Source organism: Phocoena sinus, chromosome 5 (assembly GCF_008692025.1).
Source record: "Phocoena sinus isolate mPhoSin1 chromosome 5, mPhoSin1.pri, whole genome shotgun sequence".
NCBI lineage: Eukaryota > Metazoa > Chordata > Mammalia > Artiodactyla > Phocoenidae > Phocoena > Phocoena sinus.
The window spans coordinates 105,977,399-106,554,114 of record NC_045767.1 but is presented as its reverse complement, the minus strand read 5'-3'; the positions used below and the strand labels follow the sequence as shown (position 1 = coordinate 106,554,114).

At 38.9% G+C, this 576,716-nt stretch overlaps 3 protein-coding genes, 1 long non-coding RNA gene and 1 pseudogene across 7 annotated transcripts; 3 read left to right on the top strand and 2 right to left on the bottom strand.

Annotated features, from left to right (window-relative positions):
* Window positions 1-194,260: 194,260 nt before the first annotated feature.
* On the bottom strand, window positions 194,261-489,524 carry DCHS2 (dachsous cadherin-related 2). The gene is made up of 20 exons (XM_032633646.1): window positions 487,445-489,524; window positions 341,758-341,949; window positions 326,742-326,973; window positions 311,031-311,267; window positions 309,008-310,024; window positions 306,060-306,247; window positions 304,653-304,752; window positions 293,160-293,317; window positions 291,222-292,065; window positions 288,541-288,780; window positions 270,228-270,362; window positions 269,802-270,011; window positions 261,910-262,767; window positions 233,235-233,348; window positions 223,265-223,476; window positions 220,067-220,218; window positions 203,167-203,297; window positions 200,195-200,481; window positions 199,084-199,216; window positions 194,261-197,128 (listed from the first exon to the last, which is right to left on the bottom strand). The coding sequence occupies exons 1-20, from the start codon at window positions 489,479-489,481 to the stop codon at window positions 194,502-194,504; spliced, it is 10,104 nt and encodes a 3,367-aa protein (XP_032489537.1). The 5' UTR covers window positions 489,482-489,524; the 3' UTR covers window positions 194,261-194,501.
* Window positions 347,932-348,414, top strand: LOC116754747 (annotated as a pseudogene).
* LOC116754748 lies at window positions 390,624-395,513 on the top strand. The gene is made up of 3 exons (XR_004350154.1): window positions 390,624-390,754; window positions 394,117-394,287; window positions 394,902-395,513. It is a non-coding gene; the product is annotated as an uncharacterized LOC116754748 (long non-coding RNA).
* A 54,607-nt stretch (window positions 489,525-544,131) lies between the features above and the next one.
* Window positions 544,132-557,959, bottom strand: PLRG1 (pleiotropic regulator 1). Of its 2 annotated transcripts, XM_032633475.1 has the most exons (16): window positions 557,846-557,953; window positions 556,348-556,454; window positions 555,983-556,054; window positions 555,173-555,315; window positions 554,417-554,470; window positions 553,453-553,546; window positions 553,158-553,239; window positions 551,699-551,800; window positions 550,862-550,954; window positions 548,638-548,787; window positions 548,447-548,548; window positions 547,847-547,949; window positions 547,017-547,125; window positions 545,863-546,002; window positions 545,191-545,384; window positions 544,132-544,617 (listed from the first exon to the last, which is right to left on the bottom strand). In XM_032633475.1, the coding sequence occupies exons 4-16, from the start codon at window positions 555,300-555,302 to the stop codon at window positions 544,558-544,560; spliced, it is 1,413 nt and encodes a 470-aa protein (XP_032489366.1). In that variant the 5' UTR covers window positions 555,303-555,315; window positions 555,983-556,054; window positions 556,348-556,454; window positions 557,846-557,953; the 3' UTR covers window positions 544,132-544,557. The 2 variants fall into 2 exon arrangements, with proteins under 2 accessions (XP_032489366.1, XP_032489365.1); XM_032633474.1 differs by lacking the exon at window positions 555,983-556,054 and having other exon boundaries at window positions 557,846-557,959.
* A 7,482-nt stretch (window positions 557,960-565,441) lies between these two features.
* FGB (fibrinogen beta chain) lies at window positions 565,442-573,113 on the top strand. Of its 3 annotated transcripts, XM_032631711.1 has the most exons (9): window positions 565,442-565,605; window positions 565,835-565,855; window positions 568,227-568,418; window positions 568,888-569,071; window positions 570,014-570,241; window positions 570,772-570,885; window positions 571,223-571,348; window positions 571,560-571,845; window positions 572,454-573,113. In XM_032631711.1, the coding sequence occupies exons 1-9, from the start codon at window positions 565,501-565,503 to the stop codon at window positions 572,683-572,685; spliced, it is 1,488 nt and encodes a 495-aa protein (XP_032487602.1). In that variant the 5' UTR covers window positions 565,442-565,500; the 3' UTR covers window positions 572,686-573,113. The 3 variants fall into 3 exon arrangements, with proteins under 3 accessions (XP_032487602.1, XP_032487603.1, XP_032487604.1); XM_032631712.1 differs by lacking the exon at window positions 565,835-565,855 and having other exon boundaries at window positions 565,475-565,605; XM_032631713.1 differs by lacking the exon at window positions 570,014-570,241 and having other exon boundaries at window positions 565,475-565,605.
* The last annotated feature ends 3,603 nt before the right edge of the window (window positions 573,114-576,716 follow it).

The following is a 576,716-nucleotide window of genomic DNA, read 5'->3' as shown; positions in this document are numbered from 1 at the left end:
AAGGTTATTTCTGGCATTAGCTTCTAGTAGAGTCCATTTATTTATTATTGTCCCTGATTAATAGCCTTTTAATTAGCAGTTATTAATATAAAATGCCACATTTATTCTCTCATCCAAGAAAAGAGAAAGAAAAACTCATATATTTTCATTTGTATTTTTTTGTCTGCTGCCATTTGGTAGCTAAGAAAAAAATAAATGTATATCTTATGGTAAACACACATTTGTTACATTACATTCTAGAATATACCATCTGTATTTGTCTGTGTACTCAAGAAAATTATATATTGTTCACCTGGGTTGCAATTTGTGTTCTGGCAAATCTTTATTTGCTCTCAGGGGAACCTATTTGACATAATTACATTTAATTGATATTTGTGGTGATGGATTAAGGAGAAAGGAAACGTCATTTAATGTGCTTCAGGATTTTACGGGTCTTGTATTTCTTGTCTGGGTTTTCAAGATACATGTAACCACATTTTTTAAAGCTAGGTACTTAGATAAATTCAGTCCTTTATTAAAATAGTGCTCCAAGTGGAGTAGAATTTTAAATTGTCTAGTGTCCTTCTGCTAAAACAGTGAAGAAAGAATTGAATCTTTCTCCTTCAAATTACATTTTTGTAATTGTGTCATCTAAAGGTTTATATGATTAAAATATGCTGTCCATGGTTTAGCGGCTGATTTGGCTCATGTCCAATCCCATAGAAAAAGAATGGGTAGCTGCGGGACTGTTGCCTCACTGAAGTTTGTAATTTCCTCACATGCTAAACTGTGAATTTGGTTTTCTTCTTATGTCAAGTGCAATGGAACTTTTCTTTCTTTGTTACCTGTCAATGTGAAAGAGTTGATTTATTTAACTGATGGCTCCAGGCAACATTCAGAGCTGCTATATATGTCAAACCTAGCAAAATGGTAATTTGTGTTTGTATTACTGTTTTGTTCATGAAATTATCTGTTGATTTTTAGCTCCTTTGTAAATATAAGTGCTCCTAGTGAGCAAATGCAGCCATCAGTTAAGTAAACAAAAAAATTAACTTTGTATAAAAATGTAATTGAGGCCAGTTAATGTTGACATAGATAGTTGTCACAAACTTAAAGTTGACACACTCAGAGCTGAAGACAGAATCAGGTTAGGTCAGCAGCTGAACAGATTAGCATATTTGTGTCTGAGCATATTAATTTTACTTTATGGGAAATGATTATTAAATGAGACTCCAGAAGACACAAATTTTTTTCTGAATTTTAAGGAAAAACTGTCGCATATAAATGACAAATTTCTTGGTCAAGGCAGAATACTTCTTACGAAGTGAGCAAATGCCTTCCCTAGGCCTGTTCTTCCCCAGGAGCCCCAACTCAGTATTAGGGCCCAAAAAAGTCAGTCTAGCCGATCTCTCTTTTTGTTTCTCCCTCTGTACCTAGAAAAATGCGTAAACGAGAGAGTCCCATCTAACATCTCAAAGGCAATGAGGGGAATCCACTCATCATTCTGTTCCTGAGAGTCTCTTTGCCGGAGTGAATGGAGCCATAGTTCACTAGCCGAGTCATCCTAACCAGGTGGTGGCCTCCTGTGTGTGGGAAGAGCTCAGGGGTTTCTGACTCTTGGCCTCCCTGGACTTCAGGTTTCACTCCGGAAGAAGGAGGGGATGGACAGAGGATCCCCATGAGCTTCAGGTTCTAAATTTACTTGGAATCATATTGATTTTCCTACCTCTTTAACTGTCATGTACTCAGACCCCCTAGTTGTCATATAGTTTCTCCATGTAAACTAATACTCATCCTCCTTCTGAGGGAAGACTTTTGGAAGAGCTCCTCATTAGTTCTTTCTCAGAGGGCAGCCAAATTTTCCCAACCTGAGGTCCAAAAAGCATGCACGTCATTAAATATTCAGTTATCCATCTCTTCCTCACCACCCACTACCTCTATTCCCAGAGAAACTGAGGCCCAGAGAGGTCAAATGACCTCCTCAAAGTCACACAGTGTCAGGAACTTGACCCACTGCCCCAAGCGAGAGTCTCTCCTCCAACCAGCTGTGCTGTGATTACTAAATCACTCAATATTGGACAATTTCACTTGGCAAACAAGTAATCCTAAAAGCAAAATAATAAATCACTCCCGGCATCGTTTTTGAGTTGTTGGATGTTTCTAGCTCTTTTGAGCATTTTTGTGGGTTGAGAGACAGGGAGCAAGTAGGGAGGGGAAGAGAGAGAGACAGAGAGACAGACAGAGAGACTTGTTTCCATTGGAGAAGATTCCCCCTCCTTTGGCAGAGAGAACCTTGTCTTTAGGGCCATGAGAATGTGTTTCCTGCGGCCCACCCCTCCCCAACCCCTGTCTTTTCCAGGGCTGGTATCTTCACTAAGAAATCAATGACCAGATTAGGGGGATGCCAAACTGTTGCTTAAAATTCCCAGGTGGGATGACTTGTTCCCCCAACTCCAGTGTGAGGTAGGTTCCAGCATGAAATTCCTGGGCTGCTATGTCATTTTGCATTAAACCATCAGTTTGTTGGCCCGAGATGACAGCACATGACACGTCCAAATAATTTTTCTGTCAAGTCTATTCAGAGAAAGGGCAGGAATGAAGTACGGGAAAGCAAGTTTGAGGGAGATGGAGTTCTTTCTGACAGATGGAATAGAACATTTTCTCTGTGTTTTTAATTTAAGGCCCTGAAACTGGCTCTTCACTCTAGAAACTGACATGTTTCCAGGACTGAAGTGATCCTGTTTAACGTAAAGAAGGGTGAGAGGGTGACAAGGGTGTACTCCATCAGAAGTCTCAAATGCCAAAGGACTCATAGGCAAGAAGGAAAATGCATAGAGAGAATGTGACAAAATGCAATTTTGGATGAAGGCTGTCCTTTCTCTGATAGGAACATGGATTAGCTTCTGTTCTTCTCACCCCCAACCATCCGCCCTACAAGTTGGGATCACTTTACTTTAGTATTAAAAGGGCACAGATAGAGACAGAAATGATGCTAGGATAATTCTGAGGATCACCGAAACTTCTTTCCCTTTTTGAGAAAATTGGATAGAGCCTGACAGTTCACCCACCCAAAATGCAAATCACAATGTCATGCTGACCATGGAGGATTTTTGGATGCTGAATGTGTTTAGGTGAAAAATGTAGGATTTGAAGTCTCTCTCCTGCCTTTTCTGGGTCACGTGATCCTGAGGGAGTTACTTATTCTTTTGAGCCTCGGGTTCCTCATCTAGAAAATTAGAATCAAAAACTTACTACCTCACAGCGTTGTTGGGAAGGTGATAATAATTCTTGGGTGACTTCCATGTGTCAGGTACTGAACTAAGCTGTTTATGTATATTATTGAATTTAATCCTCAAAATAGCCCCAAGAAGTAGGTATTATTAACTTTCTATCAGAGGTGTGTAAACCGAGGCTCAGGGAAGTTGCCTAAAATCACCAGGTTATGAAGTGACAGATTAGGACTTGAACCCGAGTTCTCTGATGCCATGACTGAGCTCTTAACCACTACTCTCTAAGTAAAGAGGTTCTTTGTAAGATGCCGGCCATTGCACAACAGTTACGGATTCCTGTAATCACTTGACAGCCATCTCGTAAGGCAGCGTCAGTTACATGGGGTCCTCAGTCTCCAAGCAACATTGATTTGGCAGCTGGCAACTGATGACAATAATGACTATGATTTACTGAGTGCTGGGCCCAGTTGGAAGCACTTGAAATGTTCTGACTTATTGAATCTACACAACAAGGGCTTTGTGAAATAGATGCTATTATTATCCCCATTTCACAGATATGGAAACTGAGATCTTTAGTAACTCGCCCAAAGTCCCACAGCTAGTGAGAGGTAGAGCTGGGATTTAGATCCAGGCAGGCAAGGTGTATAACTTCTCTTCCTGTGAGGCCTGGGTCTAAATACTGGCCCAGTGAATTCACCAGATAAGCTCTTGCTTACCTGTCTGGGGAACCAGAGCCGTTGCTGAGGCCCTGGGATTGGTACAAGGAAGCATTTCTGTGTAGATTTGTCTAAGACATTTGGCCACAGGAACTACGGTTTTCCCTCTGATGGTCTCCTGAGTGTCCCCCAACCCTTATTAGTCAGAGGATATAACAAAGCCCTGAGTTACAGTTTGCCCCAGGCAATCCTGACTGTTAGCCCTCATGATTGTTCAGAACGCCATTCCCAGCCTGCTTCTTGCCTTTAGAAGCTGGATAATTGGGAACATGAGGGAAAAGACAGAAGGGAAACTCTGAGGAGATAAACCAATTCATATGACCTATGGTTGGTTCCACCAAGCAGCTTTCTGGAAAATCTCTGCTCTGAACTCCTTTATGTACTTAGAACTTTCCTGCGATGCACAGGTCGGGTCCCCAAACTCCAGAAAGGTGGAAGGCAATAAAAATGTATTTTAAAAAATACAATGTGTGTGTGTGTGTGTGTGTGTGTGTGTGGAAAAGAAAAAATGTATTTCATAAGTGTCCTTAACTATAAACATGAGAATTTGTCGATTTTAAGCTATTTTAAGCCAAGAATGAATTTATTAGAGGGCTATTGGGTAGGTCACAGAGCAGTAGGGAGGTGGGAGAAACTGACTCAGAAGTGGAAAAGGAAGCAAGAAAGGATGCACGGAGGTCAGGTGCCTCGGCCACTGCTGGCAAACACTGGAGCCCACCCTGTGACCAGGGTTGGACCCTGGAGGCCACTGCCACCAAGCCACCAAGGAGGCTTCTGCAATTGCTCTTGTTTTTTGTAATACTTGCTTCAGATTCAAAGCCTTAGGCTGTGACAACCAACTGGGCCATTTTCAAATCCTGTGCCCGCAAAGTAGCTGCCAGAGGTTAGAAAGAGCTAAGACTGGCCTTTTCAACTTCTGATTCAGAGTTTGGGCACTCAAAAGTGTGACAACCGTCCAGCCCATAGTTACTGATCTATTTGTCAGGAACCTAATTCACCACGTTTAACCCCGCGTAAACTCTGTTGGTGAAATATCTCCACTTTACAACTACGGAAACTGGAGTTAGAGAGGGTTAGCAGCTTAACCAATGCCCACCACTCCCAATGCAGAGAGTCACCTTTAGCAAGTTGCTTTTCACCTTGAGAAGCTCTGGCTTAGGCCGGAGGACTTGTGCTTGTACTCAGAATGCTTGGGTAGAACCTCATCTCTTCTCTAGGTAGAACTAAGAAATGAATTGTCCTCTGTAAAGTGCTTCAGCATCTTCCACGTTCTGGCAGGGGCAGGGCCGGAGGTGCCTGAAGGGGAAGGCAGTTAATATGAAGTGTAGTCTATAAAATGCACAATTTATTTCGATATATTCATTTGCATCTGGTATGCACACAGCTGTTAAATATATTCCCAAAGAACAGAAACATTATCCATTTCCATAATTTTTGAATTATAGAAATATTTAGTAAAACTGAAAATACAGCAAGCTTTTACAGGCTGTTAGAGTGATTGAAAGGCCTTGACAGCTTCTCATGGTTCACAGTCATGGGAAACATATGTGCAGATCTCCTTATGGGAGCAAAGATGTGAGAACATCGTGGAGACCAGAAGAAGAGTCTATGAGATGTCAGAAGACTTGAGACCCAGGAAGGACCACAGAGACTGACTGGGAAGACTCTCAGCTTAAGCCGAATCACCACTAGGCCCCTGCGTGGGGTAGCCGGTACTGACAGCACATTCTAGACAAACTACGACAAATGTAACCATCCCAACGGGTCAGCAAAATGTCTTTCCTGCTCAGGACCAGAGTGGGGAAGCTTCTGGGATTCACATTCAGGAATATGCCTATTTTTTTCAGCCAGCTTCCTGTACTGTGCCACATTTATGAAAAGAAACACATTTTTTTCTCATGTGTTTTCTTTGTAAAAAAGAAAGGCAAAATGACAAAGAGAGAAACCACATGGTAGAGTCAGGAGCCAGAAGACGTGTTTGAGAACTGGGGCACACTGACTGGCTGTATCGATCTTGGACACATTGTCACTTAATTCCTCTGAGTCTTAGACCCTTGCCTACCTCACAGGATTAAGTTAGATAAATTTAAAAATGTTCCACGTAACTTAAAGCAACATTCAATTGTGAGGTGTTATTCATAAATGGAAATGTGCCTAATGCCAACTTGGGTATGATTTGGAACACTATTTCTCCTAAAATTCAAGTTAAGAAAATAAACATGCACAGAACATACAATAGATCAATGTATTGATCCAAAACCCCAGGGTGGTAGGAAAATATGGGGCATTTCTAATGAAGGTGATGGGCTGACATCCATCTACTCTTACCACCTCCTAAAACTCTAATAAAATAACTTTAAAAGGATTTGTTATGGATGTAAACACCCAAGGAAGGATGAACAAAGAGGAGACAACAGCAGTAAAACTTAGGAGGCTGGAAAGCAATCGAATGAATGGTAAAAGATTTTTTAAAAAGTGAAGGATAAAAGAGAACATGGAAACCAGGAGTCAACAAAACCTCTACTGCAGAGTCCTTCAGAGCCTGAGGAGCTGAAGGCACCTGGTACCCCTGGAACTGAGGGTGAAATGCATCTAAAATAAGGAGGACTGGTTGGAAGTCTATTTAAAAAGCAGTTGACCCCTGGGTCATTTCTCCCACTCCACTCAGCCTAGAGACTTCTCTTCCTTTACCCAACCATGGACTGAAGTTTCCTGGGACAAGTAAATCTGAGGGTATCTGGCACAAATTGAGGATTAAATGAATGTATGTATGCTGGATAGCAAGGACCCAGCCTTCTTCTTCCAGTGTGCTCCCAGAACTCAATGGGAAGTTGGACCTTGGAACGCTCCAAAAAATTAGGAAAAGTGTTTTATTGGGAGTCTAATCAGCCTACATGTAAAACTTAAAGATATAGACTTGGGAGGTTCTCTAATAAATGACCCAGCCAAATTTATTTAACTAATATTTGTTGAAGGCCTGTTATGTGCCAGGTACTTTTCTAAGTCCAAAAAATTCAGCAGCGAAAAAAAAAAGAAATAAATCCTTGCCTTCGTGGAGCCCACATCTGAGAGGAGTGAAAGAGGCAATAAAAAAAGTAAATGAGTAAAATATATAGTATGTTAGGTGGCAATAATTACCACGGAGAAAAATAAATTAGGCCAAGGGACAGCAAGTGTCTAAAGAAGAGAGAGGAAGATGAACCTATAAATAAGGTGGACGGAAGAGGGTTCACTGTTTAAGTTTAAGTAATGGCCTGGTGATGTTTAAGTAAAGGCCTGGAGGAGCAGAAGGAGTGGTCCAGGACGCTCACTAGGGGAAGGGATGCCTGGCAGAGGGACCAACCAGGGACGGCTCTGGGGTCTGGCATGATGGCAGAAGGGCCAGAGGCCAGGGTGGCAGGAAAGGAGTGAGTGCAGGGTCAAGGGGGTCAAGATGAGGTCAAAGTGGCTAAGGAGTGTGGTAGGCTGAATGATGCCCCCCAAAGATGTCCTCATCCCCAGAACCCGTATGTTACCTTACACGGCAAAAAGGCCTTTGCAGATGTGATTAAGCTAAGGACCTTGAGGTGGGGAGATTAGCCTGGATTATCCAGGTGGATCCAATGTAATCACAAGGGTCCTTATAAGTGAAACCTGGAGGCAGGAGAGTCAGAGACAGAGGAGGAGATGTGAAGCCACAAGCAGAGATGACAAGAGGGATGATGTCAGGAAGGGGCCAAGAGCCAAGAAATGCAGGCAGCTTCTAGAAGCTGGACAAGCAAGGAAACAGATTCTCCCTTAGAGCCTCCAGAAGGAAAGCAGCCCTGCTGACACCTTGATTTTATGAGTTCTGACCTCCAGAGCTGTAAAACAATAAATGTGTGTTTTTTTAAGCCGCTAAGTTTGTGGAAATTTGTTACAAAAGCCATAGGAAACTAATACAGGAGGAAAGGGAGCAGATCCAACAAAGTCTTTTATTTCATAAAGCAAGAACATTAAAAAAGAAGTTGGCCTTATGTTTAATGCAAGTAGGAAAAAGAGGTCATTATCAAACTCTTCTGAAGTGTTATTTATGGCCTTGGATATGATAACTTTAAAATATTATTTAACATAGAACAATTTAAAGCTCTGGAGTGACGTTTTCAAATATTTTTCCTTTAATGCCTAAGAATCTGTTCTCCCCATAAGCATTATCCAGATATGACTGGTTAACTTAAATATTAATCTGTGTTTATGCTTCCAATGTTTTCCCTTCACCCTCATTTCTTGGAGCTGATCAGGATGGTATGTACTTCCACTCTGAGGGATTTCTATACTACTGAGCAGAGGTCACTAAGCCCAGTGCTATAGATGCTTAGTGAAGAGTTTCACACTTGGAGTTTAAGGGAAAGGGTGGTTGGAGGGGAGGGGAAGTGGCAAAGGCTTCTGGGGACGCCAACATAGGGAGATTTCTGCATACGGACACAAGGCGAGGGAGCTGTGGGCCCATGGAGTAGCCTTCTCCTTGGAAGTACCCAGGAGAAAGCAACACCTAGAGAACAGTGATTTATAAGAAATAAAAGACCAGTGTGTCCTCTCTTTTTACAACCAGACCGACACTGCTGGCCTTGCTTTATACAACTTCCAGGAACCAAATAAATAGCTTTCGCACTTTTGGCCTCTTCATGGAGGTTAAGGCAGATTGTCCTAGCACTGATAGGAGATAGAGGCCAGGGCTGTGAGCTGAAAGAAGTAGCCCATCTGGAAGCAGGGAGAGGAGTGTCTTCCTGGGGACTGCGTAGGGGATGGGCAGGGGGTGTGGTGCTTGTGGGCTGTGTTGTGAAGCCAAAGGATACTGGCTGAGAAGGGCATCAAGTGCCTTTAGAGGATGCTGAAGGTCTCTGGGTTTCTTGGTCCGTGGAGCAGACTTTTGGGAGGAATGTCTCAGAAGGCACCTGGAGCAGCTGTGCCTGACAGACAGAGGAGGACTAGCTCTCACCAGCCACCCACTGTAGACATAGAAATGGGTTAAGATTAATGGGCAAGGCCCCTATTCCAGGCTCCATATAAACCCCTGGGAATCTCACTGCCTTCTGGGGAAAAGGGGTTTTAACACCTGCTATGACTTTGTCTCTTTCAGTAGAAGCCACATGCAGCAGACTTTGCTTCCAGGCAATTGTGATAGTGTGTGGTTTAATGAGAGCAGTGCTGGGAAGCTGAGTTCTATCCCTGGCTCAGCCACCAACCAGTAGGTGTCATTGGTTAGATCCTTAACCTCTGTGGACCTCATCTTCCCCTCTCTGTCAGTGTAGAGACTGAAACATAAACTTTCACAACTCAAACTTCTGAGTTGAGTGGAAGACTCCTGTTATAGCTCTCCTCTCCCAACCAAGCCCAAACTAAAGCAAAACCAAGTCAAACCACCAAGTAAATAGCAACAACATCACAACGAAAAAGAGGTAAGATCAAGTATCTTTTAGAATTCAGTGATATCCTAGAGGCACCACAAAATATAGGAGAAAAGAATCATATCAAGACAGTTTAAAAAAAGTAAGAACCTATCAAATAACATTGTTACCAAGTCTCATAAAATTCAGTGCATTTTGTTATTTCTGTTGCTCCATAGGTATTCAAAATGGCTGTGAAGACCTAGTGAACTATTTTAAAGGACACTTTCTTGAGTGGGGTACAGAAAAATATCTCTCAACTGGCAAAATCCAAATGTTATAGCTTGGGAAAACAATTGGCGTTGGGTAGAAAATGTGATCCTGTTTGTAGAACCTCAGCTTTTGGCTTCTAGAATTACATCGCTGTCAGTCCTGTCAGTCATTGCTCCAAGCTGCCTGAAGACAGTGGTTTCACACAGCAAACTGGAACTTCTAGCACATTGAAGCCTGGTGCTTTGGGTGTTAGCAAAAGCTCTGGTATTCCAGTGTTGCTGCCAAGAGATTTGAAGGTTATGTTAAGAGTTCCAGAAATCTAGAGCTGCATGGGTATATGTGAAGCATAGTGAAGAAACATGCCTTTTAACAATTTTTTGCCAAAGATTGATGCCAAAACCATGCATATCATGAGCTCTGAATTGCTCTTTTCTAAGTTGATTCCTTTCAGGCTCTAACAAGGAATTAACCAGGCCCGCCATCACCTGAGTGGCCATGAGTTCATGTCTGCCTCTTAGTGCAGAGACCCAGGACTATCTGGTCCATTTCCCTGCATCCTACTCTAGACTCCCTTTCTAGTTTTGCTGCCCATGCCCCCAGGTGGCTTCTTCCTGGTCACCTCTGTGGGAGCTCCAGAGCCCAGAGTCTGCTCCGTTCCATGTCCCAAGCAGACCTTTGACCATTTCCGGTGAAGACCTCACCAGGACTCAAGTCCTTTGCACTTTAGTGGTGCTATTTGTTAGAGCTATTTGTTATTTGCTATTTGTTATTTCTTGGATCTGGATTTTGAGAAGTTGAGACAGTCTACAAATGAGAAAACCTCATTGCCCTGGGATCTGGGAAGAGGGCAATTACTTGACTGTGGAGCAGTTCATGCTCCTTGGCTACTTGTACAGATAAGAAATCCAGAGCTCAATCTTGGCTTCAATGATAGACTCCTTGATTACTCTAACCATATTTTATTTATTCATTTAACTAGCCAAGCTTTTTGGTCATTGGGGTAAATATTTTAGTGCAATATTTTTAAAAAATTAATGCCAACAATCCATGATAAACAAAATATAAAAGTTTTTCATAAAGATGGGATCAGTATGACGGTCCTTCCTCTTGCCTCTGGCTCCATTATGGTCTGACTCAGCAGTGTAACTGATCCTATCTGTGTGGTGTTTTCTTACATCACTTCTGACACTAAATGTGTCTTTTTCCCACAACACCGTATACTTGTCATTTTTTTCCACACCAGCTCTCCAACTCTCTGACGCCAACTGGGTGTCCAACGGTTCAGTTCAATTCTGACACTAACTCCTGGAGTTAGGCAGACCCCAGGGGTTATGGGCTACAGGCCCACAAGACTGCCCCCACTTGAGATGCCAGCTGCAAGTGGGGTGCCCAAGATACCCACACTTCTACCTGCTGACTACCAGAATCACCTCCTTAGGATAAACTCAGGTGTGGTTGAAAAGGACACGTTATGAATAACAAAAGATGCCCTTGTCACTTAGGAAATTCCAAGGGCTTTAGGAGTTCTTTGCCAGGAATCAGAGACAAAAACCAATATGTATTTCCTATTATATCACACTATTTTTACTTAAAGTTTTGATATTTTTTCATTATGGATTTTTTCTAGCAATTTTGATCTTTAAAAATATTCTATTAAAATATTATTTATCTTGGCTACTGATCTTTTGGACACTTAAATTTAGTGCCTGAGATGAGTGCCTTATTCACCTCCCCCTGAAGCCCTGCTTCTCAGCCTCCCATTTTGGGACCCTAACAAAGGTAAAGATGGCAAGCCCCTTAATATAAGTTGCACACGTGTCAAATAATTTAGTGACCACTATAGAGATCAGTTCGATTTACCTGTACAGATCTGTGGAATCACTGAGCAGGGCAGGCATCTAACGGTTGGGGGTATTGAGCCGAAGATTTAGGGTCAAACTGCCACCTCATCTATGCTCACAGGCTGGAGACCTCTGGGGTACCAGTTACACTAGGAAGTGGGTTCCAGCCTTACCTCAACTTGGAGTCTTTGGATGAAAGACTCCAAATTGAGGTTCCTGGGCCTCAATTTCCTTTCATATATAATTAGAAAACGTGGAGTTAGCCATTTCTAATTATTATTATTCTTTACAGCTCTAAATATTTGAACTTGATTTTGTTTTTTCCCAAAGAAGATAGCTCTACACAGTGATTTTTCTAAAAATTAGCTTTTAAAAATGTACATCTTTGGGGCTTCCCTGGTGGCGCAGTGGTTGAGAGTCTGCCTGCCGATGCAGGGGACACGGGTTCGTGCCCTGGTCTGTGAAGATCCCACATGCCACGGAGTGGCTGGGCCCATGACCCAAGGCCCCTGGGCCTGCGCGTCCGGAGCCTGTGCTCCGCAACGGGAGAGGCCACAACAGTGAGAGGCCCGCATACCACAAAAAAAAAAAAAAAAGTACATCTTCATTTTACATGATGGTGAATTTAGCAAGTTGGAAAAGTACAAAGGAGAAAATAAAAATTGTTTATTATTCTACTTCCCAGAGATAACTGCTATTGATATTCTGGTGTATCCAGTCCAGACACACACACGGAGTCTATTAAATACACACTGATTTTGGAAATCTTTATAGATTTAGGAGAGGAGTGGTAGCTGGAAAGATGATAATGAAGGGAATCATCATTCATCCAGGGCCTACTTTGGGCAAGCTCTGTGTCAAAGTTTAATTTTCACAACCATTTAATTTCCATTTTACATATGAGAAAACTGAGATTCAGGAAAGTTGAGAGACTTTCCCTAGTCACGTACCAAGTGAACCAATAACCAAGGCCAGTTAGAGGCTGGGTCCATCTGTGGCAAAAGCTTCGATTATTATTAAATATTAAATATAGTAATTAAATACAGTATTAAATACACACTATTTCCATCACTCTCGTGGCAAAAAGGAGTATAGAAATAAAAGCTTCCCTCCGTGCATGAGTAAGTACATTTTTGCTAAAATTGAATGTAGTGTGGCACTCTGACAGTTCAGATTCAGATAAAGTCTACATGACATTCAAAAGGGTTGTTTTCCTCCTCTGTTTCTAGAGAATGTCTTTTCCTGGGCAGATTTAATTCAGGTTTTGGCAAAAATGGCTTCATGGGAGTTTTTTCCGAATAGAAGGAAGGTAATTTTTTATTGAATTTGGAAAGCGCATACCTAACATTAATAGTGATTGACAGAGATGAAGCAGAGCTTTCTTTTCTACTTTAAAGCTCTAATTCCCAATATGTTACTGAGAGGAGAGTAAAAAACTAGTACTTGGTAAACTCTTTAGTGTTCAGGTGCCATGCAGGTTCTTGGGTTGGGGGTTTGAGTCCCATGTAATAAGTTGATATCTCACAGCTGTCTTCTAGAAGGAGGAGGGGGTGAGCAGGACTTAGCCATCAGCTGGCGGAAACCCCCGAGAACTGACCTGCAATATGCTTGTGTGCTCGGGTTAACTCTCTCACTTAAAAAGAATCTAGATTGAGGAAAGGACAACATTCCACAGACCAAACTGAAGTATTTGAGCCTATAGTGGACATTTTGTAAAATGTTCTTACCATTCTCCAACATTTGAAAAAGACAGAAGTTTGAGTAGCGACGCTGAAAAGAGCAGGTCGGATGCTGACTCTTGGTCCTTGCTGTGTGGGGCTTGGAATTAGTCTCTTCCTTTCCCATCAGTGAAACCCAAGACATAAAACCTTCTGTCACCTTCTCAACTCTCACATTGGCTGTCAGGTTTTGAGAAGATGATACCTGCCTGTAGATCTGTACGGTGGATTCCTAGAAAGAATATTGCATAAAAATCTCTGGTATGATGCTCTGCATTCCGTCCTGCCCCCATGGCTAGAACAAGGCAACCCATGTGGGGAACTTGGAGAAAGGATACCTCTCCCCCATCCCCACTTCAGAGTCTCTGGTTAAGTTGCAACTTATTCCGCAGATGGGAGAGTCATAACTTAATCTCTAGTTATAGTTATAACTTAATCTCTTTAGCTGTAAATAATCTTGCCCACGTCCCAATTTCTTCATCTGCAAATTGGAACTAATATTTACATTGTAGCTCAAAGGGATTTAGTCAGGCCTAATGAGATCAGCTGTGTCGCGGGTTTGGCACTGGTTGGATGGATGACATTGTATAAATATGCTGTCATTTTCATTAGGATTATTTTCATCATAATTTTATGCTAAACACAGCTGTGGCAACATATGTTTTAAAGATTTAAATAAACATTCCGAATTTGTGAAACCTGATTCACTTTTGCCCAATTTGGATAAATTTGCCATCATTTTGAAAATTCTGAAGGCCAGGCTTTCAATTCACAAAGCCGCTCCCTGTGGCAGAGCTTATACACTGAGAGGCGTAATTTTCTTTTGGAAGCTCTTTAAAAACACGGCAAAATTGTCCAACGTGTTAGCCTTGCAGTTTGGAGGTGGGGTTCCCTTACAGAAATGTGTGAGGGGAGAGTCACTCAAAAAAATAAAACATGGGGCCACCTCAAAACCCACCTGCCACTAACACAAGAGCTTGATTTCTGGAAAAGCCGAACAAATGGGATTAAGTAGCTTTTTGGTCTGTGTGTTTAACATGGAGATCAGATCACGGCCATGTCAAATACTGGCCGTGGGCCACTGACATCTTGAGCTGTATTAATAACTGTTTGCTTCACCTTTCCCCAGGATTAAGTGTGTGATGACCTAGCTGCACAATTTAAATGACCCAAACATTGAATCAATGGTGCCCTGGGCGTGTTTCCTGGAACCAGCCTTATGCAGGATTACATTAGCAAAAAGCACTCAAATCTTTGGCCCTTTCCCCAAAGACTGACGGTTTTCAAGGGCTTTGAGTGGCAGGACCACAATTCCCAAAGTTTCTTTTGCTGTGATACAGATAAGTAATGAGATAAATAGGAGCCAATCCAAAGACTGCATATTTTGGGCTTTTCCAACGTGCCCACAGCTGAATATACTCAGTGTTGAGCAGTGATCCGTCAAGTTCACAACCTCCCGTTGACTTTTTATTTATCTTTACACAACTGTATCCTTATTCTCAAATAGATTCCATACCCAGTGATTGCCTGCCTTGGTTTTGTAACATTCCAGGCTATCTCCACATTGCCTCAGAGTTATACATTTTAGAAATATTTTTATCTGATTCACTGAAGGAATAAATACATACCCAAGAGTGTTTTGAGGAAGGAGAGTTTTTTTAAGCCAAATATTAATTGTTTCGGAGAATCTGGCATAAACCGATGATGGTAGAGATGACCACATTTAGAGCTTTCTGTTAATTGAGGCTTCAGAGGTGCTCTGGGGAGATGGAGACCCTGAAAAAACATGCTCAGGAAGGTGAAGGTGGAACATTCTTTCCAGGAGACAAAAGAAAGGAGATGTTTTGCTTTTCTGCGTGATTCTAATGCTGTTTGTTAAGCCAGAGAATCTCAAACCTTACAAAAACACTACCTTGGGAATGAGCTTATTTCTAAAGCAGACTTTTTAAAGCAAATTGTACACACACACACACACACACACACACACATGAAGGCTCAGCCAAGATGGTACAGCTTATCACATTTGCTAGATGGATCTGCTGCTGGTGGTCTCTAGCACTGCAACTTGAGGACAACGCTTCAAATGACTTCTTTTCTAAGCCAGTTCATGAGAGTGGCTGGAAATCAGTGTTTTCCAAGAAGACACAGCTGCACTGTCCTTAGAGAGGCACCCACTACGTTCTCCCTTGGCTCTCTCACCCAACATCCTGCCGGCAAGAATATGAAAGTTATCCCTAGGGATTCCAAGAAATATCTGGGAGAGCTCTTAGGGTCAGGGCAGAGAGGCAAGGCAGTCCTCCAGGTGCCCAGAAAGTGGGGGGATGGAGAGCCACTGTCATTCTGGCCTTTGTGTAGTGTGAACTCCTTGGTGTTATGGTAGGAAGAATAATGTCAGCCCCAAAGATGTCCACACCCTAATCCCTGGAACCTGTGAATATGTTACCTTAAATGGTAAAAGGGATTTTGTAGATGTGATTAAGCAAAAGATCTTGGGTTGGGGAAGTTATCCTGGATTATCTGGGTGTTTCCAATATAGTCACAAGTGTCCTTATAAGAGGGAGGCAAGAGGGTCAGAGGAAGAATAAAAGGCAATGTGATGATGGGAGCAGAGGGACACTGGAGGATGCTACACTGTTGGAATTGAAGGCAGAAGGTGAGGGATGCTGATAGACTCTAGAAGATAAGAGGAGGGAAGAGAACAGATTCCCCCTTAAGCCTTCAAAATGAAGGCAGCCTTGCTGACCTATTTTAGATCTCTGACCTCCAGAACTGTAAGAGGATAAATTGGTGTCGTTTAAGCTCACTATGTTTATGATAATTTCTTACATCAGTAATAGGAAACTGCACTGGGGCTGGGGGTTCCCAAAACCACCGTTAAGGTTTGATAATTTACTAGAAGGACTCACAGGACCAAGGAAAGTTGTTACACCTGTGGTTATGATTTTTTACAACAACAACAAAATTAAAGTCAACAAAGGGAAAAGGGGCATTTACCATCAGTCAGATTTATTAGCCTAAACTATTTGATCAAACTGGTACAACATGGCCCAAGGTCTCATGCATACAAAAACACTCCTATTAGGGAGAATATCTCCCAGGAGTTGGACTAGGGCCAGTCCTGAAGACAGGCCTCTCTTGAGAATGTGCATGGATTGAGCAACCCAGGCCTGCTGAGTTAACCCTTTCCTGAATAGGAAATAGCACAGTTACTAAGCTGGTGAGGCCTGGGAACACTTGGCTTATAATTCTGGATTAAGTCAACATATTTGTACTAAGCATTTACTAGTTTAAAAAATACTATATGAATTGTTAGGGTCCATTAATGAATTAGACCCCATTTGAAATCTTACCATTTAACAGGGGAGGCTGACTTGTTAAAAATAAGATTTACTGGATTATGATAAGGATTTAAGAAGCCTTCAGCAAGAAGGTAAAATTAGAGCTACAGTTGGAAAAATTACCCAAGTATGTAAATGTAATCACGACTCTCCATCACAGAATCCCACTGCTGAAAATGACTTCAAGAAATAACATTGAGTAGTTTCTTATCTGAGCCTTGAGAGAGAAGTCAATTAGCATTCCTTTCTTAATAAGTACAGAAATATTTAAAGACAGTAGTCAAGGGACTTCCTTGGTGGTCCAGTGGTAAAGAATCTGCCTTCTAATGCAAGGTGCATGGGTTCGATCCCTGGTCAGGGAACTAAGATCCCACATGCTGTGGGGCAAATAAGCCCATGTGCCAAAACTACTGAGCTCCCACGCCTCAACTAGAGAGTCCACGTCCCACAACTACAGAGCTCATGTGCTCTGGAACCCATGTGCCACAACTAGAGAGAAACCCAAGCACCACAAGGAAGAGCCCATGCACTTCAACGAAAAGATACTTCATGCATCAACGAAGATCCCGCGAGCCACAACTAAGACCCAATGCAGCCAAAAATAAAAAATAAATAAATAAAAAGAAAGAAAGAAAGAAAGACAGTGTAGTCAAACCTACTTAACGTACTCTTCTCAAGGCCATAGAACCTTGGGTGTATTCACACATTTATTCCAAATTTTTTAATCATTTGGGGGCTACTTTATTACATTTTCTTCAGCTCCCACACATTCTCTGTACATCATTTTGAAGTGAACGAGACTCTTGAGGGCTCAAGTAATGGACCATCATAGGAATAAATTTGTTTTCCTATTATTTTAGGAAAACTTTCTTGAGAAACTGGGCTCCTGGCAACTCAGACAAAGACTCAGTTAATATCAGAAAAACAAGGAAGGAGTTAAGCAGAGAAAAAAATGAAAAGCAGCCCCAGAACCTGCATTAGATGCTTTAGAAGGATCATCCCCCACAAGTGATTCTTGGTTAACTCACCAGCTGACCTGAAGGAAATGTCTCTATATGGATGTTTTTTATATATAAGTGAAACAACAACATCAACTAACATTTACTGAGTGTTTAGTATGTACTAAATACCTGTTTTCAACTATTAACTCATTCAAACTTCAAAGCTATCCCAGGAAGTCAATTCTATTATTTTCATCCCCATTTTACCTACAGGGAAACTAAAGCACCGGAAAGTGAAATAACTTGCCCGAGATCATATGAACAGGAAGCAGAAGGACTCAGAGAAGCAAGGAAGCAAGAAAAAAGAGAGAAGAGTAGGAGCAAGGCCCTGAAGCCCAGAGGTTTGAAGCCTAATGGTGGCAAAGGCCTGGGGCTCATCTGCAGAGTAGCTCCTTTTCTTATTCAAGAAAATGAATATTCATGGACATTTGGGGGGTGACAGGTGAGAGAAAACTGCCTCTTAAGAAGCAATGCGCCATGAGCCAAAGGGACCCCAAACACCGAGAGGGCAGCTCTCCGAAGATGGGGTCATTGTACACAAGATCAGTAAATGAGCTAACATCCAACTGTCTGTCCTCAGAGCTGCAGCTGCACCTCGGCTCTGGGCTGCCGCGTAACTGCCCTGTGCTCTTAGGCATCCTTAGTCTTCTGGCAGATCTGCTGTTGAGATGCTCATGGTAGTAATGCCCACCTCACAAGGTTGAGTGTCTGGAATAAGTTGCTGTGCATAGAAACACTTATCAAACGACAAAGTGCTTATTATCATTATGATGATTCCAGGTCACCGATTCAGAGTGACGAGTTGAATGAACAAGTAATCGGGACTTAGGAAGGTCGCTCTGCCATCAAATACCTGGGTGTGCGTCACTGGGCTTTCCAGACATCTTTCTGTGAGTTTGCACATTGCTTAGGCCCCCAACGTGCTCAACTTCTTCCCCTGGACATTTAAGTTGTGGGGGAGGGATCAACAGAATGGGAACATCCGAGCATTAAAAATGAGCTGGGGGAGTTCAGAGAAAAGAAATCTCTCAAAACTGACAAAATACTGAAGTCCATAAATCCCAGACATAAGCTACCCCTGGTATTAAAAACCTAAACCAAAACTTCATTAACTCCATTGTGACACAACAGGTAAAATGACTGCTGGTTAGTATATTTCTAATAAACAGCAGAAAGTCAATCATAACGACCACATTTTTCTCCTCCTACCTCTTCCCGTGGGTAAGATATTTAGAGACTCATTAAAAGATGTATTCTTTTGTTCAGTTGGCACCAAGACAATATACTACACATCTGGGCAGTTAATTAGTGGCGTGTTTCAAGTGTCAGTTCTCTGTCTGTTAATAGAGAAGAGCCTGGAATTTGAATTCTAGTGGTGCTTACGTGGCCTTGACGAGCTCCTTTATGATGTCCACTCTTCAAAGCTGCCAAGAAGAAGCAGGGAGCCAGGTCTCTGGGGCTGGCTCAGAAGTTAGCAATGTCAGTGGAGTATGTAGAGTGGTCACAGTCAAATGACCGGATGTGGCAACCGTCCAAGTCGTGCTGCAGTGTTCATCTCAGCTGGGGCTCAGGAAGATGGGCCACAGGCGCCGCTGTTCAGTGCTGACCATGGAACTAAAAGCAAGTCGTACAGCTTCTTGTTTCAATAGCAGGACAAAAAAAACTTGGAGCCAGTTTGAGCCTCTGTGTAAAACCTAAAAGCATGTGAACCTTAAACGTGTTTAAAATATTAAAAATCTATTAAAGTCAAAACTGCAGAAGCGTATAAAGTAACATACAGGCAGTTCTTAAAATACTCTGTCCAAGGCTGGCTGATGACCTGCCAACCCTATCACGGATTTCATCGCGGCCCTGCACCGCATTCCAGGCAGCAGCTCAGCAAACAGACTTGGAGAACGGTTCCTTCGAGTTCAGCTAAATAGAGCTGAGGTTAAATGTACTTCCCATGAAATTACACAAAGACATTTTGATGGAATTCTGCACTTGTCAAAACTCAACATAATTAAATATAAAATTGATAATATAGTATGTTTCGGAAACAGTATAATTTTGATCTGTGTGCCTTTTATTGTTCCCATGCTGGTCATATCCAAATGTAGTTGATGTGAACCATTTTACAGATGAGTTGCTTGGGAGATAAAAGAAGTGTTTGCCACAAATTCAGAACTCATTCATGCAGGGCCCCTTACAGCCCCATCTCGTTGGTCTCATCTCATCTCATTGTCTCTTCTCTTTTGGTTTCTTGCTATAAATTTATCTTCCACTTTTTTTTTTTTTTTGCAATACGCGGGCCTCTCACTGTTGTGGCCTCTCCCGTCGCAGAGCACAGGCTCCGGACGCACAGGCTCAGCAGCCATGGCTCACGGGCCCAGCTGCTCTGCGGCATGTGGGATCCTCCCGGACCAGGGCACGAACCCGTGTCCCCTGCATCAGCAGGCGGACTCTCAACCACTGCGCCACCAGGGAAGCCTTATCTTCCACTTTAAAGTTACTGTCTGCTTTTGCTCTGGGCTTTCTTGCCCTGTCTTCTTTGGATTTTTCTATACTCTGGCTACTACCTGCCCTCCCCATTCTTGTCCATCATAATAGACTCCCCTTTCTTAACTTGTACAGGTAAATGTGAGAGTATAGCTTTTTGTTTTCCTAAATGAGAGTGTGATTTTAAATCCATTTGGGTAAGCATTTAGAAATGCATCGTTTTGTACACATTATTTGATGAGGGTCATTAAAGTTAGGACCTATGAATCCAGAAAACCAGGGCGACTGACTTAAAGATGACAGGCTGGAGAAAACAGGAAAAAAGAGTTAGATTAGGGAACTCAATCACCTCCCCCTATTACTTAAAGCACCAGGATACGTCGACCATTTAGGTGGCCAAGAGTTACATTATAGTCTGACTTGTAAATGTGATTTGCTTTATAGGTGTCTATAAATGAACACCAGTAGCTGAGATTTTAAATATTACAGATTTTAAGTTTTCTGAGTTTTTCAGATTTTATCTCTGATAAACGTAGGCATAGCCTCATTAATATTAATAAAACTCTCCTACTCCCTTGACCATGAGAAGTGAGACATTTTTGAAAGTCCTCATCCTGAATGACTCTGGGAACACCACAGTGGTAATGGAGTCTATAAATGAGTCCTGGTGGCGATCACCAAGGTGGAGAAAGCAAGATTTTCCATCCCAGACCCTGGTATTTCCACAAAGGGGCTGCTCACGGCTGGAACTGTCCTCCCCATGCAGCTTTCTGGAACAGTAGTGGGCTTGGAACCTTGCTCATCCAGGGTGCTCACTTCCCTGGTGAGAAGGAGGTCCCTCCCATTGTGGGCTCAGTCACAGTCCTGCAGCCAAGATACCCACTAGTTATATTTCAAGTGCCAGGTTTCAAATTATATTAATCTGCTAGGGCTGCCAGAACAAAGCACACAAACCTCGTGGCTTAAACAACAGAGATGTATTATCTCCCAGGTGTGGAGTCCAGAAGTCCAAGATCAAGGTGTCAACAGGGTTAGTTCCTTCTGAGGGCCATGAGGAAAAGTCTCTTCCTGGCCTCTTGCGGAGCTTCTGGAGGTTTGCTGGCCATCTTTGATGTTCCTTGGCTTGTGCATGCGTCACACTGATCTCTGCCTTCACCTTCACGTGACGTTCTCCCTGTGGGTGTGTCCGCGTCCACATTTCCCTCTTTTATAAGGACACCAGTCATATTGGATTAGGGGCCCACTCTACTTCAGTGTGATCTCATCTTAATTAATTACAGCTGCAAAGACCCTACTTCCAAATAAGGTCATCTTCTGAGGGTTAAGACTTCAACATATGAATCTGGGGAGGGGGATGCAATTCAACTCACAACACAAATAAATTTCTTTAAAGATCAGAGGTGCAAAGTAATTAAGGAAGAGACTCCAATATATGTTACAAGTTCTCTTCAAAAAACACTCTTCTTTCCTCTCCTGGTTCTGTTTCTCTCCATCTTTCTGCTTGTGGCAGATTAGAGAGACTCTCTTCTTTACCCCCAGCCAACAGGAAAGAGGTATTAAAAATTAAAATCTAAGGCCGGTGCTATATCCCAGATGGTAAAGACAAACCCCTTTCAAGCTAGTATGGTGGATTCAATTTAAATATAAATAGGATCAGAAAGAACAAAAATTCTGGGATTAATATTTCTCAAGTCATTTAACAGGAGGTCAATTCCTTCTCTACATGAGGTTTCTTTGGATTTTCCTTGGGAGGAAATTGAACAACTGTGGAAGTTGTGAGGAGAATGGATGCAGCCCTTCCTGTTGGTGAGAAGGAGCTTGAACTTCTGGTCTGTACCCCTCCTTCCCCTGCCCCTTTGTGATGGCAGGGCCTGCCCATAGCACCTTCTCAGCTGGAAAAACTAGTCAAAATAAAACAAATTCTCCATCATCACTTGAACAAAGCTTGAGATGCTGGCTTATAAGACACAAGAAAGAGCCAAGAGCCAGGACTTCTATCTACCTTATTGGGTAGGGATGGAATCTTCTGATGGAGAAAAGAAGAGACACTATAGAATAAAGGCTTGAATTACGGCTACAGGGAGAGGCTGGAGGGGAGCAAAGGGTGAGACAGAGGGAAGTGAGGAGCAAGACAGCATCCACGTGGAGACCGTGAGGCCACAGGTCCTTCAGGGCAGCCCCCATTCCATGGCCATAGGTCTCTCTGACCCTTCCTTTGCTCCTTTGGGCTTAAGGGTGGTGATGATTTCCCTGTATTGCTGATTCTTGGGTGCTTCATCACCCCTTACAGTTCCCCTAACACTGTCAACATCTTTGTAAAGTGTTCACTAAACTCTCCATGCATCTGAGTGTGCCCTCTATCTCCTGCCTGTGTTCAGGCCTCATCTCCCCAAGGGGATTTTAAGTTTCTAGAGGGCAGAGATCAAGTCTTGCTCACATTTGAATCTGCATGGCCTTGGACATAAAGCCTTGAGGGAAATTCTCCGTGAATGGTGAAGGCAGCAAAGGAAGAAGGGGAGGATGGGTGAGGCTAGAAGAGTCAGAAAGGTGAAAGGAAGGAAGCCATGACCTGCGGGAGGGCGGCAGCCTGGTGGAAAGTGGTATCACACAGTGATGGGGACCCAACTCAGTTCCCCAGGACTCTGCTCTCTGACCATCAGGGTAAAGGCCAAACAGCCAGGAAGGACTGGGGCCACGTAGCCATCTTGTTAGGTCCTCCACACCCAGGTCTTTGGTTTTTACTGCCCCACCTCCCTCCTCATTATGCAAAATGCCTTTAAGGCTACCTCTGGTGACCATATGATGCTGGGAGAGCAGCTTGGGCTCCTCCCTTTAAGTAAGAGGCCCTGGGAACCTCCCCTGGTTTGAGACCACCCAGTGCTGCATGGTCCCAATCCCAGCCAGCTGTGGGACAGCAGCCACAGGTCCTCTCACTGCACTCATTGTGCTCTTATTGTGTACAGAATATCAAGTGATTTAAGGATAGGAAGACATAGAGTCTCTACCCTCAACAGCTGGGGAGGCACCATGCAGAGTCCATGGAATAAGTAGAAATGGTATTTACAGAGCATCACATCAACCCAAAAGGATGAGTTAGAAAGTCCGACTGAAATAACATCAGCTGAGCGAAAAGCATGGTGCAGATGAGGATAGTCATGTGGGATGACTCAGAAGGACTGGCTAGAATTTGAGCCAGATTTGCGGTGAAAACATTCAACCAGGTAGTTTGAAAAATACATTAGAAAACAATCAATCAATGTCAAGCATGGTCCTTAGGAATGTGGGTCTGTGGGTCCTCTGAGGATGCTTTATTACTGGCAGAATAAAAACTATGTATTATGTAAGGGTGTGTTCAAATGCTTTGTATTTTATTTTTTCTCAGTTTGGCAACCTCCACAAATAATGGTGCGCAGTAGAATTAAAGGGATTGGAAATTCTCTTCCTGGAACTCAGATCACACATACTGATTGAGTATTTGCATCAGATTCCTATTTAGTCATCACCCCTCTCGGCTGGTAAGGCCATGGTGTGTCCAGCACGTCGCAGCGATCTTTGATCCCACCTCAAGTAAAACAGACTAATGCACATTTATTTTTGCCATTTTCATTATCGCTAAATGAAATGCCAGTGAACATTTCAATATAACCTCTAGAGAAAATAAACCACTTTCCTAACTGACATCAGTTCTGTCTCTTCGTAAAGTGGAACCACACATTTGGAAAGCTCCATCTCTACTAGGCCAAAGGCACATCTCTTCGCCTTACGCTATTTCAAAGCTTAGGTACACGAAGCTCCCGTCCTGGGTCTCCTCAGAAAGAAGGTGGTCTCCAGAGAGCAATACACTATAGGAAAAATGGAGCATAGCATACATATTGAGAAGGGTCTTACATTTTTGTGGGGTTTTTTCCCCCTTTGGTATAGTCATGTTTGTGCTCTTTTATTGAAGTAAACAACAAAAGACTGTTCCCTGTTGTCTTTATATTAACTATAAAACTGAAAGGCTAGCTCAACAGCAGAAGAGAAACACGTTTAAAAATCATAATAAAGGCAAAACAGGGCTAGAAACTGGACCAGATTGGCCATTTAGTAATTGAGGAAATATCATGGGGTCGATGCATTGAAGAACTAAGAAAACTGCTACCTAGAGATGATGGAGGTGCCAATATTTCAACCATTTACTCATTCAAGACTGTGGAGAAGCTCCTCCAGGAGCTGGGCAGAGCAGTGAGCAACACGTGAAAATCACTAGGGCTGGAGACGGACAATAAACCAGATGTTCTTTCTACCCCTGTGTCTTACAATATTCTGCATACAATAGGAGCACAACGAGTGCAGTTAGAGGGCCTGTGGCTGCCCTCCCACCTCAGCCAAGGGATTCAGATTGTGTGGCACTGTGTGGGCTCTGTCTAGTAGAGCTTCCCAGGGCCTCTAATTTAGAGGGAGAATCCCCAGTGTTGTGTGGCAGCCATCAGTGGCAGTAAAGGCACCTACAGCGTCAGAAACCAAATGAACAGTGGTGAAATGTACGGTGTGCTAGATAGTGCAAAGGAGAAAAATAGTTTAAAAAGGGACTTGGGGGAATTCCCTGGCAGTCCAGTGGTTAGGACTCCGTGTTTTCACTGCTGAGGGCCAGGGTTTAATCCCTGTCAGGGATCATTAAAAAAAAAAGGACTTGGGATATTAAAGGGGTGTACAATTTTATCATTCATCATTTTATCATTCATCCTCTGCCATTCATCAACACAGAGGATATGGAAATACAACAGAAGAGTGAAGTACTATTAAGAATCTAGCCAAGAGCTAAACTCACCATCCATCTTTGTAGTTGAAATTCTGTGTATTAAACAGCAGTAGGGTACGAGGTTCTGAGGCAGAAGTCCTGGCCCAAGCTATCACTTCAGGCCAGATAAAGTTGGGTGAATCCTCTAACCTCTTTCAACCACAAATTCATCATCTGCACAAAGGACAAAACATCTTCATGGCCATGGCCACAGAATGGTGTTACCTAATTAAATATTGAATCTGCAAAGTCGTTGCTGATATAAGAGCTCTGAGAATGCCGGCAAACACAGATTGCCAGGGATTTACCACCAGAACTTCTGATTCAGTAGATCAGAGATGGACCCAGAGTCTTATTCAGTGGTTCTCAATCTTGGATGAATGGGAGAATCTCCTGGAAAGTTCCTGAAAACTACAGACACCACAGGCCCATGTCAGATGAATTAAATCAGAATTTCTGGGGCACAGGCATAGGTATTTGAAAAAAACTCTCCAGGGTAGTCAAATGTACAGACAGGTTGAACATTGACAGTCTAGTGAAGTCCAGGCCACTGTGAGTGATTAAAGTTACAAACCACTAAAAGGTCTTAGCAGCCTTTCTCTTAAATGCCAGAGGCCTGGGACTCCCTGGTTTCACCTGGAGTGAGTACTAAGTAGTTCCAGGGTGGGAATGTTGCCAGAGCTGCTCCAGGTCTTTTCTCAAAACCCTCAACCCCCACCTTTAGCAGGAGTTAACATAAACCTTTAAGTTAAAGGGTCCAGAAATAAGAAAGCAAGTTACAAACTAAAAAAAAACAGATGGAATAAGCTGGGGCCAAGATGGCAACAAATCTGACTTCCAACAGAACCTGAGTCTCACTATATGCTAATGTGACTATATTAGCATGTTAAATGACACCCCCACCGGTGGCCAGGATTGGACATTAAGGACCAAAAAAGGATATAAAGGGGGTGGCACCATACTCCCTTGAAAAAGCCCTGCCCTTCCCTGGCAGACTGATGCACATGCCTACTCATCATTAGCCTCACTCCTCCTCCCTTTATCTTTTTTTTTTTTTTTACATCTTTATTGGAGAATAATTGCTTTACAATGGTGTGTTAGTTTCTGCTTTATAACAAAGAGAATCAGTTATACATATACATATGTTCCCATATCTCTTCCCTCTTCCGTCTCCTTCCCTCCCACCCTCCCTATCACATCCCTCTAGGTGGTCACAAAGCACCAAGCTGATCTCCCTGTGCTATGCGGCTGCTTCCCACTAGCTATCTATTTTACGTTTGGTAGTGTATATATGTCCATGCCTCTCTCTCGCTTTGTCACAGCTTACCCTTCCCCCTCACCATATCCTCAAGTCCATTCTCTACTAGGCCTGTGTCTTTATTCCTATCTTACCCCTAGGTTCTTCATGACATTTTTGTTCATTAAATTCCATATATACGTGTTAGCATATGGTATTTGTCTTTCTCTTTCTGACTTACTTCATTCTGTATGACAGACTCTAGGTCCATTCACCTCATTACAAATAGCTCAATTTCATTTATTTTTATGGCTGAGTAATATTCCATTGTATATATGTGCCACATCTTCTTTATCCATTCATCCAATGATGGACACTTAGGTTGTTTCTATCTCTGAGCTATTGTAAATAGAGCTTCAATGAACATTTTGGTACATGACTCTTTTTGAATTTTGGTTTTCTCAGGGTATATGCCCAGTAGTGGGATTGCTGGGTCATATGGTAGTTCTATTTGTAGTTTTTTAAGGAACCTCCATACTGTTCTCCATAGTGGCTGCATCAATTCACATTCCCACCAGCAGTGCAAGAGTGTTCCCTTTTCTCCACACCCTCTCCAGCATTTATTGTTTCTAGATTTTTTGATGATGGCCATTCTGACTGGTGTGAGATGATATCTCATTGTAGTTTTGATTTGCATTTCTCTAATGATTAATGATGTTGAGCATTCTTTCATGTGTTTGTTGGCAGTCTGTATATCTTCTTTGGAGAAATGTCTATTTAGGTCTTCTGCCCATTTTTGGATTGGGTTGTTTGTTTTTTTATTATTGAGCTGCACGAGCTGCTTAAAAAATTTGGTGATTAATCCTTTGTCAGTTGCTTCATTTGCAAATATTTTCTCCCATTCTGAGAGCTGTCTTTTGGTCGTGTTTATGGTTTCCTTCACTGTGCAAAAGCTTTGAAGTTTCATTAGGTCCCACTTGTTTATTTTTGCTTTTATTTCCATTTCTCTAGGAGGTGGGTCAAAAAGGATCTTGCTGTGATTTATATCATAGAGTGTTCTGTCTATGCTTTCCCCTAAGAGTTTGATAGTTTCTAGCCTTACATTTAGTTCTTTAATCCATTTTGAGCTTATTTTTGTGTATGGTGTTAGGGAGAGATCTAATCTCATGCTTTCTCATGTACCTGTCCAGTTTTCCCAGCACCACTTATTGAAGAGGCTGTCCTTTCTCCACTGTACATGCCTGCCTCCTTTATCAAAGATAAGGTTACCATATGTGCGTGGGTTTATCTCTGGGCTTTCTATCCTGTTCCATTGTCCTATCTTTCTGTTTTTGTGCCAGTACCATACTGTCTTGATTACGGTAGCTTTGAAGTATAGTCTGAAGTCAGGGAGCCTGATTTCCCCAGCTCCATTTTTCGTTCTCAAGATTGCTTTGGCTATTTGGTGTCTTTTGTGTTTGCATACAAATTGTGAAATTTTTTGTTCTAGTTCTGTGAAAAATGCCAGTGGTAGTTTGATAAGGATTGCATTGAATCTGTAGATTGCTTTGGGGAGTAGAGTCATTTTCACAATGTTGATTCTTCCAATCCAAGAACATGGTATGTCTCTCCATATATTTGTATCATCTTTACTTTCTTTCATCAGTGGCCTATAATTTTCTTCATGCAGGTCTTTTGTCTCCTTAAGTAGGTTTATTCCTAGATATTTTATTCTTTTTGTTGCAATGGTAAATGGGAGTGTTTTCTTGATTTCACTTTCAGATTTTTCATCATTAGTGTATAGGAATGCAAGAGATTTCTGTGCATTAATTTTATATCTTGCTACTTTACCAAATTCATTGATTAGCTCTAGTAGTTTTCTGATAGCATCTTTAGGATTCTCTGTGTATAGTATCATGTCATCTGCAAACAGTGACAGCTTTACTTCTTCTTTTCCGATTTGGATTCCTTGTATTTCCTTTTCTTCCCTGATTGCTGTGGCTAAAGCTTCCAAAACTATGTTGAATAAGAGTGGTGAGAGTGGGCAACCTTGTCTCATCCCTGGTCTTAGTGGAAATGGTCTAAGTTTTTCACCATTGATAACGATGTTCGCTGTGGGTTTGTCCTATATGGCCTTCATTATGCTGAGGAAATTTCCCTCTATGCCTACTTTCTGCAGGGTTTTTATCATAAATGGGTGTTGAATTTTGTTGAAAGCTTTCTCTGCATCTCTTGAGATGATCATATGGTTTTCCTCATTCAGTTTGTTAATATGGTGTATCACATTGATTTATTTGTGTATATTGAAGAATCCTTGCATTCCTGGAATAAACACCACTTGGTCATGGGGGGCGGTTAATTTGCTGTTGGATTCTGTTTGCTAGTATCTTGTTGAGGATTTTTGCAACTATGTTCATCAGTGATATTAGCCTGTAGTTTTCTTTCTTTGTGACATCCTTGTCTGGTTTTGGTATCAGGGTGATGGTGGCCTTGTAGAATGAGTTTGGGAGTCTTCCTCCCTCTGCTATATTTTGGAAGAGTTTGAGAAGGATAGGTGTTAGCTCTTCTCTAAATGTTTGATAGAGTTCACCTGTGAAGCCATCTGGTCCTGGGCTTTTGTTTGTTGGAAGATTATTAATCACAGTTTCAATTTCAGTGCTTGTGATTGGTCTGTTCATATTTTCTATTTATTCCTGATTCAGTCTTGGCACATTGTGCATTTCTGAGGATTTGTCCATTTCTTCCAGTTTGTCCACTTTTTTGGCATAGAGTTGCTTGTAGTAATCTCTCATGATCATTTTTATTTCTGCAGTGTCAGTTGTTACTTCTCCTTTTTCATTTCTAATTCTATTGATTTGAGTCTTCCCTTTTTTTCTTGATGAGTCTGGCTAATGGTTTATCAATTTTGTTTATCTTCTCAAAGAACCAGCTTTTAGTTTTATTGATCTTTGCTATCGTTTCTTTCATTTCTTTTTCATTTATTTCTGATCTGATTTTTATGATTTCTTTCCTTCTTCTAACTTTGGGTTTTTTTTTTCTTCTTTCTCTAATTGCTTTAGGTGCAAAGTTAGGTTGTTAATTCGAGATGTTTCCTGTTTCTTAAGGTAGGATTGTATTGCTATAAATTTCCCTCTTAGAATGGATTTTACTGCATCCCATAGGTTTTGGGTCATCATGTCTCCATTGTCCTTTGTTTCTAGGTAGTTTTTTGTTTCCCCTTTGATTTATTCAGTGATATCTTTGTTATTAAGTAGTGTATTGTTCAGCCTTCATGTGTTTGTATTTTTTACAGATCTTTGCCTGTAATTGATATCTTGTCTCATAGCAATGTGGTCAGAAAAGATACTTGATACCAATTCAATTTTCTTAAATTTACCAAGGCTTTATTTGTGACCCAAGATATTATCTATCCTGGAGAATGTTCCATGAGCACTTGAGAAAAATGTGTATTGTGTTGTTTTTAGATGGAATGTCCTATAAATTTCGATTAAGTCCATCTTGTTTAATGTAACATTTAAAGCTTGTGTTTCCTTATTTATTTTCATTTTGGATGATCTGTCCATTGGCGAAAGTGGGGTGTTAAAGTCCCCTACTCTGAATGTTTTACTGTCGATTTCCCCTTTTATGGCTGTTATTATTTGCCTTATGTATTGAGGTGCTCCTATGTTGGGTGCATAAATATTTACAATTGTTATATCTTCTTGGATCAATCCCTTTATCATTATACAGTGTCCTTCTTTGTCTCTTCTAATAGTCTTTATTTTAAAGTCTATTTTGTCTGATATGAGAAGTGCTACTCCAGCTTTCTTTTGGTTTCCATTTGCTTGGAATATCTTTTAACATTCCCTTACTTTCAGTCTGTATGTGTCTCTAGGTCTGAAGTGGGTCTCTTGTAGACAGCATATATATGGGTCTTGTTTTTGTATCCATTCAACCAATCTGTGTCTTTTGGTGGGAACATTTAGTCCATTTACATTTAAGGTAATTATCGATATGTATGTTCCTATTCCCATTTTCTTAATTGTTTTCAGCTCATTATTGTAGGTCTTTTCCTTCTCTTGTGTTTCTTGCCTAGAGAAGTTCCTTTAGCATTTATTTTAAAGCTGGTTTGGTGGTGCTGAACTCTCTCAGCTTTTGCTTGTCTGTAAAGGTTTTAATTTCTCCATCAAATCTGAATGAGATACTTGCTTGTTAGAGTAATCTTGGTTGCAGGTTTTTCTCCTTCATCACTTTAAATATGTACGCCAGTCCCTTCTGGCTTGCATAGTTTCTGCTGAAACGTCAGCTGTTAATCTTATGGGGATTCCCTTGTGTGTTATTTGTTGTTTTTCCTTTGCTGCTTTTAATATGTTTTCTTTGTATTTAATTTTTGACAGTTTGATTAATACGTGTCTTGGCATATTTCTCCTTGGATTTATCCTGTATGGGACTCTCTGTGCTTCCTGGACTTGATTAACTATTTCCTTTCCCATATTAGGGAAGTTTTCAACTATAATCTCTTCAAATATTTTCTCAGTCCCTTTCTTTTTCTCCTCTTCTTCTGAAACCCCTATAATTCAAATGTTGGTGCATTTAATGTTGTCCCAGAGGCCTCTGAGACTGTCCTCAGTTCTTTTTATTCTTTATTCTGCTCTGAAGTAGTTATTTCCACTATTTTACCTTCCAGGTCACTTATCCGTTCTTCTGCCTCAGTTTTTCTGCTATTGATCCCATCTAGAGTATTTTTAATTTCATTTATTGTGTTGTTCATTGTTGCTTGTTTCCCCTTTAGTTCTTCTAGGTCCTTGTTAAATGTTTCTTGCATTTTGCCTATTGTATTTCCAAGATTTTGGATTATCTTTATTATCATTATTCTGAATTCTTTTTCAGGTAGACTGCCTATTTCCTCTTCATTTTTTAAGTCTGATGGGTTTTTATCTTGCTACTTCATCTTCTGTGTGTTTTTCTGTCTTCTAATTTTGCTTATTGTACTGTGTTTGGGGTCTCCCTTTTGCAGGCTGCAGGTTCGTAGTTCCCATTGTTTTTGGTGTCTGTCCCCATGGCAAAATTTGGGTCAGTGGGTTGTGTGGGCTTCCTGGTGGAGGGGACTAGTGCCTGTGTTCTGGTGGATGAGGCTGGATCTTGTCCTTCTGGTGGGCAGGTCCATGTCTGGTGGTGTGTTTTGGGCTGTCTGTGGTCTTATTATGATTTTAGTCAGCCTCTTTGCTAATGGGTGGTGCTGTGTTCCTGTCTTGCTAGTTGTTTGGCATAGGGTGTCCAGCACTGTAGCTTGCTGGTCATTGAGTGAAGTTGGGTGCTGGTGTTGAGATGGAGATCTCTGGGAGATTTTCGCTGTTTGATATTATGTTGAGCTGGGAGGTCTTTGTGGACAAGTGTCTTGAAGTTGCCTCTCCCCCCTCAGAGGCACAGCACAGGTTCCTGGCTGCAGCACCAAGAGCCTTTCATCCACATGGCTTAGAATAAAAAGGAGAAATGTAGAAGGAAAGAAAGAAAGAAAGCAAGCAGGGAGGGAGGGAGGGTTGAAGAAAAGAAAGAAAGAAAGAAAGGAAGGAGGGAGGGAGGGAGGAAGGGAGGAAGAAATGAGAGAAGGAAAGAAAGAAACAAAGAAAGAAGATAAAATAAAATAAAGTTATTAAAATAAAAAATAATTATTAAGAAAAAAATTTTTTAAGAAAAAGAAAAAAACGGACAGATTGAACCCTAGGACAAATGGTGGAAGCAAAGCTATACAGAGAAAATCTCACACAGAAGCATACACACTCACAAAACGAGGAAAAGGAGAAAAAATAATAAATCTTGCTCTCAAAGTCCACCTCCTCAATTTGGGGTGATTCGTTATCTATCCACGTATTCCACAAGTGCAGGGTACATCAAGTTGATTGTGGAGCTTTAATCCACTGCTTCTGTGGCTGCTGGGAGAGATTTCCCTTTCTCTTCTTTGTTCGCACAACTCCCGAGGCTCAGCTTTGGATTTGGCCCCGCCTCTTCGTGTAGGTCGCCGGAGGGTATCTGTTCTTCGCTCAGACAGGACAGGGTTAAAGGAGCAGCTGCTTTGGGGACTGTGGTTCACTCAGGCCGGGGGTAGGGAGGGGTACAGAGTGCAGGGCGAGCCTGCGGCAGCAAAGGCCAGCGTGACTTCGTACCGCACTGAGGCGTGCCGTGCTGCGTTCTCCCAGGGAAGTTGTCCCTGGATCCTGGGAACCTGGCACTGGCGGGCTGCACAGGCTCCCCAGAAGGGGGGTGTGGATAGTGACTTGTGCTTGCACATAGGCTTCTTGGTGGCAGCAGCAGCAGCCTTAGCGTCTTATGCCCGTCTCTGGTGTCCGTGCTTTTAGCCGCGGCTCACGCCCATCTCTGGAGCTCCTTTAGGCAGCGCTCTTAATCCCCTGTCCTCACGCACCAGGAAACAAAGAGGGAAGAAAAAGTCTCTTGCCTCTTTGGCAGGTCCAGACTTTTCCCCGGACTCCCTCCCGGCTAGCCGTGGTGCACTAACCCCCTGCAGGCTGTGTTCACACAGCCAACACCAGTCCTCTCCCTGTGCTCTGACCAAAGCCCAAGCCTCAGCTCCCAGCCCGCCCGACCCAGTGGGTGAGCAGATAAGCCTCTTGGGCTGATGAGTACCCGTCGGCACTGATCCTCTGTGCGGGAATCTCTCCGCTTTGTTCTCCACATCCCTGTTGCTGTGTCCTCCTCCACGGCTCTGAAGCTTTCCCCCTCCGCCACCCGCAGTCTCTGCCCGTGAAGGGGCTTCCTAGTGTGTGGAAGCCTTTCCTTCACAGCTCCCTCCCACTGGTGCAGGTCCCATCCCTATTCTTTTGTCTATGTTTATTCTTTTTTCTTTTGCCCTACCCAGGTACGTGGGGACTTTCTTGCCTTTTGGGAGGTCTGAGGTCTTCTGCCAGCATTCAGTAGGTGTTCTGTAGGAGTTGTTCCACGTGTAGATGTATTTCTGGTGTATCTGTGGGGAGGAAGTTGATCTCCGCATCTTACTCTTCCGCCATCTTCCCCTCCAGCCCTCCCTTTGTCTTTACTGTTTAAAACTAAATCCGTCTCACCAGGTGGGGGAGAGGTTGAGCTGGGAACTCAGTTCCCGCTTCTCCATTCTTTGGCCACTGAATAAATCTTGTGCTGCATCCATCTCAGCTTTGGTTTTGTTATTCAGCTGCTCAAACCCCAACAGAAAAAGAACTGTCCTGCTGGGTCACAGAGCTTGGTTTGGGCTAGGGCCAGAGCAGGGTCCATACGACTTAATTCAATAATAGGAAGTGGCATCCTTTATGTGTATCCTAATCCCTCATGCCTCTGTGTCACGACAGTGCAATAGGAAATACACACAGTGCATAAGTCTCTAAAGGTGAAGATTGACTTGTCATCTTTGATTTAAAAGCACAGTAAACACTGAAGTGCTTCAGCTCTGAAAACAATCCCCAATTAAAGTGTCCTGGAATCCAAGGTGTCAAGGGCAACTTGCTGAAGGAATATAGGCACAACCTATTGTCTACAATACTGACCAAAAAGACTTGTTTGCAAACAGGAGTGTTTTCTTAAAAAAAAAAAAATGCAGAAAAAAGATGGTAAAACTAGGCCAGATTATTGTGTAAAGTTTCCTACTTAGATACAAATACCACATGATGAGATTTTGTCCCCTTACAAACCATTTCTGTATCTTGAAATTATCGCAGATCTTTCCCTTTTTATTTCATTTATTTTGTAATCTTTGCCAGATACTTCTAAGTGGAAAAATGTGGAAATACAACAGGGAATGTAAAAGAAGGAAAAAAATGATACCAGATTCCAGTACTGACAAGCATTTTTTCTGTGAGTTGCGAAGCTAGGGGTGAGTGAAGGGGTGACAGCGGGTGGTGGGTCGGTCTGGGAAAGGCGAGGTGGTGCCACTGTCAGCTCAGCGAGTGAGCTGTACCATGTCCTCACCAAGCTGACCATCTGCTCACCAAAACTTGTTTTTCTAATTATCTACAGTGTAAACAAGAAGCCCCAAAGCTCAAACAATTACCTCGTGGGACTAGGTGATCCTTGGAGTCTTTTATACAGCTTAAATGTAACCTCTTTCAATTCTTGGAATCTAGTCTTGAACTGTCTCATTTTCCCTTAGTAATTACTGCATTAAATAAGTAAGAGAAAGATTTTAATCTTGGCATCTCAGTTCTGTGAAACCTTATTTATGACCCCAGACTAGTTCCCTTTTTACATTTTAAAAAGTGAGATAAGAAACATCTGATCCTTTGCAAAGAAGGACAAGGATTCCATTTGGTTGTTTAAGAGCTGGTTTAAAAGGTCCCTCATAACGCATTTTCAATAAAATATTTATAAATAAAAACAGCTGATTTCTATTTTTCAGAAAACAGAAAAGAAAAATAAAACCCATCATGTTTAGAAAGAAAACATGAAAACTCCTCAGTTTCATTAAGACTCCAAGGCTAACCTCATTATTTAGAATACCTTCTTACAATGTTCGAAGCAGCTCACATAGTAAACTATGCCACTTGCATGAGGCATCTCTACATCCATTAATTTTGGCTTATGCTGCTCTTAAAAGCTATCCAAGTTATCTTGTGACCCCACATTTCTTCATTTCTGACCATTGCCCTATTATTCTTACCCGCTTAGAAGCTCAAGACATGATTGTCCCTATCATGTAAGTACACATTAACATACTGTGTTAAGTTTCTCTTTGCTTATTTTCTTCCCTCCTTCTACTGATTCAATAAATCCATCAACTGAGTCAGAGTTAGCTGACTGCAGTTTGTAGATTTGCATGAAAATTGATGCCAAGATTTAGAAAACTCTATGAAAGATTGCTTTGGGGACAAATAATTTGATTTCTTAATTTCTTAGATGAAAATTGGTTTTCCCTCTTAAGCTGCATCAGACAAGTACAAATTAAATAAATTTACCTCAAGTATATGATGATTTCTGAGGGAATCATTGTTGTTGCTATTTTGTATAATTTTGAATCATCCTTAATAATGCCATTTTGTCATTTCCTTGTTTTCTTAGAGTCACACATAGGGTTCAGTACCTTTTCATTTGGAGCTCTTTGATAGGACTTAGAACATCATATACACTCAGAAGACACTTGACAAATTTATATTGATTAAATGGTTATCTCTTTAGCTACTTTCAAGCCTGTTTATTACTTTTCTGTCACTCTTCACACTGTCCTCACGAGGCAGGCAGGGCAAGAATGATGATCTCCATGACCACAGAGGCAGAGAACCAACCCCAAGCCTCCTAATAACGCATCCCCAACCTTTCCTCCTCCCATCGCCCTCCATCCTCCTTGGTGGTTCTCAATTGCAGGCAACCTTGCCCCCACCTCTGCCTCAGGAGGAAATTGTCTGGAGATAGTTTCGGTTGTCACTATAGAGGGGGTTCTATTTGCATCTAGTGGGTAGAGGTCAGCTATGCTTCTAAACAACCCACAATGCATATGACAACACCCTACAGCAAAGAATTGTCTGGTGCCAATGCCAATAGGGTTGCTGTTAAGAAATTCTTCTTGACCTGTGCCTGAAGAACCTTCAATGGTTTTCAAAGCTGATGATACCTAAGGAGCTCAGCTCCTATGCTGGGCTGGAGGGCTGTCTGGTTATAGGCGCAAGATCCCAGGGGCAACTGAGGGTCTGCATCTTTCCTGGAGGTCTAAAGTCACCTGGAGATGATTTAATTTCAATTTTCAAGTATATATATTTTGAATTACAAGAGGATACATGCTCTATACATACATCTTTTGTCAATGACCATCTTTAGCCAAAGGCCACCAGGAACAGAACTGTAGTGAAACAGAGTTAGACTGTCTGCAGCCAGGGAGGCCTCTGGGAAGCATTGCAGGAGCATGTTTCAGGGCTTGTTATAGAATTAAGCAGTGTTAGGTGATACAGGGTAGGGTTCAAGGACATGTAGGTTTGCCGTGGATTGATGCTGCCAGGATGTGGAAGAAGGGAAGTTCTTTGATTGGGTATCTTAATAGTTTTTATCTGGGAAGGAGCAGAGTGGGCTAATGTTATAATTGGCAAAGAAGCCACAGTCCCTTTGTTTGACTGTTTGTGGTTTGCACAGTGTTTTTGTTTTTGTCTGTGCTCAGACATGTTTAGAGAATGGTCTTGTGTTTGTCTTGCTGCATCATGGTCACAGATGAAAGTATGAAATGGTTTATGTTCCTTAGTAGAAAACTAAGGTCCAGCTATTAGAGCCAGCTCAGATCCCAACTGACAGGTGTTAGGGGCTATATTTTCTTTCTCAATTTCTCACTTGTGAAAATACACAATGATAAACAACAAACAAACAAATAAACCAGAAATACCTGTAATCTCACCATTCTGAGATAAGCACATTTTTTGTTATAGATCCTCTCAATACTTTTCCCACACTGCTAAATTCAGCTAACTTTTGCATCTCTATTCATAATATTCATAATTCTTGAACTATAATTGTATTGTCCCTTTTCATTTTGGGCCAACTAGTCTTCCAGAAGGCTTGGAAAGGTTTCTTTCATTTTCAATTCTCTGAAACAGTCTTTACAAAATGCAGGTTATCTGTTGCTGTAGATTCATTACAGCTTCCTTCCAAAACAATTTCTTTCTATCTTCCCACCCCGCCATCACTCTCACTAACGGAAGAATTGATTACTTTGTCAATTTCTTTAATGGTTACTGATTTTTTCAGGTTTTTTATTTCTCCTTGAGACTATTTTAATAATTGATATTTTTATAAGATACTGTCTGTTTTAAAAAATGAATTACAATGTATGTTGCATTTAATATTCTATTACGAGTTTTAAAACTTTCTACTGTTTCCATAATTATGTTCCCCCTTTTTTCCTGGTAATGTTTATTTGTACATATTCACACTATTTTCTTTATTGGTATTGTTAGAGATTTGTGTATTTTACTAGATTTTTCCAAAAGATAGCTTTTGATGTTCTTAATACTTTCTTTTTTTCTTGTTTATCAATATTCACTTTCTTCTTTATTTTCCCTTTTTTCTACATTCTATAGTTTTTTTTTTCTAGGTGCTTGATTCATGTATTTATTTTCAATTTTTCTTATTTAACAAATTGATACATGTACCACTTTCTCTGCTTCCTTTAAATTTTTATGTGAATTAATTTTATTAACATCTTGTTCTAAATATATGATTTTGTGATTCCTCTTTATATCATGAGTAAGTTAAGATTTGGATTTAAAATTTTCTAACATATGAGATTTTTTAAATGATATTTTTATTTGATGTGTAATTTAATCAATTTATGGTTTGAGAATCTGGGCTGTATGATGTTGAATCTTTGAAATTTGTTGATATCTTTTGTGTCCTAGAATGTGGTCAGTTCTATAAATGCATCTATTAGCTCAAGCTTGTTAGTTTTTCTTGTTCCAATTTTAAGTTCTTGCTAATTTTTTCTCTGCATAATCTACTGTTATCTGATTGAGATGTGTCAAAATCCCTTACTATTATTATGGATTCCTCTCTCATAGTCTTGATTTCAGTGCCTCTGTATTCTGGATGAATTCACTAAATTCCTCAAATCATTAAGTACCTAAAGCATTAAGTAATTTTCTAAATCACTCAACTATTTCTTCTCTATCATATGTGTAGTCTACTGTATTTTTATTTCATATGTATTACTTTTTATCTCTAAGATTTCTGCACTTAATTTATGTTTATTGTCTTGTTATTTCTTATTCTTATCCTTGATATCTTATTCTTTCTTATTTCCCATCTTTTGAGTTTCTAAACACATTTCTATTAATATTTTATCAGACTATTTGTTGGGCAGTACCCTACTGGGCCTGTATTTGCCCAGCTTTAAGACCAAAGAAAGAGCCCAGGGTCAGCAACAGAGACATCAATCGTTTAATGGATGGAGCAGCTTACACGTCTGAAACAAGGTCCTGGAGCGACACCCCACCATGTGCTGCTGAAGTGAGGGCAGGACATGGCTGTTGCAGGCTTCACTCCAAGGGGCAGGGGGAGGTTACCAGTTATAGGGGGAACTGATGTCAGATTGACTCATTGTTTACCAGGGAAAGCAGTAGAGGAGCCCACCCCTCACTGCCCCTTTGATAAGAACAATCACACAGGAAGCTCAGTCTTGTGAGTAGGGTGTAGGTGAAGCAGGCACTGGTCAGGTAGGGAATGTACAGAGAACAAGAGAACAGCCACCTTGAGTGTCCTGACCATACACTATTCTATATGATTAGCTTCATCTTGGATAAATTCATATCCCAGTCCTTGATTTCTCTTTCTTTACTTGATTTTACAAGCAAACATTTTTAGTTGCAGTCACTCTGTAGGAGTCAATTTTCTGTTAAGCACCACTCTTGCTTCCCACCTTCTAGGCCCAGGCCCAGCAGCCCCACTCATGTGTTTGCATTCATGATCAATTTCTGGTCGATGGAGATGTGTCATTTTTTAAGCCCAACCATGTTCTCTTTGTTTCTCTTTATATATTTTATCTATTGTTGCTATATTTCTGTGTAGAGGATGTCTGTGTGTGTGTGTGTTTGGACATGAACTACCTTGTCATCCTGACCAGACTTCTCCTTTACAGCCCTTCCCAACCCCTGTCTTCCAAAAGGTGGTTTTCCAAACTATTACTCTTTAGACAGCCATTAAATACTATCACTTAGCACTTATTCTCCTCTTGTGCTTAGAACCAAATTCTACATGCCAAGTATGCAAAAGAAAAACAAAAACACAGTCCCTGACCTTAAGAGATTTACATCTAGTCACGGAGACAGGTCAGAATAGTACGTAGGGTATTGAGGATTAATGAAAACAGCCTAAATCTAGAACACACTAGGCATTCAATACTTGTTTCTTACATTTCTACTTCTTTGTCCATGAAAAAAGATAAGGCGGCAAGTGAAATAATAGAAATATCATAAACGTTTGAACGTAATGGGTAAAGATTAAATGCTCAGCTTTGCTTACTACTTTAAAGACCCTGGACAAATAATTTCAACTATCAATACTTCAATACTTTTATCTCTAAAAGAGAAATAATATTTGTCATTATGTTAGATTTTGTAGCTACAAATTTGAAGAAAGGACTTTGCCTCTTCTCTCATGAAGCTTTCAATTATTGTAAAAGACAATTGAATAAGTAGCTCCAAGTGCTCTGAGGTCTGACGGAGAAGGGCTGCAGGAATTGATAAAGAGACTCCTAACTTGTGTGAGGAGTCTGTGAAGGCCAGAGTCAAGGAGGAAACAGTATTTTAGCTGAGACCTGGAGGATGGGCTATTCAGGGAAAGGGCATTGGCAGGTGGAAGCAATAATGTGTGTGAATCCTCTGGGGCAGGAAGAAGTAAGGTATGTTTGAAAATCTGAAAGAAGCCCAGTGTGTCTGCAGGATAGAGCATGAAGGGAAGGGGTTCAGATGAGGCCCTGAGGCTCTTTTGTGTGTGTGTGTGTGTGTGTGTGTGTGTGTGTGTGTGTGTGTGCGTTTTAGCATAATGGAAAGCGATAGAAGATTTCTAACCAGGTGAATGTCATGCTCATATTTGTGAGTCCAGTTATGGTGGATGAAGTGAAAAGATCTTGGAGAAGAAGTAGGAGATCAACTGGGAGGCAATTACAGTAGCCAGGGAACAGATGACTGTGGCTGAGGCCAGAACCAGTGACTTGAATGGAGAGACTTGGAAGACATGAGATACTGAAGAGGCCAAGTCACATGGACTTGTTCAGTAGAAGTGAGAGTTGAGTGAAATAATGCAAGTGAAATGCCTCTGCCAGACATCCATTTCCACCTGGTATGTTGAATGCCTCTTTGCTTGTGGGCTGCTTGGTATTGCCTTCTCCACAGTAAGAAACTTAGATTCTTAGTTTCATGTACATAGGAGAAAATCAAGAGATAAATAATTAGTGGGAAGATAGCAGATGTCTTGAGCTAAACGGAAGTTTTTATGGCCTAAACTGTTTCATAAATTATGGTCAATTCCAACCTCCATGACTAGAGTTTCTGCTCCTTTCCCTCCATTCTTCCACATCATAAATTTAATGGGCTGAGCTCATAAAAAAAAGAGCATTGAAAGTTGTCTCATACATATGCTTTCCTTGTGGATGACAAAGGACATATCTTTAATATACCTTTATCTGCCACCCACCTGATCCAAAGGATCTAAGTGGGGAAAGTGAGAGGTCTCTTGGTGCAGTGACTTCATGTCACTCTGCTTCTTCTATAGAATGGTCTGAAGGTCTTTTTTCCTTCTTCTTCAGTCACCTTTTTCCTGGGTTGAAAGGATGGGAAAAAATGGTAGTTCAGTAGGCAAAAAGGACCACTTAGGTTCATGTCTTTCTTCCCTAGTCAAGTGTCGTCCAGCAGTAATCATCTAGCAGTGTTGTCCCATGCAGCTCAGGATCCAGGACAGTGGTGAAGAGTGGAGATCACTCCTTTAGAGAAATGGCATCATTCTGGCATGTTCCACAGGAATATTATTGGGGGGTTTCTATGAAGCCAGCAGTTCTACACTTTGAAGAACATCAAGGCCAATACCATTTCTGCCTTCTAGAATGAGAGATTTTGGAGACTGAATTCAGGAATTTTTTTCAAATACCAGAGTGAATATATAACTATATTCATCAGGAAACTCCTTACTTTGCTCACAGATGCTCCTACAATCTGTCTTCTAAGGAGAACACTTGTGGAACTATCAACGTTCTCCTGGTAATTGGAGTTTCTTTATAGGATGTGCTTGCAATTGGTGCTTAGACTCCCATCTAAGAGAATAACTTCAAATGTCTTCTACTGTGCTCCCATTGGAAATAAAGATGAGAGAAACTATATAGGGTAGTTATATGAACCAGAAATTCTCAAGAGATCAGTCTTTCAGAATATATGTTAGTGCCTTTCCATTGCCTTTGTCCCACTTATTTGAAAATTATTGTGTTTTGTAGGACATATTATTGCTGGAATTATAAATTCTGGGGGAAGAGAGGAAAAAGTGTGAGATTTCTAAAATGAAGAGTTAAGCTGTCCATTTACTTTTCTGAGGATCCATTTATTTCTCTAAGTTCTAAACTTGGTTCAAATTAGGCTATTTGAATGCAGAATACTTTATCCACGGCAAGTTTTGCTTTAATAGCATTCTTTTAGCTTTTAGCAAAATTTGCTACAAGAAACAAACAGATGGCATGCACTTTTTAAAAATTTTTTATTTCTTTTTTTCTGAATTTTATTTTATTTCATTTTATACAGCAGGTTCTTATTAGTTATCCATTTTATACATATTAGTGTATATATGTCAATCCCAATCTCCCAATTCATCACACCACCACCACCCCCTCCACTTTCCCCCCATGGTGTCCATACGTTTGTTCTCTACATCTGTGTCTCTATTTCTGCCCTGCAAACTGCTTCATCTGTACCATTATTTTAGGTTCCACATATATCTGTTAATATACGATATTTCTTTTTCTCTTTCTGACATACTTCACTCTGTATGACAGTCTCTAGATCATCCACGTCTCTGCAAATCACACAATTTCGTTTCTTTTTATGGATGAGTAATATTCCATTGTATATATGTACCACAATTTCTTCATGCATTGGTCTGTTGATGGGCATTTAGGTTGCTTCCATGACTTCACTATTGTAAATAGCACTGCAATGAACATTGGGTGCATGTGTCTTTTTGAATTATGGTTTTCTCTGGGTATATGCCCAGTAGTGGGATGGTTGGGTCATATGATAATTCTATTTTTAGTTTTTAAGGAACCTCCATACTGTTATCCATAGTGGTTGTATCAATTTACATTCCCACCAACAGTGCAAGAGGGTTCCCTTTTCTCCACATCCTCTCCATCATTTGTTGTTTGTAGATTTTCTGATGCCCATTCTAACTGGTATGAGGTGATACTTCATTGTAGTTTTGATTTGCATTTCTCTAATGATCAGTGACGTTGAGCAGCTTTTCATGTGCTTCTTGGCTATCTGTATGTCTTCTTTGGAGAAATGTCTATTTAGGTCTTCTGCGCATTTTTCGATTGGGCTGTTTGTTTTTTTAATATTGAGCTGCAGGGGCTGTTTATATATTTTGGAGATTAAGCCTTTGTCTGTTGATTTGTTTGCAAATACTTTCTCCCATTTTGAGGGTTGTCTTTTCGTCTTCATTGTAATTTCCTTTTCTATGCAAAAGCTTTTAAGTTTCATTAGGTCCCATTTGTTTATTTTTGTTTTTATTTCCATTATCCTAGGAGGTGGATCAAAAAAGATCTTGCTATGATTTATGTCAAAGAGTGTTTTTCCTATGTTTTCCTCTAAGAGTTTTACAGTGTCCAACCTTACATTTAGGTCTCTAAAGCATTTTGAGTTTATTTTTGTGTATGGTGTTATGGAGTGTTCTAATTTCATTCTTTTACATGTAGCTTTCCAGTTTTCCCAACTCCACTTATTGAAGAGACTGTCTTTTCTCCATTGTATATCCTTGCCTCCTTCATCATAGATAAGTTGACCATAGGTGTGGGTTTATCTCTGGGCTTTCTATCCTGTTCCACTGATCTATATTTCTGTTTTTGTGCCAGTACCATATTCTCTTGATTACTGTAACTTTGTAGTATAGTCTGAAGTCAGGGAGTCTGATTCCTCCAGCTCCGTTTTTTTTCCCTCAAGACTTCTTTGGCTATTCGGGGTCTTTTGTGTCTCCATACAAATTTTAAGATGTTTTGTTCTAGTTCTGTAAAAAATGCCATTGGTAATTTGACAGGGATTGCATTGCATCTGTAGATTGCTTTGGGTAGTATAGTCATTTTCACAATATTGATTGTTCCAATCCAAGAATGTGGTATTTCTCTCCATCTGTTTGTATCATCTTTAATTTCTTTCATCAGTGTCTTATAGTTTTCTGCATACAGGTCTTTGTCTCCCTAGGTAGGTTTATTCCTGGGTGTTTTATTCTTTTTGTTGCAATGCTAAATGGGAGTGTTTCCTTAATTTCTCTTTCTGATTTTTCATCAGTAGTGTATAGGAATGCAAGAGATTTCTGTGCATTAATTTGTATCCTGAAATTTTACCAAATTCATTGATTAGGTCTAGTAGCTTTCTGGTGAGATAATTAGGATTCTCTATGTGTAGTATCATGTCATCTGCAAACAGTGACATTTTTACTTCTTCTTTTCCAATTTGTATTCCTTTTATTTCTTTCTCTTCTCTGATTGCTGTGGATAGGATTTCCAAAAATATGTTGAATAATAGTGGCAAGAGTGGACATCCTTGTCTTGTTCCTGACCTTAGAGGAAGTGCTTTTAGTTTTTCACCATTGAGAATGATGTTTGCTGTGAGTTTGTCATATATGGCCCCTTTATTATGTTGAGGTAGGTTTCCTCTATGCCCACTTTCTGCAGAGTTTTTTATTATAAGTGGTGTTCAATTTTGTCAGAAACTTTTTCTGCATCTATTGAGATGATCATATGGTTTTTATTCTTCAATTTGTTAATATGGTGTATCACATTGATTGATTTGTGTATATTGAAGAATCCTTGCATCCCTGGGATAAATCCCACTTGATCATGGTGTATGATCCCTTTAATGTGTTGTTGGATTGTGTTTGCTAGTATTTTGTTGAGGATTTTTGCATCTATATTCATCAGTGATATTGGTCTGTAATTTCATTTTTTTGTAGTATCTTTGTCTGGTTTTCGTATCAGGGTGATGGCGGCCTCATAGAATGATTTTGGGAGTGTGCCTTCCCCTGCAATTTTTTTGAAGAGTTTGAGAAGGATGGGTGTTAGCTCTTCTATAAATGTTTGATAGAATTCACCTGTGAAGCCATCTGGTCCTGGACTTTTGTTTGTTGGAAGATTTTTAATCACATTTTCAATTTCATTACTTGTGATTGGCCTGTTCATATTTTCTATTTCTTCCTGGTTCAGTCCTGGAAGTTTATACCATTCTAAGAATTGGTCCATTTCTTCCAGGTTGTCCATTTTATTGGCATAGAGTTGCTTGTAGTAGTCTTTTAGGATGCTTTGTAGTTCTGTGGTGTCTGTTGTAACTTCTCCTTTTTCATTTCTAATTTTATCGATTTGAATCCTCTCTCTCTTTTTCTTGATGAGTCTGGCTAATGATTTATCAATTTTGTTTATCTTCTCAAAGAACCAGCTTTTAGTTTTATTGATCTTTGCTACTGTTTTCTTTGCTTCTACTTCATTTATTTCTGCTCTGATCTTTATGAATTCTCTCCTTCTGCTAACTTTGCGTTTTGTTTGTTCTACTTTCTCTAGTTCCTTTAGGTGTAATGTTAGATTGTCTATTTGAGATTTTTCTTGTTTCTTGAGGTAGGCTTGTATTGCTATAAACTTTCCTCTTAGAACTGCTTTTGCTGCATCCCATAGGTTTTGGATCATTGTGTTTTCATTGTAATTTGTCTCTAGGTATTTTTTGATTTCCTCTTTGATTTCCTCAGTGATCTCTTGGTTATTTAGTAACGTATTGTTATCTTCTGTGTGTTTGTGTTTTTTACTCTTTTTTCCCTGTAATTGATTTCTAATCTCATAGTGTTGTGACCCAAAAAGATGCTTGATATGATTTAAATTTTCTTAAATTTACTGAGGCTTGATTTATGACCCAAGATATGATCTATCCTGGAGAATGTTCTGTGTGCACTTGAGAAGAAAGTGTACTCTGCTGTTTTTTGATGGAATGTCCTATAAATATCAATGAAATCTATCTGGTCTATTGTTCATATTAATTTTGCATTTCATTATAAATTTTCTGTCGTAATGATTTGTCCATTGGTGTAAGTGAGGAGTTAATGTCCCCATTATTACCATGTTACCGTCGATTTCCTCTTTTATAGCTGTTAGCAGTTGCCTTATATATTGAGGTGCTCCTATGTTGGGTGCATATATATTTATAATTGTTATATCTTCTTCTTGGATTGATCCCTTGATCATTATGTAGTGTCCTTCATTGTCTCTTGTAACATTCTTTTTTTGTTGTTGTTTGTTTTTGTTTTTTTTGTGGTACGTGGGCCTCTTACTGTTGTGGCCTCTCCTGTTGTGGAGCAACAGGCTCCGGACGTGCAGACTCAGCGGCCATGGCTCACGGGTGCAGCCGCTCTGCAGCATGTGGGATCCTCCCAGACCAGGGCACGAACCCACGTCCCTTGCATTGGCAGGCGGACTCTCAACCACTGCACCACCAGGGAAGCCCCATTCTTTGTTTTAAAGTCTATTTTTTCTGATATGAGTATTGCTACTCCAGCTTTCTTTTGATTTCCATTTGCATGGAATATCTCTTTCCATCCCCTCACTTTCAGTCTGTATGTGTCCCTAGGTCTGAAGTGGGTCTCTTGTTGACAGCATATATATAGGTCTTGTTTTGTATCCATGAAGCAATCCTGTGTCTTTTCGTTGGAGCATTTAATGCATTCATGTTTAAGGTAATGATCGATATGTATGTTCCTATTACCATTTTGTTGATTTTTATGGGTTTGTTTTTGTAGGTCCTTTTCTTCTCTGTGTTTCCCACTTAGAGAAGTTCCTTTAACATTTGTTGTAGACCTGGTTTGGTGGTGCTGAATTCTCTTAGCTTATTCCTGGCTGTAAAGCTTTTGATTTCTCTGTAGAATCTGAATGAGATCCTTGCTGGGTAGAGTAATCTTGGTTGTAGGTTCTTCCCTTTCACCACTTTAAATATATCATGCCATTCCCTTCTGGCTTGTAGAATTTCTGCTGAGGAATCAGCTCTTAACCTTATGGGAGTTCCCTTGTATGTTATTTGCAATTTTTCCCTTGTTGCTTTCAATATTTTTTCTTTGTCTTTAATTTTTGTCAAGTTGATTCCTATGTGTCTCGGTGTGCTTCTCCTTGGGTTTCTCCTGCCTTGGACTCTCTGTGCTTCTTGGGCTTGGGTGGCTATTGCTTTTCCCATGTTAGGGAAATTTTCTACTATAATGTCTTCAAATATTTTCTCAGGTCCTTTCTCTCTTTCTTCTCCTCTGGGACCCCCTATAATGTGAATGCTGTTGCATTTAATGTTGTCCCAGAAGTCTCTTAGGCTGCCTTCACTTCTTTTCATTCTTTTTTCTGTATTCTGTTCCATGGCAGTGAATTCCACCATTCTGTCTTCCAGGTCACTTATCCATTCTTCTGCCTCAGTTATTCTGCTATTAATTCCTTCTAGTGTATTTTTCATTTCAGTTACTGTATTATTCATCTCTGTTTGTTTTTTTCTTTAATTCTTCTAGGTGTTTTTTCTTTAATTCTTCTAGGTCTTTGTTAAACATCTCTTGCATCTTTTCGATCTTTGCCTCCATTCTTTTTCTGAGGTCCTGGATCATCTTCACTATTATTATTCTGAATTATTTTTCTGGAATGTTGCCTATCTCCACTTCATTTAGTTGTTTTCCTGGGGATTTATCTTGTTCCTTCATCTGGTACATACCCCTCTGCCTTTTCATCTTGGCTGTCTTTCTGTGAATGTGGTTTTTGTTCCACAGGCTGCAGGATTGTAGTTCTTCTTGCTTCTGCTGTTTGCCCTCTGGTGGATGAGGCTACCTAAGATGCTTGTGCAAGCTTCCTGATGGGAGGGACTGGTGGTGGGTAGAGCTGGGTGTTGCTTTGGTGAACAGAGCTCTGTAAAACTTTAATCCACTTGTCTGCTGATGGGTGGGGCTGGTTTCCCTCCCTGTTGGTTGTTTGGCCTGAGGCAACCCAACACTGGAGCACCCTTAGCTCTTTGGTGGGGCTAATGGTGGATTCTGGGAGGACTCACACCAAAGAATACTTCCCAGAACTTCTGCTGCCAGTGTCCTTGTCCTCACAGTGAGCTACAGCCACCCCCTGCCTCTGCAGGAGACCTTCCAACACTAGCAGGTAGGTTTGGTTCAGTCTCTCCTGGGGTCACTGCTCCTTCCCCTGGGTCCTGATGCACACACTACTTTGTGTATGCCCTCCATGAGTGGAGTCTCTGTTTCCCCCAGTCCTGTCAAAGTCCTGCAATCAAATCCCGCTAGCCTTCAAATTCTGATTCTCTAGGAATTCCTTCTCCTGTTGCCGGACCCCCAGGTTGGGAAGCCTGATGTGGGGCTTAGAACCTTCACTCTAGTCAGTGCACTTCTGTGGTATAAGTGTTCTTGAGTTTGTGAGTCACCCACCCAGCAGTTATGGGATTTGATTTTATTGTGATTGCACCCTCCTACCATCTCATGTGGCTTCTCTTTTGTCTTTGGATGTGGGGTATCTTTTTTGGTGAGTTCAAGTGTCTTCCTCTTGATGATGGTTCAGCAGTGCTCTCGCAAGAGGGAATGAGCACATCTCCTTCTACTCTGCCATCTTGAACCAACCCATCATTCACTTTTTAATTCGCTATAAAGAATGATATGAGGATTGTTTATTACATCACTTAATACTTTCTGGACAAATTCTTATGTGAGAAATTTCTTCTAGCATCTAGAATATTATTTTGTCTTTTTTAAAAAACTGATTTGACTCCTCCTTTCCAAAATGAGAGTAATGTAAATTGTGGTGTCTTTTTTGCCTTGGTTAGAAGCAAGTTTATAGGCAAAATTTTAGCTTATACTTTTGAAGTAGTATATGTGCAATCTCACTTTTTATTTGTTTATGAATTGTGTTTCTATTTTACTAATATTTTGTTGATTGCCCTTTTTGTACAGCAACTCAAAATTTCGTTTGAAAGAGAAAAATAGGTATATTCAATACATTGATAGATGTTATGTTACACGGCTCCTACAACCAAGGATTTCAGCAGCCCTTTAGATGGAAGCAGTCTTGGACTAATTCATCTCCCATTCTAGGTGAAATTCTTGACCAGAATTTGTACCTTATCCATAATCCCCTGAAAGCTACACTAAAAGGACCAAAATCTTCTAAATTTCCTCTTGAATAGATCTAACTTCAAGAGGCTGTGAAGGACTCCAGGAAGTTTGATGAGAAGATCCCAACTCTAGACACAAATTATTTAAGATGGACCTGCTCAACAAACCTATAAATATGAGGTTTTAAAAACATTGGTGGTGGCCTGTTCCAATCACGCTTAATGTTAAGTAGTGTTTTGCCTAAATTCTTATACTCCATTTCAATAGAATTTCTTTGTGTTCAGGCCACATCTAATTGGCATTCTGGACAAATATTCTTTTTGATAAGTTTTGGAGCACTTTTACTCCCAGGCTTTACTGTGATATAACTGACATATAACATTGTTTAAGTTTAAGGTACATAACATGATGATTTGATATGTGTATATACCGTGAAAAGATTACCACTAAGGTTAAGGTTAGTTAACACACTTATCACCTCACATAGTTATGATTTTGTATGTGTGTGTGTGTGTGTGTGTGTGTGAGATGAGAACTCTTTTATGATCTACTCTCTTAGGAACTTTCAAGTGTACAATATATTATTGTTAACTATAGTCACCATGCCGCATATTACATTCCCAGATCATATTCATCTTATAACTAGAAGTTTATATCCTTTGACTACCTTCACCAGTTTCTCCTGCTGTGAGTGGCTTAAGATAGGAGCCCAGTTTTATTTTTCTGCATGTGAATATCCAGTTTTCCCAGCACCATTTATTGAAAAACTCTCTTTTCCCCACTGGGTATTCTTGGCTCTCTCATCAAATATTAGTTGACCCTGTATGCATGGGTTTATTTCTGGGCTCTTTATTCTATTGCATTGATCTATATGTTTGTTCTTATGCCAGTACCATGCTGTTTTGATTACTAGAGGCTTATATATAGATTGAAATCTGGAAATGTGATGCCTCCAGCTTTGTTCTTCCTTCTCAAGTTTGCTTTGGCTATTCTAAGTCTTTTGTGTTCCATAAAAATTTTAGAATTGTATTTTCTATTTCTGTAAAAAAAAAGTCACCAGAATCTTAATAAAGATTGCACTGAATCTATAGATGGCTTTGGGTAGTATGGACATTTTAACAATATTGATTCTTCCAATCTATGAACAAAGGATATCTTTCCATTTATTTGTGTCTTCTTCAATTTCTTTTATTGGTGCCTTATAGTTTTCAGTGTATAAATCTTTTATTTCCTTGGTTAAAATATTACTGAGTATTTTATTATTTTTGATGCTACTGTGAATGAGATTGTTTATGTCATTTTTAGATAGTTCCTTGTTAGTGTTTTGAAATACAACTGATTTTTATATGTTGGCATTGTATCTTGCAACTTTACTGAATTCATTTATTAGTTCTTATAGTTTTCTGATAGACTCTCTAGGGTTCGCTATATATAAGATCATGTCATCTGCAAACAGGCACTATTTTACTTCTTCTTTTCTGATTTAAATAACTTCTTAATTCTTTTTCTTACCTGATTGCTCTGGATAGAACTTCCAGTACTATATTGAATGGATGTGGTAAGGGTGTTCCTGGTCTTAAAGGAAAAACTTTCAACTTTTACCTGTTTAACCTTTCACGTTAGCTGTGGGCTTGCCATATATAGCCTTTATTATACTGAGGTACATTCCTTCTAAATCTAATGTGATGAGAGTTTTTATCATGAAATCATATTGAATTTTGTCAAATGTTTTTTCTGAATCTCTTGAGATGATTACATGATTTTACCTTTTATTCTATTAATGTAATGTAACACATTTATTGATTTGTGTATGTTGAACCATCCTTGCATCCCAGGGATGAATCACACTTAATCATGGTTTATGATCATTGTAATGGGCTGTTGAATTCAGTTTGCTAGTATTTTGTTGAGAATTTTTGCATGTATATTCATTAGGGATATTAACTGTAGTTTTCTTTTCTTCTAGCATCCTTATCTAGTTTTGATAGATGAATTTGGCTAATGCTGGCCTTTTAAAATGAGTTTGGGAGTATTCCCTCCACTTCAATATTTTGGAAGAGTTTGAGAAGAATTGGTGTTAATTCTTCTTTAAATATTTGGTAGGATTCACAAGTGAAACCATCTGGTCCTGTGTTAGGAGGTTTTTGATTGCTAATAAATATCCTTATTCATTATTAGTCTGTTCAGATTTTCTATTTTTTCATGATTCAGTCTTAGTATGTTGTACATTTCTAGGGATTTATCCATTTACTCTATATTGATTAATTTGTTTGTGTTTAATTATTCATAATAGTCTCTTTTGATCCTTTGTATTTCTGTGATATTAGCTGTAATGTCTCCTCTTTCATTTATAATTTTATTTATTTGTGTCTTTTCTCTTTGTTTTCTTGGTTTGTCCAGCTACAGGTTTGTCAATTTTGTTTATTTCTGCTCTAATCTTTATTATTTTCTTCCTCCTGCTAGATTTGGGCTTAGTTTGTTCTTCTTCTAGTTCTTTGAGGTTTAATGTTAGGTTGTTTATTTAAGATCTTTTTTTCTTAATGTATGGGTTTATAGCTACAAATTTTTCTCTTAGAACTGCTTTTCCTGCATCCCATAAATTTTGGTATGTTGTTTCCATTTTTGTTTATCTCATTTTTGTTTGTTTGTTTTTATTTCTTCTTTAACAATTAAAGAGTGTGTTTTTAATTTCCTTTTTTTTTGGTTAATTTTCCAGCTTTCTTCTGGTTATTGATTTATGGTTTCATACCATTTGTGGTCAGAAAAGTTACTTGACATAATTTTTATGTTCTTGGGTTTTCTGTGACTTATTTTGTGGCCTAGCATATGACCTATCCTAGAAAATGCTCTGTTTGGTGCTTGAGAAGAATGTGTATTCTGCAGCTGTTGGATAGCATGTCCTCTATATGTCTGTTAGATCAATTTGGTTGATGGTGTTGTCTGAATCAGTTGTTTCCTTATTGATTATCTGCGTGATTTATCCATTGTTGAGAGTGGGGTATTAAAGTCCTCAACTATTATTGTATTGCTGTTTATTTCTCATTTTAGTTCTGTTAGTATTGGCTTTATACACTTAGCTGCTCCAATGTTGTGTGCATAAGTATTTACTATTGTTACAGCTTCTTGCTGGATCGACTCCTTTGTCATTACATAATGACCTTCATTGTCTCCTGTGACCATTTTTAGCTTAAAGTCTATTTTGTTTGATGTAAGTATAGCCATCCTGGCTTTCTTTTGGTTACCATTTGCTTGAAATAACTTTCTCCATTCCTTTACTCTCAGCCTGTGTGTGTCCTTAAGGCTAAAGTGAATTTCTTATAGGCAGCATATTGTTGGATCTTTTTCTTTTAATCCCTTCAGCCATTCTGTGTCTTTTGGTTGGAAAATTTAATCCACTTACATTTAAAGTAATTACTGTTAGGTAAGGACTTACTATAGTCATCTTATTTTGTTCTGGCTGTTTTGTAGTTCCTTTGTTCCTTTCTTCCTCTTTTGCTGTTTTTCTTTGTAGGTTGATAATTTTTCATAGTGGTGTGCTTTGATCCCCTTCTTTTATCTTTTATGCCTTTACTGTAGGTTTTCTTTGACATTATCATGCAGTTTACATAAAACATTTTATAGATAGTCTATTTAATGCTGATAACAACTTAACATTGTCACATATAAAATCTCTACTCTTTCACTTACCTCCTACCTTATAATTTATGTTTTTAATATCATAATTTACTTCCTTTTATATTGTGTATCCATTAACAAATTATGGTAGCTATCATTATTCTTAATACTTTTGCCCTTTAAAATTTTGTACTACAGTTAAGTGATTAAAACACCACTATATTGCAATATTAGAATATTCTGAATTTGACGATATTCTCACCTTTACTGGCATGTTTTATATTTTCATGTTTTCCTGTTATTATTGTCTATTCATTTCAGCTGGAAGAACTCCTTTCAGCATTTCTTCTTTAAGAGGATTATTCTTTGTTTGTTTGTTTGTTTGTTTTTGCGGTACACGGGCCTCTCACTCTTGTGGCCTCTCCTGTTGCTTGCGGAGCACAGGCTTTGGACGTGCAGGCTCAGCAGCCATGGCTCACAGGCCCAGCTGCTCCATGGCATGTGGGATCTTCCTGGACCGGGGCACGAACCTGTGTCCCCTGCATCGGCAGGTGGACTCTCAACCACTGTGCCACCAGGGAAGCCCAAGAGGATTATTCTTAATGTTTTGTGACACAGTTCATAGATTTTTTTTTTTTTTACAGTCAGTTATTAGACCTTTGTTGGTTTTATGTTTACCTGATTCTTCATGATCCTTGTATCCTCGTGTTGGTATCTCCATATTTGAGTAAGTGGTCTTTTTTCCTAGACTTCACAGGTTTGCTTTGGCAGGGAAAGACCTACATCAATCAGTTCAGCTGACTGTACTAATGGTGTACTAAATGGGTCAGTGGTCATTCCTGCAAGTAGGAAAGACTTGCTATCGGGATGTCTAGTTGGGCTAGATCACTGTCCATGCTCTGAAGTTAGGGGAAGGTATTGCTCTCTGGCTCCTGAAAGTTGGGTGGGCCTGCTTCCTGGACTCCATATTCAAGCAGGGCTGCTGCATGAGCTCCTTTGTTGGGCCGGGCTACTGTCTCTTCTATTTTGAGGCCATTAGCTGGGTCCTGTAAGCACCTCTGGTCAGGCAAGTTTGCAGTCTTTGTTCCTTGGTAGGGCAGTGCCACTGGTTGGACTCTGTGATGGGCAGAGATACAGGCTGGGCTCCCCAGTGGCTCCTGGTCAGGTGGGGCCTCAGACTGTGCCCTATAATCAAGCAGGGCTGCAAGCTGGTCTTTGTGATCAGGTAGGCCACTTGCTATGCTCTGCTGTTGGATTAGGTCACTGGTTGGGGTTTCTTGTCAGGCAGGGCTGCCAACTGTATCCTGCAGTTGGGTGGGGTTGGGAACTATGTTCTGCAGTTGGGCATGGTCTCTGTCTGAGTTCTAGTAGGGTGGGGCTGTAGGCTATGCACCAAGATTGAGTGAGGTCACTGGCTGGGCTCCCTGCCTGAGGGAGACCAAAGGTTGTGTTCATCAATCAGGCAGGCCCTAATGCTAGGCTCTGCTCTTGGTGGGGTTGTAAGCTATGCTCCCTGGCTGGGCGTATGGTAGGCTAGTCTCTGAGGCTTCCCACAGTGACTATTCAGGTACCCTGGTTTTGTGGGACCAGAGGCTGTACTCAGCATTTGGGCAAGGCTGCTGGCTTGGCTCACTCTCTGAGGTGGGCTGTCATATGGGCTCCTCACTGTATGGGTTCTCTGGCCAACTTCCTTGGGGGGTGGGGCTGAAGGTTACACTCTGCAGTTGGGTGAGATTCAAATTTTCTTCTCTGCCTGGGTGGGGCCATAGAACTGGCTCCATGGCTCTTATTACCCATTGACTAGGGACCCAAATCAGGCAAAACTGCCAACTAAGCTCTTTGGACAGACAGGGCCACTGACTTGACTCTACAGATGGGGAGAGTCACTAGCTGGGATGTCTGCTTGGGCACAGCTGAAAGAACTAACATTGTCTCCGAGATCTGAGCGCTGGTTGCTCTAAGCCTTGCTCTTCTTCTTCATCTCTATCTGCTCCCAGTGGTCAAGCCCTACAGATTTCCCCAGTGACCCCTGTGAGGCAAGACCTTAGTGGGTCTCCTGGGAAGTGTCCCACTATGCTGGGGGAGCTGGATGTCCACTTTGGGTTTTCCTTTCTCACTGGAGAAACCATAGGCCCAGAGCACCCTCTCATTTTGACACTGTGCCAGCCTGGGGGAGGGATGAAATTGAAACTACCCCTCTTACCATTCTAATGTGGCCCTTCTAGGTCTCTGGGATCCAGGGGTGTGCTTCAGCCTCACCCCCAGGTTCTGGGATTTTCACAATGGTCTATTGTCTCTGTAGTAGTTAGTTCGTCCTCTTGTAAGGGAGACTGAAGGAGGGAAAAACCCATGTCACCGTCTTGATGACATCAGGTCTCCAACATGGAATTTCTTTGTGGGGCAATAAAAATGTTCTAAATTTGATCATAGTGATGGTTGCACAACTCTGAATATACTTTGCTTTTCTCAATGGTACCTGGACCTGTCACAGCTTTTCTGCTCACTGCCTCCTCATCTTCATCCAAAGAAACATCTGAATTGGATAGACAGCAGGAGTAGGAGTCAGCTGAACCAGAGCTATCTAAGTACTTTAGACTTCCTCCCTTGGCCCTTTTTAGAAGCCTGATTCAGAACTTAGAGCACTTCTAAGACATGTCCACAGCACAGTGCCTAGAAGGACACCTGGGACATAGTAGGTGATCAGTAAATTGAACTGCATTTGTCACCTCTCATTTGTCTTTAGGGCAGAGAAATGATGTAAAGTATTCTTGTTAATATTGACCTGTGTGTGGCATTCAATGTCACCAAATGCAGAGCCGTTTAGCCCTGCATGGAACTCCAGGGATGCTTTTTCAGAGTGCTTGTTCAAGCCCACAAAAGCCCTTTGTGGGTCCCCCCTGGGCACATTATATCATCATTTAAGCCATTAAATCAATCAATTTTAATTGCATAATGGCTCCCATTTTTGAATCTGTGGAAAATCCATTCCCACCTCCATCTGTATCTCCAGTGGCAGATTTCCAATGTCCTGACAGCAGCAAGGCTTTCTGTCCTCCCTGTAGCCCTGCAGCCACCAGGGGCCAAAGAACAATTTGCTGTAATGAATTTAATATGTTTAGTCTGAGCCATATAGTTCCAGGCCAGCCAGAGAGGCTCCCTTTAGGGTTACTTTCCATTAAGTGAATCAAAGAAGCATGTCGCCAACTTAGGGCTGAGTGTGCAAACCCTTCTGGGGCCAACATCATTCCAAGTTCAGCCAGCTTCTGAGCCACTTTTTGGGCTGTCCCAAGACCTTTTTGGCAGCAGTTTATCATGCCACTGGCTCCTTGAATCGACACTAGACCATTCTCAAGTGTTTATCATAACTCTTGGAAGATATGCTTGTTGATTTCTCATCTAAAAGTTGGCCCTTCTTAGTGACAAGAAATAGTTTTGTAAGGGATCAGTTCCCTTGGATATCTTGGGAAACTCTTTTTTATCTGAGTTATAATTATCTATATTTAAACTACACTTCATGATTATATTTTCAAAGGAAGCCAAATGCAAAATAGTTTAGGAATTGCTAAAGTTTAAAGGCTTCAAGAGATTATCTGGTCCAGGTCTATGACTCTACAAATAGACTACTAAGACCTCCAGGACTGAGGACATCAATCTTAAATGAAAGTTCCAGAGCTTGAGGACCGTCAAGATGGAGGAGGAGTAAGAAGTGGAGATCACCTTCCTCTCCACAAATACATCAAAAATACATCTACATGTGGAACAGCTCCTACAGAACACCTACTGAATGCTGGCAGAAGACCTCACACTTCCCAAAAGGCAAGAAACTCCCCATATACCTGGGTAGGGCAAAAGATAAAACAGAGACAAAAGAAGAGGGATGGGACCTGCACCTCTGGGAGAGAGCTGTGAAGGAAGAAAGGTTTCCACACATTAGGAAGCCCCTTAAATGGCAGAGACAGGGGGATGGGTGGGTGGGGAATCTTTGGAGCCACAGAGGAGAACACAGCAACAGGGGTGCAGAGGGCAAAGTGGAGAGATTCCCGCACAGAGGATCCATTCCAACCAGCACTCACCAGCCTGAGAGGCTTTTCTGATCACCCGTTGGGGCGGGTGGGGGCTGGGAGCTAAGGCTCGGGCTTTGGAGGTCAGATCCCAGGGAGAGGAGTGGTGTTGGCTGTGTGAACACAGCCTGAGGGGGCTAGTGTGCCACAGCTAGCCGGTAGGGAGTCCAGGAAAAACTGAACCTGCCTAAGAGGCAAGAGACCACTGTTTAGGGGTGTGTGAGGAGAAGGGATTCAGAGCACCGCCTAAATGAGCTTCTGAGATAGGAGCAAGCTGCGGCTATCAGTGTGGACACCAGAGATGGGGCATGAAATGCTAACGCTGCTGCTGCAGCCAGGAAGAATCCTGTGTGCAAGAACAGGTCACTATCCACACCTCCCCTCCTGGGAGTCTGTGCAGCTCACCATTGCCAGGGTCCTGTGATCCAGGGACAAGTTCCCTGGGAGAACACACAGCCTGCCTCAGGCTGTTGCAATTTCATGCTGTCATTGGCCACTGCAGGCTCACCACGCATTCCATACCCCTCCCTCCACCTGGCCTGAGAGAGACAGAGAACCCTAATCAGCTGCTCCTTTATACCCTCCTGTCTGGGCAAAGAACAGACACAAGAGGGCAACCTACATGCCGAGGCAGGCCAAATCCAAAGCTGAACCCCAGGAGCTGTGCAAACAAAGAATGGAAAGGGAAATTTCTCCATGCAGCTTCAAGAGCAATGGATTAAATCTCCGTAATCAACTTGATGTACCCTGCATCTATGGAATACCTGAATAGACAATGAATCATCCAAAATTGTGGTGGATTTTGGCAGCAACTGCAGACTTGGGGTTTCCTGTATGCCACTGACCAGTTTCTGATTTATATGTTTATCTTAGTTTAGCTCTTAGTGCTTGTTATCATTGGTGGATTTGTTAATTGGTTTGGTTGCTCTCTTTTTTTTTAATTACTTTAAAAATTTTTTATTTTAATAATATTTTTAATTTTTTTATTTTAATAACTTTATTTTATTCTGTTTCATTTCTTTCTTCTCTCTTTTTTTCTGAGGCATGTTGGGGACAGGGTCTTTGTTCTATGGCCAGTTGTCAGGCCTGAGCCTCAGAGGTGGAGAGCCAACTTCAGGACTTTGGACCACCAGAGACCTCCCAGCTCCAAGTAATATCAATTGGCCAGAGCTCTCCCAGATCTCTCTCTCAACATGAAGACGCAGCTCCAGCCAATGGCCAGTAAGCTACAGTGCTAGACACCCTATGCCAAACAACTAGCAAGACAAGAACACAACCCCACCCATTAGCAGAGAGACTGCCTAAAATCATAATAAGGTCACAGACACCCTAAAACACACCACTGGACACGGCCCTGCCCACCAGAAAGACAAGATGCAGCCTCATCCACCAGAAAATGGGCACCATTCCCCTGCACAAGGAAGCCTACACAACTCACTGAATGAACCTTAGCCACTGGGGGCAAACGCCAAAAACAAAAGGAACTACAAACCTGCAGCCTGTGAAAGGAGAACCCAAACACAGTAAGTTAAGAAAAATGAGAAGACAGAGAAACACACAGCAGATGAAGGAGCAAGGCAAAAACCCACCAGACCAAACAAATGAAGAAGAAATAGGCAGTTTACCTGAAAAAGAATTCAGAGTAATGATAGTAAAGATGATCCAACATCTTGGAAATAGAATGGAGAAAATATAAGACAAATTTAACAAGGACCTAGGAGAACTAAAGAGCAAACAAACAGTGATGAACAACACAATAAATGAAATTAAAAATTCTCTAGAAGGAATCAATAGAATAACTGAGGCAGAAGAACAGATAAGTAACCTGGAAGATAAAATAGTGGAAATAACTACCACAGAGCAGAATAAATAAAAAAGAATGAAAAGAATTGAGGACAATCTCAGAGACGTCTGGGACAACACTAAAAACACAAATATTCAAATTATAGGGTCCCAGAAGAAAAAGATAAAAATAAAGGGACTGAGAAAACATTTCAAGAGATTATAGTTGAAAACTTCCCTAATATGGGAAAGGAAATAGTAAGTCAAGTCCAGGAAACAGAGAGAGTCCCATGCAGGATAAATCAAAGGAGAAACACACCAAAACACATATTAATCAAAATATCAAAAATTAAATACAAAGAAAAAATATTAAAAGCAGCAAGGGGAAAACAACAAATAACATACAAGGGAAACCCCATAAGATTAATAGCTGATCTTCCAGCAGAAACTGTGAAAACCAGAAAGGAGTGGCAGACATATTCAAGTGATGAAAGGAAAAATCCTACAACCAAGATTACTCTACCCAGCAAGGATCTCATTCAGATTCGACAGAGAAATTAAAACCTTTGCAGACAAGCAAAAGCTAAGAGAATTCAGCACCACCAAACCAGCCTTACAACAAATGCTAAAGGAACTTCTCTAGGCAAGAAACACAAGAGAAGGAAAAGACCTACAATAACAAACCCAAAACAATTAAGAAAATGGTAAAAGGAACATACATATCAATAACTACCTTAAATGTAAACGGATTAGATGCTCCCACCAAAAGTCTATACTGGCTGAATGGATAAAAAAACAAGACCCATATATATGCTGTCTATAAGAGGCCCACTTCAGACCTAGGGACACAGACTGAAAGTGAGGAGATGGAAAAAGACAAAATAGACTTAAAAAAAAAAGACTATGACAAGACACAAAGAAAGGCACTACATAATGATCAAGGGATCAATGCAAGAAGAAGATATAACAATTATAAATATATATGCACCCAACAGGGGAGCACCTCAATACATAAGGCAAATGCTAACAGCCATAAAAGGAGAAATTGACAGTAACACAGTCATAGAGTGGACTTGAACACGGTGCTTTCACCAATGGACAGATCATCCAAAATGAAAACAAATAAGGAAACACAAGCTTTAAATGATACATTAAACAAGATGGACTTAACTGATAATTATAGGACATTATACCCCAAAACAACAGAATACACTTTCTTCTCAAGTGCTCATGGAATATTCTCCAGGAAAGATCATTACCTGGGACACAAATCAAACATGGGTAAATATAAGAAAATTGAAATCATATCAAGTATCTTTTCTGACCACAATGCTATGAGATTAGATATCAATTACAGGAAAAATCTGTAAAAAATACAAACACATGGAGGCTAAACAATACACTACTTAATAACAAGAGATCACTGAAGAAACCAAAGAGGAAATCAAAAAATAACTAAAAACAAATGACAATGAAAACACGACAACCCAATACCTATGGCATGCAGTAAAATCAGTTCTAAGAGAGAAGTTTATAGCAATACCATCCTACCTCAAGAAACAAGAAATATCTCAAATAAACAACCTAACCTTACACCTAAAGCAATTATAGAAAGAAGAACAAAAAAACCCCCAAAGTTAGCAGAAGGAAAGAAATCATAAAGATCAGATCAGAAATAAATGAAAAAGAAATGAAGGAAAAAATAGCAAGGATCAATAAAAGTAAAAGCTGGTTCTTTGAGAAGATAAACAAACTTGATAAACCATTAGCCAGACTCATCAAGAGAAAAAGGGACAAGACTCAAATCAATAGAATTAGAATGGAAAAAGGATAAATAACAACAGACACTGCAGAAATACAAAGGATCATGAGAGATTACTACAAGCAACTATATTCCAATAAAATGGACAACCTGGAAGAAATGGAAAAATTCTTATAAAAGAACAACTTTCCGAGACTGAACCAGGAAGAAATAGAAAATATGAACAGACCAATCACACACCCTGAAATTGAGACTGTGACTAAAAATCTTCCAACAAACAAAAGCCCAGGACCAGATGGCTTCACAGGTGAACTCTATCAAACATTTAGAGAACAGCTAACACGTATCCTTCACACACTCTTCCAAAATATAGCATAGGGATGAACACTCCCAAACTCGTTCTACGAGGCCACCATCACCCTGATATCAAAACCAGACAAAGATGTCACAAAGAAATAAAACTACAGGCCAATATCACTGATGAACATAGATGCAAAAATCCTCAACAAAATACTAGCAAACAGAATCCAACAGCACATTAAAAGGATCATACACCATGATCAAGTGAGGTTTATCCCAGGAATGCAAGGATTCTTCAATATATGCAAATCACTCAATGTGATACACCATATTAACAAATTGAATGAGAAAAACCATATGATCATCCCAATAGATGCAGAAAAAGCTTTTGACAAAATTCAACATGTATTTATGATAAAAACACTTCAGAAGCAGACATAGAAGGAACTTATCTCAATGTAATAAAGGCCATATATGACAAACCCATGGCCAACATCATTCTCAATGGTGAAAAACTGAAACCATTTCCGCTAAGATCAGGAACAAGACAAGGCTGTCCACTCTCACCACTATTATTCAACATAGTTTTGGAAGTTTTAGCCACGGCAATCAGAGAAGAAAAAGAAATAAAAGGTATCCAAATCGGAAAAGAAGTAAAGCTGTCACTGTTTGCAGATGACATGATACTATACATAGAGAATCTTAGGATGTTACCAGAAAACTACTAATTCTAATCTATGAATTTGGTAAAGTAGCAGGATACAAAATTAATGCACAGAAATCTCTTGTGTTCCATTACACGAATGATGAAAAATCTGTAAGAGAAATTAAGGAAACACTCCCATTTACCACTGCAACAAAAAGAATAAAATATGTAGGAATAAACCTACCTAAGTAGACCTGTATGCAGAAAACTATAAGACACTGATGAAAGAAAGTAAAGATGATACAAGCAGATGGAGAGACATACCATGTTCTTGGACTGGAAGAATCAACATTCTGAAAATGAATATACTACCCAAAGCAATCTACACTTTCAGTGCAATCCCTATCAAACTACCAATGGCATTTTTTACAGAAGTATAACAAAAATTTCACAATTTGTATGGAAACACAAAAGACCACATATAGCCAAAGCAATCTTGAGAAAGAAAAACAGAGCTGGAGGAATCAGGCTCCCAGACTTCAGACTACACTGCAAAGCTACAGTAATCAAGACAGTATGGTACTGGTACAAAAACAGAAATATAGGTCAATAGTATAGGATAGAAAGCCCAGAGATAAACCCACACACATATGGTCACCTTATTTTTGATAAAGGAGGCAAGAATATACAATGGAGAAAAGACAGCCTCTTCAATAAATGGTGTTGGGAAAACTGGGCAGCTACATGTAAAAGAATGAAATTACAATGCTCCCTAACACGATACACAAAAATAAACTCAAAATGGTTTAAAGACCTAAATGTAAGGCCAGAAACTATCAAACTCTTAGAAGAAAACATAGGCAGAACACTCTATGACATAAATCACAGCAAGATCCTTTTTGACCCACCTTCTAGAGAAACAGAAAGAAAAACAAAAATAAACAAATGAGACCTAATGAAACTTAAAAGCTTTTGCACAGAAAAGGAAAACATAAAGAAGACACACAGACAACCCTCAGAATGAGAGAAAATATTTGCAAATGAAGCAACTGACAAGGGATTAATCTCCAAAATATACAAGCAGCTCATGCAGCTCAATATCAAAATAAGAAACAACCCAATCCAAAAATGGGCAGAAGATCTATACAGACATTTCTCCAAAGAAGATATACAGATTGCCAGCAAACACATGAAAGGGTGCTCAATATCACTAATTGTTAGAGAAATGCAAATCAAAACTGCAATGAGGTATCAACTCACACTGGTCAGAATGGCCATCATCAAAAATCTATAAACAATAAATGCTGGAGAGGGTGTGGAGAAAAGGGAACGCTCTTGCACTGTTGGTGGGAATGCAAATTGATACAGCCACTCTGGAGAACAGTATGGACATTCCTTAGAAAACTAAAAATAGAACTACCATACAACCCAACAATCCCACTGCTGTGTATATACCCTGAGAAAACCATAATTCAAAAGAGTCACGTACGTAAATATTCATTGCAGCACTATTTACAATAGTCAGGACATGGAAGCAACCTAAATGTCCGTCGGCAAATGAATGGGTAAAGCAGATGTGACACATATATACAATGGAATATTACTCAGCCATAAAAAGAAACGAAATTGAGTTATTTGTAGTGAGGTGGTTGGAACTAGAGTCTGTCATACAGAGTGAAGTAAGTTAGAAAGAAAAGCAAATATCATATGCTAACACATATATACGGAATCTAAAAAAAATTTTTAATGTTCTGAAGAACGTAGGGGCAGGACAGGAATAAAGGCGCAGATGTAGAGAATGTACTTGAGGACATGGGGAGAAGAAAGGTGAGGACATGGGGAGAAGAAAGGTAAGGACATGGGGAGGAGAAGTGAGAGAGTGGCATTGACATATATACACTACCAAACGTAAAATTGATAGCTAGTGGGAAGCATGTGCATAGCACAGGGCGATCAGCTCAGTGCTTTGTTACCACCTAGAGGGGTGTGATAGAGAGGCTGGGAGGGAGACGCAAGAGAGAGCGGGTATGGTGATATATGTATACGTATAGCATGTTCACTTTGTTATACATCAGAAACCAATACAACAATGTAAAGCAATTATACCTCAATAAAGATGTTAAAAAAAAAGAAAAGAAATATCCAGGTCCTTTGACAAATAGCTGCTGATACCTATTATATTCATGTACTCATACATTCATTTATTCCACCATCTTTATGAGCAGGTACTCAGCTAAGCATTAGAGGAATCAAATATGAATTAAAGAAGGTACCTGACTTTAAAGAATTCATAGTTTGGTATGGGAAACATAAATGTCAACAATGTAATGAGTGCTGTCAGAGAGACACAAGCGTTCTTATTACCAAAAGAAAATTGGAACCAAGAAAAGGCCACTCAAAAATGAATTCATTTAAAGTGGAGATCAGCTTTTCCAAGTAAATTAGAGACGTAAGGTTTGTCTGAGAATTAGTCTTGAAAATTAAAACTAAAAACATAAAAATAATTTTTATTTATTAAACAAAATTTAGATTATCACTAAATTTTATGTATATTACAATTGTTAAGACATATAAGGAATGGATCAAAATAGCCTTTTGTTGACAAATGGCATTATAGCAGAAGAGTAATAGCACATATATGGTTTATTTTGCAAAAAATATGAGTTTCATTAACGTCATTTTATTTTGATATCCAAATCATTTTATTTTGCATCCCTATATTTATTGACTTTTGTCTTCTTTGATGGCTTTCATGGCATTTAAGCCTGCTAGAGTTTCATTTTTAAATAGCTTTCCATATGATTCCAGCAATTCTCTAAAAAACTTTCCTCACCTTGGTAGAACTCCTACATTGCAAGATTTGCAATTTCATGGCACAACTGGAAAGACACCAGGACCAGAAGTAGCAAAATAGACACCAGTGTGAAGCTGGGTGGGATATTTTGGTGGGGATTAATATTATTAATGCAGAGTTGTTGATTAGTAAATATTTTAATGTTATGCTGACTAATGGTTCTCAAATTCTAAGTTGTTAGGATTTGGAAAATGAATTTTTAGATAATAACACTGACCTCCTCCCATGCTGTATATCAAGAGTGCAGGTGGTACAAAGACTGAGAAAATGCTGGAATTTAAAAAAATTAAAATTTATCAACAGACAAGAAATGGTTGTATTCCTATGGTAAATTCCTCTGTGACTTTGACTTAGCCATTGATATGATCAGTATCAGTTGCATCCAGACTAATGGTTATTAAAGTTGTATGAGATCACTGGAGTTATGTTTCTTTCACTTATAATCAAATATGTCCCAGAGGTTTCCTAATTCTAAAATCAGTGAATACTCTTTTACAAAACGATTGGCTCCCAACTACTTATGAATCCTGGAAAATGCGATTTTTGCTATTTTTATTGTATTACTTTCCCAGAATCCCAATCCTTACAGGATGTTAGAAAGAAGACTAAATGATGTTTTATGTTCCAGCCAAGCATTCTTTTCCTAAAACAGTGAAGATTTCTCCTGGAGTGATAGAATTCCACTAAGCTTACTTTGCAAGCCATTTTCCAGCTTGTTAAATGGAGTGGCTTGTGAAATGGGGTGCCGTGAGGTAGAAAATCCAGAATTTTATGTGGAGTATACACAAACATTTCTGAGATTTCTATAATACAAAGATAATATCCTTAATCTTCCAGAACATTCATTATGCATATGTAGTACAAGGTATATCCTTTAAGGTCTTGTTGGAAAACAGTTTGGAAAAATAGACAGAACAATAGCAAAAAGTGAGATTACTAAGGGCAGAATAAAACCAAACTAGCAGAAACCAAGTATCCCATGCCAGAGTGAAAAGAAAACTTCAGCTTTGGGGACCACTAATATAGGAACATCTTTTAGTTTCAAGTGACATGAATACAACACAAGCTAGCATTCACTCAATAATGGGAGGTTATAGGCTTACAAAATCAGTCTCAGGACAAAAGATAGTATTGACCTCTGGAGTGAGTCAATATCATCCCTGAATGTTCTCAAGACACTCCATCAATGTTGTTAAGTCTATCCCTTTCTCTATTTCTGTTTGTCATCTCTGCTTTTTACCTGTGCTGACCGCATCCTTTCTTATCTCTCTCTCCATGTGATGGGAAAATGTGTCTTTCAAGTCATCCTTATAGCTCTGCCACCAGAAATGTAAAGAAGTTCTGCCCCATCAACTTCAGGTGGAACAATTTCAGGAGAGATCTGTTTGCATTCCCTGACCATCACTTGTCATCCTGGCTTCCACAATGTCTGAGGACAGAAGGACACTATAATTGGTGGAGTCCAGGTCTTCTGATTTCTCATCAGGCTGAGGGGCTAGGTTATGTTACCAGAAAAAAAAAGAAGAAAAGCTGGTCTGAAAAAGACAACAGCCATTACAGGGACAAATCCCCACCTTCTACCTTCTATTAGTTTTTGTCTTTCCATTCATCTCCTAGTATTACAAAAAAGCTTATGGGTCTTCACAGAGGCCGTTTAAACTAACTGAGTCTAATCTGATTTGGACTTGAGTTATATTTTCATTAGTATAATATCCAATTGGGAAACAGAATTTACACAGGGATAGGAAGTAATTTACAGATAGTGTGAATTTAGTTTTGTGAGCCTATTTACTGTGATTAAACCTGAGAAATAGTGTGTTATTTCCCCCCTTTAATTTAATTTTAACTGTAATTTGATAAATTAGCAGAGGTGTGGCAGCAAACACATTGAAAATTTCAGCTCAAAATAAATTATGTCTAAAAATGTCCTGCCTTTTCTCAAAATGTTATGAGAGATATCATATAAAACCTCTTTCATCTTCTTGAATGAAGAGAGCAACACATTTAAATAGATTTTAATAACATTTATGGTTCTTAATGTTTATACTTTATATATATATATATATATATATATATATATATATATATATATATATATATTCATTTATGGCCTTGAAACCAGTTTTAACCGTGATTAAGTACACCAAAACTTATTTAGCTGGTAAAATTTGCCCTTGGCTTTGTTAAGAATCAGTCCACCCACAAATCAATAAACATATATTGAGCATTTCAATAATGCTGTACCCTGAACTAGGAGCTGTAAGAGACAAAGCAAAAGTCCTCATCGTGTTTACCATTTAGTTAAGGGGAAAAGACTAAGATTTGACATGAGAGAAATATGCATGCCAGTAGGCACATAGGAAACTATGAGCAGAATTCAGCGATTCAATGGAAGTCATTTGAGGGAGCCATAAGCTTCACGGGCTTCATGGCACAGGTGGGGTGGGGAGAGCGTTGCAAAGAAGCAATAATGATATTCCTTTTCAGTCTTCTCCCACCTTCTACCCTGAGTTATGTAAGCTCAAGTACCCATTTGTAGCAACTGTATTAAGTTAGGGTAATGCTGGGTATTGTAACAAACAAACCCAAGTTATATAAGAGCTCAAACATGATAAAGCTCAAAGTGTGAATTCATGATCACCAAGCAGTGATTCAGAAATGCAGGCTCCTTTCATCCTGTGGTTCTTTCCCCTTCAACATAGGGCTTCCAAAGATGCTTTGCTTGTCTGACTCAAGCCAAAGGAAGGGGGACCATGTGCAGGAGGTTTTCATGAGCCAAGCCTGGAATGGCACACATTCCTTCTGCTTACATTCCATGGACTAGAAGCCAGGTCTATGGTCACATCTACCTGGCTAAAAAATGTCATCTAGACGTGTACACAGGATGAAGAAGAAACAGGTTTGGTGAACAGTTAGCCATAACATCCATGAACATCCGATTCAAGAAACAAAAAGGAGGGAGGGAACAGGGTACGAGTTGAAATGTGTTATTTGATAACCTGATCCTCCACTTTTTAATAAACATGCACTGTGAATCTGATTAATGGAGCAATAACCTTTTCCAATACCAGACACTGATTTGTGGAATGTGTTCAAAGATGGTTGAGTCTCCTTAGATATGCCCAACTTGTATATGTGTATATGTGCAAAGCAAGAGAAACACCAGAGTAAAGCTTCATCACATTCTCAGGCAGTGTGTAGTACAAAATGATTGTGTGTCTGTGTGTGTTCGTGTGGGTGAGATGAGTGGGTGTATATGTATCTCCATAAATAATATACATGAACTCTGAGGGGGATAAATTAGGAACTTGGGATTAATATATACACACTACTATATATAAAATGGATAGACAACAAGGACCTACTGTATAGCACAGGCAACTATACTCAATATCTTGAAATAACTTATAATGGAGAGGAATCTCAAAAAGAATACTGAATCACTTTGCTGTACACCTGAAACTAACACAACTTTGTAAATCAAATATACTTCAATAAAAATTTTTTAATATGTATGTACACAAGGCTTTACTATTATGTTGGTAGTAGAATATGCATGTTTCTCAAACTAAGTAGATATATATGTTAAGCTACCAGTAGAGTGTAAGATATAAGTAGTAAGTTTTCAAAACTTGTTCATTCGTCTACACAAAGGTAATTTTAACAGTTTTAGTTGAATGTAAACACCCTGTTTGGGAGATGATGGATGTTATGGATTGAATTGTGTCCCCAAGAAAGATGCAATGAAGTCTTAACCCCTTGTGTCTCTGAGTGTGATCTTATTTGGAAATGGGGTCTTTGCAGCTGTAATCAGGTTAAAGTGAGATCATACTGGATTGGGCTGGGCCCTAATCCAATGACTAATAACCTGATAAGCAGATATTTTGACACAGAGTGACACAGACACACAGGGAGGACACCATGAGAAGATGGCAGCAGAAACTGGAGGGATGCATTTACAAGCCAAAGCACACCAAGGGTTGCCAGCAACCACCAGGAGCAAGGAGAGGGGCAGGGAATGGATTCTCTCTCAGAAGCTCCAGAAACAACCAACCCTGCCAACACCTGATTTTCAGACTTCCAGCCTCCAGAAATGTGAGAGAATACATTTCTGTTGTTTTAAGCCACCCAGTTTGTGGTAATTTGTAACAGCAGTCCTAGGGAACTAACACATGGGTTATACATTTATTTGTGGTATTGACACTTACCTCTTATAAACTTTCACCTTACACATTTTCATGCTTATAAAAGGTATGAGCAAGAGCATAAGAACCGTGACTCTGTCCATTGCCAACAAGTGGGGATAACAGTCCCTTTTATAAAAATCATTTTGGTTTCATAAACAACTGAATCTGAGAAAACTCTCCAGAAACTAGCCAGTTTGTAAGTAAAGGAGCTGTGTCATATATATTTATGTCATGAGCGGTGCATCTAATTGCATTACATACATGGAGGGAACAGAAAATCAATCTTTTTTCAATTCATGGACTACCTAAGTAAGTGGGAGTTTTGCTTTTCTCACAAATGAACATTAAAAAAAAACCCAAACTAGCAATGCTTGTATACCTCTTCTTAAAAAACTAGTTCAGACTCAATGCCTCTGAGCTTCCATTTAGGTCAACTGGATGCTCGTGTGACAGCGACATTATTAAGTGTCTTAAGTTGTCTCAACCCCCTGAGACTGATGAACTTGACCATGATGTTATCAGAGACAGGCTGTGTCTCATGGCTGGGCCATGGTGGGGAGCTGCCCTAGACCTCATCAATTGCAGTGAGTCTGACAAACCATGCTTGAGAGTAGGAGGTCGACACTCGTGCTGGTTTTACAAGCAATTGTGCCTTTACTTCCTTCTTCTTAGAGCATATTTAGCACCTTCCAGAATATAGTTACTCTTTTAGGGGCTTCCTACTTTTATTGAGAAATTGGGACAGGCAGCTAAAACTTGTAGTAACACTTTAGATTTTGTGTCTGGTTATAATTACACTCATGGGGAAAATGCACACATAAATATTCTTCACTTTTAGTTTCATGTAAGAAAGTCTATTTAGATACCATTCACCAAATACAAACCTCTAGGTTCACCTGAGAGCAGGAATGATTGAGATTGCATCATTTCTCAAGAGGAGTAGAGAGTAGGTCAGGAACAGGCATGATTCTTCATACTGAGCCATAAAACATTAAGATAGCATTAATTGCAAAGGTTCTTCTATTCCATTCTTTTAAAGCACAGGCGACACATGAAAACAATTTCCTGTACTTTGTCTTTTGATTTAATGCTTGCTATAGACATGTGTTACATTTTAATGGGGGCGTGGTTAGAGGAGAAATTGTACTCAAACTATATAGTCACAAGAGTGTGGTGGATAAGTTTCTCGCAGAGATGGAAAGAATTATATTATTAACCACATAAATTAGATTTGCGATACTTGACAGAATTCTATGATCTATTTCCATGTTGTTTATAATGCTGGGACCCTGTGTTTCTCAGAGAGGTCCCCTATAATTCTTTACCCTGCTGGTTTGTTTGTTGGTTTAATTAAGCGCCTTTTATAAGGGGGTGCTTGGAATTGGTTCATGTACAATGTTTGTGGCAGAAGAAGAGACATTGCCAGTAAACAACAACAACAACAACAACAAACTAATGGAGTTTGAATTTATAAATGGAAGGTCTAGTTGAACTAAAAATGGAAAATCCAGGTAATGAATCTTTCCAATAAAAAAAGTGACCATCTTTGAGTGTGTGAGTTTCTCAGGGCTCTGAAGACTTCATTTTACTTGCCTGAAAAATTTAAACCTCAAAAAAGCAAAACAATAAAATAAAGTTTAGACTCAAGTTTTAAAACACTCTTCAAAGGTGGAACAAATTTTCTTCTGGAATATTCACTTTTTGTTTGGACCTAGGAATATCTAGGAAATGTCCCAGAGTTTGGGAATGTTCTTCTATTACAAAACAAGATCTTAATTGTTTCTAAAACCCTCTTAACTGGCCTCTGTCATTTTTCTAATAAAAAACACCACAAAAATGGTCTATGAATTACACCAGAGTAAGACCCCAGAAGAGTTTGTTTCAGAACAGTTTTATGTGAGCATTTACAGACAGGCCAGGATCAAACCAGTCACAGGTTGACTGTAATTATTTTGATGGTATCAGGCAAAGTATCAGTTTTTCATGTCATAGTACGTGGTGAAGCAGCATGAGTTGCAATTAACTTAAAAGGCTAAATATTCTGATTACCTGTGTGAATTGCTATCGCTTTATTATCTTGTGCTTGTACTAACTCTTAACCACTGATTTCTATCAGAAGGCAAAACTAGGAAGGAAATAAAATCATGGGTTAAAAAATGAAAAAATGATGGAAAAAACAGAATTCCCAGGTAAGAATTTCAAAACACCATCCTTCTGCAATCCAAAGCAAATAGCTCAGTCAGCTGATGGAGATCGGAAGTCGGTTCACAGTTTCCCCAAGGTATCAAGTGTCCTCCTCATCTCTTCAGAGTGCTGACTGGGGTGAGCAAATAAAAGTGGACTATCCCTGATTATATAGGGCACAAAAACCTTTGCCTTCTCTCTGAAACACAGAAGAAGGACATACTAGAGCCGACAAATGTATTTTTTTTATGTTCAAAATTAAAGAATGCGAATTGAAACAATGACATCAATTTTCATATATCCAATTAACAAGGTTTGTTTTATTATATTAAGTTAATTTAAAAAATATCAGTTATTAGATGAGTACCTACACATAATATAAATCCATGTAAATATAACTGTGATAGCATTTCTTTCACCGATTTCATCTGGTCACATCAGCCTTGCGCATGGGGAAGTAGGCACCGCTGCATTTGTGTTTGGATTTTTGTGCTTCCACCTGTGTGCTTTTTTTTTCCATTTATTCATTCTATTTTATTTTACTTTCCAACTTCCTGTTGTTGTTAATTGTACCATTACTCTAGTATTTTATTTTATCTTAACTTATTTTTAATTGAGATATAACTGATATATAGCATTGTATTGGTTTTAAGTGTACAACATAAAGATTTGATATTTGTATATATTGTGAAATGATTCACACAGTAAGTTTAGTTAACATCCATCATCACACATAGTTACAATTTTTATTTCTTGTAATGACAACTTTTAAGATCTACTCTCTTAGCAACTTTTAAGTATATATTGTTAACTATAGTCACCATGTTGTACATTACATTCTCAGAAGTCATTATCTTGTAACTGAAAGTTTGTACCTTTTGACAAACTTCACCCATTTTGTCCACCCCACATGCTGTGCCTCTGGAAACCAGCAATCTCTTCTCTATGAGTTTGGTTTAAGTCTCTACATATAAGTGCTATTATATCAATACAATATTTGTTTTTCTCTGACTGGCTTATTTCATTAGCATATCCATGTTTTTACAAATGGCAAGATTTCCTTCTTTTTTATGGCTAAATGATATCACTATATATATAGTAATATTTTCACATTTTCTATATTACTATAGAGAGAGAGAGAGAGAGAGAGTGTAATATTTTCACATTTTCTTTGTCCATCCATCCCATGATGGACTCTAGGTTTGTTTCCATGTCTTGACTATTGTAAGTAATGCTGCAGTGAACATGGGGGTGCAGATATCTTTTTAAGACAGTGATTTTGTTTCCTTCAGATAAGTACCCAGAACTTGAGTTCCTGGATCATATGGCAGTTCTATTTTTAATTTTTTGAGAGACTTCCATTCTATTTTCCATAGTGGCTGCACCAATTTACAATACTACCAACAGTGCACAAAGGTTCCCTTTTCTCCACATCCTCTGCAACACTTGTTATCTCTTGTCTCTTTAAAGATAGTCATTCTAACCAGTGTGAGGTGACATTTCATTATGGTTTTGATTGGAAGATTCTACTACACAACTTTACAATATGTATAAAAGAGCTTTAAAATGTTCATACACTTTGACTTAGGAATTCTGTGTTGAACCCAAGTCCGTGTGCTTGATGCACAGTGAAGCCAAACAAACTGAAACGTTGGAGTTTGGAGCAGAGAAAGGTTTATTGCAGGGCCAACGAAGGAGAATGAGTGGCTCATGCTCAAAAGACCTGAGCTCCCCAATGAGTTTCAGGGAAGAGTTTTTAACGATAAATTTGGTGTCAGGGCTGCAGGGTGTTTGACTTCCTTCTGATTGGTTGGTGGTGAGGTAACAGGGTGGTGCTCCAGGAATCTCAATCATCAGCCTTCTTGTTCCAACCAGTCTGGGGTCCCCGTGCTTGTGCTCAGCCTGAAGTTACCATCCTCCACCTGGGTGTGGGCCCCAGATCCTGTAGGAGAACTCAGAGATGTGTATCAGATTGCTAGGCACATCCCCCGAGGAGGAACCAGGACCCTGCCCCATTGCTGCACTATTGTTTGACTGCCTTTCCTTTGTTTTTGCATTCCCTCACTTCCATAATTAGTAATTGTATGAATCTGCCATTTGGAACATGGGGAAGGTCAGGACACTGAAGCCTTTTCCTACAAACAAGAAATGGGGGACATGGAAAGGCTTTTGTACCCAGGAGGGCCCCACAGGATCCTGCTTGATTTCAATTCTATTCTTAGAAAGTAATCAGAGGTGTGTTCAAAGACATATGAACAAAGATGTTTATTATGGTTATTTATAATATTAGGAAAATTAGAAGTAAAAGCCTGAAATATCCAATAGGAGGAGAAAGGCTAAGTAAATTGTCGCATGTGTATAACAGAATATTCAGCAATCATTAAACAAATGAAGCTCATATCAGAGCCCAAGCAATCTTGAGTGAAAGCTGAATCTGGCCCAGAAGTTGTTGGGTCCAGTCATCCTGGTACAGGGTGAAAAAGCTAGACCTCTGAGTAAAACCTAGAAGAACTGAAACCTTAGCACCCAGCTGAGGGTTACCCCAGCTGCCAGTGTAGGGATCTAAGCCATCCCAGGAATGGCAGTGGCCATGGCTTGTCATAGGTCCATTTGACAGAGGGGAGACGGGACAGTGTCCAGTTGTGACTCTGTGTGCTGGGAACTGAACCCACTTATTTGGAAATGGATAAGACTGCAGGGAAGGACTAAGCTCCTTGGACTGAGGGAATGCCAGTGTTCTTGGTTTATTCAAGACAGAGATGCTTGGTTTTTTTCCTATCTAAGAATACTTTAAAAAACAAGAGATACAATTCACCTGAAGTTAGTGAAGCAAGTGGAATCAAACATATAGATGGATAGATGGGCAGATGGCTATAGAATAATGTGAAAGCTGCCCCAAAATATTCATTTTTACTTCTCTCTAGGTAGTGAGATTTTTTCATAATTTTTTACATCTTCTCAATAATTCTTTATGTTTAAATATGTACTTAGCATTTATTATTTTCCAATGTAAAAAATTATATAAATAAGTATTAAAAAAGAAAATAAAACCTACTGTCCTCTAAGAATGTGTTGTCTTCTCTCACTCCCTGTGCCCACCTTCCCAAATAAGGGGCTGGTGGATACCTGAGTTCTGGCAGCATCTAACCCAGATGAAGCTCCTCCAGTTCAGAAGATATTCTGGTCTGGGAAAATTTAGAAAGTCTCTTAACTCACACCATGAAGACAGATACCTGTCAGCTCTAATCCTTATCTTTCCCCTCTTCAGCAGTTCTTATTTCTCATTTTAGGGAAGACAAAAAAAAAAAAAACAGATAAGCTCATTAGTGGGCTGGGGTGTTGCTTTGGTCCAGCAGAAGAATTTAAAACCAGGATATATTGTTTAATTGCTTTCATATTTTAAATCACATTTACAGGGAATTCTCTGGCAGTCCAGTGGTTAGGACTCCGTGCTTTCACTGTCGAGGGCCTGGGTTCGATCCCTAGTCTGGGAACTAAGATCCCATGAGCTGCATGGCACAGCCAAAAATAAAATCATATTTACACATGAACACTGTATTTTCTAAGTCCATGTGGAATCAACCTGGACAACGGGAAAAGTAGATGTGTTTTAACTGGAAATTTCAACTTTATGTGGGGAAGGGGTTCGAATTGTGAACTCTCACTGACTTATATCTGCTCGTTGGTTCTCAGCACCATCCCCAGGATCCGTCATGGTACTCTACAGAATGTGAGTTTGTAGCCACCTTTGAATTTAGTGAGGCTTTGAATGCAAGAATGGATGAAAAGATCTGCAATAAGCTTTGCGAAAAATCTTTACAATATTCTGTCAGAATGAAATTGCTATTCCTTGGAAGCATACAAGTTTTTGGTGGAGGCAAAAAGAGATTTGATATATACTTAAAAGATTCATCTTCAAAATGTTTCTTTTAAAGAGACAATGTATTTTTTAATCACTTGATCAAGGAACACTGTAAAGTCTTGATAGAGACAGAATTGCCAGAACACAAGCATTTCTTTTTACCAGCTAAGGAACCCGACTGAAACATGAAATTTAGTGTGAAAATTCTGGAATTCAACTTCATTTAAAAAAACATTTAGAAGGCCATACCACAGATTTTCTTCCCTGGAGATAAGGATCGTGAGGATTTCTTTAAAAAAGAATGTCTTTTCGAATTTGTCGAAGTCTTTCTATGTTCTAGATTTCATAGAATATGAAAAACAATCTTATTTTGATAAAACTTATTGTTTAAGGTTTAGATTCAAATAACAGATATTACAAATTACTTTCTAAAGAGCTATTAAAAATTCAAACTAGAAACACAGATGCTTAGGAGATTTTGTTGCACTTCCTTAATTCATATAATTATAAAAGTCATAACATTTTAAACTTAGATTACCATTAAATGGTGATTGACCCACTAGCGGTGAGGGCAAACAGGCAATTCTGTGGATAATTTGTCAACTTCCTCCTGCCACCACCCTCAAATACCACACACCCACAAGCACAAATACTGTATAATCTTACATTCATTATGTAATTTTTAAATGTTTTAATCTTCCATTTTCTCATGCACAGTTTACCTTACCAGAGAACAAAGATGTAAAATGAAAATAGGTATATTAGTAGTATGGAAACTTTTGCTTGTCTTAATATGTTCTTTTGCAAGAGGGAAATTCCAACCTGTATAAAGAAGTTTGAGGGGGAAGAAAATCCTTCAGTGTGGTGGTGCATGTTGGGGAGGTCAGTCTCAAGGGGACCTGGGCCTGTTCTGTGGTGTCAGAAAGTTCTCAGCACCCTCCAGGCTGTCATTGACAGTGGTGTGGCTGGCACCCTTACAAATGTCTCTGAAAGAAAAGGCACAATGTGAGGCTTGTCAGTTAAGTGTTTTCAGGGCCTTACTGAGGACTATAGCCTGGGAGACAGCCTCTCAGTAGCTCTGAGAAACTGCTCTGAAGAAGTCGGGGTTGGGGGGAGGGGGAGAGGCTAATTTATATATGATTTTTGGGGCCAGGTTGGGAATACATGCAGTCAAGCATGCATCTTAATAAAAGATTACTGCTAGTTACAAAGAACAAATGTCTCAAGTAAATAAATACTGTGCTTTTCTACGTATGGGAAGATGCAAGAAGCTGGGTTCATTAAAATTCTTCCTGAGATACATCTGACTATCTAATGGGCCTGTTGTCCAAAGCACAGAGCATCTTGTTATTTCCTTAACCTCTTCTGCCTGAAGCACTGAGTGCACTGCTGGTCAGCAACCACAGCAGGTTAATCTTTAAAGACTCAGATGGTGAGCAAAACTCTCTTTCCTCTTCTTTTGTTTGCACAAATGTACCTCAAGATTTGTGCAATTAAAGCTATGGGGTTTGTTGTTTAATAATGCTTCTCCCTCAATTTCAAAGCTAAAATATCCTTGATGTAGAAAAATTGAGAAACACAGAAAATGACAAATATAAAAAAACAAATAAAAATCATTTTCTGGGGGTAAACTCTGGTTATATGACCTTCTAGAATTTTCTTTTTTTTGGCATGCATATGTACCATAACTACTTTTGAAAAATGTATACAGTCATCCCTTTGTATCCTCCAGGGATTGATTCCAGGTCCCTTATATAAGATGGCCTATTGTTTGTGTATAACCTACACACATCCTCCTGTATCCTTTAGATCATCTCTGGATTATTATAATTGCTAATACATTGCAAATGCTACATAAATAGTCATAAATACAAAGTAAGTTCTATGTACATAGTTGCTGGTGTGTGGCAAATTCAAATTTTGCATTTTGGAACTCTCTGGAATCTTTTTACAAATATATTTGATCCGTATTTGGTTGAATCCACAGATGTAAAGCCCATGGATATGGAGGTCAAGCTGTACACTAGATAGCATACTCTTTATTCTGTAATCATGACCATTTTCTCATGCCAATAAGTAGCCCTCTACAATATGAATTTTTAATGTCAGTACTTGTATTCCATTGCATGTACCCTGTACTCATTGTAATTTATTTTGTAAATCTCCTGAGATATTGTGGTATAATAAATATATACTTGGTCTTCATCCTCAGTTCCTGACAGAGAGCTCCTAAGGCCCCTGGTATCTCTGCAGTGATAAGAGTCTTTTGTGTGCTAATGAGATGGCTGGTGCCTGAGGGCCTCCTAGACAGCTTCAGGATGGCGGCTGATTGCCAGAAAGAGGAAGGCAGAATTAGAAGGTTGGAACTTTCAGCCTCAACCCCTCAATCTCCAGAGGGAGGAGAGAGGCTGGAGACTGAGTTAATTACCAACTGCTAATGATTTAATCAACTGAGCCTACATGCTGGGACCTCCAATAAGCCATAGGGTTCAGAGAGCTTTTGGGTTGGTGAACACATGGAGGTCCTGGGAGGGCAGTGCACCTGGAGAGGGCTAGGAAGCTCCATGTGTACCTTCTTCCCTCCACATCCTCATACCCTGCCCTGTGCATCTCTTTCTTCAGGCTGCTCCTGAGCAGTATCCTTTATAACAACTGTTAATTGTAAGTAAAATGTTTTCCTGAGTTCTGTAAGCCAGTTCAGAAAATTATCAAACCTGAGTAGGGGATTGGGGGAGCCCCAATTTATATATCAGAAGTATGGGTGGCCTGGACTTGTGACTGGTCTGAAGTGGATGCAGTTTTGTGGGGCTGAGCCTTTCACTTGTGGTGTCTGCCACTCACTCCAGGTAGTTAGTATCAGAATTGAACTGAGTTGTAGGACACCCAGCTTGTGTCAGAGAATTGGTAAGTGTGGGGAAACAAACAAACAAAAAACAAAAACATGCATTTGGTGTCACAAGTCCTGTTGGAAGTAAAACACATACTAGTAGGATCTCCCATGGTTGGAGTTAGTTTGTTTATAAGTTTTTTATAATTATAAATAACACTGAAATTGAAACCATTTAAAAATACTCTCAAGCTAGAGAGTGAAGTAGATCAAGGTGCTTAAGTGCCACACTGTTGTAAGCGTTATTGATTCCCCACAGAGCAGGCATGGAAATTATATTGATGAGATATAGTAACTAATAAGCCCAAAAGGCAGAAATGTTTTGTTATGTGTACATTTTATGAATGCATCAGAGACTATGACAGTGGTTACAGTGATTGCAAATGATAAATTCAGTTAGTTTTGTTAACTTTAAATCATACAACAAAACCTTTAAATGGAACGCATGAGGGAGTCTTGTGTTCAGTGTTGGCTGATTTGTAATCCTAATCTTTTCTCTGTGTCCAGCCTGAGGCAGGTGCTCTCCTGTGGAAGCATCTTGGCTACAGATGGAGTCTGGGTCCCTGTCTCAGCCCTGCCTCTCTGAACCTCGCTGCTCTGGTCTGTGAAATAAAATCAGTAATAATTACCTCATAGAGTTGTGAAAATGGAATTGAAGATAAATATAAAAATGTCTTATGAACTCTAGAACATTAGGCAAATATAAACCATCGTCATCATGGTTATTCTCACATTCATAGACAATACAATAGTATTTCATATTATACATGTGCTCAATTGAATTCCATAAACAATTTCTACCAGTGGGGGTGGGTAGGTAGGGAGGAGGGGGGACAGGAGGAAGATGCATTGTTCCCCCTCAGTGAGTCCAGGCCTCAGCCTGAGGTGTGAATCTGCTCTCCTTGGGATCTGTTTCTCCTGTTCTCTGCGCAGGAAGAATGCCTTGCTCAGAGGAAAGCGCTACACAGCTCCCTTTAATGTGGCCCTGAATGTAAGCTCAATAAAAGAAACAGAGCTGTTTCAAGCTGGAAATTTTCAAGGGCAATTTTGCTTATACATGTGTTTTGCATTAAGTACAAAATTTGGAACCCATCTCCCTTGCCACCTTAGAAGCAACTCCACTGTGTTTTCCTCATTTTAGAGAGGGTAAAACTGTGCCCAACTAACACTATCGGCCATATAGTACTGTATTATAATAGGTTTATAATACTTTTCACACAAATAATACATAAAAACACAAACACAAAAAATAAAGAAAACATTTTTAATCTTACAGTAAGATACCTTGAAAAGTACCAGCTACCTCACTGCTGCTTTTACGCTTGCTTCCAGACATCCTGGGCTTGAAATAAAGATACTGTATTGCTCTACTCTATGCAGTACTGTACAGTAAAGTACACAAAAGCACAGCTACTATAGAGGATGCACGCACATGACAATGTACACCAGACACTTGAACTAACTTTTGTGATGCATGTTCACATCTTTGAAAGTTTGCAACTTGAAGGCTCCCATGTAGGGGACTTACTGTAGCCAGTCACCGGGGGGCAGCAGATTCTAGCAGCGGAACCATGCCCGCGGGCTGGTCCTGGCCGCTGACTTCCGGTCCCACCTCACTGCTTCTGGTCTCACCTTACTGCAAGATGGCGGCACCCAGGAAGCAGCCTCATTCTCACCAGCGGGGGCTGTTGAGAGCATCTCACTGCTGTCAGGGTCCCTCCTCCCCTACAGCGCCTCAATGAATGAAGGGGTCCACGAGAAAAGGAATTTACCAAAACCCAGAAAACAAAAATCCAATGTGAGAGAAACAAAATGTCTGGTAAATCCATGATTTGTAAAGGATAATTTGTCCTGAGTAAGAATTCACCTCACTGCCCTTCCTCTCATCTGTGGCTTCCTTAAGTGTTGGTTGAGGTGGAGGAGACTAAGTGCTGCCTTGGGGGGAGAAAAGCCCTTGCAGAGTGTCTTGGTGGCTCAGTTGAAGGACAAATCTCTGAGATCCCACCCGGCCATCAGGGACAATTGGGCATCCCAAGAGGACATGATTTGCCTTCAGTTGGATTGAAGATTTGAATTATTTTCCACCTCGTTTCATTGCAAAAGGTCCTCGTGTTTCCTGGCTTGTGGGGAAAATTCCTCTGTGAGTGACAGTTTTATAGGTGCTGACTAGTTTGGTCCAGGATAACATGTTACCAGTTCACCAGGTAAACTATGCTTTCCTCATCCAAATGGGAAATTTAGTGTGAAACCGATTGCAGGTGAAAACTGATTGTGTGTATCACAGAGGCAGTTTCTCACCACCGAAAAAACACCCATGTCCTCCTTGGGAAAGAAGGCACCAAAACCCCAAACCGCCTTTCCTTTTCATAAGTAGTTTTCAGCCAAAAGGAAAAGGAGTTTTATTTTTTGCGAACCCACAAAAATGTCATATTCGCCAGTGAGGAAATCACGTTTATACAACTGTATTAAAGATGTTCTTCTCATTCAGGCAAATGGGAGAGTTTTACATGAAACTGCTTTGGGGGACAAGGGTGAGGTGGCAGTGCTTTTATATAAAGAAAATAGTCTTCCTTGCCTTGGAAGTAGAAACTGCTCTAAAAAGTGGATTTGGAAGTGCTCTCTAGTCTCTCTGCAGCCTTAGTTCATCACTGATTGAGGCTGAAGCAGGACTCCTATAAACCACACTTTGAACACATTTTAGCTAAACATTTTGATGGATTTAAGCTGTGGCTTGAAAAACTGGCCCGAGAGCATACACATGACAAGAACACTTTTCCAACCGACTTGAGGGTGTTAGATGCTTCCTCAGGGAAACGGGCACACTTTCCAAGTCTGGTTGCCTGTAGGGAACAGACCACACTGACTCTCCTACCCTGATCTATCCCAGAGTCTGAAGCCATGCTAGTTAGCATTTCCAGTAATGTCCAACTTCGGCTCTGGGTTCTTTCTGGCAAACTTGTAAACTGCCAAAATTGTGTTAGAACCCTGTCAGAGATAGAAATTTCTTGAAAACAGTACAACTGACTAGGCTAAGGAGAAAAATGGGGAGAGAGGTGCATTGACGTTTAGGGGTACTGACCCTGAACTGACTTCCTCCTCAGGATTGTAAAATGACTCTGCATGGAGGAAAGTGGCAAGTGGGAGGGAGAGCCGGGGGTAGAAGGGTGGCAATGGGCAGTCCTGGGGCTCACTCACTGGGAGGTGGCCCAAGGCAGGGCAGGAGAGAATTCTCTCCCATCGATGCCAGGCCAGACAGAACTTGGCAGACACCTGCTGTGTTCCAGCATGGGGGTGAGGGAGGGCGGGTTGGCACTGTGGGGTGAGGCAACTTGGGAGATGTCAGAGGAAAACCAGCCCAGCAGACTTCCAGCAGGTAGTAGGAGAATGTGGCAAAGCAGAAAAAAACACGGAGGCAGCTCCAATCATATTATGCGCTGTTTATAATCAGTTCAGATCATATCATCTTGGATTCTGAAGCCTCCTCCACATGCCTAGTCATTGGTGGGATGGGAGACCTCTAAGGAAGTGTTTCTCAAAGTTGAGTTCCCAGATCAGCAGAGCCAACGTCACCTGGGAACTTTTTAAAGCAAATTCTCAAGCTCCACTCAAGACCCATTGAATCAGAAACCCAGGGGGAGGGGCTCACAATTTGTGTTTTCACAAGCCCACTAGAGAATTCTGGTGCCCACTAAAGTTTGGAAACCGCTGCTTTAGAACATTGCTTCTCAGATTTTAAGGTGCATGGGAATCCCCAGGCAGTTTTGTTAAATAAAAATGCAAATTCAGATTCATTAGGTCTGGGTTGGGCTGAGATTTTGCATTTCTAACAAGCCCCCAGGGGGTGCTGATGCTGCTGGGTCACAGAGCATATGCACTGAGGATGTATGATCGGAACAAGGCAAAGCATCCATGTCCTGTGTCCCAGGGGCAGGTGGAATGCTTGCCTACATGGCAAGAGAGGAGAATAGGATCTAAGTGCCTCATGGGGTAACAAGGCCAGGTCTTCAGGTCATGACACTGCTTTCCACTGAGGGCAGGTATTTAATGGCACAGTTGGGAGAGAGACTGAGCTGGTAGGTGGTGGAGTTGAGAGTAATCACCTTTGGCAAATATTTGCTAGATCTGGTCTTGTGGGGAAGGACTTCGTATTCTTCCACTTAAATTGTTCCTGGGGCTTTCTCTGGAAGCTTCATTTTTGTTCTCTGGATTGTATTTTGAAATGTTTTCTTTCCTGCAACAAAAAATGGGGAAAATTGGCTTGAGAATCCCATCAAGAAAAGTTTACCTAATAGATTTAATTGAAAGGAAAGGGCTTAAGGTGGATATAAGTAGCCAGTCAGACCTTTTTTCTTCAATTTTGAATCTATTAGTTGCCTAATGCTGTACTGAAAATGAACAAGACTTAGAAGAATGAATGGAAATAGAATGAAATGGAAAGACTCCTAGGCAAAACCCAAATCCACGTAATATTTTCTTTTGGCCAGGAGATTTTTCCTCAAAAGTGAATAGGAAAATACATTAGATAAGATGGTCAGACATTAACCCTCGTAGAGACAGTGAGGAGGCTCACTGCACCTCAGTGAGTGACTGAAGAGGGGGTGGTACCTAGGACATCTGACTTCCTGAGTGATTATGGGATTTATGCTTATATAACAGAGACAATGTTCCTTCGGTGTTTACTGCTATGTTTAAAAACAATGAAGCTTCTTTGCTTTTTCCGTTCTGGTAAAAGTTAAGTATGTACTTTGTTCTTTCAGTGAAATGCAAAAACAAGAATATAATTTTTTGCCCTCAATTTTTATGACCCTGGAAGGAACATCTCAGACTATTGAATCAAGTCTAGAAGGAACATATATTCTTCTTTAAGCTAACAATACAAATTAATATGAGTTGCTTAAATTTATGTTTAAGCAACTCGTGTATGTCTATCTGTGTGAACCTAGCCTTTAAAGCACTATGACTACTGCTAAATAAAAGCAATATTAGGAGTTCTGACTTCAGGTAGGAGAGTTCTCAAAACATACAACTGGAGAGCTACAATCCCAAGGACCAAATTATCTTCCCTTCTCATTGCTTCTGAGTATTTCAAAGATAATAAAAATAAAAAATAGAAAGAAAGTGAGTTTTTGAATTTGTGATTTTTTTTTGCAATGTACATTATATGTGTGAATTTCCACATCTGACCAAAGGTAGCAGAGAATGAACATGGATATGTATTTTAAAAGACAGCCTAGCTCACAGCTTAAAAAGAGCTATTCTAAGCCAGCGTTGGTTCTACTAATATCACCATTAGACAAAAGTTATAATAATTTGGAGGATGTGTTTTACATTGAGCTGCATATCTAAGTCAACCCAGCCTTCTAAGGGGCATAAAGAGAAATGATTAAATGGTAAAGTTGTAATGACACGTGTACACAAAAATGTGTGTGTTTTTATGACATATGGTAAAAAAAAATTTTGTACCAGTTTATAGCCAAAACCTATATTTAAGGGATATAAAAATAAATTAAATATTAAGTGGCAAAAAATTAGATAACTTAGAAGAACTAGAAAAAATCATAGAAAAACACAAACTACTGAAAGTGACTCAAGGAGAAATAGAAAATTTGAATAGACCTAACAGGTAAAGAGATAGAATTTGTAGTTTAAAACCTTCACATAAAGAAAAGCTCAGGTTCAGATGGCTTCACTGGTGAATTTTATTGGAAGAAGAGCTAATACAATCTTTTACAAAGGATTTCAAAAAAATTAAAGAAGAAGGAATACTTCTCAACTCATTTTATGACTACCCTGATACCAAAAACCAGGCAAAGATAGCACGAGAAAAGAAACTACAAACCAATATCTCTTATGAATATAGACACAAAAATCCTCAAGAAAATACTAGTAAACCAAATCTAGCAACACATAAAAAAATTATATACCACAACCAAGTGGAAATTATCCAAATAATTCAATCAATACAATAAACTATGTTAATAAGATAAAGGAAAAAAAAACCCATATGATTATCTCAATAGATGCAGCAAAAGCACTTGACAAAATCCAATACATTTCATGATAAAAACACTCATCAAACTTGGAACAGAAGGAAGATTCCTCAACTTGATAAAGATCATCTATGAAAAACCCTCAGTTGCCATCATACTTAATGGTGAAAGATTAGATGCTTTTTCCCTAAGATCAAGTACAAGACAAGAATATCTGCTCTTGCCATTTCCAGTCAACACTCTATTGGAGGTTTTAACTAGGATCTTTGGACAAGAAAAATAAATAAAAGCATCCACATTGGAAAGGAGGAAGTAAAGTATCCTATTCACAGATGATGTGATCTTATATATGGTAAATCCTAATAAATCTACTAAATAATTATATGAACTAATAAACAAGGTCAGCAAATTTTAGGATACAAGATCAACATATAAAATTACCTGTGTTTCTATATACTATTTTGAAAAAGAAATGAAGAAAACAGTTCCATTTAAAATAACCTCAGGGCTTCCCTGGTGGCGCAGTCGTTGAGAGTCCACCTGCCGATGCAGAGGACACGGGTTCATGGCCCCACGTGGGAAGATCCCACATGCCGCAGAGCGGCTGGGCCCGTGAGCCATGGCCACTGAGCCTGCACATCCAGAGTCTGCACGTCTGGAGCCGGTGCTCTGCAACAGGAGAGGCCACAAGAGTGAGAGGTCCGCATACTGCCAAAAAAAAAAAAAAAAAATAATAAAAAAATAAATACAATCAAAAGAATAATATAATTAGGGATAAATTTAACAAAAGAAGTGCAAGACTTGCACATTGAATACTATGTCATTGTTGAAAGGAATTTAGAAAGACCTAACAAAATAAAAAGACATTCCATGTACATGGATCAGGAGATTAATATTGTTAAGATAGCAATACTTTCCAAACTGATCTACAGATTCAATGTGATCCCTATCGAAATCCCAATAGCCTTTTTTGCAGAAAGGCTTTTGATCATAAAATTCATATGGGAATGCAAGGGATCCAGAATAGCCAAAACAATCATGAAAAAGAACAAAGTTGGAAGGCTTACACTCACAACTTCAAAACTTACTACAAATATACAGTAGTTAAGACAGTGTGGTGGTTGCGTAAGTTTAAAAATTTAGATCGATGGAATGGAATTGAGAGTCTAGAAATAAGTTCTTACATTTATGGTCAATTGATTTTCAACAAGGGTGCCATGGCAATTTATTGGGGGAAAAAGTCTTTTCAACAAATGGTGTTGGGACAACTGTATATCCCCATGCAAAAGAAGCTCAACTACTTTCTTACACCACATGCAAAAATTTACTCAGAATGGATTATATATAAAAATTTAAGAGTTAAAACTATAAAACTTTTAGAAGAAATTATAGTAATAATTCTTGATGACATACGATTAGGAAATAGTTTCTTAGATCCTATACCAAAAGCATAAGCAACCAAAGAAATAACAGGTAAATAGAACTACATCATTTAAAAAAATTGTGCTGAAAATGATACAATCAAGAAAGTGAAAACCCAACCCACAGAATTAAAAAAAATTACTAATCATATATCTGTAGAGGACTAGTATCTAAAATATATAAAGAATTAAAAAACTCAATGATAAAGACAACTCAGTTAAATAATGGGCAAAGGATTTGAATAGACATTTCTCCAAAAAAGGTTTACAAATGGCAATAAGGACATGAGAAAAGTTCTAATATCATAAGTCATTACATAAGCCCAAATCAAAACTATAATGAGATACCACTTCACACTCACTAGGGTGGCTATAATACAAAAAAAAAAAAAAGACAGACAATAACAAGTGTTGACAAGGATGTAGAGAAATGGGAACCCTCATAAATTTACTGGTGGGACTGTAATGTGGTACAGACATTCTGGGAAACAGTTTGGCAATTCCTCAAAGTGTTTAAACATATCCCTGGAAATGAAAACACTCATTCCCATGTTTTCCATTTGTGAAAACACAAAACCTTGTACATGAATGTTCATTGTGGCATTATCCATAATAGTCAAAAATTGGGGACCACCTCAAACTGACAAATGGATAAATAAAGAATGATATTCATACAGTGGGATATTATTCTGTACTAAAAAAGAACAAAATAATGACAATCTACAATAAGGATGAAACTTGAAACCATACTAAGTGAAAGAAGCCAGTCACACACACAAAACCACATATTGATTCCATTAATAGAAATGTCTACTCTAAGCAAATTTATATGGAGAGAAAGTAGATTAGCAGTTGCCTAGGGCTGTGGAGGCATGGAGTTGGGGGGAAAAGTGGTGTGATTGATAATGAGTACAGGGTTTCTTTTGGGATGATGAAAATGCTCTAAACTTAGGTTATGGTGATGGTGCTCATATTTGTGAATATACTAAAGCCATTCAAATGTATACTTTAAATGGATGATTCCTATGGTATGTGAATTGTATCTTAATAAAGATATTTAGAGATAAATATTATGGCTTTAACTTGGGAAATCTAAGTTGTATACTATGTAATAATTTATTTTCTCTTCCTATTTCTCCTTGCTTGGTTGATAGTAAAACAGATGTATCATCTTTTCTACCTACAAGTCGCCAACCTCCTATAGTTAGTTTCCCTTTTCATGCAGAGCTTGATTGTTGAGGCAAAAACTACAGGGTGAAGAGGAAAAAACTATATTCTCCAGACACCTAAAGCCTGATCCTAGTATATGCTTGGTGTCTGGTGTTACACAATAAAAGATGCTCCTTGTCTTCGAGAAGTTCTTTTCTTATTATGTAACATATTGATTAGGTCTAATCAGCAATGAGACCTTGACAATCTAACATAGGAAGGTAAATATGGTTTTATGAAGAGTCATAGAATAAGACTCAAGTTTGGAATGCTGTAAAGGAGAGGTATATCTCATTCCACAGACATGTTTCATTGAAGAGGCAGAGAAATAATAACTCAATAAAAATAATTACAAACATTTCTACCACTCTTTCCAATTTGCATAGACCCTCACCCAAACATTGCCATGTTTAATCCTCCCAGCATCCCTGTGAGGAAAGTATTTACACCTCCAATATCCAATATACAGAAGTGGCAAGAGTGGTTATACACCAAGATCTTCTACTCCAAACTCTGGGCCATTTTCACAAATACGTGGAAATTGTGATTCTGTGAGATTTTGCATGGAAGTATATCGAAGAGAACTTGGGAGACAATAAAAAGAAAGTGATCAGAAAAACATTACTGAGGAAGTAAATCTGAGCAATCCTGCCACCTCCAAGAAATGGATAACTCATTCTTCCTATAGATTACAAAACCATCACGGAAGCACCTTGTGATAGAGATAGAAGACTTCATCAATTTGGATGTCTGCTTAATAGCTCATTTTGTGCAATGTAGAGGCTTTGTTTACTTTGCTGCACTCAAGGGGAGCAATAAGTGGAATTGCTACTTGGTCTTGATTCTGAGCAGTAATGTAAATTAAGGGGGAATCTGGAAATAATAGGAACCAGAGAAAAGTGTGACCATGTTATCATTGAATAATTCTGTCAAAAAAATGAATGTGTTGGGCATTGGCCAGAACCTGGGATTTGGAAAAACAGGTTTCAAAAAATTCATGAAAAGTTTGTATAATTCTACTGCCAGAGTTTCTAAAGGGCAGTTGCCCAAAAGATAGGAAGGGTCTAAATAGGCAAAATTCTGAACCTAAAACATGAGAGAAAAAACAAAAAGGAAAGGTTCAAGGAATCATCATGTTTTCTCAGCTTGCCCTTGGGGCTAGGAAAGGACTCATTCTGAAGGTGGAAGCTGGCCCCCAAATTAAGGAGAATACAAAATCATGGCCTGGTCTATGACAAAATGCCAAAGAAATAGCATCAGAACGAGCTGACATTTTCTAAAACTACAGGAGACATTGAAAAGGGACATTTTTCAAAATATTGACTGAATGAGAAGAAAAAGGAAGCTTAGGGTTCTGAACAGGGACAGCAGAGCAGTAAACAGATAGGCTCACAAGACAGAACCCCTTCACTCCGGCCATGCCCACATTTCTTGTGAATGAGAAAGAACCTGAAATGGGTCATCAGACCCAGTGAGATGAGACTACTGGAAACTCAGGAGCAGGAGGAAACGTGTAGGCCACCTTGAACTTAACTGAGGTGGGGGCTTGGGGGAAATGAGAAAATAAGTAAATAAGTCAGTAAACAAAAAATAAAATGTTAAGTGTGTTTATTAATTGGTAGCTGAATAGGAAGCAACAGCACAATGAGGTAAGTGCACAGTGAGTGAGCTTGGGAAGTAGGAGAACTGTAGCTTTATTAATAGGTTGTCAAAAGCAGGGGGCCAGGCAACCCTACCCTTTGGTGGTGTCCAGACCACACCTGCAGGATTGTGTTCCATTCTGTGACCTATACTTTAATAGGGAAAATGAGAACCTAGAGCACTTTTTTTTTTTTTTTTTTGACAGAGAAAGAGTTGAGGAAAGGTGGACAAAGTAATCTCTGGGGTCCCTTCCAAAGCTAAGGCTGTCCTCGGAAAATCCCTCCATCTCCCCAGCACTGCCATCCTCTCAAGTCCTCTCAAAGTATTTGCCTTTATTCAAGGGCTGCTCTCCTTGGGTGTTTCCTGTGTTGGAGGGACTGGCTTTGGCCTGGACCCTGCTATGGAACAACGCAGCTGGTCTGAGAACCAAAGTAAACCCTGCCCACCACTGCCCCTTGCCTCATGACCTGAGGCAAGTTGCTCTTTTCTGCACCTCATTTTGCTCATTTGCAAAGTGGGGATAATAACATTTACCTTGGAGGACTGTGGGAAGGATATAATGGGATCACACAGAGACGTGAGCCCAGTGCTAGACACATTGTAAGACCGTGTAAATGGAGAACAGCCCAAAGCATGCGTGGAGACATTTTATCTTGGAGACATTCTACTGGAAGCTAGTCTACCAGTGCGTCAAAATCAGGCAGCCAAACACCCTTCTTTTTAGGATTGCCTCTGCATCCCCCTCCCTTTAGAAACCCAATGGCATTCAGGCTAGGACAATGCATCCAGAACAAAACAGGGAGATGGCCAATCCAGGGTACCTTTGCAAGTTACTAAGCAACTTCAATTTACCAAATCTGTATGATCTTTTCTAGAGGGTTGAGTCACTCCTCACCACTACAGGACTGGACTCAATGGGAACTTCCTCAGCTCCTAATCCCCCTCTCAGTCTCAGTACTGACACTTAAGAAGGTCCTGGGTGCTGCAGCCTGGCCTTTGAATCCTCAGCAGTACCAAGATTCACAAAGGCAAGATGGGACAGAAGTCCTAAACACTTAAATTCTGACCAGAGCACTAAAATGTCAAGGACCTTCCTGACCACTATCCAGCCCAAGTGCACAGTAGAGGTTGACAGGGCTCCCTGGAGCCAAGGCCTGGGGAGTGAGTTAGTTCCTTGTGCCAGTCCAGGAAGCAGCTGAGTCCTCCCAACCGGTGGGGTGGGGCAGGCACCACACACCTACCTTCTCAAAGCAAAAGGGCTCCATGGGCCTCTCGGACACCAAGGAACTGTTATAGAGTAGCATTTTAATGAACTGAGTGTAAATACATTAAAAACACATGGAATAAATGCTCCTTGAAATAAACATGGGTTTAAAAAAAAAGAAGAGGAAAGCAAATGTTTTGGCAAAACACATTTTGGGTTTTTCTGAACCCCAAATATTTGAAAATTGTTCAGTAAACCTTATTCTTATTCACTCACCCAGAGTGCCATTTAGCTCTCCCGTGGTGACTAATAATACATATGAAAGTGGGTAAATTCAGCATATTTCTCTAGTCATGGCATTTCCAGAAAGACACAGATAGACAAGAGGGCTATCATAGAACAGTTTTTAAAATACTTCAGAAATGAAGGCTTTGGGGACTTCCTTGGTGACACAGTGGTTAAGAATCCGCCTGCCAATGCAGGGGAGATGGGTTTGAGCCCTGCTCCGGGATGATCCCATACGCCACAGAGCAACTAATTCCATGCACCGCAACTACTGAGCCTGCGCTCTAGAGCCCACAAGCCACAACTACTGAGCCTGTGTGCCACAACTACTGAAGCCAGCTTGCCCAGAGCCTGTGCTCCGCAACAAGAGAAGCCACCACAATGAGAAGCCCGAGCACTACAACAAAGAGAAACCCCTGCTCACTGAAACTAGAGAAAGCCCACAGCAACGAAGACCCAACACAGACAAAAAAATTTAATTTATTAAAAAAAAAAAAGAAATGAAGACTTTGAATTTTGAAGAGACATGAGAGGAATTAAATATGTGTGAGTCAATTTATGAAAGATGAAGGAGAAAATAGCTACTACACTAATAACTTAAATGCTGAGATGTGTAGCTGGGGCCCAAACACTGAAAATTTATGCTTAGAACTCAAAAATCACAACCAATCTTATTTAAAAAAATAAAAACAAAACTGACCAATCAAACAAATAAAACAAAAAACCAAACCAAATCACACCAGACCAGGTCAAACCCCAAAATACTTTATCAGGAAGTTTCTGTTTCTAGTTCTAGGTGCCATGGAAATTGATGAGAAAGTGAAACTGCCTGTGAGTCTGGGAGCGCTGAGGCCCAGAACAGCCTACCTGCCATATGCCCCACCTGGGTCTTCACCTTGACCCCCAAGCCCAAGAGACACAGGCCCCCTGAGCCCTCCCTGCCACCTTGCTGACAATGTAGAGTCCCAACCCATTCCCACTGACCAACTCCATCCCTGGAAATCTTGGGACCATTCTGAGCTTAGTTACCCTAGGGTCCCAGCTGTCCTCCAACTGCTCCCAGCTCTCTGAGAATCGATTTCCCACAGGCACTTGCTGTCAGATGGCTGTCAGCTCAGGCGTAAGTTAATAAACCTGGTGTTTGCTGACAAAGGCTTAACACCTCCCAGAGGCATTTGCATTTTTATAGGGGCCTGTTACAAGAATTCAGACCCCTAAGGAATGAAGCTATGATGGTAGAATGCCAGGAGCCAGTGTAGGTATTTTAAAACAAGGAGCCCTCTCCTTAGCACCTGCCACCTAGTTCTGTTCACAGCTCTCTGGGGCAGAACACGAAATCATCATTTCCATTCATACTGCTTGAGCTGAGGATCAGCTCCCAAAGTGAAGAGGGCATCTCCCAACAGCAGAATCCAGAGCCTGGTTTGGCCGGATGGGGTGTCAGCACAGGCTTCTGCAGAACTAAGACCAGTCATTCATTGAAGTCACCATGGAACATCTCAAGGCCAGACTCTGCCTTAGGTGCTGCCTTACAGGTACGAGTTACAGGCAGTTCACAGTTATGAAGGAAGCAGATCCCAACAGAGGGGGGTCACAAAGGAAGGAGAAGTTGGGTCTGCTTTGGGCAGGGGGATGTTTCATCTTTCTCCCAGCCCAAGGTGATCATCGCCCACTGCTGTGTCTCATTCCTGCTTCTTGTACCACTCCACCACATCATCATGTACACACTTGGGGACTTTTTCAAATTGTAAAACTAAGGCTAGTTTATTCTAGAGGTTTTCAAAATTATAAAAAAGCACAGAGAAGGAAATATAAGTCATTCTCCCCCCAGCTTAACGTATCTACCCGATAAGCATCTGCCACTGATTTAGTTTCTGAGAAACTCACGTTTCTGAATTTCTGAAGGGGAGCTTCTTGGTTTTCTCAATAGTATGGATGTAGCCACGCACTTGTCTCAGAGAAAGCTCTTTGTATAAATTATATGTTTGAAAACTTCCTTTAATGCTTCATAGTATCTCAATCATGAACATGAACAAGAATCCCCTGAAAAGTTTGTGTTCCAATTCATTAAGTTTGTAGTGGACACATGGACCCTCATTTTTAACAAATACCAAGGGATTCTAATGTCCAAGGGCCACCCTTTGAGAAACACTGCCAGGTCCAACTTCCCAGCATATGTTATAAATCCCTTTTAATCTGGCTCAACTCTGAGTGCCACCAGGCTCAACTCCCAACACTAGATCCATCCATCCTGTGTTACACTGGTGACCCAGTCTCCCCCCACACTCTCCTTTACTCTATGCCTTCATCCTTTTTGTCAAGATTGTAGCTATCCTTTCCCTTCTGGGCTTATTGAAATCTTTGTAATTAAATATCTCCTCTTCTATGAAACTTTATCCTGTTCTACAGGTAGAAGGAATCAATTCCTTCTCTGTGGTTTTAGAATCTTCCTACTCTTATATACTTATCATAGAATTACTTGTACATTTGTTTTACTGCTAATTGGAAGCTCCTGTGGGGACAGGAACCATATCATTCTGTTATGTGCCTGGTGGTTTCTGTGTGTGTGTGTGTGTGTGTGTGTGTGTGTGTGTATATATATATATATATATATATACACATACATGTATATTTATGTATGTGTATTTATATGTATGTATAAGTATAGGTGTATATATATGTGTATATATATATGTATATATATATATATATATAAATTTATTTCATCCTCCCAACAGAGAGATTTCAACATCTCTGTTATACTATTATTATTATTAATAATAATTTATTATTATTAATATTAATAATTATCATTCCTATATTGCAACTGAGGAAATTACAGCTGAGTTAAACTAGTAAACAAAGGAATGCATATTATGAAGATTTATTGAATATAAAAATTGAGTAACAGTGGGGAACAGATCCGCCTTCCTAGGCCTGAGACTTGAGGAATGTGGTGAAGGATCATTTCTATTTCATGGGATTATGAAGAGATTGGAACATTGATAATTCAGTGTTTGAAAGAAAATTATTTTCAAAATAATTGTTTCAATGTTTTTATATATGTGGCATAGAAATTATAGTTTAGCAAAACAAATCATTTCATAATTTTTAAAATACCTACTCAACAACATGCAGTGGAGAGCTTTCATTTATGGTCACGTCGTATGTCATCTGCTCCTCTCCAAGGATGTTCTTCATTGCCCTGGACAGCTCTGCAGTCAGGCTACTGGGAGACTCTGCATGGCCCAGACGCAGTGGTGGCTTCCTCTCAGTTCCTTACATACATCGTCTTTTTCCCAACTCAGAAACAGCTCCCATGTGTGCCCCTCTGCTGGGATCGCTCCCCCTCTCCTTGCCCATCAATCCCAACTCAGCTTGCAAAGCCCAGGTCAAATTGGACCACCCCTAACATTTTCAGGGCTCAAGGCAAGAGTACAGATGGATGGTCACACACTATAGATGGGATTTGGACTCTCAGACTCCTCCATACGAGTTCCACGTATGAACGACTCTCCTTCCCCATCCTTGGTTCCTTTGCACATCATGAAAGGACTTGTGAACATCCCTGAGGGCACATCAAGGTCAGTGCACACTCACACTATGTCAGTGGTCCCTCCTGGGCTCCCCTGGAACCACTTGTCTGCAGCCCCCCTTGGGATGGCAGACCCACAGATTAGTCCTACACGAACCTCAGAACCAGGCTTGAGGTACTTTGGACAGGGATTCAGAGGTTCAGGGTACCCTGAGCATGGTTGGGAACTGGGGTTGTGGGCTCTTTTCCAGCACAGGGCCAGGGGCTCTGGCCTGGACCGGTGGGTGATACTGAGCACAGGCAACCCTTTCTCAAAGAAGTCTTCACCCCTGACTTCCAGACAAGGCCAGATTCTACAGTTAAACTTTCACAACGCCCTCTGGTTCTCTTTGGAGCACTTACAATGATAATTAAATAATTCACAGTTTAATGAATTATTGTCTAATTGGTAGTATAATGTCTAACCCTCTTACTAAAATGCATTTTCACAAAGATGGAACTGAACGGTTTTGTTCAAGACAAACTGAACCTTTGTCTTGACATTGCCTGGACAGTCTGGCACATGAACAATGATCTATGCACATTTGTTGAGTGGATGCATGAGAGGAAGGCTTGAGGAAACGACTAGAAATAGTTTAGGCCTTGTAAAAAGTGTTATGCACACTCTGTTTTACTTTTTCTCAATATCTATATTATTATCACCATCAACAGCTTTACACAATAAAAGCTAAAGTATTACAAAAGATTTTCCAGCACTTTGGTTCCAGTGATAAAGTCCCAGTTGGGGCCCGTAGGGATGACGGATTTAGATAAGATTCCCAGGCACAGGGCCACGCGAATACATATGGTGTAAATCCTGCAGCATCTGGAAAATTACAAAGTTAACATTTAAAAAATCAAACTGGAAGTAAAATGAATAAAATATACCCTTCGTAGGGTTGCATGCAATTCTACTTAGAGATCTTCATAAAATCTAGAGGGAAAAATCTTTTTTGAAAGAAAAACAACTCTGGGTGGTGCTTGAAAATTCAGAAGGCAGCTAGAAGCTTTGCCAATGACAACTGTAAGTAATAACATGGTATTAAATTTTATTTTCCATTTTTAAGACTGGATTTTTTTAAAAAGCAGGTATGTGGAATTATATTTCTAACAGACATTCTGAAAAAAGCAATTGTAGTTTTATTTGTCTTGGTTGGTATGAAAACCTTGACCTTCAAGGGTAAGGTTTTGATTCATTGAGAGACGGGATCCTTATGGACAAAAGGCCTGGATGTCACAGTTTGGGGTTTTAGCCATTTCCAAAGTTTTGTTCTCCTTTTCCATCTTTCTGATTAGTGGGCAAAAAAGATTTTCTAAATCTGAAAATCTGTTCTCACTTGAAGGTTGTTCTATAATTTTGAATGAACGAGCAGAGATAATATTGGAGATACATCACTTTTTCTCCAAAAAAACACCGAGAGATGACAAGGCCACCTCAGCCCGGAAGCCACTTTGGACAATGACCATCATTATTCTATGAAAGTTGTGTTCCCAGCCATGGAAATCCAGCTACTGAAACAAGCCCTCTTCCAATAGAAACTGCTGAATTTCCCAGGAGCTTAACAAACCTCTGGCCTGTATTCTCTCTGGGAAAGAGCAGACACCAAACACTCATGTTCTCAAAATAAAACCAGTCCGATCAATGCCCAGTGTAGCAGGACACTGTCACTTACCTGTCACCCCTTCTGTGACCCAGGGTTTCTTAGCCTGAGCACAGTTGACACTTTCAGCCAGATTAACCTCATGCAAGTTTTCTCCTTTGGCTCCTGATTTTTTTTTTTAAAAATCTGTAGGTATCAAATTTATACATGATATAAAATACACCATCATAACCATTTTTAAGTGTGCAGTTCAGTGGCATTAAGTACATTCACCTTGCTGTGTAACCATCATGGATGGATAGTGGTCTTCCATCTCCAGAAATTGTTCACCTTCTCAAACTAAAAGTTCATTCCCATTAAACACTGACTCCCCATTCTCCTCTTCCCACAGTCCCTGGCAATCACTTACCTTTATTTTTTGAAAGCAAGTGTGAAGGTGTGTGAGTGTGTGTAGTGAATCACACAGGTACCGGACATTTCCCTTTCCAGACTCATGGTCAGTGGGGCTCAGGAGATGAGGCGGTGCTGTCACATCCCCTGGCTTCAATCCTGCCCACGCCATCTGTGGACTTTGCAACGTGAGGCACATTGTGCAAAGTTCTCCTGCCTCAGTTTCCTCACCTAGGGTTCTTGTGAGAATTAAATGAGTTAATAAACACAAAACACTAGGACTGCTTCACATTCCATCAAGTGCAAACTGCACAATGATGAGAACCAGAGCAGTGGCTGATATTTGGCCCAAAGTCTCGAGGCAGCTCTGTCTGTTGAGGTAGAAATGGTAGAGGTTTAATCCCACTGTCCTCACCTTGTTACAATCCATCTCTGACTTGGAGCATTAATACATTAGCTATGTGAATCTGGATTTTGTTATCACACTCCAGGATCAGAAAGGCAAAATCAGTGGCAGACTTGGAATGGGATTCAAACGTGGGCCGTGTATACAGACGTGATGGCTGCCCCTCTCAACCAGGAGAGTCAGTGTTCTTGAACCATGAGATGTTTCTGTTGTCCTGCAGGTGCTAAAATGCAAACTCCAAACCTCACTTCCTAGTGTGAGCTCCGAGCACACGGTTCCCTTTCTCTACCTGCTAAATATTTTTTTCTTCTCTACCACATAATTTAAATAATTTAATATAGGGCCAGACAGATTCTAAGTTGGTGATTATTATCCAATGTCATTTCACAGATCTGAGTGCCGCCCCCACCTCTTCACTGCTTGTGTAAACTTAGGAAAGTTCTTAGCCTCGGTTTCTTCAGCTATAAAATGGGAATAATCATGGTTCCTGCCTCAAGATTATTGGGAGGAATAATGAGCTTCCAAATCTAACTTGCTTGGCATGCAAATGCTGCCTTTCTCCTTGGGAATGCAGAAGCCTTGGCAGGCTAGACAGGAGTCAGATGCGGTCAGAAAAACAATCAGGATTTCTCAAGGAAATGTCTGTGGGTGAATTAGAATGATGTATTTGTTCTATGAACCAAATTGAATACTATTCCAGAAAGAAGTCTTCTAGAGTTTAAAAGAAATAGCTCTCAATAACTGTTCATTACGTGATAGGAGCTGTACTAATGATTTTACAGATATTTTCTCATTCATATCTTCATGTAGTCTACTTAAGAGAAGGTCTTATTATCCCCATTTTGTAGATGAGGAAACTGAGGCAGAAGGAGGCTAATTAATTTAGCCAAGGTCACAGAACTGCTAAATGACAGGACAAAATCCAGTTTGGTAGTGTTCTCATCCATTATGTTAACAAAATGTTACCTGGTGGGACCTGGTGATTCAGTAATGATACACGATGATATAATCATCACGTCACATAGTACTCTGCCAAAATCCATATCCTAAGATTCATGTGTTATCTTTTAAAGGAAGTCTATTCACTGAGTGCTTGTAGACTGAGGCTAATTTTACTTTTTCACATAGAACATAAAATTAACTGTAGTGTTTGGTCAAAAGTAAAACTGAATATGTGAATGCTATTAGCACTATTTTTTTCACTTTGGAATTTGGTGATGATAGAGGTGCTCTTTGCAAATCTTTAGCTTGATTTCTGCTCACTGGTTCAGGCTCAAAAGACCTAACCAATACCTATATGTATTCATTGTTGGATAGACCTTCACATTTTGAATAAGTGAAACTGATTAAATTTGAAAAGTCCACTTTGAGATGGGCACGTAGCCAAATTATAGCTTTAGTAGGAAAAAAAAAAAACCTGATTGCTTGTTGCTTCCAAATTCTTGACATGTTTTCAATGTACAAAACTGTTCTAAAGAAAAGTAGAGGGTGGGAGGGGGGGTGAAGAGACCTTGAAAACTGTACAATATACAATCTACATCATTTGCTTTTCTAAACTGTTGTTTCTCGCCAGTGTCAATGAACTGCTTTAAGTGGTTTAGCATGTTTGGTTGGCTGTACCTATGCATACAATAAACAAGCATCGAGTTTTCTCTTTACAAGTGATGATGGTAGGTTCTGTGTAACGATCCTATATAACTCTTAATGAGGGAATAATGAAATTTGCCTTGCAGAGGTATCAAAAAACAAACATGTTTTTCTAGTGCCCGGGTCCATGACTAACTTCCCAATTGCTGTGTAGGAATTTTATATACAGGATGTCTTAAATTCCAATCCCACATGCCAAACAAGCATTTTAAAACCCGCTCTTGTCTTATCTGAAATGACATCAGAATATTTAATTCTTTCACCCTTTTAGGAGTGTCAGCTGAGATTCAGAAATTAATCAAGAGTGCTCAAAGTCTGAAAAAATGCCAGCTGTTTAATTAAAACAAGATGTTTCCAATGAGCGCTAAGGAGAGGAGGTGCTATATGTAGTAACTCCTTAAAAATGTTACATACTAAGGTATTTACATGGATTTTCATTGGAATATCTAGTTAGTTATATTTTTACATTATACAATTGAGTCTTAAGAATAACAGGCAGTACATTGTACAAGAGTTTCTCAGGAGAAGCCTCAGGTGGGTAGGGAAACACAAGGCAAACTCACTTTTCAAATTATGAAATCTAGTATCAAAGGGATTTAATTTTGCTGCTTTTAAAAAAGAAATACTACCCTGAAAATGCTAATACACATTACATTTGGGTTATCTTAAAAACAGATTTTTATCAGGAAAAAAATTGCAAAAGTTAATTACTTTGTTGTGTGAGAATTTTTGATTCTTAAGGTTGATCAAAAAAAGGAAGAGATTTTTAGCAAGTAGGTTTGGCATTCCAAATTCATGGTGTCCTTCCAAGCTGGATAAATGAGGAAGAATGCTCTTTACCAAGAAAGGGGTGGTCTTTCGGAAGAGAGGGTAATCAACCTAGATTCCTTCTGCTTGGCATAAGCATCAAAGTTCTTGCGGCCATTCATAGAAGAGAAATCCATTTCCATATATTTGGCCAAGTTTTGGGCACCTGGTTACAAAGATTGAGCAACCAAAAGCCTGGCTTGAATTGTATTGAAATTGAGTATTGAAAGCCTCCTTTTATAATTGGAGCAGATTGGATTGAGTTCTTTGATTGGGATGGGCCCTTGGTATACACATGGTTTGGAGAACTTCTTCCATTTGTTTCATTGGAAAACTTGCTTTTTCATCTCTCTGTCCAGCCAGAGCCCTCTCTCCCCACAATATTCTTTAAAGAACATTTAGCTCTCCATAAAACATCTAGTAGAGGAGAAAAACAAAAACAAAAACAAAAACAAAAAAATGCATACTTTCACAAATGTTTGTCAAAGTAAAAAAAGCAATGTAATTTCATACCAAGACTTTGTCTCCTCTTGTATCTAAATTTGATTAGATATGATGCTAATGAGTAGCTAAAAATGAGTGATGATAAATGGTTCTTTGTTAAACTAATTAACAAATGAAAATCACTTCCCAAAGCAATCCCACAGAAATCCTACTGCAGGTTTCCAAGGAAGCCTGTACTTTCCATCAATTCCCAAGGAATTTGAGAGGAGCCATCCATTTTTGCCAGCGGTTTAGCTAGAATTAAGACTAATAACTTTTTGGCCCAATGCCTTTGCTTAAACTTCTGGGAAGCACAGACCTCTGTTGTTCAGTATTGCATGCGCCTTCCAGATTCTCGGTTGGGAAAATGCAAAGTCTGCACTCTGGCCTTGGGCAGTGGAACCCTAGGCATGGAAATCAGTGCCTCAGGTTTTCCCAACAGCACCAAAGCCCTCCACAGGTCAGTAACCTCAGAAGCTAACCACTTTCTCCAAACCACAATAAGGAATGCATTGCTCAATGTGGTGCAAATACATCTCAGGCCTTTGCTTCATTGATTGAGGCAGTTATTTATTTTTCCTTCCAAATTTTTTATTTTGAAAATTTCCAAAGTACATAAAAGATACAGACTACTACGATAAAAAATCCATATACCCTACATCTAGATTTATCCATTTTTCACACTTCTTTCTTATGTACTTATTTATTTATTTATTTATGTACTTTTACTGAATTATTTGCAAGTAATTAGCAGACACTATGACACTTCACCTCTATGGACCTTATTATGCATTTCCTAAGCATAAGGACATAACCACAGCACCATTATCATACACTCCCAAGTTAATCACAAGTCCATTGTATCATTTAACATAAAGGTCATATTAAAATTTCCCCAATTACTTTCCAAATGTTTTCTGTTGTACTTATTAATTTATTGGTGTAGGATTCAATCATAATTGATGGGTTGCATCTGGTTGTCTTTTCAGTCTCTTTTAATCTAGAACAGGTCTCCCACATTTTTGTTTGTTCTTTAATTTTCATGGCAGTGACTTTTCTGAAGATTCCAGGCTAGTCTTCTTATGGAATCGTGTACATTGTGAATTGGCCTGATTGATTTTTCATTGTTAAATTCAGATGCTTTGGCAAGAACATTATATCTATGGTGTATATTTCTTAATGCTTTACACTAGGAGGTACATGATGTCATATTGTCCCACCACCAGTGATCCCAAATTTGGTCACTTGGTTAAAGTGGTGACTAGAGTGATCTCTCCATAGTGAAGTACATTTCCCTCTTTGAGATTAGTAAATAATCTGTGGGGGGAATATGTTGTGTTCACTTTCATCTTACATTTTCTTGTTCTATCAATAATTTTTGCCTGTTACAATTATTACTTGGTGATTGCAAAATGGTAATTTTTCCAATTCCATTATTCCTTCTTCATATATTAACTGGTATACTTCCACAAAAAGGAGATTTTCTTATTTCTCAATCTTACTCCTCCTCTAATATGATTATGGACTCAATAAAAAAATTCAGTGTATTATAATTCATTGTCATCATTGCTCTTTTTGACATCCAAATGTTCCAGATTTGGTGAGTAGAAGTTAATTCAAGAAGCCTCCCATGTTTCTTTGATTTAGTGCCTTTAGTGTTTGAGCACTTTGTTGTTGTCTTACTCTGCACTGCCCCTTTTATTTTCCTTGCCCCAGATCCAGAATTAGCTATCATTGTACCAATCACTGTAGAGTGTGGAACTACCTTTAGAAATCAATAGCTAAACACTAACTCTGTTCATTCCTATTGGGGTGTCATTATTTCTAGCTGATTTAGGTAGACAATGCCAGAAGGCATATAAGTTGTAAGTTCATACTAATTTCAATTAAAAATGAAAAATTACAAGATTTTAACTTTAATTTTATATTAATACTTCTTTCCTCTTTTAGTTCAAATATTAGTTCCTAATAATATTAATATATTTACTTAACTGCTTTATCCTACACTATACATAAGGTAGTTTTATAATTACAATACCAGTTTTACTGCAAATACTAAGCATACTAAGTTTAAAATTTCATGTCAGTCCTTTCTGTCCTAGAATATATTCCACAGAGGATGTACAATCAGAGAAATTGTACTCCAAAGTAAATTCAATGAATTATTTTCTCTGATCATGTTTACAGTTTTTAAGTGAATTTTACTTTACACACAGTAAAATTCACCGTGGCAGAGTTCTATGAGGGTTTCACAGCTGTATACAGTCATGTAGCCACATGACAAGCCGTAGAGCATTTCCGTCACCCAATAAGTTTCCTCATTCTCCTTTCTGTTCTATCCCCTCCCTCAACACCCAGCCCCTGGCAGCCCATAATCGTGTCTTCTCTCACTATGTTTTAGCCTTTTCCAGATGTCATTTAACTGCCCTGGATTGTTGAGTCCAGCTTCTTTCACTTAGTATAATGTAGCTTAATCTGCGTTGTAAGAATTAACAGATCTCTTTTATCATTCCTTTTTGTCGATGAGTAGTATTTCATTGTATTGATAGAGCACACATTAAAAAAAAATCTATTTAACATTTAGACGTTGGAGTGATTTTGAATAAAACCACCATAAACATTTGTGTGGACATAGGTTATCGTTTCTCTTAGGTAAACAGCTAGGAGTGAAATTGCTGATTTTTATTATAAGTGTATTTTTAGCTTTGTAAGAGACTGCCAAACTATTTTCCAGAGTTTCTGCATCAATTTGCATTCCTTCCAGCAACTTGTGAGAGTTCTAGATCTAGTTGCTCTACACATCCTGGGTCCTCATCAACAAACACTTACTGTCAAAGTTTTTTTCCCTTCCTTCCTTCCTTCCTTCCTTCCTCCCTCCCTCCCTCCCTCCCTCTATCCCTTCCTTCCTTCTTTCTTCTCTCCCTCCCTCCTTCTCTTCCTTCCTTCTTTTCATCTTTCCATGCTTCCTTCTCTTTGCCATTATGAGAGTTATAAAGTAGTATCTCACTGTGGTTTTAACTTGAGTTTCTGTAAGTACTTATGATATCAAGATATTTACATGTCTTATTTGTCATCTGTGTATCTTCTTTGGTAAAAAAATCTGTTCAAATATTTTTCCCAATTATTAAAAGTTGGATTGCTTGGCTTCTTACTATTGAATTTGGAGAGTTATTTATATGTTCTGGATACCTGTCCTATATCAGTTATGTGTTTTGCAAATATTTTCTCCAAGTGTATGTCTAAGCTTGATAGGTGTTTTTTTAAAGGACAGATATTTTCCTAAATAAGGACTTTAAAAATATCACCATTGAAGCTTCAAGGGAAAGAGAGATTCCAGTTCTATTCTGATATAAATTTGCGTTAGAAACCCCCCCACCATTTATAAAAGCCATAAGAGACACACAAAAATATAAAGTATTTTAGAGTAAATTTAACAAGAATGTGAATTAACTTGGACAGAAGTAACATTTTTATGATGTTGACACACCTTATCCAAGAAAAAGGTGTATCTTTTTATTTGTTCAAATCTACTTATATGTCTTTCAGGCATATTTTAAAGTCTCTTTCTTTTTCTTGAGGCTTCAGTGATGACATTTTTAAAAGTCCCTATTTAGGAAAATGTTGCTAATAAAGACTAGAAGCCCCTGAGTTCATCTTATTCTCCTGTTTTGGCGGCTCTTACAGGTCCAACTGTGACAGAGGTGGGCTACCAGGCAGGATTAAAGTGAGGGGAGAGCCTCAACTTCAACCTGGTCAAGAAGCCTGGTGAAAGCAAGCAGAGAGGGAATGACAGCGCTGCTGTGGTCCACACGTGAGGCTGCCCCGTGGACAAAATGGGGTTACCGCGTCCCCTGGGTTCACTGCACCTGCTGCTACCCAGCACCCTTACAGTCAGCTCATAGATACATTGACAAAGCACTTCTGGTTTAGGTTAATTGCATCTGAGTCCCCCCTTTCTCCAGTGACCCTTCAGGACCCCTAGTAACCCATACCGCCAAGAATTGTCATGGTGCACGGGGTGGAGATAAAATTAAAAGATCATCAGTCTTTCAGCAAACAGGGAGGCACATGGGCACCAGGTGCTGACCTGGTAGTTGTGGTTCAAGAAGTTATTTGCACATAGATGTACAAACAGAAGGTCTAGTCAGGGCCAGCAGAGGTATGGGGGTGGGCAAGAGGTACTAAGGGGAAAAGCCAGATGAATGACCCCAAGTGGGAATTTTCTATGGTCTGAAGTTTGACCTTCAGCTTGGCAGGCTCTGACACAGGATTGCTCAGCACAGCAAGAGAGCAGGACTCCATCTTTTAAAGACAGCGTGGCACCACTGGGTGACAAGGCTGACCTATGAGCAGCACACCAGCATGTCGATCTGCAGTGAGGGTGCACCTGCCCAGAGCCCGGCTGCTGTTTCCATAAGAAAGTTAGGAGTTAGGGTGCACACACGTCCTCCACATTGCGCCATGGGGAGGTGGGCAAGAAATGAGAAAATCTTTGGTAGAGACTTGTGTCCCCTCCCCGGCAGGCCTGCCCTTTGTATCATGACACAACATTTAAAAGGAATACCAGCATTTTCCTTGCAAACTGACAAATCCAAGGATGAAATTATTCATGTGGTAGGAAGATTCCTCTCACTACAAAACAGCAAAAGCCCTCTTGTGTCGGGTAATAGGTAAGGGTTTCAATAAAAAGCAAAGTTAGCCGTGACAGCACAGCAACTATATTTCTGGAGAAACTTTATTTCTGTTAACTCAGTCCCCATTTCCCTCCATGGCACATAACAAACTTGTCAATTTAAGTAGTCAGGGCTTCCCTGGTGGCGCAATGGTTGGGAATCCACCTGCCAATGCAGGGGACACGGGTTTGAGCCCTGGTCCGGGAAGATCCCACATGCCACGGAGCAACTAAGCCTGTGTGCCACAACTACTGAGCCCAAGTACCATAACTACTGAAGCCCTCGTGCCTAGAGCCTGTACTCCGCAACAAGAGAAGCCACTGCGATGAGAAGCCCACACACCGCAAAGAAGAGTAGCCCCCACTCGCTGCAACTAGAGAAAGCCTGTGCACAGCAACGAAGACCCAACGCAGACATAAATAAATAAACAAACAAATAAATAAATGAATAAACTTATAAAAATTTTTTAAAGAAGTTAGTTGCTTCTGAATTAGTCAGCCCCTTTGGGTAAATGCTCAGCCAATCTCAGTCTCTCCCATGCTGCTTTCTTTCCTTTCCCCCTGGCATGACTTCCTTTTCCCCCTGGAGTTAGGAGACAGGCTCTGGTCACACCGCTGTGCCTGGCCCTCCCTGGTCCAGTTCCTCTCAGCATCAGCAGCATCCTGCACTCCTGCACATCTGCTCTGGGACCGCAGTCCTTCCTCTGCCTCCAGGCCCCTCCAGCCATGCAAGCGATCTGTCTCCGTTTCCTCGTTCTTAGCACCAACCCTCCCTTTAGGACTGTCTACTTCTCTGCCCCTGTGGGTTGGGATATCTGGGGTGCTTTGAGGCCTTCCTGGTTCACTGAGGTACCTCTTGAGCCTGGGATGTACTCAACACTGAAGCTCCCTAAATAACCCTTTATTCACATCTTGTTCTTTTGTTAAAGTTTTTATTTGTTAATTTATATCTTTAATCATTTTAAAGTATATTTATTTTAAACACATCTTTATTGTCCTCCTAGACTTCGGTGTTGCTTGTCTTTTTGCATTAAGCTTCTCAATATAGTGGTTTGTATGCTCATGAGTTTTGTAAATTTTTTTTTTTATTGTGAATGCATCTTCAATAAATTTTGTCCACCTGCATCTCACACCGGCCCCCAACCATAAACTTTTCAGCTTGGTGTTGTAGAACTGTGCAGATTGTATCAGTTTGAGATCCTTACCCACACATGGGCAAATCTGGGTTTTTGATTTCTCATGGATGACTCTTTTTGGACACCAACTTACAGAAAGAAGGAAGCTTCCTTTCTCTTTCATGAGCCAACGGGTATTCCTTTCCATGACGTGGGCACTGGTTCAAGACTCTGAGCCTTATGCATCTGTGTGCTTGCTGCTCTGTGGCATGAGATAGACCTGTCTCCTACATACTGCCAGCAAAGTCATGAAGCTCCTTCTACAGGTTTCTTAGAATTGGTTTCTTAGAATCACAAGATACGGGAGAGGTGAGTGGTGACTAGGTGGTTTATGGTTCATTCATGTGACAAATACTTATTGAAGAGCTGTGATGTGCTATGCACTTCATTAGACTCTGAGGTTTCAATGATGAGCCCAGATCCATGGAACTTACAGCCTTGCAGAGAAACAGACAGCACCGAAATCATCATATCAATGATCTGCTGTTACAATCTGAGACAGCCTTCCAAGGAAAGAGACACAGATATCTTAGGGCTTATAAGAAAGGAAGTGACATGTGTTGACATCTAAAGGATAGGTAAAAATTAACAAGCTGAAGAATGTTCTATGAGTGAGAGTCCTCTGCCTAGATTAAGACTGTGATTCCTAAACTAGTGGTTTTCCATTTTGACTGCAATACAATCACCTGAGAAGCTTAACATAAAAGTGCCTGAGCTCTGTCCCCAGAGATTCCTAGTTAATATGCCTGGAGTGAGCCTAGGCAACTGTATTTTCAAGAGCTCAGTGAGTGACTCTGTTGTGTATTCAGAGTTGTAAATACTGGATGATCAATGCCAACTGCACCTGGGAAATTGTTAAACATACATATTCTCAGGTTCATACAAGACCCGCTAAACGAGAAACTCTGGGAATGGGGCCCAGAACAAAATGATGGAGCTCTCCTCCCCAGCCACCCTCCCTGTAGCATGTGTTTAAAAATGAAGACTTAACTAAACTGAACTTTCAAATAACATAGGAAGGCCAACAAAGTTGTGCCCTTTTCCTGCCATGTTTTCTTTTTAATTTCCAAATATGCTCTAAAGGTGTTTTTGCTCAGGTTCTGGTTGCTGAGGCTTTACTGGCTTTAAGAATATGCTTAGCCTCCTGATTGTGCAATATGTATGAGGGGGAATAGCATGGGCAAAGGTCCTGGGGTGGGGAAATAACATGGACAATTCAAAGAACTGAGGAGGCGCAGGCTGGAGGAGCACTGTGAGACGGAGGTGGCAGATGGTGCGTGCCAAAGGGGACCCGGACACGGGACAGGCTGTGCCAGGCAAGCCCCGGGACAGGTTCTCAGTGATATATGTAGATTTGTATGTTGCAAAGGTCACTTTCATTGTTGTGTGTCTGGCCCCCATAAAGGACCCAGAATGACTGTCGGTCAGTAGATCATTACAGGCAACATGAACAGTGATGGGGACTTACTGAATGAAAGTTCTGGTCCTGAAACACTGAGGTGTGGGATCTCTCTCATGTGGGATGGGAGCCTGAGGCTTTATGGAAGAAGGGTGATCAAATAGTGAGGCTTGTAAAAGAGCACAGGAGAGACTGGCCAGCAACTAGTGTGGAAAATATATCTGAGAATGAAGAATAAACAAATCATCGACATTACCTGGAGACCTGTTCTCTTTATCCCAACTCAGTGTGTTCACAGTGAGGCTGAGTTGCTGGGCTGGTCACATGCTCTCCTGCACTTTGCCAATCAGCAAGGTTTGGGGACCATTGAATCAGACGGACCTCCTCATGGGCAGCAATGAGGTTGAAAATGTGACCAGTGACCAAATTGGGCCGGCCCTGTGATCGTCCTGGTGGTGAGTGATGGGAACACTATGCAATGGGTGGGCAGGGCTGCTAAGGGAAGGGTCTGGCAGTAGGAAATGTGTGCAGAGGTTGTTTTTCTTCTGTGCCCAGAGTAGAGTGGGATGTCTACAAACTTTTGTAAACTAAAGCCCATGGGTTTGTCCTCTGGGATGACTGCATTATCCAAACATCTCAGTAATAGTCTGTGAAAAGGTCTGAACAATAGAAACAAAGCAGGCAGCTGTTGTCTTTAAAGACTCCTCTGAACCAGCTATAGTATGTTAGGTTCTGGAAAGATCTCCAGCTAACTGCCAGCCACTAGAAAAGAAGCTCAGCTCCAGCACTGAGAGATGCAGAAATTACCTCCTGCCCTGATGTCTGCAAGCAACGGTATTCTTATTTTTAGGTGGAGAGCTTAAGAGTTTTGGGAAACTCAGTAACAACAAGATTGCATGGCTAATTTACACAGTTTAGCATTTAGTCAGGTAATTGATTGTCACATAGTAAACTATAAAGGGCTTTCTGGTTCTGACTTAGCAAGTTTCCGGAAGATGAGTTTGCACAGGTGAATATGGACAGTGACGCAGGCAGAGAAGAGGGGAAGCAGGGTGTAAAGGACAGTGTTGGTTTCTGGCCTTAGTGGAATGACACTAAAAGGCAGAGGGCCAGACCACAGGCAGAAAGAGGAAACCAGGATTAGACACGACAGGCAGCAGGGACAGCTGTGTCCAAAAATAAACTAGTATAAGCTTTTCCGAGGGCTTGCCCGGCCTGCCTGTGATCACAGGAGTGTAGTTTACTCCTTGGCCACATGGGCAAATCTAGGTGTTCCGGGGCCTGAAGCGCATACAATTATAGAAGCCCTCTTTGAGAAGAATAATAAAAATTATGAAAAGACTTGATATGGAAGTGAGTATTAATTTATAATGATGTTGAAACTGAGAAGGACCCTATGGGGATCCTGGGTACAAAAGACTTTCTGTGTCCCGGGTTTTCTTGATTACAGGCAATAGGCTTCATTCAGCCTCTATGAACCTTCCTGCGCTCCAAGGGGCAGGTTCAAACAATTGCTAATCAGAGAAGGGAGGGGATGCAGAGACAAGGGAGGATTGGTCAAGAAACAATAGTGCAGCCTCGGGGCATGGTCCTGGAGCCCCCTCAAGGGATACACATAACAATATCTTTGAGCTGTTCTGCTCAAAGATGGGAGAAGTTAACTGTATGATGCCCACAAGTAAGTAGACCCTAGACTGGTTGGAACCAGAAGGTTGATGATGCTGACTCCCGATTACCTCATCACCAACCAATCAGAAGAATGTCCACAAGTTGATCACGCCCCCTTTGAACCATTACTATAAAGCACCTCACTACCCATTCCAGGTTGGGACACACAGTTTTGAGGGCATTAGCTGGCTGTGGCCCCTTTTGCCTGGCAAAGCAATAAAGCTATTATTTTCTACTTCACCCAAAACTCTGTCTCCAAGATTTGACTCGGTGCTGGGATACACAGGCAGGATTCGGCATCAATATGACCAACCACAATAAATCACAATATTTGAAAACAGTAATTACCATATTACAAACTCTAAGAAAATTATATATATTTCCATTAATTAACTTTCTGAAACACCTCTAAAATGCTTTTTTCCTACATTTTTGGCCTGCATACTTTTTAATTACCACTTCTTATGACAATGCTTTTGTTTGATCATTTTTTATTGCAAGAAAAGAAAAATAACAATATTTCTTCCAGCAGGGATGATCAGAATTTTTTTTATTATTGTTTCATAACATTCTTTCAGCTTCACAACTTGTTAATGGTATTGTTATGTAAAAATTCTTGTCAAATTTGGAAAAAAATCTCTATCAAGTCTCTTTTACAGAAGAACTGTGGATTTCAGGTTATTTCAAGTTTTACTGTGTGAAGATTGACCTTAAATCTTCTTGAATTGGTTATGTCAATTCAAAAATTAGTTTTGTTACTATAGCCATATTTTACTTTTTAAAATCTTACAAGTGTATTGACCTACTGCTGGGGTCTCTTATAGGTGAGAGAATGTTCATGTGAGGGGCCCTGATGCTTTAACTTCTTTAGATTCACAGTGAAGCTGTTGCCAGAGCTGCTCCAAGTCTTCACTCAAAACCCACTGACCCCACCTTTAGCAAGAGGTAACATAAATATTTTTTTTTCATGTAAAAAATAGTTTAAAACCATTTTACAAGATTTAGGTTGGTTTACATAGTTGATTTTTAAAGGTTCAAATGATCTTAACATACTGCTGATAATGGGGAACAAAGACAAAAATCATGTACTGGTGTGTCAGTGTGTGTTTGGGTAGTCATCATGTGTATCATTGTGAAGGAGTTAACATAAATCTTTAAGTTAAAGGGTCCAGAGATAATAAAGGAAGCTACAAACAAAAAGCACCAGATGGAACTAACTAAGATCAAGATGGCGACAAATCTGATCTCCAACAGACCCCGAGTTTCACTATATGCTGATTTGACTACATTAGCATATTAAATGACACACCTACCAGCAGCCAGGACCAGACATTAAGGACCGAAAAAGGATAAAGAGGGGGTGACAGTCCACTTTCTCAAAAAGGCTCTGCCCCTTCCCAGGTAGACTAATGAATGTGCCTCCCCATCATTAGCCTCACTCCTCCTCCATTTGTCTTTACTCTTTAAAATTAAATCCCTCACCAGGTGGGTGAGAAGTTGAGCCATGAGCTTAGTTCCCCTTACTCCATTCTTTGGCAACTGAATAAAGCTTGTTCTGTGTCGGTCTCAGCTGCAGTTTCGTTATTCAGCTGATTGAACCCAAATGGAAAAAGGACCCTGCCCCACCAAGACAGAGAAACTTGGCTGGGTTATGGCCCCAGCCGGGTCCACATGACTTAATTCAGTAACAAAACTATCTCTTGTTGGTTCTTATACTTGTTCCTTACTCCTGGGGGAGCAGTGCAAAGAAGAAGATAATAAATACTAACATTTGCTGAGCAGTTTAGATAAATTTTCTGAATTCAATTTAGCCATTTTGAAGTACCTATTAGCGTCCCTGTTTTATAGATGAAGAAACTGATATTCAATGAGGTTGACTTTGTCCAGGCAAGGACCTGGAAGGGACTGGCATTTTCTAGCAGTCATTCCCTCTCTACATCCTCTCTTTCTTGATTTTCTCCTCATTGATTTGCAGGAATTTTGCACCGTTCTTGCAAACCAAACCAAAATTTCCACAGAAATCTCTCTAAGTTTGCTAAGAATAAAGAAAAATCACAGATAGTTTATGGATTGGTCCAGAAAAAGATGATACCTGCTTCTTGATAAGATACTTTCCACATCTTGACTTCAAGTCTCTGTTTTTAGCCTTAAGTGATAAGGAAGTGTCTCAGATTCACACTCAGAAGGATCACAGAAGTCCTATCAGGGTCTTAGCCATTTTCAAGTCCAGAGATGTGAGACCAAGAGACTGGGAGTGTTTTGCAAATTCGATATCTTAACAGGCTAGAGCTGTTTGGTGAGATTGTAACTGAAAAGACACTTTAGACCAGCTGATTGAATGCTAATGGATGGGTCTGAGGCAGGTTTAAAAAGTATACAGTTTTATCTGCTCATTACAGAGTTAACAGGTTCTGATGACTCTGGCACTTTTTTTGGCTGTGCGTGTGTTACCAGGCCAAAAAACCGAGCTGCACTGGAGACGGGTTTCAAGTTACTTGCAGATGGCTGGAGGCAGATGAAAGCTCCTCATTTTACTCTGGTCCCCAGACCATAGGGCCATGTGCTGACACTTGGATGCTTGTTTTACAATATCATTGGACAAGTGGGATTTATGTGTCAAAATTTCAGCTAAAGCCAAGAAAATGTCAGAGTAAGCAAAGAGAGGCAGCATGAGAAAATGGGGAGGGGGCTGCTTTTGGAACACAGGAGTGAGTGAGTCGGACAGTGCCAAGTCCTAACTGTACCGAGCACACAAGGAAATTAACCTGGCTGCCAAAAGCTAGAGATTTCTTTGGTGTGTTTTGGTTCAGTGTTGTTACTGCCTTTATCATTAAGGAAACAATGCAGTAAAAATGAGAACTTTTCCTCTGCATGCATTAATAAAGATAACTTATTGGTTCAGGTCCAAAACCACTGGAGCCATATTTAATTTGCTGCATTTATTGTCCTGAGATCTGGTCTACAGAAGTGCTCAGAACCACAGCAACATCAGTGAAAACCCTGACAGTAAGCACAAAGGAAGAGATTCCTGTTCTTTCTGGGATTCTCCAAAATGCCATAGGATCTAAATATTCATAAGTTCTCCTAAACTTGGTTAAACTTTCCCAAAGGTTTTCATCTTATGGCTATTTTTAAAAGATAGAACACATAAAATACTTAAACCCTACCTGAAACCGTTAGAGTTCCCTATTAACTCCTGAATAAGATAACTTTCCCTCTTCTTTCTTTTTTTGGTGTGAGGGAGAGAGAGAAGGGGAGACGTTGAATGTTTAAATCGCCCCGACCCCTGGGCATCGCTTGCCATATTAAGAGCATGTGTGCATTACTTCATAAGCTATCAGATGACACACATCATTATTTAGACTCAATAAAGCAATGCAATAAGTTATGCAAAGTTATTTCTGATACTGGACAAAATAGCTTTGCAAAAGGCACCATTAATGGGGGCCAGCCCAGCCTGGTTCAGGGGCCATCATCCATCAGCTCCAAACAAATTCAGGAAAGAAGTACAGCTGTGGACATCATGTCATGTGCCAAGTGTAATAAGTAAGTTATGAACAAGTCATGATAAAACACAGTAACATATGGCCTAGTCTCTTCATTCCATCCTCCTCTGTAGATTAAGGACCTCAAAGGTCAGGATCAACTGCCTTAGGGAAGCCTTAGGAATTCTGAGTGTGTATCTACCCCAAATTTATGAAAGACAGAACATTGCTATGACCATCAGCCTGGAGTTTGGAAATATCTAAACTGAAAATGGTAGCTAGCCAAAGAAAGTACGTAGGATCTCCTTCTCCTGTTGTATGTGGGGTTCTTTTTTCTGTCTAATGGCAACCTAGCTATAAGTCAAGAAACACTCAAATGTTTCTTATGTTTATTTGATAAGGAGGGACAAATACTGATACTTATTTAGGGGATGTCATACCTTTGTATTTTTTCTCAGCTTTCCTATGAAATATAGAGTGTGTTTTTTGCCAGGATCCTGGGCCATCAAAATGTCCATTTTTTCCTGATGTGCAGATGGCTAAGTAATTTCTCCCAGCAGAAATGGTATTCATGGGGAAAATGTAATGTGTATAGTTGCTGCTTAGTTAAAATAAATTCTGGGAAACATACCTGGAGATCATAGGTATCAGGAATGCCTTATAAAGTAACCCCAAATCTGACCTGTCAATTTAGAAATTTTGCAAATAAAAAGATTCACTTCATACGATGTCAGTAGGTTAACTATGTGTGTTAACTGCTGAGAATCAGCATTTCATTACTGGTAGAACTAATATGAATCACTCACTAGGAGACTGTGTAGAAACATAATGTTCAGACCTAACATGTACCAAAATTTATTTTTCCCTGAGCTCTGTAAAGAAAATCCATTACTAACCAAAGACATTAATTTTACTGGCTTATACGGACTTCTTAAATTAGAGTGTGTGTGTGTGTGTGTGTGTGTGTGTGTGTGTGCGTGTAAAACTTAGAGAAAACTAGACCTAGACACTCAATTAGCAAGTGAAAAAAGGGAAAGCAGGAGGTCTAACTTCTCCCAGTGCAATGATGGTTTTTAATGTCTTTGTGCAATAAGGAGGTTTCTCTTATTATTGGAATGGAGTAAGCACAAGTGTTTGTATCTAAATAGCTTCATATTTTTTGAGAGAAGGTTGAAGAAGATTAGCGTGGGTAAAGATGTATTTATTTGGAGGTGGGAAGGTGGAATCTGAGGACGGTGCATCATTGGGTCCTTTTCTGGTCTCTTAGGAGATGAGGTCATCTCTGAGGGTCATGGCAGGCAAGTGAAAGAGCTAAAGTGAGAACTTTGCAATCTGGGAGATAGAAAGAGGCTGAGAATAAAAAGACTGATGAGCTTTAGTGAGGGCCCAAGTGAGGGTGCAAATGATAAATACGCACCAATGGCTAATTTTTATAACTTTGTAATTTTCTTCAACTGAACTTAGCAGGCCATTAGGAGCAGAGCAAATGGAAGTGATGGGGTTAAGTGAGGTTATGAATTGTTGGCCCCAACACTCAGAGACCATGGAGGTGAGAGACTCAAAGATGCTGGCAAGGATGTGGTTGAAATTACTGACTATGGGGTCCAAGCTGGGTGAGAAAAGTGAAGCCAAGAGAAGTGTGGGAGGGTAGGGAGGCAGAGTGGGACTGGAAAATTCACAGAACAGACATAGCTAGTGTGAGAAGCGGAAGAACCAGAGACAGATGTCGGAGAGTGAAATTTTCCTGAGACAGCAGTTCCTGGCAGTGACAATCTGGACTGTGGGCCTGGGAGGGGACTGATGTGTAGGAATGGAGTATAAGGTCAAGAAACCACAAGGCGGGGACGATGGCTGAGTCAACACGTGGATAATCTCATCTAGGATGATGTTAAGACTCTGGTGGAAGAAAAAAATCTACGTACAACGTGGGCAACTTAGCTCCTGCAAAGTTGTTGTCTTCTTTGATTTTCTGTGAAAGTGTTGCTAAGTTGTTGTTGGCTATGCTTCTGAAGGCTCCTGAGAGCCTAAAAGGCCCATCAGAGAGGACCGTCAGGCCAGCACTGGGCAGACTGTGTCCTGAAAGCATCCCAAGGCAGCAGGGACTGGGCATTGGAGCTGTGGAATCCTGATGTGGTTCTGCCTTTGACATATTCGTGTAACAACCGTTCTGGGCCCCTTATCTGTGAAATGAGAGGTTTGGCTCATGTGGTTTCCCAGGAATTTTCTGGCTCTAAATCACATTCAGTTTCAGTGGAATATTTGTTTCTAACCTTTCCCATGTTGCTGTTGAGTTAGCCTAATTGCTACCTCTTCTCCACTGATTTCATTTTGCCCCACCTCACCCTCAGATGACTCCTTCTTTCCACTCAGAGATAACAGTCCCAATGAGCTCAGGAACATTTCCTCAACTGCCAAAACTATTTCCAAAATGTAAACTTGTGGCTGCTGATTCACGCACTGCTGGAGAAGCACTGTTTATTTCTGACTGGTTTCCCATATGCTGCCCTTACATCCAGAGGCCAAGTCATTGGTGAAAAGCTGGGATTATCAGGGAAAAGGGCCACTTGAGATGTTATTGTGAGACTTAAAGAAGTAAGAAAGATGAAGCTTTCAAATCGCCAACATCATCATTACTAAAGAGTGGAAAGTTAGTTAAATATGCATGGCTTCTGCTCTTGGGTACCTTAAAATTGAAAACATTCCAGCTTAATGCCAAACATACAAACACACACAAAACACCGTGCAACCATCATCTTGTTGAGTGAGTAAATAAATAAATGATTTAAGAGTCAACAGATCCAACCCAAGAGCCCTCGCTGAGGCCTCAGTTCTCACTGCAACACACGTTTGGAGCTCCTATGTGTAAGGCCAACACCAGGGAATGAATGAGAAGGCAAGCACAAGGAGTGTGAGGTGTAGTAAGAGGTGTTCTTAGTGCAGTGCCTGAAGGAACTTCCCCTTTTACAAGGCTGGATGCCAAGAGAAAGAAAGGAAGACACAGAAGGAGTTGATGAGAGAGGGAACTAGGTCAGTAACTTCCACCTTATCAAAGCAAAGATAGTTGTCCTGCAGAGGAGAGACTGATCTACAGGGGAAAATGACACAGGTGAGTCAGAGAAGATGAGGACTGAAATAGGTTATTGGATTTGTCCATCAGACAACTTTTCCATGAGATTTTTCCATGTAATTATGGGTCAGGATCCAGATAGTATGAGTTTACATAGCGAATGACTGGAGTGCAAGTGTGTTTCTAAGACCAGACTATTTCTTCAGAGAGATGGACAACAAAATTTGGTACCCAAGGGGGGAATAGAGACAAAAGGGAAATTTGGGGGAAGAATAAAGACTTTGTAGCTAAAACAAAAGGGAAGAATTTATTGGCAGCAAGGACATTGAAGGTACATAGAAGAACAGTATAATGGATGAAGCAGGAAACAGGGGAGAGAGATGAGATTGCAATCACAGGTGAAGGAGGAGGGGGAGGAAGGTGCAGAGATTTTGAGGTTGAAGGATGAGGATGGAGGGTGTCAGCACAGAGGCAGATGTAGAACTGGCTGGTAACTTACATTTTATGTGGAGAGTTTCTTGAAGACTTCAAGCATAGGAAGAGGGGAGAAGAAGCAGAGTGACCTGATCAAAGAGGTGGACTTAGTAAATTCTAGAAAATTCTAGAAGCAGAAGAATCAGAACAAGCCATTGCCCCTACCTCCAAATATACCCAAAGCTGGGACTGAAGACACTTCACCTGCCTAACAGGGAACAATTTCCCAGAAAGCAAGAAAGGATCGGTAAAAAGTTTTATTCCCTCATCTGTATGACCACTGCCTCCCCCTCTACCAGTAACATGTGGGAAGGACAGGGAGAAGAAAGCATTGCTGATCCTAGGGATGATTTCTGCCCACAATTGACATCCTAGAGCACTGCTGGCATGACCATTGAATTCACTAACAACTTTTCATCAGCTGCAGCACTTCACCTACTTATATCACCAACTTTATAAACATACCCTAATGTTTGATGAACTTGAGACCTACACTGGGAGAGTATTAAATACATACAGGTCCACAGTCCCTTACTGAAGTAGCACCCGAATAAAGCTCTGCTTCCTCTACCGAGAGTGCTACAAACTATAATAGTGGTCCTCAATCTTTTTTCTCAGACATCTACCAAAATATTTTAAAGAAAAAAATGATATACTGTCTGACAAATGTTTAAGTGAACATCTAAAATACTTTCACCAAAACACTAAATAATTGTAAACGATATCATTTTCCAGCGTGTTGTCCATAAATAACATTTAAAATTTCAACCATTATTTTATTCTTTTAAAGATACTGATGGCATCAAAATACCATAGTGATTTTTCTAAAAACCTACTTTTTATTGAAGTATAACATTAATTAAAAATGTTCACAAGTGTTAAGTGTACATCTCACTGGTTTTAAAAGTGAACCACATATCCATGTAACCAGCAAACAAACAAATCAAGAAGTTCCTCTTTACTTCTCCCAAAGCCATTCCCCTGCCCCAGAGTAACTGTTATTGTGATTTTAGCAACATAGATTCGTTTTCCTATTCTTAAACTTTATATAAATGGAATTATTCAGTAGTTATTCTTTTAAGTATGACTTCTTTTGCTCAGATTTATCTTTATGAGATTTATGTTTCATGTAGCAATAGTTCTTTCTCGTTGCTGTATTGTATTCCATGATAGGAATATACTGCATTTTATTTATTATGCTGTTGGTGAACATTTGGCTTCTTTCCAATTTTTGGCTATTATGAGTGTGCTTCTATAAATGTTTTTGTGCATGCCTTTTGTGAAGTATGTAAACATTTATGTTAAGTAAATATCTAACAGTGGAATTGTTAGGTCATAAGGTCAAGCATATATTTAGCTTTATTTGGTACTATGTACCATTTTTCCAGGGTGTTTGTATCAAATTACATTTTTACTAGAAGTGCATGATGGTTTTAGTTGCTTCACATCCTTTGGGAGTCTGTCTTTTTCATTTTACTTATTCTGATGTGTATGAAATTTGAGCTTTTTTTCCAATAATTTTGGCCATTTAGATATCCTGTTTTTGTGAAGTGTGTATTCAGATTTCTTCCCATTTTTCTATTGAGTTTTTCATTTTCTTACTGATTTATAGGTGTTCTTTATATATTCTCTGTGTAAGTCCTTTGTCTGATGTATTGATACCTTTCACAGATATCTTCTTCTACTCTTTGGCTTTCACTTTACTCTACCAGTGGTGTCTTTCAATGTAAAAGTTGTTCATTTTAACATAGACCAATGTTCAATTATTTCCCTTTATGGTTAGTATCTTTTGTATCCTGTATAAGAAAGTTTTATCCACCCAACATCAAAAAAATATTCTTGCAAGTTTTCATCTACATTTATTGGTTTAGCATCCACATTTAATTATACAACTAGTATTGTACTACCTAATTGATTACGTAAAAGTCAATTTGAATTGATTGTTTGTGCATTGTGTGAGGTAGAGCTAATATTAATTTTCCCCCTACATACAATTGACCCAGTAACATTTACTGAAAAGACATTTATTTCAACATAACACTACAAGGCCATCTTTGTTATAAATTAGGTGACCTTATATGCATGGCTGTTTCTGGAGACTATTCAGTTCCATTAGTCTATTTGCCCTTTCTTTTGCAGGTCCCATACCATCTTAATCCCAACAGGTTTATAATATGGTCTAGTGGTATACATTTCCCATCTCATTCATTTTCAATATTACTTTGATTATTCTTGACTCTCTCCATTTCTATACAAAATTAGAATCTGTTTTACACATATACACACACACACACACACACACACACACACACACACCAGCTTGGATTTTGACTGAGGTTATATTGATATATATTGTGATATATAGTATATATTAGATTAATTTGAAGATATATTTCTAATACTGAGTCTTCCAACATATAAACATGGTATGTCTACCAATTACTTAGATCTTGTTCAATTTTTCTCAATAATGTTTTGTAGTTTTCAGTGTTCCTTTAGATTTCTAACAAATAAATTGTATCACTTCAAAATTAAATTTCTCTTTATTGTTGAAATATAGAAGTACATTTAATTTTTATATATTAATCTTTTATCCATAACTTTGTAAATTGTTTTATTAATTTTATTAGTTTTTTAATTGGAAGGTTTCTATGCATGCAATACTGTCATCTTCTGGTGACAATTTCCTCTCTTTCCATTTATTAAAACTTTGTTCTCTTTGCCTTATTGAAATGGATAAGACCTCAAATACAGTGTTGAATAGAAAAGGTGATAGTGGGCATCTTTGATTCATCCTAATCTCATGAAGACAGCTGTCAATATGTACTAATTAAATATGGTGTTTTTGGTAAATATTATTTATCAGAGAAAGAAAATTTTTGTAAATACTCTTCTCTATCCCTGGTTTGCTAAACTTTTAAAATTATGATTTGGTATTAAATTATATTAAATATTTTTCTTTATTTATCGAGATGATTATATAATTTTTCTCCCTTTTTCTGCTACTGGGTAAATTACATTGCCATATATGTATGTGTATGTGTATGATATATATCTGGATTTAATTTGCTAATACTTTCATAGATTTAAATATTTGTGTTCTTAAGAGATTGGCTTATAATTTTTGTCTGTTATAATGGTCTTACCATATTTTGAAATCACATTTTTAATGCCCTCATTAAAGAAGCAATTATTCTCTTCTCTGGAAAAGTTTGTTTAAGATTGGTGTCATTTCTTTCTTAAATATTTTGGAGAATTTACCTCTAAAATTAGGTGTTATTGGACATATCTTTGTTTGTAATTAAGAAGATTTTTAGTTACAGATTCAATTTCTTTAACAGATATAAGAATATTCAGATTTTAAAAATTTCTGCTTCCATCAATTTTGGTAAATTGTGGTTTTTGAGCTATCAAAATTGTGGTTTTCAATTGTGGTTTTTAAACTTTCAAATGTATTGGAATAAAGTTATTCATAATGTCCTCTTTTTAATTAATAGACTTTGTACTTTAGAATAGTTTTATATTTATAGAAAAATTGAGCAGGTATTATAGAAAATTTCCATATACAGCCACACATAGTTTCCCTTATTATTAACATCTTACATTAATATGGTACATTTGTTATAATTAATAAACTAACATTGATTGTTATGTCTCCTTAGGTTCCCCTTGGTGTTGACTGTTCTTGTTTTTGATTACCTTGACAATTTTGAGGAGTGCTGGTCAGGTAGAGTATAGGATGTCCCTCTGATGGAATTTCATTATGCCTCAGATATTTCTTATTCTTATTCTCTCTGTCTAGAATATCTATTATTCTGTCTTTCAGTTCACTAATCCTTTTTATATCCAACCTGTTGTCAAGGTTATCTATTGAATTCCTTATTTATATTATTGCATTTTTCATTTTGATAATTTCCACTTGATGTTTTAAAATATATTTTAGTTTCTTATTGAAATTCTACATCTTAACATTCATTTTCTTGAATATGTTGACACAGATGAAAGTCTGTGTCTAGTACTTCAGTAACTGGGTCATCAATAGTTCTCTTTTCTTCTTTTTGGTCCCATTTCTTGGTATGCTTGACATTATTTAAGAAATAGACTCTATTTCTAGAGAAGTTTTAGGTTCACAGCAAGACTGGGCAGCAAGAAGAACGAGTTCCCAAATACCCCCTGCTCACCCCACCCCACCCCCCACAGCCGCCCCTACTATCAATGTCCTTCATCGGAGTGGTACATTTGCTACAATCAGTGAATCTTACCACCCTCTGACACTGCTGAAAATACCGTTCTGCATTTCAGAAGCTGTTTGGCTTAGATACATAGCATTTTGCCCTGAGAAGATTAATATTTGGCGCATTCCTTTGAAGGGAAAACACTTTGCACGGGGCTTATTTCTTTGTACATCCTTTCTCTAAGATCTTGGTCCCCCAAGTCCTAGATGCCTCGGCATCCCTAACTATAAATTTTGCCTCCTGAGCCTGTAAGATTGCCTAAAGCTCTGCTGATTTCTGTGCCTCTTCACCATGATGCTCTTCTTGAGTCTTCAGCCTCTTGTCCAGGGCTGAAATCAGCAAATACCTCAATTTGTAATTTGTTTCAAGGAATGTCAGTGCACCTTTCTTTCTTTGCTCTGAGATCTTGGCTCATCAAGTCTTGGTTACCTTAGTAGTTCTTTGATGACCTCCAGGAGGTCAAGAGAATTTTTATTTGTGTTTTATTCAGCATTTCTAGTTTCCTCATCAGAAGTATGGTCTGCTGAAAGCTACTCTCTCTCAGCCCAACATAGTAAAAATTTGATAAATACCATTATCTATTTGTTTAGAAGTTCTATGTTAGAACTGTTTCTTTCATTCCTTGAACTGGTTTATTTACATATTTTCATTCTAGTTTCTCCAAAAGTATCCTATGTAATCTTAGATTTAAATGTCTTGTGATTTCCATATAATATTTTTCTTAAACAAAATATATTTTGAATTTAATTTTTATGACCAATGGTTTCTAATTCTCTAAGTCTCTAATTAAATGGTTCTCATTTTTGTCTGCAGTTTGAATTACCTAGGGAGCTTTAAAAATTGCTGATATATAGGTCCTACCCCTAAAAATTCTTATTTAATTGGTCTTGGGTGCTCTTTGCATTAAGGTATATTTAAATCTCTCCAAGTCTTTATAATGTGCAGCCATTGTTGGCAATCGCTGCTCTAAATATCAGAAAATTTTTCCTGTGGATTGAGTAACCATTGCAAATTTACCAGGTGCACAATTGATCACAATAATTTAAATATGTTATAAATTTTGATGAAAGAGAGTTCACAGACACCAATGTTTCAAGTTGTACCTTTGTTTGTCATTTCAAAGGTTTTCATACTTCATGGTAATGCATCAATGTAGATAAGAGGTATATCTTTCTTTCCTGATGGGTAAGATACAACTTAAAAAATAAAAGCTTAATTAGGGCCTTTGTGGAAGGGGAGGTAGGGAAAAAAGTAGCCTCAACCAAAGGCACATTCTCTGGCAGATCAATATTTGGAAAGAATACAAATTCAAGTCAAAGATATAGAGCTTGTGTGTCTTAGAGCTCCCCTTGCCACATACCCCTAGGAAAATCTTTATGTGTCCTTCAAATTAGTTAAGGGGTATAACACACTGAAAACCACTGTTCTGTGGTGGGATAGATAATGTTCCTTTTTCCCTCCAGATTAATCCCTCCCCTCCCCACCCTGCTCCTTGTCTCCTGGAGGCTACATAGATGATACCAACAACCTTTGTTATCCTCTGGCTTCTGGCTGGGTTATTCAATACGTTAAGGAGGAGAGTAAGTCAGATTTCCTTTCAGCAGTGTTTTCCAGGGCAGGCTGATTCCCTTGATTCAAAGTCACAGTTCCTCTTAGGTGGCCATCTCTCTATGACCTTCTCCTTCCAGTTTTTAATAGTTACTCTCTCGCCTTGTCCCCTTGGACCTAGAGCAGGTAACAGCCCAGGGTATTTCACTATCCCCTGTGAGCTCCCGACACTGTTTGAAAATAGTCTCTATATTAAATCCTTCTTAAATTATTTTGATTTACTTGTGCTTGGCTGATACATCTAGTGACAGAGGAGCCCTCTGTTTGACTCCGTGGCTTCCACAGAGGTTGACTGGAATCAGGGATGTCGCTGAACAAGATTTCTGTTCTTTGCCTTCTCTAATTAGAGAGAACAACGGCTATTTCTGAACCAAACCTCAATAGACAAACCTGGCATTATAGCTCGGTCAATACACAGATCTCAGAGAATAAATGTTTCAGCTGACATCATTCAAAACTAATACAATGAGCACATGGATATTCTGTTCTGGATCGTTTCCTGCCCACATCTTTATGCTTGGCGAGTGAAGGATAATTCAACAAACACCAAAAGAGGAATGTCAAATGAACACAATATGTACATTCTTCCATCACTTTTCCCCATTTGCCCCTTATTTATATACAATTCTGTCTTTTGCTGTTCACAAATTGTTTCTTGAGAGTCAGTCTCCTCTTCTTAGCTAGACTGTAAGTTTCATGGGGACATAAAGCACAAACATATTTCTTTGCAGCTGCTGTTGCCTGAAAATTTTCTACTCAGCTCTCTTCTAGCTCACCTGTCTGCATGTTCAACCTGGTGTCAAGCTTAGCTAATGAGTTCTTAATTTCAATTATTGTGTTTTCTTCATTCATTCAACAAAGATATTTATTGAGTTCTTAATTCATGCTAGGCATTGGACTGATTATAAAAATGAACAGAGTGTTAACTACTATTAATTAACTAGTGTTAATTACATGAGTGTAATGACAATTGCTTTTAAAAGATTAATTAGTTTAAAAAGATTGTATGCCCTTATTCATCTTTCACAAACTCCATCCAGTCTTACTGTGACTATCAGAATTCTTGGTTGAAAACAATACAAACCGATTCTGGGTAACTTAATCAGAAAAGAAATTTATTGGGACAATACTTCATAAATTACAGACTCAACCAGAAGTCTGGAGAAACAGCTTTGTTTATAAGATGGGCAGACACCTAAGGAGGGTAGGCAGGAGCAAGGGAGAGTTTAGGCTGAACACATGTGGGGAACAGAGTGCTGTCACAGAGCTGATGACGGATGCCTGGCTGCAGCATTGGACTCTTGACTCCGATGTCTCTCTAGAGACTGGAGATGGAGGCAAGCACTCCTCCTGCCTCTGGAAGGTATCATCAGCTGCCTCTGCTCCCCATGCCATACTCACTCCAGACCTTGGGCCCCCGTGGTGATCGTCTGTGGAGGCGAATTTAGGTTCCTGCCAATCTCTAGGGGTCTGGAACAATAAGGGTGTTCAGAGCTTCTGAGAAGTGGCACTCCACTTCCAGTTAAGAGCCGCCACTCTGGAAGATTTCCCCAGCACAGGAAGGAGGCCCATGTGCTGGAAGGCCAAAAATGCTCATAACTGTCCATTTTTCATATAACGAAGTTTGCAGCCAACGCACTGGCAATGGAATTATGTACAGGTAGACGTCTTAGGAAGTGCTGAATATTCCAGACACCCACAGAGCCAGCATTTTCAGGATAAATATTAATGACTTACCCAGGAATTGAGATACTGAGGGAAGCATTTGCCATTGTTAGTTCACACAAATAGCTGTCAGCACACAACAGAGCAGGGCTAATTCATTCATTCATTTCCATAAATATTTATTATTAAGTGTAAGTGTAAGGTGGTGAGATGTAGAAAATCATAGCTGCCCCTCTTCCCGCCATCCCAGCATCCGCTGCCAGCCTAGGCTTGGGGGCCTTGGAGTTACGAGGATCTCACTTTACTAAAATTTAACCCAGTATCTCCCTCTCTCTCTCTCTCTCTCTCTCTTTATTTAGTGCTTCTCTCAGTGAAGACTAAGAAAAGGAGTTTAGGTGACTTGTAAAATGCAGAAAGTAACCCAGTGTCAGAAAATTTACTATTAATATTTCAAGTAAAAAGCATTAAATAAATCTACAAGAGCATTCTGGCTATGAAGATGATATAAAAGATTAAAAAAAAGTTTTTTGCTACTAAGCAAAAACTTTGAAAGTCATCTTTTGTTTCCTTGTCCCCTACATCCACCAGCCACTGTATACCGAATCGAAGATAATTCCATACAAACTCGGCCCTGTGCTGCTAATTCTGCAGAAGCTACTCTACTGTGGTGCTCTTTGCTAAGCCTTTCATGTTTATTTTTTCGAGATTTTCACTATGTAAAATCCCAGCCACAATGTTGCATTTCCATTAACTTAGTGGATATAGTTGTGTGTTCTGGCATGACTTCCAACAATAGTCCCTGCACTGGTGAAGTCTTGCTGTTTGACACTGACCTATAAAACGTGTTATAATGATCTAAAATAAGGGAAAGAAATGAAAAATAAAACCAGCCACAGTGGCATTTTGAAATGAGGTAAGATTTGAGATGGCTTTAGCACATGTGGTGTGCTATACAGTCAAGTCCACCACTCAGCTTGGTCTTCACAACAGTCCTATGAAGTAGCTAAGGCCCACTTTGCAAATTAGGAAACTGATTCTCATAGAGGATAAGTAGCTGGCTTGGTCAAACAGCCAGTAAATAACAGAGCTAGGAGTCAAACCCAGCTTTACCTGACTTCAAAGCTGAGCTCTCAGCCACAGCTCTGCACAGCTTTTCACTTAAAAAGGGAAAAGGACGTTTAAGGAACATACAAGTCTGGGAGATGTTTCTTAGACTTGAAATAGACATCTTCTCTATAGGTGGCCCTGGGGTCTGGTTTGGTAGGAGGTGGCAACTAGGGCATTTCATTTTTGAGTTTGACATATGTAAGCTTGTTTCTTTTAAGAATGTTGATGATATTATTTTTGGCCATTAAATGAAAATTAGGTGTTTTGTGTGATGGGTACCAAGTGCTATCTTAGACATCTTTATATAATAACCTGCTCTTGGTAGACAATCTCTAAACACAGCCTAGAGATTTTTGTGACTGCCTGTGGCTGGCTATAAGATGTACAAGATAAGCTGTTAGCAAGCAGGTCCTGATTCTTTCTGTAAGACAGCTTTTGCTATGAATTCACAATCTCCAGTCTTTTATCATATAAATATTACTGTTTTTTTTTCAAGAATCTTTTAAAAATGAAAGAAAAGCTGAGTCGTGGACTTGACTTTATAGGACACTGCACGTGCCAAAGCCATTTCAAATCTTACCTCATTTCAAAATGCCACTGTGGCTGGTTTTATTTTTCATTTCTTTCCCTTATTTTAGATCATTATAACACGTTTTATAGGTCAGTGTCAAACAGCAAGACTTCACCAGTGCAGGGACTATTGCTGGAAGTCATGCCAGAACACACAACTGTATCCACTAAGTTAATGGAAATGCAACATTGTGGCTGGGATTTTACATAAGTGAAAATCGCGAAAACTCACGAACCCAATTCCCGCAACACACAGAAAAAAGAGACCCGCTCTCTCTACTGTAAGCTGCCAACCCACAGGCCGTTAAAGACTTCCTTTGTGGGTTAGGAGACCCTTGCTGGTGCCCATTTCAATAAACCATAAACTTTTACATGCACACTAAACACCAGAGTGCTTGCAATCAGTTTGTTATTATCTAGATCCATTGAATGTGCATCTATGCCAAGACCAAAGCGCAAGACAAAATGCTGCTCCTTTAAACGCCTTACATTTGGGGGAATTCCCTGGCGGTCCAGTGGTTAGGACTCCCTGCTCTCCCTGCCAAGGGCCCGGGCTCAATCCCTGGTTGGGGAACAAAGATCCCACAAGCCACGTGGCATGGCCAAAAAGTAAAAATAAAAAACGTTACATTTGACTCAGTCAACACCTGCTGTGGTCCCAGAAGCGTGGCAACACGGAACATAAGGTTTTCTAGTCCCATGTGGGCTCAGTGGATGTGCTGTTTTGCAGCTACAGTTTTCACTTGGGCACAAACCTCCTACCTTTTGCTGAGCAAAGTGAGCAGGGGCAGAAGTAAGGAGTGGTTCTCCATTTAGCGGTACGTTAGAATCATCTGGAAAGTTTTTAAAAATCCTGACGCTTAGGCTGCATGCAGACTAATTCCATCAGAATCTCTGGAGGTGGGACCCAGGCATTCTTATTTTCAGATCTTCCCAGGTGGACATGAGCCCAGGCTGAGGACCTGCTGGGAGCGTGTTCTCGGTCCTTCTATTTTCTCTTTCTGGGCCTCCTTGCTTTGTTCTTCATCAGGTGTCCTCCCTCCCTCCTAAATTCCCTAAACTCTAAAATGATTTTTTCCCTCAATAACATGAAAGTTTAATGTCTTCCCTAAAGGAAAATGGTCTCCTTGGAGGGAAAAAAATGTTTTAAATGGATTGCCTGATTTCCAGCACCATGGCCGGCCATAACATAGAGGCTGTGGCCAGATTGTGTATTTCTACTCAATCTCAAAGCTTATCAGAAAAGAAATCTCCAGTTCTATTCCAAGAAAATTCAGTGGCTCTGGATTTCCAGGGGCTATAAGCAAGACCAGTGTTTCTTAATATGTGGGCCCTGGGCCATTTGCACAAGTCACCTGGACCCTGACTCCAGGCCACCTGAATGTCTGGGATGGGGCTTAGTAATCTGCATTCTAACAAGCTTTCTGAAGAAGCCTGTTGACTCTCTGATAGCAGTGCCATCTCTGTAATACCAGCTTATTCAAAAGATTAGAAGACTGAATTTGAAGACATGTTGTGTCCCATGTTAATACAATGAATAAATGAGAATGAATTTTTATAAAGGGTTAAAATACACTAGAAATATGTAGTTGTTCCTGAAGCTATTGGGGCTCACTGACACCAAATGTATTTGACCGTGTCTTTTTCAATGGAGAAATAAAAGGCTTTTGGAGGGGAAGGGCATCTAAATTTGCACTGAAATTTTATGCTTCTACATCCATCTGTGTTTCTGATACAGCCTTGACCACTTTCTAATTGTGTGACCTTGAACAAATTAGATAATCCCTCTGATTATCATCATCTGTCAACTGTGGACCCCAAAGCCTTGCAGACTATGCAAAAATTTAATGATATAACTGTGAAAAGTGCTTTGTGACCTGCGAATGCTTTCTGCCCAGGTGCTGGCTGTCACTCGCGCTCCTGTCGTCCAGGCCGACATCCTCATGTTGCACAAAACTCATAGAAGTGCTAGTCTTGCCAGGTACATGTCAATCAGTTTTGTAGCTGGGCTGGGACTGGAGTCCAAGAATCCCAACTGGCCGCAGTCCTCTTTCCCAGCAGCTCACCCCAGCATCTAAATCGAGATGCTTGACTCAAATTTGTATCACGCTGAGCAAGGAACTCGAAGCAATGATTTGAATTCCTTATGTGACAGGGAAAGTTATTTTTTAAATGTAAAATCCTTCCCTTCTCCTGCCTTGTAAAGAGAAAGGACACCCTGAGGGAGAGGTGATAGGTGGAGAGAATGGGAAAGCTGAGGAGGCCAAATTGTGCTGCGAGAGAGAAGATGGAGGCAAAGGAAGTGAAGATTCCAGGACAAAAGGGGATGGACAAGGAGGACGGGAAGAGTGGAGAAGCAGGTGAAGATGGGGTTAAAGAGGCAGGAACTGCCTCAAGGAGTAGAATTCCTGAAAGAAAATAAATGTTCAAGGGGGATTCTTAGGAAATTTTGCTTTCCAAATATGTGCACAATCCCTGTCTCCCTCTCCAAGACCCCTCTACATTGCTTGTAAATGGTTTTTTGAGCCCAGTTTGGGTTTGTTTGCATGTTTCTTTTTTCTAATGTGTTGGTGTTGAGTCAGGCATAAAGAAAGAGTAGAAACATTTAAGATGGTTGCACCAATTTGGGCAAATATTTTATCACTTTTCTCTCTGAGGTTTAAAAAATTACAGAAGCTAAATAAACCTTCCAGGAATCATCAGGTCTTGTTAAAAGAATCAGGTCTTGCCTCTATGTGGGGAGTCTCCTATCCAGGCTAAGGGGTGGTTCCGAGGCTGGACCCCCAGCGCAAACAAAGCCTGGCAATTCCTTTGCCAGTTAAATCTTTCCTTCAGCCACAAGACATCGTGAGACCCTTGGGCACAGCTTTTCAACTGCTGCTTCCTTTCACTGCATTCCTGCCTCATTTACAGTCCGCATCCACAACTTTTTTGCATCCACTCTCCATTTTAAAATCTCCACCAAACGACAGTTTTTATCTGCACCTAATCTCCTTGGTCCCTCATCCTTCGCCTGACCTGCTGTTTATAATTTGTACCAATTCCTCAAACTTGATTCTTTTTTTTTTTTTAACATCTCTATTGGAGTATAATTGCTTTACAATGGTGTGTTAGTTTCTGCTTCATAACAAAGTGAATCAGTTATACATATACATATGTTCCCATATCCCTTCCCTCTTGCGTCTCCCTCCCTCCCACCCTCCTTATCCCACCCCTGTAGGTGGTCACAAAGCACCGAGCTGATCTCCCTGTGCTATGCGGCTGTTTCCCACTAGCTATCTATTTTACGTTTGGTAGTGTATATATGTCCATGCCTCTCTCTCGCTTTGTCACAGATTACCCTTCCCCCTCCCCATATCCTCAAGTCCATTCTCTAGTAGGTCTGTGTCTTTATTCCTGTCTTACCCCTAGGTTCTTCACGACATTTTTTTTTCCGTAAATTCCATATATATGTGTTAGCATATGGTATTTGTCTTTCTCTTTCTGACTTACTTCACTCTGTATGACAGACACTAGGTCTATCCACCTCATTACAAATAGCACAATTTTGTTTCCTTTATGGCTGAGTAATATTCCATTCTATATATGTGTCACATCTTCTTTATCCATTCTTCCGATGATGGACACTTAGGTTGCTTCCATCTCCTGGCTATTGTAAATAGAGCTGCAATGAACATTTTGGTACATGACTCTTTGAATTATGGTTTTCTCAGGGTATATGCCCAGTAGTGGCATTGCTGGGTCATACGGTAGTTCTATTTGTGGTTTTTTAAGGAACCTCCATACTGTTCTCCATAGTAACTGTACCAATTCACATTCCCACCAGCAGTGCAAGAGTGTCCCCTTTTCTCCACACCCTCTCCAGCATTTATTGTTTCTAGATATTTTGATGATAGCCGTTCTTACCGGTATAAGATGATATCTCATTGTAGTTTTGATTTGCATTTCTCTAATGATTAATGATGTTGAGCATTCTTTCATGTGTTTGTTGGCAATCTGTATATCTTCTTTGGAGAAATGTTTATTTAGGTCTTCTGCCCTTTTTTGGATTGGGGTGTTTGTTTTTTGGGTATTGAGCTGCATGAGCTGCTTAAAAATTTTGGAGATAAATCCTTTGTTAGTTGCTTCATTTGCAAATATTTTATCCCATTCTGAGGGTTGTCTTTTTGTCTTGTTTATGGTTTGCTTTGCTGTGCAAAAGCTTTGAAGTTTCATTAGGTCCCATTCGTTTATTTTTGTTTTTATTTCCATTTCTCTAGGAGGTGGGTCAAAAAGGATCTTGCTGTGATTTATGTCATAGAGTGTTCTGCCTATGTTTTCCTCTAGGAGTTTGATAGTGTCTGGCCTTACATTTAGGTCTTTAATCCATTTTGAGCTTATTTTTGTGTATGGTGTTAGGGAGTGTTCTAATCTCACACATGCATACATGTACCTGTCCAGTTTTCCCAGCACCACTTATTGAAGAGGCTGTCCTCTCTCCAGTGTACATTCCTGCCTCCTTTATCAAAGATAAGGTGACCATATGTGCATGGGTTTATCTCTGGGCTTTCTATCCTGTTCCATTGTTCTATATTTCTGTTTTTGTGCCAGTACCATACTGTCTTGATTACTGTAGATTTTTAGTATAGTCTTTAGGATTCTCTATGTATAGTATCATGTCATCTGCAAACAGTGAAAGCTTAACTTCTTCTTTTCCGATTTGGATTCCTTTTATTTCCTTTTCTTCTCTGATTGCTGTGGCTAAAACTTCCAAAACTATGTTGAATAAGAGTGGTGAGAGTGGGCAACCTTGTCTCGTTCCTGGTCTTAGTGGAAATGGTCTAAGTTTTTCACCATTGATGACGATGTTCACTGTGGGTTTGTCCTATATGGCCTTCATTATGTTGAGGAAATTTCCCTCTATGCCTACTTTCTGCAGGGTTTTTGTCATAAATGGGTGTTGAATTTTGTTGAAAGCTTTCTCTGCATCTCTTGAGATGATCATATGGTTTTCCTCCTTCAATTTGTTAATATGGTGTATCACGTTGTTTGATTTGCATATATTGAAGAATCCTTGCATTCCTGGAATAAACCCCACTTGATCATGGGGTATGATCCTTTTAATGTGCTGTTGGATTCTGTTTGCTAGTATTTTGTTGAGGATTTTTGCATTTATGTTCGTCACTGATATTGTCCTGTAGTTCTCTTTCTTAGTGTCATCCTTGTCTGGTTTTGGTATCCGGGTGATGGTGGCCCCGTAGAATGAGTTTGGGAGTGTTCATCCCTCTGCTATATTTTGGAAGAGTTTGAGAAGGATAGGTGTTAGCTCTTCTCTAAATGTTTGATAGAATTCCCCTGTGAAGCCATCTGGTCCTGGGCTTTTGTTTGTTGGAAGATTTTTAATCAGTTTCAATTTCAGTGCTTGTGATTAGTCTGTTCATATTTTCTATTTCTTCCTGATTCAATCTTGGCAGGTTGTGCATTTCTAAGAATTTGTCCATTTCTACCAGGTTGTCCATTTTATTAACATGGAGGTGCTTGTAGTAATGTCTCATGATCTTTTGTATTTCTGCAGTGTCAGCTGTTACTTCTCCTTTTTCATTTCTAATTCTATTGATTTGAGTCTTCTCCCTTTTTTTTCTTGATGTGTCTGGCTAATGGTTTATCAATTTTGTTTATCTTCTCAAAGAACCAGTTTTAGTTTTATTGATCTTTGCTATCGTTTCCTTCATTTCTTTTTCATTTATTTCTGACCTGATCTTTATGATTTCTATCCTTCTGCTAACTTTGGGGGGTTTTTTGTTCTTCTTTCTCTAATTGCTTTAGGTAAAAGGTTAGGTTGTTTATTCGAGATGTTTCTTGTTTCTTAAGGTAGGATTGTATTGTTATAAACTTCCCTGTTAGAACTGCTTTTGCTGCATCCCATAGGTTTTGGGTCGTTGTGTCTCCATTGTCATTTGTTTCTAGGTATTTTTTTTTATTTCCTCTTTGATTTCTTCAGTGATCACTTCGTTATTAAATACTGTACAGTTTAGCTTCCATGTGTTTGTATTCTTTACAGATCATATCCTGTAATTGATATGTAGTCTCATAGCATTGTGACTGGAAAAAATACTTGATACAATTTCAATTTTCTTAAATTTACCAAGGCTTGATTTGTGACCCAAGATATGATCTATCCTGGAGAATGTTCCATGAGCACTTGAGACAAATGTCTATTCTGTTGTTTTTGGGTGGAATGTCCTATAAATATCAGCTAAGTCCATCTTGTTTAAGGTATCATTTAAAGCTTGTGTGTCCTTATTTATTTTCATTTTGGATGATCTGTCCATTGGTGAAAGTGGGGTGTTAAAGTCCCCTACTATGGATGTGTTACTTTCGATTTCCCCTTTTATGGCTCTTTGTATTTGCCTTATGTATTGAGGTGTTCCTATGTTGGGTGCATAAATATTTACAATTGTTATATCTTCTTCTTGGATCAATCCCTTGATCATTATGTAGTGTCCTTTTTTGTCTCTTGTAATAGTCTTTATTTTAAAGTCATTTTTTTCTGATATGAGAATTGCTACTCCAGCTTTCTTTTGGTTTCCATTTGCATGGAATATCTTTTTCCAACCCGTCACTTTCAGTCTGTATGTGTCCCTACATCTGAAGTGGGTCTCTTGTAGACAGTATATATATGGGTCTTGTTTTTGTATCCATTCAGCCAGTCTGTCTCTTTTGGTGGGAGCATTTAATCAATTTACATTTAAGGTATTTATCGATATGTATGTTCCTATTCCCATTTTCTTAATTGTTTTGGGTTTGTTATTGTAGGTCTTTTCCTTCTTTTTTGTTTCTTGCCTAGAGAAGTTCCTTTAACATTTGTTGTCAAGCTGGTTTGGTGGTGCTGAACTCTCTCAGCTTTTGATTGTAAAGGTTTTAATTTCTCCATCAAATATGAATGAGATCCTTTCTAGATAGAGTAATCTTTGTTGCAGGTTTTTCTCCATCACTTTAAATATGTCCTGCCATTCCCTTCTGGCTTGCAGAGTTTCTGCTGAAAGTTCAGCTATTAACCTTATCAGGATTCCCTTGCATGTTATTTTTCCCTTGCTGCTTTTAATATGTTATCTTTGTATTTTTGACAGTTTGATTAATATGTGTCTTGGCGTGCTTCTCCTTGGATTTATCCTGTATGGGACTCTCTGTTCTTCCTGGACTTGATTAACTATTTCCTTTCCCATATTAGGGAAGTTTACAACTAATCTCTTCAAATATTTTCTCAGTCCCTTTCTTTTCCTCTTCTTCTTCTGGGACCCCTATAATTCGAATGTTGGTGCGTTTAATGTTGTCCCAGAGGGCTCTGAGACTGTCCTCAGTTCTTTTCACTCTTTTTTCTTTATTCTGCTCTGCAGTAGTTATTTCTACTATTTTATCTTCCAGGTCACTTATCTGTTCTTTTGCCTCAGTTATTCTGCTATTGAGCCCTTCTAGAGTACTTTTAATTTCATTTTTTGTGTTGTTCATTATTGCTTGTTTCCTCTTTAGTTCTTCTAGGTCCTTGTTAAATGTTTCTTGCATTTTGTCTTTTCTATTTTTAAGATTTTGGATCATGTTTTCTATCATTATTCTGAATTCTTTTTCAGGTAGACTGCCTATTTCCTCTTCATTTGTTAGGTCTGGTGGGTTTTTATCTTGCTTCTTCATCTGCTGTGTGTTTTTCTGTCTTCTCATATTGCTTATCTTACTGTGCTTGGGGTCTCCTTTTACCAGGCTGCAGGTTTGTAGTTCCCCTTGTTTTTGGTTTCTGTCCCCAGTTGCTAAAGTTGGGTCAGCGGGTTGTGTAGGCTTCCTGGTGGAGGGAACTAGTGCCTGTGTTCTGGTGGATGAGGCTGGATCTTGTCTTTCTGGTGGGCAGGTCCACATCTGGTGGTGTGTTTTGGGGTGTCTGTGGCCTTATTATGATTTTAGGCAGCCTCTCTGCTAATGGGTGGGGTTGTGTTCCTGTCTTGGTAGTTGTTTGGCATAGGGTGTCCAGCACTGTAGCTCACTGGTCATTGAGTGAAGCCGGGTTTTGGTGTTGAGATGGAGATCTCTGGGAGATTTTCGTCATTTGATATTACATGGAACTGGGAGGTCTATTGTGGACCAATGTCCTATAGTTGGCTGTCCCACCTCAGCGGCAGAGCACTGACTCCTGGCTGCAGCACCAAGAGCCTTTCATCCACACGGCTCAGAATAAAAGGGAGAGAAAGTAGAAATAAAGAAAGAAAGAGGATAAAATAAAATAAAATAAAGTTATTAAAAAAATAATTATTATTATTAAGAAAAAAAATTTTAAGTTAAAAAAAAAAAAACGGACCGACAGAACCCTAGGACCAATGGTGAAAGCAAAGCTACAGAGACAGTATCTCACACAGAAGCATACACATACACACTCACAAAAAGAGGAAAAGGGAAAAAAATAATAAATCTTGCTCTGAATGTCCACCTCCTCAATTTGGGATGATTCATTGTCTATTCAGGTATTCCACAGATGCAGGGTACATCAAGTTGATTGTGGAGATTTAATCCGCCACTTCTGCGGCTGCTGGGAGAGATTTCCCTTTCTCTTCTTTGTTCGCACAGCTCCCGGGGCTCAGCTTTGGATTTGGCCCCCCCTCTGCGTGCAGGTTGCTGGAGGGTGTCTGTTCCTTGCTCAGACAGGACGAGGTTAAAGGAGCAGCTGATTCGGGGGCTCTGGCTCACTCAGGCCGGGGGGAGGGAGGGAAACGGATGCGGGACGGGCGTGTGGCAGCAGAGGCCAGCAGGGCATTGCACCAGCCTGAGGCGCGCTGTGCGTTCTCCTGGGGAAGTTGTCCCTGGATCTCGGGACCCTGGCAGTGGTGGGCTGCAGAAGCTCCCGGGAGGGGAGGTGGGGATAGTGACCTGTGCTCGCACACAGGCTTCTTGGTGGTGGCAGCAGCAACCTTAATGTCTCATGCCCGGCTCTGGGGTCCACGCTGTTAGCCGCGGCTCGCGCCCGTCTCTGGAACTCCTTTAAGCAGCGCTCTTAATCCCCTCTCCTTGCGCACCAGAAAACAAAGAGGGAAGAAAAAGTCTCTTGCCTCTTCGGCAGCTCCAGACTTTTTCCAGGACTCCCTCCCAGCTAGCCGTGGAGCCGCGCCTGACCTGGCGGGTGAGCAGAGAAGCCTCTCGTGCTGGTGAGTGCCGGTCGGCCCTGCTCCTCTCTGCGGGAATCTCTCTGCTTTGCCTTCCGCACCCCAGTTGCTGTGCTCTCCTCCGTGGCTCCGAAGCTTTCCCCACTGCGCCACCCGCAGTCTCTGCTCGCAAAGGGGATTCCCAGTGTGTGGAAACTCTTCTTCCTTCACAGCTTCCTCCCACTGGTGCAGGTCCAGTCCCTATCCTTTTGTCTCTGTTTATTCTTTTTTCTTTTGCCCTACCCAGGTACGTGGGGCCTTTCTTGCCTTTTGGGAGGTCTGAGGTCTTCTGCCAGCCTTCAGTAGGTGTTCTGTAGGAGCTATTCCATGTGTAGATGTTTTTCTGGTGTATCTGTGGGGAGAAAGGTGATCTCGCGTCTTACTCTTCTGCCATCTTCCCCCTCCCTCAAACTTGATTCTTAACACTCTTGCCAAGGATTGCCTTCTGGCTTTCTCTTTATGCTTCCTATCTGGCTCTGACTCCCTGGCTCTCAGAGATTTCTGGAAACACCTCCCTCCACTCAGCTTCTCCCACAAGGCCATGACCCAGAGACCAGTCGGCCAGCTCTATTAAACTCACTCCTGCCCCCAAAAGCACCATGGACAAAGTCAATGTCCCTTTGAAAACAAGGCTGTCATATTCCTTATCCATGCTTTAACCACCCAAGGGTCTGACTTGTACTTTGATTGTATACATGTGCACACAGGATTGCTGGAACATTATCTGTAGTAGCGCCCTCACGTTTTTGAGATGATGATGAGACAACAGATACATGCACTCCAGGGAACGATTTCTGTGCCTCCACATATAAGGATGCCTATGTGTGAGGGTCTAACTAGATTCTACTCTTGTTGTTCTTTAATTTTTTTAGAAATTTTAATTATAAAACAACACGTGTTCTATGCTGTTTCCATTTGTTGATAAATTCTTTAACCCTTAACCAATTCTATTCAATCTTAGCAAAGGAGATCAAGGATACATTTTGTATTTTTTTAAAACCCCATCTCTTTCCCATCTATTGAAATGCACACACACACACACACACACACACACACACACAAAAGGAAAACTCCACTTGTACTGTACAGTTTTCCCCAGGAGGGCACATCTTCTTCACCTTTCTTTCCAAATTGCCTTCTTTTTTAAAAAATTTACTTATTTATTTTATATTTTTTATTTTTGTCTGCACTGGGTCTTCGTTGCTGTGCACGGGCTCTCTCTAGTTCTGGCAAGAATGGGCCACTCTTCGTTGCAGTGCACGGGCTTCTCATTGTGGTGGCTTCTCTTGTTGCTGAGGACAGGCTCTGGGCGCCCGGGTTTCAGTAGTTGTTGTGCATGGGCTCAGTAGTTGTGGCATGTGGGCTTGGTAGCTGTGGCTCACAGGCTTAGTTGCTCCACAGCATGTGGGATCTTGTGGACCAGGGCTCTAACCCGTGTCCCCTGCATTGGCAGGCGGATTCTTAACCACTGCACCACTAGGGAAGTCCCCAGATTGCCTTCTGAGAGCACCAATATAACACAGTTTAGCCCCAAAGCTAATTGGAGCAAAACTATTTATAGTCTGAATAAAATATTTTTATAGACTTAAATAGCATAAAAATCAACAGTAAACAGCTGTATTTTTATAAGAAATGAGTCGTGAGTCTACAGAACTCTATCACTGATGCTCTTTACTACCTTTTAAAATCAGCACATCTTCACCATGAGAGTTGCTCAGTTCTTTCTGTGGACACCCTACCCCATGTTTCAGCTCTGCTCCTTCACTGGGGAACACACGATGGGGGAAGCAAAAGAGAAATAATTGCAAAAACATGGAGCTTTCTGCTTCAACTTCCAGCTTTCCCACCCCAAATAATACATTGGAATCTCAAGTTATTCTTTGTGAATAAAGCATAGAGTTATTTTGAAGGAAAACACACAAAGAAAAAGTGAATAAAGCATAGAGTTTGCTTTGTGGATAAAGCATAGAGTTATTTTGAAGGAAAACACACACCAAAAAAAGTGATTTGTTTGAAGGGGAAAAAAAGCTGTTGTCAGGGTTATTAACAATCTTTTCATTTTTAACCATTTTTTGCACAGTATAAGATAAAGAGAATTCAAAGTGAATTTATTCAACTTAAATGAGTGGTTTTTTGGGGTGTGTGTGAACTTCTCCTTTTTGGGGTCTCCATCACTAGCCTCAGCAGGTGGTGGTGGCCCAAGCCCAGCTCTCCCCCTTCCCCCCCTTGGATGGCAGTCACATCAGTCACATGCCAATGTGCTGATGGTCATATTTTCCATCAGCAGCATTTAGCTGTTTGGCACAGTCCTCAAGCAATTGTGCCGACTGCCTTGGAGATGCCTGCAGTGTGGCTCATGTGTTCCTCACAAACCATCTGGGAAACTGTGATTCTCAGAGGCACTTAATTATTAAATGTTTAAAATAAAGACATAAGTTACCTTTGTCTGTCAAATCTGGGCACTCTTTCTGAACATCGTCCCAAATTGCTCTGAGTTTCAGGATAGTATAACGATGCTGGTAGATGCTGTTAGGATTAATGGAAAGTGGATTTGAAAATGCAGTACTTCTGCACTTTTCTGCAGAAAGAACTCATGTTATATTTACAATTCAGGTCCCATGCAAGGCTCTCCTTGCCACCATTTTTACACCCATTGAGACATGGCATGCCCAGAAAGTTATTGTTTACCTAAAGACAGCTATGTTCACAGCTTGACTGCTACAGTATTTACTCTTTATATAGTATTTATAGTATTATAGTATACACATCTGCCAAAGTATTTTTTGCTCCATTGCTGACTTTCAAGTAAGGAAATGGTTACAACAATTTCTAAACCGTGACTTTCCTTTCTGTAAATTTCATTCCTTTAATGTTCACAGTAATAAATGCTTCCTGTTAAGTGAAACATCTTTGGAAAGTCTGCTGGAAAATAAGAAGTATGGAAGGGCAAACTGACCCTCCCCAGTAGGTGGTGGGGAGGGGTGTAAGGAACTCGATTCCTTTTCTTTTCCTTTATTGCACAGCTTGTCAGTGCTCCCCAGAAGTGGCCCCGGGGAAGAGTTTGCAAAGCATGCCTCTGATAGTTTGCAGGTTCTGCTAAGGTGCACTGGATCTTTAATGCCTTTGGGAAGGGGTGAGCACATCATCACCAGGAATAATCTAAGCATGGGGAAAACAGAATTAATTAATAGCAAATATGAAAGCTTCCTCCCAGATTGGTACGTAGTTACCGAAATCAGTCACCGAGCCATCCTGAGGACTCTGGCAGGGATGGACAAAATGTTCAGGTTCAAGTTCTCCACATGTCAATGGAAGTGTTTCTATTCTATCTGTAATTATCTCCTACAAACCCATCCCTTCTATCAAATGTCCACATTAAGTATACAAAAAGAAAAAAGAAAACTATGAAAGAAGTTAGAAGGGGAGAAAATTACAAAGAGTTATTAAGAATATTTGGTGCATTTTTTTGAAGGAAATGAATGACGTGTGTGGGGAGTCAGATCCACCAGAGAGAATCTATTGGGCAGTTCCATTTGGTCAATAGCTGTGATTGCTCAGAACACCAAGGTACCATCCCAATGCACGTGTGATGAAGCTGTGAGGCCAGAGGCAGCCAGATTATTCAAGTGTAAAGGACCTTCAGTCAGAGGAGCTGCATGGCTTCATACATGGGGCAGCGGAAGGTAGAGAGGACCCCTACTAGAAGTGCCCCCAATCTTTCCTAATCAGCACTGATTTTGTGAACTGGATAATTGTGTTCCTTTGAAGGTGTTTGTCAAGTAATTAGTCTCAGTATTCAAATAAACTTGTATTTATGGTAGAGAAAGGTGATCTTGTTGCTATCTGAAAAAAATATGCCTTTGGAATTTTTTTGGGGGGGGGGGTTCTTTTATTTTTCTAGGCACTGATTGAGGACAGAAGAAATTCCCCAATGGATCCAGTGTCTGTCCATTAGCGTCCATTTAAATGACGTCTTTTCTTTCCAAAGCACACACATTCTTTGCTGGTGAGTGGACAGAGGGGAATGTGGCATTCTTCCTGCAACTGCTCACTTTAAGACACATTCCTTCTACTCTCTAAATAACCTTGACACAGGCTAAGTTTTCCAGGCTTCGTTTATAGAAATTCTAAATTCATGCAAATACATTATCGTGCCAGTGAATTAAAGAAAAGAAACAGAATTTAGAAATAGAGCTGAAGGGAAAAAGCTCCGTGAGGACCACCCTGAAATGGTGCAGAGATTCAATGGCTGTTTCCAATCATTGGCTTCTGGGAAGAGAGTGAGTTATGTTTAAAATAGTTCCAAACCAGGTGAGGATGGAGAGGCCATCTGTGATGAGGAGGGGAAGGTCAGTGTGGCTTCTGACAAGTTGTGACCCCTGTTTGTGAAGTCAGATATGTTTGTGTAAAAACAAAAGTGATGCGCCTTTGAGTACAGTGGCTGCAGTTGGGCAGGCAGGATGGAGAAAAAGAGAAAGGGCAAAAGAGAGAGGGTCAGAGTGGTGTAATGCAAACGTCTGGAGTGGGAAACCCTGGCTTTGAGTCTAAGCTCTGCCAGATAGTAGCTGCTTTGGGCAATTTGCTTCCACTCTGTGAGCCTCAGCTTAGTCATCTTTAATATGATTCTATTGCACTAGTGATTCTCAAACTTTTTGATCTAAGGACCTGCCACACTCAAAAATTGAGGTCTCCAAAGAGCTTTTGTTTACATAGTTTCTATCTATTGGTAATTACCATCTTAGAAATTAAAAATTGGAAATCTTTTAAACAGTTATTAATTTGTTTACAATACCAGTAACAAACCCATTTCATATTAACATAATGTATGGTTGTGAAAATTATATTTTCCAGAGCAGAAATAAATTTGGTGAGAAGAGTAACATTGTTTTGCATTTTTATAAAACTTTTCAATGTTTTGACTTAAGAGGAGAAAGCCAGATTCACATATCTACTTCTGCAGATTGAATCTGTTGCAATTTCATATATCATGTAGCCTTTGGAAAACTGTACTGTACATGCATAAAAGAGAGTGAAAAAGCAAAATCATGACCTTGTAGGCTTCCAGAAAGAGACTTGGGGATAGGAAAGTCTATGTTTGCTTTCCCAAGACATAACAATACTACCTTCTTTGTTTTATGCATGAAAGATACACACTAAATCTTTGATGACCATACACCTAGTCCCTCATCCATGGTCTTCAGACCCTTGGGAAAAGGTGGGTGAGGAGTTCTCCCAGATGCCTAAACTTCCCCCTCTGCATTCTCCTCAGTCCTCCAGAGAATGCAATGGAAACTTCACAGGCCATTTCTGGCAGCGCCAGGTGTCTGTACCACACTGCCACCTTCCCCATCCCTTTCCCTCCCATTTTGGAAGCTAGTCCCTTGGAATAGACATATGACGCAAAGCCACTACCTCTGCCTGCATTACCAGATGGGAAAGTGTTCTCCATCCCCTTGAGCTGAGGGCATTTACTTACCTGCCCATGATGTAGAGGAATGAACATGGGCTTTGAAATCAGACAGGCTTGGATTGAATTCCAATTCTGCCACTTATGTGGCTGTGGGCACATTAATTAATATCTTTGACCCTCATTTTCCTCGTTTCTAAAATGACATTAATTTATGTGGTTGGTATATGGATTAAATGTGATAATATATGTATTGCTTGTGAAACTCATGGCAGTCATTCAAAAATGGTAATCATTATTAGACAAGAGTCTAATATTTACATGAGTCTAAACTTGGGAGAAAAAATAATATAAAGAAATGACTACTTTTCACTGTTCATTTGTCTATGTGAAGGAATTTCCATTAGATTAGTGTTCTCCATCTTTTTGTTTTAAGGATCCCTTTACATTCTTTCCTCATTGCGCTGTCTAGGACCTATAGTTTGATATTGAATAGAAGTGATGAGAGCAAATGTTCTTACCTTGTTCACCTTCTTAGGGAGGAAGCATTCAGTATTTCTCCATTAACTATGATGTTAGCTCTAGGCTTTTTGTAAATGACCCTTTGTCAAGTTGAGGAAGTTTCTTGTATTCCTAACTTGAGTGTTTTTTATAAAGAATGGATATTAACTGTTGTTAAATGCTTTTTCTACATCTATTGAAATGATCATATGATTTTTCTACTTTAGCTTAAGTTACATTCATTGATTTTCAAAATTTGCACCAGCCTTGCATTCCTAGGATAAATTCCACTTGTTCATTGTGTGTTATCCCTTTTACATATTTTTTGTTCAATTTACTAAAATTTATTAAGAAATTTTGTTTCTATTTTAATGATGGAAATTGATCTATATTTTTCCTGTAATGTTTTCTTCTAGTTTTGGTATCAAGTAAACCTGACCTTATACATAAATTGAAAAGAATTCTCTCCTCTTCAATTTTTGAAGAGTTTGTGTAGAATGTATATTACTTATTGGTAGTAGAATTCACCAATGAAGCCATCCAGTTCTGGAATTTCCTTGTGGATAGGTTTCTGAATACAAATTTAATACAAATTCAATTTGTTTAACAAATATAAAGCTATTCAGGTTATCTCTTTCTTATTGAATGAGCTTTGGTAATTTGTGTCTGTTATGGACTGAATTATTTTACCTCAAAATTTATGTGTTGAAGTCCTAACCCTCAGTACCTCAGAATGTGACCTTGTTTGAAAATAGACCTTTGCAGATGTAATTAGGTAAGACAAGATCATACTGGAGTAGAGTGGGCTCCCAATCGAATATGACTGGGTCGTTATAAAGAGAATGCCATGAAAGGAGGGCAGAGGAAGACAATGTGAAGACAGGGAGAAATACCATGCAAAGATGAAGGCAGAGATCAGAATCAGAGTGGGCCTGCAGTAATCACAAGAGGCCTTATAAGAGGGAGACAAGAGGTTGGAGAAGAGATAATGCTGTGCTGCTGGCTTCAAAAATGGAATAGTGGACATGAGGTAAGGAATGTAGGGTGACTCTAGGAGCCAGAAAATGCAAGGAAACAGATTCTCCCCTGAAGCTTCCAGAGAAAACCCAGCCCTTTGGACCTGTTTTAGAATTTTGACCTCCAGAACTGCAAGAAAATAGATTTGTGGTTTTTCAAGCCACTAAATTTGTGGTAATTTGTTACAGCTACGCTGAGAAACTAATACAATAGCTATACCTTTTATATTCTCCTAATTGTTGCTTTAGGGTTGATAGTATATGCCCTCAACTTATTATAGTCTACTTTCAAGTAATATTATATAAATTCATGTACACTATAAGAACCTTAAGATGTATACTTCTGTTTTTCCCCTCCTAGTCTGTGTCCCAGTGTTGTCATGCATTTTTACTTTACATTTTTTATAAATCCCATCATACATTGTATTAATTTTACCTTAACATGATGTTCAAATCTAGAAAAATATATTTTATATTTTACCTGCATATTTACTATTTCCAGTGCTGTTTGTTCTTCCTAATACACACATATTTCCCTCTGGTATTATTTTACCTCTGCCTGAGTACTTTATTATTTTCTGCAGTGCAGGTGTGCTGATGATGAACACTTTCAGGTTTTGTATATCTGAAAAAGTCTTTATTTTACCTTATTTTTAAAAGATATTTCTCTCAGTATAGAATTCTAAGTTGCATTTTTCTGATGAGAAATATGCTGTCATTTTCAATGTGGATCATATTATCTTTCTTTTTTGCATGTTTAGTCATCTTTGATTGGATGAAGCCACTGTGGATTTTACCTTGTTGGATGTTGAATAATCAGATTTTTGTGTGTGTGTGTGGTATGCGGGCCTCTCATTGTTGTGGCCTCTCCCATTACGGAGCACAAGCTCCGGACGCGCAGGCTCAGCGGCCATGGCTCACGGGCCCAGCCACTCCGCAGCATGTGGGATCTTCCCGGACCGGGGCACAAACCCATGTCCCCTGCATCAGCAGTCAGACTCTCAACCACTGCACCACCAGGGAAGCACTCAGATATATTTAAAAATATTTTTAGGTTTATTCTGAAACATAGTTAAGTTGCTAGTAAATAGTTTGACCCTTTTGAGGTACACTTTTTAGCTTTGTTAAGTGGGACTAAAACAGCTTTTACTCTAAGGCTAATTTTGCCCCACTACAGATACTAAGGACTCTGAGTACTCTACCCATGTGCCTTACCTATTGTAGGGTTTTTGGTATTTTTTCATTCTGACTCATGGGAAAACAAGATATTCCTGGTCATGTGTGAGCCCTATGGATTATTATGAGTGTTCCTTTCCCAGTGCTGTGTAGTGTGTATGTGTGTGTGTGTGTGTGTGTGTGTGTGTGTTTATGCATGCACTCATCAGTACTCAGCTAAGGACTTGAGGAGGCTCTCTGCACATTTCCTATACTCTCTCTCTGTGCAACTCTCTGTTCTCCAGTACTCTTCCCTGTGAACTCTAGTTTCCCTAGCCTTCTTAATCTCCCAGCTCCACTTTCTGAACTCAAAGAAATGTCTGGGCTTCACCTAGGTTTCTTCCTGTCTGCCTTGAGGCCTGGAAACTCTCTCAAGGAAGTAAGTTGAGGCAATTGTTGAATTCTCCATGTTTATTCCCCTCTCTTAGTATCACAGTCCTATGCTACTTGTCTAATATATAAAACCATTGTTTCTTTCTTTTTTTGTTGTTGTTTAAGGTAGGAGGGTATATACGTCTCTGTTACTTCAGCTTGTAAGGAATTAGAAATTAAAAACAAATGATTTTTTGAATGTTTATTTATTTAAATATAACAATACTATACCTGTTGCCTACTAACATAAGTAACACCTTTCCCTACACCTTACACACACACACACACAGTGGTAACTATGTAGATATGGTAGATAAGATACTTAGCTTCATCTTGTAGATCTTTTCACAGTGTATATGTATATCAAAACATTAAGTACACCTTAAATATATACAATTTTCATATGTCAAAGTTATCTCAATAAAGTTGTTTTTAAAAAGAAACAAGCAAGTGGGAGAAAAAGGAAAATAAGTATATTTTCTTGGACAACCCCCCCCACACACACACAATTTAGTAGACTTCTGCTTACATACCAGGATATAAAAAAGTGGGAGAAGCATGTTTCCATCCTTACCATGAAAAAGAGCCAGACTGATTTCTAATTTACATCTTATAAAAAATTAGCTCAAAATAGATCATAGACATAAATATGAAATCCAAAATTATAAAAATTCTAGAAGAAAACATGGAATAATTTCTGTGACCTTCAGTATGCCAAAGAATTTTAAATACAGTACCAAAGCACAATCTAAAGAAGAAAAAAATGATCAATTGGACTTACACACAACCCATATGTGAATAATTGCCCAAATCTAGAAGCAACCCAGATGTCTTTCAGTGGATGAATGGATAAACAAACTGTGGTACAATCAATACAATGGAAAACTGTTTGTTAAAAACAACAGACTATTGATTCATTAAAAAAAGTGGATATATTTCACTAAGTAAAGGAATCCAGACACAAAATATAACATTCTGAAAAAGGCAAAACTATAGAGATGGAAAACATATCAGTGGTTGCTAGGTGTTGTGGTAGGGGAGGCTTGACTATAAAAGAACAGCATGGCAGGGCGGAGTCAAGATGGAGGCGTCAACATGGAGTTGATGTCTCCCCACAACTAGGGCACCTGCCAGACACTGGTGGGGCACCTCGATGCCCAGGGAAACGGGAGGAAACCCCAAGCAAACCACCATCCTGGATGGCTTGCAGGATCCTTGTTCACGAGCCAGGGGTCAGGCCAAAGCTCTTGTGGTGGGAGCTCCGAGTCCAAACCACTGGATTAACAGAGAACTTCAGACCCCAAGGAATATTCATCAGAGTGAGGTCTCCTAAAAGGCCTCATCTGGGCACAAAGACCAAGCTCTACCCAACAGCCTACAAACGCTAGTGTTGGAAACCTCAGGCCAAACAACCAGTAAGACAGAAACACAATACCACCCCCCTAAAAAAAAGAGATGGCAAAAAAAATGTCACGGAAGAAGGAACAAAGTAAAAACCTACAAGAGCAAGTAAATGAAGAGGAAATAGGCAATCTACCTGAAAAAGAATTCAGAGTAATGATAGTAAGAATGATCCAGAATCTCAGAAGTAGAATGGAGGTACAGATTGAGAAAATACAAGAAATATTTAACAAAGATCTAGAAGAACTAAAGAACAAACAGAGATGAACAATACAATAACTGAAACAAAAAATACACTCAAAAGAATCAATAACAGAATAACTGAGGGAGAAGAATGAATAAGTGAGCTGGAAGACAGAATGGTGGAAATAACAGTGGAGGGGCAGAATAAAGAATGAAAAGATTGAAGACAATCTCAGAGACCATTGAGACAACATTAAAAGCACCAACATTTGAACTGTAGGGGTCCCAGAAGAAGAAGAGAAAAATAAAGGGTCTGAGAAAATATTTGAAGAGATTATAGTGGAAAACTTCCCTAATGTGGGAAAGGAAATAGTCACCAAAGTCCAGGAAGCACAGAGAGTCTCATACAGGATAAACCCTAGGTGAAACACCCCAAGACACATATTAATTAAACTATCAAAAATTAAATTCAAAGAAAAAAATATTAAAAGCAGCAAGGGAAAAGCAAAAAATAACATACAAAGGAATCCTCATAAGATTATCAATTGATTTTTCAGCAGAAACTCTGCAGGCCAGAAGGGAGTGGCAGGATATACTTAAAGCAATGAAAGAGAAAAAATTACAACCAAGATTACTCTACCCAGCAAGGATCTCAGTCAGATTTGATGGAGAAATCAAAAGCTTTTCAGACAAGCAAAAGCTAAGAATATTCAACATCACCAAACCAGCTTTACAACAAATGCTAAAGAAACTTCTCTAGGTGGGAAACACAAGAGAAGGAAAAGACCTACAATAACAAATCCAAAACAATTAAGAAAATGGCAATAGGAACATTCATATCGATAATTACCTGAAACGTAAATGGATTAAATGCTCCAACCAAAAGACATAGATTGGCTAAATGGTTACAAAAACAAGACCCATATATATGCTGTCTACAAGAGACCACTTCAGACCTAGGGACATATACAGACTGAAAGTGAAGGGATGTGAAAAGATATTCTATGGAAAAGGAAATCAAAAGAAAGCTGAAGTAGCAATACTTATTTCAGATAAAATAGACTTTAAAATAAAGACTTTACAAGAGGTAAGCAAGGACACTGCATAATGATCAAGGGATCAATCCAAGAAGAAGACATAACAATTATGTTTATGCACCCAACATAGGAGCAACTCAATACACAAAGCAAATGCTAACAACCATGAAATGGGAAATGGCCAGTAACACAATAATACTAGGGGACTTTAACACCCCACTTACACCAATGGACAGGTCATCCAAACAGAAAATAAATAAGGAAACACAAGCTTTAAATGACATACTAGACCAGATAGATTTAATTGATATTTATAAAACATTCCACCTAAAAGTAGCAGAATACACATTCTTTTCAAGTGCATATGGAGCATTCTCCAGGATAGACCACATCTTGGGTCACAATTCAAGCCTTGGAAAATTTAAGAAAATTAAAATCATATGAAGCATCTTTTCTGATAACAATGCTATGAAATTGGAAATCAGTTACAGGAAAAAACTGTAAAAAACACAACTACATGGAGGCTAAACAGTGCACTGCTAAATAACCAAGAGATCACTGAAAGAATCAAAGAAGAAATTAAAAAATACATAGACCCAAATGACAATGAAAACACGATGACCCAAAACCTATGGATGCAGCAAAAGCGGTTCTAAAAGGGAAATTTATAGCAATTCAGTCTCACCTCAAGAAAAAAGAAAAATCTGAAATAAACAATCTAACCTTACACCTAAAGCAAGTAGAGAAAGAAGAACAAAGAAAACCCAAAGTCAGTAGAATGAAAGAAATCATAAAGGCCAGAGCAGAAATAAATGAAATAGAAATTAGACTTATCACAAGTAATGAAATTGAAACAGTAATTAAAACCCTTTCAACAAACAAAAGTCCAGGACCAGATGGCTTCTCAGGTGAATTCTATCAAACATTTAGAGAAGAGCTAACACTAAATCTTCTCAAACGCTTCCAAAAAACTGCAGAGGGAGGAACACTCCCAAATTCATTCTACAAAGCCACCATCACGCAGATACCAAAACCAGAAAAAGTTATGACAAAAAAAGAAAATTATAGACCAATATCACTGATGAACATAGATGCAAAAATCCTCAACATAATACTAGCGAACAGAATCCAACAACATATTAAAAGGATCATACACCATGATCAATTGGGATTTATCCCAGGAATGCAAGGATTCTTCAATATATGGAAATCAATCAATGTGATACACCATATTAACAAATTAAGGAATAAAAACCATATGATCATCTCAATAAATGCATAAAAAGCTTTTGACAAAATTCAACACCCATTTATGATAAAAACTCTCCAAAAAATGGGCATAGAGGGAAGCTACCTCAACATAATAAAGACCATATACGACAAACCCACAGCAAACATCATACTGAATGGTAAAAACCTGAAAGCATTTCCTCTAAGATCAGGAGCAAGACGAGGAGCTCCTCTCTCTCCATCCTTATTCAACATACTTTTGGAAATCCAAGCCATGGCAATCAGAGAAGAAAAAGAAATAAAAGGAATACAAATTGGAAAAGAAAAAGTAAAACTGTCAGTTTGCAGATGACATGGTACTATATATACAAAATCCTAAAGATGTCACCAGAAAACTACTAGAACTAATCAATGAATTTGGTAAGGTTGAATTTGGTAAGGGTACAAAATTAATGCACATAAATCTCTCACATTCCTATACACTAACAACAAAAAATCAGAAAGAGAAATTAAGCAAACAATCCCATTTACCATCGCAACAAAAAGAATAAAATACTTAGGAATAAGCCTACCTAAGGACTCAAAAGACATGTACGTAGAAAACTATTAGATACTGATGAAAGAAATCAAAGATGACACAAACAGATGGAGAGATATGCTATATTCTTGGATCGGAAGAATCAATATTGTGAAAATGATTATACTACCCAAAGCAATCTGCAAATTCAATGCAATCCCTATTAAACTACCAATGGCATTCTTCACAGAAGTAGAACAAAAAATTCTGTAATTTGTATGGAAACACAAAAGACTGCGAATAGCCAAAGCAATCTTAAGAAAGAAAAATGGAGCTGGAGGAATCAGGCTCCCCGACTCCAAACTACACTACAAAACTACAGTAATCAAGACAATACAGTACTGGCACAAAAACAGAAATATAGATCAATGGTAGAGGATAGAAAGCCCAGAGATAAACCCACGCACATATGGTCACCTATTTTACAACAAAGGAGGCAAGAACAGTCTTGGAGACTGTTGGAGAAAAGACAGTCTCTTCAATAAGCAGTGCTGGGAAAACTGGACAGCTCCATGCAAAAGAATGAAATTAGAACACTCCCTTACATCATACACAAAAATAAACTCAAAATGGATTAAAGACCTAAATGTAAGACTGTTCACTATAAAACTGTTAGAGGAAAACATAGGAAAAACACTCTTTGACATAAACCATAGCAAGATCTCTTTTAATCCACCTCCTAGAGTAAAGAAAATAAAAACAAAAATAAACAAATGGGACCTAATGAAACTTAAAAGCTTTTGCACAGCAAAGGAAGCCATAAACAAGACGAAAAGACAACCCTCAGAATGGGAGAAAATATTTGCAAATGAAACAATGGACAAAGGATTAATCTCCAAAATATACAAACAACTCATGGAGCTCAATATCAAAAAAGCAAAAAAAAAAAACATTAAAAAAATGGGCAGAAGACCTAAATAGACATTTCTCCAAAGACCTACAGATGGCCAAGAGGCACATGAAAAGAAGCTCAACATCACTAATTATTAGAGAAATGCAAGTCAAAACTACAATGAGGTATCACCTCACACTGGTCAGAATGGCTATTATCAAAATATCTAGAAACAATAAATGCTGGAGAGGGTGTGGTGAAAAGGGAACCTTCCTGCACTGTTGGTGAGAATATAAATTGATTCAACCACTATGGAGAACAGTATGGAGGTTCCTTACAAAACTAAAAATAGAACTACCATACCACCCAGAAATCCCACTACTGGGCATATACCGTGAGAAAACCACAATTCAAAAAAAGACATGTACCACAATGTTCATTGCAGCACTATTTACAATAGCCAGGACATGGAAGCAACATAAATGTCCATTGACAGATGAACGGAAAAAGAAGTTGTACATATATACAATGAGATATTACTCAGCCATAAAAAGAAATGAAACTGAGTTATTTGTGGTGAGGTGGATGGACCTAGAGTCTGTCATACAGAGTGAAGTAATTCAGAAAGAGAAACACAAATACCATATGCTAATGCATATGTGGAATCTAAAAAAATAGTATTGAACCTAGTGGCAGGGCAGGAATAAAGATGCAGACATAGAGAATGGACTTGAGAACACGTAGGGTGGATGTGGAAGCTGGGGAGAAGTGAGAGAAGCATCAACGTATATACTCTACCAAATGTAAAATAGATAGCTAGTGGGAAGAAGCAGCGTCGCACAGGGAGATCAGCTCGGTGCTTTGCGACGACCTAGAGGGGTGAGATAGGGAGGATGGGAGAGAGGCTCAAGAGGGAGGGGTTGTGGGGATATATGTATGCATATGTCTGATTTACTTTGTTGTACAACAGAAACTAACACAACATTGTGAAGCAATTATACTCCCATTAGATGTATTAAAAAAATTAAAAAATAAATAAGTAAAAGGACAGCATGAGAGACATTTAGGAGTGAAGGAACTGTTCTGTATAGTGTCCTGGTGGTGGATTTGTCAAAATCCATAGAACTACACATCACAATGAGAGAATTTTATTGCACGTGAACTAATAAAAAATCAACCAGAACAGTGGGACCCAAGATGGAATATAGACTGTGATAATTATATCTAACTACCTTACAAATGTATGACATAATGACAATGAAGAAGGTATGGAACAAAGGAGCTGATCTAACTTTGGAAACTGTGTTGTCTGGCTGCTGTGAGGCTAAAGACAAATAATTTTATGCAAACGCTGTTTTAGTTGGTAAATTTGTTTCTCACAGAAGTCTAGGTTAGAAATTCTGAATTTTCCTTACATGTATATTAGAGTTGAACAAATAAGTAGTCAGTTTCTCACTGTAACAGAAATTAGTTACAGATAAGCAAAGGGGAGATTCTAGAATGCGTTATGTAATGCTGGATTGGATTTGGAGTTATTTATATGAACTCATGTGTTTTAAAAAATAGATGCTAGATAGATAATAAGCAGGCAGATAGACATGAGTTACTATACATACATATACCTTTGCTCTAGTATCTAGAAGCAGTGACACTCCCACAGCAATGAGCACACCCAACACTCAGACATCTTCATTTCTAAATATCTTCTCTAGTAAAAGGAACCAGTGTTCCTTGGAGAATTGGTTGATTCCAGGGTTGGGGCAGAAAAAGTACAAAATGACCTTGGAACTTTTGGTAGTGTCAGCAAGTAAAGAAGTCTCAAAAGAACCCATGATCCAAGATGAAAGAATTCCCAATGTCCAAAGATTCAACAATTTGAGCAACAAAATAATTAATGATGATAATTTATGTAGTCCAAAGGATAAAATAACTGTCCATGAGTCCATACTGATATAAATGAAAAATTGAATAAATAAATATGTGAGGGATAAAGATAACCACAAAATTTTTTAAATTAAAAGTGTAGATGGCGTGAGGGAAATAGAAAATCAGCATTAGAACACCACAATAATAATTGATTCAGGGAGGATCCATCAATGAATGCTAAAATTAGTTGGCAAAAGTTTAACGAGAAACAGGGTATTGCATAGACAAAATATTTATTGAATTTAAAAGGAAAAGTAGTAACTTGCTAGAGAAACCTGCTAGGTGCAGTCTTAACCAAATAATCAAGTTTAGCATCACCAGTAGCATGACATAGGAATATCACATATTCCCAAAGAAGGTCACTTCACTATCTCTAGGGCATTCTTCCCCCAATCCATAACTCCAATCCAATCATGAGAAAGTATCAGACAAACTTAAATTGAGGGCCATTCTCCAAAATATCTAACCAGTATGATTAAAAAGTATCAGGGTCATGAGGACAAGGAAAGACTGAAGAACTGTCGCAGATCAGAGGAGATCAAAGAGATATGACAACTAAATGCAATGACATGTCCTGGATTGGATTCTGGATCAGAATAAGGACATTAGTGTAAAAACCAGTGAGATCTGAATAAATTCTGCAGTTTAATTAATAGTATTGCATCGATGTTAATTTCTTAGTTTTGATAATTTCATCATGGTTACATGAAATGTTGATAGAAGTCGGGTAAAGTGTACACTGCAACTGTTTTTGCTATCTTTGTAACTCTTCTGTAAGTTTAAAATGATTTCAAAACAAAAAGTTTTTAAGACGCTAAAGAAACAATTCAGTGAGAAAAGTGGTCTTGTGTTACATTTTTGAAAATCCTATTTAATGAACAGCTTAATGAAAGTCAGCTGGATTCTGAACTTTCCTTTCAGTCTGTTGCAACACTGTGTGTCATAAAGCTTCTGGAAAACCCTGCTGTAGACCTGCGAGAAAATGAGAGTGAAAAAGGCAAATAATAGTATCATTACAAAAGTTGTTTTGACCTTGTGGATTCCTGAAAGGGTTTGTGGATCTCCAAGCCCTGGAACACATTTGAGAACCACTGCATTAGAGTAACACTCCTAAGTTCTCTTTACCACTTATGGTGATTAGTAAGTTTCAGAGATGGAATTGAGCTTTCTTTTCGGAGCAATACCTGCCTGCAGAAAGCTTATGTTCTGGTGGTGAATGTCTACTTCAGAAGAAGGCTATCAAGCCCATTTTTGGCTGTACCTAAACTATATTGAACAAATGGCTTTATTACTACTCAATCAAACTTTCTGATGCCTATCTATAGGAGTTCTGCTCTGTATTTCAGTTAGTTCAGGACTCAGACTGGGGTCAGAGGTGTTTTTTTCCTCCTAAATTCACAATGTGAGCTTTGTGTGACTCGGTGACTAGATGTAGCCCATGATAGAAGGATAAAGGAAACCAAAGTGGCAATAAATAGGGAGTGATGGGGGAAAAATTGCCCAGAATATTCAGGTCCACTAGAGAAATCCTTAGATTCTTTCTCTGAGTTCATTCCAGCCCAAAGAATAGCCTCTTCTTTGTGTGATATCCATAATGCTAGATGTACTTAGGTTCAAAAGCATTAATAGCAAAGTAAATGACTATCATATGTGTCCAGTTATAAAACTTCTCTTTCTCCCATGATGAAAGCTCCACTTCTCATTTTCACTCTGAAGTTCCAATTCATCTTCCTCTCAAACTAAATTCTGTGGGGAGATCGCTAAGTCATTTCAATATGGCATCCTCTGAGAAATGAAGGCCTGGCAACCCAGACATGTAGCCCCTTCCAAACTCAGAAGGCAGCCTCTGCGCACAGAGTCCATAATCATGACATGTTCCAAAATCCTGCTTTGTGGCTGAATTTTTGAAGTACCTCTAAAACTAAACTTGTACAATCTGTTTCTATTTTACTATAATTCCTCTTTAATTTGTACTCCACTAATCCAGAATTTTACATAATTGAAACACCACTCCTATGATTTTTATTTAATAGAAAATTGAAAATTATTTCCTTATTGAAAATGTTTTGGGCCCTTAAGAATAAAATATTTGATTTTCAAAGCAGTTTTTTTATTATTTCAAAATAAGAGCTGACAGAGTAAAGATTCTTTCATTTTCCTCTTGCTTCCAGGTCTAGCAACTCCCTTCCTTATAAATGTCCTTGGGATTTTTAGTGTAAGTCTATTAAGGACCATAGCTCCTCCCCTTCATTCCATTTATAAACATTCAATACCACTCTATCTGTACTTTGTAAAAGAAATAACTCAATTTCCTTAAGAAATATTCTGTAAATTAAAAATTTTTTAACCTAGTCTTGTGGTTTGATGATCTTTTTCTATAAAAGAAAACTGTGTGTAAATGCTGCTCATAATTATTCATGATAAATAATTATAAATGAATAATGGTGCTGACATGTACAACTCAAAGGACACTTAGACAACATATTTATTCCCTGGTTTTGGTGACACATATAAATGTTTCTGAGGCACAAGGTTTATTATATAGTCACCCATTTTGAGATATTTAGAACATTTAAAAATTTTGTGCCAGTTGCAGAAGCTGACATTTTAACATAAGCCATCAGTTTAATGTGAAAAGTTTGGTGTAAAAAAATTACAAAGTTTTTACCTCAAAAAATGAAGATGTTTCTGTATGCCTGTCACACATCTCTAATTTGTGGGGGCTAAGAGTGACTTTAGAAATTATCAGTATCACCTTCTTCCACTTCCTAAATGTGAAGCTGATTCTGAAAATGATGGAATATATATACACACCATACTTTAAATGACTGCATATGCTGGCTTCTGACTATTTTGTGAGGATTTTTTCAATTTTAGCTTTTTCGGTACTAGCAAATACTCTCTTCCCATTACCAAATCCCTAAGCACAACATTTTTTCATTGTCAAGGAGAATACCATCTTTGGGGGCTCTGAATACTCTATAAGGACAAGTTGCTTCACTGAAGGAGATGACTGGCCACGTGTTAAACAATGACATTTCAATGCACTTGTTTAATTTTGGTCAAAAACAGACTCAAAGTTAAACCACTTTTTCATATTCTTTTTACTTGAATAAAATAAATTTAAAAAGATTCACACATATAAATAAAAATTAGAAATCTGTTTTTTTTTAAAAATTAAACAACTTGAGCAAATAAGAGGCCATTGAAGTTGACCATTTAAAAATAAGGACAACGAGCATGAAAAACTCAAAACGAATGCATTACTTCAATTTCATGGACTACGTGAATTAAAAGCAGGCCACTGCCATTCTGCTTTAATTTAAATGAATAAAATGTTTTCATTGTCTCAAAAACCAATTTACTTTCAATAACATTCATGATATATTTTTCTTGGTCGGTGTGGCTCTTTGGAAAAGCATCAGCAAGAGTTGTTGGCTATGGCAAACACCATTCACTGAGCCATTTACTGTGCTACAGAGGGTGGTGGAAAACAGATTTCTCTGGATAAATTGCTACTGGCCATTAAAAATGTGTATTTAATGTATAGCATAGTGCTTCTCCTTAGACTAAATTTATTCGGCATGTTGTATTGCAGGATGAACTCTGAAAAGTGACTGATGGCAGGGAAACAGGATAAGATCTATTTCACACCAGATTTTTTATTCAAGCTAGCTTTAGAATGAAATATTTCCAAAAGAAGTTTTCATCAACTTAGATTGGACCAAGGATTGTGACCACAGACCACAGACTGCCATCCAGCTGGCTTCTCCTAACAGTTAGTGCAATGAGGCTGTCAAATTTTAGCAGGACTAGGTGGCCAGAGAGTGTTCTGTTCAGTTGTGCTTCTATTTCTACCCATGCTCCACACTGCCACACCCTCACCTCCATCAAACGTGTCTACAGTGGAAGTTACTAGTGAGGAAACCCAACAGATGAAATGAGACCTCTGGGAACTAATCAAAGTCACCCTCTGCTGCAGGACTGTGCCTGCTTCGCCGGGGGTAAGCCCAGAACTTCCTTATACTCTTCAGCACTACTTCCGGTCCGTGGAAGCTCAGCTGAGCAGTGAAATGGGTGACCTTGACGCAAGCTGGATAATGGGAGGGAACAATGTATTGTAAATATTTTCATGAGAACACAGGGTGTGAGTCCCTTAGGCTTTGTAGAAAGTAAACAAAGCAGCTGACAAAAGAGAATATCTTGAGAGCTCTTCAAAAGACTTTTTGGATGCTTGTGATAAGAAGCCATTTGAGGATGTTCAGTTGTTCCTTCCACAGGAAAACAACAGGAGGCACAGTTTGGGCTCCTGGTTATTCCAGAACCTGAGGAGAGTCACCACTGTCACTGACACTACCAGAAGACCATGGAAGTAGAAACAATAAAGACAGAAAAACCTTTTTCTGTTCCTCAGCCTCCCGCCCTGTGTGGGGCTCTTAGCCATCCTCCCTACTAAACCACCTTCCCCATTATTTCCACCCTTGATTCATCTGTCTTTTATCTCTGCTGAAAAGTTTTAGGAACTACTCACGAATAGTAACCAACTTTGAACTTAAATAATTATTAGATGAGGTTCAAATGCATGGGTATATATGGTCCACTTTCATGGGAGCGCATGAAAATGATGACTACTTCCTTCTCCCTCAGTTCAAATCATCCTAGTTCTCCTGGTGATAAAGAAGAATGAACTCAAGAGTTACAAAAGGAGAGAAAAACAGGAATATAAAACCAGGAGGTGCAGAGGTAAGGTGGGGAGGGTGGCAGGGAAATAAAAGTTGAGAAAACACACAACTCAATAGACATAGATTTAAATCCTTTTTGCTATTAAATAATGACTGTATGTCAGGTAAGTGAAATTCCATACCTCAATGAGCTTACCTTTCAACTGGGCATAATTTCACTGCAGCTCTTTTCTCTCAGAGTTATAAACAGAATTAACTGAGATAATATTTTAAAACACTTTGGAAATAAGAACCAAATAAATGCAAGGAAGCATAACAATCCAAAGGAAGGCAGTAAGACTCTAGAAAACTTTTTGTAAACTATGTTTTTCAATATTGTTTTTGTTTTCAGTGATTTACTACTTCAGGAAACAAGAACTCAAACCAACACCAGCTCATCTCTCATCTCATTGATTGAGAGGACTATTTTCTGCTCCTTCTCATCACATAGAAACCTTGCTTTCATCAGTAAGAGCTCTTACACTCATGTCCTTAGTTCAGATGTGCTTTGTTCCAGATATTCTATGTGATTAATGTGAGCAATTTCCAACTGCATCTGCTAACTACACCTGTCACATTTTAATCCAAGTTGAAGGGAGAATTACAGTCTAAAAAGACAGTGGGTAATTTCAAGGACTTGTTTTTGAAAAGCAGGGAATGGAAGCAATGGAAATGTCATGAAATCCTTTGTTTCAACCCAGTGCATTACCAATCTGAGTGCTGGCAGAAGAGTTTAAGGAAAGAAGGAAGGAAAAGGACCCCACTATGAGAGAAATCACAAAAAAACTGGGGCAGTCAAATAAGATGGTTAATTCTAGAAAGAAAACAATATGTTGTGAAGAGATAAAGGAAAATTATGAAAGGGAGCAGAGAATAAGCACCATGGAGGAAGCTTGTAATTCAAAACACAAAGAATGAAAATGAATCACAACTGACTAAGAAGATGAAAAGAGAAAAATGGAAAAATAAAACAGTTTTTAAAAAAAGACAATGATAAGAAAAGGAAAAGACTCTCCCAACAAAAAGTAAGGTTTAAAAAAATGAAAAGATATGTCAAGAGAAAAAGTCCCCAAGGGAATGCCTCAAACTGAATGACAGAAAAATCAAACTATAACCCAAAATAGGAAAAGAAAGAGACAAAACATATGGGGCAAATAAGCTGAGCCAGAAACACATGGAAAAAAAATTGTAAAACATACCTGTTTTATTCAAACATTGATAAAAGAATGATGCTCTGAGAGTAATAAAATATGATTTATTACCCCACAACATGCTAGTCTATTTCTGTTGGCAGCTGCAGCATTTCTAATTTTTTGAGTGACAACCTCCTGACTTTGTCATTTCTCCCACTTTTTAAAGTTCTCCCTCCCTGGGGAAAAAACATATTATTCTTGTTGAACCAGTTTAAAGAATGGGTCAAGAAACCTTGTGTTTTGAAGGCTTGCTGAGAAAAAAGATATGCTGTTCCAAAATTTCCTCTAAGTTGAAAAAATTAGAAACATTAGATCAAACGGTGGCCAATACCTCAGATGTGCTCCAACAGTTTTATATCTGTAGATGGGAATGATGAAGCCAATTTATAGGGCAACTGGAGGACAAAATGAGATCATACACTTAGAACATTGTCTGGCATCTAATACATGCACAATAAATATTAGCTAATATTAGCAAAATAAATTTATCTTAAATCACCAAAATTAGATGGCACTCTTAAAGTCACTGAGGTATAAAATCAGAGATGTGTGGCCAAAATGTAAATTTTGACTTGTTATGATTTCCAGGTCAGAATAATAAACTGTAATAACAGTTTCAAAAAATCCAGAAAGAATCCAAGAATTTAAAATTACATCACATTTCTATTCTAGACAAGCTGATATTAGATTATAATTAATAAAGGATTGGACTATCAAACTCTTAAAATAACACATGAGGCAACATGGGTTCTTCTGAAAAACATTTTAAAAATATGTTATGGATAGGGCTTCCCTGGTGGCGCAGTGGTTGAGAGTCCGCCTGCCAATGCAGGGGACACAGGTTCGTGCCCCAGTCCGGGAGGATCCCGCATGCTGTTGAGTGGCTGGGCCTGTGAGCCATGCCCGCTGAGCCTGCGCATCCGGAGCCTGTGCTCCACAACGGGAGAGGCCACAACAGTGAGAGGCCCGCATACCGCAAAAAAAAAAAAAAAAAAAAAAAAATGTTAATGGTAAATTATTGATGTCCTTAATGTGTGCCCTGTCACAGAGAGATGGGTTATATTTTCCCATATTAAAAAAATATTGATGTCCTTAAAGAGCTAAAAAGGCATAAGCATAAACAATTGGTTGATATTGTCCACTGAGAATTTCAAAAGGCCTTTGACAAAGTTTCACACAAGCTATTTTCAAAATCTTGTCAGGTTGTAGTGAAGAGTCTATTTTACCTTGTAAAGGCTTTAGAGATAAGAAACAAATGGTATAAATAAATGAACACTTCTCTGAATAGAAATAGGTGAATAAGAGCGTTCTGTAAAGACTTTATGAATTAATAAATAACTTGAAAGAGAGACAACAAAGCAAAATATATTTGGGGATGATACTAAGTCATTTTGGGTAGTTAAGATAAGAATAGACTCCTAAAAGATCTGATTTATCTTTGAGAATAAACAGGAAATTGTCAGTGATGGAGAAGAATTGTATTTGTATATTAAAAGAATTCAAGCCAGAGTGATGGGATTCTGGTAATGGAAGAATAGTTCTTATTGGGCCAAATATTCTTAAAAATACAACTATGAACTCTGGAGAAAATATAACAACTACGTGAAGGCACTGGAGAGCAAACAAAAACAGGCAGAAACTTGATAGCTGTCTACTCTTAGAAGGAAGAAATGACATGGGATAAGTTTCTCATTTTTTCTCAACTTGTTTACCTGAGAGCAAGCCCCAATGTATGGCAGATGGGGTGGCTAAAACTTGGCCAGAAAATCCACAGTCCTACAGGCTTGAATAATCAGAGGACAAGTTTCAAGGGGAACACAGCAGCTAGAAATTTAAGATCAAATCTCAGAAAGGAGAGAGCCATGGAGGAGACTTATATTCTGCACATAAATTGTGCTTAAATCCTTGGCTGATCCCTGAACTACACGTGCATGGGGAAGGCTCCAAGCAGCCCAACCAATGCTAGAAGAAATAAACTAGGTTTCCACTGCTTCACACAACACACAAACAAAGAGTTTATAGTATGAGTGCAGTCAAGAAAATTATCTGATAAAAGAATTCAATATTCTAAAGAGGGACATAAGAGAAACCAAAACCATAGCATTAGCAATCTCCAAGATACAATCCAAAATTACCAGACATGTGAAGAAATAAGAACGTGTGACCAATGCTCAAATAAAAGGCAATCAATAAAGACAAACCCAAAGATGACACAGATATTGAAATTAGCAAAGATTTTAAAGCAGTTTTTTAAATATACTCAACACTATAAAGGAAAATATGCTCAAGTGAATAAATAAGGAATGCCAGAGATAAATAGAAAATGTTGGAAATAACCAAATTGAAATCATAGAACTGAAACATTAATATCTAAAATAAAACATACACTGGACAGTCTTAACAGGTGGTTGGAGATGACAGAAGAAAGTGCTAGTAAACTTAAAGATAGTTTCATATAAACTAGACAATCTGAGGAATTATATGCTGTTTGTAAGAAACCCACTTAAAATATAAAGGCACAGATAGGTTAAAAGTAAAAAGATGGAAAAAGGCTATAAAATGCAAAGCTACTTATAGAAAACTTAAGTGGCTATGTTAATATCTCACAAATCAAAATTCAGAACAAGGAGTATTATCAAGGATAAAGTTCATAAAGATTAATGAGGTAAGGTCAAGATGACAAATTCTCAATGTGTATGCATATAATAACAAAAATTTTGAACACATAAAGCAAAAATTGACAGAACTAATAGGGAAAATTGACAAGTCTACAGTTATACAGAGATTATAACAATTCTCACTTGTTAATAAATAGAACAAATAAAAAATTTGTAGTGCTGTAGGAGACTTTAAGAATACAACCAACTTGACCTGACATTTATAAAGCACTTTACCAATATCTGCAGGATACACAACTTTTTAAAGTGCTTATGAAACATTCACTAAAATAGACCATATTCTGGGATTAAAAAAAAAAAATTCTCAGTAACTTTTTTTTTTTTGGCCGTGCCACACGGCTTGCAGGATCTCAGTTCCCCAACCAGGGATTAAACCTAGGCTGCTGCAGTGAAAGCCCAGAATCCTAGTCACTAGGCCACTAGGAAACTCCCTCAGTAACTTTTTAAAAATGAAAATAATTAAAAATATGGTGGCCAAAATGAATTTAAACTAGAAAACAGTAACAGGAAGATCAGGAAGATATCTGACAATGTTCTCAAACATTTAAAAATTAAACAGCATACTTTTAAATAATCCCTGTGCTATGTTTGAATGTTTGTGTCACCCCCAAGTTTCATGTGTTGAAAGCCTAATGCCCCAGGTGAAGTTAGGAGGTGAAGCCTTTTGGAAGTGATACAGTCATGAGGGCAGGGCCCTCATAACTGGGATTAGTGCCCTTGTAGAGGCCCCAGAGAGCTTTCTAGCCCCTTTAGCCATGTGAGAACACAGCACGAAGTTGACAGTGTGCAACCCAGAAGGAAGGGGAACTTCATCAGGACCAACTCTGCTGGCAACCTGATCTCAGACTTCCAGCCTCCAGAACTTTAGAAATAAACTTCTGCTGTTTATAAAGCACCTTAGTCTGGGGCATTTGGTTGTAGCAATCCAACCAGACTAAGACACCCTTTGTTAAAGAAGAAATCTAGTAGCAAATTACAAAATAATGTGAACTGTATGAAAATAAAAACACAACATATAAAATTAATGAGATGCAGCTAAATAAGTGTCAAGAAGAAATACGCAGCACTGAATGCTTATATTATAAAAAAGAATGATCTTAAACTAATGAAGCTACAAAAATTAAACCCAGAGTAAACAAGAGAAAGGTAATTATAAAGATAAGAGCAGAAAACAATGAAATAAAACAACAGAAGTTATATTTTTAAAAAGTCAATGAGACAAAAATCTATGAACCTCTGACCCAGTGGTTCTTAACAAAAGGTGATTCCACCCACCTCAGAGGACATTTGTCCATGTCTGCAGACATTTTTGATTGGCACAAATGGAGAGGATGTATTATAGTTGCTACAGGCATGTAGTGGGTAAAGGCTAAATTATGATGCTAATATCCTCTATTCACAGGACTACTCCCCACAACAAAGAATTATTTAGCCCAAAATGTTAATAGTGTCAAGTTTGAGAAACTCTGCTCTATCCATATAGTTCAAGGAAAAAAGAGAGAGAGAAGGAGAAGGAGAAGAAGACCAATATCAAGAATGAGAGAGAAGACATTACTTCAAATCCCACAGGCATCAAAAAGGTAGTAAGTAAATATTATTAACAACTTTAATCCAAATACATTTGACAACTTAGATGAAATGGACAAGTTCCTTGAAAGAAGTAACAAACTACTAAGACTCATTTAAGAGAAATAGATATGCATTACTAGTTCTATATGATTAAAAAAATTAAATTCATAGCTTCAAAACTTTCCATAAAGAAAACTCCATGCCCACAATGCTAAACTGGTGAATCCTATCAAATATTTAAGGAGGAAATAATTCCAGTTCTATGTAAACTCTTTGAGAAATAACAGAAGGAAGAAACATTTTATAAGGATATCATTGTTGTGATACTAAAACCAGATGGATACATTAAAAGAAAACTAATATCCTTCATGAATATAGACTCTAGCTATATATAAAATATGATAGTATATCATGATCAAGTAGGCTTTATCCTACGAATGCAGTGTTGGTTTAACATTTGTAAATCAGTGTAATTTACTACATAAACGGACTAAAAGAGAAAAAAAACACATGATCATCTCAATAGATGCAGAAAAGCATTTGATAAAATTCAATACCTATTTATGATTAAAAAACTTTCTCAGCAAACTAGGTACAGAAGAAAACATTCTCCATCTGATAAGTGAGCACCTGTAAAATACTTGCAGCCCACATCATGCTTAACAGTGAAAGGCTTAATGCTTTCCCAGTAAGATCAATAACGAAGCAAGAATGTCCATTCTTATCACTTCTAATTAACTTTGTATTGGAGGTGCTAGTCAGTGCAATAGGCACTAAAATAAAATAAGATAAAAAGTAAAGTAAAATAAAATCCATATAAATTTGAAAAGAAGTAAAACTATTGTTCACCAATGACATAATTGACAATGTAGAAAACCTTAAGAAATCTACCCCCCTCCAAAACAAAACAAAGCTAAACAAAACTAAACAAAAAAACCAAGTGAGTTTAGGAAAAGCATATGGTAAAAAATAATCCATGAAATTATTCACTAAATCTAAAAATCAAGGGACGATGAAATCTTTTTAATTCAAGGGAGGTGTATTTAAGGCAATTTAAAGCATAAGTAGAAGTAAATGTAAAAGTTAACAGATTATTGACATGATTTGGCAGTTCTTTTTCAACAACAGAGAAAAAAATAGCTATTAAAAGAAAAAGAAAAACCTTGAAGATTGATTTCAGAGAGGGTATCTATACGTACTTTTGGGGCAGTGCTAGTTAAACAAAACAAAACAAACACATACACAGCTGGGTCCTGGACACTTGTGCCTTACTGAAACAAGCAGCTCTTGCTCCTTGGGAGATCTGCCCATTCTTTAAGCAACTCCTTAGTTACAAATGTTTGGAAGTTGCTGGGTTAGAAGGATGAAGTTACTGGTCGGTGTTGATGTTACCCTTGTTTTACTGTCTTAGGAGTTTAAAGACTTTTTAAAAAGCCTTGTGGACATGTGCATGGTTGATAAAGAGGCTTTGGTAAATCCCTCAGAATGTGGAGAATCACATGTATTTTTCCTCCACAGATCAGCCTAAAAGGCATAATCTGTTTTTTGTTTTTTTTTTAAATATATGTAAGCTTAATCACGCATCTACCCTATTTTTTTTAAAGTAGTTATGTATTCAGTATTTTTGGCTGTGTTGGGTCTTCGTTTCTGTGCAAGGACTTTCTCTAGTTGTGGCAAGCGGGGGCCACTCTTCATCACAGTGTGCGGGCCTCTTAGTATCACGGCCTCTCTTGTTGCAGAGCACAGGCTCCAGACACGCAGGCTCAGTAGTTGTGGCACACGGGCCTAGTTGTTCCGCAGCATGTGGGATCTTCCCGGACCAGCGCTCGAACCTGTTTCTCCTGCATTGGCAGGCAGATTCTCAACCACTGCGCCACCAGGGAAGCCCTATCATCTGGTTTTGATGCACTCGGTCCCATAATGGGACTGAGAACTATTCTAAGAATCTCCTTCCTTGAAAGCAAATCTCTTGCTATTGATTTGCAGTTTATTTTCCTACACAGGGTGTCAGGGGCCCCCAGCTGGCTTCCACATAGGATTCTGTCCCTGTCCCAGCCCTGTGGAACAGGCAAAGGAAACCTATGTTAGTAATGGATCTGAGAGCTGAAGGATGGTGGATGTTCTTCCTGACTTCCCAATAACTGTCCTGAATCCTACACCCTCCTTACACCCCCTTCTTGCCCCCACAATAACAAAAGGCAAAATAAGGTAAAGAAAAGCATTTATGTTTTTTTAAAAATATTTATTTATTTTTGTCTGCATCGGATCTTAGTTGCAGCGTGCAGGCTCTTTGTTGCAGCATGTGGGCTTCTCTCTAGCTGTGGTGAGTGGGCTCAGTAGTTGTGGCTTTTGGGCTCTCTTGTTGTGGTGTGCAGGCTCTACAGTCCGTGGGCTTAGTTGCCCTGTGGCATGTGGTATCTTAATTCCCCGACCAGGGATTGAACCCATGTCCCCTGCATTGGAAGGCAGATTCTTAACCACTGGACCACCAGGGAAGTCCCAAAAAGGATTTATGTTAACAGCAAAATGTATCCATCTCCATTTTCAACAGTACAAACACTGTAAGAGAGGACACTCACTTTTATCAGATGGTGGATCAGACCCTGTCACAGTGCGACTTTTTTTTATCATTATTTCCTGGGTTCCTGAACCCAAGTGAGCAATGAACAAAGAAACCCCTTATAAGATGCTCTGATTTTTTAGGGCCATAATTAAATCAGTTAATCCTCCTTTTGCTTTGTTGCTTCCTCCAAACAATCCAAGTTATTGGACGCCTGAATGATGGTCCCAGGAAGCAAAGGACCACCCAGACCACCAAGCCCATGGGATGGAAAAAGGAAAGAATGGGAAGAATCAGGAAGTATAACTGGAAAGACAAGCTGAGATTCTGACACCTAATTCCAACGTGGGTGGGAAGGTGGTTTTTTCATTATCACCAAGCAATTCTTATGACACCAGCTGGACACCAGCTCAGGATAGCCTACAATTCAACTCAGTTCTGAAACTGTCTACCCAGAGAAAGTGTCAGATCGCACAGGTTAGTGGTTCAGTTCTGTAAGACTGTACCCCACTGCAGACAGCAGTCACAAGTCCAGGTCGTCAGCTGTGCTTCAGACTGACTATTGATCGGAGGTTCCAATGACCCCCTTCTTGGGTTTGATTAATTTGCTAGAGTGGCTCACAGATCTCAGAGAAACATTTTACCTACTAGATTACTGGTTTATTTTGAAAGGCTATAACTCAGGAGCAGGCAGATAGAGGAGATGCACAAGGTCAGGTGTGGGGAAAGGGTGAGACACCCCCACGCCCTTCCCAAGCATGCTGCTCGCCCTCTGTTCATCAACCTGGGAGCTCTCAGAATCCTGCTTTTTGGGGGTTTTATGGAGACCTCATTACATAGCCATGGTTGGTCAAATCATGAGTCACTGGAAATTGATTCAACCTTCAGCTCCTCTCCCCTCCAGGAGGTCAGTGGGTGATTGGGGGTGGGGAGGTAGGACTGAAAGTTCCAACTCTCTAATCACAGTTGGCTCTGCTGGCAGCCAGCCCCCATCCTTAGGTGGGATCCAAAAGTCACCTCATTAACATAACAGAAGCCCTTTATTGCTTTCAAGGTTTAGGAAATTCCAAGAGTTTTAGGAGCTTTGTACCAGAAATGGGGATGAAAACCAAATATATTTCTTATCATAAATCATGATATCACACCTCTCCCACCCACACCAGAATCCCAATCCCTGGGCTCAACTCAGCCACTGACCTTCCTGGGAGACCCTGTGACTCTCCTATCCTCACTTTCTTGGTGTATAAAGTGGTACTTTTATAACTCTTTTGTAAATCTCTTTGTGGGATAATATACAAAAAATAAGATACAGAAATACTTTGCAAGGAGATGAATTAAATAAATACATCCAGAGGACTGGCAAACTCTATTGCTCCTTCCTACCCTCTTGTTTGTTAAGCTCTGGAAGAGGACTTGTGGGCAAACATCCTATTTTGCATGTCCCATCTGGGGACAATATATCAAACACCTTACAACGTTTTAATCGTGTAACACAAGTCTACTGTTATGAGTATTTTCTTTAAAGGGTGAAAGATTAAAAAGAAATGAAAGTGACAATGCCCTCATTTAGGAGTGGAATCTTCTCCAAAGAAGTCAGGAAAAACTCCAACCTCAATTATGATCATCAAAATCTTGTTTATTAAGCAGGCATTGTGTGCCATGTTCTCAAGAAAGATGCTACCCAGACCCAGACAGAAAGCAAGCAAACAAACAAAACTCCTCAAACCCCAGAACTGACCTCATGGTTGAAAATGCCTGGAGTATATGTGGCTTTTCAGGAGGCTCTGATGATCCTGAGGACACAGATGGAACCCTGACCCTAGACTGTTAGTAACTCCAGACAAGAACAATTTCATATTTGTTATTATACCTCAGTCCTAGCACAGCGCCACGAATCTAATAAATGCCACTACAATTCGTGGGGCTAAAATGATTGTTATTTATGCTCTTTTAACAGAGAAACATAGATATAAAGGACCAGACAGCTTTGGACCAGGGCCTCAGAGGGAGGCTAACTACAGTTGAAAGGTTGGAGAAGCAAGGCAAAAGCACGGCTACCCAAACCACTGGGAAGTGACACCACATTTCAGGAAACTATAAAAGTGTGGTGAACAAGGTCAGATCCAACAGCCAGCTAGAATTTAGAAGAGCATCTGAGGACAAGACCTCAATATGGTCTTTGGGGCTGCAGTACAAGATGAGGTGTGACCAAAGGGAAGCCAGACAAGAACCAGTTAAGGAAATGGATACAGATCACAGAGCACTGGTGTTCCCAGTCCCCCAGGCTAGAGTGATGCAGGGACTGGGAGACAGGGAAACCACTGCCAGAGGCTCTCTCCTCAGCGCACCTGAACCTGGGCAGGTCACTCAGTTCTCTGAGGTTGTCTCAGGGGACTTGTGAGTTTCCAAAGCATTCTTAGGCGTACTTGTAGAGGTTCATATGTATCAAGCAGCTTTTTAATTTTCAATTGTTTCTACTTTATGTAGGGTATATTGCACTGAAAAAAATGAAACAGAGTACATAAAAATATTTAATAGTAAAATAATCAATGGCTGATATTAAAATGTTGCTTATCCTTATTTGTCCTTCCAAGTGGTATAATCTGACAGAGTCACTTAACTCCATCACTTAATCACGTCCTCTTCAAATGCTGTTGCTCTCGTGAGGGATTATGCTTTATTATTCTAAGGGGTTAGGGACACTTGGAAAGGAAGACCCAGAAGGGGGGCTTCATAATGGAGTAGGCTGGGCTCCATCTCATACAGCATCAGTTATAAGAACAGAAACCATTCCAAGGACAAATATAAATGGTTCCTATATTAGCTGACATAGAGCAGATAACGAACACAACTTCTAAAAATAGCAAGTTTATAGAATGTTAGCATTTGGAAAGACTCTTGAAGATAACCACTTTCAACACCTACATTTAAATTGAGGAACCAGGTTTAGAGGTTGAGAGACTTGCCTAAGGCCATGAAATTAGAGGAAGGGCTAGGATGGAATTTTCCTATGCTCCTTCCAGGGATCTCCCTGGCTAGTGGGAAGGGAATGGAGACTGGGGAGGGCTGGGAGGAGAGATGCATAGATTGATTGTATCTTCCAAAGATCCACCAAATAGAGGAAGTAATTTTGTAAGATGGGGAAATTGTAGAAAAAAAATTTTTAATTCCCTAGTAAAAATTAACATCAAAAATCAGGTCTCTTCTCTAGAATTTCTAGTTCTTTTCTAATGACAACTTTATTTATTTATTTAGTCTCATTGCATTCTCTGCTGTTCTTTTCAGAAAAGGAAAGTATTTAATAGTAATGTTTTTGAAATGGAAAAAGCTGGGAGAGCAAAAACTTGCCTTTGAAAAAAATTCCAAACTAAACCATCTTTAAAAATTCTGTTTCTTTCTAAATTTTGTTACTGTTCTGTAGAATAATGCCAATGGTGAATATTTGAAACTCTTTAAAGCTGTATTATAATCTGTTGATGAGGTTTAAATTGTGGCAAAATTAGTTTTTGATTATATTTCAAACAATAAATATTTCTGTGAGGAATTTGCCTCCTTATAAAAACTTCCCTTACATCTCTATTTGAATGTCTGTAGTTTCTGGTTTAAACTGATTAAATCTAAGGAAATGCTGGTCCAAGAAGAAAGAGATTCAAGGTTGTGTGTGTCCTCTATAAATGTATTTGCTAGTGTTCTGCTCATCTGTTTCTGGATGTGGGCACATTCTATTGACAGACCCATGAATAATTGACAACATGGAGAGTCTTTTGACAGGAGGCCACTTGACATTCATTAAATATCAAATTTCTTTAGACCCCGGGTTCTTTAGACCCTGCTGACCACGAAGGGCATGGACAGCTCCCAAAACTAGAAATTCCACCAGTGGGTCACAGGACCCACTCCCATTGACCCAGAAGGGTACAGAGAGATCCAGCAACTTGGAATTCCACCAGTTGGCCCCAGGACCTGCCCATGCTGTCCTGGGAGGTCGCAGATACCTTCCATGACTGATAAATCCATCAGTGGGTGCCAGAACCCACCCAACTGTCCCAGGAGTGTGTGGATAACTCTTGCTACTAAGAAATCTGCCAGTGGGTGCTGGGACCCACCCCGCTGTCCTGGGAGGGTGCAGACAACTTCCCCAATAGGAAATCTCCCAGAGGAGGGGCTGAAACCACAGCTGAGCCCCAGAGGCTATGTGACTAATGAAGAAGAGCTGAAATCTCTCCTCGTGGCTGCACAAACTGCGGAGTTATACCTCTGCTGACAGCTTCCTAAATTGAGTCCCTGCAAAACATCTGAAAGGTCAACCAGTGCTCTTGCAGCTGGGATGAGTCTGGCTTTAGCAGCTGTGGGCTCTCTGGTCACATACACGTGGGGATAGGATGGACAAGAGTTCAAGCTGCCTCCGCAGTCAACGTGCATGACTACTGCAGTCCTGAGACCTGACCTCAGTGCACCTGTGCTGGTGGCTGGGTGAAAACCATGCCTGAGAGTCACCAAGACCAATTGCTGGCACACCCACAATTAAGGCGGGACTGAAAGCAGTGCCCAAAACAGTATACTTTTGAGCCCACACAACAGAGCACATTCACAGGTGAATAGGTCCAAAAGAGGAAAACTCTGTGGCTTCCCTCCCAGTAGGAGTGCTCCAGTCCTGGCTGCCTCTCACCACAGATCAAAATCACAGCCAAGAAACAGATCTAGGGACGTCTATTCCAAAATCTAGGGAGCAGACCCTGCCCCTAACAGGGCTGTGACAACCACAGAGCAAAGGAGAGGCCCCACTCAATGTGTGGACGCAAATCAATAAAATTAGAAATGAAAAAGAAGTTACTACTGACACTGCAGATATACAAAGGAACATAAGAGAATACTATGAACAAATATATGCTAATAAAATGGACAATCTGGAAGAAATGGCAAATTCTTAGAAAGGTACAACATTCCAATACTGAGCCAGGAAGAAATAGAAAATATAAACAGACCAATCACAAGGAATGAAATTAAAACTGTGATTAAAAATCTTCCAACAAACAAAAGTCCAGGACTAGATGGCTTCACAGGTGAATTCTATCAAACATTTAGAGAAGAGCTAACACCTATCTTTCTCAAACTCTACCAAAAAGATCAGCAGAGGAAGGCTCCCTGATTTCAAATTATACTAGAAAGCTACAGTAATCAAAAGAGTATGGCACTGGTGCAAAAACAGAAATATAGATCAATGGAATAGGATAGAAAGCCCAGAGATAAACCCATGCACCTATGGTCACCTAATCTATGAGAAAGAAACAAAAGAGTATACAATGGAGAAAAGACAGTCTCTTCAATAAGCGCTACATGTAAAAGAATGAAATTAGAACACTCCCTAACACCATACACAAAAATAAACTCAAAATAGATGAAATACCTAAATGTAAGACTGGACACTATAAAACTCTTAAAGGAAAGCATAGACAAAACACTCTATGACATAAATCACAGCAAGATATTTATTGACCCACCTCCTAGAGTAATGGAAATAAAAACAAAAATAAACAAATGGGACCTAATGAAACTTAAAAGCTTTTGCACAGCAAAGGAAACCATAAACAAGATGAAAAGACAACCCTTAGAATGGGAGAAAATATTTGCAAACGAATCAACAAAGGATTAATCTCCAAAATATATAAATAGCTCATGCAGCTCAATATTAAAAAACCGAACAACCCAATCCAAAAATGGGCAGAAGACCTAAATAGACATTTCTCCAAAGAAGACATACAGATGGCCAACAAACACAGGAAAAACTGCTCAATGTCACTAATTATTAGAGAAATGAAAATCAAAACTACAATGAGGTATCACTTCACACTGGTCAGAATAGCCATCATCAGAAAATCTACAAACAACAAATGCTGGAGAGAGTGTGGAGAAAAGGGAACCCTCTTGCACTGTTGGTGGGAATGTAAATTGATACAGCTACTATGGAGAACAGTATGGAAGTTCCTTAGAAAACTAAAAATAGAATTACAATATGACCCAGCAATCTCACTGCTAGGCATATACCCAGAGAAAACCACAATTTGAAAAGATACATGCACCCCAATGTTCATTGCAGCACTATTTGCAATAACCAGGACATGGAAGCAGCCTAAATTTCCATCAACAGAGGAATGGATTAAGAAGATGTGGTACATATATACAATGGAATATTACTCAGCCATAAAAGGAACAAAACAGTGCCATTTGCAGAAACGTGGATAGACCTAGAGACTGTCATACAGAGTGAAGTAAGTCAGAAAGAGAAAAACAAATATCATATATTAATACTTATATGTAGAATCTAGAAAAATGGTACAGATGAACTTATTTGCAAAGCAGAAACAGAGACACAGATGTAGAGAACAAACTTACAGTTACCAAGGGGGAAGGGGGGTGGGATAAATTGGGAGATTGGGATTGACATATACACACTACTATGTATAAAATAGAAAACAAATGAGAACCTACTGTATAGCACGGGGAACTCTACTCAGTGCTCTGTGGTGACCTAAATGGGAAGGAAATCTAAAAAAGATTTATACATAACATGTATATGTATAACTTATTCACTTTGCTGTACAGAAGAAACTAACACAACATTGTAAAGCAACTATACTCCAATAAAAATTAATAATAAAAAAAAGAACTTGCAAGGGTTACATGGAAAGTACAAGGAAGTCTGGGTCCAAGTCAGTTTTTTCACATCCTGCCTTTTATCAGTAAAAATGTCCATACATTGTTATCGTTGTTCCTAATAGATAATGATTTTAGAGCATTAACTAATAGTCTACTAAATGAAGAAAATGTGAATCCTTAAATTATCTTAAATTAACTCATTATCTCTAATTGTTCTCTTGCAATGAGCAGTGATAGCAATGATAGCCATGATTATAATTATGGACTTTAGAAATGATCTTTCATCAGCTCGGTGCTTTGTGACCACCTAGAGGGGTGGGATAGGGAGGATGGGAGGGAGATGCAAGAGGGAGGAGATATGGGGATATATGTATATGTATAGCTGATTCACTTTGTTATAAAGCAGAAACTAACACACTATTTTGAAACAATTATACTCCAATAAAGATGTTTAAAAAAATGATCTTTCATACACCTGAAACTAATATAATGTTATATGTCAGTTTTATCTCAATAAAAAAGAGGGAAGATGGATAAATTCAAGTAAATTAAAATAAATTATGCTCAGCAAGACACAGAAAGAAAGTAAAAAGGCAAAATACAACACTGAAGAACATGTATTCAATCCACATAACTCACAAAGATGTCATATACAGCGTTAAAGAAGAACTCTTACAAATTAATAAAAACGAATAAAAATATCATCCCCCAGAAATGGGTAAGGCACATGAATAAGTGCAGAATAATAAGCATATTAGCCAAAAAACATATGAAAAGATGCTCAGAAACACTAGCAATCAAGAAAATGAAAATTTAACCAGTCAGAATGGCCATCATCAAAAAATCAAGAAACAATAAATGCTGGAGAGGGTGTGGAGAAAAGGGGACACTCTTGCACTGCTGGTGGGAATGTGAATTGGTTCAGCCACTGTGGAGAACAGTATGGAGGTTCCTTAAAAAACTACAAATAGAATTACCATATGACCCAGCAATCCCACTACTTGGCATATACCCTGAGAAAACCAAAATTCAAAGAGAGTCATGTACCAAAATGTTCATTGCAGCTCTATTTACAATAGCCAGGACATGGAAACAACCTAAGCGCCCATCATTGGATGAATGGATAAAGAAGATGTGGCACATATACACAATGGAATATTACTCAGCCTTAAAAAGAAATGAAATTGAGCTATTTGTAATGAGATGGATAGACCTAGAATCTGTCATACAGAGTGAAGTAAGTCAGAAAGAAAAAGACAAATACCGTATGCTAACACATATATATGGAATTTAAGGGAAAAAAATGTCATGAAGAACCTAGGGGTAAGATAGGAATAAAGACGCAGACCTACTGGAGAACGGACTTAAGGATATGGGGAGGGGGAAGGGTGAGTTTTGACAGGGCGAGAGAGAGTCGACATATACACACTAACAAACGTAGTAAGGTAGATAGCTGGGGGGAAGCAGCCGCAAGGCACAGGGATATTAGCTCGGTGCTTTGTGACAGCCTGGAAGGGTGGGATGGGGAGAGTGGGAGGGAGGGAGACGCAAGAGGGAAGACATATGGGAACATATGTATATGTATAGCTGATTCACTTTGTTGTAAAGCAGAAACTAACACACCATTGTAAAGCAATTATACCCCAATAAAGATGTTTAAAAAAAAAAAAAAAGAAAATGAAAATTTAAAGAACCAATTGATGTCATTTTACTACTCCTAATAGATTGGCAAATTTAAGAGGTCTGAAAATACCAAGTGTTGGTGAAAGTATACATTGATACCACCATTTTAGAAAACAATGTAGTATTATCTCATAATGTTTAAGTCCACATGCCTCTAATCTAGCAATTCCACTCCTAAATAAGCCCTACAAAATTCTCAACATATTTCCCAGAAAACATGTGCTAGAATGATCATGTCATCATTTGCAATAACAAACAGCTGGAGACAATCCAAATGTCCAATATGAATGATGGTAGTTTCATGCATACCAATAAAAAGAAATGAGCTAATGCTACATGAATGACACAACTTGAAGGAATTTTAGAAACATAATCTTGAATTTGTGAAGCCAGTTGTGGAAATTGAAAGCAGTCTGATATTATTTCTATAATGCTTAGAAATAAGCCAAGCTAAACAAATATATATATAGTTCTGTCTATGTATATATATGAAGCTATACATTTTTTTTTAAGTCAGAGAATGATTAAGACAGATTTCAGTATAGTATACAGATTTCTGAAAAGATGGGATAGGAGAGGACCTTATAGTAAATTCAACATTTTAGCTCTCAATCTGGGTTAGAAAAAATGATCTTTCATTTCCAGTGAAAATAAATTGTCAACATTGTTGCTGTGGTCTGAATGTTTGTGTCCTCACCAATTTCATATGTTGAAAACCTATTGTGCAAGGGAGAGTGGCCTCAGGAGGGGGAAAGAGTGGAGGCTCTGTACAGATTGGGAGTCTGGAGTCCTAGAGAACTGCTCTAGGAAGGAGATTGGAAAGTTAAGACACATTTTATGGATTTGCTTGGCCACATAAGACTTGAAGCAATGGAGATTAATATTGAAATTAATATTTGTATAACCCCAGCAGGAAACCAGGCTATAGTACTGGGTACAAGTGACAATTTTCCCGACCATTGCTGCCCAAATGTGCTGTCCTGGAAGAGGTCAAGACTGGCTGCACAGACAACAACCTGCCTTCATGCAGGGGACTTTCTGTGGTCTTAACCTGGACTTAAAGGGAGCCTTTCCTGTGTTCTGTTAGGTACTAGCATCCACGAGACCAGTCCTCTCTGAATTCTGATGCATCAATTCATGTCTCAGTCAAGGAAATATGACATCATTTTAGAGAATGGGTACTCTCAAGGAGTTAAGTAAATGAACTTACGTGATAAAACTGGCTTGTCAAATTACGTAGTAACTTCACAGGGCACAGAGGTGAGCAATCTTAGCCTCCTAGGCTCCTCCCTCCTTCACAACCCCAGGCAACTTGACGCTTAACAAGTATTACCCAGCTTTCCTCTAGACACACTGCCTTTCTGTTAGTGCAGAATGTTCTGCTGTTTATCACTTGTTTCCCTTTTTTTTCATCTCAAAGCAACCTGCTGATTCTTAGAAAAGAGCTTCTAAGGCAGTCAGGTGTTAGGGCTGATGTAGAGGTGATGGGGAAATAGGGTTGGGGAGGGAAATCCGTCATCAGAGCTGCTTGTGAAAGTGGAAAACAAAGCATGTATTCAGATTTTTGGCTCAAGCTTTTGTACATCTTGGAGTTATCTAGGCTTACAGGAATAATTTTGAAAAGCAAAAGAAATGGAGAGCTAAGACATATTTCATCTATAGGACACTACCTTGATCCACACTGGGACTGACATGATTTGGGGCTCCAGAGAGAAAAGTCTACAAAGCATGAGTTTTGTGATCTTGTTTAATGCTTGAAGTCATAAAAATGCATATCACCACCTCTAATTGAAGCAGAAATTCCAAGAGTCAGCTTCTCTCTGCCTTCTCCCAAAGCCGCACCTGTGTGTTGAATCATTGTCAGCCCCATGGGTCTGCCAATAACAACGGTATTGAGAACAGTAAAGACATGATTTCAGCCAAACATGTCCAAAGAGACATTCCAGTGATAGACGTGGGAATCCTTTATTCTACAAGCCTAGTGGTGCTGCAAGCATTTATTTATAGGTGGAACGAAGTTGTCTCTGCACGTAGACTGGCATGATGAAATGAGGATGCTTCTGGAATCACCGTGGGTACACTGGGAACCCACTGCCTGCCAGACACTGATTGTGGGCTTGTGAAGGTTCATCCTCCTGAGAAAATTGGGTCTCGTTCGGCCATAGTGAATACCATACCCTTTCTTTCCACCCAGCTCTCCTTGAAGGAAACCTCATGTTCAAAAGTGCCAGTAGCCACTAAGCATCATTTTTCCTTTAAAGGAAAAGAACATAGAGTTACATAAATGTGACTGTCCCCTACTTCCAGGAGCATTTTCATATTTTTCAACTTCCTTATATTATTCCAGAGGGAAGATGAAAGTGATGGTTGTGCTGGGGTGGAACATCTGTGTATATAAAGCCATGTCAAAGAGCTAGACACCTAAACCAGCTTAGTTAGTAATTGAGGCAACACAGTTTAGGGAGAAGTATCAGATTAGCAGCATGTAGCTGAAAGGACAAATTCTTGATTATATTGAATAGCTAAAACTCCCAGATGTTATGAAGGCTCAGCCTTTTCCTGGGAGGATGATGCCAGCTAAATAATAAGATAAACTTTCTACTGCTATCCATACCAGACAAATCTCCCAAATTTATATTGCTATGGAGATATACCTCCTCTTATTCATTTTTACATAGGGCAAGTAAACATGCAGACCTGATTGAGAAATCAAGGACTCAGCTTCCAACAAATGCAATTAAGGCCATAAACAAAGCTACACTTGATTATGGACTGTGACATGATCATTCCCTGGGCGCTTTCTATGGGTCACTTGTCAATCAAAAAATGCCACATCACATTCATCACAGAAACAAGGGACTCTATTTCTCCAAATTAAAACGTGTATTTGAAAAACCCTGGCCGTTCTCAGGTTCTGTGGTTCACCCCAATAATCATGTAGCTGCATGATTGCATTCATTCTCCTGGCATTCTTTGTAATGTGAAAGAAAAGAAAAATCATTGGTAGAAGATTCTGATTAAAGCATTCTGTCTAAAATATTTTCCACAACACTTGAATGCTTAGATTCATTGCCACAGTTTTCATGGGGAAAACACTCTATTTTAGAAGACAACTCAGTTTCCCTAAGTTAGAAGTGTGAATTTAGATGAAGCCAAAGTTTTCAAGTCAAATCCTCTTATGTGATACTGATATTCATAATCAATACTATATATTTTTAAATTAGAAATCTTACTGACAACTCAGCTCTATGAATATATTTTTGTGATTTGCTTCAGAGTTTTTAAAGCAATGAAATATTATAAACCCATTTGAAACCCATGCTCAGCTCTTTCCAATGGTAAGCACCAGTGTGAATTGCTTTCTTTTCCTAGGCATGTATTTACACTAATGCTACATATGTACTATATATGTATATATTGATAAAGAATTTATATAGCATTGTTTGCATATTTTAAACTTTATGTAAATTATATCAAATAGAATACTTTAAATAGAATACTTTAAAACTTATTCGTATTGAAAAAAAAAACTTTAGCTCATTCAGTTTAATTACTGGCAAGCATTATGAATATACCACAAATATTTATCAGTATTTCTTTTGAAGAAAAATGATATTGTTTCCAATTTTTGCTTTTAGAACAGTACTGTAATAAGCATGCTTATACATGTCTTCTTATATGCACAAGGGAGATTGTCTCTAGAGTATAAACCTAAAAATGGGATTAACTGGGTTGTCAGAGAGAATATCTCCAAATTTACTAAATATTGCCACATTGCTCTCTACGAAGGCTATAACAACAGTGTATGAAAATTATGAAATTCCCACAAGCATTGTATGAAAGTTCCTCTGCAATCTTGCCAACCTTTAGTATTGTCATATTTTCATATTTTTGCCAATAGTATGTCTCATTGAGCATATATATGCTTATTGGCCATACAAGCTTCCTCTGTAACACTCTTTGCCCATTTTTTTTCTATTAAGCTACCACTTTTGTATTAGTATTGTAAGGTATGGATATTAAGTCTTTTTCATGATGTATATTTTTTTGTTTGTTTGTTTGTTTTGTTTTGTTTGCGGTACACGGGCCTCTCACTGTTGTGGCCTCTCCCGTTGCGGAGCACAGGCTCCGGACGCGCAGGCTCAGCGGCCGTGGCTCACGGGCCCAGCCGCTCCACGGCATGTGGGATCTTCCCGGACCGGGGAACGAACCCGTGTCCCCTGCATCGGCAGGCGGACTCTCAACCACTGCGCCACCAGGGAAGCCCCATGATGTATATTGTAAATGCCTTGCTCTAGGTTATACATTTCTTCTATAACTTTGGTCATTTGTTGTCTTTGCTTCACTATTCATTCTTAATTTTAACATAATTATATTTATGAATCTTTTTTTGTGTGTTTTGTACCTGGTTTAATTGTCTTCCCTACTTTAACGTCATAAAGATATGCTCCTGTATCTTCTTCTCAAAGCTTAAAAGTTTTAATTTTCACTTTAATTTTGTATATGGGAAAAAGAAATCAAATTTTATTTTCTTCTTTTTAATACAAATAAATTATTAGTTCAGCACAATTTTTTTTAACACCTTATTGGAGTATGATTGATTTACAATGGTGTGATAGTGTCTGCTTTATAACAAAGTGAATCAGCTATACATATACATATATCCCTATATCTCCTCCGTCTGCATCTCCCTCCCATCCTCCCTACCCACCACTCTAGGTGGTCACAAAGCACCAAGCTGATCTCCCTGTGCTATGCGGCTGCCCCCGACTAGCTATCCATTTGGTAGTATATATAAGTCCATGCCACTCTCTCACTTGGTCCAGCCTAACCTTCCCCCTCTCTGTGTCCTCAACTCCATTCTCTACATCTGTGTCTTTATTACTGTCCTGTTCCTAGGCTCTTCATAAATATTTTTTTTTTAGATTCCATATATATGTGTTAGCATATGGTATTTGTTTTTCTCTTTCTGAATTACTTCACTCTGTATGACAGATTCTAGGTCCATCCACCTCACTACCAATATCTCAATTTCATTTCTTTTCATGGCTGAGTAATAGTCCATTGTATATATGTGCCACATCTTCTTTATCCATTCATCTGTTAATGGACATTTAGGTTGCATCCATGTCCTGGATATTGTAAATAGTGTTGCAGCAAATATTGGGGTGCATGTGTCTTTATGAATTATGGTTTTCTCTGTGTATATGTCCAGTAGACATATCGCTGTATCTTAATGTAGCTCTATTCTTAGTTTTCTAAGGAGCCTCCATACTGTTCTCCATAGTGACGTTATCAATTTACATTCCCACCAACAGTGCAAGAGGGTTCCCTTTTCTCCACACCCTCTCGAGCATTTGTTGTTTGTAGATTTTTTGATGATAGCTATTCTGACTGGTGTGAGGTGATACCTCACTGTAGTTTTAATTTGCATTTCTCTAATGATTAGTGATGTTGAGCATTCTTTCATGTGTTTGATGGCCATCTGTATATCTTCCTTGGAGAAATGTCTTTTAGGTCTTCTGCCCATTTTTGGATGGGTTTTTGTTTTTTTGATATTGAGCTGCATGAACTGCTTGTAAATTTTGGAGATTAATCCTTTGTCAGTTGCTTCATTTGAAAATATTTTCTCCCATTATGAGAGTTATCTTTTCATCTTGCTTATGGTTTCCTTTTCTGTGCAAGACTTTTAAGTCTCACTAGGTCCCATTTGTTTGTTTTTATTTCCATATCTCTAGGAGGTGGGTCAAAAAGGATCTTGCTGTGATTTATTTCATGGAGTGTTCTGCCTATGTTTTCCTCTAAGAGATTTATAGTGTTTGGCCTTATATTTAGGCCTTTAATCCATTTGAGTTTATTTTTCTTGTATGGTGTTAGGGAGTGCTCTAATTTCATTATTTTACATGTAGCTGTTCAGTTTTCCCAGTACCACTTAGTGAAGAGGCTGTCTTTTCTCCGTTGTATATTCTTGCCTCCTTTATCAAAAATAAGGTGCACCATATATGCATGAGTTTATCTCTGGGATTTCTATCCTGTTCCATTGATCTATATTACTGTTTTTGTGCCAGTACGATACTGTCTTGATTACTGTAGCTTTGTAGTATAGTCTGAAGTCAGGGAGCCTGATTCCTCCAGCTCCATTTTTCTTTCTCCAGATTGCTTTTGCTATTCGGGGTCTTTTTGTTTCCATACAAATTGTGAAATTTTTTGTTCTAGCTCTGTGAAAAATGCCAGTGGTAGTTTGATAGGGATTGCATTAAGTCTGTAAATTGCTTTGGGTAGTATAGTCATTTTCACAATATTGATTCTTCCAATCCAAGAATATGGTCTCTCTCTCCATCTTTGTATCATCTTTAATTTCTTTCATCAATGTCTTATGTTTTTCTGCATACAGGTCTTTTGACTCCTTAGGTAGTTTTATTCTTAGGTATTTTATTCTTTTTGTTGCAATGGTAAATGGGAGTGTTTCCTTAATTTATCTTTCAGGTTTTTCATCATTAGTGTATAGGAATGCAAGAGATTTCTGTGCATTAATTTTGTATCCTGCTACTTTACCAAATTCACTGATTAGCTCTAGTAGTTTTCTGGTAGTGTCTTTTGGATTTTCCATGTATAGTATCATGTCATCTTCAAACAGTGACAGCTTACCTTCTTTTCCAATTTGGATTTCTTTTATTTCTTTTTCTTCTCTGATTGCTGTGGCTAAAACTTCCAAAGCTATGTTGAATAATAGTGGTGTGAGTGGGCAATCTTGTCATGCTCCTGATCTTAGTGGAAATGGTTTCAGTTTCTCACCATGGAGAAAGATGTTGGCTGTGTGTTTGTCATACATGGCCTTCATTATGTTGAGGTAAGTTCCCTCTATGCCTATTTTCCAGCAGGCTGTTAAAATAAATCAGTGTTGAATTTTGTCAAAAGCTTTTTCTGCATCTATTGAGCTGATCACATGTTTTTTATCCTTCAATTTGTTAATATGGTATATCACATTGATTGATTTGCATACATTGAAGAATCCTTGCATTCCTGGAATAAACCCCACTTGATCATGGTGTATGATCCTTTTAATGTGCTGTTGGATTCTGTTTGCTAGCATTTTGTTGAGGATTTTTGCATCTATGTTCATCAGTGATATTGGCCTTTAGTTTTCTTTCTTTGTGAAAACTTTGTCTGGTTTTGGTATCAGGGTGATTGTGGTCTCATAAAATGAGTTTTGGAGTGTTTCTTCCTCTGCTACATTTTGGAAGAGTTTGAGAAGGATAGGTGTTAGCTCTTCTCTAAATGTTTGATAGAATTCGCCTGTGAAGCCATCTGGTACTGGGCATTTGTTTGTTGGAAGATTTTTAATCGCAGTCTCAATTTCTGTGCTTGTGATTGGTCTCTTTATATTTTCTATTTCTTCCTGGTTCAGTCTTGCAAAGTTGTGCTTTTCTAAGAATTTGTCCATTTCTTCCAGGTGTCCATTTTATTGGCATATAGTTGCTTATAATAATCTCTCATAATCCTTTGTGTTTCTGCAGTGTCAATTTTTACTTCTGCTTTTCCACTTCTAATTCTATTGATTCCATTCTTCCCCCTTTTTTTTCTTGATGAGTCTGGCTAATGGTTTATCAATTTTGTTTATCTTCTCAAACAACCATCTTTTAGATTTATTGATCTTTGCTATATTTCCTACCTTTTTTTTTCATTTATTTCTGATCTAATCTTTATGATTTCTTTTCTTCTGTTAACTTTGAGATTTTTTTCTTCTTCATTTTCTAATTGCTTTAGGTATAAGGTTAGGTTGTTTATTCAAGGTGTTTCTTGTTTCTTGAGGTAGGATTGTATTGCTATAAACTTCACTCTTATAACTGCTTTTGCTTCATCCCATAGGTTTTGGGTTGTCGTTTTTTCACTGTCATTTGTTTCTAGGTATTTTTTGATTTCTTCAGTGATCTCTTGGTTATTAAGTAGTGTATTGTTTAGCTTCATTGTATTTGTATTTTTTACAGATTTTTTTTCCTGTAATTGATATCTAGTTCATAGTGTTGTGGTTGGAAAAGTTACTTGATATGATTTCAATTTTCTTAAATTTACCCAAGGTTGATTTGTGAATCGAGATATGATCTATCCTGGAGAATGTTCTATGAACACTTGAGAAGAAAGTGTATTCTGTTGTTTTTGGATGAAATGTCCTATACATATCAATTAAAACCATCTTGTTTAATGTAACATTTAAAGCTTGTGTTTCCTTATTTATTTTCATTTTGGATGATCTGTCCATTGGTGAAAGTGAGCTGTTAACGTACCCTACTATTATTGTGTTACTGTCGATTTCCTCTTTTATGCTTGTTAACATTTGCCTTATGTATAGATGCTTTCCTGTGTTGGGTGCATAAATATTTACAATTGTTATATCTTCTTCTTGGATTGATCCCTTGATCATTATGTTGTCTCCTTATTTGTCTCTTGTCATAGTTTTTATTTTAAAATCTATTTTGTCTGTTATGAGAATTGCTACTGCAGCTTTCTTTTGATTTCTATTTGCATGGAATATCTTTTTCCAACCCCTCACTTTCAGTCTGTATGTGTCCATAGATCTGAAGTGGGTCTCTTGTAGACAGCATATATAGAGGTCTTGTTTTTGTATCCATTCAGCCAGTCTATATCTTTTGGTTGGAGCATTTAATCCATTTACATTTAAGGTAATTATTGATATGTATGTTCCTATTACCATTTTCTTGATTGTTTTGTGTTTGTTATTGTAGGTCTTTTCCTTCTCTTGTGTTTCCTGCCTAGAAAATTTCCTTTAGCATTTGTTATAAAGCTGGTTTGGTGGTGCTGATTTCTCTTAGCTTTTGCTTGTCTGTAAAGGTTTTAACTTTTCCATTGAATCTGAATGACATGTTTCCTGGGTAGAGTAGTCTTGGTTGTAGTTTTTCCCTTTCATCCCTTTCATTTAATGTAAATATGTCTTGCCACTCCCTTCTGGCCTGCAGAGTTTCTGCTGAAAGAGCATCTCTTAACCTTATGGGGATTCCCTTGTATATTATTTGACATTTTTCCCTTGTTGTTTTTAATATTTTTCCTTTTATTTAAGTTTTGGTAGTTTGATTAATATGTGTCTTGGTGTGTTTCTCCTTGGATTTATCCTGTATGGGTGTCTCTGTGCTTCCTGCACTTGATTAACTATTTCCTTTCCCATATTAGGGAAGTTTTAAACTATAATCTCTTCAAATATTCTCTCAGTCCCTTTCTTTTTCATCTTGGATCCCTATAATTTGAATGCTGGTGCACTTAATGTTGTCCCAGAGGTCTCTGAGACTGTCCTCTATTCTTTTCCTTCTTTTTTTTTTTTTTTTTTAATTCTGATCTGTGGTAGTTATTTCCACTATTTTATCTTCCAGGTCACTTATCCGTTCTTCTGCCTCGGTTATTCTGCTATTGATTCCTTCTAGAGAATTTTTAATTTCATTTATTGTGTTGTTCATTATTGTTTGTTTGCTCTTTAGTTCTTCTAGGTCCTTGTTAAACTTTTATTTTATTTTCTCCATTCTATTTTCAAGATTATGGGTCATCTTTACTATCATTGCTCTGAATTCTTTTTCAGGTAGACTGCCTACCTCCTCTTCATTTGATTGGTCTGGTAGGTTTTTACCTTGCTCTTTCATCTGCTGTGTGTTTCTCTGCCTTCTCATTTTGCTTAACTTACTGTGTTTGGGGTCTCCTTTTCTCAGGCTGCAGGTTCGTAGTTCCTGTTGTTTTGGTGTCTGCCCCCAGTGGCTAAGGTTGGTTCAGTGGGTTGTGTAGGTTTTCTGGTGCAGGGGACTAGTGCCTGTGTTCTGGTGGATGAGGCTGGATCTTATATTTCTGGTGGGCAGGACTGCATCCGGTGGTGTTTTTCGGGGTGTCTGTGACCTTATTATGATTTTAGGCAGCCTCTCTGCTAATGGGTGGGGTTGTGTTCCTGTCTCACTAGTTGCTTGGCATAGGGTGTCTAGCACTGTAGCTTGCTGGTCATTGAGTGGAGCTAGGTCTTCGCATTGAGATGGAGATCTCTTGGAGAGCTTTCTTCATTTGATATTATGTGGAGCCAGGAGGTCTCTGGGTGGACAAATGTCCTGAACTCAGTTCTCCCCCCTCAAAGGCACAGGCCTGATACCCGGCTGGAGCACCAAGACCCTGTCAGCCAAATGGAAAAAGAGAAAAAGGAAAAAAATATATATACCGTTGCTCCCAAAGTCCACCACCTCAATTTTGGTATAATTTGTTGTCTATTCAGGTATTCCACAGATGTAGGGTACATCAAGTTGTGGAGATTTAATCTCCTGCTCCTGAGACTGCTGGGAGAGATTTGCCTTTCTTTTCTTTCTTCGCACAGCTCCTGGGGTTCAGCTTTGGATTTGGCCCTGTCTCTGCATGTAGGTCACTCTAGGGTGTCTGTTCTTCACAGAGACAGGCTGGGGTTAAAGGAGCAGCTGATTTGGGGGCTCTGGCTCACTCAGGCAGGGGAGAGGGAGGGGTTTGGAATGCGGGGTGAGACTGCAGTGGCAGAGGCCACAGTGACATTACAACAGCCTGAAGTGCGCCGTGTGCTCTCCCAGGGAAGTTGTCCCTGGATCATGGGACCCTGGCAGTGGTGGGCTGCACAGACTCCCAGGAGGGGAGGTGTGGACAGTGACCTGTGCTTGTACACAGGCTTCTTGGTGGCTGCAGCAGAAGCCTTAGTGTTTCATGCCCATCTCTCTTGTCCATGCTGATAGCCATGGCTCGAGCCTGTCTCTGGAGCTAGTTTAGGTGGTGCTTTTAATCCCCTCTCCTCACACACCCCAAAACAATTGTCTCTTGCCTCTGAGGCAGGTTCAGACTTTTCCCAGACTCCCTCCCGGCTAGCTGTGGCGCACTTACCTCTTCAGGCTGTGTTCACGCAGCCAACTCCAGTCCTCTCCCTGGGATCTGACCTCTGAAGCCTGAGCCTCATCTCTCAGCCCCCACCCGCCCCAGTGGGTGAGTAGACAAGACTCTCAGGCTGGTAAGTGCTGGTCACCACCGATCCTTTGTGTGGGAATCTCTCCACTTTGCCCTCTGCACCCCTGTTGCTGCACTCTCCTCCGTGGCTCTGAAGCTTCCTCCCCACTCATCCCCCATCTTTGCCAGTGAAGGGGCTTCCTAGTGTGTGGAAACTTTTCTTCCTTCATATCTCCCTCCCAGTGGTGCAGATCCCATCCCTATTCTTTGTCTCTGTATTTTCTTATTTCTTTTGCCCTCCCCAGGTACATAGGGAGTTTCTTGCCTTTGGGGAAGTCTGAGGTCTTCTGCCAGCTTTCAGTAGGTGTTCTGTAGGAGTTGCTCCACATGTAGATGTATTTCTGGTGTATTTGTGGGGAGGAAGGAGATCTCCAAGTCTCACTCCTCTGCTATCCTGAAGCTCCTCTCCCCAGCATCATTATTAAATTATCTACCCTTTCCCTATTTAGTAAGCCATCTTGATATGAGATTTCCATACATATGTTTATTTCTAAGCCTCTCTAATCTATTCCATGTCTTTATATCTGGTAGGAAAAGTGACTCCTCCCTCCCCATCCTTTCTTTTTCTTCAACGTTATCTCTGTTATTCTTGGGACTTTGATATTTTATATGAATTTTTTAATAACATCGTCCAATTCAATACAAATACGATCCAATACGAAAATGTCCATTAGCCTTTTGATTGAATTGCACTGAGTTTTAGATGAATTCATAGAGAATTGATACTGAGCTCATTGAGTATCCCCCTTCACTGTATACTTTCATTTAATTAGATCTTTTATTTCCCACAATAATGTTTTTAAAATTCCCCAAAAGGTCTTCAAAATGTTGTAGATTTATTCTTATTACCTTATAGTCCTCATTGTTATTGTGAATGAGCTTTTAATCTATTACATATTCTAGTTGATTGTTGATGACATTTAAGGATGCTAATGATATTTGATCCTGATCTTGTCTTCACAAACTTGCTGACTTCTCTATTAATTTTAATAATTTACATGTGAAATCCCTGTATAGGGAGTTGTATTGTCTTCAGATAGACATTTTTGTCTCTTTCTTTCAAATGTGTACCTTATTTCTTTTTCCTGGTCTTACTGCATTATATACAACTACATGAACACTTTAAAATAGCAATATAAGAGATCTTTTTAAAATCATTCTTGACATTTATGGGAATGCTGATTCCAGAATCAGCTCTTATAATGACTTTCAAAGGCTTAAGTCTCTGAGCAATATTAGATATTGTAGAATAATCACTGAATTGTGGGCAAATGTGTTCTCATTCATAATAACATTGAGTATTTACCCTCTGTTTGTCAAATTCCCCAGGTTACTAAAAGCCAAAGTCCCAGGTGATCAGTAACCTCTGTCCATCCTTTTATGTGTTGGAGGGTGCTCAGCAGTCCTACATAGTCCCCGACTTGAAGCACTTACCCTAATTATGGTTTCCATCTTACATAAAATATTTTTAGCACTTTTCTGCATGTCCATGTCTAGCAATGCCTGCTTCCTGGAGCAGCCCAGGAAGCTCAAACTTCAGCCATGGTCACTGCACTGAGTTTCTGTTCTATTCTTGTTCAATATCTTGGGATATTTTTCTCTAGCATATACACCTAGAAATGGAATTAACCAGTTTATAGGATAAAACATGTTCAACTTTCCTGGATATTACCATGGAGATGATTATCCTGTTTTTGAACCGATATCATTTTTATTTTTACTTTGGCTTAAAACTTTTTATCTCTTACTATTTGTTTGCAGTGGAGACTGAAGCAATATGCAAACTTTCAGAGCCATTTTGGGCAAAAATATTATTGGTTCTATTTTTTTATATAAGTTTTTGTATGTAAGAACAGGTGAGAATCAAGAAAATTATACTTATTATGTGCCTGTAGAATACTCCCTAAATTATCAATCTCCTGTGACTGTAAAACCCAACACAAGGCAAACCACTTGCCCAGTTGCCATATGGCTCATTTGCTGAACATGATCTGCACATCTTAAAGAATTTTTTAAATGAGGCCAATAGAAGTTTATTATTTTTTAAAAAACCAGACATTCTTAAGGAACTTCCAAGTGTGAGGCAGTATAGTGAAGGGGTTAAGAGAAGAGCTTCTAGTAACACCAGTGAGTTGGACTCCAGGCTCTGCCAATTACTCACTCTCTCAGTCATGGTTTCCTTATAGGTAAAAAGAGATCGTACTGGTATCTACACTAAAGGGTTATTCTGAAGATTAAACAAAATATAGTACACATAAAACATTTAGCACAGTATTTGACACATAATGAACACTCAATAAATTTTAGTTATTATTTATTTAAGTTCACAAAGGTTAATACATTTCCCTTTTATATAACATGTAATTTGACAATAATCTGAAGTCTTTTATTTTCATGACTTTCAATTTGTCTATTTTATAAAATTAAGCACACGCTTTCTGTAATTAACATGTAGTATAGGGATTTCCCAGAATTTTTAGATAAGAAATAGAAACTATACTTTTAAATAAATTAAATTAAAAAAATAAAACTTTATAAAATAATCAAAGACCACTAAGCTTTGTCTCATTGTTGACAACTACTGTAATATTCTAACAATAGGAAAATTACATCCATTGCATTAGCTGAAGAGAAAAATGAATGATGGGTTAGAAATGACAGAAAAAGAAATAAGGTAATTAAAATTAAAAAATTAAAATCCAAGTTTAAAGACCAAATAAAGATTCAGTTACTAACATTGTAAAGTTTTAACCTTCTGCTTATTAGACCAGCAAACTCTGCTCTGTGAAATAGCACTTAAAGCTGGTAAATTTATGCTTTAGCTTTATAAATTAGTTTTATAAGTGGACGTGCAATGTGAAAAACTGCATCTAAATTGTTGTGTTATGGTGATAGACATCTGTTCATTTCAGGAATTGGCCTTTTTCCACCAGGTGTTTACCAATCACACGGTCCTACCTCTCAACACAATGTTCAACATGGGGCCAGAGAATCCATCCTCCTGAACATTGTGATTGCAAAATGTCTTTTAGTCAAACTTATCACTCATGTCCCTTATTGCTTCTGGATTCTGACTCTTGGAAATTTTTCCATTCTAGTTTATAAAAGTATACAGTAGGATTTTCCTCTAGTATTTACTTGTATTTATTTGTATGGCTTATCCTGGTGTGTAGTATGAAGAATAGATCGATCTAATCTTTTTTCCACGTGGCTCTCTAGTTATCCCAACCCCACTTCAAACGTCTTTCCTTCACTAATTTGATATGCTGCCTGTATTCTATGTTATATTTCCATATACTCAGTTCTTTGAATGTAATGTGTCATTTCTCTTTGAATGTTTTTAATATTTTTCCATTTGTTTTACAACAATGTGTCTGATTATGGTTTTCATTTTATTTATCATATTTGGGATTTCTAGCACATTTTGAATTGTGATTTAATGTCAGTTTTGGGAGATTCTCAGCCACCATCTTTTTCAAATATTGCTTCTGGCCTATTCTTTCCATTCTCCTTTTGGGATTTCAATTACACATATGTTAGACCTTTAAACCACATTCCATATATCTTTTATTCTCTTTTCAGTATTTCCCAAACATCCTTCTGTGTTTTAGTCTATATATTTTCTTTTGATTTATCTTCTAATTTACTAATACTCTCTTCGTCTTTGTCTGATCTGATGTTAAACATACTTTTTGAGTTCTTTAAACATACTTATTGAGTTCTTTATTTCAAATATTGTATTTTTAACAACTATATTGAGATATAGTTCATGTACTATACAGTTCACTTACTTAAACTGTCTAATTCAATGATTTTTAGTATCTTCACAAAGTTATATGACCATCACCACAATCAAATTTAGAACAATTTGATGACTCCATAAAGAAACCCCATACTCATTAGCAGTCACTCCCCATCTTCTCCCAACACTCCTATCCCTAGGTTCTGCTAATCTGCTTTCTGTCTCTATATATTTTCTTATTCTGGATATTACACATAAACAGAATCATACAATGTGTTCTTTCATGACTGAATATTTTCACTTCCCATAATGCTTTCCAATTCATCTATGTTGTAGCATGTGTCCATACTTAGTTCCTTTTAATTGCTGAATAATATTCCACTGTGTGGATATACATTTAGTTTATCTATTTATCAGTTAATCGACATTTGGGTTATTTCCACTTTTAGCTATTATGAATAAAGTTGCTATGAACATTCATGGGCAAGTTTTTGTATGAACATAACTTTTCATTTCTCTTGGGTATACACCTAGGAGTGAGATTGCTGGGTAATTATGGTAACTCTATGTATGTTTAAATTTTTGAGGAACTCCTGGACTGTTTTTCATAGAGACTGCCCTATTTTACATTCCTATTAGCAATATATGAGAATTCCAATTTCTCCACAACTTCATCAACTCTTGCTATTATCTGTATTTTTTTATAATAGTCATCCTAGAGAGTGTGAAGTAGCAGTTGTACTTTATAGTTTAGAATTACCTTTTTCTTTTTTATACTTTAAAGATAGTATTTTATGGTTTAGTTTATAGTTGTTATAGTTCAGTTTTCTCCTGAAGTTCTCCATATGGCATCTAATTTCTTGAAGAGTTATTTAAAGTCCATGTGGGATAATGCCAATATATGGATCTCCTGTATGTCTGTTTTCTTTTGGTTTTTTTTTCTTTCTTTTTTTTTTTTTTTTTCGGTACACGGGCCTTTCACTGCCGCGGCCTCTCCCATTGCGGAGAACAGGCCCAGTGGCTATGGCCCACGGGCCCAGCCGCTCCATGGCATGTGGGATCCTCCTGGACCGGGGCACAAATCCACGTCCCCTGCATCAGCAGGTGGACTCTCAAGCACTGCGCCACCAAGGAAGCCCTTTCTTTTAGTTTTGATCATGTATGCCTTTTCTTCAGTATATCTAGCCATTTTTTATTCAATGTTGGATATTGTTATAAATAATCATAAAGATTCTGAATGGTTTTATTCTCTATAGGGGACTAGATATTACTTTTGGCAAGCAGTTAGAGTACAGATAGATCACCATACACAAATATGTAACCGATTTTATTCAAAGTTTGACTACAGGTTTTGTGAGGGCTTGCCTTTTCTGATTTACCCCTACTCCTGGGACAGCTTTCTAGGAGTTCCAATTTATTCACTGATGTATTTATCAATGAGCCCCTCCTCCTTGGTAGGCCTTTAACTCTAATATTTGTCCCCATAAAATTTCCAGTAGCTGCTTTTAGCTTCTCAACCTTGCAGCTGACATTTTTCACTCCAATTCAAGAGGGTTTGAGACACAGTCTGTCAGGTATACCTCTCTGTGTTTCTGTTCTCTCAAGGCACATGGTTCCTCCAGTGTTCACTGGCTTGATAGTTCTCTGATGCCTCTCACACACATATACAAAAAAACTGTTTCTTTTTCTCCTTATCCTTCTTTTCCTTATTCAGCTTTTTACTTATTCTCAGCAGGGGAATTGGTATACAACAAGTTAATTTATCATTACAGGAAGCCTTTGCATGCACTTGGATTCATTTCTGGGTTTCCTATTTTATTCCATTAGTCTATCTAGTCATGCACCAATACCACTTTATTTTATTATAGAGAACTTTAAGATATATTTTTATATCTGGTAAGGTTAATACACATACACATACACAAAAATAGAGACACACAGCTCATAAGTTTTCGGTGTTTCCTATTTATTCTTGTTTGTTTATTCTTCCAAATAAATTGTGTAATCAAGTTATTTAACTCCAGAAAGAAAAGTGGTATATGTATTGGGATCAGGTTAAATTTATATTACTTAGGAGCAACTGACATTTTTTAGCATTGAGTCTATTAAAAAACATCTATTTATGTCTCCTCTGTGTCTTTCAGGAGATGTTATAACTTCCCTCATATGAATGCTAGGTATTGTTTTATTAACATTTTACTTAGATTTTTTTCTACTGTAAATGAAGTCTTCTCTTCCATTCATCCTCTAATTGGATATTATTCATATATGTGAAGAGTATCGAATTGATGTTTGTATATTAATGTTATATCTTGCAACTTTACTGAATTCTCTTATTCTTGTTATTTCAAACCTTGTTCTTTCAAATCTTGTTTCTAATTTCTTTCTTGTTTAATTCTGTGGACTAATTTCTACAATATTAGATTTTCGTGGAGGTAGTAGGCGTACTGTCTTGTTCCTGGCTTTTGCAAAAATGGATCTAGAGTGTCTCAGTTTCTCTGGGGAAGATACTGGCTTTTGGATTAGATGTGATTTTATCATTTTAAGGAAATATTCATAATATGTAAGTGTCCATTCATGACTACCAAGTGCTGTTCAGAATAGATGTTGTATTTTGTTAAGTGCCTTTTTGCCATTTAAGAAAATGTTCATATTATTTTTTCTCCATAGTATATTAATATGATGAATTATATTGATGATTTCTTCATAATTAATCATCTCTTTATTTATGAAATGTCTCCCATGTTACGGTGTAAATTTTTTCATGTACTGTTAATTCTTTTTATTTTCTTAACATCTTTATTGGAGTATAATTGCTTTACAATGTTGTGTTAGTTTCTTCTGTATAACAAAGTGAATCAGCTATACATATAAATATATCCCTATATTCCCTCCCTCTTGCGTCTCCCTCCCACTCTCCCTATCCCACTGCTCTAGGTGATCACAAAGCATCGAGCAGATCTCCCTGTGTTATGCAGCTTCTTCCCACTAGCTATCTATTTTCCATTTGGTAGTGTATATATGTCAATGCCACTCTCTCACTTCTTCCCATCTTACCCTTCCCCTTCCCTGTGTCCTCAAGTCCATTCTCTATGTCTGTGTCTTTATTCCTGTCCTGCCCTTAGGTTCTTCAGAACCTTTTTTTCTTTTTTTTTTTTTAGATCCCATATATGTGTGTTAGCATACGGTATTTGTTTTCCTCTTTCTGACTTACTTCACTCTGTTTGACAGACTCTAGGTCCAGCCACCTCACTACAAATAACTCAATTTCATTGTTTTTTATGGCTGAATAATATTCCATTGTATATATGTGCCACATCTTCTTTATCCATTCATCTGTTGTTGGGCACTTAGGTTGCTTCCAGGTCCTGACTATTGTAAATAGTTTTGCAATGAACATTGGAGTACATGACTGTTTTTGAATTATGGTTTTCTCAGAGTATATGCCCAGTAGTGGGATTGCTGGGTCGTATGGTAGTTCTATTTTTAATTTTTTAAGTTACTGTTCTCCATAGTGGCTGTATCAATTTACATTCCACCAACAGTGCAAGAGGGTTCCCTTTTCTCCACACCTTCTCCAACATTTGCTGTTTGTAGACTTTTTGATGATGGCCATTTCATGTACAGTTAATTCTTTTTAATAATATTTTAATTAATAATTGCATACATATTTATAAGTGAAAATAGACTATTTTTCTGTTTCGTACATTATTTTTCAGGTTTTGATAGTAATGCTATATTAAATCCATTATTTTCCTTACTTTTTCATGTTTTGAAATAATTTAAATAGCATTTGGATGACCTAATCTTTATAGGTTTTGTAAAATTTCACTATAGAAATATCTGTGGGGAAGATTCTTTACATCTTTATTTAATCTTTTAAGTTCATTCTGTTTAGACTATGTTTACCTGGGTCAATTTTGGTAATTGTATTTTCCTAGAAAATTATTTATTTCTTTTAGAGTTTCAAATGAATTTGTATAGAGTTTGCAGAAAAGTCTCTTTTGATTTACCTTCTTTCTTTTGACAGCTATCATTACTCCCTCTTTCTATTTCTTATTTTGTATATTATTTTCTAGTTTTATATGCGATCTTCTAGTTTTGTATTTTCTCACATTTAACTGATTTAATTTAGTTGATTTTTAAAGACCCAGATTTATTTATTCATAAGCTCCATGGGTATCTTTTTGTTTGTTTTATAGCTCAGTAATGTCTGGTTTTACCTTTAATTTCTTCTACTTTCTAATTCTAATACCATTTACTCTCAATTTGGACCTGTAAGGCAGTTGACAACCATTCTATTTCTGTGTGCTCTTCCTTTCTTTCCCCATTTTTAAAGTTGTAATTTAAAAACATTGTCAGGGCATATATTAAATATATATTCAATAATATGCTACCACCTTTATATTCACTATCAGCTCTACATTTAAATATATTTAATATCTTTATGGTGAACCTTTCTCAGAATTCATTCCCTAGTTGATTCTTTAGAAATATTCCTTGAGGTCTTGCACATTCACAGCCTCATTGATGATATATGTATACTTAAAGGTAAGTTTATCTAGATACAAACTTTTGGCTTACATTTTCTTCAAGTATCTTAAATATACTATACCACGGTCTTCAGCTTAAAATACTGTTGTTGAAAAGTAAGTCAATCTCTTCACCTTGTAAGTCACTTGGCTTTCTTATCTGGAAGCCCAAAGGATATATTCTTTCTCTTTAAAGCACAATAGATTTTAAAAATCTATGTTAGTATTAACATGGGTTGATTTTTCCATGGTATACATTTTCAATATGTAAATTCAAATTTTGTTTTATGTCTGGAAAGTGTTATTGAATTATAATTTTTCTGCTTTCTTTAGTTTTCTTCTTAAGGAATGAAATTTATACACACATTGAATCATTTTTTCCAGTCTGCTAAATCTATCATCTCTAATCCTTTTACTCATTTTAAAAAATTCTGTTTGATTTTTTTCCATTTTTTTCATTCTTTTTCTCTTACTATCATTTCATTAGTATCTATTAACTTTTTGTTCCTTCTAGTTTAGTCTTCTGATTTTTTCTTTTATTTTTAATTATTCATTTAGCTCTTTCTTTTAACGTCTTTTAGCTAGTCTTTTCTGATTGACTATGCAAACTTTACAGTGTTTTAAAAAGTGTTTTATTAATTTCTTTTACCTAGTTTTGAAATATTAAGTCACAGTATTCTTTGGCCTTTTAGCCATAATTATTCTAGTGTGTCTTCACTGTCCATTGTTACATCATTCAGAGAATTAGTCTTTTTGCTTACAATATATTTTATACTGCAATTATTTTCTGTTACTCATGTTTTATTGAGATGGATTTTCCTTATTTTAGAACGTTACCGTATAGGGGTGATGACAGACCAGAATAGCTTTCCTAGATTCATGGTTCTAGGGCCCCCATCTTCTCTTGTTTCTGCAAATTATTTATAAATAAGAGTGTTTTTGTACCTTCTAGTTTCTCTGGTCCCCTTTCCCCCTTTGTATCTAGGACTTCTTTCCCTTTATTAGTCATATGAATTTGAATTCTACTTTCAGGAGAGTTGGTGTGGCAACTTTTAGAAGGCAATTTGTGTGCCTTTTAAAAGGCAATTTTGTTGTGTATTTCTGAAAGCTCTGAGGACTTGGACACACCAGCATAGTCTAATTTCACTTTAGTCTTTCTACATTCATCTACAAAGTAGGTGTTCTGTAACCCTTTCCCAGTTTTGACAGTTATTCTTAGACCTGCCTGCTAGGTTTCTCTTCTAAGGATAGATCTTTCTTGCATAGGCATGTACTTGTTGGAGATTCCAGTTCTCTGGCTGAAAGTTGGAAATTCCTCCTTTGCTCCTCGCTGCTACTCCTAATAATTGGTATTTTTGTTTTGCCTGCTTATATTATAGAATTTGTAGGAATGACTTCACTTGTTCTGTTTCGTAAGGTCATTTGAGAATATTTAAAATCTACACTGATGTTGCTATCTTGCACTAACCAGAATGTAAACCGCTTTCCCTACTTGGATTTTGGAAAATCAAACTCTCCTGATTTTCTATTCTTTCTCACTAGTTGTTTTCCTCTGGGATTTATTTGCTGGATCTTCTTTATTTTTTGATCTCTTGGTAAGGACCAAGAGGTAGTCTTGGGATCTTTTCTCTATTTACATTTACTCCTCACTGATCTCATCCAGTTGACTTTAAATAATATCCATAATCTGATGACTGCAATTTTTCTCTATAGCCCTAAATTCTCTCTTAAGCCCTGGACTCATGTCTAGCTTTCTCCATACCCATATCCAATTCACTATCAAGAACTAGCAACATTTCCTCCAATATATATCTTGACTCTATTCCCCTCCACTTATAACAGCCCAGCTGAACTACAATCATAGCCAGCTGAGATTACTGCAATAGCCAATTGACTAGGGTACTATTACTGCACTAACCTGCTCCCCACCTCTGCATTGGCCTAGTTTTCAAAAAGTAGCCAGTTACTCTTCAAAAATGTAAATCAAATAATATCATATTTCTGTGCAGAAGCCACCAATGACTTCCCATGACACTTGGAACAAAACCTGAAGCCTTTTACCATAACCTACAAGACCCTTCATAATCTGAACTCTAGCTACCCCCATGATCTTATTTCATGCTACTCTTCCTCTCACACTAATTCTAGACCACTCTGGCTTTAGTTTTCCAAACACTCCAATTGCTCCTACCCCAGGTCCCCTGTGCTTGCTGACACATGTACCTTCAATGCTTCCCCCTCAGATCTTTGCATGACTCAATCACTTCATTCAGTTCAAATAGCATCGTATCAGAAACCTCCCCCAAAGATTCAATCAGGATTGCACTGCTGTATTGCACCACAACCTTGCCAATGTCTTTGTTCTTCTTTATAGCTTTTAAATTTTTTTCTTCATATAACACTTAACATTACTTGAAATTGTATTTTTATTTTTATCTCCCTCAATAAAAAGTAAATGTTATAAATTCACTGGCTTTATCTATTCTCCTAACTTCTGTATCTCCAGAGCCCAGATCCATGACTTGTCCACAATAGGTACTAAGTATTTGTTGATTAAACCTATGAAGTATTTCCCAATTATCATTTCTCATAACTGGTTACAGTACTTTTTATTGTCATAATAAAAAGCAATACTTTTTATTGCTTTTATATTTAAAAAAGGTCTTTCCTACCTTTATTCTATGCTTTTCTTCCAGTCTTTATGGTTTCATTTTAACTTTTACTCATTAATCCAGTTAAAAATCAGCTTTGTTTATGGTGTGAGAAGAAATACATCATATTTACCCCCTCCCTCAATTCCCCAGTATGCATTTATTATGGATAAATAATCTGTACTTGTTTAAAATATCACTTTTAACACATACTAAATATATGCATATATAGAATTTCCTTCATAAATTCCTCATATTGCTTTTATTTTATATTTTAATGTTTTGATGTAAACATTCTAGGCATATCTACTGAACTATATTCTCTTCTCTTATTGATAGAACTTCATTCTGCTAGGCATAGGGCAGTTGTGGTTTAATCCAGGAACTGAAATTAAATTAAACCAGTGTGCTTAGTCAGGAATTGTCACTGTCTCAAACAATATGCTTTTGAATGTCATCTCTAACTTTTTTCTATTATGTCTAAAACTCACAAGAAATGTATGTACATTTTAAGGAAGGGAGAAAGAGAAAACAAATCAGATTGAAGAAGGAATTACCTGGTCATTTGACTTTATCTAAGATATTCTATAATATTTTGATAGGCTCTTTACACTGACTTTCTCTCTCTCCTATGATTGGTTAAAATCACAGAGCTATGTTAGAATTCCCACCTAATGGGGTCAAGGCTTATGTATCTCACCCTCAAACTATGGCCTTGTCTGTGAACATTCACATATGTACTCATTCATTCTAAGAACATCTGTATTTCATAATACAGGTGGAGACCAGGCCTTTGCCCTGAGGGTTTACTATCTAACAAAAAAATCCATGTATTTAGTTTTCTAACCAAAATAAGGCTTTCTCACTCAAGAGATGCACTTGTGCATCTGCTATTTATTTGGTACACTTTCCCCTCTCTACTACTCATTTCACAGTTTTGGCTTAGCAAATATATTGGGTGAGATGAGGAAAGTTATATAGACCAAAACAGTAGGAAGTGTTAAATTGTCATTAAATAGCCAAGTGCCAAGTGTCTAAGAGAAAGAAATAGTCTGATACTCCAGTCATTTGGGGTTGATTCTTTCTAAGATTGCCATAATTTTGTTTCTAAGAGACAGATTTCTTTGATGAATATGGAATCAAAATAATTTTTGTCACCAGAATTCAAATAAAATTGACAATACTTGAGAACAAACTATTGACTATGCCTATATTGTGGCTTAAAAGTTATATAAAATGTAACATTTTAATATAAAATCCCAATTATGAAGCAAGTGCTCATTTTTAAAGAGGATGAGCTACCAGAAAAAAAGACTAAGTACTAAAATTCCATATTCTGTCCCAACTGCCTTCTGAACTTTCATTATTTGGTATGAAGTCACTAACTTAAAATTGTGGCTCTTGCAATGCCAAAGTTATGTAGAGTGGGGAATAAGGTAAGGCAATATTCCAATTTTTTAATTCTTTAATTCACCAAAAAAAAAAAAAACCCACCCCACAACAAATTCAAGTGCTTATGGTCAAATGCATTCTAGTTCATTGTGACCTAGCTTTAGGTTCACAGCTTGATAAACCTAAATTTTCAGATGATGGAGGGAGAGACCCGAGAGGAGCAGATAAGAAGGAGAAAAGAAATTCCTTAAAAAAGAGAGAGATTCCTCAACAGGATGAACCAGGAAGGGCAAGTGACTCAGCAAAATCTTTACACTTAAAAATTTCTTTTTACAGGTCCTTACCCTTTTGCCTTCTTGTATTTCTTTACCCATGCCCTAAACTATTCCTTTTCAGATTTGATCCTCTCTTTTCTCTTCTGTCCTTTGTTCCTTCTCTCCTTTCCTCCTTCTCTCCCTCCATCTTTACAATGGATGAAAGCTACTTTCAGTGACTCACACTGGAATGCTTGGTTTGGGTCATAAGCAACACTTCTGCAGCTTTCCTGGTCCTGGCATCCCTCTTGGACAGAATGATTATCCATACAAACTCTCCAGCTATGACCAAACAGATAGCTCTATAGTTTTGAGCTCAATGAAAATAAACCCAATGAGCTTATCCATGACATCATGTGAGAATCCACTAGCCATCCATATCCTTCATTGCTCTGAAGTGGGTTAACATCTTAGATCCTCTTAGTTATGTCTTGCTTTTTTTTTAACTTAAAGATAAGGTATGTGTAAAAGGTCAAAACAAAAGTAACAAAACATGTTTGGATGGAAATAATTTTTAAATTAATAATTAATTTTCATCACCATAACTTCTGGAAAACACAGAAAGGGGGACTCTGAAACTGAGGGTAAAGGTGCTGAGAAACACAAGCCCTGTCTCACAAGGACATCTATCATGGACCAAGTGTGCACACCTGTAAGCAGCTGGTAGTTTACAGTGCATTATAATATTTTTAAAGAACAGTTAAATGATCAAATCCCTAAAGATGCTGCATTTTTCCTTTTCTTTGCCTGGGAATCTGTTTTGGAAGCTAACTCCATGATTACTACTAGGACATGGAATTTTGATATCCATTTGGTCCTGATTTACACCAGTATTTTTAAGGCTGCCAACGAGAAAGTCCAGAATTTCAGGCAGGCAAAATTCCACAAGAGACAACTGTCTTTTATTTTATAGCTTATGAATTTGGGGCTTAATATGATTTTCCACTAACAAGTTCTGTACCCCCTCCAGAGTGCTAAAGCTGGTGTGTAGATCAGCAAAGTAACACAGAACATATGAGGCAAGTTAATATTAAACTTGAAGGAAAACTGTCCAAATTATATTGTTTACTTAGGAAAAAAGCCCTCTAGTTGAAAGGGCTGACATATGATTTACTGCAAACACTTAACCAGCATGTTCACATTTTCACTCTCAACCCTACTGTAATAGTCGTTTGGCAGTGGTGTGGCTTTGGATACTGTATTAATAAAGTCATCAATTAAAAATCCACTAGATGTTGGTAAGGAATAGCTCTAAATTCTTCATGTCTTCTGTTTTTATTAAATGTCTAGAAAAAAATGCAGAATTGTGTCCAGAATGAGGAATAAAATCACTGGCAAATAACTTACAGAAGAGTTAGATCGATAGCTTTTTAAGCATAAGTAATGAAGAACCTGTTTAATTAAAAACAACAAAATGTTCTTGATTCCTAGAAATAATTCTGTTGCAAAACAAAACTTCCATGTATAATTAGAAAAGAAAATCAATATAGCATTTCTTCGTATGCTCAAAGGAATCTTTCAAAGAAAATCAAAGAGAGAATAAACATTGGAACGCTGTAATTATTATTATTTTTTTTTAGAAAAACCATGAAATCTTCTTCTCCGGATGCCATGAAGAAAAAGAGAAACATGCACTCATCCTTCAATATCTAAGCGTTCCATGCCTAAATCACTTTCCCTAGGATTCCAGGTTTCTCCAAAAACCTTCATGTTTCATACAATTTCTAATATATATTTGATAAAATCAGCATAGGAACTCTTAGAATTATTTATCTACAAAACTAGATATCAAACATGGCATCCTAAAATGTTTTTCAGTAAAGAGACATTAGTCATCCCACATAAATTTACAGATAGGACCACAGAAAGAAAACATAAAGGAAATATTCCTATAGCTGAATCCCACACTAACTACTAAGAAAACTACACCAGATGCCCTCTAGACTCGACATTAGAATCCTAAACTCTTACTCCAAAGCCTGGCCACGTTGCCTACCATGGATGACTTTTGGACCAGCCTCATCAGGATGTGCTCTGCTTTCTTGGAAGGGATAAGAATCTCTGACAGATTCTCAGGCTCACCAAACAGAAGGAGATAGCATTTTATATATACATATATATATGGGCACCACACAGTACCACTATATCTCTGAAACAGTAGTTGTACAAAACAGAATTATTTTAACCATGTTGCCAAACTGTTCCGCCTAGTGACAGTTGAAGCTAAATAAGAGTATAAACAAATGGTAGAAAGACTTCTGACATCCATTCTTAACTTTTATAGTAGGAGTATTTATATAAACAAATCTTCATTAAAAATATATTGCTACATTACTCTATGAAATTTATTATTAGCAAATAACATAATTTTATCTGAGTGCAAATTTTTAAACTGACATTGAGTGGATAAATTATTTCTCACCAAAAGTTACTGAATGTAGAAGAAAATAAAATGAAGAAATATACACAAATTAATCTTCAGAGTTTAGTGTCTGTACCCGTACCATGTTACAAGACAGAACATTGAAAAAAAAATCATTTTATTTGTAAAGAAAGCCAAGGAAATATGTCTTCAGTGGCAGCCAACCACACATTATTGCTTTTATCAATACTGGCTCTCCATTAAGAACATGCATTTCTGGTTCATTTAATCAAGAATAATTTTCTTATTTGGCACAGAGGTATGACAAATTTCATTCTTAATTTCTCATTAGATTTCCAAAAGACACCATAGTAAATTCAAATTATGGCTAAACTCCCCAAGTGTGGCTTATGGGGAAAATGGGGAAACGCATCGCCAAGTATATCAGATCTGCAGAAAACTGCTTCACTTTACAACTTGTTTATCCTTCCAAATTTCCCCTCTCTGCTACTTTTTGTCCTACACTCATTTTTTATTCAGTCTTTACTAATTTGTTTTATAAATAGCAGAATAATCAGCAGTAAAGTGACCAGAATACAGTATACTTTATTTCCATTTACTTTCATATAAATATTTTGGCAGTCAGCCAAGTTCACTGTGTCCTTTGGAAATCTAACCATACAGAAGACCAGGTGTGACAGAATATACACTACTTAATATATACAAACTTGAGTCCTGAGAGCAAAACATAAAGGTTAAAAGACAGGGTAACTTCTCATTAAGACTGAAACAAATTCTCCAAACTTAAATGAGAGAGTTCTAAAAACCTAGACTAAATTGTATCCCTCACTCATAGATAAATGAACCCAATCTCAAGGAGCTCACTTAGGAATGTTTTGTCCAATCATTCATGACCAATGGAGAGCAGGTGCTTGACATCACAATTGTTTTATATTTGAGCTTCATCTGCTGCTTTAGGTTCATGGCATGTACCACTCAGATGTGTTCCTAATAACTCTCTATCTGACAGCAGCGGGGTTATGGCAGGGGTCTGTGTGGTCAGCAGAGAAAGGGATGGAGAAAAACTGGGCGTCATGGCTTTCGGCAGAGAACTTTGATGATAGCGAATGGGGGAGTGTGGGTATTTCCGAAGTCCCTGCCCCAGGGTTATGGCTGGCATTCTTGGTGGAACTGCTTTAATCCCGGGCTGGGCTACTGCTGTTATCAAAGGTGGTGGAAAAACAAAAGATTTCTTCTCCTTTGGAATGCCAGGCATAAGTAAGTGCTCATCCTTTAGTTTTGCAATATCATTAAATACTGATGCAAGAGGTTGGAACTTGGGTTCCCAACTGAGGAGATAATCCCAGTGATAGTTGCCTCTTCCATCATGATCAGAGTTTCTCTGGGTTGAAAGAGCTGCACATCCTGCTTCCTGATCACCTGAAATAAAGACGGCCTCTTTTCTGACATCAGCCAGGATGCCCACTTTTCCTTCTCTCTTCTTTAGAGGCTGGAGTAAGATGTTATTTTGAACATAGGTAGTGCCACAGCCCTGTCCTTGATCTCCTTCCTCAAATGTATGGCTGGTTTCTGCTGTTTCAGCAGTGACCACCACATCAGTTTCCCCAGACAAACAAGAGAGCTGGTCTGATTCCCTTGGAATGCCGGAGTCTGGCACCCTGGACTCCCGATCACTCAGAGCTGAGTCAGAGTCCTTTCTGTAAGGGTGCTCATTTATCCTCTGGATTTCCTTATCTTCAGCAGTTTCTCCTTCCACAGAATAGTGACCACTGGAGTTTGAGTGCCTGTACGGATGTGCAATGTCCTTCTCCATAATTCTTGTTAAACTCAACCATTCAGGCATGGAGTCCACAGGCACTACCTCATTATCACTCTCATTAGTTTTTTGGAAGGATTTCAGCGTGCTGGCATCCCTGGTCGGTCTCACACTGATATCTAAAGATGATGATATTTTCTTTTCTTCAAAATTGTTTATTGCATCTTTTTGTTTATGTCTTAAAATAAGTACAATTAGAATGAAAACAAGTAACAAAAACACTAAAAAGGAGACAGTGAGACTGATCAAAAAGCTGTTAGCTGATTCTGTGGAGTGTTTTCCTTCCAAGGAAAAAGACACATTCACAAAAACAGTACAAGATGTAAACTTGGAGTCCGGTTTGGGGCTACGAGCAATTATTTTCATTTCGATGGTGTCTTCTTTGCTGACTTGACTTTTTATTAGGGGAAGGGCTCCACTTAAATAAATATTTCCATTAGTTTTATTTACTGAAAAGAAGGGAGATGGAGTTTCGAGGGAGTAAAGAATAACTCCATCAATACCAGCATCTGCATCGGATGCTTCCACTCTGCCAATCAACTGTCTTACATTACTCTTTTCTGGGAGGTTGAAAAAATATTGATCCTGAGTGAAAATGGGTTCAAACTCATCTATCCCTTCAATATCCACCCAAACCATTAAGGAGGCTGTTGAGTCACCCTTGTCTTTGGCCTGAACTGTGAGGCAGTATTTTTTGTCCTGTTCATAGTCAAGGACTTGCTGAGCACGAATATCCCCTGATAAGGGGTCAATGAGAAAGAGGTCATGATCATGCGGCATCTCATGAAGGAGAGAACAGGGTGAAACTATAGAATAGGTCAAGTCTCCATAAGGACCTGTGTCAAAATCCAAAGCATTTACAGAACATATGGTGGAGAAAACAGGAAGATTTTCAGGAACAGCACAGTTCAAGTTTGGGAACATAAACTGAGGTGCATGGTCATTATCATCCAGGACATTGACAAACACAACTGCAAAAGAAAAATGCTTCTTTTCTTCATCTGAAGCTTGGAGAGTTAAAGTAAATTTTATCGTTTCTTCATAATCCAAAGGTTTAATCAAATAAAGAACTCCAGTTTTTTCTTCTAAGTGAAAATGCCCCTTCTCATTTCCAGAGATTAGGTGGTAGACGATTTCTGCATGTGAAGCCACATCACAGTCACTTGCTGAGACCACAGTGATGGGGCTCCCTCGAGGGGTACCTTCCTTGATGTGGGCATGATATTCCAGACTGCTGAATGTAGGTGGGTTATCATCCACATCGAGTACTGCTATTGACACAGTGGCTGAGGAACTCAGTGGAGGGCAGCCATGGTCAGATGCCAGAAGGACAAGCTTATGACTGGCGGTTGCTTCTCTGTCCAGATTGTGAATCAACACCAGGTAACCAACTTGCTTGTAAGTATATTCTGAATGAATGAAACTAGTTTCCACATGGAAATTGTTCTGTGAATTACCACTGATGATGGAATATTCAACATGAGTGTTTTCATGGGTCCAGTCATGGTCAACAGTTGAAAAGGTGACAAGTGTGCTTCCAATTGGAGTGTCTTCACTCAAGCTAAGATTATAATATTCTATTGCAAACTCAGGGGCATAATTGTTCACATCTTGTATTTCTATCTCCACTAAGGTAACAGCCTTCAGGTCAGGAATTCCACCATCACTGGCTTCAACAAGAAATCGAATTGTTGATTTTCTATCCAGAAGTAAGACAGGATTGATAGTATATACTGTGCCTGAAAAACAAGACATAGTCTTTCAATGTTGTGAAGTAAAATTTTCATGATCATCTTAGTCAGCAAATATTTACTAATATGTAAAGATATCTGTTAGTTACAACCAAAGGTAACTCCAAATAGAAAATTTAGATGATTACATTTATACTTTTGTAACACTTAAGATTCAGAAATAATATTCATGGCATTCACACTATTAAATATGTGTGCTGCTTGAAGATGACTTTGCCACAAGTTTTTAAACATTTTATTTTTGTATAGTAAATTGTTCCATTATTACTTTTTAAAGAAAATGTATTCGTATTTGAATAACTTATACCCCATTCTACTATGCATAGACACATGTATAGAGACATTCTGGCATAAACATATTTATTCTGGAAATGCTGGATGGCACTCATGCTAGTCAAATGAAAGTAGTAAATATGATAATGCAGACTTACGACTATTGCTGAATTCTAGAGATGCTTTTCCTAAAGCTCTTGTTTAATTCAGCAAGTGGATTTTTCCCCTATTGATGAAATATGTGTAATACGTTTTATCATCTTAAATATAGAAATATTTAATTTTTATAAGTATGTATGTAACAATATTTTTCTAAGGAAAATGTGTCTTAAGTATGGCCACAAAGAAAGAATACAAAATGGTATCTTTTAAATGCCACATTTCAGTTTGGGTCCCACCATGAACTCAGTTGACCTGATAATATTCAAGATTTTAAAAACATTCTAATCAATGTAAAGTCTATTGATAATGTATATCAAGCAAAAGTGTTGCCAGGATCGAGTGCTCAGAGGGACGATGTCACACTGCAATTTGCTGTGGCAGAGAGAGCGAGACAGAGAGAGAGAGGAAAGCCAAATTCTTGACATGTTCGAGTCCACCCAGTAATCATTCATCTACAGGCTGTGTGGCGACATTACCTACTTCTCCCCGTTACCATACTCTGAGGGCCTCATACTGGTATTTTGTGACTAAATTCTCCCTTCAGGTAATCCTGAGGTTAACTTTTTAAAATTGAGAATATAATTGACATATAACATTATATTAGTTTCAGGTGTACAAAATAATGATTCGATATTTGTGTAACTGCAAAGTGATCAGCAGAGTAAACCTAATTAACATCGATCATCCAGAGTTTGACTTATAAGTCAGCTCTCACTTGTGAAACAACGCAGTGGTGGGTGGAAATGGGGAACACACAGTGTAATGTGTCCCAGCCCTGTTCTTTTCTAGCATGTGCTCTGCTAGGGACAGCACTTTGCTAATTATTTATCTTTATCAAATTTAGCTTTTAATGTTTACTTGCTGTTAAATTTTCTCTGTACAATGCTTTACTTTTCTAACCTGAAATCCTTGCCTGAATGCATTTCACAACCACAAATGTCTTGATCTCTGATAACAAAACGAGGAGCCTTGGGAGACATCAAAGAAACCAGAACATCCTCAATTGTTTTCACTTAGTAGAGATGCTCAAATAATTTTCCTTTTTGTTTTGTTTTGTTTTTTTTTTTTGGTCTTTGTTGAATATGTGATGCTGTTACTGAACTTCTTGTACTTGGCTTGGAAGAAAAGCTTCTAAACTCTGGTAACATGAAGTCTTCAGTTCTAAATGAACCTCTTTGACTTCATTTTGATTCTTGTTGAGGCCTGGGCTAATTACAACTGTGCTTGGTTGGCTGGATGAGCTGGTATTTACTATACTGAGGTCTCTGAACTTCTGTGCATTTGCCAGCATTTAATCAGTTCCTTTTGCTTTCCAGCCATTGAGATGTTGGAGAAGAGAAATAGCACCAGGATCTGCTACCACAGCATTTGACGTGAAGAGAAATAAGAAGGTGGTGTCTTTGATACTAGCGTGTGGGGATGGAGGTGGCACATTTGGAAAGGATTATTTCAGGCTTCCACCCTGTAACTCAAACCTATGAATGCTAAAGCCACTATAAATAACTCACCATTTGTAGGATCAATTGAAAATGCCTTAGAAGAAGAAAGGATCCTGTAAGAAATGTCCTCGTTGCTTTCCACATCTGTGGCCACCACGGTCAGCACTGCGTGCCCCACAGGCACCGATTCGGAAATGGTGACCTGAGGGGAAAAGAGGGAGATGGGCACTGTGCTTAAGGTTGTAGCTATTTTCATGAGCAGGGTCAGAACCTGAGGCCCTTTTATTCATTTTGCTTATAGAAAAGACAGAGAACCTGACTTTTTTAGGCAGATTAATTTATAGAGTGAACATATTAAGAAGATTGTATTAGTAGTTCCAGAATTCAGAAAAACAAAAACTTTTAAAATTTTTCATTCAGTTTTGATTTTTATTATGAAAAATTTTCCTTATAAAAATTATTTCTGTGTGGTAGAAGACAGCTAATGCATTTACTAATGTATTATTATACTGTACATTTTATAATTATGAGCATTGTATTATTTAACAAGCCTTCACAGAAGATCATTATTTAGCTTAGCTTCTCTCCTGTGTTTACAGGTAAACCTTGCATTTGTTAGTTTCTCTCCTGTGTTTACAGGTAAACCTTGCATTTGTTACATTCAAGAGTCCTGGGGCCCATATCCAAATACTTAAGTGAATGTTATCATTGTCCTTACTTCTATAAACATATACTATGGTCTAAAATCTACAGTTTACACTGTAGAGTTTTGTTCATGATTTGTTTCTGCAAAATGTTAATCAATATATTCAAAAATACATGCCTAGGAAAGAAAAGGTTTTCTCAAATTAACTGCAGATAATCCAAACTACCTTATTGTCTTATTTGTGGCTTTGCAAATATTAGGCAAGTCCCAATTATTATGAACAACTGGATCCCAATCCCTAAAAACTAGAAAAATGGTGACAGACTTTCATATGATGATTTGTGATACATACCTAAGAAATTGAATTGAATGTGATATTCAGTTCCATATGTACTTCTATCCTCCATAATATTAAATATAAAACTCTCAGCAACAACTTAGGCAGTAAAAGCAGTGAATACTGTCTGTTTGTCTAAATTAGTGTCAACATTATTCCCTATTCTTTCAAGTTTCAACATCTCTTAAGTTCTCTACCTGGTAAGAATCTTGAGAAAATACTGGTGGGTTATCATTGACGTCCAGCACATGGACGATGAGTGTCCCTTCCGTGTGGTGCACCAAATCTGAAATTTGGATATGCAGCTCATATTCAGTAGCTTCTTCAAAGTCCAGTGTTTTCACTAGCACCACTACCCCAGTGTTCCGATCAATAGCGAACTTAGTTCCAGGATTACTCTCTTTGACGAAACTGAAGATGAAAGCTGGATTCAAATCCACATCATGAACTGATATCTGAGTCACAATTACACCAGGCAAAGAATCTGAAATAGTCATGACCACTGTCAGTCTCCATTAAAAGTCATCCTTTGAAATATTTTTCTTTAACAGTTCAATCCAAGCATTTTGATTTTAAGTCCAACACGATTTGCTATTTATTGGCATGATTTCTCATACAAGGCTCGTTATGAACTGAACAAAAACTCTGAAGAATTTATGAGCCCAATAAAAGTGAAAATTTACCAGTGAGTATGGAATTGAGGAAGTAGAGTATATTCAATTTTTATATTACACTTTTCATCATATGTTTATAACACAAGTCCAGCACCAAGAAACATTCTAAGCCACTTATTTGTACTATACAGTTTCTATATCAAAACCATATATTAATGGGGATGTGGGTGGGAAGAAGGTTATTACTCAAAACATTAATACAAAACATAAATTTATGAAAAGTAGGCAAGATTTAAATGAAAATATTTGGATGCTAAAGTTAGAAATAGATACTTAGTTTCTTATATTCATTTTTATAAAATTATTTCTTTTGAGTGGCACACACTGCTTCCTTCTCTTAAAATCTGACTCTCAAAATTATAAAGACTATAGAAAGTGTACATCATACTAGTGATGAAAACAGATATCTAATATTATTCACCAAAAAAAATCACAAATAGATGACATGGTAAATGTCTCACATGTCATATATGTTCTCTAGCCTAAACTGCGAAGACAGGGACTTTGTTTTGGAGCTGACAGGTATGGTGCAGGTGGAAAGAAGATGCCAAGGCATTCCGAATAGTTCCACTGTGTGGGAGACTCATAATTTTCATGTTTCAAATTTGAACATTCTTGACATGCACCAACAACACTTGACCCCTTTCGGTATGTTTTGATTTATACAGCTTGTTCTTGTGATATATTTATCCTGGGCACATTGTTGCATTTTGATTCCAGTGCATGTACTCTTACCTTCAGTAAAAGCTGGGAAAAATATATCCAACTGGTGAGAGGCGAAACTAGACAATTTTTTATTGGCAGAGTATTTTAGATTTTTAAAAATATTTGTAGGTATCCTTATATATAAAAATTTCTGGAATATAGCCCTCTGCAAGCAGTAATGTTTATAAGTTGTTTGGAAAGTGAACATAACAAAATGTTAAGCACATTTTAGGAAGAATTTGGATATTAAGAGTAAAAGGAGAGAGGATAGTGAAGGGCCACTATTTGCAACTTCAACTATAAAAAGTTGGGTTGGTTTTACCAGTACAGCCATTGACCACAAACAACTTTGAGATCACAGACTATGGAGTCTTCATATAACCCAGAGACCCAAACAATTAAGGCTAATCAGAATATAACGTAAAACTTTGTATTTTCAACCTCTACCATTAATGTGGTAAAATTTTTCTGCAAATGTTAAAGTTTAGTTTACACTAGAGGAAATGATAACTCTGGGCAAGGAACATCCAACTCCCTTCACTTATTACTTGTCATTAGTGTACTGCAAGTAAAACTGAGCAGAACCTTATGGGGCTTTCCTGGGACAGATTCCCCACCATGTTCTCCCCCTTTCTTTTGTGTGTAGAAAAATTTTAGTCAAAGAATAGATTTAGGGAATTCCCTGGTGGTCCAGTGGTTAGGACTCCATTCTTTCACTGCTGAGGGCCTGGGTTCAATTCCTGGTAGGGAAATTAAGATCCCACAAGCCTCGTGGCATGACCAAAAAATGAAAAAAATAAAAGAATAAATTTAATCAGAGAAGTGAGGAAATACAGAAACAAAAGAAAAGTAGTCAAACAGGACAAAATTATAATAGTTTAGTCATTAAGCATGGTCAAGGACCTTTAGCTCCTCCTCAAGGGCTATAGATAATATTCTGGGCTATATTCTTTGAGCTGTTTTGTAGATACTGAAACCTCTACCAGATCAAGAAGTTAACTATATGATGGCCAGGCTGTAGCCATGACATAAGCTGCCACAGTTCTGAGAATCAGCCTTAAAGAAATGGGAACAAACCGACCCTGGAACTGAAGATTAACTGGGCTTAAAGCAATCAAGATGATGCTGATCAGACTACCACATGACAAATTTCAACTTGATCCTCAGAGTTGACTGTGCTTTTCTGCTCATAGCCCCCTCCCTCTGGCTATACACCCATGAAACTCCCCTTTAGAAGCTCTTGCCCCCTGATCAGCAGTGGGGAATTGGCCTTTGGACACAAGTATGTTTTCCCCTCCCAATTACTGGCCTCCTGAAAAAAATCAGCCTTTCCTTTCTACCAACACTTGCCTCTTGAGTTTGGCTTTCGAGAAGTGAACAGCCAGACCTGAGTTCAGCAACACAAAGACTAATAGAGTTATTAGTCTAAGAACATCACTGCCTCTCAGGGGAGCTTCATGGTGAGGAACGCAGTCAACAAAAGATGCACTTCATAGAGATTTCACTTTTAAGCAATGTCCATACACATAAAGAAGCTGTGTGGAATGGTGGTTTGACCTTGGGAAACCAGCCTCCTGCTGGTTTGAATGCAAATCCCAACTTTAATTTTTAACTTCTTTGACATTTGATATTTAACTTCTGACCCTCCATTTTCTATTCTGTAAAATGAAGATAAAAACTATTTATGTTATGTGGTTGTTGAGGATTAGTACTTATATTTCACATAGCACCCAGGTGAAAAATGGTAGATGATATTATACAAGTTTGATATTTCAAATCACCACACTTACTTTCTGCAACTTCCACTGCTTCAGAGGGGAGAAAAGCCGGGGCATTGTCATTTGTATCAGTCACTTGTATCTTGATCACAGTTGTACCAGAAAGCCTGGGTATACCTTTATCTGTGGCTTGTACAATCAAGCTGGTTTGCAAAAGAATCAAGGAATGTTATCCATCATTCAGAGAATAAGAAAACAACATAAATATGAAATATCCAGTTGAAAACTTAAAAATGAGCTGAATAGCTACTTCTATGTCTCCCCTGACTTTTCTAAATGGCATCATTTAAAATTTATTTCATAAGAATGGTAGCCTGAAATGTATTTGTTTTTGACACATTTAGGGAATCAAATCCAAAGACTAGGGGTTGTGAAGTATTTAAAACAGATGAACTCTCTCTAGGAGACCGACTATAAAATTCAGTCCTTTCTACTAAGAACAACCTAAAAAGTACAAACACCATCACCTGTTTTTTAGATAAGGAGATTGCCTCCAGCCTGGACACATGGCCTGGGTACTGTTACATATTTCCATGTTACTGCACTAACAAAAGATAGAGCCACTAAAAGATTGCTTTGTATTATTTTTTTTTCAGATCTAAATTGCAAATCAGTCAAAATTGTAGAATTAAGAAAGAGAACTGCCATGAATAATACATGTGCAAAAGAGGCACTATTGACTAGGACTATAAAGAAGAGGTAAAAGTCCATGATTTGAAAGAATTTACACACAGTGATTCAATCTCTCTCAGATGATGGTACAACTCGCTACTCCAGCAACCAACTTAGAAACCTGATTAGTGTCTTCAACTTCTCCCTTTCTGTCACTAGTTATAAGTCTTATAGATTTTACCATCTGAATATGACTTGGATCAGTGTCCCCATCCATTTCACTCCTACCTTCAGAGCCTCAGATGGGCTGATCCACCATCTTGCTTTGCAGAAACTGAAAGGTTTCCCGGGACATGGGACTTTCAGTTTTTTTTTAAAACAGGACAGTCCTAGGCAAACTAGGACAAGTTGGTTATTGTAGCCTCATCCCCTCATCATCTTTACCTGGCATTCTGTGTATTCATTATACCTTTTCTCAACTGGAGTACTTGTTACTCATCAATCTGCCTACTGCAAGTCTCACCTGCTCCTCTTCATCCTCCACATTGCAACTCCTCAATTGCTCTATCAAAAATCCTGGTTTGAAAACCTGACTCCCTTATTTAAAACTTTTCCTTAGCTTTCCATGTCTACAAGAAGTAATACAGCCTTGTGTACATACACGACCTTCGATGACACAGCTTCTGCCTGGAATTCTGGTCCCTACACCATCTCTGTCTTTCAAAGCTCACATCTCTGTAAGATTTCACTGGCCTTTCATCTGATTTAGATGCCTCTTTCTCTACCCCATAGCACCCTGTACATTCTTCTACCATAGCAATCATCACCTTTTCTTCTTAATGATTTGTCTGCCTCTCCTATAAGTTCCTTAAGGGTAGATGTCTTGCCTTATTTGATTTTCTACAATATATTTTGAGCACTGGTTTCTCAAGATTAGCTCAAGATTATAAATGTATCAGATGACAGAGCCAGGATTCAAGCCCAGGTCTTGGTTGACTGGAAAGCTTGTGCTCTACTATATGATACTTTTCAATATGCCTCTTACTGTGTATATATCACACCCTAATGCATAATCATTAGCTTTTCACTCCCCTCTAAACACTATGAGTTCCAGGAGGGTAGCTGAGTAATAAAGTAAGCTGTCAATTGGAAGATGATCTTCATTTCAGAAGTGGAATTAGTCTTAGCCAGTTGGTGATACTATCTTTTAAGAAACGGAGACTTGGAAGTTGATACACTTCTACTTTATTTTCCATTATTAGCTTACCTGATAAGTGTTCTTTATCTTCCAACCTTAAATGTTTAAAATGATGTAAAATAACTATCAACTTTTTGTTGGTTTAAATTCCACTTAGTAGCAAATGATCACTACTTATCTATTGCTCATGAAGAACACAGGCTGCTTTCTACACTATTGAAGTTGGGACATCAGTAGAACAACTATTTACATTTCACATTTCTAGAGCATAGGAATAATTCCATGTAGAAAGTTAATTTTGTTAGCATGAATGTAAGTCAGGTACACATGGAAAAATTTTACTAAAAATAATCAACTCATCATGTTCTCTGCCCCTGCTGCCTGCCCCTCCCCAATGTCATACTAAAGTCTCAGCCAAGACATCAAAGTATGGCTCTGTTGATTCTTCCACTATAGCCATAACCACTCTTCTTTTCACAGTATTATAACTTCAGGGGTTCCATGTAATGCCTATGTCAGGTTAAAAAAGCAAGATTCTTTGATATAGAGAGAAATATGATTCTGTTTCAAAACAAAAGGACAATTCAATGGTTTGAAGAACAAATGAAAAATTATGAAGGTAGATCCACTGAAATTCTACACATAACTTCTAAGGGACCTCAAGTTTTCTGTGATGGCTCCCTGGCAGGTTTTGTAAAACTCTTAGCTGGTTCAACTGGTTCCATGTTCCAGAACTGCTGCCCTGATTAGTGTATCAACAGAGACAATAAATGAAGCTGACCAGATAAAGACAGTCCCATTCTAGTTCAGAGCATAGTTCTCCTACTCTACCACTGATGGAAAGCTATTTCTTACTATGTTAAAGTTTAAATGAGACTTTGACCAGGCAGAATCTTTTCTGATTGCCTTAATATTTAAGATGGTGGTAGAGGACTTTTTCAAAACTCTCTCTCAACAATATATTAAAAGTATACCCAGAATTAAGTGTTCCTACTGAAATTCCAAGAGAAATAAAAATATCAGCCAAAATCATAACATCTCTGAAAGGAAGAGCTATGACTTCTGGTTATATATACACACGTTTTATTTCCTCTTCCTCTAGACATTCTGCTGTAATGATGGCAAAAGAATTTAAAATAAGGTATATGTTGATAAGGTTAAAAAAGAAAATGTGAGAAGATATTAGTGAGTGGAGTGGGGGAGAAATTTAAACAAATTTCTGGAAAATGCAAGCAGATTGAGAAGTGGTTACAGATAAGTGGGCCAGAGAAAACCATAGATTAAAATGCATTCTGCATTTGTAAAGAGATAAGGATGAGTGAGAAACAGATTTGCCCTCATATAACCAAGGAGAAGCTCAAAACATGGCAAAGGGCAGGGTGAGATATTGAGCTAAAAATAGCTTAAAGATTCTTTTAAACTCAAAATCCAGAACAATCAAGTCCCCTTGCCCATTGCTTTTCACTCCCAGGCAACACAATGTCTGATGTTCATACTAAGAGTAAGTAATATTGAGGGACTGTCCCTGAAGAAATGAAATCCCCTCCCAAGGGGAAAAAAACTCTCTCTATATACCGTTATTTGTATGTTATCCTGCAAAGTAGTCAGGTTCTTCTCTGGTTCATCTGAAAGCCAAGTGTGCTGGTCAATGAGATCCACCCAGAGAAACTGACTTTACTATTGCCTCACATAGGACCAAGGATTGTTAGTTACTTACAGAAAGTCTCCCACATGAAAAAGAGAGTGTAAAATAGACAAAGGGAAGAAATAAACCCAAAGGATGCAGAGATCTTGACAGAGAAAAAGACAATGTTAAAACAATTCTAATTAATGTCCTTGGAGACAATAAAAAAGATAATGCATAAAACAAGAACAAGATGCTATAGAAAAGCTCAAAGATCAAGGAAGAGCTTTTGGAAATAAAAAATACAAAATATTCAAAAATTTTCAAACCAAAAAGTGAAAAAGAGAGTTTAGAAGGCTATAATTAAGAAAATCTCCCAGAAAAATAAAACAACAACAACAAAAAAAACCCACACACAACAATAAATGGAAAGTAGGGAATAAAACATCACTGACAAAGGATCAATCCTGGCAGTCTAACTCTTGACTGAATAGGATCCAGGAAAAAGAGGCAAGACAAAGTAAACAAATAAAACAAAACAATAAACAAAAGGGAGATAATTATCAGTGAAATAATACAAAAAATAGAAAAATTTATCCTCATTAAAAGAGCACACCAAGTACTCAGCACAAGGAAAGACCCACACCAAAGTACATAATGACAAAATGTCCAAACATTGTAGATAAAGAAAATAACCTGAGAATTTCCACAGAGGATGGAAAAAACAAATCATATACCAAACACAGAATTAGAATGGCATCAGATTTCTCAAGAGCAAAACTGAGTTTTAAAATATAACAGAAAAATGCCTTTAAAAATCTAAAAGAAATGTTCAACTTCTATATTATCCATTGCATAAATCACATGTGAGAGTAGAATAAAGGCATTTTCAGATGTGCAAGAACTCAGAGAATTTACTTCCTTGGCACCTTTTCCTACAAAACTACTGGAAGAGCAAAGTAAGAGAAAGACACGGGATCTGAAAATCATAGGCCCAATGTTGGAGAACAGTAAAACAAAGTCACAAGTCATGGGGTCCAGCTTTGCAGTGGACTTAGGGAGCCACACTGTCCAGCTAGATCAGGAGGGCAGAAAGCAGTAGGACCGAGGTCTCCAAGGAACAGAGAACTTCACAGAATATTTGATATGAGAGGCATATCAGTGGAGAAAGATGAGTGGGCATGTCTGACAGAGCTAATGGAATATTTATAAGGAATTAAGTACATGGATATAGTACATCAGGTGAGCAAAACCCAAAGATAATCATTAATGCTAGGGATAAGGGGGAGGGTAAGGAAGGAAATATAATTATGCAGTATGACCTGGCTCTGAAGTAAACACCTGTATACTCATTTTATGTAAACACTGACTATTGATTAAATGAATAGTGCTATGAATACAAAGACAGAATTGGATGTAAGAAGGTAAAAATATTAAGCCTGAGAGACCTCCAAGATGGTGGAGGAGTAAGATGTGGAGATCACCTTCCTCCCCAGAAATACATTAGAAATACATCTACATGCAGAACAACTCCTACAGAACACCTACTGAATGCTGGCAGAAGACCTCAGACCTCCCAAAAGTCAAGAAACTCCCCACGTACGTGGGGAGGGCAAAAGAAAAAAGAAAAAACAGAGACAAAAGAATAAGGAGGGGACCTGCACCTCTGGGAGGGAGCTGTGAAGGAGGAAATGTTTCCACACACTAGGAAGCCCCTTCACTGGTGGAGATGGCGGGGTGGTGGCGGGGAAGCTTCGGAGCCACAGAGGAGAGCGCAGCAAAAGGGGTACGGAGGGCAAAGCAGAGAGATTCCCGCACAGAGGATGGGTGCCAACCAGCACTCACCAGCCTGAGAGGATTGTCTGCTCACCCGCTGGTGTGGGTGTGGGCTGGGAACTGAGGCTCAGGCTTCGGAGCTCAGACCCCATGGAGAGGACTGGGGTTGGCTGAATGAACACAGCCTGAATGGAGCTAGTGTGCCACAGTTCACAAGGAGGGAGTCCAGTTAAAAGTTTGGAAGTGCCTAAGAGTCAAGAGACCATTGTTTCAAGGTGTGCCAGGAGACGGGATTCCTACCCTGTCTGCCCACAGAAGGCAGAGCACTGCCTAAATGAACTCCAGAGGCGGGCACAAGCCGTGGCTATCAGCACAGACACCAGAATCAGGCTTGAAACACTAAGGCTGCTGCTGCTGCAGCCAACCAAAAATCCTGTGTGCAAGCACAGGTTGCTATCCACACCTCCCCTCCTGGTAACCTGTGCAGCCCACCAGTGCCAGGGTCCCGTAATCTAGGGACAATTTCCCTGGGAGAACACACAGCATGTCTCAGGCTGTTGCAAAATCATGCTGGCCTCTGCCGACCCAGGCTCACCCTGCATTCCATACCCCTCCCTCCTGCCAGCCTGAGTAGCCAGAGCCCGCTAATCAGTCTCTCCTTTAACCCCATCCTTTCTGGGCTAAGAACAGATGCCAGAGGGCGACCTACATGCAGAGGCAGAGCCAAATCCAAAGCTGAACCCCAGTAGCTGTGCGAACAAGGAAGAGAAAGGGAAATTTCTCCCAGCAGTCTCAGGAGCAGCAGATTAAATCTCCACAATCAACTTGATGTACCCTGTATCTGTGGAATACCTGAATACACAATGAATTGTCCCAAAATTGAAGTGGTGGACTTTGGGAGCAATTGTAGACTTGGGGTTTGCTATATGCAATTGACTAGTTTCTGATTTTTATGCTTATCTTATATAATTTTTAGCACTTGTTATCATTGGTGGATTTATTTATTGGTTTGGGTGCTCTCTTCTTTTTTATTAGTTTTTATTTTAATAACATATTCTTTTATTTTTTGTTTTAATAACTTTATTTCATTTTATTTTATTACTTTTTTCCCTCCCTCTTCTTCGAACTGTGTGACTGACTGGGTCTTCATGCTCTGGCCAGGAGTCAGACTTGAGCCTTGGAGGTGGGAGAGCTGAGTTCAGGACATTGGGCCACCAAAGACCTCACAGCCCCACATAATATCAATTGGCGAGCAAGCTCTGGTGCTGGACATACCATGCCAAACAACTAGTAAGACAGGAACACAGCCACACCCATTAGCAGAGAGGCTGCCTAAAATCATAATAAGGTCACAGACACCCCAAAACACACCACCAGCCATGGTCCTGCCCAACAGAAAGACAAGATCCAGACTCATCCACCAGAACATAGACACGAGTCGCCTCCACCAGGAAGCCTACACAACTCACTGAACCAACCTTACGGACTGGGGGCAGACACCAAAAACAGCGTGAACTATGAACCTGCAGCCTGCAAAAAGGAGACCACAAACACAGTAAGTTAAGCAAAATGAAAAGACAGAAATACACAGCAGATGCAGGAGCAAAGTAAAAACTCACCAGACCAAACAAATGAAGAAGAAATAGGCAGTCTACCTGAAAAAGAATTCATAGAAATGAAAGTAAAGGTGATCCAAAATCTTGGAAATAGAATGGAGAAACTACAAGAAATGTTTAACACGGACATAGAACTAAAGAGCAAACAATGATGAATAACACAATAAATGAAATTTAAAATTCTCTAGAAGGACTCAATAGCAGAATAACTGAGGCAGAAGAATGGATAAGTGACCTGGAAGATAAAATAGTGGAAATAACTACCACAGAGCAGAATAAAGAAAAAAGAATAGAGGACACCCTCAGAGACCTCTGGGACAACTTAAACACACCAACATTCGAATTATAGGGGAGCCAGAAGAAGAAGAGAAAAAGAAAGGGACTGAGAAAATATTTGAAGAGATTATAGTTGAAAACTTCCCTAATATGAGAAAGGAAATAGTCAATCAAGTCCAGGAAGCACAGGGAATCCCATACAGGATAAATCCAAGGAGAAACATGCCAAGACACATATTAAACTATCAAAAATTAAATACGAAGAAAAAAAATATTAAAAGCAGCAAGGGAAAAGCAACAAATAACATACAAGAGAATCCCCATAAGGTTAACAGCTGATCTTTCAACAGAAACTCTGGGAGCCAGAAGGGAGTGGCAGGACATATTTAAAGTGATGAACGGGAAAAATCTACAGCCAAGATTATTCTACCCAGAAAGGACTTCATTCAGATTCAATAGAGAAATTAAAACCTTTACAGAGAAGCAGAAGTGAAGAGAAATCAGCACCACCAAACCATTTTAAAACAAATGCTAAAGGAACTTCTCCAGGCAGGAGACACAACAGAAGGAAAAGATCTACAATAACAAACCCCAAACAATTAAGAAAATGGTAATAGGAACATACATATCGATAATTACCTTAAATGTAAATGGATTAAATGCTCCAACCAGAAGACATAGACTGGCAGAATGGATACAAAACAAGACCCATATATATGTTGTCTAAAAGAGACCCACTTCTGGGCTTCCCTGGTGGCGCAGTGGTTGAGAGTCTGCCTGCCAATGCAGGGGACACGGGTTTGAGCCCTGGTCTGGGAAGATCTCACATATCGCAGAGCAACTAGGCCTGTGAGCCACAATTACTGAGCCTGCGCATCTGGAGCCTGTGCTCCGCAAAAAGAGAGGCCGCAATAGTAAGAGGCCTGCACACCACAATGAAGAGTGGCCCCCACTTGCCGCGACTAGAGAAAGCCCTCACACAGAAATGAAGACCCAACACAGCCATAAATAAATAAATAAATAAAATTAAAAGAGACCCATTTCTAACCTAGGGACACATACAGAATGAAAGTGAGGGGATGGAAAAAGATATTCCATGTAAATGGAAATGAAAAGAAAGCTGGAGTAGCAACTCTCATATCAGACAAAATAGACATTAAAATAAATCTATTACAGGAGGCAAAGAAAAGCACTACATAATGATCAAGGGATCGATCCCAGAAGAAGATAAAACAATTGTAAGTATATATGCATCCAACATAGGAGCACCTCAATACATAAGGCAAATGCGAACAGCCATAAAAGGGGAAATCGACAGTAACACAATTGTACGGGACTTTAGCACCCCACTTTCACCAATGGACAGATCATTCAAAATGAAAATAAATAAGGAAACACAAGCTTTAAATGACACATTTAACAAGATGGACTTAATTGATATTTATAGGGCATTCCATCCAAAAACAACAGAATACGCTTTCTTCTCAAGTGCTCATGGAACATACTCCAGGATAGCACATATCTTGGACCACAAATCAAGCCTGGGTAAATTTAAGAAAATTGAAATTGTATCAAGTATCTTTTCTGACCACAACACTATGAGACCAGATATCAATTACAGGAAAAAAACTCAAAAAATACAAACACGTGGAGGCTAAATGATACACTACTAAATAACCAAGAGATCACTGAAGTCATCAAAGAGGGAATCAAGAAACACCTAGAAGCAGGGCTTCCCTGGTGGCGCAGTGGTTGAGAGTCCGCCTGCCAATGCAGGGGACACGGGTTCATGCCCCAGTCCTGGAAGATCCCACATGTCGCGGAGCGGCTGGGCCCGTGAGCCATGGCCACTGAGCCTGCGCATCCAGAGCCTGTGCTCCACAAACGGGAAAGGCCACAACAGTGAGAGACCCACATACTGCAAAAAAAAAAAAAAAAAAAAGAAACACCTAGAAGCAAATGACAATGAAAACACGATGACCCCAAAACCTATGAGATGCAGCAAAAGCAATCTAAGAGGGAAGTTTAGAGCAATGTAATCCTACCTCAAGAAACAAGAAAAAACTCAAATAAGCAACCTAACTTTACACCTAAAGCAATTAGAGAAAGAAGACCAAAAAACCCCAAAGATAGTAGAAGGAAAGAAATCAGAAATATCAGATCAGAAATAAATGAAAAAGAAATGAAGGAAAAAATATCAAAGATCAATAAAAGTAAAAGCTGGTTCTTTGAGAAGGTAAACAAAATGATAAACCATTAGCCAGACTCATCAAGAAAAAAAGGGGCAAGAGTCAAATCAATAGAATTAGAAATGAAAAGCAGAAGTAACTAGTGACCCTGCAGAAATACAAAGGATCATGAGAGATTACTACAAGCAACTCTATGCCAATAAAATGGACAACCTGGAAGAAATGGACAAATTCTTAGAAAAGCACAGCCTTCTGAGACTGAACCAGGAAGAAATAGAAAATATAAAGAGACCAATCACAAGCACTGAAATTAAAACTGTGATTAAAAATCTTCCAGCAAACAAAAGTCCAGGACCAGATGGCTTGACAGGCAAATTCTACCAAATATTTAGAGAAGAGCTAACACCTATCCTTCTCAAACTCTTCCAAAATATAGCAGAGGGAGGAACACTCCCAAACTCATTCTACGAGGCCACCATCACCCAGATACCAAAACCAGAAAAAGATGTCACAAAGAAAGATAACTACAGGCCAATACCACTGATGAACATAGATGCAAAAATCATCAACAATACTAGCAAACAGAATCCAACAGCATATTAAAAGGATCACACACCATGATTAAGTGGGGTTTATCACAGATTCTTCAATATGCACAAATCAATGTGATACACCATACTAACAAATTGAAAGATAAAACCCGTAAGATATATATATATGGAATCAGGAAAACAATGGTTCTGAAGAACTTCAGGGCAGGACAGGCATAATGACGCAGATGTAGAGAATGGACTTGAGGACACAGGGAAGGGGAAGGGGAAGCTGGGACGAAGTGGGAGAGTGACATGGACATATATACACTACCAAATGTAAAATAGATAGCTAGTGGGAAGCAGCTGCATAGCACAGGGTGATCAGCTCTGTGCTTTGTGACCACCTAGAGGCGTGGGATAGGGAGGATTGGAGGGAGACACAAGGGGGAGGAGATATGGGGATGTATGTATATGTATAGCTGATTCACTTTGTTACACAGCTGAAACTAGCACAACAATGTAAAGCAATTATACTCCAATAAAGATATTTTAAAAACAACCTATATGATAATCTCAATAGATACAGAAAAAGCTTTTGACATAATCCAACACCCACTTATGATAGACACTCTCCAGAAAGTGGGCACAGAGGGAACCTAATTCAATGTAATAAAGGCCATGTATGACAAACCCACAGCAAACATCATTCTCAATGGTATAAAACTGAAATCATTTCCTCTAAGATCAGGACAAAGACAAGATTGCCCACTCTCACCACTATTATTCAAAATAGGTTTGGAAGTTTTAGCCACAGCAATCAGAGAAGAAAAAGAAATAAATGGAATCCAAATCAGAAAAGAAGAAGCAAAGCTGTCACTGATTGCACATACATGATACTATACATAGAGAATCCTAAAGATGCTACCAGAAAACTACTAGAGCTAATCAATGAATTTAGTAAAGTTGCAGGATACAAAATTAATGCACAGAAATCTCTTGCATTCCTATACACTAATGATGAAAAACCCGAAAGAGAAATTAAGGAAACACTCCCATTTACCATTGCAGCAGAAAGAATAAAATACCTAGGAATAAACCTACCTAAGGAGACAAAAGACATGTATGCAGAAAACTATAAGACACTGATGTAAGAAATTAAAGATGATAAAAACAGATGGAGAGACATACCATGTTCTTGGATTGGAAGAATCAGCATTGTGAAAATGACTGTACTATTCAAAGCAATCTACAGATTCAATGCAATACCTATCAAATTACCAGTGGCATTTTTCATAGAACTAGAACTAAAAATTTCACAATTTTTATGGAAACACATAAGACCCCAAATATCCAAAGCAATCTTGAGAAAGAATAGCGGAGCTGGAGGAATCAGGCTCCCTGACTTCAGACTATACTGCAAAGCTACAGTAATCAAGACAGTATGGTACTGGCACAAAAACAGAAATATAGATCAATGAAACAGGATAGAAAGCCCAGAGATAAACCCATGTACATATGGTCACCTTATTTTTGATAAAGGAGGCAAGAATATACAATGGAGAAAAGACAGCCTCTTCAATTAGTGGTGCTGGGAAAACTGGATAGCTACATGTAAAAAATGAAATTAGAACACTCCCTGACACCATACACAAAAATAAACTCAAAATGGATTAAAGACCTAAATGTGAGGCCAGACACTATAAAACTCTTAGAGGAAAACATAGGCAGAACACTCTATGACCTAAATCACAGCAAGACCCACCTCCTAGAGAAATGGAAATAAAAACAAAAATAAACAAATGGGACCTAATGAAACTTCAAAGCTTTTGCACATAAAAGGAAACCATAAACAAGATGAAAAGACAACCCTCAGAATGGGAGAAAATATTTGCAAATGAAGCAACTGACAAAGGATTAATCTCCAAAATATACAAGCAGCTCTTGCAATTCAATATCACCAAACAAAAACCCAATCCAAAAATGGGCAGAAGACCTAAACAGACATTTCTCCAAAGAAGATATACAGATTTCCAACAAACACATGAAAGAATGCTCAACATCACTAATCATTAGAGAAATGCAAATCAAAACTACAGTGATGTATCACCTCACGCCTTTCAGAATAGCCATCATCAAAAATCTACAAACCATAAATGCTGGAGAGGGTGTGGAGAAAAGGGAATACTCTTGCACTGTTGGTGGGAATGTAAAGTGATACAGCCACTATGGAGAACAGTATGGCAGTTCCTTAAGAATGTAAAAATAGAACTACCATACAACCCAGCAATCCCACTACTGGGCATATACCCTGAGAAGACCATAATTCAAAAAGAGTCATATATCACAATGTTCATTGAAGCACTATTTACAGTTGCCAGGACATGGAACTAACTTAAGTGTCTGTCGACAGATGAGTGGATAAAGAAGATGTGGCACATATATACAGTGGAGTATTACTCAGCCATTAAAAAGAAAGGAAATTGTGTTATTTGTAGTGAGGTGGATGGACCTAGAGTCTGTCATACATAGTGAAGTAAGTCAGAAAGAGAAAGACAAATACCGTATACTAACACACGTATATGGAATCTAAAAAAAAAAAAAAAGGTTCTGAAGAACCTAGGGACAGGACAAGGATAAAGATGTAGATGTAGAGAATGGACTTGAGGACATGGGGAGGGGGAAGGGCAAGCTGGGACAAAGTGAGAGAATGATATTGACATATATACAGTCCCAAATGTAAAATAGCTAGTGGGAATCATCCGCAGGGCACTGGGAGATCAGCTCGGTGCTTTGTGACCAGACGGGTGGGACAGGAAGGGTGGGAGGGAGACACAAGAGGGAGTAGATATGGGGATATATGTATGGGTATAGCTGATTCACTTTGTTATACAGCAGAAACTAGCACAACAATGTAAAGCAATTATGCTCCAATAAAGATGTTAAAAAGAAAATATCATCACAGCAAAGCAAAAAAATATGATATTGTTCTATGTATTTGTCTCTACTGTTGATTGGTATGTAAAAGTTTATGGCTACTGTACACTGCCTGTATTAGTTCTTTTATCATAAAATGTCCCTCTTTCTCTAATTTAAAAAAAAAAAGAAAATCAATCTGTTAACTGGAGTTTTAAGTTAACTTCACTGTTTTATATTAATTAACCTGCAAATACAACAGTGTGTACTTTATCTTGTTAGGAAACAATTTGGGAGAAGTATATTCCTTGCAAACTTTTTACATTAAGGAGTACTTTTGCAGATTCCAATCCAAACAAATTCTGAAAGCTTATTCTTTCGTGCAGTCAACCTTTCCTCTTGGTTTCCACGAAACCCCCTTTTCCAGGTTCTGTTCTGATGTTTGTAGCTGCTTTTGCTCTGTCTGGCCCCCAAGTGGTGATAATCCCCCAAATTCTCATTTCACATAGTGTCCTAGGTAATTCCATTTTACACATTTTCCCTGGATGAAGCCCAAGTCTAAATCCTGAATGAAGATCTCTTTCCTGAGCTCCAGATCATTATTTTTAATTGCCAAAGGAGTATCTTTACTTTTGCTCTTGCACTGGCCCTTCAAACTCAAAATGCCCAGAAAAAAAATCCCAATCCCAATCTATTCTTCTTCCCGCCTTTCCTATGTGGAAATTTCAGAAGCATTTTCTATCTCTTTCCTTGTTGAATAAATTCAACTGATCACCATGTTCCTATGGACTGCGTATCTGAGTCAACTAGTAAGTATGTCCCCTCCTCCCATCCTCACAGCTTCATCCACATAATAGATCTTTGTCAGCTGTTGTCTAGCTTAACTGGTCTGTCTGATGCTGGTTCTCTGTCTTGCAAGACATCCATTACCAGATGTCCTTAAAAATAAAGATCTTAGCATGCACTCAACTGCTTACACTTTTATATAGCCTACAGAATAGAGTACAATTTCCAGTATATGGCATATAAATTTCTCAAAAATGTGCCTGTGACCTACCAGACTCTGTTTTTGTTGTTGCTTTGTTTCGTTTTTCACATCACTGACTGAGATCTTTCCTCCAGTTTTATTCAGATATAATTGATACATAGCACTGTATAAGTTTAAGGTGTACAGCATAATTTGACTTACATATATTGTGAAATCATTACCACAATAAGTTTAGTTAACATCCATCATTTCGCATAGATGCAAAAAAAACCCACGAAAACTACATTTCCCCTTGTGATGGGAACCCTAAGAACCTACTGTCTTAACAACTTTCCTGTATATCTTACAGCAGTGTTAGCCATAGTCATCATGTTGTACATTACATCCCCAGTACTTATCTTATTGGAAGTTTGTACATTTTGACTATCTTCCTCCTATTCCTCCACACCCCCAGCCTCTTTTTTATAATCCCACACTCAAGTGCTTCTCAGGTGCACTGTACCACTTGTTATTTCCAAAGATACCAAACACTTTCACGTGTCCATGTCCTTCCTAATGCTTCTTGCCTGGAAAGCCTTTATTCCATTTTCCATGGGGACTCAACAGACTGAGGTTCCAATCCCAGCCCTGCTGCTTATGAGTCATGTATTTTGGAAAAGACAATTAACATTTCAGCCCATTTCCTACCTTGTATATATAACTGCTTTTTATTTTTTCTCTCACAGTCATGAGTGTTCAATGGAGTGTATGAATTTAGCATTGCTCCTGGCAATAACTGCTCTTTGACCTTGAATATTTATGCTACAGAAAGTGAATTTTTAAACATTTAAATTTGCCTAGGGCTTTTTTGTTTCTCACTTTTATTTAAAGTCCCTGAAAAGACTAACTAAATCTTGGCCCTAAAGTCTTATAAGACTTACATGAATATCGATTACCAACTTAAGCAGGGATAAATCTCACCCCATCAATTATAACTCAAGCAGTGGAGAACAGTGATTCAAATCCCACCTCTGCATGCTCACAACTAGACATGTGTTATTTCACAACTGTGAGTTGGAACTTATTTTATATTACTATTTTAAGTTTCTAAAGTGTTTTTTCTGTTTTGTTTTTGTAAACATACAGATATATACTCTAAAGATTCATTCACATGATACGGTAAGAAGCCCTACTATGACCATTCACACAGGCAAGAATCTCAGTTCTACATTTACTGGCTGCCTATTCCTGGCAAAAGACTTTACATCTCTGAATTTCAGTTTCCTCACTCTGTAGATCTTAAGTCTGTTATGAGAATTCAACCGGTAAAACAGGTGCTCCATAAATGGCACGCATTATGATTATTACTATGCATCCTGCCATGGGTTATCAGGGCACTCGATTTTCGAGTTCCCTGAAAACAAGAACTGTTTCACGTGTCTTTATATTCCCAGTCTCATGCTTGGTAAATAGTTTATAAAATTCAGAAATATCAGTCAGACAGAACTAAAGAACTAATTTTTCATCGTCTGTCCACTGAGTTTTCCTATATGTGGCTTAATATGAGAACTAAAAATTATTTAATGCATTTATATTGAGTAGAATCACAACTGACAATATCTTCCTCCCCCTTATTTTATACTGTAAAAGAGAGGGCTGGAATTGGGAATGTCTTCCTGTGTCAGACAAAATAGCGAAATTCAAAAGTTAAAAACAAAAGTTAAATGCTAAATGACAACTTTTCCAAAACATTCACTAAAGGTATAGCAGGTTGGGGAAAATCCTCCTATTTTTCTCACTGCCTTAAATATCAGGAAAAGCACTAAAAAGGCAGAGAAGCCACAAGGGGGGAGGGAAGGGGGAAAACCTGGAGAGGCAGGGGGTTCAAAATGTTCCCTTGCCTCGGTGACAGTGGAGACTGTGTGTGTGTGTGTGTGTGTGTGTGTGTGTGTGTGAGCATGAGTGTGGTTGCCTCTGAGTCTCTCTGTGGCAGTGTGTGCAGATTTCATCTTCTCTCAGTTCCTGCTTCTCCCAGCTTAAATTCATGAGGAATTAGAGAGGGGCGCTTTTAAATATTGGGACCAATTTAAATATTGGAAATGGGAACGTTGAAACTGTGACTCAAATAGGAAAATGCTGAAAGGAGTTAAATTTAATTGTTAATTATGTTCCATTGAATAAGAACATTGTAACAGAAAGTCATTGCAATCAGGAAATGCTTAGTTCCTGGAACATAGCAGACCTTCAAGAATCTCTGAATTTGTAATCACTCAGGTGGCAACTAGGCTGAGATTTACCTGCAGTCATCTATGGAGAGAAAAATAAAAGCTTTACACTTAAAATTACTATAGATGCAATGTAGCAGGAATAGGTTATAACATATTTATACAATTGATTTTAATATATTTATATAGTAAGTATCATGACAATTGATTACACTAAAATAATCCTGAAAAAATTATACTAGTTAACACAGGGTAAGGTCTTAAACTAAACTTTTAAAATACCTTTGAAGTAATATTTTGAAATATATTAAACAAAAAGAACTAAACACTTAATCAAACGTTTAGAGTTGGGAAGTTTTTCAGAGTTAAATTAATCCAGTCCACCCAGCAACAGATCCCATTTTAATTGGCTCTTGCTACTCAACCACAGGACTACACTGCACTTTCTTCATATAACATGTAAGTAGTCTGGCCTAGGAGAATATTGACACTCAGGTATCTTGTATTCCTGTTTTTTCCCTCAATAAAAGGTCTGCTCTGTAGCTTGTAGGGCGGAAACAGTGTGATTTGTCATTAGAACACCTGGCAGTGAGACCATGATTAACAGTTAAATGGTTCTGTAACCCTGAGTGAGACACTGCATGTCCCTTGTCTCATTAGTGAGTAAGAAAAGGCCTAACTGAACTTCCCTGGAGGTGACCGTGAGGATTAAAAGAAACACTGTCTGTGCATGGTCTTTCAGAAGAACATACAAATACAAGGCAGACTGAAATGCATGATAAGGAAGTCAAGCGTCTCTTTGACCCCAGGCTTCCCAAGTGACCACTTCCCCAGAGACAAATAAGGTTCAAAGTTTCTTAGGTTTTCTTCCCGAAGTCGTCCAACTTTATGGGTGTGCTTTTACTCAAAGAGGCCTGCAGGGTAAGCACTGTGGGGCAACAAAGCAGAATAGCCGGTCAAACGGATCTGAGTCTTGGACAAACCTGTAGGCTCTGGTGTACTCATAATCCAGAACTGCACTTGCTGTTAGCACACCGCTCAGTTTGTCCATCTGGAACGCTTGTACTTGGTTGCTGGAGAGAATAGAATACTCTATGAGGCCGTTTGTCCCACTGTCCTGGTCTGTGGCAAAAACCTGTGAGGAAGAAACTCCTCCGTTAGGTAAGGATTGAATCTGCAGAATGGGTTAAGCCTGTTTTTCAGAGAAATGCATTATGAAAGAATCACATGGTCAAACACACTTTAAAGACAATGACCAAAGGAATATTAGCCATGGCTGAAGCTTACATTTATATTAAAGTAGATAATGGGTGAGAAGACTATTCTGAAGATTCATTGAAAGGATTTCCAAGTAATTTTCAGTAGGAGTACTGCATGCTTTGTGCTAAATGAAACAAAACCTAGATTTAGTGCTAACAAAGTTAGGTCCTGGTGATTTATTTGATGAGTTGTCCAAGTACTAGCGTTGAAGATAAAACAAAAGTTCTGCATCACTCTCCATGGAGATATATTATTTAGTCTGCTTTACATTTTAATCACAAACTAATTCTATTAGTGGATTCAAGATCTTGTTTAAGAACAAGCTGACAGATTAATTTCTTTCTATTTATTTTTAAAAATATTTATTTATTTATGTATTTGCCTGTGCTGGGTCTTAGTTGCGGCATGCAGGATCTTTTAGTTGTGGCATGCGGGATCTTTAATTGTGGCATGCAATCTCTTAGTTGTGGCATGCGGGATCTAGTTCTCTGACTAGGGGTCAAACCCAGGCCCCCTGCATTGGGAGAATGAAGTCTTAGCCACTGGACTACCAGGGAAGTCCCTCTTTCTATTTATTTTTATCTTCTAGGCCCCTCAGCCTTGGCCTGAGCTCCCATCACCTGTCATCTCTCTCCTGGGTGACTGTACTAATATCCTGGTGGGTTTTTGCTTGTAACTCCCTTCCTTTTCAATCTATCCTTCACACTGCTGCCAGAGTTCTCAGGGGATCCAGAACCTCATCAAGACCTCATCAGGAGGGCACACACCAGCTATTTGGTACAGAAAGGCAGCAACAGACAGTTCCCTTCAAGATCACAAGAAAGAGAAACTTATCTGCATACCAGCAGAATAAAGTCCATCATGCCCCCTAGGCCGTACACTTAAATGAGTTACAGAGAGTAGGCCTCCCAGGAGGCGTATCAGTTAGGGTCTTTGGATGCCAGCAACACAAATCCACTATGGCCAACTTCATCAGGAAAGAAACATAGCAGAAAGACAGTGCCTAGGTGAAGCACAAGAACCTGAACAGCTCTAAGGCACAGCTTCTTTGAGCTGTTGCCATCAAGACGAATCAGCTCTAATATGTCTCTGTCTGGTGTCCTACCACTCAAGATTCAAATTCCAGGGAGATAAAGTCTCTATGGGACCGAGGCAGTTGACAGCACCTTGTGGCAGGGTGGGGTCGGGGGGAGGTCACCACTTTGACCGACAGTCCCATCAAGACTGCGTCTGGCTGAGGAGGGTCAGTTCCTAAAGGGAGTTTGTGGGGCTGCAACCAAAAGGAGGGTGCGTAGGCAGTGTGGTAGCAAAAAGCAAGAACTCCAGAGCCTTCTACATTCCTGTCTATCTGAACAGGATACAGGCAAATGGCAGTTCTAGTTTCCTGGAAACTAAATGATCTAAAAATACGAAGAACAAAGTTCCTTGTATCCGTCTCTGACTGGGCCTTCTCGAAGGTTTTATCACCTGAACCACTGGCAAGTCAGGCTGTCTTCCTGTTGGGTGTACATGGGCTTTAATGGGACCCTCACATTCACATATGCCACATGAGTGGTCTACCTCTGTCCAGGTGAGCAGGTGCGACAAAGCGTGATGCACCAGAGCCCCAGGGAGGAGTCCTCTGTGACCAAGCAGGCCCCGCAGTGGCGCTGGAGGCATCCATGATCCCCGCTGAACAGGCATCACTGGGGGTGCAGGGGCTGAACAAGAGAACGCCTTTACCTCCTCACTTTCCTCTCAAGCATCTCTGTCATGGCTAGAGTAAAGGTGCAGCACTTCTGGAACAGGCTGGAACCTGGAGCAATTAGGCTCCAATCACACAAAATAAATGGGCAGAAATAATGTAGGAAATCCCGGGAATCCTGGACCATGTGGGGAGCACAGAGCTAAAACTCCAAGACAGCTGAGCCTCTACTGGTCTTGTTTGCACCGTCAGAGGCGAACGTGTGCATCTGAACTGGGCAGGAATCAAAGGAAAGTGTCTCTATATGTTCAGATGAAGGTAGCTGCACAGTAACCTAGGGGATCACCTGAATCCCTGCCCCCATCTACCACAGAGAGAAAGTCATGTGGTGCTGGGTCATGGGAGTGGGGTTACAGAGGCCAAAGGGAATGTCCCACTAGGTTGCTGACTGTCAGGATGGGGGTTTATACCCATTTCCTGTGCAGATTCCCAAGAGCCTGTAGGTGTTGTAATGTCCAGGTTCTTGAATTCAAAACATAGGTTCAACCTTGAAGGGAAAGGTGAAAATGGGCACCAGTCCCCGAAGCAGGTAGAGTCTATCAAGGATGGGTGGGTTTGGAGCCTGAACAAGAAGACTGCCATGTGAACAGACCCTCTTTTTTCAGAGCATGGGGCTTTGTCCCAAGATAGGGCTGGACTTGAAACAGCAGATCTATGACTTTCACATGAGACACCTGCAAACCCAAACCAAGGGCCCTTTCCATGTGTCTGTGCTGCCGCCATGCTCATCTGGCTGCAGCTCCACCTGGCAAATGCCTGCTCACCCTTTAAGACTGAGTGCAAACCTCATTCTTCATGAAGACTGACACTCTCCTCCAGGAACAGGCTGTGCCTCCTCTTTTCTCTCATGACATTCAACATACACTTCTATTATAACATTAGTAATTTGCATTTAAATTGTATACTTAGTCTTCTGACTTCCCCACTGAATTGTACACATGTGTAAGGTGAGCTGCTTTTTGTGCCCCTCTAGATTCCCTGCTAGTGTTCTACGGGGGCCCTAGAGAAAGCAGGTGGGTCTAACCGAGCACGAAATGGATGGGGGAAGGAGAGTGAGCTCAGAAACTCCAGACTTCCTTCAACCTAAAGTTCCATCCAGTGCATCAAATATTGTATATGCCAAGGAAAGATTTAAAATTTAATTCACACTCCCCCACACACAACACATTTCTGTTACCTGTATGATGTGAGCATTGTAGAACTGGCCCTCAGACACTGATACTTGGTAAATGCTTTGCCCAAAGCATGGTGGATGATCGTTCACATCTTGGATGAAGACTGCTACTTTGCTGTAGGCTCTATGCTCCCTACTTTCAGCTAAAACGATGAGCTGAACTTCATTTCTGACTTCAAAATCCAGATACTTGGGTTCTTGCACAGTGAGTTCTCCTAGTTTTATTTCCAGAGAGAAAAAAAAAAAAAAGAAAGGAAAATTATTTTATTTATTTTTTATTTTTCGGTACACGGTCTCCTCACTGTTGTGGCCTCTCCCGTTGCGGAGGACAGGCTCCAGATGCACAGGCTCAGTGGTCATGGCTCACAGGCCCAGCCGCTCCACGGCATGTGGGATCTTCCCGGACTGGGGCACGAACCTGTGTCTCCTGCATTGGCAGGCAGACTCTCAACAACTGTGCCACCAGGGAAGCCCAGAAAATTATTTTATTTAAAAAGTCTCAAATCACCTTTGACACATATGCTCACACACTTACCTGTCCCTCAACTCCTGCCACTGGCTGGGCCCCCTTTCCTAGTGCCCGGGGTCGTTGTGAAAAAAGGTGAGAACAGGCAGACATTTACACAGTTCAGACATGTAGGAGGGAAAGAAGCCATGAGTATCTGAAATCTGGGCGCTTTCTCTTAAGTCATCTTTCCGTCTCCATATTTAGCCCATGTCTGCAAAGTCCACCTTTCAAACATCTCCTGAATCCACCCTCTCCATTTCCCTGCTGCTGCCCTCCTCCAAGCCACCAGCATTTCCCACCTTGTCCCCTGTGTTAGTCTACTTAATTGGCCTCCCCACTCAACCAGTTCCCATTCTGAATTAAATAATAAAAACCAATACTGTGACTGTCCTGCATAAAACCCTTGATTGGCTTCCACAGCAATTAAGATGAAGTTCAGCATTTTTAGCCTCCCCAGGACCACCTACTCCAGCCTCTCCCACCTGAGAAATCTCATTCTTCTCTTTCTCCCCTTTGCTCTGTCTGCTCTGGCTGTAAGACTCATACATGTTCTGTTCCTCAAACGCTCACTTCAGAGTTGTCCTGCAGGCTTTTCCATCCACCTGGAATTGTCCCCACTTCTGTACATCCTCAGGGTTCTTTCCAGACCACCCAGCCCTGTACCATCACCACGTCTGCCCCCAACAGACTCTCCAAAAGTGCCTGCAGGGCCTTTGCTCACCTATTTCTGCCAAGTTATTCCTCTTGGCTTAGAAGATTCACAAGGTGAGGATGGTTATCTCTTACATCACCATCTCCCAAATCCCTAGCTCAGGGTCTGGCACATGGAAGCACACAATAATATTTGTTACACCCCCAGGTAACAAGTAGAACCAGGTGAGGGAAACTGAGCCTTGAGGTTTATGCCCTACACAGGTTTTTCCCCAGACTAAGAAAATTCCTCCCCTGATAGAACTCCCTTCTCTAGTTTCTACTGTTTTGTTTCTTCCCTTTTGTAATTAAATTTCTTACTGAATTGATTGTTATTATTATTCCACTGTCATGATTTACTTAGCTCTCAATGTCAGAAATTCCATCGAGTGGAGTCTGCTGAAGTGCGTACTGATTTGGAGTTTGAGAAACCAGAAACCAAGCCTAAACCCTAGCCCTGGCTGCTTCATTTAGGTAAAGCACCTAGCTCCCCCACTATGAAGCTTGTGACCTGTAGTAAGTGACTCAGCTTCTGTCGAGCTGAGTCTCATCTTCTGTAAAACGGGGATATGAATAATGGCTCCATAGGGTTGCTGGGAGAGTGACACAGTGCATGTGTCTCTCACGCCCTCCATCAGCAGATACAGATTTAATATCTGTATAAGCTCTGAATGTAGAAGGAGAACATTTAATAGCTATGGACTATTAAAATTTGCTCTTCTGGTGAAAGAACCTGTACAGTTTCTGGAAATATGACCTGGAAGCCACAGTTCTGATTGCTCTATCTGAACCAGTTCCCCTAGAGAACCAACGTAGGCCAAGGAAACTTCAGGCTATCATGTACCCACCTGGATGCTAATAGTAATCATATCCTGTTCTAATAAGTCTAACTTTGGCATTGAGTGTTTTGGGGGGATTTTATTGCTTCTGTTATTAAGAAAAAATAAATATTTATATACTATATGAAGAACTCACTATACTGCCAAATTTAAAACTTCATAAATTCACTTTCACTTATTGTCATCAGATTTAGTTGTCAATTCAGAAAACCAAATTACTTTTACAAACCATGGTCTGATGTTACCAAAACCCCTCTTAGCAAATTTAGAGTAGATTTAAGGATTGGCAGCTGAAGAATCATTAAAATGCATGCTGATGAGCTGCTAATGAAAGAATATGGTTTTTAAGAAGTCTCTGTGGAACAAGAGCTGAGCAGAGAAGCCCCAGTCTAGGTGGACCCAAAGCTCTCATCTGGAGCTCTGTCTCCACCAAACAGGGCATTCAGCTTGCTACCATGTTCTGTTACTCTTAGTAAAGAAAAATAAAGTTGAAACACAACACTAAATTGCCAGTGTCACTTAGTAGAAAGTGTGCCAACTACAGTGCAGATCAAAGTGGATTTTCTAATAAAAGGCTTGTGTTTAGGCTTTGATAATTGGAATTTTGCACTTGGAATGGATCTGCAGTTCTAATGCTTTCCTTGCTTGGTTTTTATTTTTGACATAATAATTGGCACATGCTGTGCAAGTTGTGCAAATAGAAAAGACAATAACCAGTCTGTGAGATGATTCAAGGCTGGCACACCTACTAGATCCACAATTCGCTTTGGATGATCTATGTATATTTTTCTCAGAGACATCGAGGATTTACTGTCACCAGTGAGATGAAAGTATTACTGGGCTCTGTCTAATATATGGGCAGAAGTCCATGCTTTCTTTAGACTAACAGGCTCACAAATACCAACTTTTTGTTCATTCTTGTATGTTAGCATGCCAGTTATTTAATAACTTGAGAAGAAAATTGTAGTAATATTTTCCTTCTGATATATGGACTTGTATAGCTTTTGTCCAAGTTTTAAGTACACATCAAAATGAGATTTAGATTCTTCAAATACTCAATGTTTGATAGCATAAGTGAGTTACTTCAGTCAATTACAAACTGTGCACACATATATGTATATGCCCAAAGCAGAACGTGATAAACATTTATGTTATCCAAAAGCTTTTAAACTCTCTGCTCTAAAGCTACATCCTTGAAACACTGAAAGTTTGATCATTTTGTTTTATGTTAATCTACCAAATAATGGAATGAAAACCACCATCTGTTATTTACATAGACAATGTTAGTCAAATAGTCAAGCTCCAAAATTCCTTCTGGTTTAAACAGTGAGTAGTAGATGTTTTTAAGTTATAGTGACAAGAAGTTTAGATGCAAAAGTAAACCTGTGGTTTGTGACTATGGAACAGGGCACACTCGGGCACAACTGGACAGAAAACACAGTTCTTATCAGAGAGCCATCTAATCATAACTTACTAAACCAATAACTAATAAAATGGTTTTCTCGCATTTTACCCTGAAGAAAAGTGACTGCAACATTAGAGATCAAGTTTACTGATTTGTCATACATACCAGTTTTCTATTTTAACTGGCTTATGTTTTAAAAAAATATACATTGATAAAACCTATGTTAGATGCCTTTAGACACAAATTTAATGATTATGTGTCAGGAAAGATGAATTTAATATCATAATTAAAGATTCTTAGAAATGTTTCTTGACAAAAGTATGGTAAACTACAGACTGGAACAACCCTCATCATAAAAACAACTAAAATGCTTGATAAATTGTGAGTGTGTGTGTGTGTTTGTTGAAATGCATTACTGAGTTGCTACAGTAGTAAGGAATCCTCAGAGAAAAAAAAATTAAATGAAAACAGTCATTCAGGGAGGCAAGCAAGCACTAAAAGCTTGTTTTTGTTCTAAGGGTTTTTAACATAACCTCTTCCTTGAGATTCACTTCTGATAACGGCACAGGGTGTGGAAAACAAGGGAAGAAGCCTGAACCCACAAAAGGTGAAAGATCCAATAGGAAAACCAAAATAAAGCTGTAAACCTAAAGGCTACATATGTTCCAAATTAGTGGTCAATATTAAAAAAAAAATTAAAAATGAATGCACAGAAACTTGCTTTTCTTGACCTTGATGTCAGATGAAAGAGAGAAAAAATCTCTGCTGAGAATTCATTAGCTTAAGCCTGAATTTATGGTAGCTACACTATTATATATATATATATATATATATATATATAATTCCCCAAAATTAATGTAAGCCATTACATCAGCTTTGCTTGATGAGCGTCTAGGTGATTTGCAGAATCAAAAACACATCCTTCCTTTAGGGAAAAAATTCAACCCAGGTTTCAAAGAATCCTCAAAGAAAAAGTTTCCAGGACAATGGAGTAGCTTATAGTTAACAAGCACAAAAATCACAGAGAAGCAATGCATCATGAATGACAGCCATCAAATCCATAGATAACAGAATAAATCTTCAAAGACTTAAGATGCAGAAATTATTGGACACAAAATATGTAATTATTAAATATTTAAATATATAAAAAAGAAGGTTGGAAGCATTAGCAAGGAACAAAAGGTTATTTTTTTAAAACACCAAAAAGAGTTGAAAAAGAATCCAAGATAACCTCTGGAAATGAAAAGTATAGTTCCTTAGGCTGAAGAGAAGAGGCACACAGAGATGAAAAATTTGAAAAAGATGTAGGAGAGAGTGATATGACCCCAATATTTGTCTAAGTGGAGTTCCAAAGAAAGGTACAAATAAGTGGTATTTAGATCAACAGCTGATTTCTTAATGCAACAAGTGGAAACCAGAAGACAGTAGGGTAATATCTTAACTATGATGAGAAAATAACTATGAACCTGGAATTCTAAACCCAGCAAAAATATCTCTTAAAAACAAGTATTAAAGACAAGTATTAAAACAAGTATTAAAGACTTTTTTAGACAACTAAAATGTGAGAGAGTTTACTGCAACAGACTCTCACAAAAGGATGTACTTTAGGTAGAAGTAAAATGATTCCAGAGGAAAGTCTGAGATGGAAGAAAGAACAGTTAGCAAAGAGAGTAGCAAAGAAGCAGGTAAATTTTAAAATATTAATAATGCTTAATTTGAAAGAACTAAAATTGTGGTCAAAAAAATTTTATAAATTGGAAAAGGGATATTAGAAGATAAAGAATTCTAAGTCTCGTATATTATTTAGGAGCACGATATTGATTAATGTTAGGCTTTAATTGTAGATGTCAAAATAGCTAGGCTAGGGCTTCCCTGGTGGTGCAGTGGTTGAGAGTCCGCCTGCCGATGCAGGGGACACGGGTTTGTGCCCCAGTCTGGGAAGATCCCACATGCTGCAGAGTGGCTGGGTCCATGAGCCATGGCCGCTGGGCCTGCGCATCTGGAGCCTGTGCTCCACAATGGGAGAGACCACAACGGTGAGAGGCCCACGTACTGCAAAAATAATAATAATAAAAAAAAATAGCTAGGCTAACCACTAAAAGAAAGAAAAAGCTATATAACTTCCAACAAACAGAGAAAAATGGTCATTCCCAGATGATTGTATACGTTGAATGTTCAGAAAAATATCAGAATCAATAAGAGTTTACAAGTTTGCTAGATACAAAATTAAAATATAAAAGTTAATTTCAAGTGTACACACCAACACTGTCAGAAAAAGCATTTTGGGGGACTTCCATGGCGGTCCAGTGGTTAAGACTTCACCTTCCAGTGTAGGGGGTGCAGCTTCGACCCCTGGTCGGGGAGCTAAGATCCCACATGTCTCGCAGCCAAAAAACCAAAACGTAAAACAGAAGCAATATAGTAACAAATTCAATAAAGACTTTAAAAATGGTCCCTATCAAAAAAATCTTTAAAAAAAAAAAATAGAAAAAGCACTATTTTCATTTACCTCAGCAAGAAGTATAAAATATTTAGACTAAATCTAACAAGAAATATGCTATAGAAAAATCTTTATTACAATTATTAAAGAAACAGTAATTTTATTAAATTATTAACAAGTAATTGGTGTGATTTTCCATATTATTCCTGGATTCGACGATAATACTGTAAAGATACACATTTTCCCCAAATTGATATTTAGAATTAATATAATTCCAGTAGAAATTCCAACAACCTAAATGTCCATTGGTGGATGAATGGATAAAGAGAATGTGGTGTATACCTACAATGACAGATTATTCAGCCTTAACAAAGAACATCCTGCCATATATGACCTGGGTGAACCTTGAGGACATATGTTTAGTGAAATGTGCCAGTCACAGAAAAAAGAAATATTACTTGATTCCCCTTATGTGAGGTATCTAAAGTAGTCAAATTCAGAAGCAGAGAGTAGAATGGTGGTTGCCATGGGTAGGGGCATGGGAAACAGGGAGTTGCAGGTTAGAGGGAAATGAAGCCTCAGTTATTCAAGATGAGCAGGTTCTAGAGCTCTGCTGCACAGTGCCATGCCTATGGTTAACATACAGTTTTGTGCACTTAAGATGTGTTAAGAGAGATCTCATGTTAATTGTTCTTACAACAATTTTTTTAAAAGTCAGTCAAGGAAAGTTTTCGTAGATGATTATTACCTACAATGCATAGCTATGCAGGACTTTGTGAGATTTAAAAGAAGGACACTTTGGCCTGATGATTAAGTTACTTAAATTCTAGATTGGAGCTATATGATTTTTTTGAGATTTGTTGTTGTTGTTGTTGTTGTTAATTAGGGTAAGGTTCCACCTGAAATCAAATGTGTATGCCATAGTTACATGGGTTACATGCATGAAGGTGTGAACAGCTGTATATAATCCCAAAATTCATGAATAAATATCCTTTCCATGGAAAAACAATCCCAATAGGCGTGTGTGTGTGTGTGTGTGTGTGTGTGTAGAACTTAACAAGTGGATACAATGCTTTATATTAGAGCCAGATAGACAATAACAGCTAATATACTCATGAGGAAGAATATGAAGATGGGGTAAATATTGTGGGGTTGCTGCTTCCCTGATATGAAGATTTATAAAGCAAATGTAATTAAGACAGTGTGGTGTCAGTGTTTGGATAGACAAAGAGAAGAATGGAAAAGAGTCGAGAGTCCAGTAGCGTCAGGAAGCATGATGTATGACCATGCTGGTACTGTAGATCACACGGTAATAAGGCCATTGGAATAACTGGGAGTCCTGGTTGACAAACAAGAAAGGAAAAGGAAAGGAGAGAAGAGGAGAGGAGAAGAGAAGAGAGGAAAAGAAAAAAAGAAAAGCTTTCTCTAACTCACGTAAAACACAAAAATCAATCCTAGATGCACTAAAGATATAAATGTGAAACACAGGAAAACTATAAAAAATTTAAAAGACAATGTAAGAATATCTTCATGATCCCACTGTGAGGAAGAATTTCTTAAACAGCCTACAAAAAAGGCAAATCATAAAATAAGACTGATTCATTCTAACGTTAAACTCAAAACGTGCCTTAATGAGAGTGAAAGACAAGTCACAAATTATTAAAAAAATTGTAACAAAAAACAAAGGATAAACACTAATAAAAATATATGAAAAATCCTTACATTTCAACAAGTAAAACACAAAAAACTTAGCAGAAAAATAAGCAAAAGATATCAATATGCATTTCACATAGAAGAAAACAGAAATAGTCAATAAACTATGAAAAAATGCTCAAATATATTCGTACTAAGGGAAATGTAAGTTACAACCACAGTGGGATAACGTTTCACACCCACCAGATTGGCAATAGAAAGTAGGACATGGACAACTGTGACAGTTCTCATTCAATGCTGGTGGAATATAAAGTCGGATGAACCACTTCATAACACAATTTGGCACTATCTGTATAGCTGCACATAGGCACCCTCTGAGATACATGCCCAACCTACACTCTAGGGCCTACAGAACTCCTTACATGTGCACCAGAAGACACATGCAAGATTGTTCATTATATCCCCAGACAGAGAAACCTTGCTGTCCATCAACAGCACATTGATAAATAAGTTGTGATATAGACTTACAATAGAATACCGTAAAGCAATGAAAATTAAAGAACCCAGCTACACACATTAACATGGGTGATTCTAACTTTGAATTTAAAAAACAATATCAATAGAATACATAGATTATGAATCCATTTATGTAAATTTCAAAGCAAAATCAACGCTTTTACTATATTCCTATTTGTAGGAATACATTTACTGTAAGTCACAAGGGGATGATTATCCTTGAAGTCTTGGCATTAATCAGCCTGGAGCAGTGTGGAGAAAAGGTGCAATCACAAAAGGGCCCAAAGGGAGCATTGGTGATAATGATGGTATTCTATTTTATAGCCTTGGCAGCAGGTACATATCATTCTTTGCTATTCTTCCTTCATGTGTTCATAATGGCTTATGCACTACACATCATTGTAAAAATGTTGAGCAAAAAATCAAGCCGTAGAGGAGTTCATTCAACATAATTCTATTATGATGTTTAAATCAAAGTAAAACTAAATAACGCATTTTTTAGGGATTCAAATGGGGTGGGAAAATTATAATGAAGAAAAGGCAGGGATCAATACCAAATTCAGATTACTGATTTGCCAATGACCTCTGGGGTGAAATAAGACAGATGTGAGAGGGAAGGGACACACAGGGACTTCCTGAGTTTCTAGCCATGTCTAATCTCTGGAGATGGGTGGCAAAGACATGGGCTTTTATTTTACTACTGTCCATTAAATAGTTGTATACCTCAACATACCATCTTGTAGCTATTTCACAATAAAATTTTGAAATACATTTCAACTTAAATAAATGATTTCTTAATTAAAAAATAAAGTTTTCTGTGGATGACTTCTTTGAACTAACCCTAGGCATATTTTATCTGCATTTTAATGAGAGACTATAGAAAATAAGGCCAAACCTGGGCCATGTTAGGTGTGTGATGGCAGAAGGATTTGGGTGACCTGGGAAAATGTGCATACTCTGATATTCACCTTCTTCCTCAATGTTCTAATCTCAGCTCCTTTCCCAGAACCCTCAGACACCCGACTGCTAGAAACTTAAAGCTTGGTGGTATTTGCAAATGGTCTTCTTGCCAACAGGTTTTCTGCATCACCCCTTAACTAAATGATAGGGTGAAGAGATGAAGACTTCTTGCAGGCTACCTTAGAGAGGTTGCTGGGCAAAGGCTGCATGGACCAAAAAGTCGTAACGCTACCCTGGATGAGAAGGCTTTTGCTTAAGAAATGACCCCTCTCAATTCTTCCCATGTGCACATAGTATGGATTAAATAAGGCAGTTGTATGGTAATATAGAAATTATTAAAAACATTCTTCTTGAGGTTAACAACGAAGCAGTAGATACATATCCACTACATAGTTGTTAGTTAAAAAAAGTATGTTCCAAATAATCAATTGGTATTCATTTAAAGCACAATAATGGTCTTATTAAAGCTAAATTTAATACATGCTGTATTTGGAAGTAATTTCTTTACCACCACATAGAAACCTTTCCAGCCATCCTTTTTTGTTGCACTGTTGACATTAAGTGGCAAGTCAGAAGAATCTCTGATGAAATTTTCCTAAGGCTACACATGTGTGCTTATTTTCAATTCAAACCCATTCTCACTGATCTCCCTACTACATCTCCAATTCTCCCAAATGGATAGGTAAATCATAAATAGAAACCATGTTATCATCAAATAACAAGTAGGGTAGGATAGGTACTGTTTAATTTGGAAATGGGAATAGACTTCTTAAGGAATATATGTAAACAAATAGTTCTTGATTTCTCATCAGCCAGAATAAAAAATTCTGTTGTTTACCTTTTAAATTATTTACTTCTAATTTCTACCTTTCAAATTTTGAGTTTTCTTTGCAGAAGTATGTCTTATTAGTAACATTAAGTGGAGCAGAAAATAAAGCTATTAGAAGGTAGAGAAGGATTACCTGAGTTGGAGCACAAGGAAAAAACTCCATCTTCATTTCCACTAAAAATTGAATATTTAATGTTGTCCTGAACTGAGTCAGTAGCAAAAGCTTTTATAGTCACAATAGAAGTACCTGTAAAAATTAGGTAAAAAAAAAAGAGCTTTAGGAAAAGAAAATTCAGGAAAAACAAGAGCAAACACCGAGTTATTACTTGGTTATTTGGTTATTATTTGGTTATTATTTGCCTATTATATTTTCACTTGTCATTCAGTCAATGATTATTTATTGAGTGTCTTCAAAAAGCCAAGCACCATGCTAGGTGTTGGGGATATAGCAACAAGCGAGGTAGAAAAGATCTCTGTCTTCTTGATGGTTATTAACTGATGGAAGGAGATGAACAGTAAGCCATTAAAGAAATACATAATCAAGGTAGATTTCAGATATGCTAAGTTCCCTGAAAAGAAATAAACAAGGTTATGTGATATAAAATACTTTTTATGCAGGGAGGTGGATACCCCTTTGCAGAGGCCTCAGAGGAATGACATTCCAGTTGAATTTTGAAACATGAGAAGCCACAGAAAGAGTGGGAAGAAAAGGATTCTAGGAGAAAGAAGAGCAGCACAGAGGCCCTGGGCTGGGAGAGGGCTTGGTTTGGTGAGGCACAGTGCGTAGGGGAAATGTGGATGGTGAAGATGGTGAAGACAGTGTCGAGGTGGGAGGGACTAGATTTTACTCTAAGTGCAATGGGAAGATATAGAAGCATTTAAAGGAAATAAGTAAAATCATCTGATCTACTTTTAAAAGGCATAAATCTCACTGCTGTCTGGACAACAAGGAGCTGTAAGAAAGGAAAAGAAATACTGCAATAGACCATGCAAGAGACAACAACCTAGGATAGTGGTGGGGGGGATGAAAAGAAGAGGACAAATTAAAGACATATGCTGACACATTTCCCTGAACATTGCATGGGATGTGGGAAAGGAGGTAACAATTGTATAAATATAAGAAATCTTCCTTTAACCAGTTTACAGTAGACTTGTAGGTAAAAACAACCCAACTAGAAAGTAACCAAGGTCTTAACTGCATGATACAGATTCATTCAAGAATTGTTAAGCTAGGGCAGAGGCAGTAAAGAGATAACTTCAAGGGAAAAACAGAAATTGATTTAGGGGTAGGAATTAGAGAAGAAAGAAGGAAGTCATGTCAGTTTCTAGGAAACAGACTGATTACCAGCATAAGAGAAGAATTAGCAAGGACTGACAGAGATAATAAGACAATTGGTATGATTAGAACTGCAATTTCACTGGGAGGATTTTCAAGAATCTATCTGGGCCCCAAGTTAGCACCTTGCCGTCTTTGTTTATAATATCTTATGCTCTTTGCTGCTCACCTCTGCTTTGCTTCCTGTCTTGGTTGTCCATTTGTCTCCCTCCTATGACTGCCTGTCCTGTCTTATTTTTAAGTATTTTTATTTAATCAACTTTATTATGGTAAAACTTACAATAATATACATATAGTTTAAGTATATAGTTCTATATACTACACATGCCTATATATGACTATACACACCTGTAACAACTATACACACCTGTGTAGCCACCATCACAATCAAGATGTAGAATATTTCTATCACTTCAAAAAGTTCTCTCAGACCCTTGGACAGTCTACATTTGTTTATCCATTACTTACATATGGGCATTTGGGTTGTTTTCAGTATGGGGCTTATGAATAAAGCTGCTATCAACATTCATGTAAAAGGGCTTGATGGCCACATGTCTTCATTCTTGAGGGGTAAACTCCTACAGTAAGTGTATGTTTAACCTGCATACACTATTAACTGCCAAACTATTTTCCAAAGTGGTTGTCCCATTTTATTATTTATTTATGTATTTATTTACCATTGATGTATAGTTGATTTATAATGTTGTGTTAGTTTCTGGTGTACAGCAAAGTGATTAACTTATACATATATACACATAATATATTTCATATTCTTTTCCATTATGGTTTATCACAGGATATTGAATATATTTCCCTGTGCTATACAGTAAGATCTTGTTTTTTACTGTGGTTGTACTACTTTACATTCCTGCTAGCAACATACAGGAATTCCAGTTGCTCTACAATCACTGGTATTGTCAGTCTTTTTAATTTTGGTCGTCCTAGTGGGTGTGTAGTGGTGTCTCACTGTGGATTTAATTGTAACCTCCCTAGTGTCTGATGATGTTGAGCATCTTTTCATGTGCTTATTGACCATTTCCAATCCCCTTTTTAGTTCATCTTTGTACTTTGCCTTCTTGTTCTCTATTTACCTACCACTTCTGATAATTCTTTACTCATCCTGACCCTCTTGTCTTAGGCCTATAACTTATGGCATCTACTTTAGACTCCCACTCTGGCAATGACCCTGCCTCTCCTCTTAACTTTCATCCTGACCTATAGGATGCTGCCTACTGGCAAAGGCATGTTGCACTGAGTGGGAGAGATGAGAATGAGGTGGATTCTGTAGGAGGCTCTCTGACTGGTGAGTATGTATCACTGGGGGCCTGATATAAGATGGTGTCAGCAAAGCACCAGAGGAAAAGTGAAAGGAAACATTTGATAAGGAAACAGGTGTCAGAGATGAGTACATATCAGGGCTCATTAGCTCAGATGCTTTTTGGTAAAAGCAAGAAGCATGGACATATATAGGAGCTAGATGGGTGGAGGAGGCCAGAGACTGCCTGATGCGACTAAGGCACTCAGCTTTAACTTATTACTGCCAGCAGGGAAAGCAGGCTTCAGAATACTGGGGATTCTGGTCTTTTCAAGAGAAGGTCAAAAATTGATATTTATTTTCATGTGAAATCTCCCAATTCCCAAATGTCAGAAAATATTTAATTTAGGGAGAAAAATAAGCCACCACCTGGGTTGAACAAAATATTGCTGTGGCTTGACTACAGTCTTGTGTCTGGCCATTTACCATTTCTGATAGAGAAGATGAATTTCTCCTTTTTTGTTACCAGATCTTCTAGCTCTTAGATGGTGGTACTTATTTGTCACTCATGAACTTGTTCAGAACACACTTGAAGACTGATCTTACCTCTCTGCTAAAATTGAACTAAATTCCATGAGAGCAGAAGAGTTTTTCTATATATTTGTATTTATATATTTTTATAAATCTAGATTAGTTTTGCCTCTAAAGTTTCATGTACTTGCAAATCATACAATAACTGTCTTCTTTGCCTTAGCACACATTTTTGAGAATCAAACATGTTGTTGTGTGTATCAAATATTTGCTGCTTTATATGTTTCAAATGAAGAAACAAGATTAAACCCCAGAAAAACAATAAAGTGAAGTAGGGATAAGCAATCTACCTGATAAAGAGTTCAAGATAATAATCATAAAGATGCTCAAAGAACTTGGGAGAAAAATGGATGAACACAGAAGTTTAACAAACAGTTTGAAAATTTAAAAAAGAACCAAAAAGAGATGAATACAGTAAATGAAATTTAAAATTCACTGGAATAAATCAACCGTAGATTAGATGATACAGAGGAATGGATCACTGACCTGGAAGACAGAGTATCAGAAATCCCTCAAGTTGAACTGAAAAAAAAAAAAAAGGATAAAATAATGAAGATAGTTTAAGAGACCTCTGGGACAACATCAATATTAACATTCACATTTTAGGGGTCCCAAAAGAAAAGAGAGAAAGAAAGGACATATTTGAAGACAAAAAAACTGAAGACGTCCCTAACCTGGGAAAGGAAACACACCTCCAGGTCCAGGAAGCACAGAGAGTCCCAAACAGGATCAACACTAAAGAGATGACGCTAAGGCACATTGTGATTAAAATGTCAAAAATTAAAGATAAAGAGAGAATATTTAAAGCAGCAAGGGAAAATCAATAAGTTACATACCATGGAATCCCATATGGCTATCAGCTGACTTTTCAGCAGAAGCTCTGTAGGCCAGAAGCGAGTGGCATGATATAGTTTAAATGATGAAAGAGAAAGACTTACAACCAAGAACACTCTACTCAGCAACAGTCTCATTCAGATTTGAAGGAAATATCAAAAGTTTTACAGATGAGCAAAAGCTAAAAGAGTTCAGCAACAGGAATTCAACTTTCTAAGATATGGTAAAGGCACTTCTCTAAGCAAAAAAGAAAAGGCCACAGCTAGAAATATGAAAGTTACAAAAGGAAAAATTTCACTGGTAAAGGCAAATATAAGTAAAGGTAGTAGATCAACCCCTTATAAAGCTAGAATGGAGGCTAAAAGACAAAAGTAGTCAAATCATCTACATCCACAATAAGTAGTTAAGGGATACACAAAACAAAAAGTTGTAAAATATGTCAAAAACAGTAAATGCTGTGGAGTCAAAATGTAGGGTTGTTAAAATGTATTCAAACTAAGAGATCAGCAACTTAAAATAATTATATATATATATATATATATATATATATATATATATATACACACACACACACATATATATATGTGTGATTTATATACATAGCTATATATAAACCACAAACCAAAAATCTATAACAGATACAGCACAAAACAAAGAAAGAAATCCAAATATAACACTAAGACAGTCATCACAAGGGCAGAGAGAAAAAAGAACAGAAAGAACTACAAAAACACCCCCCAAACAATTAACAAAATGGCAATAAGACATACCTATCAATAATTACTTTAAATGTAAATGGACTAAATGCTCCAATCAAAGACATAGAGTGACTGAATGAATATAAAAACAAGACCCAAATATATTCTGCCTACAAGAGACCCGCTTCAATCTAAAGACACAAATAGATTTAAAGTAAGGGGATGGAAAAAACTATTACATGCAAATGAAAATGAAATGAAAGCAAGGGTAGCAGTACTTTATATCAGACAAAATAGGCTTTAAAACAAAGACAGTAATAAGAGACAAAGAGGGACATTACAGAATGATAAAATTATTATTCCAAGAAGATATAACAATTGTAAATATATATGCACCTAAAATAGGAGCACCTAAATATGTAAAGAAAATATTAACAGACATAAAAGGAGTAATTGACAGTAATACAATAATAGTAGCAGACTTTTAACACCCCATTTACCTCAATAGAGAGACCATCCAGACAGAAAATCAATAAGGATATACCAGCCTTAAGCAACACATTAGACCAGGTAGACTTAATAGATATGTATAGAACATTCCACACCAAAGCAGCAGAATACACATCATTTTCAAGTGCTCATCAATAGATGAATGGATAGAGAAGATGTAGTATATATGTGCAATGGAATATTGCTCAGCCTTAAAAAGAAGGAAATCTTGCCAGTTGTGACAATATAGATGGAAATAAGTCAGGCAGAGACAGACAAATATTATAGGATTTCACTTACATGTGGAATCTAAAAAATAAAACAAATGAACAAACATAACCAAACAGAAACTGAATCATAGATACATACAAAGAACAAAGAGATGGTTGCCAGAAGGGAGGAGAGAAATAGGTGAGGGAGATTACAAGGTACAAATTTCAGATACAAAATAAATGAGTCATGATTTTGAAATGTACAGTGTGGGAATATAGTCAATGATTATGTAATATCTTTGTATGGTGACAGATGAAAACTAGAATTATAATGGTGATAATTTTGAAATGTACAGATATATCTAATTGCTGTGTCATGTACCAGGAGCTAACATACTGTCGTAGGTCAATTATACTTCAAAAATGAACAAACAAACTCACATAAAAAAGATCAAACTTGTGGTTACCAGAGGCAGGGTCATGGTGGGTAGGGGAATTGGATGAAGGTGGTCAACAGGTACAAACTTCCAGTTACAGGATAAATAAATACTAGGAATGTGATGTACAGCAGATTAAATAGAATTAACACTGCTCTATGTTACATATAAAAGTTGTTAGGAGAGTAAATGCTAAGAGCTCTCATCACAAGGAGAAATTTTTTTTTTCTATTTCTTTAGTTTTATATCTATATGAGATAATGGATGTTCACTAAACTTATTGTAGTAATCATTTCATAATGTATCTAAGTCAAATCATGATGCTGTACACCTTAAACTTATACAGTATTGTAAGTTAATTATAGCTCAATAAAACTGGAAGAAAAATATTGTTCCTTTGTACACCTATTAAGTAGGTGCTTAATAAGTATGGAAAGATGGGAGGGAATAGAGGAGACAGAGAGAGGAAGTAAGGAAAAGAGGTGATCACTGAAGTGTTACAGGCTGGGAGATTAGAAAAATGCTTCTCTGCCTTCAGGACTGTTCTAAAACAACAGCAACTATTATTTTTTAAATTATTCAATGCAAGAACACCAGTTCTGATAGTGGGATTTGCAGTAGTTGAAAAAAATAGCACCTATTCAAGATCTCTACTGGGTTTCCTCATTGAATCCTACTGTAGAGGGCCTAGGAACAAGCTTGAAACCCATCCTGATACAGTCCATAGTAGAGACAATCCCTAAATGAAGTCAAATTGACATATTTTTTTTCCAGGTAGGTAAAAGGTTTTCACTAAAAAGAAAAGAAGAAAGAAAAGGCCTTGGGACAGACAATATTTACCCCAGGAGCCTTTTCAACACTTAACACTCAAGAAAAGTGAAATGATCACTATAAATATTAAAGGAAACACGTATGTGATATTCTCCACAAAACTGAAAATTCAGTGAAAAAGGCATAAAACAATATCCATAATGGAGAAAGAACACGGAAACCAAAACTGGATGTGTTACTCTGTTTTAAAACATTATGTTTAAAATAAACTGTGACAAAGTTTAAAAATCATTTGTCAGAGTTTCGAAATAATTATTCTTTTCAAACCAGTTATGAAGTCATTCAGTCACAAAATAAAGGATTTTAATCAGTCCTTTTCAGTCAAGTTACTACATATGTTAAGAACTCTTAAATTGCATTATAATCTGATGCTTATTTTGTTACATTTCAGGAGACCTTGTTAATATAAGAATGTCTTACATTTATGGTAGGAATATGCCTTCACAGTACTGCAGTACATTTTATCTTCAGTGCTACATCACAATTCTGTGCTTCCTGATACAATTTATTTTTTAAACACAGGAAATTTTATTTCAACTGGCTTGTCACATATTCTTAACAATGGCAATAAGAAGAGAAACAGCCATAACGGCAAGATGTATGGTCTTGCTGACGGCCTTTTCTTCGTGGGTTAGAATGCTTATTACATGCCCAATCACAAAAGAAAACATGGAGATGGCTTGCATGTAAAAGAACAAAGATGAGTACAGAATTGCAAATAAGAATCACATATGGCCTCTCTCATGAAAGAAACAATCCTATTTTTATTGCAACTAAAATATTCATAATATCAAATGGAACAGTAGCACACAAAAAATATCATTCAATGAAAATACTACAAATTAGAAGCTGAGGTCAGCAAAGATTAAATCTGAGATTGCCTGAAAAAATAGGAAATAACTAAAGGGTCAGGAATTCTTCTAGGTCTTGCCTTATTGTACACATTTTAAGTAAAAGTCTGCCTCTGGGCATCTGGATAAAACTTACAATTACTGCTCATTTCACATCAAGGTAAAAATGGTAAAACATAAAAACCAATACTGAACCTTCCGACAAACAAAAGCCCAGGACCAGATGGCTTCACAGGCGAATTCTATCAAACATTTAGAGAAGAGCTAACACCTATACATCTCAAACTCTTCCAAAATATAGCAGTGGGAAGAATACTCCCAAACTCATTCTACAAAACCACCATCACCCTGATAACAAAACCAGACAAAGATGTCACAAAGAAAGAAAACTACAGGCCAATACCACTGATGAACATAGATACAAAAATCCCCAACAAAATACTAGCAAACAGAATCCAACAGCACATTAAAAGGATTATACACCATGATCAAGTGGGGTTTATCTCAGAAATGCAAGGATTCTTCAATATATGCAAATCAATTAATGTGATACACCATATTAACAAACTGAGGGATAAAAAACATATGATCATCTTAATAGATGCAGAAAAAGCTTTTGACAAAATTCAACACCCATTTATGATAAAAACCCTCCAGAAAGTAGGCATAGAGTGAACTTACCTCAACATAATAAAGGCCACATATGACAAAACCACAGCCAACACTGTCCTCAATGGCGAAAAACTGAAACCATTTCCAATAAAATCAGGAACAAGACAAGGTGGCCCACTCTCACCACTATTATTCAACATAGTTAGGAAAGTTTTAGCCACAGCAATCAGAGAAGAAAAAGAAATAAAAGGAATCCAAATCAGAAGAGAAGAAGTAAAACTGTCACTGTTTGCAGATGACATGACACTATACATAGAGAATCCTAAAGATGTTACCAGAAAACAACTAGAGCTAACCAATGAATTTGGTAAAGTAGCAGGATGCAAAATTAATGCACAGAAATCTCTTGCATTCCTATACACTAATGATGAAAAATATGAAAGAGAAATTAAGGAAACACTCACATTTACCATTGCAACACAAAGAATAAAATACCTAGGACTAAACCTACCTAAGGAGACAAAAGAACTGTATATAGAAAACTATTAGACACTGATGAAAGAAATTAAAGACGATACAAACAGATGGAGAGATATACCATGTTCTTGGATTGGAAGAATCAACATTGTGAAAATGACTCTATTACCCAAAGCAATCTACAGATTCAATGAAATCCCTATCAAAATACCACTGACATTTTTCACAGAACTAGAACAAAAAATCTCACAATTTGTATGGAAACACAAAAGACCCCAAATAGCCAAAGCAATCTTGAGAAACAAAAACGGAGCTGGAGGAATCAGGTTTCCGCACTTCAGACTATACTACAAAGCTACAGTAATCAAGACAGTATGGTACTGGCACAAAAGCAGAAATATAGATCAATGGAACAGGATAGAAAGCCCAGAGATAAACCCATGCACATATGGTCACCTTATGTTTGATAAAGGGGGAAAGAATATACAATGGAGAAAAGACAGTCTCCTCAGTAAGTAATGGTGGGAAAACTGAACAGCTACATGTAAAAGAATGAAATTAGAACACTCCCTAACACCATACACAAAAATAAACTCAAAATGGATTAAAGACCTAAACATAAGGCCAGACACTATAAAACTCTTAGGGGAAAACATAGGCAGAATACTCTATAACATAAATCACAGCAAGATCCTTTTTGACCTACCTCCTAGAGAAATGGAAATAAACAAAAATAAACATATGGGACCTAATGAAACTTAAAAGCTTTTGCACAGCAAACTATAAACAAAATGAAAAGACAACCCTCATAATGGGAGAAAATATTTGCAAATGAAGCAACTGAGAAAGGATTAATCTCCAAAATTTAAAAGCAGCTCATGCAGCTCAATACCAAACAAACAACCCAATCCAAAAATGGGCAGAAGACCTAAATAGACATTTCTCCAAAGAAGATACACAGATTGCCAACAAACACATGAAAGAATGCTCAACATCACTAATCATTAGAGAAATGCAAATCAAAATTACAATGACGTATCACCTCATGCCAGTCAGAATGGCCATCATCAAAAAATCTATAAACAATAAATGCTGGAGAGGGTGTGGAGAAAAGGGAATCTTATTGCACTGTTGGTGGGAGTGTAAATTGATACAGCCACTATGGAGACTATGGAGAACAGCGTGAAGTTTACTTAAAAAACTAAAAATAGAGCCACCATACGACCCAGCAATCCCACTACTGGGCATATACCCTGAGAAAACCATAATTCAAAAAGAGTCATGTGGGCTTCCCTGGTGGTGCAGTGGTTGAGAGTCCACCTGCCGTTGCAAGGAACGTGGGTTTGTGCCCCGGTCTGGGAGGATCCCACATGCCACGGAGCGGCGGGGCCAATGAGCCATGGCTGCTGAGCCTATGCGTCCGGAGCCTGTGCTCCGCAATGGGAGAGGCCACAACAGTGAGAGGCCCGCGTACCGCAAAAAAAATAAAAATAAAAATAAAAAAGAGTCATGTACCACAATGTTCATTGCAGCTCTATTTACAATAGCCAGGACATGGAAGCAACCTAAGTGTCCATCAACAGATGAATGGATAAAGAAGATGTGGCACATATATATAATGGAATATTACTCACTCAACCATAAAAAGAAACAAAATTGAGTTATTTGTAATGAGGTGGATGGACCTAGAGTCTGTCATACAGAGTGAAGTCAGAAAGAGAAAAACAAATACCATATGCTAACCCACATATATGGAATCTAAAAGAAGAAAAAAAAAATGGTTCTGAAGAACTTAGGGTCGGGACAGGAATAAAGATGCAGATGTAGAGAATGGACTTGAGGACATGGGGAAGGGGAAGGGGAAGCTGGGCGAAGTGAGAGAGTGGCATGGACTTATACATACTACCAAATGTAAATGGATAGCTAGTGGGAAGCAGCTGCATAGCACAGGGAGATCAGCTCAGTGATTTGTGTCCACGGAGAGGGGTGGGATAGGGAGGGTGGGATGGAGATGCAAGAGGAAGGAGATATGGGGATATATGTATATGTATAGTTGATTAAGCAGAAACTAACATACCATTGTAAAGCAATTATTCTCCAATAAAGATGTTAAAAAAAATACTGTACCTTCAATTTCCATGAGGTGAGTGAAATATATAGAAGCATTTACCTTTTACATTTTCAGGAGTTTATGAATTTCATTTTAAGTCTAACATTGCATAAGAAAAGTATAACACAGTTAACGTTCTTGTTCTTTTCTTCTTTACAAAAATACTGTTAAAACACTACCACCACCTACAGCAACATTTAAAGACAGAATTATATAAGAATAAACACAGTGGGAGTATAAAAATCAATATTTGTGGATATATTTAGGTAAAATAATTATGAGAACTTTTATTTAGAGTTGTCCTGAGTAAATAATTCTAGAGTTTTACTTTTGTTATTTCTAAGCAATGTAAGCATTTTCTTATAGATGACTGACTTGAGAAAGATTTTTTTAAACATTTGGATGACTTTTGAAATATCTATTATATCTTAAATGTCCAGCCACTGAAACACTTGAACATATTTCAATCATTTAAGAAAAAAAAGTGGGAGTCACATCAGCAAGATGACTGAATAGAAAACCTTAGATCTAGTCCCCAATAGAGATATAGTCTAACAACTACAGTAGATGGTCCAAAAAGTCTTTTTGAAAACTCCAGGCCAAAAGGGAGTGGGATGATTTATTCAAAGTGCTGAAAGAAAAAATTGTCACCAAGAATATTATATCTAACAAAACTGTCCTTCAAAAATGAAGAAGAAATAAAGACCTCCAATAAACAAAAGCTCAGAGAGTTCATCACCACTAGATCTGCCTCAGAAGAAATGCTGGAGGAAGTCCTTCAAGTTGAAATAAAAGGAGTCTAGATAGCAATGTGAAAGCATACAAAAATACAAAGTTCTTTGGTTAAGGTAAATCTACAGACAAATACCAAATCCTGTAACACTGTAGTGGTGGTACATAAATCACTTTTAATTCTGGTATAAAATTTAAAAGATAAAAACATTAAATATAACTTTAAGTAGAAAACTATGTTAATGGACCAACATATAAAAAGATATAACTTGTGAAATTGATATCATAAAGTGGGAGGGAGAAGTAAAGGAGAAGAGTTTTTGTATATGATTAAAGTTAAGTTGTTATCAGTTTAAAGTGGATTGCTAAAACTAGAAGATGTTTTATGTAATCCCCATGGTAACCACAAAGAAAACACCTATAGAAGAAACACAAAAGGAAATAAGAAGGAACTCAAAGCTTGACACTTCAAAATATCAGTGAAATACAAAGGAAGGCAGCAAGAGAACAAAAGAGGGACAAAGTAACTACAAAGCATACAGAAAACAATTTTAAAATGTCAATACTAAGTCCCTCCCAATCATAATTACTTTAAACATAAATGGATAAAAGTCCCCAATTTAAAAACACAGTGGCTGAATGGATTAAAAATAACCCACAAACTCCAACTACATACTGTCTAGAAGGTACTCATTTTAGGTATAAGGACACCCATAGGCTGAAAGTGAAAGGATGGAGAAAGATATTCCATGCAAATGGTACCCCAAAGACGACAGGGATGGCTGTACTTATATCAAACCAAATAGAGTTTAAGTCAAAGACTGCCATGAGACAAAGAAAGACATTATATTAAAAAAGGTCTATTCACCAAGAAGATGTAGCAATTTTAAGTATATGTGCACCTAACAGTAGAGCACCTGAACATATGAAGCAAACATTGACAGAATTGAAGGGAGACATAGATAGTAACACAATAATAGTAGGATATTTCAATTCCCCACTTTCAATAATGGATATATCAACCAAACAAAAGGTCAATAAGGAAGCAGAGGACTTGAACAACATTATAGACTAACTGGACCTAAGAGACATACACAGAAGACTTAACCCAACAGTAGCAGAATGCACATTCTCATGTGTATTGAACATTCCCAAGTGTATCCTCAAGAGCACATGGAACATTCTCCAGGGCATATCATATGTTAGGCCACAGAATCTGGACAAACTTGAGAAGATTATACCAACTATCTTTTCTGACTATGATGGAATGAAACTAGAAATAAACAACAAAGAAAAACTAGAAAATTTACAAATACATGGGGATTAAAGAACATGCTCTTTAACAACTAACAGGTCAAAGAAGAAACCTAAAGGAAAATTAGATAATATCTTGAGACAAATGAAACAAAAACACAACATATCAAAACATGAGATGTAGCAAAAGCAGTACTAAGAGGGAATTTTATAGCAGTAACTGCCTACATTAAAAAAGAAGAAAGATTGCAAATCAACAACATAGCTTTATACCTCAAGGATCTAGAAAAAGAGGAACAAACTGAAAACAAAGGAAGGAATAAAAAATAAAGATTAGAGTAGAAATAAATAAAAAGTATAAAAACAATTAAAAATCAATAAAAATATTTTTAAAAAGATCAGTAAAATTGACAATTCCTTAGCTAGAAAAGAAAAAAGAAGTGAGAAGCCTCAAATAAGAAAAATCAGAAATGTGAAAGGGGACACATTACAACTTATGCCATAGAAATAAAAAGTATCATAAGAGACTACTATGAACAATTATACACCAACAAACTAGATAACCTTGAAGAAATGGATACATTTATAGAAACATACACCCTACCAAAATCAAATCATGAAGAAAGAAAAAATCTGAACAGATCTGTAACTAGTTAGGAGATAGAATCAGTAATCAAAAACCTCCCAATAAAGAGGAACAGATGGCTTCACTGGTGAATTCTACCAAACACATAAAGAAGAATTAACACCAGTTCTTCTCAAACTCTTCCAATAAAATTAAAGAGGATAGAACACTTCCAAACTTATTTTGTGAGGCCAGCATTACTCTGATACCAAAATCAGACTGAGGCACTGCAAGAAAAGAAAACTACACACCAATAACCCTGGTGAATATAGATACAAAGATCCTCAACAAAGTATTAGCAAACTGAGTTAAACAGCATATTAAAATGATCAGGTGCCATAACCAATTGAGACTCATCCCTGGGATGCAATCATTGTTCAACATATGAAAATCAATCACTGTGATACACCACATTAATAGAACAAAGGATAAGAAAGCACAATACATGCAGAAAAAGTATTTGGCAAAATTCAACAATCTCTCAGGATAAACACACTCAATAAACTAGAAGTATTATAAGGAAGTTACCACAAAATAATAAAGGTCACATATAAAAAAACCCTACAGGTAACAAACATCCTGCTCAATGGTGAAAAACAGAAAGCTTCTCTACTAAGCTCAGGAACAAGGCAATGATATCCACTCTTGCCACTTCTATGTGATATAGTACTGGAAATCCTAGTCAGGGAAATTAGGTTTTGAAATTAAAGGCATCTAAATCAAAAAAGAAGTAAAATTATCTCTGTTCTCATGACACGATGACATGGTCTTATATGTAGAAAATCTTAACCATTCCACAAAAAATCAGTTGCATTTCTATGCACTAACCATGTATAATCGAACAAAAGAAATTAGGGAAACAATTCCAATTAATAGCATCAAAACATAATTAGTAATAAACGTACCCAAGGAGGTGAATGTCTTATACACTAAAAAGTACAAAACATTGTTAAAAGTAATGAAAGACAACCCAAATACATGGAGATACATTCTGTGTTCATGGAGTAGAAGACTTAATATTGTTAAAATGTTCATACTACTCAAAACACTCTACAGAATCAACACAATTCCTATCAAAATCCCAATGGCATTTTTTGCAGAGATAGAAAAAAACCTTAAAATTCTTATGAAATCTCAAAGTATTCTGGATAGCCAAAACAATCTTGAGAAAGAAAAGCAAAGCTGGAGTTCTCACATTCCTGAGTTAAAAACACATTACAAAGCTACAGTAATCAAAACAGTATGGTACTGACATACAGAGAGGTATACAGACCAATGGAACAGAATAGAGATGCCATAAATAAACTTTCACATATATTTTAAAATGATCTTTGACAAGGATGCCAAGGCTACACAATAGAGAAAGGATAGTCTGTTTAACAAATGGTGTTAAGAAAACTAGATAACTGCAAAATAAATGTATTTGAATATCTTATACCATAATTAAAAAATTAACTACAAATGAATTTAAATTTCCTAGAAGAAAACATAGGGGTAAAACTTCATGACATTGGATTTGGCAATAATTTCTTGGATATGAGAGCAAAAATACAGGCAACAAAAGCAAAAATAGATGAATAGGACTACATCAAAATAAAAAGCTTCTATGCAGCAAAGGAAATAATCAACAGAGTGAAAAGCAATCTATGTAATGGGAGAAAATATTTGCAAATTATATATCTGATAAGGGGTTAATCTCCAAAATATATAAGGAACTCCTACAACTCAACAGAAAACAAAACCAATTGAAAAATGGAATGAACAAAGGGCTTGTATAGACATTTTTTCAAAGAAGATATACAAATGGCCCACTGGTACATGAAAAGATGCTCAACATCACTAATCACCAAGGAAATACAAATCAAAACCACAGTGAGATGTCACTTCACACCAGTTAGGATGCCTGCTATCAAAAAAAACAAACAGAAAAAGAAAATACCAAGTGTCAATAAAGGTAAGGAGAAACTGGAACCCTTGTACACTGTTGGTGGGAATGTAAGATGGTATAGCCACTATAGAACACAGTGTGGATGATGCTCTAAAAATCAAAATTAGAACGACCATATGATCCAGCAATCCTACTTCTGGGTATATATCCAAAGAACTGAAAACAGGATCTTAAAAACTTATCTGCACATCCATGTTCACTGTAACATTATTTACAAGAACCAAGAAGTAGAAACAAACTAAATGTCCTTAAGTGGATAAATGGATAAAGAAATGTGGTATAAACATACAATGGTATAGTACTCAACCTTAAAAAAGAAGGAAATCCTGTCTTATGGCACAACATTGATGGATATTATGTGAATTAGCCAGCCACAAAAAGACAAATACTGCATGTCTCCATTTATATAAATTATCTAAAATAGTCAAACCCTTAGAAGCAAAAAGTAGAATGGTGCTTGCTTGGAGTGGAGGGAGAGGAAAGAGTTGTTCATGAGTGTAGAGTTTCAGTTTTGAAAGATGAAAAAGTTGGAGAAATCCACTGCACAATGATATACATACTGTTAACACTACTGTACTGTGCACTTAAAAATGATAAATTTTATGTGTTTCTTGCTACAGCCAAAAAAAAAAAAAAAAAAGAAGAGTTGATTTTTTTCCTTCCCACCTTCTCATCATCAAAAAATGACTGAACATAGGGCTTTCCAAAAATTCTACCCCTGTGATGAGACAAAGCATGGAAAATGCTCAAAATGAGTAATTTTCCAAAATTTGTGAACAGATGAAAACTATGTTTTAAAATGTAAAAGACATGCAATCTTGAACACATTTGGTTTTGCGAACACCTAAGGAAATAATAGAGGAAGTCATAAAAAGTGCTTCTTGACTTTTCATGTACTTTAGAGAAAGACACATGAGGAAGAAAACCAATATAGAATTAATACATGCAATGAGAAGTAAACAGTCTGAAATATATTTTTTAATGTAAATTACTGTAATCACTGTAATTTACAGTGTAACTGTAAATGGCTTCATTTAATCATTTTAAAATGCACTCATAACAACCTTGAGAAACGCAGTGCTAAAATGATTCCTGGAGGCCCCTACTTCCTCTCCAATTTTGTAATTTACAGAAAACTAAAACAGGAAGATTCAAAACATGAGCTTGAGAATTTTCACTGTTGCTTCGATGTTGGGTCAGACTCCAGATCTTGCCTGTGGACCGGCTGCTGCTGATCTCCCCTCATTTTCCAGCCATTCCCTGTCTAGGCTGCATCCCCAGGTTGATAATCAGACTTAATATTCCCTGCACTTTTAAGACCCATCCTTATTCTCCGTTCAGCTCCTGGAACCCAAAAGTCAGTCAGAATCCAGAGCCTGCACATGTCCAGAAAGAAAGGTTACACAATTTTTTATATGAGTGATCAACTTTGGTTATGAGATAGCACATTTCCAATTATTTCAAGAAACAAATAAAATGTGGCTCCCAAAATCTTAAAAATGTTTCACTTAGATTATAAGAAATGCCTTTTATGAGGTTAATTTTAACGAGTCCATTTGATTGCCACAGCAGCTCTTCAGGGAGACTGGACTGCTGCCCTCAAAATAATCTGAAAGTGGGGTCAGCCTCCACAAATGACAGGTACCGACTGAGACCAGAAAGCAATGAATGGAGATTCTGATATTTCTAAGTGCTTTGTTGTTTCTGACTTACATGTAAACGAAAATTCTTTCTAGACTTTAAAGTGCAGTAAATCACCAATGTCTAAAACTCTTTCAGCTTTCAAAAACAAAATAAAATAGCCCTCTGATCTTCAGGGTTCTTAAAGCTATTGCAACATTCCTTTCTGTCCCTTCATGGCCCAGCCTTGTCAAAAGTGACTGAATTCCCCATCTCCACTTCACTCTGCACTCCTCTATACTCTGGTTTCTAAAAATATTAAGTTCTAGCAACTTGGTGCTCTCCAAGGTTCACAATCCTCTCCAAAGCTGCTGAAGTCTGTTTGGCTGCACACGATTCTTGTAAACAGCCACGGCCGACTCTTGTTCACTTAGGATGTCTCGGCTACTTGTCTTTATTCTTTGCCACATCCTGAACAATTTCAACAGAGTTTCAAACCTACTCCTCAGAATTTCCTTCCTGAACTCTTCCAGCCCTTCATTTTGCTAATTGTGTCATTCTCTTATCCTTTTATATTTGATGCACGGACTTACCTTTTCAGACATGCCTTCCTTTCTATCATGTTCTTACTTCCCTATGCCAAGATGGTATCTTCAGACCATCTCAGGTAACACTCTTCCCAGCTCCACCGTGGAAAGGTTCTGTGAGCGCCGTAGCCCCACTCCCAGTGGGTGGTAGCCCCACCACCTCATTCAGTTCTGCTCTGGGGACAGGCCTCCAATTGAGCTAACAGCCACTTTTCAGTCCTTATCTTCCCAAACCTCAGCTGCAAATTAGATATGGTTAACCACTCCCTGCTTCTGGAATGTGCCACCTTCCTGTTTCTCTAACACCATCCTCCCAGGAATGGTCAGCAGTGCCTCGGCCTCTCCATCTCAATCTCTTCTGTAGATGCACTGCATCTCCAACTCCTGTAAGATACTGGCATTACTTTGGATTTCTTCTCAGCCCTCTCTCTATCTACCTTTACCCCTGACTTGCACACATAATTACATGGGAGCTTCTACCAATTCACAAGTTCTGTTCTATCTTCAAAGATTCTCATTTAATTGGTTTGGGGGTTGGGGGAGTTGATGTCCAGGTATCAGTAATTTTTAAAAGCTCCCCAGGTGTATCTACATGAAGCCAGGGTTGAGAACCCTGGGTCTAAATAATCAAGAGGTCCCACCGCGGCTGTCTTGGAAACACAGAGACCACCTTCCCTCCTGTCTTCCCCCACCACCGCAGTTTTACTTGGGCCCTGGTCATTCACCATGTGGGTTATACAGTACCCTTCTAACTCATCTCTCTTTCCCAAGGCACTCTTCTTCACAAGGCCTCCAAAGTGAGTTTTTTACAATATGAAAGTTTATTTTGTCACTCTTTTGATAACTGAAAGGCCATCAGTGTCTCTCTGGTCCAGCTCATCATTGGAAATCTCATGAGAGCCTCTGTCTAGCTGTTCCAGATGATTTGCTGCACAGGATGGTAAACTCACCACATGCTCCTGAGTCCCCATGCCTTTGTGTGGACCACTTCCCCTGCCCAGAACTAAGTGTCTTCCTCATCTTTTTTTTTTCCTTGGCCTGGTTTTATTCTCATTTGAGCATATCCATTTTGTTTTCTTAGAAGTATAACTGTTAAATGGTGAAATGAGTTCAATAAGAATTTGGTGAACACCTACTAGAAGCAAGCTCTTTTCTGGTTCTGTTCATAGTGGGAAGCTTCTCCCAGCTACTCCGGGCTGTACTTTCATCTCCATGTCTTACACTTATAACTGTTGGTAGCAATGAAATAAAATGTTTTGGAGATTACAAAATGCTTATTTGGTCATCAAAACTATCTTGTAAGAGAAGAGGTGAAAGAGATGTTCAAAGGTCTTTACAAGGATGACCACCCGTTTCCTATACCTTTAAAAAAATGAGTACTGAGCACACAACATTGTGTATACAGTCACCATTTATCTGGCATCCTCAAGAACAGAGATAAGAGTGCTCTTTAAGAACTTAAAATGAATGAAGCAGAGTTCAGTTTTACACAGTACAACTTAGATGTGCAAAGAAAAAATAATTTCTATATTTCTTATGATGGGTCTAATATTCTTTAGGAGCCCCACCCTAATGGACAACAGAGAAAAATGGCCATCTTAACATGTTATTAATGTCATCTCAGTCTGTTCCCCTGAAACAGTACTTTCAGGTAACTTAGCAGCTTTGGGATGCATGCTCAGTCTTTGAGGCTCCCTCCCTGTTGCATTGCTGCCGCTCTGTAAGATGACACTGCTCGGGGGAGACTGGCAGTGATGAGGTGGGATCTTTGTGTGCTGTCCACTGGCTTTTAGAATTTGTCTTCAGGCAGTGAATCTCATCTTTCATGTCAACATGTACAGGCTCAGAACTCTACCCTACTAGCCTGGCCCCACTGCAGCTGTTTTTGATGTAGTTTTTTGATACTTGGCATGTTATGTAACCCTGCGTTTCAGCTGTCTACCCAACAGATTTGGGGAGGGGCTCATCTCATCACTTGCAGCCATGGTCCTCATGGCAGTCAGCTGGCCTGTACTATGCATTAATCTGTGTCCACAGTGGGAATGCTGGGACTATGGGGGGTCTTCTAGGCCTTGCAAGAGCCAAACAGGAATGGAACACTCACTTGTGCCTTCTTTTTACCTAAACACATTGCCCATTTTAGTCTGCTCCCACTAACTCATGTTAGAAAAAATCTACCCTGTGAGGCATTGTCCTCCCAGAGTTCCAAAGTGTCCTCTGCTTTTAGCTTTTCCTAGGCTGTCTCACTGGCTCCCTCCAGGATGACAGCTTTGGGGAAGGGGGGCCGGGATGCTTGTGGCTGACCACTTGTTTCCTACATCTTTTCTCATTGGCCTTCCTGCATTCCCCAGCAAGTAGATGGAATGGGTTTTCCTTTCCTTCCATGTGGCAGATTTCTTCAGGACCCAGCTTTGTTTATACTAAGGACCACCCATTTTGCTTGTCAAAGGCAGAATATTCTCTCTTTGCATTTTTGCTGTAACTATCCTAATGTATCCAGAACAAGTGGATGTCTCTTGCAGAATAGGTGGAAGGTCTTACCCCCAGACAGGCAATACAAATATGGTTCAAAAATATTAACCCTCAGGACAAGAACAGAGTTAGATGAATGACACTACTCAGCTTTAAGACTATAAAGCTACAGTAATCAAGATAGTGTGGTATTAGTGAAAGAACAGACAAATAGACCAATAGAAGCGAATAGAGAGCCCAAAATAGACCCATGTAAATACAGTCAATTGATCTTTGACAAAGGAGCAAAGGCAATACAATGGAGAGTCTTTTCAATAAATGGTGGTAGAACACCTAGGCTTCCACATGCCAAAAAAAAAAAAAAAAAAGAATCTGTACACAGACCTTCCATCCTTTAAAAAATTAACTCAACATGGGTTACAGACCTAAATTTAAAATGTTAAAATAAGAAACTCCTAGACACTGGAGGAAACCTAGGTGACTCGGTTTGGGGATAACTCTTTAGATACCACACTAAAGGCAGGATCCCTGAAAGATAGAATTAATACGTTGGTCTTTATTAAAATTAAAATTTTCTGCTCTGCAAAAGACAATGCCAAGAGAATTAAAAGACAAAACATATTCTGGGAGAAAATATTTGCAAAAGACATATCTGATAAAAGCCTGCTATCTAGAATATACAAAGAACTCTTAAAAGCCAACAATAAGAAAACAAACAACCTGATTAAAAATGGACAAAAGACCTTAAAAGACACTCAACAATGGAGATATACAGATGGAAAGTAAGCATATGAAAAGATGCTCCCTATCATATGTCATCAGGGAAATGCAAATTAAAATGAGATACAACCACACATCTATTAGAATGGCCAAAATATACAACACTGAAAGCACCATATGCTGGCAAGGATGTGGAGCAACAGGAACTCTCATTCATTGCTGTGGGAAATCAAAATGGTACAGCCACTTTGGAAGACAGTTTGGCATTTTCTCACAAAACTAGACATACTCTAACCATAAGACCCAGGAATCAAACTCCTTGGAATTTACCCAAAGGAGTGGGAAATTTATGTCTATACAAAAACCTGTACATTGGTTTCTGTAGCAATTTTATTCGTAATTGTCAAAACTTGGAAGCTACCAAGATGTCCTTCAGTAGATGAATAGATAAATAAACTGCAATATCTAGACAATGGAATATTATTCAGTGCTGAAAAGAAATGAGCTATCAAGCAGTGAAAAGACATGGAAGAAACTTATGTGCATATTACTAAGTAAAAGAAGCTAATTTTAATAGGCTACATACTGTATGATTTCAACTATGTGACATTCTGCAAAAGGCAACATTATGGACACAATAACAAGATCAGTGGTTGTCTGGGTTTGGGGCTGGAGGTATGGGGGAAAGGATGAACAGACAGAGCATGTTTTTTTTTAGGGCAGTGAAACTACTCTGTATGATACTATAATGGTGGATACATGTCATTATACATTTGTCCAAACCCATAGAATGTAAAACGACAAGGTTGAACCCTAATGTAAACTATAGACTTTGGGTCATTATGATGTATCAGTGTAGGTTCACTGATTTTAACAAGTGTGCCACTCTGGGAAGGATGCTGATAATGAGGGAAGGAATGCATGTACTGGGGCAAGGGGTACATGAGAAATCTCTGTATCTTCCCCTCAATTTTACTGTGTACCTAAACAGTCTTTAAAAAGTAGTTGTTAAAAAACATTAACTCTGTTACATCGCTAAACAAAATATAATGGTTCAGAAGAGAGTTATGCAAAATCACCTGAAAAAACAGAATCGTTCCCATGGCAGAAGGCTTGATGGAAGTGTTAAGATACCAAAAGAAGGTATGTGTGGCCAAAAGGAAGTCAATGAGCAAAAATGACACAAATGAACTTATTTAACAAAACAGACTCACAGACTTAGAAAACAAACTTGTGGTTACCCAAGGGAAAAGGTGGGGAGGGAGATAAATTAAGAGTTTGGGTTTAACATATACAAACTACTATATTTAAAATAGATAACCAACAAGGACCTACTGTATAGCACAGGGAACTCTGCTCAATATTCTGTAATAACCTAAATGGGAAAAGAATTTGAAAAAGAATAGATATATGTATAGGTATAACTGAATCACTTCGCTGTACACCTGAAACTAACACAACATTGTAAATCAAATCTACTCCAATATAAAATAAAAAAATTTTAAAGTAAAAAAATAAAAAGCAAGTTAATGAGCAACGGAAGGCCAGACAGTCATGAAGGCATCACAAAATTCTACTTGGCAGTGCTGCATGAGTTCTTTCTGAAGAAAGGGTAACACAGGCTGATGACATTCAACACTTGAATCACATCCTGCTTGAACTATTTAGGATTAACAAGCAACCTTCTGAGTACAGTTTGGGTTCCTGTGTCCTTTTTCCTACAAAGAGAGAGCTGGTCATCCTGACATGACTACTATAATCCACATGGCAATCATAGTTCTTCTGTAAATAAAGGAACGGCACTCTCGCTTATGTATCAGTCTCCTTCCTAACAGTTAGTAACCCCTAACCTCAGGGGAAGAACTCCCTGGTTTGTTAAGATGAGGCCTTGAGCCAGGTGACTGAGGCTCAGATGTGGGACTGGGGTTAATTTAGAAAAATGAAAAATTCCTTGTGAGATGTTCATCTTCTTCTGAGAGGATTTGACCTTGTAAGGCCTTTCTCCTTCTGTCTGCTCCATAGCTATCTTAGAATCATAGGTAAGGTGATGGAATTTGACACTGTTTGACAATAGCTAGTTAGATGGCACTGATTCCAGTGAATTTCATTCCAAACAGGAGACTGGCCTTAAAGAATGGAATAGGAATGATAGATACTATTTGCTTCCCTCTTTTCATTATCATAAGTTATACGTTGGGCCCTGTTCCAAAGCCGTGGATGACATAGAGACAGCACTTCCAAAATTATGGGAACTCTATCACCTTGGAAAGTACAGTTCTTGCCTGGTTTGGGGACCAGGTGGAACAGAAAAGAGTGGTAGGGATTTAGAAACTGCAAATATTTCATTGCTGTTAAATAACTGCTAAGTAACAACTGGTTACTCTGGTGTGAATGTATAGCCAACTAACTTTATAGAATTCAATCAAGGATTTGGGACAGAAAGAAGGTAACAATAACAATGAAAACTGTGACTAGTACCCTCACATGACTTCACTTGATCCTTACGGTTTCTCTGTGAGTCAGTTGTTATTATTTCCACTCTCTAGAAGGAGAAAGAGAACTTGCCCATCCTGGGCAGGAGAGCAGTAGAGACTCACTCAGCTACATTAAGTCCTATCGCAATGTCCATACTCCACGTACATGCACCCCACCTTACTGACAGTAGGAGCCAGAATTCTGGAACAATTGCCAAAGGGCCAGAAGAAAGGTTTTCCTCCAAAATATCAAGATCTAATTTGTTTATGAGACAATAGTAAATATATTTTACTAGTTAGAATGCACTCCTGTATCATCATCATGTTTTCATTTTATCTCAAGTCTTTTAATGTCTGACTATTCCATTTTTAATCAGGCAATTCATAATTTCAATGTTTCCTCTCTAGTAATTATTAAAAATGCATGAAGTTGTGAAAAGTCCACATTGGGGACTATGGTTGCTGATTCACCCTCATTGGTATAAACAAAGCTCCGGAAGTGGAAAAGAAGAAATAAAAGCTGGCTTCTAGAAGGTTCATTTAAATGGTTTAATGGATTGGAATGTAACAGACAACCAAGTGGTTTATATTTCACTTCAAAAAGATTCAGAATGGTTATATTTCGTCTCATGTGGGTAAAAAAGGAACAGCAAGTGGTAAGAGTAAAGAGCGGGGAATCATTTGGGCTTCAGCTTTTCTTGTCACCTTGCTGTATGGCCAGCCTCTCCCTTACAGGCAACTGGCACGTTCTGAAATGACTCTTTCTGTGAATAAATGAACATTTCATGACTTAAAGAGACCTTACCTACTGAAGGGTTTCTTCTAAAATGCTATAAACTATAAAAAATTATATATACGTATGTATATATATATATAAATCTATTTTTGAACTATGTACTGTTTTAAACAATTGAAGTGTTAAGTTTAATGAAAATTATATATACGTATGTGTATATATATATATAAATCTATTATTGAACTATGTACTGTTTTAAACAATTGAAGTGTTAAGTTTAATGTTGTTAATAGATGAAAATAATGTCAATCAAAACTCAAACGTGTGGGCTTTCCAAGAAAGAAATGTTAAACAAATATAAATACATTAGAGTTATTTATTTTAACGTTTTATTTTCTTTAAAAAAATCTAAATGTTAAAAGCAGTTTAGGGTAATAGGATTTATGATGATACAGAACGTAATTCACTCGGGATGTCAGGCGGTGCCTGCCGGATGGGATGCTTGAGTGAGCCACAGATGATGTGAGCTTCCAATAGGCACATATGTTTCCTTTGAAAATAAAGATTAAAATTGTAGATGTATTTGGGACAGAAATAATTCTGGAAGTTATAAAATGCTATTAAATAATGTATATCAAGGCCATTTAACACTGATCAATGGGTTTACAATCTCTTAAAACCACTGGAATCCAAATTTTAAAAAAATCACCTTCTGGTGTCCATGATATGATCTGGCAATATGTACGAAATTCATGCTCCAGGCAAAGCTTTGGCCAGCTTGAAATATTTGGGGCATATGTCAATCAGTACGTTACACACTTTGTTGTCGTTGTTCACTGGGGCCTAGGGAAACCTGACGACCCTGGTGTAGGTTAGCTGAATCTAATCAGATTCAACAGCCTTCTTAACCACCATCCTTTCCTCCTCTAGTTCTCCTTCCTGTCATATGCTGCGGCTTTTAGGTTACTCTCCCCTTAGCCTCCATGCCCTTCACATGTCATAGCTACTCTTCAAAGCAAGGTCCCAACCCATTGCTTCTGATGTCTTGAAAAGTACACCTACCTGGATATTTATGGGTACCATATGCTGTATTACTGCCAGGTATTAACCTTGCTTATGTGTAAGATTTAATAAACAAATTTTAAGAGTGTTAAGTTCTATTAAAAAGGTAGAAGTCAAATTTAGTTCAGTAATTCTAAATACAAGAGGACTAAGAAGGACAACTCTAATCAGAGGTCAAAGAAAACACAATGATGTGATAGCAGAATAGAGGCTTCTGCCCATGTATTCTTTAGCTTTTCTGAATGAACTGAAACAGGAGGCCCACCTTCAGAGGTAAGAAAGTAATTTAGTCTTCACTGTCTTCTGCCCTAGTTTAATTTTTTATCTCAGACCAGGTTACTCTTTGCCACATTGATTACTCCCAACTGTTACGGCTGGGGGTAGACAGAAGGTTAAGTGATGGGAAATAGACCAAAGTAGGGGTAGTTTCCTTCCCGTAAAGGCAACCGCTACCGACAGAGTGAGTCTCGGACACAGAAATGAATGGCGCACTGCAAAGATGAAAACAGGTGAATAATTTCCCCTTCCACAGCAGTTTTTATTAGGGTTATTATTAAATCATTTCTGAATTCAACCACAAATATTATTATACTTACTAACCTATAACTTAATGTCATACCGAAATATTTTCTTTGGGGTGCTTTAGATATTGACTTTTATTTAGGTTTAATCCTGCAAACAAATTAATCGTGGGTGACTTGAGAAAGGATATCTTTTTGTTTGTTTGTTTGTGATTTTTTTGCATTACGCAGGCTTCTCACTGTTTGTGGCCTCTCCTGTTGCGGAGCGACAGGCTCCGGACGCGCAGGCTCAGCGGCCACGGCTCACGGGCACAGCCGCTCCGCGGCATGTGGGATCTTCCTGGACCGGGGCACGAACCCGTGTCCCCTGCATCGGCAGGTGGACTCTCAACCACTGCGCCACCAGGGATATCTTTATTAGGAAATGGCCAGGTACATTACTCAATTTTTAGAAATTTCATTTACTAATGTGAAAAAGTGTGACACAACGATGAGTCCTGTGCCAATTCTTTTGAGTGATAATTTATTTAATGCCTACTACTCTGCAGAATTTATATTGGATGAGAATGTTCATTAGCCGTGGTTGGAGATCTCATTATGTGAAGAATAAGTGAAGAACTAGAGACAGGAAAACTATTTTGAGTAAAAGCCAAAGACCCCCCAGTGATCTACAAGGCCCTGCCTGGTCCATTTGCTTCTGACATTCATTTTTTACCATTCTTCACTTTGCTTACTCTACTTCAGTCACACAGTTCTCTTTACTGTTCTTTGAGCAAACCAGGCGGGTTCCCACTGGATTTCTCCTTTTTTTTTTTTCGGAAATGCTCTTCCCCCAAATATACGAATGGCTACCTCCTCTCTTTAAGTCTTTGCCCAAATGTCACTTGCTCAATGATGCCTGCCCTAACCTGCTGTCTAAAATTGCATTTGTGCCTCCCCCAGCACCCCTTGTTCTGCTTCTTTATACCATAGCTCTTAACACCGTCTAACATACACTATATTTTATTTATTTATTACGTTCATTGATATTGTCTCTTTACCCCTGATAGAATGTAAGCCTCACAAGGACAAGCACCTTTGTCTTTTAGCTCACTAACATATCCCAGTAGAAGAGGACCTGGCACAAAATACTCAATAAAAATTTTGTTGAAGGAGCAAATAAAATATCTGAAGAGTGACTGTGTAGATCAGTGGAGTGCTCCAGAGGGCAGGACTAGATTTATGGACAGACATAAAAGAGGCAGATCTGGGTTTAATGCAGGAATGACTTTTCACATGAGAGGGTTTTCCAACATTGTCATGCAACCAAATCACCTGCAGAGTTTGTTAAAAACAGCAGTTCCTGGACCCCAGATCTACTGAAGCAGAAACTTCAGGGATCATCACAGAGTGTCTGTTTCACACACACGTTCAAGAACCACTGTCCTAAACTTTCAGTCACTGAAATATTCAAGTAGAGACTGAAAGGTCATGGGTCAAGGGTATTTAGGAAAAAAAATGTTTATATGTTCATTGCAGACAAAAGCTGGGCTCAAAATTTCTATGATTTTATCAGATCAATTTCAAGATTGATTCATATATTTTGTGCTGTATTATTTAGAAAATGTCATCTTTCCTTTCTATCAGGTTCTGCTCTGGGGTTGGGATGTATACCTCTCCAGAGGTACAGAAACAGAGCTCTAAGGAGTATCTCATGTTATTTAACATTTAACTCTTACGCAGAAATCTCATCACACCTAAGTATATGGGTGGACATTTCTAGTTATTTTCGCTATTATTTCATTTAATGAAGCTAATTGCAATTTACCCTTAATTATGTTTAGAATCAATAAGAGGCCTTCCAAATAAGCAGCCCATGAGATAACCATAATTCAAAAGAAGATCAAAGGTTAATAATCTGCAACTGAGAAGAACCCTAATTTGACATTCAATATGAAATTGAATATTCTCTTTTCATAAAGAATATAACGTGTAACAAAATATTTTCACTATGGAATATATAGATCAATTACAGAAAAATGAAGGTTGCCTTTTAAATAGTGGTTGTTGTAGGTACGGATAAAGTGAAACTGAATCCAAAATGACAAAACAAAAACAAAAAATGACTGGAGAAAGCAAACAGCACAAATCAAACTGTCGCAGGCAAACTCCTCTCCCAAGCCCTGGAGTCCATGTGCTTTGCCCTTTGGCTGGCTGAAAGGTTCAGAAGATTTATTTCTCAACTCTCTAGTTAGATATAATTACTTAGATTGGATTTCTTTCAATCCACAACTATATAGAAATGGGTTTTTTTGCTTTGGGCTAGAAAGATCATTTAAATTAATTTTTTTTATGTTTCCCATTATGGCGTACATTTTTTTTTTTTTTTTTTTTTTGGTGGTACGCGGGCCTCTCACTGTTGTGGCCTCTCCCGTTGCAGACCACAGGCTCCGGACGCGACGGCTCAGTGACCACGGCTCACGGGCCCAGCCGCTCCACGGCATGTGGGATCTTCCCGGACCGGGGCACGAACCCGTGTCCCCTGCATTGGCAGGCGGACTCTCAACCACTGCGCCACCAGGGAAGCCCTATGGCGTACATTTGAGTAGGGAAATAACTGAAAAATATTTTAGCATTATGAGGAAAAATAGTTACCATTCACTGAAGCCTGTTCTGAGTAGTATAATCTGTGCCAAATTCTTTGAAGATCAGATATTACTGCACTGTTTGAAAGCAGTGCTGACTGTACCAAAATGAAGTATAATATAAAATGAAGTATAATAATAACAGCAGTTCCCATATATTACATGTTGATTCTGAGTCAGATACTGTTTTAAGTGCTTTATATGAACTGGCTTATTCAGTCTTATACCCTAATGAGGTAGGCACCAAACTTATCCTTAATTTGCAGATTAGGAAACTGAGGCAGAGACATCCAGCTGCCCAAGGACACAATGACAGTCACTGAACCACAACATACTTCACCTTTCATTGTACTTCTAGGAAAGTACTTTAGGAAATGTACAGTTGTTCAGAATTCATAAACATTTAAATAAAAGGGTTTTTATTTGAGATTTTAAATTTAAGTTAAACTTTATGAGCCTTGAATAATTTATCTTTCAGTATTTTTACTACCTTTTGCTGTCTTTAAAGGGGAGTGTGTGTGCATGCTTTACTGTATTTGAGTGTATTTTTCTAATGACAAATTTTGAATGAAAGTTGGCATATCAAGAATTGTCTGGACTCAAAAATTCATAACTGAACCGTGATAGCGCTCGTTCTATAATCCTTAGTTTTAAGCATTTTGCCAAAACTGGGACAATGTACAAAACAGTTGACACTCACCTGCCTCACAATTTTCAGGCACAATCCCATTATACACATGCTGGCTGAAGGAAATCCTTACATCTTCTTCTTCCATGTGAATGACCAAGAGACCAGTGGTTGTCCTAGCTGGGAACCCTTGGTCAACAACTTTTAACTGCAGCCAGATAGGAAAATATTCTGAAGCTGGGTTTTGCTGAAGTTGAATTTCTCCTGTGTATTCATTAATAGAAAACACTGACTGGGGCTCTGCAAAACTAAATATGACAGTTCCATTGGGCCCCAAGTCTGGGTCACTGGCTCTCAGGATGGCAGTCATCTGGTTAGTAGGTGACTGGGGGGAAAGAAAAATATCAAAGGGGTTCTGTTCCCAAACTGGATCATTGTCATTAACATCAGTGACATGTATTTTTATGATCACCGTGGTGCTTCTTGAGCCCTGGACACCACAGTCTCTGGCCACAGCCTTAAATGTATGCTCAGCTCTGGCTTCTCGGTCAAGGATGTGGCTGGTTCTCAATGTGCCCGCTACGGGATCAATGGTGAATGCCCCGGAAGCCTCCTCCACCAGAGAATACTCAGTTTGCCCATTCAGGCCTTCATCCTTGTCCACGGCAGAGAGCACAAGAACCACGGTTCCCACTTGAGCATCCTCTCTCACAGAGGCCTGGTAATGGAGCCTGGAGAAGGAAGGACTGTGGTCATTGTCATCCAGAACTCTGACTTGCAGCTGCACCATGGAGCTCCGGGGTGGATCCCCCAGATCGGAGCACAAGATGACTAGGGTGAAGTTGCTGACTTGCTCCCGGTCCAAAGCACGAGTGATTGAGAGTTCTCCTGATGTTTCATTAATAGCAAAGTACTCATCAGTATTTCCATCTAGTAAAGAAAACAATTCAAAATACATTTGAATTCAAAAAGTAGCAGCCCTTTCCCATGAATATATATATTCATTCAACAAATATTTATTTCCTGATTATTACATCCTAGCACTTTTGTAAGTACTTTTGTAAGTACATGATAATTAACTGTGTCTAGTGGAATGGCATTGATCACTATCCTATGGATAGACCTCTTCTGCATTTCAGAATTCCTTATTTTTGCTCTGTGTGTGTATGTGTGTGTTTCTTACATTTCTCCTTGAACTAATTTTAACATCTTTTTGGTTTGATTTGGTATGAGAGTCATACAAATACGTCCTTTGATGGGGAGTTCTGGAGTGAGGATGACACAGAGCAAAGTCCACAGTCCACCACAGGACATAAAGTGTGAACAAAAATGCTATTTCTTGTCAAAGGCACTGATCCTGATTCTGCTTTCTCACTGTGAAAAGGAGAGAGAGAGTGGAAAATAAAAATTTATTAGGAGGTAGGATCAAGATGGTGGAGTGGGAAGAGTCTGAGCTCACCTCCTCTCAGGAAGACATCAAAACTACATAAAAAGAAACTCTCTCTGAGACTGACCTGAAGATTAGCAGAATGGCTCTTCTACAACCAAGATTACAAAGAAAGAACCATGTGGAGTCTGGTAGGAGGGGAGGAGAAGAAATCTAGTCAGGACCCACACCCCTGGTGTGTGACCCAGAAGAGGAGAAGGATTTCAGAGGCTCAGGGATCCTCCCTCAGGGGTAGGGGTTTCAGCCCCACATTGGGCATACCAGCCCTGGGGTCCAGCACTTGGAGTAGAAGCCCCTTTAGGTGGTTTGAAAACCAGTGGGGCTTAATGGAAGCCTGTAGGAAACTGAGACTCTGCTCTTGAAGAGTGTGGACACTCACTTGTTTGTTCCCAGTCCCAGCACAGAGGCAGCAGACTGAAACATGCCTGGTGCTCTGGCCAGCCTGCTATGACTGCTCCAGTGCACCTTACCCCTGTCTGAGACAGGCTCTTACCTCAGCCTCTCCTGCTCCAGCCCCACTCCTTAACAAGGCAGAAACCATCAGTGCACCTTGGCAGAAGCCAGGGCTTGCACCAGCCTCCGATTCCAGCCCTCTGGGTCCTAGCCCCAGTCCTGGCCAAGGCAGAAACCTCTATAGCACAAAGGAGACACTACGCTCACTCAGGATTGTGGCCCCAGCCCCTCAGACCCTGGCCCCACCCTCTGACAGGGCAGTGACAGCTAGCACATCTCAAAAGAAGACATGTCCCATGATCATTTTAGATTCAGCTCTACCACCAAAGCCACTGGACATAGGCAGACTGCATAGGGATGCTCCAACTGCTTTAACACAAAGACATGATTTCAAGACCAAGAAGGGTATGTTTTCCCTAATTTCATAGAGACAAACAAACAAAATGAGAAGAAAGTCATAGAGAGTCAAACAAAATGAGAAGACACAAGCACATGTTCCAAAGCAAAGAGCAATATAAAACACTGGGATGGGGAGGAGGGAAGCCTAATGAAACAGAGATAAGTAATTTACCTGATAAAAGGTTCAAAGCAATAGTCATAAAAATGTTCACCAAACTTGGGAAAAGAATAGACAAATACAGTGATAACTTCAACAAAGAACTAGAAAATATAAAAAAGAGCCAAATAGGGCTTCCCTGGTGGCGCAGTGGTTGAGAGTCCGCCTGCCGATGCAGGGGACGCGGGTTCGCGCCCCGGACCGGGAGGATCCCACATGCCGCGGAGCGGCTGGGCCCGTGAGCCATGGCCGCTGAGCCTGCGCGTCCGGAGCCTGTGCTCCGCAACAGGAGAGGCCAGAACAGTGAGAGGCCCGTGTACCACAAAAAATAAAAAAAAAAAAAAAAAAAAAAATTTAAAAAAAAAAAAAAAAAAGAGCCAAATAGAACTGAAGAATACAATAACTGAAAGGAGAAATATACTAGAAGGAATTAACAGCAGATCAGGTGATACGGAGGAACACATAAACGACCTAGAAGACAGAATAGTGGAAATCACCCTATCAGAGCAGCAAAAAGAAAAAAAGTTTAATAAGGATTATTTAAGGGACCTCTAGAACAATATCAAGCATACTAACATTCGTGTTATAGGGGTCAGAGAGGAAGAGAGAGAAAAAAGGGGCAGAAAGCATATTTGATGTAATTATAGCTGAAAACATCACTAACCTGAAAAGGAAATGTATCCAGGTCCAAGAATCACAGAGATGCCTAAACAAGATGAACCCAAAGAAACTCACACTAAGTCATTTCATAATTAAAATGGAAAAAGTTAAAGAGTGAATGACAGAATTTTAAAGACAGGAAGAGAAAAACAGAGTCACATACAAGGGAACCATGATAAATATTAGCTGACTTTTTAGCAGAAATCTTGCAAGCCAGAGGGAGTAGCATGACATATTTAAAGTGCTGAAAAGAAAGATCCTACAACCAAGAACACTCTACCCAGCAAGGTTATCATTCAGAATTGAAGGAGAGATAAAGAGTTTCCCAGACAAGCAAAAACTAAAAGAGGTTGTTGCCACTAAATTGGCTTTACAAGAAATGTTAAAGTGTCTTCTTTAAGTGAAAAAGAAAAGGTTATAAAAAGAAAATTTTTAAAAAGATGTGAAGAAAAAAAATTTCACTGATAAATATAAATATATAGTAAAGGCAGTGAATCAACCACTTAAATAAGCTAGTACAAAGGTTAAAAGATAAAAATTATAAAATCAACAATAACTATGATAAACACTGAAGGGATATAAATAAAGATGTAAAATATGACACCAAAACATAAAGCATGTTGGGAGTGGAGTGAAAAAATGTAAAGCTTTTAGGATGTGTTTGAACTTAAACACTATCAGTTTAAAACAGCTATATGTAATTGATATATATGAACCTCATAGTAATCACAAATCAAAAATCTCCAATGGATATACAAAAAACAAAGAGAAAAGAACCCAAACATAAAACTAAAGAGAATAGTTAAACTGTGAGGGAATAGACTAAAGGAACAAGAGAAGAACAGAGAAGAACTATAAAAACAACCAGAAAACAAGTAACAATATGGCAGTAAGTACATATCTGTGAGTAATTACTTTATGTATATAGATTAAATGCTCCAATCACAGGACATAGCGTGGCTGAATGGATAAGAAAACAAACCCATCTATATGCTGCCTACAAGAGACTCACTTCAGATCTAAAGACATATTCACTTGAAAGTAAAAAGATGGAAAAAGATACTCCATGCAAATGGAAATGAAAAGAAAGCTGGGATAACAATATGCATATCAGACAAAATAGACTTTAAAATAAAGTTAATAACAAAGACAAAGAAGGCCATCATATAAATGGGTCAATCCAAGAAGAAGATATATCATTCATAAACATAAATGCACCTAGTACAAGAGCACCTAACTATATAAAGCAAATATTAACACACATAAAGGGAGAAACTGACAGAAATACAATAACAGTAGAGAACTTTAATACCCCATTTACATAAATGAACAGATCATCCAGAAAGAAAATCAATAAGGGACACATCAAATGACACAGTAGATCAGAAGGAGTTAATAGATATCTACAAAACATTCCATTAAAAACAGCAGAAAACATTCTTTTCAAGTGCACATAAAACATTCTCCAGGACAGATCACATGCTAGGCCACAAAAAAAATCTTCAATACACTTAAGAAGATTGAAATCATATCAAGTATGCATCTTTTCTGACCACAGTGGTATGAAACTAGAAATCAATTACAGGAAGGAAACTGGAAAACACACAAACATGTGGAGACTAAACAATATACTACTAAAAAACCAATGGGTCAACAAAAAAATCAAAGAGGAAATTAAAAAAAAAAAAAAACCTTGAGATGAATGAAGAGAAAAACACAACTTTCCAAAATCTATGGGACACAGCAAAAACAGTCCTAAGAGGGAAGTTTATAGTAATTCAGGTCTAACTCAAGAAACGAGAAAAATCTTAAATAAACAACCTAACTTTCCATCTAAAGGAACTAGAAAAAGAAGTACAAAGCCCACAGAAGGAAGGAAATAATAAAGATGAGAGCAGAAGTAAATAAAATAGAGACCAAAAAAGAAAAGAAAAGAAAAGAAAAGCTCAGTGAAACTAAGAGCTGTTTTTTTTTAAAGATAAACAAAATTGATAAAACTGTTAGCCAGACTAATCAAGAAAAGAAGAGAAAGTAAATAAAATTAGAAATGAAAGAGGAGAAATTACCACTGATATCACAGAGATACAATCATAAGAGAATACTATTGACAGGTATACAGCAGCAAATTGGACAACTTAGAAGAAATGGAAGAATGCCTAGAAACATACACACTTCCAAGACCAAAGTAATGAAATTGAATCAATAATCAAAAAACTCCCAATAGGGGCTTCCCTGGTAGTGCAGTGGTTGAGAGTCCGCCTGCCGATGCAGGGGATATGGGTTTGTGCCCTGTTCCGGGAGGATCCCACATGCCACGGAGAAGCTGGGCCCGTGAGCCATGGCTGCTGAGCCTGCACGTCCGGAGCCTGTGCTCCGCAACAGGAGAGGCCACAGCAGTGAGAGGCCTGTGTAATGCAAAAAAACAAAAAAACAAAAAACTCCTAACAAATCAGAGTAGAACCACACCAGAATTTGACGGTTTCAATCAAACACTTAAAGAAAAGTTAATACCTATCTTGCCCAAACTATACCAAAAATTGAAGAGAAGGGAACACTTCCAAACTCATTCTATGAAGCCCTAATATCAAAACCAGACAAAGACACTACAAAAATAAATTACCAGGCCAATATTCCTGATGAACATAATGCAAAACCCTCAACAAAAATATTAGCAAACTAAATTCAACAATACATATAAAGGATTTTTAATCATGATCAATTGAAATTTATTCCAGGGATGCAAGGATGGTTCAATATCTGCAAATCAATGAAGGTGTTACACCACATCAAAAAAGGGGAGGATAAAAGCCATATGATCATCTCATTTGACATAGAAAAAGCATTTTGTAGAACTCAACATCCATTTATGATAAAATCTCTTATCAAAGTTGGTAAAGAGGAAATATACCTCAACATTATAAAGGCCATACATGACAAGCCCACAGCTGACATCAAACTCAACATTGAAAAGCTGAAAACTTTTCTTCTAAGATCAGGAATAAGATAAGCATTCCCACTCTCATCACTTTTATTTAACACAGTATTGGGAGTCATGGAGAGGGGCAAAGTGGGTGAAGGGGAATCATGGGTACAAACTACTAGGTATAAAATAAGTTACAAGGATGTAATGCACAGCACTGGGAATACTCAATATTTTATAATAACTTTGTATGGAGCATAATCTATAAAAACATTGAATTATTATGTTGAACATCTGCAATTGTAAGTCTACTATACTTCAATTTTTAAAATGTCCTTTAATGGGACTTAGATCTAGGGTACAGTCAAGATAGGGAGATATTGAGGTCCAGTGGTAGCTGAAAACAGGAACTGGATGAAATGACCAGAAAGAGTGTGTCTATGAGGAAATAAAAAGATATGCCAAAAAGATCCAGAAAACTCTAACAAGTCAGAGAACCACCAGAAGAACAAGGACATTGGGAAGACTTGTCTAGAAAGACAGATGAAGGACCAAAAGAAAGTAAGTGGCTTTCTGAAGTCAAGGTGAGACCAAGTGTCCAGGACATGGTGCACAAAGACACAAAGCAATACAATAAATTAAGAACTGAGGGCTTCCCTGGTGGCGCAGTGGTTGAGAGTCCGCCTGCTGATTCAGGGGACACGGGTTCGTGCCCCGGTCTGGGAACATCCCACATGCCGCAGAGCAGCTAGGCCTGTGAGCCATGGCCGCTGAGCCTGCGCATCCGGGGCCTGTGCTCCACAATGGGAGAGGCCACAACAGTGAGAGGCCCATGTACAGAAAAAAAAAAAAAAAATTAAGAACTAAGAAAGATCCAACGCATTTGGCAACAACGGGATCTTTTATGTCTCTGGAAAGGGTAGTTTCGGTGGAGTGACTTCAGTGGAACACATTTTACAGCAGGCTAAGAACTGAAAGTAAAGACACAGAAACCAGAGTGTAGACAACAATTTTCAAGAAGTTTGATTGTGAAGGAAAAGAGTGAGTGAAGGGAGACATCTATGCTTTTCAAGATGGGAAATACTGGAAATACTGATGGGAAAAGCCAGTAGAGAGGAACTGTTGACCATTTGGGAAAGGGAAGTGAATGGTCAAAAAGAATGTCCTTGATGCTGTGAGAGGTGACAGGTGCTGTTTGGGGATTACTTGTAGCTGGTCCTCAACAAGATAAATACAAAGAAATTAAGAGTAAGTATTTAGAAAATTTTATAGCAACATGAGAGAATAATCTTATGTTTTCATAATACAGTAATAGTTTTTAAAAACTGGGGCTTGCATTTTGTATGCCTTTGATTTTTTTCTCCCAGTAATTTATATTTATTGGATTTTACAAAAGTATCAGTCACATCAGATTGGAAATTTCGAAAAACACAAACCCTGGTCCTTAACCACAATTGGTAGTGTAGAAGTTCCTAAAGACCTTGATCTCTGGGGTATTGTTGTAGACCTGAAGTGTTTCATTGGTCTGCAGATCTGGGAATTGTTTTTCTACTCATGTCCTCTAGACCTGAAAGAAAGTCTTGACTGTTCAAAATAATAAAAATAAGTGATCATACGAGAGAAGTGAAAATAGAGAAAACGTGAAAATAGAAAACAAAAGCTATCTGTCCATCTGTACATGCACTAATATTAGTGGATTACTAACAGCGAGAGTTGTCAAGGGCAGATTTTTGAGGAGTTTGGAGGGCACTGGATCAGGGTGGCTGTGGGGAGGAGGAGAGGAGAGCCAGGGCACCAATCAATTCTTAGCAGGTGTGCGTTCTGTAAACACTGCACTAGATACCAAATGCTGAATGCACTCCATGAAGTGTGTGTCAACCGAGTTGGTACCCTGGGGAGGGGGTTATTTAAATAAAGATAATACTTACCAATTATGTGATACCTGACAGCTCCATTATTGCCAGCATCCATATCAGAGGCCAAAACAGTGTAGACAAGCCCTGGCTCTTGGTTTTCCAGAACCTCAATGTCATGCCTGGGGACAATAATCTCCGGTGCATGATCGTTTTCATCTCCCACTGTGCAGAGAATTGTTGTAGTCCCAGACAGAGCAGGGGCTCCCCCATCACGTACAAGTACTGACAAGGAACAAAAGATGGCACAGATGGTAGCCATTAATTCATACCTAAAATATGCTGCCCTAACCAGACAGCAACAGATCAAATTAACCGGGTAGCACTGGGTCAATAGTATTTTATTTAAAGACAACCTACTGAAATGTAAAATTTCCCCTCTCAATGGCCTGCTGCCTGTTTTTGTTTTCGTTTGTTTAGCACAGTCAAGGGATCCCTTACCTCGAAGGGTGAGGACTTCCTGAACTTCTCTGTCAAGTGTGGTGGTTGTCACCACCTCCCCAGTGTCAGGATTTATCTCGAACAACCCGAATAAAGCACCTGGCACGATTTCAAACTGAAGCTTGGAATTGATTCCTAAAGGAAAATATAGAGGAAAAACTCAGCCATTATCCCCTTGGAATCCATCTGTCTCTTCTCCTTTTTCCTATGAACATGTTGGGCCATAGATTAAAAAATGCAGGACACGTAACCTTCAAATTAAGGTCAGAAACAAAAACAAAAATTTAAAACAACTCTTTTGGCTGGTCTTGCTAAATAAAAGTCTCCTGGCTGAAATGCTGGATTTTCAAAAATCCTTCCCACAGTGAATGCTTAAGATTTTCTCCCTCCCATAAAAAATTTCTTATGAGTGTGCAACCCTACAACATATTCCTAATTACTCCTGCTAACACCTAATTGTGATTTAATGGCATCATTATAAGCTTGCAGGGCAAATGGCAATTTCTGTAGGTGGACCCTGTGTTTAAAAGCTTGTGCCCAAAGAGCTTCAAGATAGAGGAAGAGTAAGATGTGAAGATCACCCTCCTCCCCACAAACACATCAGAAATACATCTACATGTGGAACAACTCCTACAGAACACCTACTGAATGCAGGCGGAAGACCTCAGACCTCCCAAAAGGCAAGTGACTCCCCACGTACCTGGGTAGGGCAAAAGAAAAAAGAAAAAAACAGACACAAAAGAATAGGGACGGGACCTGCAATGGGGAGGGAGCTGTGAAGGAGGAAAGGTTTCCACACACTAGGAAGCCCCTTTGCAGTCAGAGACTACGGGTGACGGAGGCGGGAAGCTTCGGAGCCATGGAGGAGAGCGCAGCAACAGAGGTGCAGAGGGCAAAGCGGAGAGATTCCAGCACAGAGGATCGGTGCCGACCGGCACTCACCAGCCCGAGAGGCTTTTCTGCTCACCTGCCGGGACGTGTGGGGGCTAGGAGCTGAGGCTCGGGCTTCGGAGGTTGGATCCCAGGGTGAGGGCTGGGGTTGGCTGCGTGAACACAGCCTGAAAGGGGCTAGTGCATCACAGCTAGCCGGGAGGGAGTCCGGGAAAATGTCTGGAGCTGCCGAAGAGGCAAGAGACATTTTCTTGCCTCTGTGTTTCCTGGTGCGCGAGGAGAGGGGATTAGGAGCACCACTTAAAAGCTCCAGAGACGGGCGCGAGCTGCGGCTATCAGTGCGGACCCCAGAGACGGGCATGAGACGCTAAGGCTGCTGCTGCCACCACCAAGAAACATGTGTGCAAGCACAGGTCACTCCACACCTCCCCTCCTGGGATCCTGTGCAGCCCACCACTGCAGGGTCCCATGATCCAGGGAAAACTTCTCCGGGAGAACACACGGTGTGCCTCAGGCTGGTGCAACGTCACGTCTTGTTGGCCTCTGCTGCCGCAGGCTCGCCCCACATCCTTACCCCTCCCTCCCCCCACCCTGAGTGAGCCCAAACCCCCGAAGCAGCTGCTCCTTTAACCCCATCCTGTCTGAGCGAAGAACAGATGCCCTCCAGCGACCTACACGCAGAAGCAGTGTCAAATCCAAAGCTGAACCCCAGGAGCTGAGCGAACAAAGAAGAGAAAGGGAAATTTCTCCCAGCAGCCTCAGGAGCAGCGGATTAAATCTGCACAATCAGCTTGATGTACCCTGCATCTGTGGAATACCTGAATTGACAACAAGTCATCCCAAATTGAGGAGGTGGACTTTGGGAGCAACGATATATATATCTTTTTCCCTTTTTCTTTCTTTGACAGTGTGTATGTGTATGCTTCTGAGTGTGATTTTGTCTGTATAGCTTTGCTTTTACCATTTGTCCTAGGGTTCTGTGTGTCTGTTTTTGTTTTTGTTTGTGTTTTAGTATAGTTTTCAGCGTTTGGTATCATTCGTGGATTTGTCTTTTGGTTTGGTTGCTCTCTTCTTGCTTTTTCTTTTATTACTTTAAAAAATTTTTTTAAAAACTATCTTTTATTTTAATAACTTTATTCCATTTTATTTTATCTCCTTCTTTCTTTCTTTCTTACTTTTTTTTCTCCCTTTTATTCTGAGCCGTGTGTATGACAGGCTCTTGGTGCTCCAGACAGGGGTCAGGGCTGTGCCTCTAAGATGGGAGAGCCAAGTTCAGGACATTGGTCCACAAAAGACCTCCCAGTTCCATGTAATTTGAAATGGTGAAAATCTCCCGGAGATCTCCATCTCAATGCCAAGACCCAGCTCCAGTCAACGACCAGCAAACTCCAGTGCTGGACACCCTATGCCAAACAACTACCAACACAGGAACACAACCCCACCCATTAGCAGAGAGGCTGCCTAACAGCATAAGAAGGTCACAGACACCCCAAAACACACCACCAGACATGGACCTGCCCAACAGAAGACAAGATCCAGCCTCATCAACAAGAACACGGGTACTAGTCCCCTCCACCAGGAAGCCTACACAATCTTACCCACTGGGGGCAGAAACCAAAAACAATGGAAACTACAAACATGCAGCCTGCGAAAAGGAGACAACAAACACAGTAAGTTAAGAAAAATGAGAAGACAGAGAAACACACAGCAGATGAAGGAGCAATGTAAAAACCCACAGACCTAACAAATGAAGAGGAAATAGGCAGTCTACCTGAAAAATAATTCAGAATAATGATAGTAAAGATGATCCAAAATCTTGGAAATAGAATGGAGAAAATACAAGAAACGTTTAACAAGGACCTAGAAGAACTAAAGAGCAAACAACCAGTGATGAACAACACAATAAATGAAATTAAAGTTTCTCTAGAAGGGATCAATAGCAGAATAACTGAGGCAGAAGAACGGATAAGTGACCTGGAAGATAAAATAGTGGAAATAGCTAGTGCAGAGCAGAATAAAGAAAAAAACAATGAAAAGAATTGAGGACAGTCTCAGAGACTTCTGGGACAACATTAAACACACAAACATTTGAATTATAGGGGCCTCAGAAGAAGAAGAGTAAAGGAAAGGGACTGAGAAAATACTTGAAGGGATTATAGTTTAAAACTTCTCTAATATGGGAAAGGATATAGTTAATCAAGTCCAAGAAACACAGAGAGTCCCATACAGGATAAATCCAAGGAAAAACACGCCAAGACACATATTAATCAAGCTATCAAAAAATAAATACAAAGAAAAAATATTAAAAGCAGCAAGGGAAAAACAACAAATAACATACAAGGGAATTCCCATAAGGTTAACAGCTGAACTTTCAGCAGAAACTCTCCAAGCCAGAATGGAGTGGCAGGACACATTTCAAGCGATGAAGGGGAGAAAAACACAACCAAGATTACTTTACCCAGCAAGGATCTCATTCACATTTGATGGAGAAATTAAAAGCTTTACAGACAAGCAAAAGCTAAGAGTTCAGCACCACCAGACCAGCTTTACAACAAATGCTAAAGGAACTTCTCTAGGCAGGAAACACAAGAGAAGGAAAAGACCTACAAAACCCAAAACAATTAAGATAATGGAAATAGGAACATACATATCTATAATTACCTTAAATGTAAAAGATTAAATGCTCCAACCAAAAGACATAGACTGGCTGAAAGGATACAAAAACAAGACCCATAGATATGCTGTCTACAAGAGACCCACTTCAGACCTAGGGACACATACAGACTGAAAGTGGGGGATGGAAAAAGATATTCCATGCAAATGGAAATCAAAAGAAAGCTGGAGTAGCAATTCTCATATCAGACAAAAAAGACTTTAAAAGAAAAACTATTACAAGAGACAATGAAGGATACTACATAATGATCAAGGGATCAATCCAAGAAGAAGAAATCCAAGAAGAAGAAATGTTATAAATTTACAATTTATCACAATTGTAAATATTTATGCACCCAACACAGGAGCACCTCAATACATAAGGCAAATACTCATAGCCATAGAAGGGGAAATCAACAGTAAGACAATCATAGTAGGGGACTTTAACACCCCACTCTCACCAATGGACAGATCATCCAACATGAAAATAAATAAGGACACACAAGCTTTAAATGATACATTAAACAAGATAGACATAATTGATATATATAGGACTATCCATCCAAAAACAACAGAATACACTTTCTTCTCAAGTGCTTCATGGAACACTCTCTAGGATAGATCATATCTTGGGTCACAAATCAAGCCCTGGTAAATTTAAGAAAATTGAAGTAATATCAAGTCTCTTTTCTGACCACAACACTATGAGAATAGATATCAATTACAGGAAAAGATCTGTAAAAAATACAAACACATGGAGGCTAAACAATACACTACTTAATAATGAAGTGATCACTGAAGAAATCAAAGAGGAAATAAAAAAATACCTAGAAACAAATGACAATGAAAACACGACAATCCAAAACCTATGGGATGGAGCAAAAGCAGTTCTAAGAGGGAAGTTTATAGCAATAGCATCCTACCTTAAGAGATAAGAAACATGTCAAACAAACAACCTAACCTTACACCTAGAACAATTAGAGAAAGAAGAACAAAATAACCCCAAAGTTAGCAGAAGGAAAGAAATCATAAAGATCAGGTCAAAAATAAATGGAAAAGAAAGGAAGGAAAAAATAGCAAAGATCAATAAAACTAAAAGCTGGCTCTTTAAGAAGATAAACAAAATTGATAAACCAGTAGCCAAACTCATCATGAAAAAAAGAGAGAAGATTCAAATCAAGAGAATTACAAATGAAAAAGAAGTAACAACTGACACGGCAGAAATACAAAGCATCATGAGAGATTACTACAAGCAACTATATGCCAATAAAATCGACAACCTGGAAGAAATGGGCAAATTGTTAGAAAGGCACAACCTTCTGAAACTGAACCAGGAAGAAATAGAAAATATGAACAGACCAATCACAAGCAGTGAAATTGAAACTGTGATTAAAAATCTTCCAACAAGAAAAATCTCAGGACCAGATGGCTTCACAGGTGACTTCTATCAAACATTTACAGAAGAGCTAACACCTATCCTTCTCAAACTCTTCCAAAATATAGCAGAGTGAGGAATACTCTCAAACATATTCTATGAGGCCACTATCACCCTGATACCAAAAGCAGACAAAGATGTCACAAAGAAAGAAAACTACAGCCCAATATCACTAATGAACATAGCGGCAAATATCCTCAACAAAATACTGGGCAACAGAATCCACGAAGGACATTAAAAGGATCATACACTATGATCAAGTGGGATTTATAACAGAAATGCAAGGATTCTTCAATGTGCACAAATCAATCAATGTGAAACACCATATTAACAAATTGAAGGAGAAAAACCATACGATTATCTCAATAGATGCAGAGAAAGCTTTCGACAAAATTCAACACCCATTTATGGTTAAAACTCTCCAGAAAGTAGGCATAGAGGGAACTTACCTCAACATAATAAAGGCCACATATGACAAACCCACAGCCAACATCGTCCTCAACAGTGAAAAACTGAAACCATTTCCACTAAGATCAGAAAAAAGACAAGGTTGCCCACTCTCACCACTATTATTCAACATAGTTTTGGAAGTTTTGCCACAGCATTCAGAGAAGAAAAAGAAATAAAAGGAATCCAAATCTGAAAAGAAGAAGTAAAACTCTCACTGTTTGCAGATGACATGATACTACACATAGAGAATCCTAAAGATGCTACCAGAAAACTACTAGAGCTAATCAATGAATTTGGTAAAGTAGCAGGATACAAAATTACTGCACAGAAATCTCTTGCATTCCTATACACTAATGATGAAAAATCTGAAAGTGAAATTAAGAAAACACTCCCATTTACCATTACAACAAAAAGAATGAATTATCTAGTAATAAACCTACCTAAGTAGAAAAAAGACCTGTATGCAGAAAATTATGAGACACTGATGAAAGAAATTAAAAATGATAAAAAGAGATGGAGAGATATACCATGTTCTTGGATTGGAAGAATCAACATTGTGAACATGGCTCTACTACCCAAAGCAATCTAAAGGTTCAATGCAATCCCTATCAAACTACCACTGGCATTGTTCTAGAACTAGAACAAAAAATCTCAGAATTTGTATGGAAACACAAAAGACCGCAAATAGCCAAAGCAATCTTCAGAAAGAAAAATGGAGCTGGAGAAATCAGGCTCCAAGACTTCAGACTATACTGAAAAGCTACAGTAATCAAGACAGTATGGCACTGGCACAAAAACAGAAATATAGATCAATGGAACTGGGTAGAAATCCCAGAGATAAACCCATACACATATGGTCACCTTATCTTTGATAAAGGAGGCAAGAATATACAGTGGAGAAAAGACAGCATCTTCAATAAATGGTGCTGGGAAAACTAGACAGCTACATGTAAAAGAATGAAATTAGAACACTCCCTAACACCATACACAACAATAAACTCAAAATGGATTAAAGTACTAAATGCAAGGTCAGACACTATTAAACTCTTAGAGGAAAACATAGGCAGAACACTCCATGACATAAATCACAGCAAGATCCTTTTTGACCTACCTCCTAGAGAAATGGAAATAAAAATAAACAAATGGGGCCTAATGAAGCTTAACAGCTTTTGCTTTGCAAAGGAAATCATAAACAAGATGAAAAGACAACCCTAATAATGGGAGAAAATATTTGCAAATGCAGCAACTGAGAAAGGATTTATCTTCAAAATTTACAAGCAGTTCATGCAGCTCAATATCAAAAAGAGATAAACAACCCAATCCAAAAATGGGCAGAAGACCTAAATAGGCATTTCTCCAGAGAAGATATACAGATTGCCAACAAACACATGAAAGAATGCTCAACATCACTAATCTTTAGAGAAATGCAAATCAAAACTACAATGAGGTATTACCTCCAACCGGTTAGAATAGCCATCATCAAAAAAATCTACAAACAATAAATGCTGGAGAGGGTGTGGAGAAAAGGGAACCCTCTTGCACTGTTGGTAGGAATGTAAATTGATACAGCCACTATGGAGAACAGTATGGAGGTTCCTTAAAATTTTTTAAATAGAACTACCATACGACCCAGCAATCCCACTACAGGGCATATACCCTGAGAAAACCATAATTCAGAAAGAGTCATGTACCACAATGTTCCTTGCAGCTCTATTTACAATAGCCAAGACATGGAAGCAACCTAAGTGTCCATCAACAGATGACTGGATAAAGAAGATGTAGCACATATGTACAATGGAATATTATTCAGCCATAGAAAGAAACAAAATTGAGTTTTTTGTAGTTGTAGTGAGATGGATGGACCTAGAGTCTATCATACAGAGTGAAGTAAGTCAGAAAGAGAAAAACAAATACTGTATGCTAACACATATATATGGAATCCTAGAACGAAAATGTTCATGAAGAATCTAGGGGCAAGATGGGAATAAAGACACAGACCTACTAGAGAATGGATTTGAAGATGTGGGGAGGGGGATGGGTAATCTGGGACAAAGTGAGAGAGTGGCATGGACATATATACACTACCAAATGTAAAATAGATAGCTAGTGGGAAGTAGCCACATAGCACAGGGAGATCAGCTCGGTGCTTTGTGACCACCTAGAGGGGTGGTATAGGGAGGGTGGGAGAGAGGGAGACGCAAGAGGGAAGAGATATAGGGATATATGTGTATATATAACTGATTCACTTTGTTATAAAGCAGAAAGTAACACACCATTGTAAAGCAATTATACTCTAGAAAAGATTTTAAAATAAATAAATAAAGACAAACAAACAAACAAAAATGTTTGTGTCCAGTTATGTTACTCTGTTCATGCTCCAGCACAGGAGGTGAGAATGTAGAATTGCTCACGTGTGTATTTTTGGTTCATTTTGTTTTCTACTTAGTATTCAGTCTGTTATCTGGAGTGAGAAATGTGGTACCACATTATTATGCATTTTGAAAATAATTCTTCCTATATTTCTGCAGTTTCATTTCCCTTCAGAGAAAAGTGTCACATCATTTCCATCACTGGGTATGAAGATCTCTCATACCATTAACTTGAACGAGTTTATCCCATGACATTGCAGCTTATTTGCACCTCACACAAGTTCCTTTCAGTCATTTTCCTATGTTCTTTTCTTCACTGATGACTATCTAGGTACAGACATAGTACTTAGCACATATGATTTACACTTTAATAAATGATGAAACACTCTTCTTTGGACTTAACAAAAAACTTCAATTACACATTTCCATCTTGCCTGTCTTAAAAATTAAATTTTCATCTGCTGTGATCTAGTAGATACAATATAGAACTGAGTACTGGAAAAAGTGGAATATAATGCCAGTTTTCTACAAGAATAAATATAAATGACTTCTTACTATGTCACTTGAAAGAGAAAGGATATTTGGGATTATCTGCAGGCATTTTAATAACCTTGAGAAAAAAGTCTAATAAGGCAGGATCAAAGTATTTGATATGGTATAATCAGAGGTCACCAGAAAATTTATTCTGTCATTAGGCATATTATTACTTTAATGATTATTTAACACTCATAGTGATTACTTTGATCTCATAATGACCTTAATCTCTTCTTTGGTCAAGAGAGAATTTTTAAAAATTCCAGATTGATAAAATTTGTTATTCCTATCTCATCCTACATTATGAAAATGGGGACTATACCAACTTAAATCTAATTTCTTTGTTCCTCAAATATTTGGTGAGCATAACTACGTGCCAAGCACAGTGCTGTTTGCCAAAGAGAGAGTGGTGAATCCAGCAGGTATGGCCCCTACCTGCAGGAAGCTTTCATGGAGAACAGCATCTTTTAATTTTTGGACCCTTAATTTTTCAATAATCCACTCATTTATAATATGTTATTACACATTATACATATTATATATTACATATATTATATATTATACAGTTTAAACTCCTAACACTTGTCAAATCTAGAAAATGTCTTCACATGCTTAAACATAAACTCAAATCTTTTCGGTTTCCCTTCCTCCTATTGGTCTACTTATTCTCTAATGTGCTTTACCTTTGTATCCAATACTCCCCTGACATTTTAGAAACTTTCAGATGTTATCATTTCTATTATTCTATATAGCTTTGATCCCTAAGGTAACAATCTACTCACCTTCAATCCTCCTAGTATATTATTAAGGATAAATGAGATCTTTATTTATAACTGTAGCTTGCACAGATATGATTTCACACTCCAAACTTCGCACCCTTCACAACTTAAATAATGTGAGCTAAATTTAAAGTATTGTACTATGGCTCTTTTAGAATTCAATTAGTGCCTTGCTTCTTCCTCCTCACACACTTATAATCCTCCAGATTAAACACAACATCATCAAACTTGAGAACAAAGAAAATAAAAGTAAAATAGAGATTATTGAGTCTAATTCCATCACCTTACTAAGAAAATTGGAAATCTGGATCTGAAGATATTCAGTGATACACTTACAACACACCAAAGGATGTGTGTGTGTGTGTGTGTGTGTGTGTGTGTACACATACATATATCTGTTCTTAGACCTCAAGACCTACAGCCTTATGACTTCTTGCTTTCTCTTACTCTAGGATATGCCTCTTCAGTTCATTTCTTTTCCTCTTCAGTCCAGCCCCATGAATTAACACTTTGGCAACCTTGCACATTTCCTCAGGTACTGTGGCTTTTTACCAAAGATGGCCAGCAAAACCTCAGTCCAGATTCATTCCAGCCATCTCTCTGTCCTCCTGGAATATCCAGCAGATAACTGGGGCTGGAGAAAACTTCACAAAAGCATAGATGGAGGCCACTGGAATGTTACTGTCATCTGGCAATCTTTCCAGATCTCTTTGGTCACCCCTCTCCTATTCATTTCTTCTACCCGACCACCCCTGGTTCACTCTCACAAATCATTTCCCTTCCTATTTCCTAGAGAAAATGGAGGCATTGGGAAAAAGCTCCCTCAACTTTCTGCATCTGTATTCAACTCTACCTCCTTCTTTGTGTCTCAATGGCAAAGGTAATCCTTCAAATACCCTCTTGAAATTTTCCTGTCAGTTCTAATCTTTCCCATTTATAATTTTTCCTTAAATTATAGTTTAGCTGTAAGAAACAAGACTTTTTCCTCCTCTTTATAGCCAAGCATCTTTTTAAAATTCTCTGCAGCTAGCTTGAAACCACTGATGTATCTAGTTATTCTTTCTACAGTCACCAGTAAGCTTCTGGTTGTAAGATCTACTGACCATGTTTAGTTGACTTGTTTTCTCTTGGCTTCAGGTATTGCTGACTGATGTTAAAAAACACAGAAAGGAAGGAACAAAGAGAGAGAGAGGAAGGCAGGGAGAGAAGGGGAGAGGGAAGGAGGGAGGAAGGAATTCATTCCACCTCTTTCCCACTTCACTGGCTTCAGTTTCCACCTATATGCAGATGACACATATGTATTGAGCGCCAGTTATTTGGTTGATTGATTCATTCACTTATATGTTTATTTATGCAGTGCACATTTACCAAGTGCCAGGCACTGGAAAGATACCATTGAATAATGAGTACTTATCTTGGTCCTCAGAGCTCCCCTCTAGTGAGGGAGATGGTGTGGGGGAATATGTGAAATCACTGAGGAAGGGGATCAGGGAAGACTTATTACAGGTAGATAGTTTGTTCATTTATTATCTTATTCAATAAACATATAGAGAGAGTGATAGCGGGTGCCAAGGTACCATGCCAGGTGCTAAGGATATAACTGCTGGCAAGAAGACACATTCTTTGCTCTCACAGTGCTTATAGTGTAGCACTGGATACAGAGAAGTAAGCAGACAATTACAATTCCACATGGTAAGACATGACTGAGTGAGTTTGTGTTGCTTTCTGTATAAGCTTAGACCCTAAATATAAATAGGATTTAACAAGTAAGAGGGAAGAAAGTGTTTGAATGCACTCAAAATAGAAACCAAACTCCATACCGCAGTCTACAAAGTCTCATGTGATGTGGACTCAAGCTCTTCTCATATACTTGCTCCTGCACTATATTCCTGGCCCACGGGCTTCACTTCTGCTCTCTGAACATGCTAAGTGTCTTTTTGTTGGGGCCTTTGTAGTTGCTGTTCCCTCTGCCAGCTCCTCCCTCTGTCCTTTACATGGTGTACTAGTTATTAAACTGTTTTGACTCAGCTCTGAATCCGTTCTTCCCCATTCCGCCCTGCGATGCTGGGGCTAGGGAATCTGCACACCACAGCTGTGCAGAATCTCCTTTGCCAGCTGAGCCCCTCTTAAGATCTGCCACAAAGGGACCCTCGTGGGAGACTGAGGTCAGAGGAGAGCAGATGGGACTTCTTCTTCCTGTTTTCTTATTTTCCCTGTCAGCAACGCCATTTCTTCTAGTGCAGAAACTGCTCACAACTTTCTATTTTGGCACTCCCAGACCAGGCTCTGCAAGGCCCCTCCTCTCATTTTTTTTCCTAGGTTCTGATAATCTCGACCTATTCTCCTTGTTTCCAGGGATTAGGGGTGGTAGCTGCTTCCTACCGTTATTTTTTTCTGTGTTACTTCAGGATTCCCTTTCTGTTTATTCAGCCTTCCAACACCTGTATTGTAATAGCTGGTTTTCCTGACTGCACCTGATTGATACGGTACTTGGCACCAGGACTGGGTCCCAGGTATTAGGGATTCTGAGATTGATTTGGTTATGCCTTTGGCCTTAAAGACAGTGCTGGGTTCCCTGCCCACAGGAAATGGAACACTAGTAATTTCTCATTTTCAACGGTACCATGATCATTTAAATTATCACCTGTGTTTGATTGTGATGAACTGATTATTAAAGGATTTCTATTCCTTAGAGGACCACGTGGGGCTGACTTTGGCCATGGGATAGTAAAAGGAGTATGATGTGAACTGGCTGTCTCTGAATGCAATGGGAACTTACAGAAAGAAAATTATAAGCTGAGTCTTTAAAGTCGCAGCTCAAGTCATAGTCAAAAAACCGAAAAACTTCTAAGGAAACCCCCAAATTAATCTCTCTGAAGATCAGAACCAAATTGAACAGCAGATATATAACAGGTAGCTTCTTGCAAGGGGATACCTATTCACGAGAAGACCTACAACCAGAGTCAGATCTCAACATACTGCAGGCAGTTACATGCAAATATGACTCAATTAGAGACAGCTTATAGTTTTCAAATAATAGCAAGATTTTTCTAACTTATATTGAATAAATCTGTGGAAAATATGTGGAAATCAATTCTAAGGATGTGAAACCCAGGAAGATAAAATAGTACTTTGGTTTCAGCTGGATTTATTGATGTGGTGTTCTTACCAGAGATTCTGAATTTAATGTGCTAGCTCTTTTAGTTATTTCCCTTGACAGTTTCTTTTGATTGGCTGCATTCAATAGTGGTCTATCATCATTGAGATTGAGATGCCAGATCTTCCCTTGCGTACTATACAGAAAAGAATCAAAAAGCTTAAGGAAATGGAGAAGAACATTAGGGTGGATTTACCAATGGTAAATTTATCATGACATGCCCACCACCCTCCTCTAACTACATTTACCAACAGTTCAGAGTATTCTCCCTTCATAAAGACCCTGGGAAAGCCATTGGTTAGAGGGACACCAGCATCTTTTAAATGCCCTCTGGTAGTTGCCCTCTGTGTAGGCTGTGGACGATGGTGCCACTGGTCCCAGGGACCACCTTTTGAGTACCAACACTCTCGAACTTTCTAGACAAGATGGCAGAGTAGAAGAACCTTGAGCTCACCTCCTCTCATGAGCACACCAAAATCACAACTAACTCTGAACAACCATCGATAAAAGACTGGAACCTATGAAAAAAAAGACATTCTATATCCAAAGACATAAAGAAGAAACCACAGTGAGATGGTAGGAGGGGAGGATTCATGATATAATCAAATTCCATACCCCTCAGGTAGGCAACCAACAAACAGGAGAACAATTATATTGCAGAAGTTCTCCCACAGGAGTGAGAGTTCTGAGGCCCATATCAGGCTCCCCAGCCTGGGGGTCTGGAATATGGAGGATTGAACCCCCAGAGCATTTGGCTTTGAAGGCCAGCAGGTCTTGATTGCAGGAACTCCACAGGACTGGGGGAAACAGAGACTCTACCCTTGGAGGACTGCAAAAGCGGTGACTTCATAGGACCTTGGGTCAGACCTACTTGCTGATCTTGAAGGGTCTCCTGGATGGAGGGAGATGGAGGGAGGGTGGGCGGCTGTGGTTCACTCTGAGGACAAGGGCACTGGTGGTGCAGGTACCAGAGAGTATTCATCAGCATGAGCTCTCCTGGAGGCCGACATTTTGGCACCAAGACCTGACCTCATCCAGTAGCCTGCAGGATCCAGTGCTGGGCTGCCTCAGGCCAAACAACCAACAGGGTGGGAACACAGCTCTGCCCATCAGCAAACACGCTGCCTAAAGACTTCCTGAGCCCACAGCTGCCTCTAGACATACTCCTTGACACTCCTGACCATCAGAGGGCCAAGACCCAACTCCACCCACCAGTGGGCAAGTGTTACCAAGTCTAAGCTCATACCAGTAGCCGCACAACAGGCCAGTAATTGAGAGACAAGTTGTTGGGGCAAGGAGTAATGACTTTATTTGGAAAGTCAGAAAACTGAGAAGATGGAGGGCTTGTGCCCCAAAGAACCATCTTGCCTGAGGTAGAATTCAGGCTTCTTTCACACTAAAAGGGGAGGGAGTAAAGTCAAACACTTCCTGGTTCCCATCAACCTCCAGAGGGGAACATGTTCATTTGTTCCTTCCTGCAGTCACTCACTGGTGGACCTGGTCAGGATGTTTCCTGTGAGCTAAACAAAGGCATTTTAGCTTAATGCTCATTACCTGGGAGGCAGGGTTCTGAGAGTTGGGTCATTATGTATAATTTAAGCTTTTGGGCAACATCCCTTTAGTGATTAACTTGCAATAGAATACAAAAGGTTCTTCCCTATTACATAGGCACTGGCCCCTCCCACTAGGAAGCCTGCACAAGCCTCTAGACCAGCCTCATCCACCAGGGGGGAGGGCAGTTTTCTTGCCAGAAGCAAGAAAACTCAGTCCTGCAGCCTGCAGAACTGAGTCCACAAACACAGGTCAGAATCTACCCTGGGACTAGTTGGTCTCTGGCCCTTGGGTCATGAAAGGAGACTGTACTGCTGAGACATATAGGACATCCCCTACAGAGGGCCATTTCTCCAAGGTTGAGAAACAAAACATATATAGAAATACAAAAAAATTTAGACAAAATGAGGAATGTGTTCCAGATGAAGGACCAAGATAAAACCCCAGAAGAATAACTAAACAACATGGAGATAGGCAATCTACCTGAGAAAGAGTTCAGAGTAATGACTGTAAAGATGATCTAAGAACTTGGGAAATGAATGGATGCACAGAGCAAGGAGTTATAAGAAGTTTTAAAAAAAGAGTTAAAAAATATAAAGAACAACCAAACAGTTAAAGAACACAGTAACTGAAATGAGAACCAACACTCTATAGCAATTTGTAAGGACTATCACAAGTGATCTGATTTCATCCAGCAGGAACAATGGTACATCTTTATGTAAACTCTTCCACTATCAGCCATCATCTACTCAGCAGAGATAAAGATCATCTCAGCATCCAGTAGGTCATCACACTGATCTACTACCATGATGACATCATAATTGGATCTGATGATCAGAAAATTGTAAGAAACTTAGATGTCTTAATTAGATATACCTGTCAGACCATTGGTTGGCAAACCCAGTGGACAAATACAGCCTACCCCCCTGATTTTGTGAAGTTCTGCTGAAACCCAGCCACGCTCAATTCTTTATGTATTATCTATTGCTGTTGTCTTGCTCCAACATCAGAATTAAGTAGTAGAGACTGTATAGCCTGCAAAACCTAAAACATTCACTATCTTGCCCTTTACAGAGAAAAGTTTGCATAACCTTGTCCTACCGTAAAGGCAGGCGAGTGATAGGAGTTGAGAATAGAGGGGAAAGCTACAGTCACTTATTAAAGTGCCTAGTTGTTAAGCTAAAAGAGAAGAGAACTTCATCCTCAAAACCATGAGGAATTAATTAAGAATTCTGACCAAGGGAGTGTTGTTTTCAGATTTACTTTTCATGAAAATATTTTTTCATGTAATTCCTCAACTGTACAATGCCTACACAACTCAAACATTCCTAAAGGAAAAACAGGATTGTACCTTGCTGATTGAATGAAGAAATAAACAAATAAATGAGTTCTGAAGAGTAGCAGCCTATTTCACAGATGTTCCGGTTTCTCAAATCATATAGTCAAAAAAATTTACTAAACTCCTATGTCATAGCTTGCATTATCTTAGGGACCTGGGATAAAAGCAAGTAAAATATGTTCTGAATCCATGAGTTCACAGCTTAAAAGGCAGGCAGAAAATTAGACAATCATATAATCAAAACACCATGTATTAAATGAAATAGGATTATATTTCAAAGTTTTAATAGTGATTGTCTCTGGGTGAGTAGTCCTTTTTGTCTGTTTAATTTTTTCATTAATTCTAAGACACATTTTTTCCCCAAATTTTAATATATCTGAAGTTAGATGCTTCTTACAATTAATAGTGTCTTAGATTCAATGAAATAGATGAAATACTGTCATGGCAGTGTTTCTCCTTTGCTCCAACAGCAGGCTGTTGGGTGGGGTTATGCATCCAGCATGAGACAGTTTCTGGGAAACCAGATGTAGAGTTTGTTCAAGATAAATCCAGATACAGAATACAATTTTTATGGGATAGAGAATAAGATTTCACTATAGAATTCGACATTTTTGTATGGTGATGTGCTGTTGAATTATTTTGTATTCACCATGAATGAGCCAGTGCATCACCAGGACTGAGTCATCTTCCCTGCTGGGGCACCCTTTCCTCCCAGGACTGGGGGAGAGGTACCCTTAGGGATAGATCTTTTCCCACTAACAATGGAGCTCTTGTTGTTGGCACCAAATGCTGCAGCAGTTTTAATATCTTAGTTAAAAAGTGGTAGTTGTTTTTCCCTTTTAATACAAGAAAAAACTCCTGTTAGAACCAGTGTGAGTCATACATCATAAACATTCAGTGCTCAAATTCCTATGGGTTTTGAATGCCAAACAATGCTGTTAGGCTTACATTTTTAAAAACTACATTGTAGAATGCTAGAAAACGTATGTTAACCTTTCTAGTATTAAGTAATGCTATAATATTTTTAAAAATACAGACTATAAAGTAAACCATTCATAAATTCCAATATAATGCCAGTTATGTTAAAATCTTGACTACATCATTTAATTCTTGTGCATAATCCTTTTTCATTGTCTTAACCCAATAAGCAAAAAAAAAAAAAAAGATTTAGGAAAAATATGTTCAGAAACACATGCATACACCCAAATTCACATGCATTTACATAACCACTGGCTTAACAGATCTGGCTTCATTAAAAACACTGAGATTTCCAGTAAACCAAAATTGTCTACAAAACTTGTGAAGGTGCGTGAGACTCAGGAAATGCTAATGTGTATCTCAAACACCCATAAAGCCAAAGCCAGAAAACCAGCAATTTTGCATCTAAATTCCCTGGCAAACCATAATCTCTAGAATAATGAACTTTCAATTCAATTATAAGTAACAGGTTGCAGACCATTCATTCCAAAAGAAAATTACACTAACGCTTGGCAATTTGACAGTAAAAATTGGAAAGCATATTTATGGCAATCATCTTTAGTTGACATATGAAAAATTTTGAGAGAAATTCTTTTTGCCTTCAAATATTAAAGCAAATAAATCCTTTAAGTAGAGTCCATTTTAAAAAATAAAATTAATAAAATAAAGTCAAAGGGAGGAAGCATTTTACAGACTTTAAATGCTTGCTAAATCACATGTCAGTGATGGGTTCAGCATATGTCTGTGTACTTTGGGAAGTGGTTTCTGTGTTGCCCGGAGCTCTGCATTACTCAATTTACACCAGAGAATCCTCTCGGAGAACTTTACTAAACTGGGTATATTGGAAACACAAAGCTTATGTATGTTCTCCATTGTTTCTATCAACTAAAAACCACACTGCCAGAAATGTGCTAAATTCTTTAAGCAGAGTTGGGACAAGCAATTGTTAGCACACTCCAGCCCTCTTGGTGAGCACAGTAAGCAAAACTCTTTGATCACACTGCCCCACTCTGGTCAAAAGAGAAAATTGGGTTGGCCCTTGAAAATCTTCATCACATCACATAAAATGCATTTCATTAAAATATGATGTTTCCCCAAAGTGCAAAGCATCTAAACGGTATATAATTTAAAAGTTCAAGAAAATGTATCTTTTACCCCTTTGATAAACAATTTAGGAGGAAAATGCTAGTTTTCATACTATTATTTCCATAGAAACATCTGTTACAATTCTTGCAAGAAAAGAACAAAATATTATATTGATTATGTATTGCCACTTGCTATATACAAATGTGAATTTAAAAATAATGGCTTATTAAACTATTTGTATTATTTAGATGGGAAAATTCAGCATATGTTGTTAATGGCAACTACTTCACTATAATTTTTATAATTATTTTGTTTAAAATTAAAAAAGGATATTATTAAAGTTACTGAAGCTTACATGGCCAAAAAAGTCATAGTGATATTGAAAAGCAATTCTAAGACATTTATAAATTCCTAGCCATAGTAACTGTTTACTTCAAAGTCATTTGTCTGAACACAGTGGTTGATATTAATAACACAACAGTAATACAGTAATGATGGAAGTTAACATTTATTGACTGTTTATTGTGCCAGATACTGGTCTCAGCCCTTTGTAGGTAATAACTCATTCATATTCATAACAGAATTATGAATTAGGCTGTATCATAATCCCCATTTTACAGATAAGCGAACAGAGGATGAGAGAGAGCTAGTATATAGCTTATTAAAGGTTACACAGCTTAAGTGGTGGTTCTAGGATTCAAAGCCAGGCAGTCTGACACCAGCATCCAATCTCTTCCATTATGCTACATATAGAGAAAATAAAGAACGATTTACCTTCTGGTACTCCATGTATCTAGCTATTACAGTCTGAAAAAAGTGTGATCCTTTGTCTATACTTCTGTTTATTATCAAAATCAAATCAATAAAATGTATATTAATTAGATATGTATCACTCTACTATAAGTAATAATAAAAATCAATACAAGCAAATGCTATAAAAAGTACACACTATGCATTCAATTTTTTTTTCTGTGTATGCTAATTAAAGAAATTCTAGAAGTTTGAAAGAACTAGCAACTGTTTTCAAGTTTCTGGTAAATGTCAATTTTTGCTTTTAACATCGATTATTTAGTTCCCACATTTTTGAGTTACCTGAATCTCTGTCCACAGCTTCAACTCTTGTGACAAACTCCCCTGGATTTTGATTTTCTTTAACTGAAGCTTCATATAGGTGCTGTTTAAATACTGGGGCCTCATCGTTTACATCAAGAACAGTAATTGTCAAAGTCTGGGATGAAGAAAGTGTTGGTGTGCCACCATCCAGTGCCAGAAGGGTCAGAATGTACTGACTTTTTAACTCATAATCCAAAGGCGAAGTAGTAGTTAGTAAACCTGTTTTGAAAGAAGAGAAAAGCAATAGGTAATATTCTTTGGAGAAGTCATGCTTACTATACTTTTGTCTAACTCATCTAAGTTGCTAAAAATTCAGAAGCTTTCTCTGTTAAAGAATAAATATTATGAAACCAACTTTAAATTTATATATTATCTGGAATAAAAGAGAACATCTTTCATTAGAAAAGTCATTCTAATTTAAATTATAAGGATGAATGAGAATTCAGAAATAATCCATAACATATCATTATCTACTAAGATGATTACATCAAGAATATTTATCTACCCAACATCTACCCTCATTTTTTTTTTAATATTTATTTATTTGGTTGTGCCAGGCCTTAGTTGCTGCATATGGGCTCCTTAGCTGCGGCACGCGAACTCAGTTTCAGCATGCATGTGGAATCTAGCTCCCTGACCAGGGATCAAACCCGGTTTCATTGGGAGCGCGGAGTCTTAACCACTGTACCACCAGGGAAGTCCCTCTACCTTCATTTAAAAATATATCTAGGTTCTAACAGTATCCCTCTTCGTGTCAAAGGACACTTCATGTGTAAAAGTGACCAAGTTACAAAAAGTATGGCTACATCCTTTAAGAGATTTAGTTTTTGTCAAAGAGTTATAGTCTCTTTATACTAATCTCATTTAACTGTCTTTTATTTATTTATTTTTTATTTTTTTGCGGTACGCGGGCCTCTCACTGTTGTGGCCTCTCCCGTTGCGGAGCACAGGCTGCGGATGCGCAGGCTCAGCAGCCATAGCTCACGGGCCCAGCCGCTCCACGGCATGTGGGATCTTCCCACACCGGGGCGCGAACCCTCATCCCCTGCATCGGCAGGCGGACTCTCAACCACTGCGCCACCAGGGAAGCCCTAACTGTCTTTTTTTATTAACAAAAAATAGTAAAGACTATAACTCGGACAATAAACTTCATGAATACAATGTCTCCATCCAACTGCCATTTAAGCATGTAACTCATATAAGCAACTTGCACACATATATTTGTTACATAACTCCAATTGTCACATTTTTTCTTTTAGGATTGTTGTTTGCTCCTCTAACACGTGTTCCTCCTATAAGAACTTTTCTTCAAATAATTAAAGAGGCTTACTGATTCAGATTTTATATATAAAATGGTTTCTCCATAATTGCTTATCATTTTACACTTCATAGCCAAAAGCCATTGAAAATATCAATTTGTCTTCTTGATAAAAAAATATGAGCTTTGTGAGAGGAAAATAGCCTATTTCATAAGAGTGCCTTCAGCAATTAGCATTTTATGTCTTTGAAAAAAATATCTCAACTGAAACAGCCACTGCAATTGTTTAAGATTCAGGATATCTATATTACTGAGACGCAATTCTAATTTTATCCACCCTCTTTAACAATCTGAAATAGACCTTCCTTAGCCATTTTGGAAAGCATTTTAAATATCGTTTAAATAGATCCTTGGAGACCCCAGCTCTAACAGAAATCACCAACTGGGTCTGGACTATCTCTCTGTCAGTTGGGCTTTTAGGTGGTGTTCATGCAGGTCTCAGAACAGAACCATATGCACAGGATTTAATAAATATTTTGATGAAATTTTCCAACAGTATATAGCCAGACTATAATCATGACTTCCAAATTCTACACATTCAGTCCCATTCCAAATAATGCTCTTACTAACAGTTGGGCCAAATGGTATACATCTGAGATTTTTTTCTAAGGCTCATGCAGAAATGATTTTATTTTTTAGAGAATGAGATGGTAGTCCATCACTTCAATATCTTCTGAAAATCAGGTTGAGGGAATTTCATTTCCAATATAACAAGAATGACACTTTGAATGTATAATTGTCCATCAAACTACATCAAAAATTTTAGAAGATGTTATCTGACAATATGGTAACAGCAAGACAAGGGAAGTGACAGTGAGTGCCATTTCCAAAGAGTACTTGACAGTGAATAAATGCTTCTGCCAAAAATAAAATGTTTCAGTTGTGAAAAGTAAGGGTCTTAATGTCAATATCAATACAACCATTTAAAAATACATGATTTCCAACTATTTACAAGTGTATGTTTGTATGATCTTAGAGATAAGTTTCCATACTAACGTCTTTGAACAATGTTGACTCATGTTCTACCTTGATTCACTCTTGGTATCATCTCCTACCCTATGAAAACACACAATGGGGGTAAAGAAGTTGGCTACTGTATATTCATCCCAGGAAATGTGAGCTAGCTACAAAGCAGGTCAATGTTAACAAACAGGCCAATTACTCTTTGTTCTCTGAATATGACCTCTGTGCCTATCATCTGTATAAGTTAAACAGTAAATCGAGTCAAATTTCCTTAAAGCAAATGCATCTTGAGAACTATGACTTTATAACAGAGGAAAATGAAAAAGGTAAATGTAAGCAAGTGATCACAGGCTTTAACTGACAGTGACAAGGACAGTACCTGATGACTCATCTAGCATAAAGGCCATATTTTCATTTCCTGAGAGGATGCTGAATGTTACTCTTCCATTCCTTCCTGCGTCTGGATCTTGAGCAGTTATATGGTGCACCAAGGAGCCCACCGCGGCATCCTCTTTGACAAGGGCGATGGGGAAAGATGTAAAAGTGGGGCTGTGGTCATTTATATCCAAAATCACTACCTTCACCATCAGCGATCTCAGTCGCCGGTCTGTCACATTCACAGCCTGATCGGATGCAGTTACTGTCAGGACAACAGTCGGAACTCTCTCTCTGTCAAGGGGGGAAGCGGTGACCAAAGTGCCAAATGAGGGGTGGATGAGAAATGGATTCACTCCAGGGTGGTGGGCTTCAATGAAGTATTGTACTCTACTGTTCAAAAAACTGCCATCGCCATCTTTGGCATTGAAAACGTGCACCAGAGTCCCGACAGGGGCATTCTCTTCCACGCTGATCACAATGAACTCCTCCCGGAAAGATGGGGAATGGTCATTCTGATCTTCCACAGCAACACTAAGGAAGACTGTGCTATTCACGGGAGAGTTTCTGCTGTGGTCTTTAGTTAACACCCTGAAAATATACTGGGACGTCATTTCATAATCCAGTTCCTTAAAGAGGAACAAGTCTCCCGTCGAGCTGTCGACTTCAAAGTGACCATCCTTGTCATCTGCAGCGATACTAAAATGTAACTTTCCACTATGATGTTGTTGAAGGTGATCAGGTGACTTTATCAAGCTCATTATTTTTGCAGGCTTCAAGTTTTCTGGTATAACTAAGTGTTTAATATTCTGAGAAATGAGAGCTCTCCCTTTGGATAGTGGTATCACCTGAAATAAGAATAAAAAGGAGTTGTTAATTTGGGGTTTTTAAAAAGACTTCACAGGTGCTGCTATTCTTTTGGAAGCTAATTCCTTCCAGTTGTGTAATATGCATATGTTAATTGGTGAGAAAATGTCTTTTTCTTATCTTGTATAATTCCAGTATGCCTCTGAAGACTGAAAACTGCATAATAGCTAGGAGATAAGAAAGTATAGGACTTTCCACTCCCGTTTGCTGCAATGGATGCAATGATAGTTTGGTGAGGCTATGCTGTTGTTTACGTGAACTGTAGTTTTATGGTTCTTCAAAGACAGTGTACAAGAGCTAGTTCTCCAAGCTAATCTAAGTCCTAGAAACTCATATTTCCTTAATGACAACATCTGCATACATTTAAGTATCATATGCCTTTGTTTATCTGAAACCAGATTCTTGAGATATTATGATAGAAGTTTCTCCTAACCCACATATCCTTAATCAATAAAGAATATAATTTGGAAACAGAACTCTTGGGGACATATATTCTTGATTAGTATACATACCTATATTAATATTACTGATTATCACGTGCTTGAACAAAAAAATCTTCCTGTAAACAGTCATTTTGCTTCTGATGAGGTGATGTAATTTTTTCCTACTATGGAGACTTCCTACAGCTTGTTTGCTCATTACGACTAAAGGAAAGTCTTAAAATACAAATCTCAAGTGCCTTTCCTAATTTTAAAAATAATTACAAAAACTATGCAATTTATATTGGTCATTTATTTACACACGTTTCTCCTGCAAATTTACCAGGTCCTTGCAATTAGCAAAAAGTAAAAGAAAAGATACTTTTTGTTCTTTATAAACAAAGCAGGATAAACATCCACATAGTGATGGAGGTAAGTATCTTGTCAGTAACTGTACAAAGTTAAAATAAAAAATTATTTAAACCTAATCATTTCTCAAGTGATAATAAAATCACTTAATATAATGCAGACATACATCTGCAATGCTCTCTAAAAAGAGTATTCGTATATTTAATGTATCTTCACTCTTCATTTGTATATAAAATAAAAATGCCCTCAGAGCATCTTTCCACACTTTGTGTGATATGAGCTATTACCTGAATATTAATAACTGCCTGTCCTTGAAGAGGAGGCACCCCCTGGTCTCTGGCAATTACAGTCATCCTGTAAAAAGGTCCATAATCATGTGAAAGTACTCTGGTTGTTCTTATTTCACCACTGTTGGCATCAATCTTGAAGTGATCAGTACTACCCTCTACACACAAACACACACAAAATTAAGAAGTTAAAAAAAAAAAAAAAAAAAAAAAAGAAGTTAATGTTAGTTGACAATGCAGAATACAGAGAATTAATTAATCCAAATATACATGTGATCATTTGGAAATTTTATTTACCTTAAACTCTGTGTGAATATGAGCATAAGGATAATACTAAAAATACAGACAAGAAACATAACACATTAAAAAAATTATTATAGAAATTTTCACATATAAAAAAGTAGACAGTAATATCTTGAACTTTCATGTACCTATCATCTAGCTTCAATATTTATCAACTCATGTGCCACATCATCCAGCAATACCATTCCTGTGTATATATCCTGACAAAACTTTAATTCAAAAAGATACATGCTCCCCTGTGTTCATAGCAGCACTATTTACAATAGCCAAGACATGGAAACAACCTAAATGTCCATTAACATGTAAATGGATAAAGAAGATGTGATACATATATACAATGGAATACTACTCAGCCATAAAAAAGAATGAAATAATGCTATTTGCAGCAACATGGATGGACCTAGAGATTATCATACTAAGTGAAATAAGTCAGACAGAGAAAGACAAATACCATATGATATCACTTATATGTAGGAATCCAAAATATGACACAAATGAACTTATCTATGAGACAGAAACAGACTCACAGACATAGCAAACAGACTTGTGGTTGCCAAGGGGGAGGAGAGGTGGGGGAAGGTTGTATTGGCAGTTTGGGATTAGCAGATGCAAACTATTATATATAGAATGGATAAACAACAAGGTCCTACTGTGTAACACAGGGAACTATATTCAATATCCTATTTAAAAAAACATTTGGAAAATAATAATAATATTTATCAACTCATGGCTAATCTTTTTGTGGTACACGGGCCTCTCACTGTTGTGACCTCTCCCGTTGCGGAGCACAGGCTCCGGACGCGCAGGCTCAGCGGCCATGGTTCATGGGCCCATCTGCTCCATGGCATGTGGGATCTTCCCGGACCGGGGCACGAACCCATGTCCCCTGCATCGGCAGGTGGACTTTCAACCACTGTGCTACCAGGGAAGCCCAACTCATGGCTAATCTTATTCCCCATTCACGTATTTCCCTTCACCATCTTCTTTTGAAGCAAATTTCAGAAATCATATCATTTCTTCTGTATGTTTTTCAACATGCATCTCTAAAAGATAAGGAAAAATTTAATACGATCACAGTACCGTATTATACTTTTAAAAATTAGTAATAATTCCTAAATATTATCAAATATCTAGTTAACTTTTAAATTTCCAGTTGTCTCATAAATATCTTATTTTTTTTAGTCAAATTAGGTTCAACACAAAATCTGTATTTGCATATCTCTTCAATCTATGCATTCCTGCCATCCATCTCTTTATTTTGTTCTTGCAACTCATTTGCTGAAGAACTGGATCATGTATCCTGAAGCTTCACGTGGTCTAGATTTGCCTGTTGCTTATCTCCAATGTGTAGCTTAACATGTTTTTCTGTCCTCTATGTTCTCCTTAAATTGGGAGGTACATCTAGAGAATTAATCAGATTCAGGTTGTTTGGGGGGAAGACTACTTCATAAATGCTGTTTTGTGTTTTCCTTCAGAAGCACATGTCTGATTGTCTCTTTTTGTGATGTGGGCCCCCTTTGGTGCACAGCCTGGATCCACTAATGATTCAATAAATGTTGCAAAGTATAACATTGAGTCTATGATCTCTTCTTCATTTATTAGCTGGAATATATTACTAAAGAGCAACTTCTTCTTATGTACTTATTGGTAACCCAGTGGGACAGTTCATTATACGAAAAGTCAGGATAAATGTTTGATGGTAAACTTTTATTTAACAGTCTTCAAAATAATGGATTGGTTTACTAACATCCTTCAGTGCTTCAACTATGATAATTAAAGGTTTGTTTAGTTTCTGTTTTAAGAATCATTAAGCATAAATTTAAACATATTATAAGAGTTTCAATCTATTCCCAATATTATCCCTATTGGTGTTCAAATTGTTCCATCTTTGAACCTTAGGATCCTCTTAAAGGAGGTTCCTGAGACTTTGATATGATCCTAGTCATCTTTAACAGCCTCCTTGTATCTGGGGTGACAAAATGTTACAGACTCATCTTGAAGATTTCCTGTTCAAGACCTGGAGTCAGTCATTTCTCCAAGGACTCCTGGTTCATTCCATGGAATACAGTATTGGGAGGTTGTATCCTGCTCATTGCTTCTGGGTCAGTCATTGTTTCTAGGCCTTTTTCAGTGGTCACAGAATACACACATGCACACACTAAAATATGTCATAAGTTTATATTGATACTTCTAATTCAAATTGATCATGACAGGTGTTTTTTTATTTGGTTTGCTAAATAGCAGATTTGTGTTCTTTGATAAAATCTAAATACTTTAAACAACCCAAAGAACTTCAGACGATGTCTAGGCTAGTGGCTCTCTTTCATTCTTTTATTCAACTGTCAGTGAGTCACTATCATGTAACAGACACTACCAGTTATAGGGGAAATAACGGCAAATAAAAAAGAACTCCTGCTCTTAAGAAAGTCAGAGTATAGAGGAGGAAATTATGTAACATCTACTGGTTGTGATTTCTATGCTTTGATCCATTTACATAGGAGAATGAAAACTTTCATGAATGTGATATATATATCTTTGTTCTCATATTGATTTTTATCTTGTTATTTTATCTTATATTTTGTAGTTGCCTCTATTTTGTAATTGGATAAAGTTAAAGCAAAGGTATGAGTAACATAACAGATATCACCACATTTTTATATTGTGATGCCCCAAGTATCATTTCAGAAGCTAATTTTTTTAAAAATCAACATTTCAAACATTCAGAAATATATGACCATCCATGTAAACATTTCCAGATTGGTAAAGCCGCAATATTTCTTCAAATTTTTTAAAGAAATGACAGAATACAAGTATAGCAGAGGACCTGTGTGTACCTCCAAATCTCATTCCCTTCTTCCCTGTAGACAGCCTCTGTTCTAAAATGGGGGTGTATCTTTCTAGTCCATATATTCATGAGTAATATATAGCATGGTTTTGTTCCTTTCCAAATAACGGTATCATAGCAGGATTATAGCTTAATCTATTAACCTGTGTGTGTGTATTCAGCAGACTCATTTTTACTGCACAACCCACTATGTCATCTTCCCAAGCATGAACATGATTTGCCTTTTCATTTCTTTCTACTTTAGGTCTTTCATCTATTGTGTAATTTTCTACATAAAGGTCTTAAGTATCTTTTATTGAAATTTTCCTCCTTATGTTTCTAGTCAAGATGATTCTGATTTGGGAGAGGGGGGAAACACATAATTTGATGGTCCTTCTTTAAAGAAAATAGGACAATATTCCCACCCCAGAGGAGCCTGTGCTAGTGAAGAACCTTGAAGCCTAAACTTCATGATCTTCACAGTAAACTGGACCCCACACCCAATGATTTTCTTCATTACAGTGAATGAAACCTTTGAAATCCTGCTTAGTTCTCAAAATGCTAGTGATTTTTGTATGTTGACATTGTTCCCAGAAACTTTTTATGTTATTGATTCTAGTGATTTGCCTGTAGCATATTTGGGGTTTTCCATGAAGACAATTAAATTATCTGCAGGTAACAGCAATGTTGTCCCTTGCTTCCCTATTTTTGTGTCAAACACGACAAAGCAACAAATTTCTTTTAAAATGGTATAAAAACACAATGCCAACTAAAGTTAATCACTGGAACCAATCTGAGGCCTGTGCATTCTCAAGGAAAAACATAAACATAAGCCTGTCTCAATAAAATTCCCACATACATATATATGTGTGTATGTATGTGGCATTTTTTATTAATCCTATTTTTTTTAATTGGGGTATAGTTGTTTTACAATGATATGTTAGTTTCTACTGTACACTGAAGTAGAGTTCCCTGCTATACAGCAGGTATTCCATGCTATACAGCAGGTTCTCATTAGTTACCTATTTTATACATATTAGTTAGTGTATATATGTCAATCCCAATCTCCCAATTCATCCAGCTCCCCTTTACCCCCTTGGTGTTCATACATTTGTTCTCTATGTCTGTGTCTCTATTTCTGCCTTGCAAAGAGGTACATCTGTACCATTTTTCTAGATTCCGCATATATGCGTTGACATACAATATTTGTTTTTCTCTTTCTGACTTACTTCACTCTACATTGTGTAAATATGATTTACTCTGACTTTAAGAATATTTAATTTTCATAGAGATTCACAGATGCTTGATGTTCATAATCATATGTCTTTATACTCAATACCAATTTTTGTCCATTAACTAGTATTTTCCTGTCAGTAAAAGTTGATTTGCATTTCAGATTATGGAAAATTATTCATTTAAAGTGGATGGCTGGTTGATTTCTAATTAGGACATAGAGAAAATAATATGATTTTACATTAAAATTTTATTTTATTTTATTTTTTTAACATCTTTATTGGAGTATAATTGCTTTACAATGGTGTGCTAGTTTCTGCTTTATAACAAAGTGAATCAGTTATACATATACATATGTTTCCATATCTCTACCCTCTTGCAACTCCCTCCTTCCCACCCTCCCTATCCCACCCCTCTAGGTGGTCACAAAGCACCAAGCTGATCTCCCTGTGCTATGCTGCTGCTTCCCACTAGCTATCTATTTTACGTTTGGTAGAGTATATATGTCCATGCTACTCTCTCACTTTGTCCCAGCTTACCCTCCCCTTCCCCGTATCAAGTCCATTCTCTACTATGTCTGCATCTTTATTCACATCTTACCCCTAGGTTCTCCTGACCAATTTTTTTTCTCTTTTTTTAGATTCCATAGATATGTGTTAGCATACGGTATTTGTTTTTCTCTTTCTGACTTACTTCACTCTGTATGACAGACTCTAGGTCCATCCACCTCACTACAAATAACTCAGTTTCATTCCTTTTTAAGGCTGAGTAATATTCCATTGTATATATGTGCCATATCTTCTATATCCACTCATCTGTTGATGGACACTTAGGTTGCTTCTATGTCCTGGCTATTGTAAATAGGGCTGCAATGAATATTTTGGTACATGACTCTTTTTGAATTATGGTTTTCTCAGGGTATATGCACAGCAGTGGGATTGCTGGGTCATATGGTAGTTCTATTTTTAGTTTTTTAAGGAACCTCCATATTGTTCTCCATAGTGGCGGTATCAATTTACATTCCCACCAACAGTGCAAGAGGGTTCCCTTTTCTCCACACCCTTTCCAGCATTTATTGTTTCTAGATTTTTTGATGATTGCCAGTCTGACCGGTGTGAGATGATATCTCATTGTAGTTTTGATTTGCATGTCTCTAATGATTAATGATGTTGAGCATTCTTTCATGTGTTTGTTGGCAGTCTGTATATCTTCTTTGGATAAATGTCTATTTAGGTCTTCTGCCCATTTTTGGATTGGGTTGTTTTTTTTTTTTGTTATTGAGCTGCATGAGCTGCTTGTAAATTTTGAAGATTAATCCTTTCTCGGTTGCTTCATTAGCAAATATTTTCTCCCTTTCTGAAGGTTGTCTTTTTGTCTTGTTTATGATTTCCTTTGCTGTGCAAAAGCTTTGAAGTTTCATTAGGTCCCATTTGTTTATTTTTGGTTTTACTTCCATTTCTCTAGGAGGTGGGGCAAAAAGGATCTTCCTGTGATTTATGTCATAGCGTGTTCTTCCTATGTTTTCCTCTAAGTGTTTGATGGTGTCTGGCCTTACATTTAGGTCTTTAATGCATTTTGAGTTTATTTTCGTGTATGGTGTTAAGGAGTGTTCAATTTCATTCTTTTACATGTAGCTGTACAGTTTTCCCAGCACCACTTATTGAAGAGGTTGTCTTTTCTCCACTGTATATTCTTGCCCCCTTTATCAAATATAAGGTGACCATATGTGCATGGGTTTATCTCTGGGCTTTTTATCCTGTTCCATTGATCTATATTTCTGTTTTTGTGCCAGTACCATACTGTCTTGATTACTGTAGCTTTGTACTATAGTCTGAAGTTCAGGAGCCTGATTTCTCCAGCTCCGTTTTTCTTTCTCAAGATTGCTTTTGCTATTCAGGGTCTTTTGTGTTTCCATACAAATTGTGAAAATTTTTTTTCTATTTCTGTGAAAAATGCCAGTGGTAGTTTGACAGGCATTGCATTGAATCTGTAGATTGCTTTGGGCAGTATAGTCATTTTCACAATGTTAATTCTTCCAATCCAAGAATATGGTATATCTCTCCATCTATTTGTATCATCTTTAATTTCTTTTATCAGTGTCATACTATTTTCTGCATACAGGTCTCTTGTTTCCTTGAATTACGTTTATGCCTAGGTATTTTACTCTTTCTGCCACGATGGTAAATGGGATTGTTTCCTTAATTTCTCTTTCTAATCTTTCACTGCTATTGTATAGGAGTGCAAGAGATTTCTGTGCATTAATTTTGTATCCTGCTACTTTACCAAATTCATTGATTAGCTCTAGTAGTTTTCTAGTAGCATCTTTAGGATTCTCTATGTATAGTGTCATGTCATCTGCAAACAGTGACAGCTTTACTTCTTCTTTTCCAATTTACATTCCTTTTATTTCTTTTTCTTTTCTGATTGCAGTGGCTAAAACTTCCAAAACTATGTTGAATAATATTGGTGAGAGTGGGCAACCTTGTCTTTTTCCTGATCTTAGTGGAAATGGTTTCAGTTTTTCACCATTGAGGACGATGTTGGCTGTGGGTTTGTCATATGTGGCCTTTTTTATGTTGAGGTAAGTTCCCTCTATGCCTACTTTCTGGAGGGTTTTTTATCATAAATGGGTGTTGAATTTTGTTGAAAGCTTTCTCTGCATCTATTGAGATGATCATATGGTTTTTCTCCTTCAATATGTTAATATGGTATATCACATTGATTGCGTATATTGAAGAATCCTTGCATTCCTCGGATAAACCCCACTTGATCATAGTGTATGATTCTTTTAATGTGCTATTGGATTCTGTTTACTAGTATTTTGTTGAGGATTTTTGCATCTATGTTCATCAGTGATATTGGCCTGCAGTTTTCCTTCTTTGTGACATCTTTGTCTGCTTTTGGTATCAGGGTGATGGTGGCCTTGTAGAATGAGTTTGGAAGTGTTCCTCCCTCGGTTATATTTTGGAAGAGTTTGAGAAGAATAGGTGTTAGCTCTTCTCTAAATGTTTGATAGAATTCACCTGTGAAGCCATCTGGTCCTGGACTTTTGTTTGTTGGAAGATTTTTAATCACAGTTTCAATTTCACTGCTTGGGATTGGTCTGTTCACATTTTCTATTTCTTCCTGGTTCAGTCTCAGAAGGTTGTGCATTTCTAAGAATTTGTCCATTTCTTCCAGGTTGTCCATTTTATTGGCATAGAGTTGCTTGTAGTAATCTCTCATGATGCTTTGTATTTCTGCAGTGTCAGTTGTTACTTCTCCTTTTTCATTTCTAATTCTATAGATTTGAGTCTTCTCCCTTTTTTTCTTGATAAGTCTGGCTAATGGTTTATCAATTTTGTTTATCTTCTCAAAGAACCGGCTTATAGTTTTATTGATCTTTGCTATCATTTCCTTCATTTCTTTCTCATTTATTTCTGATCTGATCTTTATGATTTCTTTCCTTCTGCTAACTTTGGTTATTTTTTTTTCTTCTTTCTCTAATTACTCTAGGTGTAAGGTTAGGTTTTTTATTTGAGATATTTCTTGTTTCTTAAGGTAGGATTGTATTGCTATAAACTTCCCTTTTAGAACTGTTTTTGCTACATCCCACAGGTTTTGGGTCGTTATGTTTTCACTGTCATTTGTTTCTAGGTATTTTTTGATTTCCTCTTTGATTTCTTCAGTGATCTCTTGGTTATTAACTAGTGTGTTGTTTAGCCTCCATGTGTTTGTATTTCTTACAGATTTTTTCCTGTAATTGATATCTAGTCTCATAGCACTGTGGTCAGTAAAGATACTTGAAACAATTTCAACTTTCTTAAATTTACCAAGGCTTGATTTGTGACCCAAGATATGATCTATCCTGGAGAATGTTCCATAAGCACTTGAGAAGAAATTGTATTCTGTTGTCTTTGGATAGAATGTCCTACAAATATCAATTAAGTCCATCTTGTTAAATGTGTCATTTAAAGGTTGTATGTCCTTATTTATTTTCATTTTGGATGATTTGTCCATTGGTGAAAGTGGGGTGTTAAAGTCCCCTACTATGATTGTGTGACTGTGGATTTCCACTTTTATGGCTGTTAGTATTTGCCTTATGTACTGAGGTGCTCCTGTTTTAGGTGCATAAAAATTTACAATTGTTATATCTTCTTCTTGGATTGATCCCTTGATCATTATGTAGTGTCCTTCTTTTTCTCTTGTAATAGTCTTTGTTTTAATGTCTATTTTGTGTGATATGAGAGTTGCTACTCCAGTTTTCTTCTGATTTCCATTTGCATGGAATATCTTTTTCCATTCCCTCACTTTCAGTCTGTATGTGTCCCTGGGTCTGAAGTGGGTCTCTTGTAGACAGCGTATATATGGGTCTTGTTTTTTCATCTTTTCAGCCAGTCTATCTCTTTTGGCCGGAGCATTTAATCCATTTACATTTAAGGTAATTATTGATATGTATGTTCCTATGACCATTTTCTTAATTGTTTTGGGTTTGTTATTGTAGGTCTTTTCCTTCTCTTGTGTTTCCTGCCTAGAGAAGTTCCTTTAGCATTTGTTGTAAAGCTGGTTTGGTGGTGCTGAACTCTTTTAGCTTTTGCTTGTCTGTAAAGCTTTTAATTTCTCCATCAAATCTGAATGAGATCCTTGCTGGGTAGAGTAATCTTGGTTGTAGGTTTTTCTACTTCATCACTTTAAATATGTCTTGCCACTCCCTTCTGGCCTGCAGAGTTTATGCTGAAAGATCAGCTGCTCACTGTATGGGGATCACCTTGTGTGTTATTTGTTGTTTTTCCCTTGCTACTTTTAATATTTGTTCTTTGTATTTAATTTTTGATAGTTTGGTTAACATGTGTCTTGGTGTGTTTCTCCTTGGATTTATCCTGTATGGGACTCTCTGTGCTTCCTGGACTTGATTAACTATTTCCTTTCCCATATTAGGGAAGTTTTCAACTACAGTCTCTTCAAATATTTTCTCAGTCCCTTTCTTTTTCTCTTCTTCTTTTGGGACCCCTAATAATTTGAATGTTGGTGTGTTTAATGTTGTCCCAGAGGTCTCTGAGACTGTCCTCAATTCTTTTCATTCTTTTATCTTTATTCTTCTCTGCTGTAGTTATTTCCACTATTTTATCTTCCAGGTCACTTATCCATTCTTCTGCCTCAGTTATTCTGCTATTGATTCCTTCTAGAGAATTTTTAATTTCATTTATTGTGTTGTTCATCACTGGTTGTTTGCTCTTTTGTTCTTCTAGGTCCTTGTTAAACGTTTCTTGTATTTTCTCCATTCTAGTTCCAAGATTTTGGATCATCTTTACTATCAATATTCTGAATTATTTTTCAGGTAGACTGCCTATTTCCTCTTCATTTGTTAAGTCTGGTGGGTTTATGCCTTGTTCCTTCATCTGCTATGTGTTTCTCTGTCTTCTCATTTTGCTTAACTTACTGTTTTTGGGGTCTCCTTTTTGCAGGCTGCAGGTTGGTAGTTTCAGTTGTTTTTGCTGTCTGTCCCCAGTGGCTAGGGTTGGTTCGGTGGGTTATGTAGGCTTCCTGGTGGAGGGGACTAGTGCCCGTGTTCTGGTGGGTGAGCCTGGATCTTGTCTTTCTGGTGGGCAGGTCCACATCTCGTGGTATGTTTTAGGGTGTCTGTGGCCTATTATGATTTTAGGCAGCCTCTGTGGTAATGGATGGGGTTGTGTTTCTGTCTTGCTAGTTGTTTGGTATAGGGTGTCCTGTACTCTAGCTTGCTGGTCATTGAGTGGAGCTGGGTCTTGACGTTGAGATGGAGATCTATGGGAGATTTTCGCCATTTGATATTACTTGGAGCTGGGAGGTCTCTTGTGGACCAGTCTCCTGAATTGGCTCTCCCACTTCAGTGGCACAGCCCTGACACCTGGCTAGAGCACCAAGAGCCTGTCCTCCACAGGGCTCAGAATAACACGGAGAACAAAAAGAAAGAAAGAAGAAGATAAAATAAAATAAAGTAAAATAAAATGAAATAACGTTATAAAAATAAAAAATAATTATGAAGAAAAAAACTTTTTTAATTAAAAAAAAAAAGTACAGACAGAACGCTAGGACAAATGGTAAAAGCAAAGCTATACCGACAAATTCACACTCAGAAGCATACACATGCATACTCACAAAAAGAGAAAAAGGGAAGGAAAAAAAAAAATATATATATATATATATATATATATATATATATATATATATATATATATATATATCTCGTTGCTCCCAAAGTCCACATCCTGAACTTGGGATGATTCCTTGTCTACTCAGGTATTCCACAGATGCAGGGTACATCAAGTTGATTGTGGAGATTTAATCCGCTGCTCCTGAGGCTGCTAGGAGAGATTTCACTTTCTCTTCTTTGTTCGCACAGCTCCCAGGGTTCAGCTTTGGATTTGGCCCCGCCTCTGCCTGTAGGTCACCTGAGGGCGTCTGTTCTTCGCTCAGACAGGACAGGGTTAAAGGAGCCACTGATTCGGGGGCTCTGGCTCACTCAGGACCGGGGGGAGGGAGGGGTGTGGATGCTGGGTGAGCCTGCGGCCGCAGAGGCCAGCGTGACGTTGCACCAGCCTGAGGCACACCGTGTATTCTCCTGGGGAATTTTCCCTGGATCATGGGACCCTGCAGTGGCGGGCTGCACAGGCTCCCAGCAGGGGAGGTGTGAATAGTGACCTGTGCTTGGACACAGGCTTCTTGGTGGCGGCAGCAGCAGCCAGTGTCTCATGTCCATCGCTGGGGTCCGCGCTGATAGCCGCGGCTCGCGCCCGTCTCTGGAGCTCCTTTAAGCGGCGCTCTTAATCCCCTCTCCTCACGCACCAGGAAACACAGAGGTAAGAAAGTCTCTTGCCTCTTCGGCAGCTCCAGACTTTTTCCCGGACTCCCTCCTGGCTAGCAGTGGCGCACTATCCCCCTTCGGGCTGTGCTCACGCAGCCAACCCCAGTCCTCTCCCTGGGATTCAACCGAAGCCCCCATTAAACTTTAAATTTTTTTTTTTAAAGGTGATTCTAGAAAATAAAAAATGTATTTTGTTTGCAATATGGTGCTATTTTCAGTGTTAACTATTTTCCCAGAAGGAGGCAGATGTTTGGTAGACAAAAGAGGAAATTCTAAAAGCTCTTAATCCTTTATATATAGTAACTTTTACCTGAAGATACTGAATATATAACTTCTGCATTGTTTCCTTCATCAAGATCCTTTGCAAACACAGTTGTAACCAACATATTTACTGGTTGACCTTCCAGAACCTGTCATTAAGACAAATGACTTACAAATTAGTCAGTGAAATTTAAAAAAGAAATATCAATGAATCTTTAAGTTGCAGAACACATTACTACTAAGCATTATTTTTTAAACTACTTTTAAATCCACACAAAATGCAAATGTCTACCGTATAAAAGTTATATGGGTGTAAAACCATGGAAAAAATCCACATTACAAATTTAAATGTTTTGCTCAATTTGAACAAATTATCTGCAGCATTTAATCTAATTTTGAGGAAAAAAGGAAATAAAATTGACTAAAAAAACTTAGATTTTTGATGCTTTTCAAGAATTCTGGCATTTTCTTATTCATCCCTCTCTTTTAAAAGATCCAAAATACGCTAAAGATAAGCATAAGCCATTATTTCAGGAAACATACCTTATTAATTAACAGAAACTTTCCTGAAATTCTGAAATGTACATGTGGAATTGAACTCCAAGTTTAGGGTCTTACTGCCTAATTAAGCCATGATACATAAAATGATATATTAATAAAAATCATAAGGATAGTATCATAATGTTCTGCATTGGTAGAATTTTCTTTAAATATGATTTTGGAAGATAAATTTAAAGTTATTAGCTTCCTCAATACCTATTTTGAGGTTTTCAATATGCATACCTGATCTCAATTTGAACGCCCAATTGTTTCAGAGCAATAGCTTCCCAACGTTTTATTCATATAACCCTTTCATTTAAAAAAAAGTATGAGTTCCTCCAAGATACATTAATTATGTACATGAACTAATATGCTAACTTATGTACATTATAAAACATACAAAAACATGGAAATGAAAAATATAAAATCATGTAGATATAATGAGAAGTTTCCGCATGTGCCTGCAAAGATCAAATGCTACAATCTCTGGCTGCACGTCCCTCCACTTTAGAGCTACAAATTGTTCTCCTATCTTCAACTAACCATCTTAGAGATGTGTTTCAATTGCCCACAAGGAGCTGTAGACAAAGAAAGGCATGCAAATTACTGAAAAAAAACAAGCCATGTCTGAGCAATACTGATAATGAAGTACCATGACGTTTGCATACAACAGACAGAACTACATTATCATAAAACCACTGAATGTGTGATCCCAAATAGCACATATAAGCATTTTCTTTTCTTGTTTTAATTGTGTTTTTATTTTTTTTGACATGTGGACAATTCTAACTCTAGAAATGTATGCATTTCCACACAAGACTGACTGGATAAATTCATGCTTTTTACCACAAGATGGTGCTCAAAACAAGTAACTAAGAATACTACCAATGTTGCACGGCTACTTGGCTCCACATACCTTGATGTGTAATTCCTTCCCAGGGAGGCACTGTGGGAAATACGGACTGTTATCGTTGATGTCAGTAACTGAGACATACACCAGCGCGGTGGCATTTCGAGGAAGGGAGCCGTGGTCGGTCACTAAGACAGTCACCTGATGGTGCACCCGTTGCTCATGATCCAAGGCCACCCAGCTGATAAGTTCGCCTGAGGAACACAGAGCAGGATGAAAGAGGCTGACGCTTGTACTAGAACTGTGGCTTTATGAAACACCAATTAAATCTCAGACCAATTCCCAGAAAGGAAAATCAGATATAAAGCTCTAAAAGTACAACTTCCAAGACCACACGCTTTAGTAATCTAGCTCTGCTGTTGAAAGAATTTTCTGAAGTTTCTTCTGCCACCTTCAATTTGTCATTCTTTGTATTTCAAATTATCTACCATCAACCATTCGAACTAAAGAATGAATTCATAGCAACAAATGATAAAATACTCTGTGGTAATTTAATAATAATTTAGAAGATTTAAAGTTACAGCATGTCTCCCTTCATACTGAATATACAGAAAGCACCTCAGCTCTGACATCACAAGGTCTGGTTTGGGCACCAATTTTTTCACCTCAGGCACAGAAGGACCTCTCTGACCCTACCTCCTAGGGCTATCAAACACTAACGCAATCATAAATTTAAAAGGACTCTGTAAGCTGTAAATTATCACGAACGTGGGAGTTGTTATCATTACTTAAAATAATGGCAAAGTACCTTCATGAAAATCAAGTACATTCCTAGGTGATGGTTTGTCTTTTACGTATAGAGTTATCTATTTTTATCTCACAAAATATATGTGTAGTGAGGACAGTGACTTCCCAAATAACTCTTCATGCTTTACAAGCCATGTTTTACATATTCTTACTCAAAACTGTCTTCTAGGCGACTAGCCTCGTGTTTCATCCACAGACTCAGGCATAAAATCGTAACTGCCTCTACCTACCGCCAAGGGCCATCTCTGGTAGCCCGTCTCCCGCTGCAGAGTTCCAACAGGCGTTAATATCCTCACTATTTATGAAAATATCTATTTGTGAGAAAGTAATCAAGAAGCAGCTACTACCTAACATTGCCATTACCAAGATCTTTTTGCCCTCTTCCTCCAAATGAAATGTGTAGAACAAATGACAGTGTGTAGAACAAAACAAAAAGTGAAATCAGTAACAACAAAAAATTCATATTTGGATAAGTTGCTGAATTGGTGAAGGTATAATGCAGTGTTTGCCATATCCAATTAATATATCAACTATATTTATAAAGTGTTTACTATAAGTGTGATTCTAACAAAAATGACAAAGACAACTGCATCTTTAAAGTTCCAAAATGCAATTCTTCTAGAAAAACCCTAAATCCTGAATGGCAAACAGATTTTTATTTGCTGCACCAACTCTGACTGACATGTAGCAGCTGTTCGGAAAGACTAGGAGGCTCAGCTGGGGCTGGGCTGGGGGTTCCACATAGGGTTCCGTGGGAGTGAGGTTTCGGGTCACTACCTGAGGCTGCTCAGAGCCCCGGATGTGGAGGGCGTGCCTGCGTGCTGCGCATGCATGCCACGCACTGGAGGATGTCGTCAACCCCTGCGCTGCCCCACTGTCCCCAGCCCCAGTGAACAGGAACAGCTTACGAGTATGTAGCCTTCCAAGCCCCTTCATAACACTTTAACTCTTCACACACACACACACACACCCACACACACATCCAGAGCGGGACACGGAGCATGGCGGCAATTGTCTCCTTTTTTCAAGGTAAGGAAACTGAGTCCCAAGGTGAAGCTTCTTGCTTCTAGCCGTACAGCGATTCTAGGAATGGACACCTGGTCTGAATCTGGACTAACTGTGGGAAAGAGAAGATCATGGGGGAACCGAATGTATATTTCAACTTCTTTCGAAAAACATAAATTACCGAGTGCAGTAGAAAACCTAGAGAACTATCTAACACGTGGAAGTAAAGAGCAAGCCGGACCATCCTGTGCAGCCGGTGCAGTTTGTGCCTTGCTGCGGGGCCCAGCTCAGGACTGAATGGGAGCCGAGATCCAGCTTGCAATCTCAGCGGGCCTTGTGCCCTGGTGTAAAGCTCCATCTGCTGGAGGAAGGGGCACCTTTTCCTAATCCACTCGATAGGTACTTTGAAGGTAATCAGAATTGAATTCAAATTCTGTCCCACTATAGAGTAAGGGGCACCACGTACAAAGGCCACAACATGAATGGTGCCTCCTGGAATTGTACAAAGCGGTGACCTTCTCACTTCTTTCTAGCTCCGTGACCTTGGGCATGTTACTTGAGCTACTTGAGTTTCAGTTTCTCCAGCTACATGGTTGCAGTATAAACATAGTTCATTTGTAGGTATTTGCAGGAATTAAAGACTTTGTAAATGTATACAATATAATAACATTTGTATATTTAACTTAACTAATTAAGACATGAAAAAAACCTCAGTGTAAATATTTGCCCTTTCCTATGTTTCCCTCATCAAAATGAGAATGGAGAAATATATCAAAAGAGTGACTTTGAAATCTTAACTTAAAATCTTAAAAAGTGGATTATTCTCTAGTTTTTCACTGATGACATTTATACTTTATAAAATATTATTTGAAAAATTTTAAAGACATCTACAAATGAAAAAGAGTGGTTGGGCGGGGGGGTGGAATTAGACTTTACACAAGAATTTATCTAGTCCATTTCTGAGTGTACCTCTAATTCAAAATAAGAACCATATACGGACAGTATGTGGGTGTGAGGCAAGAGAAATATGAATCATTTAAGGGAAAATTCTGTTCAATTTTGACTTCACTTTAAAAAATCACAATACTATAATCAAGAAAGATATTTACTAAAAACTGTAATTTTAACTATATGTTTGCTAAAAGATTTGAGTTTTGTCAATTCCAATTTTAAAGGAATAAGTGCAAGCTACAAAATGCTACCTGTATTAGGATTCATCTTGAAGAATTTTCCATCAGACAAAAGGAAATATGACAGCTGTCCATTCTTTCCCGAGTCTTTGTCAATTGCTGTAATTTTGCCTATTACCCCTTGGGGAACAGGACTCTCCTTGACTTTCAGAAACAAGACATCATGCAAGAAGGTAGGGGAATTGTCATTCTCATCCAGGACATGAACAATTACTGAAGTGCTCACATTTTGTGACATTCTGTCCTCCGGGATCCAGGCAAACACTCTAAAATTATATGTTTGTGTGGATTCATAGTCGAGCTGTCGCCGCAAATAAATCCAACCCGTGTAAGGATGGATGCCAAACGCAGCCGAGTCTGGGCCAGACTCCAGCGAGTACAGGAGCTGCGGGGGTGTGTGCTGTGGGCCAAGCTGGCAGGCCTGGATTTTCAGGACCGGGGTCATCAGTGAGAGGGACTCACTAACTTCCGCTTGATAGACCAAATGCTCAAAAGTTAAAGACGGGTTTTGCTCTTGCTTTTCAATAATGACCGTTAGCACTAACAGGGATGCCTGAGGAGGAACACCGAAATCCTGGGCCATGAGGGTCAGAGTGCACTCCTGGGGCCCAGCGCCTGCCAGGCTCTCGTTGAGGTACACCACACCAAGCCCCGAGTCAACGGAAAAGATGCTTGGGCTCTGACTGGCAATGGCATAGCGGATGACCCCGTTGGGCCCGCTGTCTTTGTCTGTTGCACGGGCGTGGTACAAGGCTGTGCCAGTCATTGTGCTCTGGGATATCGTAACCCCATCGGAGGCTTTGTGAAACACTGGGCGGTTGTCATTGACATCGATGACAGTTATGTTGACCTCTGTGCTGCTGCAGGCGGCAGAGCTGCCGAGCTGTGCCTGGATGGTGAGCACAACCACGGGCTGTGTTTCGTGATCCAGAGGCTTCTGGGTTCGAATGGTGCCCAGCCATGGGTGAATAAAGAACTTTCCATCCAGATCACCAGAGGAGATCCTATAAAGAATTGGCTCTGAGGAATCTGAAAAGGAAAAAAAAAAAAAAAAAAGAGCAAAATGAAAAGAGAAAGCAATCACTTTATGCCAAAAGAATGTACCTCCTGGAAACAGAACTGAAAGCATTAATGTATATCACATCCACAGAGAATATGATGCAATGTCTCACATTTTCCTCAGCTCTCCAAAGCCTGTTGATAAGTGGACACATGGTTTCAGATGTATTAGTGGACAAAAGTAATGTCCAATGGACAAGGCGCAAGCCACGAGTTTCACCATCTTCCTTACCTCTTCTTGTATTAAGTAAAAGGGAAAGGTATTCAGAAAATAATGTGGATGCCTGTTTTACTGTCTGTTTTATATATTTGAGGAAGCAAAGTCAAGTTTACACTGGTGTTTCTCTATGATATCTACCAATAAAAGGAAAATACCCTCCCTAAAATTTAAGGAAAGGAGAGAAGATGGGTTAGGGTTACGGAGCATGACAAGATCTTTGGACAAGTAATTCACTTCTAAGAATTTTTCTTGCAGAGAAATCTGTACAAGTCATATAAGGATATTTGCTTGAGTAGCATTTGGACTAGCAAAAATGATTGTAAATCATTCAAATTGATAGCAAAAGGGAAATGTTTAAATAAATACTATGCAACTTCTAATTTTAATGAGACGGAATGATGTCCAGTTACTTGGAAAACTGTCCACAATATACAAAGTGGGGAAAAGTGGTCATTGTAGAACAACAAAGATAGTTGCATGTATTTTCATTAAAAAATTTTTGGAAGTGTGTGTGTGTGTGTGTGTGTGTGTGGGCATGCGCGCTTTGAAGAATGGGTTAAAAGTACCTGCTACTTTTGTGATTAGAAAAACAAAGTAGGATAAAAATAATGTTGAAAGAACAAAGAACAAGCCATAGATTGTATGGTCTCAATTCTTGCATGGAGAAAAGGAAAGATTTATTCAAGACTGTACAACCTAAGAAAATATAGAAAATGTTCCAGTAATGGATTTCAATGCAGCATAAGAAGTACTTACTCAAGGGCTCTTTTGCTTTCACTGTCCCCACAGGACTGTCTTCAGGCACATCTTCATAAACTGAGAAAGTATACTTAGGCCTTTCAAATTCAGTGGGTGCCAGAGTTGTCTGAAGAATGTGTATGGTGACTTCAGCATTAGTGACAGATGTGAGCCCACCACCATCTCGAGCACAGACCATCAGCAAAAGTGTGGTGGATTCCAAATGACTGAGAGTTGATGTTAAGTAAATAATCCCTGGGTAGGGGAAGGAGAGAATTAAAAACCAGATAACATGCAATAAATACTGATGAGCCATAGTAACACCTGATCTGTTAATGCTACTATGATGGTTAATTTTATGTGTCCACTTGACTGGACCATGGCATGCCCAAATATTCAGTGAAACATTATGCTGCATGTTTCTGTGAGGGTGTTTTTGGGTGAGATTAACCCAAATGGATAGACTGAGTCAAGCATATTGGCCTCCCTGCTGTGGGTGGGCCTCATCCAATCAGTTGAAGGCCTGACTAGAAGAACAAAAGGGCTGGTCCTCCTCCAAGTAAGAGAGAGTCCTCCTGCCGGACTCTGTTAGACTTGGGACATTGGTTTTTTCCCTTCCTTTGGAATTGAACTGAAACATCCTGGCTCCACCTGAGTCTTGAGACTGCCAGCCTTCAACCTCGAGCTACACCATTGGTTCTCTGGATCCTGAGTTTACCAACTCACCTGCAGATCTTGGGGCCTGTTAATCTCCATAATCACAGGACTAATTCCTTACAATAAATCTCTTTATATTTATCTTTATATGTCTTTATATTTATATATCTCCTGTTGGTTCCATTTCTCTGGAGAACCTTGATACATCTACTTTCCAATCAAAGAACTTGAGCATATTTGCAAAATGATGGTCCAAATTCTGTCAAGTAAGCAATATTTCCAGAGCTTAAATATTAGACATCTTGGAAGTATATCAATTCACCAGAAAAACAAAAACTGTTGCCTTTGTTAGGCCTTCCTACCATATCAGCAGCCCAGGATGATGGACTAGCAGAGTATACCCCGTAATCCAATGTAGTCTAAGCTAATGCAGGGTTGTTGGGTGATCACAATCTACCCAGGCACCAGGACCCTAAATCTACAGATGAAATTAAAGTTTTATCTTCTGGGGTATTTGCCATTTGTCCTGAACAAGATCATGGAGTGCAGCACTTTTTTTCAAGGAACTCCATTTTTTTTGTTATTGATGAGAGGGTATAATATCAATGGCTGTGGGTAGGAAAACTTCAAAAATGTTAAAACCATGGGGATCAGCTAGGCTTATACACAGAGTGTTTGTGAGAGGAGAAGGTCTTAATGGATAAGTTGGGGAGAGATCCAGTAATGCTGAGAAAACCAATCATTTAATATGGCTAACACCAACCATTGGTGTGTTAGTGTGAAAACATGAAAATAGATAACCAACTTAGAAATGAAAATGTTAGTTGTAGTTAACAAAAAAGAAAAACAGACAAACTTTTAAATGAATTTACAAACAAATAAATGTGGCTGAACTGTATGGAATCTATCACAACACAATTGGCCGTAAGTATTAGTTAAATGAAGGACTACTGCAGTTTTGCCAGTTTATGAGAAGCTTGCAAAAACATCAGAATTATCAGTTTTCTAGGCATAAAAAAGGTGACACCCATTTGATTTCTTTCTTTTTTTTTTTTTTTTTTTTTTAACATCTTTATTGGGGTATAATTGCTTTACAATGGTGTGTTAGTTTCTGATTTATAACAAAGTGAATCAGCTATACATATACATGTGCTCCCATGTGTCTTCCCTCTTGCGTCTCCCTCCCTCCCACTCTCCCCCTCCCACCCCTCCAGGCTGTCCCAAAGCCCCGAGCTTATATCCCTGTGCCTTGCGGCTGCTTCCCCCTAGCTATCTACCTTACTACGTTTGTTAGTGTGTATATGTCCATGACTCCCTCTCGCCCTGTCAAAACTCACCCTTCCCCCTCCCCATATCCTCAAGTCCGTTCTCCAGTAGGTCTGCGCCTCTATTCCTGTCTTATCCCTATGATTTCTTTCTTTTTTTAAATCAAATCTTCCCTCTTATAACTCCAATTCCTTGTTCCTATTTCTATTAGAAATTTAGTGAATCTGTCTTATTTCTCCTTGGCAAACACATCATCAATAACCAAAGCCAAATATCTCATCAGACCTGCTCCAGGCACAGCATCCCCATTTTCTTATCTGACATGATTTTACGTCATTTCTCTTGCAGTTCCTTTCTCCTGAACATTCTCCAAGTTGATCCAGGAACACATGGTTCCAGATAACAATCTGACTATAACAAAGAAGAGTATAAACATTCTTTATTGGAATACTTATAAAATACTAATGTAACCAAGTATTATCACACCCACTTTTAGCAGCCGTGTTAAAATCGGGGTTCACACTGATTTGCTGGTCCACCAAAGCACTCAATACTCATCACACTAATTTCTAAGTCAGGTCTTTCCCTTCCGTTATTAAGTAGCTTCAGAATTCTTCTTATTAAAGTCTTGGCTTGATTAAAAAATAAAACTCAAATAATGCAAAAGTGTCTGTCTACAGAAGAAAATGAAAAGTCTCTCTACCCCAATAACCCCCCACTCCCTGGGCACAGAGTCTTCTAGAGTTAACTCAATTTTAATTATTGAGACTTTTTTAAGAGTTTTATTTTCCACTCTTGATGATTATGACAATGAAAAGATTAATGCCTGCCTCAACTAGACCATAAGCTGGTCTTCCTGCCTTCAGACTGACTCCTTCTAAACCATTCTTCATACTTGTATTAGGATAGTCTTCCTAAAATCCAAATCTCGGCCTATCAGTGCTTCCCCCAGTTTTCAGGGGAAGTTCAAATGCTTTATCGTAATAACCAAGCCACTCAATTAGTGCTTTTGCATCTCTGTGGCCCCATCTCACCATTCTCTCGGTACAGGACATTTTGCTCTTGGCACAGTCAACTCTTTCTAATTTCCAGAATAGATCTTGCTCTTCCCTTTGGATTGCTGCATCCCCTTCCTGGAATAACTTCATCTTCTCTGACAATGATTTCTACTCATGTTTTAAGGCACAGCTCAACTTTCACCTGGCGCAGATGACCTTCTCTTACCTTCCACTCTCTTTCAGAGACCACTCTTCCAGGATCTCACAGTGGCCTGAGTACATGTGCCTATCATACATTTACTACATTGTACTTTAATGGTTTTTGTCTTTCTTATCATTTATTCATTAGTTTACTCCATGGTTTATAAATAAAATCAAAAAACAACATTTTGAAAATATATAAACAACAATTTAGTATACATAATAACTGAAGAGTTCTGTAACTAAGATGAAAAAATACAGGTAAGCCAAAAGTTAGGGTAGCAGTGGATAAGGGCAGATAACTCAGATAAGAAAGAATAAAGTATTAATAAATATGATAATGTTCAAACTCATTAAAAATAACAAATGCAAAATAAAAATAATTACCTCTTGTTTTCACCTCTAATGTTTGCTAAAACTTTTAAGTTATATTATGTAGGGTTAATAAAGGGTGTGGTATGGATGTACACTGTCCAAAAGGCACTTTTGGCAATATTTATCTAACAGTAACTTGTTCATGTTCAAAACCTAGAAATCTACCCTCAGATCACCTTTGAGAAGGCACAGTGAGGGTGGTGCTTACCACCCAAGGGGGACTGCAAGACCACTGTGGCTGATGGTGGTACTTCTGAGGGGAATGATTCTCATATACAGGAAAATGAGAAGCTGATAATTAGATACATCAGTGACGTTTCTGAATAAAGAGAGACAAAGATAAAATCTTATAGCAGCAACAAGAGAAGAAAAACTGAGAACATATAAAGGAATAATTCTTTGACAACAGACTTCTCAATGGCAACAACAGAGGTCAGAAGTTAATGAAGTAATATTGTGAAAGTTACAGAAGAAAACAACTGCCTACCTAGAATTTTCTACTCAGATAAGTTATTTTTTTTAATGTATTTATTTATTTTTGGCCGCACTGGGTCTTTGTTGCTGGACACGGGCTTTCTCTAGTTGCAGTGAGCGGGGATTACTCTTCATTGCGGTGTGTGAGCTTCTCATTGTGGTGTTTTCTTTTGTTGCAGAGCACGGGCTCTAGCTGCGCGAGCTCTGTAGTTGTGGCGCACGGGCTTAGTTGCTCCGCGGCATGTGGGACTAGGGCTCGAAACTGTGTCACCTGCACTGGTGGCTCTTAACCACTGAGCCACCAGGGAAGCCCCAGGTAAACTATCTTACAGGAGGAACGTTGGATCAGTCAGGGTTCTCCAGAGAAGCAAAAACGAATAGTTGAAATAGATAGATAGAGACAGAGACAGAGATGGGGGGAGAGAAGATAGACAGGGAAAGAGGGGGATAAGGAAAGAGAAAGGGAGAGACAGGGAAAGAGAGAAGAGAGAGAGACATTTATTTTGAGGAATTGGCTCATGTGGGGGTCGGTCAGTCTGGAATTTGTAGGGCTGGCTGGAAGGCTAGAAATTTCTACAGGAGTCAATGTCACAGCCTTGAGTTGGAAAGCAGTCTAGAGGTAGAATTACTTCTTCCTGGGAGGACATCAGTCTTTTCTCTTAAGACCTTCAACTGATCAGAGAAGGCCCACTCACATTATGGAAGATTATTTGCTTTGCCCAAATACTACTGAGTTACATGTTAATCATATCTAAAAAAACACCTTTACAACAATATCTAGACTGGTGTTTGACCAAAAATTAGGTACCATAGCCTAGCCAAGTTGACACATAAAATCAACTATCACAAGCATAAAATAAGACCAAGACAGTTAGATAATTTACTTCTTACAAACTATCACTGAAAGAATTACTAAAGGGAACAACTGTTTTCTGATACTAAATACAATGACCAACCCTCCCCTTGAAAGCAAGTGCTGCAAAAAAATAAAAATATAACCTCTTAAATACATTTTAAGAATTGACAGTAAAGAAGTTAAAAAATTAAGTGATGTCAGGAACACAGAGCATATGCAGCATACTGATTTAGCTTTGGCCTTCAGTGTATTTACCAAACCCTAGTGTACTTGAACTTTTCTTTTAATGATTTTGTGGAACTCTGGGGGCAGAAGACAAGACCAGGGCCCTTGGGGATAGGAGCAGGTTGGAGAGGGAGAGTCTTGCAGGACTTCCACCAATAAAATTAGATCCACAAAACTTTCAGTGTAAGAGGGAGCTAGAAATAAAACCCTGCCTCCCCAGTGAAAATTTATGACTTGAAACCTGGTGTAGAACAGAGGGGTAAAAATTTCCTTTGAGAATTCTTAAACATAAGCCAAACTTCACACTAGTTTGTAGCCTATATTCACAGTACAGGATGATGTGAAATTTCTTTTTACCTATTTTGATTTATTTTGTATGGCCACCTGTTCTTTTCCTGCCCCTACGTGAAAATTCAGGAAGCTCCTACCACCTCCACAATCACTAGCAACCAATTAAAGTTCTTTCTGTGACCTTAAGTCACAAAACAGTCTCAATTTAATAACTAGAATATAAATGTCTTTAGAAGAACCAAAGTGTAAACTTGAGTTAAAGTTCAGGTGGGGAAAAGAATCTGAAAAAGAATGAATATATGTATGTATGACTGAATCACTATGCTGTACACCTGAAACTAACACATGATTGTAAAGCAACTCTACTCCAATAAAATTAAAAATAAATAAATAAATAGGTATAATTTAAGGCAAAAAATAAATAAATAAAGGTCAGGTGGAGCACATGCTCCAGTCAGAAGTCGCTGGCTGCTTCTCTCTCTCTTCCTCATTGCTAATATGAGTTTCTGAACCATCTCGGTGCACCTGGGGGGAAAGGAGGGGATGGGAGAGGATTGGGAACATTCTCACTGGACAGGCACCATCGCACTGATGTAGCGTCAGTGCTCTTCCGCCTGGGCAGCTGTTTAGAAACCACCTTCTATCACTAGTGTTTTTGTGGCTTTTTTGGAGAAAACTTCCATCTTCTAATCTGAGGCTACGTTAACAGACGTAACCATATCCCTCTTCAGACTGTTCCCTTACTGCTTCCTTGCCTCCTGAAAAGCTAACAACGCTCAGACCTCTCCCTCTGGCCTTAGTGGGCAGGACCTAAAACAGCTCCACACCAGCTGTCTCCACCCCAGAGGACCACGGGCCCCACAAACTCCAGGAACGGCTTATCTTCACCCTAGAAACCCCTCCTTTCTTCCACTGTCCATCATTCCTGCTCTAGATTTTTCAGGTGAGAGACAAACTTGAGTCTGTTAGCCCCGAACCGCAGGGGTTAATACTCAGTTCTCTGACTGGTGAAGTGCAGGCACCCCACCTGGGGGTAACCCACAAATCCACAGCAGCTCTCTCCAAATTATCAACCCTTTTATCTCCAATTTAGAAACCTTTATACTTCTGACAAGCTGGGTAAAGTTCAGTAGAAAAATCAAACTGCTTTTCAGTTCCCTCCTTTGTAAATAACCCTGCACAGGATCCCTCTGGTATATATATTAGTAACTCAGCCCTAACTTCCATTTTCATTTCTTGTTACAAATGCTTACTAATCTCCCTCTCCACATCTTCATTTATATTCTTCACTTCTCCTGAATCACTATCGTTCTTCCCCCACTTGCATATCCAAATCTGAGCCCTCCTGTGAGGTTCAGCTCAAGTTCCCCGACTACTCTAGATTCTCCCAAGTTCTCTTCTGAAGATCTGCTCTCCCTGTGGTCCTCATGTCATCAATACGTGGAGTTTACTCTTAGAATTTCTGTTTCATGGAAGACAAATGCAAAGTCACCTTAATGAGACATGAGACAGTGGGAGTCTATGGCTTACACACTTGACTGTATCTGAAATGTATCTTTTAAATGTTCTAACCCAGAGGGTTGACGACGAGTCCAAGAAAAGTAGGTAAAAGAGAGGTAAAAGTTAGGCACACAAATTCAGGCCTAGGCTGTACAAGAGAAGTGGGAACAGCCTTCAGGTATTTCCCTCCCAGCGAACGGCAGAGTAACGCAGAACGCTGTGAGTCAGCAGGTCTTCACAGTTCTGTTCTACTGGCAAGAGCATCTTTATTACGGAGAAGATCCATCCGGTTATTTTAATCTGGTACCACTAAACATTAACATTATCTCATTCCCTTCTTTAAAAATCAACGTTTCTCTGTAAACTTTCCCAGACTGATTTGGCTTTCTCCATAGTGTGCCTGAGCGGAGAAGGCAAGCTGGACACGAAGCCTTAAGAATTCAGTTCCTGTGACAGTTACGTGTTTTCCCTATAACCTGGTAATTGGCATTCAGTTTGATACATCAAAAGAAAGAGCTTGCTTAATGTAAGTCTGAAGATAAAATACTTTAAGTATAGAATGCCATCTGTTGAAGATTCTTAGGAGCCAGACAGCTGGGCTTCTTTTGGTCAAATAACTATACTACAGTGTGTGGTCATACTCTCGATACTTGACCTTCGGAATGTAATTATTGAGTCTGGCCTTCTTCTATATTTTTTTTTCCTATATTTCCACATATGTTTCCATAGTTTTCTGTACTCTGGTCTGGACTGAGTATCTATTTCTTTTCCAGTATTAAACTTTAAAAATTATTGTAATTTCATAATATGATTTTTTAATTTATTTATTATTGAGATATAATTGACTAATACTATTGTATTAGTTTTAGATGTACAACATGATAATTTGATATATGTATGTATTGTGAACTGATTACGAGAATAAATTTAGTTAACATCCATCACCACACATATTTATAAATTTTTTCCTTGTGATGAGAACTTTTATGATCTACTCTGCTAGCACCTTTCAAATTTACAATATAATATTGTTAACTACAGTCACCATGCTGTACATAAATCCCCAGGATTTATTATCTTATAACTGGAAGTTTGTACCTTTTAACCCCCTTCACCCACGTCACCTGCCCCACTCCACCCCCAGCTCCGGCACCCACCGATCTCTTCTCTGTATATTATATGCGCTATTATTGTCGATTCAGCTGGACTGCAAACTTTCTCGTGGCAATAGCTCCATCTCATTCTTTCCTTTTTTATATCAACAACCATTTATTGTGTACCATCTACGTTCCAGGAAATGTGCTAGTAACTGGAAAGGCGGTAGGGAGAAAAATAGACTGTGTCTGCAGGGCACAGACATTAATCATATAATCAAAAAATATGTAATTATAATATAAAGAGAAGTTGTGCTAGAATATAAACTGGGACCTGATTTAATGTGCTTGGGGGGGGAATCGTCAGAAAACACCTCCATGAAAAAGTGACCTATAACCTGAGCTCTGAAGGATGAGTTAGGCCATTATCTAGGTGACTATGTGAGTGTGGGAAGAGAAGAGGATAGAGAGCCATCAAATGTTCTGTGCAGAAGGGAAAATGCATGACGTGCCTATGGAGGGAAGCATGGTGGGCTCAGGGAAAGGAGGAGAAGGAGGAAGAAAGAGGAGGAGGAAGAGAAGGGGAAGAAATAGTTGGTATAAAGAATGAGCACAGGGCTTCCCTGGTGGCGCAGTGGCTGAGAGTCCGCCTGCCGATGCAGGGGACGCGGGTTCGTGCCCCTGTCCGGGAAGAACCCACATGCTGCGGAGCGGCTGCGCCCATGAGCCATGGCCGCTGAGCCTGCGTGTCCGGAGCCTGTGCTCCGCAACGGGAGAGGCTGCAGCAGCAAGAGGCCCGCATACCGGAAAAAAAAAAAAAAAAAAAAAAAAGAATGAGAACAAATATTAAAGAGAATTACTGGAGCTCAGGCCACAGGGGAAAGGAGGGCAGGTCATGAAGCGCCTGGGAGACCATAACAAGGATTTGGTCTCCGGCCAAAGAGCCATGGAAAGTCATCGAAAGATTTTAGGCAGGGAGGTGAGATAACCAAATCTGTCTTTCTATAGTTGAACAAGTTCCATCTCATGCCTATATGTATGAATTTTACTAGGCTTCTTCTGAGCCAAGGACTACTTTTATGGCTTGCAAAGCCAACTTTGTGCAGTGAAACAGTTTCTACTAGAGACCAGTAAGAAGCTAGTAAGTTTCTTTGAATGAACAGTCACCACTTAGAAGAGGAGAGTATTAAGATTAAGTGTGCCCTTCTATATGCGGAATATTTCAAAACATTCACTTCTAAAAACATTCAAGTATAAAGGGGAGCTAGAAAACTCACTTACTTGAATTCAACATTCGTAAATAGACTAAGCTGTCTACTAAAAGCTGATGGGCCAGAAAATGTAGCTGTAAAAAAATATATATATTACATATTATATATATATATAATAAATAATAAAACAGTAAGTAAAATCAATAGCTCTCTTTACCTGTATATTAGCCAGCTTAAGACTTACAACATTATATTTTAAGACTTTAAAGTACAGTGATTATTTGGCTCTCATTTTTTTCATGACACTTGCAAATTATCATTAACCACCAGTTCAGGGGATCAACTTTAACTTTAAAAAATAGATGTTGATTCACTTACAGAGCACTACTTATTTTAACTTTTAGTTACTGTAGTGCTTAGAGCTATACATACTAATTATAATGTGCAATAGTATTTGTCTATGCTATTTATCTTGTCACTTATTTAAATAGAGGAAATTGCTGGGATGAATTTTTTTAATTGATAGACTAATAAAAGAACTTAAAGACAAAGGTCTTCTCTTAAATCTGATATACAAATAAAAGCATGTTCTTCAACTAATTAAGCAATACTTTTAGAATCAAGCTTCCTAGAAAAGATGGGATACTCTTCACCAAAGTAGTACTTCGTAGTTAGAAAATAACCTATAGGTCATTACTAAAAGTGAAAGCTATGGGATAGTTAAGAACAAAAATAAGGGACTTCCCTGGTGGTGCAGTGGTTAAGAATCCACGTGCCAATGCAGGGGAACCGGTTCAATCCTTGGTCTGGGAAGATCCCACATGCTGTGGAGCAACTAAGCCCATGCGCCGCAACTACCTACTGAACCTGCGCTCTAGAACCCTCGAGCCACAACTACTGAGCCTGCGTGCTACAACTACTGAAGCCCGCATGCCTAGAGCCTGTGTTCCTCAACAAGAGAAGCCACCACAATGAGAAGCCCGCACACCACAATGAAGAGTAGCCCATGCTTGCTGCAATTAGAGAAAGCCTGAGCACAGTAACAAAGACCCAACACAACCCCAAAAAAATTTTTTTAAAAAGAACAAAAATAAGCACAAAATCATGACCTTCACCAAACGTGGAGTCTGTAATTTTCTCAAAAACAGAGACGGACCAAAAACTATGGGATATCAATATCAATTTCTTATTGATTATTGATATTTATGGTGTCCTTCCTATATTCCTTTTGTGAGAATATAGAAACTTATTCACCAAATAGATGATATTGTACTCTTTATTTTCCACACAAATCTGGGTAACTAAGCTGCACTGGCTGAAAGGAGTAGGATGAATATTTTGAACTTGTCTATCTCATACTGACAACTAAAACAGTTCTTAAGAAAAATGTACCTATTTTGGAAGATTCCACTGAATTCTATTTATTCAACTGAAAAGAGTAAATAAATCAACAGAATAATTATTATCTCAAATAGGCTTATATAGGAAGTCACAATGAGAGATCATTTCTATCTTATTTAGTTGAATCAATGGAACTTACATTTATCTTAGCTTTGTCTTTAGTTTTTTTTTTAAAAACCATAATCATGGGAAGTTTTTTTTATATATACATTTATTTAGTTTTGGCTGTGTTGGGTCTTTGTTGCTGTGCATGTGCTTTCTCTAGTTGCAGCAAGATGGGGCCACTCTTTGTTGTGGTGTGAGGGCTTCTCATCGCGGTGGTTTCTCTTGTGGAGCACGGGCTCTAGGCACATGGGCTTTAGTAGTTGCGGCACATGGGCTCAGTAGTTGTGGCACGTGGGCTCAGTAGTGTGGCAAACGGGCTTAGCTGCTCCTCGGCATGTGGGATCTTCCCTGACCAGGGCTCGAACCTGTGTCCCCTGCATTGGCGGGCAGATTCTTAACCATTGTGCCACCAGGGAAGTCCCATGGAAAGAGCTTTGAAATGAAATTCGAGAAGTAAAAGTGTCAGGAGTACTACTAACTCCTTGAGCAAATCACTAAGTCTCTTAGGGTTTTCAGTCTCTTAATTTACGATGGGCATAAAAACATCTGCCTTGCTTATGTCATACGTTGATGTAAGGCTCAAATAGGCAATATATGGAAAAGATGTCAACAAGTAGTGTCTGAGATGGAACAGTATAGGGACAGATCACAGGTCTAAGATGGGGTTCAAGTCCTATTATGCCATTTACCAACTGTGTACTTTTAGGGAAGTCACTAAATCCCTTTCTGCCTCAATTTCTTCCTCCACTAAATGAGGGAGCTGATCTGCAAGGTCCCTTCCATCTCCAAGAGTCTGTGATCTTATACTGGAAAAACTAATGAGAAAACCCTCTAACATGCTTTTGTTTCCCATGAAAGTGACATACGCTGATTAGGTGCTCGTGATTAATTTTCGTCTCTGTCTTGCAAATGAAAGAAAGTCACATCCCATATGAAATAAGGTGTGGTATTAATTGTTAACTATATATCAGAATGCTCTGAATGTAGGAAAGTGACAACCATGAAGAATTATGAGAATCATTACAAGGTATGAATACTGACTGTAAAACTAACATTAGAAAAGAATCTGCCCTTGAGATAAAAACAGACTTTGCGCTACATTAGTTACAATCCCTGTTAAAATCCACACACTCTGAACAAACAAGAGATTACAACTAAACACAGAGGCAGGGCTGGTTTAACTCATTCAGTTGCCCTTTTAATTCCTTGTTTTTCCATGGTATTCAACCTGGCTTTTATGTGCACCACAACTAAACCCAGGACAGGCAATAAGCGAGGCAACGTAAGGTCTATTGTCAGATATATGAGAGCAAGCAGGAATTTTTGTCTGTCTTATACACTGATGTATCCCAAACACGGATAGCACTGCTTGGTTCATATCTGTGGAAACAATGAACTTGCTTCCATTTTCTGCCTTTCTTTTCAGAACTTTTGACTTTTCTGTGTATCATTAACATGAGATAAATCACAAAAATTTAACCACAGGTAGCCCTAGCAAAAGAGGTAACTGGGCAATAATAAATGACCCACACAAATGCTTGAAACCTGTCACCTTAAAATAATTTGAATTAGAAGTAATGTTTGTTGCAGAGTAAAATTACTAAATATATAGGACAACACAAAAGCTAAAAATTGCTCCTTTTATTTACTAAAGAGACTACTTCAGACAATGTAAAAAAAATCAACCTGTAGTTCAAAAAATGGGATTAAAAATACATGAAAAAGAGCTATTAATAAATAAGCTTCTTGTGTTTCCTCCTTTTAAAACTCAAAACAGTGTGGTCTGCCTCGTGCCCACATCAAAAGAACCCACTAACTGAGAATAACAGAAACGAAGGCTTAAGTCAATCTCTCTCTCCTGGTGCCGAAACCTGTTATACAAAAATGTTCTTTGAACCAACAACACACTTAGAAAGCCAGAAACAGAACAGGAAGATAAATCCACAAGAGAAAACAACTAGGACATTGCCACACACCCTCCAGTTTTCTCCAAAACATTTTTCTTCCCAGATGAACACAGTAAGTCCAAAAGCTCTATTTTTAATGCACAAGTCTTGGTTGTGGCACAAACAGATCAATGGAAAATCTCGTCTTCATGAACACTTGAGGCGATAACACAAAGTATGTAAGCTTATAAAATAGCATGTCTAATATAGGAATCCTCAAAATGAAAGCACGAAGGAACCAATGAGAAAATGAATGAATGGCTCTAAGAGAGAATTTTAGAGTATTTCAAGAAGTGATAATGTATAAATTGGCTATCAATTCTCAATCTTCTCCTCTACTATATAACTATGTACAACTATATGCGTGTGTGTGTGTGTGTGTGTGTGTGTGTGTGTGTGTGTATTTAGTTTGTATACTTGTATACCTAGAAAAGTGCTGGCACAGTTACACTGGAGAGGGAATTTGGGAGAATTCTGGGGAAAGTGGGGGTAAGTCTTAGTGTCCCCGCCATGCTGCGATAGGGAAAGAGGATTTTAAATGAAGGTTTGCTCTGTGTTATCAATGATACTGCCTTGCAATTTCTTAAGAGGATGCAATAAGGATTTAAATCACTTTCCAATTATTTCTAAAGGTCATTTATTCATTTATTCCACATATATTTATTGACAGAGGCAATTTCTTGAGACTACGTTTACACTGACAGGCTCTGTAGACACAGGCCTTTATAGTGAAAGCAAGAAAGCCCAGCCTTTTATAGGTTCAACAAAGACACAGATCCAGAAGAGGAAAACCATATTTCAATACAGCTCCTTGTTCTATTCTTTGAGAACATCAACGGTTAAACTGACTTTTATGGCATGGCCTAGAGGCCTAACTATTATGTACAAAATAGAAAATGTGTCCATAGTTGTAGTCAACCAACAGATGAACAACTCGGCTGTTCAAATTGGAGACTACCTGTTCACTAGGCAACTTTTTCCCATAGTTAATCATGATACTGTTTCATTCTCTTCTAAAGGTTAAAGTAAAGCATTACCAGCTCTTATGACTTTCTCATGAGTTGTGATTAGGTGCAAGCACATTCTCAGCACTGTAAGACTGAGAATGTTTTCACCCTAAATGCAGCAACATCGAAATTGCCAGCAATAATAACCCAAGGTTACTTCCATTATGAAGTTGGTCTTTGCTTTAAAAAAAATACCATACTTCCCTAGATAATAACCTACTTAAAGTGTTCTCCCTGATTAACAATGGTATTTGTCTAATGCCCGTGCCAGGAGTGGAAGCCTGTGGCTGACTGAAGCCAGCACAGCAACAGAAATATCTCCAAAAAACACAATACAGTATAGCTCATTCTTCAAGATCATCCAGGGGAAACTTGAGGATGAGTATGTTGATGTCTTTTAAAAACAATCTGCTAAATGCTTTTAGATCCTGTGCCCTGATTACTGGCTGACCTATATATTTTTGGTAATGCTAGTGCCCTGGAGGGCCTGACCATTTAAATAGCTAAGGTCCTCAGTTTAGATGAATTTTGAAAAAGCCAAGATAAGTAGACTAATTTCCTAAAAATATTTTTTCTTCTGATCTTTGAAATGTTAAAAGGGCCACACATCAGTGGATCATTTTGACCAAGGAAAGTTTTGCCTTGTAAAGACTGCCATTGTAAACAACTAATCCCCCAGCCAGTCATACATGCCAGGTGAAGTACACTTACCAGGTAAGAAGCAATGACTCTTTACCTAATGGGGCTCGTTGAGAGGGCAAACTAACTCGGTAGATCGGATTCCCTGTGTAAATTACTGTTTGTTGCTAATGAACGTTGTCGTTGCAAAGGATGTTGTACAGATCCAATGAGACAACGTACAGAACTGCCTAGTGTAGCACCTGACATCATCATCATCACAACAGAAACACATTCCAACCATGCTCAGAGCAGGTGTTTTAAGAAGAAATATAACCTTGAGGAGATCTCTGCCCTCTCATTCTCAATGAAGCACTATTCACAATTACCAGGTTGCGGAAAAAACCTAAATGTCTATCAACAGATGGATGTAAAAAGAAGATGTGGCATATACCTACAAAGGAACATTATTCCGCCTTGACAAAAAGAAGGACTTTCTGCAACACAGGGCAATATGGATGAACCTGGAGGACATGATGTTAAGTGAACTAAGCCGGCCACAGAAGGACAGATACTACATATTTCACTCATATGAAAGATCTAAAATAGGCAAGTTCATAAGATCCAAGAGCTGAAAGCTGGTTGCCAGGGGCCAGCGAGGAGGGAGAAATGGCAAGTTGTTAGTCAATGAGCATAAAGTTTCAGTTAAGCAAGATGAATAATAAACCCTAGATCTGCTGTACAACATTGTACCTCTTGTCACCGATAATGTACTCTACACTGAAATATGTGTCAAAGGGCAGATCTCAGGTTAAATGTTCTTACTACAATAAATAAAATAAAATATTTTGTAAAAGTAAAAAAACAAAAGGAAAAAATTTTTTTCTTTTTCTTTGCAGCCTCATTCTTGGGCAAAATATCTGTAATATCTCCATAGGATTATAATGTAATATTATACACTTGAAATTTTATAACCAAATGTTGGTTATAAAATACCAAATATTGTAACCAAATATTGTAACCAAGTATTTCAAACTTTTCTTTTTGTTAACAACAAACTAATAGGAAGAGGAAGTAACCTCTTAAATATTGATTATTTGCCCATTGGACTTTTTTGGCAGATAAACAATTACCATATTAGAGAACTAAAAGGACCTTTAGGTATCATTTCAAAAACAAGGAAACTAAGACCCAAAGAGATTAAGGGAATGCCAGACCTAGTACCAGAAAGGGATTTCTTTGGACGTCCGTACAATGCTCTTTACACTAGTAGGGTGTATTTGTATGTTGAAATGATGACTGAGGCCAATGAAGGTCATAAAACCAAGAGGAGGCAAAGCTGGGAATCAGATCCAGTCCTAACCTACAAAGCCCGGCTCTTTTCAGCATGCCTTGCTGCCTTATGGAAGGTGAAGTGAGTCCTGCAACACCCCTGCCAAGGAAAAACCAATTCAGCTAATTTTCTGGCTCTTATGCAGAAGCTGTTGATTCCAAGCTCACATACCTGTGGTGGAGTCGATGGTGAAAAGGAATGACAGGTCTCCGAGGACAAGCTCATAAGCCACTGTTCCATACATCCCGGAATCCCTATCTGAGGCAAGAACATTGATGATCTCAGTGCCTGGCTGGGTCTGGCCGCTAATGCTCGTCACATAGGTTGACGGGTTAAACACGGGTTCATTATCATTCACATCCTCCAGTTCCACACGAACAAAAGCTTGGGCGCTGAGTCCACCCTGTTGGATGGATGAGAAGTGGTTACAAATGGGTCTCACCTGAACACTGGGATGCAGAATAACTGAGAAGGATCCTAGAATAGACTTTTGAAACAACAAATTTTATATATATATATATATATATATATATATATATATATTCACTTTAAATATATATTCATTTTACGTTTAACCTTGAGCTATGAGTTCATGGTATCTATACTCCAATGCTGATTCTTAAATAGGAATGAGATTACCACTTAAAGCTCCTAAGAGGCAATAATTTCAGAGTGAAGGCCAAAGATATTCAAGGAAAGTTTCCCTGATGTCCAAAGAGTGAAAAAAAAGAACCACTTTCATCCCACAGATAATCTTTAACTGCTAAGGAGAAAGGGTAAGGGAGTATTGGAGGGGGGTGCAAGAAAAGACTGACCCATATGAGGGAGCTAGACTTCAGTTATTTGGAGGAAAATTGTAACAGAGGAAAGAACAAGTGCAAAGGCCCTGATACAGGAGTGCAGTACATCCCAGGCCTGTTCAGGGAACAGCAAGGAAACCAGTAGGGTGATATCAAACGGGCAGGGACAGTTCACAGAGGGCTCTGTGGGCCTCTGAGAGGACCGTGGCTCTGACCCATTTGAGGGCTTTGAGCAGAGGAGTAGGTTGATTGCCCTGAAGGGCAGCAAGGTTGGAAGGAGGGAGACCTTCTTCCCTCCTTAAACCCTCCTTGAACCCTCCTCCTCCTGGAGGAGCCAGGAGATCTGGATCTGACATCTGGTCCTGCTGGCCTCTGGGACCACAGCTAGGAAGCCAGAAAATCATCAAGTCCAGAGCAGAAGGTAGCAGTGAAGGTACTTTTCCTACAGACTTGGGACCAGATTTGTTTTGGGGTTCTTAATTTTCCATGTATTAGATAAGAAATATAGTGTATAAAACAGTGAGAAGTGGATCCCATACTGGCTTTTTGTGTGCGTTTCCTCCATCTAAAAATAAGGAGAGGAGAGAGAGCACAATAGAAGAAGATAATCCTCTGCAAGTTTTACTTTTCTAAAGTAAAGCATATGTTCCTACTTAAAGCACCATTTTTTATTACTATCTGGTACACTTTGATACTTTCATCTTGAACAAAAATCCTTGGTAAGTCACAACAGCCTGAGTTTTCTCACTTACTTATCCTCCCTCCCTCTCTCTCTCTGTCTCCCCACATTCCCCCTCCCCAACTGTGGCAGGATGCACTGAGAAAAGAGGAAACCCAAAGGCAGTGAAGGAGAAGATTTGGCACAGGACAAAGAGAGCATGCTGCTGTGGGCTCTGGAGGGAGCATGAGCTGAGGGTGATGAAGGGCAAGCGAGAGAGCATCATTTCGTATTGTTTGGGATGAAGTTAACCACGAATCCAGAAATGCCTCTCATGCGCTGAGGGCCCATGTACCCGAGACACTGGGGACTAAAACAGAATTGAGAAAGACTAAAAAATAGTGTGATTTTCCATGTTCTAAGCTGAATAAAGTGCCAGGCCTATGCCAGTTCTAAATTAACACAGTAAAAATAAAAACAGTGGCAGTTCCATCCAGTCTGTATCCTTAAAATGCAGACTGGTGCTGTGTCTTTAGTAAAGCTAAGTAACCTGTGGGTCCTCAGGTGGAGTGGAGCAGAGCGAGGGGGCTGCAAGCTGACTCCTAGCAGACGGGAAAGGCTTGCTTTCCTTTTATCCTTACTTTCCTCTTTCTTTTAAATTTCTCCACAAGTTCATGAAGTCATTCAGGTTTGGGGTGCGGGGGGCGGGGGTGCTGAGAAAGCAGGTAAGAGAAGAAATGAGAGAGTGGGGAACATGTGAAGAAATGAAGATCACTCCACCTTAAGACCTTTAAGAACAAAGATGTTCATTCCTGGGCTATCCATGAAGACCCTCAATCAGTCCATGTCACCAAAAACAAGCAAAATATTAAATGGACAAAGTGAAGAGCTTGTTGTCACAGATTAGTGAATCTTTTTGCAGGAACAGTATTATACATAGATTCAGTCTTCCTTTTTATGAATCCAATTTTTATCTGTTAAATGTATCAATGAGGGCACTTTCCTCTTATAATAACCATTTGTGAATGAATGTTAAGTGTGCTTCACGTGTATTTTCACCTTCAATTGTTATAATCTCCCTTTCTAAAGATTTTTATGGTTTCCCCACTTTTACAACTAGAAAACCAAAGCACAGAGGGCCTATGTGACTTGTCCAAAGTAAGTGAGACTATAAATAGCAGATCTGCAACTGGAACAGAGATTAATCTGTCCCCAAAGCCCCTGTGACTTCTTTTAAATTAGATCTTTAAATTATTGCTATGGTATAAATTCTACCTTTCACGAAGGACTTGTTTAAAGACTATGCTATGGGCAATGCCAACCGTGGACTCCATCTCAGATTAAGGCCTGCTTACAAAGGACTTAACATTTATGAGACAAACACTATACAACGGGGTTTGTGGCACAGAGGCACAATCTGGAGCCAGGAGATCTGGATCTGACATCTGGTCCTGCTGGCCTCTGGGACCACAGTCTCAAGAACGTCAGGGAGCCTGAGGTTGAGCTGCCTCTTCTGTAAAGTGGGCCGCCTGTTCACCTTGCAGGCCTGCTGTTGGAAGCAGTGATATAATATGTATGAAAGGATTTATTATGGCTAATCACCATCAATTATAAGATTTTACAGCCTCCTTATCCTAAATACTTGGGACCAGATAGATTTGTCTTGGAATCCTGAATTTTTTAAGTTTTATAAAAGAAATATAGTGTCTATACCTAATGAGGTCTGGAGTGGCAGCCCTTAATCACTTAATATTCTGTAGCAAAATGGATGAATAGACACATTTAGAGGGATTAAAAAAAAAACATGAATAGTCTCATGTTGGTTCAAGTCAGATTTCTCACCAAATGAGTTTTCAAAACTCTCCATCGTGAGAGCTTTCAGAACTACACATAAAAGATTGTGGATCTTTATTACTCAGATGCAGATGTGCTGTGAACATTGAATGGAGGGAAGCCTCAGGGCTGAAGGGATCCTTGAGATGGGTCCTCACAAACAAATAGGCTTTTAGAGCTCCAGCAGGTGTGCAGGTCTGAGTCTGGAGGAGCCCATTTTAATCGGGAGATGTGGGCCCTGAGGCATGGCTGCCGTCTGGGGACTGAGGAGGACCTGGTACAGTCCCTCCCAGTGAGTTTCTAGGGCAGTCTTTGTTATAGTGATTCCAAATCAGAAGAGTAGGAGAAAATTGGAAATGTGGTTTGGAGAGTCATAGCCAGATATTTGGAAACTAGAAGAATTCAGGATCCAGTCCCATTTATAGGTAGATAACAAAGCCTCAAAGACAATGAACAGGACTAGAATCTGAGTGCTTCAGCTACAGCCAATCCAATCATTTCCTTGCTTTGCTTCTTCATCTTATTTATAAAAATCCTTCCCCTGCTCCTGTCCATGGGGCACTCCTAACTACTTCTGGTTGAATGCGGCCTCATTTGAATCAATTTTTGCTCAAATAAATTCTTAAAAATTAAAAAAAAATAGGATTTAAAAAACAGATATTTCAGGTAAAAATAAGATCCTAGAAAATATAAAGATATTTTTTTTTAAAGTCTCTGTCATGTTGTAGGAGAGGTAAGCACACTGGCATGGCTTGGAGGGAGAAGTAGAGGGTGGGAAAAATCTAAAGAAAAGCCTTGATGGTCAGATTCACGGAGCTTCATCTAAATGCTAAGGAGGATAGACTTTGTTCTGCACACCTGTAGACTCTCTCAGTAAAAAGTGTGGCGTGTACACCCTGAATACCTATATATTTACTAATAAATTATAGATTCATTTACTATGCTAAATATTACATATATTAAAAATACCACAAAAGTTTTAAAAGGATGAAATTCTAAGTTGTAATGTTTTCCTCCTAAACCCCCACTTGGGACACTATTGCTGTCATGAATGAAGGGACATGATCAAATCTAAGTTTCAGAAAAAGATACCTGAGGTAGCAAAAAAAGGTGCATCATAAAAATAAACAAATAAAGAGGTTCCTTAGTCAAAAAGGAAACGGTGGATTAACCAAGTCAAATGGGTTCTCGGCCTCAGGACTTGTCACAGAACCTTCCCGAGGCACATTTCTATCAGGTGGGGTGCTTTCTGAGCTGTTTTCCACTCTTATTTATCACAGAACCCTCAGTGGAAGGAACATCTCAGGAGGCAAGTATCTCACAGAGCACAGTGTGGTGAAAGCTAATCTAAGCTTTCTCTGTTCCATCAAGTGTTCACTTCCCAATCCTCTGAAACTAAACTTCTGTCCAGCTCCTCATGATTGTCCTGATCATGCAACCTCTGAGAGACCCTGACCAGAACCACTCAGCAAGCTGCTTCCAGGTTCCTGGCCCTTAGAACTGCATGAGATATTAAGTGCATATTATTTTAAGCTGCTAAATGTGGGAATAATTTGTTACACAGCAATAGGTAACTAATACACCTCATAAATTCTTTATATGAATATTTCTTAACTTTGTCTTATCCTTTCTCTTTCCACCAATAAGTTGTGGTTCACTTTGATATAATTTTAATCATTTAGGTTTTAAAATTATGGTGAGAGACTCTTAACCAATCTACCTGAATCCCAATCCTCTCAAGAAGTGCTGTGAAAGTTAGAAGTATTGGGGGAAATCACCAGACTTGAAAGCATACAATATTGAAGGCAGGACGGTTGTCTAGGACCAACACTGGATATGGAAAAATATCTGTTGTTTTGTCTATTTCGGCCATTGTCTGCTTCCCATGCTCTCTGTTTTTGCCTCTGGGACTCCTGAATAGAATATTAATATCTATCCTTCACGTTTCTTAGCTTTTTCTGGGCTGTGCTTTCTTTTGCCAATGCATTCAAGTCTATAGTTCATAATTCAACAAGCAAAGGTGAAGGGAACTGAGGGTCCAGTTTGTTAAGGAAAAAAAAATCAGTGAACCGTGGTGTCACCAAAGCCAAGAGAAGCAGTGTCCAAAGAACAATTTCAAATTGCTTGAGAAGCCGAATAAAATGAAAATAAAGAAAGAACCCCAGGATGTGTCACAATGTAAATCATGTTACTAAAAGCAGTTTTACTAGAGAGGTGGGATGGGAAGAATGGATCAAAGAAAGACTGAAAAATGAGGAAACAGAGACAACTATTTTAAGTAGATTTGCAGTGAAAGATAGAAGAGGAAGAAAACGGTTTTCTCAAAAGGTACCTGCAATCAAAAGGAGGTTTTTTTTCAAAAGATGGACACTACTATTATTTTTTTAACATCTTTATTGGAGTATAATTGCTTTACAATTGTGTGTTAGTTTCTGCTGTATAACAAAGTGAATCAGCTATACGTATACATATATCCCCATATCTCCTCCCTCTTGCGTCTCCCTCCCACCCTCCCTATCCCACCCCTCTAGGGGGACATAAAGCACCAAGCTGATCTCCCTGTGCTATGCGGCTGCTTCCCACTAGCTATCTATTTTACATTTGGTAGTGTATATATACGTCCATGCCACTCTCTCACTTTGTTCCAGCTTACCCTTCCCCCTCCCCAGGACACTAGTATTATGCCCTATAGGCTTACAGGAGATATTCAATCGAATTTGACAAAATCATTACAGAAGTGAGATCCTTAAGAAGCCTGGAATGGGGGGAGCCTGAACAGCAGAGGGATTTGCTTTCAACGCAAACAGGGACATCTCTTCTCTACTAACAGGAAAGAGGGCAAAGGATGTGAGCCAATAGCTGGCAGCAAGATAAGGACTTCTCTCTCAAGCAGGTATACTATTTTTCTCCAGGCACATTCAGCTGCTTAGGCAAGTACAGAAAAGGCAGAGTCAGGTTTAGATAGGGTTGGGGTTTTATCTGGAAAGTTCTGTGGAGCAATGGAACTAAAGGGAGTTTGCTGAATGACTTTAAAGATGGGTCAATAAACTAGCGGTCTTAACAGGAGATCACTCTATGGGAGTGGAGGTGCTATGTAAGTGGAGAGAAAGATGAGAATGCTTACCAGAATACAGCATGCTGGACATCAAGATTTCAGAGGTTGGAAACAAGAAAGACAAGGAATTGAGAGGCTCAGTGTGTTGGGTGGTCCAAAAAATGGACAGTGAAGTCTCCAGGAGGGAACAGTAATGGAGAGGAAGACTGAGTAAGATGTAAAGGTCCTTGGTGACAACAACGTTTAGAATATGACAGCAGCAACAAAGATCGTCCATGGTGTGGTCCGACAATATGAACTTCAAAAGGAGTTGGTCCTGGAGAAAGGAGTAAAAATGATTTGGATGCTGCAGTGGGCAACAGGAGGGCACCCACCTCAGCACCTCGCTCCTGGCTTGTGATTAGTGGAATATGGAATGCTGTGCGAGAGAGCGAAGAGGAATCGGTATCCTCAGGGGAAGCCTGTTTTGATCAGGGCAAGAAGATGAAGAAGCAGTCAGACACCAGGCTGGGTGTGCAAGAGATTTTGCTAAATGATGGACCAGGAGTTCCAGAGGGTGTGGTAGAAGAGTATGGGAGGGTGGGTAGAAGATTGGTCCAAATTAAAGGATGAACAGAGCAGGATGGGGATGAGGATACAGATGATGGATGGCTGGGAGGCTTAAACTTCTAGAGGTAAGAATGAGGCAAAGTGGCATTTAAGACATCTGGGAATTAATCCTGGTAGTGTATTAAAGAATGGCAGACAAGCATTTCGAGATATGGTTAAGACAATTTAGCTAGAAAATGTGGGCAACTGGGCAATGGTTTATTCCTCAAACTGGGGTAGCAGGGTTGTGACCAATGAAATATAAGATAAGAATAAGCTCTTGAATTCTTTTTGGAAAATGAGATAACATAATCTATTAAAATTAAAATGAGCGTGCCCTAAGTTTCAGTTATGTAGAGTAAATAAGTTCCGGAGACCTAATGTACAGCATGACGATCATAGTTAATAATACTCTACTGTATACTTGAATTTTGCTGAGAGTAGATCTTAAGTGTTCTCACCACTCACTGTGTTTGATGATTGATATGTTAATTATCTTAATTGTGGTAAGCATTTCACTATGTGTACATATAATCAAAACAACATGCTGTACACCTATTTATACAATTTTAATTTATTAATTACACCTCAATAAAGCTGGGGGAAAGGAAAAAATTAGCCCTTTTACTTAGCAAGTTTGCTTCCAGAGATTTATTTGCATTATACACAAACTCTGCAGCATAACTTCAATAGTCAACATTTATCATGAATATATATAATGGTGTCAATCTACTTTCTATATTGCTAGTCTGAAACAACCCTCCCGTAAGCCTGGAGTGGTGAGATAAGAGTTGAAATAGCTTTATCTCAAACACATATTTCAGCTACAGAGTTCAGGATGTCACAAAAAATAGAGATAGAATGTTAACAAACACACACACCAAAAAAGAAACATTCATTTGCAGAAAATGAATAGTAAAAGGAAATAGGAGTTAGATATAAGCATGGAATAATTCAATTATTTGAAAAATCACTTGACCTGCAGTGTAATCCAATTATTTATTTTCATCATGTAATTTTATAGCCTCCTCATGACTTCTATGTATGAGGTAAATAGCAGCAATTGCAGTAGCAAAAATAGACTATTTCAGAAGCAATACAGGTAGAATAGAAGTGATTGAGTTTAAAAAATATTGACAGTCATCACAAGGATAAATAGAGAAGAAGCCCAGAACATCTAGGTATTTTAATAAGAATTCTTCTATTGATAGATAAATATCTCTTAGCAACCAGCAGCAAATGGGTTCTCAGCAATTTTCTTCCAAAGAGCTTTCAGGACATATATTAGAAACAGAAAGGATCAGAGGAAAAACCATAGATTGTCAAGGTAACTTTGTACAGTTAAAGGCCTTTGTCAAGGTGCAGTTCATTGTTTTAATTAAATTCATTATGGCCTAGAATCCAACATCTTGGACTTAAAACGTCTTGCCTGAGTTCATTAATTTTTCAAACTGGAGCTAGATTGCTTCTAGGGGACAGCCTACCAAGTCATTATCAACCTTGATATCTTCATCTTTACCAATCTTTTTGATTAGGAACATGTGCTGTGAGTAGATATTGCATAGAGTAATGATGACAGATGAAGACTTCACCCTGTAGAAATGCACAGTTCATCACAGAAGAAATTTACAAAGATTATGCTGATAAGAGAATAAATCCTGAACACTGGATAACACACACACACACACACACACACACACACAAGTTGCTTGCTCTCATACATTCTGACGCAAACACTAGGGACACTGGAGGCAGTTTCAGGTCTGAACAAGGTGAAGATTAGGAAGCTGTTAAAATCCTATGGTTTGGGGGCGGGGAAAGACTCTTCTAAAACTTATCTTTAAAAATGCATCGCCAGGTCTGCCCCCAAGAGGACCTGCCTCCAGGGTGGCTGAGTGTGCCGCTCCCTTCTGGATCCCCCGCCACCAGGACCCCTCATGATGGGCAAGAAGGAGAAGACAGAAGTTGTCCAAGTGCTGGGGAAGGAGGAGACCCTGAGCCTCTGATAGCCCATTTCTAAATGCTAGATGCTAAAAAAGACTCAGACAATAGAAACACTGTGATTCCCCACTCACCAATGTTTAATGTGTCATTCTCTGCTCATTCTGAGAAAGATGAATTGATCCTATCACTACACAAACCTTTGGGTCCTGCATTTGGCACCCAAGACCTGGGAGCAAATCAAATCATCAGGAGGTCCTTTAGGTCAAAGCAGGTATCAGATGGTAGCCTGGAAAACACAGCTAATTCTTCTTGGTGGTTTCCACAACAGTACAAGTGATTACCTCCAGGACAATGACACATATGCCTTTAACCTGGGCACATTCACATGGAGTGAGCTGTCACCATGAGGGATGGGGCCACACCCAGGCTGGGCTGCCAAAGATCCGTCACTCCCCAGGGGACCATATTCATCTGTGGAGGCTACTGGAAAAGTTCAACAAAGGTGGACAAACACACCCTGCATTCAAATAAACTCCAACTAAAGTCTGAGGAAGGAAGAAAAGGAAAATGGGTGTGGACTCAGAGTACCCCTTGGGGAATAGAGCTCACTCCAAGAGCTGGCGTTTAGGCAGGTGTGGTTCTGAATCATCAGACACTGCTCCTTGGGGGTGTCTGTGATGAAGAATGGGAAGAGAGCCTGAAGGGCAATGATTTTGATTAACTGTACTTCTATGCCACCTGGGTCAGAGAAGAGAAAACTAAGTGAGACCAAAGAAAAGTGAAACCCAAAGGTGATAACAAGAGGGGATGTGGGAAAGCCGGCATCCAGGAGCCCATGGAGGGGGTTAAAGTGGCAGATGTTGAAGATGGGACCGTGATCACCATTGAACAAGAGCCCCCCACCCGAGGCAACAGGAAGGAGGAAGAGGGTTCAGACAAAGCCAGTGGCCTCTGATGGAGCCAAGTCCTCATTCCAAAATCATACTGGTCCAAAAGCACAGGCTGCTCTACGTTTATGGGGCTTGTTTGAAGCAGGTGACTGCCAGTTCATCCCCAATGACTTGTACTGCCTTGATTTCTACAAGATGGAAGAATGGAAGACTTTGGTGAGATGGATCCCAAAACAAAGAGCATCTGCAGGAGGTAAACTTGGAGAATGATGGAGATGAGTTAAAAGACTCAGAAGGAAGAGATAAAGATGAGGAAGATGATGACCAAAGAGGAAAGTGGGGAGGAGGGTGAAGAGGAGGTAGGTGCACATTGGTGGCGCCTGACCAACAGTATGTGGACTCTACCCAGGACTGAGCAGTACTGAGTGAAGTTTTCTTGAGATGCCGGGGCCTGACACAAAGGAGAAGAAAGTGCTGAGAGTAGCCCATACCATGACCCAAACTTGCTTTGATGATTTAAGATGCTACTCTGGGCCAGAAGTTAAACTGAGTAGTGAATTCCCTGAATACGACTGAGTGTTATTTCCAAGAAATTGGAGTGAAACAAGGTGGCTGCAAAGATTTTGTGTAGTCTGATGCGTACCAGGGTTCAGGTCAGCCCTTTGCCATCCTCTCTGGAAAGACTCTTCACCAGGGTAGTGCATTGGCTGCATCTTCCTTTTCTGGGTCCTGATGCTTTGACATCCGGGGCCTTGCTTGTCCTGGAGGGACTGCCAGGGGGTCAGGCGAGGATGCTTTTCCAATGTAAACCAACACTCCCAACCGCCTCCTTTATTGGCTCTCACACTCTGGGCCACTATTCACCTGTCCTAATCACCCCACAGCCAGGTACCAGATAACTAGAGACAGACTTTATGCCCCAGGCCACTGAAACTATTCTCTCTAGCCAGGCTTAAGCCTGCTTATTCTGCCTCTCCCATTCCTTCCCTTGGAAACCATAAAAAAGGCCCCTACCCAGAGTTTCCCTCTCTCCCTCTGCCTCCTGACAAACCCAGTGCTTCCCGTTGTGCACACACCATGTACACTCCCTCCCAGAATGTGGCATGCTCCTCCTTTTGGGATCTGTGAGTATAACAAACTGTTTTTTCCATGGCAGTTGTCTCCTTACTCATACTTGAACAATAATAAAATCTATATTAAAACCAGGAAGGGTGCAGACCAGTTCCCATGTCTAACGGAGTTGGGCCTAGGATATCACCTCAAAAGGAGGATGAGACCTTGAATATGAAGTACCCACAGGAAGGATGTTTCTATTCTAACAAAACTGGAATATGTTGTACTTTGTTGGAGGGTCTTCCATCTACAAAACAAGGAGTTTTTACAGAAGAATATTCTAAACATATAAACACTGTACAGAATATTCATGCACATCATCATCTATAACAAAATACCATAGCGGGATGGCTTATAAACAACAGAAATTTGTTTCTTACAGTTCTGGTGGCTAGAAGTATGTGATCAGGTTGTCAGTATGGCTGGGTTCTGGTGAAGGCCACAACTTCTTGCTGTGTCCTCAGACAGCAGAAGAGGTTAAGGAGATCTCTGGGACTTCTTTCATAAGGGCACTCATTCCATTCCTGAGGGCTCCACCTTCATGACCTAACCACCTTCCAAAGGCCTCACCTCCTAATATTACCACCTTGGGCTTTAGGATTTCAACATATGAATCTGAGGGGGGACACAAACATTCAGACCATAGCAATAATCAACCTGAAGATTGTCTCTTCTTTGATTTCTAAAAACTAGCAAAAGCTGCTACACTGTCTGTAAACACTTTCTTAGCTACCCTGAAAATAAAATACCTTTTAACTGGAGAAAAAAAAGCATCTCCTTTGTTCAGTCTTGGAAAGCTTTACCGAGCGATGGTGTGGTTAAAGATGAACTTGAATTTTCAATAGAGACCGGAGAGCTGAGAGGGAAAGAAGGTATTCTTCATAGAGTATGTGTGCAGAGTAGGTTCAATATGGAAACAGAAAGAAATAAGCAAGGAGGTTTAAATTAAATATGTAGGTTGATTTTTCATTCCACTGCCAATGCTCCTAATTAATGCACTACTTTTTGGCAGTAAAAAATTTCTGGCATAAAGTAATCTTATTTCTATTAAGATAATTTCTATATACGTTTTTATAAAATCATCCCAAAAACCCAACTAATTAGAAACAGATGTTCAACTACTGCAGTATTGGATTTAAACTGGTTATGGACTCCTTTTATAATTGTCTCAAAGTCTATTAAGAATATATTTCTGAAGCCTTGGATAAATGTTTGTGTATGCATATATTGAGTTTTAAGTAATCACATAGACTTGAATTAACCTAAACTCCTCTGTTTACTCTTGCGTTTGTTTCCTACTTCTTTTCTTACATTGAAGCAAAAATTCCTGAAACCACATAGAGAGGGGTTGTTAAATCTAAGCAAATACATCATTGTAATTTTATTGAGTTAAATGACTTTATTTTCATGTTTGTTTCTACGTGATTACTTGTAATAAATATATTTAGATTCATCTTTTCCCATCAATTTGTGTCTTAGGTAAATTCTCCCACTAATCTCAAAAGAGAAAGATTAGACCAGAAAGGTGTTAGCAGTACCAATCTACACAAGTAAGTAGTAGGCAGATAAGAAAAGAAATAAGGAAAGTCTCCAAAATAGACTAAGTGAAAAAAATGTGTAGAACAGTGCATAAAGAAGACTGCCTTTGCTGTAATGTAATAAAAGTAGAATAAGCTGTTTCTAAAATGTACTTGGAAATGTAAATGGTCAGGAACAACCAAGGCAATCTTGAAAATGAAGGACAAAGCTAAACAAATACATGATATCATGACCTATTATAAAGCTAAAGTAATTAAGAGAATATGGAGTTAGTACAAAGGTAGACAAAGAGGTCAGAAATAGGGTGTCCAGAAATAGACACACACATGTACAGTCAAGTGATTCATGACAAACGTGACACTACAGCACAGTGAGGGAAAAGTGATCATTTCAGTAAATGGTGCTGAGTCAACTGAATATCCATATTGTGAAAAAATAAATGTTCCTCCCACTAGATTGAAATAGTAAGTGTACAAAGTAAAGCAATAAAATTTTTGGAAGAAAAAAACAAGAGAATACCTTCATGTCCCCAAGGTAAACAAATACTTCTTAAAAGGACAGAAAAAGTATTAGACGTAAAGGGAAACAAATGGATAAACTGAGTTTAATTAGAATTAAGAATTTCTGTTCCTCAAAAGACTCCACTAAGGGAGTGAAAATGTAAGCCACAGAACTGGACAAGACAGATGCATAAATATATCCAACAAAGGGCTTCCATTCCAAAAGTGTAAAGAATTCATACAGATCAACAACAAAGAGAAGTCAATAGTACAATAGAAAATGGGTAAAGAATTAGACACTTCACAAAACAAGTTATACAAATAGCTAATAAATATATGAAAAAGTGCTCAATTCATCAGTCATCAAAGAAACGCAAAGTAAAACTCATGTGATACGCTACTTCGCAGGTACAGAACTGCTATAAGTAAAAAAACATTAAATACCAAATGTTGGGGAGGATGTACAACAACTGAAATTGGTGGGAGTATAAACTGGTACAACTATTTTGAAAAGTTGTTTGATTTTCTTATGACATAGCAATTCCATTCCTAAATATATACCCAATATAAATGCCTATATTTTTTCAATAAATTACATGTATAACACAGTTAATAGAAATACTATTTGTCATAGCCTAAAATGGATTCCATCAATTACAAAACAGATTAAAAATTGTTGTAAATTCATATAAAAGAATAATATAAACCAATGAGAATGAATGAACTATTGCTACACACAACAGCAAGAATGATGCTCACAAATAATGCCCTGTAAAAGAAACAATAAAAACACATACTGTATGAATCCATTCACTGAAAGCTTAAAAATAGGCAAATAATATTTGGTATTAGAAGTCAATAATGATTATCCTTAAAGGGTGGGAAGGATGGTCACAGTAAGGGGCTGAGAGGGGGTTTCCAGGGTACTGGTAATGTTTCTTCATCTGCTTCTATGTATGTTTTCATTCTTCAAAAATCCATTGAGCTGTACACTTATGATTTGTGCAATCTTCTGCATGCACTTTATACGTTAGTTTAAAAGTTTACCCAAAAAAGACATAAAAGCCAAATTGAAGGTGCCCCCACTGATCCAAGATGGTTCAATTAATATGAACATCAGAAAAGATAAGGTCAGTAATGTACAAAACATAACAAATAAACAAAAAATACAAGAATTTATAACCAAACTAGGAAAAAAATCATCAGTAATGTTTGGAGATGGTAAACGCACCAACTCATTATTCTAAAAACTGATGCAGTGAAAGAATCAAGCATTATACTACCTTTCCTGTACGAATTATATTTCAGTGTAATCAAATAGTTGATGAGAGAACATTCTTCTGCGGTACACGGGCCTCTCACTGTTGTGGCCTCTCCCGTTGGAGAGCACAAGCTCCGGACGCACAGGCTCAGCAGCCATGGCTCACGGGCCCAGCCGCTCCGCGGCATGTGGGATCTTCCCAGACCAGGGCACGAACCTGTGTCCCCTGCCTCGGCAGGCGGACTCTCAACCACTGCGCCACCAGGGAAGTCGTTGAGAACATTCTTCTTAATTGAAGTATTTCAGATAATAAATGCAAAAGGAAAGACAGAATTCAAAAATCACCCTACTGCAACCCTTAATGAAATAATGTTATGTGTCTGCTGATGTAATAAGAAGCACAGAGCACCACCTATATAAAGCCAAAACTAATCAGTCTGTAGCTCAAAATGCCAGTTTATAGGAACTACGATAAAAGAACACATTAAGTGAATCCTAAGGATGTAATCAGCCACATTTAGAATATGGAAAACTTACAAGACAATTGATCTGATTTTTTTCCAAAAATAAATACTGTAGGAGAAAAGGTAAGGGGGATGAGTGGGGGACTAACTGTTACAGATTGAAATTTAAGGAATACAGCAATCAAATCCATTCGTAGACTTATTTGGATCTTGATTTAAACACGCCAACTACTTCAAGACATTTTTAGGTAATCCAGTAAATTTTAAAAGGAATGGATATTAGATATTATTACAGAATTACTGTTAATTTACTATAGTTGTGTTTTTAAAAAAAGTCATTATCTGTTAGAGATATTATTGAATTATTTGCAGATGAAATTATATAATGTCTGGTATTTGCTTCCAAACACTCCAGCAAAGGAAAGAGGTAGTGATTTATGAAACAAGATTGGCCAGTTGTTGATTGATAATCCTTGGTATTCTCTAATACACACACAGTGGTTCACTTTTGAGTATGTTTAATTTCTTACATAAAGACTTACCCCATCCTTAGCTTTCACCAAGAGATCGTAGGTGGCTGGATCCCTTTCTCTGTCGATATCTTGAGAAACACAGATTTGCCCATCATGTGGGTCTATATGGAATGCTTGAGATGCTTCATAGCTTTGGAATCCAGCATAAAGAGAATATTCAACAAAGCCATAGAGTCCTGCATCTGCATCGGAGGCTTTTACCTGTGAGACAGGAGGTTGATCAGTGAGGAAAGAGAAATGCTAGCGTCACCTTTCAATGGATCATGAATCACTATCCTGATGTGCACAGCCAAGTAGCCCGCATAGCTATTCACAAAGTGTAGCCTTTGGTTTTCTCTTTCTTTTCTCTTACCTTCTGTGACAACTCACCCTCACTGTCCTCCTCCATTTGTGAAGTCTCCTTTTCTATTCCTATACTTTCACATGATCTCTGAAAGTGTGAGTTCCTTGGCCCATTTGCCTTCTTATTCCAATCACTACACCTAAGTGATTTCATCCACTCTCAAGGATTTAAATCCATATACTAACCACCTGATAACATACCTGTGGATTCCCACTCATACCCAAGCCCTTCAGGTGATGGGCTCAATGCTCGCCCTCACCCTTTCAGAGCAACAAGGGAAGGACAAGGAAATCAGGCACAATTACTAGTAATCCAACCCAACTGACAGAATTCACCCTGGAGCATGAGATTTGAACTTCCCAAGCCAGATTTCCTTCCAGGGGTAATGCTCCCATCAGAGCCCCAACAGTCATGCAGACTGAACACTACACAGAGGCGCCCTGCCCAGTGGCTGCATGGGGGTGAAATACAGCCAGTGCTCTGCTTGCCAACAGGTGCACTTACATGGAGCAGTAACTGCACAGAGGAAAGGGCACCTTTCTCTTTGACCATAAATACCATTTATGTTAGCGGTTGCCATATGCCTGGTAGGAAAGACGAAGCAAGTGGAATTATGAAAACACTTAACTGATTTACACTAAGTATGGGAGTATATAGTGAGAAATACAACAGGCTATTTATAAAACTCAACATATTCTTGAGCTCATAGGCTTGGTATAATTCTTTTGATTTGCAACCTAATTAATAGTAACAGCAAACACCTAAATAGAACTTACAATAAAAGAAGCACCTTAAAGGAAGATCGACCAAAAGAAGAAGAAGAAGGAGAAGGAGGAGAAAGAAGAGGAGGTAGAGGAAGAAGGAGAAAGAAAAAAAAAGTAAAAGAACTATATGCTACAGAACAGGTACTATTCTAATTGCTAAACATATATTACATACTTATAACCTATAATGATTTCCATTTTACAGATGAGAAAAGTCAGGCTCAGGGAGCTAAAGTAACTTGCCAAAGATCACATAGCTAAAAAGGGTCAAAACTACGATTCAAATCCAGGCAGTTGAACAGCAGACTACACACTCCTAATGATCATGCTATCCTGCCTCCTGTGTCACCACTTGTCATTTCGTCATTTCATCCTTTACTTACTGAAAAAACACTCCCGAAATCCCCTGACCTTCCTTCAGGGAAGAAGTTGCTAGATCAGGTGTAACATCATTCCAAGTAACTGTTTACCTCATATGCATGTGGCTTTCTCACCAGAATATCAATAACATGAAAAAAGGCAACTGACAGTGATGCCTGTGCTCTTGAGTCTTAGCTGAACCTTCTATTCCCCATGGCCAAATTCCAACTGAGTTCCAAACGGTAGAAAAATAAAGAGTGATGGCCACTGAAAATAAAAGAATTAAGCAGATCAATTCATAGAGTTCAATGTCCAACTAACAGACGTTCCATGAAATGAGTACAGAGACAATGAAAGAAAGGAGCAACTCTTGTTTGGTACATAGGCTCCCAAAGCCACTACGATAGGGGAGAAGGAGTGGAAGAGGCACTCTGGTTTTTAGCTTCCTCAGCCCAGAAGTTAGGTTCAGCTTACATTTCACTGGCCAGAGCTAGTTACATGGCCCCAACCTAACTCAGAAGGAGACTGGGAAAAGTCAAGGATCTCATAGGCATTTGGTGAATACAGTCTCTGCCACAAGTGCCACTTCATCTCTATAGGAAGACACACATATAAGATTATGTAAGTCACCAGTGGCCTCTCTATGTAGTGAAATTCAAGTAAGTGGAAAGTCATACCCTGAGAAGGCTCCCCAATGTTATCCTACTACAGATTTCATTTTGGCAGTCCTACATATTTCTGTCAGGCTTTTTGGAGGGAGGTGAAATAGAAGACAATCAATCACCTACAATATCTACTGTTCTCGATTAAATCTAGATTGAAAAAATATCTACTTTTCATCAATACAATGTATATGCAGAAGCTAAACCTTAATTATTATGCTGCCCAAATGAAACCCCATCCCAATAACATGTTCAACAAGCACAAGTTCTCAAGAAGCCTGCCCCTTCATTCTACTATATCTTGAACATATAACTAGAATTTGACTTTGGGGGTTATCTGTGTAGCCTAGCTCAATCAGGGGCAAGTTTGCCCCCATGAAGACATTTGGCACTGTTTGGAGACAGTTTTGCTTGTCACACTGGGGAAAGGGTGCTACTGGCATCTAGTGAGCTGAAGCCAGAGATGCTGCTAAACCATGCAGAGAACAGACTCCACAACAAAGAATTATCTGGCCCCAAATCTCAATAGCACTGAGGTTGAGAACCCCTGCACCTGATGAAATGCTTAACAACTGGCAATATTATTTCCCTCTTTAATTTTTTTCAGCTGATGACAGTCTTTAAAATTTATCTTCACTCTCATCTATCGCATATTCATGGGCAAAATTATTTATCCTGTGCAACCAGCTAACATGTTTGTGAGTTATTCTTCTTATCAGATGGGCTGAACCAGGAAATCCACAAACTTCCTCACTACAAAGAGCTAAATTCCAAGTACATTTGGTCTACTCCATTCTGTCAGCTGTTAATTATTTAGTAGCCTCACGTTCCCAAAGACACCAAATATATCTTCTAAAACCATATGGTATTCTCAATAACTTTGGCTTGATTGGAAGATAAATACAATGACGTTTAAATTCTAAAAATTCATTCTCAGCCTGTAATAGCACTTATTAACAAATAATGTGGCTTATATAAAACAATAATAAGTTTCCTTATTTCCACTTTCAAGACCTTTTTTGTCATCTGGACTTTTGGCAAAGCAAAATGTATGGAGTCAAAAGTAGGATAAGAGTACCGATCTCAATTTATGTTAGCAGTTCAGATCCTGAGTTTCAGAATCATGAAGTTAAAACATATGCCTCCTTGTTTTTACTCAACTCCCTAAAACTATTGGCCTAATATACCAGAACAGCATTTTCCACCCACTAATAATTGGTTTTGAATGTCTACATATAATTTGGCATTTTAAAGAGGTCTACATTTTCCAATTTCCATTGACTTACACATAAAACTTAGATAATTTGAAATAATAGAAAATGGAAATGGCTTTGCCAAATCTTCAAGAGAAAATCCTGAGTAGTAAGTAAATAAGCTCAGTGGGCCCTTTCTTTGGAGATAGCAGCTTAAATCAAAGAAAGAAGCATCTGGTCAGAGTCTATTATCACTATCTTATGGTGCTAAACTGGGGATCTAGAGGAGATCTTGGGAGGATCTTATCTTTGAATCTACTCAAAGAGCCACACTACAGCACCCTCAATGCCATCCTTGCATTTCTCCTCTCAGTCTCAATTTACCTGCTTTTGACTGAGAGGAATTTGATAATTTTTACTTATTCTCAGAACTGTTCTCCCTTAGTTTGATCTTTCACAAATTTAATGCAGACATTATAAAGATGCAAGAAATTAATAAAATATTGATATCTCCCTGATTCCATTATTAGCTTCCTGAAATTTAAAGAATTTTTCCCACTTCCTTCATTTTAACATCTGGTTAAGGATTTTTCCATATGAATGTGTCACGGAGGCAGGGACAAATTGAGAACGCTCGCTCTTGAAAACATGTTTTCATATTTTACAAACAGATTGCATCTATTTGCCTTCCCATCACCAGCATAGGCTCCCTCTACTTCGGAAGATATCCTCTTCAACAACTGGGCACCTTCCCAGCCAATCACATTGGCACCCTGAAACCCAAAACTCAACCAAGAGTCATAGATAGGGTAATATATTGTTAGCAACACTGTCCTTTACCTGTTGCTGGGCAATCATATCACACTTAATTCAGTGATGTCTGTACAAAAGCCTCAGAGCCCAATCAAAAAAATGAGTGATAAACAAAAAAAATCCTAGGGAAAAAAAAAAGTGGCTGCACTTAAAATTTTAAATTAAATAATTCACTTTAATTTGTTCTTACTGTAATTTCCAAAATTTCTACCATAAGCATAAACCAGTTTGAAGAAACAAGGTTATTGACACAACATACTTACACACAGAACTTGAAATAGAAAAAAAGGAATCACAAAATAACTTCTTACATTGAAGTGCTTGGTCAACCATGGATCCTACAGCTAAAACAGGATTATAATATTTCAGTGGAAGCTGGATTCAGGATTGGGGAACACATGGAATCAAGTATGCCACTCTCTGAATACAATTTTGGCAAGTTCACCAACGACCAAGTCTAACAATCAAGGCTGGGCCCTTATTTTCTACACCACTCAGCTGTTCACTACACAGTGAATCATCTCCTTCTCACTGAAGCACTTCTTCATCAGACACCACACTGTGACTCTCTTTCTCCTCCTATACCTCACTGACCCCCTTCAGTTTTCTTTACTGCCTCTGTGTTCTCTTTCTGACCTCTGAATACTACAGTGCCCTGGAGCTCAGTCTTAGGGCCACTTTGCTTTTCAATCCACAGTCATTGCCTGTACCAGGCTGAAAGGTGGTCCCCAAAAAGACTTGTCTGCTTTCTAATCCCTGGAAACTGTGGATTTTACTTTATTTTACAAAAGAGTGAATATTACCTTATATTGCCAAAGATGTGATTAAGGATTTTGAGAGGGGTTTATCTTGGATTACCCAGATGAACCCTTAATCTAGTGACAAGTGTCCTTATAAGAAAGAGTCAGAGATATCCCACAGATAGAAGAGGAGGAAGCAATGTGGCCTTGTAGGCAGAGACTGGAGTGATGCAGCTACAAGTCAAGGAGCACTTTACAGGTAGCAGAATCTGGAAAAAACAAAGAACGGATTTTCCCTTAGAGCCCCCAGAGGGGCCAAAGCCCTGCTAGATTTTGTACTTCTAACCTCCAGAACTATGAGCAACAACAATTTCTGTTGTTTAAAGCCACAAAGTTCATGGTTATTTGTTATAGAAGTCCTAGGAAACTAATACATATCCTGAGTGATCTGACCCAGCCCCAGGGCATTAAACCAACATATATTCCCCCAATACTTGGACTTGCACCCCAGATTCATGCATCATCCAATTACACCTCCTCTCAAGTGACTAATAGGCACTTCCAATGTACTATGATCAAACAGAACTCTTAATTCCCACCGCTCCAAAATCTGCTGTCCTCCCAGTGTTTTTAGTGAATGGCACCACCATTCACTTATTGTTTTGGCAGCCAAAGAGATACTACTGAAACGACACCGAATCATGTCACTCTCCTGCTCAGAATCTTCCAGTGGCTTCTCATACTCATAGAATCCAGCTCTTTCATTTGACCTCACCTCCCACTTCTCTCTGACTCACTCACTCCCCTCTGGATACACTGATCTCCTTGATGAATCCACCAGCTTGTATAACTTACTCTTTCACTTCTTTCAAGTCTCTGCAAACACCACCTAATCCCCCCAGAGGCCTTTCCTGATCACCTTACACTAGAGTGTCACCCTCACCTCTGCTATCCTCTGTCCTTGCTTTGCTTTTCTTCAGAGCACTGATTTCTATACTTCATTATATGTTTTTATGTATTTGCTTATGTAATATTTGTCTTCCCCACTGGAATTACATCACTCTTGCTCCCTGCTACATCTCCAGCACCCACAACAGTAGTACCTCGCTCAAGATGAAGATGCTCTAAAACTTTGTTGCAGGAATGAAGGAATCTAATATTGTACATAAAATGCAAGCATGTTTTAGAAATAGCTTTTATAACTAATATAATCTATTTTGACTCTAGAAAAATTGCATAAGTATAAGAAGAAGATAGCTTTACAGATACCAGGGCCACCCTCCTGAAGCTTCATGGCGCTGCCCAGCCATGGTCACCCCCACCATGCTCTTTGACATGGCCACCGCCAGCGAGCTCTTGGGCCACGTCTCCTTTGAGTTTTTTCCAAACAAATTCCCAAGGACAAGCAGAAAACTTTTGTTCTGAGCACTGGTGAGAAGGAATTTGTTATAAGGGTTCCTGCTTTCAAAGAATTATTCCAGAGTTCATGTTCCAGGGTGGTAACTTCACATGCCATTATAGCACTGGTAGCAAGTCCATCCAAGGGAGAAATCTGATGATGATAATATTATCCTGAAGCATAGGGACCCGGGTATCTTGTCCATAGCAATGCTGTACCCAACATTAATGGTTCCAAGTTTTTCATCTGCACTGCCAAGACAGAGTGGCAAGCATGTGGTCCCTGGCAAGGTGAAAGAGGGCATGAATATTGTGGAAGCTATGGAATGCTATGGGACTAGGAATGGCAAGACCAGAGAAAACATCACCGTTGCCCACTGTGGACAACTCTAATAAATTTGACTTGCATTTTATCTTAACCACCACACCATTCTTCTGCAGCTCAGGAGAGCACCCATCATCCCTGTCTGCATGCATCATCCTATAATCTCTGTGTTCTCATGGCACTTCTTTGGGTTCCATATTTCCCTTGTCCCCCTCCAAGTCTTGTTGGACTGCAGAGTTAAGTTTATGATTATGAAATAAAAATTAAACAACAACAATAAAAGAACAAGATATTTCATAACACCCATCAAACACTCACTGAGGAATATTTTTTATTCCTAAAACACAATCCATTAATCAATCTATATCATCATAGAATAAAATCCAAAATGCTAAAACTTGCAAAAGAAGAAAACTATCCTCAGGCATGTGGAACTATTCAGAAATTGGAAACAGAACTGTATTTTACTTTCATTTTTTTAAATGTATTTTCAGAGAAGTCAATAGAGCTATTAGATGAATAAACTGAACATATACTCTCAAGTTACAATTTTAAAAATGTTACTTTTCTGATAATTTTTTTATTGCCTTAACTGAGGAATGGGATTAAAAGACCATTAATCCTACTACTTATTGCCCTTCTCACCACCTCCCCCCAAAAAAAACAGCCAAAGGAAATGTTGTGAAAAGAGACCAGTGGGTAGGGGTGGGGTGGTAACTTGTTTTATGAGTTATTACAAAGTGTTAAATTAAGAAAGTATGATCTCAAAAAAAAAAAAGAGAATTAGCAGGCAGTTCAGTAGAACACAAAAGTAAGACCTGAAAAAGATCTTCGTAAACTTATTTTATTTTTTTATATATTACAAAGAAAGCATCATAAACCACTGAGGAATGTGGGTTTATCCACAAAAGTTGCTAGAAAAATTGGCAAAGTACATGGGGAAAAAAATCAAGTTTGCTATTAGCCTCACACCAAAATAAATTCTACACAGATATGTTAAATGTAAATAATGAAATCATTTAAAGCACAATGAATATATAGGGGAATTCTTGGCTGATTCTTACATTGGAAAGAAATTTCAAAGCAAAAAAGAATTACAAAACTAAAACAGATGGACAGAAATCACAAAGGGAGAAGTCAATACAATGACTACATAACCGTTTAAAACTCCACTATGTCAAAAATACCACACACAAAAAAATTTCAATGCAAATTAGTTATGACACCTGTAAGAAATGTAAAAAAATAATTAATATGGAAATAAATTTTTAAAATAAAAATACTGATGTCTCATTACTAAAAATTTAGACAAAGGACATAAACAAACAATTCACAGAAGAATAAATGTGTGTAAGATTTTCAACCTCACTAGTAGTGAAATAGGTGAAAAATAAAATAATGTTTCAAGTACTGGCAATTATTAAAATTGGTGACCATTAAAGTAATTGGCAACTATTAAATTAACAGCAAATTGGCAATCATTAAAATAATATATTAAGTGTGGCAAACATGAAATAAATATGCTCTTTTTTTTAAACGTCTTTTTTGGAGTATAATTGCTTTACAATGGTGTGTTAGTTTCTGCTTTATAACAAAGTGAATAGGTTATACATATACATATGTCCCCATATCTCTTCCTTCTTGCATCTCCCTCCCTCCCACCCTCTCTATCCCACCCCTCTACGTGGTCAGAAAACACCGAGCTGATCTCCCTGTGCTAAGCGGCTGCTCCCCACTAGCTATCTATTTTACGTTTGGTAGTGTATATATGTCCATGCCACTCTCTCACTTTGTCACAGCTTACCCTTCCCCCTCCCCATATCCTCAAGTCCATGCTCTAGTAGGTTTGTGTCTTTATTCCCATCTTGCCCCTAGGTTCTTCATGACCTTTTTTTTGGTTTTTCTTTTTAGATTCCATATATATGTGTTAGCATACGGTATTTGTTTATCTCTTTCTGACTTGCTTCACTCTGTATGACAGACTCTAGGTCCATCCACCTCATACAAATATCTCAATTTCATTTCTTTTTAAGGCTGAGTAATATTCCATTGTACATATGTGCCTCATCTTTTTTATCCATTCATCTGTTGATGGGCACTTAGGTTGTTTCCATGTCCTGGCTATTGTAAATAGAGGTGCAATGAACATTTTAGTACATGACTCTTTTTGAATTATGGTTTTCTCAGGGTATATGCCCAGCAGTGGGATTGCTGGGTCATATGGTAGTTCTATTTTTAGTTTCTTAAGGAACCTCCATACTGTTCTCCATAGTGGCTGTATCAATTTACATCCCCACCAACAGTGCAAGAGGGTGCCCTTTTCTCCACACCCTCTCCAGCATTAATTGTTTCTAGATTTTTTGATGATGGCCATTCTGACCGGTGTGAGGTGATATCTCATTGTAGTTTTGATTTGCATTTCTCTAATGATTAATGATGTTGAGCATTCTTTCATGTGTTTGTTGGCAATCTGTATATCTTCTTTGGAGAAATGTCTATTTAGATCTTCTGCCCATTTCTGGATTGGGTTGCTTGTTTTTTTGATATTGAGCTGCATGAGCTGCTTGTAAAGTTTGGAGGTTAATCCTTTGTCAGTTGCTTCATTTGCAGATATTTTCTCCCATTCTGAGGGTATCTTTTCATCTTGTTTATGGTTTCCTTTGCTGTGCAAAAGCTTTTAAGTTTCATTAGGTTTTGTTTTTATTTTCATTTTTCTAGGAGGTGGGTCAAAAAGGATCTTGCTGTGATTTATGTCATAGAGTGTTCTGCCTGTTTTCCTCTAAGAGTTTGATAGTGTCTGGCCTTACTTTTAGGTCTTTAATCCATTTTGTGTTTATTGTTGTGTATGGTGTTAGGGAGTGTTCTAATTTCATTCTTTTACATGTAGCTGTCCTCTTTTCCCAGCAACACTTATTGAAGTATGCTCTCATTTTTAAAGCCTATCTAGAAAGTAGCTTTGTTTTTACCATATACATATGGTAAGCATTCTCCCAAACTTAAAAATATACCTTAATGCAGTTAGTATATTTCTAGGACTATATGTAGACAAATATTTGTATAAAAGACATATAATGTAGCATTATTTATTCTAAAACTGAAATTCCCACAATTAAAGAATTATTAAATAAATTATAAATTCATCCATAAGATAGAATTCAGTGTATTCATGGAAACTATGTCTATACATAAAGACATATATTAAGTAAAAAAGAAAAAAGGCAAGTAAGAATTATATATAAAATATCCCATTTATGAAAAAAATCCAATATATAGAATAAAAATTAAAAGGAAATAAACCAGAGGAGGGAACACTTCCAAACTCATTTTACAAGGCCAGCATTACTTTGATACGAAAAGCAGATAAGGACACTAGAAGAAAAGAACATTACAGGCCAACATCCCTGACGAATATAGATGCAAAAATCCTCAACAAACCATTAGCAAACCAAATTCAATAATACATTAAGAGGATTATGCACTATGATCAAGTGTGGTTCAACATCTACACATCAATCAGTTATATTCTACATTAACAAAATGAAGGATAAAAATCATGTGATCATCTGAATAGATGCAGGAAAAGCATTTGACACAAAATTTAACATCCATTCATGATAAAAACTCCCAAAAAATTAGGCATAGAAGGAACATATCTCAATATAATAAAGGCCATAAATGACAAGCTAACATATATGACAAGACCATATATTCCAGCTAACATCATACTGAATGGTGAAAAGCTGAAAGCTTTTAATCTAAAATCAGGAACAAGACAAGGTTTTCCATTCTCATCACTTTTATTCAACATAGTAATGAAAGTCCTAGCCACAGCAATTAAGTAAGAAAAATAAATAAAATCATCCAAATCAGAAAGTAAGAAGTAAAACTGTCTTCATTTTCAGAGGACATTATATTATATACAGAACACCCAAAAACCTTAACAAAAAAAGTGTTAGAACTAATAAATGAATTCAGTGAAGTTGCAGGATACAAAATCGATATACAAAACTCTGCTGCATTTCTAAACACTAATAATGAACTATCAGAAAAATAATTTCTAAGAAAATCCCATTTACAATTGCATCAAGAAGAATAAAATATCTAGCAATATATTTAACTAAGGAGGTGAAAAACTTTATATTGAAATCAATGAGACAATGATGAAAGAAACTGAAGGAAATAAATAGAAATATATTCTGTGCCCATGGATTGGAAGAATTAACATTGTTAAAATGTCCATTCTACCAAAGCTATCTACAGGTTCAATGTAATCCCTATTGACATTGCAATGGCATTTTTCACAAATATAGAACAAACAATGCTAAAACTTGTGCAGAACCACAAAAGACCCCAAATAGCTAAAGCAATCTTGAGAAAGAAGACCAAAGCTGGAGGTATCTCATTTCCTGATTTCAAATTATATTATGAAGCTATAGTAATCAAAACAGCATGGTACTGGCATAAAAACAGACACATAGATTAATGGGACAGGATAGAGAGCCCAGAAAGAAACTCACTCATATGTGGTCAATTCATTTACAACAAAGGAGCCAGGCATATACAATGAGGAAAGGACAGTCTCATCAATAAACAGTGTTGGGAAAACTGGACAGCCACATGCAAAAGAATGAAACTGGACTACTATCTTATATTATACACAAAAATTAATATCATACTCAAAATGGATTAAAGACTTGAATGTAAGACCTGAAACCATAAAACTCCAAGAAATAAACATAGTGGGGGGACTTCTCTGGTGGCACAGTGGTTAAGAATCTGCCTGCCAATGCAGGAGACACAGGTTCAATCCCTTGTCCGGGAAGATTCCACATGCCACGGAACAAGTAAGACTGTGTGCCACAACTATGGAGCCTGCACTCTGGAGCCCACGAGCCACAACTACTGAGCCCACATGCTGCAACTACTGAAGCCCACATGCCTAGAGCCCATGCTCCACAACAAGAGGAGCCACTGCAATGAGAAGCCTGTGCACAGCAATGATGAGTAGCCCCTGCTCGCTGCAACTAGAGAAAGCCCACACACCACAATGAAGACCCAATGCAGCCAAAAAATAAATAAAATTTAAAAAAATTAAAAAAAAACCTAGTGGGTCACCTCCTTAACACTGGTCTTATAATTATTTTTTAGATTTGACACCAAAAGCAAAGACAACTTGCAAAAATAGCAAGTAGGACTACATCAAACAAAAAAGCTTCTGCATAGCAAAGGAAACCATCAACAAAATAAAAAGAAAACCTATGGAATGAAAAAATTGCAAATTATATATCTGATATGGGTTAATATCTAACATATATATTAAAAATAACTCATATAACTCAATGGAAAAAAATCTAATAAAAAATAGGTAGAGGATCTGAATAGATATTTTTCCAAAGAAGACATACATGTGACCAAAGGTACATGAGAAGGTGCTCAACATCACTAATTATCAGGAGATGCATATCAAAACCACAATCAGACAATACCTTACACCTGTTAGAAGGGCTTATCATCAGAAAGAAAAGAAATAACAAGTGGTAGCAAGGATATGGGGAAAAGGGAACGTTTATGCACTGTTGGTGGGAATGTAAGTTGGTGCAGTCACTATGGAAAACAGTATGGAGGTTTCTCAAAAAATTAAAAACAGACCTACAATATGATCCAGTAGTCCCACTGCTGAGTTTATATCCAAAGGAAATATAATCAGTATCTCAAAGAGATATCTGCATTCCATGTTGACTGCAGAGTTATTTACAATAACCAAGATATAGAAACAACTTAAGTCTCCAGCAATGAATGAATGGATAAAGAAGATCTGGTATGTTTAGACACAATGGGACATTATTCAGCCATGAGAAAGAAGAAAATCCTGTCTTGTGCCACAACATGGATGGACCTTAAGGGCATTATGCTAAGTGAGATAAGTCAGACAAAGACAAATACTGCATGGTATCACTTATAGGTAGATCTTTAAAAAAAGAGTCAAACTCATAGATACAGATAGTAGACAAATGTTTGCCTGGGCTGGAAGAAAGAGGGAGAAGCTGGTAAAAAGGTACAAAATTTCAGCTATAAGATGAATAAGGTCTGAGGATCCAATATAAAACATGGTGACTACAGTTGATAACACTGTACTGTTTAATTGAAATTTGCTAAGAGACAATTTTTTTGTCCACATTTTCATAGAGATAGTTTTATTGAAACAATATTATGAAAAAGAAGTTGAGCATCAAAAATACAAAACCTAAAAAGAATTGTATTTATAGGTATTTGCCATCCATGTATACAGCTTTTTGAGAGTGCATCCTCTAGTACTTCATTCTTGAAGACCCACTAGCGCAGATGTATAAGAGTTACAAGGCCTAGGTTATTACTGATTGCTGAAGCAGGCGTCTGCAAACTTCTTCTGTAAAGGGACAGATAATAAATATTTCAGGCTTTGCAGCCCATAAGGCCTCTTTTACAACCACTCAACTTTGTCATTTTAGCGTGAAAGAGCCACAGACAACATGTAAATGAATGGCTTTGTTCCAATAAAAGTTTTATTTATAAACACCAAATTTGATTTTCATAACATTTTCACTTATCACAAAATATTATTTCTCTTTTTTTCCAATCATTTAAAAACATAAAAACGTTCTTAGCTCATAGGTGCTACAAAAACAGGCAACAGACCAGATCTGGTCCATCTGCCATAGTCTGTCAATCCGCAATCTAAAGCATAGGGAGAAATCTTCTCTTAGAAAAATGGTCAGTGCTTCAGGCCCAAGAGAGTAACTTTGAAGTGACTTCAGTCTAAAGTTTATCAGGGGCTCATTTGAGATCCTGTGTTTGAGCTGGTTTTATTCACAAGTTTACTCTCCATTCATTGCTGCCTCTATGTTGTATCCCTACAGTAAAGCTAAATTATAAAACAGAAGGAGAAGCAGCAGCAGCAGAGGAAGAAGAAGAACCAAATGATTTTATTTTATTTCAGGGCCCAGCCAATGCTTTCGCTCAGTTAAATTTTTATATTATGCCTTTATAATGCTTGTCATTGGAAAAACTAAAACTAAAAACATTATCTTCTTTTGTGAAGCTCCTTTTAAACTTAACTGGAAACACACACACACACGCACACAGTCACTCAAATCTAGCAAAATTAAAAACCCCAAACCCTCCAATGTACTGGTGCTAAAGGAATCAAAAAAAAAGTGAGAGGAATAGAGTCACCCAGTCCCACAGCACACAGAAGTGCTCCTCCCAGAGCTCTTTTCTACCAATAACACTGTTTTCATGAGGTCAAATCTTCCAACACAGGTAAGATACTCATCCTTAAAAGAATAATTAACTAATATTTATGACATAAAAATTAGGTTGCCAGTAGCTGATCCCCTGATTGGTAGGCTCAAAATCCTACTTGATTTTGATTTATTAACTAATTTCAGTGATCTGATTTAGGTATTTGATATTCTTAATAATCTTGTGGCAAAAGAACAGATAGAAATACTGGTAGCAATGTTAAGTAAGTGGTTGACTCAATATTAACATTCAAAAATCAACTTACTTCAACTCCCTCTTGTGAGAACACCAGAATCACAACTAGCTGCTGGACAATCATTGGCAGGAAGACACTGGAACTCACCAAAAAGGATACCCCACGTCCAAAGACAAAGGAGAAGCCAAAATGAGACCATAGGTGGGGCACAATCACAGTAAAATCAAATCCCATAACTGCTGGGTGGGTGACTCACAGACTGGAGAACACTTATACCACAGAAGTCCACCCGCTGGAGTGAAGGTTCTGAGCCCCACGTCAGGTTTCCAAACCTGGGGGTCCAGCAATGGGAGGGGGAACTCCTAGAGAATCAGACTTTGAAAGCTAGTGGGATTTGATTGCAGGACTTCAACAGGACTGGAGGAAACAGAGACTCCACTCTTGGAGGGCACACACAAGGTGGTGTGCACATCGGGAACCAGGGGAAGGAGCAGTGACCCCAGGGGAGACTGAACCAGACCTACCTGCTAATGTTGGAGGGTATCCTGCAGAGGCGGGGGTGGCTGTGGCTCACCATGGAGACAAGGACACTGGCAGCAGAAGTTCTGGGAAGTACTCCTTAGCGTGAGCCTTTCCAGAGTCTGTCATTAGCCCCACCAAAGAGCCCAGGTAGGCTCCAGTGTAGGGTTGTCACAAGCCAAACAACCAACAGGGAAGGAACCCAGCCCCACCCATCAGTAGTCAAGTGGATTAAAGTTTTACTGAGCTCTGCCCACCAGAGCAACAGTCAGCTCTACCCACGACCAGTCCCTCCCATCAGGAAACTTGCATAAGCCTCTTAGATAGCCTCATCCACCAGAGGGCAGACAGCAGAAGAAAGAAGAACTACAATCCTGCAGCCTGTGGAACAAAAACCATATTCACAGAAAGACAGACAAGATGAAAAGGCAGAAGGCTATGTACCAGATGAAGGAACAAGAAAAAAACACAAAAAAACAACTAAATAAAGTGGAGATAGGCAACCATCCAGAAAAAGAATTCAGAATAATGATAGTGAAGATGATCCAGGACCATGGAAAAAGAATGGAGGCAAAGATCAAGAAGATGCAAGAAATGTTTAACAAAGACCTAGAAACATTAAAGAACAAAGTAACAGAGATGAACAATACAATAACTGAAATGAAAACTACACTAGAAAGAATCAATAGCAGAATAACTGAGGCAGAAGAATGGATAAGTGACCTGGAAGACAAAATGGTGAAATTCACTGCTGCAGAACAGACTAAAGAAAAAAGAATGAAAAGAAATGAAGACAGCCTAGGAGACTTCTGGGACATTAAACGCAACAACATTCATATTATATGGGTCCCAGAAGGAGAAGAGAGAGAGAAAGGACCCAAGAAAATCTTTGAAGAGATTATAGTCAAAAACTTCCCTAACATGGGAAAGGAAATAGCCACCAAAGACCAGGAAGCAGAGCGAGGCCCATACAGGAAAAACCCAAGGAGAAACACATCATGACACATAGTAATCAAGTTGGTGAAAATTAAAGACAAAGAACAATTATTGAAAGCAGCAAGGGAAAAACGGCAAATAACATACAAAGGAACTCCCATAAGGTTAACAGCTGATTTCTCAGCAGAAACTCTACAAGTCACAAGGGAGTCACATGATAGACTTAAAGTGATAAAAGAGAAGAAGTTACAACCAAGATTACTCTACCTGGCAAGGATCTCATTCAGATTCAATGGAGAAATCAAAAGCTTTACAGACAAGCAAAAGCTAAGAGAATTCAGCACCACCAAACCAGCTCTACAACAAATGCTAAAGGAACTTCTCTAAGTGGGAAACACAAGAGAAGAAAAGGACCTACAAAAACAAACACAAAACAATTAAGAAAATGGTCATAGAAACATACATAATGATAATGACCTTAAACGTGAATGGATTAAAAGCTCCAATCAAAAGACACAGGCTTGCTGAATGGATACAAAAACAAGACCCTTATATATGCTGTCTACAAAAGACCAACTTCAGACCTAGGGACACATACAGACTGAAAGTGAGGGGATGGAAAAAGATATTCCATACAAATGGAAATCAAAAGAAAGCTGGAGTAGTAATACTTATATCAGATAAAATAGACTTTAAAATAAAGAATGTTACAAGAGACAAGGAAGGACACTACATAATGATCAAGGGATCAATCCAAGAAGATATAACAATTGTAAATAAATATGCACCCAACATAGGAGCACCACAATACATAAGGCAACTGCTAACAGCTATAAAAGAAGAAATCAACAGTAACACAATAATAGTGGGGGATGTTAACACCTCATTTACACCAATGGAGAGATCATCCAAAATGAAAATAAATAAGGAAATAGAAGCTTTAAATGACACAATAGACCAGATAGATTTAATTGATATTTATAGGACATTCTAGCCAAAACCAGCAGATTACACTTCCTTCTCAAGTGCACACAGAACAATCTCCAGGATAGATCACATCTTGGGTCACAAATCAAGCCTCAGTAAAATTAAGAAAATTGAAAATATATGAAGCATCTTTTCTGACCACAATGCTATGAGATTAGAAATCAATTACAGGGAAAAAAAGCATAAAACACACAAGCACATGGAGGCTAAACTGTATGTTACTAAATAACCAAGAGATCACTAAAGAAATCAAAGAGGAAATCAAAAAATACCTAGAGACAAATGACAATGAAAACACGATGATCCAAAACCTATGGGATGCAGCAACAGCAGTTCTAAGAGGGAAGTTTATAGCTATACAAGCCTACCTCAAGAAACAAGAAAAATCTCAAGTAAACAATCTAACCCTACACCTAAAGGAACTAGAAAAAGAAGAACAAACAAAACCCAAAGTTAGCAGAACAAAAGAAATCTTAAAGATCAGAGCAGAAATAAATGAAACAGAAACAAAGAAAACAATAGCAAAGATCAATAAAACGAAAGCCTGGTTCTTTGAGAAGATAAACAAAATTGATAAACCATTAGCCAGACTCATCAAGAAAAAGAGGGAGAGGACTTAATAAAATTAGGAATGAAAAAGGAGATGTTACAACAGACATCGCAGAAATACAAAGCATCCTAAGAGACTACTACAAGCAACTATATGCCAATAAAATGGACAACCTGGAAGAAATGGACAAATTCTTAGAAATGTAAAACCTTCCAAGACTGATTCAAGAAGAAATAGAAAATATGAACAGACCAATCACAAGTATGAAATTGAAACTGTGATGAAAAATCTTCCAACAAACAAAAGTCCAGGACCAGATGGCTTCACAGGTGAATTCCATCAAATATTTAGAGAAGAGCTACCACCCATCCTTCTTAAACTCTTCCAAAAAATTGCAGAGGAAGGAACACTCCCAAACTCATTCTATGAGGCCACAATCACCCTGATACCAAAACCAGACAAAGATAGTACAAGAAAAGAAAATTACAGACCAATATCACTGATGAATATAGATGCAAAAATCCTCAATAAAATACTAGCAAACAGAATCCAACAACATATTAAAAGGATCAAATCCCATGATCAAGTGGGATTTTTCCCAGGGATGCAAGGATTGTCCAATATATGCAAATAAATCAATGTGATACACCATATTAACAAATTGAAGAATAAAAACCATATGATCATCTCAATAGACGCAGAAAAAGCTTTTGACAAAATTCAACACCTATTCATGATAAAAAAAAAAAAACTCTCCAGAAAGTGGGCATAGAGGGAACCTACCTCAACATAATAAAGGCCACATATTACAAACCCACAGCAAACATCATTCTCAATGGTGAAAAACTGAAAGCATTTCCTCTAAGATCAGGAACGGGACAAGGATGTCCACTCTACCTCTATTATTCAACATAGTTTTGGAAGTCCTAGCCACGGCAATCAGAGAAGAAAAAGAAATAAAAGGAATACAAATTGGAAAAGAAGAAGTAAAAGTGTCACTGTTTGTAGATGACATAATACTGTACATAGAGAATCCTAAAGATGCCAACAGACCACTACTAGAGTGAATCAATGAATTTGGTAAAGATGCAGGATACAAAATTAATGGACAGAAATATCTTGCATTCCTATACACTAATGATGAAAAATCTGAAAGAGAAATTAAAGAAATACTCCCATTTGCCATTGCAACAAAAAGAATAAAATATCTAGGAATAAACCTACCTAGGGAGACAAAAGACCTGGATGCAGAAAACTGTAAGACATTGATGAAAGAAATTAAAGATGATACCAGTAGATGGAGAGATATACCATGTTCTCGGATTGGAAGAATCAGTATTTTGAAAATGACTATACTACCCAAAGCAATCTACAGATTCAGTGCAATCCCCATCAAATTAGCAATGGCATTTTTTACGGAACGAGAACAAAAAAGCTTAAAATTTTTATGGAGACACAAAAGACCCTGAATAGCCAAAGCAGTCTTGAGGGAAAAAAACAGAGCTGGAGGAATCAGACTCCCTGACTTCGGACTATACTACAAAGCTACAGTAATCAAGACAATATGGTACTGGCAAAAAAACAGAAACATAGATCAATGGAACAAGATAAAAATCCCAGAGATAAACCCACACACCTATGGTCAACTAATCTATGACAAAGGAGGCAAGGATATACAATGGAGAAAAGACAGTCTCTTCAATAAGTGGTGCTGGGAAAACTGGACACCTACATGTAAAAGAATGAAATTAGAATACTCCCCAATACCATACACAAAAGTAAACTCAAAATGGATTCGAGACCTAAATGTAAGACTGGACATTATAAAACTCTTAGAGGAAAACATAGGAAGAACACTCTTTGACATAAATCACAGCGAGCTCTTTTTTGATCCACCTCCTAGAGTAATGGAAATAAAAACAAAAATAAATAAATGGGATCTAATGAAACTTAAAAGCTTTTGCAGAGCAAAGGAAACCATAAACAAGATGAAAAGACAACCCTCAGAATGTGAGAAAATATTTGCAAACGAATCAATGGACAAAGGATTAATCTCCAAAATATATAAACAGCTCATGCAGCTCAATATTAAAAAAAAACCAAACAACCGAATCCAAAAGTGGGCAGAAGACCTAAATAGACATTTTTCCAAAGAAGACATACAGATGGCCAAGAAGCACATGAAAAGCTGCTCAGCATCACTAATTATTAGAGAAATGCAAATCAAAACTCCAATGAGGTATCACTTCACACCAGTTAGAATGGGCATCATCAGAGAATCTACAAACAACAAATGCTGGAGAGGGTGTAGAGAAAAGGGAACTCTCTTGCACTGTTGGTGGGAATGTAAATTGATACAGCCATTATGAAGAACAGTATGGAGGTTCCTTAAAGAACTAAAAATAGAATTACCATATGACCCAGCAATCCCACTACTGGGCATATACCCAGAGAAAACCATAATTCAAAAAGACACATGCACCCCAATATTCATTGCAACACTATTTACAATAGCCAGGTCATGGAAGCAACCTAAATGCCCATTGACAGAGGAATGGATAAAGAAGTTGTGGTACATATATACAATGGAACATTACTCAGCCATAAAAAGGAACGAAATTGGATCATTTGTTGAGACGTGGATGGATGTAGAGACTGTCATACAGAGTGAAGTAAGTCAGAAAGAGAAAAACAAATATCATATATTAACGCATGTATGTGGAACCTAGAAAAATGGTACAGATGAACCAGTTTGCAGGGCAGAAGTTGAGACACAGATATAGAGAACAAACATATGGACACCAAGGGGGGAAAACTGCAGGGTGGGGATGGTGGTGTGCTGAATTGAGCGATTGGGACTGACATGTCTACACTGATGTGTATAAAATTGATGACAAATAAGAATCTGCTTTTTAAAAAAATAAATAAAATTCAAAAAGAAAAATCAACTCACTTCATAATAATTCACATACACACACACACATGCATACACACATGAGCGTGCACATGAAGTAGCCCAAAATATACCTACATCATCTTTTACTTCCAGATACACCTGAAAACAGTTATGACTTCTGGTATCACAAGTTCTAACTGTATGAGTTTCTTGAGTTTCAAGGTCTCTTTTGAATTGTTATTATTAGCGTTAACAGTGTTAGTAACAAGAGTAGCATTCTCTTGGTGGTGGTTCTTCTTACTATCTATCATTTACTACTGTCCTCTGTGTCATTTTCACAAACAATATCATGGTATAACTTCTTTAATTATTCAACATAACTGCCATTTTCAAATATTTTACATTACTCTTCATCACCAAAGTATGATAAAATGAAAAAGAAATGTGTTTCAAGAAAATCAGTCTTTAATTGTATGCTTTCATGGTATTCTTACAGGTATCTGGAAACAAAAAGAATTACGCAATCAGAAACATTTTGTATATCGAAAAATGAACTTGTATTACAAATGCTGTATGATTATCAGAGACAGTCACAATGTCTAATACCATAAATCCCTAAATAACAAACAAATTCATGAGGGGATCTTAGCTAAATATTTCCTCCAAGGTGTTATTTCCCTGAAGCTCAGACATAAATTCTTTAGTCAATATGAGATTTACATGAAACTTGGCAGAGGAAACGGGGATTACAAAAGCTGATATACCTAATTTTTTAATTTCCTCCTACCTCAAGGATTTCACAATGGGATTTACTTTCATATCTGCCTCATATGCACAGACATCAGTGCTTTCAAACTGCTGAGTAAACATATCCTCTTCACTCTCTGGATTTCCTACTTTGGTGAGCTCATCAGTTACACGGTTTTAAATACTTCTTATGTTAGGATAACCTCAACTTCAAACCCTCTTTGTGCTCAAATTCACCTATGAAAGAATCTCCATGACTTGCCCACTGCTTCATGAGCATCTCACATTCAACATACCCAAAATAAAACTTTCCACTTCTTTTTTTTTTTTTTTTCTTTTTTAAACATCTTTATTGGGGTATAATTGCTTTATAATGGTGTGTTAGTTTCTGTTTTATAACAAAGTGAATCAGCTATACATATACATATGTTCCCATATGTCTTCCCTCTTGCGTCTCCGTCCCTCCCACTCTTCCCATCCCACCCCTCCAGGCTGTCACAAAGCCCCGAGCTAATATCCCTGTGCCTTGCGGCTGCTTCCCCCTAGCTATCTACCTTACTACGTTTGTTAGTGTGTATATGTCCATGACTCTCTCTCGCCCTGTCAAAACTCACCCTTCCCCCTCCCCATATCCTCAAGTCCGTTCTCCAGTAGGTCTGCGCCTCTATTCCTGTCTTATCCCTAGGTTCTTCATGACATTTTTTCCCCTTAAATTCCATATATATGTGTTAGCATATGGTATTTGTCTTTGTCTTTCTGACTTACTTCACTCTGTATGACAGACTCTAGGTCTATCCATCTCATTACAAATATCTCAATTTCATTTCTTTTTAAGGCTGAGTAATATTCCATTGTGTATATGTGCCACATCTTCTTTATCCATTCGTCCGATGATGGGCGCTTAGGTTGTTTCCATGTCCTGGCTATTGTAAATAGAGCTGCAATGAACATTTTGGTACATGACTCTTTTTGAATTTTGGTTTTCTCAGGGTATATGCCCAGTAGTGGGATTGCTGGGTCATATGGTAATTCTATTTGTAGTTTTTTAAGGAACCTCCATACTGTTCTCCATAGTGGCTGAACCAATTCACATTCCCACCAGCAGTGCAAGAGTGTCCCCTTTTCTCCACACCCTCTCCAGCATTTATTGTTTCTAGATTTTTTGATGATGGCCATTCTGACTGGTGTGAGATGATATCTCATTGTAGTTTTGATTTGCATTTCTCTAATGATTAATGATGTTGAGCATTCTTTCATGTGTTTGTTGGCATTCTGTATATCTTCTTTGGAGAAATGTCTGTTTAGGTCTTCTGCCCATTTTTGGATGGGGTTGTTTGTTTTTTTGTTATTGAGCTGCATGAGCTGCTTGTAAATTTTGGAGATTAATCCTTTGTCAGTTGCTTCATTTGCAAATGTTTTCTCCCATTCTGAGGGTTGTCTTTTGGTCTTGATTATGGTTTCCTTTGCTGTGCAAAAGCTTTGAAGTTTCATTAGGTCCCATTTGTTTATTTTTGTTTTTATTTCCATTACTCTAGGAGGTGGGTCAGAAAGGATCTTGCTGTGATTTATGTCATAGAGTGTTCTTCCTATGTTTTCCTCTAAGAGTTTGATAGTTTCTGGCCTTACATTTAGGTCTTTAATCCATTTTGAGCTTATTTTTGTGTATGGTGTTAGGGAGTGATCTAATCTCATACTTTTACATGTACCTGTCCAGTTTTCCCAGCACCATTTATTGAAGAGGCTGTCCTTTCTCCACTGTACATTCCTGCCTCCTTTATCAAAGATAAGGTGTCCATATGTGCGTGGGTTTATCTCTGGGTTTTCTATCCTGTTCCACTGATCTATCTTTCTGTTTTTGTGCCAGTACCATACTGTTTCGATTACTGTTGCTTTGTAGTATAGTCTGAAGTCAGGGAGCCTGATTCCTCCAGCTCCTTTTTTCGTTCTCAAGATTGCTTTGGCTATTCGGGGTCTTTTGTGTTTCCATACAAATTGCGAAATTTTTTGTTCTAGTTCTGTGAAAAATGCCAGTGGTAGTTTGATAGGGATTGCATTGAATCTGTAGATTGCTTTGGGTAGTAGAGTCATTTTCACAATGTTGATTCTTCCCATCCAAAAACATGGTATATCTCTCCATCTATTTGTAATATCTTGAATTTCTTTCAACAGTGTCTTATAATTTTCTGCATACAGGTCTTTCGTCTCCTTAGGTAGGTTTATTCCTAGATATTTTATTCTTTTTGTTGCAATGGTAAATGGGAGTGTTTACTTGATTTCACTTTCAGATTTTCATCATTAGTATATAGGAATGCCAGAGATTTCTGTGCATTAATTTTGTATCCTGCTACTTTACCAAATTCATTGATTAGCTCTAGTAGTTTTCTGGTAGCATCTTTAGGATTCTCTATGTATAGTATCATGTCATCTGCAAACAGTGACAGCTTTACTTCTTCTTTTCCGATTTGGATTCCTTTTATTTCCTTTTCTTCTCTGATTGCTGTGGCTAAAACTTCCAAAACTATGTTGAATAAGAGTGGTGAGAGTGGGCAACCTTGTCTTGTTCCTCATCTTAGTGGAAATGCTTTCAGTTTTTCACCATTGAAGATGATGTTTGCTGTGGGCTTGTCATATATGGCCTTTATTATGTTGAGGAAAGTTCCCTCTATGCCTACTTTCTGGAGGGTTTTTATCATAAATGGGTGTTGAATTTTTTTGAAAGCTTTCTCTGCATCTGTTGAGATGATCATATGGTTTTTCTCCTTCAATTTGTTAATATGGTTTATCACATTGATAGATTTCCGTATATTGAAGAATCCTTGCATTCCTGGAATAAACCCCACTTGATCATGGTGTATGATCCTTTTAATGTGCTGTTGGATTCTGTTTGTTAGTATTTTGTTGAGGATTTTTGCATCTATGTTCATCAGTGATATTGGCCTGTAGTTTTCTTTCTTTGTGACATCCTTGTCTGGTTTTGGTATCAAGGTGATGGTGGCCTCGTAGAAGGAATTTGGGAGTGTTCCTCCCTCTGCTATATTTTGGAAGAGTTCGAGAAGGATAGGTGTTAGCGCTTCTCTAAACGTTTGATAGAATTCACCTGTGAAGCCATCTGGTCCTGGGCTTTTGTTTGTTGGAAGATTTTTAATCACAGTTTCAATTTCAGTGCTTGTGATTGGTCTGTTCATATTTTCTATTTCTTCCTGATTCAGTCTTGGCAGGTTGTGCATTTCTAAGAATTTGTCCATTTCTTCCAGATTGTCCATTTTATTGGCATAGAGTTGCTTGTAGTAATCTCTCATGATTTTTTTTTATTTCTGCAGTGTCAGTTGTTACTTCTCCTTTTTCATTTCTAATTCTATTGATTTGAGTCTTCTCCTTTTTTTTCTTGATGAGTTTGGCTAGTGTTTTATCTATTTTGTTTATCTTCTCAAAGAACCAGCTTTTAGTTTTATTGATCTTTGCTATTGTTTCCTTCATTTCTTTTTCATTTATTTCTGATCTGATTTTTATGATTTCTTTCCTTCTACTAGCTTTGGGGCTTTTTTGTTCTTCTTTCTCTAATTGCTTGAGGTGCAAGGTTAGGTTGTTTATTCGAGATGTTTCCTGCTTCTTAAGGTGGGCTTGTATTGCTATAAACTTCCCCGTTAGAACTGCTTTTGCTGCATCCCATAGCTTTTGGGTCGTTTTGTCTCCATTGTCATTTGTTTCTAGGTATTTTTTTATTTCCTCTTTGATTTCTTCAGTGATCACTTCATTATTAAGTAGTGTATTGTTTAGCCTCCATGTGTTTGTATTTTTTACAGATCTTTTCCTGTAATTGATATCTAGTCTCATGGCGTTGTGGTCAGAAAAGATACTTGATACAATTTCAGTTTTCTTAAATTTACCAAGGCTTGATTTGTGACCCAAGACATGATCTATCCTGGAGAGTGTTCCATGAGCACTTGAGAAAAATGTGTATTCTGTTGTTTTTGGATGGATTGTCCTATAAATATCAATTAAGTCCATCTTGTTTAATGTATCATTTAAAGCTTGTGTTTCCTTATTTATTTTCATTTTGGATGATCTGTCCATGGGTGAAAGTGGGGTGTTAAAGTCCCCTACTATGAATGTGTTACTGTCGATCTCCCCTTTTATGGCTGTTAGTATTTGCCTTATGTATTGAGGTGCTCCTATGTTAGGTGCATAAATATTTGCAATTGTTATATCTTCTTCTTGGATCGATCCCTTGATCATTATGAAGTGTCCTTCTTTATCCCTTTTAATAGTCCTTATTTTAAAGTCTATTTTGTCTGATATGAGAATTGCTACTCCAGCTTTCTTTTGGTTTCCATTTGCATGGAATATCTTTTTCCATCCCCTTACTTTCAGGCTGTATGTGTCTCTAGGTCTGAAGTGGGTCTCTTGTAGACAGCATATATAAGGGTCTTGTTTTTGTATCCATTCAGCCAATCTGTGTCTTTTGGTGGGAGCATTTAGTCCATTTACATTTAAGGTAATTATCGATATGTATGTTCCTATTCCCATTTTCTATATTGTTTTGGGTTCGTTATTATAGGTCGTTTCCTTCTCTTGCATTTCTTGTCTAGAGAAGTTCCTTTAGCATTTGTTGTAAAGCTGTTTTGGTGGTGCTGAACTCTCTCAGCTTTTGCTTGTCTGTAAAGGTTTTAATTTCTCCATCAAATCTGAATGAGATCCTTGCTGGGTAGAGTAGTCTTGGTTGCAGGTTTTTCTCCTTCATCACTTTCAGTATGTCCTGCCATTCCCTTCTGGCTTGTAGGGTTTCTGCTGAGAGATCAGCTGTTAACCTTATGGGGATTCCCTTGTGTGTTATTTGTTGTTTTTCCCTTGCTGCTTTTAATATGCTTTCTTTGTATTTAATTTTTGATAGTTTGATTAATATGTGTCTTGGCGTATTTCTCCTTGGATTTATCCTGTATGGGACTCTCTGTGCTTCCTGGACTTGATTAACTATTTCCTTTCCCATATTAGGGAAGTTTTCAACTATAATCTCTTCAAATATTTTCTCAGTCCCTTTCTTTTTCTCTTCTTCTTCTGGAACCCCTATAATTCGAATGTTGGTGCGTTTCATGTTGTCCCAGAGGTCTCTGATACTGTCCTCAGTTCTTTTCATTCTTTTTTCTTTATTCTGCTCTGCAGTAGTTATTTCCACTACTTTATCTTCCAGGTCACTTATCCGTTCTTCTGCCTCAGTTATTCTGCTATTGATCCTATCTAGAGTACTTTTAATTTCATTTATTGCGTTGTTCATCGTTGCTTGTTTCATCTTTATGTCTTCTAGGTCCTTGTTAACTGTTTCTTGCATTTTGTCCATTCTACTTCCAAGATTTCGGATCATCCTTACTATCATTATTCTGAATTCTTTTTCAGGTAGATTGCCTATTTCCTCTTCATTTGTTAGGTCTGGTGGGTTTTTATCTTGCTCCTTCATCTGCTGTGTGTTTTTCTGTCTTCTCATTTTGCTTATCTTACTGTGTTTGGGGTCTCCTTTTTGCAGGCTGCACGTTCGTAGTTCCCGTTGTTTTTGATATCTGTCTCCAGTGGCTAAGGTTGTTTCAGTGGGTTGTGTAGGCTTCCTGGTGGAGGGGACTAGTGCCTGTGTTGTGCTGGATGAGGCTGGATCTTGTCTCTCTAGTGGGCAGGTTCACGTCTGGTGGTGTGTTTTGGGGTGTCTGTGGCCTTATTATGATTTTAGGCAGCCTCTCTGCTAATGGGTGGGGTTGTGTTCCTGTTTTGCTAGTTGTTTGGCATAGGTTGTCCAGCACTGTGGCTTGCTGGTCGTTGAGTGAAGCTGGGTGCTGGTGTTAAGATGGAGGTCTCTGGGAGATTTCCACCGTTTAATATTATGTGGAGCTGGGAGGTCTCTTGTTGACCAGTGTCCTGAAGTTGGCTCTCCTACCTCAGAGGCAGAGCCCTGACTCCTGGCTGGAGCACCAACAGCCTTTCATCCACACGGCTCAGAATAAAAGGGAGAAAATGTAGAGAGAATTAGTAGAAGTATGAGTAAAGAAAGAAGGAAAGGAGGAAAGGAAGGAAGGAAGAAAGAAGCAGAGAAGGAAAGAAAGGAGGGAGGGAGAGAGGGAGGGAGGAAGGAAGGAAGGGAGGAGGGAAAGAAGGAGAAAATGTAGAGAGAATTAGTAGAAGTATGAGGAAAGAAAGAAGGAAAGGAGGAAAGGAAGGAAAAAGGAAAGGAGGAAAAGAAGGAAAGAAAGGAGGGAGGGAGGGAGGAAGGAAGGAGGGAAAGAAGGAAAAAAGAAAGAAAGAAGATACAGTAAAAATAAAATAAAGTATAATATAGTTATTGAACTAAAAAATATTTAGAAAAAAAAAAAAAAAGGACGGATAGAACCCTAGGACAAATGTTGGAAGCAAAGCTATACAGAGAAAATCTTACACAGAAGCATACACATACACGTTCACAAAAAGAGGCAAAGGGGGAAAAATCATAAATCCTGCTCCCAGAGACCACCCCCTCAACCTGGGGTGATTTGCTGTCTAAAGGAGGGAAGGAAGGAAGGAAAGAAAGAAAGAAAGAAAGAAAGAACGAAGGTAAAGTACAATAAAGTTATTACAATTAAAATTAATTATTAAGAAAAAAATTTTTTTTAAAAAACCATGGACGGATAGAGCCCTAGGACAAATGGTGGAAGCAAGAGTATACAGACAAGATCTCACACAGAAGCATACATGCACACATTCACAAAAAGAGGAAAAGGGGAAAAAATCACAGATCTCGCTCCTAAATTCCACCTCTTCAATTTGGGATCACTCCCTGTCTGTTCAGGTATTCCACAGATGCAGGGCACATCAAGTTGATTGTGGATCTTCAATCCGCCGCCTCCGCGGCTGCCGGGAGAGACCTCCCCCTCTCCTCCCTGCTCTCACAGCTCACAGGAGCTCAGCTTTGTATCCGGCCCTGCCCTTGCACGCAGGTCCCTGGAGGGCGTCTGTTTTTTGCTCAGACAGGACGGGGTTAAAGGAGCCGCTGATTCGAGGGCTCCGGCTCACTCAGGCCGGGGGTTGGGGGTTGGGGGAAGGAGGGGCACTGCGTGCGGGGCAGGCCTGCGGCAGCAGAGGCGGCGTGACGCTGCGGCAGAGGCCGGCGTGACGTTGCACCAGCCTGAGACCCGCCGTGTGTACTCCCGGGGAAGTTGTCCCTGGATACCGGGAACCTGGCAGTGGCGGCTTGCACAGGCTCCGCGGAAGAGGGGCTCGGAGAGTGACCTGTGCTCGCACACAGTCCCCCTGGTGGCGGCAGCAGCAGCCCTAGCGTCTCCCGCCCGTCTCTGCGGTCCGCGGTTTTAGCCGCGGCTCGCGCCCGTCTCTGGGGTTCGCGCTTCCAGCCACTGCTGGCGCCCGTCTCGGGGGCTCGCGCCCTTAGCCGAGGCTCGCGCCCGTCTCTGGGGTTCGCGCTTTTAGCCGCGGCTCGCGCCCGTCTCTGGAGTTCCTTTAAGCAGCGCTCTTAAACCCCTCTCCTCGCGCACCAGGAAACAAAGAGGGAAGAAAAAGTCTTTTGCCTCTTCGGCAGGTGCAGGCTTTTCCCCGAACTCCCTCCCGGCTAGTCGTGGCGCACCAACCCCTTCAGGCTATGTTCAAGCCGCCAACCCCAGTCCTCTCCCTGCGCTCCGTCCAAAACCGAAACCCGAGCCTCAGCTCGCAGCCCCGCCCGCCCCGGCGGGTGAGCAGACAAGCCTCTCGGGTTGGTGAGTGCCGGTCGGCACCGAACGTCTGTGCAGGAATCTCCCCGCTTTGCCCTCCGCACCCGTCGCTGTGCACTACTCCGAGGTCCCGAAGCTCCCCGCTCCGCCTCCCGCAGTCTCCGCCCGTGGAGGGGCTTCCTAGTGTATGGAAACTTTTCCTCCTTCACAGCTCCCTCCCACTGGTGCAGGTGCCGGTCCTTATTCTTTTGTCTCTGTTTTTTATTTTTTTCTTTTGCCCTACCCAGGTACGTGGGGAGTTTCTTGCCTTTTGGGAGCTCTGAGGTCTTCTGCCAGCCTTCAGTAGGTGTTCTGTAGGAATTGTTCCACGTGTAGATGTATTTCTGGTGTATCCGTGAGGAGGAAGGCGATCTCCACGTCTTACTCTTCCGCCATCTTCCAACCCCCAAAAAACTTTCCACTTCTTCCCACCCACTGCTCCAAGTCACTTCTCTCCCCATTTCTCTCTTCTCTTTTCCAATTAGATGGCATCTCCATACACCCTGTGGCTCAACTCAAAAACCTAGGAGTAAACTTTCTAGTCTGTCTCCTGTGAGAAAAAAAGGCCTAGCAAAATAGTTGCAGACTAACTGTGCTCCTTAGTTTAGAAGTAGAAGTTATGGAATGATGCTGAGAGATCAAGTGAGGTAAGTGCAGGCCAGGAAACATATGTAAAAACATACGTAGAAACATTCATAAAAACCGTTGACTTCAAAAATAATCATAAAAGCTCTGATCTAATCTTTTTTGTGATTGTTTTATATTATTTTTGCCTTTCAGTTGGGAAAGGTAAAAAATGTTGATCATGTCCAGTGAATGTTGAAGATATAATCATTTTCCAGAAAAAATTGCAAACGATACAAAGGTCCATCACAATGGAATTAGTTAATTTTAGAGCTACACAGTGGAATCGTATGCGTTTGTTAAAAAGAATAAAACAGATCCATGTGTACACACATAGAAAAATAACCAGGATACACTGTTAAGAATAAAAGTTGTAAAATTTTATAGGCACAGTAAGATCCCACTTTTGAATTTAAAAAAATAACATATATGGTACAATGGTCCTGTTGCTTCTGAGTCTAGGGCGTCACAGGCGAAGGGAAGAGAAGGGCTTTTATGGTTCTCCCAGAGGGACAAGGGCTCTTTTTGTGCACTATGGTGGGTCGGCTAGGGAGGGACTCCCGTTCATTATGAGAGATGTCTTAATATTCCTTGGATATTCCACAGCTGTCCAGGTCTTCCTCACCTCTACTTCAGGACGAAACCAACCTCTTCCACTCCAGAAGCAAAAGGGAAGGATCAGAGAATTACTGGGGCTGAGTTTTCAAGAGGAGATAAGGTGTTGAGGGAAGAGAGGAAGAGTTAAAAAGACTGCCGGACTAGGGCAAAGGAATACTTCTTCAAGAGAGAGGCCACACACAAATGGGAATGAAAGCCCGAGCCAGAGCAGGGCAGAGGGGCAGTGAGGCTGGGAGTACCATGCTTCACTTCCCAACCCTGTCAACTCCATCATGGGCTGCACTGCGCTCAAGAATCTAAAATACAAAGGAGACCATACATGTATGGGGGCTCCATCCAGAGGAAGAAAATCAGATACGACTTTCCCTGCCATAACATGCACTCCTTCAATGTGAGCAGCAGGAGATGAAGATGATGGGCCACGTGGTACTGCCTGGCCCACTGAAAGGTAAGGCTCATTTCCTTTTGACCAGTTTCTTAATTCAAGATAGAAGACCATCGTGCTGAGTTACAGCAATGTTACTATTTCGAGAGGAAATAAAAATCTGAAGAATATACCCCCCAAACTCATAACAGGTATTCTTTCTTGGGATACAATCATGGCAAACATTAACTTTTTAAATGATGTGTTTCTGTAAACAGTGTTTTCTATTGAGCCTGCTTTACTCCACATATATGTGTGTGTGTGTTTGTACACACATATATATGAAGCTTCTATGTTGTATGATTTTTAAGAGTCACCTTTGCCCCACTCCACCCATACAGGACACCCTGAAAGTCTGAAAAGTCTAGAAAGGGGAATTGGTTGCTGGTTTTTTTTTTTTTTTTAAAGGATCCACATTTAGCTGGGATGAAGTGAGAGAGTAGCGTTTTGACATATATACACTACCAAATGTAAAATGGATGGCTAGTGGGAAGCTGCTGCATAGCACAGGGAGATCAGCTCGGTGCTTTGTGATGACCTAGAGGGGTGGGATAGGGAGGGTGGGAGGGAGGCTCAGGAGGGAGGGGATATGGGGATATATGTACATATATATAGCTGATTCACTTTGCTGCACAGCAGAAAGTAACACAACATTGTAAAGCAATTACACTCCAATAAAGATGTGAAAAAAAAAAGGATCCACGTTTAAGCATCTCATCCTCTTTGGGGAATGAATATCATCACTTAGAATCATTTGACTTTTATCTTGTAGTTGTACCTCTCCTGTATATGTTTTGTAAAACAAAGGGGTACCCTAAATTTATGCACAGAGGTCTTTTATATCTGAAGGGTGTACTTTCAGATATAAACACAAACACGTACACCCTAAACTCAAGTGGGACCCATGGGTTTGAAAAATCCTAATGAAAAGACAAATACTGGGAAGGCAAAGTGGGGAAATCCACACTATAGACTTAAGGCTGTGAGTTCCATTACAGACTCCAACTTGCTGATTTCATACTGGGAAAAGCATCATAACCACAGCTGGCAAATGTTAAGGTTTGGAAACTTAGACGCCTTAGCAGCTTTGCTTTCCTGGAGAAAAAAGAAGGTAGTGCAGGTACATGTAATGGAAGCACGGGCTGCACTGCTTTGCCTCCCTGCTCCCAATACAAACACATTTACAGAACGGTGTATTATCATTAAGCACACTGTTTAGTGGATTTCCTATTACATTTCTGTGTTCCCTCTGTAAAGAACTACAGGAGAAATATTCCCCAAGGCTTTAGTTCCAGGAAAGTCAATGCTTCTTCTTCTGAACAGGAGAAATGTATCTACATGAATCCTGTCACTACGGGAATAGTTCCAGCCTTAACGCATGTGCGTGATCCTGCAGACTCTATTTCCATGTGCTAAATTCTTCCTAGCTTAATCTTACTGTGCCGCTTCTCTTATCTTTTTTCCTGATTTCCTTAATTTTATTTTTATCTTTGTGAATTTTGTGTAGTTTTATTAGCAGCTTCATATTATATTTTTAATTAGGTGGAGTACAAAATACATTAACTTAATCAATATACACCTGCAGATGTGTGCACTTGTGGTGCACATGCCCATACACTGTTCTATATACTATGTCAGCTAAAGATTCTTGGTCCTCAGAATGCCATCTAAGGGACCCAGCTAAAGTCCTTAAATAGCACTTCCTCAAATAGTCTTTGCATCTATCCTCATAGCCCCCTGGACTGCCCCATCATTGATCACCCTTGTGGTCTGTCCCCCCCCACGGAACAAAAGCTCTTCACAGAGAGGGACCATTTCCATCTTGCTCTCTGTTATTTCCCACTGCCCAGCAGCGTGTTTGGTGCAGCCAAGCACTCAATAAAGCTCCCTGTTCTAATGGAAAGTTTCTGCTCGTTGACCATGTTCTATTTTTACACTCAGAAGTTTATCAAATTCTTTTTTTTTAATTTTTACTTTATATTTTTTATACAGCAGGTTCTTATTAGTTATCCATTTCATACATATTAGTGTACATATGTCAATCCCAATCTCCCAATTCATCAAGCTTATCAAATTTAAATGATGACTTAAAGCATTTCCAAAGCACAAGCAAATTTTCTTTCCAATGCAGATTAGCTATAGGACTTTTACATAAAGTAACTCAAGCAAGGGTTTTCTTGGAAAGAACTCAAACATCTTTAGTGGAGAAAAGCAGCCAAGTTAAGAAGGAAAGTGAAAGAATAAATAAGAAGACAAAGAGAAATTAAGGTAATAAGAGCTGCTAAGGAAGGAGAAGAAAGAGCACATGGAGAAAACACTACAGTTTATTAACTAAACGTTTCTTTATGTGTTAAGAGTACGCTAACATTTTCAATATGTTTTCATTTGACTTAAAAAAATTGAGGAGTTATTCAAGGGAAGAATTCTTAATACCATTTTATAGGTTAGAAAATTAAGTGAGGTAAACATTTGTCATTTTGTGGTTATAATGCATCTTGAGTTTGGGAGAAGAAATTGAGCATAACCAGCTGAGGCCTCTCTGGGATTTTCTTTTCAGATTCGGTCAGGCTTAACTTGAACTCTTTCTCAAATATAAATTCTGTGTCTGTCCTGTTCAGTACTTTATCCTCAGCATGTAGAAGAGTAGCTGGCCCATTATAGGTACTTAATAAATATGGAAAAAGGGAAGGAAGAAAAGAAGAAAAGAAAGGAAGGAGGGACGGAGGGAGGGAAGGAAGGAAATAGTGAGGGAAGGACAGAAGGGAGGGAGGGAGGGAGGGAAGGAGGGAGGGAGGGAGGGAGGGAGGAAATAACCAATTGAATAGTCCCTGCTGTCTGCCACATAGTAAGAGGCCTTCTCCTTCAAGAGGCCTTGAGTTACCCAGTGATTCCCATTCCTGTTTGGTAATTCTAATTAACAAACCCAGCTGGCCACTGGTCTAAAAGAACACTCTCTAATCAGCTTTAAAGGTAATAGTGATGGGTAATAGTGATGAGATTATGATCCCATCACTACTGACTCCTGAGATCTCTTAATTGGCTCTGAACTCAGGAAGGGAATGAGTTCCCAATGCCAACAGTTGCATTCAAAGTTTCCAGTGTCCCTAACCTGCTTTTACAAATTATTTTCTCTTGTTTCACTCTTAGTGTCTGTGTTCCTGTCAAAATACAGTCCCCCATTTCACACATGGTGTTTCACGGTGTTCTCTCTGCTTGGAATTCCTTCCCTCCCTTCACTTCAGTATGATCAAACCCTACTCAGAATTCGTTCATTTATTTGAATGCAAAGGCCCAAATGCAATTGCTACACCCACCAAGAATTGCTGTCCACACCTGTCCCCGGGCAGCATGGCCGCTCCATGTAGCTCCCCTGCAGTTGCACACAGAGGCACAGTCACAGTCACACAGGGCAGTCTAGAGGTGACAGCTGAAGCCAGTCTGGGCTGGGGGTTAATAATTGGCATTCTGAGTCCAGATCTGAGAAGACCATGACTGCCTGGCCCATATCCCGTCCCCGGCTGATGCCTGAGTGTGTGCACATGTGTGCGAATGTGTGTCTCTCCCTGCTTTTCTGTCTTCCGACAATTTCAACGACTTGCTACCTCTTCCCTGATGTACTTAGCTGAAGTAATCTTTCCTTCCCCTGAATTCCCATAGAATTTCATTCTTATAATACTGACCATTCCTTATTTGATTTATTTGTATTTCTTAAACCTTCCTGCCATCACTTCTTTAAACAGGATCTCAAGGAATTGGAAGGAACTGGGGAGCCTAAGAAAAGAGGAAGGTGTCTTTGGTGAAATTAACAGTCTGAGCAAAAAAATAAGAGACACGACTGTCTAACCCAGGCCGTCGTGGATGGAGGAGGCTCAGAGGCAGGTTGTATAAGCCAAGAGTAGACAAGGACATTGTACTATGAAGCAGGACATGCAATCAAATGTGTCCTTTATTCTAATGACATTGGAGAGTCCCTAGAAGTTGGAATAGGGAGGGGACATAAACAGTTATCTGACTGAACATTTATTAGGCAAAAGTATCTTACGTATTTGTCAAATCCTATTTCACCACACATATAATTTGAGTTAGGACTTAATAACTGGCTATCTTCTCTATTTCTGTTCTCAACCTCTTTCGTAAATTAAGCCAGAAATTTGAAATCAGGGCTGTCTAAGTCTAGGAAACCTAGTCTACATTCAAGAAGAAAGCTAATTTGTTCTCCTGAAAATGGCCCAACTTAGGACATAAGCTCTACTTAAATAAAATATTGCATCACATATCATATAAGAAGTTCACTTACACTTCTTAGGCTCCTTACCAAATATGACTTGCTTTTTCACAAAACTGTGACACCCTTTAATCCCATGATGCTGTGTCCTCTGCTTTTCTAGACAACTGTCCCTTCTTGGCAGTCAGGCATTCCCCTGCTCTTTAAGCCCGACTGGGCCATAAAGTCCAAGTTTTACCCACTTCACAATTAACACTCTCAAGGACAGACAACGCGTTTCCTTCTTACAAGAGGTTTCCTTTTAAAAACTGCATTTACTGAGACTTGGATTTCACCTCTGCCGATGAATTCTGTAGTCCTGCTTTCACAGCAACAGCATCTTAAAATGAGGAGATGGGGGGTGGGGGCAGGCTGGGAGGCGTTTTCCCTTCTCTCATTCACTAGAAAATGAAGAATGAAAACCTGGCACATTATCTCAGAATATCTGCTCATCTTTCAGCTGGATAAAGTAGAACTATGTAGAAGGGATGCAAGAGGAGAGACTGAAGGTATTTTTTAAAAAAGTGTTGCTGAGTAGACCAAGGACCAAGCCCGAAAAGGAGGTGAGGATGGGTGTAGAAGTAAAGATGCTTTGGGTTTTGTTTTTGCTTTGGGAAGAGAAGTCCCATCTGATATATGTTTACCTTCTATCCTTTTTTAAAATTTAATTTTTTGAATTAAAATTGTATCTATTTAAGGTGTGCAACATGATGTTTTGATATACATACATCTAGTGAAATGATTAACATAGTTAAGTAATTAACATACCCGTCTCCTTATTTGTTACGTGTGTGTGTGTGTGTGTGTGTGTGTGTGTGTGTGTGTGTGTGGTGAGAGCACCAAATATCTACTCTCTTAGAAAATGTTCACTATACAATTCAGTATTATGAACTATGGACATCACGTTGTACATTAGATCTCTAGAACTTATTCATCCCACATAACTGAAACTTTCTACCCTTTGACCAACATCTCCCCATTTCCCTTACCTCCCCGCCCCTGATAACCCACTGTTTTACATTTTGTATTCAACTTTTTTAGATTCTACATGCAAGTGAGGTCATGCAGTATTTTTCTTTCCATGTTTGGCTAATTTCACTTCGAATAACGTCTTCCAGGTTTATCCATGTTGTCATGAATGACAGGATCTCCCGTTTTAAGGCTGAATAATTCAAAATCTATGTCCTTACAAAGACTTATACTGTGATCAATGGATATTTATTGATTTGATTTTAATTTCATTTAAATAAGGAATTACATATGGTACATTTTCTCTATGCCCTATAAGAATAGGGTCACTAAATAGGATTTTGAATCCTGGATTCATCATTTACTGATTGTGTTAAGTGGGAATAACAGCCACTTCCCAGGGTGAAGATTCAATGAAATAATGTACAGAAAGTGCCCAATGCCTGACACATAATAAGCACTAAAACAAAACTATTATTCCCAGTTCTCATTTTCCTGCCCACCTTCCTGTTCTTACCCATCACAACTCCAGCCCTTCCAATGTCACACTGAGGTAGTTCTCAACAACTACGCCACAATACATCATTGCAGGGCTCAGCAATGAGGCATGTCTCAGATAATGTGCCTATGATATAGGATAACTTCCAAAGTTCTTGAATAATTTTTGGAAAATAAATGTTATTATTTTTTATTCAGGTTTAGTTAATTTACAATGTTGTGTTAGTTTCAAGTGTACAGCAAAGTGATTCAGTTATACATATATATATTCTTTTTCAGATTCTTTTCTATTATAGGTTACTAAAAGATATTGAATATAGTTCCCTGTGCTATACAGTAGGTCCTTGTTGTTTATCTATTTTATATATAGTAGTGTGTATATGTTAATCTCAAGCTCCTAATTTATCTCTTTGCCCTTCCCCCGCCCCACCTCGCTATCCCATTTGGTAACCATAAGTTTGTTTTCTATGCCTGTGAGTCTATTTCTGTGGAAAATAAATGTTACTCGATGTCTATCCTTATCAGGCTATCCCCAGGATAATGTCACTCTTAGTCATTCTCATTCCAGTAAACTCCCAAGTAGGACCCTTCTCCTCAAACTGACTGCCAGCCCCAATCACTAAAGTCATATACAGGTACGTTTCAGAACCTCGGAGATACTGGGGTTCAATTCCAGATCATGGCAATAAACTGAATATCACAATAAAGTGAGTCACACAAATTTTTTGGTTTCCCAGTGCATATAAAAGTTACGTTTACAATATACTGTAGTCTTTAAGTGTGCAACAGCATTAGGCATATAAAATGTACATACCTTAATTTAAAAATACTTTATTGCTGAAAAATGCTAACCATCATCTGAGCCTTCACTAAGTCATAATCTTTTTGCAATAATAACAACAAAGATTATCAGTGGATAACGGATCACTGTAATGAAATATAATAATAATGAAAAGGTCTGAAATATTGTGAGAATTACCAAAATGTGACACAGAGACACAAAATAAGCAAATGCTGTGAAAAAAGGCATTGATAGACTTGCTTGACACAGGGCTGCCACAAACCTTTAATTCATAAAAAATGTAATATCTGCAAAAAGCAATAAACGTATGCCTGTAAAGTTACTAGATGAAGACATTCAATTCTCCATTCCTACTCAAAGCTAAGGCCTAAATCTAGCTTTGCATCCTCAAAAACTCAACTCACTACGGTATCCTACTTAACAGACTCTTTCATTGTAGGTGTGCACACCTCAGAGCAGCACATCGACAGAGGCTTTAGAAAGACTTTTTCTTTTAACCTGATCAAATTCTTAGGACCTCACTCCCACTCCGACCTCCTTCTCACTAGTTGAGGGGGAATAGGAAACAGACTTATTTTACCCTTTATCAGCAAAAACCCTCAGTGTTTGTGGCTTTTTTTCCATGCCTCCAAAACATCATCTTAAGAGGAGATCTGGAGTTTCATGAAAGATTTCATGATATCTGTGTTCTGGGAGAACTGGAAACAGAAACTGAGCTGTAAATGCTGGATCGTCATGCCTGAAAGCAATTTCCATTTTCCATTCTGGATTGATTTTAAAATATGGTATCATTCCCAGAGCTGTTAAGAATAATTCAGCTTCTACCTTCCCACCCTTCCCCTTGCTCTTAATCCTTCCCTCAAAGCAGATGGCATGCAAGATTTTAACATTAAAATCTGCCAAGAAACATGAAAAACTAGTAAACAAATCTGTTAATAGTTAGAAATACTTTATGGAAATATATATTTTAAGCTCTCTGCATTTAGGGGGGAAAGCCCATCATTTGAGACGTGTCTCATGGCTGTACAATGACGTATTGGGGAGTGGGGTTGAGAACTACTGAGTCACGGAGTTGTGATGGATAAGGACAGGAAGGCGGGCAGAAAACGAGAACTGGGGACAATAATTACTGTCTTGTGGAGTGCCTACTCATAAATGAACATTTTGTTTTCATTTGGAGTTCTTTATTTTCCAAGAAAATAAAAAAATCATACTAGATGGGGAAACGGGTTGAGTGTAAGATGCAAATTCAAGGCCAGCAGAGGGAGTTGGTGGCAAAGGGATTCATATACCAAAGTTGAATCCATAACTAATATAGGTCTTTAGTGGCTGAGCAGTAAACAGACTAAATTCCAGCTGTGCCCAGAATGTTCTCCTGAGGTTTTCAAAGCTCTGAGCTGTTTCACAACATTCAGGGGAACCTAGGGGTCCCCCTGGAAACAAAGGAATAGAGAGGGAATTCCAAACTGCTGTGAACAAGCTGCAAGAGACTATAAATCCACAGCACAGGGTGCTTCAGCCTGTACAAGCAACCAAGAAGAAATCACCAGGATTTTCATTTATAAAGCAGAGATAAAATTTCCCTTTAAAGTGACTAGGCTCTCAGGGCTATCCCTTACCATTTGATGACAGAAGGCTGACTGCAGAACCTCCTTCAAAGGCCCTTTTTACCCAGGAAATCAGAGATTTACACTACACTCCTCAGTACCCACCCCCATGCCATGGGGGTGTTGTGTTGTATGGTAGTTAAACAAGAGAGTTGAAATCGCTTGGGCATGCCACCTGAAACCCTTAGTTTCAGTATGGTCACACTTTCAAAAGAACACCAATCTATTCTGAAAGCCAAGAAGAATAACAGAGCTCTTCAGGTCTTCTTAAAGGGATGACCAGAGTCTTCACACTGCTTCCAACAGACAGAATTCCCTAAACATTCTTCTTGGACAGCTTTGCCTTCCCCCAAGTTTTATACTCAGGATAGCTACGATATCCCTCCCTCTCTCCCAGCTCTGTTGTGCTCTCATTCGCCTCTTCCTCTACCTGCAGCCACCGTCATTCTCTGCCCAGACCCCAGCTTGCTCCCAACTTGTGAGCTGCCGACTACATCCATCTCCAGAAAATGAAATGGCGTCCATGCCCTTACCTTAAGCTTTTTTCCTTCATTTTTAAAAATTATAGTAAAAGTTATATTCAGATATGTGTCAATCTTAAGGTATAGTTAGATGAGTTTTGACTAATATATATGTACATACTGCATATATATTAGTATACATAGTATTTCATGGTGTATATATATATATATATATATATATATATATATATATATATACACGTGAGTGTATCTGCATAACCAACACGTGATTCAAAATACAGAATATTTGTCACCCCAGAAAGTTTCCTCATTCCTTCACCCAGTTACTCTCCACCCCATAAACAACAACCATTCTAATTTCTATTGCCACAGACTAATTTTATTAGCTCATTGACTTCACATAAATAAAATATCAATAATATATGTGCTATTTTGTGTCTAGTCTCTTTGACTCAAACATAGGGCTTTGAAATTCATCCATAGTGTTTCATGTTTCAACAGATCATTCTTTTATACTGCTGGGTAGTGTTATATTAAATCCACATAGCACAATTCATTCCCATAAACATGTGTGTTGTTTCCAGTTTGGGGCTACTGTGAAAGAAGCTGCTATGAACATTCTTTTTTTTTTTTTTTTTTTTTTTTTTTTTTTTTTTCAGTACGCGGGCCTCTCACTGCCGTGGCCTCTCCCGTTGCGGAGCACAGGCTCCGGACGCGCAGGCCCAGCGGCCATGGCTCACAGGCCCAGCCGCTCCGCGGCACGTGGGATCCTCCCGGACCGGGGCACGAACCCGTGTCCCCTGCATCGGCAGGCGGACTCTCAACCACTGCGCCACCAGGGAAGCCCTGAACATTCTTGTACGTGGCTTTTTAACCACTTTTCTTGGGTAAAAATCTAGGCATGGAATTGCGGGGTCATGGATAAGTGTATATTTAACTTCATTAAGAAACTACCAAACACTTTCTCCCAAAGTATTTTCCCAGCAACACGTGAGACTTCCAGCTGCCTCACATCCTTGTCAACACTGATGAAGTCTTTTTAATTTTATCCATTCTAGTGGTTGTGAAAACTTCATTTCCTTGAGGATCAATGACGTTGAATATTTTTCCATGGATTTATTGAACATAAATACATCTTTTTTTGTGAAATGTCTGTTCAGGTATTTTGCCCATTTTATTGATTTTGATATTTTATTATTGATTATAGCAATTTGGCAAATATATTTTCCCAATATGTAGCTTACTTTTTCATTTTCTTAATGGTGTCTTTTGATGAGCATAACTTTTTAATTTTTATGAAGTTCAATTTTACCAGTTTTTTTTTTTTCTTTCTTTATGGTTTGGGCTTTTCTTGTTCTGAGACATCTCTTCCTACCTCATGAGTGCAAAGACATTATCCTGTGTTTTCTTCTAGAAGTTTGAAAGTTTTAGCTTTTACATTTTAGTCTACGAGCAACTTCAAATTAGTTTTGTGTATGGTATGAGAATATGGTCAACTTTTTGTCTATACAGACATCCAATCACTTCACAATTATTTATTGGAAATACTTTCTTTTCACCATTGAATTGCCCTGGTATCTTTGTCAAAAATCAACAATGAAGATCTCTTCTTGGACTCCAATTCTTTTTTTTAACGCGGGCTTCTCACTGTTGCAGCGTCTCCCGTTGCGGAGCACAGGCTCCGGACGCGCAGGCTCAGTGGCCATGGCTCACGGACCCAGCCGCTCCACGGCATGTGGGACCCTCCTGGACCGGGGCACGAACCCGCGTCCCCTGTATCGGCAGGCGGACTCTCAACCACTGCGCCACCAGGGAAGCCCTGGCCTCCAATTCTGTTCCACCAATTTGCCTGTCTTTATACCAGTACAACACTCTCTTGATTACCACAGCTTTATACAAAGTCTTGAATAAGTTAGGGTAAGTCTCTCAACTTTTTTTTGAAAAATGTTTGGCTATTCCAGATCCTTTGTATTACAATACAGATTTTAGAATCAACTTGCAACTATTATCAAATAAGTCTGTTGGAATGTTGATTGGGACTAGGATAAAGCTATAGATCAATTCGAGAAGAAGTTTTATCTTAAAAGTATTAAGTATACCAGTCTATGAACATTATATGTCTTTCTATTTATTTATATCGTCTTTATTTTCTCTCAGCAAAGTTTTGTAGTTTTCACTGTACAGGTCCTACACATCTTTTATTAAATTTATTCCTAAGTATCTTCTTTTTGATATGATTTAAAAATTATATTTTTTAAAATTTCATTTACTACTCTTTATTGCAAATATGTAGAAAAATAATTGCTTTTTGTATATTTACCTTATATCCTAAGATTTTGCTAAAATCACTTACTAGTAAACTTTTATAGATTTCTTAGGGTCTTCTACATAAACATCTATGAATAAGACTTATTACCTCATCCTGTCCAATCTTTTTTAATTTATTTTTCTTGCCTTATTATTCTGGTAAGGACCTTCATAGCACAGTATCAAATAGAAGTGGTGAGAATAAGCATTCTTGCCTCTTTTGTGATCTTAGGGGGAAATCATTGTCTCTCATCATTACGTATGAAGTTAGCTGTAACTTTCTCATTATGCCCTTTATCAAGTCCCATTTCCAGTTTGTTGACAGCAGTTTTTTTTAACCTTGAATAAGTGCTGAATTTTGTCAAACATGTTTTCTTGTGTTTACTGAGATAATAAATTTTTCATTTTTTTCTGTTAATATGGCTAATTGCATAGATTTTCAAATGTTGAACAACCTTGTATTCCTGGGATAAGCTCCACTTGGCTTTGTTATCCTTTTCATACATCATTGGATTTCTCTAATATATTGTTGAAGATTTTTGTGTCTATGTTTATGGAAGATACTGGTTGTAATTTCATTTATTGATAATGTCTTGATCAGGTTTTAATATCAGAATTATCGTGGGCTCACAACATGAGTTGGAAAACATTCCCTCACCCTCTGTTTTTTGGGTTTATGTGAGATTGGTATTAATTCTTTCTCAGATGTCTGATAGAATTCACCCATAATACCATCTGAGCCTGGAGATTTTTATTTTGAGGAAAAGGGGTGGATAGTTATTATAAATTCTATTTCTTAATTAGATATAGAGCTACGGAGGTTGTTCATTCTTTTTGTGATAGTTTTGTAAAGTTGGTTATTTGTCCATTTCATAGAGGTTATTGAATTTATGGACATGAAGTTTTGCATAGTGTCTTTTTAACATTTGTAGGATCTGCAATAATATCCTTATTTTCATTCCTATTATGATAATTCATTTTTGCTTGATTACTCTTGCTAGGGCATAATTTTTATTAATCTTTTCAATTTTTCATTTGGTAATTTTCTCTAATATTTATGTTCCACTTTATGAAATTCTGCTTTTCTCTTTATATTGTAACTCCCTTCTTCTCTGTACCACTTTGCTCTATCTTATACCTTTCTTCTTTAATAGTTATGGAAACATTTCCCTCTAATAACTGCTTTAACTGCAACCCACAAATATTAATGTTGTATTTTTTTTTTTAATTTTTCTTTTTGCTGTACGCGGGCCTCTCACTGTTGTGGCCGTCTCCCGTTGCAGAGCACAGGCTCCGGACGCACAGGCTCAGCAGCCATGGCTCACAGGCCCAGCCGCTCCACGTCATGTGGGATCTTCCCCGACCGGGGCACGAACCCGTGTCCCCTGCATCGGCAGGTGGACTCTCAACCACTGCACCACCAGGGAAGCCCTTAATGTTGTATTTTTATCATCATTCAGTTCAAAATATTTTCTATTTTTTTTCAATTTCTTCATTGATTTATGGATTATTTAGAAGAGTGTTACTTAATTTCAAATATTTGGGGTTTTTTTTCCTAGAAATGCTTTTGTTATTGATTTCTCTTTTTTTAAGATTTCTTTGTTTGTTATTTATTTATTTAATTTATTTTTGGCTGTGTTGGGTCTTAGCTGCAGCACACAGGATCTTCGTTGAGGCATGCGGGATCTTTTGTTGCAGCGCACGGGCTTCTCTCTAGTTGTGGCATGTGGGTTTTCTCTTCTCTAGTTGTGGTGCGTAGGCTCCAGAGTGCATGGGCTCTGTAGTTTGAGGCACGTGGGCTCTCTAGTTGAGGTGCGCAGGTTCAGTAGTTTTGTCGCACAGGCTTAGTTGCCTAGAGGCATGTGGGATCTTAGTTCCCTGACCAGGGATCAAACCCACGTCCCCTGCATCGTAAGGCAGGTTCTTTACCACTGGACCGCCAGGGAAGTCCCTGATTTCTAATTTAATTTCATTGTGGTCAGAGAACATATAGTCTCTGTGCTTTCACTCTTCTAATTGTGTTGAGATTTATTTATGACCCAGTGTTCAATCTATGATGTTAAACACTCCAAGTGGACTTGAAAACAATGTATGTTCTGCAGTTGCTAGATAAAGGGTCTATAGATGCTAGCTATGTCCAGTGGAGGAGAGTTGTTTAAATCTATGTGCTCTTTTCTTTTTTTTTTTTTTTTTTTTTCTGCTTGGCCCATCAATTACTAAGAAGGGCTGTTAAAATCTCTGACTTACCTATTTTACTATTTCTTCCTTTAGTTCTGTCAGATTTTGCCTCAGGTATTTTGAAACTCTGTTACTAGATACATGCACATTTATGATGATTATGTCTTTATGCTTAACTGTCCTTTTATCATCATGAAATGTCCTCCTTGATCTGTGACAGTTTTTGTTTACTTCATCTGAAAAGACAAAGCCACGCCAGCTTTCTTATGCTTACTATCTGTAGAGTTTACCTGTCGTTCCCCCCACCCCACCCCCGCTCCTCTGGCCACTTTCATGACTTTCTACTTACTTTTAGTTTCTGGCAGTTTGATAATGATATATCTAAGTGTGTATCTCTTCTTATTTACCCTGCTTGGGATTTGCTGATATTCTTAGATATGCACAATGATGTTTGTCTCCAAAACTGGGGATTTTTTAACCCTATGTCTTCAAATATATATATTTTTGTGTTGCCCCATTCACTCCCTTCTCCCTCAGGAACTCCAATTATGTGTATGATAGATTATTTTGTCCCAGAGGTTGCTAGGCTCTGTTCATTTTTTAAAAATATTTTTTCTTTCTATTCATCAGAATGAACTTTTTATTTAAGATATTGTTTCAGATACTGTTTTTCACTTCTAGAGTTTCCATGTAGATCATGTTTATAGCTTCTATTTTTTTTTTTTTTTTTTGCTGACATTCTCACATGTTCCATCATTAAGACCAACCCTTCCTTTAAGTCCTTAAACATATTTATAATAGATTCTTTAGTCTTTATCTGCTAAATCTAACCCTTGGGTCATCTTGGGTCCATTTTTCTGGGTCATATTTTCTGGCCCTTCAGGTGTTTGGCAAGTTTTATTATATTGTACACTGGGAATTGTATATGACACGTTGTAAAGAGCTTGCATTATGCTGTCTTCCTTTAAAGAGTTGGCATTTGTTCTTAGGGTACAGCCCTTTCTTAAGGGAACAGTTCTTATTCCTAGGATGTGGACTCTCTGTGATCTCAAGTGAATGCCCACGTTGCTCAGTGGGGTTTCCCCACCTCTGCGGTGGAACTCCCTCCAGCATCTCCTGGCACTGGGCAAACTCAGGTTTCTCGTCGTGGGCTTTCCTCTCCCCAGTTACACCTCACAGGAGGTGTATGTGCACAGCCCAGGCCTGGGCCACAGACCTCAGATAAACACCCACACAGATTTTGGGAATCCCTCTGAGCAACTTCCTCTTCTCCAGCCCCTCTATCCACAAAGTTCAGCTGCGCCAAACCGCAATTACTGCCTCTCAACTCAGCAAGACCACTGCTTTCTCAGGTTCCCCCTCACTTCTCCACAGTCAGGAAAGATCCCTGAACCCAAGAGCCGGGGCAAACAAGGGCTCCTGTCCTGTGCTTCTCTGCTCTGCCTGTTGTCTAACACCTGCAAACAGCTGCCTCATCTATTCTGTCTGCTCCGTAGCTGTTTATGGTGGGAGGATTTCTCTGTTGTGGTCGGAAGTGCAAATGATAGCCCTCAGTGTTTTTCTTGTGAGAACCAGCCCGGCCCAGGAATGTTAATGACTAAATGCCTTCATCTCATTACATCTTGCTCTAAGAAGACTTTTTGGAGTCCTGACAAGTCTGCTACATTGTCTTCTCTCTGAGGGGTTCTGTGTTACACTTACTTGTGGCCAGTGAATCTCTTCTTTTTTTTTTTTATTCTTTTTTTTTTTAAAGATATTCAGTAGAAATGTTTTCTTTAATAATTATTTATTTATTTATATATTTTTGGCTGTGTTGGGTCCTCGTTTCTGTACGAGGGCTTTCTCTAGTGGCGGCAAGCTGGGGCCACTCTTCATCGCGGTGCGTGGGCCTCTCACTATCACAGCCTCTCTTGTTGTGGAGCACAGGCTCCAGACGCGCAGGCTCCGTAGTTGTGGCTCACGGGCTTGGTTGCTCCACGGCATGTGAGATCTTCCCAGACCAAGGCTCGAACCCATGTCCCCTGCATTGGCAGGCAGATTCTCAACCACTGCGCCACCAGGGAAGCCCCAGTGAATCTCTTCTGACTTTCTGGAGAGCTCACCTTCCTTTATCCTTTTGCTCTTGTGTTTGGGCACCATCACCAGTTTCCCAACTGCACATGACTGCACATGCCGAAGTTTCTCCTAACACCCTCTGGAGCTGAGGGATCAGTGGCTGCCTTGGAAAGGAACAGTCAGCATCAGATTCCAATCTTCCTCTCCTCTAGGGTCTGCATCTCTCACAAGAGAAGAAAGATGCCAGGTCCACCTAGTCATTTCCCTCGTGAATGCAGCTTGACACCAAACTCTCCCAGAAGAGTGGAGGTGCCCACTCCACAGTCCTAGGCAGTTCTGAGACTGTCCAACACATACTGGGGTCTGGGATGAGCCAGAGAACAAGTGGTCACTGAAGTCCCCTTTATGACAATAAGGGGAGGACAGGATACACACTAAAATGCCCAAATTCTGGGCCTGAGGGGCTTTTGCTTGGAATCGAGAGTTCTTTACCTTCTTCTCCACTATGGGAACTTTCTCACTTATTACAGATCTGACTTTAGGAGGGTGAGTCACATCTACCTTAATTTCTGGTTCAAAAAGGATCTCATATCTGGTCTCTGTTAATCTGATTCAAGAAGGCTACTGAGTTTTCCTCCTTTTTCTTTTTTTTTTTTTTTTTTTACTGTCAACCCCAATCTGCTTCACCAAGAGCAAAAACTCAGGCCTCGCAGGTGTGTGGAGAAGCACAGGTTATGCAGTAAGTGAACTACGAATGCCTCTAGCATGGACCTAGTGCAAGCAGACACTCCAAACTGAATACACACAGAAAACCTTTCTCTCTTTCCTGTTAAGCAGCTAAAAAAAAGTCCAGTGGGGAGGGGAACTGGATGAAGGCAGTGAAAAAGTACAAACTTCCAGTTATAAGATACATCAGTACTAGGGATGTACAACATAATAAGTATAATTACCACTGTTGAATGCTATATGTAAAAGTTGTTAAGAGAACAAATCCTGAGTTCTCATTGCAAGAAAAAAATTTTTCTACTTCTTTAATTTTATACATATGTGAGATGATGGATGTTCACTAAATTTACTGTGATAATCACTTCATGATGTATGTAAATCAGATCAAGATGCTGTACACCTCAAGCTTATACAGTGCTGTGCGTCAATTATATCTCAATAAAACTGGAAGAAAAAAAAAGTCTCAGGAGTGCTCTGTCCTTCCACATGCATTGTTTTAAAGCAGAAACTGTCTACTCCAGCAGAGAGGTCCTGCTAGCTTTGGTCGGAGGCTAAGAGCACAGACACGGATAGTCCCTGTCTACATCCGTGAAAGCTTCTGCACAAACTGAGTCTCTCTCCCTTGGTCTTTTGTACATGCTTCCTTTCTCTGGGGTCTGGAAGAAAGCTGGCTGTACCAGTGCTTGCAAAGGCTGCCTAATTGCAAGTTCCACAGGAGTGGCCCTAGAAGAACCACTTCCTGTTGCTGGTACAAGGCAAAAGCCTGTCTCCAAGCATCCCCATGACCACATCCTGTATTTTCTCCTTCCTGCGGGCCCCCTCACTCCCTCATCTCCTTCCAAAAGCTAGTTTCTGGACCCTGCCTGCTGCTCCTCCAGTACAGTCCAACTCTCTCCCTAAGACCACCCGTGTCACAGGCAGGACCTCTGGGGTCTGCTCAACAGTATCTCTCACTCCATATGGATTTGATCTGGAATTAATCTTGGCGAGCAAGTTGAAAGATGAGAAAGTTAACACTCATATAACCTTAAGAGTAACTTCTCAAATACCTAGATTGCAGGATTTTAGCAGTAAAAATGCAGATTTAAAACACTCCTTTAATGTCTGAAATACATTCTTTAAAACCACATTAATAATATCTCACTTGGACTGGCTGCTCTGAAAAGCCATCTTTGCATTGTTCCCTTGTCCGGCTCCCCGCGCGCCGCTGCCGCCTCCGCCGCGGACTCCGGCATCTTGATTGCCAGAGTCGTTGAACTCCTGCTTTCTTTTGAATCCGCTGCGTCGGATCACCGGCGTGCCCCATCATTGTCAGACGCGGCCGTGGACACCAGCTCCGAAATCACCACCAAGGACTTAGAAGAAGGAAGTTGTGGAGGAGGCAGAGAATGGGAGATAGGCACCTGCTCATGGAAATGCTAACGAGGCAAATGGAGAGCAGGAGGCCGACACTGAGGTAGATGAAGAAGAGGAGGAAGGGGGGAGGAGGCAGAGGACGGCGACGGTGAGGAAGAGGATGGAGATGAAGATGATGACACTGAGGCAGCTACAGGCAAGCGGGCAGCTGAAGATGATGAGGATGACGATGTTGACACCAAGAAGCGGAAGACTGATGAGGATGACTAGACAGCAAAAAAGGAAAAGGCCACCGTGACCTAATCACCCTCCACTTCCTGTCTCAGAATGTAAACACGGTCACCTTCAAGTAGAGTTCCGCCCGCCCGCCCGCCCGCCCACTGCGGGCAGCACCACCCGCAGATGACACGCGCTCTCCACCACCCAACCAAAACCACAGCGCGAATTTGCAACAGGGGAGGAAAAAGGAACCAAAACTTCCAAGGCCCTGCTTTTTTTCTTAAAGTACTTTAAAAAGGAAAATTTGTATTTTTTTATTTACATTTTATATTTTTGTACATATTGTTAGGGGGTCAAGCCATTTTTAATGATCTCAGATGACCAAACCAGCCTTCGGAGCGTTCTCTGTCCTACTTCTGACTTTACTTGTGGTGTGACCACGTTCATTATAATCTCAAAGGAGAAAAAAAAAACTTGTAAAAAAAGCAAAAACACCAACAAAAAATCAATCTTATTCCTAGCATTCCCGTAACATTTTTTGTGTATATACTTATATGTACCATAAGTAGTTGATTTGTATGAGATGGTTAAAAAGGCCAAAGATAAAAGGTTTCTTTTTTTTTCCTTTTTTTTTCTATGAAGTTGCTTGGGTTTTGGGGGTTTTTTTTGTTTGTTTTTTTGGCCCGTTTAATGTATGTGTGAAACAATGTTGTCCAACAATAAACTGGAATTTTATTTTGCTGAGTTGTTCTAACAAATAAATAAATAAATAAATAAAATAATAATAATATCTCATTTGCAACCCAGTGATTACTCCAGTTTAAATATTACTATGGTGCCCGAGCTATACTTAATGAACAAATTTAATAAGACTAGCACTAAAATTCTATCCAGGTTTCTTGAGGATAAACTTCCATAGGAGAACAATCTATAATTCATATATGTTGGGCAGGGAAAATGCAATATACTGGCCTTTCCTAATATAGGCCATCACCATTTTCGTACACTACTTCACTTCTTTAAATGAGCCTAAGGTTAAAAAGAGAAGACTTAAGAGTTATGAGGAAAATTCAGTTTCTAAAGAGTTGTTTTTAAAAGCACAAAATAGCTCATTATGAATCATGGAGCTCTCTTTTTCCAAATGAATTCTGTCTTGTCAACATTGGAAGTGAAGAGAAACCGCAGCAAGCCTCTAAAGGAACATCTCTCTGAGTACAGAGAAGGAAGTCAGCTCCCTTCCCTCCGTTGGAAAGAAACCATGCTCCACCCTCCTTAGACCTCAGCCTGCCCTGGAGCGGAGACTGGGGGTGCTCCCCTCCCCAGGCCTGTTGCCTCTTGCAGCTCCCTGCCCTCGAGTCGTTGCATGAAGTTTCCACCTGCCTGGCTGCCTGTGAATTGAGATCTGGAATCCCAGAAAGGGGGAAGCAGGGGCAATGCTGCCACGGAGAGGTAGGAACTCACTTGGGGCCCAAGTTCAATCTGTATGGGTCTGTCAATGAAAAGAGCTTCCTCTTACACTAGTTAAATGTAAAATCTTAGGCACACTTGATATGCACTAGGTTGTCAGTCAATTTAATATTTCAGCAAATGGATGCTTCTTTTATTTATTTATTTATTTATTTATTTATTTATTTTTGTGGTAGGCAGGCCTCTCACTGTTGTGGCCTCTCCTGTTGCAGAGCACAGGCTCCGGACGCGCAGGCTCAGTGGCCATGGCTCACAGGCCCAGCTGCTCTGCGGCATGTGGGGTCTTCCCAGACCGGGGCATGAACCCGTGTCCCCTGCATCGGCAGGCGGACTCTCAACCACTGCGCCACCAGGGAAGCCCCTGGATGCTTCTTTTAAAACAGTCTAACACACCTTTGTAGGGCCAAAATGTGGAAGATCATTTCAATAACCCCTTCTCCTAAATCTTTAATGCATTCTTCATAAGACAAACCAAGTCCTCTGAAATAAGGACAGTGTCTGGTATATAAAAAATGTTCAATATGTGTTAGCTATTACTATTAGGATCCTGTTGAATCGCTGGAACCATGTGGAATGATAAAATTGAAACTGAGCTCCCTGAGTAGGAACACGGTCTTGTTTAATACAGGGCCTTATTACAACTGTGTATAAACTGTAGATGCTCAATAAATGTTGTCAAAAGGCACACAGGTAAGGAGGAAGGGGGAAGGGAAAGGAAGAGAGGGAGGGAGAATGGCAGCAAGCTAGTACCTACCAATGCGATTTCTATACTGAGTGGAAGTTGGGAAGGAAGTAGGTTTATTTTAAGTACAAGTCTATGAGTCTAAAAGGATTGTAGAATCATCCAATCACTTTAGCCAAATTGTTCCTAAAACATGTCCTATCTCTGCACTTTGGCCCATGACGTTTTATAGTCCTGGAATGTTCACTTCTTCTTTCCCAACAATGAACACTCTACTCATTCCTTAAGCTCAAATGCAATTACCCTCACTCCATGCAGTGTTTCATCTTCCAATTGCATCTTCCAGAAGCAAACCCTTCCTGTTCTCAAATATAAGTGTTATAGTGTACTAGACTTTGATTACCGATAACCAGTTTTATGTTGCTAGTTATGTTTTCATAAACTTATTTTGGATCACTTCAAATAAACTGTTAAGTGCCTTCGAGGCAGAATCAATACGACATCCGAGATCACCAACCATTGTATATAATGTTCCATTTCCCTCTGGCTCTGGATGTCTTCTGTGCTCCTCGAGACCCACACTGTCCACGTTTTTCCCCCCTGCTCTGTTCCCTGGAAGGCTGACTTGTATGGACTACATCATCCAGCTCCCTCGTCACGTGACGTCCAGTGGGTTAGGCCAGTGGGGAGCCCATGAGGTGGACAACTTACTTCCTCAGTTCCATCCCCACAGAGACCCAAGGGCTGGCTGAGGCCTGCACTGAAGGTCAGAGCCTCTGTACAGTGGCCCTCTCCACCTGGTCCTCTCCATCCTTCAGGGAACTGGGTCCTCCAATTCAGGGTTTGCCTCTGTTTCCAGCCTCAAAGCACTATATTAATTTCTGAGGTTTCCTTACTCATCTCCTGCCCATATCTTTATAAATAGAACTTCTATTAAACTTTTCTCAGTTATAATTTAAGTATACCTCTGTTTCTTGCTGAGACCCTGATAAATACCTCTGCTTTAATAAATCAATAAACTATATATATATATTCCAATTCAGAGTAACATTGCTACGTGTTTAAGAGATGATTCCAAAGCACTGTCAGTTATTAAATCATTTTTTCAAAGTTTAGAACAAAGTGTTAACTCAGCCTGAATACAGCATTTCTTTAAACCCAATAAAAATACAAAATGCTTAACCCTGTACATTTTGTTTTAACATCTTTATTGGAGTATAATTGCTTTACAATGGTGTGTTAGTTTCTGCTTTATAACAAAGTGAATCAGTTATACATATACATATGTTTCCGTATCTCTTCCCTCTTGCGTCTACCTCCCTCCCACCCTCCCTATCCCACCACTCTAGGTGGTCACAAAACACTGAGCTGATCTCCCTGTGCTATGCAGCTGCTTCCCACAAGCTACCTATTTTACATTTCGTAGTGTATATGTGTCCATGCCACTCTCTCACTTTGTCACAGCTTACCCTTCCCCCTCCACATATCCTCAAGTCCATTCTCTAGTAGGTCTGTGTCTTTATTCCCATCTTGCCCCTAGGTTCTTCATGACCTTTTTTTTTTTTCTTAGATTCCATATATATGTGTTAGCATACGGTATTTTTTTTCTCTTTCTGACTTACTTCACTCTATATGACAGACTCTAGGTCCATCCACCTCACTACAAACCCTGTACATTATGTTCCTGAAGTTGAGCTTCTAACATTAGCAGAAGCAAAGCAAAAAAATCCCGGAGAGTGTAATACAGAATGAAGACAAAAAGGCATCACTAAACAACATTTTATTGCCAAGGGAAATATGATACCTGCCAAAAAATTAGGCAGTAATTCAAGAAGTATCTCTGACATCACTGTACACTTGTTTCCCTATTCAAAACAAAAATTTATCATCAACTGTCATTGGACTGCCATCCAAACACAACCTCCCCATTTCCTGCCTAAAACTGTGCTTTGAAAGTACTAGGACATTAATACTTACCAAGATGGGGGATAGGCCTTTTCTTACATAAATGCCTAAAAATTAATTTAGGTATTCAAGATAGAGAAGTGAAGGGAAGTGAGACCCCACTCACCTCTTTCCTATATGAGATACAATGGATGATGGGGAAAAGCAAGAGTGCATGGACAAAAGGGGGTGGTTTAGAAAGATCTGAACCTGCCACGGTGGTCACACCATTGGGAAGGCAGCAGTTCTGCAGTGGGAGCCCTTTCCCAACAGCTGCCAATAGAGTGAGGTTGGGTCCACAGTTCCCACATGAGCTCATGTGGGTGTGGCAAAATGCTTGTCCCCTGTGCTTTGTCTCCAACAAGCTTTAACAGCTGTTCAGTTGCCTAACAAATGGCTATTTTCTTTCACTAAATGCCTTATCATTGAATCATCCTAGTAAGAACCGTGAGGTCCTAATGAAGTCATATTATCTGCAGATTAGTAGATGAGGAAACTAAGCATAAAGATAAACAGTATTTTCAGGAATTTGCTATTAATTTGAGGGTATTTTCTATCAGCAGGATTTATCTCTAATCTTTTCTCTTAAATACTGATGACACATTTCATAAGTTGTTCTGATCTATGCATAGATTTCACTGCATATACGTTTGATTGCAGCCCATGACCCATTTGTAACAGAACTTCCTAACTTCTTCCTCATTTTCAATATCCTCAGGTTTCTCAGAGACCCAGCCTCTCCCACTTCCCAACGGTTCCTGACCTCTGGGGGTGTCACCACATTATCACTTGGAAGCATTCCCCCTCCCAGATCTACCCTTGATTCGGGCATGCGCCAGAATCCCTCCTTGCTCAGAGAAGCAAGCAGAGGCAGCATGAGATTACTCAGGTATTTATCACTTACTCCTGTACTGAGGGAAAGCCAGAAAGTCAGTGCTTTTAGCTAAAGATTCTCAAGTCAGTCTGATCCTGTATATTGGGCACTGAGCTCCAGGCCCTGCACTACAGAAAGGGGAGCCAGTCAGGAGCTGCGGGAGGCTGTGAGGGAGGCTGTGACTCTGAGACCAGATCAGATTCAGGCTCAGGTGCACTCCTGTCCAGCAGGGGTCTCCCAACCACACAGATGCGCTCCAAGATTTGGCCAAGAGGACAGATGGAATTGTGGGGAAAAAACATACATTTATTTTAATAATTTTTTGACCTCTTCCATTTTTTATTTCGATATTTAAACATTTTATCTTATATATATTTTATATTTTATGGATTTATTTATAAATTATAAGTAAAATTGTTATTTATCAATTTAAATGTTTTATAATTTATTTATAAATATGTATATAATATATATATTTCTGGTATTATATAGATTTGTTTATAATTCCATATATTTTTACATAATTATATACTTATATACATAATTATATATATACATAATTCTTATATATAGTCTATAAGGAAATAAACGTATGTTGGAGACGAGTACTCGACAATTTTTATTCACAGGTATATTTAATCAAAAAAGTTGGAAGGCTGATGCTGCAGAAATGAGATGCAAGCAGAAGGACAAGCAGGAAGGGGGTGCTCACTAAGACAGGACTAGCTCCGTGGGGTTTGGGGAGCACCCACAGGACACAGGAGGAGAAGGGATCCGGAGACCTGGAGCCTGGAAGGGGGGTCCACACTGCCAACACGGAGGACTGTGACCACTGGGAGGAGGCAGTGTCGCTGCCCACTGCCAGGTTTTCTACTTCCCGCTGGGATAAGAAGCCAAAGGGTCAGGGCTGCCCTCCCAGCTCCACACGTGGTCGTGAGCAGCTGGCTGGCCAGGGAGGCTGTGTTCACCCGGCATCTTCTCTTTTCCTTCAGGCCTCTGGTGCTGTTCCCCACGCATGAGGAAATAGTCCCCCTTCCGATTTTGTCCTCACACTGAGTCCTCTTACTATTGCTCCCCGTTCCTGCCATCTGATCCTCGAATTCCTCCTTGTTCCCAGCTCTAGAGGCGACGTCTCTGACACCTCGACAAACGCCGATTGAAGGCTCTGCGCGTCCCACGCTCTCAGATCACACGGTAGCTCCACCCACTTCCAGAGCAACCAACTTACCACACAGGGGAACTGAGGAAAATCAAACTTAATAAACGTTTATAAATCTCGCCAGTGTTCCCATGTGTAACACTGTGCTTTCTCTGTTGTTTTTTAAATCTCAAAGCTGGAGGCCGAGAAGAGGGAAGGCAGTATCTGCTCCAGTTCCTCGCTGCACCTTCTTACACATCTTGGCAAAGGTTCACATTTGCAGTCAGCTTCATTCATTTTATTTCCCAGATGTTTTTACACTCCAGGGCCAAAACCAACACACTCCTTCCCTGTCCACCCGGACTCTGTCTGCCCTTCCCTTCTGCACTGCCCGTCCAGCCCCCGGGGGCAGGTTTATTACCATATTTACCCGCTTGCCTGGGCGGCCTCTGTCGGAAGCCACCACCTTCAGACCCTCATGACAGTCCGGAGTGCGTGGCTCGTCAGCTGGGTGGGGACTCAAGAGTCATTCCTTCCCATTTACACTGTGGACTCCCTGGTGTAACTGTAAGCAGATTTCTGACAGTTTGATGTTCAAGATGAGTAGCCCTTCCCAGACTTTCTTAGCTAACCTAGGTAACTATTTACAGTCAAGCCAAAGCACTCTGTTCTTATCAATGGTTGCTGGACTTAACTCCCTCATAGCAACTGTGGTCCCTGTGAGCTTCTTTCAAGGCTGGAACTTTGTGATATTTTTTGGACCTCAGACAAGAAAAACCCTCAAACATTAGCAGACTGCTAACATTAACGTTTTAGAAGTCACATTGCACCACACAATATTTGGAACATACTTATACTTTAAAAAATTATTTATTGTTTAGCTGAAATTCAAATTTAACTGGGTGTCCTGTATTTTTATTCGCTATATCTAACAACTCTACCATGGCCTAAAGAAAAATAATGTCCTAGACTAGAAGGACCTGCACCAAAAAAAACTCTGAATAGTAAAAACAACCTTAATAATCAGACTTTCAGTTCTCTTTCTATCTCCCACTACCAAGACAGAACCACATGCTGTTTCCCAACTTTCAGAAGACAAAATAAGTTAATAAAAAGAATTTTCTCAATTTTAATCTTTTCTTTTGCAATATTTACCCTAACCATTTCAGCCAGCAAACCCCAGTGGTTGGCAGAAAAAGTGAACAACTGTTAATAGGAAAAGCACCTGACCATTCTTGGTTTGGGAGTTTGCCTTTCTCATGGTCAACTTCATATTATACTTTCAAATTTTCTGGTAGTAAAATTCTTCCTAGTAAACAGGATAGTTTTAAATGCATCTGTGTTTCATAGTATTCTTCCTGGGACACAGTTGTTGGAACAAATGTGAAAAACATCAAAATAATCAAATCTATCCCTTTTATTTTAGATTTGTAGAAAATGAGGCTCAGACACCTCTAAGAACTTGCCCAAAGTCAAGCAGATGGTCCTGGTGTATGTATGACCCAGATGCCTCAGTGCTCAGACCAGGGCCCGACAAAGGACAGGACACAACTTTTCAATCAGCTGAAGCCCCTGCCAGGGCTCCCCGAGTGGGTGAGTGCCTTTCATCCATTCACTGATCCTCCCTTTCCCTCTTTCACCATTTACAAAACAATGATTATCATACCCCTGAAGCTAAAACAAGAAAAAATATATCACAGATGTTTAAAAAGTATTTTATTAATGTATCTATTTTAGAAAAGTCGATGTAACAAAATAAGACCCTATGTGTTTGGACACTAAATACCGATGTTCTTCCCCTTTTAGATCCATGCCCTCCTTTTATAGTAAACATTTTGTAATATATATCCTTTCTATCTTTTGTAAAATCAATATAAATCTCCTATCTGTGATATAAAGGAAAAAATAAAAGGAAAGTAATTTATAATAAAATAGCACACATTTCAATATATAATGATTCAGGTATGACTATACAAGGACACATAATGAGGGAAATATGTGCACAAATTTTTTATTGAAGTATAGTTGATTTACAATGTTGTGTTGGTTTCAGGTGTACAGCAAAGTAATTCAGTTATACACATATATGTATATATATGTGTATATATATATATATATATATAATTTTTCAGATTCTTTTTCCATATAGGCTATTACAGGATATTGAGTAGAGTTCCCTGTGCTATACAGTAGGTCCTTGTTGATTATCTATTTCATATATAGTAGTGTGTATATTTTACTCCCAAATTCCTAATTTATCCCTCCCCCACCACCTAATGAACAAGTATGGAATTATGAGAAATAAGACACCGTTCAATATGCCTTTGTAGGGCTTCCCTGGTGGCGCAGTGGTTGAGAGTCCGCCTGCCGATGCAGGGGACACGGGTTCGTGCCCCAGTCCGGGAAGATCCCACATGCCGCGGAGCGGCTGGGCTCGTGAGCCATGGCCGCTGAGCCTGCGCGTCCAGAGCCTGTGCTCCGCAACGGGAGAGGCCACAACAGTGAGAGGCCTGCGTACCGCAAAAAAAAAAAAAAAAAAATGCCTTTGTATATATTTTATAATTTGAAATAAGGGCTACAAAAAGATATACACACAGAGAATCAGCATAAATGTTGCACCTGAATGCTTCATATTTGACATTTTAAAATAAGGGCTAAATCAGTGCATATTCATGTGTGTACAAACCCACACAAAGTCAGCGTGCACAGGCCAGCTACAAATGCAGACTGATACAGGCCTCCTGAATTGGTGACGTGATTTAGCAGGCAATGCTGGCATCAGTGATGTATTTTGCAAAACGGTACAGTTACAGAGACAACAAAGTATCACCTTCCCTCAACTTACATGGTAGTTGTATTCCTGGGTAATTCAGAGCATATTAAATCAGTGCACAAATTATTTTCTGTTTACATAGGAAAGAGTAAGGTTCTAGGCTTAGGTGATTATAAGTAGATTTTTCATCTACTTGAATATTGAACTGTTCAGTCAAAATTTATGAGGAACTCAAGCAAATTCTACACTGTGTGGGAAATTGAGAAACAACAATTATACTAAAGAGGGCAGGATGCATTTGGAAGTATGGACACGGCGCTATAGGAGCAGAGAGGAAAGGAAGCAATCGACTCAGTCTGGACACGTAGAGGGGTTTCCAGGAGAGGAAGTGCAGTGATGCTTGAACCAAGTCTTAGAACTAGAACAAAAACAAATAAACAAAGCCAGAGAAGACAGTGTAAGTGGACAGGTATTTTGCTATGAGTGAATGTGGGGTGTAGGGGAAGCTAGGGGTGAGGCTGGATAGATTCAGGCAAGGAGGACATGACAAAGGGTTGAAGTGTATCCTGAAGTCTTTTCACCCGGGAGTCACACCCACTTGCCTTAAGAACACTCTCTGGGAACAGTGTAGGATGATGACTTGGAAGAGGGTAAGTCAGATGGGTTAGATCAACACAGGTGAGAAATAGTGAAGGTTTAAAACAATGGCCATGGGGGCTGAGTGAATAGGATGGACTTGACATCTACCATAGGTACAGGTAGACTCAATGGAATGGGGAGACTAGATGGAGAGGGGAGGGGACGGACAAAAAGGAGTGGCTTGTGGGAGATTCTAGGGGGTTGGTAGCTATGGAGGGAAATTCTTTTGGCATTAGTGAGTGGCAGGTACTTACTAAACCTAATCCTTATCATTGCCTATCACTGGTAATTACTACGAAGTATAATACATATGCCACCACTATTGAAACAATCACCCCCAAATCACACCTACTGAAAGTGGGTTTACTAACACATTTCAGCAAAATTTATTGACATCTTTTGTATGACAGGCATTATCTAGATACTGGTAAAGCAGAGTGAAGACTAAGAACCTGGTCTTAAGGAACTTTAGCCACTAGGAGGCGTCATGGGAAGTAACCAATGGGCAGAAACTCCTTGTCTTTGCTATAACCCTAGTTCCAGTATAATGCCTGGCACAAAGTGAAAGCTCAGTAAATATTTACAGAATATGAAATATCTGATTAAGCATCAAAATACATCATTAAAGCATCACTTCTTTCCCTATAAAAATTTCCCCTTTTTACTAGACCCTTCTCATCAGTGTTTAAATATGCTTAAGTCCTTTAAAATGCTGACTTGAACCCACTGTTTTTCCCTTCCAGCCCCAGCCCTTTCTCTCTCCACCCTGTTGCAGCTAAACAGTTCAAATGAGTTTCCACACTCTTTCTACTTCCTCACTTCTCACTCCCTCCTTAATCTGCTCCGATCTGGTTTACCGCCCCATCACTCCATTGAAAATGCTCTTGATAAAGTCACAAAGAGCCTCCTTGTTTGCTAAAGCCAATAAACATTTCCATCATCATTATATATAACCTCTGAGCATCATTCAACAGAGCTCCTACTCCTTACTTCATGATACATTCTCTTCTTATTTCACTGGCCCATACTTTTGGTTTCCCTCTTACTTCTCTAAATACCCCTCTCAGTCTGCTAAGCTGACTCATCCTCTTCCATGCAACCTTTCGGTACTGGCATTCCTTAGAGGTTTGGTCTTCAGTCTCTTTTCATGCTATGTGCTCTACTGAAGCCATTTCATCTTCACCCATGACTTTAACTACCACCCACATGATAACAACGCTTCAATTTCATCATCTGCCCAGAACACTCATTTGAGTCCTAGTCCTTTAAATACAACTCTTCAGCATCTCCATGTGCATGACCACAGTTCCCTCAAACTAAACATGTCCAACACTGAACTGATGGAGATGTACAAGTCAGAAACCCAAGAGTCATCCTTGATTCAGCCTTTTCTTTACCCAGTCCCACTCCATCAGTAAGTGTTGACTCTACATTCAAAACATATCCTGAAACATCCATTATTCTCCTCCACTGTGACCACATCCGTCCAAACGCTGGACTATACAATAATCTACAAAGGTCTTCCATTTCCATTCTTGGTCCCTACCCAATCCATTCTCCACCCGAAATTCAGAGCGATCAAAAAAAAAAAACACACACCTGTTCATTATTAAAGCTTTTCAGTAATTTTCTATTGTTTTAGCGTAAAGACCATTACATCCTGAAGACCCCTCATGACCTGGGCCCCACCATCTCACCAGCCTCACCCGTGACACTCTCCTCCCCTTGGCCCCTGTGCTCCATCACACTAGGCTTTCAGGTCTTCATTTGTTGTGGAGTCTTCCTACCATAGTCCCCAGGCAATGCTGTTCCCTCTACCTGGAATGCTCTGAATCCCCCTGCCCTTGCCCAGGTGATTTCCACTCATTCCTCAGAACTCCGCTGAAGGGACACCCAATCAAAGAAGCCTTTAGTGTCCAGGCCTAAAGCCCTCACTATACACACTCATAGCATCCAATACTCTTTCTCCTGGTCCTCCCCAAAATAATCGTTAACATTCTAATCATTATAATTCACGTAACATAAAATTCACACACCATAAAATTCACACATTTAAAGGGTAGAATTCAATGGTTTTTAGTATATTCATAGATATGGACAACCATCACCACAGCCAATTATAGAACATTTTCGTCATCTCCAAAAGAAACATACCCTTTATCTATCACTGCCCTATCCATCCCTGGCCCCCCTCCCAAATACCCTTACTCTAGCCCTAAGCTAACACTAAATTACTTTCTGTCTCTATAGACTTTCCTTATTCTGAACTTTTCATATGAATGGAATCATATAAAATGTGGTTTTCTATGACTGGTTTCTTTCACTAAGCACAATGGTTTCAAGGTTCATCGATGCTGTAGCATGTATCAGAACTTCATTCATTTTATGCCCCCAAAACAATTTTTATAATTGAGTAATTGGTTGTCTCTCCTGCTAAAATGTAGGTTCCCTGAAACCAGGATCTATGTCTCATTCCTGCCTATATCATACAGAGAGATGTTTCAAAAATGATTTGTCAAACTACCAACAAATCAAAACAGTGAGCTTGGCTTGAAGCCCCTGCATTATGCCTCTCTGATTTTGAAGGAGAGCTTCTTTTCATCACTGAGATAATAAAACTCAGTCTGTAATCTGTATCTGTACATGTTATCAATAATTTGCAAATAATTAAAATCTACTAATGCATCCTTAACATTTTTATACACCACTGCACTTTGAACTTTAAGATGTATGCAAATCACCTGAGGATACTGTTTCAATGCAGATTCTGGTTCAGTACATCATGGGCAGGGCCTGAGCCTCTGCATTTCTAACAAATTCCTAGGTGATGCCAATGTTACACTCCAGGGACCACACTTGCGGCAGCAGAGTCTAAAAGCATCACATTTTATCTTCTTCAAGCTTGATGGCCTTATAAAAATATGTTCAAATCATTGTTGACAAATTATTGTACTGTAGAAGCACATAGTAGGAGGTTAATAAATACTTATTGAATCAATAAATGAGTAAATGGCATCCAACTATAAAAAGGCTCCTTTAGAAAAGGGAACCTTCCTACACTGTTGGTGGGAATGTTAAGTTGGTGCAGCCACTATGGAGAACAGTATGGAGGGTCCTTAAAAAACTAAAAATAGAGTTGCCATATAATCCATGAATCCCACTCCTGGGCATATATCTGGAAAAGATGAAAGCTCAAATTTGAGAAGATACTACACCCCAATGTTCATAGCAGCACTATTTATAACAGCCAAGACATAGAAGCAACCTTAGTGTCCATGAACAGACAAATGGATAAAGAATGTGTGGTACATACAATGGAATATTATTCAGCCATAAAAAAGAATGAAATAATGCCATTTGCAGCAATATGGATGGACCTAGAGATTATCATACTAAGTGAAGTAAGTCAGATGGAGAAAAACCAATATTATATGATATCACTTATACGTGGATTCTAAAAAACACACTGGGCAGTGGTGGGGGACCTCAGACACCTAAAGGGATGGGAGGAATCCCCACACAACCAGGTAGGTTATGGGAGGGAAGGAGGTGGGGAAAGAGTGGAGGCAGGATGGGACCAGCACCCCTGAAGGGGGGCTGGGGAGAAGAGAGGTTCCCACACTCAGAGGGGCCCACTCACGAGAGGACATTGGCAGGGACAGAGAGGGAACTTCAGAGGATCTGGGGATCAGAGGGGAATGCAACCAGGGTCTCCCCCACCTGCATGGGCCCCAGTGAGCATGCTGGGGTCCCAGGCCTGGGCCCCCAGGGTCCCCTCCAGCCATTCAGGTTCTGGGCCTGAGCCCCCAGCCCAGGGGTCCCCTCCAGCCACGCGGGACCCAGGCCTGAGCCCCACCTCCATCAAGCCACTTCCAGCTGCGTGGGTCCCAGGCCTGGGCCCCCACCCAAAACCCCCTCCAGCTGCATGGGTCCCAGGCCTGGGCCCCCACCCAAAACCCCCTCCAGCTGCATGGGTCCCAGGCCTGAGATACCCCCAAGGCCCCCTCTGGCTGTGCAGGTCCCAGGCCTGAGTGTTCCTCTATCCCAGGGACCCCTCTGACAGCGTGGGTCCTGGCCCTGAGCCCCAACTCCGCCAAAGCATCCTCTAGACGTGTGGGTCCTTGCAGTCCAAGTGCTGCTCCTGACAGGGCCTCCTCTGGCCATGAGGGTCAAGGAGGGATGAGTGCCGCCCCACTCCAAGGCCTCCTCCAACTGCGCTAGCCCCTGCAGGCATGCCTGTGGATACCTGTGCCCCAGCTGGCCTGCACAGGTATGTGTGCTCTGGACCACTTTCAGGAGCAGATGTGGGTGAGATGGCAAAGATGGGGCTGACACAACAGGCCCAGAGACCTACATAGAGGTCTTGGAGGGCCTTTTGGGAGGCAGGAATAGGGTGTAGCTCACCATGGGGGTAAGAACACTGATAGCAGAGGTACCAGGGAATTTTTTATTTTCTTTTTGCTTATTTTTTTATTCTAATCTTTTAATTTTATTTTTTATTTATTTTATTATTTTATTTTATTTTTTTGCTGTTGTGGTTCTGTTTGATATTTTTTTGTTTTATTTTTTCTAATATAGTTTTCATTTTTCTAATTTTATTTTATCTTTTATTCCTTGTTATTGTTCTGCTCTTTTTTGTTGTGGCTTTTTTTTTTTTTTTTTTTTTTTTGCTGTGTTGCATGTATTGTGAGATCTTGGTTCCCAAGCCAGGGGTCAGGCCTGAGCTCCTGTGGTGGGAGCACTAAGTCCAAGTCACTGGACTAACAGAGGACTTCAGGGCCCAGGGAATATTAATTGGTGTGAGCTCTCCCAGAGATCCTCATCTCAGCACCAAAACCCAGTTTCACCCAACTGCCTGCAAACTCCAGTGCTGGACACTTCAGGCCAAACAACCAGTAAGAAAGGAACACAGCACCACCCATAAAAAAAGAGACAACAAAAAAATATGTTACAGATGAACAAGCAAGGTTCAAAAGCAAGGTAAAGATGATCCAAAATCTCAAAAAAAGAATGGAGGCATGTATTGAGAAAGTACAAGAATTGTTTAACAAAGACCTAGAAGAGCTAAAGAACAAACAAACAGTGATGAACAGCACAATAACTGAAATTTAAAATGCACCAGAAGGAATCAACACCAGAATAATTGAGGCAGAAGAAAGAATAAGAGAATGGTGGAAATAACTGCCAAGGAGCAGAATAAAAAAAAATAAGAATGAAAAGAAATGAGGACAGTCTAAGAGACTTCTGGGACAACATTAAATGCACCAACATTTGAATTATAGGGGTCCCAGAAGAAGAAGAGAAAGAGAAAGGGCCTAAGAAAATATTTGAAGAGATTATAGTCAAAAACTTCCCTAACATGGGAAAGGAAATAGCCACCCAAGTCCAGGAAGCCCAGAGAGTCCCATACAGGATAAACCCAAGGAGAAACATGTCAAGTCACATATCAATCAAAATAACAAAAATGAAGTTCGAAGAAAAAATATTAAAAGCAGCAAGGGAAAAGCAAAAAAATAACATACAGGGGAATCTCCATAAGGTTATCAGCAGCTTTTGCAGCAGAAACTCTGCAGGCCAGAAGGCAGTGACAAGATATATTAAAGTGATGAAAGGGAAAAACCTACGACTGAGAATACTCTACCCAGCAAGGCTCTAATTCAGATCCAATGGAGAAATCAAAAGCTTTACAGGCAAGCAAAGGCTAAGAGAGTTCAGCACGACCAGACCAGCGTTACAACAAATGCTAAAGGAACTTCTCTAGGCAAGAAACACAAGAGAAGAAAAAGACCTACAAAAACAAACCCAAAGCAATTAAGAAAATGGTCATAGGAACATACATATCAATAATTACCTTAAATGTGAATGGATTAAATGCTCCAACCAAAAGACACAGACTGGCTGCAAGGATACAAAAACAAGACCTGTATATATAATGCCTACAAGAGACCCACTTCAGACCTAGGGACACCTACAAACTGAAGGCGAGGGGATGGAAAAAGATATTCCATGTAAATGGAAATCAAAAGAAAGCTGGAGTAGCAATACTCATATCAGATAAAAGAGACTCTAAAATAAAGACTGTCACAAGAGACAATGAAGGACACCACATAATGATCAAGGGATCAACCCAAGAAGAAAACATAACAATTATAAATATTTATGCACCCAATATAGGAGCACCTCAATACATAAGGCAACTGCTAACAGCCATAAAAGGGGAAATCAACAGTAACACAATAATAGTGGGAGATGTTAACACCCTACTTACACCAATGGACAGATCATCCAGACAGAAAATAAACAGGGAAACACAAGCTTTAAATGACACAATAGACCAGATAGACTTAATTGATATTTATAGGACATTCCATCCGAAAGCAGCAGAATAGACTTTCTTCCCAAGTGCACATGGAACATTCTTCAGGATAGATCACACCTTGGGTCACAAATGAAGCCTAGTAAATTTAAGAAAATTGAAATCATATCAAACTTCTTTTCTGACCACAATGCTATGAGATTAGAAATCAATTACAGGAAAAAATAACTGTAAAAAACACAAACACATGAAGGCTAAACAGTACGCTACTAAATAACTAAGAAATCACTGAAGAAATCGAAGAGGAAATAAAAAAATACCTAGAGATAAATGACAACAGAAACACGATGATCCAAAACCTATGGGATGCAGCAAAAGCAGTTCTAAGAGGGAAATTTATAGCAATAAAATCCTACCTCAAGAAACGAGAAAAATCTCAAGTAAACAATCTAACCATACACCTAAAGGAACTACAGAAAGAAGAACAAACAAAACCCAAATTTAGCAGAAGGAAAGAAATCATAATGATCAGAGCAGAAATAAATGAAATAGAAATAAAGAAAGCAATAGCAAAGATCAATAAAACTAAAATCTGGTTCTCTGAGAAGATAAACAAAATTGATAAACCTTTAGCCAGACTCATCATGAAAAAGAGGGAGAGGACTCAAATCAATAAAATTAGAAATGAAAAAGGAGAAGCTACAATGGACACTGCAGAAATACAAAGCATCATAAGAGATTACTACAAGCAACTCTATGTGGATAAATTGGGCAAACTGGAAACATGGACAAATTCTTAGAAAGGTATAACCTTCCAAGACTGAGCCAGGAAGAAATAGAAAATATAAACAGACCAATCACAAGTAATGAAATTGAAATCGTGATTTTAAATTTTCCAACAAACAAAACTCCAGGACCAGATGGCTTCACAGGTGAATTCTATCAAACACTTACATAAGAGCTAACACCCATCCTTCTCAAAATCTTCTAAAAAATTGCAGAGGAAAGAACACTCCCAAGCTCATTCTATGAGGCCACCATCATCCTGATACCAAAACCAGACAAAGATACTACAAGAAAAGAAAATTACAGACCAATATCACTGATGAATATAGATGCAAAAATCCTCAACAAAATACTAGAAAACGAAATCCAGCAACACATTAAAAGTATCATACACCATGATCAAGTGGGATTTATCCCAGGGTTGCAAGGATTCTTCAATATATGCAAATCAATCAACGTGATACACCATATTAACAAACTGAAGAATAAAAACCATATGATCATCTCAATAGATGCAGAAAAAGCTTTTGACAAAATTCAATACCCTTTTATTATAAAGACTCTCTAGAAAGTGGGCATAGAGGGAACCTACCTCAACATAAGAAAGGCCAGATACAACAAAACCCACAGCAAATGTCATTTTTAGTGGTGAAAAACTGAAAGCATTTCCTCTAAAATCAAGAACAAGACAAGGATGTCCACTCTCACCACTATTGTTCAACATAGTTTTGGAAGTCCTAGCCACGACAATCAGAGAAGAAAAAGAAATAAAACGAATCCAAATTGGAAAAGAAGAAGTAAAACTGTCACTCTTTGCAGATGACATGATACTATACAAAGAAAGTCCTAAAGATGACACCAGAAAACTACTAGAACTAATCAATGAATATGGTAAAGTTGCAGGATACAAAATTAATGCACAGAAATCTCTTGCATTCCTATACAAAAACAACAAAAGGTCAGAAAGAGAAATTAAGGAAACAATCTCATTTACCATTGCAACAAAAAGAATAGAATATCTAGGAATAAACCTACCTAAGGAGGCAAAAGATCTGTACATAGAAACTATAAGATACTAATGAAAGGAATCAAAGAGGGTGCAAACAGATGGAGAGATATATCATGATATTGTATTGGAAGAATCAATATTGTGAAAATGACTATACTACCCAAAGTGATCTACAGATTCAATGCAATCCCTATCAAATTACCAATGGCTTTTTTCACAGAATTAGAAAAAAAAAGTTTACAATTTGTATGGAAACACAAAAGGCCCTGAATAGCCAAAGCAATCTTGAGAAAGAAAAACAGAGCTGTAGGAATCAGGCTCCCTGATTTCAGACTATACTACAAAGCTACAGTAATGAAGACAGTATGGTACTGGTGCAAAAACAGAAATATAGATCAATGGAATAGGATAGAAAGCACGGAGATAAACCCATGCACCTACAGTCACCTAATCTATGACAAAGGAAATAGAATATACAATGGAGAAAAGACAGTCTCTTCAATAAGCACTGCTGGGAAAACTGGACAGCTACATGTAAAAGAATGAAATTAGAACACTCCCTAACACCATACACAAAAATAAACTCAAAATGGATTAAAGACCTAAATGTAAGCCCAGACACTATAAAACTCTTAGAGGAAAACATAGGAAGAACATTCTTTGACATAAATCACAGCAAAATATTTTCTTTTTTGACCCACCTCCTAGAGTAATGAAAATAAAAGTAAAAATAAACAAATGGGACCCAATTAAACTTAAAGGCTTTTGCACAACAAAGGAAACCATAAACAAGACGAAATGATAACCCTCAGAATGGGAGAAAATATTTTCAAACGAAGCAACTGACAAGGAATTAATCTCCAAAATATACAAAGAGCTAATGGAGCTCTATATCAAAAAGACAAACAACCCAATCCAAAAATGGGCAGAAGACCTAAACAGACATTTCTCCAAAGAAGACATACAGATGGCCAAGAAGCACATGCAAAGATGGTCAACATCACTAATTATTACAGAAATGCAAATCAAAACTACAGTCAGGTATCACCTCATACCGGTCAGAATGGCCGTCATCAAAACATCTACAAACAATAAATGCTGGAGAGGGTGTGGAGAAAAGCAAACCCTCTTGCACTGATGATGGGAATGTAAATTGATACAGCCACTATAGAGAACAGTATGGAGGTTCCTTAAAAAACTAAAAATGGTATTACCATATGACCCAGCAATCCCGCTATTGGGCATATGCTCTGAGAAAACCGTAATTCAAAAAGACACATTACCCCAATTTTCATTGCAGCACTATTTACAATAGCCAGGACATGGAAGCAACGTAAATGTCCATCGACAGATGAATGGATGAAGAAGTTGTGGTACATATATACAATGGAATATTACTCAGCCTTAAAAAGGAATGAAATTGGGTCATTTGTAGAGATGTGGGTGGACCTAGAGTCTGTCATACAGAATGAAGTAAGTCAGAAAAAGAAAAACAAATATCATATAATAACACATGTATGTGGAATCTAGAGAAATGGTACAGATGAACCTATTTGCAAAGCAGAAATAGAGACACAGACATAGAGAACAAACATGTGGACACCAAGGAGGGGGTGGAGTGGGATGAATTGGGAGATTGGGATTGACATATACACACTACTTTGTATAAAATAGGTAACTAATGAGAACCTGGTATATATAGCACAGGGAACTCTCCTCAGTGCTCTGTGGTGACCTAAATGGGAAGGAAATCAAAAAAGAGAGGATATATGTATACGTATAGTGATTCACTTTGCTGTACAGCAGAAACTAACACAATATTGTAAAGCAACTATAACTCAATTTTAACTTTTTTTTGAAAATAAATAAAAATTAAAGATAGTGCAAATGAACTTATTTACAAAACAGAAACAGACTCACAGACATAGAAAACAAACTTATGGTTACCAAAGGGGAAGGGAGGGAAGGATAAATTAGGAGTTTGGGATTAACAGATACACACTACTATATATAAAATAGATAAACAAGGATTTACTGTATAATACAGGGAACTATATTCAATATCTTCTAATAAGCTACAATGGAAAAGAAAAAAAAGGCTTCTTTTACAAGCAATAGTAGATAGGGCTGCAACAGCAAGTAAAAGCAAGGAGCTTTGAGAATCAAAGCATTCAAGAAGAAGAAAGAAGTAAATTGGATCCTGAATAACTACAATTCAGGGCATAAGTAGAAGTAAGTCACTGAGCAAATGTAAACGATAGTACAACTGAACCAAGAAAAGAACCTGTGAACATATGAAGCAAATGTGTACAATATCTGAAAAAGAAAATGAAAAGCTTCACTAGTCTTTACACACTGATCATAAGGAGCTAAAGAAAACAAGAAAATACAGGCTGTGGAAAAATGAAAATTTACAGTGTATAGAACAAAAAAACATATAAGAACAGAAGATGAAAGCAAGCTACAGATCTAAACAACTAAAATGAATTTTCTTTTGAGAAAATGAATCATGCAGGCATTAAATTGAATTACTAAATCAAACTAAAATCACTTGGATTTCAGGATAAACAGCCCAACTGCACATTGTGAAGAAATATATGTACACTGGCACTAAGGGTTTTAAAAGCTGCAACTTGTCAGAAATCTTATGAGCTCTTAGTAAATTCGTTACGCCTGCGTGCCTGAGGCTTTACCTCAAATCAGATGCCTCACGGAAACCAGGAAGGTAATTTTCCTTCAAGCCTGTCCTATTTAAGATTCAGGATTGCGTTATCTGCAAATACCACCTCCTTCTCTGCCAGGTAATGAATGGTCTCTGGAGGGTGCCCACAGTAGGACCCCTCCCCTCCCCGTGATAATGACATCTAGGATAGGTAGAGAGTCCAAAGATAACCATGGAACTCAATAATTCACTTTCGACAGCTCTATTTCCATTTTAATTAACAACTTTTCCAAGCAGGAGAGAAGACCTCACTGCGCAAAGCAGATTCCTGATAAGCATACCTTGACAGTGGGAGATAAACAGGATCTCTGGGCTCAGGGACTCATGACCAAGTAACAGGTGACAGCAATTATTCACTGTGCTGTGCAACAGGGCCTGCTGGGGTCTATCATTTCAGTAAGGAGACTGACCACCAAAGTCATCCCAAAGTCCTTGAATGAGAGGACTAAAGACTTTTTGAAAGCTCTAGTGCCATCAGAGGGATAAGTAGTTTTGTGGTCCATCCACAACATGCAAATACTTGGAAACAGCAGTCCCAGCTATTGCGGTCCCTCAGGTGGACTTTGGAGGATGCTTCCCTGTTCAAAATTCCTAAGCTAAATAAAAGCTACATTTCTTCCAGATAGAATAATTTAATCGACCGACATCACTTGTGAATGTTGCTGAAAACTATCTAGTAGGAATACAAAATCCCTCCTCTATTTAGAAGCCAAATACCAATTATCAGGTTCCCTTAATCATTAAAATTGGAACTCTGAAACTGACATGGTAGCTAATTTGGAGAACTTAGCATTTTAACACTTAGCAGGAACTGAATTTCCATTCCGCCAGGTCTCTACATCATATAATAGAAAATGCATTTCTGCTTCATCAGGCTCTACTTAACTAAGGCAAAACACAGAGCTGTGAGCTAACTCCCAAGGCCACAGGGCTTCAGTGAACCATAACCAATTGTTAAACAGGGGGCGAAGGGTAAGCTGTGACAAAGTGAGAGAGTGGCCTGGACATATATACACCACCAAACGTAAAATAGATATAGCTAGTGGGAAGCAGCTGCATAGCACAGGGAGATCAGCTCAGTGTTTTGTGACCACCTAGAGTGGTGGGATAGGGAGGGTGGGAGGGAGGTAGACGCAAGAGGGAAGAGATATGGGAACATATGTATATGTATAACTGATTCACTGTGTTATAAAGCAGAAACTAACACACCATTGTAAAGCAATTATACTCCAATAAAGATGTTAAAAAATAAAATAAAAGTAATCCTGTCGTCAGCTTCTCAACCCACACGCCACAGGCCACTCACCCCAGCCAAGCATGTCTAATTGCTTCTCCCCTGTACCCACCCACTCTCTGGGAGCCATTCTGGCCTTGGGGAAAAAATAAGGAGGGGTTCAGTATCCCACTCCACTCAACTAGTGAGACATTCTGCCACCGATACCCCACCTGCTCCCCCGGACTGGAACACCTTGGGGCCCAGGCAGGGGCAGGGGGATCCCTGGCCCTTCCTTTGATCCCCAACGATGCCTTGTGTTTCAGTTTCCTTCCTTGGTTGACTTCGTGGCCTCTGTTTTCCTCAGGATCAATGTGCAGCCTGCCTAGATCAAAATCACATGCCAGACTCTTCCTGGGGCCCCAGACCTGCCTACCCACTCCCAACCCCAACCCCAGTTGGCCATCCAACTCCTCCTACAACAACAAGGGAGAGAAATTCTATTTTATCTTATCTCATCTAAATAAGCACTTCAACTTTAATTACTTCTTGGTGGCAGACAGTGAAAGGTAGTTGTGAATAGCTAACAGAGAACAGGTGTCCTTACTTGGTGACTACTGATAACACAGATCCTTTAAGACCACTGTTTTTACATTTTGTGTTCTTTGGATCAGGAAGCATTCTGTTCATCAGTGCTAATACCTGACAATGTAAGGGAAGAAGCAGTAAGTCACATATGACCCCTCACGTGACCTGTATATGAAGGACCATAATGCAAAGTGTTGACCTATAAAAGAGATAAAACCCATGGGGAACCAGTGGTTACTCAGAGCTACAGTGATTCAAGAATGTTTCACTGAGAAGGTGGCATCTGAGGTGTCATGAAAGATGGAGAAATTTCAGTCACATAGAAATAAAGGGAAAGGGGATTCCACACAGAACTGAAAACGCAAGTGCAAAGAGTTGGAGACTGTCCTGGAAAGAACAATGGCCTCGGAGCTGGAAAGACTCGGCTTGAAGCTCAGCTCCATCACTTACTACAGAGGGACCTAGGGAAAGGCTCTGTAAAATGGAAAGAATAAAACCTATCACATAGGAATTTTGTGATAAAATATATAGTTGAAGCCAATCGATCATCCTACACATTGTAAGCAGGCAACAGACAGAATATTCACGCCCAGATTGGCTGAGGGAGTGTGGATGAAGGTGGTAAGTGAGGAGCTAGGTTGGGGATGTGGTCTGGGGCCATATCACATGATGCTCTGAACTCAAGTTCAGGAACCATGAAGAGTAGGGAGCAAGAGAGCAATATGGCCTGAGCTGTACTTCAGAGGAACTTAATTCAGTAGCAGATTGGAAGAGGGAAGACTGGAGATATGAAATCCAGTTAGGTATAAAGGTACAAACATATAAGAAGCGTGAAAACAAAAAGAGAGGGACAATTCCAGACATTAGAAAATACAGATGTGTTAAGATAAGTTTTGGTAAATATGTGGTGTTGGGGTCCAAAGGAATGAGAAAGAGAGAACTGGGTAAAAGGACAGTGCTGCTGATGTTTAGAGAACCACACAAGTTTGAAAAGAAAAGCAAATGAACGCAATTAAAGTATGAGGTTCTAGCAGGACATCTGATTATGATTCTAAGCATTCAGGAAACTCTTAGAGAAATCTTAGAAACATGCGGGCACAATCTGGCAATGGCACAGAACCAGGCATGGCACGCTAGTGCCCAGTGGGCCTCTCTGGGTGTGCAGGACTGGCACCACAGGACGAATTCGCTCTAGCAGACAGGAGGGCTGTCATGACTGTTCATCATTTTTTGGCTGCACAACATCTAAGCCCCCTTCCCCCCGCGGGGAAGCCTTCAGCTTGTGGGTTTGGATGGGAAGCCAAGTTCTACCTCGCACTGCAGAAGCCGAAGGAGGCCACATTCGCCCTCTCCTCACCCTTGGCAGATGGAACACACACAGGTGTTTGAGACTTGGCTAAATGGAAGTTTTCACAAGAAAACAAACTTTTGAGCCAGTGAAGCAAGAACGAGGGGACAGTTTAAAATGCAGCCTTGGCACGGCACCCAGAGCAGCAGATTCTCAGACCACTTCTGCAACGTGACCCAGCTTGTCTGGGTTTCTGCCCACTGTCCTACGCTATTGTTTCCTAGACTTTGGATCAATTTGTTAAACTATCCAATATCCTTCCAAGAATTTTCATCTACTTAAGTGGGCCAGGGTCAGTTTCTGTTGCCATAGAACTTCAAAACTTCTCTTAATCAGTTTCTGCTGCATATAATAAAAAACTTTATCCCGTAGTAAGTAGCCAAGACTTTAGAATAGGATTCCCATGGGGTTGTCCCCTAGCTCTGCTCCTGACTAGCTGTGCGATCTCCAGCATATCACTTTACATCCTGTGCCTCAACGTCTACCTCTGCAAAATAGGGATCCTAACAGTTACCCACATCATGGTGGTGTCTTGGGAATACATTTGATGATACAAAGTACCTATCATAGGGCTTGGCACATAGAAGCATAAATGTCAGCCATGATTACGATAATTTGATAACAATAACAGTGTAGGTGCCCCTCGAATAAGCCATGATCCCTGTCTTTAGCACTTTGGACTCTAATTAAGAGGCAGGAGGCATACACAAAAATGCTCCATTAGCAGGAGAGGATGGCCTGGCATGCATGAAAAGGGCACAAATGGAAGCCTAAGGCCTGTTATCATGTCAAATTATGAAATGCTCTTTTTTTAAACTAGCCACGTTTATGCCACTGAAATATTAGGCCATACCCTAAGGCCCTGAAAAGTTTTCAAGGTTCACCTAAGAACTCACGACAGGCTAAAATTAAATATGAAAAGGAGAAAAGGACATTTGTTTCAAGACTGGGCAGTGTCAGAAATTCAAAAGCACTCCCCAGGGAAGTCTGTTTCAATGTCCCCTAGGGGTTCTGATCAGATACTTGGAGATTCCAGGAAGAATAAAAGTAAGAGGTGACCTCATAGAGAAATGGAGCAGGACCCTATAGTCCTTCCCCCCATGTCCTCCACCTGCCTTTTGCCTGTGGAAAAACTTTAGTCAAAGAATAAATTTAATCAGAGAAGTGAGAGAATGCAGAAGCAAAGGAAAGCAGTCAAAGATGACAAAATAATAATAGTTTAGTCATTAAGCAAAGTCAAGGACCTTTAGTTCCTCCTCAAGGACTGTAGGTAATATTCTGAGCCACATCCTTCCAGCTGTCTTGTAGAGACTGAAATCCTCACCAGGTGGAAGAAGTTAACTACATGATGACCAGGCTGTAGCCATGACACAAGCTCCACAATTCCAAGAACTGGCCCCAAAGAAATGGGAACAAACCAACCCTGGAACTGAAGAGTAACTGTACTTAAAGCACTCAAGATGACACTGGTCAGACCACCGTGTGACCAATTTCAAGGTGACTGTCAGAGTTCATTGTGCTGTTTCTACTTGTAGCACCCTCCTTCCAACTATACACCTCAAAACTCCCCCTTTAAAAGCTCTTGCCCGCTGTCGGTGAGGAAGTAGGCTTGTGGACATGAGTCTGCCCTCTCCCCTGGTTGCCGGCCTCCAAAATAAAGCAAAATTTCCTTTCCACCACCCTTGCCTCTCAAGTATTGGCTTTTGAGCGGCGAGCAACTAGACCCCACTTTCAGTAATGACAGTATCCTTCCTGAGGACAACTGAGAACTAATCTCCCAGGATAAGGAGTTAACTATATAGTCCAATGGTCTCTTCCGAGGAGCAGAGGATGCTATACAATTCTTGGACCTGTTCTCACAGCTACAGTCTGAATTATGGATCTTTTAACTCTAAGGATGAGCTGTGTGCTGTAGCATCTATCAATAGGCTTCAAAAATGTATGCATCCTTGTATCAACACAAACAACTACTTTTAGGGATTCAATTTCAGCATCATCTAGTACAACTGCTTTTGGGAGATTCAATTTCATTTTTTCTCTATAAATTTCCAATTGTCCCAGAACCATTTAATGTAAAAAGACCACCTTGCCATGTGGCTCTGCAGTGCCACTGGTGAAATAAGTAAGTGTCATACATGTGAATCTGTTTCTGGGCTCCATGAATTGATTTGTCCATTCCTATACCAGAGATATGCTATCTTAATTATTATGCTTTAATTATGTCTTCTTTCCTGGTAGCTCAAGGCGCCTGACCTTGTTCTTCTTCTGCAAAAGTGCCTCTTCATTCTTGGTGCTCTTCATGTTTATATGCACTTTAGAATCAGCTTGTCAAATTCCACCAGAAAGCCCCACTGGGACTTATATTGGGATTGCAAAGAATCTACAGGTCAATTTAGGGGAGCATTAACATCTTTACAATATTGAAAAAGAAAGAGTGAACAGACCTCAGCTAGAGTGCATGGAGAGATTTAACAGTAAATTACATTTTGAGTTTTGGCTATGATGGGGGACTGGGTGTTCTATTTACTGAAATAAGACTGTGTGTGCCACTTAAAGGGAACATGAAACCTGGTTACCCGAGAGTCACCAGAAACGACAGTGCAAGCTGCAATTCAGGTGTGGGGACAATCTCCTCTTCCCCTTTTAAGGGGAAAATAAGAGACAAAATTAAAGCTGCGTTTTGACTATATCCTAAGTGGTACTTGTTCAACTTGTATCACTCAATACCAATTTGAACTTTTCTCAGAAATTTTCTTGAACATATTTTATTAGATATATTTTGTTAAAAGGTTAGTTATCTTCTCTTACAATTTCTCATTGTTTCTTACTGGTATATACGAATGCTTCTGAGTTTTTATGTCAGTCTTGTACAGTTCAGAGAGGTCATCTAATAATTAGTTGAAATATTTTCCTGAATTTCTCTATGCAGACAGTAACATTGATCAGCTGAATCTCTTCCAGGATTGTAATGGCATTTCAAGGCTCCTATCCCATGGGGACACTGAGATATCATATTCCCAACTTCAAAGCCCACAGGAAGCCTGTCTCCCTTTTTGGCCACCTGGCTCTGAGTCCCCAGGCTGCCTAGACCAACAGTCCTCTTTATCTGCAGAAGCTGAGCTCCTAGCCACTACTTCCTGCTTCCAGACCATCCCAGAACCAATGCCCAACAAGCCTAGGGCTTTGGCTTCAATTACCATCTTCATTTGTTCCACAGAGAAGAAGCTGTTCTTTTGAGCATGGATATATATTTTTGGTTACCTATATTTAATATTTCACCGGCCATCATTTGCATTTATAAAAGGAAGGTGGCCACTAAAAGAATAGGTGTGGAGAATAAAACTTTTAGGACAATAGGGGGAGTGATGGGATAAAAAAGGAGGGGGAGGGCTTCAATCAATCCAACACTTATGCCCCCAATCCTGTCTCTACATTTGTCCACCTTGCTCTGTGCCTTCAAGTCTCTCGTTGTACGGATCACATCCTGAGGCTCCCTTGCTCTCCGGACTCCCAGTGAGCTTAGCCAATAGGAGGCAGAGTAGGAGATGAGAGGGAGAGAGTGAGAGCGGGGCATCTATTCCCTGGCTCCATCTTCATAGGGTCATCAGCTTCTGAAGGGAGGCCTCTACAGAGCTATCCACCCGCATCTCTCTCTCTCTCTCCCCTGGTTCCAGTAACTGATTCCTTCCTATAGTGGTTTGAATGTGTCTCCCCAAAAGATATGTTCAAGTCCCAATCTCTGATACCTATGAATAAGACCTTATTGGAAATAGGGTTTTTGCAGATGTAACCAAGTTACGATGAAGTCGTGTTGAATTAGGTGGGCCCTAAATCCAATGAATGGTGTATTTATAAGAGAATAGGTAATGGGGAAAAGACAGTCTCTTTAAATGGCATTAGGAAAACTGGACAGCTACAAGTAAAAGAATGATACTAGACCATTTTCTAATACCATGTGCAAAAGTGAACTCTAAATGCATTTATGACTTAAATGTAAAACCTGAAACCATAAAACTTTTAGAAGGAAACATAGGCAGTATGCTCTTTGACATCTGTCTTAGCAATATGTTTTTGAAGCTGTCTCCTCAGGTAAGGGAAACAAAAGCAAAAATAAACAAAAGGCACTACATCAAACTAAGAAGACTTTGCACAGCAAAGGAAGCCATCAACAAAACAAAAAGGTAACCTACTGAATGGGAGAGGATATTTGCAAATGATATGTCTAATAAGGGATTAATATCCAAAATATGTAAAGAACTCATACAAGTAAATAGCAAAAAACAAACAATCTGATTAAAATAATGGACAGAAGACCTGAATAGACATTTCTCCAAAGAAGTGACACAGGTGGCCAACAGCCACATGAAAAGATGCTCAACATCACTAATCACCAGGGAAACGAAAATAAAAACCACAGTGAGCTATCACCTCACATCTGTCAGAAAGGCTATTATCAAAAAGACAACAAATAACAAGTGTTGATGAGGATGTAGAAAAAGAGAAACCCTCAAACACTGTTGGTGGGAATGTCAATTGGTGCAGCCACTACGGAAAACAGTATGAAGGTTCCTCAAAAAACTGGAAATAGAACTACCTTATGATCCAGCAATTCCACTTCTGGGTATTTACCTGAAGAAAACTAGAACACTAATTTGAAAAGATATATGCACCTCAATGTTCATTGCAGCGTTATTTAAATAGCCAAGATATGGAAGCAACCCAAGTGTTCATCAACAGATAAGTGGATAAAGACATGGTGTATACACAATGGAATATTACTCAGCCTTAAAAAGAAATGAAATTGAGCTATTTGTAATGAGATGGATAGACCTAGAGTCTGTCATACAGAGTGAAGTAAGTCAGAAAGAAAAAGACAAATACCGTATGCTAACACATATATATGGAATTTAAGGGAAAAAAATGTCATGAAGAACCTAGGAGTAAGACAGGAATAAAGACGCAGACCTACTGGAGAACGGACTTGAGGATATGGGGAGGGGGAAGGGTGAGTTTTGACAGGGCGAGAGAGAGTCATGGACATATACACACTAACAAACGTAGTAAGGTAGATAGCTGGGGGGAAGCAGCCGCAAGGCACAGGGATATTAGCTCAGTGCTTTGTGACAGCCTGGAAGGGTGGGATGGGGAGAGCGGGAGGGAGGGAGATGCAAGAGGGAAGACATATGGGAACATATGTATATGTATAGCTGATTCACTTTGTTATAAAGCAGAAACTAACACACCATTGTAAAGCAATTATACCCCAATAAAGATGTTTAAAAAAAAAAAAAAAGACATGGTGTATATATATATATACAACGGAATACTACTCAGCCATAAAAAATAATGAAAGTCTGTTATTTGAAACAATGTGGATGGAACTAGAGAGTATTATCCTTAGTGAAATAAGTCAGATAGAGAAAGACAAGTACTGTGTGTTATCACTTACACATGGAATCTAAAAAAGAAAACAAATGAATGTATATAACAAAAAAGACATAAGCTCACAGATGAAGAGAGCAAACTAGTGGCTACCTGTGGAGAGAGGAAAGGGAGGAGGGATGAGGTAGTGGAATGCAATTAAGAGGCACAAACTACTCTGTAATAACTTTAAATGGAGTATAATCTATAATAATATTGAATGACTATGTTGTATACCTGAAGCTAATATAATATTATAAATCAACTATACTTCAATAAAAAATAATAAAATAAATTTAAACCCCCAAATCCTTTATCTTAAATGTTATACAGCAGAGGTCCAAATTTTATTTCAAAAATGACCCTCCTGGGCTTCCCTGGTGGCGCAGTGGTTGAGAGTCCGCCTGCCGATGTAGGGGACGCGGGTTCGTGCCCCGGTCCGGGAGGATCCCGCATGCCGCGGAGCGGCTGGGCCCGTGAGCCATGGCTGCTGAGCCTGCGCGTCCGGAGCCTGTGCTCCGCAGCGGGAGAGGCCACAACAGTGAGAGGTCCGCGTACCGCAAAAAAAAAAAAAAAAAAAAAAAAGACCCTCCTCAGTCCCTCTCTACACCAATATGTGCCCAGGCAGGCACCCACAGCACCCTCCTCAAGGAGACTACAGTAACAAGACATTTGCCCCTAAAATCACTTTGGCAGGTAAACCCAATGAAATGGTCATCCTTTGCCTGCCGTAAGTAATAGAGAACCAAACACTGAATTGGTACAAATTGTGGTAGGAAGGGCAGATACCAGTCCAGGCTGGCTATGGCCCATCATGGGTAATCATAAACGGCTCGGCAGGCTAACTGTGAGTCTCCAGTAGATAAATGCCAATCAATGCCCAAGAGATTGTAGTGGACAGCCAACTAATTTCTGGCTTTCCATTCCGTTAAATGGGTCCTCTTGTCTAATCATGGGCCAAGTACTCATTATTTCCAACATTTAAATTTTAGAATACTCTTTAATATCTGGCTGCCCAGGCACATGTTCATTATTCTTTTCAAGATTTCCTAAGCTATTCTTGCCTATGATTTGTATTCTTGCAGAAGAACTTTAGGATCATTTTGTCAAGTTTAATTTCCCATGGGTTTTGACTAGATTTACACTAAAATCTATACACATATATTGAATCATCCAAGTCAAGAACACGGTACATCTCTCCATTTATTTGGGCTTTCTTTTATATATCTCAATAAAATTTAATAGCTCTCTTTCCACAAGTCCTGCACAGTTCCTTGTGGGTTTATTCCTAAGTCATCTATATGTTTGTTGTCATTGTAAATGTAATTTTCTAGAATTTTCTTCCTTTTTGTTAATTATGCAGTAGTACATGAATAAAAAGGTCAACGTCACAGAAGAGTAACATCAAACTCCTTCATCATTCATCCTGCCAACCCTGACTCCTCCCAACAGCAGAAATATCTATGAAGACTTGGGCTTGTATGCATCAAGACAATTTTCCATGCTCTCGATTTTGTTGAGTTTTTGGCTTTTTTATGTTCTAAATAAACAAGATTATACTACATATTTTCCCTGTGACTTTTCCTACAGCAATATGTCTTAGAAGAGTTTCCATGTCAGTAGATATAGCTATACCTATCCAGAGTTGCGTATTATTGATACGTCATTATATGAATTTGACAATGCAGTCAGTTAATTTCCCCACTAATGGACCTTTAAGTCACTTCTAGTTTTTCACAATGAAAACACTTCTTTGCCAAACATTCTTGTACATATATTTACATGCATATATGCCAGTATTTTTATAGGAGAAATTTCTGAAGATAACATTTCTGGGTCCACAGTAATAAACGCATTTTAAAAAACTGAAAGCTACTATCAAATTGTCCTGAAAAAAGGATTTACCACTTTGCACCAACATTATGAAAGTGTTCATTTTCCTACACCTATTATACTTTACACCTTCACCCTTAGTTTTTGGCAACTTGCCAAAGTATTGTTAAATAATTGTTTTTTAAATTCATATTTCCCTGAGAACCTGAGAGATATTTTTATATTTGAATTGGCTATATCAATATCTTCTTCTAGAACCTGTCTTATCATAACACTTCTTTGATAAGCCATGAATTTTCTCCTTAATCCCATGAATCTTCTGTAGGAGCTCTATTTTTGTTATGAATATGCATCTCTTGTGTTATATATTTTCCTTTTAATTTTGTGGTGCCCTTGTTAAATAGAAGTTTTCAATTTTTATACAGTTAAATGTGAGATTTACAAAATAAGGTACTTTATTAACATGTTAAATAACAAAACCTAGAGGTGGGTCTAGTAACTACTGTAATTTCAAAGTAGTTATGACCATAAACAATATTTCAAGATAGTGGCAACTATAATGTGCTATGAAAATATCTACATCTTTTGGTGAAAAAGTCCAGATACTGCTAATTCTACTGTGGTTTGCCACATCATAGTGGAAGGAAACAGTAAATTTCAGATGGAGTTAATTGAAAAATAAAGACATAATTGTTTCCCATCCAAGTTCATAAACTCCTTGGTCTAAAGTAATCTTTTTTTTTTTTTTTTTCTTTTTCTCGGCACGCGTGCCTCTCCCTGCTGTGGCCTCTCCCGTTGCGGAGCACAGGCTCCGGACACGCAGGCTCAGCGGCCATGGCTCACGGGCCCAGCCGCTCCGCGGCACGTGGGATCCCCCCGGACCGGGACATGAACCCGCGTCTCCTGCAACGGCAGGCGGACTCTCAACCACTGCGCCACCAGGGAAGCCCCTAAAGTAAGCTCTTTAATCAATTGTTTCCTAACTACCTTCCGGCAAAGTTAACTATTTCTTCCTTTGTGATCCCACAGCTGTCTACGCTTGCACTTAGAGTGTTCATGCCAAGTGCTTTACTTTATCTCATTTCCCCCCAAAGACAGTCAGCTGCTGGAGGAAAGGACTAGGGTAAAACAAAGCTGAGCCAGACAACACTCCGCTCAGAACCCTGGCATATAACTAGCCAGTGTGACTTTCTAACAGGCTGATGTACTGAAAACTCAGTGTAAGATAGATGGTTAGCAAACAAACGAAATTATACTTGGAAAATATGCAATTGGAATTTATTTTCAAAATCTACCTATATTATCATGTCCATTGTCCTCATTTTATCTTGGTACTGAGCTTCTATCTCCAAAGACTAAATCAGTGTTTCTCAACCTTTTTTTTTTCTTAATAGACCTTCACTGGAGTATAATTGCTTCACAATACTGTTAGTTTCTGTTACAACAAAGTGAATCAGCTATATACATACATATATCCCCATATGCCTTCCCTCTTGAGCCTTCCTCCCGCCCTCTCTACCCAACCTCTCTAGGTCCCACCCTCCCTATCCCACCTCTCTAGGTCATCTCAAAGCTCCAAGCTGATTTCCCAGAGCTATGCTGCTGCTTCCCACTAGCTAACTATTTTACATTCAGTAGTGTATATGTATCGATGCTACTCTCACTTCACCCCAGTTTCCCCTTCCCCCCTGCCGTGTCCCCAAGTCCATTCTCTATCTCTACATCTTTATTCCTGCCCTGCCACTAGGATCACCTGTACCACTTTTTTAAATTCCATATATATGTGTTAGCATATGGTATTTGTTTTTCTCTTTCTGACTTATTTCACTCTGTTTGACAGACTCTAGGTCCATCCACCTCAAGACAAATAACTCAATTTCATTTCTTTTTATGGTTGAGTAATATTTCATTTTATATATGTGCCACATCTTCTTTATCCATTCATCTGTCAATGGACACTTAGTTTGGTTCCATGTCCTGACTATTGTAAATAGTGCTGCAATGAACATTGGGGTACATGTGTCTTTTTGAATTATGGTTTCCTCAGGGTATATGCCCAGTAGTGGGATTGCTGGGTCATATGGTAGTCCTATTTTCAGTTTTTTAAGGAACCTCCATACTGTTCTCCATAGTGGCTGTAACAATTTACACTCCCACCAACAGTGCGGGAGGGTTCCTTTTTCACCATACCCTTCCCAGCACTTATTGTTTGTATTTTTTTTTTTTTTTTTTTTTTTTTTTTGTGGTACACGGGCCTCTCAATGTTGCAGCCTCTCCCATTGTGGAGCACAGGCTCCGGACGTGCAGGCTGAGCAGCCATGGCTCACAGGCCCAGCCGCTCTGTGGCATGTGGAATCTTCCCGGACCGGGGCACGAACCCGTGTTCCCTACATCGGCAGGTGGACTCTCAACCACTGCGCCACAAAGGGAGCCCTGTAGATTTTTTGATAATGGCCATTCTGACCGGTGTGAGGTGATACCTCATTGTAGTTCTGATTTGCATTTCTCTAATAATTAGCGATGTTGACCATCTTTTCATGGCCCTCTTGGCCATCTGTATGTCTTCTTTGGTGAAATGCCTATTTAGAGCTTCTGCCCGTTTTTTAACTGAATTGTCTGTTTTTTTGATATTGAGCTCCATGAGTTGTTTGTATATTTTGTAGATTAATCCTTTGTCTGTTGTTTCATTTGCAAATATTTTCCCCCATTCTGAGGGTTGTCTTTTTGTCTTGTTTATGGTTTCCTTTGCTGTGTAAAAGCTTTTAAGTTTCATTAGGTCCCACTTGTTTATTTTTGTCTTTATTTTCCCTACTCTAGGAGGTGGGTCAAAAAAGATCTTGCTGTGGTTTATGTCAAAGAGTGTTTTTCCTGTTTTCCTCTAAGAGTTTTATAGTGTCTGGTCTTACATTTAGGTCTTTAATCCATTTTGAGTTTATTTTTGTGTATGGTGTTAGGGAGAGTTCTAATTTCATTCTTTTACATGTAGCTGTCCAGTTTTCCCAGCACTATTTATTGAAGAGGCTGTCTTTTCTCCATTGTATGTTCTTGCCTCCTTTGTCATAAATTACGTGACCATGTGTGCATGGGTTTATCTCTGGGCTTTCTATCCTGTACCATTGATCTATATTTCCGTTTTTGTGTCAGTACCATACTGTCTTGATTACTGTAGCTTTATAGTATAGTTTGAAGTCAGGGAGCCTGATTCCTCCAGCTCTGTTTTTCTTTATCAAGATTGCTTTGGCTATTCGGGGTCTTTTGTGTTTCCATACGAATTGTAAAACTTTCTGTTCTAATTCTGTGAAGAATGACATTGGTAGTTTGATAGGCATTGTATTAAATCTGTAGATTACTTTGTGTAGTATAGTCATCTTCACAATATTGATTCTTCCAATCCAAGAACATGGTATATTTCTCCATCTGTTTATTATGTCATCTTTGATTTCTTTCATCAGTGTTTCACAATTTTCTGAGTAGAAGTCTTTCACCTCAACCCTTTTTTAAAGTATCGTCCCTCTAAGGAGCTCTTTTTTTTTTTTTTTGCAATTTTTTCTAATCCTTCTCTTCATGAAATATACAGATATTCTGTATCTCTATTTATGTACAGTGACCCTTTGGGAGGCCAAAAGAATTGTCTTTTTTTTTTTTACTCCCCCCAAATCAATTTTTGCCTTTTTGGGCAAAACCAATTATCACACCAGTTAAAGATTTAGAGACTAGATGAAATTCTGTGAATGTTTAAACATATTTGTGAGACACAGAAATCACAAATCATTCCATTAGTTGCCCACAAACAGTTAGGTTTTATCCTCCTTATTCCTACAGGCCAAGAAGTTATAAAACCAAAGAACACAGTATAAAGAAAAAATAGAGACATTAAAAAAAAATCAAAGTAGAACCCTGTTCTTGCCACATAATTCAGACTTTCTCTCTTTCACCAAATAATGTCTTTCACATGTTTATGACTCCATATGTCATTAGCAAAAAACCATGGGATGCCTGGAGTTATAATGGGCAAAAGGCACACACATATATATCACCAGTTTGAAAGTTACTATGAAGTCTCTTTGAACTTTTCCAGCATTTTAGAAAAATGACTCACACTCTTGCTGGCAAGAGCAAAAATGAAGAGGCATTGCAGCACTGACAGTCGTTTGATATTTGGGTGTTTTTAAAAGAAAAAATGCTAAGTCTTTGTTGGAATCATGTGCTAAAATAGAATGGAAAACATTGATGACTTAAAAGCTGGATGGAAATTGGTTTGATCATAGTTTAGAACTTTAGCCAAGAGTTCTTCAATATGTAACATGGTATGTTCAGAAGATTTCTGCATTAACAGTAGTAGTAACCTGTGGATGTTCTGAGACCCCAAAAGATAAGACTCTGAATCAGCTGTCTTAGAAGCAGAGATTATAATAGTTCATGAATTGAAGAACATTTTTCTGTATTTTTCCCAGGTTACTCAATACATGTAAAGTTCATTTTTTAAAAATTTTATTTATTTATTTTTGGCTGTGTAGGGTCTTCGTTGCTGCGCACGGGCTTTCTCTAGTTGTGGTGAGTGGGGGCTACTCTTCGTTGTGGTGTGTGGGCTTCTCATTGCTGTGGCTTCTCTTGTTGTAGAGCACAGGCTCTAGGCATGAAGGCTTCAGTAGTTGTAGCACACGGGCTTGGGCTTAGTTACTCCACAGCATGTGGGAGCTTCCCAGACCAGGGATTGAACCCATGTCCCCTGCATTGGCAGGAGTATTCCTAACCACTGCACCACCAGGGAAGTCCCTAAAGTTCATTTTTAAAACCACACAAAGTGCTAAATATATGTCATAAAATAAAACTGAAAAAATGGTAAAGCTGTCTGTATTTGCTAGCAAATAGTATCACACGCATAAAAGATTTTCAGAGAAGTTCTTTCTTACTTTTACTTTTAAGGTCCTTTGTAGCAGAACACTCCTTTTCCAAATTAAAAAACAAAAACTATAAATACGCTTATCAGAGTTAACACAACTTGATTTGCTTACAAATTTTTAAATTTGTACTGAAAGAATTATGTTATTCTTTATCAGGCCGTTGTTTTCTATTTGAGAGTCTCACTGTTTATTTATAAAGCATTTTTACTTTATAAAAAACAGTTCTTTATTTAATAACAAACATAAATACCCTTGTATGGCCAACAAGTTCTTGTTTTAAGAGTTGGGGAGAGGACAAGACATAAGTAAGGGCCACAGCGGGTTGTGTCTGGGTGACATTCTCATGAGTTATATTATTGGGAGGGAAGGAGTCTTGCTCCTCATTCTCCACACCTGATGATTAATAACCATTGGGCTAATGGGTGAGCAAATTTTACTTACTGCTAATCCAGACAGGTGGAGTCCTTACTTCTCCATCAAATACAGCATACTCACTCAATACTCCAAACATGTTTATATTCTCTTCATCTGGGTGATCTCAGACTCATTATTGCCAGTAACAGAATTTGGGGGGCAGGTACACAGAATTCTATGTGTTCTGGCTGAGACAACTATTTATCTTTCTACCTCATGGTGCCCTGTGACACAACATAAATGGCAGGTCCCATGGAGGATGCTAGAATTATCTGATCCTCTGTCTCCTCTAAGCAACCTTCAGGAAGATCTCATTATCATGCTTCCCATGCTGACCTCAGTCCCCATAAGAAGGCAGAGCCTCAACTCCTAGACTCCCTTCCCCCACAGGGCTCTGAGCATCCCCTAACTGACTCAGACATGCCCTTCCTGGATCCCCCAAACCTAAAATCCCCTTGTGCTCTCACCCTCTTCTCTGAATGTTCCCTTCACCCTGGTGAAAACTGTATGCCTTTCACACCAGGACATGCAGGCTTACCTAGGCCTCATTCTTATTTCCCTTATTTCTCTGAGAAAATAAGAACTTCTCTATCCTCCCACCCTCTTGAGTGACAGCTGTTTTTCTCCCACAGTCCTAGTGCCAGCGGGCTGGGGGTGAGACACATATCCTCTCTGCTGCTCCCAGGCTGTTTATCCTTCCTCCCTCTTAAAACCCGAGGTCCCTTTGAGGCCATGTCTCCAGATACGCAAGCTTATTACACAAGCTTATTACAGTTCTCCACTATATCCAGAAATACTCCCCCCTTATTTCTAGAACCTTTTGCTATGGTTCTTTCTCTTGATCACTAGTCTGATTGAGTTTGGAAATTTCACATAAATGACTCATCCAAAACCCAGATGCCAGAGTCCACACCCTCCTCACATCCAAAGATGCTGTCTTCCAGCACTCCTCAGTATTCAGGTCTCTGGTCATCCTGTCACTGTGACTGCTGATGACCACACCTCCTACAAACATCTCAGCTTCAACTACCCCTGTCCTGACCTCCACCCCGCTCCCTCCAGCCCACCCACTCCAGTATACCCATTCCAACCATCTCCAACAGCCACCACCTCCTCCCTGCGCCCTCACTTCCCTCCTCACAGCACTTAGATTCCATGGCCCACTGTCAAAAACACCTTGTTTGCCCAATCCCTTAATTTCATTGCTCCAAAGTTGGTTAAATCCAATTCCACCTATTATAGATGTCTCTATAGAACAAAATGGCTAAAAACAATCACAATTACACTGGTTCATCTCCCTTAAAATGTATTACTACCACCTTAGTGGCATCAGAGCTGCCTGGCATCCAACCTCTGTCTGCCACGTGGACATTCCCATTCGAGGAGACCCATTGGAGATCTACTCTCTTTAAATGGCCTCATCCTCTCCACGACCAGCACCCTGCTAATGACCTTCATTCTTATTTCCCTTATTTCTCTGAGAAAATAAGAACTTCTCTATCCTCCCACTCCAAACCCCCAACCCCTCTGCACGCATGCCCACACTTCTATGCATTTCCTGCTGAGTTCTGGGTCCCAACCTCCCTCCCCTACTCCAGGACTCTTCTCCTGCAACTACCCCACGTAACAGGCATCACCGATTGTCCCTTTTATCCAGATAATTCCTTCAGCATACAAACACGCTGTTAGTTCTCAATCAATCGATCAATCAATATCTCCAGTGAAACCACATTCCCGTGCACCTATCCCACCATCCCCCCTGTTCTGCAGCACAGCAAAAGTCCCTGGCTGAGTTGTATGTAGTTAGCCGTCTCTTCTCTTTATATTCTACTCCATTAAAACTGCTCATCAAGATCACCAATGAGCTGCTCACTGCTTGTGGCCAATGCTTAGCCTTCATCTTTATCCAGGTCCCATTTGACAACATTTATCACTTCTTCCTTCTTGAAACATTTCATTCTGCTTGCTTCCAGGACACAGCACTCTCCTGGTTTCCATCCTCCCTCTCCAGCTCTTCCTTCTCAGGCTCCTTGCTTACTTCTCCTTCTCTGGATAAGCTATCCCAGGGCTTAGAGCACACACTTCTCCTCTACCACATTCAATACACTGATGATGTGTCTAGACTAATAGTTTTGATGACCCTCAAATGCACATCTCCAGCTCCAATCTCTGAACCTCAGAAAAGTGTTCCAAGTGCCTTGTTGTCATCTCACTTTGATGTTTTGTAGGTATCTCAAATTTGACATGCACCCGAGTCAACTCCTTACTTCTTCCCTTAAACCTACTACTCCCAGGTCCCATAATTTAGCACCTGCACCTTTATTCACCCAATTACTCAGGCCAAAATCCTTAGAGAGTGCTTTCCTGGCACTGCCCACATCCAATCCATCAGCAAATCTTGTCTTCCCTACAATCAGCATAGATTCTGAATCTGAATTCTCTCCACATGGCTGAGCCACCACCATCTCTCGTCTGCATTATTGCAACAGCCTCCTAAGAGCTCTCTGTGCTGGGGATCTTGCCTTATCACCACTACCACCACCACCAGAGCATCGTTCACACAATGCCTGGGGATCCTTTTAAAAGATAAATCAGATCATATTACTTTGCTGGTCTCAAAAGCCTCTACTCACTGTGGTTTACACTCAGGGTAAAATGCAAACTCCTTCCCATGGCCTATGAAGCCTTCCCTCAGCTGGCCCTTGACCATCTCTCCAAACTCATCCACGCTTACTTTTCAATCCTCATTCAGCTCCTAATCCTGCCACAGACACAGCAAGCACTCTCCTACCTCGGGGTCTTTGCACTTGAGGTCTCTTCTGCCGGGATGACTGGTCCCACAGAGATGGCCACGGCAACTGGCTTGTCCCTCCACTCAGGTCTCTGGTCAGTGTCACCTCCTCAGAGAGGCCTCCCCTGACCACCTCATCTGAAAGGGCAACACCTGTCTCTCCGCCTTCTCATCCTGCTTTAACTCTGCTCTCAGCATTTGTCACTACATATCACTCATTACTTGGTTCTTTATTATCTTTCTCACCCAGTAGAATGGCTCCCTGAAGGAGGGGACTTGGGCCCATTGTTATCTCCAGGGCTTAGAATAGAGTCTGGAACCTAGTGGTGCTTCAATAAATAAATATCTGCTGAATGAATGCGTGAATCTCTCTTGTCTTCTTGCCTGAGAAAATCTACCCCATGTAAACAGGAACTCCATTTCTCCAGGGTATTTGGGATAGGAGGCAATGTCCCATGTCACTTTCACAAGTAAGAAAGGAAAACAGGTTGTATTTTTTAATACATATAATTCATTCTTCATGTTCCTCCCTGGATGCCCTAGGATGGCCTCAAAAAGCTGGTTGTTGTAAGCACACCTCCTCTTACAACAAAAGCACAGGCCACCTGCCCTTCTATCTGAACCTGTCCATGTCCCACAAGGAGAACAAAAAACCTGACCATAGAATCCTAAATGAAAAAAAAAAAAAAGCATCATCTCTCCCTCAAAGAGGACTCAAAATCTCTCGGTAAAATCAGAAAAAGAGATTCTTTACTAAATTCATATAGGATACAAATATTTCTTAAATAATCATTTCTACAATCTCATCTCCATTTTCCTGTCGGGAAGAACACCACCTTTTTTCCAAAAATCAGTCTAACTCTCCTATATCAGACAGGTGGTATCAGCTCTTAATAAATCACTAAGATTTCTCAGGAAATAGAAATAATCTAAAAGTCTAATCCATAATCGTTTACATTCAAAAGTTAAAGAGTTTATATTTAAAGCTTTCATCACAGCTCTTAAACTGAAATATTTTATCAGGGCCAATACATCCCTGGGAGACAAATGTAGAGCTACACACTCAGATTCACACCAAAGGTTAAACACATACAACAGTTACCACAGACCTTCTGTCAAGAGAATGTCTTGCTTTGCACAGAGTGAAGCTAAGTGCCAGAATGTGCTTCTGGAATTTTCACTGACAGATGATAGTAACTTACACAATGTGCTATTTAATCCTCAGAACAACCTTGGAAGTAGGCCCTGTTGTCACCTCCGTTTTACTAATGAGGAAACTGAGTCAGAGAGAGGCCAAGTAGCCTGCCTGAAGCCACACAGAGCACAGGGGACAGGGCTGGGACCTGAGCCCAGGTGGTGCAGCTCCAGAGGATGCTTGGCCATCCTGCAGCCATGCCACGGGGCCCATGCTGCGGCCTCTCAAAAGACACTGGGAAACGACCAGATTTCAAAAGTAAAGCGCAATACTGGCTAATGAAAAGAAGTCAAATATATTGGCTATACTTTCTCTTTGACCACTTCACATAATTTGTTATCAACTATTCCACATTAGAGGGTTAACTTTTCTTTCATCGAAAATTTTTTGGCTGTGGTGGTAGATATGAAAACCTACACATGTGGAACACGTGACAAATTCCCACTGGACTAAACATACACACAGTGAACACAAGTACAATGAAAGAAATCTAAATAAACGGATTCTGTCAATGTCAATATCCTGGTTGTGATATTATATTACAGTTTTGCAAAACGTTACCATTGGGAGAAACTGAGTAAATGCCACACAGATCTCCCTGTATTATTCCACACGACAAGTACATCGAGGATAGTCTCAATAAAAATTTCAGCTACAAATTATTAAAACTTCATATCTTTAGGGGTTTTTGTTGTTTTGGAAATCTGTTTTGGAACAGATCTGGATTTTCCCTGCTGAACTTCAAACTACATTTTGTTCTTAACAAGATGCAGTTTCAGGAAACTCCTGCCAACTTCTCTCCCTGCCCTCAGTCTTGCCTCCTCCCTCCAAAGGATCCTTTGCTTAAAACATTTTGGTGGCTTTATATAACAAGGTCAGAAGTCCTTACACGGCCCCCAGCTCTCTCTCTCTGGCCCCAGAGGCTTCTCCTCTGTCCTGTTCCTTCCAGCTCAGCCAGGCTTTCCAACTCTTCTGCCTAATACATTTCTGCCCACCCTGCGGATTTCAGCTCCATAAACAGCACTTTCTCAGGCAAGACTTGCCTGTCCTTGCCATCCTCAGGTATTGCCATAGAACATTCCCTGTAGTGCTCATTGAAACATAAATTAACTTCCACACATGTGACTGGCCGGTCAATATGCAACTCCTCACTGGACCCAAACTCCTTGAAGAAGGAATCATGTTTATATGTCCTCATCACTGCACTCATGCATGAGACACTCCCACTGATACACCATTTTTGGTGAAGTAACATCAAAAATAAAAAGTAGGTTTAAAAAATGGCACCTCTAAAAATAAAAAATGGCACCTCTGCCTTTCTATTTCCCCCTGTCCTGGCACACCCTGGTTGGGGAAGGGGATGGGATTTTGCACATATATGCATGATATAATTTGTCATTTAAACAGCTCAAAAACTGAAAAAAAAATCATTAATATCATTATTTAAATGTCACTATTCATGTTTATAAATTGAATTACCTTTTTCTAAATTCATCTTATTTATTCCCTATCTCCATTCCACAGGTAATAAAAAAGTAAAAACATGCATAAATAAAATCTTTTTTAAAATTAACTTTATTTCTTCTCACACCTTTAATCCACAAGTAAAAGGATGAAAATGTGTATAAACAAGAATTTTTATATTGTTAAAATAATAATAATAAGTGGAATTTTCAGACTTTAACTTGTATTAAACAAATGGCAATATTGAATATTCTCCTTACAGCAATTTGTCTTTGCTTTTGTGATCATCACTGTTATATTTTTATTAGCCTCTTTATGGCATTTGTAACTATACAAAAATCATTACCATGCTAGCGTCCCAGCCTCTCCTCCCAGCCCCCACAAATACAAGAGCATGACAAGCTTGGTTTTCCCTTTTATCTTCTCTGAGCACAGAAACTTCAAAATCAATGCAAATGGATATTCCAGAAGAAAATGGTTAGAGAATATCTATATTCCTCATAAGCTGAAGACAGAAGAAGCATGACCTATTGGGAGGAGGTCATCCTGGGGGAACAGTACGGAGGTTGCTGGGAATCCAAAGAGAAAGACAGTGAGGAGGGGAGAATAGCACAGATGGAAGCAAAAGTTCTTTTGATGTAGAAAAGTTATGGGGTGCCAAAGAATAGGAAGGGGACTAGGATCCTCATTGACATTTGCCTTGGACTCTGTACATGGATTCTCTTAAATACTGGAGAGAGTTCTAGGTAGATTGGAATTCCTGCTCAGACTGTGCTTCTTTGAATGAAACATACTCTCATCAAGCTTTCTTCACCAATCACTGGTAATAATGACAAAATAACAGTTATTCTGTACTTACTATGCCTGGGCACTGTTCTAAATATTCCATAGAAAGCTCCTGGTACTAGCAACTACTCTAGACTTAATGGTAAGACACTTGTGTGTTAGAGCATGGAACAGACACCAAACAAAAATTCAGGAGTCCTCCTCTTCAGTGAAATTTCTAGGAGTCCAGGAGCGTGGGGAATGTCAAGACATCTCCTCTAAAGTGAAGGATTAGCTGTTGAATCTGCCCCTCCTGCAACTGAAAAAGAGTCACAATGCCTAGCAGACCCCTTTGAATTTTGGAGGCAGCATATTCCTCATTTGGCTGTGCTACTCCATTCACCAAGTGACTCAAAAAGCTGCTAGTTTTGAGTGGGGTCCAGACAAGAGAGGGCTCTGCAACAGGTCCAGACTGCTGTGCAAGCTGCCCTGTCACTTGGGCCACATGACCCAGCAGATCCAAGGCTGCCTGAATTGTAAGTGGCAAATACAGAGACTGTTTGCAGCCTTTGGAAGGTCCCCTACAGGTGACTCACAGCACAGATCCTTAGGATGCTGGAGCAAAGCTCTGCCGTCATCTAGATAACTACACTCCTTTTGAGAAAGAGCTCTTGGTTGCTGCTGGACCTTAACAGACACCAGACATTTGACCATGGGCCACCAAGTTCCCATGGGATCTGAGCTTCCCGTCATGAACTGGGTGTTGTCTGACCCTCCACACCATAAAGTAGGGCATGCACAGCAGCACCCATCATCAAACGGAAGTGGTATATACAGGATCAAACCAGCCTTGAAATGTCCCAAATATCCATGGCCCCCACCCCACTCCTGCTTTGTCACCTCCTCTCTCCCAGCCCACACCTGTGACCTCATGGACCATTCCATTCAATCCTCTGACTGGGGAAGAGAAAACCCAAGGCTATTTCACAGATAGTTCTACATGATATGCGGGCACCACACGAGAGTGGACGACTGCAGCCCTACAGCCCCTTTCTGGGACACCTAAGTGGTGAAGGGAAATCCTGCCAGTGGACAGAACTGCAAGTAGTGCCTCTAGTTGTTCCTTTTGCTTGGAAGCAGAAATGGCCAGAGATACGAGTCAATACTGCTTCATGGGCTGTAGCCAATGGTCTGACTGGATGGTCAGGACCTTGGAAGGAATATGATGAGAAAACTGGCAAGGAGGAGGGAAGAGGTATGTGCCTAAAAACTTAAAAGACATTTGTGTCCACATGAATGCTCATCAAAGGGTTATCTCAGCAGAGAAAGATTTTAATAATCAAGTAGACAGGATGACCTGTTACATAGACACCAATCAGCCTCTTTCCCCAGCCTTTCCTGTCATTGCTCAAAGGACTCAAGAACAGTGTGGCCACAGTACTAATGCAGTGATCTAGTACTTGTGACATACACATACAACACAAACACAAAATCTATCAAGCCAATTGTCATCACAGCTTTTGTGCTCATGTTGATACATATCACTTATTATATAGCCTGATACTATAATTCAGCATAATCACTATGCAGGAGAGAAAGAATACAAATATTTGTTGTTTACATATTTAATAGAAAGCAGAACCAAATTTCTAACAAATATTAACTTGTCAAGAACTTAAACTAGCTCTACTAAAGAAGCTCAAAGAATCAGAAGTTGGGTTTCATTTCATGTATCTCAAAAGGGAAAAATCTAAATTCATCCAAATAACCCTGAATCGTTTTTGAAACTAAACAGGATCTACATGAGTGTGCCAGGAAAAATTGTTACAAGAAAAAGAAACAGTATTTATCACTTATTACAAATATGAGTATGATGGATCTAGGCAGCTGGAGATCCTTTTATTTGCTGATCCTAAAAGTATCATCCCCAGGATAACAGTTTTAAAATCATCTGAAAGGACATGGGTAAGCACTCCCACTTCAAGCAGTATGGAAGACTAGGTATTCTAAAAATCCCTTAGGCAATAGTTCAAACAGACATGGGGTTAACCACAACAAGCATGATGATTGCTTATCTCACAGTGAGCTGTTAGGTGAAGCCCAGGCCTGGTGCTAGAGGTCAGTGAAAGCAAGGAGACAGAAGCCGGCTCCTTGGATGCAGCCACACTTGCAGCCCTTGCAGGTAAAGGTGGGGAATCAAACCTGAGAAGTCTGCATCAAGCCAGAACTCCGGGAAGAACCGTCTTTGTATTTAACAGAGTTCTTACGGGACTGAGGCTTCATTGCACTGCCTTGTAACGGAACATGCCTAGGGGCTGTGCGGTGTCCAAGATGTAAAAAGGGGGAGGGGGAGTCAAAGATAACCTCAAGAGGGTTATATTTTGGAAATCACAAAGGTTTGTCTACCTTTCCTAGCAAAAGAAGGGTTAGAGACTGCTTCAAAGGTTCCAGAAACAATTTCGTTCAGCACAAACCCAGGATCACACAACAGGAGCTGGAGATGCTCTTATGGCTGGCAGACCCTCAGGTCAGGCATTGGGACCTAGTCAAAGAAGGACCCGCACACTTCAAATCGTCCTCCCACCATGAGCTGTAAGGATTACCTTAAGCAGCAACAAACTACACAGTGATGGGGACCAACAAATCCCTTTTACAGCAAACAGAATTGTATGGCTCCTTTCACAGTTAATTCTTTATTCCAGCTGGAATTAATTTTGGCATGTGGTTTAATTTTGAGACTCCAACTTGATTTTATTCCAAGTACTTAACCAGTTGTTTTTCATCCAGGGATGGAGGATCCAAGTCACAAAGGAAAAGAGAGAAAGATCTAACCACACACATCAAAAACAAAAAAACAAAAAACAAAAAAAACTTTAAACTTCTATACATTAAACAAATATTGCAAATAAAATGAAAAGGCAAAGGACATACTAAAGAGAAAGAGAGAACGAACACAAAGGTTGAAACTCATTAAAAGAACTCTTTCCAATCAATATGAACAATGCTGGCATCTTGCAAGAAAAATTGGCAACAAGAACAGAAGCTCACAGAAGACTAAATAGAAAAACACAGGAAAAAACGTTCAGCCTAATTGGTCAAAAGTTTAAACAATCTAATATTTTCACATATTGTAAATCTTCAAACAAAATAAGATTAGCCCCTAGTTTTACAGAGAAAGTGCAATTTCATGTTGGCTATTCCAAATTTCACCTGACTCCAGTGTATTTTTAACAATCTGCAATTATCAGTAATAATATTTACATGAATAAATATTTAGAAAGTCAATTTTAAAGATCGATGTTTAGTGAGATTGTTTAGAACATTGCATGACTGCGGCAGCCATGGGAGTGGACTTCTCAGACCTCCCTGGAAAGAGAAACTGCCGTGAGGAGCGTAGTCACCTCATGGCCTCCAGCTCCTGGACCCTCAGGACCCACCTCGGACCCTGGCCAAGGTCACACTCTCCTCAAGCTGCTCCCAGCCAATGACTGGGAGGGGCCATTCCTGCCCAGTGGGAAACCCTGGGCAGCCTTTGCTTTGGGGCACCCCGATGGTCTGGCCAAGACTTTTTCAGAGCTTATTCAGTCTGAGCCTCTTTCCATCCAATCCTGCTTCCTTCCCTCTCTCCCTTCACAACTATCAGTCTTCCACACCAGTAGGGGTCTCTTCCCACCTGCACCTGCTCCCGTGCCCATATCCTTTAGAGGCTTGTCTCCCAGTGAATCTATTGGCTGTCCAACTCCACCATAGATCCTGCTTCTCAGAGCACCTGAACTGGTTTAATTACCAGCAATGCTATTTTGTGTTGGTTTTTATCTGGTTTTATAAGAAGGGAATACTGTTATTGTAGATACACAGAGCTTTAAACTTCATGAATGCTAAGCAACTGCTTATTTAGAAAACAATTTATGTAGCAAATACTAATACACTGGTTAGCTTTCATACACTAAGATTAAACTGATATGACAAGTGTAATTGATGAGCATGAAATACTAAGTAGAAACTATAATTGTGTTCATACAGTACAATAATTCTATATATTCTCATGGTTCAAACAGCATTGATATACGTATACACACATACTTTCCAGGCTACTGATGTACTCACCATAACATGCTTAGGTCTTCCAAAGGAAATGATTTTGATCAGAGAAATAAGTCAGCGATCTAGCTAATAACCACAAATCAAGGCTTAAATGTAATCAAGTTCTTCATATGAACTAGGTAATTATTATATCTGTAATTTGAGTTATGTTAATTATCATCAGACATTTATCTATTTTGTTTCTATAGCACCCTGGACACAACAACCAGACAAAACTGCAAAGCAGGTAAAGCTGCCCGTGACAGCCCCCGACTCAGTTTCAGTCCAAAGTTCTCTGAGACGCCTCTCTCCATCTCACTGCTGCTTCTAGATTGGAACCAGGCTCTTCCCTCGTCATTCACATCAATGTTCCTTTTAGGCCACCCTCACCTCCCTAAAACAGCAATTTCAGGCTTCAGGCTTTTTCCCTCAACCAGTCCCCAAATCCAGGTCTTCCATTCTCTTCTGAATATTTTTCTTTTTGATAAATGGGAGGATCATTTGTGTCCTCTAAGGTGTTATTACCGAGTGATACCAGCTCATAATACACTTGTTTTTCATGAAGAAAATAATCTGAGCTCCAGTTAAAATTGTCCTGCCAAGCTAACCCTGTGACCTGGAGCTGAAGGGATTAAAGGCAAAGCCTCATTGATTTGATAAGTGAAATATAGCTGACTTCAGCTTTTCTGCTGAACCATGGCTTTCTAACTGTTCCTTGTCAAAATGTGTTACTACATGCTTTGTCTCCAAAAATGTTAATGGGAGGCAGCTGCTAAAGAATTGCGTGAAGACAAAATTTCAACTAAGAGAGATGTAAGATAAACATTCAATTTGTCTATAAGAATTTGTCAGAAGCCCAGTGTAGTAAACACTCTTTGTAAGTCTTAAGAATCCCAGTCACTGTTAAATTTACCAGGCCTAGACCTACTTTCTCTTGATGATGCTCATTGAATCATATCTGATTTCCTCCTTGCAATTTATGATTAATTCACCAACCATTTAATCTCAGTAACAAACCTACTCGAGAAAGGTCCAGGCCAGCTCCTGAGAACCATTGGATTTGGGCCATTTAATATAAACAAAGAATCATCTGACTTCCTAAATTGTCATGGGAAATATTGTAGGAAGGAAGAGAGGGGAATGGAAAAATTAAAGACTTTCGGCAATGGCTTGGGTCCTGTCTTTTAACATATAAGATATTTTGTGATATAAGTTCCCACCATCTCTGTAAGTGATCCTTGCTTTTTAGATGCTTTTCACACACATCATTTCACTTAATTGTCAAAACAGTCGTGGGCTGTAGGTTTGTATTGGCTCCACTTTGCAGATAAGGAAACGTCTGCTGATGGGATTTTAGTGACTTAGGCGAGACCCACATTTACTATGTGGCCGACTGGGGGCTAGACCCCAAATAAGTCTACCGCACAGCTTGGCTCACGCGGCACACTGGCTTTCCTTCCTCTTATCACTGTACGTCACAGGAGCATTAATGGCTGCTCAATGGCTGCTTTCTTAATCCTGTAATGTGGTCAATCTTTTGTTTCTTAGCCACAAAATATTACCATATTAGAGGATTAAAAAGGCTAAAAGTAACATAAATGAGGAAAATATATGCATATGTGTCTCTCTAAAGCCTAAGAAAGTACGTTTTCTCTAGCTGAACTATAAGGTGTAATATTTTCTCCTGGAAGAGAAAGCTAACTAAAACTAATGAAAACTATAAGACTAGATAGATCCCTATGATAAATGTCGCTACGTACAATCATATTCGAAATCTGGATGGTTTCCATTTTTAGGCAACCACTTCTGTAAATCTTAAATATGTGAATACATTTTAGTCTTTCCTTTAAATTGAACATTAATTCTCTGAATTATAAAGTAATTAGTCTTTGTTGTCCAGATTGCTGCACTTCTATGCTCTTTTTAAAATAAATAGGTTGAGTTTTGTCCTTTGTTGTTATCGAGTCCCTCTTCACTGCTATTATATCTACACCAGGAAACTCTCTTTTAATTTGCTCTTTCTGAAGGGCTGTGGGAATTAGAAACCAGACTCCCACATTAAATTCATTAATGAAGCAAACATTTCCAGAGCCCCTTGTATTTGTCAGCAGTAGTCTGGTGGGTGCTGATGACACAAGTTCCATGAGATGTGTTCCCCATCTTCCAGGAATCCACAGCCTCGTGGAGAAGATGAGTGCAGAGAGGGAGAAATTCAATAACAAGACTCCAGACTCTACTGCAGACCAGACTAGCAGCCCAGAGGCACAGGAGATGGAGAAACTAGCTCAGCCTGAGAAACTGGGAACCAAGGGGTCCCAGGAGCACAACTTGAGCTGGATTTTGAAGAATATATGCAATTTTCTTAAGCAAATAAAAAAGAGAAAGTAGGGGCATTACAGGCACAAAAGAAAAAAGCATGATAAAAGGCAGTAAGTAATGAAAAGCTCTTATGGATTTAGATAGAGCAGAGAAAAAAATTGAGTCAAATAAAGCTTCTGTAAAATGAACTTTGAGTCAGAGATAGAGGGAAAGAGTATGAGTGTTAGCAAATGGGCCTGTTGACATCTATTTTGGGTTCTCAGAGGCCTGTTTTCTTACTTTCAGATTAGATGTGCTTGAAATTACCACCTAAATGAGCTATAAGTAGGTAAATTGTCATTGCTACATGGGCCTATTTTGAACTGTAATTTTTTCTACTAATTAACCTCAGCTTGCTTGTAAGGACCCATTTACAGCTTCATTTATAACATATACAGACTTAGATATAACTGTACCTCCCGAGAATGAGTTCCAGGAGGACATGGACTTGTATTTTCTTCACTGCTGATTCCCCAGCCCCTACAGCCCTGAAATGCTGACTCAGCAAATGCAAAAGTCCATTTATATTGAGCTTTCCAAGTTGCAAATCATCTTCATGTCTATTACATTCATTTATCCTACTAACACAACCCAAATGAAAGCAAGTCCACTTTAAATCAAGAAGTCCTCCCCGTACCTGCTTCCTCCACCTCCCATCACTATGGCCCGGGGTGCTCCAGTGACAAAAGTTAAGAACAGTGTACACATCCCTGCCTTTAGAACTGCCACTGCCTTATCCCAAAAACAGTCATGCAGGGCTTCCCTGGTGGCGCAGTGGTTGAGAGGCCGCCTGCGGATGCAGGGGACACGGGTTCGTGCCCCGGTCCGGGAAGATCCCACGTGCCACGGAGCGGCTGGGCCCGTGAGCCATGGCCGCTGAGCCTGCGCGTCCGGAGCCTGTTGCTCCGCAACGGGAGAGGCCACAACAGTGAGAGGCCCGCGTACCACCAAAAAAAAAAAAAAAAAAAATTCAGGCAAATTTTTCTCCACAAGAAAGGACTTTTACAAATGAAACAACCAACATCAGTAGCATTGATTTTGTTTTTTAGAGTATCTGTGCCAGATCTTACACCTGGCTTTATAATAGAGTGATCTGAAGTGGAAAGTGACACTAACTTACAGTAATTATTCTAAGGTCCACAGAATCACCTGGTGAGCTGTTAAAACGCAGGCTGCTCTCCCTTCACCTCCTACTGAAGGTTTCTGTTTCAGTAGGTCTGGGATGGGACCCAAGAATTTACAGTTCTAACAAATTCATTGATGCTGATGCTACAGGTCTAGGGACCACACCTTAAGAACTACTGATCTGGAAAATCAGTCTATTGATACCAGATGCAAAAACATAATAACACCAGCATAATTCTATTATTGCAATTACATCAGTATGCCCTGTGGCTTGCTGTGTTTTTTTTAAATTTTATTTATTCATTTATTTTTTAAAGTCTTTATTGAATTTGTTACAATATTGCTTCTGTTTTATGTTTTGGTTTTTTGGCCACAAGGCATGTGGGATCTTAGCTCCCTGACCAGAGTTCCAACCCACACCCCCGACAATGGAAGGCGAAGTCTTAACTACTGGATGGCCAGGGAAATCCCTGCCCTGTGCTTTTACGTTTAACTTTTTTTAGTGTTTTTACCCCACATAAATCCTCAGTCATGCCCAGAAACAAATGTTTGTTCAGATGAATTATTTTATGAAAACTACAGTTTTATTTATCCAATTCAAATGAGTTAAAATAAAAGAGTTAAAAGAAAAGAAAAATACATAACACAGAAGGGGGTGGGTAACTGTAAAGAATTAGGATAGCACTAATCACTTAAAAATTGCATATTTCATTTTAGAACAAATTTCTTTTGCCCAAACAGAAAGAGTAATTTGCTAAAATTTTAAATAAAATTTGCTGTTTACACAGCAAATCAGACCCATATTTCCAAAGGACTGTAATTTTCATTATAGAATGGTTCATAAACGTAGTATGTAGAAGCTCCAAACTTCTGAAAGACAAACTGGAAAACAGCTCTGGGATACTTCTCTTCCTCTAAGCCTTAATTTCACCTAGAAGAGCCAATTTTTATTATTTATAATATAAGTGCATCACAGTGTTTCCCTTTACAAAAAGTCGTGTTGTTTTGAAGTTCAAAAGGTGACGGTTGCCTGTCCAGGTCAGGGCTCATGATGTTCTAGGTGTTGGTGAGCTCAGTTCTGAGATAAAATGCCAACTCTTGCACATACCATACTAATAAAATCTAGAAATTTGTATTTAGATATTTGTTAAATGATCCTCCATGTTACAATCAAAATATCTACATATAGTATATGAATATGTGTGTGTGTATATATATATTTATATATATATCTCCTGAAAAATCTAAAGAAAATAAAACAAACTTACTCCTCTGTTCAAAAATGTTGATAAATTACAATGCTCACTGATTCTAAAGTTCTTTGTACTGGGTGTGTTATCCCCTAAGGTCGCAGTCTCTCAGATGCACACACAAATACTCCATAGATGCACGCAAAGCAAATCCAATCCCTACAAAACAATTTAAACACCATTATTATAGTACTGTGAGTTACTAAATCTTTTCCCCAAAAAAGGCCAAATGGAAACTCAACAACAGAAAATACTATAATGATAAACTGTTTCCAAAATTGCAAAAAAAAAATTATATATATAATATATATAGTATCTATTAAAATTTATATATATAATATGTTATACATATAATATACCATATGAGAGATTTCTAAGAAGAAAACATCTCTGCACTTAGCTAATGGAGGCTAGACTATGAAAAATCATGAAGAATTCCTATCTACCATGTGTGGAAAGAAGCTACATCGGTGCAGCAGCTCCCATCAACATGACACTATTTCACAATAAGGTTTGTCAGGGGTGATGCTTCCTATGAAGCACTTTCTCATCACGAAATGGAATCCCCTCAGCAGAGTCCGTTTGGGAAATCATTTTTTTGTTTGTTTGGGGTTTTTTTGCGGTACATGGGCCTCTCACTGCCGCGGCATCCCCCGTTGCGGAGCACAGGCTACGGACGCCCAGGCCCAGCGACCACGGCCCACGGGCCCAGCCGCTCCGCGGCATGCGGGATACTCTCGGACCGGAGCACGAACCCGCGTCCCCTGCATTGGCAGGCGGACTGTCAACCACTGCACCACCAGGGAAGCCCCGTTTGGGAAATCTTTGTTTGGAAATCCTGGAAGGGAAGGGTAGAATTGAAGCAGATGCCCAGGAGATAAGACTCCTCCCTTCAAAGATTTCACCATTTTAAAGAAGAATTTCATGTTTCATAAAGAAGCAAACAAATGAGACTTTAAAGGAACATAAAATATTTCCTAAATCAGGAGTTCGTTCTCTTGTGCTATCACAAAAGGGAGAACAAAGGCACAGGGTGCCGATGCTGCCCCCACAAATGCAGTGTGTGCACAGCACATGTGTGTCTGCACCCCACCCATGCCCGCGCCCGGCCCTGCTCTGCTGTGAGTCTCACAGATTCCCTGGACAACTGGCTTCTCGTTAGAGCTGCATAAAGGGACATGGCAGGAGACTGGGGGGCCAAAGAAGGGGTGAAACCCAAGGTGTTTCTCAGCCTCCAGTGGTGTCTCTAGCAGTGGTCTTAGCAACTAACACCCATACCCTCACACACATACACACACCCACACACACATACACACCATGCCTACTGTTTCCAAATTACAAAACACAAACCAGATGTTAAAGTACAATCTCCGGGACCTAAATGAACCTAATTAACTCAGCAGGTACTAACCTGGTACTTAGTAGGGCCTTCCAGACCACCAATTTTACACCTGTTGAACTGGTAGTTGACTGGGGCTTGTCTTTTCATATTAAGCAATATTGTTATGAAAAATTGGGCAATACCACTGTTGCACATGGACCACTAACACATTTCTGCAGACACAAAGACTTATCTATAAATCTGAGCTACAGTTTCCCCATCTATTCTGACATTAATTATATTGATTTAATTTACAAAAGTCTTCCATGGTTTAATTAGAGATGCTTGCAGGGGAAAAAAAAAGTACTGACACTAAGTGTTATTTTGATGACCTCCAACCACACCCCCCCCTTCTTAGACATACATCTTGTTGAATGATTTACTCAATGCTGATATAAAATTTTACCATGTGAAGTGGAACTCCTTCCTAAGGGAGGTTTGTACCTGAGAGAGTTGTAAACCTCTATTATCCCCAATACAGGTATCCTGACTCTACCATTTATGATCTGTTTGACCTTAGACACATTACTTTACTGCTATAAACCTCAGTTTCCACATCTATAAAATGGCTTAATTACAGGACCTATCTCATGGGATTGCTGTGAAGATTAAATCAGATATTCCATATAAAATGCATGGCATTACCTAGCACACAGTAAGAACACAATAAATGTTAGGTATTGTTTTATTGCCAGCTACAGGTTCATGCTAACAGGAAAGGAATACAATGGAAAAAAGTTGCTGACTTATAGGTTATTTGATTAAAATAATAATAATAATAGTAATAAACTATCAGCCTAAAATATCCACATCACATGTACAAACCCTATTTTTAACCTCAGCTTTCAACTAAAAGTTATAATTGAATTACTGTGTGTCAGTGTTTCCTAATCGAGCTTCCAGACCAAGAAAAACTAAAATTATTTAAAAGGGAAAAAGGAAAAGTAATTCAGTGAGCAGAGGAATAACATATGAAGCATGAGGTTCTAACGCACATCAGATTCTTAGAAAACTCTTTTCACCAGCCTTATTAAGCCCTGAAGGGGGCTCAAGCCAGAGGCTTTCCAATCCAAGTCTCAGGCCCACACCAAGGAGTAGCATGGCTAAAGTTTGCGATGGTCTGAATGTTTGTATGGCCCCAGAATTCATGTTTGAAGCCCTACCCCCCGGTGTGATGGTATTTGGAGGTGGGGCATTGGGGAGGTAATTAGGTTAGATCAGTCATGAGAGTGAGGCCCTTTCTATAAGAAAGGGGATTAGTGCCCTTATAAAAAGAGAAAGAGACAAGACAGCTCTCTTCTCTCCATCACGTGAGGGCACAGCAAGAAGGCAGCCGTCTGCAGGCCAGGAAGAGAGTTCTCATCAGAGCCTGACCATGCTGGCACCCTGCTGTTGGACCTCTAACCTCCTGAACCATGAGAAATAAATGTCTGTTGTTTAAGCCACCCAGTCTGTGGCACTTGTCATAGCAGCCCAGACTGACTGAGATGAAATTCAAATAGAATTTTAGACCTTATCATCTAAGAATCTAGAGTTTTCCATTAAAGACACTTTTATTCTTTTCTTCTGTCAAGTACCATTTTCTCTTCACTTTCAGTATCACTTTGTTATATATCCAATGCATAGCTGCTCAGGGCCTAAGTAAATAAAGTTGATGGATATAGTTTTAAGAAAAAATATATTTCTAGAACCATGAAAACAAATAATTCTACTTTATACCTCAAGATATAACAGTATTTAGTATATTTCAATAGGAACTTCATATTTACCCACCTTTAAAAGCTAACATTTATTTCTTTATCCTACTGGGTATATTTTCCGAGAGAGAGACAGAGAGACAGAGAGAGAAATACATAAAATGGAAAAGACCGTGACATGGTGTAATGATACATCATAACTCAGAATAGATTATAGTAGGTAATTAAATAGAAAATATTTTTATAAACAAAGTACACTATCAATATTCTGGTTTAAGTCTGTATATAGTAAGAAGAGCTAAAAACATTGCCTTTTTCCCTCGTGCTCTTAAGATTGTTACCATCTGGTCATAGCTGATAGATCCTTAAGTAACTGTATTTATCATTTAGAGAGACATACCAAGAACCTGGAAGTTTTTAGTGGATTGTCCAAGGGATAGGTGAGGAGGGGAAGTTTTCCAGAGGAATATTTTCCCATACTTGTTTAATTTCTACAGCTTCCCAGAAAGTTCTCCCTGAGGTCAGGAACTGATATTCAATGCCCTGCACTTGATGTTAAACTAACCAAAAGCACAAGAGGTAGGTCACGCTTTTAAAATCCAGAGGAAGGAAAGGGACAGAAGCCGCCTGGCAGAGCAACCTTCACCCTCTAAAAAACGAGAGGCCTCCACTCCCTTTCCTTAAGCACAACCAACATACTTTATTATCCAGAAGGTTTATCCCCTTAACATAAAATATTTTCTGCTGCTCTTTTTCTTGAGTTACAAATGATATACTTAACAGTTTTCTTCAGATTTTTGGCCTCACAGATGCTATCTGATTCCTTCAACATCTTTTCCTTTTTCAAAATATGGAAAATTGGACATCTAATACAGTGGTCTATCTTTGACACTTTACAATGGAGCTAAGGTCTACAAATAATCAACCTTACATTTGCATATTGTTGTACAGCTTGCAAAAGCTCTCGTGCATATTATCTTTTGTTCCTCATCACAAACCTACAAGGTAAGTGAGAAAGATGTTATCGTTATTCATGTTCTCAGACAGAAAACTGTCTGGAAAACAGTTGTTAATACTGACTCTGTGAGCATGGGTGGGTGGAGGGAAAGATAAGAGGGAATGTTGGTTAAATTTCTTGTACAAGGTTTTAACAACTATTAAGTGGTAGAATTGAGATTCCTTCCAAAATTTCTGATTCTGGATTTTGTATATACTAATTGACAACTGTTCAGGTCTGAAGTGTGACTTAGGGAGATTTAACAACTCTAATGTATATAACCAAAAAGCATTATACATTTGGATGAAGGAAAAAAATACGAGACTTAGTATGCATACTATTCATAACTTAAAACAATTAAATGTGTAAACTGAATATCTAGTAGAGACCATGAGAAAGAGAAATAAAACAGGATGATAAAAGGAAATCATTGTATACCATTCTTTACAACTAACATGAGATTGTGCTACTAATACGTGTCCACTGAGGGTTTAAATTAACTAATTAATTAATTGGGAAAGTGACATGTGAAATGAGAAAAAGTCAAACAATTCAAAGATGTACGAGGGGGCTTCCCTGGTGGCGCAGTGGTTGAGAGTCCGCCTGCCGATGCAGGGGATACCGGTTCGTGCCCCGGTCCGGGAGGATCCCACATGCCGCGGAGTGGCTGGGCCCGTGAACCATGGCCGCTGGGCCTGCGCGTCCGGAGCCTGTGCTCCGCAATGGGAGAGGCCGCAACAGTGAGAGGCCCGCATACCCCAAAAAAAAAAAAAAAAAAAATTGTAAAAAAAAAAAAATAAAAAAAAAATAAAAAAAAAAAAAAGATGTACGAGGGAAAACTAAGGGTCCCTCCCATACCAAATATTCAATCTTCTTCTTCATTTCTTCTCTATCCTTTTAAACATTTTGTATACATTTACATGTACACACACACACACACACACACACACACACACACACACATACACACACACAGGAGCCTGGGGTATACAGCTACTTTTTTTCAGTAAAAATGCACCTTGGCTTTTTTTCCAAATCAGCATATATAGATCTACTTTTAAAAATTACATAGGCTTTTCCCCCAAAATAAGAGCTAAAGATTCCCAACTATTAATTCCCCTATCTTAGCATTTTTCAGAGACATATGTACTCCATGTGATTTGGAGTTGGTACTTAACTCACACAAGGTTATTTACTTCTTTACTAGAAAGCATATGTAAAAATAAAAACCATCAAGATTAACTGTGCAGAGAATAACAAATATTCAAACAGATAGAATATCATAGTAGAAAATATGCTGTTTCACTCTCTATTACCCAAGTGACATCAAAATACAACCGTTGCCTGCCAGAGTAAAATGAATTAACGTCAGGGTTAACCCTTACCGCCCATCCATGTGGACTGGAAAACAGCAAGGTCGCCATGTAAAATTGGCAAGCAGGACTAAATCGGGTTGGCCACCAGAAAGTACCCACCAGAGTAATTAGATGGAAAGTACAGCACAAAATTCTTAGAGAATTCAGTAAACTATCATACTGAAACCTACAGCTGAATAGGCTTGATGACTTAAGACGTATGTGCAACAAGATACTTCCTTGCTTTTTAACTTCTCAGATAGAGAAATGAAGTTTGACTTCTACTTCCAATGATGTAGGCTCAGTAATTCAGTCCAGTCCCCTCATAGGATGACTAAAAAAATGGAACAAAATATTTAAAGAAATAATCAATTGAAGGCATCAAAGAACTCATGATATAATCAAGATTTACTGAGAGGTTGGCAGGGAAGGAAGTCCAGGTTAATATACCCCAAGTTTAGAGAAACATCTTCCCAGGGAGCTAGACCAATTCCAGAGGGGAGAGCTGGGAGGCTGGTGCCTGAGCGGGACCTGCAAGCTTCCTAGTACTTGGGTCACAGACACTGGGATCCAGGCCTATACAGGGTTGGGAGAGCCCTCCTAAGTCCCCGACTTTGAGCTGTCCCTTAGAGAAGAACACCCTGTCACTCAGGGTGAACCACAGGTAGGCCCTCCAAGGGGCTGCAACTCAGCTTTGAATAATCTCAGTGCCTGAGACTGGAAACAGGTGATTCTGGGCTACTAGACTCTGCAGGTATCCTAGGGGGCTAGCACCCCCAGGCAACTTGCAGAAGCAAATAGAAATCCTCATTATTAAAAGAGATCATCATCTTTATTAGTTATCGATTACTGCATAAAAAAATTATTCCAAACTTAGTGGCTTAAAACAATGAATATTTCTCATCTGACAGTTTCTGTGGGTCAGGGATCCAGGATCAGCTTAGCTCAGTGGTGCTAGCTCAGGATTCCAACAAGCTTCGTTCGGTGGGTCAGATGGTGCTGCGGTCACCCAAGCTTTGACTGGGTCTGGAGGTACCACTTCCAAGTTCAGTCACGTGGCTGTTTGCAGGAGGTTTCAGCTTGTCACCTGGTGAGCCTCTTTACAGGGCTGCCGACAAGGTGGCTTCTCCCAGAGCCAGGAGCCAAGAGCAAGAGAGGGAGACCAACATGGAAGCCACAGGCTCTTATAACCTAATCTGGAAAGTGACATATCATTACTTCTGCCATTTTCTATTAGTAAGAGTGGAGTTATTAAGTACAACCCACACTCAACAAAGAAGACTATGCAAAGATGGGGTCACTGGGGACCATCTTAGGGCCTGGCTGCCTCCTCACCCTAGCCTCAAATTATTTTTACAAACAGTTCTACAAATACAATATCCACATATAATCAAAGGTAACCAGAGATAAGACAAAAATACAATAGAATTACAAAGCTTCAGATACTGGAGATCAGCTGTCAGTCTTTAAAGTTGTATATTTGTTTCTTTTGTTCTTTTTCATCCTTATTTTATTGAAATATAGTTGCTTTACAATGTTGTGTTAATTTCTGCTGTGCAGCAAAGTGATTCAGTTACATATATATAGAGATATGTATATATATATACACATTCTTTTTTTATATTCTTTTCCATTATGGTTTATTATAGGATATTGAGTATAGTCCTCTCTGCTATACAGTAGGACCTTGTTGTTTATCCATTCTATATATAAAAGCTTACATCTACTAACCCCAACCTCCTACTCCATCCCTCCCCCAACGCCCTCCCCCTTGGCAACCAGCAGTCTGTTCTCTATGTCCATGATTGTTTCTGTTTCATAGATACATTTATTCGTATATTATTTTAGATTCCATATATAAGTGGTATCATATAGTATTTCTCACTCTCTTTCTGACTTACTTCACTTAGTATGATAATTTCTAGTTGCATCCATGTTGCTGCAAATGGCATTATTTCATTCTTTTTATGGCTGAGTAATATTCCATTGTGCACATATATACCACATCTTTTTTTTTAGACATCTCTATTAGAGTATAATTGCTTTACAATGCTATGTTAGTTTCTGCTGTATAATAAAGTGAATCAGCTATATGTATACATATGTTCCCATATCCCTTCCCTCTTGCATCACGCTCCCACCCTCCCTATCCAACCCCTCTAGGTGGTCACAAAGCACCAAGCTGATCTCCGTGTGCTATGCAGTTGCTTCCCACTAGCTATCTATTTTACATTTGGTAGTGTATATATGTCAGTGATACTCTCTCACTTTGTCCCAGCTTCCACCTCCCCTTCCCTGTGTCCTCAAACCCATTCTCTACATCTGTGTCTTTATTTCTGTCCTGCCCCTAGGTTCTTCAGAATCATTTTTTTCTTTTGGATTCCATATATATGTGTTAGCATACAGTATTTGTTTTTCTCTTTCTCACTTACTTCACTCTGTATAACAAACTCTAGGTCCATTCACCTCACTACCAATAATTCAATTTCATTTCTTTTTACGGCTGAGTAATATTCCATTGCGTATATGTGCCACACCTTCCTTATCCCTTCATGTGTCGATGGACACTTAGGTCACTTCCACGTCCAGGCTATTGTAGATAGAGCTGCAATGAACATTGTGGTACATGGCTCTTTTGAATTATGGTTTTCTCAGGGTATATGCTCAGTAGTGGGATTGCTGGGTCGTGTGGTAGTTCTATTTTTATATTTTTAAGGAAACTCCATACTGTTCTCCATAGTGGCTGTATCAATTTACATTCCAACCAACAGTGCAGGAGGGTTCCTTTTTCTCCATACCCTCTCCAGAATTTTTTGTTTGCAGATTTTTTGATGATGGCTATTCTGACTGGTATGAGGTGATACCTCATTGTAATGTTGATTTGCATTTCTCTAATGATGACTGATGTTGAGCATTCTTTCATGTGTTTGTTGGCAATCTCTATATCTTCTTTGGAGGACTGTTTATTTAGGTTTTCTGCCCATTTTTGGATTGGGTTGTTTGTTTTCTTGATATTGAGCTGCATGAGCTGCTTGTAAATTTTAGAGATTAATCCTTTGTCAGTTGCTTAGTTTGCAAATATTTTCTCCCATTCTGAGGGTTGTCTTTTCATCTTGTTTATGGTTTCCTTTGCTGTGCAAAAGCTTTGAAGTTTCATTAGGTGTGATTTATTTATTTTTGTTTTTGTTTCCATTTCACTAGGAGGTGGGTCAAAAAGGATCTTGCTGTGATTTATGTCTGCCTATGTTTTCCTCTAAGAGTTTTATACTGTCTGGCCTTACATTTAGGTCTTTAATCCATTTTGAGTTTATTTTTGTGTATGGTGTTAGGGAGTGTTTTAATTTCATTCTTTTACATGTAGCTGTCCAGTTTTCTCAGCACCACTTAATGAAGAGGCTGTTTTTTCTCCATTGTATATTCTTGCCTCCTTTATCAAAAATAAGGTGATGATATGTGCGTGGGTTTATCTCTGGGCTTTCCATCCTATTCCATTGATCTATATTTCTGTTTTTGTGCCAGTACCATAATGCCTTGAGTACTGTAGCTTTGTAGTATAATCTGAAGTGCAGGAGCCTGATTCCTCCAGCTCCGTTTTTTTTTTTCTCAAGATTGCTTTGGCTCTTCGGGATCTTTTGTGTTTCCATACAAATTGTGAAATTTCTTGTTCTAGTACTGTGAAAAATGCCAGTGGTAGTTTGAAAGGGATTGCATTGAGTCTGTAGATTGCTTTGGGTAGTATAATCATTTTCACAATGTTGATTCTTCCAATCCAAGAACATGATATATCTCTCCATCTGTTTGTATCGTCTTTAATTTTTTTTTTATCAGTGTCTTATAGTTTTCTACATACAGGTCTTTGGTCTCCTTAGGTAGGTTTATTCCTAGGTATTTTATTCTTTTTTGTTGCAATGGTAAATGGGAGTGTTTCCTTAATTTCTCTTTCAGATATTTCATCATTAGTGTATAGGAATGCAAGAGATTTATGTGCATTAATTTTGTACCCTGCTACTTTACCAGATTCATTGATTAGCTCTAATAGTTTTCTGGTAGAGTCTTTAGGATTCTCTATGTATAGTATCATGTCAACTGCAAACAGTGACAGCATTACTTCTTCTTTTCTGATTTGGATTCCTTTTATTTCTTTTTCTTCTCTGATTGCTGTGGTTAAAACTTCCAAAACTATGTTGAATAATAGTAGTAAGAGTGGACAACCTTGTCTTGTTCTGATCTTAGTGGAAATGGTTTCAGTTTTACACCACTGAGAATGATGTTGGCTGTGAGTTTGTCATATATGGCCTTTATTATGTTGAGGTAAGTTCTCTCTATCCCCACTTTTGGGAGGGTTTTTAGCATAAATTGGTGTTGAATTTTGTCAAAAGCTATTTCTGCATCGATTGAGATGATCATATGTTTTTTATCCTTCAATTTGTTAATATGATGTATCACGTTGATTGATTTGCATATATTGAAGAATCCTTGCCTTCCTGGGATAAATCCCACTTGGGCATGATGTATGATCCTTTTAATGTGCTGTTGGATTCTATTTCCTAATATTTTGTGGAGGATTTTTGCATCTATGTTCATCAGTGATATTGGCTTGTAGTTTTCTTTCTTTGTGACATCTCTGTCTGGTTTTGGTATCAGGGTGACGGTGGCCCCATAGAATGAGTTTGGGAGTGTTCTTCCCTCTGCTATATTTTGGAAGAGTTTGAGAAGGATAGGTGTTATCTCTTCTCTAAATGTTTGATAGAATTTGCCTGTGAAGCCATCTGGTCCTGGGCTTTTGTTTGTTAGAAGATTTTTAATCACAGTTTCAATTTCATTGCTTGTGATTGGTCTGTTCATATTTTCTGTTTCTTCCTGGTTCAGTCTTGGAAGGTTGTGCTTTTCTAAGAATTTTTCCATTTCTTCCAGGTTGTCCATTTTATTGGCATAGAGTTGTTTGTAGTAATCTCTCATGATGCTTTGTATTTCTGCAGTGTCAGTTGTTACTTCTGCTTTTTCATTTCAAATTCTATTGATTTGAGTCTTCTCTCTTTTTTTCTTGATGAGTCTGGCTAATGGTTTATCAATTTTGTTTATCTTCTCAAAGAACCAGCTTTTAGTTTTATTGATCTTTACTATTATTTCCTTCATTTTTTCTTCATTTATTTCTGATCTTGTCTTTATGATTTCTTTCCTTCTGCTAACTTTGGGGTCTTTCTGTTCTTCTTTCTCTAATTGCTTTAGGTGTAAGGTTAGATTGTTTATTTGAGATATTTCTTGTTTCCTGAGGTAGGATTGTATTGTTATAAACTTCCCTCTTAGAACTGCTTATGCTGCATGCCATAGGTTTTGGGTCATCATGTTTCCTTTGTCATTTGTTTCTAGGTATTTTTTGATTTCTTCTTTGACTTCTTCAGTGATCTCTTGGTTATTATTAGTGTATTGTTTAGCCTCTATGTGTTTGTATTTTCTACAGATTTTTTTCCTATAATTGATATCTAGTCTCATAGCATTGTGGTTAGAAAAGTTACTTGATATGATTTCAATTTTCTTAAATTTACCAAAGCTTGATTTGTGACCCAAGATGTTATCTATCTTGGAGAATGTTCCATGAGCACTTGAGAAGAAAGTGTATTCTGTTGTTTTTGGATAGAATGTCCTATAAATATCAATTAAGTCTATTTGTTTAATGTATCATTTAAAGCTTGTGTTTCCTTATTTATTTTCATTTTGGATGATCTGTCCATTGGTGAAGTGGGGTGTTAAAGTCCCCTATTATGATTGTGTCGATTTCCTCTTTTATGGCTCTTAGCATTTGCCTTATGTATTGAGGTCTCCTATGTTTGGTGCATAAATATTTACAATTATTATACCTTCTTCCTGGATTGATCCCATGATCATTATGTAGTGTCCTTCTTTGTCTCTTGTAATAGTCTTTATTTTAAAGTCTATTTTGTCTGATATGAGAACTGCTACTCCATCTTTCTTTTGATTTCCATTTGCCTGGAATATCTTTTTTCATCCCCTCATTTTCAGTCTCTATGTGTCCCTAGGTCTGAAGTGGGTCTCTTTTAGACAGCATATATATGGGTCTTGTTTTTGTATCCTTTCAGCCAGTCTATATCTTTTGGTTGGAGCATTTAATCTTTTACATTTAAGGTAATTATAGATATGTATGTTCCTATTACCATTTTCTTAATTGTTTTGCATTTCTTTTTTTTTTTTTTTTTTTTTTTGCTGTGCGCGGGCCTCTCACTGTTGTGACCTCTCCCGTTGCGGAGCACAGGCTCCGGACGCACAAGCCCAGCGGCCATGGCTCACGGGCCCAGCCGCTCCGCGGCATGTGGGATCCTCCCGGACCGGGGCACGAACCCGCGTCCCCCGCATCGGCAGGCAGACTCTCAACCACTGCGCCACCAGGGAAGCCCTGTTTTGCATTTCTTATTGTAGGTATCTTCCTTCTCTTGTGTTTCCTGCCTAGAGAAGTTCCTTTAGCATTTGTTGCAAAGCTGGTTTGGTGGCGCTGATTTCTCTTAGCTTTTGCTTGCCTGTAAAGATTTTAATTTCTTCATCAAATCTGAATGAGATCCTTGCTGGGTAGAGCAATCTTGGTTGTAGGTTTTTCCCTTTCATCACTTTAAATATATCCTGCCACTCCCTTCTGGCTTGCAGAGTTTCTGCTGAAAGATCAGCTGTTAACCTTATGGGGATTCCCTTGTATGTTATTTGTTGTTTTTCCCTTGCTACTTTTAATATTTTTTCTTTGTATTTAACTTTTGACAGTTTGATTAATATGTGTGTTGGCATGTTCCTCCTTGGATTTATCCTGTATGGGACTCTCTGTGCTTCCTGGACTTTATTGACTACTTCCTTTCCCATGTTAGGGAAGCTTTCAACTATAATCTCTTCAAATATTTTCTCAGTCCTTTACTTTTTCAGTTCTTCTTCTGGAACCCTATAATTCAAATGTTGGTGTATTTAATGTTGTCCCAGAGGTCTCTAAGACTGTCCTCAATTTTTTTTCATTCTTTTTTCTTTATTCTGCTCCGCAGTAGTTATTTCCACTATTTTATCTTCGAGGTCACTTATCCATTCTTCTGCCTCAGTTATTCTTCTATTGCTTACTTCTAGAGAATTTTTAATTTCATTTATTGTGTTGTTCATCATTGTTTGTTTGCTCTTTAGTTCTTCTGGGTCCTGGTTAAATGTTTCTTGTATTTTCTTCATTCTATTTCCAAGATTTTGGATCATCTTTACTATCATTCCTCTGAATTCTTTTTCAGGTACACTGCCTGTTTCCTCTTCATTTGTTTGGTCTGGTGGGTTTTTACCTTGCTCCTTCATCTGCTATGTGTTTCTCTGTCTTCTCATTTTGCTTTACTTACTGTGTTTGAGGTCTCCTTTTTTTGCAGGCTGCAGGTTCATAGTTCCTGTTGTTTCTGGTGTCTGCCCCCAGTGGGGAAGTTTGATTCAGTGAGTTGTGTAGGCTTCCTGGTGGAGGGGACTAGTGTTTGTGTTCTGATGGATGAGGCTAGATCTTGTCTTTCTCGTGGGTAGGACCGCATCCGGTGGTGTGTTTTGGGGTGTCTGTGACCTTATTATGATTTTAGGCAGCCTCTCTGCTAATGGGTGGGGTTGTGTTCCTGTCTTGTTAGTCATTTGGCATAGGGTGTCCAGCACTGTAGCTTGCTGGACGTTGAGTGGAGCAGGGTCTTAGCAATGAGATGGAGATCTCTGGGAGAGCTTTCGCCATTTGATATGACATGGGGCCGGGCGGTCTCTTGTGGACCAATGTCCTGAACTCGGCTCTCCCACCTCAGAGGCACAGGCCTGACAACCAGCCAGAACACCAAGACCCTGTCAGCCACATGGCTGCTAGTGTTGGAGGGTCTCCTGCAAAGGTGGGGTGCGGCCATTCCTCACCACAGGGATAAGAACACTGGCAACAGAAGTTCTGGGAAGTACTCCTTGGCATGAGCCCTCCCGTAGTCTGCCATTACCCCCACCTACCACATCTTCTTTACCCATTCATCTGTGGATAGACATTTAGGTTGTTTCCATGTCTTGCCTATTGTGAATAGTGCTGTTATGAATAAAAGTTATATATTTGTTTTGTTCATGGAGAACAAAAAGAAAAGATGATGAATTTTAACAGATAAATCTAAACCAAAAAAATTAAGTCCTAGATTTCAACTTCCAGGCATGATGGTATAACTAGGAGTGGACTTAACATTTTGTCATAAACAACTGGAAAACTGGACAAAACATAGGAAACAACTCTTTCAGGGCAAAACTGACCCTTAAGTTGAGAGAAACAACAAGGTGATTGTTACAATCACTCAGCCTAAAGGCTCCAAGAAGAAACAACAGAAGAAACAAGACACAGGACTCCAGAACCAGAGGTGAAAGGCTTAAGAGAAAAAGCAATAGTCCTAATGTCAGCACATTCAGACAGGTCCTCAAACCCAGTCACTAATGGTGAGGCAGAGGGCCAGATGATGCCTACACAGGCAGTAGGTGGCTTTTCAGGAGAGAAGCCCTGAGTTTGAAAAACCCATCATTTTAGGGCCAGCAGTTTGTCCTGAATGGAGACACTACCTCATGCCACAAAGTCGCTTGCTGCAAACACAAGCTTGAGAAATAATCCAGGTAGAGAGCAGTCAGGACCTTGCATTCATGGCACACCCAGCAGTATCTACAGGAAGACTGAACTAGTCTAAAGCTAAGTGCATTTCATCAAAGTGAAGCATGTTACTTAGGTCAGCGTCATAGTTCTAAAAACTGAACTATTCTTTGCCAACTTAAAAAACCAGACTGTTTATACTCAAACAAGTGAATTAATGCCAGAGCTAATGTTTAAGATATTGATCCAAGATTTTACTTTTTTAGCTCAAAGAATATAGGTAGTGTATTTATACTTTTATACAAAAGGCAATTTAAAATGCAACTAGGGGCTTCCCTGGTGGCGCAGTGGTTGAGAGTCCGCCTGCCGATGCAGGGGACACTGGTTCGTGTCCCGGTCCGGGAAGATCCCACATGCCGCGGAGCTGCTGGGCCCATGCGCCATGGCCACTGGGCCTGCGCGTCCGGAGCCTGTGCTCCGCAATGGGAGAGGCCACAGCAGTGAGAGGCCCGCATACCGCAAAAAAAAAAAAAATAAATAAATAAAATGCAACTAGATTTCACTGTAATTCCTTTTTTACTACAGCTTCCTTTACTGGCATATAAGTAATACTTCGCCAGCAAGGTTCTTGACTTTGTTGAGAACTTAACCATCTCTCTTTCCCGTATTCACAGGTGTTAAACATTGTACACAAAATCCCTGTCAGTGTCGAATACAGAAAGAGAAGTTTTCTAAGTGTTCAGTGTAACATCTATGAAGGTTACAGGAGATTGCTGGTTTAACAAAATTTGAAGAAAATCCACAGCAAAAGGAAGTTCCAGTTATATCCAGAAATCATTCTAACTAATGTAGTACTGTGGCTGTTTTTTAAGAAGAGAAGACTGAAACTTGTTCATAAATGTCAAATCTATTCATATGCTTATGGAGTATATCGGTAAAGGATAAAAAGCAACATGGGTTTCATGTGCCATATGTGTGCTAGTTGCTGAGCTGCCTGATACTGTAGGTGGAGTTTATGCTATAAACTCATATACTTAATTTGAGCCAGGCATGAGATGACACTGTGTGATAGCTCCTATAAGGCACGTCTCAGCATTTGACTTTTATTAAAACTACATTTCAAATTATTTTAATTCTAAAAATATGTATATATATTCTGTAGCCATTGTAGTCATTTGAACATGGCAGCTTGTCTCTTAAAATTACTAAAATAGGGCTTCACTGGTAGCACAGTGGTTGAGAGTCTGCCTGCTGATGCAGGGGACACGGGTTCGTGCCCCGGTCCGGGAAGATCCCACATGCCGCGGAGCGGCTGGGCCCGTGAGGCATGGCCGCTGAGCCTGCGCGTCCGGAGCCTGTGCTCCGCAACGGGAGAGGCCACAACAGTGAGAGACCCGTGTACTGCAAAAAAAAAAAAAAAATTGCTAAAATAATGAAAATATTCAAGAGAAGTATCAGCCAACTTTCCAAACACTTTCAAGGAGTTTTCAAGAAATGTCAAAAGATCTTCCCCAGTGGTCCAGTGGTTAAGACTTCGCCTTCCAGTGCAGGAGGTGTGGTTTTGATCCCTGATTGGGGACCTAAGATCCCACATGCCTCACGGCAAAAAAACAAAACATAAAACAGAAGCAATATTGTAAAAATTCAATAAAGACTTTAAAAATGGTCCACATCAAAAAAAAAATCTCAAAAAACCCAAAAAACAAAAAGAAGAAATGTCAGAAGATTATTATTTACTGTTCTTGTAATTATTTCCAAGAATAGTACTTAGAATATTTACATGTTTCTGAAAAAGTGTTTAATGAAAATAGATATTTATAGGTTGAATTATAATTCAAATACATGCTCAAAATGATACTTAAAGGTAATTTTGAAGAAATCATTTATAAAGCAAACAATCTTTTTGTAAAATAAATGGATTTTCATAAATTAGACTTGTTTAAAATAAGGTATATCTTTATATGCCTTATGAATGCTTACAGAGTGATATTCAGTATCATAATCTCCGAGGTCTGATGAAATCATTCTGTCATATGTTCATGCCAAGATTATTGAATAACCATGAAAAAATTTTAAGGATACATGCACATTTTGTCACTGTGATTTGTAATATCTGGCAGGTACACATTTAAATTAGTCTGACTTGGTAAAGTGTGTTTTAATGTCTGGTCATCATTACTCTGTGAGCAAAACCTCATCTACCTGCTCTCCTATTTGGTATCCACAGTCTTCTCTGATTAGTTGTTTCATATACAAGGATTAGTAACTGTGAGCAGTACTCCAGCCTGACATTCTTACCCAATGACAAGAGATTTTTATTGCACATTCACATTTCATGAACAGTAATACCACATTTTAAATGTTTTAGCATGTTTCTTCAGCTCATTTAGATACAAATCATAAAACAATCAAGACTAGAATGTCCAGCAAGATTATTGGATGCATAAAGTATAATCATATATTGTTACACATACAAAAGTTTCAGCATTTTATTTTAAAAGTCTTCCAGAATTTTCTTAGACCATTGATGTCATCTAAAGCTCCCTAATGCAGAATATTCTCTCTCAGAATCATTCTTTTGCCAGGCCAATTCTCTATATTAACCTTCCAATTTACTCGCTAGACAATTTCCTTATGAATGTTTCAATTCTCATCTGCCATATAATATAGGATTTCATTTGCTCTAAGGTCATGTACTGATGGAATATCATTTTAATTTACGTTGTAATAGCATTGAATTGAAAAAACTAAGTTATTCCATTCCATAATAATATTGCTTTATTGACATTGATACAATGGATTCTCTTAAAAAGAAAAATCCTATAGTCATTAACACTTTCATTAAATTATTCACTGATTCCTTCTCTGCATACCACGTATTACTTTACTAGGCTTAGGAATAATAATACTATACTTTATTCATTAAGATAGCAAATACCTATTGCCTATTATCTGTCAGCCATTGCTCTCCTAAGACTAATAAAATATAGACCATGGTATTGTGAAGCCATTCAGTCTAGTGGGTGAGTGGGTAGAAATGTAAAAGAATAATCATAACACCGGTGTTAGAAGCAATAATTAAAGTGTATAAAATTTACCTGTTTATTCAATGCCTCCTTCAACCAATAATTGAAAGCTACCTACAAGTAGCCTACAAAAATATATACAATATAGAGGGATCAAACTATATAAATTAGGGAGCTGAGGCTAAGAAAAAATGTAGGTAAATGATAAGGAAACAGTAAAGACAATCATTAAAAGTACCATAACTTACCATATACTATTAGTGGAGTTGCAAAAAGGCACAACTTCTACAGAGGAAAATTTGCCAATACTAGCAAAATACGGATACCTACCAAAATTATATATTATGAAAAGTACACTTCGATACAGGCTTCCCACTTGGGAGAATTTATCTTACACTTATATCTCACAAATATAGAGTGATGTATGAAAAAGTTTATTCACTGCAGCACTGTTTGTAAGACCAAAAGATAAGAACCCAAGAGTCCATCAATGAAGACTGGTTAAATGGCGTACAGCACTGTGAGTCAGACAAAACCCTGCCCACTCTAAAATGGAGTGGGAAAGCTCTCTGTGTGCTAAACTGGGAAAATCTCCAGACTCAACTTTAGGAAAAGAAAGCAATATGTAGAAGAATACACACACACACACACACACACACACACACACACACACACACACAGAGCCCTTGGTGAAGGGAGAGGGGAAGGGAAGTAAGAATATATATTTAAATTTGCTTTTATCTGTATAGAGAAACACTAGAAAGACTCACAAGAAACTAACACAGGAGGCTGTCTACAGGGGTCGAAGATGAATGGTGAATTGGGCAGATGCAGAAATGGGAGAAAACCTTTTCAATATATAAATTTCTATATTGTTTTTACTTCTGGACATTATCAATGTATTATTTAAATAAAATTTTAAAAAAGAAAAAATGTATACTATAAAATATTGTATGATTTCTAGAAGAAAGCTGCAAATTAGCTCTAAACTTCCTACAAGTTAAATCGAATAGAGACATTGTATTGGTACGTGAATCAGAGATAAGGTTAAAAACGTTTTTAACTGTTTAGCCAATAGTGAGACCTGAAAGGAGTTTCTGAACTATATACTCAATAACGGGACATTCTGTGATCTAGAGAATGACAATCTCACCAACACCTTTTAAAGACATACTCAGGAGGCTTCACATCATGCCCCTGCTTAAAACTCTCCAATACCCTTCCACTTAATCAAAATAAATCTAAACTCCTTACCATGGTCTACAACACCCCATGTGACCTGGCCCCTGCCCATCTCTCCTCCCACCCTTTCCCTTGATCATGGACCTCCAACCACACTGCTCTTCCTTCTGTCCCCTGACCATAATAAGCTCCTACCTGCTCAGAGCCTTTGTATTTACTGCTCCTTTCTGCCTTCAGTGCTGCTCCCCTGGGTAGCAGTAGCACAGTTGCCTCCTTCTCATCACTCAGGTCTCAGCTCCCTAGGAGCCTTCCCTTTCTACTCTCACTGAAGGAGCACCATGTTGCCTTCAGCCACTCTATAGCCCATCATTATGCTTTATATTCTTTACATCACTCAGTATAATCTGCTATTTTTTTAAATTATTTTCATCTTCTGTCTTCTGCCACAAGAAACCAACTCCTGAAATTGGTCACTACTGTATCTGTTATCTTTGGTGCCTAGAACAGGGCTTGGAACACAGTGGGTGGCTAATGAATGGGTGAATGAAAATGAATGAGTGATTGAGAAAGAGTAAAAGAAGGACAAAAAGGGAGAACAGAGGGAAGGCAGGTTGGAAGAAGAGAGAGAAAGGAAGGCATTTCTTAATATACAACAATAGCTAAACTTCTTTGGCTAATATCAAGTAAGATCTGTCAGCTAACTCTGATTTTACCTCACGTAAGATTTTTAGACACCAACGGCTTAAACACACTTTTCAACCAATGATAGTTAAGGCCCAAAGTTTTGATGCCACTGTATATGTAGTCACTCATCTTATTAACTATTTATCTCAAGAAAACTCATATTAGAAAAGTTCTAAAAGTTTCACTATCACCTGGATTTAGGTTAGATTTATAAGTTATAAATTATATATATTTAAATATAAATTAAAACTTATGTTTTTCAAAGTATTCTCCTCCACCCCCCAAAAAATATGACAAAGCATCACTATTAACATCACTAAACCCAAGGCTATTTCACAGATTCTAAAAGGAGACTTTATCACTACACTTTTTCACCAAAATACTTGGGCAAAGTTAACCAAAGGTCGTTCCAGTATAGACGGAGTTACATAGAGACTTTGGATTTGGGCAACCACACCTAGAAATCAAGAGAAGTAACCTGGAATAGAATCTACTGGATCACTGGGTTTCTGCAGTTGTGCAATAGAAGAAATCTAACATCAAAATTTACTTTCTGGGATAACATGACCATCATGGTGATCATTTTGAAATGTAGAGTAACATCAAATCACTACCTTATTATGTACCAGAAATTAACATAGTGTTGTAGGTCAATTACACTTCAAAAATAAACAAACAAACAAATTCATAGAAAAAGAGATCAGATTTGTGGTTACCAGAGGTGGGGGTAGTGGTAGGGGTGAACTGGATTAAGGGAATCCAAAGGTACAAACTTTCAGTTACAAGATAAATAAGTGCTAGGGGTGTGATGTACAACATGATTCACCTAATTACCACGGCTGTGTGTTATATAAGAAAGGTGTTAGGAGAGGAAACCCTAAGAGCTCTCATCATAAGGGAAACATCTTTTCTATTTCTTTAATTTTGTATCTATATGAGTTGATGGATGCTCACTAAGCTTATTGAGGTAATCACTTCATGATGTATGTAAGTCAATCACTATGCTGTACACCTTCAATTTATACAGTAGTGTATGTCAATTATATCTCATTAAAACTGGAAAGAAAAAAACTTTACTTTCTTGCAGCCCTTTCACAGTGGTTGAAGAGAAGAAGCCTACAAATGGTTTCTATTTATTGGCCCAGAATGAAACATTTATGTATGTATGTATGTATGTATGTATGTGTGTATATATGTGCTGGGTGGATTTTATAACCATTGCCATGTGGCTTCAGGACACACTGACTTACTTAAGGTTACACATTAAAAATGTCTCAACTCTGCAGTGTCTCTGACAGCTCAGTTTTGTATCAGAATGATTCCACAATCTACACAATATGTTAAATTTACTCATACAAAGTTTACTTCCTATTTTTTGAATCTGTTAAGGTACATGTGTTTTATTTATTCCAGCACAGATCTGAAATAAATTATATTTTAAAAAATGTGTTCCTGATAATGCCCTTTTCATATAATAGCATGAGGATAAGTGGTGTGAAAGCCTTCCACTTTCAATCAGACCATGCTTTCCTTTATTTTCAAGGTCAGCTGTAAAAAGAGTTAGGTTTCTAATTGAATTAGAAATGATTTATCTTAGTACCTTACTGGCTGTCCTCAATCACAGAAGATATTTACTTTTCAGTTAATAAATCCTGGGTCAAATTTAAGATCCACTGACCCTTCGGAGACACATCTGCAGAATCCTAAGAGGACGACTCTCTGAGGGAGCAAACATCTCTGCCGTCGCCAGAACCGAAGCCTTGTTATGGTCACGTGCATAGCATTTGTTCTGTGCCTTTTCCATTCTCTAAACTTTACATAATGTTTTAGAGTCTGAGGTTGAACTTTTCCCTGGAAGAGTAATTCTTATTAATGCAAATCTATGCCAAATCTTCACAAAAGGTATAGGAAAAAAACACAAGCAGAAGCAGAGACTAGAAATGCTCGCAGCCCAGATTTTGAAGCTGATGCACATTTCCATACGTGATTTGAACACTGCTGGAGCTTTTAGACTGAAAAATGTAATCATGTTCTTATTTTAGCAGTGATACCATTAAGGATTCCATGACAAACATTGAATGTCATGTCCTGTGAGTCTCTAGCAAAAACAACTTGCTATTTAAAGCACAGCTTTGGGCAAAGAAGGTGGTTTGACCTGCAGAGAGTTATTAATTAACATGACAGAGAAGCTTCAGGACATGAAACCACAAAGCTACTCTCTGGCTGGTTGTCAAGAGTGTCACACACATGTAAATAATCCACAGTTTTAAAAGGCCCTTTTCTCTTCTATGTTTTATCCCCTTGACAATGATTGTAACGCTCTGTACTGAGATCCCTTCCAAGTCTAACATTTTTGATCACAGGATAGTATGATAGCAATCTTGGTGCTAATTACTTTTTTCCTAAATCACACCAATAAAAGCATCCTAGACACAAGCTCTGTCCTGTTCTTAAAGACAAATGAGACTGTTGTCAGCATGTCAATCCGCCATGATCTTAACCAAGCAGGTGTTAACTGTTGAGCACACAGGCATGCACCCATTCCTCCAGCTGCTGGGAGCACCACTGCAGAGTCTCTACCCAGGAACTGCCCTTAGCCAAAGGGAGCTGCCTCTCCCACAGACATGACCCTGCCTCAGAGGCAGCCCTAAGCCTCAACTCAGGAGAGATGTGAAGGGCTCCTCCAGGCCATCGCTCCCCAGAGGGAGGCTGAGGTCAATGCTGCATCTGCTCCACGATTCGCCTTTCTCATCCTGCTTCCCTAACTCCCTTCCCAAGAGCACTCCCCAGGAATCTTCCTCCATTCAAGTTTCCCTCTCAGCATCTGTGCCCAGGCAGCTGGACTGCTCTCCACTCACTAACCAGGGAACTTTGGACGAGATACTTAGCTTCTCCACTGCTAAGTATTCTCATCCACAAGACGGAGACAACAGTAGTGCTTTCCATGAAGGTGTTGTGAGAATGAAACAAGTTAAATCACCCAAATCTCCCAAAACAGTGCCCGTATATAGTAAGTATTCAATAAATGCTTATTATGAACTATTATTATGAGCATGTTTTCTTCTGCAGGAAAATCTTTCATTAAGAAATGAATTCATGGAAGTTCTCTGGTGGTCTAGTGGTTAGGATTCCAGGCTTTCACTGCCATGGCCCAGGTTCAATCCCTGATCAGGGAACTGAGATCCTGCAGGCAGTGTGGCCAAAAAAAATTAAAAATAAAAATGAAAAAAATTTTAATACATTTGTTTAAAAAAGAATTCATTTTAATATTAATATAGTATTTTTTCAGCTTTCCCTAAGCTATAAATCAGTAGAACAACGAGGTTAAAAGTAATAGGTTACAGTTTATATTATTTCTGATGTTCTAATTATATTAAAATTAATATGCTACTACTTTAAAAAATCACTATCACATTATCATAATTTCCATATTAGTTATTTTTCAGCAAAGGAATGAAACCGTTTTTGTATTCCTTATAAATATCAAAGGAATGAATGTACTTAATCCTTTCTGTAAACTCATATACTTCTAAGTTTAACATATCAAACTCAACAAAATCAAAAAGGAAAAAAACTTCAATTTAAACTGAAGTCTTAATATTTCAGAGTAGCTCTGGACCTTATATATCAATGTCTGACACTGTGGAGTTCTGATCATCAAAGCTATAAATCAGCCCTTGGAGAGCAATATAAAGTTAAGGGTAGATTCATATAATTGATAAGCTGAAATCTTAAAAGAGAAAATTAGCCACACTTTTTTGTATTTTATGCAGCTATATCTTAAATTAATTTTTTTCAGGATTAGGGTGTATCATTTATGGCCATGCTCAAGCTTCTTATTTGTTAGGACAAGATTAGTAAATCCTAGAAAAATCAATATAAATAAGGAAAATTAATCCTGCTGACAGAAGACTCAAATTCTATTTCCCTTTTTGTGGTAAATATTTCCTTCATTGCTCTGTGAAGAAATATCACCCAGTTCAGTAAGAACCAGTCTTCAGAAAAATGTCTGACTGAATTTCTGTCTCCATTTATAAGAAATAGTTGTGACTTTTTAGGTGTTTACTACATGCTAGGGTTTGAAATATGTTATCTTTGATTCTCAAACTAACGCTTCAAAGCACATATCCCATTTTCTAGATGAATAAAATGAGGTTCAAAGAACACAGCTTACAACATGCAGAGCCAAACAGATCCAGGTCTATCTGTGCTCTTTCTACTTGCCATCTCCCACTGAGCACATAACTATGAATGTCAGCTCATATTCTGCTTTAAAGATTGGACAAGTGCTTTAAAACACTGGCACACCTCCAAAAAAAGAGGAAATTGCACTTAATAAAATTGCTCTCTTTTTTAAGTTTTGAACTGTCTTGTTTGAATTATTTTTCAAGGTAGAGAATAGATAGAATAAACCAAAAAAGTTAACATACTGTTATATTCTCAAATCGGCTACCCAATTTCTTTGGATAACAATGAGAGTTATACATGCCTTTTAAAGACAGGTTGAAGGACTAATAGCCGATTGTTAACCTGAGATGTTTAAGAAACAAAAAAAGGACTCTAGCAATATCTCTGCTAATATGCAAAATTCATAACTTCATATTCTGGCAGAGTCTAAAAAGAGGCACTGACAGAGATCATGTTTCTTTACGTGAAATGAGAACTGTCTGGCACTAAATTGCAACATAAAGAGGATATGAACTGTCTTGCCATATTATAATGTTTATTAGTAGATGTTTCAATGGCAGCAGTATTTTTCAGAAAGCAGTAAGGATGCTGTAGGAGATGCCCCATTCCTGAAGGAGTCAACACTCATTTAAGTGAGTACCATGCAGGTCGCTCCATCTTATTGAACAAATCCTACTCTTATAGGTACAATGCATTTTCATAAGCACTTAGCAGTAAGCAACACAGATAAGGCCTCTGCCATCATCTTTCAAACCTACAATGAGCAGGGAAGCAGATACTGCACAGGTTACCTGTGTGAGGCATGCTACAGAAAAGGTTTATTGCATAATGCATACAATCTATGGGTGTTTATAAGATGGGACTTGATTAACAGAGGTGAAATGGGAAGCTTAGATGGTTAAAGAGGTCTCCCTAAGGACATGATATTTTGTAAAAATCAAGTAAGAGAAGCTGGAGGAAGGGGAGCCAATGGTAAAGATGACACAGACAGCACATTTCAAGGAAAAAAATAACTACATTGATTTTCTAGCAAAGTCAGCTCTGGCTGTCATAATAAAGTACACAGACTGGCTGGCTTAAAAAACAGAAATTTACCCTCACAGTTCTGGATGCTGTAAGTCTGAGATGAGGTTGCCAGCATGGTCGGGTTCTGTTGAGAAACCTCTTGGTGTGCAGACGGCCTGACATGGTGGAGAGAGCAAGTTCTGGTCTCTTCTTCTTCTTATAAAGACACTAATCCCATCGCAGGGCCCCACCCTTACAACCTCATCTAAACCAAGACCTCCCAAAGGCCCCACCACTTCCAACTTCAACATATGGATCTTGGGGACACAAACATTCGGTCCCTAACACACAGCAAATGCCTGAGGAGAGAAAGATCCTTTGTGAAGTATGAAGGGGTTGGGGAGAGTTCCCTGGAACAAGGATAGAAAGGCGGGAAGAATGGATTAGGCAAGGACTTTGAACTTGACCTTACAATGAATGCATGAGTAATATAATCAAGTCTGTGTTACAGGTGCTTTTGAAAGAAAGTAACTATCAAAGGAAATGGTAGGTTCTATCTGATACGTGATCAGAGAACAATGCACTTAGTAAAAGATAATTGTGAGATATTTGGGTTCAGCAAAATTAATTTCTACTTAGACAAAAGTTTCTTTGGTATATTAAAAGTCAGTCGTAATGATTTTTAACAATCTTAGCTTGTTCCTCACATTTGGACAGGGCTTGTTAAGGACTGGTTTTCCTCAGATGGGTCACATTGAATTACTTTTCCTACATGTCTCAGCCAAACCCAAATATGGTGGGAAATATTGTCAGCAAATTCATGAAGTTGATTTCTTTCTTTTTTTTTACTTTTATAGTATTTTTAATTTAAAAAACTATCACATTTTCATTTCCAACATTTCCCCCAAACTTGAATTTAATACATATACATTTTTCATGTTTAGTTTTATCTGGAAGGAAGATGCATGTTGGATAAATGATACATTTTTGTTTGATTTTATTTATAATGAAAGGCTGTGGAACTGACCAGATCATTCAGGAAAAACTATGCATATATCTCTAATATCTGTTAAATATTCAACACAGTTTTCAGGCAGTGCTGCCGAGAGCGATGGGGAATGCCTGAGATCTCTCAGACAGGTCAGGAAATGGCAGGGGTCGGGGCATCCAAGTTCCTGGGGTTTTAACTGGCCTTTTTTTTTTTCTCTTTTTCTTTTTTTTTTAAACATCTTTATGAGTATAATTGCTTTAGAATGGTGAGTTAGTTTCTATTTTACAACAAAGTGAATCATATCCTCATATCTCCTCCCTCCTGTGTCTCCCTCCCACCCTCCCTATCCCATCCCTCTAGGTGGTCACAAAGCACCAAGCTGATCTCCCTGTGCTATGTGGCTGCTTCCCACTAGCTATCTATTTTACATTTGGTAGTATTTATAAGTCCATTCCACTCTCTCATTTTGTCCCGGCTTACCCTTCCCCCTCCATGTGTCCCCAAGTCCATTCTCTATGTCCACGTCTTTATTCCTGTCTTGCCCATGGAGTTGATTTCTATTTTTACTTTTTCATGAAGGATTATCATTTGTTCAATGAAGATTCTAGAATTATAAATACATAAAATTATTTATTGAGCATGAGTGAAACTAAAACCTACTTAAATAATTTTAAACTGTTAACTTTCATGACTAGTAATATTAATTAATCTATGAAATTCTGAATCAGTAAACATTTGTAGCTGTACACATTAGCTTCCCCATTCAACAATAATCTAATATATTATAAATAAAGTAAAATTCTACAGGCTCTGTATTCAAAGGGCTCTTACTATTTAGTCTTAATCATCTGAATCTCATTGAAATTGATAGAAATTTGAGTTTAAGGAAAAAGCAAGAGTTTTGCTTCTGGTACGGCTGAGTACACTCTCACAAAAACCTACCCTCCTTCATGTAACAACTATAAACTTTGAATAAAACAGAAAAAAAATCTGAAGCCTCTTGGGACTGAATAAAAACAGTAAGATTTTCACAAAGGGTCAAAAAAATTGAAGAATGGACTGACATGGAGGGGGTTTTCCATTTTTTAAGTTTAATTTATTCTATTTTTTTAGCCTATTACCTAAACACAGGTGTCAGTCAAGGCATCATTCAAGGAGGCTAAAGCCCCATTAGGAGCACACAGTCTTCCTGGATTGAAGAAACTTAGGACAGAAGTCAGGGCAACCACAGTCATTACAAAGTGGAAGGAAAATCCCAGATAGGAGCAAGCCCCAAATTCTGTGTAAACTCTGCCCAAATCTCTGATTGACCCGTGAACTATACATGTATGGGGCATATTGCAAAAACCCAGTTAAGAAAACTGAACTGAAATGAAGTGAGATTTGCACTGGTGCCCCAAAAATCAGATTCTTCAGTTTGAGTCCCACCAAGTTAATTGCCTGCTAAAACAAAAATATCAACACTATTCAGAAGAGCACAACAGAATCCAGAGTCTCCACACCATAATGTACACAATGTCCAGAATACAATGCAAAATTATTCAACATGTGAGTAACTAGGAAGATATGATCTATTTTCAAGAGAAAAAAAAAAAAAGAGACCAACTCCAGGATGATCTGGATGTTGAAATTCACAAAGACTTTATAACTATATGAGGAAAAGGAAGATACTCTTGTAATGAATGAAAAGATAGGGGATTTCAGCAGAGAAACAGAAACTATAAAATAAAACAAAATGGACATTCTACAATGAAAAATACAATACCCGAAATTTTTAAAAAATTGTTGGATGTGTTTAACAGCAGAACAGAGATGAGGAATAAAACGGTGAACTTGAAAATAAAGCAATAGAAACCATCTGGTCTGAAGAACAAGAAGAAAATTATTGAAAAGAAAAATAAACAGAGCCTTAGGACCTCAGATCAAAAGTTCTAATATATGTGTATTTGAAAACTCAGGAACAGAGAAAATAAAGAATGAGGTAGAGAAAAGTATATTTAAAAATAAAGAAAAAGCAGCTTCTAGAAAGATCTCTCTTTATATATGGAAGAAGCTTAACTTTATCCTTTTAAAAAAATGGAAAAGTTATCTTCACAAATGACAGACAAAAGTGGTAACTGTACTTCATATGTTAAAGTGCATTTAGAGATATAGTAGCAAAATAGCCTTAAAATGTTATGAATTTAGATAAGAGCACAATTGTACTTCTCAGTGTACATGGCAAAACTGAATATTACCATGTTCCAAAAAAACTGTCTTTCTTTTAAAATATACTAAGATTCAAAACTCAAAAGATGAACTTATTAAATTCATTTTGTGATATTAGAAATATGCTGTAATATACATAGAACTTAAATTTTTAATTCAAGTAAGCAAATTACCTAGAGTACATTAATTAGTTTGTAAGTATCAAACTTAATTAATAAACTGCCCTTCCTGTCACCTCTCTTCTTTGTGCTGGACACTGACAGACAATGGAAGTGGAACAGACATAAGCATAAAGATTAGATTCTACACAAGAAAAATACCACATAAAAGTTCTTGTAAGATGAGTCCAGGAAATAAAGTATCTGCCAGCACTGAAATATTGTGCTCTTGTTTATGCATAATGTAACAGAACAGCCTTTGTATTATTTTTAACAGTTCAGTACTTAAAATAATCCATACTTCAAAGGAAAGTAAACAGTGCATAAGCTTAGATGGCTCTTTACCTCATGACTGGGTTCTTTTATAATCGACATTCTTAAAAACTAGACAAGTCAATCTCTATGTAAACAATAACTTCCTCTGTGTTTCCAAATGTAGAAATCAAGAGAAGTATACAACATGAGAAGTGTCTAACTACACAACTGTTGAAAATCAAATAGTATATAAGTCCATTTATGGTGAGCCTAGAAATAATATTTAATCTCTTGAAAATATATCCATAACACTGGCTATTTCTACACAGTTAATTTAAATGAAGAACAAAAGAACATTCAGAATACTCTGAACAAAAGAGATAGAGGACAATCTTTTGTTCTGAACAGAATTTGTGAATTAACTGTCAGTAATCAAACGTAGATGAGATGAGAAATTGCCTCAGGTTCTGTTCTGTTCTTTCCTCTTTGCTATCCTTGTGAACACACACTGCACTACAAGTCTTCCTTGCTTTTTGCTACAACACATTCCTTCAAAGCATCAAGTGGGTAGTATTTCTTGTCTGAAGATTTAGTATGAAGTAAATCAACACTATTATCCAAAAAATTCAATAATTAAAAATTATTACCATCCTTTAGAATAGAAAACATAGGTTAAATTTCTATGAGTGAGCATAAACAAATAACTTACTGATTATATGAAAGATCTCAATATATAGAGTGTACACACAACACACAAAAATACAACTGAAAAAAAGTTTTACCTCAATATTCCAATTATAATAATACTGTACTGCACCATTTTATATGAGGGACTTGAGCATCTGAGGATTTTTGTATCTGCGGGTAGTCCTAGAACCAATACTCCACAAATACCAAGGGATGACTGAATTTAAACTCTAAGTTTCCTAGTTTGATATGCAAAAGAACTTCTAAGGAATGATTTGTTTTGCTCAGCTTTCTTAAAGGAGATACCCAAATAAATTTTAATTGATGTCTTTTTTTTTCTGTCATCGTATCTGTTTTCTGTAATTATTCTGAATAAATAAAATTATTCAAAACCACTCAATGCCTAACAATAAATGTTTGTTAAAGAGTACTGTGAATTATATTATTCCTCTTGACTTAAATTAAAGGAAAATTCAAAGCATCTCTTTTTTCCCTTTGCCCAACTTCCACTACTGAATGAGAATGAGAAGTTCTCAGGATAATCAATAAGAAAACGAAGACACAAGTCAGCCACATCCTAGGATGTCAGTGTTTTCCTCCTTCACTAGGATAACTTACATCTCAAGAGACAAGTACAATAAGACAAAGCTTGCTGGTGTCTCTTTTTAGGAAACACCCTTGACCTTGGAAGGCCAGAAACATGCCCAGGGTCATGGGAGCCACAGGCCTGGCAAGTATAATCAGAAATGAACTGTGGAAGAATGTCAGAGATCAGGCTACTCTAATCTTTACTTTCAACCAAGAAGATCAAGGTATCCTCAGGGCCCAGATGGCTCCCATGGCTGTCCGTGGTGAGAGGCAGACTAAATGTGGGACTGAAGGTCTACAAAGTACCTAAGACAGTGAGCTTTCCTAGAACATCATTTGAGGTACAGGATCATATTTCTATCCATTTAACATGACTAGTCACTGAGGTTTTAAAACAAGAAACTGACACTTCTTTCTTTCACTCTCCCTTGGCTCCTCAGTTTAATCAAAACTCAAATGAAGATACACATAATAATAAACTTTCCTGGGAGTTTACATGCGGCGGGCATCGCTCTCTGCCCTGGTCGGTATCATCTCATTGAATATCCACAATAGCTCCACAAAGTCGATCCTATTATCATCCCCATTTTATGGATGAGAAAATTGAGGCTTACAAAGATTTGGGAACTTGCTCAAGCCCAAGTTACTAAATGACAGAGCTGAAATGTAAACCCTCTTCCATCTGGCCCGATAGGACAAGCTTTCATCCACTAGATCACTCATCCTCTGCCCAAATCAAGGACACCTGGAAATCATGAGCACTGGTAAACCACTTCCATCTTCTCTATTAAAGAGCTTGCATACACTTCATCAGTGGGCAATCTGAGATCTGCATTTTTATGGGAAAATGGTAAACCCTGAAATGAAGTTAACAGCGTGGGCTTTTTAAAAGGAAATTCAAAACGTAATTGCTAAGAAAGAAAGACACAGTGTCCCACTGCATACATAGGGCAGGGCTAGTATGCCCAAAGGTCATAGAGTCAAAAGGTAAACGTTGCAAGATTAAACAATAATCAAGATTAAGACGTTTTTGTCTGTTCAATACAATACCCTATGTTAACTGATTCAACACTTTCTTTTCATATGAAAGATGGTAGTTAATGGCTTCCAACACTACAGGATATAATATTAAGAAATGGGCAATAATAAATCCTTCATGTCCTTTCTTATCCTTTAGCAGCTACATTTTATTCACAACTTTTTGATAGTAATAGATGCTGAAGGAAGCCACTTTTGCTAAAGAGGTCCTTAATCCATCATCAAGGGATACCAGACTCTGAACAAGACAACAGCAGATTTCCAGAACCTTTCTTCAGCTGGGAAAGGGCTCTTAACATGTGTCCAGGGCTGGGTAGACATGGGCGAACAGGTAGCAGCCTCAGTCATTACAGGGCACTGAGGAAGGAAGTTGAGCAAACAGGGGCAACATGCCCACAGACTTGACTTGTAAATACTGCAAGCAATGGGAGAGGCATATTACATGCTAAAGAGAAAAGTATAGAGGCAGCGGTAAAAGATAGAAGAGAAAGGGGGTAATTGAGAAGCTGTGTCAGAAAAGATGGGAGAGGTAAAATATAGAACATGAATGAATAAGTTTGATTTGGACGGAGGAGAATCACTTAATCCTTGGGGACTGGATGGCACAGATACAGAAAAGTCTGATGGTGGGAGGCAAGATTTTGCCTCTGGACTCTACTGAGTAGAAGGCAGAGTAAAGGGATCAAAACATAATGCTTAAAGAGAGTAAAGTGGTGGGAGAGATGCTAAGGTGAATACCAAAAAATTGCCCGGCAGTGTTGAGGGCCCAGCTGATACCATATACTTAGAGCCAATCCCCACTTGGAATTCCTCCAGCTGTGCCCTACAGTCCAAGTGTTGGGGGGCGGAGGGGCATGTAAGCTAGATTATTCCACCGTCAGTAATACGTGTACAGGTGTGGAAGAGCAAGGGTTAATTTTGTGCACCCAGGCGTCCCAGCTGGACAGCAAAGGAACTAAAGCAAGGAGAGGACTGGTTTATAAGGAAGAAAAGGAGCCTAGAAAAAAATTTAGTTTCAAAAAGTAAATGTAAATCAAATTAAAGACTGAGAAAGCTAAAAACCTAGGAGGCTCTAATCAGAGACTAGCTTATGGGACATAAGCTGAGATTTAAAAGGTGGAGCAGTTCCAAATAAGAGCTGTGGGACAGGGTTCCTTGAATAGAAGTAATAATAAAAGAAATGGACAAATTCTTGGAATGGTACAACTTCCCAAAGTTGAACCAGGAAGAATTAGAAAATATAAACAGAACAATCACAAGTAATGAAATTGAAACTGTGATTAAAAATCTTCCAACAAACAAAAGGCCAGGACCAGATGGCTTCACAGGTGAATTCTATCAAACATTTAGAGAAGAGTTAACTCCCATCCTTCTCAAACTCTTCCAAAAAATTGCAGAGGGAGGAACACTCCCAAACTCATTCTACGAGGCCACCATCACCCTGATACCAAAACCAGACAAAGATATCACAAAAAAAGAAAATTACAAACCAATATCACTGATGAACACAGACGCAAAAATCCTCAACAAAATACTAGCAAACAGATTCCAACAACACATTAAAAAGATCATATACCATGATCAAGTGGGATTTATCCCAAGGATGCAAGGATTCTTCAATATATGCAAATCAATCAACGTGATACACCATATTAACAAACTAAAGAATAAAAACCAAATGATCATCTCAATAGATGCAAAAAAAGCTTTTGCCAAAATTCAAAGGCCATAAATGACAAACCCACAGCAAACATTATTCTCAATGGTGAAAAACTGAAAGCATTTCCTCTAAGATCAGGAACAGGACAAGGATGTCCATCCTCACCACTATTACTCAACATAGTATTGGAAGTCCTAGCCACAGCAATAAGAGATGAAAAAGAAATAAAAGGAATACAAATTGGAAAAGAAGAAGTAAAACTGTCACTCTTTGCAGATGACATGATACTATACATAGAAAATCCTAAAGATGCCACCAGAAAACTACTAGAACTAATCAATGAATTTGGTAAGGTTGCAAGATACAAAATTAATGCACAGAAATCTCTTGCACTCCTATACAATAACAATGAAAGATCAGAAAGAGAAATTAAGGAAACAATCCCATTTATCATCACGATAAAAAGAATAAAATACCTAGGAATAAACCTACCTGAGGAGGCAAAAGACCTGTACTCAGAAAACACTGATGAAAGACATCAAAGATGACACAAACAGATGGAGAAATAAACCATGCTCCTGGATTGGAAGAATCAATATTTTGAACATGACTATAGCACCCAAAGCAATCTACAGGTTCAGTGCAATCTCTGTCAAATACCAATGGTATTTTTCACAGAATTAGAAAAAAAATTTTTTATGGTTTGTATGGAAACACAAATGACCCCAAATAGCCAAAGCAATCTTGAGAAGGAGAAACGGAGCTGAGGGAATCAGGTTCCCCAGCTTCAGACTATATTACAAAGCTACAGTAATCAACACAGTATGGTACTGGCACAAAAGTAGAAATATAGCTCAATAGTACAGGACAGAAAGCCCAGAGATAAACCCACTTGCATATGGTCACCTAGTCTATGACAAAGGAGGCAAGAATATACAGTGGAGAAAAGACAGCCTCTTCAATAAATGGTGCTGGGAAAACTGGACAACTACATGTTAAAGAATGAAATTAGAACACTCCCTAACACCATACACAAAAATAAACTCAAAATGGATTAAAGACCTAAATTAAAGACCAGACACTATGAAACCCTTAGAGGAAAACATAGGAAAAACACTCTAACATAAATCACAGCAAGATCTTTTATGACCCACCTCCTAGAGTAATGAAAATAAAAACAAAAAATAAGCAAATGGGACCTGATTAAACTTAAAAGCTTTTGCACAGCAAAGGAAACCATAAACAAGACGGAAAAGACAAGCCACAGAATGGGAGAAAATATTTGCAAACAAAGCAACTGACAAAGAATTAATCTCCAAAATATACAAACAGCTCATGCAGCTCAATATCAAAAAAACAAACAACCCAATCCAAAAATGGGCAGAAGATCTAAATAGGCATTTCACCAAAGAAGACGTATAGATGGCTAAAAGGCCCATGAAAAGATGGTCAACATCACTAATTATTAGAGAAATCCAAATCAAAACTACAATAAGGTGTCACCTCACACTGGTCAGAAGGGCCATCATCAAAAAATCTACAAACAGTAAATGCTGGAGAGGGTGTGGAGAAAAGGGAACCCTCTTGCACTGTTGGTGGGAATGTGAATTGATACAGCCACTGTGGAGAACAGAGGTTCCTTAGAAAACTTAAAATAGAGCTACCATATGACCCAGCAATCCCACTACTGGGCATATACCCTAAGAAAACCATAATTCAAAAAGAGTCATGTACTACAATGTTCACCACAGCACTATTTACAATAGCTAGGTCATGGAAACAACTTAAATATCCATCAACAGATGAATGGATAAAGAAGATGTGGTACATATATACAATGCAACGTTACTCAGCCTTAAAAAGAAATGAAATTGGGTCATTTGTAGAGATGCAGATGGACCTAGAGTCTGTCATACAGAGTGAAGTAGGTCAGAAAGAGAAAAACAAATATCATATATTAACGCATATATGTGGAATCTAGAAACATGGTACAGATGAACCTATCTGCAGGGAAGGAATAGAAACGCAGACATAGAGAATGGACGTGTGAACACAGGGGAAGAAGGGGAGGGTGGGATGAATTTGGAGATTAGGTTTGCCATAAATATACTACCGTGTGTAAAATAGATAGCTAATGGGAACCTGCTGTACAGCATAGGGAGCTCAGCTCTGTGCTCTGTGATGACCTAGGTGGGTGGGATTGGGGTGGAGGGAGGTCCAAGAGAGAGGGGATATATGTATACATATAGCTGATTCACCTCATTGTATCGCAGAAACTAACACAACATTGTAAAGCAATTATATTCCAATAAAAAATATTTTGAAAAGACATAAAACCAGGTCTTCCCTGGTGGCGCAGTGGTTGATAGTCCGCCTGCCGATGCAAGGGACACGGGTTCGTGCCCCAGTCTGGGAAGATCCCACATGCCGCGGAGCGGCTGGGCCCGTGAGCCATGGCCGCTGAGCCTGCGCGTCCGGAGCCTGTGCTCCGCAACGGGAGAGGCCACAAGAGTGAAAGGCCCGCATACCGCAAAAAAACAAAAACAAAACAACGAAAAAAAAAAGACATAAAACCATGCCAATTGGGAAAACGTAAAACTAGTGTACCTGAATAGCAAGAGCTACAGTGGAGACAAAACTGGCTAAAAGGCTGTCAATACCCTCAAAGCATATGGTGGACTGACTAGGTCTGTAGGAAATAAGGAGAAGTGGGAAGAGAGAAGAGCAGAGCCAGATAATGTGTGCCTTACTGCCTGGGAGTGTGGAGAGGGATGCTGAATATTTCAGAAGCGGTTCAAAGGAGCTTAGAAAATGGGGCAGGATGCCAACCATCTCTGTAGAGTCTCCACCAGTCCATGGGGTTCCAGAAAATAAGCAAACAGCGCTATGATTACAGATACCTAACTTCCAACACCATACAAGTGGCATGACCCTTGTCCCACCAGCATCCTTAGCCGTTGACTCTTCTCTCATTATCCTCACTTTCACTTCCACAGCTTTAATTATCACCTCCAAATGAATGACTTCCAAGTTTCCATCTTCAACCTTCCGCTCTTTCCTCTACTGTAGCTCTGAATATCTAAAAAGCTTTCAAGATATCTTTTCCCAGACTACTGGCCATTAATTCATGCCCAACATATCAAACACTCAACTAAGCAAGCATCTTTTCCCCAAAACTCTCACCAGTAGCTTTTCCTATTCCTCCCACTAACCCAGACTGAAAATGTGGGATCATCTTTTACTTCTCCCCTCATCCCTTATTCAAGTTGTAGCATTTCCTTTATAATGCGTCTAAGGTCAGCCTTTCTACTACACTTCACTACCATTTCCCTAGTTCAGGCCCTCGTAACTGAATATGTATTATTACAAGAGTCTCAGGAGTCTCCTACCTAGTTTTGCTGCTTTCTTCCTCCCACTGATTCAAGACAAATCTTCCTAAAACCTTACTTTACACAGGTTGATCTCTATTTAAAAACTCCCCACCTCTCTCTGTTGCCTCTATAGCAAAGGCCAAACTCTAGGCAAACACTGCGAGTCCTTCATGGGCTGTCTCCTGTGTCTTCAAAACTCCACCCACTACTTCACTACAGGACCAGACACACCATGATTATTCTAGTTCATACTATCGCCACATGGATTATGTATCCTAGAGTTTTAATTAAAATTTGTATTCGTTGCCATATTCATTTGATCTGTCTGCACCACAAACAACACATTCTTTTTAAATGAAGATTTTAATTCAGTAAAACTTTAAGCAATAACCTGGCATTTGTAAGAATGACTTAGCATAGTTTCCCTAATGGACTATGAAAATATAAATTATTTCTAAGGTTCCTCACTTTTACTTTATAATTTAGAAGGCAAAGGGCTCATTAATAGAAGTCTGGTGTTTAGTTGTAAATAAAATTAATATATCGTCAGATTTGAATTCTCAGAGGAAGGAAATCTTACTGATCACAACTTTCAGAAGGCCATCCTAAATGATTCTATTTTAGAGGTGATCACGCCTAGGAATGCATTACACATTTTTATGCAAAAAAAAATTTTTTTGCAGCTATCCTGGAATGTATCCATGACAAGCTGTAAATAAAAACCTACATATCACAACACAGGACTCCCTGGAAGGTCCATATCTAGTGAAACCTCCATCCTGATCCACCACATAAACCCTCCCACCTCCAAGTTCCCTTAATTCTTACTACACCAACTACTTTCTACCACATAGTGTAGATTACCTCAAATCCTTATGATAACATGCTCTCAAAATGAATTACAGTGTGTGATGGTCAACATGACTGGGCCTTATGATGTCCAGATATCTGGTTAAACATTATTTCTAGGTATGTCTGTGGGGGTGTTTCTGGCTGAGATTAACATTTGAATTGCTGGACTGAGAAAAGTAGAATGTCCTCCCCAATGTGTGTGCATATCATCCAATCCACTGAAGGCCTCAACAGAACAAAAAAGAGGAGAAAGGATGAATTTGCTCTTTCTGTCTGACTGCTGAGCTGGGACATCAGTCTTCTCCTGTCCTCTGACTGGGACTTACACCATCAGTTCTGGCTCTCAAGCCTTCAGACTTGGACCGAATTATACCACCAGCTTTCTTGAGTCTCCAGCTTGCAGCCAGCAGATCATGGGATTTCTTGGCCTCTATAATCCCATGAATCAATTCTTCATTTTATATTTCCTATTGGTTCTATTTTTTTGGAGAACCCTAACTAATATACAACATTTTATGAGTGAGGAACTAGGGCCAGGAAAGTTAACAGGGATAGTAAATGGTGAAGTCAGAACTGAAACCAAGGTTTTGTACTCAAACTCCAGTGCTGTCTTTTTTCAGGCTGTCTTAATAAAAGACTCCATAGAGTAATAACTGATACACAGAACAAAAGACACGAAGATAGGAAGAGGACCAAGGTGGCTAGGATGACCCTGAGCTAATCTCTTCCCACAGACACATCAAATCTATGCCTACATACAGAGCAACTCCTCCTGAAGAAGACCTGAGGGCTGACTGAACAGCTTCTCTACACAGAAGGACCACATAGAAATGGGTAGGAGAGACAGAGACACAGGATCCATGGGAACACCACCCATGAGGCAGCAACCTAAGATAGGAAGGGATATTACTGAGGGGTCCAAGCACTGATTCACCCACCCTGGGACATAGTGAAAAAACAGCTGTTTAAAGGGCACATATACTATACAGCAAAGAAATCTATTTACTAACTTTAGAACTCCTGCCAAACAGGTGGAGAACTGCTGGAGCCCTCTGCAAGATCAGGGGTGCTGGTAGAGCATTGTTTTAGTCCACCAAGGACTTCCCCAGACCCACACCTGCTCCTGCTCCAGCTGTCCTGCTAAGGTGGCCTTGGTGTTGTGCATTCCAAGGACTGCCCCTGACCTGCGAGCAGTCCACACAGGGGCATCCCCACAGAAGACCACTCCTTCAAGACTGGGAGGGAGAGCTGTATTCTCTACTTTGTAGAAACAAACACCAAAAGTCAAGCAAAATGAGGATACAGAAGAATGGTTCCAAACAAAAGAACAAAATAAAACCTTAGGGAAAAAAAAAAACCTAATGAAACAGTGATAAATAATTTACCTGATAAAGAGTCCAAAGAAATGATCATAAGGATGCTCACTGAATTTGGGAGAAAAATGGAGGAATTCAATGAGAATTTCAACAAAGATTAAGGAAATATAAGAAAAACCCATCAGAGAAGAAGGCCACAATGAACAGCAGATTAGATGACACAGAAGAATGGATAAGCAATCTGGAATAAAGAATAGTGGAAATCACCCAATCAACACAGCAAAAGGAAGAAAGAATTTTTTTTAATGATGATAATTTAAGGGACCTCAGGGACAACATCAAGTATACTAACATTCACATTATAGATATCCCAGAAGGAGAAGAAAGAGAGAAAGTGACAGAAAACTTATTTGAAGAAACAATGACTGAAAACTTCCCTAACTTGGGGAAGGAAACAGACATCCAGGTACAGGAAGCACAGAGTCCCAAAGAAGATGAACCTAAAGAGATCCACACCAAGACATAATTAAAGTGGCAAAAGTTAAAGTAAAAGAATCTTAAAGACAGCAAGAGAAAAACAACTAATCACATACAAGGGAAACCTTGTAAGATTATCAGCTGATTTTTCAGCAGAAACTTTACAGGCCAGAAGGGAGTGGCAGGATATAAAGTGCTAAAAGAGAAAAAAACTTACAATTTAGAATATGCTATCTGTCAAGGTTTTCATTCAGAATTGAAAGAGGGATTACAAAGTCTCCCAAAAGGCAAAAATTAAAGGAGTTCATCACCACTAAACTGCCTTACAAGAAATGCTAAAGAGTCTTCTTTAAGGCCACAACTAGAAATGACAAAACATACATATATAAAAAAAAATCTCACTGGTAAAGGCAAGTATAGTAATTGCAGTGGATGAGGCACTTAAGTGCTAGTATGAAGGTTAAAAGACAAAAATAGTACAAATCAATTATAACTACAATAAGTAGTTAAGGGATACACAAAATTTAAAAGATATAAGATATGACATCAAAATCATCCAATGTGGTGGTGTAGGCAGTAAAAATGTAGGCCATGTACAACAAGCCCACAGCTAACACCACACTCAATGGTAAACATCTGAAAGCTTCTCCTCTAAGACCGGAACTGAGACAAGGATGCCCACTCTTGCCACTTCATTCCACACAGTACTGGAAGTCTTAGCCACAGCAATGTGGTAAGAAAGAGAAATAAAAGGCATCCAAATTGGAAAGGAAGAAGTAAAACTGTCACTATTTGCAGATGACATGATACAATAAATAGAAAACCCAAAAGGCTCCACCAAAAAACTATTAGAACTAAAAATGAATTCAGTAAAGATGCAGGATATAGAATAGAAATCTGTTGCATTTCTGCCCACTAATAATGAAAGAGAAAGAGAACTATCAGAAAAAGAAATTAAGAAAACAACCCCATTAACAATTGCATCAAAAAGAATAAAATACCTAAGAATAAATTTAACCAAGGAGGTGAAAAACCTGCATTCTGGAAACTATAAGACACTGATGAAAGAAACTGAAGACGACACAAACATATGGAAAGATACACCATGCTCATGGATTGGAAAGATCAGTATCATTAAAATATCCATACTACCCAAAATAATCTGCAAATTCAATGCAATTCCTATCAAAATATCAATGTCATTTTTCACAAAACTAGAACAAATAATCCTAAAATTTGTATGGAACCACAAAAGGCCCCAAATACACAAAACAATCTTGAGAAAGAAGAACAAAGCTGGAGGTGTCACACTCCCAGACTTGAAACTATACTACAAAGCTACAGTAATCAAAACACTATGGCACTGATACCAAAACAAACACAGAGAACAATGGAACAGAATAGAGAGCCCAGAAATAAACCCATGCTCATATGGTCAAGGGGGTAAGAATACAATGGGGAAAAGATAGTCTCTTCAATAATTGAACAGTGTTGGGAAAACTGGATAGCCACATGTAAAATAATGGAACTGGACCACTTTCTTATACTGTATACAAAAATTAACTCAAAATGGTTTTAAAGACTTAAATGTAAGACTTGAAACCATAAAAATCCTAGAAGAAAACATAGGTAGTAACTTCTTTGACATCAGTCTTAGAGATATTTTTTGGCATATGTCTCCTCCAGAAAGGGCAACAAAAGCAAAAATAAACAAATGGGACTACATCAAACTAAAAAGCTTTTGCACAGTGAAAGAAACCACTGACAAAACTAAAAGGTGATCTATTGAATAGGATATCTGCAAACAATGTATCTGATAAGGGGTTGATATCCAAAATATGTAAAGAACTCATACAGCTCAATAGCTAAAAAATAACCCAGTCAAATATGGGCAGAGGGCCTGAATAGATATTTTTCCAAAGAAGACATACAGGTGGCCAACAGGCACACAAAAAGGTGCTCAACATCACTAATAATCAGGAAAATACAAATTAAAATCACAGTGCAATCACCTCATACCTGTCAGAATGGCTATTTCAAAAAGACAAGATGTGGAGAAAAGGGAACCCTCGTGCACTGTTGATGGGACTGTAAACTGGTATAGCCACTACAGAAAACAGTATGGAGCCCTCTCAGAAAACTAAAAATAGAGCTACCATATGACCCAGCAATTCCACTTCTGGGTATTTACCCAAAGAAAATGAAAACACTAATTCGAAAAGATACATGTACTTCTATGCTCATTGCAGCACTATTTACAATAGCCAAGATATGGAAACAAACTAGGTGTCCATCAACAGATGAATGGGTAAAAAAGATGGGATATATATACACACATATATATACATATATACAATGGAATATTACTCTGCCATATAAAAGAATGAAATCTGTGGCAACATGGACAGATGCAGAGGGTATTATGGTAAGTGAAATAAGTAAGAAAAAGAAAGACAAATACCATGTGATTTCATTTGTATGTGTAATCTAAAAAACAAAGCAAACAAAAAAACAAAACAGAAACTGACATAGGTACAGAGAACAAACTGGTGGTTGCCAGAGGGGAGTGGGGGTGGGGGGACTGGTGAAAGACGTGAAGGGAGTAAGAGGTACAAGCTTCCACTTATAAAATAAATAAGTCTTGGGGATGTAATGTGCAGGAAATATAGTTGATAACTGCAACAACTTTGTATGGTGATGGATGGTAACTGGACTTATTGTGGTGATCATTTCATAATGTATAAGAGTATTGAATCACTATGTTGAACACCTCAAACTATATCATATTGTATGTTAATTATAACTCAATAAAAAAAAAAACATACTAAGTTACTCTGTAGACCAGAGTCAGGCCCTGCACAGATGAAAGGGATCCCACTGAATCTAAGTGTGATGCTTAGCACCCTTGGGGTGAAACCCTGAGGACTCATGACCCATCACACCAAGGCCTTTGCCACAACTTACATCACACTGCCTCCCCTCTATGACTTTCACAGTGCTTTTTTCTGTGGCAGCGTAGGGGGTGGGGTAGGGGTGGAGGATAGCTATTGAGAGGTCATTTGAACCTTGCTTGAAGACACATGGGATTCCATAAACCCATAAGGAGATGTTACAAGCTTCCAACATAAGCAAAATAGGTTTCTCCCTTCATTGCCAGACACATACATCTAACTAAAAACTGAATACACAATTTAAATTTTTTCTGCTTTTTGTGCAAGAGAATGTTGTTTTTTAAGATTTATTTATTATTTATTTTTGGCTACGTCAGGTCTTAGTTGTGGCATGAGGGATCTTTTGTTGCAGCGTGCGGGCTTCTCTCCAGTTGTGGCACACAGGTTCCTGAGCGCGTGGGCTCTGTAGTTGTGGCGCGTGGGTTCCAGAGCACGTGGGCTCTGTAGTTTGTAGCACACAGGCTCTAGTTGAGGCACACAACCTCAGTAGCTGTGGCGCGTGGGCTTAGTTGCCCCGTGGCATGTGGGATCTTAGTTCCCTGACCAGGCATCAAACATGCATCCCCTGCACTGTAAAGCGGATTCTTTACCACTGGACAACCAGGGAAGTCCCAAGAATTTTATTTGAAATGTCATTTTTACTTAGTCCTCAGCATTCACTATATCAGGCAAAATAGTCTTCATTATTTCTAGAAGTCTTATTTACTAGCATTTAATAATAAATAGCATGCATTCAGGACTTACTATGAGTCAAGCATTGCTTTAAGCATACATGTACTAATTCATTACACACAGAAAAACTTTATATCAAGCTGATACCATTGTTATCCATATTTTCCAGATGAGGAAACTAAGGCACAGTTCCCAAGGTGACAAGTAGTGGAGCTGAGATTCAAACCCAGGCACACTGATCCCATTGTCTGGCTATATTTTTCATCACTGTGTGTAGCTTAATTTTAGTCTTCAAAGCTAAGAACTCTCTACCATGTAATGTCAATCATCTTTAGTTCTAGAACCAAGAACTAGACAAAGTACTTGGAAGTTACACGTTGACTGTAACTAGAAATGCATTCCACAGATTCCAGGCTATACCCCTCCTATTACATAGCCAAACAAATTATCTGATCATCTTTCTCAAGCAGGAAAAGGGGAAAGGAAGTAAAGCCAGCTGATTGGCGCAGTAAGAGTATGTCTGTAATAAGATAAGGGATAAACAATGCAATTCAGACCATAAAATTCCAAAAGATCAATGATAAAATATATGGAGGAAAGAAACTTTACAATAAATTTAATATACATACAAATGAAATGTAAAAAAAAATAAAATAGAAAGTAAAAACCTTTACTAGCTCTACCACTGGCTAGTAAATTTTTTTTCATTATGCTCTTCAATACAATTTAACAAAAGTGTTGATCTTCCAGTATATGAGATTGAGAACACCAGGAATTACAGGGACTCAAATACCATTAAATTGTAACAGCACAAGGCAATCACAATCCATCGTCTTACTAATACAAGTAAACAGCTGTAACACCATAAAGAACATTAAGAAAAGAGCTAGACAGAACAAGGAAACATTTAGTGGGAGGAGGTGGCATTTGAGATATGCCCAAAATCTCTCTGGTATCAAGAACAGGCAACAGAAGACAAGGAACAATGTGGACAGAACTAGGGTGGCAACAATGGGTATAAATGAAGGGACAAATGAAGGCCTTGGCAACTAGTGTGGTCAAATTTGGGGAGGAATCAAAGATGATATGAAGGTGTTAGGAAACATCTTCCTTAATCCAAGGTTGGCACTAGGACAGCCTCTTGAAAGAAGGCCTCACACTGTTCCTAAGGACCGCCTACCTCGGCATCCCTTGCCATTATCACCACCCAGACTTCAGGAGAGGGACTGCCAGCCCTGGACACTTTGACTAAAGCTACTTAATAACCCTTCCCTTAAATCATACCACCCCAAGAGGTGTTTTGGGTTTTTCATTTTTACCTCCACAGTACAGTTGAGACAAAGTTCACACATTTAGAAAGACTTTCCTAAAGGATGGGGATTCATAAAAGGAAGTAACCCCAAAAGATGTAATGAATCAGAAACAAGATATAGGTTAGTCCTTCTCAGGCCATGGAGCACAGTTGGCATCAGGCCTTCCCATCTCCCACATCTTCCCAGATGGTCGATATTATGTTTAATGCCCAGGCACCCCTCCTAGTCAGGCTCCTCAAAGTCAGACCAGGAGAGCAAACACACGAGCACAGCGGGTACTCTCTCTCACAGCCCGTGTGTGGGATCCCAAGGCCTGCTTTTTACACAATTAATTTATATGAGCCATGACCTTGCTCTGCACCCTTGTCACTCTCAGCAGTGAAACACACAACCACTCCAACAAATAGCAAAATCACAGACAGACACACACCAAATGCATAAATACATCTATAGAAGGGATCCATTAACAAAATATAGAAAGTTTCAAAAAGGAGCTGATTAATGAAGGTTGGGGGAAAAAAGAAAAAGAGTAGAAGATAAATAACATCGATTTAAAAAATGTCAGAATTTGAGATGTCAAAAATACTTCCAGGCAGAGATACGTACCAGGTAGAGAAATGTTAATCTGCGGTTAGTAAAGGAGGTCGACCCTGGAGATGTTAAAAAAAAAAAAGTTGCAGTTCTGGGAATATATAAGTAGAAAGTATAGAAAAGATCGAAGTGAGAGGAAGATAAAACCTTTGGAAACGCCTCTATCACACTGAGTAGGGGCCACAAGGAGGAATTGGCAAGACAGAGACAGAGAGGATGCAGTGAGACAGAAGGCAGTGAAGATGATGCATTCAAGAAAGAGGAAGTGGGCAGCAGCCCAAAATGCTTTAGAGAATGAGTCAGGTTAAACTAAGAAAGCCCAGCGGATCTGAAATAAAAGAACATAGCTGCCTTTGGAGAGGCAGAATTTAGCATAGTGGTGGGGGAGATCAGAACAGGGCGGGAAGGGGTGATCAGCAAGTTGGGGTGGGGCATATGCCTTCACATGGAGGAGGGAAGGAGATGGGACGGAGGACTTGGGACTCTACACTTGTCTGGCACAGGGACCTGGCCTCACTGCTGCCTCCCCAGCACCAGCACGAGTTCCTGGAATGTAATACGTACCCCATAAACAACATTCACGGAATGTTGTTTATTCAATGAACATTGTTGTCTGATTAAGCAAATGAATTAGTGAATGAACACAGTACTGATATTTGGGGGAGTACAAGAGAATAATCTTGTTATGGAACGTGTGTAATTTAGGTATGAAGGCTGCGGTTACATTGTTTGAAGATCTGGTCACAAGATAAAATGGCGCAGTGGATAAGAATCCCCCTGCCAATGCAGGGGACACGGATTCGAGCCCCGATCCGGGAAGATCCCACATGCCACAGAGCAACTAAGCCCATGTGCCACAACTACTGAACCCGTGTGCCACAACTACTGAAGCCTGCATGCCACAACTACTGAAGCCCACACACCTAGAGCCCATGCTCCACAAGAGAAGCCACTGCAAGGAGAAGCCCACGCACCACAATGAAGACCCAACGCAGCCAAAAATAAACAAATAAAAATAAATTTATAAAAACAACAACAAGATAAAGGCTGTCAGTGTAGTTCACATGGTTGGATTTAGCGTGGGGCAGAGAGTGGCAGTCTCACCGCCAAGAGAGACTGAGGTTAGTCTCTTTGATAGTAATCTGAAGAAAAAGAGAGCCTTTCAGGCCAGACACTAGAACTCAGAGGGAAACACAGGAGCAACTGCCTTGACCACGAAAACATCAAGAGGTGCTGAAAGGAGTTCCCGAGGGGCAGGCTGTCAAGGAGGGGCTCTCCACCTGGGGGGCAGTGGGGAGCAAGGAACTAAGAAATCCAGACAAGCGCCCACAAGGTTGTGAAAACCCTTTGGGGCTAGAGGTCACCCATCTCAGGCTGCTACCAGTTCTTGTCCTCTGTATTAAGTCCCTTTGTTCAGCCCCACATTTAAAGTCTTTGGAAAGTTCCAATTTGGGTCTGAGAACATGGAAGCGTTCAGCCAGCACTGGGGGATGGGAGGATAGCTGCCCTGGGGTGGCAGTAGGAGCATAATAAGAGTGGAATAAGCCCAGAGATTAGTGTTGTGGAGTAACCACCAAGACACCTAGAAGTTTCAGGCTTTGTTTTATTAGGTGACATGGCATTCCTTTACAGGGAATCCAGGAAAGAACTTTTTTTTCTCCTGTCATTTCTCATTTGGAATTTTTATGGTTCTGACGAAGGAGAATTGAGCAGAGATGAGGTCTAAAGGGAGAAAATGGGTAAAGGGCAACAGAAACGTTCAACTGTAAGAATTGATATAATGTAATTAAACAAAGCCCTGGAAGAAAGAAGAGGCTATGAGCTCCAAAGGGAGTGGGGGAGGTTTGTTTTTACAAAGTGGTATAAAGAAAGATTAAGAGTAAAGAGATCGCAAGCAGATGGAAGACACTCTGGGTGAGACTTAGGGGACAGAGTCAGCGAGAGAGCTGATGCAGCACAGAAGGTTCACAAAGCTGCTATGGTGAGGTCGGAGAGCCCAGTGTATAAGAATGTGTCTGCAATCTTGAGTGGCTAGATTGCTGGAATTTCCAGAAATTCTAATCAGCACCCTTTAATACTACCTATAACAATACTTGGCAACCTGAAAGGTTTTTCACGATTGAAGATGCAGTCTTGCACTTGAGGCAAGTTCAGCTCACCATAATGGATCTGCCACATACCAAGTCATAATAATGGGATGAACTCACACCTCATGGCAGAATCATCTCACAATTTTAGAAACAACTCTAAAAAGACAGGTTCTAATCAAAGGAATCATAATTAATTTACGTTGCTTATTTTCCTTCAAATAGAGTCCAGTTGTACTGTTTCACACCAAGATCCTTAAGGTCTTCCAGATGGAAGAAATTTTGTAAATTATCTAATCCAACCTCTCATCTATTATGACTTCAGTTTTCAACATCCATGGGAGACACAAAATTGGTGCCCACTGGCAGCATGTGCTCCTCTCCATCTCTCAGCCACCTTTGCAGTACACCTGAGGCCACGTGGCTCAGCTCTGACCAATGGGACATTGGTGGACCTGATCTAAGTCACTCCCAGCCCTGGCCCTACCTTGGATGGAGAAGGACCAATCAATCTGCATCGTATCAGACTCTGCTTGAGATGTAAATAAACTTCCATTATGTTATTCATCGGCATTTGTGGATCTGTTTCAGCAGCAAGCATTAATTGATTTTCAAGCCTTCTTTTAATAACCTAGCAACTCAATGAGTCGTCAGTCATGACAGAGAAAGGAATGGAGATTATTATTACCCACAGAGCAAAAGGATTAAAAAAGAGAGAAGAAGTCAGGAAACTCATTTTTAAAATACAGTGGCATCTTACTTATCTAAAGGTTATTGAGACATGACTTATCAAGGCTAAAGGCTCACCCTGCCCGCACCACCCCCACACCAGAGAACCAAGAAATAAGCCATAGAGGTCTTAAAACAACCCAGCTTGAGAGCTAAATGGAGTTTTAGAGCTTCACTCACTAGTTAGCCTCTCAGGCTCTATTTATTTATTCAAATTATCTTGGAGTAAATAAACCAGTCTTGTAAATCTAGTTTGTTATCTCACATCAGATAAATACTAGGAAATTGGAAGCCATAAGGAGTACTGCTAGAAGGGTGCACATCACAACATTCTGAGATCCGTCTATAAAGGATATCATCCATTTTATAAAGGATGATTGAGCCCCGCTACTCCTGAATCCAGAAGGCATCACTGGAGGAGGTCAGCCCGCAGCTGGTAAAAATGACTTATGTCCTCCACTACCTCTCGTAAACTTCCAGAGAAGGTAGGACAGTGTGTAAGAAGTCTCTGGAAATAGTTACTCAAAACAGTTTCAGTGTCTAAAGGCATACACTTCTTTACTTGAAAAACCAATGTGTGAGGGCCACCTCACTTCCCCAGGTGGTCACATAATGATCCTCAAATATATGCGACATTGACATTTGCACGCTGTTAAAAAGTAAAACGGAGAAAGGGTTGTTCCTCCCAAACCTATCTGGGTGCTCATATACAGACTGAAGGAAATCAGCATTCCATAAGCAAAATCAGGATCCAAATATCATGTGAGATAGAAAAGACCTTAGAGACCATTCAGAAAAGTTAGGTGACCAGAGGGCACCCATTCATCTCCCTGCAGAGGAGGAACCAGAGCCCACAGCCCCTGCCTTCTCAGCTTGGGTATAACTATCCACATCACAATTCTCCTTCCTTGTACTTACTCACAACCTCTCCATCCCTTCCCAGGCCTCCCGATAGGCCTGATGCACTCACCTGCAGAAAGCAGTGTCCGACTGGGGCATGCTCCAGAAGGGTGGCGTTGTACACCTGCTTCAGGAAGATGGGCTCGTTGTCATTCACGTCGCCCACAGTGATGCTCACAAGGCAGGTGGCAGAGAGCGGGGGCTCTCCGAGGTCTTGGGCCACCACTCTCAGCTCTACGGCCTCCTGGACTTCTCGGTCCAGACTCCGGGTGGTGCTAATCACACCAATTTCAGGATCGATGGTGAAGGATGGTCCACACTCAGCGGTGGCCCTCAGAGCCTCTGGGTTGCAGCGCGCTGGGAGAGGGACCAGCGCATAGCGCAGCCGGGCGTGGTCTGTGCCGGGCTCATCTTCATCGGAGGCGCTGACGCACACTACCGCGGTGCCGGGGGCCGCGGCCTCGGACACTGAGGCCCGGTAATGCTCCTGGCTGAAGAGAGGCGGCTGGTCATTGAGGTCAGCGACCCGGAGCAGCAGCGTCTCCTCCGTGCTCAGCGGCGGGGTTCCCGCATCCGTGGCCACCAGTCGCAAATCATACAGGTCTCTGCTCTCCCTGTCTAGGGGCCCCTCGACGCAAAGAAAGAATACCCCTGAGGAGCCTCCGGACCGCAGCGCAAAGGCTCCCTCACCGCCCTCCAAGGCCAGCGAGATGCTCCCGCCCCCGAGGCCCATACCGAGTTCCCCGACGGCCTCCTCTGCCTTCTCTGGGTCACCGTCCGCGTCGGACACGGAGACCCGAGCCACATAGTCGCCGACTCGAGCGCCCTCAGAGACGCGCGCGGCGCCTCCTTCGGTAAGGAAGAGTAGATGAATGGCGGGCCAGTTGTCATTCACGTCCAGCACCGCGATGGACACGCGCACGGTGGCAACCTCGGGCTCGACACCTCCGTCGCGGGCCTCCACCACCAGCTGGTGCCAGGCCTGAGCCTCGCGGTCCAGCGGCCTCTGCACCCGCACCACCCCGCTCATCTCCTCCACCGCGAAATAGGCCGCATCGCCCAGTGTCCCGCCACTGCCACCCGTCCCGGGCGCCTGCCGAGAGCGGATTCTGTAGCGCACGTGGCCATTGGGCCCCAGGTCACGGTCGGTGGCGCGCACACGACAGACCTCGGCGCCTGGCAGTGCGTCCTCGCGCACGACCTCGCGGTACTCGCTCTGCTCAAATACGGGTGGGTTGTCGTTCTCATCCAGCACGCGCAGGTCCACCCGCAGGCTGCCCGTGCGCCGCGGGCGACCGCCGTCCCACGCCTCGATCTGCAGCTCGTGTGCTGCCACCGCCTCTCGGTCCAAGCGCCGCAGCAGCACCAGGTCTAGGGGCTCAAGGGGCGACGAGGACGGCGGCGACTTTGGTGACACCGGAGCCCCGTAGCGCAACTGGAAGAAAGGTCCTGCGGGGTCCTCAGAAAGGTCGGACAGTTGCACCAGGGTGTAGCCCTGTATGCTGAACAGCCCAGCGTCTGGGTCTTGGGCGCCTGGCAGGCGGAAGGCTGTACCTGGCGGGCTGAGCTCGGAGACGTCGAGTTGCAGGGAGTCGCGGGGAAAGCGGGGCGAGTGGTCGTTCACGTCGTTGACGCGGATCTCCACCTGCACCACCGCGCCCAGCAGCGTGGCGGCCACGAAGCTGTAGTGGTCCCGCCGCTCTCGGTCCAGGCGCCGCGCCGTGCGGATGATGCCTGTGTCCGGATGCACGTGGAAGTCGTCCAGCAACGGGGAGTCATCCGAATCCTCAGACAGAAAGAAGCCGCCCCCCTCCTGCTGCTGCTGTGTGGCCGGCAGCCCCGCGCGGATGTCTCCGACTAGAGTGTCTGGAGGAAGGCCCTCGTCCACGGAAAGGCTGAGGTTGAACACCTGGGCAGACGAGCCCGAGGCCGCCCACAGCCATGCGTGCACGAAGAGCCCGAGCAGGAAGCGCTGCGCCCTGGCGCCGCCGCCGCCGCCCGGCAGCCCGCTGGGTGACCCTCTGCTCCCGGGGAGCAGGAGGCGCTTCCCGGCCGGAGCCCCGAGCTGCTGACGCTCTTCGCCCATCCTCCGCCCAGAAGGGCTCATTTCTCCAGCTCCTTGGGAAGGCTCCCGGGTAACTGCCAGGTTGTGGCGCGATGGCAGAAAAATCCAGGAGCCTCTTCAGTGTCTGAACCAAAGAAGGAAAGACTTGGTTTGGCAAACAAAACCAACAGACCCAGGAGTTCCCGAGGTTACATCTGCAACTGGTGAAAACGTCCTCCGCCCGCAGCTCGCGCAGACAGGGAGGGAAGCTCTAGCTGCCTCTGCTGCTGCAGCCACCTCTTCAGCCCCTGGATTTCTTTAAACGAGTCTCATCTCTTTTCCTCTCTCCTTTTATTCTTTTTACATCTGTTCCTTGTTCTTCTCGGCTGGTTGTTTCGCCCTGGTAAAGTCAGGTGCATTATTCTTTTGCCAAATAGAATGAAATTATTTAAAGCGCACATACAAGGAGAGGCTGGGGGTCGGGCCGGGGAAGGGGGCGGAGTAAGGGCGGGAGGCCGGGAGCAAGGGCGCGCGGGGCTGGAGCCGGAGGGAGGGAGGGAGGAAGGGAGGAGGGAGCCGCGGCTCGGGCTGCGGTGTAGTCGGCGGCTCCGGGGGCTGCCACACCCGCCGCATCTCGGGGCGCCGGGGACCGCGAGGCTCCCCTCCGCCCCAGCCCCCTCCGCTCTCCTCCCGCGTCGTGACGCGGCGCACACCCGGGCAAACTCCCACCTGCGAGGCGCCGCTGCAGTGGGGCCCGTTCGTGGCTGGGCTGGGGACTGAGCAGAGGGAGGCAAACGAGAAAGGACCCGGAGATTTGGACTGTGGGGCGGGTGAAGGTCGCGCAGGCGAGGCGTCCGCCGGGGCTGCGCGTGCAAAGTGGCGAGGGGTGGGGGAAGGTGAGGCGGCAGCCTTTCCACGCTCTCCCCCTCTCCATCTCCTCGACGGGCCCTGCAGCCGGCCTGACGCTGGGCTCCGGCTGAGCAGAGAGGGTGGGGGTTATCAGCACACTGGGGAGCCAAACTTGTGTTCTCCATGTGGCGAGAGAGACTCGTCCCCAGCGGAAGGACAGATGGAGTCAAAGGCCGATGCACAGCTGGGGCCAGGATGACTGCAAAGGCAGGGGTAGGCGGAAATTGGAAAAACCCTCGAGAAACCCCGAGAAATCTGTGACACACATGGTGCAAACCACGCTTTATTATGCCGCGCTACCACTCGGCGATGTGAGAGCGGCTTGTCAGTCCCCTCTGCTACCAGGAATGACGACAATAGATTCGGCTTGCGAACACTTTTTATGCATTCAGCGCCATCACGACACTTCCAGAATGGTTTACGATGCTGATTTATGGGCAGAAAGACGGGGTGGCTGAGGACCATCACCTCCCCGCGCTCCACCATCGCCGCTGAGCAGGGCAGTTTGCTGTCAGGGCAACTAGTGATACCACTTTCAAAACAGCTTGTGTCTGAGCACAAGAAGAGCGCCAATAAATTCCCATAGTCGGGGGTTTCTCTTCATTTATCTGTCATAATAGGTAAAAACTGATAAATTGCCTCTAATAAGAAATGCCTGAGGAGGGGCTCTCTGCCCTCTTAAGGATGGTTGGCCAAGTTTAGCAAATGGTTTCTGCAATTTTGCTTTTACGCCAGAGGGAAGAATTAATTTCCTTGATACTGTTGCTCCTCTTTCGGGAGGACCAAAAGCCCTGCCTAGCGGTTCCTTACAGCAACAGCAAGATGCCTTTTTAACATGTATAACTGCTAACCTACAACCATACCATCATCTCCATGTCTGATAAAATAATAATAAAACAATGTATTTTACAGCAAACACATTGCACGTAAATGGAGACATTACTGAAATAAATTCAGCGTCCCTTCACCAATGAATCTCCTCACCACTGAGGAGATTTGTTACCAGTCTTTAGGGTCTCCTTTCTCCTCAGCCTTTGCAGTCTCACCCTAGCTAGGTCCCTGCCTCCACCCTTGTGCCTTTGTAAGTAATTATCAAGCAAGCATCCAGATTGATATTTTAAAACTAACTCAAATCATGTCACCCCCCTGCTTAGAACCTGTCAGTATATTTTCATTATACTTGGATTATAATTCAGACTTCTTCAAACAGTGCAGGACTCTACCTAATATGGCCCTATCCACCTTTCTGACCTCATTGCTGCACATCCAGCTTTCCTGCCTTCTTTCTGATCTTAGTGCCTGTTGTGGACTGAATGTATCTCCCTCAAAATTCGTATGTTGAAATCCTACCCTGCCCCTGGCTTTAGGAGGCCAGGTCTTTGGGGTGATTAGATTACATGAGGTCATGGGATTAGTGCCTTTATATGAGTGAGGAGAGATCCTGCAGCTCTCTGCTCTTCACCATGTGAAGGTAGAAAAAGCCAACAGTCCACAAACAGGAAGAGGGCCTGCAACAGAACTTGACCATGCCGGCACCCCTGATCTCAGACTTCCAGCCTCCAGAACTGTGAGAAATACGAGTCTGTTGATTATAAGCCCCCAGTCTGTAGCACTTTGTTACAGCAGCCTGAACAGACTAAGACAGTACATTTGAACTGTGAGAAATTTTCTGTGCCTGGGAGTTCTTTCTTCTGCTTTGTGAAGAGTTGGCTGTTTCTCATTCAGGCCTCAACTCAAATACCAACTGTTTCGAGACCTTCCTTGACCACCCTACCTACCTCAAGTAGCTTCTCCACCTTAAACTCTGTATCCTCATATTTGATTTCATTCACAGCACCTGTCAGCACCTGAAATTAGCTTGTTTTATTCATTTGTTTATTAGATTATTGTGATCTCAACCCTATTCATGCACTTTAAGCACTGCTTTATCCCGGAACCTAGAGGAGTACCTACCACATAGTGAGTCTTTATTCACTAAATATCTATGGGATAGATGACTGAATGGGTGGTTGGTTGAACTAAAGAGTAGATAGAAGGATAATCTGTTGAAGGAGGAGTTTGAGGCCAGAACTCAGAATTAACTAGCATGAGATCTTTTATTGTGATGAGTTGTATCTTCTCAGTTTACTCATTTGGAACATTCTATGGAGCTTTTTGAACTGATTTTTGAACTTCTTCAATTTATTTTGCAAACTGTACTGCTATCAAATATTTACCTGAGTCTAAAAATAAAGGAAAAGCAGCTAGTTTTTCCACATCTTTCACCGACACATTCATTGTAAATAGTGGTTTAGTTTAGAAACAAGTGAAAAATCAGGAACTTGAAACATCTATTTTCCTATCCACTTTTAGGCTTTCTCTTTCAGTATGTGCAGCTCAAGGTCTCCTGCCCATTTCACAATGTCCTTCTTTGAATGTCCTGAGCAGCCTTCTAGAATTAAGAATTCAATTTAGTTGAGTGAAAGAAATAAGAGCATTTCTCAAATATGCAAAAAAAAAAAAAAAATTTAGATAGCACAGGAGCTAACAGCCTCCAAGAAATAGGTCCAGATCTACCCCCTTGAGAAAAGAAGCAGGATGTAACTGGCAAGAATTTGGGTTTTGAAGCTGGGCAACCCCAGTTCTGCTCTATAATTTTGGACAAGTTATTTCAACCTCGTTAAGCCTCGGTTTCCCCTTCTGCAAATTGAGGATTATAATATATAACTTACAGGGATGTTATGAGCCTCAAATGAGACAATGTACATGGATTAATACACAGAAAGCATCCAGTAAATATTATTTCTCTTGCCCTCTGTTATTTGTGTGATTAAATATTTTAGGGGTGAAGTGTTTGGGGATTATCAGTAATATCAAACTCTGACTTCATAGCCCCCTTGAGTGTGTAGAGAGGGAAGAAATAAAATTTCTACATTCATGAACAGAAACTATCATGGGCAGAAAGGTTCAGAGCAGATCTTCCCCTGGTGTTACTTGGTTTAAGTAGTAAAGAAAATCCATCGTCAAAAACATTTTCTCCCAGACTATAGATAATCCTTCACTTTGCAACAGTTAAATGGTCTAAATAGATACTAAGGGCTCAAAGCATCTTACATTAACCCTTCAGGAAAGGAATTATAATTATTACCCCCATCTTACAGATGAAAAAACTGAGATTCAGGGCACCACAAGTAACTTCATCAAAGTCACATAGGTATAAGTGGTGGTATACATGGTGTCCATGGTCTTCTGAGCTCTTCACTGGTCATTTATCATCTCTGTGATTCTCTGCTTAAAGCAGATTGTCTTGCTTCTGAATTCTCATTGAAATCCATACAGTGAGATAGTAAGAGTTTTGGAAAGACCTGGGAGAACTACAGAAAGAAGAACTTTGGACAGCATGCTTGGCTGAATGGTGGGATGGCACAGGAGAAAAGCCACAATTAAGTGGCTACTTGGAACTCAACAGAAAGAAACGAACTATTTAGAAATGGTACTTAAAGGCAAGTGAGGAGGATTGTGTGGGACATGGAGGGCTTCTTCCCTTCCTCTCCCCCAAGGGGAGGACCCTCTGAGGTCAGGAAGGACAGTATGACTGCAGGGACTACACTTGCCATCTTTGGTTCATATGTCATCTGTCTAAAAGGATGAACTAAAGAGTGTTTGGAGCTTGTGGTGGTTAAGTTTTATGTGTCAACTTGGCTAGGCTATGGTGCCTAGTTTGGTCAAACACTAGTCTAAATGTTGCCGTGAAGATATTCTGTAGTTGTGATTAAGATCTCTAAGGAGTGGACTATAAGTGAAGGAGGTTACTCTTGATGATATGGTGGCCTTCACCCAGTCAGTTGAGAGCCTTATGAGCAAAATCTAAGGTTTTTCGGGAATTCTGCCTCAAGACTGTAACTTAGAAATCCTGCCTGAGCTTCCAGCCTGCTGGCCTGCCCTACCAGTTTTGAACTTGCCAGCCCTCACAATCCTTTAAGCCAATTACTGTGTGTCTCTTGGTTCTGTTTCTCTGGAGAGCTCTGACTGATACAGAGCTTTATAAGAGGAAATGATTTAGTGTCTAATATCATAGTCTGTATTTCGTATCTGCATATATTTTGTGTTCTTAAAGGTTTAAAATTATGATCCTGGACATGATGGGGATCTTGTCCAGATAGGTAATCACATGATAGGTAATCAGGCAAACCTTCCTACCTTAGGACCTAAGCCATCCCAGAGAGATAGGTGATAGTCCTTTCCCTCTTTTCTGGTGTTGAGAACTGATTCTGTATGCACCCATTCTATTTTCTAAACCCAACAGAATATGATTTAATTTTATAGAGCATTAGTCTCTGTTTTTGGTATCAATATATAGTTATTTCCTCTGATTCTTCAGGAAGAGGAAGAAAAACTGGTCAATAATTTCTTTAGAGCAACATTTCATCATGCAGTTGAAGGGAAGTATGACACAGCTTATCATTAAGTGGATTTAGATATATCAAATCATATTTTTCAAACCTGTAGAAGCTGGAATTAGATGCTAAAGTTCTCTCTACATTTGAAGATTATAGTATAAGTAGGTCTGAGACAGAACCCCTAGCTAAAGTAATTCCTGCCCTATTCCCCCCAAGTCCCCCTCTTGCTCATAAATTGCTTGTTCTCCTTCCCAGTAATTGGTAAGGCAGACCAACTTCTCCCCTCTCCCTTCGCCAGGCCCCAGATGGCCTACAAAGGCCAATCAAATCTGCTCAAACACATAGCCTTTAAGATTTGGCTTTTCTGACTCTGTCTTTGGCACACACACGCACACACACACACACCCCATCTTGCTTTCCCTGAAAGCCTTTCTTTAGATGAAATGATTCTAGCTTCTTATTTCCCCAACCCTTTAATCATTTTGTTTCTGTTCTCTGAACTCTTTCCAATTTCCCTATATACTGTATAAGATGTGGAAACCAAAACCACACACCATTTTCTAACAGGCTCTATGCGTTGCCAAATCTAGGGAGGCTGACTTACTTTTTCAATCAGCAATCAAAGCCAAGTCCAACAGGTTGTTAACAAGTAGATGTCTGAACAGGTTTGACACCCCCATTCCAATAAAGCAACGCCTTGTAAGTAGATAATTATTCAGTGTGGAAAGGTAATTGATTAGCTTTCACTCAAAGGAATTGTTAGAATATGCATGTATTTGTTTAAGACAGCATGAAGGATATAGCTAGTGAAGAGAAAGATAAATAGTATTTAATCCTGCCCATATTTTTCTAGGTGTAATTGCTCTTTGTGTGAAGTAAAGGAACCTGATCTGTTTCCTGGGACAAAGCAAAGTTCACTGAAATACATATACATAATGTATGTCATAATAATTCCAGGCAAGAGAAAGCAAAGGAAATACCCAGAGCCCTGCCAATCCCACAAATATTCAGTGAGAAAAACACCTGGATTCTCCCCAAGCCACAGCTGTTCAGTTGGAAAATGCCTGGATCCCATTGAATCAAGGCAGTCAGGGAAAAGAGCCACATCCGGCCCAGTGTGTCTCCGCAGTCCGACAGGCACACATGAATCCTATTTGATCAAGACACAGTTATTTTGGAAATAAATAGATCCTGCTGGTTTCAAGATGGTTCACAATTAGCACCCACAGATGGGGATGAACTGGGTACAGATATTATCTATGAGAAACTCCCTCAATACACAGACATTTGGTAAGAAAACTTGTGCCACAGATTTTGGCCATGTCAATATCTCGGTTATTTTTCTCATGGAACATATGTGGATCTGGCAGCACTGCTGGTTGATTAAGTTTGCCTGGATCACACAGGATCTGAGGGGTTTACTCTCTTTAGATTTAGCAGTGTGTGTCTGCAAAGAGAAATGCAAAATTGAATGTCAACCTTATTCGTTAGTATGATCAACAACACAGTAGCATAATCACAATAGGAATGTTCCAGGCCTTTCTGAACACATGTGAATTAAGGAAATAACTTATCTCTAACATCACAATGTATATTTTCCGCATATGTCCATCTTTTTTTTGACGTAAACATCTTTTGTGTCTAAGGCAACATTTTCATTACATTTTCCAAAAATTTTTCAGCAATTCATAATAAAAATACTACTATCAGTCCTGAAACAAACCTGAAAATTAGGCACATATTTACACAAATTAAATAATCATTGAAGTTTTCCACTTCTAGGCATATAGAGTTTCTTACAGGTACTATAATTTATAAGGAGTGAATCAGTGCTTAATACTTTTAAGGACTTTTTAAATTGCAGTCCAAGCAAATCCTAAGGAGAGAGCCTATGCTTTGAGAAGCCACAGAGTTGGAGTTTGAGGGCTCTAGAACCCTGAGGTCCTGGGAGAGTCTCTTCTACCCAGTGAGTTCCCCAGAAAACAGGATTGCCGTCCCTGGAGGGGCTGTGGTAGAAACTGCTTCATAATGTTCAGGTGCCCCTCAACATTTTTCTGCCTCTTGCTGATTTCTTATTTCCCATAACTATTTGTATCCAGTGCAAAAAAAAAAAGAGAAAAACAGAGGAATGAAATTCCAGAAGCTCTTGGCTTGGCAAGATGCATTCAATTAATAAACCATAGTCCTGCAGGAAAGCAGGCCTGAATCCCACGGTCAGTGATCTCCATTCTGAGCACTACACCCTGAGTGTTTTAGCCATCAGCTGAACTTCAGTGCTCCTACAGCAGGGACACCACTGCCTTTGCAGGAGCTTCTCTGGAAAGACAACTTCCTGTCTCTCCAAATGTATATTGTTTTCCCCTCTGCCTTCATGGGCTTTTATCTCTAACCCTTTATTATAAACTCAGCTTCAGAGTTTTTGCTGTGTGCTTTATCTTCAAGATCTCCTTTGAAGGCCTTCAGCCTCTCTTCTCATGTGTTTTTATTCACCTGCTTCACCTGTGAGTTTTATTCACTGTTCTTTCCTTCTTTAAATCCTTCATCTCCAATCCAGGCATAATGGGGAAGCTTAAATATAACGGGCAGAAAAAATGCAGTATCGATGAGATGTTTAAAAACCCAAATGAGAAAGACCTTCATGGGGCACAGATGAATGTTAAAAGCTTGGAAGCAATCAGACAGGCAGTTGCTCATTTGTGAGCAGGTGGGCAATGCAGCCCATGAGGGAAAAGGCAGAGCTGTACGAGGCTGCAGAGTGGCCACAGCTGCCAGTCCTTGAACTTCGCAGGTGCCCAGAGTGAAGGATTCCCGTAACAGCTCTTCCACGGCAAGCACGTCACCAGCAGCAAAGCCATAGTCACAGATCCAGGTAATCTGAAGGATTATTCAGATTCGGAATCTCACTTTCCCCTGCCACTATAGACAGGCACCCTGAGTCCCCTGCGGCAGGTAAAAGAATCCCCCGCCTCCAAGAAGATGTCCATACCCTAATCCCCAGAATTTTACATGACAAAAGGGACTTTGCAGACGCGATTAAATTACAGATCTTGAGATGGGGAGATTGTCTGGATGGTATGAGTGAGAAAAGGAAATGAGAGGGTTACAGTCTGGGAAGGAGATGGCACAATGGAAGCAGAGGTCAGTGCGAAGGGGCTGTGAGGGAAAGAATTCAGGCGGCCTCTAGAAGCTGGAAAAGTCAAGGAAAGGGATTCTCATCTGAGCACCGAGGACCACAGCCCTGCCAACACCTTGATTTTAGCCCATTGAGACCTGCGTCGGACTTCTAAACTCCCAAACTGTAAAATAATACATTTGTGTTGTTTTAGGCTGCGAAGTTTGTGGTAATTTGTTACAGCAGCAATAAGAAATTAATACATCCCTGGATCATGCCAAGGCCACTTTGTCCTCCTTCCTGCCTTCTCCATAGCGAGTACCTTTGTTTCTGGTGCCTCTGTTGTCTCTCAAACATTTAAGTTCCTACAAAGAAGGTGGAGTTATCACAACATTGGTTTCACTTCCTGCCACCAGTATCTCCACAGATTAGTTCCAGCTGGAAATGTGGGCAGATTCATTTCAGAGAATGTGTTTCTCACGTCAGGATCAGTTTTTTCCTTTGATTGAAATACATTATTAGAAGTTTTATCCTCGTATAAAATGTTTTAGAAAAATATCTACAACAAAAAAACACTCATGTTTAAAAGGTTAAAAGAATACTGTGCAAATAAAATCTAGTCACGATTGTTAAAACCTTAACTAGATGAGCATTTGGGGTACAGTTGAGAGATAGCCACAATTTATCTGAGGTAGAGAACAGTCTTTGGGAAGGGAGTTAAGAACACAAAGTTTACTTTTAAAGCAAAGTGTTTGGCCCAACAGCCGGAAAATGGGGTTCTGGTTATATTGTGGAGAGAAATAAATCCTGAGTGTGGAAACAATCTAAGTTCTATAATGGTCCATGAAATCTACTCAGCGGGGGAGTTACTGGCCCAAGAGGTAGGAAACCTGCTAAGACACAGGCAAGGAATCTCTTTCCTTTCATCTTTCATTCTCAAATGTAAATGCACTGGTAGATTTCAAACTTTTCTGATGCCCTCTATGAAATACATTTTATATCATAAGCCGCTACACACGCACAGATAAGGTAGCTGGAAGAATAGTTCCATGACACCTACCTCCCCATACAATATGACATGTGCTCTGATATTTCCTAATTTGTACTATTATTTTTCTTTTTTTTTTTAACGCTGGTCTGCACCCACTAAGTGGTCATGACCTGCAGTTTAAAAACGCATCTTCAGTAATACTATTTATTACCAAAGTAGTTATTTTCTGCCCAATTAGTACTAAGAGTGTTTTCATTATCACCTAGTAACTTCAAATGAAATGACAGTTTGGAGTTGACTACCTTTAATGTCTTTTCCAACTTCATGATTTCCTAGTTTTTCCTTGAGAGGAAGATTATTTTATCCGAAGTCTCTTTTTTCAGAAGAATGAATCAATAACTGACAACTTGGAACCTTCCCTCCAGCAAGTTTCTTTAATAAATAAATGGTTTATCTGAGATAATTCTGGCATTTCTTGTTCATCAGTGATTAATTCCTAATCAAAATCAGGAATTGTTGAAAGTATTGCCACATTTTTGCAACATCAACATTGGTATTTGTGAATTTTGATTTCAGGAATTGGGGAACCAGAGTCAGTCCTAAGAGGTAAAGTATTTTGAGCCGCTTCCTGCCAGCATTTTAACTTCCGACCTTGGATCCTAGCCAGCATCTCCTTGAAAATCCACTCTGGTCCCCATCCGTATATCTGCTCACAGTGGGTAAGGCTAGTGTCCTAAGACTCCCAGACACTGTTCACCATCACTTTGTTTTCAACAATTATGCTTCACAACACACTTCTCAGGTTCTTGCCTATAAGATAGGAATGACACTAAACTCTCAGGGCTGAGGAATAGTTAATAAACTGTGCTAACCCTACAGAGATGCAAAACAAGAGCAATCACTCATTGGTTTGCTGAGAGGTGACAGATTGCAATTTTCCAGAGACCCTCTCCTCATTACTAAGCAAAATCGGACCAGTTAGCTTATCCAAGATCTATAGCTCGCTGGGATGATCTCATGGGTCTGTGTCCCTGATGGGGACTCCAGCTGGTGGTGCTGGGGGAGGCAAACTGACACAGGCAGACATATTGCCTAAATAGGCTCATCCACCTGGCCAGCTAATTTCCTTTCTATTTTGAGAAGAGCAATTATTTTAAATTGCCATATATCAAAATGACTTTGGCCCCCAAATACAGCAAATCAATAAACTCTAACGTAAATGAGTGTCTCCAACTAATTTGATTTAAAAAAAAAATAATAAAGATAAAGAGAGAGAGGCAGAGCTCATGCTGCTTCCTTTAGAACTGAAAATTCCAGAATTTTCCAACCCCATAATTTGGACTCCTAAGATCTTAGAGGTCCCTACCCAGTCAATTTTAGGAAGTGTTATGCCCATCCCTTGTACTATTTGATGACAGTTAAAGAGAAATACAAAAAAGTAGTTAAAAATTTTATAGTTTTTTCTTTAGACATAACTTTTTTAAAAATTATGATGAGTACTTTTTGATATCAAACAACGTTTGAAAAGAGTAATTGAATAAAAAGAAAATCTGAAATCTCTCTGTTAATTCCAGAAAGCCTGGATGTCAAACTACAGAGCTGTTCCCAAGGTAAAGCATCTAAATGAAAATAAATTTCCTCTTGTGGGCTAAGCTTGCAGACAGAGGCTTAAAACAATAAGAATAATGTCTCAGGGCGGAAAAATACATAATTATCTTCTATATTATTGGATGAATAAATTACCACATCGTAAATTATATTAACCTCTTTCTCTTCAAGTTTGTGTAAAAATTGCTTTCCCTCACTCCCTGCAGGATTCTAAATATATTAAATCCACTGCTGATCACCTTTTGGTTTCTTCCAGCCATCTTTAAACCAGCATAAAGATGAACAGTTTAAATCATTCAATTCTCTCTTTATTTTTGAGGGTTTATCTAACATCACTCTTCTGTTTTAGGGACAAACAAGTTGCCTGGTCTTTGCAGGGATCCAGTCATCTGCTCCCTACACAAGCAGATTACTGGGGTGTATTGGACTCTCACAAGGGGAAATGAGAGCCGAATTTTTCCAGCTGGCATTCCAGAAAGAAGCCGTTCAGACCTATTAAGAATACCTATTAAGCATTCAAGGAAAAATCTGGTAGACAAAGTTCCCTAATCTAGAAGAACTTACAATCTAGTCAGGGAAACAGACAACTAAAAAAATAATTACATTACAAGATAAATAATGCTGCAATAAGGTGCAAACCAAAGTCTAGTGGGACTCAGAGGGCAGCTTCACTTTCATGCAGATCCAATGTGGCTAAGAGACTTCATCGCTTTATTTAGTTACCTGTTTACCATCTGGTCTGTCCCTACTCTAAAATGTCAGATCCTTTTGTATTTTATTTACTTCTCTGTCCCCAAGTCCCACAACAGTATTGAATTAATGCAGGTTGGCACCATTTCAAATCTATAGGCTCCAACCTCAGTTGGGTCTCCACAGCTGTTCAATAAACGCTTCAATCGACAAATTCCATTCCTTGAGTCATAAGAACACCCACCCCCCCATTCAGCAAATGCTCTGGCCCACTCACACCACAATGGCAATGCTCTCACAAGGGCTCCAGTGGGTCTCCAGCAACTATATTTAGGGTACTTCTAACACATATCTTGTTTGGCCTCTCTGCTGCATTAGACAAGGCTGACAAGTCCCTCCTTTAAATGTGTCTCCTGTGGCTTACACAAAACTTTACTCCCCTGGTTTTCTTTCTCTTGACCTGCTGAATCAAAATCTCCATGGACAGGACCCAAGCATGTGCATTGTTTTTTCCTTTTTTAATTAATTTTTATTGGAATATAGTTGCTTTACAATGTTGTGTTTGTTACTACTGTACAGAAAAGTGAGTCAGCTATACGTATACATATACCCCCTCTTTTTTGGATTTCCTTCCCATTAAGTCACCACCAAGCACTGAGTATTGCTTTCAAAGAGCCGTAGGTAATTCTGGTGCACAGGCATGGTTGACAACCACTTTCCCTGGCTTTCTTCCCTTCTCACTTTCTTGTCCAGAAATGGGTTTAAACTTCAGGAGGATGTAAAGGTTAATGTCAGGATGGAAGTAGAGGGAGAGGACTAGACAACTTGCCTTAAAACCACCTTTGTACCGAAAAGACATCTCTTTTCCTTGGATTACATGTTTCCGGAACACTACGATAGGACATTTTAATCGAGATGCCCTTAGACACAATTTACATGAAAGCAATTGTTGTAAGAAAATATTAGTCGCCATACAGAGAATATTGTTATTACCATGGTGATTATTATTTAGAAAATAAACTGTCCTCCATCACTGATACCCCTGCACTTGCCCACTCCCAGCTTTCTATCTAGACCCGAACTATGAAACGCTTTCTTTCTCCTTCAGGTGCTAATTCCTCATTCTTATCTGATGACTAGTCTTTTCCAGCTGATACTTTATAGGCACCAGGCACCCCCAATCCCAATAAACTATTTTCTCCCCTTAACTTATTTTCTCTCTCTGATATAATTCATTTAGTTATAATAAAGTGACTATCTACCCAGTCACCTAATTTAGGACTCTCTCAAAGCCCAAAGCAATCACTGAGTCCTATTGACTATACTTCTAATTACCGTTCAAGTCTCTTTCCATCTCTCTGACATTGTTTTAATCTAGACAATTAAGTCTTGTTTAAACCATTGGATCTGCTTCTTGACTAGCTAGACAGCCCCTAGTATCTAAACATGCTCCTTCCTCGCCATTGTCAACCTATAAAATACTGCTATAGCTATCTTTCCAAAGCACAATCTGATTATACCTGTCGTTCCCCTTGTTTAAAGACCCACCAGTGGGACTTCCCTGGTGGCGCAGTGGTTAAGAACCTGCCTGCCAATTCAGGGGACATGGGTTCGAACCCTGGTCTGGGAAGATCCCACATACTACAGAGCAACTAAGCCCGTGCACCACAACTACTGAGCCTGTGTGCCACAACTACTGAAGCCTGTGCGTCTAGAGCCCGTGCATTGCAACAAGATAAGCCACCACTAAGCCCACATACCGCAACGAAGAGTAGCCCCAGCTCGCTGCAACTAGAGAAAGCCAGCACGCAGCAACAAAAACACAAATGCAGCCAAAAATAAATAAATATATATATATATATATATATATATATATAAAAGACTCCCCAGTGATGACCAGAATCAAAACTCCTTACTCCACATTTCTCCAAAGAAGATATACAGATCGCCAACAAACACATGAAAGAATGCTCAACATCATTAATCATCAGAGAAATGCAAATCAAAACTACAATGAGACATCAGCTCACACCGGTCAGAATGGCCCTCATCAAAAAATCTACAAACAATAAACGCTGGAGAGGGTGTGGAGAAAAGGGAACCCTCTTGCACTATTGGTGGGAATGTAAATTGATATAGCCACTATGGAGAACAGTATGGAGGTTCCTTAAGAAACTAAAAAATAGGACTACCATACGACCCAGCAATCCCACTACTGGGCATATACCCTGAGAAAACCATAATTCAGAAAGAGTCATGTACCAAAATGTTCATTGCAGCTCTATTTACAATAGCCAGGACATGGAAGCAACCTAAGTGTCCATCGACAGATGAATGGATAAAGAAGATGTGGCACATATATACAATGGAATATTACTCAGCCATAAAAAGAAACGAAATTGAGTTGCTTGCAGTGAAGTGGATGGACCTAGAGTCTGTCATACAGAGTGAAGTAAGTCAGAAAGAGAAAAACAAATACCATATGCTAACACATATATATGGAATCTAAGAAAAAAAAAGTCACGAAGAACCCAGGGGCAAGACGGGAATAAAGACACAGACCTACTAAAGAATGGACCTGAGGATATGGGGAGGGGGAAGGGTAAGCTGTGACAAAGTGAGAGAGTGGCCTGGACATATATACACTACCAAATGTAAAATAGATAGCTAGTGGGAAGTAGCCGCATAGCACAGGGAGATCAGCTTGGTGCTTTGTGACCGCCTGGAGAGGTGGGATAGGGAGGGTGGGAGGGAGGGAGACGCAAGAGGGAAGAGATATGGGAACATATGTATATGTATAACTGATTCACTTTGTTATAAAGCGGAAACTAACACACCATTGTAAAGCAATTATACTCCAATAAAGATGATAAAAACAAACAAAAAAAAAAACTCCTTAGTCCAGTAGGCAGTGCCCTTCATTATCTCACCGCAGTTTATTCCCCAGCCTCATCAGCTTCTTTTCCTCCCAAGGTGTCTACAAGCTCTTATGTTTTGAAAGTTCTAGAAAAGTTCACTGAATTTTAAACATTCAAATATATTCAAGACCTAGGCACAAGCTCACCCTCCAGAAATGTAAATTTCTGGACAATCAGGTCATTTTTCTTTGCTCGTTGGTTTTATTTCACATGCTAAGTTTCTTCCACATCATTTATTCTGATTTCCCTATAGCAGTTCTGCCCAATTCCATTTTAAGTCGTTACTACATTAGCAAAGCTCAGAAACACTGCCATCTTGCGATCAAAGAGGAAGGTGGAAAGCAAAGTGATCCTCCCTTCATACATTTTTCCATCAGTAAGAGGAGCTGAGAACTGGAGAGGTCCTCTCACTAGTCCCCTTTCCCTTAAAATTAACAGGCACTTGATCACCAGTAGAAACTCCAAAACTCTACATTCAGTGTCTCTACCATTAATTACTCTCTTTTGTAGAATCCTATTGATTTCCCTCAACCAGATTATTGAAGGATATTGAAGGACACATTTATTTAAGTACCTTTTGCAGGCTCACATGTCTTATTGGTCCAGAGAACATATTAAAAGTCTTTTAAGAAGCTCACATGAGCTCCAGGCCACGACTGTTAGCTCTACGAGGGCAGCAATGTATTGACTGTTTGCCAAGATAAACACAAAACAGGGCACATAAAAAGTCCTAAAGAACTACTGATTGAAAGAATAAATGAATGACTTACATGGACAGCAGATATGGTGACAACTTCAAAATTGGAGGCAAATATTTTCTAATATTTTTGAAACCACTCATTTTATTTTGAAATTTTAAGTCCATCTTGAAACTTTCACATATTCCTTAATCTTGACCCAAGCACAAGCAGCACCTGGAAACATGCTACTTTTAAGGTGGGGCTGAGAAAAGATAGTAATGGATGTGCAGAGAGATGAAGTGACGTATCCAAAGGCATATCAAAAATAAGTTCAAGGTCACTGCAAGGAGAGAGTAGGCATGGCTGGGCAGAGAGTAAATGGAACATTTAGAAATTCACAAACTCTTATTTGTTACCGCTTTGAAAAAAATCCTTTGTCAAAATCTCATTTCTTTCTTTAACTCTATTTCTCAGCCATTGTTTCACCACATACAACAACTAATTTTTAAGAAAATCTGTTCTCAGGGTGATTGTTTTCAAATGACTTAGAACTGGATTAATCATAAGCCGCACTGTAGCCACCGGGGACTTTTGTGCAAAGGTATAAACTAAGCTGTTTTGAAAGGTCATCGGTCATGCTAAAGCTCAGCTGCGTCATGTGACATCATAGAACAAATGCTTTATAAATAATTTGCTTTTCCCACAGTCAATAACTAATTACCAGTTCGTGCCCTATAAATAAATCAACATTGAAAAGTAAGTCTGAGTGGATTCATCAGGGAAATAATTAGCTGACTGACCAGAGAGCAAACTCTTGGATCACTGCTTGGCTTACTTGCTCTCTTCCTGTTTCTTTTTTAAGTGGCCTTCTCCTCCCTCCTTCATTATTATGATAAAATATGCAAATAGAAAAGGTGAGACAACGGTAGCCAAAGATGTGAATTTAAAAATCGTTGATTCTAGAAAATGTTTTTGACTTTTGAGTTGTTGAGAATACGAAGCAGTTTTCAGGACATGGAACAAAATTCACGGAAAGTCAGGTGGGCAGCCTGACAATGACTTAATTCACACTCACAGCAATAAGCCAAAAAGAAAAGTATATGCAGAAGGAAGAGATGGCAGTGATCCTGTCAGTAGCTCCACTAGTTTTAAGTGTTTGAAACAACTTAACATTGTCTCCGAAACTCAATTATCCTTCTTAGTCTCCTGCAAGGATTTTTACCCCTTTAAAAAAATTAAGTTTTCAAGACGAAGGGACTCCCTTGGCCACAGCGAAGACTTTGCCCAGGCTGGAGGCCAATCTCAGAGGAAATCCAGGCCCTTTTCTCCCTCTCAGTCTCCTCAAGCCCCACACCCATTGGATCCATTTGGCTAAGCTGTCTGTGCTACTTTTGACTTGCTTGTACACATGTAAAATTCCAGCTGGCACAAGGAACATGGGGTGATCTATTCTTAACAAAATACCCCCGATTTGGGTACAATAGAGATTTTCATGACTGCTGAGCCCTGGACAAAACACAAATACCTGTTGCCTGGTAGAGTTAAAGTCAAAATAAACCATCAGAGGAAACAAACAAGTAGCAGACTGTAAAGCCAAGAAGCGAAGCCAGCCTCGCTCCAGAAGGTCAGCAATGCTCTGTCCAGATAATGGGAGAGGGGTGTGAGGGGGCCAAGGCACCTGCAAGAGAGAGCTGGGAGAGCCTGTGTGCCCTGATGGGTTTTCAATTTTCATCATAAAATGTTTTTTTCCCATCTTCACTGAAGTATAATTGACAGATGAAGGTGTACAACTTGATATTTTGATCTACATATACATTGTGAAATATTTACCACGATCAAGTTAATTAACATATCCATCACCTCACATAGTTACCATTTTCTTTCTTTTTCTTTTTTTTTTTTCTGATGTGGTAAGAATAATTAAGGTCTACCCTCTTAGCAAATTTCAGCGCCCAATACACTATTGTTACCTGTAGTCACATTGCTGTACATTAGATCTGCGGAATTTACTCATTTGCGTAGCTGAAACTTTGTACCTCTTGACCGACAGCTCACCATTTCCACCTCCTCCCAGCCCTGGCAACCACCATTCTGCTCTCTACTTCTGTGAGTTTGACTATTTTAGATTGTTCATACAGATGAGATCATTCAGGATTTTCTTTCTGTGGCTTTTTCACTTAGCATAATGGCCTCTGAGTTCATCCATGTTGCTGCACATGGCTGAATTTCCTTCTTTTTTAAACCAAAATAGTATTCCATTGAGTGTTTGTGTGTGTATATCTCTGTATCTCCACCTCTACCACATCTTCTTTATCCATTCATCCACCGACACTTAGGTTGTTTCCGTATCTCGACTGCTGTGAATAACACTGCAGTGAGCAAAGAGTGCAGATATCTCTTTGAGATGCTGATTTACATTTCCTTTGGAAATATAGCCAGAAGTGGGATTACTAGATCATATGGCAGTTCTATGTTGAATATTTTGAGAAACCTCCGTACTGTTTTCCGTAGGGGCTGTAGCGATTTACATCCACCAACAGTGTACAAGGTATCCCTTTTTTCCACAGTCTCAACAACACTTGTTATCTTTTGACATTTTGATACTAGCCATTTTAAAGGTGTGAGGTGATAGCTCATTGTGGTTTTGATTTGAATTTCCCTGATGATTAACGATGTTGAGCACCTCTTCATGTACCTGTAGGCCATTTGTATAACTCCTTTTTAAAAAGGTCCTTTGCCCACTTGTCCATTTTTGCTTTTGTTGCCTGTTCTTTTGGTGTCAAATCCAAAACCATCACCCAAACCAACATCAAGAAACGTTTTCCCTATGTTAAGTTCTAGTAGTTTTACAATTTCCAGTCTTAGGATCACAAGATATTCATCTGAACTGCCAATTTTTCGCATTCAGCCATCTGTCATGCAGATAAAATTCCCAGCACAGTTTCCATACAACCCTGGGATAAAGTGGCAAACACTCAAGACCCTTGAGTGGTAAACCATGTAACTAACTACTTTTATATATATATAAGATAGTCTTTCTAACACTAACTTCAGCATTAAATATTGAAATTCACGTAACATGGATATTGAAAAAACTCCCAAACAGCCTTTCAGTGTAAATAGGACCAAGACCCACTGGCCATACTTTGCCTTCCTTAATTTCCATGTTTCTGCTGAAAACCTGCCGCCTCCAACATCCTCCATCAGACACAAACAGTAGACCAGACATGGTGGAGATAATTCTTCATCTGATATGTTGTCAGCAGCTAATTAACATTATTCAGATTTCAGGGTTTTCATTTCCTGCCTATTAATGGGAAAGTATTCCCTGAAAGAATCTCTTTACTGTATATGGGCACATAGAGAGATACTGTCTGGAGTCTGTGCAGCAGATTTGACAATTCCAGCTTTCTGATTTTAGCAGAGTATAATAATGCACCCCAGATCTCCTTTCCCTGCCCTCAACATACACACAACCATAGTTTAACAAATTTGTTTAGCTCAAATATTTCTAGTTAGCCCATAGAAAATCCAGCCCCTGTCCCTTGGGAAATGCTATTGGTCATGCACAGGCTTTCTAGTTATGCACATAGCACCAGCCAAGGACTCTTTGGTAGTTACCCTGTGTGTTGGGTACAGTTCTCTCCCTATAATTGCAAGAAAGGCCTTTCATTCCTACCCCTAAGATTCTTTTTTGCACATTCATTCTCACATTTACAAATCTTCCACAGGCAGACAGTTTGCAAAGACCATATGGGTAGGAAGACGCCTTGTCTTGTTTTGTAAATTCTTTTGCAAAACTGTGATATGCGCATTAATGATTTATCCAACCAAATATTGCCAGGGGGTGGGATAAATTCCAGACAATTATAGTCGGCCCCATTTCACATAGAAATAACCGTTACGATTTTTAATATATTTTTGGTATATATATTTTTAATGAATTACTTGCCTCTTGCCTTTTAAATCTGCTGAACCTAAACTTTCTGTAACAAATCTGTGATGCAGTTAGGAACATCACTGATTCTTCAGTTCCCCAATGCCCGCAGGGCCTGCTTAGGTATACGGAGCAGTTTCTTAGTACACAAAACATCCGGAGACTGAATTTGCTAGGCTTTCTTTTTTTTTATGTTAACATATTTTCTTCACTCTTGGGGCCAGTTCTTGTTGCTTTCAATGTGTTGATTTCTAATAGCTCTGCCCCTTAATACATTCTAGATGAAGCCTTACTTGGCTGTGGTAGGTGATTGTCTTATACTTGCTAGCACATACCAAGTCATTTATGACTCTCCACATTTATGGCTATCCTGACAGTTCATGATTTCACCCCTAATATGTAGAAGAGTCTACCTTCATAATTAGAGAACACAATTGGGAGATGTAAGTGCTGGTGATTGACAGGCTAACTCTCTGGTGGCTCCATGTGCATCTTCTCATGAACAGAATTCAAAACCCGTAGTTAACCAAATTTAAATGAGTGACAGTTTACAAACTTCAAGAGTTGTGGCCGCAAATGAAAAGAATCTAATAGATTGTATTTCTGATTACATATGTACAATCATAAGTGACACTAGTGTTAACTCAAATATCTTCAGGAACCAGCAAATAATACTGATATGTGAACCAGTCAAGTGTAAGACAGTAGGGAGTAAGTGAAGCTAGTAATGTGTGCCCCTCTTAGCAATATAGATATCTTTAGCAGTATACCTGCCTCAGGTGGGCACAGATATGCAAGTCAAATGTGGCCTCTAGACCATTATCATTATTGTATTGGGAAAACTTACATTTCTCTTGTGTGTCTTTTTTACTACTCACACAGAACACTTCACTTCTGATTACCAAACGTGGGGATTTCCCCCACCATCAAGAAATTCTCTGTGACACCGGCTAGGTGTCCTAGAATTTAACTCAATTCTGACACACTCTACATGGAGAGAGCGTCAGACCCCACCAGTCAAGGATTCAGTTCCACAAGGCTGCCCCCACCGCACTTCAAACTCTGATCACAAGGCCAAGTTGTCACCTGTGCTTAGGCTACTGATCAGAGGTTCCCAGGATCCCCTCCTTGGGTTCAATTTATTTGCTAGAGTGGCTCACAAAACTTAGGAAAACTGTGATTTATGTTTATCAGTTGATTAAAGGATATGATAAAGGATACAGATGAAGGGCCAGGTGAAGACGCCTGGGAGGGTCCCAAAAGCAGGAGCTTCTGTCACTATGGATTTGGGTTGTGTCACCCTCCTGGTATGTGGATCTGTTCACCCACCTGGAAGCTCTCAGAAGCCTATACTTTGAAATTTTTATGGAAGCTTTATCACATAGGCAAAAATGGATCATTAACTCCATTTCCAGTCCCTCTCCCCTCCCTGGAGAAGTTGAGGGGTGGGGATGGGGCTGAAAGTTCCAAGCATTTAATCACGGCTTGGTCTGTCTGTGACAAGCCGCCATCCAGGAGCCCACCCAGAGTCACCGCATTAGAGCAAAAGACGCTCCTAGCGCTCTCATCACTTAGGAATTTACAAGGATTTTAGGAGCTCTGTGCCAGGGACTGGGGGCAGAGACCCGAATGCATATTTTCTGTTATCTCACATCAATTGTTTCATTTTTAGACTATCTTCATGGGTTTTTCTCGTATTAGGGTAATGTAACTCAGAAAATCAATTGAGTAGCTTTTCCTTTTTGAGTGCTCTAACACAGTTTTATATTGGGAGTTATCTTTTCTTTCAAAGTACGAAAGATTACATAGTTAACACCACATGGAGAAAGTGCTTTAATAATTCATTTCATTCTCCCATAGTTTGGGGGATGTTCAGGACACCCAGCAGGGAAGAAGCGTGTGGAGGTTCTGAACAAGGGCCCCAGACTCAGATCGTGGGGGTTCATACCCTTTCTCCTCTAGTTCCAGGCTGGACAATTCCAGTCACATTTCCCAGGCTCCCTGAGACTCAGCTTCTTCACCAGTAACGTGGGATGGGAACAGTGTCTACTTCACGGAATAGACCCAAGGATTACAGGAGACAGGGAAAGAAAGGTCTTAGAACAGGGCCTGGCAAATATCAAGAGCTTAGCACATGACAGTTATCATGATCGTCATCATCACAGCATCTTATTTGGCCTAGGAACTGATGTTTTCATTCTGTGATTCCTCGTGGCTTCTAGTTGAGTTGCCCCTGGGCTCTCCACCCAATGAATCAATGGCATTCATTGTTTCCAGGAGGACATTGGGTAAGACCTAGAACAAGACCTCAATTAAAGTGCTAAATTAATTTCCATAAATCTATAACAGAAATAGCAAACAAGGAAGCAAGGCATTCACTTGCAGAAGTCTGGCTTTGTTAAGAGAGACAAGGATTTGTGTTTCCAAAGGCCCAGAGAGTGGAGCATTTGGGCGTCAAATCCATGCTGTAAATCACACCAAGAGGAAGAGCACACAACGATGTACTCAGTCTCCTTCCACACCGGGAAGAGACAGCAACCCTTGCTGGATGGGAGGGCCAGGAATGGAGAAGATGAGAGAGAGCAAAGGCAGGTAGACACCAAGAAAATGGCCTCTCCAGGGCCCCCTCCCTGAACCTGCACCTTGTCATCAGCATCTCAACCCCAGAAAGAGGCAGTGCTGAAACCCCGCACGTGTGTAGGGATCCAAAAGCACAGGGGCGGGCCCAGAGCTCCTGTATGGAGCTCCAGGAGAAGACAGCCTCCCAGGGGACCATGTGACAACCTGAGCCACAGGAGAGACAAGCAGCTGCGTCCCAGAGCTCCAGCTCGGGAGAGAGGTGTGTGTGTGAAGGGGGAGGGCCCGGAAAAATTCATTTAATTCCTGGCCCGACTGTATTTCAAACCAGAAGTGACTGAATTTTGTTGAGTTGACCAAACCCAACAAAATGGTTTTGAGTTTTTCCTACTACAAGGAAGGTTTTTTCCTACTACCAGGCAGAAATACGGGCTTGAGGACGACACCAACTTGCATTAAAATAAAGTGGCCAAACTCAGTCTGTGACTGTTTATGATTCTTCTCATTTATTACTATTTATTCACTGATTTCTAAGGTGTTTTTTCCTCCTTCCCTTTACTCTGCTCTGGATGGTTGGCCGCCAGCTCTAGTTACTGAGGAAACAGCAACACCAACTTAACAACGGTTTAGTCTCTCGATGGGGTCTATGCATCTAGTTTTTCTCTGCCCTGGTCTCTTCTCCACACATTGCAGCCATGTGGAAGGAGGAGTGTTTTAAACCTCCACTACCACTGCTATGGATCAATTCTTGCTTGGATTCTAACCTAAAATTGATTCGCTGTGGCCAGAAACAGGGTGCTGACCACCTGCCAAGTGTGTCAGTAAACACCGTCCCCTGGCATCACTGTTCAGTCACGTCCTGTCCGACATCTTATGGGAACAGAAGCTCACAGAGCCCTTCCATTTGGCCATTTCCCAACAACCCACACTTTAATTTATATAGGCTAGATCAAGGTGTCAGAGATTTCTTGCTCTGGCTTCTTCTACTTCACCTCTCAAGCTGACATCTACTTTTTCAGGTTAAAAGACTTCTGGAGATGTATATGTGCATGAAAAGAATATTTTTCGAAGAAAGAATTTTCAGTTGTATGGAAAAGGAAATATCAGCCTAGAATTACTTTCTGGTGGCACAGGATATATTTTTATAAATGTGGGCTTACCCTATGAAAGCTGTGGAATTAGGATTAAAAACGTCAGCGTGAGAAGTTTTTTGACTAGTGGCACATGGGTTTGGCCAAGTTATCCATTTCAGCAGGGGCAGAAGCCCCTCCATCCACAATGGACAGTGTTGTCCAGAAGAAGAGTGTCCATTGTGGACGGAGGTCCAGCAGAGCCATGGGGGAGTGGAGGTCCAGTTGGGGCATTTGTGCTGGTGGTGCCTGGGACAGATGTTTCACTGACTAGTCCTGCCGTCCCATGCCCTGGAGTGTCCGTGCAGACGCATTCGAGCACAGGATCTCTGCTTCCTCTTCTCTTCCAAGGCAGTAAGCTGTTTCACTGGATGGGACATCGAGACAGCGGATTATGGCAGTGCACAAGGAGGAAACAGAAAAAGAGATGAGGAAATCCAGGAGAGAATCTCAACCTGTCTTGAAATCCTTGTTCAACCCAAGCATGAATGCCAGCATTACCTTCTGTGCCAGCCAAACACGGAGATCCAAAAATAAGAACCAAAATAATCAGGCGCTCAGACTATCCTGTATTGAGTTATCTTGAGGGAGAATTTTGCTGCTTGTGACCTGCTGTTCCTACTGCTGCTGTGAACCTTTAGATTTAAATCTGTAGGAAACATCAATTGCTTGACTGCAAAAAGATACTTGTCCTCTCACGCTCTTCCCCTCTGTAACCCTGAGTCACATTCATAACATAACTAGTTATTAAAATGATTCTTCCAGGGGACTTCCCTGGTGGCGCAGTAGTTGCGAGTCCGCCTGCCGATGCAGGGGACATGGGTTCGTGCCCCGGTCTGGGAAGATCCCACATGCCGCGGAGCGGCTGGGCCCGTGAGCCATGGCCGCTGAGCCTGCGCGTCCGGAGCCTGTGCTCCACAACGGGAGAGGCCACAACAGTGAGAGGCCCGCATATCACAAAAAAAAAAAAAAAAAAAAAAAAAGATTCTTCCAATTGGAGAGGACTACAGGAAAAATAAGTATCTAATGTAGAAATATGGTAAGAGAAATTTCAAGACGGAGGTAAAACTCAGGGAGATAATATTGAAGCCCTTCATCGAGTCAAGCCTGCCTGACTGAAGTTTCTCCATCCGAATCCCTCTGCAGAGCAGCAGGGGAGGGGAGGGGGCTGCAGCACTCAACTCTGTGGTCATGGAAATCTTCCAAGTCCGAGCTGTCCAATATGGTAGCCATTACTTCATGAGACTGTTGAGCACTTGAAATGTGACTTGTGTGAATGAGGAACTGTCTTTTAGTTTTATTTTATTTAAGTTCATTAAAACTTAAAATTAAATAGCCATATGAGTCTACTGATTATGAACTGCGTTGCCCCAGAGGATTTCCAGACCTTGGTTATAAAAATGCTGCTCCTTTAGAAAGGACAAAGTTCCAAGGGGGTGGGAAAGAAAGGGGCCCCAGCACCAAGCATAGGCATAAGGTAGGCCACTGCATTTGACTTTGGTGGTGACCCTGTTTGGAGCCTCTGAGAATTCCAGAAGCTGACACTGAGAGGATGGAAATGGGCTAAGATACCCTTTATGATTCTCTTCCAGACTCATGAGAATTCTATTCCATTCATTGTGTGTAATTGTAATTTCTCCCTTCCTCCAGACATTTTTCTCATTTGGAGAAATGTTGGTTGCTAGGAGACTGAATTGCCTTTTCAAGTAGAGTATTTTAGAGAGGAAAAATTCACAAGATTTTCTTCTTTAGTAAAATGAAGATTTGTAAAGTGTTTGAATGCGTAGTGAAAAAGTCAAGCTTTTACATTTCTTTGTGTATTTGTTTTAGCAATCATAGGAACTTTCATTTACTTTTCCCACTGCTTCACACTGCAAGAGAGAAAACAAAAACTGACTGCTTTTTCTGTAGAATTTATTAAGAAAAAGTAACATTCCCAGGCTTCCTCCCAGGGATGGTGAGGTGATACCCATCTTGCTCACCTCACAAGGGAGCTGTGAGTGAGAATCAAAAGTAATAACATTTATAATGGAAATGGAAACTGAAAAGCACCATCCACCAAAAATATATTAGTATTGCACTCAATGGCTCATAGTTTTATCCAACTACTTCTTCTTACCATGATTTTCATAAATTTATAAAATCAATCCATCTGAACACATCATTTAATAAACAAAGAAAATGCAACTTTGAGAAATGAATAGGTTCTTCCAGGCTTCTAACTTCCAGACAAAGATTTCACTGTTCCACAGCAATTTCTTGGGGGTTGTAAACAAAACTCTTCAATGTTTGGGTTGACTTTTGTAATCACTCTCAATAACATTTGAACCCTGCAAACAGAGTTGTGTGAATGAAATAAGAGTTCCTATATAACTCACCTAATTCAATGTCTGACATATAATAGGTGTTCCATTAAAAAATAGCTATTAACTAATAATAGTAATGACGATAATAACTTAGCTAGTGAAGGTCTTTTCTTTCAGATTGCTTGGCTCTTGCTTTAAAAATCCAGTTGCAGTAATTTTTTTTCACTAACAGAATTCTCTGAGTATTGTTCAAAGAAATTTGACAAGGTTAATTGATAGAATCTGGAGTTTCCTTGCCTTTTTGTGTATCTAAGCAGCAGGAGAATTCCCCAAACAGGGAATAGGAACATTTATTTTACAAAGAAATATTTTATAATGTACAAATTATGTAGTTGAAAGAGCTATTTGATAGTTCTATTGGATGCCGTGTTTTTCCAGGTTAACTATGGCTTTTGAGGAGCCCAAATTCCTTAGAAAGTGTCAGCGCTGGTGAGCACCCTGGAGGGCCTCTTCTTTGAAGGAATTAGTAAAAACAAGCACTTTGACACAGTCACACTGCGAAAGGTGACGCTAGCTTAATGACAGCATCCCAGAAACACGAGGAACCACTTGCGTGCTGCCCCAAGGTCTCTGGACCTACCCTGAGGTTCTCAACCTGGTTGTGCCTTAGAACTTCCCGGAGCTTTTATAAACACCCAGGCCTCTCCCCTGGCCAATCGGTACTGTCTCTGGGAGGTGAGGCAGGTCCAGGCAGCGTTAAAGCTCCCAGGGTGAATCTAATGTGCCTTCAGAACCATGTTAAGAACAGGAGTCTGAATGCATTCCGATTTCAGGTTTCTCTGATTAAAACAAGCACATCCAGGCCCACAGCACCACTCTGGCCGCAGCTTAAAGAGCTCTGAGATCAGAAGTCCTCTGCACCATCTAATGAGAGATTGCTACCATGAGATGAACACAGAATCTCCACCTGCCCCCGTCTTCCTCCTCTTGTAACTGAGCAAGACCCTGTAAGGCCTTCCCAGAATAGTCCCCCTACACATGTCCTCTGCCTGTCTTTTTTCTGTAGAAAAACTTTCTCCAAAGAATAAATTTAATCAGAGAAGTGAGAAAATGCAGAAAGAAAGGAAGACAGACAAGCAAGACAAAATAATACTTTAGCCACTAAACAAAAACAAGGACCTTTAGTTCTTCCTCAAGGGCTATAGATAATTTTCTGAGCCATGTCCTTTGAGCTGTTTTGCAGATACTGAAACCCCCACCAGGTGGAAGAAGTTAACTGTGTGCTGCCCACAAGCACGCAGACCCCAGACTGGTTGGAACCAGAAGGTTGATGATGCTGACCCCTCATTACCTCACCACCGACCAATCAGAGGAATGTCCATGAGCTGGTCACACCCTGCTCCTTGAGCACTGTATGACTCCTCACTACCCCCTCCAGGGCAGGACACGCAGTCTTGAGGGCATTAGCCCACTGTGGCCCCCTTTGCCTGCCAAAGCACTGGAAGCTATTCTTTTCTACTTCATCCAAAACTCTGTCTCCAAGTTTCTATTTGGCACCTGTGAAAAGAAGCCAAATTCTGCAACGCTCTCTTCCTCTCTCCCTCTCTTTCTCTCTGCCCACCTCTCCACACTTGCTCTTGATCCTTCTTCTATCTCTTACTCACATCTCTCTCCCTTAACCCTCTCAGTTCTGCCCTGGGAAATCTTCCCCCCAATATCCTCTTTGATCTTCCTTCTTTCTCTTCCTTTTCCCACTTCCTGTCAGTCTATCTCAGGAATCTTTCTTTTCTTCCATTTCTACATATTAGTTCCATTTGTGAGCCAAGCTGAAAGCTCGTGGGGGAAAAGGCATTGGTCCAGACTTATGTAGAAACACTGAAAAGAAATGGGTTCAAAAGGAATCAGTGCCACCAACTTTTAAAACCCTTGAAAGTAGCCACAAGTCCCATTTGGAATCTCTTCATCCTCTAATTAGACTTGCTTTTCCTTAAACACCAGCATTCAAAACAACACACTGATTTGTTTTTAACATAGCTTTAAGCTCTTCTCTTTTAATTAAGGACATTGGAACATTACTCTGCTATTTTTTTCATTGCTTTCACGTTCAATTCTCCAGTTCAGTACCTGGATGCCTGCAATCCCTGTGGCAGTAAAGAAGTGGGAGATGGAGAAATTTAAGATATGAAGGAAAAACTGGTTTGAGGTCATCAAGACTGAGAGCTAAAGCCATTAGTCATAACTATTAGTGTCCAATTGACATCCCTTGCCCTCTGGAATCTTTTGAGGATCTCCCACCTAGGCCATTTTAGGGAGATGCTGATAAATTTATTTCACTTTATTGGAAGTAAAAATGCATGCTAAAAGGCATTGGTCTGTTCTCTCATTGAAACTGATCAACAGATTTCTGGAATTTACACTCAGCAGTTGTTTGTGCCCATCTCTGCCTCTGCATTCCTCAGTCGCTCAAGCTGGACTTCTTCCCCAGTTCTTCTCCTGTTTGCCCCAAGAGAAGTTGACATTCTGCCCTGGTTTTGCCATCTCTGAATCCTTCTCCCTTTAGTTATCTCACTGAACTCTAGAAGGAGTGGCTTAAAACTAAACTAAATAAGAATTTAATTCCTTGAGATTGTTGTAAATGTATACAGAAATGAATTCAGTGCACCAGGACTTTGTTTTAATAAAAGAAGGAAGGACGATTAATTAAACAGTTGTTAAGTGACTGACCTAGGAAACTACATACGAGAATTGTGATGTTTTTTGGAAAAATGCATTCTGAGTTCCTAACAGCCAATTTGCAGCAAACACATGGCACAAAATTGGCACATAACTAGTAAATATATACTTGCCATCTGGGAGTTATAAACTGGGGACTGCCTAAGGTGATACGAATCCAAATGTGCTGTGTGAACAAATAAGATAAATTTGCCTTGAAAAGCCTACTGTGGAATTCTTAAATCACACTGGCTAAAAATATTTGGAGAACAGACACTGAAGGAGTTGGGGGTGAAAGAAGCCAAAGGAGTAGGACCATACAGGGAAGTTGATGGGTTTCAACATCTTCCATCTCCAAGGTGTGAGCATTTTCTACCATGGTCACCCTGTGCCCAGACTTCCTTGTTGTCACCATCAACATTGTACCAAAACCCAACAACAACCCAAATCCCTCCAGAAAGCCAAAGGTTAAAAAAATAGGATTTAGTGTTTAAGAAATAACAATCTTTAAAACTAAGTTAAAAATGGAGAAAAAATAAACAGAAAGGGCCAAAAAGCCAAAGTTATGTTAAAACAGCTCAAAGAATAACTCAAAGAATAAAACTTAAAATAATGTAGATTATACTTTAAATTAAAATTTCATAAAGAAAACTTTGAGATGTTAGAACTAATAACACAGAAATACAAAGGATCATAAGAGACTCTATGAACAATTATACATCAACAAATTGAAAGACCTAGAAGAAATGGATAAATTCCTAGAAACATACAACTTCCCAATCATGATGATATAGAAAATCTGAATAGAGACCCATTACTAGCAAGGAGTTTAAAAACCAATAGTCAAAAACCTCCCAACAAACAAAAGTCCCAGATCAGGTGGCTTCACTGGTGAATTCTACCAAACATTCAAAGAAGAATTAATACCAATCCTTCCCATATGCTCTCAAAAAATAAAAGACGGGGAACTTTTCCAAATGCATTTTAAGAGGCCAGCATTACCCTGATACCAAAATCAGACAAGGATGCCACAAAAAAGTTTAAAATGACAGGTCAATATCCTTGATGAACATAGATGCAAAAATCCTCAACAAATTATTACCAAATTGAATTTAATAATACATTAAAAGTCTCATACACCATGACTAAGTAGGATTTCAGGGATCCAAGGATAGTTCAACAACCATAGCTCAGCCAATATGATATATCATATTAACATAATGAAGAATAAAATTGTATGATTATCTCATTTAGATGTGTAAAAAGCATTTGATAAAATTCAACATCCATTTATGATAAAAACTCTGAACAAAGCAGGTATAAGGAGAATGTACCTTAACAATATAAAGGCCATATATGACAAGCCCATAGGTAACATCATACTCAATGGTGAAAATCTGAAAGCTTTTCCTCTAAGATCAAGGTTAAGACAAGAATGTCTAGTCTACTCTGGCCACTTTTATTCAATGTAGTATTGAAAGTCATAGCCAGAACAATTAGGCAAGAAAAAGAAGATAAAGAAATTCAAATTGGAAAGGAAGAAGTAAAGCTGTCACTATTTGCAGATGACAAAATATATTTTAGAAAACCCTAAAGGCTCCATCAAAAAACTTGTTACAACTAATAAATGAATTCAGTAAATTTGCAGGATACAAAATCAATACGCAAAATCTGTTGCATTTCTATATACTAATAATGAACTATCAGAAAGACAAATTATGAAAACAATCCCATTTACAATTGCATCAGGAAAAAAAAAAAAAAAAAAACCTAGAAGAAATTTAACCAAGGAGGTGAAAGACCTGTAAACTGAAAACTATAAGACACTGATGAAAAACATTGAAGAAGACACAAATAAATGGAAAGCTATTCCATGCTAATGGATTGGAAGAACTAATACTGTTAAAGTGTTTATACTACTCAAAGCAATATACAGATTCAATACAATCCCTATCAAAATTCCAACGGTATTTTTCATAGATATAGAACAGTCTTAAAATTTGCATGGAACCACATAAAGCACCAAATAGCCAAAGCAATCTTGAGAAGAAGAACCAAGCTGGAGGCATCACACTCCCTGATTTCAAACTATATTACAAAGCTATAGTAATTAAAACAGTGTGGTATCAGCATAAAAACGGACACAGTGGACCAGAATAGAGAGCCCAGAAATAAACTCACACATATATGGTCAACTAATTTATGACAAAGGAGCCAAGAATATACAGAGGGGAAAGGACAGTCTCTTTAATAAATGTTGTCAGGAAAATTGGACAGCCACATGCAAAGAATGAAACTGGACCACAGTTTTACACCACACACAAAAATTATCTCAAAGCAGATTAAAGACTTTCCTGTAAGACCTGAAACCATAAAACTCCTAGAATAAAACATAGGTGGTAAGCTTCTTGACATAGGTCTTGATGATGATTTTTTTAATCTGACACCAAAAACAAAAGCAAAATAAATGCAAATAAATAAGTGAGACTACATCAAACTAAAAAGCTTTTGCACAGCAAAGGAAACCATGAAAAAAATTAAAAGGCAACCTACAAATGGGAAAAAATAATTGTAAATCATATATCTGATAAGGGGTTAATATCAAAAATATATAAAGAACTTATACAACTCAATAGCAAAAAAAATCCAATTAAAAAATGGACAGAAGGTCTGAATAAACATTTTTTTCAGAGAAGACATATAAATGGTCAACAGATACATGAAAAGATGCTCAACATCATTAATCATCAGGGAGATGCAAATCAAAACAGCAATGAGATATCTCCTCACACTTTTAAGAAAGGCTATTATCAAAAAGACAAGAAATAACAAGTGTTGGTGAGGATCTGGAGAAAAGGGAACCCTTGTGCATTGCTGGTGGAAATGTAAATTGGTGCAAGCCTTATGGAAAACAGTATGCAGTTTCCTCAAAAAAATTAAAGATAAAACTACCATATGATTCAGCAATTCAACTTCTGGGTATTTACCTAAAGAAAATGAAAACACCAACTTGAAAAGATATCTGCACCCCTATGTTCATTGCAGCATGATTTACGATAGCCAAGATATGGAAGCAACCTAAGTGTCCATTGATTAATGAATGGATAAATTGTGTTATATGTATATAATGTGTATATATATAATTATGGTAGATATATATTATATATACATATAATATATATATAGTGTAATATTACTCAGCCATAAAAAAACGGAACCTTGCCATTTGCAAAAACACTGATTGACCTCAAGGCCTTTATGCTGAATTAAATAAGTCAAACAGAGAAAGAGAAATACAGTATAATCTCTTTTATATATAGAATCTAAAAAAAATCTATAAATAATAAATGTTGGAGAGGGTGTGGGAAAAAGGTAACCCTCTTACACTGTTGGTGGGAACGTAAATTGGCGCAGCCATTATGGAAAATAGTATGGACGTTCCTCAAAAAACTAAAAATAGAGTTGCCATATGATCCAGCAATCTCACTCCTGGGCATATACCTGGACAAAACTATAAATCAAAAAGATACATGCACCCTTATGTTCATAGCAGCACTGTTTACAATAGCCAAGATCTGGAAACTACCTAAATGTCCATCAACAGATGAATGGATAAAGATGTGGTACATATATACAATGGAATATTACTCAGCCATAAAAAAGAATGAAATAATGCCATTTGCAGCAACATGGATGGACCTAGAGATTATCATACTAAGCGAAGTAAGTCAGAAAGAGAAAGATAAATGCCATATGATATCACTTATATGTGGAATCTAAAATACAACACAAATGAACATATCAATGAAACAGACTCACAGACATAGAGAACAGACTTGTGGTTATCAAGGAAGAGGGGCGGGGAAGGGAAGGATTGGGAGTTTGGGATTAGCAGATACAAACTAGTGTATATAGGATGGATAAACAACAAGGTCCTACAAGGTTTAGCACAGGGAACTATATTCATTATCTTGTGATAAACCATAATGGAAAAGAATATATATATTTATGTATAACTGAGTCACTTTTCTGCACAACAGAAATTAACACAACATTATAAATCAACTATACTTCAATAAAATTTTAAAACTAAATTAAAAAAACAAAACAAAACTATTAGATACAAAGAGATACAGAGAACTGACTGGTGGTTGCAAGAGGCAGGGTGGGGACGGGAGAAATGGATGAACTTTTATTTTTTATTTTAAGTAAATGTATTTTTTTAAAGAAAATGACTAGTTCAAATAAAAGGCAGAGATTGTTAGATTCGATAAAAGAGCAAGACCCAACTATATGCTGCCTAAAAGGAAGCCACTTTAAATATAAGCATACAAATAAAAGTAAAAGGATAGAAAATGACATACCATGCTAACAGTAATCAAAGAAAGCTGGAGTGGCTATGTAAAAACAAAACAAAACAAAAATCAAAGAATACTTAGTGTGGTGAAATCAATAAACCTTTATTGAATACGTAAATATTTTAAAAGAAAAAGTATTTTCTATAAATTCTGTTAATGGTCATTTTGCCAGAAAAAAAAAAGGCTATCATAAATATTGATTTCTAAATGCTTAATTCACTAGAACACATTAAGCAAGAAACTAGTAAGGCTGCTAGATTGTGGAAATTCTCTCCCTATCACTAAATTATCATAGTACTACTTAAAACAATTCTCTGCTTATACATATGCATGTCCTTATACACAGTCCACACAGCTACCTAGGCAAACGCTAAATGACTGTCCTATAAACAGTGCATGAATTATAAATCCCTATAGATGAATGCACATAACAATTTGATATTACTTTTCAAGATAGCAAAAAAGGAAGAAGTCTTGCTCACACACAGAAATTTTCTATGCAGGCATTATTCCCTGGTTATTCAGAGCTGCATTGTTAACACTATTTAATTTTAATAGCCTGTTCAATTCTGAATCCTACTTGCAGAATGTGCATTCAGTTCTTCCTGTTTCATGCTTGACTTGTCCACACACTTGGGAGAAATTTCTATTTGGATTTGCATTCAGGATATTTTTAAGTCATCAATTTGGAAACAACTAATATCTGAAAGCACAACCAAATAAAACTTCTCCCATTCCTATCACCCAGGAAAACCAAGATTAGTAAGTATGAATGTACTTTCTAAACCTCAGTTTTTGTCAATATTTCTTTAGGATCAATAAGGTTTTGCCTTATATTTTTGCATATACAGAAATAAAACTGAAAATCACACACATATATTCTATTTTTGAATTAAGTTTTTGGCTGATTATATAGTATAAAAATATTCCCTTTATCTATCTATCTATCAATCTATCTTTGGTCTGACAGAATCTAGTGCCGCTAAAGGAGATCACCTGAGTAGGATAACATCAGATATGTTTTTAATGGTCATTAAATGAAGTCTCAAGAGTGAGGTTACCTAAGAAGATCCATTTATTGGAACTATGTAGAAAAAAATGTTAAGAAAATAAAATTGAAGTGTCTCTTTCATGGATTTAGTGGAAATTCTCTCTGAGAAATTGATAAATTTCACAATGGAGTGGTTGCTATGATGCCCCTCAAAATCTATTAAAGTTAAGCTCTTCACTTTAAAGTGTTGGGCAGGGTTTCCATTATTTCAAAATGACTGAAAATCATGATGTGTGTTCTAAGTGAACAAAACAGGTGAATGGATGACCCTTTAAAAAAACAGATTATCAAAGTCCTAAAAAATAATTAGACTCTCTCATATTGTTTATTTAAAAAGTTGGCTTGTCAGAGGGGTTCAGATTCTCAGTCCTGGAAAAAAGAAAAAAAAATCAAAGGCCAAATGGACAATGCAAAATTCCTTGGGGGTTGTTAAAAGTCTATTACTCAAGGAAACAAGGGAGGGAATTCACATTTACAGTGAACCTATTATTGCCAGGTGTCATCATAAAATTCCTTTCTCTCTGGAATTGAAAATAGTGCAGATGGGACTTCCCTGGTGGTGCAGTGGTTAAGAATCTGCCTGCCAGTTCAGGGGACATGGGTTTGATCCCTGGTCCAGGAAGATCCCATATGCCACAGAGCAACTAAGCCCATGTGCCACAACCACTGAGCCTGCACTCTAGAGCCCATGACCCACAACTACTGAGCCCATGTGCCGCAGCTACTGAAGCCTGCGTGCCTAGAGCCCATGATCTGCAACAAGAGAAGCCCCCACAATAAGAAGCCCACACACCACAACGAAGAGTAGCCCCTGCTTGCCACATCTAGAGAAAACCCATGCGCAGCAACAAAGACCCAATGCAGCCAAAAACAAATAAATAAATAAATTTATTTAAAAAGAAAAAGGTCTCACACTTCCTAATTTCAAAATTTACTACAGGGCTTCCCTGGTGGCGCAGTGGTTGAGAGTCCTCCTGCCGATGCAGGGGACACGGGTTCGTGCCCTGGTCCAGGAGGATCCCACATGCCGCGGAGAGGCTGGGCCCGTGAGCCATGGCCGCTGAGCCTGCGCGTCCGGAGCCTGTGCTCCGCAACGGGAGAGGCCACAACAGAGAGAGGCCCGCATACCGCAAAAAAAAAAAAAAAAAAAAAAAAAAAAAAATGGACAAAGAACTTGAATAGACATCTCTCTGAAGAAGATATACAAATAGCCAACAAGCACATGAAAAAATGCTCAACAGCATTAATAATTAGGGAAACACAAATTAAAACCATAATGAGATACCACCTCACACACACTAGGACAGCTACTATAAAAATAAAAATAAAAACAGAAAATAAGTATTGGCAAGGCTGTGGAGAAATTGCAATCCTGGTGCACTGCTGGTAGGAATATAAAATGGTACAGTCATCAGGGAAAATAGTATGGCAGTTCCTCAAAAAAGCAAAAATAAAATTACCATATTACCCAACAATTCAGCTTCTAGGTATATACCCAAAAGAAATGAAACAAGGATCTCGATAAGATATTTGCACACCTATGTTCATAGCAGCAGTGTTCACAACAGCCAAAAGGTAGAAACAACCCAAATGTCCAAATGTCCATTGACATATCAATGGCTAGACAAAATGTGGTATTACACACACTGTTAAGGTCAAATACAAAATGATCAAATTTGAAAATTCCCTGAGCAGACAAAACCATTTAAAACACTTAAGTGAAACAATGTAGCTTATTCTTTAAAATGAGCTTTACTTGGGCTGCTTCTTGTAATTGTCACTGAACATGATAATCAAAACTTAAGCTCTTCCCCAAAACTGACATGAGGTAACGACTTTTTTTCTCTTTTATTTGGTGGTACGTGGGCCTCCCACTGCTGTGGTCTCTCCCATTGCGGAGCACTGGCTCCGGACGCGCAGGATCAGCGACCATGGCTCACGGGTCCAGCCACTCCGCGGCATGTGGGATCTTCCCGGACTAGGGCACGAACCCTCGTTCCCTGCAATGGCAGGCGGCCTCCCAACCACTGCGCCACCAGGGAAGCCCGAGGTAATGAGTTTGAACGAGTTCCTATCACCAGGAAAACTAATGCTATAACCAATCATTGTAAAGAATAAACAGCCTCTGCATTTTCACTATATATAAGCTGTCTGTAACCATATATCTCTGAGCTTCATTCCACTCTTGGTTTGAGAACACCCAGTCTGTGAACTGTTTTATATGCACAATAAACTCTTACTAAATACTGTTTTATTGATCGGGTGGCTTAATTTTGCTATTTTTGGGTTTTTGACAATACATGGCATATTGTTCAGCCTTAAAGAGGGAGGAACCTCTAACACATGCTACAACATGGATGAAACTTGAGGGTATAATGCTAAGTGAAATAACCCGGTGACAAAAAGCCAAACACTGCATAATTCCACTTGTATCCGGTATCTAGAGTAGCCAAATTCATAGAGACAGAATTTAGAAGGGTGGCTGCTGGGGGCTTGAGGAGAAAAGAAAAGAGGAGTCATTGGTTAATGGGTACAGAGTTTCAATTTTGCAAGATAAAATGAGTTCTGGAAATTGGTTACACAAAAATGTGAGTGTACTTAATACTATTGATGTGTATACTTAAAGGTGATTAAGATGGTAAACTTTAGGCTTATTGTATATTTTATCACAATTAAAAGAAATTAGAAAAAATGAAAATTTGTGGGGAAATACAGGATGTTAGAGACAGGAGGCCCTGGCTTTTGAAAACAAAAATAAGGCACCGTCCTAAATATCCCCAGGGGAACAAAACCTGGAGCACCTCAGTAGGATCCTGAGCCATGTGAGTTAAAGCAAGTCTAGTGTGAGGTAAAGGCTCTGGAGACTGAAAACCGTGTCAGGTGTCTCCAGCTGATACTGATTTCAATACAAGAACAGAAGTTACAAGATTTGATTCCCAAGTCTTTCTCCCATTTACTTACTTTACAATCATAAGTCATATATATTACATTTTTACCTATCACATAAAAATAAAGCAACCAGCATATTTAAAATTTGTTACTTGAAAAAGAGGAACTTGAGGAGGAAATGAATGAGAACCAGGACTTGAAAGCAAAAGAAGGGATTCACTTTGTTATAAAGCAGAAACTAACACACCATTGTAAAGCAATTATACTCCAATAAAGATGTTAAATAAAAAAAAAAAAAAGAAGAGAGTTTAAGGAGGGGTTTATCTACCAGGTCCTGGGAAGACTAAGGACGTTCAGGATACAGAGAAAGTTACAGCAAAGGACATGAGGAGAGAAAAACCTTTGAAGAAAAGAAGTCTCATTAGAGTGTTAGAAAGATTTTCTAAATGTTTTTCACTTTGTTCTGAGAAGAGTGTGAAAGTTTTGCTGATGATTCTATAAGGTTGGCTGGGAATTTTTTAAAAAGTAAAGCTGGTGTCAGGCTTTGCTTTGGATATTTTCACCTATATATGTTTTTCTGCCTTTAATAAAGTAGTATGCATATTTTATTTCAAGAGATAGCAAAGATCACATTTTTATGGGTTAGTGTGACCAAACCAGAAGAATGTTGTGGTTTATTCAATTTATCTCCTTATTTAAGGTAAAGCAGTTAATCCCAGAGAAGTTAGGTCTCTATTCACTGCCCGGTGCGCACACTGCCCACAGACAGGCCTCTGCAGGCTTTACACCTTTTGTGCGAGGAGAATTCCCAGATGCCCAGTTCCACTCCCCAGGCTGCCCCAGGACTGGAAGAATGGAAACTCTGCAGCACATGCAAGAACCAGGGGAATTCATAAATTGGTTACCCTGAGAAAGTTGATTTTGTCCACAAGTGACTTCCACCCTGTGCTGGGCATGGGACGAGGGCAGGGAACAATGGCAGGTGGCATTTATATTTTTCTTTGCTTACCAGGAGACTTATAAATGGAACTCTTCCTTTCTTATATGCCATTGTTAATAAGTACAGACCTCGGAAAACAGTAGCTTAAGGAAGATAGAAGTTTATTTCTCTATCATATAATAGAAGTCTAGAGGTAAGCAGTCCAGGGCTGATATAGCTGCCTGTGGTCATAAAAACCTCAGGCTTCTTCTGCTGCATTATCCTAGCTCTGGCTACCATCTTCAAGGTCACCTCTTATTCCTAGATGGTGGCTGGAGTTGCAACTATCACATTGCATTTCTGATGGAGAAAGGGTGAAAAATCCACCCCTCCCAATTGAGTCAACAACTTTTAATCATCCTTTCTGGAAGTCCCACACATTTCTTATTAAATCTCACTGGCTAGGACTTTCCCCTGTGACTGCACATAGTTGCAAGAAAGTCTGAGATGTGATGAATTATCCCTTCCCCCCACAAAAAATAAGGGTTCTCTTACAAAGAAAGAGAAGAGAATGGATACTGGATATTAACTCACAGTCTCTATTATATGCCTTTCCCCTCAAAAGCAAACAAACAAACAAACAAAAAACAGGGTCTTTGAAAGGGAATTGGTTAGAATCGAATGTAGAGCTACATACCTGTGTAAGAGGCTGTATAGTGGGGAAATTCAACCTTGTTTCATCATAAATAACCAAGTAAATAAGTTTCCATTAATATCTTTAAATAATTAAACAGCAATTAGCAAAGTCAAAGATTTCAAGTGTATTATATATTTATGTATTTTACATACGTGTGTGTGTGTATATATATATATAATATATATATACACACATATGTCTATATGTGTAGATTAGCACATTCTGTGGCATCTACCAGTGTAAAGGAATAACAGCTACCTTTCTCATTTCCAAATGTAAGTGAAATGTACTTTTTTGGAAAGCTTTAAATTTTTTTCCCGAGTGATTTTTTTCTTTTTGTAGGAGTCTTATTTTTGATGTAAGAAAAAAATCTTAATTAACATAAATCTTGGATGGAATTGCAGCACTAAATAGACAATTCAAATTGCTATAGTCTTATTTAATGGAAGAATAAATTCCTGTGAGTGGCATAAAAAATGTGCTAATCTATACAGTGTATATATATATATATATATATATACATACATACATATATACACATATGTAAAATATATACACACTCTGTGGAAGAAGAAAAGCATGTGGTGTGGAAAGACACTGAAACACATTTTGTTGGGAAGCCTGTAAGTAGCCCAGACACCTCTTCCAAGACTGTGGATGGTGTTGTACAGGGACATCTTGATTTGTGTCTAAGCAAAAGGAGCTGCTTTGCCAATGGCCTTGGGAGAGATCAATGTCCTGGCATCCAGAACTAATTTACCAGCTCCAGCGAGAAGTTGGAGTGAAGAACCTGCAACATTTTTTAGGCAATTATAAAGGATGTAAGCAGCAGTGACTAAGAATCATAGATATCACTGTATCCAGGGAATTAATAATTAATACTTATAGAGTGTTTACTATTTGCCTGGCCCTGTTATGACCACTTGACTATTTAATAGGCACAGCAACTCTATGGGAACATACTATTATCACCTCTCTTTTATCAGTTAGGAAACTGAGAAACAGAAAAGTTTAGTAACTTGCCCATGATATGTTGCACAGTTAACCTTGGCAGGGCCAAGCATCAAACCAGGTGGGTGCTCTGTGGGCTGCGCTCTGAACCACTGCCTTCTCGTCTTCCTAACACAATCATCAGGATGGTGCTGACAGTGGAAAAACTGAAATGTCTGAAAATTTTAAAGAAATTCATAAGAATTATTTTAAAATGATGTCAGAGAGACCAACCAAATACTGCTTTTCTGAGTGGTGGGCCATTTCTATTCCAGTTTCAGAAATTTCCAGTTGCTTCAATGTGATATATGAACTCCCATGTTTATGGCAGTACTGTTCATAATAGCCAAGATATGGACACGACCCAAATGCCCATCAACAAATGAATGGATAAAAAAGGTGGTATATATATACAATGGAATATTACTCAGCAGTGAGAAAGGAAGAAATTCTGCCACTTACAACAACATGGATTGACCTTGAGCACGTTATGCTAATCGAGATAAGTCAGACAGAGAGAGACAGTACTGTATAAGCTTACTTATATGTGGAATCTAAAAAAAACAAACTTGTTAAAAAAAAACAAAACCAGAGAGTAAACTGGTGGTTACCAGGGAAGGGGGGTGGGAGGATAAAACTGATGGTGTTTAAGCGTACAAACCAGCAATGAGTACTAAAATAGGCATAGAAATTTAATTTATTGTTTATTGAACATAGACAATAATATTGTACTATAAGTATGTAATGTGATGAATATCATTACGATAGTAATTATATTACAATATATAAATGTATCAAAGTAACACAGTGTACACACCTGAAATTTACACAATGTTATGTGTCAAATTTATCTAATAAATAAATAAAAATGAGAGGGTCACAATTTAAAATAAGGTAGAAAGCACACCCATTCCCACATCATAAGACAGAGGGATTCAGTAAACTTCAATTTTTACCAAATTAAACTACAAGGTATGACTCTTAAGTATCAATATTTCTATTTTGATGCATTAATATAATTACTAACCAAGTGCCAATATATTTTTTCAAAACAGATTTGTATTATAAATTTCATAGAATTTACAAAGGAACCCTGCATGCCCTACTTCATCAAACTCTGTGGAAAGCTCCAAGGTGTTTTTCAAGGATGTGAATGCAAGTGTGTGCATGGAATTTTTTTCTGTAGCTTCTAAAATGAAAGAGATCAGTTCACATATGGGAACAAATTGCACACAGCAGAAGTCTAAACGTAGTAAAGAAAAATTTGCTCAGCATTTAGCATTTCTACACATGGGCCTGAAAAAAACAGTAAGAGCAAAGTTGAGAGAAGAAATCTTGGCCTTCCATTAGATGGTAAGCATGCATCCAACTATGGAAGAGTTATTATGGATCTAGTGGTTTTTGTGAGAAAATAGAGACAAAAATTCTTGGTCACTATTATAGCCCCAGTGCCATCAGCCTTCACTGTAATAGAATAAGTTGTCAAAGAATGCTTGTTGATAAATGTACTAGAAAGCCTGTTTCACTATGAAAAATTCTGAGATGGACAACAACAAGAATACTATTGATTCAACAAAGCAATGATATCCTTAGTGGAATCTGTGTGGACATGCGTTGGTACCTTCCAAGACATTCCTTTGCTAAAACAGCTTCCAAGCCATTGGAAAGGAAAGTGTGGTAGAGAATTCTGGAGCTAAGATTTGTCTTTTGTTGTCCACACTCCTCATCCATTCACTTTCATCTCTAATTTATCTCCCTCCACCTTTAAATCCAGGCCTTCAGGAGGAAACAGTTTTCATACTGCATCATGTTATGGATTTCTTAAAATGCATTTTCTGCCAAAATTTATGAAAATTTTAAAAGGGTTCAAGCAGTATTGCTCCTGGCAAGTAAATGAAAATACCCAAATCTAAATCTTAACATTTTCCAAAACAGTTTCAGGAGGCCCCAGCTAATTCCATAATGCTGAATATTTGAGTGTCTGGTAGTAACTCCTAAAACATGTGACAAAAAGAATGCTCCAGAAGCCTTCTCTATTCATCCACTCCTAGAGAGCCCATAACCCCACGGTACCTAGGTGAGGCCCATTTGGATGAGGCATGATAAGAACACAGAAATATCATTCAGGGCTTCCCTGGTGGCGCAGTGGTTGAGAGTCCACCTGCCAATGCAGGGGACACGGGTTTGTGCCCCGGTCTGGGAAGATCCCACATGCCGCGGAGCGGCTGGGCCCGTGAGCCATGGCCGCTGAGCCTGTGCGTCCAGAGCCTGTGCTCTGCAACGGGAGAGGCCACAACAGTGAGAGGCCCACATGCTGCAAAAAAAAAAAAAAAAGAAATATCAGTCAAACCATAACATGTTCCAAACACAAAATGAAGGCAATGGTATTTTAAGAAACATAGATGATGAGCCCACCATGACCCTGACACCAAAAGCAGACAAAGATGTCACAAAGAAAGAAAACTACAGGCCAATATCTCTGATGAACATAGATGCAAAAATCCTCAACAAAATACTAACAAACAGAATCCAACAGCACATTAAAAGGATCATACACCATGATCAAGTGGGGTTTACCCCAGGAATGCAGGATTCTTCAATATAAGCAAATCAATCAATGTGATACACCATATTAACAAATTGAAGAATAAAAACCATATGATCATCTCAATAGATGCAGAATAATCTTTTGACAAAATTCAACACCCATTTATGATAAAAATCCTCCAGAAAATAGGCAAAGAGGGAACTTAACTCAACATAATAAAGGCCATATATGACAAACCCACAGCCAATATCGTCCTCAATGGTGAAAAACTGAAACCATTTCCACTAAGATCTGGAGCAAGACAAGGTTGCCCACTTTCACCACTATTAGTCAACATTGTTTTGGAAGTTATAGCCACAGCAATCAGAGACGAAAAAGAAATAAAAAGAATCCAAATCGGAAAAGAAGTAAAGCTGTCACTGTTTGCAAATGACACGATACTATACATAGAGAATCCTAAAGATGCTACCAGAAAACTACTAGAGCTAATCAATGAATTTGGTAAAGTAGCAGGATACAAAATTAATGCAAGAAATCTTGCATTCCTATACACTAATGATGAAAAATATGGAAGTGAAATTAAGGAAACACTCCCATTTACCAGTGCAACAAAAAGAATAAAATACCTAGGAATAAACCTACCTAAGGAGACAAAAGACCTGTATGCAGAAAACTATAAGACACTGATGAAAGAAATTAAAGATGACACAAACAGATAGAGAGATATACCATGTACTTGGATTGGAAGAATCAACATTTTGAAAATGACTATACTACCCAAAGCAATCTACAGATTCAATGCAATCCCTATCAAACTACCACTGGCATTTTTCACAGAACTAGAACAAAAAATTTCACAATCTGTATGGAAACACAAAAGACCCCGAATAGCCAAAGCAATCTTGAGAAAGAAAAACGAAGCTGGAGGAATCAGGCTCCTGCACTTCAGACTATACTACAAAGCTACAGTAATCAAGACAGTATGGTACTGGCACAAAAACAGGAATATAGATCAATGGAACAGGATAGGAAGCCTAGATATAAACCCACGCACATATCGTCACCTAATTTTTGATAAAGGAGGCAAGAATATACAATGGAGAAAAGACAGCCTCTTCATTAAGCAGTGCTGGGAAAACTGGACAGCTACATGTAAAAGAATAAAATTACAACTCTCCCTAACACCATACACAAAAATAACTCAAAATGGATTAAAGACCTAAATGTAAGGCCAGACAGTATAAAACTCTTCAAGGAAAACATAGGCAGAACACTCTATGATATAAATCACAGCAAGATCCTTTTTGACCCACCTCCCAGAGAAATGGATATAAAAGCAAAAATAAACAAATGGTACCTAATAAAACTTAAAAGCTTTTGCACAGCAAAGGAAACCATAAACAAGATGAAAAGACAATCTTCCGAATGGGGGAAAATATTTGCAAACTAAGCAACTGACAAAGGATTAATCTCCAAAATTTACAAGCAGCTCATGCAGCTCAATATCAAAAAAAAAAAAACCAAAAAAACAAACCCAATCCAAAAATGGGCAGAAGACCTAAATAGACATTTCTTCAAAGAAGATATACAGATTGCCAACAAACACATGAAAGGATGTTCAACATCACTAATCTTTAGAGAAATGCAAATCAAAACTACAATCAGGTATCACCTCATACCAGTCAGAATGGCCATCATCAAAAAATCTACAAACAATATATGCTGGAGAGGGTGTGGAGGAAAGGGAACCCTGTCGCACTGTTAGTGGGAAGATAAATCGATACAGCCACTATGGAGAACAGTATGGAGGTTCCTTAAAAAACTAAAAATAGAACTACCATACGACCTAGCAATCCCACTACTGGGCATATACCTTAAGAAAACCATAATTCAAAAAGAGTCATGTACCACAACAATGTTCATTGCAGTTCTATTTACAATAGCCAGGACATGAAAGCAACCTAAGTGTCCATCGACAGATGAACGGATAAAGAAAATGTGGCACATACATACAATGGAATATTACCCAACTATAAAAAGAAATGAAATTGAGTTATTTGTAGTGAGGTGGATGGACCTAGAGTCTGTCATACAGAGTGAAGTAAGTCAGAAAGAGAAAAACAAATACCGTATGCTAACACATATATATGGAATCAAAAAAAAAAAAAAAAAAGGTCATGAAGAACCTAGGGGCAGGACGGGAATAAAGACACAGACCTACTAGAGAATGGACTTGAGGACACGGGGAGGGGGAAGGGTAAGCTGGGACAAAGTGAGAGAGTGGCATGGACATATATGCACTACCAAATGTAAACCGATAGTTAGTGGGAAGCAGCCGCATAGCACAGTGCTTTGTGACCACCTAGAGGGGTGGGATAGGCAGGGTTGGAGGGAGGGAGATGCAAGAAGGAAGAGTTATGGGGATATATGTATATGTTTAGCTGATTCACTTTGTATACAACAGAAACTAACACACCATTGTAAAGCAATTACACTCCAATAAAGATGTTAAAAACAAACAAACATAGATGATGAAGGAGTCCTGTCACAGCCTTTTTTATTCATGTTGCTTCTCATATTAGGCAACCAGTTATGCTGAAAATGGTAAAACACAGAAGGAAAGGGACAGGTTGGGCAACTCGCGGTTCCTTTTCCTTTCAGGCCTTCCCTACTCATAAATAAGCCAAAGACAGAATGTTGGTAAGATGTGCATGTATTAAGAAATGGAAGAAAAACAATTGAGTTAGGTTTGTTCAGAGTTTCCACTGTTTGGTAAGAACAAAATATCTATGCACATATGAGTTATGAAATACAAAGCATTATTTTGGAGATTTGTCATATGAGTTAAATACTCATATTTGCATTTAAAATGGGCATAGTACAATATAAAGGTGAAGGCTAAAATTTATCTTAATAATTTAAATTTTTATTTTTTACTTAGAATGACATTAAGTAGCAAATTTTAAAAACAAATTATAAGAAAGATAAAAGCTTTATATTTTAGTATCTATTATTAATGGCACTTTCTTCCTGTTTTGTAAACAAAAATTACTTTTTGTGCATTTTGCGCTGGGCCCCACAAATTACATAGCTGACTGTGGTCTTAAGGATTATGAGTTAATATATATAAAATCACTTGGACTAATTCCAGGCTATATGCAAGTGTTTTATGAGTGTTTGCTTTTACTGTCATTATTGTTTAAAAGACACAGACATTCAGATAATTTCTTTTTACAAAGGTAAAATTCATCCCCATGCTGCAAGGTATTACCTGTAATAAAATGCTGAAAGAGGGTTTATTTTAATAAATGCAAATATTTCCTAGTTATGTGTATTTCTTGAATGGCTATTTTGATATACCATAATATCCCTTGCATGTAACTTCACGCGTTTGCCCATTTTCTGGAAGTCATATATTTCTTTTACCATTTTGTTTCCTAATTTCTAACTTATGTTAGGTAAACATCCCTGCTTTGTACCATTTGTAATACAGAAATGTTGGAATGGCTCAAATGTACAACAACTAGAAGTTTAAGAATTCTAAAATAACTTATGATCTTTCCTCTAAACGTTAGCTATCCTTGAGCAAATATTTTTTAAGGTTTCTGAAAATAGAGTTTTTTCACCCAAATGTCTATAAACTGATGGATGGAAGAGTGTATATCTGTACAATGTAATAGTATTCAACAGTAAAAATAAATGAAGTGCTGACACCTGCTACATCATGATTAAAATGTTTTAAAATTGATTGTGGTGATGATTGCACAACTCTGTGAATAGCTAAAAACCACTGTATTGTATATTTTAAGTAGAGGTATTGTACGGTATATGAATTACATCCCAATGATGCTGTTTTAAAAAGGGTAATTCAGCAAATTAAGGCCCATATTAACTTTTTCCAATCCTACATTTCATCAAGCATGATCAGTATTTTAAAATTATCAATCAAAAATATTGTCAAACAAGCAGAATAGTATTAAAAATTTTTGATATTTTAAAGAAAAGATAACTCTAAAATAAACCCTTCTGTTTCCTGAAATGTTTCAAGTGTCCTCAAATTGTTGGACATTTAGGTTTTTCCAACAGATTCTCCTATTGTTAGATATTAAGGATGTTCCACATAATCTCCTTTTATGACGGGGGAGAAATTTACACTGTTGCACCTTAACTCATTTACAAACTAAAGAGAAGGAATAACTGGATTCAAAGAATGTAAGATACAAATGCAACATAAATTGTAGAAGACTTCACTGTCATTAGGCTGTCTACATGAAAATGGGGAGATCTATATATATGACCCAGGAATTTTATTGCTAGCTATTATCTTATAGAAATACGTCATTATGTACAAAAGATCAATGATATGAATTCCAGGACAGCTTGCAGTAACCAATTAAAAAAGAAAAAAATATATTTCTTCAAGTAGTGTAATATTTAAATGAATAATGACATGCTCACACTATAGAATACAAGATCATTAAAAACAATGAAGTAATGTACAAATACAGGGTGGGGGAAGATCCTTAAGTACATTGGTTAAGAAAACAAAGCATACCTCAATAGGTATAGTGTGATGCCATTTATAGAAATCGTGTCAGTTTCAGTTAGGGCCACTGTAACAAAAATACTATAGACCTGGTGACTTAAAAAACATTTATTTCTCACAGTTCTGGAGGGTAGGAAATCCAAGATCAAGATACAGTGTACGGTGACGGCCTGCTTAGTTGTTCGTTCATAGATGGCCATCTTCTTGCTGTGTCCTCACCAGAAAGTTCTCAGAGGTCTCTTTACAAGGACACTAATCCTTTTCATAAGGGCTCCACCCTCAGAACCCAATCACCTCCCAAAGGCCCCATCTCCTAACACTATCACATCCTGATAGAATTAGAGGGGGTTAGAATTTTGACATATGAATTTTGGGGCACTCATTCAGTCCATAACATTCTGCCTAAATACAGGTGTACCAATAAAGCCTATATATATAAATATATATATATATATATATATGGTGTGTATATATACACACACATACATACACACAAGAATAGAAAAAATAGGCACATCAAATTGCAATGAAATATACTGCGCATTGCCAAATTGTTCATGAAATAACTATAACAATTTACTTCAATAGCTTATGAGTGTGGCATTAATATAATTTGACAAGCAAAACATTTTTGGATTATATATATTTTGATTTAAGAGAGAAAAGTTTATTATTTTTTTCAAAATACTAGAAGAAAGGTTGACAAAATTGGGTTTGGCTGGGGTAAGCAGAAGAAAGCAGTGGTTTACAGTAAGTGTCATAAAGATCCCCCAGGGTAGGCATCTGTGAGTATTCATCTGTTTATCAATAAGGGCCATGGGTTCTACAAGGTTGAGACCCACTTCTCTAATCTTGCTTCCTGAGAAATCTCATCCATTAATCTGGCCTCAAATACACTTGGTTCACATCTAACTTTTTCTTTGGTTTCAGTGTCTTTGAATGATTTCCCATTGCTTATGCATTATATGGCAGAATAAAAACCAAGTTCTTAACTGAGTATTCAAGGCCCTCCTCCAATAAGGTGCTCTTCCCACAGGACCAGACTCGATCCCCATCCCGCATCCACACATCATCTTTACTCAGCTGCACCCAACATAGGCTATTCTCAGATTACACTGCACACTTCCTCACTTCTGGTTTTGATCTCATTGTCCATCTGGGAATGTCTCTCCCTTTCTTCCTCTTTCATCATGCAAATGAAGTTCCATTCGAATGCCACTCATTCTGTAAAGGGCCCCTGATCAGAATGAACAGTCCTTCTTTCACATTCCTATGGCATTTCCAAGTGGACCTCCAGTGTGTTGCTTGTTTTATGACACCTCACATTCACTTATCATTGCTATTTTTTGCCCACTCCCAAAAGCAGCAGTGAAAATGTTTGAGCGCCAAAGTAGGCAACCAAAAGCATGGATAGAAAGAAATTAACCAAGATGCACCTTCGTATTTATAGGTATCTTAAGCTAAATTTCTACATCATTCATGTAAGAGGTTGCTGGTTATTTACTTACAGTCTGTTATCCCCAGAACCCTCATTCTATCCTTTGCTCTGTAACTGTGACTAGGGGCCAAAAAACCCAACATTTCCTAGGCTTTTTTGCCATCTGGCTTCCAGTTAGATTCTGCTAATAGAACACACTGTTAGGAACTCACAGGGCAGGGAGATGGGAGGAGCCAGTGTTTATTTTCTCTACACCTCTCTCCTTCCTTTGTAGAGAGGCATTCCTGGGGGCGGGGGGGGTGTCCATTCCAAGTAAGGTTGCCCGATTTAGCAAATAAAAGACAGCCAACTAAATCTGAAATTAAGGTAAGCAATGAATGCTTTTTTATTATAGATATATCCCATATATTTGGAACACTCTTATACTGAAAAGTTATTGTTTATTTGAAATTCATGCTTATCTGGGTGTCTTGTATTTTAACTGTCAACTCTAATGACGAGGCCTCAGCATTTTGTGTAATTATCTTCCTTTACCCTAGTTTCTGGTTCGATACTGTCCATTTCTGAGTCTTTGAGGATTGATTCTGCTGCATGAAGGAAGTAGGTTTCCCTTTTTAGCTTCCCTCATTGACAGCTTAAGATTCAGCTTTCTCCAGTGTATTGGTTACCACTTGTCTACATGCCTTCTGATTTCCAAACTTTTATTCCTGTTTTTTCTCTTTGCTTATTCCTATCCTTGTGGTTTTATGACTAAAACAAACAAAAACAATTCTACTGTCATTTTAATGAGGTTTTGGGAAGAAGTAAAAGTAGATGTATATATTCAATCAACCACCTTTATATTTATTTAATAGATTCCTGTGGTTTTTTTCTATCTGTTTTGGCCATTTTTCTTATATCAGCATGTTTAAATCTACTTCATTTTTTCAATGGCAGCATAGTAGTCCCTGTGCCACCATCTCCATGCACCAGAAGTTACTACTAAACTAATTTTTATTGAATGAACTTCGAGCTCTCTTCGAGAGCTGGGAGATAAAGACACATGTGGAAACACTCTCCATGAATGTGTCTGGATGTGGAACAGTTATGTATGAGTGAGGAAATAACTAATGGATGTGATTATCTGGTTGATATTTTCTATTTTGACTGGAAGTAGTAGTTACATCCAATGAAATGGAAAGTAAAAGATTTACCTTAGCTTCTACTTTATACTCCTGCTAAGGGTTTAATGGATGTCATTCTAGATTTATATCAATGCCTATGTTTTATTAAGATCATGTTATATATTCTGTTCCTCACATTTTCCCCAATATTCTGTGGCTATCTTTCTACATCAACATTAATGTCTACTACATTCTTTTAAAAAAAGGCATGTTATTTATTTGGTACTGAAAAATGTGTTAACCAATCCTCTATTCATGGGAAGATGCTCTGTATACCAAAGAATGTACATTAAAAGAGTGTATCATCTAGCATCAAAAAGAATAAAATAAAATATTAGGAATGCATTTAACCAAGGAGATGAAAGATCTGTACACTGAAAACTATAAAACATGGATGAAATAAATTGAAGAAGACAAAAACAAATGGAAAGATATACCATGTTCAAGGATCAGAAGAATTAATATTGTTAAAATATCCATACTACCCAAAGTGATATACAGATTCAGTGCAATCCCTATCAAAAGTCCAATGGCGCTTTTCACAGAAATAGAAAAAACAATTCTAAAACTCATATGGAACCACAAAGACCCCAAATAGCCAAAGCAACCTTGAAAAAGTAGAACAGAGTTAGAGGGCTCACACTTCCTGATTTCAAATCATGTTACAGATCTGTATTAGTCAAAATTATATGGTATTGGCATAAAAACAGACACAGAGGCCAATGGAAGAAAATAGAGCCCAGAAATAAACCAAAACATATACAGTCAACTATTTTCAACAAGGGTGCCAAAAATACACCACAGGGAAAGACAGTGTCTTGAATAAATGATGCTGGGAAAGCTAGGTATCCACATGAAAAGAATGAAATTGGTTCTTTATCTTATATCATAAACAAAAAAGGTAACTGTGAGGAGATGATACATGAAGTACCTGACTGAGGTAGTTATTTCACTATGTATATATATAAAATATGTATAAAATAAAATAAAATCATCATATTGTATGCCTTAAAAAAAAAGAGTGTATCATCTACCCAAGACCCTATTCCATTTCAGAAGGTATCAATGTTTAGTTTCTTAAATGTCCTTCAACATACATGTCATAGAATTTATATTAATAAACTTTACATTTAGATAAGTATAAATAAATCTTAGACTAGTGCCCAGCTTTTTAAATTTTAATAAAATACTGGGATTTTTCGATATCAGAGCCCTACTAAATTTCCATATATAACTATATCTCTTTCTGGGCTATCTATTCGGTTCTTTTGACTTGAATTTTTATTCCTGCATTAATAAACAACTCTGACATAACTATATTTTTTTATACCTGGTGCCCCTACCTCTCGTGATTCTGATCTTTTGAAAGTTTCTTAAATATTTGGTATCTTTTATTTACAACATAAACTTGACCATCAATTTGTCAAGTTCTTCCAACAAAACTCATTGGAAGTTTGATTGGGATCATATTAAATTTATGTGTTAATTTTCATGGAAACAGCATAGTTAAAAGTGTCTTTTCTTCCATGGTCAAGGTGTGCATTTCCATTTAAAAACCTTCAATCGAGTTTTACAATTTTTCGTTCCTTTACATAGAGTTTCCACATTTCCTATTAAAGCTACTCTTATATATTTTATAGGTTTTGTTCATAATCTGAAAGTGGTTATTTTGTAGACAACATGAAACAGCTAGCTCACTACTGTTGTCAAGAAATACTAATTTTCAGGTCCCATATTCATCTTGTATGGAATCATCTTATAAGGCATTTTCATGTTTTAACAGATTTTCTATCTGCTTCCTTTATATGCCTTACCTACAAATCATTACAATTTGACTTTTCTTTTCTTATCCTGTTAAAACTCCCAGAAACATACTGAATTAAGAAATGAGTGCAGATATCCCTTTATTATTCCTGTGCCTGCCTCTGTGTTCCACCACAAAGAATAATTTAGTATATTAAATACTTCCTAATAATTACTCTTCAAGAAATTTTGACATATCTCCCCATTCTTTCTCTCAGGCCTGGTATTTTTCTTGAATTCTGTCAAATGACTTTTCTGCATATATTGGTTGATAATCTTGTTTATCTGAATTATTTACAATAAAATGTTGTCTGACATTTAACCAGTTTTCAGATAATTCTTTTTCTGGATACATAATTGACTCATCTGCTAGTAAGTTTATTTCCTACTTCCCAATTATTATACTTCAATTTCTTACTTGAATCTAAATGTAGTGGAAAGTTATTTTTAAAAAAAGTTAAAAGTAGTGATGGTGGACATCCTTGTCTTGTTTCTGATGCTAATAGGAATGTTTCTAGTGTTTCCCAATTAACAACTGAGGTAGTTATACTTCAAGTTTTAAAAGTATCCACCTGTTCCTATGTTTAGTAAGTTTTTTATTTAATGAAGAATGGATTTTAAATACTGAAATGCCTCTATCTTCTATGAAGACGCTCATGATTTTTCTCCTTATATAAAACAATGTGGTGAATTACATTAATTTGTTTCCCAATAGGAAATTTTTCTAATGAAACCTTCCTTGCACTATCAGAATAACTTCCACTTAGATATGTGAAGCGTGATTTTTTTATTAGACTTTACTAATGATTTTTGCATCAATATTCATAAACAAAATCATAATTTCCTTTGTGCTTTATGGAATTTGGGTATCTTTGTTATACTTACATTTTAAAACATGAAAGCTTTCCTTCTTTATCTAGGTCCTAGAAAAAATTAAAGTGCATTGTAATTAGAATTTCATTCTGAATCTCCATGAGATTTATGATGTATGCAGGTGGTTTTGGTAGGAACTGACAATTCTATTTCTTCTATGGTAATCTATGTAGGGTTTTTTGCATGTTCTGCAGTCATAGGAATTTATAAAAATAAATTTAAGAAAACTTAACCATTTTATTTGACTGTTTAAATATAATGACATGGATTTGGACATAATTGTCTCCCCTCTCCCCTTTATCATTTTTATTAGGATATCTATCATTCTTCTGTTTCTTGGTTTTTTTTTGTTTTGTTTTGTTTTGTTTGGCGGTACGCAGGCCTCTCACCGTTGTGGCCTCTCCCATTGCTAAGCACAGGCTCCGGACGCGCAGGCTCAGCGGCCGTGGTTCACGGGCCCAGCCGCTCCGCGGCACGTGGGACCTTCCCGGACCGGGGCACGAACCCGTGTCCCCTGCATCGGCAGGCGGACTCCCAACTACTGTGCCACCAGGGAAGCCCCTTAATTGGTTTTTATTTATTTTATTTTTGCACCAAAAAATTAACATTTAGCTTTATATACTAACTACATCTTTTTTATTTCACTATTTCTTATCAACTTTTATACTATTTTTTAAAGTTTCTTCTCTTTTTATAAGACTCATGTTTAACACATTTGTTTTCATTACTTTTGGATTAGTCAGTTAAGAGAAAGGGAAGTGAGGAGTCAGAGATGAGGTTAGAAGGTTATAAAAGGGAACAGAGAAATGGTGCATTATCTAGAAGGGAACATTACGTTTAGTGATTTTTTTTAAAGACAGTCATATTTTAAAACATATATTAAATACTTATTTAAATACAACATATTTGTTGATGAGAATCATTTGGCAGAAAGGGAAGGAATTTATGGTGCAGAAAAGAAAGGGGGGGTTGTGGAAGCAAAGTTCTTGAGTAAGCGAGAGTATAAGGCTACGATTGTACACATACTCAGCAAAGTTGTTCTTAGGTGGGCAGTTCATCCTTTGTTAACAGGAGGCAGAAGGCGTAACTGTGGAAATGTGTGTGGTCACTGTTGATGGCTTACCTGAGGTGTGTGCTCATAAGCCAAAAATGAGTCCAGTTAGCACAGCTGTCTTTCTCTAACATTATTTTACAGCTTGAGTGTACTCAAGGCATAGGCAGAGTAAGAAATACTTGGGGTTCTGCCAAGTAAATTTTAAAAAGGCACATGCATGAAATTCTGCTTAAAATTTCATGGGGTTCATGACCATACCTGGTGGATGAACTTTTTGCAAGAGGATTCAAGAACACCGTAATACAGGACAGCATGAAGCAGGGAAATGGATTTTTTCATGCTCTTCAGAATTTGATACTTGTGTCTAACAAACATAATAGTTGAAGTTCTGCTAGGTAGGATAACAGGAGCTATCATTCTCACCACCTTGTGCTAGTAATTTCTGACTGGGCTTTGGGATACTATTCACCTCTATGATTTTTCTTCTTTTAGAAGGCATATTAGAATCTCCCAGGGATGCAAGTCTAGTGGGGCTTTCTTCTTTATTTAAGTTTACAAAATACATGCTTATAGAAAATGAAAACATTATAGAAATATATAAAGCCAATCACGAAAGTTCTCCCATAATCCCACTCTCACAAAGCCACTGATAACAATGTGGTGTTACTTCTCCAGTATTTTTTAGAGCATTAACAAGTTACTCTACCAAAAAAAAAAAAAAAAAAAGCAAGCTTGCACAGCTTCCTTTTATATATAAGGGTAAAATTTGGACATCTTATTATTCCAGAGATATTTCTTACTCTTAATGGAAACTGCATGAAGATACCATAATCATTATACCAGTCCCTTATTGTTAGGACATATGGGCTAGTTTTAATTAAAGACAAAGGTGAAGTAAGTATGCTGTGTACAGTTGTCAGATTATTCCCATTAGGCAGTTTCCTAGTAATTTCATTTCTAATGAGGAGTTAGCCAGATTCCAAGCATCTTCAATATACTCTGGAAAACTACTCTCCTAAAGGTTGTAACAACTACACTCCCACCTACAGCATGCAAGATGGTTTATGTATATTTGGAAATGCTTATTCAAAATTATGGTATAATTTCTTAATTTGAAACAAATTTTAAACTGATTGTTCCTGTAATTTTGTTTTCTAACTGTAGAAAGTGAAGTGTGACAAATTTTCTTGCCTGAAAGGGAATCAGGACCCTGAGGACCGGGTTTGTAAAACTCGGTATATGCTAGAAAGAGGCACAGGCATCAGAAACCTAAGTAACACTTTTCTATGAAGTCTTCACAAGAGACTGCAGCCCTTGCTATAGCTTCAAATACGTCCATTGGTATCTCCAGTTATTTGTCCAGGGTTTGATACCTATATTGGTAACCTACTGCTTGTGGAATACAATTGAAACTTAAAACATAAGCTTTCCCTGCCACCACCAGCTGTTCTCATTCAACTGCAGCAGACAACTCTGTACTCCTGGGACACACACCTCTCACATGTCTGGCCTGTCACTTCACACCTCATCTTAGAGTACCCTTTTTCTTCTCTGACCTCTTTCAAGGCTCAGCTCAAACACCGCTGACTCTTAAGAAGTCTTCCATAATCCTCCTCAGGGAAAATAAATGGGCTTTTCCTCTGTGTTGTCTATACCTCTATAACAGCATTTCTGTAATAAGCTACTAAAGTGGAAGTCTTAAAGCAGCAGTCTCCAACATTTTTGGCACCAGGGACCAGTTTCAAGGAAGACAATTTTTCCACGGACTGGGGATGGGGTCAGAAGGATAGTTTTGGGATGATTCAAGCGCATTACATTTATTGTGTACTTTATTTCTATTATTACTACATTGTAATATATAATAATTATACAAGTCACCATAATGCAGAATCAGTGGGAACCCTGAGCCTGTTTTCACTTGACACTCACTGATAGGGTTTTGATACGAGTCTGCAAGCAATTGATTTATTATGGTCTCTGTGCAGTCAAACCTCTCTGCTAATGATAAACTGTATTTGCAGCCGCTCCCCAGTACTAGCATCTCCCCCTCAGCTCCACCTCAGATCATCAGGCATTAGATTCTCATAGCGCGCAACCTAGATCCCTTGTACGCGCAGTTCACGGTAGAGTTCGCACTCCTATGAGAATCTAATGCCGCCGCTGATCTGACAGGAGGTGGAGCTCAGGCGGTAATGCCAGTGACAGGGAGTGGCTGTAAATACACATGAAGCTTCACTCGCTTGCCCGCTGCTCACCTCCTGCTATGCAGCCTGGTTCCTAACAGGCCACGGACCTGTACTGGTCCGTGGCCCAGGGGTTGGGGACCCATCTGAAAAGACAGACACATCTCATCTGTCTACTTCCTGAACAGTATCTAGTGCAGAACTTTACAGAACACGCACTCAAAAACTGTACGTGGAATAAACATACAGAAGTTAACGCTTCAAATCCTTTAATCCCAAATTATCAGTCACAGACACCAGTTTTTAAAGGATTAAAAAGAAAGACTGCTCCCCTCAAAACATGTCCTACTACAGTAAGCAGTTCTGTAAGTTAAAAAAAAAAAAAAAGTGTGTTTTAATAAAAGTGATAAATCATTCTATCTTTAGGATAGTTATGTTCAACAAACCCACATATGCTTGATATCTGCATCTTACCTCCTAGGATCTCAAACTGTTTATTTTAGAAATAAAAACATGGGGAGAGGACAGTTCATTGTAAAATATGAAAAAGCAATGATTCAAGCATGTGAGTTTTTGCTTTATATTCCTAGCCAGAGCACAAATGACTGGATATTCCCATCAACACCAAGCTAAAAAAAAAACAAACAAAACTGGAACCACCATGAAGACAACGCCACATTAAAATCTCTTTCTCTTGATAATTTCTGGCTTCCAGCTGACTGGATGAGTTTCTTCTGTCTAAAAATAGAAAAGTAAGTTAGTTAAAACAAAGTATTTCAGGCCTGCTTCATATTTAATAGGTTCCTTTCTAACAAAAATCCGGCACTTACTCAAAATTATATTACTTGGCATTATATATTTAGCAGTTCTTTAACAATTTTAAGATAAGTGACAAACTTTTGGCATTATCTGAATCTAATAAAGGATGAATGCATTTGCTACAAATTCAGTTTACGGTTTTTCATTTTAAATAAAATTGCTATTTAGACATTCTAATAACACCAAAGCTTATGATTCTAGAATTAATTTGCATAGTAATCAACTTATTTGCTGTGATTCTTAGTGTGAGATTTTCCCAATAACTCTAATAAGGAACGTTGAGATAAAATCAAAACTATTGATTTGCTGTCATCAATGAAACCAATAAAGAAATCTATGAGCAGACACTATTCAAGATGACAAATACTTTAATATTATGAAGATTACTTTCCCTTCTGATAATTTCAGTAACTTTAAAATGAGAAAACGCTTGCAAAATTGGCATGGCTGATTTTATTATACTTTACAATGTATATGAAACAGAAATCTTACCGCTGTATCATCCTCTCTGTACACTTTAATGGTTTTATCAGCTTCAGCTGTTAATAACCGACTTTCAGACTGATCAAAAGCACAAGCAAATATTCCTGACTCACTGTCCAAAGACCCAGGCTGCACTGCTGCATGAACTCTCTGGAAATTGTAGCCAGTTCTCCAGTCCCAAAGATGCATAGTGCCATTGTCAGCTTAAAGGGAAAGATATAGTTAAACCTGGTGTCCTCTCAACAATTCAGCTTGACAAATGTTTATTAAGTACCACAGTAGTAACTGCAGTCACTACTACAAAGATATATAAGATGCAGGCACTCAAGCTCCTCTTAATGTCAGTTTGTCTACTTTCATTTGTACTTAATTCAGAATTTATTATAGATCTCAAAAAGCACCACAAAACGACATTCAACTCCAGAACACACAACCAAACTTTAGGCGATTTCTGGCATAAACCCCTAACTTAGATTTATCAATGTGGGGACTTAAAGAGAGCTAAACTATGAAATATGCTACGTGCATTATGAATATGCATGAACACACGTGAACATTCAAACAAACGTTAAAACAGGCAAGTTCTGCTATAATACTTAGGTGTGATGACTTAGAAATTTTACTCACTAAAAGAAAAAGATGACAGACTAAAACATATTTATCATAAAAATCTTATTTTACCTCCAGATACAAGCACTCCATCAGAATTTACTGTCAGTGTATTAATAATAGCATTGTGACCAGAAAGATTTTGAATGAAACTTCCATCGGGGAATTTCCACTGTTTTATGTTATCTGGAGAACCAGATGCAAATGTGTAACTGAAATGAGATAAAGAATTAATGATAAAGTAAACCAAGTTAAATACAATGGTGGATTTTATAAAATCTGATTATGGTTGTATTTTGCATGTGTAGTCAGGATCTATGCAGTTTTAGCAAAATATTATCATCATACCAAGAGATAAAAATATCAAGATATTTGTTCCAAGTTAAATCAGATTTTTAAATTATTTTAAATGTACGTTAAGTCCTAGGTTGAAGTTTTATTTTCCTCTCATTTCCCCGATGCTCTACACTAAGCTAAAGCAATAAACATACAAACCCCTAAACTCACATAAAGGGCAAGGGGTGATGTAACTATTTTCAAGAAAGCAAGAGAGAAAGCCAGAGAGAGAGGAGAGAGAGACAGAACAAGAAGAGAGGGAGAAAATGAAAGAAATAGAGGCAAGACGAAGAGAGAAAGGGAGGGGGAAGAATAAAGGGAATGAGGAAGACAGGGAAAGGGAGGAAGGACAAGAGTGAAAATAAAGGTAAGGGAGAGTGGGAAAGAGAGGAGGAGAGGCAAGATATGACTTGTGACCAGAAAGTGCCAGGTGATATAGTTTCATAGACAACAGGTTGTGATATTATGCTCCATCTCTTGGGATACTCTGACTATAATGTTCATGATCACTACTATTTTTTCCGATTATATTAACTTCCTCCTTAAGAATTAACTATTCTATGTATAGCTCAGTGCCTAATAATATTTATGTCCAAAACATTAAATATAGCTACTATTAGCTTCGATTATGACATGCAACTTTTAACCATGATTTATTCGTGTTATCTCATTTGACATCATTTTCACCATGCAGAAAGCTTTCCTTGTCTTATAGAGGCCATGAAGCAAAATACTACGCAAGGAAAATAAAAGAAATGCATGTTCATATGTGGCACAGGTGAAAAAATGACAGTGGCTAAATGACTACCAAAGTAGTATTCATGTTGGTATTTCTGTATTATACTAAGAACTGAAGAAAGAAGAGAAGCTACTTAGGAAAACATACTTACTGTCTTGGATGTAAAACCACAGCCCTGACTGATTTTTTGTGATTTGTTAATGTGACTCTTGTTTTTCCAGCCACCAAATCCCATAATCGTATTGTAGTGTCATGGCTTCCTGTAAGGAGAATACACACACATCCCCAAGATACACACAGATCAGAAAAAAAGAATGTGAAAATTAAATATAATAAAATTGGAAGCATTCCTCCACAGACATATATATATGAAATAAAAGTCATATTAACCCTTGGCTAATTGTTTTCTATAGTTCCAAAATATTTGGTTGATTTTAAGTTTAATTCTTAAAAGAATGTAATAAACGCTTGTTGCACTGTCATCTGAATAACAGAACAAATGTGAATAACAAATAAAACAAAGACATGATGTCATCCCCTAGTGGAGAGGAAGGAAAAAACTCTAATAATCATTTAGTTAATGAAACATATGGGAAGGAATTATTTTCTAGTCTTGAAGATTCAATGATATTAACCATATTTTAAGCAAAACAAGACTCAAACCAGCTCTAAAAGTCTGAGAGTATTTTGTCTTCTAACTTTAATTTCCTAGACCGGTAATTTTGATACTATAAAACAACGCTTAGTTGTATCTAATAGCACTATTCTCTAGTGAGACATTACCTGATACAAAGATTCTATGATATGTAAAAAGTATGAGATAAAAACAATGGGATGAAATGTTACCACAAAAAATTTCAAGTGCACACAGAAACACTGTATATACAACACAAAGCAAGAGTCATAGTAAATATGAAAAGTGTATAATCATAATGCACTCTGATATGAATATACTGTAAACTTGAAAAGTATCGATCGTACCAGTAATAATTTGTGGTTCCGCAGCTTGACACCTCACTGTAGCCACCGCATTAGTATGTCCAGATAACGTGTGTACACTGGCTTTAGTTCTCACATCCCAAATCTATCAAAACACAACAGACATACCATCAAAGAGAACAGGTATTCATATCTCAGGCAGGTAACTAGATCAATGCAAGCCTGGGAATCTACTCGACAACTTTGTGTGCCTGCCTTGAATATAATGAAGAAAGTGAGTAAATGAAATAATCACCTGTAAGCTGGCTGGGGAATGTATATAGGAGGCAGCCAATGGGGAAAAAAGCTACAAGATCAGGGGACCTACTGACTAGAATGGGTATAATGGGGCTACTGAATGAAACAGCTAATGGACCACAGCTGTGGTGACAGACTGGCATGTGAGAGGTCGCATATCAGGGGCGGGGCCTCCCAATTATAGACATAGTGGGGCCACAGAACTCAGAAGATGAAGACTAGGTAGGGCATTGATGGGTCAAGGCAACTATCTTTAAATTCTCTATCAAAAAATACATGACTTTAGGACCAAATAAGCATACTGTAAGATGCAATATATGTACAGATCAGCTCTATTCCATTTACCCGTGCAGTTGAGTCTCGGCTACAGGTCACCAGCACATCGATTGTTGGGTGCAGATCTAAACCATACACTGCACTCAGATGTCCATGATAGTGCCTTATAACCTAAAAAATAAGAAAGAAACTTAAAATCTCTACAATTAGGAAGATAAACAGGGGCCCATAATGTCTCCAATCCTTAACTTCATGCTTACCTTATTATACTCAAGATCCCAGCATTTGACTTGTTTGTCTTCTCCACAGGAGAAGAGGTACGGGCTCCTCGTGCTCACTATCACACCACGCACCGTACTGATGTGCCCAGTTAATGACAGTTTTAACTTGCCACTAGCCAAGTCCCAGATCTGCAATCAAAAAATACTTAATTTTTCTTCTTTATTATTCCAAAGCAAATTTTTAGAATCTTGATGTTAAAATTGTCTTCAAAAAGTGAAAGATAAAAACACATAAAAATATAAAAGTTTGCAAAATGACCCCATCAACAAAAATAAAATCAGGGAAAAGAGAATTAAAGGGCATGATCAAACTGGGAAAATATTTGCACAGGTGACAAAAAGTTAATATTCTTAATATATAAAGGATATCACTGATAGTAAAAGTATGAATACTGAGGTATTAAATTAGTCAAGGATGGCATCAACTTAAAAAAAAAAACCTAAACGTAGCAAATAAAGGTATCAAAAACTTCAACATCACTATAAATTTTATATACACAGTTTTTGAAAGATTAGATATTCATTTCTGCTTATCACAATAGTAAATATTTTTTAAAAAACACAAGCAATGTGCTGAAAAGGATCCTCTCACATGCTGCAAGTATCAATTCACCCATTTTGGAAAATAATTTTTAACTTTGGGTGTCAACTTCAAGAATGCCTGACCTTTAATACTTTTTTCTGGGAAACTATCATAACAAAACACTTTAAAATACAGAAAAAGCTTTAGGCACATATTAACTACAGCATTACTTATGTTAGTGAAAAATCAGGAAACTAAAAATACTTTAATGCCTAACAGAAGGAAAATAGATTATAGAATATCTAAATGACATAATACTATGGAACCATTTAAAAAAATGTTCAGGAGAGGAAAGGATAGGAGTTTGGGATTAGCAGATGCAAACCATAATACACAGAATGAATATGTAACAAGGTCCTACTGTATAGCACAGGGAACTATATTCAATACCTGTGATAAACCATAATGGAAAAGAATATGAGAAAGAATGTATATATATGCATAACTGAATCACTTTGCTGTACTGCAGCAATTAACATATTGTAAATCAACTATACTTAAAATAAATTTTTAAAAAAAGACGTTCAGTTTTTGACAGGAATATGCCTTTGACACAATATTAACTGAAAAAAGCTGGGAACAAAATTACATATCAAACATGATTTTTAAAAGATACACATTTATATACACAGGAAAATAACTCAGAAGAAAATGCAGATACACATACACAGAAATAAATGTTAAAAAGAAAATTCAAATATCTGACAGTGGTAGGATTATGCATGGGTCTATATTCTTTCTCTTTTCTTTCTTTCTTTCTTTTTGGCTGCATTGGGTCTTCCTTGCTGCACGCAGGCTTTCTCTAGTTGCAGCGAGTGGGGGCTACTCTTTGTTGTAGCGCGGGGGCTTAGTTGCTCTGCGGCATGTGGGATCTTCCCAGAACAGGGCTCGAACCCAGGTCCCCTGCAATGGCAGGCAGACTCTTAACCACTGCGCCACCAGGGAAGCCCTGGGTCTATATTCTTTTATACTCCTTTACATTTTCCACATTTTTTATAGATAAGCATGCTTTAATTTTGTAACCAGAAGGAGAAAAAAATATGAAGAAATTAGTTGTAAATAGTCAGCATGTACTGTTTGGAAAAAAAACTGTTGCTTAAATACCACTTTTCAAACAGATATTTATTTGAGACTTTTTTTTTTAATTTATTTATTTATTTTTGGCTGCATTGAATCTTCATTGCTGCACGCTGGCTTTCTCTAGTTGTGGTGAGCAGGGGCTACTCTTCATTGTGGTGCGCGGGCTTCTCACTGCGGTGGCTTCTCTTGTTGCAGAGCATGGGCTCTAGGCACACGGACTCAGTAGTTGTGGCTCGTGGGCTCTAGAGCGCAGGCTCAGTAGTCGTGGCACAGAGACTTAGCTGCTCCACAGCATGTGGGATCTTCCCGGACCAGGGCTTGAACTGATGTCCCCTGCATTGGCAGGTGGATTCTTAACCAATGCACCACCAGGGAAGCCCTATATGGGACTTTTAACTGGTATAGATAATAAATTTTACTCAACACTCGGGTCTAAGAAATCAGAGAACTAGAACAGCAATTCTCACCAGAGGAAATAAAACATTAAAATTACACGGCAAACACAAAATCATGTTTACATTTTTCTTCCTTCCTTATTACCTTTATAGTTCTGTCAGCAGATCCAGTAACAAACCACTGGTTTCCAGGTTCCACAGCAATACATCGAACCCAGCCAAGATGCCCACTGATCACCTGTATTTAAAACGGTAGAATGAGCAGGCTCACTACACAGAAGCTAAAGTTTATTCAATTTCAACTCATCACACTTATGTTAAATATGATACAACTGAAAAGTACACCTACAGTGATCGAAAAAAGGTGAATGGTTGGCAGGGGTGAGAAAGGATATGATTATAAGAAAACAGCACAGGGGTGTTTTTGAATCAATGGAACTTCTATTATCCAGATTGCGGTAGTGGTTACCCAAATTTATATATCTATTAAGATTTATTAGATCTATACACCAAAAGAAAGTCTATTCTAAGGTATGATAATTTGTCTAGCTGTACGTTTCCTACTATTTACATTTTATTTTAGATTTGGTACATTTTGAATCATTCCAATTTACTATAATTAAAAAGATAACTGGTAGGGCCACAGAAATGTCCTGATGTATGGATTTTCTCCTTGGCCTTCGCATAGAACACCTCGAACACTTTCCTAAATTTATTTTGTCTGCTCTCCATTTAGTAGCCTTCTATCAATATTTTATACTGTCACTTATACAATATACAAGTATAACTTCCATTTAATGAAGTCTCCTTCCCAAAGTATCTTTTAAGATACTGTCTAAGCCCCTCCCTCCACCCCACCTCAGATCACTCTACCAGCTCTCATATTCACTCTGTTTCCTCCTTATTCCATTCCTCGGCTCTTGTTTAACTGGAAAGTAGTGATCATGTTTCATGTAGTGGAATAATATACAGATTCACTCACTCTGTAGAGTTTCCACGGTGGGTGCCACTGAGGTTTCGGCATTGTAGGGGCTTTTTTAGCCATCAGTGCGGAGTTCTTGGCATTGCCACTGTCCATAACAACCTAGATATGGAATAGATTAATTATTAAAGATATCTTACCTAAGGTTTCATGTTATCAATTCAAAAATGGAAAGTCAAAGGGATTTATGAAAGATTTTTCCTTAAGAAAAAAAGATATCTGAAAAATATCTGCATACCTAGAAAATGAGTCTAAGACTTCAATCAGAACTATATTTTCCGTATGTTAATTTTAACTTTAAAAAACAATTAAAAAATCTCAGAGAGGCAGAACCTTAACATTGAGAGCACATATCACTGTGCACGGGTTTAAAACCCAACTCTGTCCATTACTAGCTAATGACCTTGGGTATAAATTATGTAACCTCTGTGCCTCATTAGTAAAATGGAAATAACAGCAACTATCTCATACAGTTATTATGAAGACTGTAACAGTGTAGTAAATGCTAAATGTAAGCTCCCATTATTATTTAAGTAAATATATGTGGATTAATGCCGTTGCTTTTGTCATATTTTAACATTATTGATTTCATACTACAAAGGAGAAACTGAAAGTTCCTTCTATTTAACTCCCACAAAAGTATTTCAATACTATCTTAAAGGGTATACTAGCTGATATAACCATATACTGATAGCATCCACCCGTCCAAAAAACACTGAAGCCTGTAAAGTTACTGCCCTCAAGAAGCTTATGTTATACCCTAAGGAGGCAGAAAGCCTGGGCAGATGCTGTGAATGGAGGCTAAAGACCCTGGTAGGAGGACTACAAATTCATTCACTTCACAAAGCAACTGCATAATAAACTGAGGAAGTAAAGACTGCACTCACTTCAAGTAACAGCATAATAAAGCAAACTGCATATTTTCAGTTATTCTTTCTATAACTACTTTCACCAATAACAACAGTAGCTGCCATTTACTTACAAACAAATAATATATTTCTAAATGCTCATTTGTAAGATATTAGTTGTATAGCCTGTGAATATTACGATACTAATAGCACTCAACTCTAACCGTACAAACCAAATGAGAGTTTAATAAAAAAACACTTTCATATCTAACACGTACTAATAGAAGCTTCAGAATAACCATGCTTGCATTTTTAATAGTGGGTAATACAGAGCATCGTCACATTATCTTCATCAAAATAAATGTTATGTCCAACGTGCAAGTAGACACAGAATTAACAGAACTTTAAATTATTCTGTCAATCCACTAGCAACTTAAATTTTAGGGCTATGAAATATTAGCAACTAGCTCAGGCCGCTATTTACTTGAACAAGTCCAAGGAAAATGTTCATTTATTAATATCTAAGGTAAGAATCTTGGAATAAATGGAAATAGGCAACATGTTAAAGTTAGAAACCCACAGCGTGATGTGATTTGACACAGACAACTTACCGCCCCTGCAGGCTGTGACCGGTCAGAAGCCCCAGGGTGTCGGTATTCACCTCCAGCAGGTGTACTACGGTTTGCATCAACCCTGAGGCAAAAGAAACACCATATTCTAAGTAATTAGTCTCCAGTCAGGTGTTCTGCAGGACTGACTCTATATTTTAAGTTTTTGTAAGCACTGGTAAAGGAAAATGTCATACAATACGTAACTACAAAGAAACAAATTTAAAAATGAGAAAAAATGTGAACAGTAAACTATGCTTTCAAAATCTTTGTTATTTAGAAGCATAGTATCTCCTACCTGGCTTGAGAAGTAGGTAATGCCACAGCTAAGGACTGTGCAGCTGATTCACTTGGCATTCTTTGGATCTTAGTGTCCGCTGTCAAAGCAACCCCTGTTGAAATAAAAAAAAAATCAACTCCTTTTAGTATCTATCTTTGCTTCCATTTACATGCATTTACAATAAAATAGTGGAGGAAAACATAACAAAAAGGTAATGGTGATTATCTCTAGGTGGTGATATGACAAAAATTTTTGTTACATTTTGTAGGTCTTTTGTTTCTAATTCTTTTACAATAAATATTGCCCAACAACATATATCTCAAATTTGTCTCATATATTTAATCAAAACAGCTTAATATTAACATAGCCCAAGATAGTAAAGTTAAATTTCTATTATCTTGGGATATTACCTTCAAATATAAAAATTAAGCAGTTCCCCAAATACTAACAGAATGTTTCGAAGGGTAAATGTAAATTCCTACAACAAGAAGCACCAATTCATCTATACTTGAATATAGTGAATTCCGTCCTCTAAAATTACTAGAACCTGGATATACTAAGCTTTTTGTCCTCCACCCTGTTATACTGGCCACTCCATTTGTGTGCTAATTCCTCTTCACATACAACACACCCAGGATATGTTTCTATCATACCTGCTTCTATACTAACACTTCTAACACTTTTATAAGCTTTGTGATATTTATGTGTCCGACTAAACTTCCAGGTAATAAGCTTGTCTTAGCCTGGAGCAGTCTTATTGTCTTTGAATTCTTAGCACAGTGCCTAAAAAAAAATAAGTGCTTAAGAATGTTTGCTGAATGAATGCATGTGAAACTTAGTTAATTATCATCTAAACAGCTATGCCTGGATGCTTGGTTATTGAGCTTATCTTATATTTTACAGGCAATGGGAATCATATTATTGGCTCAGTCATGGAAATATAAGTGACAATAAGACATTTTCAAATATAACAGCTACTTACCAGGTCCTGGTGGATACGGATGTGTACCTGTCACCAAATATTCAACTTCTTGTCCTATTAAAAACAGGGAGAGAGAGAGAGAGAGAGAAAATTCATCTGTGGCAAAATTACCTTATATACAAGTATCACGTGTTTTAATGAATTAAATAATATTAAATTATCAACTGGATATCTCAAATTTTCCCAACTAAGCCCAAGCCTGAGAAATAAGGTAAGTTGATCATTTTTGCTTTGCCTTCTGAAGACCATGTTCACAGGTAGTTCTTTGATCATTTGCTGATGTGGTGTCAAGAAAGCTTGTACATTTGCTATATAGCAATGGTGTGTAGAGAGGTCATCTTATCAAGTAATAATCCACTCAGGTTTATCTTCCAAACAAATGGTTTTCCTGTGGAATCTTGGATTATCTTTATTCACTACAATTTTAGTACTTAATATCATCTTTCTGAATTATAGCCAAAACAGATAGATGAAAGAAAAATTCCCCACAGGTTAGGAATTTTTCCTTTAGTCTCCACTATGACTATCTCCATATCCTAAGAATTTCTGCCATCATTATACCACTGTTTTAATTTCCTATAAGGGAAAAATCCACCAACCAATAATCTCACTCACTACTCCAATGAGGAAATAAAGCTGTTAAATAGGGTATGGCTCTAATAAGTCCTTCCAGAAGAAGCACTAATAAGACATTTCATTTTTCTATTTTTAAAATTCACATATAAATCCTGACATTTCTGACAATGCCATACTCACCTTGATTGGCAGGATATTGTTTGTGTCCATATGAATCTGATGCATTCTGAGGGCCTTTCTCTTTAAGATTTTCTTTTGAAGTAGGCATATGCAACACAGGACCATACTCATTACGCAGCTTGATTGCCATTTTTCGTTTGTGACTATTTAAAAATTATAAACATAAAAATGTATCTTTGAGTACTTTAAATATATTCACCAATGTAAATATATTCACAGATATCCAGAAAACAAGTATTTAAGTAGCTTAAGTTTGCCTAATCATGTAGAAAAAGTTACTATTAAGATTTTAAAGTTAAACAATATTTTAAAAAATTTCCAAGTGCATTTCCACACTTTTGTTCACAATCTACCACATAGCATCCATTAAGTAATAGTTTAGTTTGTTAACCAATTATATAAAAACTTTCATGTTGATTTATCAAAGGTCTAACTCATTTTAAAATATATAGAAACTAATATATCCTTTAAAAAAAACCTCAAAGTCAGTATACTTTCCTTCAAATGTCTAAATATAAAAATACAGTAAAAGCTTCTATAGTAACCTTTCCTGGATATACCTAGAAAGATTAGTTCAAACTAATCCAAGTACTTAATTCAGCATTTTAGAAACAAATGCACTTATTATGCTACTTTTAAGGATAGTCCACTTGGTAAATTAAATATAAATGCTTGTTTGAGGAATTAGGTAGATTTTTAAAGAAGGGTAAAGGACAAAGAAGGAACACTGCACATAATGCAATCCCAGACTGGAGCTGGAGATGTAGAACCAAAAATATGCCACCACTCAAAAATCTTCATCATACTAACGAGAAAAGATGGGAGTAGAGGTACTGGCCAGGTACAATTTCAGCTCAGCAAGGCTCTGAGAGCAGCAGGAAGCTGAAAGCACATACAAAGTGATTGATTATAAAATATAACGCCTAAAAGGGACTCTCCTAATTACTGGGTATTTGTAAAATGCAATTAATTAATGGGACTTTTACTGTAAAAGATAAGGCCAAAAAAAATAAAGTTAACTCAGCTTAAATTATGCCCAAACACAACTCATTACTGAATAGATATCCTATGAGTTAGTATTACTTACTAATCTTTAAACCTTCCCCTCTCCCTGCTCTCTTCCCCCAATATTATAAGTTGAAATATTCTAGCAATTGAAAAGGAACTATCCCTACCTCTCTTCATCCAAAGGCACAGGTTTTCCATTATCAGCCACAAACATGTCATGGGTTCTCTTCAATGACCTGAACACAAGTGTGTGCACAGAATGTTTCTGTACCTCCTAGAACAAAAGAGTATAATTACATATCTAGCTACAAATTATATATACCATAACCTAAATTAAAGTGAAATTAGTTATACACTTTACATGTTTAAATATGTAAAAAGCTTTGTACCACTCACCACAGCTATCTGTAGCAAGCTATAGGAGTCAAGTTCAGAGAAGAGGAAGAAGCTCCTCTTGAGCCAGAGCCCCAGGTATACCAGCTGAGTGATGCCTGAGATTAGTCATTTACTCAATAAATATTTACTGAACTCCTACTAATTGAGTGGCAGGTATTGTGCTAGAAACTAACAACAGAATGATGAAAGGCAGCCACGGTCCCTGTGCTCAAGAGGAAACAGGCAAATAAAAACAAACAAAGTAACTCCACATTCTAATAAGTGCTATGAAGGAAACAAGCAGGGGGCTGAGACCGAGGACAGAAGAAGACCTTAGGGTGGTAATGAAAGATCTCTCTGAGGTGGCAGCTAAGCAGAGAGAGAGTTAGCCTTGCACAAAATAGAGGTAAGAACAATCCAAGCAGAGAGAAAAGGCCATGTAAATACAAAGGCGTTTGGTAACCGAAATAATGCCAGAACCGGCAGTACAGCTGTGTATGTTCGGTGAAAGGGTGGGTTGATGATGCAAGATGAGGTTGTAAGGATAGACAAGGTCCAGATAAGTTTTTTTTTTATACCATTGCAACGGTCTGCATTTTTGCTCTAGATACATAGGACCACTAAAGGGTCTTAAGCAAGAAAAGCTCGAACATCCTACGTTTTAAACTGATCAATTTACTGGGGGTGGGGGAGGGGTGACAGAAACAGAAGCAAGGAGACCACCTAAGAGCTAAAGCATCAGCGTTGGTGGATGATGTGGTCTGAATTCAGGTGATGGCAGTGGGCCTGGACAAGAGTCAAGAATTTTGAGATAAAACGAACAAGGCTTGCTAATAGTTGTTCAAGCTAGCGGAAAATGCAAAAATTCAAGAATGGCAGGTTTTCCCGGGGAAGAGCTTTAGTAAGACAAAAAATGAAGACCAGAGAAGACCGCCAGTTTTGTAAGACACAGAATCACCGACTCGACCCAGCAGGCAGCGAATACCACTGGTCGAACATCGACAGAAACTCCGCCTCAGAGGACAGTGCCCAGCTCAAGTGCCCAAGGGCCAAATGAAAACTGGAGGAATTATCTCAGGCTTCCCGCCCAGACAGAACCTCCAACTCGTGCTCTCATCCGGCTTCTCTGCCTCCCTAAAAACCTTAAGAGACTACCCGGCCTCGGCCAAACAGCCTCCCCTCGCAGCCGCTACTCTCCCCTGACTCCCAGCACCCTCGATCCCTCACGCCCGCCGCCAAAGAAAAATAATCCAGAACAGATGGCCCCTGGGCACCCAAGTGTCACTTTACCTCGACCATGACGCCGCGATCTACCCAGTCGCTCCAGCAAGGATGAAACACCAACCAACTGGACGGAAACCGCCGCCACAACTACTCGGCCCCTTCCTGAATCGGGCGTCCTGGCGCCGGATGTGACGTAAGACTCTGCGCACGCGCGCTGGTGGGCCGTAGGCAGTCTGGGGCCAAAGGGCGGGCCTTTCTCCTCGGGGGCCGCCTGTGGGGCGGAGCTTCGAGACTGCGGGGCGGAAGCTGCCGGAATCGCGGGAGTAAAGGTTTTACTCGCTTCTGCAGAAATCTTGAGATAATATCGTTTTCTACCTTACTCTCAGCCTTAAATATTTTGGTTTAGGGCTGTGGTTGTTTGCATTCTGTTCTCTGGAATCTTAATACTTTTTTTTCAGACAACCTCAGCAGTCAGTTCTAGGGAAGGTCCGGAGAGCGCGAAGGCTCTTACCCCTCCTTGCCTTCTTCGGGGGTCGCCTCCGTAATTTTTGTCGCCTGATTCCGCTACTTGGCTCAATTTGGCTGGAAGCATTTAGAAATCTTTTTAGTCTTGGTGCCTAAAAAGCAATTCCACTTACACTGTCCATGAAACACTTGTTGAGTGAATATTGCGGAATGGTTTCAATTTGAGAAATTTTGCAAAAGATTTTGGCTTTAACAGCATATGGCAAAATCTCAAATTTATTTTCAGCCAGCATAGTTTTTTTTTTTTTTTTCAATATCCCAACAATGGCATAACTCTTGGCCATTTCCTCGTTGTCTGATGATGAACGTGGCTTCAACGATGCCAGGGTACAGTTTGTCAAAGCTGGTGGAAGAAAAACACAAGTGAAGACTTTAGCCATTTTTGTGTGTATACAGACTGGTGCCAAAGGATTGGCATTTTGTTTTATACCCAGGTAAAATCTGCAGTTTGTGATCAGTCGTGCCTATTTTTCCACATAAGAAGGAAAATTGATGGAACTGGACATTTGCAAACTTGAATAGACAAGCATTTTACTGGCTCTGCTTGTTCTTTAACCATAGTCAGTTTCCACAGATCTTGTCACCAGAGCATGTTGTGTATACTTTGAGAGGGAGAAAAATCTATCAAAAGTATAGCAATGTGAATTTATCATCTCATTTAGGAATTAATTTTTAATTCATTACAAAAATTAAGACCATCCTTCTATTTGAAAATACAATCATCTCTGAATTTGAGTGTAAGTTTGGCCTTAAGAATTGATTTTCTATAGCAGTGGCCACTGGTGGTAGGCCTTGCAAGGAAATGCCATAATTATAAAATATGTACTTGGGAAAATAAATCAGAGTATACCTTACCTATAGATAGAAATAACTATACAAAAGAACGTGACCAGCAAAGGGCAATAAAATTATAGAAAGATAAGCAAGATTCTAATATATCTATGGCAATATAGATAAAGATGTGGTACATGTATACAGTGGAATGTTACTCAGCCATAAAAAAACAAAATAATGCCATTTGCAGCAACATGGATTGTCATATTGAGTGAAGTAAGACAGAGAAATACAAATATCGTATGATATCGCTTATATATGGAATCTGAAAAAGATACAGATGAACTTATCTACAAAACAGAAATAGAGTTACAGATGTAGAAAATAAATTTATGGTTACCAGGGAAGGGGGAGGGATAAATTGGAAGATTGGGATTGACATATACACGCTACTATATATAAAATAGATAACTAATAAGGACCTACTGTATAGTACAGGGAACTCTACTCAATACTCTGTAACGGCCTATATGGGAAAAGAATCTTAAAAAGAGTGGTTATATGTATATTTATAACATATTCACTTTGTTGTACACCTGAAACTAACACAACATTGTGAATCAACTATACTCCAGTAAAAAAAAAGAAAAGAAAAGAAAAAAAGAATCCCTGTCCTGGCTGACACCTAGAGCTGCCTTATTTGAGCAGTAGGGGTCACTGCTGCTCTTCATAAGCGTAGGAGGATTGTTCCCAAAAGCACACATGGTGAATACTTTATTAATATATATTATTAAGTCTGTTTGGGTGAAACCAATAGTACAAATCTTAAGGAAAGTCTCCCTTCATTAGTTAAGCTAATTTTTTTTTTACTCACCAATATAGGACATCTCTATATTCTCTTTCAAAAATCAATAGCTTTTATGTGTGCAGTTAAAACATATAATGGGGGAAAATCTCATAACAATAAATGAAAAGTATGCAAGCCATATGAAAAAAGCTTAAGGGACATAAAGAAGAAAATTTGAATCAATGAAAATGCATACCTTATTCTTGGATCAGAAGACTCAAAATTATAAATATCTGTTGTCATTAATCTAATCTTGGGCATATTTTACAGAAAATACTGTTAATTTAATTCAAGACATTTTTATTAAATAGTGAAAGATTTTTTAAATGAATGTTATAAAATACTCCAAATAAAAAGTTTTTATTTTCTACAGAGTTTTACTACTGGTACTATATACTTAATCACTTTAAGTGCTTTATTGCATTGTGTGAAAATACAGCTTCTGTTTCCAATGTGTGATTTATGCTTTTTTAAAAAACTCAGTTTGATTCACAAACATTTGATCTTAACTTTCCCTTTGAAATAGCTCAGCAAACCCCAGAAGCTATCTCAGCCACTAATTAACTTACCTTTTAGAGTCTTTTTTTAAATTAATTTATTTATTTTTGTCTGCGTTGGGTCTTTGTTTCTTTTGTTGTTGTTTTTGTTTGTTTTTTGTTTTGTTTTGTTTTAACATCTTTATTGGGGTATAATTGCTTTACAATGGTGTGTTAGTTTCTGCTTTATAACAAAGTGAATCAGCTATACATATACATATATCCCCATATCTCCTCCCTCCTGCATCTCCCTCCCACCCCTCTAGGTGGTCACAAAGCACTGAGCTGATCTCCCTGTGCTATGCGGCTGCTTCCCACTAGCTATCTTACATTTATTAGTATATATAAGTCCATGCCACTCTCTCACTTACCCTTTGTCCCAGCTTACCCTTCCCCCTCCCTGTGTCCTCAAGTCCATTCTCTACGTCTGCCTCTTTATTCTTGTCCTGCCCCTAGGTTCTTCAGAACCTTTTTTTTTAGATTCCATATATATATGTTTTAGCATACGGTATTTATTTTTCTCTTTCTGACTTACTTCACTCTGTATAACAGTCTCTAGGCCCATCCACCTCACTACAAATAACTCAATTTCGTTTCCTTTTATGGCTGAGTAATATTCCATTGTATATATGTACCAAGTCTTCTTTATCCATTCAAATGTTGATGGACACTTAGGTTGCTTCCATATCCTGGCTATTGTAAATAGAGCTGCAATGAACATTGTGGTACATGACTCTTGTTGCTGTGCACGGGCTTTCTCTAGTTGCGACGAGCGGGGGCTACTCTTCGTTGTGGTGCGCAGGCTTCTCATTGCAGTGGCTTCTCTTGTTGCAGAGCACGGGCTCTAGGCGCCCGGGCTTCAGGAGTTGTGGCTCGCAGGGTCTAGAGCTCAGGCTCAGTAGTTGTGGCGCACAGGCTTAGTTGGTCTGCGGCATGTGGGATCTTCCCGGACCAGGGCTCAAACCCGTGTCCCCTGCATTGGCAGGAGGATTCTTAACCACTGCACCACCAGGGAAGCCCTAACTTACCTTTTGAATAGTACTCCCCTGCCATTAACTAACCAAAAAATAATGGGGGTACTATTTAAAAGGACAATCAGGTGTCTCAGATTTCGCAGAAGAATCAGATGATCAAGTTTGGAAGTTTCAGTGGCTCCTGCTGCTGAAGTTGGTAGGCTTTCTCTCTAGAATGCTGCCGTGAATATGACCTCAGGCCAATCAACCTAATTATTTCCTTTGCTTATTTCCTTTGCAAACATAAAACTGGGGAGAGAAGCTGATAGGGCTAGCTTGGGTAAGGGATCTAACCCTACTCAGTCACCTGTGGCTAGAGGGTCAGGGTATCACAATACTAACAGGACTGCCGGAGCCCCACTCCTGCATTTTAGGGGTCATTCCAAGAGAAGGGAGCAGCACTCCAACTGGTGTTGGTCACACCCTCTGTGGTTTTGAGTCTAATGTGACAGAAGCAAAAGAGTATCTCTGTCTTTTCTCTAGCTCCTGTGATTGGCATTGGGTTGAAGGAGAACATGTCCTATTTTTCTCCTTATTGCCGTGGTATCAGCTTCCGTAAGAAAAGCAAACTGATATCTACCAAGTCAATAGAAGGAGACTTTCCATAAGAGACAGAGCTAGCCCTACCTTTCTTCCCTGCAATGTGCTTTCCCATCGCAGACGCTAACCAGTTATGGCTGTCACTGTCACATTAGTCTCAGGCTTGCCCATCAAGCTCTGATCCAAGCTGGCTTCCAACTCTTCAGTATTAATTTCCCCTTGGATAGTGGTTCTCATACTGTGGTTCAGGGTAAGACAAAAAAAACATACAGAGACTAACAATGATTTAATATGGTTCTCAAAACCTATGCCTTCTTAGACAAAGAGAATCAGTATTTCATTTTATTTATTCAATCATTCACTCATTCTATGTTCACAAACTAGTTCAACAGATATTTGTCAAGTACCTGTCATGTGGCCGGTGTCTGATATAAACCACACAGTCATTCAAACCACAAGTTTCAAGTCCAAAAGCCTTTTCCTTTCAAGTCATTTTTCCCCTGGAAGGAGGTTAGGGTCCCTAAGTTACTGTTCCCAAAGCCTCACCTTTCCTGGTTCAGCACAGGGTCTTACGTTCAGCACATATAAGTAGTTTTTATTTTCTGTCTTCCCCTCTAGACACAAAGCTTCATGAGGACAGGGCTTTTGTCTACCTTGGTGACCAAAGTATCCTTGGCCTCTAGCACAAAGTAGGTGTTCTATAAATATTTGATGAACACAAATTGACTTGTGTGCTATAACTGGGCCTGACTTGAATTGTAAAAGTATCAACAACAAATGCTTGACAATCAGTGCTGGCAAGTCTGCCCTTCTTGCCAGAGAGCTGCTGGGCAGGACAGATAATTTCTGTTTTTTTCTGTCACTGATTTACTGCCCTTGACTTACATAAGAGGATCAGCTAATTCGAAGGACCTGCACTATTGATCTAAAAACATAACTGAACAAATAGTACTCCCTTTCTCCTCCACCAATGACAACAACATTTTAAAAATTTAAGTATTTTAGAGAGCAGAATCTCTGTAAATGCATTTCTTCTCTTTGAAAACATGGTAATTTACTTTGTAATATTAGGCATTTTAAAATGTTAGTATAGCTGTATATAGCTCTATAAAAAATCTAGCAAGAAGTAGAATTAAAGAAACTCATAGTTATTATTCACTGCATCAACCATGCCTCTCACACAGACATGAATATCCAGCCCATACCCACATATTACAGTGAAAATGTAAGTGAAAATAAAGGCTAAGGATGGGAGTGCCTGTCTGAGACACTGTAGTCTCAAGAAAAAGAGCTGACCAAAACAACGACAACAGCAAATCAAAAAGGTACAGGTTAATTCTTTATCATGTTTGCATTTTGTTGGGCAATATGGTCTAACAGGCACAGAGCATGAACTGGTCAGACAGACATGTGTCAAATCCTGCTACCAGTACTTACTACTTGTATGCCTTGAGTACTTTACTTAACCTCTCTGAGTCTCTGTTTCATCATCTGTAAAACTTAAAGCAGGTGAATCATTATCAGAGCTTGGAATCTGAAGCCTATTTCAATGAAGCCTTGTTCACCCATTCATTCTACGATTTTTTATCAAATGCCTACTATGGTCTGTCTTATTCACCAATGTATCCCCAGCTTCTAGCACACTGCCTGTCACATAGGAGGCCCTCAAGAACTATTTGTGGAATGAATGTTTAGTCTCTGGTGTTATGGAGTATAAATTCTAGTGATTTCCTTCCACCTTCCTGTTGATGATGGCAAGAATGCCTGTCAGAGTAGAAAACAGTGAGACTTATAAGGGAACTTTCACGTTAATGTTGTACAATTTACTATAATATGCTAGAAGAAACAAAAAATTAACAAACTTCTGGGAATAAATAATGGTCTATTGCTAGTTGATGTAATGTCAGTGCTTGAAAATGAAGATAATATAATGTTACCTCAAAAGAAAAAAAAATTTTAGTTGTCTTAACATTGTCTGTCTTTTTAAATCAGCAAGAACCTGACATCATTAAAATAAAATCCTGCCCAGATGATTAAAATAAACTTTTCCTCAGTTACATTTTGAAGGGAAATATTATTGCATCTTCTTTTAATTGACACATGCATATACACATATTTGCTTTCTCAGTCAGAGTATGTATTCTTATAAGAAAAGATAAAACTAAGCTAATCATAATGTATAGTATTTACCCAGTACTAATGAATGAGATAAATTAGGAAAAATCCAATCAACTATTTTACTTAATTTAAACTCAACACTTTGCTTCTATAAATCTGAGTTAAAAGGATTTGGGAATGCAACTTATGTTACCCAGAGAAGAAAGAAATTTAGTGTGTTTCATACCATTATCAAGAGACTGCTTCAAAGCATTGTTTAAAACATATTCTCCTGATCCAAACCTGGATAACCTGCTATCTTTTTAAGAAAATCACTTAAAAAATTTAACAACAGATGTTTCACTTTGCATACCAAAAAAACCCAGGAAAATGCTGTAAAGAGCACACTTGCTGGGATTTTTGTTTTGGCTTTGGTTTTGCTATTGATTCTTGTAAGAGTTGTTAATCCTGATTGCAAAAAACAATGAAAATACGACAAAGATGCATTTGTTAGCTTATAGGAAATTATGAAAGGAAATGGTATCTGAGCTTCTATTTGAAATAGATATATGAAGACTTCACTAATGTTAAAATAACATTGTTTTTATAAATAATAATATAAAATATAATATAAAAATAAAATGTTAAATATGTATCCAATCACCATAATAATGATTTTGATTTAGGAATCTGTAATCTACTAATTATTTTAATAATGTTTAGAAGTATTTAAACATTTTAACATATTAGTAAAGAACAAAATATGGAAAGTGGTCAGAGCAAAAAAAGACTACATTTTCTTTTTCATGTTAGTCTATCATAGCATAAGGCATGAATATTATCGATAATTTTGTTATTCTGATTAATGTCTGAAAGATAAAATGAACACATGGTAATATTATTCTTGAGTTTAATGGCCTTTTTAAAAACTGAATTGCAGGATTACCCCAAAACAACACTTATGGTAAACCTCTAGTGAGTTCACAATGTTAGTGAGTGCCTTGTAAGTAGGTTGAATTTTTTTGTGCTTGGATTAAAAATATTTTTTTCCTCACACATTCTTTGGGAGCCTGTGTAGCATCCACGTTAATTTACAGGAAATGTGATACACAGCTCTTTTAGGAATGTCCCAATTTCCCATCATATTGTCTGATTAAATGAATTAAGGAACTTCGGTGTTACTAAACTCGGCCAACAGGGAACAGTTGTATGACAAGTAAATAAGTCTTGCTGGGAACATGTTGCTTAAGGGATAAAATGGTTCAGCCAACAAGTGAACCAAAAAATTAAACGTTAACTAAGGAAGGTAATCACTTGGAAAGGCATAGCTAACAGAGGAGTCAGGTATATATAGGATTGAAGATCTCTCAGTTAAGTCTATAGCAAAGGATGGTTTCTTGGAACTTCCAAAAATCTAAAACCATGAAACATCTACTACTGCTACTATTGTGTGTTTTTATAGTTAAGGGCCAAGCTATTGATGACTACGATGAGGTGACTTTTAAATATTATTGTATTCTTACTAATATTATTAATATAAAATATAACCAAAACATAATCATATGTGAATATTTATTATAATGAAATTAACATTGATTTTAATTATGAAATTGAATTGTTAATCTCTAAGGCCTATTTTATTTGAAGAATGTTGCATAGTATTTCTTACATAAAAAAAAATAATAATTTCTCATTTTCTGGTTTATCACCTTCATTTTCCCAGGAAGAAGATGTCAGAGCTAATGTAAGATGTGTTTTTCCGATTGTTGCTATCCTGAGTACTATCATTTCCATTGAGTTCTAGCAATATGTTATTACAATTTGAGAACAAATATCTGAAAATTTCCCAGACTATAAAATAATAGAAGAGCAGCATTTTAAAAGAAAAAAGCTGTAGTAGCTAGATGGCTCTTTGGTGAAGGAGGGTAATATAAAGCTCCTGAAATTACAGGCTATTTGTGAATGAAAATTGTAAACTAAATCTAAAAGCAGAATAGAGCAAGTATGGTAATAGAAGATTAAAAATTGTTTTTTTCAAATGAGAAATTTATTTATTGTTATTATTAGTGGTTATCAAATATATCACTCCATTTAATTTATTCATTTGTAGAACAGTTTTTCCTCAAGAACTATCTTTGCTGATTTACTCCTACTGGTTTGAAGATGTCAAAAATACAAAAATACATTTAGAGAAGTGAATATTTAAAGAATTAAAATTTTATTATCAGATAACTCCGGATCAAATTTCTTGTATATAGCATAGTATCACCATACTAGAAATAAAAGTACACAGTAATACATAAATGAAGTGATTCATTTTGGATCACTTGTTGAATTTGAAGGGAACCTAAGTGTTTTAATTATCAAACTATACATATAAAAAGATAGTTATTTGGTTAATTGAATTAGGTAAGAAAAATGTAAAGAATGTGTAAGAGTAAACTTTTACAAAGTACTTGGCTAAGCACTTTTACACTCCTGCTCACCAACTAATCTACACAGAGACAGTTTACTAGTTTAGCCTTCCAACTGGATTTTCTAGTTTTAGTTATTTCAATAAGTGGTCTTCATAAAATTTCTTTTAAGATGTTTAACGTTTTTCATTTACTTTTCTCTAGTAAAGCTAGATCACCAACACTACCTCTTTAATTATATTCTAAAATAAAACGGAAATATTTTTCTTCTGTTATAATTTGATCTGTAGTAAACAGTTGAATCACATTTCACAAAATTCCTGTCTGGCTGGGACCATGTTTTTGACACAAAATATGTATATTTCCTACAAATCTTCATACATTATTATTTTTCTTGCAGTCACATATAACATATACTATAGTTTAATTTCAGCAGTTAAGCAGGGGAATCTTGATCCAACTTGCCTGGGTTTAAAGCCTAGCGTTCTACCACTAAATGTTAAATATTATTCTAACTTATTGAATAAATGACAGTGAAATTCCAAACAGTCATTCGATGACTTCTAGGCCCACAAAATAGCTAGAGAGCTTAGTCTCTGCAGCAAGTCTAGTCATTTGTTAATTTGTAATTAAGTGCCAAAAGGTACTGACAAAGGTCGTATGATGATAATATAGTTAATCTAAGCCAGCACTTTTGTATTGCATTGCATATTTTCCACTTCACTCTTTTAATGTAATATTTTTTTCAATTAGCAAATAATTTTAATTGCAATGTGCATACCTTGAGAATTATTTTAAATATGAGAAAATCATGGTATTTGATAAAGGAAATCAAGTAGAAAATTTCATGGGAATGATTTAACAATTTTGTTGATAGAAGTTAAGGTTGAAGTTAGTAGTGGAAAAGCCACTTACACTGTAGTATCTGTTATGTGTGATTGCAATAAAAATAATAATAATAACTCAATATGTGCCAGGTATTCTTCTAAGGGTGTCATATGCAATAAGTCATTTAATCCTAACAGTCATCTTATATGGCAGATACTTTTATCATCCCTATTTTACAGATGAAGTAACTTGCCGAAGATCTTTATAGCTAGTAAGTGGTGGGGGTCAAGACTTGAAACCAAGCAGTCTGGCTCCAGAATGCCTTATTCCTCTTCAAACGTGTTACAGCCAATGGTTGTCTTATTATAAATAAATCCTAAGTAAATTTCGCTTTTAATAAATCTGTATTACCTCTTAAATATTATTATATAGGAGTTAGCCAAATTAATCGTCAATTCATAAAAATTGAAAGTCAAAAAATAATTAACAATAATTACAGGAATTTAGTAATCCAGTGCCTTGAGAACATTTATTCCTCCTGACGGTATAGATTTCTTACTATTTTGTGTGTTCCAACTTATAGGTTTCAGGAATCTGAGGTCATTACCTTTCATTATCTGATGCAACGTTTTTTAAAGTCTCTTTTTAAAAACTACCCCAGGCACAATAGCTTTTTGCACTGTTTTTCTTTCTACTGTTACTGAAGAGACCTAAGGAACCTATTGATCTACGAACAACAACTAACTAGTTGATGGATCTTAAGCAAATCCTCAGTCATTTGATAACCTAAGTTATAGAATGAGGGTGTTGGAATAGCTGCATCTAAAATCTCCTATAACACTCTACATTTTATTTCTGCCTGGTTCCCTGAAGTTTCATTTGGATGCCCGTGGTCATCGACCCTATGACAGGAAGAGGGAAGAGGCTCCCAGCCTGAGACCCGTCCCCGCTCCCATCAGCGGAGATGGCTATAAGCCTCGTCCAGCCAAAACAGCTAACCGCCAGAAGAAAGTGGAGAGAAAACCCCCTGATGCTGACGGCTGCCTGCACGCTGACCCAGACCTGGTGGGTGGGCCTCCCATGCGAAGAAGGCCTGTATTCATCATGTCTTCCTGATGTTGTGCTGACCCACATTACCATCATTTTTATTTTGTTTGTTTCTTTTGGATGTAAATACAAAACATAAACTTATTGGGCCCTGAGCTAAGGGTGCCTTTCTAATTTTCTTTGGTCTGTGCCCAAGATTACAAATTAGGACACATGAAACATCATCTCCTTTGTACTTTGCCCACTTTGTCTGTTCAGATGGTAACATTTTCATAGCCTAATTACCTTTGTTCTGTGGTAAAGATTATTTTTAATCTTCAGAGGAATATAATGATGAGCCTAGAATTTCTGGTCTCACGTAAAGAAAATCAAATTGCAAGTTTTTATATTGGTGAATGATATCATTGAATTTTCACTATGTGCTATTTTCACAAATATCCATAACCCCAATCCTTCATCTAATGTTGGCTATTTTCTTTGTTTGCAGGGCGTGTTGTGTCCTACAGGATGTCAGTTGCAAGATACTTTGGTAAAAGAGGAAAGACCAACCAGAAAGAATGTAGAAGAGTTAATTACTAATATAGAGTCTGTTTCCCAGACCGCTTCTTCCACCTTTCAGTATATAACTCTGCTAAAAAACCTGTGGAAAGAGAGGCAGAAGCAAGTAAAAGGTAGATGTCCTTGTGTTTCCTGTTTGATTCTATTATAAAATTGAAACTGTCAGAGTGCCATGGGAATGCACAATTCTGAGAAGATTCATGTTTCTAGATGAGTCCGAGTAGTTCAGTATGAGCCTGATTACCCCAAGGTCCTCACTTAGGCATCTTCACCTGCAACTTGTCTGACAAGCACTGTGCAGCTCTTATTCCCAGTCTGGCATCAGCAAGGATGATTCTCTATGAAAATTTTCACTGTGAGCCCTTATTTTTAGTCTATAAAAAAAACTTGTGACTCCGAAGACAGTATATTCACAGAGTAAAAATTTAGCATTTATAGATTTAACCTTTGAGGTTTTAAATATAACTGTGTCCAGGATATACTCAATTGAATTGAAGATAATGATCTCACCCTTTGAATCCTGAGATGTGAACTTTGAGTGCTATTGTCTTGGTGGTTAGGAATCAACTAGTGAACCAGCACGACATAGGTGTTTCAGGGAGTAGCAAACCCAAGTTTGGACATTTTTCAAAGGAATCATGGCATTTCTCTTGTGTATTTCAAGGCTCTGCTGTACTTAAGTAAGATGAATAAATAAATCAAGTGTATCTACTCCATAAGATGTTGAACTTCTGAGATGGAAAGCCTAAGTCCTGCTTTCTCCTCTTTTCCTCACCAAAGTAATAAACAACTTATTGTATTTATTATTAGCCATAATTTTTAGCTTAGTCTAAGGTAAATTACTATTATAGTAGCTAGACTATATGTTAATTTGTGTATGCCATGGGGAAAATAATTTCCCCTAAGTACAACTACATATCATGACTGCCCGATGTTCATTCGGGGTCTATAAGTTTATTCTCGGAGAATCAGAATCACAATTGTGTGGTTGAATACATTTAGTTTTTTTATCGAGAGAAAATGCTAACCATTCCTACATGATTTCATTTTTCCAGATAATGACAATGTAATAAATGAGTACTCCTCACAGCTGGAAAAGCACCAGTTATATATAGATGAGACTGTGAACAGTAATATTCCAACTAAACTTCGTGTGCTCCGTTCAATTCTGGAAAATCTGAGAAGCAAAATACAAAAATTAGAATCGGATGTCTCAACTCAGATGGAATACTGCCGCAGCCCGTGTACTGTCACTTGCAATATTCCTGTGGTGTCTGGCAGAGGTAGATAAGACACATATTTCTAGTAGGTTCCAGAAGAACTCACACTCTCTAAAAATAAGAGAACTAAAAGAAATCCAGTGGATTTTCCCAACAGATCCTAATGACATCTTAGCACATCATGAAGATATCCCTAGCATGCCTAATACATTTGCCAGTTTTTGATGAGTAGGAAGCAGTGTAATTATGGTGGTAGCTCCATGGGTGTAATGTACATGCTTGCTTGAAAAGATGCTGGAATCATGGATACATACATGTAAGGATTTCTCCATCATGTGGGTTCTGGAAGTTTATGGATATCCCAGGACACAAAAGGTAGAGAAGAGCTTTTTCACCCCCTTGGCAGATAGAATTCCTTGAAACTGAGTTTGATTTTTAGTAAAAGGAAGATTCAGTTTCTACAACATGTTCTCAAATGTCTAAAATAAAATGTTCCTTAGTATCTATGTAATCAGTTATCTTACAAACTTAGTGACTAAAGACAAGGTAATGATGTTGTAATTCCTAAATATAATGTTATCTTATGGTTGCAGAATGTGAGGAAATTATCAGGAATGGAGGTGAAACATCTGAAATGTATCTCATTCAGCCTGACAGTTCTACCAAACCATATAGAGTATACTGTGATATGAAAACAGAAAGAGGAGGTAAGTGTTTGATAGCTTTTGACCTATTATGCTGAAATTACTTTAATGCCAGGAAATAAAACCTAGCTTTAACGTAGCTAACAATGAGCCATTTGATTTGGAATTCAATCTGATGTTTTAGAATATCTCTGATTCACAATTTGGGGTAAGATAAGGCACTTGCAGTTTCCAAAGATTTTGCGAGTTTTCCTCTCACATTTATTTCCTTATTATATCTATTTTGGAGCGCTAAATATCAATGGGCATGAATTAAATGGACAAAGAATTCAGACATTGCCCTCAAAGTGACATTATTTGTTAGTGGTAATGTGTGTTATTTTGTTTCTTTCAACCAAAGGATGGACAGTAATTCAGAACCGTCAAGATGGTAGTGTTGACTTTGGCAGGAAATGGGATCCATATAAGGAAGGATTTGGAAATATTGCAACCAATGCAGATGGGAAAAAATACTGTGGTGTACCAGGTAAAAGCTAGGAGTACAAAATAAAATCATTCTTTTTTAGATTATTTTTCTCCATTTAAAAAACATAGTGTTGGTAGTCTGTTTTTAGGAGTTTTAGGAGGTTAAGAAGAATTTACAAAAAGAGTATAAAAGCCAATGATGAGGGGGAAAAGCCAGTTTTTTTTTTTAAAGGTTTTATTTTTGGTGAGATTTTATTTTATTTTTCCTTTAGGTGAGTATTGGCTTGGAAATGACAAAATTAGTCAGCTTACCAGGTTGGGACCCACAAAGCTTTTTATTGAAATGGAGGACTGGAAAGGAGATAAGGTGACAGCATTCTATGAAGGATTCACTGTACAGAATGAGGCCAACAAATACCAACTCTCAGTGAGCAAATACAAGGGCACAGCTGGCAATGCCCTCATAGAAGGAGCTTCTCAACTGGTGGGAGAAAACCGGACTATGACCATCCACAACAGCATGTTCTTCAGCACATACGACAGAGACAACGATGGCTGGTACGTGCTGGTTCTTCCCTCCTGCTTTTCGCACCGCTGCTAACATAGCTGCTTGGAGTCATTAATGATCACTAATGTGATTAGTGACTCTCATTTCTTGGGTACTTCCTGTGTGCCAGCCACTGTGCTAAGCTCTTTCTGGGTCACTCTAAAGCACTCCAGCTATAACGTATGCCATTACTATCCTCATTTTACAAATGAAAATTAGAGAGATTAAGTAATTTACACAAAATCACATAACCATAAAAGATACAACTGGAATTTGAGCACAGTTACAAAGTAGTGCGTACTTAGACAGATTTCCCTGTCTCTAAACTGGACTGTGTATATCAAAACCTCCATTTTGTTTTCCAGGGATCTGTAACACTAAGGGATCTGAAAGCTATCATTTCAGGATAAAGTAACAAATATAGATTAATTTGCCACATAGGCCCAGTTCTCTCCCTTTCTTTCTATAGGGCAGAGAAGACCTTTGCTGTGTAATTGTGACTTTACATATAGAACCAGAGGGAAGGAATATTGCACCCAGCACTTCTCTGTGCGTACTTTGCAAAGAATTAACTTGAGGGCACTGCAGTTCTAATAACCCCAAACAAATTTCCTTTCAGGAAAACTACAGATCCCAGAAAGCAGTGTTCTAAAGAGGATGGTGGTGGATGGTGGTATAATAGATGTCATGCGGCCAATCCAAATGGCAGATACTACTGGGGTGGCCCTTATACCTGGGACATGGCAAAGCACGGCACAGACGACGGAGTGGTGTGGATGAACTGGCAGGGGTCCTGGTACTCGATGAAGAAGATGTCCATGAAGATCAGGCCCTACTTCCCAGAGCAATAGTCCTCCACACATAGATTATTATTCTTCCCTATGTGACAACATTTTTATATATCATGTCATCAGAATTTTTTTTCATACCTTATATCCCTCTAAAGCTATCAAAATGTAGTAAGTGTGACTTTTTGGAAACAGTACTTAGGCAAATGACATTTAAAACAGCACATGATTTTCTTTCATATTCATCATTTCTATTGCATACCAAGATGTAACTAAAAGGATGACTGTGGATAGTCAGTGTTCATAATTTCAGTGGATTGTGAAAAGTTTCAAATTAGGAAGAGAAATGTCCTATCCTTGTGGGAAAACTGTGAGGTGAACTAAAAACCTGTGTTTAAAAGTCCACTTTTAAACCTCTCTTTATTTATGTAAGATCTGTCACAGAAAACTCAAAAAGATTTATTCATTAAACTGGTTTCTGTTACAATAAATTAATGTTTTCTTATTTTGTACTCCACACGGCCACTGAGTTAGGCTTTGAACTTGTGAGAAAAGAGAAGCATTCACAACCTCAAGTAGCTAATGAAGTGGCAGTGAACCCCTGAAGGTTCAGCATCTCCCTCTGCACCATGAAAATCCACTGCTCTGCAGGGAACTAGACTTGCGGATCAGAGATCCCAAGAGGACAGTCACGGTCAAGTCTTCACCATTTGTTTTTTGAGGGAAACGGCAAGGCAGGAAGCAGCATTTGCCGGTTGCCTCTGGAAATTCGGCCTATTGGCCTCAACTGTGTTTTTGTTTTTCACATGGTCACACCAGAACTGAAGTAGAAGTGAATTTCTCTTCTTTCTACTTCTCCTCGGCAAATGAGTATATCAACTCAACTTTCTTTTACTCTGTATTCTCCATCTGCCCTGTGCAACCCTCTGACCCTTAGTCCTCCTTCCCTCTTGTAGCGTCATTGCCACTGATTTTCATGGAAGCGTTGTCCTGATGCTCATCTTCTTAACCTTTGCATCTAAGCAAAGGTTATTCATTTCTATCATTGAAATACCATCACTCCCTTAATTCCTCATCATAGCCAACTTCAACTTTTACCTGGTTTCCCTGCCGTAGGTTCTGTCCCACCTATATTCAATTTGTCTGTTACTCTGCCATCATATATACCATCCTAAAAACAGAAAATTCTGACCAAGTTACTTTCCTGCTTAATGTTAGCTCGTTGTTATCTAAGTGTTAAAATCCAGATTTCTTAGCTGGGAGTGAAAATGGCTTGTTACTTGGTCCCAGCACTATCTCCTGCCCCTGTCCCTCTTCACTATACATCTGCACTCTCATCACAGTGAATGTTTCACCGTTCCCGGAAAGGGCAGGCCCTTTTATATTGTGCTCCCATTGTAAACAACATTTTTCCTCCAACACCATCTGACAAAATTGCTGTCCATTTCAAGCTTCGCTTTAAATGCAATTTGTCTGTTCTACACATCTTTCTCTTTCTTTGATAATGAGCTCTTACTCATCTTTGATTCCAGAATCATCTGCCTGTCAGAAAGTCAGATTTTCATAAATTTATAAATATTCTATGACTAAACCCAATGATTATCAAGATCTTGGATAGCCCTTTTTTAGGTAGAACCCATTTTCCAATAAAGGCACACATAGAAACTCAATATGCAAGATACTGGAAATTAGAAATTTTGCAGCAAGCCTGAGTGTATCAAAAGCCCACGAAATAAAGGATGGGGAGGTGGCAGGGGCCCAATCTAAGGGCAATATCCCTCAGATCTTTGCTCAACCCCCTTATGTACTCAGAGAGGACTAAGAGAATCCTAGAGTTTAAAGTAAAACCACAGATTAAAACCCACTAAAGTAGATAATCCGATGGTCAATTTCTTAGTTAATGTACAAGTAGCAGAAACACAGAGGCCACACCTGGGTAATATGTAATATCTATCTAGAAGGAAGTAAGCCTTCTTAAGGTATCAGTTGGTAAGAAATGTTACCTATCTGATTTTGCCCATTCAAGCTTCACAATTTCAAATACAATCAAAAGGTAGTGTCCCCTAGTTAGAATATATAAAACAGTATCTAAAAAGGTTAACTCATGACTTTTATGAAGATAATAAAAAGATGAGTTGAAAATTAATAATCCCACACTATGGCATGAGAACTATAATATATTTATTATACAATTAAGACTGAAAGTATGGAACAAACTATAAAGGATATATGCACTTGGGATGTAAACTTCCCATTCCTCTGCATTTAGGAACCAAGGAAAACAAGTAACCAATGTTAACTGAAGCCTTGTTTTTTAAGGTGAAAACACATGGGGCAAAAACGTAGATTATCTAGCATACCACGAGCCACAGTAGTTGAACTGACATTTCTGTTCAACCATTACACACAGCGATCATCTAAACCTGCAGAGCTTATTTAGAAAAGAGAGTTCCTGGAGTCAACCCAGGTTTATTACATCAGAGCCTCTACATGGGAAGATCTTAAGAATATATATTTTTAATAAATGTCCCCAAGAGATTCTGATCACCAGCTGGATTTCAGAACGAGTGATTCAGGCTACATTTGCATTCACCTGAGACTCCCATCTTTCTTATCTAGCACTCTTCCCACTCAAGCGGTGACTATGAGGCAATATTTAGAGCAAGAGGTCATCTTTGAAATTACTGTAACTTCATACTGTGACCACTGCCTATCTCTAAGGCTCAACTTGGATTTAGCAGCTAGAAACACTATTTCTATTCTGGTATCTGTCAGTCTCAGCTGATTCTTTAGTTGGACTTTTAGTTTTTCTGAGATGTAGAAACAAATGAAAGGTGCTACCTATCATTTGTACATAGAGCTGAAGCTGTGATCTGAACACCATGCATTCCCCCACTGTGCCATGTGATCTGATGCTCCCTGCTTGATGCTCCCACAGTCACTCGGCTCTGCACCAAGTCACAATGTGTTGGTGCATAATTATGCCTAAACCTAGCAAATGGAATAAGTTCTGTTTATTTTAACATTAATTGTGGTTTTAAATAACGAAAGTAGTACATATTATGTGTAGACGTTTTGGGAAATACAGAGAAATGTAGAACAATTTATAATTTCAGCACTAAGAGGGAAGCAGCTAATATCTCGGTAGATGTTTTTCTTTTTATCCTGTGTGCATTTTAGAACTTGAATATTTCACATTGTGGTACGGAAAATTTTCCATGTTACTTAATATTCTTCTATAGTGTTATTTTCTATATGATTTTTAATGACCATATAATATTCCATTGTGTGCCATGTACTCTTTTTTTTTTTTTTTGCATGGGGGCGGTTCGCGGGCCTCTCACTGTTGTGGCCTCTCCCATTGCGAAGCACAGGCTCCGGACGCGCAGGCTCAGCGGCCATGGCTCACAGGCCTAGCTGCTCCGCGGCATGTGGGATCTTCCCGGACCGGGGCACGAACCCGTGTCCCCTGCATTGGCAGGCGGACTCTCAACCACTGCACCACCAGGGAAGCCCATACTTTTTTTAAGCAAGTGTCTCTCATTAGACATTTAGATTTTTCTGACCTAGTCCTAATAAAGACAATAATGCAATTAGCATCCTTATGCATGACTTTTTTGCATATATACATAATCTATATTATCTATAATATAGGTTTTTATCTCTTTCTTTCTAGAATAAATTCCTAGAAGCAGAATTTCTAGAGGAAATAAAGGATTCTGGCATTCTAAAAGTTTTTAAAATAAATATATTACCAAATAACTCTCCGTAAAGATTGCATTGATTTACCTGTAACACACAGAATTACAAGTGCTTGTATTTTTATTTTTCTTCTCCTTCATGAATGCTGAAAGTTGTGATTAAAATATTGACAATTGTTTTAATTTTCATATCTTTAATTACTGGTGCAACTAAGGGATTTTAAAATGTTTAATGATCATTTGTGTATCTTGTTTTGAGAGTTTCCTTTCAGGTCCTAGCCCCAATTTTCTATTAGGAGAATCATCTTTTATATGAATTCTTAACCATTCATTAAGTATGTAGGATAGCAATCAGGAGCATGATATTACTCAACGATTTACTCAACTATTTTA

Coding starts and splice junctions, on each gene's coding strand:
- PLRG1 (XM_032633474.1), bottom strand. Junction 553,547..554,416: donor TCCGTATCCACCAGGACCTG/GTAAGTAGCTGT, acceptor TTATTTCAACAG/GGGTTGCTTTGACAGCGGAC. Junction 551,801..553,157: donor GGTCACAGCCTGCAGGGGCG/GTAAGTTGTCTG, acceptor TTCCATATCTAG/GTTGTTATGGACAGTGGCAA.
- FGB (XM_032631711.1), top strand. CDS start 565,501: ATGGTTTCTTGGAACTTCCAAAAATCTAAAACCATGAAACATCTACTA. Junction 565,856..568,226: donor AAGAAGATGTCAGAGCTAAT/GTAAGATGTGTT, acceptor GGTTCCCTGAAG/TTTCATTTGGATGCCCGTGG. Junction 570,886..571,222: donor TATGAAAACAGAAAGAGGAG/GTAAGTGTTTGA, acceptor TTTCAACCAAAG/GATGGACAGTAATTCAGAAC.
- DCHS2 (XM_032633646.1), bottom strand. CDS start 489,481: ATGAGCCCTTCTGGGCGGAGGATGGGCGAAGAGCGTCAGCAGCTCGGG. Junction 270,012..270,227: donor GGAAGTCCTCACCCTTCGAG/GTAAGGGATCCC, acceptor GTTCCTTGTCAG/TACTTGTACGTGATGGGGGA. Junction 262,768..269,801: donor TGTCAGGTATCACATAATTG/GTAAGTATTATC, acceptor TTTCTTTACTAG/ATGGAAATACTGATGAGTAC.